Source organism: Acinonyx jubatus, chromosome B4 (genome assembly GCF_027475565.1).
Source record: "Acinonyx jubatus isolate Ajub_Pintada_27869175 chromosome B4, VMU_Ajub_asm_v1.0, whole genome shotgun sequence".
Classification (NCBI taxonomy): domain Eukaryota; kingdom Metazoa; phylum Chordata; class Mammalia; order Carnivora; family Felidae; genus Acinonyx; species Acinonyx jubatus.
This window is the reverse complement of record NC_069387.1, coordinates 23948876-24523370: the sequence shown is the minus strand read 5'-3', so window position 1 is coordinate 24523370 and position 574495 is coordinate 23948876. Positions and strand designations below refer to the sequence as shown.

The 574495-nt window shown below is 38.4% G+C and overlaps 7 protein-coding genes, 1 long non-coding RNA gene, 1 other non-coding gene and 2 pseudogenes across 44 annotated transcripts; 5 read left to right on the top strand and 6 right to left on the bottom strand.

Moving 5' to 3' along the window:
- Positions 1 to 4954: 4954 nt before the first annotated feature.
- On the bottom strand, positions 4955 to 56562 carry YME1L1 (YME1 like 1 ATPase). Its single transcript, XM_015070618.3, has 19 exons — positions 56334 to 56562; positions 47167 to 47298; positions 40041 to 40203; positions 37516 to 37614; positions 33181 to 33290; positions 31267 to 31417; positions 30788 to 30871; positions 27793 to 27875; positions 22192 to 22282; positions 18810 to 18962; positions 18112 to 18244; positions 17308 to 17370; positions 15112 to 15224; positions 14069 to 14224; positions 13145 to 13296; positions 12435 to 12561; positions 12268 to 12341; positions 11334 to 11420; positions 4955 to 9086 (listed from the first exon to the last, which is right to left on the bottom strand). Exons 1-19 carry the CDS (start codon positions 56364 to 56366, stop codon positions 8943 to 8945), a joined length of 2148 nt encoding a protein of 715 aa, XP_014926104.1. The 5' UTR covers positions 56367 to 56562; the 3' UTR covers positions 4955 to 8942.
- An 883-nt stretch (positions 56563 to 57445) lies between these two features.
- On the top strand, positions 57446 to 92570 carry MASTL (microtubule associated serine/threonine kinase like). Of its 2 annotated transcripts, XM_015070619.3 has the most exons (12): positions 57447 to 57739; positions 60468 to 60605; positions 68482 to 68621; positions 69350 to 69438; positions 74657 to 74763; positions 75193 to 75343; positions 77867 to 78039; positions 80524 to 81672; positions 82998 to 83139; positions 88451 to 88564; positions 88647 to 88748; positions 91405 to 92567. In XM_015070619.3, exons 1-12 carry the CDS (start codon positions 57554 to 57556, stop codon positions 91560 to 91562), a joined length of 2649 nt encoding a protein of 882 aa, XP_014926105.3. In that variant the 5' UTR covers positions 57447 to 57553; the 3' UTR covers positions 91563 to 92567. The 2 variants fall into 2 exon arrangements, with proteins under 2 accessions (XP_026929490.2, XP_014926105.3); XM_027073689.2 differs by lacking the exon at positions 88451 to 88564 and having other exon boundaries at positions 57446 to 57739; positions 91405 to 92570.
- A 13897-nt stretch (positions 92571 to 106467) lies between these two features.
- ACBD5 (acyl-CoA binding domain containing 5) lies at positions 106468 to 152779 on the bottom strand. 7 transcript variants are annotated; one of them, XR_003425271.2, is made up of 15 exons: positions 152720 to 152779; positions 151209 to 151380; positions 146500 to 146620; positions 144535 to 144607; positions 136205 to 136319; positions 136075 to 136107; positions 131981 to 132115; positions 130557 to 130760; positions 129599 to 129705; positions 125925 to 126192; positions 121239 to 121438; positions 113700 to 113744; positions 113271 to 113380; positions 109058 to 109159; positions 106468 to 108422 (listed from the first exon to the last, which is right to left on the bottom strand). XR_003425271.2 is itself a non-coding variant. In XM_027073687.2 (14 exons), the coding sequence occupies exons 1-14, from the start codon at positions 151577 to 151579 to the stop codon at positions 108410 to 108412; spliced, it is 1611 nt and encodes a 536-aa protein (XP_026929488.1). In that variant the 5' UTR covers positions 151580 to 151723; the 3' UTR covers positions 106468 to 108409. The 7 variants fall into 7 exon arrangements, 3 of the variants coding, with proteins under 3 accessions (XP_026929488.1, XP_053081390.1, XP_053081389.1); XR_003425269.2 differs by lacking the exon at positions 152720 to 152779 and adding an exon at positions 151565 to 151723; XR_003425272.2 differs by lacking the exon at positions 152720 to 152779 and adding an exon at positions 151565 to 151718 and having other exon boundaries at positions 151209 to 151370.
- Positions 117814 to 118672, top strand: LOC106973550 (spindle and kinetochore-associated protein 2-like; annotated as a pseudogene).
- Positions 152780 to 153648: 869 nt separating the features above from the next.
- On the top strand, positions 153649 to 296439 carry ABI1 (abl interactor 1). Of its 16 annotated transcripts, none has more exons than XM_027073680.2 (12): positions 153649 to 153673; positions 220827 to 220994; positions 266465 to 266641; positions 272615 to 272629; positions 273359 to 273459; positions 275041 to 275181; positions 278458 to 278558; positions 279428 to 279508; positions 283591 to 283767; positions 286898 to 286984; positions 290596 to 290781; positions 295504 to 296439. In XM_027073680.2, exons 1-12 carry the CDS (start codon positions 153668 to 153670, stop codon positions 295677 to 295679), a joined length of 1416 nt encoding a protein of 471 aa, XP_026929481.1. In that variant the 5' UTR covers positions 153649 to 153667; the 3' UTR covers positions 295680 to 296439. The 16 variants fall into 16 exon arrangements, with proteins under 16 accessions (XP_026929481.1, XP_014926109.1, XP_014926108.1 ...); XM_015070623.3 differs by lacking the exon at positions 153649 to 153673 and adding an exon at positions 170416 to 170690 and having other exon boundaries at positions 283594 to 283767; XM_015070622.3 differs by lacking the exon at positions 153649 to 153673 and adding an exon at positions 170416 to 170690.
- On the bottom strand, positions 192751 to 192853 carry LOC113603762 (U6 spliceosomal RNA). Its single transcript, XR_003425449.1, has one exon. It is a non-coding gene; the product is annotated as a U6 spliceosomal RNA (small nuclear RNA).
- A 1014-nt stretch (positions 296440 to 297453) lies between the features above and the next one.
- Positions 297454 to 340576, bottom strand: PDSS1 (decaprenyl diphosphate synthase subunit 1). 10 transcript variants are annotated; one of them, XR_008299960.1, is made up of 12 exons: positions 340316 to 340576; positions 336154 to 336218; positions 335594 to 335714; positions 332524 to 332654; positions 322044 to 322185; positions 318853 to 318964; positions 318644 to 318753; positions 307138 to 307218; positions 306921 to 307034; positions 302269 to 302342; positions 301031 to 301111; positions 298939 to 298983 (listed from the first exon to the last, which is right to left on the bottom strand). XR_008299960.1 is itself a non-coding variant. In XM_027073683.2 (11 exons), exons 1-11 carry the CDS (start codon positions 340442 to 340444, stop codon positions 297763 to 297765), a joined length of 1227 nt encoding a protein of 408 aa, XP_026929484.1. In that variant the 5' UTR covers positions 340445 to 340576; the 3' UTR covers positions 297454 to 297762. The 10 variants fall into 10 exon arrangements, 7 of the variants coding, with proteins under 7 accessions (XP_026929484.1, XP_026929486.1, XP_053081397.1 ...); XM_027073683.2 differs by lacking the exons at positions 298939 to 298983; positions 302269 to 302342 and adding an exon at positions 297454 to 297903; XM_027073684.2 differs by lacking the exon at positions 302269 to 302342 and having other exon boundaries at positions 297760 to 298983.
- On the bottom strand, positions 336705 to 336817 carry LOC113603759 (uncharacterized; annotated as a pseudogene).
- LOC106987548 (protein adenylyltransferase SelO) lies at positions 340525 to 376078 on the top strand. 4 transcript variants are annotated; one of them, XM_053225417.1, is made up of 19 exons: positions 340525 to 341103; positions 344793 to 344911; positions 345547 to 345675; positions 349023 to 349087; positions 349172 to 349228; positions 349320 to 349418; positions 349608 to 349675; positions 351449 to 351536; positions 353088 to 353157; positions 354450 to 354522; positions 356147 to 356230; positions 356926 to 357055; positions 361494 to 361538; positions 361635 to 361716; positions 361807 to 361899; positions 364326 to 364405; positions 365173 to 365216; positions 372314 to 372393; positions 375781 to 375917. In XM_053225417.1, the coding sequence occupies exons 1-19, from the start codon at positions 340857 to 340859 to the stop codon at positions 375796 to 375798; spliced, it is 1671 nt and encodes a 556-aa protein (XP_053081392.1). In that variant the 5' UTR covers positions 340525 to 340856; the 3' UTR covers positions 375799 to 375917. The 4 variants fall into 4 exon arrangements, with proteins under 4 accessions (XP_053081392.1, XP_053081391.1, XP_053081393.1 ...); XM_053225416.1 differs by lacking the exon at positions 375781 to 375917 and adding an exon at positions 372474 to 375505; XM_027073677.2 differs by having other exon boundaries at positions 340527 to 341103; positions 375839 to 376078.
- An 18888-nt stretch (positions 376079 to 394966) lies between these two features.
- On the bottom strand, positions 394967 to 490365 carry APBB1IP (amyloid beta precursor protein binding family B member 1 interacting protein). Of its 2 annotated transcripts, none has more exons than XM_027073676.2 (14): positions 490192 to 490365; positions 452632 to 452703; positions 450420 to 450507; positions 446524 to 446816; positions 445088 to 445165; positions 438685 to 438844; positions 437388 to 437509; positions 419207 to 419293; positions 416739 to 416882; positions 412652 to 412762; positions 406436 to 406534; positions 405730 to 405841; positions 398312 to 398415; positions 394967 to 395810 (listed from the first exon to the last, which is right to left on the bottom strand). In XM_027073676.2, exons 2-14 carry the CDS (start codon positions 452701 to 452703, stop codon positions 395301 to 395303), a joined length of 1980 nt encoding a protein of 659 aa, XP_026929477.1. In that variant the 5' UTR covers positions 490192 to 490365; the 3' UTR covers positions 394967 to 395300. The 2 variants fall into 2 exon arrangements, with proteins under 2 accessions (XP_026929477.1, XP_053081387.1); XM_053225412.1 differs by lacking the exon at positions 490192 to 490365 and adding an exon at positions 487126 to 488327.
- Positions 490366 to 502781: 12416 nt separating this feature from the next.
- LOC128316307 (uncharacterized) lies at positions 502782 to 510847 on the top strand. Its single transcript, XR_008299959.1, has 2 exons — positions 502782 to 509421; positions 509513 to 510847. It is a non-coding gene; the product is annotated as an uncharacterized LOC128316307 (long non-coding RNA).
- Positions 510848 to 574495: the final 63648 nt, after the last annotated feature.

The window sequence follows — 574495 nt, the reverse complement described above, 5'->3', positions numbered from 1 at the left end:
CTACTTAGGAGATGCCCATCTTTTCACAAAAACATCGTGATTTGATCTGATCACTTGGTAAGTTCACAAGACAATATAAGAAGAGAAGCAAGGGATCTGGAAAATGGGAAAGAGATTTTTCACTTTTTTGCAACATCAAATAATCTATTTCATTATTTTTAACTCCAATAAAAGACTGCATCTGATTACTAATGGTAAAATTCAACTTAGAAATTCCATTAGAGGTGTGCAGTAAACAAGACACAGGTTTTTTGTTTTTTTTTTTAATGTTTATTTATTTTTGAGAGAGACAGACAGAACACGAGCAGGGGAGGGGCAGAGAGGGAGACACAGAATCTGAAGCAGGCTCCAGGCTCTAAGCTGTCAGCATGAAGCCCGACACGGGGCTCAAACCCACGAACTGTGAGATCATGACCACAGCCTAAGTCAGATGCTTAACCGACTGAGCCACCCAGAAGCCCCACAAAACACAGCTTGAATACATTCTTCCTAAGGGAAAACACAGTCACCCACTTTACATGGTCCTAACACATAATTAATGGAAACTGTGGCTTTTACTTGTGCAAGTTTGGGGAGTAGAGAATTTGGCATGGATCTGATTAATGACTACAGGAAGTCTTTAAATAGTTAAAGGCTTTTAAATATTTAATTTTAATACTTAATTTAAACATTTAATTTTAAATATTTAAAGTTTGATCCACCTGCCTCTCCATCTGCCCCATTCTCTATTAAGTCCATCTCTAATTTTAAAATTAAGTCTGGAATCTCCCAGCACTACAAATAGATATATGAAAAATTCACAAAATTGTCTCCTGAGGTTGAATTTTAAGAGACTTTCATTAATAGTAACAAATGTATGTAAGACATTTAATTTAGAACATGAATGGTAGCAATTAGTTGATCAAAGATAAAGCACATCTTCTATGAAACCAATCCAGAACACCTTAAAGAATTTCATGCTAGAGGTCTTAATCTTTTCATTTGATGGGTCCTTCTGTGTGTCAGACACTTTATAAGCCTGGCACACAATCCTACCTTGCATTCTTTATCTTCTAAGAAGAAATCAGATATTCCTCTATAATACATTCCAGTCACTTAAAAGGTATCTCCTTTACTGTTGTACTCACTAGGATATTTTCAGAAATGATAATCACCTAATAGTCTCTATAGCATTATTTAACCTTCTAGGGAGAGTTTAATCCATCTATTCCAGTGCTCTGTCCAATGGTGAGATAATCAGGATAATAAACCTATGAATGCCTATTATTCTTTCATTCACTGAAAACTTATTAGCTGACTACCTAAAAAGCACTTCTATTAGTCCTAGAGATAACATGTTCAAGATTGCTTCCTAGAACTCACCATCAGGTGGCAGGATGTCAACCGAGAAACAATTAGAGAACAGCTTGTTGCCAAAGTACACATGTAATGCTCTGGAGAAACCGCGAAAACAGCTGGACATAAACCTTAATAGAAGGGCTGGAGAGAAAGAAAGACTATGAAATCACCAGCATACAGATAGAAGAATATGGAGAGAAGATAAGAGGACCAAGGAAATAACCTTAGAGTTTACCAGTATGAAAGGGAGAGCAAAGAAGGACACCACAAGGTAATTCCTGAATTTTAACATAATCATAGAATGTTAGCAACATAGTAAAGGGGGAAATAAGAGCTGTGACCAACTAAAAGTGGTCATCAGAAAGGACTTTTCTTGCCTTATTAATTTAGCAATAAACTAAGTAAATAATTCTGGTAAATCCTTGGATTAGCTCTTTTAATATCAAAAGTACTCATTTTGGGGCGCCTGGGTGTCTCAGTCGGTTGAGCGTCCAACTTTGGCTTCGGTCATGATCTCACAGTTCGTGAGTTCAAGCCCCACATGAGGCTCATTGCTGTTAGTGCAGAGCCCACTTCAGATACTCTGTCCTCTCTGTGCCTCTCCCCTACTCACTCATGTTTTCTCTCTCAAAAATAAACAAAATAAACCCAGTATTAATTTTTTAAGGTTTATTTATTTTTTAAGTTTATTTATTTATTTTGAGAGCGACTGAGCACATGGGAAAGAGGCAGAGAAAGAGAGGGAAAGAGAGGAAGAGGGAGAGGGAGAGGGAGAGGGAGAGAGAGAGAGAGAGAGAGAGAGAGAGAATTTCAAGTACGCTCCCAATGTGGGGCTTGAACTCATTAAGTATGAGATCATGACCTGAGCCAGAGTCGGACATCGAACCAACTGAGCCACCCAGGCACCCCAAAACAATAGAATTTTGATAACAAATAGGGGAAAATAACAACCAAATTAGGGGAATTCTAAATTAGGAATTTTAAGGGAAAAAAATAGTAAGCTATAAAAAGTACAATAGAAAAATCATATAAAAATACCAAGATAATGCAAGTTTTGTTTAAAAAGTTAAAGGTGACTGGGGACGCCTGGGTGGCTCAGTCGGTTAAGCGTCCGACTTCAGCTGAGGTCATGATCTCACAGTCTGTGAGTTCGAGCCCTGCGTCGGGCTCTGTGCTGACAGCTTAGAGCCTGGAGCCTGCTTTACATTCTGTGTCTCCCTCTCTCTGCCCCTCCCCTGCTCCTCCTCTGTCTCTGTGTCAAAAATAAAAACATTAAAAAAGTTAAAAATGACATATTCACATACATATTCTACACACAATTGTGATAGAACTATTTCAGATTTTGAGAAATCACATGAATGGAATTGTAGCCACAAAAAAAGCGTTTAAACAAAAATCTTTTATCTTTAAAAATTTTTTTAGTAATTTCTATACCTAACGTGGGACTTGGAACTCACAACCCTGAGATCAAGAGTCACACACTCTTCCGACTGAGCCATGCAAGCTCCCCCGAAATCTTATTATATGTAACCACTACTGTGGACTCATGGGATATAATCAGATGGCAACATCACCTCCCACTAGCAAATATTCAGGTATTTTTCTCCCAATCCAGGTTGAAAAATCTTTCAAGTAATGAAACGTCCATAGAGTTGTTTTAACTCACAAAGCACTGAAACAGAATGTCCAGCCAGCCCTGTAAAATTAGAAAATCACTGCAAGTCAAAGTTAATCAGCCAGGCCAGGCTACAGGCTAACCACCTGCAGTAGGGGTAGAAGGCTGGCATGGTCCTTTTCTTATTTCCTAATTCCATCCCTCCTCTCTCAGCTGGTTAACTATGGTCTGATCTTGCAGGGTCAACTGTAAGGGGTGGTTGAGTTATCTGACTGACACTTCGTAAGATGGTTTTGAGCATGCTGGATTGGGCATGCATGCATTCATTCATTCGTTTATTTTACGGTTTTGGTGTGTGTGTGTTTTGTTTGTTTGTTTTTAGTAACTCCATATCCAACGTGGGGCCCGAACTCATGACCCCTGAAATCAAATGTCACATGCTCTAGGAGCACCTGGGTGGCTCAGTTGACTGAGTGTCTGACTCTTGATTTTGCTTAGGTCATGATTTCATGGTCCATGGGATTGAACCCTGAGTAGGGCTCTCTGCTGACAGCACAGATAATCCCTGCTTGGGATTCTCTCTCCAGCTCTCTCTGCCCCTCCCTCACTCACACATATGCACACACTCTCTGTCTCTCAAAATAAATGAACATTAAAAAAAAAGAGAGAGGGAGTCACATATTCTACCTGATAAGCCAGCCAGGCACCCAAGCAATTATTTAAAAAAAATTTTTTTAATGTTTACTTATTTTTGACAGAGAGAGAGAGAGACAGACAGACAGACAGAGCATGAGCAGGGGAAGGGCAGAGAGAGAGAGAGGGAGACACAGAATCCAAACCAGGCTCCAGGCTCTGAGCTGTCAGCACAGAGCCAGACACGGAGCTCGAATTAGCAAGCTGTGAGATCATGACCTGAGCTAAAGTTGGACACTTAACCGAGTCACCCAGGCATCCCCCGCCCTGCAATTATTTTAAAGTTGACTTTCTCTCAGGGACATTCCTGTACTCATAGCTGTCTTCACCTGCAACTCCCCTGACCTGAGTTAATGCAATCCATTCTTGTGGGTTTTCTTTCTTCTTAGCTTTCAAGGAATCCAGAGATCCACTTTGGACTATCCTCTTCTGAGGCCTCTTTGTACCTCTAAGCAACCCTTTTGTATGGTAAATGGATCCCCCACAATGGTTCACTCTCCTTCATTCTTGACAAATATCTGGTCCTTCATAAGCACTCAAGCAGTTTTTGTCAAACCAAATGCTGAGAGTGCGGGATGGTCTCAACACATTAGGATTCTTCTCCCTTCATTAGGCAAAGCACCTTATCCACCCTCTCAGCTTTCCTGAGTATAAGTCAAAAACTTATATTTCCAGAACTGCAAGAGACTCACATCAAGCCCTTCAAATTAGTTTTTTTTTTTTTAATTTTTCAGTTTATTTACTTATTTTGAGAAAGAGAGTGAGAGCAAGCAAGAGAGGGACAGAGAAAGAGAGGGAGAGAGAGAGAGAGAGAGAGAGAATCCCAAGCGGGCTCTGCACTGCCAGAGTAGACCCCGATGTGGAGTTCGAACTCACGAACTGTGAGATCGTGACCTGAGTCAAAGTCAAGAGTCAGATGTTTAACCACCTGAGCCACCTAGGCGCCCCCCCAATTAGGTTTTATGAGAAATGAGTACCTTCTCACCCTTCTCCTTTGGCAGCTTTAAATTAGCTGTTTTCTTTCCTATTAAATGCATTCTCAAATTCAGAACAGATTACCTACTCATTGTATTACTGTATGATGCAACTGACAGCAACATAGCATTTATATAGAACTTTATAAAGGAAGTCTGTGGTCTAAGTGGGGTGGGGGATCCACATTCTTGCTTATAAGAACTGGGATTTACTTGTGAAAAACTAGGGGCAGGAAAATTTGCATAGAAATAAAATCCTCAGTTCAAATGTATCAACTCTCCAAATTCTTATGACCACTACTAGGTGTTATTTTTTCAGTCCAAAGATCAAGTCTACATTCCACCAACATATTTTATTAAAATACTGCATACTTACAGTAAGAAATATAACCAGCTGGATTGAAGTAACTCAGTATTTACTTTAAAATGAATATACACAAATACAAATATCTAAAATAAAACATGTATCCATTACCAAAAGTACTCAACTTAATAGATAGAGGTTACATGTCAAACGGTGGCATTATGGTAGCTTTGAATGGATGGCTCTGCAAAGTTTACCAGTCCTCCCTAAGTCCATTCTTATTAAACAGCTTTGGTTGGAGTATGATTCAAAATAAGTGAGGGAGATTCAGTATGATGAGGTGAGGAGGTTGACAAATCATTCCCACTTAAAAAAAAAAAAACAAACTAGTGGAATAAAAACCATTACAGCACTCTGGAACTAACTAAAGACCTGTAATAAACTAAGAAGTGTTTATTCATGAAAATCACTGAAATTTGGTAAGAGCTGTGTGAGTCTGTGGTGCTGTGCTCTCACTTCCCATGTCAGAACTTGCTGCCACTGTCAGAAGGGACTTGCTTGACCTGATGCAGAGTGAGTCAAAGTGGTGATCTCCATGCTAAGCACACAGAGTTATCTAGACTCGGGGTGCAGTCCTGTCTGGGGCAAACAAGGTAAGAGTAGCAAGGTATTTCACTGGAAGTTATGGGAGGTAAGACAGCCATCTGGAGTTGATAAGCACTCCATACACTCCAGATTTACCAGAGGCATGCAGAGTAGAAACTGAAGCTGGTTCAAACCACCCACGTATCCATGGTTGCCAAGGCGTGCACATACACAAAAAAGGAGAAGCAAAAAGCCTGTTAGAAAGCAAAAACCAGAGCAGTCTTGAAAATGACCCAAATTTTGAATGGACTTGCAAGCCCACACAGCTCCATCAGCAGAGTGGAAAGCCTGAATAATGTGGTTTGAACACAACTTCTGTCCAATCTTTGCCTAAATGCTAAGCTAGGCAGGCACAGCAGCAACCCTCAGGAAGCAAGATTTTAAAAATTTTAAAAATGAACAAGAGACATCAATGGCTGCACACTGTAGTAGAGAGGGACTTCATAAATTAACTGGAGGCAAGTTACTGTTACTAAATCAGAATCCATAATTGCTACATTATCTGTAATTCAACAAGATTACAAAGCAAAGAAACAAGAAAGTATGACCCTCACTAAGGAAGAAAAGCATTACATAAAACTGCCTGAGTATTTCCAGATGATAGATTTAGCAAAGATTTAAAAGCAGCTCTATGAACATGTTCAAAGAACTAACAGAAGCCATGTTTAAAGAATTAATGAAAACCATGATGAAAATGATGCAATGCAAGAAGAATCTCAATAAAAAGATACAAAGTAAATGAACGAATTGAATGGAAACTTAGAGCAGAAAAATATAGTACCTGAAATGGAAAGTTCAATTAATTTGAGATGGCAGAAGAATGAGTGAATTTAAGAATCAACAGAAATCATTCAATCTCAAAAGGACAGAGAGAAAAAACAATGAAGAAAACAAAGCCTCAGAGACCAGATTAACATTAAATGTACCAACAACACATGTAAGGAGAATCCCAGAAGGAATAGATAGAAAAGGACAGATACATGTATTTGAAGAAATAATTGCCAAAAATTGCTTAAATTTGATGAAAAATATTAATCTACACGTGAAGCTCAATAAATCCCAACTAGGAAAAACATAAGGAGATCCATACCTAAACACATCATCATAGTCAAACTGGTAAAAGACAAAGAGAAAAAACAAAACAAAACCTTGAGATCAGCAAGAGAAAAAAACCTATCACAAAAGGAGACCAGAATTACAATTAACATATGACTTCTTAACAAAAAATAATAGAGGCCAGCAGTCTGTGGGATAACATATTCAAAATGAGTGAATAAAAAAAAATGTCAACCACGTATTCTATAGCCAGCAAAACTATCCCCCCTCAAAAAACAAAGGCAAAATAAAAAACATTCTCAGCAAAGACTGAAGAAATAAAATTATATAAAGCACTAGTTACATCACTGTATTGTTGAGTTGCTGTAACATGCACAGATATAACATATGAAAATAAGGGCACAGAGAAGAAAATGAGATCTACTGAAATAAAGTTCCTCCATTTTACCAGAATTAATGCAGACTGATAAGATGCACACAGTCACCCCTAGGTCAACCACTGACATGTAACTCAAAAAAGGAAGAACACAAGGATCTCTTCAGATATGAGAAACAGGAAACAAAAAGCACAATGGGAGATATAAAGACAATTTATATCAATACTAAATTTGAATGAACTAAACACTCCATTCAAATAACAGAGATTGTCAGACTGGATCAAGAAAGCAAGATAAGGGAACTGTATTTAGAATATGTATCTCTTACAACATGTAATAAGACAAACAACCCAAAAGTAACGGGGTGGTCTGAACGGACATTTCTCCAAAGAAAATATACAAATGGCCAATAAAAAAGGAGAGGATGCTCAATATCACTAGTGTAGATAAATGTAAATTAGATCCATGAGCTAATATTTCATTCACACTAGAATGGCTTTATCAAAAAGAGAGACTATAAGTACTGTAGAAGATGTACAGAATGATGTAGATGCAGTTCATCAGGTTCTCAAAAAGGTAAACAGAAATTTACTACATGACCTAGCAATTTCAATATTAGAAGTCTATCCAAGAAAAAAAAAAACATGCATCCACACAAAGACACATGTACATACATACATATATACCAGAGAGGGGGAGAGGGAAGAAGAAAGGAGAAAAGAAAGGGAGAAAGGGAGGTGGGCAATTAACAAATGGGATGGTGTATCTGGACCAAGGGTATACAGGAGTTCCTTTTATTATTTTGGTAACATTTCTATAAATTTGAAATTAGATCAAAATTTAAAATTACATTAAAAAAAAGAGAAAAGGATATTGTATAGCAAACTCCCTCTATCAACTTCTTCAATGAAGACCATATACAGCTTAAAAGTTATTAGAAAACTGTAGATAATTTTAATAAAATCACTTCAAGAATATAATTTGGTTGTAAAACCAATACAATGAGCTCTAAAATAATTTTTCTATTGAGTTAAATAAAGTCATCTGTAAATCCTGTAACAACATGTTCATATTCACAAAATCTGAATGAAAAGCAAACACAACTTTCCATTTCTAACACAGGGTAATCCAAAGTTCACTTAGAAGGTACTGAGATTTGGGGTTAATTTTTCTTTCAATACCAAGCACAATTATATAGTTATTCAGAATTTGAAGTGAGTTACTTTTTATTTAACAAGATACTTGCTGCTTTGAAATAAATTTAATTAGTAAGAGTGATAATGATGTTAAAAAAAAAGACAATGAAAATGCAAGCTGCATTTCTAAAAGATTATAATCATTTAAATTCTGATGATAGCTATATGTTTACAATTCTCTACTCTTTGACAGACAAAAACAAAAACAGAACTATTTTCTATATGGATAATCTGGAGCATAATTAAGTGCTTCCTAATGAAGTTTCCACTGACCTATATAGAAATATGGTTCACCAACAGCCAAATGGTATCATTTCTTTATCAAAGGTAAGTGGAACCAGCTAAACACAAAGACAATCCTTCTACAATTTTACTCTGCCAAGTACAAAATACTTCCCAAGAGCCCATGGCACAATTTTAATTCACATCTGGTAAAGGAACCACCCATAAAATCATTACTTATTTTCAACTTAATAACTGATTGACATTGCTCAAACCAGCTGTTTTCAATCCTAATAGTTCTTTATTTTCTTTAACATATTTGCTATGGGCTGATAATTTGCAATAGGTGTCATCATGAGAATAACCAAAATTAGATTAAATGTGACAAAAGACTAACATAGAGTTTCAGACCCTTAAGTGATGATACTAAAAATGGGAGAAAAGCATTGCAAAAGGAGACTACTGAAATGCTACTTATATATTCTTGCAGTAAAATCAGCAATGCATCCATTTTAAGAGTTATCATCTCACTTCCAATTTCTTTCCCTCAAGAACAATTTGAATTTCTTTGGCATCCAGGGTCTCATAGGTTAGTAAAGCTTCTGCTAGATTCTTATGCTCTTTTGCATGAGTCTTCAAGATGTGTTTTGCTCGTTCGTATGAGTCCTGAAATGGAAAAAGCAGGTATCTAAGAGGCAGAAAGGATAAGCAAAACCATAAATAAGAAACAAACATTCTATTCTTAACCTGAAAATCTATCACATGGATAACTGAGGACTACTTAGACAAGGAGCTACTTAAAGATATAAAAGTACACATTGTACTTACTTTTAAAATAAGGTCTGTGAACAAAGAAATCTACTTCTCTATTGAATATACATGTGTAAAAAGGAAAGGGAGGTTTTGTTCCTTTTACCTTGTGAGATTTCACCCATTTATACAATTGAAATGGCCAGAAAAGATCTACTTTTCTGTTCTTTTCCTTGGTAACAACTCACTGTCAGTCTGTGACAACATCAATTGACCAACACCAAAAAGCATAGGTAGGTCAAAAAAACATAACACAATTATTACAAATAGACATCATCAGACATTCTGAATAAAACTTTTATGTTCAAGTGAAATAATCAAAATCAAGGAAAGTATAAAGTAGTACAAATTATCATGGAATATTATAACTAATAATCAGGGATGAATTAGTAGTAACTTTAAAAATTCTGCTGGAATGAAACTCTTACATGGTAACATGTAAGACAACTATTAGGTTTTTATACTTTTAAGTTTCATATTATTTGAACCTAAAATGTTACAAACTAGTAATCACTTCCATTAATAACGACAAAAGTGTGCCATTTAGTGGAAAGAGTACCTTCTTGCCTTCCTAATCTTACCATTTCAGAAAAAGAATCCAACTTTTATTACGGTTTTTAAGTTTTCACAAATGTATTAGAGCAAAAAAGGAGTATTTCCAATGCTCTAGGAATACTAGAGTATAATTTACTCAAAATAACGTAAATAATAAAAGAAGGAGAATGAAGTTTCTGCGAAGGCAGAGGAACTTCCTGTTCTGAAACACCTTCTAAACTTTTCCATTATATAAACTTTTCGTATACTAAACTTCCTTAAAGCATTTCTTCTACCTTCTTGAGTTAATCAAAACCCGGTCATCCTAGAAGTGCCTGGGTGGCTCAGTTGGTTAAGCGCCTGACTTTGGCTCAGGTCATAATCTTGCAGTTTGTGAGCCTGAGCCCCACATCAGGCTCTGTGCTGATAGCTCAGAGCCTGGATCCTCCTTCAGATTCTGTGTCTCCGTCTCCTTCTGCCCCTCCCCTGCTCATGCTCTGTCTCTCTCTGTCTCAAAAATAAATATAAAAAAAAAATTGTTTTTAAATAAATGCTAGCCCTCCTGGGGAGACTTCTAAGCCCTCAAGTGACAGTTATTAGTTCACTCTTATCCCAGACATTTCAGGGTAAAGAGCTGAGTTCTTTGTTCCCCTCACCATTGCCAGACCATTACATAAAGCAAGATTCCTTTGAAGTTTACACCATCTGACTATATAGCCCTATCCAATATCCTTCGTTTTACTATCTCCTACCCTAATTATAGTTCTCATTCACTAGACACCTGGCATTAACTCAGTCTTGTCCATTCCAAAACGTGCCATCATGCATATCCAAATGGCATGCACATATCCAACCTCTACACTAAGCACCAGACCCATGTATCCTGCCCAACTTGAAATCTTCACATGAACAATGAAATGACATTGAATGTGAAAAGACATTTCACGTTCAACATGTATGAAACTGAGCTTGTGATCTACAAACTTCCCCCACCTTAGGCCATCATCTGCGTTTTCTCAGTAAACAGCACATACAACTATACAGCTACTGGGCATTTAAATAAAAAAGACTTCTGTTTTCAAAGACCTTTGTTCTTCATTCTCAGCACAGGCACACAGCTAACACAAAACAAATGATATTTGTTGAATAAAATATACATCAGAATGATACACCAATAAAGACTCAAATAACATCCCCCATTCTCACAGCACTATGGTTTCACAGCTAATGTAGAATATTTATAATTATTGATATAAACCATTCTTAGCCTATGGCCAGAATAAAACAAAGTTCCACTCTATGACCAGAGGATCCCAAATGACATATTAAAATCATAGTTGCAATGGTGCACTTATCTTTATTTTACATATATATACACGTACATATATATATACACACACACACACATATATATGTGTGTGTGTGTGTGTATATATATATATATATATATATATATATATATATATATAGTGACATTTCTAAAGAATAGAGGACAACCAATATCCCTTGGAAGTACCTTACTATTTATGACTAGATAGATACATAAGCATAGAAAAATATAACTATTACCCTTAGAAGGATTCTAATTTCTTGTTCAATAGCAGATTGAGTTTCTGGACTCAGTTTCCCTGTATCACTGTAGGTCATAACTCCAAGCTAAAACAAATAAGAAGAAAGAAATTGAACAGAAAAACCCTAAACCACTAATAAATGTAACAGAGGAAGTATTATCCTATACTTAAGGAAACATTATAGGGAAAAGGAAGAAATTCAGTATAAACACATCTTGAAGGCAAAGAAATTTCTTTATTCTTCTGAAAGTTTAAGACTAAATTAAAAGTATGAGCAAGAGAAAAAAATTAAAATTATACATGATTCTGAGTACCCTGTTAGAAAACCTTCACAGCTATTCCTAATCTAGAAATCCACAATGCAGTGTATTAGCAGTGCTTCATGAAGCCACAGTGATAATGTAGGAAAGTGAAATATGCGAAAACGGTAAAGTAAGAAAGCTGAGCAAGTAGGTGTTTTATGTCATACGAAGAGAAATAGAAGATCTCAACATCTGCTTAGCTCATGAAATACTACCTACTACTATCCAGGTAGCTAGAATGGAAGGAGAATACTAAACTTTATCACTCAGACAACGACATTCAGTTTAGAATAAGCTGAGATGGGAAAAGTATCAATTTATAATGAGAACCCTCTCTCACAAAGAGGCACTTGGCAAATTATCATTTGATCCATGAGGAAGGAAGAAAATGAAGTATTATAGGGGTGCCTGGGTGACTCAGTCGGTTAAGCATCAGACTTCGGCTCAGGTCATGATCTCACAGTACATGAGTTCAAGCCCTGTGTCAGGATCTGTGCTGACAGCTCAGACCCTAGAGGCTGCTTCAGATTCTGTGTCTACCCTCTCTCTCTCTGCCCCTCCCCCGCTCACACTCTGTCTCTCTCTCAAAAATAAATAAACATTAAAAAAAAAATTTAAAGTGGCTATTACCTTTTCACTCATTCCAAATTTGGTAACCATCCGCTTTGCTATTTTAGTTGCATTGTCAAAATCACTGGAAGCACCTAAATTTAAAAATATACAAAGAACTCAATTTTTTAAAAAAATCTTTAAATCAGCAAGCACAATTTGAACTAAAGCCATTTGTTACAGCCAACCTGTTGTAATATGGTCAGTTCCAAATATCAGCTCCTCAGCCACTCTTCCACCCATACTAACATCCATCTGTGCAAGCAGCTGGGCTCTAGTTTCATTCCATCTGTCATTCTCAGGCAACAGGGACACCTACACAATCGGAAACAAAGAAAAACTTTAGATACCGCTTGAAATATTTATATTAATAATCAGAATTACCATTTGGCTCTCACTATTGTACTTAAAATCATGATGCTGACAGCTCTAACTGAGACAATCAGTAGAGACGATCATTGGGTGACTGATGACAAAACTGGCAGTACAAAAAATCAGAAAAATTATTAGAGAGCAAAAATTCATTTTATATATGTAATAGATACATAACGCTGCAATAGGACAAACTTATCCCCGGGTACACCTAAGTGCTTAAAATGTCTATCATTAGAAAGAGATGAGAATGAAACGTGTACTCAATGAGAAAAACCTTAGAAAAACTCTTGAACCGCCAACACAGTTTCTCTGTGGAGGGAAGAGCACAAAGACATATTTAAGAATGATCCTTTGCTGTCACTCCTTTGTTGTCAGAATGTTTCAGAAGAAAGTGATCCACAAACTTGGGAATTAGTTGAATTTTCTTTTAAATTATTTTCATCAACAATTCCCTTCATCAGCTTTTGGAGAGTACTATGTGAAAGGAAAACAAACAAATAAACAAACGCCACAAGATACTTACGTGTCCAAGAGTTGGGCCTCGTGGCATGATTGTAGCTTTGTTTATTGGCATTGCATCTTTAGTGTAATATGCAATAATAGCATGACCAGATTCATGATATGCTGTGATGGTTTTGTTTTTGTTATCAATTTCCACGCTCCTACGTTCAGGCCCTACGGATAAAATTTTAATTAATTCACTCCATTAGGAAGGTATAATTAGACAACTAAAACCCATTTGCCTTTAAGTAATTCTTAGTGTAACATGACTTCATTAATTATTTAATGAATATTTTAAACAACTTTCCAAGTGACAAACAAAATTGTAAGAGCTATCATCTTAATCCTTACTATCAACAAGGGAAGTTTAATTCTAGAAAATAAATGTAAATTTTAACAGGAATGTCCTAACTAACCTGTTTTGAACTCAATCAAGATTTAAAATCAAATACTGAAAATTAGTAAAATTAGTATTTATTTAAAGGTTATTTACTTTGAGAGAGAGAAAGATCAGGTCTGTGTGAGCAGGGTAGGGGCAGAGAGGGAGAGAGAGAATCCCAAGCAGGCTCTGTGCTCTCAGGGCAGAGCCCAACGCGGGGTTTCATTTCACAAACCGTGAGATCATGACCGGAGCCAAAATCAGGAGTTAGACACCTAACTGACTGAGCCAGGAAGGCGCCCCAGTTAAGTTAATCTTTTAGCAGCACTATCAGATAAGAGAAAACACACGACACCCATGCCCCCAAACAGTATAATCATATAAACTGTATTTGTTCTTAAGAGGCCCAATTGTATGGCTATTTTTGAGTATATATTTTCTTGCTCCTGTACCTTTCTTTTTTATAACATTTTTCTCAAAAAGAAGAATTTATTCTCTAACATAATGAACAGGGTGAGACAGGAAAAGAAAAAGAGAGAGGGAGAGAGAGAGACAGAGAAAACCTACCCATTAGAATTTTATCTTTGGAAAACTCTAGCTCCTTCATGGTAACCATTTCTTTTCCATCAACAGCTGCCTTTAATGCAGCCTGGTTCACAAGATTCTCCAACTCTGCTCCAGAAAAGCCAACAGTACCTCGAGCTATGATTTCTGGATCAACAGCTATGAAAATAGAAAACAACATTGAAATTCCAAAAGAGCTCTTCACAAATAACTCATATTCCAAAAGAAAAAAGCTATCCTCAACTAGAACTTAAAATATTTATCTCACTGCAACTACCAAATAAGTTCACTTTATTAAATTCTAGACGAAAAAAGCCCAAACTGCCACTAAATATACTATTAATATTGCCAATGGGACAAATCACAAAAGTTCTTAAATTTAAATAACTTTGTGAAAAACAAAGAAATGCAGAGTTGCCAGACATGATTTATAAGCCTTCAAATTATGACCTAAATTGTTACTAGCCTAACCACAAACTGATAAAGTATACTCAAAGATAAAATATTGTTTTTATTTTCTGAATTTCATCTTTAAATACTTTATACGTATATAGTATTATATGTACATTTATAAAAGCTCTCCTTATTATAGGAAACATATTTGGTTTAACAAATTTATTCACCTATCTTTGAAAATAGTACAGCATGACAGCTGTGTTTATTATTTGAGTCCATAATATTTTCATGTGTTTTGTTTTACAGTTTGCCTCTTTTAGCCCCAAAGTGATTATATATGCTTCCTAGTATTTCATATTTTACATCATCCCCAAAGCATTTATACATACATTTATCTTCAAGTATTACGTATCTGAACACTTGGAAGAAAACTTCCTTTAGAATCAGGATTCAAATGATAGAATCTCTTGTATATACAATTAATAAATAAACTTTAAAAAGGACATATAAATGGAGAGGAAAAAGGACATGTAAAACAAACTGGTCTTTGGAGAGATCTATCAAGAAAGGACCACAAACAGGGTGGAATGAAATATTACCATTTTTTATAGCGATAATAATAAAGTTGGTGTTAATGGAATTAGACTTACACTGATCAAACTTTATTTTATTGAGATACCATTTCAAAATTTCTGTTCGACCTTTTACATCTGGTCTTGGAACTGTAACTTGCATGTCAAAACGACCAGGACGTATTAAGGCACTAAAAGGAGAATATAAAAAGAAAATATAAATTAATAATCTGACTATGATGAAGGTCCAATTAAATATGACTGACACTCTAAAGACAAGATGGAAAGATAATGGCAATTGAAGTTAGACTGGAGATTTGAGGTTTTTCATTTTAATTCCACCATACTTAATATGCAGTGTTATATTAGTTTCAGGTGTACAGTATAGTGATTGGACAATTCCATATTACCCAGTGTTCATCACGACAAATGTACTCCTTAATCCCCATCACCTATTTCACCTTAGATTGGCGTTTTGAGCATAAATATGTATACAACTCCTTTTAAAACACGGATCAAGGGACACTCGGGTGGCTCAGTCGGTTAAGCGTCTGACTTTGGCTCAGGTCATGATCTTGCAGTTCACGAGTCTGAGCACTCCGTTGGGAGCTACGCTGACAGCTCAGAGCCTGGAGCCTGCTTCAGATTCTGTGTCTCCCTCTCTCTCTGCCCCTCCTCCACTCACACTCTGTGTATCTCTCTCCCTCTCTCTCTCACTAAAATAAACATTAAAAAAATTTTTAATAAATAAATAAAATTATAGGGGCGCTTGTGCAGCTCAGTCAGTTGAGTGTTCAACTTTGGTTCAAGTCATGATCTCCCAGTTTGTGGGTTCGGGTCCCACGTCAGGCTCTGTGCTGACAGCTCAGAGCCTGGAGCCTGCTTCAGATTCTGTGTCTCCCTCTCTCTCTGCCCCTCCCCCACTCTCTCACTCTCTCTCTCTCCCCTTCTCTCTCTCAAATAAACATTAAAATTTTTTTAACTAAATAAATAAACAAATAAGTAAGTAAGTAAGTAAGTAAATAAATAAATAAATAAATAAAACATTAGGGGTGCCTGGGCGGCTCAGTCAACTGAGCATCCAACTTCGGCTCAAGTTGTGATCTCCCAGTTCTCAGGTTCAGGCCCCAGGTCAGGCTCTGTGCCGACAGCTGAGAGCCTGGAGCCTGCTTCAGATTCTGTGTGTGTGTGTATCTCTCTGTCCTTTCCCCACTTGTACTCTATCTCTCTCTCTCAAAACTAAATAAACAAAAAATATTTAAAAATAAATAAAACATAAAAAAATTTTAAAAACATGCCTCCCAAACAGTTTCAATAACCAGAAGGCAGAACAAAGTTTGATACAGATAGATAGCACACAACCCTCAAACAAAAACATGCAAGTCAGTCAACCAAGGAATCAGGTCATGATCTCCTGGTTTATGGGTTTGAGGCCCATGTTGGGCTCTGCACTGACAGTTTCGAGCCTGGAGCCTGCTTTAGATTGTGTGTCTCCCTTTCTCTCTCTGCCCCTCTGCCAATTCTCCCCCCACCTCTGCTTCTCAAAAATCAGTAAACTTAAGAAAAATATGAGTAACTCAGGGGCACCTGGGTGTCTCAGTCCACTGAGCGTCCTACTATTGATTTCAGCTCAAGTAATGACCTCACTGTTCTTGAGTTCAAGCCCCACGTTGGGCTCTGAGCTGACAGTGCTGAGCCTGCTTGGAATTCTCTCTCTCCCTCTCTCTCTCTGCCCCTCCCCTGCACTCACTCGCTCTCTCTCTCAAAAATCAACATATTAAGAAAGAAAACAGGAGTAACTTCTATGATAAGTACAACAAAAATTTAAAACTGTAAATTTCATTTTACAATTTTCTGCACCAGCCTAAAATTTTGTGACACAAAGTCTGTCAAAGGATTCTTTAAACAGTTCTACTGAGATATAATTAGCATATCACAGAATTTAAAGTAGATAATCCCATGGTTTTTCATATATTCAGAGTTGTGCAGCTATCAACACTCTCATTTGAGTTATTAAATAATAAATTAGTAAATAATAAATATTTTTATTCCCCTACCCCAAAAGAAACCCCACAGTCACCAACAGTCACTCCCCATTCTTCCCACACTCTGGCAACCACTAATTTCCTTTCTGTTGCTATGGATTTGTCTATTTGAGACATTTCATACAAATGAAACCATATGTGATGTTTTGTGATGGGCTTCCCTCTCTTTTAAAGTTCATCCATGTTCTAGTATGATCATTAGTTACCAAAGAAGTCTTTTCACACTTACTTATCTAATGCCTCTGGGAAATTTGTGGCTCCTATGATGATAACTCCTTCATTGGGCTTAAAACTATCAAAAAAGAAACAAAAGTACCTTTTCACTGAAAATTAAAAGAGTACACATATAGAAATGCTCTACACAAAACTGTTTATCATTAATTTTAGTAACAGCAAAGAAAAGGGAGTGATCTTTTTATACCCAGGTGATAAGACATCTCTATTAAATAATTTTTAAAAAAAACAAATGTTATTGGGCCAGAATACTTCAATAAAACTGCTAGCAATAAATCACAAAGTCACCTACAATTACAGATCTTCACAAAGGCTTATTTGTGTACCTGACTTATTTGTGAAAAATTATTCTCAAGTTTACCAATTCAAATGATTTGCTCCTAGACTTCCTATTGGGTTCCAAACTGCCTTATATGGTTTTAAGACATTTTTACTTCTTTCAAAGCAACCCCACCTCTTGCTTTTTAGATTATAAAAATTGATACAAACTTTTAATCTGCAACAACATTAGAAGCTAGTCACAAATTGTGTAGAAACCAGTCTACAATCCCTTTACATCTCCAAGAGACTACTATTGTTAGTACTTTCCTGTCACACTACAATTAATGAAAAAGGTGTAGAGGTCATCAATTAAGAACAGTTGATACATCAATTAGTTATGGACACAACACAATACAGAGAATGAAGCTTGTCTGGCCTTCTTGCACTAGGGACTACTGTGTTGTCTATATTTTTTCCAATTTCTTGAACGTTATCAAATATATCACCATATTCCAAAGACAGAGGAAGATTCAATTACCCATCCATTTCAGCAAGAAGTTGATTTATAGTCTGCCTTGAATATGGATGCATTGGCGACTCGATTCGCTTCCCACCAACAGAATCTAATTCATCAATAAATATAACACAGGGAGCATTTGCTTTTGCTTCCCCTAGGAAAACAAAAGAGATTCCAATAAGTTTAATGAAATCAATACTTTTTGAACAAAGTCATATAAATATGAAAAACCTGTAAGGTTGTCAAAAGCCAACAAAAGACATTCATTTGGGAGACACAACACAAAAGGAGGTCTCTTTCTTTCTTTCAAAACTGATTTAAGAACAGTAGCCTCAAAAAAACTGTATCATATACAATAATATACAACACAAACAACTGAGTATTCACTCTTCCAACTGCACAAACCATATACAATCAGAGTTGAGGCTACTTATTCTTTAATTACATACTATCAGATTAACAAATAAAATGAATAGGACAACAACAAAAAACCCAGCTTTATAACAGCCCCCAACCTCATCAAACACCTCTCCTGGCTCTTCTCTTTGGAGGAAAAGTACAGTTCTGTTTTAGCTCACATTAAAGTACCTAAAACCTGACCCCCACAATGGCTAGGTCAGCTATCAATCATAATCACACAGCCGAGAAAGGGTTAAGAAGCCCTCTTCCCCTAAAAGTAAGAAAATTTGGTATTGTATGAAAGATACGTTAAAACGTACTAAATAGATTTCTTATACGGCTGGCTCCCACACCCACAAACATCTCATCAAATTCTGATCCAGAAGCATAATAAAAAGGAACATCAGCTTCTCCAGCCACAGCTCGAGCAAGAAGTGTCTTTCCTGTCCCTGGGGGTCCAACTAAAAGAATTCCTAAAAGAAAAAATAAGTGAGAATGATTCAAATTAAAAAAAAACAAAACCAAAAACAAAACCCTGATGTGAACCTATAAAACAAATAGTTAATAATTAATGTATATAGTTTGGAGGTTGAAGACACATGACCAGTATTTTGAAACAAAGCAAAACATGTCTTTAAATAATGATTCAACTTCAGGATCTTCTCCAAAACTAATTTCCTTCTATCATTTAAATACTGCTTATCTATCGGTCCTCAACAAGTCAGAATCTTGAGAGAAAGGAATATAAACTTATTCATCACTAAACAAAAGTCACACCAAAACAGATTAAGAGATTAAAACAACGAAACGTACTACATGAACCCTTGACTTGATGATCTTCCGTAAAAAACATACTTAAGAAATTCTAGAGACATTTGAGGAAAATTTCAAAAAAACCTGGAGTACCAGATATCAAGGAAATAGTATTTAGTTTTATTTGGTAGGATAAATTACTCTCTTTATTTAGGATAATGTGCTTGGTCTTAAGTGATGCATACCAAAGGCTTTAGATGTAAAGTAGTTAATCTCTATAGCTTTGTAACTTTTTCATATGTTTGAAAATTTTCATAACAGCAGTAAGTTCTTCTAAGTTGAAATAACAGAATTCTTTAGGTTCCACAACTTTTCACTTTTCAGAATATATTTAAACAGGCAACAAAATTATATTAATGCTATATTTTAACATAAAACACTCTTTAAAAAAATTTTTTTTAATGTTTGTTTATTTTTGACAGAGAGAGAGAGACAGAAATGAGCAGGGGAGGGGCAGAGAAAGAGGGAGACACAGAATCCAAAGTAGGCTCCAGGCTCTGGGCTGTCAGCTCAGAGCCCGACGCGGGGCTCGAACCCACAGACTGCGATATCATGACCTGAGCCGAAGTCGGACGCTCAACCGACTGAGCCACCCAGGCATCCCATAAAACACCCTTTTGAAGGAAAGCTGAAAAATACCCTTCAGACTGTCCCCTTGTGTTGCCATGTTATTCCTAACTGGTTTAACTCCTCACTGTATCAATTTCTTATAGAATACATTTTGGTACCTGAGAATTTTCCCACAATTTTATACAATATCCTTTGATGTTGTATAAGAAAAGTGTCACTATTTTATGGTTTTAAACATGCTCTTTATGATGTTATAATATTGACTTAATAAATGAATCCTAAATTAGCAGACTCATGGAAACAGTTTTAGATACTTCTGAACATTCTCAGTAGAGACAGTGTGTAGCACAAAACCAAATGTAAATAGCAGTGTCTCCTTTAATTCACCAATTCCATTTCGAGAATTGGAATCTAGCATAATGAATAAATAACACATGAATAAATCTCCAATGTATTCTAAGGAGTTAATTAAGCATGTGGGCAAAGCCTTCAGACCTTAAGATGATCACCACAGCACTGATTTTATTATCATAATTAAAAATTTTTATGTGAGTAGAGCTGACACACAGTTACATTCGTTTCAGGTATACAACATAGTGATTTGGTAAGTTTACACATTATGCTATGCTCACCACAAGTGTAGTTACCTTCTGTTGCCATGCAACACTATTATTACAGTATCACTGAGTATATTTCCTATGCTGGGCCTTTTATTCCTCTGACTTATTTATTCTACAACTGGAAGCTCTCTCCCTTCCCCTTCAGCGACTTTGCCCAGCCCCCAATGTGCTCATTTTAACAGCAAAACACCAGAACCATTTAAAAGTTCAATATAAATGATTATAGTACAGCTGTATAATATAAGGACACCATTAAGTCATTACAATTTTGTACCCAATTTTAGCCTACGGTTTTTCCCTCACACAAACAAGCAATTCTCCAACACCACCTGGGTGTCCTACAATTCAACTCTATTCTGACATGAACTACCTGGACATAGCATCAAATACTGCAAGTTAAGGCCTTGGTCCCAAAAGACTGCCTATATGAACTGCAAGACCAGGCTGTTACCTAGGCTTCTGACCAACAGGCTCTAGATAGGAGGTTCCAATGATCTCTTCCTTGGATTTGATTAATTTGCTAAGATGGCTCACAGAACTCAGAGAAACAACACTGTACTTACTAGATTACTGGTTTCTTATAAAAGGATACAACTCAGGAACAGTCAGATGGAAGAGATGCATAGGGCAAGGAAAAGGAAAGGGATTGTTGAGCTTCTGTGCCCTCTCTAGATATGCCACTCTTCCCACATCTCCACATTTACCAACCTGGAAGCTCTCTGAACCCTATCCTTTTGGGTTTTTATGGAGGACTCCTTAGACATGCATGACTGATTCAACCTCCAGCCACTCTCCCCTCCCAAGCAGTTAGGAGGGTGAGAGTGAGGTTTCAGCTGTGTAATCACATGGTTGATTCTATTGGCAACCAGCTCCTAACCTTAGGTGGGTTCTAAAAGTCACCTCACAGTGTTGCTCTCAACACTAGGAAATTGTAAGAAATGGGATTAAGACTAAATATGTATTTCTTATTAAAAATCACAACAGTCATTAAATCATATTAACTGTGGGAAAACATCAGAGAGGAACATTCTACAAAGTAGTGTGTACTATTTGTAAGGTCATAAAAGATCCATACCCACTCCTACAATAAAAGGCTGAAGAATTTTTTCAGATTAAAGAAAAATCTAAATGTTATGTGTAAACCTGGATCAGGTCCTAACTTGGGTCGGTGAGGGTGATGGGAGGACCTTACTACGAAGGATATTAGTAAGAGAAATGCTGAAATTTGAATATAACTGTGAATTTCATAATAGTTTTGGAACCAAGTTAAATTTCCTGATTTTAAGAACTATATTGGAGTTATATAATAGAATATCCTTATTTTAAAGAAATATGTAATAGGTATTTGGGGTTAAAGGAGCATGATATCTATAACTTACTCTCAAATAATTAAAAAATACATTTATGTGAAGAAAGTGAATGAGCAAATGGGACAAAGTGCTAAAAAAACTGCTGAGTCTGGTTAAGAGTACAGGGAGTTCTCTGTACTGTTCTTACAACTTAAAGTTTGAAATTATAACAAAACTCAAAATCCCCTTCCTCCCAAAACGGTTATACAATGTTAGGTTTAGAATGAAGACTTATTTCTAAAACAGCAATTAAGAATTAAACTTTAGGCATTTAAATCTGATAAAAATTAAATTAGCAATGGATGACAGTATTTTTGATGTCAAGTCATGGTAAAGGGAAGATATCTTACCTTTTGGAAGTTTACCTCCAAGCACAGTAAATTTTTGTGGATTTTTCAAGAATTCAACAACCTCCTGTAATTCTTGTTTAGCTTCTTCCACCTAAAGTGACACAATTTACCAAACAATTCTAAATAATGGATTATCAAGGCTGCCTCTTTGAAAGTAGTAAATGTAACTGGAAGTTAACTTGGCTTTCTCTTTGTTTCAGGGAAAGAAGCACACAAGAAGGCCCCTTATAAATGCAAACACAAAGGGGTTTTCACCTGACTCTTTTTGCCAATTATGCAGTCTCCTTTATAAGTTTGTATATCTGAGAGACAGCGTATGTGTGAACGGGGAAGGGCAGAGAGGAGAGAGAGAATCCCAAGCAGGCTCAGCACTGTTAGCACAGAGCCCAACGTAGGGCTCAATGCGAAGAACAGAGAGATCATGCCCTGAGCCAAAGTCAAGAGTCAGATGCTTACCCAATGGAGCCACCCAGGCACCCCCCATTATGCATTTCTTTACATATCCCAACAAAAGCATTCTCAACTTCCTACCTTTTCAAGAAATAGTGCTCCCTCCAGTTAACAAGCACTTATATTCAAAATTCCAGTTAAATGGGTCAGTGGCATTTGTTGTAAATAGAAAGGTTCCCCTAGCAAGTTTCAAATCCAGAACTTTGGAACTGATTACAAGCTTCCAGGGCAAACTATGTAACTTAATGTACATCAATGACAAGGAAGCCTGTGTTTAAATTATAACAATGATTTAGGATTCATTATGAGATTATTTTCATTATAAGGAGTTACTACTAGATTCTAAATGATTTAGTTCCCAACAAATGCCAAAGGACAGTGACTAAAATTAAGCTATAGTATACGGATATTGTTTTGTAAATGGTTGTGGCCAAAAAAATCTAGAGTATTTCATCCTCAAAATATAAAAAATTATGTAAGAATTGAGATTCTTGGCAGGCGTAAAGCCCAATCTGGTCAACAAATATGTCAAGTAGAACATTAGCTCAACTTTAAAAAAACTGATATAAGGAAGCTGCCTATCAGAAATCAGGTAGCATACAACTATGAGTAACAAATGCAAATACCTAGGAGCCAGAATAATATTAAAGATAAGCGCAGAAGACCAAATGAAAGCAACAGTGGTGGCAATATACTGAAAAAGCAGTATACTGAAAAAGGGTCTGGAAAGCAACAGACCCTTACAGAGGGCAAATAATCACAACTTGGTTCTACAAAGGAGTACAGAACTCATGCTCCAGACTTTAATTTTTCAAGCAAAAATAAAAAAGACATCATTAAAGATATTAAATATCCATTTAAATGAAAAAAATGTATTTGTGGGGCACCAGGGTGGCTCAACCAGTTAAGCGTACAAGTCATTGATTTTGGCTCAGGTCAGGATCTCAGGGTTATGAAGTCGAGCCCCTATATCAGGGCTCCACCTGGAGCTTGGAGCCTGCTTGAGATTCTCTCTCTCTCCCTCTCCCCTGTACTCCACACCGCCTGTGCAACCTCTCTCTCTTAAAAAAACAAAAACAAACGAAAAAAACCCACAAAAAACAATTTAAAAAAATGCAATTGTGTATGTACTCTTTTAGGTATTTTATTTTATTTTTTTAATTTTTATAAATTTTTTAATGTTTATTTATTTTGAGAAAGAAAGTGCAAGTGGGAGAAGGGCAGAGCAAGAGGGAGAGAGAGAATCCTAAGCAGACTGCACACTGTCAGCACAAGAACCCGGGGGAGGGCTCGATCTCACTAATTGTGAGGTCATGACCTGACCCAAAATCAAAAGTTGGATGCTTAACCAAATGAGCCACCCAGGCGCCCCTATATTTATTATATTTTATTTTATTTTTTAATGTTTGTTTATTTTTGAGAGAGACAGACACAGAGTGCAAGCAGGGGAAGGGCAGTGAGAGAGGGAGACAGAATCTGAAGCAGGCTCCAGGCTCTGAGCCATGAGCACAGAGCTCAACACGGGGCCGGAACTCACGAATCATGAGATCATGATCTGAGCCAAAGTCAGACACTTAACTGACTGAGCCACCCAGGTGCCACCTCCCCATATTTATTTTAAATTACAGTGTCCAAATAATATATTCACAGCCAATTTGCAACCCTACGTTTAGACAACTTTAAATAATAGCTCTCAATGAGAAGAAAAAACTCAAGTACATTAGGGTTTAAAAGAAACTACCTGGCCAACAGACACATGAAAAGATGCTCAACATCGCTCCTCTTCAGGGAAATACAAATCAAAACCACACTCAGATATCACCTCATGCCAGTCAGAGTGGCCAAAATGAACAAATCAGGAGACTATAGATGCTGGGGAGGATGTGGAGAAACAAGAACCCTCTTGCACTGTTGGTGGGAATGCAAACTGGTGCAGCCGCTCTGGAAAACAGTGTGGAGGTTCCTCAAAAAATTAAAAATAGACCTACCCTATGAGCCAGTAGTAGCACTGCTAGGAATTTACCCAAGGGATACAGGAGTACTGATGCATAGGGGCATTTGTACCCCAATGTTTATAGCAGCACTCTCAACAATAGCCAAATTGTGGAAAAAGCCTAAATGTCCATCAAACTGATGAATGGAGAAATTGTGGTTTATATACCCAATGGAGTACTACGTGGCAATGAGAAAGAATGAAATATGGCCCTTTGTAGCAACGTGGATGGAACTGGAGAGTGTGATGCTAAGTGAAATAAGCCATACAGAGAAAGACAGATACCATATGTTTTCACTCTTATGTGGATCCTGAGAAACTTGACAGAAACCCATGGGGGAGGGGAAGAAAAAAAAAAAGAGAGAGGTTAGAGTCGGAGGGAGCCAAAGCATAAGAGACTCTTATGAACTGAGAACAAACTGAGGGCTGATGGGTGGTGGGAGGGAGGGGAGGATGGGTGATGGGCACTGAGGAGGGCACCTTTTGGGATGAGCACTGGGTGTTGTATGGAAACTAATTTGACAAAAAATTTCATATATTAAAAAAAAAAACCAGCAAAGGAACAATAAAAAAAAATAAATAAAATAAAAGAAACTACCTGAAAAAAAGTGCACTAAAACATGAAATATCTCTGGGCCAAAGGGCATTATGAAAATCTAGAATTAAACTCGTGATTATCTTAGATTTCTACATACTTTCCTAGGACTGTTTCTAGGAAGAAATAAAGAGCAAAGAGGTTTTTTTTTTTTTTTTAGGCTAAAAATGGTCTTTAAAAGTTATTTCAATTAAATTATGAAAATATACTGTTTATAAAGTTAACGGTTAAAAGCAAAGCTCTGTCCACTCCTAAGCCCAGGAGACACGTGTTATATATGCTCACCAAGAAACATGCAGAGAATATTCATAATGGCACTATTTAGGTGAAAACTAGGCACAATTCAATGTACACCTAATGTTGAATAAATAAACAGTACTGTGATATTCACAGGATACTATGCAATGGGGATGAAATGAACTACAACTCCATTTAAAAACATGGATGGATCTCATAAACATCATGGTGGGTGAAAAAAGCCATATACACTACACATATTATACATGTCCATATGAAATTCAAAAGCAGGGGAAACTAATGTATGTTATTAAACAGAACAATGATTATCCTTGGAGTGGTAAGAAAGGAACACTAGGAACTTTCTGCTAATATTCTATTTCTTGAGCTGGGTGCTGATAATTATGAGTTCACTGTATGGGAATTTATTAAGGTATAGATTTATGATTTGTGTAGGTCTGTGTGAATGCTAAGCTTCAATAAAATTTATGTTTAAAAAGAGATTTGGTTCTTTATTAAAATAAAATTTTTAAATATTCAAAGTTATTCAAAAGAAGTGTGGTATATTAAGTAATGAAGTATGTATAAAAAGAGATTTGGTTCTTTATTAAAATAAAATTTTTAAATATTCAAAGTTATTCATATACTAAATGCCTTGCTGACCATAACCTCAACACAGGTTCAATGTCATGCAGGCTCTCAGCTCTCTCTGCACACCTTAAAAAAAATGAGAGGGGCCCTCTGCGCTAAGGAGTCAAGTTTTCAAATACTCACTGCCCCAGCCTCCTCTTCAATTATTCCCTTTCCACAATTCCAGCAGAGTTCACAGCTGTTTAAATTGCAAAGGGAAGGGAAGGACTACTTGGTATAAAGGCAGCATAGTGACTTCTGATACTTTATTCCCTAATATTTGAGTAGGTGAAAAATATTTATGCTTAAATGGGGAACAGAGTATGGAAAGGGGAAGAGCTCTCATTCTTTTTTTTTTTTTTTAATTTTTTTTTAACGTTTATTTTATTTTTGAGACAGAGAGAGACAGAGCATGAACGGGGGAGGGTCAGAAAGAGAGGGAGACACAGAATCTGAAGCAGGCTCCAGGCTCTGAGCTGTCAGCACAGAGCCCGACGCGGGGCTCGAACTCACGGACCGCGAGATCATGACCTGAGCCGAAGTCGGCCGCTCAGCCGACTGAGCCACCCAGGCGCCCCGAAGAGCTCTCATTCTATTGCATATTACAAGTGGCTTTTTCATTGGTCAACAACCAAGCCAGGCACATTAGCTCTTCAGGGTCCTTGCTCTCTATGTTCCTCTGGCTAGAAACGTTCTTTGCTCAAATATATGCATGGTTTAGGGGCACCTGGGTGGCTCAGTTGGTAGAGCATGCGACTCTTTTTTGTTGTTGTTGTTAATAAAGAATATTCCAAATATCACTGGAGGCGCTTAATGAATTTATGTTGTATTTTTATTTTTATTTTATTTTGGAAACAGAGAGAGAACCCCTCTTGTGTTCTCTGAGAGAATCATAAGCAGGCTCCACGCTCAGTACGGAGCCTGACACAGGACTCAATCCCATGAGCCTGTGACATCATGACCTGAGCCAAACTCAAGAGTCAGATGCTCAACCAACTGAGCCACTCAGGAGCCCCTGAGGATGAGACTCCTGATCTCAGGGTTCTTAGTTCAAGCCCCACGTTGGGTGTACAGATTACTTAATATCTTTAAAAAAAAAAAAATCCATGGTTTACTTTATCTTCCTTAAATGTTCACTCAAGTGTCAACTTCTCAATCATACACTGAATATCACCATTTAAAATTGTGACTTTTCTCTCAGAACTCCCGATCTCCTTTACCCTGCTCTATATTTTCCCATAACACTTCACTTTTGAACATACTATATTATAATTTCCTTATATGCCATATCATTGTCCAATTTCTGTTAGAATTAAAATCCATAAAGGGAAAGATCTGTTTTATTTCTTTTATCCCAATATCTAAGTTCTAATCATGGCTTAGTCTTTTCTAATAGCCAGTCCCCACCCAGGAGCCCACCCAGAGTTGCCTCAGTACAAAAAAACAGTGCTATCACCCAAGAAATTCCTAGGGATTGAGAAGCCCTGTGTCAGAAATCGGGGTCAAAGACCAAACTGTAGAACCCAAAATGCACCTAGTACTCTTGTCACGTCGGAAATTGCAACAGTTTTAGTGCTTGGAACTGGAGGTAGAGACCAATATATATGTATTTTCTATTTTACACCTTTAAACTCAAATATTGGCGCTACATAATTAGATAATATTCGAAGAAAGCAAAGTAAACTTCTTAACTTACTCCTTTAACGTGTTCAAAGGTGACATTTTTCATCTGGACAGGATCTACTGCAGAATCAAGCCCTGTTGTTGTCCGGAAGCGGACTAAAGAGAAGAAAAGAAATGCTTATATCTCTGATACATTTATAAAATTCCAACCACCTTGTTTTTCAGATTTAAGAAAGCCCAGAAAAATTACATCTAAATTCACATTCATTAATTCACAGTGAAGTACAGAAACTAGGTCTACTGGATTTCTAGGCCGTGTTCAAGGAATCAATGACCCTCATTAAACTATCTTTGTACCTTCTAATTAAAATGAAATAGTATTTCCCTCTTCTCCTATAGTATCTCATAACAGAGATTTAAACCAATCATTTTCAAACTCCACTGTGCATAAAAGTCACTTGAGAAAGGTGTTAATGCAAGTTCCCAGACCATGGCCCAGAACTTCTGATTTGCAGATTTAGTAAAAGGCCCAAGAGTTTGCATTTTTAACATTAAATTATCCTGCTACAACTGGTCAGAGATGTACACCATGAATACACTGCCTTAAACCTAGCATTAAAAACTGGCACTAGCATTTTTTTTAAGAAGGGCGAACCTTAAAAGAGATTATTTCACTTTTGATGTAGCCTCCTTCCTCTGGCAACTGTTACTTGCCCTCGGATGATAGATCATTAATGACATCATCAAGTATAAGAAACACAGTGAGGCGTACTTGGGCGGCTCAGTCAGTTAAGCGTCGGACTTTTGCCCAGGTCATGATCTCACAGTTCATGGGTTTGAGCCCCACTTCAGGCTCTCTGCTGTCAGTGCAGAGCTTCGGATCCTCTGTCCAACCCTCCCCCAACCCTTCTCTGCTGATTCTCTCTCTCTCTTGAAATAAACTTTAAAAATACTACTAGTAATTTTAAAAAAACAGTGCAAGTTGGAAGAACAGTAAAATACGTAAGATCAACTATAAGGAACTATTTATTACAAAGCTTTCTTAAACCTCTCCCCCTTGGTTAAGCTTTCATACTAAACATATAAATGAGTAAAAAGTAATTTCTAATTTCCTCAGAAGAAGATGAAAATATTGCCTTTAAGACAGAAATTTAGGGGCGCCTGGGTGGCTCAGTCAGTTAAGTGTCCGACTTCGGCTCAGGTTGTGATCTCGCGGTCCGCGAATTCGAGCCCTGTGTTGGGCTCTGTGATGACAGCTCAGAGCCTGCAGCCTGTTTCAGATTCTGTGTCTCCCTCTCTCTGACCCTCCCCTATTCATGCTCTGTCTCTCTCTGTCTCAAAAATAAACATTAAAAAAAAAATTTTTAAAAGACAGAAATTCAGATGCAAAAAAGTCAGTAGGTAAAAATACAGTTAACAAGAAAACACTTAACATATCAAGAATATATGAGTCGGAAGAGTAAATGTAATATAGAAATTCTAGAATGGACACTAATAGTTTTAGCCACTAAATTGTTTATTTAAGAATCTGTGGGGTCCGGGGCGCCTGGGTGGCTCAGTTGGTTAAGCGTCTGACTTTGCCTCAGGCCATGATCTCACAGTTTCTGAGTTCAAGCCCCACGTTGGGCTCTGTGATGACACTGAGGAGCCTGCTTCGGATTCTCTCTCCCTCTCTCTCTGCCCCTCCCCCACTCTCTCACACACTGTCTCTCTCTCTCTAAAATTAAAACATAAACATTGAAATAAAAAATCTATGGGGTGTCTGGGTGGCCCAGTCACTTCAGCATCCAACTCCTGGTTTCAACTTAGGTCATAATCTCAAGGTTCACTGGTTCGAGCACTGGGTCTGGCTCTGTGCTGACAGCACAGGACCTGCTTGGGATTCTCTTTCATTCTCTCTGCCTCTCCCCCACATCCGCACGCCCGTGCATGCATGCTCTCTAAGTAAATACAGTTTTTTAAAAAAAGAATCTATATAGATAGACTTAATAAATAAGGCAAATAAATTTGTAGTTGAACCCACTTGAACCTTGTAAGAAATTAATTACTCAACGGCAATGCACTTCATATTTTAATATATGTTTTACTTAACATAAGAAATTAAGGGAAAAAAAGAAATTAAGAAACATAAAGGAATAATCAGACCTTTTCCTACTCGTCCGTTATCACCTAGTGTCCCTGTAATGGTTCTGTTTTGAAAATAAGGAGATAAGAGAAGGTGACTCTAGATATAAAAAGAATATTCCTGGATGTTAAAATCTCATCTCAGGTTTGATGCCACAAAAAACTTAAAATATCTGGGGTTACATGCAAGTCCTGGGATGAATTCCTGATCCAGGTCAACTAATATTCTTAACTGTACATCAGTTTTTTCTCTCAAGGTAATCAAACATAAAGAACACAGAGAACACAGGGTAAAAACTGAATAGTTGAAAAAGCAAGCAGTACCACTTACAACTGACATTTCATTTTAGACTTGGCAACCCCAGAAAATATGGGACTCATTTAAACTGATGTTTAATAATATGTAATTTTTCATAAATTTATTGTGTCTTTGAAATAAAGAACTATTTCATTTGCATTGTGATTATAAAATTCTAATACATGTTTTTTAAATTTTATAATTGGACAGGTATAATTTTCTAAAAATGTGGAACACTAACCACTAATAGAAGTTAATCTAACATTTTTGATATAACATAAACCTTAAAATTTTAATAAAATATTCTTTTCCCAAAACAAGTCAAAGTTGAAATTTGTACAGTGTCTGAAGGAACTTTTCCTGTAATCCACAAAGCAATGTAAATATGGTAGGCCCTCTGACAATGCAAATGGCATATAATCATAACAGATTAAAACTTTTCTACTTCAACACAAAAGAAACAATCTCAAATTGACCCAATCTGTGAAGTGTTGACTCGTAGGAACGAGGGGCCTAGACACTAGAACTATACATGTTTTCTCACTCCTAAGTCTTAGGCATATTAACTACAAAAAAAAAAAAAAAAAAAAAAATTCAAGTATTTAAAAGATTAAAAAAAAGTCAGAAAAATTCAAAGAGCCATTACCAGATAAAAATGGGTTTTTTAAGAGTCCATAAATGCCAAACAGCAACAGAACGAAGAGAATCAGACGAGTTCGTCTTAGAGAATCTGGAAGGAGAAAAAAAAAAGCCTTAAATGACATCAATGAGAAAGGACAGCTTGACAAAAGGCAAATATTAGGTTACTGATGGAAACCATATTTTATCACATGAGGTTTTGGAACGTGGCATGCTTTTGTATAACTGCCATGATTTCCTTTCAGCACCCTGTCAGCAAAACCTCACGAAGCCACTCAGGCTTCTGTCCTTGACATAGGTTCTCAAAACAAGGCAAAGAGTCCACAGATATTTCCATTTTGACACAGCTTACATTACAAATATAACAGAATATAAGCAGTGAAAAAGTGGTAATTGTTAGAAAAAAGATTTATAATCACTTAAATACAGGACTATGACTTCCTTTTAGGTATCTACCCAAATATGAATGGGGTCAAATCAACTTACCATTGGTTTTTTGTGTTAGTGCTTGCGCTTTCAGAAAACCCTCTGCAAAACCAGTTTTAAACGCATCTTGGTGAGCTTCGGGTATATTTTTGGTCTTCATGAGTTTGTCCAAACTCTCAACATCTGATCCTCTGTCCCGCAAAAGGAACCCCTAAATACACAAACAACACATCAGTATTGATTGACTATATAAATAACACACTCCAAAAATATAATCACAACTCACAAAAATATTCATTCAAAGAGTCTAGAAATTCTAATTTTTACCGTCTGTGTGAAGAATTACAGTAATACTCAACAATAAATTACTTCATCAATGGCTAGAAAACTAACTTTGGGCCTTACACTTGCATCAATCAATTCAGGTCAAGAAACTCTCTGTAAGAACACTATACTGAGGGGCACCTGGGTGGCTCAGTCAGTTAAACGTTCAACTTCGGCTCAGGTCATGATCTCACAGTTTGTGGGTTCAAACCCAGCGTCAGGCTCTGTGCTGACAGCTTGGAGCCTGGAGCCTGCTTCGGATTATGTGTCTCCTTCTCTCTCTGCCCCTGCTCATACTTTCTTCACTCCCAAAAACAAACAAACAAACAAACAAAAAAGGACACTATAGTGAAAACAACAAACAGGTCACAGGTGGACTTAGGGTTCTAATGGTTTGATGTTCACACTCCTTTATCTCTAGTAGAGGAAAAACCTCATCAATTTATTAAATGTTTACTGAGCATCTTTTATATACGTGGCCTTATAGAAGTTCTGAAAATGTAAAGATAAATAACGAATGATCTGAATGTTCTCAGACTGGTGGGGAGAGATACACAAATAATCAATTTTTTGAAATCATTTTGTTATTATGTTAGAAGCTCTAGGTCTGGTAAAATAAATGCTACCTCAGGAAGTCAGGAAAGGCATTACAGAGAACAGGATTTCTAAATTTTTTTTAACATTTTATTTTTACTTTTGAGAAACTGGGGGCAGGGAGTAGAGAGAAAGAGGAACAGAGGATCTGAAGTGGGCTCTGCCCTGAGGGCAATGAGCCCGATGCAGGGCTCAAGGTCACGAACCAAGAGATCATGACCCAAGCCAAAGTTGGGCGCTTGACCAACTAAGCCACCCAATACCCCGAAAACAGGATTTCTAAACCACAGGCAACACAAAGCATAAACAAGTTGACAGAGTCATTAAATAACAGCCTTCAGTGCTCAAGAACTACACGCAACCTTGTGTAACAGGACTTAAAAATGCAAGAGAGGAGCAGGATAGAGGTTCAGAGGGGAAGCCATAATGAAAGATGAGAACAGAAAAATAGTAGGCAGGGGCCAAAAGATGAAATGCCCTGTGTACTATGGCATGAATCTGACAATAAAGCAGAGGAATACAATTATTATATTAATACATTTTAGACAGATTGGTGGGAGGGTGGCAGTCTGGAGTCTAAACTGAAGGTAGCAAAACTAAAGACAAGGAGATTAAATATGTGTATATTTGAGTCACTTGGGCAAAAATTGTTAAAGTCTATCTATGCAGTGGAATTGGGGATGAAAAGAAACAGACCTAAGAAGTATTTAAGAGGCTGGATCAATAGGACTTTAGTGATTAATGGGCGTGAGAGGAGAGAGATGAATAAATCAAAGTTGATCATCAGGTTTCTAGCTTGGGTGGATGCTATTCATGAACACAGAGAACACACAAGCAGGTGTAGGTTGGTAGGAAAAAGGACAAAGGGAGATGTCTAACAGGCCAATGGAGAGACATGACTGGCACTCAGAAAAGATGTAGGTATAATGACTTAACACAGGTTATTAATCCTTTAGAAAATCAGTTGGCCAATAAAAGAAATCAGATAATGAAGGTTCTCATTTTAATAATTTGAAATGTATTGCTTTTTCAAAAACAAAAAAGAGTTCTAATTACCTTTACAAATGATGGCGCTATATGTTGTGTTTCTGCCAATCTTTCAGAGGTGGACTGTAGACGCCGTGTTCTTGATTTCAAAGTTTTAAAACCCCGAGACTGTATGAAAACTGAACAGAATAGTATCACATTTAAATTTTTAAATAGTATCTCATTGTAAATTTTTATAAGGAAAATGCCTAAGATTTGAAACTAACACCAAGCCTGTATATCCTAGTTTACTATCTCATTCTTTAACATAGTTCTTTGCCTGACGCTTCACTATACTAATACTTAAGGTCATCGAAATGGGTTTAATCTGTAAGTTAAGTTTACAACTTCTTGAGAGTTTTAAAATGTTAAAAAAAAAAAAAACCTACTGATGAGTATCAAATACAAGTCAGTGTCTAATTCCTCAAACCCCAATTCCACTTCCCAGAAGTAACCACTCAACAATTTCATGACTACGCTTGTATGTGTTTTAACACATGCTTTTTCTATAAAAATAGTGTACAATTTTTTGTCTTCTTTCACTTAACACTGTATCATGGACATTTTTCAGAACAGGTCAGACAATGCATTCAATTTAATGGCTGTTAACATTCTTCTAATTTTCAGTGTATAGCAATTTGAATATTCTACTACTTTTCTACTATGGACAGTTGTTTCCTGTTTTCTTATTGCTAAAAATGGTGCAGTTATAATTCTTGTACATATCATCTTTCAGCAAATGTAGGCTAAATTCTTAATGTGAAGCTGTGAGGTGTGAATTATTTAACACTAAGAAATTGCTCTCTAGGGGCGCCTGGGTGGCGCAGTCGGTTAAGCGTCCGACTTCAGCCAGGTCACGATCTCGCGGTCCGGGAGTTCGAGCCCCGCGTCAGGCTCTGGGCTGATGGCTCAGAGCCTGGAGCCTGTTTCCGATTCTGTGTCTCCCTCTCTCTCTGACCCTCCCCCGTTCATGCTCTGTCTCTCTCTGTCCCAAAAATAAATAAACGTTGAAAAAAAAAAAGAAAAAAAAAAAGAAATTGCTCTCTAGAAGGCTGTTATGGATTTATATACCCACCAATGAATAGGAGTATCCTTTTCTCCACATCCTGTGCAACCCAGGTTAATATAAATGTTTTTAATTTGTACAAGTGTGATAAGCAAAAAGTAGGGTCTTGTTTTAATCTGCATTTAAGATTATGGGGGGAAACTTAGAAACAATTTTTTTCTTTCATTGAATATTTTATTTCTTTAGCAAATTGATCACTCATGACCCTTCCCATTTTCATTTGTAAAAGAATGCATGTTATATTTAGTAACTTGAGGTCATGTATATTTGAAATATTTATTTTAATGTCTTTGTCTTTTGATGTAACACTTTATAAAGTTAATGTAGCCTTATCTTTTAACTTTTTGTTTTCTTCACTGTGTTACTGTGTTTTGATTAGAGAGCCTCATCCCCGAACTATGATTTTAAAAGGAATCTACTGACTTTTAACTCTTTTGTTCAGACCTTTGCCTATTTGGAACTTATTTAAAAAAAAAGCAGGGGGGGATCCGATTCCCCTTTTGTTTAGGCCCACGTTTGTTTATTTTATTTATTTATAAGTGATCTCTTGAACTCATGACCCCAAGATCAAGAGTTGGATGTTCTACTGATTGAGCCAGCCAGGCACCCCATTTTACTAAGCCCAAGTTTAAAATCAACTTCTCGGTTTTCATAGCAAGTGTTTAGGGTTTTGATTGGGGTTGCACTGAATTAATAAATTTGGGCATACATTAAAACTGTCACAGTACAAAATCCTTTCAAAGAGGATTGTGGCATTCTTTCATTTTATTTTACTCAGCTCTTTGATTCCTTCAGTAAAGTTTCACAGGCAACATATATACATATGTATGTGTACATTATGTTGAATATTTGTCAGGATAAAAGATTTGCTGGGTTTGAAGAAAACTATAAATAAAACCTACTGCTAGAATATAAGATCTTGATTTTGAGACATTTATCTCATATGATACCAGAGTAGCTTTTCAGATGATTTTCTTAAGTTTCCTAGTAAGCAAGCATCTTACCTGGTAAGCAAAAACAATCAAAATTTTGCCCTTTCCTTAAACTTACTTTCTATTCTAGCTTTCTACAACATTCTAGAAGTGTAACAATTAAAATATATTACATGTCTTTTTCATACACTAAAATAATAGTTTTTCTTCTCTAATCAATTAACATGATAAATTAACATACTTCCTAATATTGAATCACTTTTGTATTCCTCAATCATATTGATAGCAATTTCTGTACTTGCTTTTTCAGATTTTATTTAGGATTTCTGTATTTACATTATGAAGTGAAATCGATCTATTGGATTCTTTTTTATGCTAACATTTTAGTATCTGCGATCTTGTGGAATAAACAGGGAAGCCTATTCTACCTTTTTCTTTATTAAGAAAGTTATAAAAAATAGGAAACTGGTGATCCTGGAAAACAGAACACAACCATAAAACCATCTGAGCCTACCTCCTCTGGGGCAGTGAGATTATATTTGAAAAATACTCTTTCAAATTTTACAGTTATTGTCTTATCCTTTTTCTTGGGTCAATACTGCTAATTTATAACTTGGATATTTTTTCAACATATTTTTATTTATACACACTCTTAAAAGTTTAAAATCTTCATTATCTGTGGCTGTTACCACTTTGCACTTCTAACATTTTCTCATTGTTTTTAATCAGACCATTCTTTTTTTTTTCTCAAATTAAATTTGTTCTTCATTTAATTAAAACCCCCTGGATGTTGTATTCATTTCATGTTTTATACTTTTCAATTTCTCACATTCGTTTAAGGAAATTCTCAGAATGATTGTTTCATCAATTTAGTTTCCATCTTTCTTATTTCCTAATAAATTATACGATGCACTCAGCATCAATAGGTCTTCAACTCAAAGATTTTGATATGTTGATTTTCCTTGTGGTTCATTACTAATTGTCTATAACTTGTTTTTCTTTCCCTTTAGCCACAAGACATTTAGAAAAGTATTTTTAAATTTCCATAGTTAGGAAATTTTGTTTTAGGAACTTTTAAGGTATCCTGTTATACGATTTCCATTTTATCATATGATCAGAGAACCTGACCTGTGAGTTACTAACTTTTTGAAAATTTATTAAGATATTTTTTCATACTTTAATACATGCTCAGTTTTTAGAAGTCTTCCATGAATATTTAAAAATGTATCATCCTTCTTAAGTATTCTTCTGTCTTTTGCATTAACCATTTCTTCAGAGGATTACTGGTCTCTGTGCCCTACTTGGTATCTCTTTCATGCTATAAGTTTTCCTCAAACATGTGGAGATTCTTGCTGATCCATTTGTAATTGTAAAGGGAATACAGTGATTGGTACTGATTGTAAATAGAGGTTTTCTTAAAACTACCAAGGTGGTAAATGCCTTTATACTATGAAACATGGACTTTTAATGAATGAGCAGGATACCCTTAGTGCATGACTCAAGTCCATTATTTCTCTCCTTGGCATCAATGCTCAAACACAATCTTCAGAGACAGACTTCTCTACACACACACACACACACACACACACACACACACACACACACACCCTTTATTACAAAAGTGTCTTTTGCCAATTATAGCCTAAAAGTTGCAAGCCCTTTCTGGGACTGGCCCATTTTGGGGAATCTTTCGATTCAACTGTTTATGAATCATCCCAGAGCCCACAATTATTGACTTGGAAATTGGGATTTTTCCTAAGTTCTACTAGAAATAACAGCACACACCTATTTCGTGTCACTCTATTCTAAGTTCCATGAAGGTAGGTAACATATGTTGTTTTCATTTATAATTATCACTGTCACCTGACACTTAACCACTAGTGTCTGGTATTAAATCAATATAAATACATGCATATTTGATTTTGCTATCAATGTGAGGTCATCTATTTTATACCCTATGGAAAGTCCTCAAATTTCTGGTCCACGGACGAAACCCCTCTGCTGCTGCCCTTTTTCCTCATTAAATTTGTTTTTTGTCATTGTAATGGATTGAAACAATTTTGAAAATGAAATTTTAAAAATATGGAAGTAAACAAATGTGCTTATTAATTATTTTAAAGCTGTAGATAAGTTCCCTAGAGGTTAATTTATTGTGGCACTTATCACTCACATTAAAAATTCAGCTATTATGTATTTTCCAGATTAAAAATACTGGACATACCCAAATTAACTGATTCCAAATACTCTATCAGTTTATTGTGAGCTACAAATGAATGCTTATAAACATTAATATGATTAAGAAAGACAAATCAGAATCCATTGAATAAATCTACTATGTTTTTCAAAATAAATACAGGTGCTTCATACCTGGCCAGTACTGAAGATCTGAACAAATACTTTTAAGAGTTCTTGAATGTTGTCTATACAGGCAAGAGGAACGTAAAGTACTAAACATATCTAAGTAACCTGGAGGAAAATTGAAAAAAGCAAATTTTCTAGTTACCAAGCTAAAAGAAGTCATGAACTATAGTAATTTTACCAAATATTAGAAACATAAAAATATGAGTTTAGCCTTTTATTTGTTCATATGGCTCTGCTTGTATGAGTTTCTAAGAGCACTACTAATCTAATTACAGTTCTTCATCACTATCCTGTCTATCACTTGTCCCTTAGATTATCTTTTTTATCTGGCAGATGACCCTGGCTGCCAATAAAATTAAATTCAAACCAAAAGGGAAAAGGTATGTATGTTTAGCTAAAGTTACTGTTAGTCAAAAGCACGTAAAGAAAAGAACTGCTATTTCCTAGAGACAATTTCAAACACTCAGATGAATAATGTGATGAGTAAATACTGTAAACCAGAAGCACGGTAATCTTTCTCTCTCAAAGCTTCAGGTCACTGGGTACAAAGACAGTTCCTTCCACAGCTGGAAGCCATAAACTCTGGCGATCCTTGGAACTCCTACTGTTCACTAATGGGCCCCATCCTACTTAACATCCATGAGCCTAGGGAAAAAGTAAACAGCATCGATTGAAACAGATTCTTATCTATCCCAATATCCCAATTAAGAGTTCAGGGATTTTTCTAGGAATCCTATAGTCACATCAACAAACTCCTTCTTAATACCTCTGTCTGCCTAAGACAAGAAACAGCTGGCAGGAAGAGGCACAACTTTAAAAGGAAATGTAAATACACAGGCCAAAAGAGCAATAGTAATAATACTACTACTATACATCAATGATAGTAACAAAAATTTAACTCTACTGGACACTTACTATGGGCCAAGGAATAAAGTAGTTTGGGCTAAGTAAACTACTTTCATTATTTCATTTGATCCTACACAGTGAGACAAGGAGTTTTCCCCCAGGCTTCACATGAGAAAACAGCAGTTTAGAGGAATAAGGGAAATGCCACAGCTCCTCAGTCTCAGGACTGAGTTTGATCCTGGTCTACTCCTCACCCTTAACCACTAAGCTTCAAGACGTCTCTCAGGAAGGAGGTAGGACAGATTGTTAGTCCAAGCCCCCAGGCTCCAAAACTTCACCTTTTTCTCACAACTCTTATATGAAATAAAGGCAAAACAACGAAAAATTAGTAAATGAATTAAGTGTTTACAATGTACAGCTTCAAATCAATCCTTTATCACAAAACTATTTAAACCTGCACTTTTGTGTTATAATTTGTACTGATTTTTAAAAATATGTTCTTTCATCAATATAAAACAAGTATTTTTTTCAAGTTTTTAAAATTTATTTTGATAGAAAGAGGGAACAGAGCAGGGACAGGCAGAGAGGGGCGGGTGGGGAGGGGGGGGGAGGGAGGGAGGAGAGAGAGAGAGAGAGAGAGAGAGAGAGAGAGAGAGAAGGAGAATATGAATACCAAGTAGGCTCCACGTTGTCAGCACAGAGCCCGACATGGGGCTCAATCTCATGAACACTGAGATCATGACCTGAGCTGAAGTCAAGAGTCAGATGCTTAACCAACTGAGCCATCCAGGTGACCCTAAAACAAGTATTTTGATAAGGTCTAACATTCACTGTTCAAGTATCAACCAAAAAGAAATTTATGAAGTGGAAATCCTTTTAACGAACTACCCACTCATTATAATAACAGATTGTTACAAGATTTAAATAAGAAAATATACAGACCTTCTATAAAACAAAGGGACCAGGACTATTTCTTCAATGTATCCTCAGAAATTAGTACAGTACCTGGAATCCAGTAAAGGTTTGTCACCTAAAATTAAAACAATACTCCACTATTCTAAAATCTGTTTTGTATGCTATATTACATCTTGGGACAAATAAAGAACCCTAATGGAAAAACCAGTAATTTAGTAAAATTAAACTTTATTTGGTAAAGTCTAAATACAGTCTATAGTTAAAAGTACCATACCAATGTTCATTTCTCAGTTTTGACAAATGCACCATGGTTAAGTAAGCAGTTAACATTAGGGGAAGGCAGTTGAAGGATATATAGAAACTCAGTACTGTTTTGCAGATTTTCTATAAATCTAAAATTATTCCAGTATGAAAAGTTATAAAAGAAAGAACAAACAAATGAACTCGGGAAAGAACTTGACACACAGTAAACATTAACAAATGCTATCTGTTGGGCACTTGGGTGGCTTAGTCAGTTAAGTGTCCTACTCTCGGTTTCTGCTCAGGTCATGATCTCACGGTTTCATGGGTTGGAGCCCTGCGTAGGACTCTGCACTAACAGCGTGGAGTCTGCTTGGTATTCTCTCCCCCGCCCCTCCCCTGTTCACATTCTGACTCTCTCAAAATAAATAAATAAACAAACAACTTTAAAAATGAATAAATGCTACCTGTTAAATTATTAATAACTACGACCACTTACTTAAATTGGAACAAAAAACAGACTAACTTACCATATTTATTTTCAAAGAAGGACTGTGCAGAGACATAAGATGTATGCCAATGGGAAGAAATGCTCTTGCCTTTACAAAATCCGGGAAGTAGATTGTCTACCAGTTGATCAATCTGTCCAATTTTTAATTCAGATAATCCAAGGTCTCTTAAATTAAGTACAGGCTGTAAAGGATTGAGTCACCAAGACTGCATTATCATCAAGATATTTAACCAAAGAGTTCTTATCAGTTGAAATAATATGAATTTTTTAAATGTAACAAATATATTGATTCCTCTTTTCTCATATTTAAAAACTAAATTGGTACAAATATTTTTATAGTTCTAGCTTTATGGAGGTCAGTCACATGAAGTTTGACAAAGGTTAAAAATATCACATTTCCAATAGTATTGTGAAGTTATGGACATTTAAAGCCTCCTCCAGTCTCTAATAAACAAAAGCCCATTTGATTTAAAAAAAAAAAAAAAAAAGAGTATGCCGTTACCAGAGGACATCTCATTCCCCTGGCCTCATTGCCGAGATCCTTCTTCGAACTGAGAAGTTCTATAGTTACCCTTATCTAACTTCTAATAAGGAGGGACAACGAACAAAGTGAAAAATGTATGAAAACCAGGCAAGAAAATAAAGTCACATTACAACAGTTCTAAACTAACTACAGATTGGATAGGAGTTATTTTCTTGTCCATGGAAACTGTCAAGCAGACATTAAAGACAAGTAACAATTACAAGCCTCAGACACCTGAAAGTTCAAGCAAGGAAAGCAAAAATAAATAGCCCAAGTATCAGCTTCTGATGACTGAGGTGAAGTTAGATACATAAAGTTGCATGCACAAAAAATAAAGTTAGATCGATGGATTATATAGCTCTGGATTGATGTCCAGGCGTTTGTCACTTACTAGCTGTGTGACAAGTCATTCATATTCCTTTTTAATTTTTTTCATGTTTATTTTTGAGAGAGAGACATACAGCGCACGAGCAGGAGAGCGGCAAAGAGAGAGGAAGACAGAATCTGAAGCAGGCTTCAGGCTCTGAGCTGTCACAGAGCCCAAGTCGAGGCCTGAACTCACGAACTGAGAGATCATGACCTGAGCCAAGGTTGGATGCTTAACCAACTGAGCCACCCAGGCGCCCTGACAAGTCATTCATATTCTTAAAATCCATTTCCTCATTAGTAAAATGACGATGAAATATGCCTACTTCACAAGATGGTATGGATGAACAGAAAAGATCATGCCTTGGTCATCTGACATATCCTAACATACATAGGAAGATAGTCAAAGGCATGATGAAGGAAAATATTTAAACGTGCTCTTTAAACTACTGGGGCCCCTGGGTGGCTCAGCCAGTTCAGCATCCAACTCTTTTTTTTTTTTTTTATTGTTTAATTTACATCCAAGTTAGTTAGCATACAGGGCAACAACGATTTCAGGAGTAGATTCCTTAGTGCCCCTTACCCATTTAGCTCATCCCTCCTCCCACAAGCCAGTCAGCAACCCTGCTTGCTCTCTATATTTAAGAGTCTCTTAGGTTTTGTCCCCCTCCCTGTTTTTATATTCTTTTTGCTTCCCTTCCCTTATGTTCATCTCTTTAGTATCTTAAATTCCTCATATGGGTGAAGTCATATATTTGTCTCTAATTTTGCTTAGCATAATAACCCTCCAGTTCTATCTACATAGTTGCAAATGGCAAGATTTCATTCTTTTTGATTGCCAATACTCCAGTGTGTGTGTGTGTGTGTGTGTGTGTGTGTGTGTGTGTGTGTAGACACACACACACACACACATACCACATCTTCTTCATCTTCTTTATCCATTCATCCGTTAATGAACATTTGAGCTCTTTCCATAGTTTGGCTATTGTCAACAGCACAGCTATAAACATTAGGGTGTGTGTGTGCCCCTTTGAAACAGCACACCTGTATCTCTTGGTTAAATACCTAGCAGTGCAATTTCTGGGTCGTAGAGTAGTTCTATTTTTAATTTTTTGAGGAACCTCCATACTGTTTCCCAGAGTGGCTGCAACAGTTTGCATTCCCACCAGCAGGGCAAAAGAGATCCTTTTTCTCCACACCCTTGCCAACATCTATTGTTGCCTGAGTTGTTAATGTTAGCCATTCTGACAGGTGTAAGGTGGTATCTCATTGTGGTTTTGATTTGTATTTCCCTGATGATGAGTGATGTTGAGCATTTTCTTATGTGTCTGTTCTCCATCTGTTAAGCATCCAACTCTTGATTTCAGCTCAGGTCATGATCTCATAGTTCATGAGATCGAGCCCTGCATCAGGCTTTGCACTGACAGCATGGAGCCTGCTTGCAATTCTCTCTCTCTGCCCCTTCCCTGCTCACATGCCCACGCTTGCTCTCTCAAAAATTAACTTAAAAAAAAAAGTGCTCTTTAAACTACTAAAAGCTATACAACATAAAGGATATTATTACAATGAAAACAAAAGGACTACAATACTCAAAAGCTACTTTTCAAAAGTCACCTTTTAAAAAAGGGGAAGCCAAAAAGTCTATTTACAATACAAAGACTTCAAAAGGGAAGTGGAGATTCTTAACTTAAAATTATTTCCCTTACTTATTGGCTGTCAGGTCCCTGGAATGTAAAGAGAAATAAGATGCAGCAATTATCATACAACATAGTAACTGCTTTACAGAGACTTTTAAAACAAAAAGTAGTAAGAAAACACAGAGTAACCAATTTCCTAAGTCAGATAAGCTTCACTGAGGTTAACACCTAATTTGCAAAATGATGGTGAGTCTTGGGGTAAAGGGCAAACAAACTACCATAAAAGGGCCTGGATGTTTGAGGTGTAGTCCAAAGATCAGTGATGGAAGAATGAACTAGAAAGATGGGCTATGGGGCACCTGGCTGGCTCAGTTGGTGGAGCATGTAACTGTTGATCTCAGGGCTGTACTTAAAATCTTTTTAAGAAAAAAAAAAGAAAAAAGAAAAAGAGAAAGAGAAAGAAAGAGAGGAAGGAAGGAAGGAAGACAGGCAGGTTATGGTCAAGTTGTAAAGAGCCTTGTCTGAATTTAATTCTATAGCTAATATGATGAGTTTTGTTTTATACCAAGAAAATAGAAGATAAAGATAATAAACTGGGTAAGAAAAGGCTGATGGAGAAAAGAATTGAAGAAAGGCTGATGGAACAAGAGAAAAATGGTATGTGCCTGAACCAAGCTCTAACTAAAGATGGAAATAACAATCATAAATAATAGATACTTGGAGAAACCAATGAAGTATAATGATTGAGAGGGAGAAGGGTTCTGGATGGATGTGCTAGTTATCATTTTACTGTCTCCTAACTCCTCTTCATCCTTTTTCGGCTCCATGAACAATGATCTGGGCTCTTTAAATATTTTTTCTTTGCCATCTGGGACAATGTAAAGCTTTGACAGTAGAGACCACTGGAGACACTGTAGGAGTGTTTTTGTCCCTGGTTCCGGTGTGCTCATTCAGCAGGCTCCTGTCTGTAACACCCATTGTTTCTCTAGCATCTGGCGGCCACTTGTATAGCTTCTCCAAAACTTGGCTCCTACAGTAAACAGTGGCCAGCAGTACAGTACCTTGCAGCTTTTTTAGTAAGAGACATCCCCATGAACAGCTTTCCCTGCCTAGATGGCAACTTCCATCAAGTGTAGCTAGCATGACACCAGTGACTTCTCTGCCATTCAGTGAGCCAAGGCCATGCCCTCTTCCAACAAGGTCAGGACAGCAGTGTGTGGGTGGAGAACTCTTCCCATGATGCTCTCAGTCCTAGGAGTATTAGCCACACCTTAAATCTGCTTGTCCTGTATATTTTAGAGTTTACTTATTATTAGCCAACCCCTAGTTACTCCCATCCCATATAAAAACAGGGTTTTAAAAATATTAAACTACAGGGGCGCCTGGGTGGCGCAGTCGGTTAAGCGTCCGACTTCAGCCAGGTCACGATCTCGCGGTCCGGGAGTTCGAGCCCCGCATCAGGCTCTGGGCTGATGGCTCAGAGCCTGGAGCCTGTTTCCGATTCTGTGTCTCCCTCTCTCTCTGCCCCTCCCCTGTTCATGCTCTGTCTCTCTCTGTCCCAAAAATAAATAAAAACGTTGAAAAAAAAATATTAAACTACAAAATTACACTAATTTTTTACATTAAACTTTTACTGCTCAATTGACTATGTGGTTTCTCTTTCCTGATTGGAATCCCTGACAAAAAGGCGCTAAATCCACTGTAATCTCAAATATACTAGAATTTGAGAGTAGCTGAGTTCTGGACATCTTAATTTTGAGATCCCTGAAATTCTCCAGGGGGGGGATGGGGGGTTATTTTAACAAAGCACTAAATAAATTACTTCAAAGATTTAAAGAGAATTTGGGGTTGGAGACATATTTGGGAGTCATCAGCATATATATAAGTATATAGATCTAGATGTTAGGTGAAGATATGAAAATGGGTAACATAACTTAGAAGAACATGCATAACAAAAATTAGATCAAGGATAAATGCACGCCAAATATTTACGGGGCTGGCAAAAAAAGACAAGCCAGCAAAACAGAAAGAGAAAACACCATCATCAATGCAACATCACTCAATTCAAGGGAGTATTTTGAATCTTTGAGGGAAGGAGAATTCCAAGCAGCCTCTGCATGACTCAATCTCATGAATCCTGAGATCATGACCTGAGTGGAAATCAATAGTCGGGAGACTTAACTGACTGAACTACCCAGGCGCCCCAGGAGTATTTTGAAAGCAGTAAATGTTCAGTAAGATCAAATGCTCAGGAAAAGTTGAATAAGACAGATTTTTTTTAGAGGCCTACATTTAGCACAAAGGAAATCAACTGACTTTAGCAAAGTCTGTAAAATGGTACAAGTAGTAGCCAAACTATGATGAGATACAGTGTGAATAGAAGTTTAGCAAGTAGTTACATGTTCAGACTGCTATTTCAAGAAGTCTGAAAGCAAAGGGAAAATAAGTCAGTAGCTTGAAGGAAGTTGAAAGGAAGGTTCTAATACCTGCATTGTAGAGTGTATATTTGGATGAGCAAGACTTGATGAAAGCAAAGCCAATTGCACAGCAAAGGTAGAGATGAAATTAGAGATGAGGTAGGATGCTTAAGGAGAAAGAAAATGGGTTCTGTACAGTAATAAAGTTCACTAAAGATGAACAATAGGATTAATGAGGGCGTATCAGAGATTAAGAAGCCAATTCTATATCTGAGACCATTACTTACAACCTCAACACTGGCTTCCAGAATTTAGCTACTTTTTAAGCTCCTGACCTAGCAATTTCACTTAATGAAATAGTCAAAGATTTAGCAACACAAACAGTAAAAGTTGTAATGTTTATAGCAACAAAAAATTGGGAACAATATCCAATAATGGGATATCATACAATGAACGTTCTGAAGTCATTTAAAAATACAAAAAATGTATGGCATAACAAGTTCATAATGACTATTAAATTAACAAAGCAGTATCTAAATCAGCATATGCAGTATGATCCAATTATAAAATAAAAAAGTACAAAAGAGACATGAGATATAAATACAAAATGTTAACAGCATTATCTCTGGGGAACAGGATCATAAGTGAATTTTATTTCTTCTACCTACACAGTATTTTCCAAAATTTCTAAAATGAACATAATATTGCTATATGCAGCAATTTTGATACATGTGGTATTTTCATCAGGCAGGCTCTCTGGGACTGTAATTTAGGAGAAGGGTATCACCACAGTAGAAAAGACAATGGACTCCCTAGAAGAAGCAATAGGAATTAGGTAAATATTATAAAAGGAAAGCATAAAGATGTTGAATACAAATTTTCCATCTAATTAAAATTTTACCTTAAGACTGATTCCCAACCCCCCCCCCCCCGCCCCTTCCAAGAGTGAACATTTTATCTACCCTTTGCCAAAGCCTCTGATATCAGGACTAAGAACATAAGTTATTTACGGATTAAAAAGGTTTTTAGGAAATTTAACTACAGAGTATAATGTTTTCTGTGAAAAATGTATTCAGAACTACATGCACCTACCTTATTAATAAACCTTGTGAACACAAAGGTTTCTAGGCTGGGAATTCCCTGTATCCTAGGAAACACTGATTTTATAATTCTCTGAACACTGAAAAGTAGTTTCATAGCTTATACATTTCACTTTCAGGTCCCTGTATTCTAACCGTTCAATTACACTGAAATCTCCTGTAAGGCAGCAGATGGTAACTTCTTACTATTCTACCTTCGTTGAGACTTGGGAGGCAATTACGGTCAGTTAATTGTGGGTTCACTACTACTGCTGGAGCAACACAAAATATCTAAATGGTATCACACAATTAGCAATCTAGGAAGTGAATACTAAATACACTTCCACATGAATTTTTTTTTTTAATGTTTTATTTTATTTTTTAAAGACAGAGAAAGAGAGAGAGAGAGAGAGACAGAGAGAGACAGAGATTTCAAAGCAGGCTCCAGGCTCAGCTGTCAGCACAGAGTCCAATGTGGGGCCCAAACCCACGAACCCTGAGATCATGACCTGAGATGAAGTTGGACCCTTAACTGACGGAGCCACCCAGGTGCCCCATGATTTTGTTTTTTTTAAAAGTAGGCTCCATGTCCAACGCGGGACTCGAACTTACAACCCTAAGATTAAGAATCACATGCTCTTCCAACTAAGCAAGGTAGGTACCCCTGCCACATGAAATTTTTTTTTTTTTTAATTTTTTTTTTCAACGTTTATTTATTTTTGGGACAGAGAGAGAGCATGAACGGGGGAGGGGCAGAGAGAGAGGGAGACACAGAATCGGAAACAGGTTCCAGGCTCTGAGCCATCAGCCCAGAGCCTGACGCGGGGCTCGAACTCACGGACCGCGAGATCGTGACCTGGCTGAAGTCGGACGCTTAACCGACTGCGCCACCCAGGCGCCCCCACATGAAATTTTTAATAAATTAAATTGTAAAGAATAGGACAACATAACTTTTCCATATGTACAATAAAACCAGAATTAGACATCTTTATTCATAAAGGAGATTAAGCTGAAGACAGAAATCACCTTGTTACAAATGCCTAAACGTAGACATTTCAGGCATGTTTACAACATACTAAATCAAAAAAGCTGTTTCTCATACAATCAGGGTAAAAACTATTACCTCATTGCCAGGAGACTCATGCTCAGGAACTACATCTCGATGCTGGTTTTGTGAAGCTGATGCACTGACAGAAATAGGTGTGTTTTTTGGTGAATGGAAGGCATTGATGAGATGACTCAGAGGAACTGTAACCTAAGAGAAGATAAAAGTTGAAATTGAGTAGTGCTTTTTAAAATTAAAGAAAAATTCTCCTTATTGTCAGGATCTGGGATTTGTAAAAAGTTAAACATACACTGTAGATCAGAACAATATATTAAAAGATGTAAATACTCAGATTATTGCTGGTGGAAAGAATACTGGTAATTCTTCCAAGACAGCATTCTGGCTATATGAATCAAAAATATTTAAAAAACAAACACATATAATTTCCCATCAATCTAATTTCTAATAATTTATTCTAAGGAAATAATGTGAAAAGTGCTTGTTTGTGCACAGATGACAATTTTCATCAAAATGTTTAAAAAGCAGTGGAAAGGTAGAATTGTCCAGCATTAAGGGAATGGGCTAAATAAATGACACCACCATAAAATGAAATGTTTCAGACTTAGAAAAAAGTAAACCTATAGCAGAATTTTATTCTTAACTTCCTCACTGCACCATCCCGTTCTCATCCTGTTCTAAGTCACCATCATCTATATGTGGATTTTGCAATAGCCCTCCTACTCTCCCTGAATCTGCTCTATTAAAAACAAAGTTAGATCTCATCACTCCTCTGCCCAAACCCTCCAATGGCTTCTCTTCTCACTTACAATACAAGTAGAAGTCCTAAGCACTAGGATGTAGAAAGCCTCTGTGGTTCTTTATTACCTCTCCAAATTTATCTACCACAGTGTTCTCCTTCGTCTTCTCTACTCGAGACATCCTGGCCTCCTTGCTGTTTCTGGAACACACCTAGCAAAGCCCTCACTTCAAGGACTTTGCATTGCTTTTATTCCGTCTACCTTGCTCTCTGACTTCCTTCAGTTCTTAACCCAAAAGTCATCTTTTCTTGAGTCTTTTCCATAGCCAACCTACTTAAAATTTCAAGAACCCTGCCCTAAAAAATATTCCTTATTCTCTTTCACTGCTCCATTTTCTCTTCTTGACACTTTTAGTATCTAACACACTTTACACACAATCTACTTACTTATCTGTATGTTATTCCTGTTTCTCTCCAACCAATTCTGACAATATGGTAAGAACCCATTTAATTTATTCATTCACTCAAGAAATCTTTATTTGGCATCTGTGTGCATTATTGTTGCACTGGGATACAATATGAATAAAATAGAGAAAAAATATAAAGTATGTATACTAAGTATTGTGTAAACATTTTGTTACCCAGAACTGGGTTTGCCTTTTGGTAATGTCAAGCCAAAATACACAGCCATGCCAAAGAATAGGAAAAGGAAAGGTTTTACTTGGAACAAGTAAAGGAGCACACCAGGGATCTTTCCCAAAGCAGTGTCTCCCTGAATAACAAAATCGGGGCAGTTTTATGCTGGGGTTTCATACATATTCATGACAAGGCTTGTGCAGTGGGGAATACATCATGGAACTGGGGCAGTAGTCATCTTGAGGTGACTGAGTCCAGGTCAGAGTTACAAGGGCCAGCAAGGGGTCAGCATCATCAATTCTCTCGCTCCAGTTGGTCCAGTAACTGGGTGCTCAAAGGAGTTGAGATCCTTCAAAAATAAGTCAGGTCAGTCTTCACTTTTGAACTAACACTGGGAGTTTTGCCACTGACTTATCGTCCCTGATATGATTAGGCTATCTCCTGGCCTGATAGTGGCTGTTCTTAAATTCTTTCACAAGATGGCCAGGAAGCCTTACGTAAAGAAAGCTTTGTCTGTCTTTTTCCAGGGACCCCTACTTCCTTCTGTTTACAATTTTACATTAAATAATTATATAAATAAAGTAAAATAGAAGTCAAAGAATAAAATAGAGGAAAAAATCGCTTGCCACTTTGAACTTACATTTTAGTTCGCAGTGGTCTTTGTTCCCATTTCTTGGCCAGGAGCTCCTAAAACCCTTGGAATTTCCTGTGTGGTATAGTGTCTTACTATTCGTAAGGTAACCCTTTGGATCACTCCTGGATTTATGCTAATGAGATGATTTAGGCTAGGGTCTTTAAATAGCCTCAGGGCTGGGCTGGCCACTTGAAAGACCTAGTAATTAGTAGAAGGTGGGAACTCTTAGCCCCACCCCCCTAGCTTCTGGGAGGGGAGGGCTGGGGATTGATCTCTATAAAAGCTCTTGAACAGTGAGATGGAGTGCAGAGATTCACCCTGAAGAAGAGTAATCCACTCCACATCTTTTGCTTTGGGACCCTTCTGGCTGTACCCTTGTGTACTTAATCAACTGGCTGTTCATTTCTCTTTCATAATGGACCAGTAAATGTGAAGTATGTTTCTTAGTTCTGTGAGCTATTTTAGCAGATTATCAAACCTGAGGAGGGGGTTGTGGGAAACCCTGATTTATAGCTGGGAGATCAGAAGTATGAATGGCCTGGGACTTGTGACTGGTATCTGAAATGGGACCAGTCTTGTGGGGCTGAGCCTTTAACTTTGGGGGTCTGCACTAACACTGGGTAAGTAGTTTCAGAATTGAATTGTTGGACACCCAGCTGGTGTCATATGCCATATAGGCATATCTCATTTTATTGTGCTTTAACTTAACATACTTCGCAAACACTGTATTTTTTATAAATTAAGGTTTGTGACAGCACTGCATCAAGGAAGTCTTTTGGTGCCATTTTTCCAACAGCATTTGCTCGCTTCATGTCTGTGTCACATTTTGGTAATTCTCACAATACTTCAAACTTTTTCATTATATTTGTTATGGTGATCCATGATTAGTAATCTTTGATGTTAATGCCGTAATGGTTTTGGGATATCACAAATCCTACCCATATGTTGTGTGTGTTCTGATTACTCCACCAATGGGACCTTCCCATTTCTCTCTCCTTGGGCTTCCCCATTCCCTGAGACACAACAATATTGAAATTAGGACAATTAATAACCCTATAATGGCATCTTAGTGTTCAAGTGAAAGGAAAAGTCACATATCTTTCACTTTCAATCAAAATCTAGACATGATTAAGCTTGGTAAGGAAAGCATGTTGAAAGCCAAGATAGCCTAAAAGATAAGCCTTTTGCATCAGTTTGCCAAGTTGTGCAAGCAAAATAAAGTTGAGTGCTATTCAAGTGAACACACAAATGATAAAAAACCCAAACAGCCCATTGCTGAAAGTTTCAGTGGTCTAGATACAAAATCAAACCAACCACAACACTCCCCCTTCAGCCAAAGCCTAATCCAGAGTAAGGCCCTAAATGTACTTATTTGTATGAAGGCTGAAACAGGTGAGGAAGCTGCAGAAGAAAAGTCTGAACCTAGCAGAGGTTGGTTCATGAGGTTTAAGAAGCCATTTTTGTTAACACGAAAGTGCAGAGTGAAGCAGCAAACACTGAATAAAAGCTCCAGAAAATCTAAATAAGACAGATACCTAATGAAGGTGGCTACACTAAATAGATTTTAAACGTACAGGAAACAGCCTTCTATTCTAAGATGCCATTTAGGACTTTCACAGCTGGGGGAAAGTCAACACCTGGGTTCAACGCTTTGAAGGACAGGCTGACTCTCTTGTTAGGAACTAATGTAGCGGACTTTAAGTTGAAGCCTGTGCTTACTTACCATTCTGAAAATCCTAGGCCCTTAAGAATAGTGCTAAACTCATGCTGCCTGGGATCTATGAATGGAAGGAAGCCTGTTTGACAGTACATCTATTTACAGTAGGGTTTACTGAATACTCTAAGTCCCCTGTTAAGAGACCTACTGTTCATAAAACATGATTCCTTTAAAAATATTACTGCTCAGGTAATGTACTTGGTGACCCAAGAGCTCTGCTGGAAGTATACCATTTAGATTAATGCTGCTTTCATGTCTGCTAATACAACATCCATTCTGTGGCCCATGGGTCAGGAACAATTTGGGACTTTCAAGTCTTATTATTTAAGAAATGCATTTTGTGAAGACTATATAGCTTATAGATCACGACTCCTCTTACAGACCTGGGCAAAGTAAACTGAAAACCTTCACCATTTTAGATGCCACTCAGAACATTTTCATAGGAAGAGGTCAAAATATCAACATTAACCGGAGTTTGGAAGAAACTGATTCCAAGCTTCATGGCTGACTTTGAGGGGTTTAAGACTTCACCGGAGGAAGTGTAGATGTGGTGGAAATAACAAGAGAACTAGAAGTGGACCCTAAAGATGGCAGTGAAGGGCTGCAATCTCACGATCAAACTGACATAAATGAGCTGCTTCTATGCATGACCAAAGAAAGTGGTTTCTTGAGATGGAAATCTACACCTGGTGAAGATGCTATGAAGATACACTCAGCTGATAAAGCAGCAGCAGGGTTTGAGAGGATTCAGTCCAATATTGAAAGACGTTCTAAGTGGGTCAAATGCTATCAAATAGTATCATGTTACAGAAAAATCATTCATGAAAGAGTCCATCGATATAGCAAATATTACTTGTGTCTCATTTTAAGATTTGCCACAGCCATCTCCACCTTCAGCAGCCACTACTGTGATTAGTCAGCAGCAATCAACAGTGAAGCAAGACCCTCCAGCCAGCAAAAAGATTATGACTCATCGAAAGCACAGATGATGGTTAGCATTATTTAACAATAAAGTATTTTTAATTAAGGTATTACACTGCTTTTAGACATAATACTATTATTGCACAACTAATAGGTTACAGCATAAACATAACTTTTATGAAATCTTGCCATTTGCAACTACATGGATGGAACTGGAAGGTATTATGCTAAGTGAAATTAGTCTGAGAAAGACAAATATCATATGACTTCACTCACATGAGGATTTCAAGAGACAAAACACATGAACATAAGGGAAGGGAAACAAAAATAATATAAAAACAGGGAGGGGGACAAAACATAAGAAACTCATAAATATAGAGAACAAACAGAGGGTTATTGGAGGGAGTGTGGGAGGGGTGATGGGCTAAATGGGTAAGGGGCACTAAAGAATCTATTCCTGAAATCACTGTTGCACTATATGCTAACTAATTTGGATGTAAATTTTAAAAAATTTAAATTAAAAAAATAAATAACTTTTACATGCACTGGGAAACCCAAAAATTCATTTGACTTGTGTTACTGTGGTACTCCCTTTACTGTGATAGTATTCAACCAAACCCTCAGTATCTTCAATCTCATTTAATCCTTTAACAGATATAAACACTATTATTATACTTCCTATTTAACTGATAAAGACATCCAGAATTTAGATAGGTTCAGTGGCATGTTCAAGTCACTCAGCAAGTATATGAGCAAATACTCTAACCAAGATAATTTGACTCTAGATTCTTGTTAGACTCTTTATCCCATAGTTACTGATACAGAAATGAATTAATAATATGTTAAATGAAAAAAACTGTTAAATGTAAAACTACATCTTGGGATGCCTCGGTGGCTCAGTCGATTGAGCATCCAACTCTTGATCCTGGCTCAGGTCATGATCCCAGGGTCATGCCACTCAGCCCTGTGTCAGGCTCTGTGCTGAGCGTGGAACCTGCTTAAGATTCTCTCTCTCTCTCTCTCTCTCTCTCTCTCTCTCTCTCTCTCTCTCAGCCCCTGTTTCTCGCTCACACACTCTCTCTAAAGTAAAAAAAGTTAAAAAATTAAAAAACTACAACATACTTTTTAAAAAGCATGCATACACACGTATTCGTGTAGAGGCAAAAAGTACGAAAGAATGTATTCTAAAATATGTCTTTGCACAATGAGATTATGAAGGTTTTTCATTTTCTTATTTGTATTTTTCTTTTTGGCATTTTTGGCAATGAGCATGTATCCTTTTCAGGGTAGAAACAATAAGCTCTTTTAAAGCTACAGGAATCATGGGGCGCCTAGGTGGCTCAGTCGGTTAAGCATACAACTTCAGCTCAGGTCACGATCTCATGGTTCACCGGTTCGGGTTTGAGCCCCACATCTGAGAGCTCAGAGCCTGGAGCCTGCTTCAGAGTCTGTGTCTCCCTCTCTCTCTCTCTGCCTCTCCCCCACTCATGCTCTGTGCCTCTCTCAAAAATAAACATTTAAAAAAACCTACAGGAATCAATTTTTTATATTTTTATTTTAGAGAAAGAGAGCGTAAGCAGGGGACAGGAGCAGAGGAGGAGGAAGGGGGAGGGAGGAAGGCGAGGGGGGGGGGAGAGAGAGAGAGAGAGAGAGAGAGAGAGAGAGAGAGAGAGAGAGAATCCCAAGCAGGCCCCACGCTCAGTGCAGAGCCAGACACAGGGCTCGATCCCAAAACCCTGCTATCATGACCTGAGATGAAATTAAGTCAGATGCTCAACGGAATGAGCCACCCAGACACCCCTGAAAGGCTTCTTTCTAATTAGTTATATCTCTTATTCAAAAAAGGATTTAAGGGGCGCCTGGGTGGTGCAGTCGGTTAAGCGTCCGACTTCAGCCAGGTCACGATCTCGCGGTCCGGGAGTTCGAGCCCCGCATCAGGCTCTGGGCTGATGGCTCAGAGCCTGGAGCCTGTTTCCGATTCTGTGTCTCCCTCTCTCTCTGCCCCTCCCCCGTTCATGCTCTGTCTCTCTCTGTCCCAAAATAAATAAAAAACGTTGAAAAAAAAATAAAAAAATAAAAAAAAAACAAAAAAGGATTTAAATTGCTAAAAAATGGTTTGATCTCAATGAAAAAGTTCACCTCCCATATCTTTCCTGGCTTCACAGTTTATATTCAAGTGTATTCAATGATTAAGCAACCAGGAATTAGAAATATGTGTACTATCCTTCTTCAGAGCATAAAACACATAAGAGCATAAAACACATATATGAGCCCAATTAAGCCTGCCTGCAGTACACAAAATGCCTTCACCATCTCTACCAACATCACGTACCACTAACTCTCCATCCAGCTGATGATAAACTCTCCTAAAATTCGGTCTTCTTGATATAAACTTCTTGAACTTCAGCTTTAAAAGGTTTAATACTGTATTCAACAGGCCAAGTCAGACTTGTTTTTCAAACAACTGGTAGGACCCCTCCAGGGCTGAAAGCTATCAGCAGAAGAGAGGAAGGGGAGGGACAAAAGCAAGCAAGGAATGGGTTTTGTTTTGTAGAACCCACACTTCAGCCAAGGAGACTAGCTGTTTCACGTGAGAGCCCCTTGCTGTATCTCACCTGACAGCCACCCTATGTGAGCCTGTATGAGCTGGCTTTTTAAAAAAATATATATATTTTTTAATGTTTATTTATTTTTGAGAGAGAGACAGAGCACGAGAGGGGGAGGAGCAGAGAGCAGGAGACACAGAATCCGAAACAGGCTCCAGGCTCTGAGCTGTCAACACAGAGCCCGACACGGGGCTCGAACTTAAAAACCGTGAGATCGTGACCTGAGCTGAAGCCAGACGCTCAACCAACTGGGCCACCCAGGCGCCCCTCACCATTTTTTTTTTTTTTTTTGAAAATACAACGTATGCACTAGCATGTTGACATGCTAGGAATGAGTAACTGAACTGAAGTGCTTATGCGAGCTCCCTGCCCCGCCCCCTAATACACTGAATAAAACCTTCCTGTACTAACCCCACAGAGAGACAGGGCTTTGAGAGTCATCTGTTTCCTTACTTGTAACAAGTAATAAAGTTCTTTGTTTTCAACATTTTCTCGGGTTGTGTCCAATCTGATGCATCTCAAGTGGTGAACCCCTTGAGTTTGATCACACAGCTCGGCAAATAAAATTTTCACCCATCCAGCTGACCAAAACAGAAACACTTCCATCATCCCTCATTAAATTCTGCTCTTTGTTCAAAACAAACAAACTCATCCTCTTCTTTCCATAACTACTGCCACCACATTAGTGGTGCATTATCCCTCTCCTGGGTTACTGCAATAGCATCCTTAACTGAAAACACTTCTGATCAGGTTATCCTATGCTTACACTTCAAATGAAATCCAAAGTCCCTTATAATTTCCTGTATGATCTGCCTCAAGGCTTCACCCTAACCTTAATTCTGTTATTATGCCCTTTAATCACTACATTGTAGCCACACTGACATTATTTTTGTTCCTCCAATCAGCTAAACTCTTCCCAATCTCAGGACCTCCAGATACCCTTGCATATACCTGGGATACTGGTTCACTTCTATTAACTCTTCACTTGACTAACTCCTATTCAACTTTTCTTCATATCACTATAAAGATTTCACATTTGCTTTGTCCACCTGGCCCATTACTGATGTCCAATAAATAACTAATCACTTCATTTTCGATTATCCAACCAGTACTAGCAAAACAAAAACAAAAAACAAAAAACAAAAAACCAAGGGTGGGGGTTACAAAAGGAACGTAATTATATGCTGAAACTAAAGAGTGTTAAAAAATTATTTTTAAATCTGAATGTGTTCAAAAACTATTAGCAAAACTGAGTCACCCCACCCCCGCCCCAGCAAGAAACTATCAGAATGTTGCCATCAAAAAAGATTTTTAAATGAAACAAGGACAAGACACCGTCACAAGTGTTTACTCCCAAAAGAAGACAATTAAAAACCCTAGGAATGACTCTTTTCTGCCCTTTTGCTTGATGAAAAAATGGGAGAATATGAATAAAAATAGTAACTGCAAGCACTCAATAGCTTTAAAATATGTGTTTATTAGTCATTTCTGGCCAAAAAAGAAAGAAAGCACTCATAGTATTCAAATAATTATAACATGTTTGGGTTAAATTCCATTTAAAAAGGAAAGAAAGAGTTGGGTATCAGGGTTGTGAACAGTAAAATCACTGGAGAGGTGATCAGATGGAAAGAAACATTATCTGCTTTCATCATATCTAAGGCAAAGGCGTTTCCCCCAGCCTCACTCTGCTCCCCCCACCTCAGAATGTCCGGCACTGAACAATGCCTAATGGATCCTCTAGTAAAAATTCCACGCTATCAACTCGATAAACCAAAGTCCTCATCATCTCATGCCTCTGCTTCAACGTCAGCCTTTTACTCTCAGCGTGATCGCTGATCCCTTCTCAAGACTAGGACTTGCTTTGCGCTGATCGCCCCCCTCCTACGATCCCAAACGCGAAATCGCTTCCACGAAACGCAAACGGCAAAGAGCCGCGGGCAGGAGAGAAAAAAAAGGACCGGATGCAAGACTCACCTGGGGCTGCACCGTACTCGAGAGGGAAAACATCTCCTCTGGGCCCTCAGCGACCTCACCCGCCTGCCGAAAGTGCCCCTCTGTCCACGGCTCGGCGGGGAGGCGCTGAGCCCTTTCTTCCCTTTCTTTTTCCCTCTCCCCTAGCCCTCACTCTTCCTAGAAACAGAAAATGGCCTCCCCTTGTTACAGCTGCTGCAACGACATACAATCTACCCCGGAAGGCAAGCCTCCAACGCAACACTACTTCCGGGACAGGTGGGCTGCATCACCCGCGGGTGAACGCCAGCTCTAGAGCTCCACCTTTCTGGGTCTGACGTTTGTATCTACTACGGTAGCTGAGCAACCCTGGCCCCCAGGCTTGATGTTCACGGGAATAATACAGGTGCTGGATCCCCAAGCTCTCTGGCGCCGATATATACACACACACATACATATACATATATATACATGTATATATATGTATGTATCTCCCCCTTAAGAGGGGATGGCATTGACCCTGTTAAATCTTTTTGCATCTTCCTTACGAAATCTTCCAACATAGTCTCCTTTTCCGACTGGGCCTTGAGTTATGATAAACTCTTTCGCTACAGTTTAGTGCTTTTTATCTTCCCCACAATAAATCGAAAATTGTTCCTATTGGTCCACATCTGCTTCAGTCAGGCAAGTTACATCCTGTTAACATTGTCAGATGACAGGGCCAGCCACCTGCTTCCTGCTCATCCAGTTTCTCCACATTGTATGATTTCGGGGAACTAAACCAAACTGGCTTACATTTCGCCCAGGGGTGCGAGGTCGCGAGGGGTAAAAAACAAACAAAACCAAGCAAAAGTGGGGTGAGGGCGGGTCCCATCAACCTCGTTTGGAGGTCAGGAGAAACCTAGTCAATCCCGAGATTTCTTGTAAGCAAAAGACAGTCAGTGCCTCCCCAGTTATTACTAAATGAGGTAATTGGGCCGCGGTCACCGCCCTCGAAGAGTGTGTAGTTGGCTGGAGAATTTCCCAGCGTCCCAGCCCTCAGCTCCATTGGGTACTTCCGCGCTTACGAGCAAGAGGTGACAGGGGCGGGGCTGCACTGGGCTCGGCGCGAGCACGGCAACGCGGTGACGTCACTGCCTGCGCATTGCGTGGGCGGGGTCTTACTTTGAACCTAGTTGGCGGGAGTTGTGGCTTGGGAAGGGGCCTTAGCTGATGCTACAGGCTTCCTTCTGGGCTGGCCTGCTATGGAGCGCACTGCGGGGAGCGAGAAGGAGAGTGGAGGAGACGCAGTGACAGTGGAGTGCGTGAATAGGATCCCGGTGCCAAGACCTCCTTCCATTGAGGAATTCACCATAGTGAAACCTATTAGCCGTGGCGCCTTCGGGAAGGTGTATCTCGGGCAGAAAGGCGGCAAGTTGTATGCGGTGAAGGTAAGAAGGCGGGGAGTAAAGAGAGGGAAAGTGTTCGGACCTTCGGCCCTCTTTTCTGCCCCCTGAACTGGGCAGGCTCCAGGGCGGTAGGGGCCTCCACAGCCCTGTGACTTCTTACTTGGTATGACCTGAGCGCAGGCAGGCCGAGTGGCTCGCCTCTGCCACGCCCTTTTCACACCAACAATGCTTAGGAGACATCAGGATTTCTGAGTCCTTTTTACCGCCTTGACCTTTACCAGAATTAAGTTTGAAACATTAAATGTGAAACAACTATTTAAAGACTAAACTGAAACATGTTAGAACATACCACTCCTTTATCCTTGCAGCAGTACATATCATTCCAAAAGCATTCAAGAGCTTTCAATGTATTTGAAGCTTTCCTGGCCACTCTTGGTCCTCACTCCCCACTCCCATAATTTCGGATTACTCGTATTTAAGCACTGAATGAACATGGTAAAGAAACCAGCAGTTTTACCGCTAATGCAGTTTCAACTTCCTGTTGGACGTTGCTATGTGAATATCTACCAAGTGCCTTGAAATTGTACTTTCCTGACTTTGAGCAATCCTCTCCACCTAACTGCTTAAACACTGAACTTTATGTACTCTCTCTCTCCGCTTAATAAAACCACCTTCATCCCTGTCATTCAGGCTAGAAACGTGAGTCATTTTAATTTCCCTCTACTCCATCTGTATAACCTATGTCTCAACTAGTCCTGTCAATTTTGTCTCATATTCCTTCTCTTTTTTAAAAATTTTTAAAGTTTATTTATTCGTTTCAAGAGAGAGTGTGCGGGGGAGGGACAGAGAGAGAATCCCAAGAAGGCTTCGTACTGCCAGTGTGAGCCTGATGAGGGGCTCGGACTCACGGAATGTGAGAGCGTGACTTGAGATAAAACCAAGAGTCAGAAGCTCAACTGACTGAGCCACCCAGGCACCCCGTCTGGTATTCCTTCTTATTATCTCTTCCATTCTATTACGTGCCCAAGTCTGCCCAAGCACAGGACTTCACTTTTTCTTTTTCTTTTGTCTTTTCTTCCTCCCTCCCTGTCTCCCTTCTTTCTTTTTTAAAGTACAAGTCAGTTTTTAGTAAATTAAAAATTGGGTAACTATTACCACAATCCAATTTTAGAACATTTCCATCACCCCAAAAAGACTTCCTGCCCATCTGCAGTACCTCCCCCTTAACACCCTTAGCCCCAGGTAACCACCAATCTATTTTCTGTCTCTGCAGGTTTGCCCTTTCTCCACATTGCATGTAAATGGAATCATACAATGCATGGTCTTTTGCATCTGTTTTGTTTTTTGTGTGTTTTTTGTTTTGTTTTGTTTTGTTTTGTTTTTTTACCTGACAGTGTTTTTGAGATTCATCAGGCCTTCATTTCCAGGAATAGGCCCCTAACTGGAATCGCTATTTTTTCATCCATTCCTTAGGCTGTGACATGCAACCTAACAAAGTCCTTAGAAAAGCAATCATGGTCCAAGTCCTGGCCCTAAACATCAACTGTAACTTCCACAAATCCTATGTTCTAGCCACTCCAGACAATTGACTAGTCCATGAATGCTGTGTAGAGCTGTGCCTCTGAACTTACGTTTGTGCTGGTTCCTCCTTAAGTGCTTTTCTTCCACCCTTCTCTGCTCATCTCCACCTGTGTTATTTATGTATTAAGGTTCATCTTAGCCCCTCTTCAAACCTTCCCTGACCTCTCAGACACACCCCATTGAATTTAATTCTTCCTTGCTTCATATGTTGCTTTTCCTTCTGCTGAACTTGCTGATCAGTCATTATCACTTATTAAAATGAAAACATCAATTCATGTTTTCGATATTTGTTGAGTGTCCCCTTTGTGTGTAGGATCTAGGGTACAGTGGTGAACAAAACAAACATGCCCTCACAGAGCTTCCAATCTAGTGGAGTCATAGGTGAAATCATGTTACAGACTGGCTTTGCCAATTTCCTTGTTTTCTTATGGAAAGGTTATAAGGCTGGAATTTATAGTGTATTAATAATTTTGTTAAATATTCTAATGAATCTTTGGAAGAAATATGACTTTTAATCATCCTGAGAATTGATCTCAGTGTTGCTGACTATTCAGGTTAGTGCTCCAATTTTAATGTAGATTATATCATAGTTTTGCTTCCACATCAATTACCTTGAAACTTGAAACTTGTTATTTTCTGTAAGACAACATTTGAGACTATTAACTTTCAGTAGTTCTAACCATTCTTAAGATTTTTTTGTCCTAGGCAAACAAACTTCCTATGTTCTTCCTCTTTCTAATTCCCATCCATCAAAGAATCAGAAGTTAAAAAAATTTACTAGCTGCTAATTCTCTGTGCGTAGGTTCCTGATTATGGGGGCTTATTAGGAGGAAGATCACTATCCTTTGACTTTGTTAAAAGAACAGTAGAATGGAACTTTTTTCCTACTAATATGCAGGGCACTAAGGGAACATTTGTTTACTTCTTTTTCCTTCTCAAAAAGGATGTGATACTTTTGCCACTTGACGCCAAAATAAGCAGTTCTCTTGAAAAAAGGTTTGATTTGTTTTCACCATATTTGCTGTTTTTCTGACAGTTTCCTGATGGCAATGTGGAGTACAAATGACATCTGTGTTTTCTCTTCATCTTTTTCTTTCATCTGGTCGTTTTCACAAAAGGCAACTCTGAAACTTGAGAACACTTTGTAATAAAAAATAAAATGAATGTGTTATCATGTTGTCTACCATAGGTTGTCAAAAAAGCAGATATGATCAACAAAAATATGACACATCAGGTGCAAGCCGAGAGGGACGCACTAGCACTAAGCAAAAGTCCTTTCATTGTCCATTTGTACTATTCACTACAGTCAGCAAATAATGTCTACTTGGTGAGTAATTTTCCATTTTTTTCTTCATTTAGCAATCACTGAATTCAGTGACTCAAGAAGAATACAGTCTCTGAGTTTAGAGCACTTGCGTTTGAATTCCAACTTTTGCACTTTCTAGCTTTATGACTTTGACCAAGTACCCTTACCTGTTGTTTGAACCAGGGTTCACCAGAGAAAAAGAATAGGGTGTATGTGGTGTGTGTAGAGGGTGGGGATTTAAGGAATTGTTCTTTGTGATTGTTGGGGCTTTCAAGTTTGAAATCTGCTGGGTAGGCCAGCAGGCTGTAGACCTGAAGAGTTGGTGTTACAACTCAGATCCAAAAAGCAGTGTAGAAGCATAATTCCTTTTTCTTGGGGTGGGTAGGTAGAGGTGGGAGGCATGGAGGACAGTCTTTTTTCTTTTAAGGCCTTCAACTGACTGGATTGGTCCCACCGAGAATTTGGAGGGTCATCAGCTTTAACTCAAAGTCTACCTAGATGTTTATATCATCTAACACACCTTCATAGCAACATTTAGGTTCATGTTTCACCAAATCTCTGAGTACCATGGCTTAGCCAAAATGACACATAAAATTAACTTTCACACCTCAGTTTCCTCACCTGCAAAATGGAGATAATAATAGTACTTACTTCAGAGGTTATTGTGAAATTTTAATAGGTTAATATAAAGCATGTAGAACAGTGTGGCACATGGTGCTAAAAATATTTGGCAAGTAAAGGACATATAATGGGAATACTATACAAAGTTTGGTATGTAATAAAGAAAGATTTGGGGAGGTGGTGGATATTGGGTGTGTGGACTTTGACAATTGCTTGCTTTTCATTTCTAAGGAAGAATTTGAGGAGGCAGGAATTGGTGAGGATATCTTGACTACATATTTTAGAGATTCTTTTGATTTCTGAGATGATCTATGGATTAAATGTTTGGTGACTCCAATAGCTTCTGTTTGGTATGCACAAATGGTTTTCTATGAATGAATGGGTCTTAGGATGTAGATTTTAGACGCCAGATTCATAGTTTACCAATGGAATGCTGATTTCTTTCATAATTTGATTGCCTTCAGTAGTGGAAACCCTTTATCCTCGATATGCTGAAGCCCTCTGTGGAACTTAATTGTGCCACACTTCAACATTTTTCTATGTCAAAAACTTGAAGGGTGCCTGGGTGGCTCAGTCAGTTAAGATTAAGATCTTGGCTCAGGTCATGATCTCACCAATCGTGAGATCTGACAGCACGGAACCTAGTTGGGATTCTGTCTCTCCCTCTCTCTCTGCCCCTCCCCTGCTTGCACGTGTGTGAGTACACATACATTTCCTCTCTCAAAATAAATAAACTTAAAAAAAATTATAAAAGTTTGAGTCTGAACAGAACTCTCATGTGGAAGAACATGATATTCAACTTCAAGTTGTAGACCTGAATGTTCAGGAAAGGTTATAAGCATAGTCAAATCTAAAACTCTTTTGGTACCTGATGGTTAAATCCATTTCTAGTCTTTCAGTAAATCCGTGAGTATATTTAGACTGACATTAAATGTGGTTACAGGGACGCCTCAGTGGCTCAGTCTGTTAAGCATCTGACTCTTGATTTCACCTCAGGTTGTGATCTCATGGTTCATGATCTCATGCTTTTGTCTTGTTCCTTGTATTACACACTCAGTAAACCATCCTTAATGGTTAGATATATAAATGTAAGAGAAAATCTAGACGGTGGAAATATCCTTTGCCCTGAGGGCGCAGAACTTGCTTGGGATTCTCTCCCTTTCTGCCTGCTCACACTTTTTCTCTCTCTCATTTTTTTTTTTTTTAATGTGGTTACACAGATTTAATGGGAAGGCCAGAAAATTTTGGAAAGTAAAAAGTTTTTCTAGGACAGTGGTGAGCACCTTTTCTGCATTGGGACTAATTCAGGATGGGTAAAAGATTTTTAGGGGTACCTGGGTGGCTCAGTCGGTTAAGCGTCCAACTTTGGCTCAGGTCATGATCTCCTGATTCATGGGTTCGAGCCCCACATTGGGCTCTGTGCTGACAGCTTAGAGCCTGGAGCCTGCTTCAGATTCTGTGTGTGTGTGTGTGTGTGTGTGTGTGTGTGTGTGTGCGCGCGCGTCTCTCTCTCTGCCCCTCCCCCACTTGCACTGTCTCTCTCAAAAATAAATAAACATAAATAAATAAATGTTTTTTGTACAGTTTAAGTACATGAAATGTGATCATATTGTAAGTACTGTTCTACTTATTTTTTTTCCACTTACTGGTGACCTCATCCTTTTTTTTTTTTTTAAGTAGGTTTTATTTATTTATTTTTTTGAGGGAGAGAAAAAGAAAGTACACTCATGCAAGTGGAGGAGGGACAGAGAGAGAGAGAGAATCTTCACTTGATCTTAGCCCAAAGGCCGAGAAGTGATAGAGAATCTTAAGCCAACTCCACGGACCTGCGGTCTCAATCCTACAACCAGACCGTGAGATCATAACCTTAGCTGAAACTAAGAGTTGGATGCTCAACCAGCTGAGCCCCCTAGGTGCACCAGACCTCATCCTTTTTAATGGCTACACAGAATTCCATAGATTCATTTAGGAATTACATAATTTTTATAACAAATATCCTATTGATGAGTTGCTTTGGGTTTTTTTACTGTTCTAAAAAACACTCCAATGAATACCTTAGCATGAATTGCAGTTCCTGTTGTAATGACCTTCTCTGTGAGAAGCTGTGAAGTTGGAGTTTGGAGAAAAGATATAAATTTGTATTGGAATTCACCCTAAATCAGTATTAAAGACAGCCCCTCTGGAGACACCTTTGCTCTGAGAAAGCCAGAGATATGGGTCTAATTTATAGGATGATTCACTGAGTCAAAAAATATATAGAGTATCAGTAACAAGGTGAAAAATACTGTAAGAATAATTGACTTTTGGGGCACCTGGCTCAGTCAGTTAGGCCTCCGACTTCAGCTCAGGTCATGATCTCTCAGTCTGTCAGTTCGAGCCCCACGTTGGGCTCTGTGCTGACAGCTCAGAGCCTGGGGCCTGCTTTGGATTCTGTGTCTCCCTCTCTGTCTGTCCTTCCACCACTCACACTCTGTCTGTCTCTGTCTCTCTCTCTCTGTCTCGCAAAAATAAGCATTAAATTTAAAAAAGAAAAAAAAGAGTAATTGACTTTACATCTTTTACGTCTGTGGTGAGCCAAATTTGGTCCACTGTTTCTATACAGCCTGTGAGCTGAGAATAGTTTTTGCATTTTTAGAATGTTGAAAAAAATCAAAGGAAGCATAATATTTTGTGATATATGAAAATTATATGAAATTTGAATTTTGATGAATAAATACATTTTATTGGAATACAACTACATCCTTTTGTTTACTTATTATCTATGGCTGCTCTTTTGCAACAACAGAAGAGTGAGGTAGTTGCCACATAGAACCACACATGGCTCACAAAGCCTAAAATACTTACTATCTGGCTCTTTACAGAAAAAGAAGGAAACACTGATGCATTCCATTCACAAAGACAATAGGGGACTAACTGTTTAATCAGACACTGCTTATGAAACAGTATGTGGTAAGACCTTACAGAGCATCAGGAAAAATTAAAAGATTAAAAACAATATCCTATTAGTTTCAGGTGTAAATCATAACGAGTCCATCTTTTTATACATTACAAAATGATCCTCACAATAAGTCTAGTTACCATTGGTCACCAAATTTAATTGCAATGTCATTGAGTCTATTTCCTGTGCTGTACTCTCATCCCCATGACTTATGTATTTTAAAACATTTTTGTAGAAAGAGAAAAATATATCATGAGTTCATGCTTCAATTTCCAATTCATGGAAAATTATAGAATTTTTACTCAACATCTTTGAAAAATATATAACATGTAAAAATATTTTGAAAAAAATATGTATTCTTTTACCCTGACTGTGCAGGTTCCTAACAACATTAACATAATTATTCGTTTGCTTTAACTTACAACATTATGTATATCTGATATTTTCAAAACAACAATACCAATATTGTTTTACTAACACTAAAACAACTGGATTCAATTTAGGATTTTTTTGCAGTTCTTTTTCCCCTTGGGATATACTATCATAATTCTGGGGGGGGCTCAGTTGGTTAGGTGTCCATCCGACTCTTGATTTTGACTCAGGTCATGATCTCATGGTTGGTGAGATGGAGCCCCACATTGGGCTCTGCACTGACATTGCAGAGCAGGCTTATGATTCTTTCCTCGCTCTCTCTGCCCCTCTACCCACCCCCTCTCTCTGTCTCTCTCTCTCTCTTTCTCTCTCTCTCAAATACATAAATAAACTTAAAAAAATTTTTTTTTTTTTTTTTTTTTGAAAGAGAGCACGAGCAGGGGAGGGGCAGAGAGAGAGGAAGACACAGAATCTGAGGCAGGCTCTGGGCTCCGAGCTATCAGCACAGAGCCCAACTCGGAGCTCAAACTCACAAACTGTGATTCATGACCTGAGCCAAAGTCAGAAGCCTAAGTGATTGAGCCACCCAGGCACCCCAATAAACTTTTTTTTAATTCTGTTTTTTGGGGGCACCTGGGTGACTCAGTTGGTTAAGCATCCAACTTCAGCTCAGGTCATGATCTCACTGTCATGAGTTCAAGCCCTGCGTCAGGCCCTGTGCTGACAGCTCAGAACCTGGAGCCTGCTTCAGATTCCGTGTCTCCCTCTCTCTCTATCCCACCCCTGCTGGCGCTCTGTCTCTCAAAAATAAAAATAAACATAAAATAATTATAATTTCCTGCAGTTGTAAAAAATAATAATGATAAAAAATAAAATTCTGTTTTTTGAAGTTACTTGAAATAATTTTCTGAACAGTTATGAAACATGACATAGCGCTAGAGTCATTTGTTCCCCTTTCGTATCATAGATTTCTACTTAAAAAAGTGAATCCATAAAAGTACTAGAAGAAAACTTTTACAGTCATAAGTTGGTGTAGGTCTTACTAAGTACAAAGTAAAACATTTTTATACAAAATACCATCTACATAGTCTAATAACAAGTTTGGAGAAAATATTGTTCAAAAGGCACACAAAGGGCTAATTTTACTACTGTGTAACAGGTTTTACACATCAATAAGAAATAATACCCAATAGAAAAATGGGCACAGAAGTGATTCACAGAAGATACATAAAAGACCAAAAATTGTGTAAAGATCCTATATCTCCCTAACGGTAAATAAAGTGAATGTTTAAACAAGTCCATTTTTTTTTTAGATTGACAAAGATAAAAAGGATCAATAACAATCGATGAGAATGTAAGAAAATAAACACTCTCATGAACTCAAATACAGGATCTATTTACTTATTTTTCTACTACTGTGAACTACTTTAAACTCTTTCACTGGCAGAGACATTTTATTCATGCTTATATTCCCAATGCTAGCACAGTGTATAACACAGATTTTGTGCTTAGTAAATGTTTTAATGATTGATATCACCAACAAACATTGACTAGTCTCTACCAGGGAAATTACTGGCCTAAAAGGGAAAGAAAGGACTTTGTTTTATTAAGTTCTTAGTAGGCAGTATCTTATACCTTAAAACGATACAAATTTTTGAGAGTAATGACTAGTGCATGTGGAAGGAATAGTATTGCAACCACATAGCAATAGTGGATTCAGACAAGAATCAGCTATAGTCACATGATGCTAAAATCAGTGCTTGAAAATTTGTTGGGAAACAGGTTATTTACATACTCTCAAAGTATTTCCCCCATTACCTATTAATGAGCAAGGGATAAAAAAGTGCTTCTTCAATGGAGAAATCTGGAAGTTACCACCGTAACTAAGTGATCAAAGTCAACATCACCAGTAATGGAACATGCTGACATTAGGTGTCCCATCTGGTGAGAGTCTCTAGGAAAGAGTCAACATCTTATTTAGTTGACTTATTTAGTATTCCTGCCAAAAATACATAGCCTGAATTAAATCGTGAGGAAATAATCAGATGTCAGGAAAGACTACCTACCCCCCTCAAAAAGGGCAAAGGACTGTCCCAGATTTAATTTTTTTTTTTAACGTTTATTTATTTTTGGGACAGAGGGAGACAGAGCATGAACGGGGGAGGGGCAGAGAGAGAGGGAGACACAGAATCGGAAGCAGGCTCCAGGCTCTGAGCCATCAGCCCAGAGCCTGATGCGGGGCTCGAACTCACGGACCGCGAGATCATGACCTGAGCCCAAGTCGGACGCTTAACCGACTGAGCCACCCAGGCGTCCCAGGACTGTCCCAGATTAAAGGAGACTAAAGAGACATGACAACTAAATCCCATGCATGGGCAAGGGGATGAGGGGAAGTGCTATCTGGGATGTTTATTTAGATACGCAGAGAAATTTGAATATGGACTATAGATTAGATAATACATTATAGTAGTGTTAAGCTCCTTGAATTTTATTCTGTAGTTATGTAAGAATATCCTTGTTAGATACATGATGAAGAATTTTGTATTGTGACCTCTTCAACTGTATTCTCCAATTATTAGCAAAAGCTTTAAAGCTATAAATATCAGTTGTTAATGTTGCCATGTTTTAAAAAAAGTTTTAATCTTTATTTATTTATTTTGAGAGACAGAGAGTGTGAGCAGTGGAGGTGCAGAGAGAGAGGGAGAAAGAATCCCAAGCAGGCTCCATGCTGCCAGTGCAGAGCCTGATGTGGGGCTCAAATTCACAAACCATGAGATCATGACCTGAGCTGAAATCAAGAGTGAGACACTTAACTGAGCCACCCAGGCACATCACCATATTTTTAAATTAATTTCTTTAGTCTGAATAGAAATACATGCATTTATGATATTTGTGTCAGGGCGCCTGGGTGGCTGAGTCAGTTGAGCATCTGAGGCTCAGGTCATGATCTCACAGTTCATGAATGAGTTCGAGTCCCGCATTGGGCTCTGTGCTGACCGCTCAGAGCCTGGAGCCTGCTTCAGATTCTGTGTCTCCTTCTCTCTGCCCCTTCCCTGCTCATGCTCTGTCTCTCTAAGATGAATAAACGTTAAAAAAAGAAAAAGATATTTGTATCAATAATGTTAATAATCCTATTATTTTATTATGTAACATAATAACATGTTTGTTAATTATTAACAAAGGTTTATTTTATATTCATATATGAGGAGAGGAAGAAAGCAAATGTGGCAAAATGCTCACAATAGGTAAATCTAGATAAAGAGTATATGGAACTGTCCTTATACCTTTTGTATAAGTCTGAATTTTTATTTAAATTAAACATTTTAATTTAAATTAAAAAAATTATATGGCAACATGAGCAAACTTGGTATTAATGTATACTGAGTGATATCAAGAAAATGTGTCTGTGCTGGGGTGCCTGAGTGGCTCAGTCAGTTAAGCATCTGACTCTTGATTTCGGCTCAGGTCATGATCTCATGGTTCATGAGTTCAAGCGCCCCACTGGGGCTGAGGCTGAGGCTCTGTCAGTGCAGAGCCTGCTTGGGGTTCTTTCTCCCTCTCTCTGCTTTTCCCCTGCTTGCACTCTCCCTCCCCCCTCTCTTTCAAAATAAATTTTAAGAAAATGTGTCTGGGGGCTCTTGGGTGGCTCAGTTGGTTAAGCGGCCCACTTCAGCTCAGGTCATGGTCTCTTGGTGCGTGAGTTCAAGCCCCATGTCAGGCTCTGCGCTGACACCTCAGAGCCCAGAGCCTGCTTTAGATTCTGTGTTTCCCTCTCTCTCTCTGCCCCTTCCGCTCATGCTGTGTTTCTCTGTCTCTCTAAAAGTGAATAAAAATGTTAAAAAAAATTTTTTTAAATGTGTCTGTTATAGAACCATGCTAAAAATATATAACTGTAACACTCAAATAACATTTTTAAAGTTAATCATCTTGTTTGTATTTTATAATATTTATATTCCTTTTTGATAGGTAATGGAATATCTTATTGGTGGAGATGTCAAGTCTCTCTTACATATATATGGTTATTTTGATGAAGAGATGGCTGTCAAATATATTTCTGAAGTAGCCTTGGCTCTAGACTATCTTCACAGACATGGAATCATCCACAGGTAGAGACTGTTGTACAAACTATTACTTAAAAGCACAAGTAATCAAATTATGTATTAAATATTTGAGTCTGAAATATTTGCATAATCATTTGCCTATGTATCTGGGTTATCTAAAGTTTGGTAGATAACCCAGGTAAACATATTGTGTATGTTTAGAAGCTCCATCAACTCTTCTTTCATCTCCCCTCCCTTTGTTTTTTTTAATATGTTGCTTTGAGCATCAGTATGCCATTTTGCTGTGAAGAATATTGAATCTTTTTTCTACTCCTTTATTGTCACACAAAAGTGCTATATTTTATAATTCCAGCTGACTTACAGTGTTTTGCTCTGTGCATGGTCATGTTCTAAAATGTCATGTTCTAAGTGGCTCTCCTCTATTAAGGCTTAATCTTACCCTCCTTGAGAGAGGTAAATATGATTTTGACTTGGCCTGAAGTTTATTTTATCTAATGAAGTTTATTTGTTTTAATGGAAAAATCTAATGAATAATGCCAAAGCTAATAAAGCATTACATCAGTTAACTTTCTCATAGGTTCAAATATACAAAAGATCATTTACTTTTGAGAGTTGTTTCCCACATTTTCAAAGCCAGCAATAAGTGCCTTATTTGAGAGAAAATATAGAGGGTTTGAATCTTCTCTGTAACTTTCTGGCTTTTTCCCCTGCTAATTCTAACATCAACACTAGCTCTTTTTTAGTTATCTGATACTTGTCTTTTGTATATGCAGGGATCTGAAACCAGACAATATGCTTATTTCTAATGAAGGTCATATTAAGCTAACAGATTTTGGCCTTTCCAAAGTTACTTTGAATAGAGGTAAGAAAAATAGGAGGTAAGTACCTTTTTAAAAATCCAACAAATCTTGCGCACTACATGTTATTAACTTACACTGTTTTGTTAGCTTATAATGACTAAAATTTGATTATTATTTGTTTCAAAAAAGACTAGAAAGGTATATTGGTATTTCCTTTCTATTAAAGATGAAAAATGGTAATAATTATTCCTAAATCCTTAAGGGCCCTCAAAGATCTTTGGATCTTCAAAGAAGAACTCACCATTTCTGTTCTTCTGACTTTTTGTCTCTACTGAAACTAGTTTGACCAATTAAACATCAGTTGAGTGATTAGAATGAAGTAATACCTACAGAACTTACACGGACAGGACCACCTTGATAAACTAGGGGCAAAGAAACTACACACAAGATTCACACACACAAACACACACATTTTTATGGGAGTATGTTAATTTCACTACTAGTAATGAAAGAAATGCTAACTTAAAAAATAACAAATGAATTATTTCACACTATTAAGCTAGGCAAAAGAGAGAGAGAGAGAGAGAGAGAGAGAGAGAGAGAGAGAGTGAACTGAAGATCCAGAATTAATGAGACTGTAAAAGCACAGTTACACATTGTAATTAGCACAGTGCTTTCCAACGTATGTCTAACAATGTGTTTTAAGAAACAAGTTTTCATTCTCTCTGACCTAGTGACTGATTATGTCTTAGAATTTATTCTTTTTTTTTTTTTAATGTTTATTTACTTTGAGAGAGTACACATGTGCAGGAGAGGGGCAGAGAAAGAGGGAGACAGAGAATCCCAAGCAGGCTCCAGGCAGTCAGCGCAGAGCCCAATGCAGGGCTCAACCTCACAACTCTGAGATCATTACCTGAGCCAGAATTAAGAGTTGGATGCTCAGCTACCCAGTTGCCCCGTCTTGGAATTTATTCTGAGGAAATGGTTCTAGAGAACAAAATAATATGAACATAACTTTGTAGCAGCATTGTTTCTAAAAGAGAGAAACTAGAAAAAGTGTTAGATGAACATAAGAGAAGGGAAGCAAAAATAATATAAAAACAGGAAGGGGGACAAAACATAAGAGACTCTTTTTATATAGATAACAAACAGAGTTGCTGCAAGGGATTGTGGGCGGGGAGATGGGCTAAATGGGTAAGGGGCATTAAGGGATCTACTCCTGAAATCATTGTTGCGCTATATGTTAACTAACTTGGATGTAAATCAAAAAATTAATTAATTAATTAATTAATTAATTAAAAAGTCTTTAAAAAGGTATGGATACTTGAGAGTTTATTGACTTTGTAGCATATTGTATCATCTATTAAATTGGTAGCAGATAGAAATAAATGAACAGAAAATTGGGCTTATAAATTATAAAGCATGAGATTATAATTATTTGAAATTAAATATAGATCTATAATTCTTTATCTAGGAGTAAAATTTCAAAAAGTTTTGAATACCTAATGGTTTTTCAGCTGATAATAAAGTTTGGCCTGAACTGATGTGGGCTATTTATAGTTTTTATTAATTCAGTTTCACATAACTACTCATACTCTTTATAACAGTAATAATAATATTTGAGTACCAGGCTGCTAGATGAAATGCCACTAAGGATGTTCCTAACTATACAGTATACTGGATATTTACCCAAAGAAACAAAAATACTAATTTGAAAAGATAATGTGCATCCTTATGTTGATTTCAGCAGTATTTACAATAGCCAAGATACGGAAGCAACCCACGTGTACATCGAAAGATGAATGGATAAAGAAGATGTGGCGTGTGCACACACACACTCACACACACACAGACACACACACAATGGAGTATTAACTTAGCCATAAAAAAGAATGAGGTCTTACCTTTTGTGACAACATGGATGAAACTAGAGGGTGTTATGCTAAGTGAGATAAGTCAAACAGAAAGACCAGTAGATTCACTTATACACAGAATCTAAAAAACAAACCAAACCAAAAAATGTGGAGTCAGACCCATTAATACAGAGAACAAACTGATGGTTTCTTGGTGGGGGGGGCAAAAGGGCAAAATGGGTGAAAGAGAGATGGAAGGTACATGTTTCCAGTTATGGAATGAATAAGTCATGGGGATGGAAAGTATAGCATAAGGAATATAGTCAGTGGTATCATAATAGCACTGTGTGGTGACAGATGATAGCTACACTTGTGGTGAGTATATCATAATGTGCAGAGTTGTTGAATCACTATGTTGTACACCTGAAACTAATGTAACATTGTGTGTCATATACTTCAATTTAAAAAAAGCAAAAAAACCACTGTAATTTATCACATTACCTTTCTTTTTTTTTTCTTTTCATTTTCTTCTTCCTTTTTTTTTTTTTTTCTTATTTTTTGAGAGAGACAGCAAGAATCTTAAGGGGGATCTTAAGCAGGCTCCACACTCAGCACAGAGCCCAATGTGGGGCTCGAACCCACAACCCTGGGATCATGACCTGAGCTAAAACCAAGAGTCAGAGACTCAACTGATAGAGCCACCCAGGCACCCCTATCACATTACCTAAAATCTAAACATTTTTTAATTGTGAGGCAAATCTAGTTCCCTGGGTTTCAGATAAGATATTGAGAAAAGTCACAAATTATAAAAATGTTGTGTTAAGTACTATAGCCATTTAATATTTTTTATTTTTTTCATATCTCATGATTTATTTAAAATTTGGCTCCCATAGGGCACCTGGCTGGCTCAGTTTGTAAAGCATTGAACTCTTGATCTCAGTGTCATGAGTTCAATCCCCACATTGAGTGTAGAGCTTACATAAAAAATAAAAATTATAAAGATAAAATAAAGTAAAATAAAATGGATCCCAAGTAATCCTACATTTGTATTAGCATAAATAGTAATACAACAAACATCTTTTAAGTATACAGATTCTGAATTTGGTTGTTGTTGGTGGTGGTTTTTTGTTTTTTTTTGTTTTTTTGTTTTGATAGTGGTAAAAAACATAAAACCATTTTGAAGTGTACAGTTGGGTAGTGTTAACCATGTTCACATTGCTCTGCACCAGATCTCTAGAAATTTTTTATCTTACAAAACTGAAGCATTATACCCCGTTTTCCTGTCCCCTCAGCCCTGGCAACCACAATTCTATTTTCTGTATCTGTGAGTTTGATTACTTTAGATGCCTCATATAAGTAGAATCACAGAGCATTTGTCATTTGGTGACTGCCATATCACTTAGCATAATGTCCTCCAGGTTCATACTTGTTGCAGCATGTAGCAGAATTTCCTTCTTTTTAAAGACTGAATAACATTCCATTATACATATATATGCTATTTTTTTAAATCCATTCATGTGTCAGTAGACATTTAGGTTGCTTCTACCTCCTGGCTATTGTGAATAATGCAATGGACATAAGGATGTAAATATTGTAGATCCCCTGCTCTCAATTCTTTTGTGTACTTACCTAGTAGTGGAATTCCTGTGTCACATAGTAATTCTATTTTTAATTTTTTGTGGCAACTCCATTTGTTTTTCATAGTGGCTGCACTATTTATCATACCTACCAGCAATGTACAAGGGTTCCAGTTTCTCCACATCTTTGCCAACACTACTTATTTTCTGTTTTTGATACTAACCATCCTAATGGGTATGAGGTGATATTTCATTATAGTTTTGATTTGCATTTTCCATTGATTACTAATGTTGAGCCTCTTTTCATAATCATGTTGGCAATTTGTATATCTTCTTTGGAGAAATGTCTGTCCAAGTTCTTTATCCACTTTTTTATTAGATAAGTATTGAATTTATTGTTGTTGACTTATAGTTCTTTATATATTCTGTACATTAACCCCTTATCAGATAACTGGTTTGAAGATGTTTTCTACCATTCTGTAGGTTCTTTTCATTATTTTGACTATTTCCTTTGATGTGTGAAAGTGCTTAAGTTTGATATAGCCCCGTTTGTCTATTTTGCTTTTTGCCTGTGCTTTTGGAGTTATATCCAATAAATCACTGCCATAACATTTTTAACATTTAATTTATAAAATATTCTTCAAGATGTTTGTTGTTACCTGTTAGTCCTTCTTGCTTCATCAGTGTGTAGAATCAATAAAATTTTTTAGGTTCAAACTTTCAGTTTACCTTTAAAAGTCTGATATCACAGGGGCGCCTGGGTGGTTCAGTCAGCTGGGCATCTGACTCTTGATTTCAACTCATGTCATGATACCAGCATCATGGATCAACCCCCGCATCGGACTCCATGCTAAGCATGGAGACTGCTTGAGATTCTCTCTCTCTCTCTCTCTCTCTCTCTCTCTCTCTCTCTCTCTCTCAAAAAAAAGAAAAAAGTCTCATAGAAGAGTGCCTGTTGCCAGTTAGGTAATACTCTTGTTTAGTGACTGAGTACTCCTTTTTTTTTATGTTTGTTTTTGAGAGAGAGAATGAGAATGAAGGGAGGGGCAGAGAGTGAGGGGGACAGAGGATCTGAAGCAGGCTCTGTGCTGACAGCAGAGAGCCCAATGCAGGGCTCGAACTCACCCTAAGCTGTGAGATCAAGACCTGAGCCAAAGTAGGATGTTTAACTGACTGAGCCACCTGGGCACCTCGGTGACTCCTAATTTGGGTGTTCTATTCATTTCAGCACAAGACTCTGTTCTATCAAATTGTAATGATTTCAAGCACTTGCTTTTTTTTTTTTTTTTTTTAGTGTTATATTTTTGAGAGAAAGAAAGTGAGCGGGGAGAGGGGCAGAGAGAAGGAGAGAGAATCCCAAGCAGGCTCTGCAGTGTCATGGAGCCTGACCATAGGGCTCGATCTCAAAAATAGTGAGATCATGACCTGAGCTGAAATCAAAAGTCAGTTGCTTAACCAACTGAGCCACCCAGGTGCCCCACTTTTTTTTTTTTTTAATAAATATTTATCTCTTAAAATTTTGTATTTGACCCCCTTCATCCATTTCTTCTACCCCCTGCCTGTGGCATCCACCAATCTGTTCTCTGTATCTGTGAGCTTGGTTTTGTTTTGTTTTCTTAAGATTCCATATATAAGAGAGATCATACAGTATTAGTCTTTCTCTGTCTGCTTGGTTGTATATGTTTACGGCATGGTGGCTTCACTGGATATGTTCATCTTACTCAAGCTAATTTTATAGATAACGTTAATGTGGAAAGGGCAACAAAGTTCAGAAGAGATGATTATTGACTAGTAAGTCAGTGACATTGAAGTTTTTAAAGAATTTCATATACTTTTTTTTCCATACATAGATATCAATATGATGGATATCCTTACAACACCATCAATGGCTAAACCTAGACAAGATTATTCAAGAACCCCAGGACAGGTGTTATCTCTCATCAGCTCTTTGGGATTTGTAAGTACTTAATTAGAAAAAACTCACATAACATGCCCATTTAAAGTTTTAAATCTTTTTTTTTTTAATAAATGATCAAAATAAATTTATTTCTTTTATTTTTTTAATGTTTATTATTGATTTCTGAGAGAGAGGGGAGGGGCAGAGAGGGAGACACAGAATCCGAAGCAGGCTCCAGGCCCTGAGCTGTTGGCACACAGACAGACGTGGGGCTGGAACTCATGTGCTATGAGATCATGACCTGAGCCGAAGTCAGATGCTGTACCAACTGAGCCACCCAGGTCCCCCTGATCAAAATAAATTTAAATATCAAGCATATTGAGTTACTTTCACATTATCTACTTAAGTGGTATAACAGTCTATGTATTTAGGTGGTGTTTTTGTGGAGATAAATCTTAGCATTTGTTTTTGTTTTTCTCTCTTTAATAGTACACACCAGTTGCAGAAAACAACAAAGACTCTGCAAATATTCTTTCAACCCATGTATCTGAAACATCACAGCTTTCTCAAGGACTAATTTGTCCTATGTCTGTAGATCACAAGGATACTACTCCTTATTGTAGCAAACTACTAAACTCATGTGAGTATAAAAGAAAAGGTAGTTTATTCCATTAAGTGTGTCTTTTGAGGAACAACATGTTTTTAAATTTTTTAATTTCCAATATGAGTTTGAAATGCAAATTCTTGAACAGGCTGGGGCATTCCTATATTTCCTCATGTTAATGCCATTTCTGACACAGATTGTCATATATATATACATATATATATATTTATATATATATATATATTTTTTTTTTTTTTTAAAGAAGATTTTAAGTAATCTCTACACCCAACATAGGGCTGGAACTTAACACTGAGATCAAGAGTCACATGCTCTACTGACTGAGCCAGCCAGGTGCCCCTATTGCAGATCTTTAAGTCAACAGGATAAATTATCTAGCTAATGAGATATTCATCAATTAGCATAGTATTAGAATGATTATCAGGTAAATTTCACTGTACTGGGTCATTGGAAATCTTATATAAACAAGATGTAGTACCTGTAATATTGTGTGTCTTTATAAAGTGATTTTCAAAAGATTTTGAAATAAAATAGTTGAAGCAAAGATAAATTTTTTCATTAGCACACAATAAAAAACAAAAGTAGTAGAGGAAGAGAATGGGGCATTTTATTGCACTTAACTTTACCTTCTATAACTTAGCAACACTGGATGTTTTAGTTCTCTGCACTCATGTTCTTCATCTTGGGAATACATGTTTTCGTGGATGTTGCCTCATTTTGAATTTGGTCCTCAAATCTTTACATATCTAGGATATCTCACTTACAAATGAGAAAGCTAATGTTTGAAAATGTTTAATTACACACTAGTAAGTGGGTTAGCCAAGTCCTGATTGCAAATACAATTTTCTGTCCACTGACCCTTTCTTCCAAATTCATGGGATCTTGTTTCTTCTGTCAAAATCACTTCTGTGGAAATCAAAATGGCTGAGAATATATATTTATAGCTTTGATAAACGCAAAACTACTAAAATACAGAATATGCCAATGTTACTATAGCCTTATTTTGAAGTGAAAATAATTGCTTCTCCCTTAGTCGTTTCTTACTCTAGTCAGAACTAGATCAGGGCAAGGCACCGTGCTGGTCACTGAGTGGATATCAAGATGAGTAAAAGAATTCCTTGCCTCAAAAGAACTTGTAAGTTTGGTTGATTATAGATACAAAGGGATAACAACAGCAATCCTATAAAATAAAATCCGTAAGAAGGATACTGTGATGCAACACACAAAGTGTTAAGTGCTAACCGGAAAAATCAGGAATGGGTTTTCAATAAAGATATAGCAATAGCTCCAAGTATATTGGAAAAGGGCATTTCAGATAGAGGCATGAGCAAAGGCACGGACACTTGGAAGTATTCCATCTTCAGATAATGGGGACTAAATGCACTATGTGAGAATGCAGAAGCACGTGCAATGGGAAAGGAAACTTAGCAGATAGATGGGAAGGATCAAGTATCATTACAGGGGACCTAGAATTTAAGCTGTAGAAACAGGGAGTCATCAAGAGTTCCAAAGAAAGGAATGGTCTGATCATATCAGTGATCCAGAAAGAACCCATTAGCAAATACACAGTATGCACTTGGCATTGGGGTAGACACAAATTCCCACATTACTGAGGAAAGGCAGCTGAGCAGTTTAGTCAAATATCAAGGTCAGCGTCCAAGGAGTTTCAGGAGTTTCATTGAGAGGGTTTATGTACCAAAAATACCGTTGTTTTAGATGGACATTGAAATTCAACTTCTAGTTTTAAGGTGCCAAGATTTGTTAAATCAAAAAAACTGTAAGAATTTACTTGTCATGTTCACCCTCTTTGGGAAAGAGAAAAGATGTGTGTGTGTGTGTGTGTGTGTGTGTGTGTGTGTGTGTGTGTGTGTGTATGTACACATGTATATATAATATATATCTTTTTATATACACAGAAAATCTGTGTATGCACATATAATAAAAGCATAATTGCTTATCATGTCTCATAAATTAAGGAACCACAAATTTAGCATCATTATATAAATAAGGAGCACATGTCATGTAGAGGATGCTGCTTTCTTGTACTGGTTTGCTGTCAGCTAGTTCACTGTTACTTGTTGTACCCAGTAGTATTAAAAGAAAATCCCTTATGGATGTGTGTAATTCATACTTGTACGCACATAAACCTCATTTAATTAAATACAAATTGAACTGAGTAAATTTAGTCACATTCCAATCTTAAATCATACCTGGATATAGAACATCAGTAATGCTCCTTTATCAAGAAGAGTTTCAAATTGGATAATGAATATTCAGAATGGATTTCCTCCTAATTACAACTGAATTCTTTTGTCCTGATTTTCACTTGTGAATATTGAGGGGTTTTTTTCCCCCTAAACATTGATTGGTACTTGTGTGCCAAAAACACCTGAGCCATCCTTGTGGTTTGGATAATGTTTATACAAAAAGAGTTCTGGTGTGCCGTACTTAATACTCTGCTTAATTTTCTGCAAAGTTTCAAGTTCAGTGAGGAACTCAGAAAGCTGTGACATAAGATTCAATATTTTCTCTTCCCTATAGGTCTTGAAACAGTTGCTGCCAATCCTGGGATGCCTGTGAAGTGCCTAACTTCCAATCTCCTGCAATCCAGGAGAAGGCTGGCTACGTCAAGTGCCAGCAGCCAGTCTCACACCTTTGCGTCCAGTGTGGAGTCTGAGTGCCACAGCAGTCCCACATGGGAAAAAGATTGCCAGGTGAGAGTGCCATTTATCTGAACCCAAGCCAGTTTTGTACATCCCATTGATGATAGAGACGCCTTACACGTTTTCATGTAAATTCTGTAAGGAAATGAAACTGTTACATGAACAGCAGTCAAAGTAGTCTTCATTTTCCTGTATATTCTGTCAAATTATTTTTAAATATTTCACTTCTCATTCAAGTATGGAATTATTCATGATTAATAATATATAACAAGTTTGTAGACAATTGATAGTAAATGTTTGGCTCATAGGCATCTAGATGGGCTTCTTTTTCTTTTTTAATTCCCTACCATGACTAGCTTGTTGCACTTTTTTTTTTTAAGTCGTATTCTAAAACTTATATTACTTCCTTCTACACTGTTTTCTGCCAGTTTCTCATTTAGTGGAATGGTAACTCTTCTGGATCAGAAATAACTTTTAGACCACAAAGGTAATGCAGGTGTGCCTTTAAGAGTATTTATTTGGGTATTGAGGAGGGCACCTTTTGGGATGAGCACTGGGTGTTGTGTGGAAACCAACTTGACAATAAATTTCATATATTGAAAAAAAAAAAAGAGTATTTATTTTAGGGGCACCTGGTTGGCTCAGTCTGCTGAGCATCTCACTCTTGATTTCAGCTCAGATCATGATCCCAGGGTCGTGGGATCAAGCCCCATATCTAGCTCCATACTGAGCGTGGAACCTGCTTAGAATTCTCTCTCTCCCTCTGCCCCTCTCCCCTGCTCGTGCTCTCTCTCTCTCTCTCTCTCTCAAAAAAAAAAAAAAAAAGTTTTTATTCTAAGGAAATTGCTTGCTAAGTGAATGGAGTCACTTAAAATTATTTTACTTCATGTATATATTTCTGTTCTTGCCTTTTTTAAGCCATTAAAGCCAATAAGTATTAAAGCTGAGAGATCCTAAAGTTTTAAATTATAATAAAGTATCCTTCATAGAGTACAGATGAAATAATGTTAGATTAGAATAATGATAATAAACAAAGAATAAACCTTCAATTTGAGTAAATAATTTAGATTGTATTTGTTCCTTATTCTCAGTAATATAGTTTTCTTCATTATTGGATATTTGTATTCTAGAAGTAAGGTCAAATTATTTTTCTCAATCTCCTCTTATAGGCTGCTCTATAGGTAATATATGCTACAGGATAAACAGATTTCCATTCCAATACTGTTAATTCACCTCTTCCTATTCAAGAAAGTATATTGTATAATATTTCAAACTATACACAGGTTTACCTTCTTCCTCCCACTTCTGCATACTTGGGGAATGCAGTGATTAGATTATAGCAGTCTTTCTCAAGTTATGAACAGAGAGGGGTATCTGAGTGGCTCAGTTGGTTAAGCATCTGACTCTTGATTTTGGCTTAGGTTGTGATCTCACCAGTCATGAGATCTATCCCTGCATCAGGCTCTGCACTGGGCATGGAGCATGCTTGGGATTCCCTTTCTGCTTCTTACTCTGCCCCTACCCGCCTTGATCGATCTCTCAAAAAAAAAAAAAAAGTTATAAACAGAAGAGTGACCATGGACCACAAGGGAATCCTGATAAACCCTGTGCTAATCTTTGGATGATCTTGCAGATCTATGAGTTGTAATTTAGGGATTTTTGTTCTTTTTGTTCATGATCATGCACTCATTATTACTAAGTAAGTTAATAAAGTTTGATTTTCACATACCAAAAGCAGGCAGTACTTTTTACTAAAGATACACTGTAATTGAGTAATCTTGTAAAACTCCTGAATACCATGTACCAGTTTATAATATTTTGTACAAAGCTCTGATCATACAAGAGCACTTGCAGATAGTTGGAATTCAAACAGATTTTACGAAAAGTATTTTGTTATTAATGCAAGATCATTTCATCTTGTTGACAGTGAATTCTAATTCCTGTTATTTTGGGGTTTTAATTAGAAATTATTAGTTTAGCTTCATCTTTGTCAGCTTGGTTTTATTATACTCGTACAAAGTGATACATGTTTACATTAACAAAATCTTTGCCTATGATTTTCCATTAACTATGGCTTAAGTCCTGTGCATTTTATAATTCAAAACAGAATCATCTATACCGCTGTTGTCAAGCAGATATATACATAATATAATCTTACCCTCAGTTTTGCCTCAAATTTCCCTTAATTTTGCCTGAAAATGTTGCCTATTAATTTGTCCTACTTAAATAATCTGTATCAAATATGTGTTACAGAAGACCAAAATAACATACAAATACATATTAAATTATAATACACACTGTAGTTAATTTGAATTTTAGACTAGTGTTTTACTCAAAATATATATAAATACATGCTATAATTGTTTATATTGTTTTCTAATTTTCTTTTATCATTGTTTTTTGGTTCCATTGGAAAGTGGGAATAGGTAGCATAATAGTTTATGGGGTCATTTATTCCACCTAAGTCAACAGGTTTGAAAGGTTCAAGAATCTCAGTTTTATACAACTAAAACGGTGTTTTTTCCTCCCTCTCAGGAAAGTGATGATGCACTGGGCTCTACAATGATGAGTTGGAATATAATAGAAAAGCCTTTGTGTACAAAATCTACCAATGCCATCGAGACCAAAGGTTTCAATAAAAAGGATCTTGAGTTAGCCCTTTCTCCCATTCATAACAGTGGTACCATCCCTGCGACTGGAAACTCTTGTGTAAACCCTGCTAAAAAATGCTTCCCTGGGGAAGTTTCTTGGGAAGCAAGAGAACTGGATATAAATAACATTAACATGGCCACTGACAAAACACAGCCTGCTTTTCATCAGTCAGATCCATGGGCTGTGGATTCTGGTGATATGACTGAAGAGCACCTTGGGAAGAGAGGTTTTAAAAGAAATTTTGAGTTAGTTGACTCTAGTCCTTGTCAGAATATTATACAGAATAAAAAAAATTGTATAGAGCTTAAGGGGAGTAATGAAATGAGTGATGGTTGTATAAATCAAAGGACAGGCTTAACAACTGAAGTCCAAGACCTTAAGCTATCAGTATGTAGAGGTCAGCAAAATGACTGTGCTAATAAGGAGAACCTGGTCAATTCTTTCATTGATAAACAACAAACACCAGAAAAATCACCTATCCCAATGATAGCAAAAAACCTTATGTGTGAACTAGATGAAGATTGTGACAAGAATAGTAAGAAGGAGCACTTAAATTCTAGTTTTCTATGTTCTGATGATGAGAGAGCTTCTAAAAGTATTTGTATGGACTCCGATTCATCTTTTCCAGGAATTTCTATAATGGAAAGTTCTTTAGAAAGGCAGTCCTTAGATCCAGATAAAAGCATCAAAGAATCCTCTTTTGAAGAATCAAACATTGAAGGTCGACTTACGGTATCACCCAGCTGGCAAGAAAGTACCTTGGCAAAAAGTGATGAGAATCCTGCTGTCCAAGGCAGTAGCCAAAAAATGTTAGCTCCATCTTCGGAAGTGTTGAAAACATTAACCGTATCTAAAAGAAATGCTGTAGCTTTTCGAAGTTTTAACAGTCCTATTAATGCATCCAGTAACTCAGAACCATCCAAAATGAGCATTACCTCTTTAGACGCAATGGATATTTCCTGTGTTTATAGTGATTCATATCCCATGGCTATAACCCCTACTCAAAAAGGAACATCCTATATGCCATATCAGGTATGTTATAACTTTTTAACACTTTGTGTTTAGACTTTATAACAAACTATTAAAGCCAGATACTTGCCTCTCACCTGGATTGTATGAGATTTACCATAGAATTCTGTTCTGCTTATTGGGAATCTATGGATTGATTGTTGGAGGTTTTGATGCATAAAGGTAAAGCTGGTAGTAATTTTATTATTCTTAAATACAGCTCCTCCATCTGCTCTCTAGACTTTCACATATTTCCAATCACATGTTTACATATTTACAGTCACATATTTTCACCTGATGACAGCAACTCTGAGGTACAATATAGAGTCCACTCTACCTTGCTGCCTTCTAAGGATCTTCATAGACGATCTCTTTTCTTTTTAGAAACAAGTTGAAAATATATATTACCAATCTTATGTTGTTTGTGTTTTCTAAACTTTTAAACCCAAAGTTTCATTTTTTTTTCTTCCTTTGGAGAGAGATCATAAAATAGAAAGTGCAAACCCTGAATTAGGGTCACAAGACTCAGGTTGCCTATTCAGAACTTAGTGACTTAGCAGTCCCTTTCCCTCAGAGCGTGTTTATCTGCCTGTAGAATATGCTGATAACCTGTTCCGCTGGTCTCACAGAGTCCTTGTGAGATAACAATATCTTTTTTTCTTTTTTAATTTTTTATTTATTTTTGAGACAGAGAGAGAGTGTGTGAGCAGGGGAGGGGCAGAGAGAGAAGACGACTCACAGAACCAGAAGTAGGCTGTCAGCCTCCAAGCTGTCAGCACAGAACCCGACACGGGGCTCAAACCCACAAACAGTGAGATCATGACCTATTTGTTGCACTGTCCCTCAGTGACTGTTCTTAAGTTTGTATTAATCCATGCTATCAAGAAATTTTTCTTGTGGCTCCTGGGTGGCTCAGTCATTTGGGCATCCGACTTCAGCTCAGGTCATGATCTCATGGCTCGTAAGTTCAAGCCCCGCATTGGGCTCTGTGCTGACAGCTCAGATCCTGGAGCCTGTTTCGGATTCTGTGTCTCCCTCTCTCTGACCCTCCCCCGTTCATGCTCTGTCTCTCTCTGTCTCAAAAATAAATAAACGTTAAGAAAAAAAAGTAAAAAAAAAATTTTTTTCTTGTGGATTTTTTCATTCTGTCTTGCATATCCTCATCTTACTGAAATAATTGGTGTTATCTAAACTATTGAATTTCACCAGCTTTCAGGACTGTTCAAAACTGATCAAGAATTTGAGTATATCTCTTATGCCCAACAGCCTAGCTTTGCTTTTGTTTTAGCAATTCTGTTCGCTGTAAAAGGAATGGAGATATTTATTGTCTATTAAACTCTTTAAATTAGCATACCCCAAATCAGATCAAATCAGGAACTCCATACCGAACTCCAAAGAGTGTGAGGCGAGGGGCAGCCCCAGTGGATGATGGACGAATTCTTGGAACCCCAGACTACCTTGCACCTGAGCTGTTACTGGGCAGGGCCCATGGTAAGGCTTCCATATCTTGAGTTTTTGAAGTGTTCTCTATCTTTATGTTTTCTTTTGAGGAAAAATTGTTTTAAATTTCTTTGGTACTTGGATTGCCAAGAGTTAAAAGAAAATGAACTCGTGATGCTCTTTTCTCATAAATATGGCATTTATTTATTATGGTAAAAGAAGACATGCAGCCATTTGTTCTTTGCCTTCTGTTTCAGTCTCAGTGATCCAGAGAAACCCTACCGTCCACCTGCTCTATTATCTTTGCTCTAAATGTCTTCTCAGGTCTGTTCCAGTTTTGGCTCAGGAATACAAAGTCGGGCCTAAACTTCAGTCGGCAGCCTGATTAGAGCTTACCTTCACTTATTCCCCCCTTACCACAAGGGTCAAGCCAGAAATGAGCCGTCTTCTGGATGCAGCCTAGGAAGACAGGATGGCATTTTTACTTAGCCTCTCTTTTTCCCCTTTGCTCTCTGAAGAACGTTCCCTTCTTGCATTCTGGAACCAACTATATTGGTTTCCTAGGACCGTTGTAACAAAGTGCCACAAACTGATGGTTCAAAACGACAGGAACTTCTTGTCTGACAGTTCTGGAAGCTGGAAGTGTGAAATCAAGGTGTGGGCAGGACCATGCGCCCTCCGAGAGGTGTGAAGGAACTACCCCACCCCTTCTAGCTTCCGGTGGTTTGCCTGCAGTGTTTGGTGTTCCTTGGCTTGCAGGTGCCACACTGAAACCATCCCTCTTCATATGCTGCTCTCCCTGTTTCTCCATGGTCACATGGCTGTGTTTTTATAAGGACACTAGTCACATTGGCTTAGGGGCCCACCCTACTCCAGTATGAGCTCATCTTAACCTACCTAATTATAAGTGCCAGAACCATATTTCCAAATGGCACGTTCCAAGGACCTCAGGACTAAGACTTCAACATGTCTTTTCTCAGAGCGAAATAATTCAGTCCATAATGTGAGCACCTTCTTGATATTATCAGTTGCTTCCTTTTTCTTTGGGTTCCTTTGGTGATCAACTGTCTCATCTTCCCCACACCCCCTCCACCCCTTCTATTTTTATTCCTGTGTTGCCTTTCTCCTTAGCATGAAAATAATTTCCATCCTTGTTCCCCTCACCATCTCCCTTCTCAAAGGTTGCCTCTTTTCTTTGCCTGATATTTTTTTGCTCTGGCAATCTGACTGTTATCCCTCCATTTAACTGACACTGTTTCTTTTTTTTTTTTTTTTTTTAAGATTTTTATTTTTAAATAAACTGTGCACCCAACGTGGGGCTTGAACTTACAACCTCGAGGTCAAGAGTTGCATACTCTATGGACTGATTCAGTCAGGCGCCTGTCACTGACACTTTGTTGTTAACAGTCCTCAGTGATGTTGTTCTTGTCAGATATACCGGCTTCTTCTCATTCTCACTACTTTGTTGCTACTCCTTTGCTCTTCAGCTCTTCCAAACATGGAGATTCTTCTTCACAATCCTGCCCTTTACTTACCTTTTTTTCCCTACACCTACTTCCTGTTAATCTCCTATCTCCCATGACTTCAGTGCTCATGTCCTTGCTGATGCTTCCTAAATATCCAGCTCTAATCCCGACTTTCTTTAGGCAGCAGACACATGGACAAAGTACCTACTCAGCTTTCCACTGGCCATGCTGTATGTCAGAATGGGACTTGTCCAGCTTGCTCTTCCTCTGTTCCCTCTCTCAATTCCACCACCTTCGTGATAGCACAGACCTTGCCCCTACATTCAGGCAGGTAAGTGCAGCCAATACTGTCCCTGCAGAATTTCTTCTCACTTTTTCATCTCTGTCACTATCCTCTGTAAGAAACTCCTCTTTCCCTTTTCATTAATTTACTAGCTCTCTTCCTGGACCATCAACTTCATTCTGTTGTCTATAATCACTGCCACCAGATTTTCCCTCTTAAGACATAAAATGGTCAGGCTACTTCTCTCCTTCAAAAACCATGGTGGCTCTGTCCCACCTGCAAAATAAAATCCAGATTATTGATCATGGCATTGGAGGCTCTAAGCTCTTGTAGTAGCCTCATTTCTCAAAGAATCTCTCTCTGTTTCTTTTCCTTCTATAAACAACAAAAATGTATTCCTCACACACAGTTCCAGAGTGTGGGAAGTTCAAGATCAAGGTGCCAGCAGATTCAAAAGAATCTCATTATAAGCCTTATGTTCTCATTCTGCTTCTTAGACTCATCTTTCTTCAGCTTTTCCTTATCTTGCGCAAGTATTTTCCCTTAGTTGAGAAAAGCCAGAACCCCATCATCTTCCCATCAAATTTCGTCTCATCTCATCACCTGTTCAAATGTTACCTCTTCCACAAAGCATCCTTGGTCAGTTATGGGGAAGTAGCTGTTCACTTTTATATCACTTTTTTATACACTGTTTAATGTCAGCTTATGTCATTTTACCTATGTTATTATATTTGTCTCCACTGCAAAAGCTTATGAAAATTTCTTAACACTTGAGTCTGTGTTTTCCTTCTACATAGCACTCCAGAAGGATTCCTGGGTTAGCACTCAACTAACACTGTTAACAATCTCTGTGATGCTGAAAGGAGAGACCTTCCATATTCCCCATTACTGGCCAGAGCAACTAAGTTCCTCTGGGCATTTAACTGACTTTGTACAGTGCCCGTATTGCTAAGTCACAGGTTTGCCAGCTCACTTCCTGTAATCTGCATTTTCTCTATCTAGGATCCGGTATGAAGGTAAGCTTCAAATTGAAAGGTTTGCTTTATAGGATCCTGCCACTGTTTTAGTGGGAGGATCTAGTTACCTCAGCTATCTAGTGATAGATTTTAAGATTTTCATTTCCTATAAAGGTAATTTGGTCCACAGTTTTTAAAATAGCAAATAATACAAAGCAATTTATAATTAAAAAAAAAATGACTATATCTCTTTCCCAAATCGCAGGCCCCAAGAGCAGTCACTACAGCAATTCTGTTTCTTATATTGACCTCTCTGTTTCTAAACATCGTGCTGAGGACAGCTAAGACTCCTCTGATGTCCTCCATGGTCTTCTCCTTCCACCAAGGACTTTGGAACTCCTGGCTGATTTTCCCATAGCTTCTTGTACATATTTTTGTTTCATGTCTCTTAACATCGTGTCAAATTTATCTATTTTCGTCTCTCCCCAGAGTAGGTTTGCTTCTTGGGAAAAGTTATCTTTCTTATTCATCTTTGTGTCCCTTGTATCTGGCACAATACTTATATCTAGTCCAAATGAATGATGTGAGAATGAACTCAGTTTTAATACAGTGTACCTAATTACTCTTTTCTTTGGTGCAGGATTTCAGACTTCTGGTGAGTGAACTTCTCTGTAAAGTAATATGGCAAAGCAAATTAAACTGAACAGTCAAAGTATAACTAGATCACATTGCAGAGAAAAATTTTTTTTTCTTTCACCTCATTTAGTAAATATAAAAATAAACTGCATTCTGTCTTCTGAGCAGTAAGACATCCAGAGAGACTGCTCTTCTCTGTGAAAGCAAATATAGGCATGATGCATTTTTAAAGTAACTTGTAAAAGTAGCAGAGTGTGAAGATGCAGACTTTCTTATTGCACCCAGGAAATAGGCTTCATAAAAAATATGAAAATTAGCACCTCCAAAAGGGCATGAATTTTCTTAACTATTTAATTCCATTATTATTAGAAAACAAAAAGGTATAACCATATCAAATGTACAAATTATAGATGTGGGTTTCGAATTAGAAAACCAATAGCGTAAAACAAGTTTGTTCTATTTCTCTGGCTAGCAGTATATATTATAATTGCTATATTTATCATAATATGTGATCTTATTAGACTTTGACTCAAATATATGGGTATGTGTGACATATCCATGGAGAAATCATGTATGTTTTTGACATGAGTACATTTCGGCTGAGCTGGGAAAAGGGTTCTAATTTCTAACCTAAGTAAAATAATGAAAACATAAGTTTTTTTCCCCTGACTTCTCCCCTACTTTTCTGTTATTTGGTTATACTGTCTATCTGTTGGAATAATTCTTTTTCAGCGGTGCTTAAAAGAGCTACTAACTGAGGTGGTTTGTATGTTTTTATAGTGTTATTATAGAAATGGAAGCCTATAGATGGTTCTCATCACTTTTTCCTTAGGGAAGACAGGATTATGTGGCTTGCAATAAAAAGACACTCTAAATGCATGTAATTATTTTCCTAATGGCAGATTCCCCAGTGCTTTCCTACTTGTTTGAAAATGGGATGGTGGCAGTTGCTTAACCATAATAATGAATTTTGAGAAATGGATTTAAAGAGCAATTTTCAAGCAAATTTAGTACTAGATTAGAATTCCTATTTTAAATTTGTATTGAAGATAGTCATTTCTTGACTGAAATTAACCTTTGCTTAGGAAACACTTTTTCATAGAGAGGACTAAACAAAAGTATAAACCAGATTATAAGGTCATATTTATAATAATCATTTAAAACATCTTTGTATATAAAATAATGTAAAAACAGGGAGGGGGACAAAACAGAAGAGACTCATAAATATAGAGAACAAACTGAGGGTTGCTGGAGGGGTTGTGGAGGGGGGATAGGCTAAATGGGTAAGGGGCACTAAAGAATCTACTCCTGAAATCATTGTTGCACTATATGATAACTAATTTGGATGTAAATTTAAAAAAATAAAAAATAAAATTAAAAAAAATCTTTGTATATGAATGATGCTTCCAGTAAAGATCTCATTTAGAAATCAGCTTTACCTATTTATTAAACCTTATATCCTAATTACCACTGCAAGCCATAGTTTAAGTGAATACTTCTTGTTAAACTAATTTGTTCCTCTACGTTCTTCAAAGGAGTAAGGTTACATTAAAACACGAAGGCTTTCCCTTGTTAACCAGGCTGTCCTCCAATTAGTATAAATGTTGCTACTTCATCTCACCCCCATGTGAAGTAAGTGGAGTACAGAATCATCTAAATGTTATTGTCCCCCAATTTGAAATTGACAAGTACTCTATTTTTGAGAGTAATCTTTAGATTTAGAACATGTTAAGTATTCAGAATATCAGAAATTATTAGTAAGTGACAAAAGATAGCTTTAACTTTTCTTTAATGAGCTGTGTTAATTGCTAATCTAAACTTCCTGGATAACAGAGAAGTAAAGTAATTGCCATGTTACTGAAATGAAAGTAATTTGAGTTTTTGCACCTTATGAAGCTAGAAGAAAGCCTTAGGGAAATGAATGCCTTGATTTCTTCCAAATATCCATGTATTGATGTTTTAGTTGATGAAACATTTGTACAAAATGCTTGCAAGTTCAACTAATCCCTCCTAAATTCCAGGTCCTGCAGTAGACTGGTGGGCACTTGGAGTTTGCTTGTTTGAATTTCTAACAGGAATTCCTCCTTTCAATGATGAAACACCACAACAAGTATTCCAGAATATTCTGAAAAGAGGTGATTCTGTTTCTGTTAAGGTAGACGCATTTATCTCTCTGTATTATTTGAACAATGATCAACAAGCTATTTGTATTTGTAGATATCCCATGGCCTGAAGGTGAAGAAAAGTTATCTGATAATGCTCAAAATGCAGTAGAAATACTTCTAACTATTGATAATACAAAGAGAGCTGGAATGAAAGGTAAGGTCTTATGTTAATAAACTCTTAGCCTTGATTTGTTTCAGGTGAATGGTAGGAATGATACCAAGTTCTAGTACAACACTACAAATAATCTGACTGCTAACTGGGTTTAAAAAATGTCTTCAGTTTATTTTTGCCTGCTAGATATACATTGATATATTGATCCTTGTTCTACATTAAAATTCAATGCATTAGGTTAGGATGTCCACTCACTGAATTTTATTAATCTCAAACAATTATCTTAAAAGAATCTTGTCAATGTCTTAGGATTTTTTTAAAGCCTGATAAAGTTAATCGTCAACAAATACAGAAAATATTTTTTTATCAAAATTATCTTCTGTAATTTCATACTGCTTCATTTCTGATATCATTATTGACTGGCAAATGTATTAGGTGCCAGGTTGTCTCCAATAAGAAAAATTGATACATTTGTGACCCATTCGATGGTTTTTTTCCAGTGCAGGGGTTATTAAATTCCAGTTTTGAAACCAAAAACCCATTGGCTTCAATTGAGATTCAAATTAGATTTAATGTCACCTGCCTTAAAATCTTTTTTGTAACAAAGTATATATGTTTGTTATGTCTTCAGTTATGTCCTCAGATGCATTTCCATGTGATGTAAGGTATTTAGAAAAACGAGCTTTGGTAATATGTCATTTGCAACAGCTTCTAGGTGCTCCCTCAAATAAGATCAACAGTTTATTCACTTATTTCACAAATCCTATAGAGTGACTTTCAGGTGCCAGGCAATGCTGCACCCAGGGATGAACCAGACTAAAATTCATGTGCTTGTAGAACTTACTCTCTAGTGGAAAGACAAAAAGTAAACAGATACAGCCATGACATAATGCCATCTAGCAGTGAGTCCTGGAAAGAAAAATAAAGCAAGTGAGTAGATACAAAGTGTTGACAAGAGATTTTCTAGATAGAGTGGTCAGAAAGACCTCTGTGAAGAGTGAGATTTGAGAAAAATCCTATGTAAACTGAGGGTGCAGACATTTGAAACCTCAGTTCTGAAAATTACTTTAGAACAGTTCTCAACTGGGGTAATTTTGCTTCCCAAAGGACAAAGTAAGTGAAAATAAGTGGAGACAGAAGAACAGCATCCTCAGCACCAATGACCTCAGATTTTTGTTCGTTTGTTTAATGAACAATTTACATAGTGAAGCAGATGACAGGAGTAGTCTTTGATTAGAAACAGTTGTTTCAACAACTGTTTGCTGAGTTCATCTTAAACTGGCTTAGAATTCCTTAGTGACTTCAGTGGATGAGAGAGCCATAAAGCATCCTGTCACATCCAGATACAGTTTAAGAGTTACTGCTAAGTAACTCTAAAGTAATCCATGCTCAGGCATTTATTTTGAACAATTGAGAGACAAATTCTCTAAATGTGAATTATTTTTGCTATTTTATTGTTTTCCTACCAATCTTTTAGTTTAGGGAAAAACCAACTTGTAGACATACTGATTTCCCAACTCATCACTCCCAATATAGACACATAATTATTTCTTGTCTGTGTGGTCTTCTCACAGTATTTTCCTTAAATTGGTTGCTGTTTTTTTTTTTTTTTTTAAGTAATGCCTTAATTGTCACTTGATTTTTTTTTTATATTTTTTAATGTTCATTCATTTTTGAGAGAGAGAGCACAAGCTGGGGAGGGGCAGGAAGACAGGGAGACACAGAATCCAAAGCAGGCTCCAGGCTCTGAGCTGTTGGCACAGAACCTGATGCAGGGCTTGAACCCACAAACTGTGAGATCATGACCTGAGCTAAAGTCGGACACTTAACTGACTGAGCCGCTTGGGTGCCCGGTCACTTAATTTTTTGCCAACATCTTTATTGTTGTCTTACAAAGTGAAGGGTTGAGGAGAGGGAAGGTTGTGTCTAGCAACTAAATATCACAAGTGTGATCAAAAGACCATAATTTCATTTTAGTAGGTAAAAGGAATTAGCAAAGAAGACAGGTGCTGGAAATGTAGTTCAAAAGAGGAACAAAGTTGAGATCTTGTAAGTGAAGCAGTAGAGATTCCAGATGTACCCATACTGCTAAAGAAGCGTACAATGGAGATACAAGTCGATGAAATCAAAGTCAAAGAACCATGAAGAGAATGTTTCACAAGTGTCATCAATGTATGTGTTAAAGTTACCATGAAGGATAAGGATGGAGCATATGGAAGAAAGTAAGGTAGTGGAGGATGGGGTTCTTAGTAAAGTTACATAGGACAAAAGATGGTGCTAAGGACTGCAGAGATAGAAACCGGCAGCATTGTTTTGGAATGAGAAGTGGGCATTAATCCTGAAGATCAGTGGTGTGGAAACTGTATCCCAGAACAGGAAGTAGGCCAAGCTCTTATCTCATCAAGGCAGGGATTATGTGAGAAGATGGAGGCATGAGAATGATAGGCTTCTTTTAAGGCAAATCTTTCATTCGCTTATTTGACAAATACAGGCCAAGCACCTGTCATATGTCAGGTGTTATACAAAATAACACAGTATGTGCCACTGTGAAGTATGTAGTTGCACAGAAATTAAACACATACGTGAGAAGCAAAACAAGGGCAAGATACATGTGAGACCTTCTCTTGATTCCTGTAAAACAGTACTTACTTAAGCAATGGTGTCATAATACTATGTTTTGTTTTATATTTTCCCTAAGAGCTAAAATGTCATCCTCTCTTCAGTGATGTGGACTGGGAAAATCTGCAGCATCAAACTATGCCTTTCATACCCCAACCAGATGGTGAAACAGATACATCCTATTTTGAAGCCAGGAATAATGCTCAGCACCTGACTGTATCTGGATTTAGCCTATAGCACATAAATTTTGTCTTTAATCTTGTTTTATAGAATAAGCTAGCATAATTATATATTCCTTCATAGTAGACTGATCTAAGGGGAAAAAGAATCATTATGTTACTTGGATCAATGAGCTTTTAATGTATATTACAGCTTCCACAGTTAAAAGGCTATCAAGAACATAACCAGTAACTTACTTAATCTCATAGTTGTATATAGAGCTTCAAGACCTTTTTCACCTTATTTATTTTGTGTCTGCACTTTATGAAAACTAATGTGTCAATAAAACTAGAATAACACTACTCCTTTAAGAGAGGAGCAAGCCTCAAGCCTAGCTTTTCTTTCACATGTAGATTTCAGTCCATCATTCAGTTTGGTGTTAAAATAACAATTTTATTGTAATGTAATTTAGCTGGACATGATTGCCTGCAAAAACTGCAATCTCAAGAGCAATCATTTAAGGTTGCAATTGTGGCCTCAAACCCATAACTGAGAAACTCCTTCACTTGGTAGTATAACTCCTTTAGGGAATGAGGAATGAAAAGGGCAGAGGTTTTTGTTTACCTTACTAGGAATACAGTCTTGCTGCCTCGACTGCTTCTGGTACTTTCTCAACAATACGTATGTGCTTAAAATTGTACTGGAGGGCTTAGGTGTGATATGCTATAGCAATTTTAACAGCTTGTTCAATTTTAATGAAAAATGTGATGGTTTGCAACTTAAAAGAATTTGTATAAATAAAACATACAACGTTATGTGAAACAACCTGATCTCTAAAAATAAATAATAATTTATTTTTGCTTAATAAATATAACACTTAAAGTATACTGTGAACATCCTTCTGTTAAGTATATATACACACCAAGATTCAACTTCACTATAATAGTTTGTTACCCAGTGGTAAATTAATGGATGAGTAGTCAAAGAAGATGGTGGCAGAGGACCCTGCACCCACCTCCTCCCAACTAGATAACTATCAGATCATCCTGAATACCCCAGAAATAGACCTGAAGACTGACAGAACAAACTCCACAACTAAAGGGAGAGAAGAGGCTACATCAAAGAACGTAGGAAGTACAGTGACATGCTTTAGGAGAAAAATGGATCCTGGTTGCTGCAGAGGGCAGGGAGCTATGGTCACAGAGGGCAAGAGAGAGGAGCACACAGGGGAACACACAAGGAGAAGGTTTCCCAATAGCCATTGGCTTGGGAAACAAGAGGGGCTGAATTTCATGAATTCTTGCAACTAGGGGAGCTTACATCCTGAAGTTTTAAAGGTCAGTGGGTTGGCTAGGATAGAACCCAGAGGGCACTACTCTGCTCCTAGAAAGAAGGCAGGCAAAAAACCCAGGGACAGACAGCAGGGAAACAGCAATCTGAAGAGTGCCTGGGACACAGGAGACTACTCGCTTTTCTCAGAGTGTGTCCCTGACAGCATTCACAGGGACACCTCTCTGGGGATAAAGGTACCAGCTGGTGCCATTTCCCTCCCCCAACCATCAGCATAAAGATAGAGCCACCTATGGGAAGTAGCGCTGTGCCTATACTAACTACTAACTTGCTCACACCAAGAACCATCCCCCTGTGTCCCAGTGGAGCTGCCCTTTTCAGTCACATTTGCCTCAGTCTCAGTGCAGCAGGCCTCTCCCCAGGAAGATGAGAACAAACACCTGCCCACACCATATGTCCCAACAAGAGAGTTTTGCAGGGCCTCTTTTCCAGTGGAGGTAGTGACAGGACTCATTTCACAAGCAGAACAAAGCACACCTAGTTAAAACTTGCCACATTCAGGCCAGGTACCAAACACTGTCCACAGCAGGCAAGGAGAGCCTCTGCAGACGACTTCCCTGAAGGATAGAGCAGCCAGAACACAACAGCAGAGTACATACAACACATTAAAGGCACTCCCTGAAGTACCAGCCCTGGGCAATATAGGACTTGTTTATAAGGCTATGACTGTCATGAGGAGACATAAGTGGCTTTTCTGACACACACACACGGCAGAGACTTAGACAAAATGAGAAGATAGGAATTTATCCCAAATGAAAGAACAAGATAAGGCCACAGCCAGAGATCCAAATGAAATAGCCAAAAGTAAAATGCCTGATAGAATTTAAAGCAACAATCATAAGGACACTCACTGGGCTTGAGAAAAGAATAAAAGACATCAGTGAGGTCCTTACCATAGAGATAAGAGTTAAAAAGAAATCAGAGATGATGAGTGCAATAAATGAGATTAAAAACACAGGATGCAATGAACAGAAGGCTAGAAGAAGCAAAGGAAAGAATTAATGACCTAGAAGACAAAGTAACAAAGCAATGAAGCGGAATGAAAAAGAAAGGAGAATTACACAAAATGAGAATACACTTAGGGAACTCAGTGACTCCATCAAACATCATAATATTTGTATTATAGGAACCCCAGAAGAGAGAAAAGTGGCATAAATTTTATTTCAAAGAATAATATTTGAAAAATTCCCTAATCTGGAGAAGGAAACATCTAGATCTAGGAGGCAGAGAACTCCCACCAAAATCAACAAAAGCAGGAAGGAGCCAAGATGGCAGAACAGCATGGAAGTTTTTTGTGTGTCTTGTGTCCATGAAATACAGCCAGACCAACATTAAACCATCCTACCCACCTAGAAAACTGGAGGGTTAACACAACAATCTGCACAACCTGAACCACAGAATTCAACAGATAGGTGGCGCAGAGAGGTGAACTTGGGGACCAAGAAGCCGTGAAAGGTAGGGAACCGCTGCAGGGACTAAAAAGGGAGAAAGGAGAGGGTTTAAATTCCATTGAGAATGTAAATAAGGGGGGGCGCCTTGGTGGCTCAGTCAGCTGAGCGACTGACTTCGGCTCAGGTCATGATCTCATGGTTTGTGAGTTTGAGCCCCGCGTCAGGCTCTGTGTTGACAACTCAGAGCCTGGAACCTGCTTCTGATTCTGTGTCTCCTTCTCTCTGCCCCTCCCTCACTCATGCTCTGTCTCTGTCTCAGAAATAAATAAACATTAAAAAAAATTTTTTTAAAAAGAATGTAAACAAGGGGAGTGCAAAGGCTGCAACTCTGCAGCTCAATACCTGGCGGTGCTCTGGTGGGAAGGGCGAATTCCCAGGAACAGAGTGGGGTCCGGGAGGTTCTCAGGCCACATGGGGCAATGCGGTTCCACTGCTGGAAGGACATTTGGTAGAGACTGTTGAAGCCATCTGGTCCCAACAGATCCTGGAAGGCCACATTCGCTGGTGCTGGGGCAAGGCCGTTAAGGGTGAAGCCTGGTGCCAGATGTGTGTTGTGATTTTCCATAATCCCCGAAACACTGCTGCTGCATTGTCTCATGAACTTTTTCTGGGGTGGGCTGGCACCTGGCCGCAGTCTCGGGTCACTGGCAGCAGCAGGGTCCAGAGTGCATTCCTGGGTGTAGCTGATATTCGGCCATTGCTCATTCGGCCATTGCTCAGTGAGACCCTCCTGCAGAGGGGCTGAACGGGTCAAAGCCACAGTCCTTCGGAAGTAAGGGGCCAGGGAAAACAGCCGCATCTGAGACAAAACTCGGGAGAGAGGTACTGCCTGGGGCCTGGTCAGGGAGAGTGAAAAAGCATGAAGTGGACAAGAGCTGAAGACAGAGGATGAGTGCACGATTGCTGATCTGGGAGAACAGACTGGGTGGCTGGGTGGCACCATTTTCACTGCTCCCTCACGTGCACATAAGCACCTACGAGCACCACAACAATCCACCCCAGTAGGCTAGCAGTGCCATCTAGTGGAGAGCAGAGCTGTTACATTGAGCCCCGCCCACCTGGGCCAACTTTGCTCTTCAACAACACAAGTCTTACTGCCAGCTTAATTTATGGACTATAAAGCGCTACATAGACTGACTTCTAGGGGAAAACGAAGCAATTTCAGTCCTTCTTCAATCTGTTAGGTTCATCTATTCAATTTTCTTTCTTTTTTTTTTCTCTCTTTTACAATTCTTTTCTTTTTCCTAAATACAGAGACAAAATTCATTTTGATTTTCAATTTTTATTAAAAATATTTTCCTTTAATTTTTATTACTATATCTTTTACTTTTGTGTGAATTTTTTTGAATTCTACCTTACTTCCATCATTTTATTTTAGTGTACTTTAGTGTATTCACCTTTTCAAATTTTCAATTTCCTTTTTTTCTTTCTTTTTTTCTCTTTTTCATTTATTTTCTTTTTCTTGAATGCAGAAAGAGAAAAACTTCACTTGTACTCTCAATTTCTATTAAAAATATTTTCATTTAATTTTTATTACTATATTTTTTGCTTTTAAGTAAATTTTTTCAAATTCTATCTTACTTCCATCAATTTATTTTAATCTACTAGTGTATTCACCTTTTCATATTTTCAAACGATTTCATCTTTTCTTTTTTTAAATTTTTTATCTTTTTCATTTCTTTTTCTTAAATACAGAAAAGGAAAAATTAATATTTATTTTTAATTTGTTTAAAAAATATTTGTCTTTAATTTTTTCTACTATATTCTTTACTTTTGTGTTTATTTTTTCAAATTCTATTTTACCCCCATCATCTCATTTTAGTCTATTTCAGTGTATTCATTTTTTCAAATTCTCAATTTCCTTCCCCCCCCTTTTGTTCTCTAATCTGTCAAACAAATTTCAACACCCAGACCAAAACACACCTAGGATCTAGCATCATCTATTTGATGTGTACGTGTCTGTGTGTGTGTTTAATTTTTAATTGTAATATTCTTTAATTTTAATTTTTTAATTTTTCTACCTGATTAATTCCTTTTCTCCCTTCAAAATGACAAAACGAAGGAATTCACCCCAAAAGAAAGAGCATGAAGAAATGACAGCCAGGGATTTAACCAACACAGATACAAGCAAGATGTCTGAACAAGAATTTAGAATCACGATAATAAGAATACTAGCTGGAGTCAAAAATAGATTAGAATCCCATTCTGCAGAGATAAAAGAAGTAAAAAATAGCCAGAATGAAATTAAAAATGCTATAACTGAGCTACAATCACAGATGGATGCAGCAGCGGCAAGGATGGACGAGGCAGAACAGAGAATCAGCAATATAGAGGACAAACTTCTAGAGAATAATGAAGCAAAAAAAAAGAGGGAGATTCAGGCAAAAGAGCATGATTTAAGAATTAGAGAAATGAGTGACTCATTAAAAAGGAACATCAGAATCATAGGGGTCCCAGAAGCAGAAGAGAGAGAAATAAGGGTAGAAGGGTTATGTGAGCAAATCAGAGTGGAAAACTTTCCTAACCTGGGGAAAGACACTGACATCAAAATCCAGGAAGCACAGAGGACCCCCATTAGATTCAACAAAAACCGACCTTCAACAAGGCATATCATAGTCAAATTCACAAAATACTCAGGCAAGGAGAGAATCATGAAAACAACAAGGGGAAAAAAGTCCTTAACCTACAAGGGAAGACAGATCAGGTTTGCATCAGACCTATCCACAGAAACTTGGCAGGCCAGAAAGGAGTGGCTGGATATATTCAGTGTGCTGAACCAGAAAAATATGCAGCCAAGAACTCTTTATCCAGCAAGGTTGTCACTCAAAATAGAAGGAAAGAGAAAAAGTTTCCCAGACAAACAAAAATTAAAGGAGTTTGTGACCACTAACCCAGCCCTGCAAGAAATTTTAAGGGGGACTTTCTGAGGGGAGAAAAGATGAAAAAATATATATAAAAATAAATAAATACCAAAAGCAACAAAGATTAGAAAGGACCAGAGAACACCACCAGAAACTCCAACTCTACAAGCATCATAATGGCAATAAATTCATATCTTTCAGTACTTACTCTAAATGTCAATGGACTCAATGCCCCAATCAAAAGACATAGGGTAACAGAATGGATAAGAAAACAAGATCCATCTATATGCTGTTTACAAGAGACCCAGTTTAGACCTAAAGACACCTTCAGACTGAAAATAAGGGGATGGAGAACCATCTATCATGCTAATGGTCAACAAAAGGAAGCTGGAGTGGCCATAATTATATCAGACAATCTAGACTTTAAAATAAAGACTATCAAGAGATGCAGAAGGGCATTATATCATAATCAAGGGGTCTATCCACCAAGAACACCTAACAATTATAAACATTTATGTATAAATGTGGTATCACCCAAATATATAAATCAATTAATCACAAACATAAAGTAACTCACTGATAGTAATACCATAATAGTAGGAGACTTCAACACCCCACTCACAACAATGGACAGATCATCTAATCAAAAAATCAACAAGGAAACAATGGCTTTGAATGACACACCGGACAAGATGGACTTAACAGATATGTTTGGAACATTTCATCCTAAAGCAGCAAAATATACATTCTTTTCCAGTGCACATGGAACATTCTCCAGAATAGACCATATACTGGGACACAAATAAGCCCTAAGTAAGTACAAAAAGATCGAGATCATACCTTGTATACTTTCAGACCACAACACTATGAAACTCGAAATCAACCACAAGAAACAAATTGGAAAGGTAACAAATACTTGGAGACTGAAGAACATCCTACTAAAGAATGAATGGGCCAACCAAGAAGTTAAAGAGGAAATTAAAAAGTATATGGAAGCCAATGAAAATGAGAACACCACAACCCAAATCCTCTGGGATGCAGCAAAGGTGGTCATAAGAGTTAAGTATATAGCAATCCAGGCCCTCCTAAAGAAGGAAGAAAGATCACAGATACACAACTTAACCTTACACCTTAAGGAGCTGGAAAAAACAACAGCAAATAAAACCCAAAACCAGCAGAAGACAGGAAATAATAAACTTTAGAGCAGAAATTAATGCTATCAAAACCAAAAAATACAGTAGAACAGATCAATGAAACCAGAAGCTGGTGCTTTGAAAGAATTAACAAAATTGATAAACCACTAGCCAGCTTGATCAAAACGAAAAAGGAAAGGACCCAAATGAATAAAATCAAGAATGAAAGAGGAGGGGAATATTATGAGCAATTATATGCCAATAAAATGGGTAATCTGGAAGAAATGGACAAATTCCTAGAAACATATACACTACAAAAACTGAGACAGGAAGAAATAGAAAATTTGAACAGACCCATAACCAGTAAGGAAATAGAATTAGTAATCAAAAATTTGCCAAAAACCAGGAGTCCAGGACCAGATGGCTTTCCAGGGGAATTCTACCAGACATTTAAGGAAGAGTTAACACCTGTTCTCTTGAAGCTGTTCCAAAAAATAGAAATGGAAGGAAAACTTCCAAACTCTTTCTATGAAGCCAGCATTACCTTGTTTCCAAAACCAGACAGAGACCCCACTAAAAAGGAGAACTACAGACCAACTTCCCAGATGAACATGGAGGCAAAAATCCTCAACAAGATATTAGCCAACCGGATCCAACAATACATTAAAAAAATTATTCACCACGATCAAGTGGGATTTATACCTGGGATGCAGGGCTGGTTCAATATCTGCAAAACAACTAATGTGATTCATCACATCAATAAAAGAAAGGACAAGAACCATATGATCTTCTCAATAGATGCAGAGAAAGCATTTGACAAAATACAGCATCCTTTCTTGATAAAAACCCTCAAGAAAGTAGGGATAGAAGGAGCATACCTCGAGATCATAAAAGCCATATATGAACGACCCAACGCTAATATCATCCTCAATGGGGAAAAACGGAGAGCTTTTCCCCTAAGGTCAGGAACAAAACAGGGATGTCCACTCTCACCACTGTTATTCAACATAGTATTGGAAGTCTTATCCTCTGCAATCAGACAACACAAAGAAATAAAAAGCATCCAAATTGGCAAGGAGGAGGTCAAACTTTCACTCTTCCCAGATGACATGATACTCTATATGGAAAACCCAAAAGATTCCACCAAAAAAACTGCTAGAATTGATTCATGAATGCAGCAAAGTGGCAGGATATAAAATCAATGCACAGAAATCGGTTGCACTCCTATACACCAACAATGAAGTGATAGAGAAATCAAGGAATTGATCCCACTTACAGTTGCACAAAAAAACATAAAATACCTAGGAATAAATCTAACCAAAGAGGTGAAAAATCTATACACTGCAAACTATAGAAAGCTTAAAAAAGAAATTGAAGAAGACACAAAAAGATGTAAAAAGATTCCATGCTCCTGGATAGGAAGAACAAATATTGTTAAAACGTTGATACTACCCAAAGCAATCTACATATTCAATGCAATCCCTATCAAAGTAACACCAGCATTCTTCACAGAGCTAGAACAAATAATCCTAAAATCTGTATGGAACCAGTAAAGACCTCGAATAGCCAAAGCAATCTTGAAAAAGAAAACCAAAGCAGGAGGCATCACAATACCAGACTTCAAGCTATACTACAAAGCTGTAATCATCAAGACGGTATGGTACTAGCACAAGAACAGACACTCAGATCAATGGAACAGCATAGAGAACCCAGAAATGGACCCACAAACATATGGCCAACTAGTCTTTGACAAAGCAGGAAAGAATATCCAGCAGAATAAAGACAGTCTCTTCAGCAAGTTGTGCCAGGAAAACTGGACAGCGACATGCAGAAGAATGAACCTGGACCACTTTCTTATACCATACACAAAAATAAACTGAACATAGATGAAAGACATAAATGTTAGACAGGAAGCTATCAAAATCCTCGAGGAGAAAGCAGGCAAAAACCTCCTTGATCTTGCCTGCATCAACTTCTTTTTTTTTTTATTTAAAAAAATTTTTTTTTTCAACGTTTATTTATTTTTGGGACAGAGAGAGACAGAGCATGAACGGGGGAGCGGCAGAGAGAGAGGAATCGGAAACAGGCTCCAGGCTCTGAACCATCAGCCCAGAGCCTGACGCGGGGCTCGAACTCACGGACCGCGAGATCGTGACCTGGCTGAAGTCAGACGCTTAACCGACTGCGCCACCCAGGCGCCCCTCCTGCATCAACTTCTTACTCAACACATCTCCGAAGGCAAGGGAAACAGAAGCAAAAATGAACTACTGGGACTTCATCAAAATAAAAAGCTTCTGCACAGAGAAGGAAACAATCAGCACAACTAAAAGGGAATCGACAGAATGGGAGAAGATATTTGCAAATGACATATCAGATAAAGGGTTAGTATCCAAAATCTACAAAGAACTTATCAAACTCAACACCCAAAAAACAAATAATCCAGTGAAGAAATGGGCAAAAGACATGAATAGACACTTCTCCAAAGAAGACATCAGGATGGCCAACCAACACATGAAAAAATGCTCCACATCACTCATCATCAGGGAAATACAAATCAAAACCACAGTGAGATACCACCTTACACCTGTCAGAATGGCTAACATTACCATCTCAGGCAACAACAGATGTTAACGAGGATGTGGAGAAAGAGGGTCTCTTTTGCACTGCTGGTGGCAATGCAAGCTGGTGCAGCCACTCTGGAAAACAGTATGGAGGTTCCTCAAAAAACTAAAAATAGAACTACCCTGTGACCCAGCAATTGCACTACTAGGCATTTATCCATGGGATACAGGTGTGCTGTTTTGAAGGTAAACATGCACCCCCATGTCTATAGCAGTACTATCAACAATAGCCAAAGTATGGAAAAAGCCCAAATGTCCATTGATGGATGAATGGATAAAGAAGAAGTGGTATACATATACAATGGAGTATTACTCAGCAATCAAAAAGAATGAAATCTTGCCATTTGCAACTACGTGGATGGAACTGGAGGGTATTATGCTAAGTGAAGTTAGTCAGGGAAAGACAAAAATCATATGACTTCACTCATATGAGGACTTTAAGAGACAAAACATGAACATAAGGGAAGGGAAACAAAAATAATATAAAAACAGGGAGGGGGACAAAACAGAAGAGACTTATAAATATGGAGAACAAACTGAGGGTTATGGGAGGGGTTGTGGGAGGGGGGATGGACTAAATGGGTAAGGGGCATTAAGGAATCTACTCCTGAAATCATTGTTGCACTATATGGTAATTTGGATGTAAATTTTAAAAATTAAAAAATAAAATTAAAAATATTAAAAAAAATTTTAAACTATCAGATTTTAACAGATTAAATTCCAAAGTCCATAATTTAGTCTAAATAAATCTGTATAAATCTAAAAAAAAATCTATAAAGAACTCAACATCAAAAAAACAAATAATCCAGTGAAGAAATGGGCAGAAGACATGAATAGACAGTTTTCCAAAGAAGGCATCCAAATGGCCAACAGACACATGAAAAGATGCTCAACATCGCTCATCATCAGGGAACTACAAATCAAAACCACATTGAGATACCACCTCACACTGGTCAGAGTGGCTAAAATAAACAACTCAGAAAACGACAGATGTTGGTGAGGATGTGGAGAAACAGGAACCCTCTTGCACTGTTGGTGGGAATACAAACTGGTGCAGCCACTGTGGAAACAGTGTGGAGGTTCCTTAAAAAATTAAAAATAGAATTACACTATGACCCAGCAATCGTACTGCTAAGAATTTATCCATAGGATACAGGAGTACTGATTCATAGGGGAATATGTACCCTGATGTTTATAGCAGCACTATCAACAATAGCCAAATCAAGGAAAGAGCCCAAATGTCCATCAACTGCTGAATGGATGAAGAAAATGTGGTTTATATATATAATGGAATACTACTGGGCAATGAAAAAGAATGAAATCTTGCCATTTGCAACAATGTGGATGGAACAGGAGGGTGTTATGCTAAGTGAAATAAGTTAGTCAGAAAAAGACATCTAACATATGTTTTCACTCATATGTGGAACTTGAGAAATTTAACAAGATCATGGGGGAACAAAAGGATGAAACTAGTTTCAGACAGAGAGGGAGGCAAACCCATTAGAGACTTAAATACAGAGAACAAACTGACGGTTGATGTGGGAGGTGGGGGAGAGGGGAAAATGGGTGATGGGCATTGAAGAGGGCACTTGTTGGGGTGAGCACTGGATGTTGTAGTAAGTGATGAATCACAGGAATCTACCCCTGAAACCAAGAGCACAGTCTATACAATGTATGTTAGCTAGCTTGACAATAATTATATTGAAAAAGAAAAAATAAATATATAAAATCAAGAGGTAATAGAAAAAAAATTTTAATGTTTTTTTAATTAAAAGAAATTTTAATGCTTATTTTTGAGAGAGAGAGAGCACAAGCACACGTGCGTGAGTGGGGGAGGGGCAGTGACAAGGGGAGATACAGAATCCGAAGCAGGCTCCAGGCTTTGAGCTGTCAGCACAGAACCTGATGCAGTGCTTGAACTCACAAACCATGAGATCATGACCTAAGCGAAAGTAAGACCCTTAACCGACTGAGCTACCCAGGTGCCCCTTTAAAATTTTTTTAATGTTAATTATTTTTAATGTTAATTTATTTTTAAATGTTTTTATTTATTTTTGAGCGAGAGAGAGCACAAACAGGGCAGGGGCAGAGAGAGAGGGAGACACAGAATCTGAAGCAGGCTTCAGGTTCTGAGCCGTCAGCCCAAAGCCTGACGCAGGGCTCTAACCCATGAACTGTGAGATCATGACCTGAGCCAAAGTCAGACAGTTAACCAACCGAGCCACCCTCAAAATCTTTTTTTAATTAAAAAAAAAACACAAAAAACAAAAAACCACCACCTTGGAGGTAAGTACCAAAAAACCAACCCAAAGTGATGTTAAATAGTTGCTTCTGGAAAAGAACAATATGGGAAAATCTTTGAGGAAAGGGATAATATCCAGAGGATAAGTGGAAGATATTAGCTCGTTAAAAAAACATTTTTTTTTTAAATCTGTACCTTTGCACTGACAATTCCAGTGTGTGTTTTTTGTTTTCTTTTGTTTTGTTTTGGTTTTTTTGAGAGAAAGAGGTAGGGAGAGAGAGAATCCCAAGCCGGCTCTGCACTGTGGGCACAGAGCCTGACACAGGGCTGAATCATAAACCATGAGATCATGTATGATCTGAGCCGAAATCAACAGATGTTTAACCGACCAAGCCACCCAGATGCCCCCAGCGTGTATCTTTTTTATAGCACTTTCAAAAGCTTTGAAAGGGATTTGGATTTTATGTCTTCTTGTCCTACTTCTGTAAAAGGACTGTTGGTGAAATAAAGTGATATTGACATCACAATAGCTATCAATTTACTAAGTACTTACTGTATCCTGAGCACTGTTCTATGTAAACTAACATTTATTAACCCTATGATATTATTATCCTAATTTTATAGATGAGGAAACTGAAATGCAAGTTTTAAGTGACTTTCCCATAACTGCTCACAATTCTGTCCTAGACTGTCTGGCTCCAGACTCTGCACTCCCCATCAGTCCTGAGAATCAAGAGGTACCTATGCTAGTCAGGACTCTGGCTGCAAGTGTCAGAAACCTAACTTAAACTACCTTAAGGAAAAAGGGAAATGTATAAATCCATGTAAACAAACTGTATAAATGTGGGGGTAGGGTAGTGTTTTCAGAGTTAACTTGAATTCACTGTTTCTGACTTGGGTCTAAGTTCTTAGGGCTACATGTTGGCTTTATTATGTCAGCCTCCTCCAAGTCTCAGGAGAGATGGCCCAGAATCTCTAGAGGACTCATCTTACAGGCTATAATTCAAAGAGAAAGAGAATGCAAACACAATGACAAACCACCACACACATCCATCAAATGCTGGCAAAGATGTGAAACAAGAACTCTCGTTCATTACTGGTGGGAATACAAAATGGTGCAGCCACTCTGGAAGACATTTTGGCAGTTTCTAATAAAACAAAATATACCTTTACCATGTGATTCAGTAATCATGCTCCTTGGTAGTTACCCAAATGAGTTATGACCACATAAAACCTGCACACAGATGTTCGTATCAGTTGTATTCATAACTACTAAAATTCAGAAGCAACCAAGGTGTCATTTAATAGGTGGCGAGATAAACAAACTATTGTACATCCATACAATCAAATATGATCCACTGCTAAAAAGAAATGAGCTACTTAAATCAGAAGTCAGCAAACTACAACCTATGGGCCAAATCTGGCCCCCTACCTGTTTTATAAGGCTCTACAGAAACATAAAATTTATAAAACTATAAAAATAAAAATTATAAAAAGAAATTAGGTATGAAGCTACAAAATTACCTGAAGGAACCTCAAATGCATCTTGCTAAGTGAAAGAAACCAATCTGAAAAAACTACATACTGCATGACCCCAGCTATGTAATAATCTGCAAAAAGCAAAATGCTCTCCTGGTTTCCTGAAATAAGTCCAGAGAATAACACCGCTTGCCCTACTTATGGTCATATGCCCATCCCTGAGACTGTCACTGTGGTCAGCAGAATGGTATATACACTGGCCAGGTTAGAGCCACAGGCCCACTACCGTGGCTTGGGGAGGGGCAGGGCTTACATGGCTGGGTGTTCCATTCAGCAGCCTCCCCAGAATCACTTGAGGAAAGTGGAAGAGGAGGAGCTCTCCAAAGGGGGCAGGGACAGAGGAGAGCAGTGCTGTTACGAGGAGGAAAGGATGGTAGGTAGAATAAGAAAACAATGGCTACTGCCTGTATTACAGATGTATTTAAAAGTTCTCTTTTGTTTTTTTAAAAGGAAAAGAACATTTATCACTTTCTAGTTTATAAGATGTGGTACCATTTCAAAAGAGGATTAATAAGGGCTGGCTCAGTTGGAGGAGCATGTGACTCTTGATCGTGGGGTCATGAGGTCAAGCCCCACATTGGGTGTAGAAATTAAATAAGTAAAACTTTTACAAAAAGGATTAATGGAGAGAAGATCAGTGAGAAGACAAGGGTTGAGAAGCAGAAAAGAAAAACAAATAGAGAAGAAAGAGAACTTAAGAAGGAGGCATTTAAGCGCCAAAGACATGGTCTTTCCTACTATATGTGGGCAAAATTGAATTTGTAAAATTATATCTATATCAACTGGAATAATTTTATTCTTTAGATAATATATGTATTTTTCAGGGGTGCAAAAAGGTGGTTTTATTAAAGCACAGAGACAGGACCCATGTGCAGAAAAAGCTGCCTACTTAATATTTTTATAGACAAAGATGTAACTCTGGGAAACCAGCTATAGCCAATAATACGGAGAGGGAGTGTCCTGTGTGAGAGTTCCAAGAAAGTTAGTGTTTACTGATCAGATAAGATCATTGTCTGCCTGTAAAATAGACATTTAGACCTAGATGTGCAGCAGCCATCTGGCAAGCATAACGACCAAAGCCACATATCAAAGGGGGTGGAACAAAAAGAAGGAACCTGTGTCCCTAACTGCATTCTGGAAGCAACTCACCAGCCCTAGACTCCCTACCTCTGGACTTCTTGAAAATGAAAAAAAGACCCCAAAACTTACTTGGTCAAGTCACTGCAGTGAACTTTCTATGACATGCAGAACACTGATCTCTTAAATGATACAAATAGCTAACATCACTTTTATCACTATCTGTACAAGTCACAGTGCAAAATCTTTTCATCATATTCCACCAAAGACCAACTGTGTGTATTTAAGATGGCTGATTAAGGGTGCACTAGGTGGCTGCAGGCAGCCATTTGTTTTTAAGAATTTTTTAAGGTTTATTTATTTATTTATTTTGAAAGAGAGAGAGAGAGCAGGGGAGGGGCATAGAGAGAAGGAGAGAAAGAATCCCAAGCAGGCTCTACACTGCCTGCACAGAGTCTGACCTGTAGCTCAGGGAAGCTATCTATTTGGTGTAAGAATGGAAACTAAGATTCTGACTGGATCAGTAACATTCTCAACCAAATGACTAAAGGAGTTATACTTTATCCCAGTTTATTGCTTTTATATATCTTGGCATGGCTTTATTCTGAAAAAGGCATGATTACTTTCTATGAATTCCACTATTTATGCTTGTTTAATCCTTAAAATATAATCAAGGCACTTCTATTAACAATAAGTAATAAAAACCATGTCATTTCTCATTAACCTTTTATTTTTAACTTAGTTTTACAATAAAGAAACAGAAAAGAAGTAGATCATTAAAAAAATACCAGCTGTCCATTTAAAATTTTAAATGAGTTTCTTGTTAAACAAAGCAGTAACACTATATCCTATAATTACATCTTTACTTGTATATACAAGAACTGTGTGCAAAGTGCTTTTCAAACTATAAAATAAGACTTTGGAATAGGATACAAATGATTATCCCTAGGAGTTAGTTACTTCCCATTGCCTGTAATAAATCACAATTGCTTCATTCTTAATTTGCATTTAATTTATTTATTTACTAAGAGAAAAGCCACCATTTTCTGATACCAGATTGATATCTAATTTTTGAAAATAATCCCTGATCCACAGGTCTGAACCTTATTTTTACATATAATTCAGTTACTTGCTTCATTTTCCCCCTCCCCTAAATAGAGGACAGTTTTTAAAAAGCAAATATTAGATAGACACATTTTAATCAAGATGTGATTAAAAAATAAAAAACACCAAGTTACATGAAAGAAAAAAATAAGGAAAAAAGATTCTTGAGGAAAGCAAATTGTATTCTTACACTTTTTTTCTTCAGGCAAACACAGAACCATCCTCTATGCGAGGGATGGGTTTCTTTCTTAATGAAAACACTCTGAACACATGATGCTTGACCCAACATCACACATACCAAGAATGCTTAAAAATTATTTGCTACTACGCCTTCGAATGAAAGAAATCTTTAAAGTACAAGGGACATCTAAATGAGTGAAGGTCTGGAAGACATACAGGAAGAATAATTCCAAACAAAGCCTTCAAGGATCTAAATTGCAGTCTTTTTTTTTAGTTCTAAATGGGAGCTGGGGGAAGGACATTTAAGTTTACATTAGTTGGATGTGCCTTATTCATATGGAAGCATATGGCCCGCTAGCTTGCAAATCCTTCCATGACCCCTGTGAAATAGGTGTATCTCAAAGATTATACCCCAAAGGAAAAACGGAGGCACTAGGAGGTTAAGAGTCCAGTCTGTGTAGTTTACCAGTTACAGAAAAGTGATTTTCATGTGTTTCCTTTTTTGACCTTTGTAAAAACAGTATAAATAAGTTTTCATCTTATATTTCAAAGCACCCTATGAAGCAGAAACAAGATATCCTCAGTTAAAGAACAATGATTACAAAGAAATAAATGTATACAGTTGAATAAAATCTTATCAATGATCTACAGGCTCAGAGTATACTTTCAGACCTACTTGAAGCCCATTCATCATTCCCATCAGCAGGTTATGTCTATTCTGTGTTCATCTGTAAAAAGTAAGCCTGGTACATAGGGCTCTACTTTGCAGTAATGACGCCTGAACACTCAAGTCAGCGCTGTGAATGCCCAAGAGAAATTACGGGCAGCTCACAAAGTGGACGTAGAGAAGATTCTTCCAGCAGTTTTCTGCTCCTTGGCATGGCAATTCAGTGACTAGGATAGAAAGTTGATTTAACTCATTTGAAGTTCACTCCTGGTTTGCATTCTTTCTCATATTTAATTTAGAAAATTAAAAATATCCAGTTATAAATCTGATCTCATTATCACAACTGTACCTTGGAAAAGCAGCTTATAGTTCTCTATGGGAGATAATCAGGTAAACGTGTTACCAAACAATCATTAATAATTTAATGTCCTTCAAGTTTAAGGGTAGGGTAAGTCTATGTATGCTACTTGTAGCCTAGTTGAGATTAGTTATTCAAGTATCAGCAATATTAGTCCTTAAAATGTTATATTTGTGTAGTGCAAAATATATATATGTATATATGTACACAAACCAAACTACTGGACGACAAAAAGAAGTGTAATCATCACAAACAGTTAAGATACTCTTGTGGGCTCCACATTCCATTTCATTCTGAGGTCATCCAGGCCCAGTAATCTTCTGGAGTAAAATACCATTTTCTTCAGTTCAGTTTTCTTTAAAGAGAAAGTAAAAACCAATTTCCTATGAATATAAATGCAACCTGAATATGAAACACACCCATACCAAGGAATTATCTGAATGAAAACACAACAATAATATTCACATTCAACATCAAACCATAAAATTACCAAAAGTCCTTAAGAAATGAATTCACATCCTTTTCTAGTTGGCTTAATGCAATTTCGAAATTTGGGAATTATTTTATAGCAGGAAAGTTGTGAAACAAAAACGCTTAACAAAACTACCAAAGGTTGATAGATATACAACCTAGATTACTTGTTTAATGAACAGATAGTCCATATCTGTTACTTTCCAGGCACTGTGCCAGGCACTGGGGATTCAAACATAAATGAGGCAGGCTCTCAGCTGTCAAAAGAGCTATCAGGTTAGTTGCTTGTGGCAGGGGAGACATGTAAACTAACAACTTGGATAGGTAACGTGATGGTTTTAGTGATAAAACTGACTGAAGGAGTGATTAGAGAAGGATGGGCTTGTTAGCGCAAGATACAATAATCACATATGATCTCAGGTCTGGGAAAAGTCCCACAGCTATAAAATCTCTACATCCTCCCCAGCATTCAAGATACCAAAATGCGTGAAACCCTCTTATTACAGATTCATTCCTCACCTCCACAGAAATGCTCTTATGCAACCCCCTTGGCAGGAGTGATATTTTAAGTAATCAGATCATCCCTTATCCTCTGCAGAAATCCTCTTTATGTACACCTCCCTGGCAGGAATGACATTTTAAATAACCAGATCAATTTTCACATAACATAAAGAGATCTCTTGAGGCATGATGGAAAACAAACAAACAAACAAACAAAAAGGACCCTCGCACCAGAACAGAATTGTAGGTGGTTCTAAAGATTAACTGTCTGAGTGAGGTTTTAGCAGAAATGTTAGCTGGAAGGTGCCTGAACAGTGAGCAACACTTACTAAGAACCCACATGATGAAGATTTCTACACAAGATCCTCTCCAGGTTTATAAAAAACCACACAGCTCTCTGAACCCCAATCTCCTACTGTAATAAGGAAACAGAAACAGACATAAATGCCCAGCACTATCTTCAGAACTATTTGGAATGTGTTTCAGGCTCTTTGTGAGATCTGTCCTTTTTTCTTTTTAAATTAACTTGCAAAATGCAGGGCAAGGTGTGATAAGAGAAGAAAAGTTACAGAAAACAATAGATAAGGGATGAGGAAAACGCTCTGCCCTTTACCTTGCCCTCTGAACTTCTGCTCTGGCTGTACCGCTGAGATTCTTTCCCCTTCTCAGAAGCCTGGGCCTGACTTTTCCGGGCAGTTCCATCTGTCCCAGGTTCCATTTGAAGAGTGTTCCTACAGAGAGCTTTCCCACACCTGTCCATTTTACCACCTCTGTACTGAAAGTTCAGTGCCCACAAGAAAACTACATTTGTGTATTTATGAATCTGGGCAGAATGATAAAGAAAAGTGGTTACAAAGGTCCTTTCCTTCAAAGTAATAGCTTAAGAGTAGTCTTTTGGTCTGAAGAGGTCTGCTGTCAGTATTTTACTAATGGGTAATTTTACTAGAATGGTCAGGTGAGGTGAGTGGGGAAAGGCAGACCCACAGGAGGCTGCTCAGGGCCTAATTTTGAACAAGAAGTCTCCAACTGTTTCTGTTCATATCACATTCAGAAAAAAATGTGCTTTTTTTTTGTTTTTTTTCTGATCCACTGCAGAGTGATAATGCGAGAAATTTACTTTTGAATTTTTATTCTTCTACAATGGGGAAAAAAAAATCAATCGGTGGACCCACTTTTAATGTTTAAAAACAAAACATCTTTTTAAAAAGCTTACCACAGAGGTGCCTGAGTGGCTCAGTTGGTTAAATGTCGGACTTGGTTTCGGCTCAGGTCATGATCTCATGGTTCGTGAGATCGAGCACCCCTCCCTCATATCAGGCTTCAAACTGACAGCGAGGAGCCTGTTTGGGATTCTCTCTCCTTCTCTCTGCCCCTACCATGATACTTCTCTCTCTCTCTCTCAAAATAAATAAACTTAAAAAAAAGTTTACCACACATAGCTACTTATTTTATATATACATGGAACTGTTTGTTACCAGATGCATAGTTATTAAATAAGATAAAAAGAAAAAATTAAAATTAAATAAACTTTAAAAAATGAAAGCTTTCTGCATCATATGGTACTTCAGTTTGCCATCCTACAAATTGTGACCATTCAGCCATGCATTCGGTATGCCTCCAATTTACTGTAAGGGACATTTACTGTAAGCCTCCTACATGCCAGACATTGTATTAGGGGATAAGACACAGGATGGTCCCTATTATGAATGGGGTATTCCATGCTTTTTCCACCCTAACTGGATTTCTGGATCTTTCTCCTCATCTCTAGCACAGAACTTGTCTGTTCCAAACCAGACACACCGCGCTCTAGTTTTCATTCCTGTAACTATCAGATTAAAAATTGCTACATACTTCCAGATTAAAAGATGTCCAAATCCCCTCAAAGCTGAAACTTATTTCCATATGAAATATGGCTCTATCTCCAACCTGCTAATCTGTTCTGTATATAAGCAAACAATACCTAAAAACACTATCTGATCAAAATGCAGTTGCACAGTGCTAAATAATTGGTAATTGGGAAGGACTAAACACTTAACATACTGAAAACTTGATAAAAATTCAACAAAGTGGAACATTAAAAATCAGTAATAGTTTCTCCATTTGGAGACCTCTACAAATAACTGATAGGGATACTTAAGGGAAATGGTGTAGACATCTACTAGTAAGAAGTAATCTTAAAAAAATATTCTAGGGCCGCCTGGGTGGCTCAGTCGGTTAAGGGTCCACCTTCAGCTCAGGTCATGATCTCGTGGTTCATGGGTTTGAACCCTGCATCGGCTCTGTGCTGACAGCTTGGAGCTGGGAGCCTGTAGCGTGTTTCAGATTCTGTGTGTCTCTCTCTCTGCCCCTCCCCCACTAGTGTTCTGCCTCTGTCTCTTAAAAGTAAACGTTAAAAAAAAATTTTTTTTTAATTCTAGAAAAATTGCAATTTTTGGGGACTGCTGAAGCAAAGTAGTTGTTTTCTCTTTCAGTCTTTAATAAGTGACAAGCTGTTTCAAACCTAAGCATAAAATAAATTATTAACCAAAGTAAGCTTTAGGGTTTTTGTGCTGTGCCAAATTTCTCTACTCTCCAATCCTCAACTTTTTATAAAGGAAACATGAAAAGGAACTTTGAAATGCATTGCAAAATATGTCAAAACCTATCTTTAGTGCCACTGTGCCCTGCTGCTTGAATCTAGCATTCTTACTACATAGTGAAAAAAAGCTTTGGTTCTTTTTTCCTCCAATTGTCAGGGAAATTAAAATTTGAAGCACTGTGTAGCACTAAACCCAACCATCATAGGAGAAAGGTAAAATGTGTGAAAATTAGAAAGGATTTAAACTGGGGCACCCGGGTGGCTCAGGTGGTTAAGTGTCCAACTTCGGCTCAGGTCATGATCTCGAGGGGAGTTCAAGCCCCATGTGGGGCTCTGTGCTGACAGCTCAGAGCCTGGAGCCTGCTTCGGATTCTGTTTCTCCCTCCCTCTCTCTGCCCCTCCCCCCGTCATGCTCTGTCTCTCTGTCTCTTACAATGAACAAACATTAAAAAAAATTTGAAAAAAAAAGAAAAAGAAAAAAAGAATTTAAACTCAGGTTTGCTGAACCCTTAACAAATCTTACACACACCTGAAATGACATCTGTAACAAATGCCTTAGGAAAGAGGTAAATAATACTGTGAAAGCAATCTGTGCTTCTGAAATCCTACTGAAATTTTTTTCAAGTGAGTGGGTGTATTGGAAGAACATTAATGTGGCACAGAACTTATTTAGTTCTTTTATGAACATAAATAAAATTGTCTTAACATAAGCTGGAATCAGGAAGACTGATCCATCCAAATCCCCATGCATTTTAGTTTCTCTGCCATCAACTATGATCACTGGAGCACTATTTACATAACTAGTATGCTGCTTGTCCCTTTTAGAGAAGCGAAACGCAAATGTCTGGTTTCTGCTTTTGTTAGTGTAGTTAATTAGGAACTTGGGTTGTTTGCTAGAAGAACATATACCCTTAATTATTTAAACTTGCAGATTCTTAAAAATGTGTCTCTATTGCACAGATTTAAGAGAGCACTTAAAATGTTATTATCAAATACCCTATTTCTTCTCCCCAACTGTTGTTACTTAATGGGAAATGGTGATAAAATACAAAAACACAGCAAGTGAGGCCATCAGTGAGGTAAACAATTGTCTATATGCCCATCCATGGAATGTAATTCAGTTTGCACAGTATCGAAAAAAAATACCTTAAGGATTTCCTTTGACCCAAGAGATTCAGCCTCAGGTTCCTAACCTAGACAACCTCAGAGCCCTGTCAAGGATCCCAATCTATTATTCTCATACCTTTTTGAGGTATCTCCTGGCATCCCAAACCGGAATTTTGGCCCTCAAATTAGAAAAATCTCTATTTCTAGAGATCATCAACCACCTGGCTAAAATATTCTGGAATGTCCACGTCTATTCCAAAGGTATAGACAGCATGCAGGCATTATTTATTTATCCCTTGTCTAGAGTTCTTTAACATTAGAAAGGGCCCAAAATAAACATCAGATTCTAATTTTTTAGTCTAACAAGTACCTAGAAATCCGCTAGACATCATTTCCAAGGTAGTTTCAGTCTCAGGATCAGTGCAGAATGTTCAGTATGACAATGTATCTATAAAACAGAACTGTCCTCTTAACTGCTGTTGAAAGCTCTGTCTCCTATAGGTAAGATTTTGCATACTATTTTGAGTTATAAAGCCATAGCATTACCTTCTCCTTCTTTGATAATACAAATGCACCAACCACTGGGCAATAAAAGGCCATACGATAGCAAAAGTTAATGCACCAGGAGACATCTCGAAGGGCCACCAAGATGGTCTCTGAGAAAACAAAATAAGCTGGTCACCTGTCTACTACATGTATAAACATAAAAAATACCTAATTCATATTTTAGAAAATATACACCTTAATAACAAATCTCAGTCCTGCTAAAGAAGGAAGATATTCAGTATCTCAGAGCATAATTCAGTAAGTAGACTTTTAGGAGTACTTTAGACTTAAACAATAACAAATATATTTTAATTTCAAAGCTCTAAAGGGTAGATTTCATCTGGAATACTTTAAGAGCCTCACATAATCTAAATTTATTGTAAGTTATTGGAAACCCTGGGACTTAGATTTAAGAGAAGAATTTCTTACCTGTGAGGGAGGCTGATGACTAGTCTGTAATGTTGATGATTTTGCCTATAAATACAAATGAAAGTGATTTAGCTTTGACAAAATGAGAAAATAAAAACAGTAATTCTTCTATTTCCTATCTTTTTTTTTTAAGGCAAAATATTAGTTTAGTATTTTTTTCTGTTAACTATGCTGTGATTATCCTGAAACCCATACTGGTCAAATAACAAGGTCCCTTAAATTGCTAGTCAAATAAATATCTTTGACATTTTATATTTTACAGATCAAATTATATAAAATTATCAAAATAAAACCTCAAATTAGTCTACACCGTCACTTCTTTTATACTGTTATTAAATTACTGAACCAGGGGCACCGGCGTGGCTGTCGGTAAAGTGTCCAACTCCTAATTTTAGCTCACGTCATGATCTCAGGCTCCTGAGATCCAGCCCAATTTTAGGCTCCATGCTGAGCATGGAGCCTGCTTAAAATTATTCCTCTCCCTCCCCTTGCCCCACTAATGCACTCTCTCTCTCAAAAAAAAAAATTATAAATCAACTTTTCTTATTAATTCTTTAATTTCCATACAAATTACCTTTTACACACATATCCAAAAACCGCAGCCTTATTATTAAAATTATAAATAATATTCATAGATCTGTGTTGCAAAGTCATGATAAGTTGCAACACAAGAGGTATGGCAGATTTGAGAAATAAACTGTTAGTGTTGAAGTTTGTTTTTTAACTTTTCCCCAGCTTTATTGAGTTATAATTGATAAATTATATAAATTTATGTGATGATTTGATGTGTATATACACTGTGAAATGATTACAATAATCAAATGAATTAACACATTCCTCATCTCACATAGTTAACTTTTTTGGGCAGGGGGAGGAGTATTGTAGGGTTTTCAATGAGATATCTAAACTGAGTCGAAAAATTTCAAATTAATTTAGGAAACTTATATCCCAATTTGGATCACAAGTTTCCTTATAATAGTTGTTGGAAACTTATTAGTGCCATTTGTCCATTTATTATAACATGAGAGAAATGGTATGAAAATTAATGAGATCATTCATTCGTTCATTTAACAAATATTTACTGAGCGTCTATTATGTACCAGTTACTACTCTGGGCATTAGACATAAAACAGGAAGCAAAATGACAAAAAGTGCTGTCCCAGTGGAGCTTAAACTGTAATGGAGAGATACAAATAGTAATGAATAAATCAGTAAAATATACAGTGCATCAGGCAGTGATAAACACCATAAAGAAAAATAAAATAGGGAGAGGAGATGAGACATGTTAGAGGAGTCGTCTTGAAACTTTACATAGAATGAACAAGGAAGGCTTTCATAACATTTGAGCAAAGACCTAAACAAGAAAGCTGTATGCTAAGTGGCTAACAGGGGGGAACAATCTTCTGTACACAGGCAGTAGCAAGTACAAAGACCCAAGGTGGGAGGGAGCCTTCAGGCAGGTTCAAGGCACAGCACTGAGGTCTGTATGCTGAAACAACCAAAGCAAGTGGTGGGAGGAGACAGGCTTTAAATTTACTTGTTGTGGGTAATTTGATCTCAAGGACCCCAGTATACCCTACTGGTAAAACTCTTAGTTGCCTCTAGATGGTACATTAGTCCTCACAGACCATTAAGGTGTTAAAGAAGTATACTCAAATTGCCAACTGCTGAAAGAATCTGGACAAGGTAACGATTTTTATATTAGTTGTAATTGTACCTTGTAGGCATAACAACATTTAACCCAGAGATTTACCTTAAAATGTTTCTTTAGACTAAATGGAATAAAGGGTAGAGTAACAAAACTGGGCTCCAGGTATATGATGACTTATCCAAGGTCACATTAGTGTGATCTTGAATGGAACTCGAGGGGATCAAATCCCAATGCAATGACACAGCTATTCTTCATTAAAGCAGCAACTACTAACAAATACTAAGGTAGAATCAGAACTCTACCTTAGTAGATGTTGATCATTAGTGGATTTCTTTCCTAAATAATAAAGGGTCTGGAAAGGCAAATGAAGATTCCCAAAGACCCTTGCTCATATCTACAAAGCACTGACGCTAGCTGTATAATTAACAGTACGAGTTTTTGCTTTAATATTTACCCATACCTGTTGTTAAAGAAAAATACAATCAGTGACACTTGTGAAAGCACAGTAAGGAAGACTTTATTCAAGGGAAAAGGGGCTATCACTGGGTATAGGGACTTCTACAGTCAGGGGGAGACAGACTGGGCTCATTTCCCAATACAGTATGGGCAAGGGTGAATTTAGTGTAAGGAGGAGGGCTGAGATCAGTGGGTGGAAAATTCCTAAGAGGGAACATCAGGGGTAAGGGAGATTCTAGTTAAACTGATCTAACAGGATTCTTGGTGAAGATGGGCCCAGGTGTTCAGAAAGCACCTCGGGGAAGGCAGAGGCTGAAGAGCCTGTCTGGTTAAACTGACTGAGCAGGGTTCTTGATGAAACTGGATTTTACAAAGAAGAAGTGAAGAGATGCCTAAGAGAAGGTTCAAGAGTCTGATTGAAGTTTAATTGAACAAAGAATCTTTGTTGGTATCAAGTGGCTTTTATGTAGCTTTGACATAGTCAGAAATTCTATTTACCATTCTATTCCTGGATTAAGCTAAGGATTACCGAATTTTTTTGAAAATATTTTTGAAAGGAAAAATCCCACACAATTGTAACCACTGCAAAGAAACTATGAAGACAGAGAATTATTTAAGTTAGGTCCTCTCTAAGGCTGTGAACTTCCTGAGGGAAGAAACCAAGCAGTCTTATTATCATTGTTATTGTCACCACCATCATCTCATGTGACAATATGTAAATATCACATGAATGTTCCAGGCACTGTACTATGCATTTTAATTTATCCTCTGAACAATCCTATGATGTAGGTATTATTAGTATTTTCATTTAATAGATAAAGAAACTGAGACACAGAAAAGTAAAGTAACCTAATTGAAGATCAAACAATAAGTGGCAGAGGGCACCTGGGTGGCTCAGTCGGTTAAGCGTCCGACTTTGGCTCAGGTCATGATCTCACTGTTCATGAGTTTGAGCCCTGCATCAGGCTTTGTGTGGACAGCTTAGAACCTGGAGCCTGCTTCAGATTCTGTGTCTCCCTCTGTCTCTGCTCCTTCTCCCGCTCACACTCTGTCTCTCTCTCTCAAAAATAAAGAAACGTAAAAAAAAAAAAAGCCTAAAAAAAAATAAGTGGCAGAGTCAGGATTTGAAACCAGGTAGTTTGTTCTAAGGTCTGCTACCCAGTACTGTCTCCGTTTTCATTTATGTGTCCACTACCCAGAAAAGTATCTGGTATGTGGCCATTCACCAAATATTCATTGAGTGAATGACTCTCAGACACTTGCTGTGATGGAAAGTGCACTGCATGAGAAATCTGGAAAGTTTAGTTATAGAACTGGCTTTGCCACCAATTAAGAATCTCTCTGTATCTCTCCTTCAGAGAGATATCTCTCTGTATCTCTCCTTCATCTGCTGAACTAGAGGTACTGAACTAAATTTCCTTTAGTTCTACAATCTACTACTACTTTGCCATCAAATTACTTCTTTTCTTCATCCAAATGAATTATGCAAAAAAAAATTTCGGGGGGGCGGTGTGGGGTGCAAAAAGGTGATCTTATTAAAGCATTGGGACAGGACCCACGGGCAGGAAGAGCTGCTGTGAATAATGCAAATTTTAAGGAAAAAGTCCTTAACATGTCAGAATCTTTTTTTGGTTTGTTTTATGTAAGAAAAGAGTGAAAAAGAAAACTTCAAAAGATAAAAAAATCAAAAGAACTTTTAGCAGAATTTCAATACCAATGAAGACATTAAATGTATATAAATTACTCTTTTAATTTTTTTTTTTCAAACGTTTATTTATTTTTGGGACAGAGAGAGAGACAGAGCATGAACGGGCGAGGGGCAGAGAGAGAGGGAGACACAGAATCAGAAACAGGGTCCAGGCTCTGAGCCATCAGCCCAGAGCCCGACGCGGGGCTCGAACTCACGGACCGCGAGATCGTGACCTGGCTGACGCCAGGTCAGACGCTTAACCGACTGCGCCACCCAGGCGCCCCAACAAATTACTCTTTTAAAAAGTCACAGCATAAACTATTCAACATGGAGGTAGAGGTCAATAAGCTGGAACTGATGTTCCTGAAAGCTGACTCTGATCTGGATTACTTTCAATACAGGCTGGAATATGAAATCAAGACTAATCATCCTGATACAGCAAGCAAGAAAAATCCAGTTACACTCTTAAAGGAATTAATTGTCAGCAATAAAGTCTGGATATCAAACTTTGTATGCATGCTTTAAACCAACTGCTGTAGAGCAGGAAGAGATTAAAAACCACATTTGTGCTACTGTTGATAAGACTATGACCGTGACACAAGAACTACAAAAGTGAATAGACGTGGAGCTGTCACCACTGACTAAAGAAAACTGCGGCAGAGCAACTAAAATCTTTCATGTCACACTTATGAATAAGTGGACTTGGAAAAGGGAATTCTAAAGGGAATTCTAATGGAGAGGGGACCCATTCCAGAAAGATTTAAGAAGATGTCTTGTTAGCACTTGATGACTAGAAGTGGGGGATGGAGAGCAACTTTTGGCTTGGGTGACTGGATACTAATGCCTTCCACAAGAGAGGGTCCTATAACACGGGCAGACATTATATGAATAAAGTTCAGCCAAAAAGATGGAATGGGAATAAAGGGATTTAAAAATATATATGCATGTAGGGTCTTATAATTTCATGAAAGGAAGTCACGTAACAGTATTTTGCATTTATTTGCTTTTGTGTAATTGGGATAAAATGGATGTCCTGGCCTATTGTAAAAGGATATTTATGTACTATTGTTCAGTCAGATATGAGTGAGCATGCTTTGGAAATTAAAGGATAGAAAATAAATAAATAATTAGTCACAGAATAAGAAAAGGCAGACTACTGGAACAGTAATATTCAATAATACTAAATGAACGAATGAGCTTTCCATCATGGTTAGCCATTCTTTAATATAGTTTGTATTAATCTAGGGATAGTTGACAAGATCATGGGCCTTAAATATATTTTTTCTCAAGCTAATACAGAAAGTAGATTTTATTATTAACGAAAGATACAAATAATCAACAAGGTGTTCATGGACTCATGAACATCAACAAAGTCACAGTCTAAGTGATGATAAAATGTACTTGACAATCATTGAAACATGTACAATAGAGAAGCCTTGTGATAATCTGAGTTACTCAAAGGATAAAAAAGCTAAAATATTCATAGGAGTTGTTTAAAAAGCCTACAGTAGTAGTTTCTTTAAATGAATCTGTATTTAATTTGTTTATCATGGAACTGAAGCACATCTTTGATTAACTAACTTAATATCTTAATTAACTAACAATATCTCTTACAGCATGATGCTTCAATGCTGTACGTGTTTTTTTTTAATGTTTATGGGGGGGGGGGAGAGGGAGAGAGAAAGAGACGGGGAGGGGCAGAGAGAGGAGACACAGAATCCGAAGCAGGCTCCAGGTTCTGAGCTGTCAGCACAGAGCCCAACATGGGGCTCGAACCCACAAACCATGAGATCATGACCTGAACCAACCTGAGCCACCCAGGTGCCCCCAGTGCTATATAATGGGTCAGACAGCCTGTTTAGTTGCCTTTTTCTGCAATAAACATTACTCCAAGAGGAACAAGTCAGAGGACAAATGGGGCACAGCACTAGTAGCCATCTGAAGGCTCTGCAGCCAAGTCCTGGGATTATCACAGCCAAATCCAGGGATTATCATAGCCCAGCCCCAAACTGTGAACCAAGATGAACTAGCCCTTCCTCTGAACCTTTTTCCTTTCCTTTAGTACCTCCTCCATACTTAACTGTCTAGTTTTATTCAGTACAGAAAGAGCACTGATCTAGGATACAGGATGCCTGGGTTCTGCTTTAGTTTCTGCAATGACTTGCTATAGTGCGTTTTCAAAGGTTTAATATTCTTACTCTTCCAGGGTTAAATAACTGCGAACATCAAACTATGACTCTACATTCCTCTCTGGCTTTAAAGTTTTGATCCTACAACTAATTTACACTAAAGAATTGGTAACTTAATATACTATCTCTACAGCATTTTAAAAAGAAGTCAAGGGGCGCCTGGGTGGCTCAGTCGGTTAAGCATCCGACTTCGGCTCAGGTCATGATCTCACAGCTTGTGGGTTCGAGCCCCGCGTCGGGCTCTGTGCTGACTGCTCAGAGCCTGGAGCCTGTTTCAGATTCTGTGTCTCCCTCTCTCTCTGACCCTCCCCCGTTCATGCTCTGTCTCTCTCTGTCTCAAAAATAAATAAACGTTAAAAAAATAAATAAATAAAATAAAATAAAATAAAATAAAAAATAAAAAGAAGTCAAGATAGAGGACAATGTTTACTACAAAAGAGTGACTCCTTAATAATGAACTCTAAAGCACTACTTCCTTGAACTGCACTATATAACATCCCTTTTAAAAAAATTTTTTTTTAATTTATTTTTGAGAGCGAGTGCGCATGTGCGCATGCACACACACACACACACACACACACACACACACACAAGCACGCACAAGTGGGGGAGGGGCAGAGAGAGGGAGGGAGACACAGAATCCGAAGCAGGCTCCAGGTTCTAAGCTGTCAGCACGGAGCCTGATGTGGGGCTCGAACCCATGAACTGTGAGATCATGACCTGAGCTGAAGTTGGATGCTCAATTGACTGAGCCACCCAGGCACCCCAAGCTCTTTTTTTAAAGTTTACTTACTTATTTTGAGAGAGAGAGAGAAAGACAGAAACACAGAGAGAAAGAGAAAGAGAGAAAGAGAAAGAAAGAGAAAGAGAGAGAGACAGAGAGAGAGAGAATCCAAAGCAGGCTCGACGTTGTCAGTACAGAGCCTGATGCGGGGCTTGATCTCATGAACTGTGAGATAATGACCTGAGCCAAGATCAAGAGTCTAGCCACTTAACCAACTAAGCAACCCAGGAGCCTCTCTCTCTCTTTTTTTTTTTTTTAAAGATTTTATTTTGAAGTAATCTCTGCACCCAATGTGGGGCCTGAACCCACAACCCTGACATCAAAAGTCCAATGCTCCACTGACTGAGGCAGCCAGGAGCCCCTTAAAAGCTCTTCCTCTTCTATTACCAAGCACCCTACTTCTACCCCTAACAAGGTACTGGTAATTTTACACTCGAAAAATTTTCTATGAAGTGGTAGTTAGCTTTTGGATCAGTCTTTTCTTAAATAACCAATATTTTCAGAAGTAGATCCTTTTTATTTTTTATTATTTTTGAAAAATTATTTTATTTATTTTTTAAGTAATCTCTCCACCCAATGCAGGGCTCAAACTCACAACCTGAGATAAAGAGTCACATGCTCTATCCACGGAGCCAGCCAAGCGCCCCTAGATCCTTTTTATTAAAAAAAAAATTATTACATTGATTTATATAAATCTGATCAACACAGATTACACTTACATGCTGTTATACAGGATCAACAGTGGAAGAAGACAAATTCAAAAGCTCACCTGCGAAGCAGTTAGCGTTTCCAGTTTATGAAGTCTCTGAAGGACGTTCTGCATATCCTCCTGCAGGCGCATGAGGACGAGAGCAATCTGTTCATTGAGGCTGCCTCTTGACCCTCTGTCTGAGCCCCAGCGTTCCCCATCACCTCCACTTCCCACTTGCCGACCCTTGGATCCTTCACTCAAGGGTTGCATTCTATGCCCTATTTTAAGAGAGCAAAATCAGTTAGTTTTAAATAATTCTTACGAAAGTAGAAAGAGTGTGTTTTATTCATTTTCCTGTGTTATTTCTTTGAGATCTAAATCTCCAAAGCAGAGTGGAAGCAATCAGGAAGTACACAAAATACCAGGAGCAAAGAAGTAGCTATAGAAGCTTCTACTGATATTGATATAATCAAAGATTCTCTTCGCTAATGTTTTACAATGTACTTACTACACTAGTACATGACAAAATGCATATAATTCACACATAATTCACATATTTGAGATGCATTCTCAAAAATTCTTTACTAATAAGGTAAAAAGATTGAAGAAATTCAAAGAGTACTTTTTTTTTTAATGTTTATTTTTCAGAGAGACACAGAGAGAGAGCATGCACACGTGTGCACATGAGCGGGGGAAGGGCAAAGAGAGAGAGGGAGACAGAGAATCCAAAGCAGGCTCCTGGCTGACAGTAGACAGCTGGATGTGGGGCTCAAACTCATGAACAGTAAGAGTATGACATGAGCCAAAGTTGGATGATTAACCAACAGAGCCACCCAGGTGCCCCAAACCCAAAAGGTTTTTAAATGTATTTCTCTTTTTATAAATTCTATTGCACTTACCACTACTAAGATTTTGTCATATATCCATTATTTTTCCCATGCATGTATTTATAGAATAGGCATTACCCCAACACATAATTTTGTGTTCTTCTCTTTAAAAATATCATAAATGTTTATCTGCATTTTTACATTTTATTACAAAAACACTGAAATGGCTACATAAATTCCCCAGCATGGCCATGAATGAATTTACTCAATCGTTCTCCACTTTTGGATAAGATAATTCCAATTTTTTGCAATTACAAATAATACTGACATGGGGCACCTGGGTGGCTCAGTTGGTTGAGCATCTTACTCTCGATCTCAGCTTAGGTCATGGTCTCATGGTTCATGGGATCGAGCACCATGCCGGGCTCTGTGCTGGGAGTACAGAGCCTGCCTCTAAAAATAATAAATAAACATTTAAAAAAAAAAACAAAACAGGGGCATCTAGGTGGCTCAGTCAGTTAAGCATCTGATTTTGGCTTAGGCCACGATCTCGCAGTTCATGAGTTTGAGCCCCACGTTGGGCTCTGTGCTGACAGCTCAGAGGCTGGAGCCTGCTTTGGATTCTGTGTCTCCCTCTCTCTCTGCCCCTCCCTCGCTTGCACTCTGCCTCTCTCTCTCTCAAAAATAAATAAACGTTAAAAAAAAAAAAACCCAAAACCAAAAAACAAATAACACTGCAATGAATGTCTTTGTATACAAATTCTCACCCAAATGTCTGCTGATTTCTTTAGAAAAAACAGAATCAAAAAAGGAGAGTTACTGGGTCAAAGGATGACAAGTTAGTAGAAGTTCTTAATGAGTGTTACCAAGGTATTTTTCAGAAAGGCTGCAACAGTTTTATATTGCAGCATATAAAAAGCACTACTGTGCCTAAATGGAGTTTAAGAGTTTCTATATGTTTGCTAATACAATAGGTAAGTTTTGTTTATTTTATTTTAAATAATAAACAGGAAACTGTTTGCCTCATTGCCCTTTGGCATTCTGGAGCCCTACAGCAGCAACTGGATTCCCAAAGCTGCGCTTGCAACAAGCAGTGTTTGTTCTTGCAAAAGAAATGGAATGAGAGCTGTTTGTCAAGTTAAACTTCAAAGAGTACACTGAGGTGTTGTGCCTGATGTTATTTTCTTTGCTTTTTTGAAAACGTTTATTTATTTATTGTGAGAGAGAGAGCATGCGCACAAGAGGGGCAGAGAGAGAACCCCCATGCAGGCTCCACCCTGCCAGTGCAGAGTCCGATGCAAGGGCTTGATCCCATGAACCCCGAGATCATGACCTGAGCTGAAATCAAACGTCAGATGCTCAACTGACTGAGCCACCCAGGCACCCCTGATGCCATTTTCAAGAAGACCTCTACTCTTGTATTGAAAGGAAGTAAATTTTGAAGTGGTTCTTCAAGAAAAGAACCACTTCAGCTATTGGTATAGAATTTACAAGGGGAAAAGTCTGGTCTGTGGCTTAGTTTTTTTTCCTTCATCCTTAAGAGATTGAGATATTCAGGAAACAAAAATAATATAAAAACAGGGAGGGGGACGAAACAGAAGAGAGTCATAAATATGGAGAACAGACTGAGGGTTACGGGAGGGGTTGTGGGAGGGGGGATGGGCTAAATGGGTAAGGGGCACTAAGGAATCTATTCCTGAAATCATTGTTGCACTATATGCTAACTAATTTGGATGTAAATTAAAAAAAATATAAATAAAAATTGTTTCTCCAAAAAAAAAAAAAGAGATTCATATATTCTGTGACGGCCTGTCAGTGGGTACTGATGACACTAGAGAATTACTCTCTTCTCTGCTCACTTTACTATATCCTATGTCATAGTCAACTTTCAAACAAGCCTTCGCAAAGACAGAATTAATCAGACCATTCCCCTGTTATGGTAAATCCCCATCTCCAGTCATTATCTAATTACTCATTTTTTTTTCTTCAGAGCACTTATCATTCACAAAGAATCTCAATTATTTACTTATTTACTGTTAGCTCCCCTTTACTGGAACATGAGCTCCGCAAAAAGAGGGGCTTTGTCCTGTTCTCTATAGCATCCCTCCAGAACAGGGCCTGACAAAGAAAAGCTCAATAAGATTTGTTTAATGCTGAGGCAGATTTACGGTAAGGCTCACGAAGCTTCACTTCAGGGGCTGCCACTTGTATGGACCCCTGTGATTGCTGGGAGTTGTAATGTTTTGTAGGCGGGGTGAAGTCAGGGTTGTCAATAGAAAGCCTTTCATACATGCAATTTTGGTAAATTGCCTAAAGAAAGGGATCTGAATCCAAGCCTCTAGTAATATGTTGTGATCTTTCTCTTCTTCATTAAATACTCACAATTTGGTATATGTTAAAATGGTAATTTTTAAGAATAATGTTCCTAATACCATTAATCTTCTCTTTTCTTCCCCGTCTTCATTTGTTTTATTTTATGTAGATTTTTTTCAATCAGAAATGCAGCTAATCCTTTAACTTTTTATGACCTCATGAAATTATGCAGGGATTTTCCTTTTTTTAAGTGTACAATATAATGATTCAATACTTGTATATATTGTAAAATGATCACTGCAATAAGTTCAGTTAACATCTGTCACCATACAGTTACAGATTTTTTTTCCCTGTGATAATTTCTAAGATTTTTCTATCTTAGCAACTTTCTTTTTTTATTTTCTATTTTATTTTCTTTTAGAAAGACAGGTTGCAAGCCAGGGAGGGGGCAGAGGGGAAGAGAGAGAAAGAATCCCAAGCAAGCTCCATGCTCAGCTCTGGAGCCCACCATGGGGCCTGATCCCATGACCCTGGGATCATGACCTAAGCCGAAATCAAGAGTCGGATGTTCAAATGACTGCACCAGCCAGGCGCCCCAATCTTAGCAACTTTCAAATATGCAATACAGGTCTGATTAACTACGGATACCATGCTGTATGTTACATCCCCATGACTTACTTATTTTATAAATGGAAGTTTTTACCTTTTGACCCCGTGACATGTTTCACATCCCCTTCACACCTGCCTCTGGCAATCATCACTCTATCTATTTCTGTGTCTATAAGCTTGGTCTTTTGTTTTTGTTTTTTTAGATTCTACATATAAGTGAGATCATATGGTATTTGTCTTTCCATTAATTCTCTTTTCTGACAGTCCCTACTCATTCCTAACTATAAACCATCATAAATTAATACACACACACACACACACCCCCTTTGCTTCCCTCCTCAACTCTATTCTGTTACCTGATCACATTATCATTCTTAATGTTTACCTTTTTTTTTTTAACTTTAAAAATATGTTTATTTGTTTATTTTGAGAGATAGAGTGGGGGAGAGGGGCAGAGAGAGAGAGGGAAAGAGAGAATTCCAAGCAGGCTCTGTACTGTCAGCGCTGAGCCCGATGTGGGTCTCGACCCCTCAAACTGTGAGATCCTGACCTGAGCTGAAATCACACATCAGACCCTTAAGCAACTACGCCACCCAGTCACTCCTTAATGTTTGCCTTTGTATTGTTAAATGTTCTTTTATCTCTATTACTTGATTTGTCAGTTTTAAACAATATCTTTTGACTTAAGTAGGGAAATGTGCAAAAGACACAATTCAAATTTTTACCTACAGTAGGAAACAAAAGCGGAGGGGCATTTGGAGGAACCATTAACTGACTGTTCAAGGAGGATATAAATTTGGCTACTTCAAAAAACTGCATAAAAGATATAGAAATGGAATGTTTTCTCCTATACCTTCAGAGATTACACTACTATGCCTTGGGGGTGGGGGGTAGAGTCTAAGAAGCAAACTAGGTAAATTGAGAGTTCTAATGTCTCTCCTTACCTAAACTTTTCCCTTTTTGCTAATTAGTTTCTAAAGATAGTCAGTCAGCAAGAACAAAAAAGAATACACACCTCTCCCTCTTCTGACATTAGAGAATTCCTCATTTTCTCCACCCCGTCTCTCACGGTGTGGTGCTCCACTGTTACTTCGGCCATCTTCTCCTCCATGCTTTACTTCACCTTTTCCTTCAACTGCTACCACCTGCATATCCCCAATGTTGCCATTTCCTGGAGATCCTTGAACATCTTCAGGAAAACCAGGACTTTCCAAGGGCTGATTGGGATCACCACTCAAGTAATATCGAAATGGTCTGCCGTTTGACGTAAAGCTGTCTAAAGACTACAAATTTAAAACAACACTTAGTTAAAAGCTATAAACATAAGTTTTTGTGACAACAGAAGAATTACTGTTTTTATAAAACTTTTTTCATGTTATGATAGAAAATATTTTTCTAAAAAATGTATTCACCTTCTGCATCCTATATGTAGGAAAGAAATGGGATAGGAATGATTCATCCATGAATAAAGTATTGAGTAGTTCTGGCAATGAATTGTTCTCATGAGTCAGTCATTCATCCAAGAGACTTATAAAAATGTCTACTGCTCTTGTTCTAGTTACTATGCTAAATTCTAAGGATAATATGAAGAAAGAAATAGCTTGGTAAAGGAGAGAAGTAAGATCATTACAGCATAGTTTGGTAAGTAGTATGAAAAAGATGGACGAAGGGTGCTTGCTATAGGAACTCACAGGAGGGGTGCCTAACTCATATTGGGGCTCAGTGGAGACTTCCTGGAAGAAATGATATGAATTAAAACTTACAGAATGAGTATAAGCCAAGTCAACGGTGTAGTAGTGACGACAGCCTGTACCAATAAAGTAGTACTGGGACAGAGGCTGCTTTGAGAACTTCTGAGATTAGAGAATCAATAGGAGTTGAAGACTGAATGTGGGAATTACGGGAAAGGAAAAGACCAGATGGTTTTGTGATACTCACCAAGATAAGAAATACAGAGGACAAAGGGGTCTCAAGGAAACAGAGACAATGGTATAGTTATAGAGAAGTATAAATTGAGGTTCCTAGGCAAGATGTTTAATAGGTCAGTTAGAATTCAGAAGAGAGATATAGGTTGGAGATAAGAAACATCAGTATATGAGTAATGGCTGAAACCAAGGGAGTAGTCATATTCGTGAAGAACACCAAATTAAGGAGTCAAAGAAGAAGAAAAATTGAAATCAAGTTATTATGCCAAAGGGCATAATATATAAGAATGGTATATGGGGAGCCTAGGTGGCTCAGTCAGTTAAGTGGCCAACTCTTGGTTTCAGCTCAGGTGATGATCTTGCACATTTTGTGAGTTCGAGCCCCCCATCGGGCTCTGCGCTGACAGTGTGGGGCCTGCTTGGGATTCTCTCTCCTTCTCTCTCTCTCTCTGCCCCAACCCCGCCCCACTCACTCAGTCTCTCTCAAAATGAATAAACTTAAAAAAAAAAAAAAAGTATATATGGCAAATATTTCTAAGTTGTACATAGTTCATTGGATATTTAATAAAACATTTGTAATCATTAAAAAAAATCTTAGAAATCTAATCCACCTAGCAAAATTCCAGGTACACTGGTCTGTAATGGTCTACTGGTTTGCAATGATGTTGGAAGAATGTATACATGTATACAGAAAACATATTTCCTATCTCCAAATCTCTTTTCAGTTTCAGAACAGTACCTACAATCCATTATCTATTCCACTAAATGGTTATTCTAGAACCATTTCTATTTTTAGCTTCTACAAAGCAGTAACTGCTAATGATTGAATCTTTCAAAGTTTCAACCTTTTAGAAAGGGATCTATAAGCTACACAATTTATTTAAACTGGACTAAAAACAAAAACTGTAAAATAAAAAAGGTGACTTTCTTTTAAACAATTTGTTAAGTGAGATGAGGCCCTTGAAAGCATGAGGTCTTTTAACATGTTCAAAATTCAGTAAAACCAGAGATGCAATGGTTTCACACCATCAACCCTATGGAAAGGACAGAAACCAAGGTAATATAAATACAAGATAAAAACATTACTGTATGCAAAAAGCACCACACCCTTACGCCCGTCAGAATGGCTAGTATCCAAATGACAAGAAATAACAAGTGCTGGTAAGGATATGAAATGAGAACCCTTGTGTACTGTTGGTAGGAATGTAAATTGATGCAGCCGCTCTGGAAAACAGTATAGAGCTTCTTCACATAATTAAAAATAGAAATACCGTACACTCCAGTAATTCCACTATTGGGTATGTACCCAAAGAAAATGAACACACTAATTTGAAAAGATACATGCACGTTTATGTTTACTGCAGCATTATTTACAACAGCTAAGATAACAGAAGCAGCCCAAGGTGTTTATTGATAGATGAATGGAAAAAGAAAATATGGTATACATATACAATGGAACATCAACTCAGCCATGAAAAAGAATGAAATCTGGCCATTCTTGACAACATAGATGGACATAGAGGATATTAGGCTAAGTGAAATAAGTCAGACAGAGAAAGACAAATACCGTATTATTTCACTTACATGTGGAATCTAAAAAACAAACAAACAAAATCTAAACAAACTCTTAAATACAGAAAACAAACCGGTGGCTGCCAAAGCAGACGTGGATGGGGCGGGGTGGGCGGGGAGGATAGGTGAAATAAAGGGGATTAAGAGATACAAACTTCCATTCATAAAATAAGTAAGTGAAAAAGGTGGAAAGCACACCATAAGAAATATAGTCAATAATATTGCAATAGCATTGTATGGTGACTACACTTATCATGATGAGGACTGAGTAATGTACAGAATCACTGAATCAACATGTTGTATGCCTAAAACTAATATAACAGCATATGTCAATTATATTTCAAAACTTAAAAAAGAAGTCAGTGTGTAGAACAGATTTGAAAATTATTCGATTTTCTTGTATGTCAACATTTCAAACACAGGGTCTAGCATAAAGTTTACCTTCTGCCTCCCCATCTCACCTCCCTCAGGATATTTACAAATATAAATATAGTAACAAGTTAAAATAGTGAAATATTTTTGAACATTCAGGAATTTTATACATTTTTTAAATTCACAAAAATAATTCTACATACAAATGTTTATATATTTAAAAAAAATTTTAGAGGTGTATCTTCAAAGCCATGAACAGTGTACGTACATCTGCTATTAACAGAAGTTATGCACTGTATTCTGACATATCACTTTGAAAATCTGCCAATTAAAAAGTGTCGGGGCACCTGGGTGGCTCAGTCAGTTAAGTGTTTGACTTCGGCTCAGGTCATGATCTCGCAGTTTTTGAGTTCGAGCCGTGTGTCAGGCTCTGTGCTGAGAGCTTGGAGCCTGGAGCCTGCTTCGGATACTGTGTCTCCCTCTCTCTCTGCCCCTCCCCTGCTCACGCTCTGTCTCTCTCTGTCTCTTAATAATAAATAAACGTTAAAAAAAAATTTTTTTTTTAAAAAGTGTCATTTTGGGGCGCCTGGGTGGCGCAGTCGGTTAAGCGTCCAACTTCAACCAGGTCACGATCTCGCGGTCCGTGAGTTCGAGCCCCGCGTCAGGCTCTGGGCTGATGGCTCAGAGCCTGGAGCCTGTTTCCGATTCTGTGTCTCCCTCTCTCTCTGCCCCTCCCCCGTTCATGCTCTGTCTCTCTCTGTCCCCCAAAAAATAAATAAACGTTGAAAAAAAACAAATAAATAAAAAGTGTCATTTTTACCTCTTCTTGTCCAAACTGTTCCATGGAATCACAGTAGACCTCACTGTCTGAATCACTTGTCAAATGCTGAATTCCTGAAATATCTTCAACATGATCATCATTTATCTCTGAAAATGAACAAATGTCCAAGTGGGATTATTATTCTCTAACTGAAGAAAAATGCATTTATTCCACTCTCAAAATTTATCAGCTCTATATTATTTTCACACTGGAGACAAATTTATCAAGCCACACTTTTTTCTTTTAACGTACCAAAACTTCCAACATAGTTGATAATTTTTATTTGACAAGATTGTATTTTATCAAGTAATCATACAAAGACACTGTCCAGATCAAACCTTACAAAACAATCTTGTAAGGGAAAACGGACTACCAACTAGGAGGCCTAAATTGGTATGCAACTATGCAAATTCAGTTGTTACATTAAGTAATTATATTTCTTGCTTTCTTTATGTTTTTATTATTTATTTTTTGAGACAGTGAGAGAGAGCAAGCTGGGAGGATATGGGGGGGGGGGGAGGGAGGGAGGGAGGGAGGGAGGGAGAGAGAGAGAGAGAGAGAGAGAGAGAGAGAGAGAGAGAGGATCCCAAGCAGGCTCCACGCTATCCATACAGAGCTCAACGCGGGGCTCACACTTACAAACTCTTAAGATCACGACCTGAGCTGAAACCAAGAGTCAGATGTTTAACCGACTGAGCTGCCCAGGTGCCCCTCAAAATTTTATTTTAAAAAAACCATACAAAAACATAATTAAAAATGTCTCAATAAAAATATAAAAGCCCTGCCTCTAATTCACTATCTTTCAAAGCTATACACCCTTATAATATTAATAAACCCTAAGATATTATTGAATAAGAAGTTTTTAAATTCTAAATTGCTCCTAAATATCCTAAAACAATGAAAAGAACACTGCATTCATAGGAAAGAGGCTAGACAGACAATTATCCTGGGACAATACCTTGGTGAATGCAGACAGCAGTTTTTCCAGTTTGCTCCAAATTTTCATCTACAGCCTTTATTTCTTCAGCATTTTTCCCACTCAAGGAAGCACTGGCATGAATGTCATTCTGTATATCTTGAGTGGAGGTGTCTTTATCATAGCCATTAGTAACAATGATTTCCAAATTCTTATGATCTGCAGATTTCTTCATCATTTTCTTATCTTTTAAAAGGAAGTAGGGAGATTCATAAAAGTTCACAGTAGGTCAACTTCTGTATATATATTCTAATATCAGTAATCATTTCCCCAACCTACCATAATCCCTTTGAATGGTTTCCTACTTGGATCAGAGAGATGGGATACTCCTTGAAAAGGGATTTATTATATGCTGAAAGCTCATTCAAAACTACTTCAGTTCCCTGTGAATCTTCTAGAACCTATCTTATTTTATTTTTAAGTAGGCTCCACATCCAATGTAAGGCTCAAATTCATGACCCCAAGGTCAAAAGTCACATGCTCTACTGACTGAGCCAGCCAGGCATCCTTAGAATCCCCTTTAAAGATAACCTCTCAAGGTCTTTACACTCTCTCAAGCATAGGCAAATTGCCCTATGAGACCCAGAAGTACAAATGGGTCCACATAGTCAATGAAAAGATCCTTTGAAGAAAGTATTATCTGTCATACCCTACTGGAAAGTAAAGGCAAAAGTAAGCCGTATGGTTTGTTTTAGTGTCTGTCTGCCTCCCCTTTCTAAACCAATCTTCCCAGGAATCACTGGTACTCTTACTACCAGTGGGGCCCCCCACCCACAACGCAGTAGCCTATGACTCCAATGTTCTCTCTCCATCAAAACTTCCTATATCCAATTCTCCATTCTATTCTTGACAAGGTATTGAGAGTTTAAACATTTCTCCTCTTCTTGGTAAGCCACATATGCATATTTATATTGGCAACAATACCTAAAATGAATACATTTCTTCTTTTTGTTTCTTTAAGTAAACTATGCCAAACATGGGGCTCCAACTCACAACCCCAAGATCAACAGCTGCATGATATACTGACTAAGCCAGCCCGGCACCCTATAAAATGAATACATTTCTAATGCAGCATTTCAGGCATTACATTTAGAGGAGTGGTCCATTCTTGTTAGTGTTCAATTCTATCTATGCACTTTTGGTCCACAGAAAGTATGGTGATAAGGTCAACAGCCCACATCCCACCATACACACTATTCTCATACAACACCAAATCAGTCCCAACTTCTCCATATTCTTTCATCTATTTTTTAAAGATTTTATTCTTAAGTAATCTTTACATCCAACGTGGGGCTAAAACTCAACCCCGAGATCAAGAGTCATGTGCTCTATTGACTGAGACAGTCAGGCGTCCCTTCTTTTATCTAATTGAATGTAAAATTATTCGTTCGTCATCCAAAGATTACCATCAGCACTTTGTTCCGCTCCTTTCACTTCTTCTTGGGCCTCTTCTTCCTCAGACTCAGCTCCACTATCACTGCTTTCGGCTTTACCATTAACAGTTTTGGCATTTGGAGTAGAAGTCAGAACGTTACCAAGATCTAAAATATGAAATGATCACTTAATCTCTAGTGCTATAACACACAATCATGCTGTAATTTACAAATAATACTGCCCTTTATAATAACTAATAAAATAATTTTGAAGTAAAAGTTAGAATTTTGACATATATCTGCAAGTATTCTTTTCCTTGATTATACATACATTACATAAAGAAACTCCTTCAGTTTACAACAAAAGTGATAAAGCTATCTTAAAACCTTCCTAAACAAGGCAGAGGGTGAGTTATTTTTAAGTTAATATCAATCAAAATAGAAAAGTTAGAGATGAAGGATCCTCTTTACACACAGTAAATAAAGAGACAGTTGCTATATCCTAGCATACTGAAAACATAAACACAACAATATCATCAATATCATCAACAGAACTACATTTAAAAATTTTTTATCCTTTTCTTACCTTTAAGGCTTTAGGTACACTATCTATATTATTATGTCTTTATATTTATTTTTATTTTAAAGCATCCATTAATGTGATCAATCATTTAAAAAGGCACATTGTCCTACTGGCCAGTCATATCTTGAGAGGAAATTCATCAGAATTTTTCAAATGTTAATATGCATAGGAATCACCTTAGATCTAGTTAAAATGCAGATTCTGAATCAGCAAGTCTGGGGTGGCCTAAGATTCTGCATTACCATAAGGCTCCCACATGATGCCAATGCCTTTGGTTACTGTACTTCATTTTGAGAGGGAGGGAATTACATTTCCATCACCCTATAAGATAATAAAGGCCTCCTACGTGGCTACTGGTCAAAAACAGTGGTCTCTCTCCATAAATTTTTGTGCTTCATTTTCACTTACACGAATGCATTTTGTTTTGTTTTTTTAATTTTTTTTAACGTTTTTATTTATTTTTGAGACAGGGAGAGACAGAGCATGAACAGGGGAGAGTCAGAGAGAGGGAGACACACAGAATCTGAAACAGGCTCCAGGCTCTGAGCTGTCAGCACAGAGCCCGACGGGGGGGCTTGAACCCACAGACCGCGAGATCATGACCTGAGCCAAAGCCGGATGCCTAACTGACTGAGCCACCCAGGCGCCCCCACAAACGCATTTTGAATGCTTCCCTGCATCTCAAACAACATATTAAATGTCAAAATCTCCATACATTTTAAACAGGTACAGAAGAGTAAAAACTCAACTCTATCATTGCCATTATGTTCTACTCTCTCTTAGAGAACCATGGCAGCATCACAGTTTATAAATCTTGCTCTCTCCCTGACAACCAAGAAAAAGAATAACAACAACAAAAAACAAGAAACAAAAACACCCACCACTCATGGACATCTTCAACAAAACTAAGCAACAGGAAATCTCCCAAACCCCCATTAAATGGCATTTCTGTGATGAGAGGTGTAGAAAGCACAGAGAATTACTCACTAGCCCTACTCAACATCCAAAATTCAGTTCATGACAATAGTCACATGATTATCACAATAGATGCTGACAAAGCATTTGACATGACAATAATGTTGATGAGATTAAAAATGTAAGAGAATTTCCTCAATCTGATAAAGGGCATCTACAAAAATGTACAACTAACATAACAATTAATGTTAAACGATTGAATGTTTTTTGCTCCTAAAATAAGGAACAAGAAAGAATGAAGAAAAAAATAAAAAATAAAATAAGGAACAAGACAAGGATGTCTGCTTTTGCCATCTCTGTTTAGTATCGTACTAGAAGTTCTTGCCATGGCAATTAGGCAAGAAACATAAATAAAATGCATCCAGATTGAAAAGGAAGAAGTAAGCACATGACATGCTCTGTATACATGAAATCCTAAGGAATCCACCCAAAAACTATTAGAACTAACAAATGGTTTGGCGAGATTGCAGGATATAAGATCAATAAACAAAATCAAGTGAGTTTCTACAAGCTAACAATGAACAATCCAAAAATGAAATTAGAAAATAATCTATACTAGCAGCAAAAAGAATAAAATGCTCCGCAGTACACAAAAGAAAGTCAAAGAATTGTATACTGCAAATGACAAAACACTGTTGAAAGAAATTAAAGAACTAAATAAATGGATTCGAAGACAATATTGCTGAGATGACAAAACTCCTCTAAATGATCTATAATTCATTGCAATTCCTTTAAGAATCTTAGATGGTCCTTTTTGCAAAAATTAACAAGCTGATTCTAAAATTCATATGGAAATGCCAAGGATCCATAATGGTTAAAACAATCTTGAAAAAGAACAAAGTCGGACAGTTCATATTTCCTGATTTCAAAACTATGTATGTATATTATGAAAAAGCCCAAGCAAAACAGATACATCTGTTCTACTGGGCTTAAGTGGCTACTTTTAATATGATTCTTTGTTTAAAAAAAATTTTTTTTTCAAGATTGCAAACTATGAAACACCCATATACTTTGATCTCTGCAGTTAGACTTCTAATACTGTATCTGTAAGAAATAATTTCTTACAGATATACTTACACATATATTTAATGACATTTATACAGGGTTACTTTCAGCAGCATTTTTGAAGATCAGAAGAGGAAACTAATAAGTATAATGCAATAAAAATAAAAAACAACATAAAAAAAGAGGAAACATCTAAATGTCCATTAGAATGGTACAGGTTAAATAAATTATGGTATGGGTCCACATCCCTTACAACTCTTAGGTCCAGATATGATTTAAAATCCAGTTTTCTAATTTTGCAAAGGTCATACACTGTATGTACTATATATTATGTAACACCTTCAACAGAATTTTAAGGCAGCTCCCACTAAAAAAATAATAATAAAGTTTTTACAACAAAACACATGAATAGTCACACTAAATAAAATAAAGATTTAAAACAGCCCCTTGTCATTTCAGAGGTCTGTTCCTCAATTAGTTCATGTCAGGACAGTCTTTCCTCTCAAAGGAATTACAAAAGAATGTTTGGTTTATTAAGTTTTTTGAATTTTTAAATTACAGCCTAGGGATTATGGATCTGAGCCTTTATTATCATTATTCATTCTACCTTGTCTTTATAATTAGTTGTTCAAACATTTGCCTCTAGCCTCATACTACTAAAACAGGTCCAGATTTACTCTCCTCTGAATCCTAACAACATGCTTCACACAGAGAAAATATTTAGTATTTTTTCTGCACTAAATAGTACAAATTATAAGGAAGATTATTTGTTAAAATTTGACTCCTTTAGGTAAATCAGATATAGAGGATGTGGTTATATGAGCGTTATGCTCAGCAAGCAGTCTATCAATTACAATTGCACTTACAAACTGCAGGTCTTATGACAGACAGGAAGATAACTGTTCTGAAATACCTAATTTCCATCAATTAGTGAAAGGTATCTTGTAAATAGGGATGTCAGGAAAATAAAACACAGGTAATTTTCATTTGAAATAATTCTTACAGGCTCATTTCAGTCTGCTTTCTAAAAAAAAAAATTAAAGATCAAATGTTTATAGTTAATAACAGCAAATTGACCTATTATTCAACTCTTCTTACTATGTAAAAGATAAGCATTTCAATTCTTTCCTGAGAACATGAAATTAGAATTCTCAAAAAAAAAAAAAAAAAAAGACCTAGCTAAGTGAATTCACTGACATCTTGTGTCAGGTTGCTATACTGTAATAAACCATACTATAAACATAGCCACGTTAAAATTAGCTAGAAAATAATTTCAGCCATTGTCACTGTTAATGTAACTCAAAAACCAAATCAGAAAGTATGATCTATCAAAATACAACCATGAATTCTGCTACAATTTTGTATACACTTAGTGAATCATTTGTCATGTTTTAATAACTGCAGGGTTAAAACTTAAGCATTTATAATATTTTTGAACTTTATGCAATATATTTGCTTGGAACGAAAACTTGAGTGACAAGCTTGTAAGTTTTATAAATATGTGCAGAATTCTTTAGGGTGTAAATTTCAAACAAAATTTTTACGTGGATTTCATTATTCCTACCTTCTAAGTATTTAGAGATTTTCTCCAGTCGGACTGGCATGTGAAAGTAAAACAAAAATTAGACATATAAATATTAATGCATGCATAATATGTCACCTGCTGAACTAAAAACAAGGTAAAACAGTCCAACCTGAGGTTAAGTCAGAACTTTTGCTACTCTTTTTGTCTTCTACAATTTCATAAAATGGGCCTATGACATGTAGCAACTCTTCAACTTTCTCAGTCATCGGCATAGTTTCAAGAATCTGTAATCAAAAGAAACACATGTTGTGAAATCACAATCTATTAGTCTGACCTACTACCAAATAACATAATACTTACAATTTATTTAGTGATAATTTTGTGATTCAGAGTTCATGTATAGATTCCCCAAGGTACCTGTATTAACTACATACTTAATGTGCACATTCTCCTAGAAAAGGTTCAAGAAATCAAAGAATTAAGTATCTTCATTTTTGGGAATGCAAGCTGGTGCAGCCACTCTGGAAAACAGTATGGAAGTTCCTCAAAAAACTAAAAATAGAACTACCCTACAACCAAGCAATTGCACTACTAGGCATTTATCCAAGGGATACAGGTGTGCTGTTTTGAAGGGGCACACACACCTCAACAGCAGGATCAACAATAGCCAAAGTATGGAAAGAGCCCAAATGTCCATCGAGGGATGAATGGATAAAGAAGACATGGTATATATATGCAATGGAGTATTACTCGGCAATCAAAAAGAATGAAATCTTGCCATTTGCAACTACATGGATGGAACTGGAGGGTATTATGCTAAGTGAAATTAGTCAGAGAAAGACAAAAATCATATGATTTCACTCATATGAGGACTTTAAGAGACGAAACAGATGAACATAAGGGAAGGGAAACAAAAATAATATAAAAACAGGGAGGGGGACAAAACAGAAGAGAGTCATAAATATGGAGAAGAGACTGAGGGTTACAGGAGGGGTTGTGGGAGGGGGGATGGGCTAAATGGGTAAGGGGCACTAAGGAATCTACTCCTGAAATCATTGTTGCACTATATGCTAACTAATTTGGATGTAAATTTAAAAAAATAAAAAATAAAACAAGTTAAAAAAAAAGTCTCTTCATTTTGAAGACTATTTTACATAAGCTTCTTTTAAAATTTTACACAATGATCTATAAATTGTGCATTAAACTAAGGGCACTTAGAAAACTGTAGGGTTAAATTTAAATTATTGTATCTGTTCTTTAACACTAGTGTTTTTTTATTTTATTTTTATTAAAAAAAAATTTTTTTAAGCTTATTTTTGAGATAGACAGTATGAGTGTGGGAAGGGCAGAGAGAGAGGGAGACACAAAATCCCAGGCAGGCTCTGCACCACCAGCAGAAAGCCTGATGTGGGGCTCGAACACACGAAACGGTGAGATCATGACTGGAGCCGAAACCAGGAGTCTGATGCCTAACTGACTGAGTCACCCAGGTGCCCCTCTTTTTTTTATTTTTTGAGAGAAAGAGCGTGCACCAGCCTGCACACACAAGCAGGGTAGGGGCAGGGCAAGAGTGACAGTGAGAATCTTAAGCATGTTCCATGCTCAGGATGGAGCCCAATACGGTGCTCAAACTCCCAAGCTTAATGAACTAAGCCACCCTGGTACCCTTCACTAAGGTAGTGTCTCTGAAAGAGGAGAAATGTAGAGTAGGAACTAGTAATCACTTTGATACCTTCATACCTACAGGCCAATTTAGAATCATCAGATTTGAAGAACAAGGTAAATTAACTGAAAAGGCATTCAAATAAATAGCCACCAACTGGTAATTGATAAAAGAAAATATTTCCATATATGAAATATTGGCAGATACTTAAAAAGAATAAGGTTAGCTTTGTGTGTACTGATTGGGAAAAACATCTGAATTTTTTTATAGGCCAAAAGGTAGTTGGTGAACAGTATATTTAATATGATGCCATGATTGTTTTTTTTTCTTTTTAAACAATAAGATACATATACATATAACACAGACATATCTGTATATACATATATGTGTTTTCTGAATTCTACAAAATAGAATTAAAAGTAACTACCCCTTAAAGAGTTAAAATGGAGGGAATGGGGAAGATTCACTTCATTTCATACTTCTTTGATGTTTCGATTTTTTTTCATTTACACATAATACTTTTATTGTTTTTTCTTCTATTACTTTTATTATTAAGGTTAACAAATTTATTAAGCAACCAAAATCTTGTGTCATTTTTGCATACTTTTCAGCTTATGTACAGTTTTAAAGTCGCCACTTGATCTTTGAAACTAATAACCACCTCAGACTTGTCAGTCCCTCTCCCTGCTTTATTGTTTGTTTATCGTGTATCTTTCACAACACAATGTAAGCTCAATGAAAAAGGGCCTTTATTTGTTTTTGGTCACTCCTGTATTTCCAGTGTCTAGCACAGACAAGGAATTTAATAAACAAGGTGGGGGTGTGTTGGGAGATTATACAGAATGAACTATGCTTAGTGATTATAATGTAATTTTAGCGCTCATAGTAAATTATCTAATTGCTGTTCCTTTCAATGGATAAGAGTGAAAAAACTGGCTTTAACCATAATTTTTTTTCTTTTTTGTAAAAGGAAATGCTTGTTACTGTAAGGCTGGGGTCATTCGGGAGGGCATTTTTATAGCTTATTATGGATAAATGATCTATAATATGTATGCATTATAACAATAATCATGAGAATTAGATTCAACCCAGAAGTTGAAACCACCAGGTAATGTTTACTTTTTTTGGTAATGTTTACTTTGACATGACCAAAGTCACAGAAAGTAAATGGTAGAGATAAAATTTTAACACAAGTCAGTACCCTTTACACGACTCTATACTGGAACAGTGTATGTATGTAGAGTCAACAGAATCTGGTAAGCCAACCAGATATTCCATCTTGACCTCCCCCCACATAATACCTTCTCTGATATTCTTTCAAACAAGATCTTTTTTAGTTATCTCCTGATTTAAGATTACTTTAAAAAGTCTTTTTCTCAGGGGTCTCTGGGCGGCTCAGTTGGTTAAACTTCTGACTTGATTTCAGCTCAGGTCATGATCCCAGAGTCATGAAATTGAGCCCTGTGTCAGGCTCCGTGCTAACACACGGGAGCCTGCTTGGGATTTTCTCTCTTCCTCTCTCTCTGTTCCTCCCCACTTGTGCTCTCTCTCTCACAAGAAAATAAAATAAAGTTAAAAAAAAAAAGTCTCTTTCTCAAATTTGTCCTTAAGTAGGGCTACTCAAATCTGTGTTTTGGTTTCTCATACTCTATAGGTAACAGAGTGAATTAAGGACTTCAAATGTCAGAACTAAATAAATGCAGAATGTGCCAGTGCTAAGCAAACATAAGCAGAGTGATTTTTCTTTCAATTAGCTAGCATTTTAGTAGTAAATACAGTTAGGACACAAGTGGCCATAGCAACATACACCCAGAATTTAAGAGGTTACTCTCTGAAGAAGAAACTTTAAAAATACAAAACTCAAGAAGAATGATCTTAGTCATCTGCAAAACTCCCTCCCTCATCCCAGTGCTGGAATTAAAGAAATGGCTCAGACATACAAATAAACGCATGAGATCCTGGCAGAGACAGAGACACAGAAAGACAAGCAGACACAGGCAAATCTCAGTCTAAGTAACTACTCCTTAACCTCAGAGAAGATTTTATTTACAGTGTAAGTGAATTAAGTTCAGTTGGATTGTAATCTATCCAAATGAAGAATATTTGGTGAGCTGGATGGACTGCAGACAAGCAGCATCCAGCTCTGAATCCTCTGCCACCCCCCCTCTCTGCCCCTACCCCACTTACGCACACATGCACGTAGCGCGCTCTCTCTCAAATAAACATTAAAAAAAAAGAAAGAAAGAAAAGCAACATCTAAATACAATAATTTTTCTAGGTTTCTCTAGCACTTTCCTTGGTAAGAAACATTATTCCTTTCTTTTTTTTTTTGAGGGGTGGGGAGGGCCAGAGAGGGGAAGATACAGAATATCAAGCAGGCTCCATGCTGAGGCTCCAACTTGTGGCTCAAACCCACAGCCCTGGAATCATGACCTGAGCCAAAATCAAGAGTCAGACCAACTGACTGAGCCAACCAGATGCCCCAGAAACACCATTTCTATATGATGAAAATATTCTGTTAAGGTACAGATACTGTATTGTAAAGCAAAGATTAAATTCCTCAGTTTTTTTTTTTTTTTTTTTTTTGGTCAGATGAACATATCTTTTAAAGCCATCCAAATCTCAGTGTTCTACTCTCCATTCAATAATCTTAGTAATCACTAATCCAATTTCCTAAGTGCCTCTGCAATTTTGAGGAGTGTCTTATATCTCAATCCTGAGTATGCTAAGCACTAGAAGAGTGTATCACCCATTCTAAGTAAAGAAATTAGCATCCAGAAAGAAAGAAAGAAAGAAAGAAAGAAAGAAAGAAAGAAAGAAAGAAAGAAAGAAAGAAAGAAAGAAAGAAAAGAAGAAAGAAAGAAAGAGAGAGAGAAAGAGATTAGCATTCTGGAAGGAAGAAGGAAGAAAAGAAAAGAAAGAAAGAAAAAAAGAAAGAAAAAAATTGGCATTCTAGAAGTAAGGAAAGAAGAAGGAAAGAAAGAGAGAAAGAAAGAAAGAAAAAGAAAAAAAGAAAGAAATTAGCATTCTAGTTTTTCTCTAAATCTCCAAAAGATGGTTATCGTCAGTCAAGCCTTGAAAAGAATAAGCCAATATTTTGGACTTATAGACCTACGGACCAGACCTCACCATGGTAACTTTCAGGTTCCATCCTTTATGAGACTATGTTATAATAATCCTCCCTCTAGTACAGCAATTATCCCATCCTCTTAGAAATCCTGAAATAATTAGCCTGGGGTTATACTGGGGAATATATATATATATATTTTTAAACAAGATTCCCCAGTGACTCCAACATGCAGCCAGTGTTGAGTACACTGATCTCTCCTTAAGTCCAACAGACATAATGCATATTATTCAAGTTCTGGCTGAATTCTCCAGTAATCCTCATAAGATAGCCTGCAAAATTTGGGAGCTGCTGGCTGGCTCAGTAGGTAGAGCATGTGACTCTTGATTTGGGGGTTGTAAGTTCAAGCCCTATGTTGGATGTAGAGATTACTTAAAAATATAATCTCAAAAGCAAAAACAAAAAAAACAAAACAAAAAACCCCCCCCAAAAAAACAAACTGTAAAATTTGTACAGAAAACAGAAATTTATATTTCCTTTTGATTATGAATCAAAAGAACTTTCTTTAAAGAAATATGGGTTATTTCCCACAAACCACTTTAGTTATTCCTTTCTCTGAAAGCTAAAATTCTATTAAATCATTTTATTAATTAAAAAAAAAATTTTTTTAAGAGAGAGAGAACACGAGCCGGGGGGGGGGGGGGGCAGTGAGAGAGGGAAAGAGAGATTCTTAAGCAGGCTCCAGGCTCAGCACAGAGCTCAACACAGGACTCTATCTCAAGATTCTGAGATCGTGACCTGAGCCAAAATCAAGAGTAGGATGCTTAACTGACTTAATTACCCAGGGATCCCCCTGTTAAATAATTTTAAAAGAATTTTTTATTCCAGGGGCACCCCAGCTCACGCTCTCTCTCAAAAATAAACGAACATTAAAAAAAAAAAAAAGAAAGAAAAAAGGGCACCTGGATGGCTCAGTTGGTTAAGCATCGTACTTCAGTTTAGGTCATGATCTCACAGTTCGTGAGTTTGAGACCAAGGTCGGGCTCTGCACTGACAGCTCAGAGCCTGGAGCCTGCTTTGGATTCTGTCTCTCTCTCTCTCTCTCTGCCCCTACCTTGCTCATGCTCTGTCTCTCTCTCTCTCAAAAATAAATGAACATTTACACAATTAAGAAAAAAAAAGAATTTTTGATTCCAGCAACTTTTTCAATGATATTTCACTGGCCAGTTTATAAATTACAAAAATTTTCCATAAAATATTATCTGTTATAAGATATAAATTAAATTAATGAGGTTCATTAACATTTGAATGCAAAGGCATGGAATGAGATTTATACTAAAAGAATAATTCTAGGGGTGCCTGTGTGGCCTGATAGGTTAAGTGTCTGACTCCTGATTTTGGCTCAGATTACGATCCCAGCATTGTGGGATCAAGCCCCATGTCGGGCTCCACACTGAGCGTAGAGCCTGCTTAAGATTCATTCTCTCTTGGGGTGCCTGGTGGCTCAGTCGGTTGAGCGTCGGACTTTGGCTCAAGTTACGATCTCATGGTTCGCAGGTTTGAGCCCTGCCTCAGGCTCTGTGCTGACAGCTCAGCACAGGAGAATAGCTCTGAAGAGCAATAATACAGTGAACTGTATTTATAAATACAATCTAACAACTGCTTCAGTTAGAAAACTATTGCAATTAAAAAAAGTGCCAAATTCAGTAATCAAATTTTTGGGATAATGTACTATCCCACACCATTATTATATTTTAAGTCATCTCTATACCCAACATGAAGATAGAACTCACAACCTTCAGATCAAGAGTTGGATGCTCTACTGACTGCACCAGCCAGGCACCCGCCTTCCCACATCATTATTTAGAAGATGCAATTTTATCTAATGATGTCCACAAAGCAAAACTCTGGAAATACTTTAAAAGACTAATCGAATTTTCAACCAATGGGTATCCTAACATTTTCAGATTTACCTCTAAAGGTTCACTATAAACTTTATTATATTCACAGTATGAAAAATGAAATTTTAAAAGTCTGAAAGGAAATAGCTGGTATATTATTTTAATTAGAGAAGTAGTCACAGAAATCTACGGGCACAGTGGAAGTATCTTAAGACAGTTAAAAGGCAGCAGTATAGTTTAAATCCATCTCCCTCCCACTTTAAACTGTGGCTACATCATTAATTAATCAAACTGGACAGGAAAAATGGGTAAATTTTACCTAATGTGTCAATTCAACTTTACATTATAGAAGCGTGTCCTTAAAATTGTAATATTTAAAATAAAGAAAAGGAATGGTTACCAAACCAAAAAGGCTTTAGATTTTCTTTGTCTTTCTGCTTTTGAAAGGCTTCGTTGTTGTATTACTGATAAGGTTAACAGCCAAAAGGACTAAACTCTGCCTTCTGTTATAGATAAACCAAGTCCACTGAATAAAAATTATGAAAATGTAGCAAAGTGCACAGCTTTGAGTAGTATGAAAGAGATTAAAACAAAATGAAACAAATGAGTCTGAATTGACCAAACAGGAACTAACACTGTTGAATCATCTGGCAAAAGAACTATTCCTTTTTAAATATTTTCTTTATGCTTAAAGACAATTTATTTAAAATTATCAAACAGGGGCGCCTGGGTGGCTCAGTCGGTTAAGCGTCCGACTTCGGCTCAGGTCATGATCTCACAGTCCATGAGTTCGAGCCCCGCGTCGGGCTCTGTGCTGACAGCTCAGAGCTTGGAGCCTGTTTCGGATTCTGTGTCTCCCTCTCTGTGACCCTCCCCCGTTCATGCTCTGTCTCTCTCTGTCTCAAAAATAAATAAACGTTAAAAAAAATAAAAAAATAAAATAAAATAAAATAAATAAAATTATCAAACAGACCTAAACCTCACAACTTCTGATCCAGTTTCAACATAAAAATGATCCTTTATAAAGACACTACGATTACCTTTAAAATCCATGATTTCCTCATAAATTTACTTCTCAAAACAATCCCTTGAAACAGACTTTAAAGTTAGCAAGGGATGCCCTCCTTACTAATTACCAGAAAAATTAAAAGCATCCTTATCTTATTCTGGTTCTGAAGGACCTCTGCATTCACAGAAAAAATGCTTGCTACTAAGAAGTCCAGGGTTGGGAATATCTCAATTTGTGAGTCAAAACTTGATGAGAACACTGATGGGCAGGGCTGTTAACTATTTCTTCTAAATAAAAAGTTCCAAAGCAGAAATGCTTTCAAGACAGCCCAGGTACTTCCCACATTCTTAAGGGACTTCAGTATTTTAAAAGACTCCTATTTCTATACTTTCTGAAGAAGCTGACTATGGAGAAAGGCAGGGAAGATGAAAAAAAAAAATCACATCACCATGTGATCTTAAGGAAAAAACACTTACCTTAAGATGAACTTTGATGAGGGGAGCCTTGGTGGCTCAGTCAGTTAAGCATCTGACTTCAGCCCAGATCATGATCTCACTGTCTGTAGGTTTGAGCCCCATGTTGGGCTCTGTGCTGACAGCTCAGAGCCTGGGGCCTGATTCTGTGTCTCCCTCTCTCTGTCCCTCCCCCACTTGCACTTTGTGTCTTTCTCTCTCAAAAATAAACATTAAAAAAAAAAAAGATGAACGCTGATGAGACAGATAAAACCCTAATAAATTCAATAACTTAGGTTTTGTATTCTAACATAATCTCCTTGTTCCTTAAAGCAGCTAATTTGCCTGATAACAAAATTAAATTAGACCTGCTCTGAATATTTTCTACTGGGAATTATTTCCCCTACCTTTTTCATTTCTTCAACATACGCAATCATGGCTTCCTCTTTAGTCATATCACCCAGTGAACTCCAAGCATCCCTAGAAATGGAAATATTCAAATAACAAAAAAATACCTGTTTTCCAATTGCTCAGAATACAATTTGTAGTCAACGCTATATGGTTATTAATTTAAAACAGGCTCTCTACTTAAAGCCTACGCAAAGACAATATGTTTCCAAAGGATCTCTTTAAATGTACCACCTTAAAGAACACTATCAGAGGAAATAAACTGTCAAATTAAATAGTATTTAAAAGTAGTAATAGCCCATCTATAGATTATAAACTATATAAACTATATTATATCACTATAGAGCAGATACTATAGACTATTGATAAATATTTGCTAAGAACTCTTCAAAAGTTTTATATTATAAACAGCAATGACAGAAAGAAACATTTTAGAAGACTATATGAAATGAACTATCACAGCCATGTTTTAAAAGAACAGGAGTTTGAGTTTAAAATTTCCATTACTTTAAATAAGAATCTAATGTATACACTCAAAAAATAGAAATGGTTTCCTACTTCTAAAAAAACAAAAATGTGAAGCACAGGCAATTTTTAAACCCACAGACAATACAGTAAAACTTGGAGTGCGAGTAACTTGCTCATCCGCAAGATGAGCAAACTTTTTTTTTTAATGTTTTATTTATTTTTGAGAGAGAGAGGAACAGAGCATGAGGTGGGCAGGGGCAGAAAGAGAGGGAGACAGAATCCACAAAGCACACTCCAGGCTCTGAGCTGTCAGCACAGAGTCCAACGCGGGGCTCAAACCCGTGAACCATGAGGTCATGACCTCAGCTGAAGTTGGACACCCAACCAACTGAGCCACCCAGGTGCCCCGATGAGCAAACATTTCTAATAAATTTTAACTTGATAAACGGGCGATGTCTTGCAATATGAATAGCACGTGATGCCGAAGTCACATGATTGCAACTAAGCCAATGGTTCTTGAAATTTGCTTTGATATACGAATGCTCTGGATTATAAGCATGTTTCTAGGACAAATCATGCTCGCAAACCATGGTTTTACTGTAGACCTTTGAAATTTTTGCCTAAAATGAAAACCTTTCTTTTTATGTATTTTTTCCAGAAGCAGTTGATATCTACCAATGGTGTCAATTCTGAGGAAAAATTATAAAGTAAATAAATCAATTTTCTTAAAACAGATTAAATACCATATTGCTATTACATTTAACCTATTATCTATGACCATTCATAAAGAACTTAGAGGAAAGTATAGTGCTAACAAATCCTCAAAGGAGTTTAAGGACTTTCAATTCAGGGTAAAGAAATTCAGCCATCAAAATGTGTGGCTCTTAAGACATGCTTCACCAATTAGCATACTCTGTTCATAACGTACTTTCTATGTTACAGAGGTAGCTATGGATATAACTTTTTAAAGTATATTAAAAATCAAATTTCAAAAAAAAATCAAATTTCTATTCAAGTACAGTGGGAAGGAGTGACAGCTTAGATAAAAAGTTAGCACAGTAGTACAGTAGTACCTAAGTTATGTTCCTAGTTACTTAGGAATCATCTAAAGGTTCAAAGCAAACAGTGTCATTTGACAAGTAAAAGTCATTACTTTTCCCCGCAGGTAAAACAGGCAGGAGAGTTTATTTGTTTGTTTGCTTAACTGAGTTTGGGAGTTGCTCTTGGTATAAGAAAATGAAAAAAATTCCATAAAAGGAAAGACTAACTGAAAATGATTTTTGATGCACCTACCCTTTGGGTTTTATTGTTTTCCTCTCTTCCCTGAGACTTCTCTATTTGTATGAAATTGTATTAAAAGCACATGGAGGATAAAAATTGGATCCAGTATGTTAGAACACCTTATGCACAGAGTAACACATAACCACATAAATAAGTCATATGATAATTATGTCATTAAAATAAAATTTCTTTCAGAGCTCTCTATATAAAATTACCATTTATATCTTCCAATAGGATCCCAGAATCCAGGCCTCGACAGTTTACAGGGTCCTTCAGTTGCCTGCTTATAGAAGCTATAGAATTTGAGCATCATTTCATTTGTTGGCTGAAATGAACCTATTGGAGACATATTAAACATAAATCACCTGGAGAATTCAATTGATACTAAGGCTGTAAATCAGCTTAGCTATACTAATAGTGACATTTAAATATTTCATTAACAGTACAATCATTTACTTCTGTCTTATAGAAACAAACGTTATGGCTGTCCGTTGCTTTACTCCTCTGACTTAAAAAATGTACACTCTGCTTAATAAAACATCAACATTAAGAAATTCAAGGCCTTTTGGTCAAATTTCAACTTCTCAGTGAATAGGAAGTCTGGCTAAAGTGAACCAATGTCTGCTGTGGTAGAAAAAGAATCCAAGATAAAATAGATTTCTCACTTCTTACCTCTGTAATTTTGACCACATCAATTTCTTGATAATCAAATCAGTCTTTATATATGTCTCTAGCGTATCTGTGATCTTTTTTTGTTAAAAGTTTCAAAATGTATGAATGAGTGCTCTAAGCTACAATACTTAATAACAGAGAAAAATTGGAATGCAAATGTTTTATAATAAATAATTGACTAAATTGTTATGATACATATACACAACAGGATCATTTATAACTACAGCCCTTAAAAATTATATGGTATGAAAATATAAACGACTGAGAAAAGTTTCACAATCTACTATAAAGTGAGAAAATAACAGTAGTTTAAAAATAGCATATCCAGTACAATCCATTTTTGCAAAGTAAGTATTCATACACATAAAAAGCAGAATAAAAGGAAACACATCAAAATTTTAAAGACGATATCTCTGGATAGTAAGTATACAGATCATTTTCCTTTTTTTTTATTTGTGTTTTAAAAATTTTTACATTTGGGACCTCATCAAAATAAAAAGCTTCTGCACAGCGAAGGAAACAATCAGCAAAACTAAAAGGCAACCGACAGAATGGGAGAAGATATCTGCAAACAACATACCAGATAAAGGGTTAGTATCCATAATCTATAAAGAATTTATCAAACTCAACACCCAGAAAACAAATAATCCAGTGAAGAAAAGGGCAAAAGACATGAATAGACACTTCTCCAAAGAAGACATCTATATGGCTAACAGACACATGAAGAAATGCTCAACATCACTCATCATCAGGGAAATACAAATCAAAACCACACTGAGATACCACCTCACCCGTCAGAATGGCTAACATTAACAACTTAGGCAACAACAGATGTTGTGAGGATGCAGAGAAAGAGGATCTCTTTTGCATTGTTGGTGGCAATGCAAGCTGGTGCAGCCACTCTGGAAAACAGTATGGAGGTTCCTCAAAAAACTAAAAATAGAACTGCCCTACGACCCAGCAATTGCACTACTAGGTATATATCCAAGGGATACAGGTGTGCTATTTCGAAGGGGCACACGCACCCCTATGTTTGTAGCAGCACTATCGACAATAGCCAAAGTATGGAAAGAGCCCAAATGTCCATTGATGGATGAATGGATAAAGATGTGGTATATATATATACAATGGAGTATTACTCAGCAGTCAAAAAGAATGAAATCCTGCCATTTGCAACTATGTGGATGGAACTGGAGGGTATTATGCTAAGTGAAATTAGAGAAAGACAAATGTCATATGACACCACTCATATGAGGACTTTAAGAGACGAAACAGATGAACATAAGGGAAGGGAAACAAAAATAATATAAAAAACAGGGAGGGGGACAAAACAGAAGAGAGTCATAAATATGGAGAACAGACTGAGGGTTACAGGAGGGGTTGTGGGAGGGGGGGATGGGCTAAATGGGTAAGGGGCACTAAGGAATCTACTCCTGAAATCATTGTTGCACTATATGCTATCTAATTTGGATATGAATTGAAAAAATATATATATATAAAAAATTGTTTTTACATTCAATGTGTTTATATATTACATTTATATCAAAATTATTATAATAAAATTAAAACTATAAAAAGATATTTTATAAACTTTCTAGATTGCATAATAAACACACAATGTGTAACAATAAAAAATTAGTAGTTTATAAACATTGTGAAAATTACAACACAAATAAGCTGAGAGCTGGTGTTTCGGGTTTACCAGGAATGAATAATTAATTCCAAAATCACAGTAACTATTATCTACATAATATATGCTCCTTTAGGAGTACCTATTAGACATTATTTCAATAATATTGTCCTCCTTTAAATACCAGAGTTTAAAAAAATGGGAAAATTACAGTTAAAAGGGTTACATATTTTTTTAAGCTTTGAAATAGTTTTATTTGAAAAAAAATTTTTTAAACGGTTGCCTACTTAAATAACACAAATCTAAAACACCAAGAGACTCATCTCAAAATATCTTCAGTAAGTCACAATAAGATTAAAAATTTGTTTTTAACATTTATTTATTTATTTGGGGAGAGAGAGAGAGAGAGAGGGAGAAGCCAAAGCAGGCTCCAGTACTGTTAGTGCAAAGCCTGACACACAGCTCAATCCCACGAACTGTGAGATCATCACATGAGCCGAAATTAAGAGTTGGCTGCCCAACCAACTGAGCCACCCAGGCGCCCCAAGTCAAAATAAGATTTAAAAGTTTATTTGTTGGGGTGTCTGGGTGACTCAGTTGTTTGAGCATCTGCCTCTTGATTTTGTTCAGGTCATTATCCCAGGGTCCTGGGATTGAGCCCCGAGTCAGGCTCTGTGCTGAGTGTGAAGCCTGCTTAATACTTTCCTTAAGATTCTCACTCTCGCTCTCCCTCTGCCCCTCTCCCCCACTTACACGCTCTCTCCCTAAAAAAAATAAAATAAAAATCTTTAAAAAGTAAAAAAAAGTCTATTTGTTAAGGTGAGTGAAATATACATTAGAATAGATTACAGCAAAAACTGTTAACGTACTGAATATACTCTGTAAGACACTAGATAAAGTATAATCTGTCCTCAAGGTGCTTGCTCACGCATAACATATTTGACACGTGTATTTAAAATGTTATCTAAGAATTTAAATTTGTAAAGGTCAAGGGCAAACCAAACATAGATGCTATAGGATTCATTATAACCTCAGACCTTAAATAAAGATTAAGCAACAAGGAACAAAAAAACAGATCTCACCCTTTGCAAAATAGTCCAGGGCAGACTATACCAATTAAAGAGTACAATTATTAAAAGATTTAATAATTCATTATAATAAGACTTCCAGCTTCAATTAATATCAATTTAATTTCAGGGGATAACAGTACACTGAATATCATCCAACACAGGCCATTTGCCAGGGTACCTTAACCTTGTGATAGCTTCTTAAATGTTATGTGAATAGTTTATATTTACATGGGTTTAATACAAAATATATATCAACAAAGGTAGTAGACAAGAGACATCAAGTTCTACCTTTAACAATTCTCAAAAAATTATAAACATGTGTGGTTTAGAAAAAGGATAAAGATACAACTTATGTAAAACTCTTACAGTGATGCCTTTCTATAAACTCTCTTAATCAGGCAGCTAGAAAATCAACAGCTAAATAAGTTCCTATATTATTTTTTTAGATGTTGTTCATTCACTCTTATCTTTCAACCCCCTATGAACTCCAAGTCGATGTCTGAGATTACAGAAGGAATACTATTTTCTGTCTATTTGCTTTCAAAACCCTTTAAATCTGCACTTTATAAATTTTTATTAAGTGGTGTTGAATATTCATTTCGAAGCCAACAGATGATTAATTAAAATCAATTAAGTAGAATATATTAAATACTATAATAATATATCAATGAAGTATTCAGTGAATTTTACATTCTGGCACAGTAACAGCGCTTAAATGCAACATTAAAAAATACAAGTTTATTGTGAAAAATAATTCATATAATGCAGAAGGACATGAAGTAAAAGATAAAAGTCCCCCTCCCCAAACTTCTGCACAGAAAAAAATACTTGAATAACGGTTTTAAACTTCCTAATATTGGTCCATACCCATAGAATTACAAATTCAAAAAGCTCTGTAAATTCTAAACACGGTGTATTTGAAGAAAACCACACTTGGCCACATCACAGTCAAACTGCTGAAAACCAAGGATAAAGAGAAAAATCTTGAAAACAGCCTGAGAAATGACACAAGAACAACTGGAATGACTTTTCTCCTAAACTGCAAGGAAGGCCCAATATAAGTATAAGAAAGAGAACACTAGTGTAAAGAAAATAGCACACACAAAAAAGTACTAAGTATATATGTATTTATTAAAATAAATCATTTTACAAATGATTTACTGTTCTTTCCTTTCTCTCCCTTCACATCAAAAGTTTTTGGAAGGTTTAAACAGTACAGTTTAAGAGTATGCACACCAGGCATACTACCCATCCCAGTTTTTGTGTGTGTGTTTTTAAACATACCCAAATCCGCAGTCATTAAGTGGCAGACTTTGTTTTCAACAAAAACTACTCAAAATCTGGATAACGTATTTGTCTTTTTCTTGAAAATTGAGCAGGTAATTAATTCACATTCTTTACTTCTTCAACTACACTCCTTTTAAACGCAGAAACGAAGTAGGTTAAATAAGCAAGACTACAAGCAGAAATAAGGTTAAAGGAAGCGAGGTTAAGAAACTGGGGCCTCGGGCCTCTGCAGGAGGCTTGTTCAGTGGGGGCCCAGCGCACTTACCATTTTTCGGCAAACTCTGGATCACCTTCACCGCCGCCTCAAACCTGGTTTCGTGCACGGATCTCGTGTCCGCCATCTCCAGCCGCCAGCGCCGGCCCCGGTCCCGGTCCCAAGATCTGTCGGCTGGAATCAGGCAGCAGCAGCACCAGCTTTCCCAAGAGCCTGCATGAAACTGGAACATGGAGCGCAGCCGCGGATCAACATGCCCAAAGGGAGGAGGCCCACGCAGCTGGTCAATTCCCCGTTGCCCTGCCCTATCCAGGCCACACAGACCGAGGTGGCCCAGCTCTTTCCTCCTCCCCGGGGCGTGACCTAGACCGAGAAGCCGGCCCCGCGGAGACAGAAAAACAACTCACCGAGAGGAAAAGCATCTCTAGCACAACACGGAGGGACTCCGGCCACCAGCGGTCGCGGAGCCTCTCTCCCACCCACAGGACCCTGGCGGAGCAGCCACACTCCCCATCCCGACAGGGTCCGTGGGTCCGTCCTCGCCCTCCCCAGAGCCCCGCCCCAGAGCCACTAAAGGACCCACTAGCTGCCGCCGCTGCCGCCGCGCAGCCGACTCCACCCACTCGCCGCGTCCGAGGAGACGACGCGCGCTGCAGTGGGTCCCCTGAGTAGGGCCAGAGAAGAAGCCAAGGAAGAGAAGTGAGATGTGCCGGGTCCTCGCTATTTTGAACAGGCCGGACCGCCGCGTCTGTGCCAGTGCAGCGGGACTGTGGGAGCATACAGGGAACGCGGGATTGGATCCTTCGCCTGGGCCCAAAGCGTCGGTACCGCTGGGCAAAAAAAACCCCTACCGTCCACAGCTCCTCCTGCCCTCTTAGGTTAAGGTTTGAAGAAGGTGATGGGACATAAGCAAGGGGCTTTAGACCCAGATAGGCTCTGTGCGAACATTATGTTCTGCCATTCGAGTTCTGTGACCTAGAGCAAGTTACTTAGCCTCTCCTTTGCAATTTTACAGTACCCTCAAGGGTAGATGAAAGAATTACAGATTTTGGATGGAAGTGTTTAGCAATGCTTGATCCGCAATATTTTGACAGCTTTAGCCGCCTGGAGCTAAGAACGTCCGAAAGTAATCTAACCAAAGGAGTAGGGAAGATTGCCCGCCACTAGCCTGGGCCGGGGAAGGGAGGGCACCTTCCCCAGCACCACCACTAACATCTTGTCCCTGGAAGCCGGGCATAGCCCAACTTCAGCCCGATTTAATAGGAGGCAGGGGTCGGGGGAGGGGGCATTGAGGAACCAGTACGGATTGTCAACCCTAAAACGGGTACCGTGGGCCTTCAACTGTCTACCATAACGCCTTGCAACCTCAGGCACCTAGAATAGCCCCCAGGCCCAGCGTGGGGAGGACTAATACGGATTTGGGAGATGGAGTCTTGCGGCCCGGAAGTCCTCAAATTGCCAGGGCCTTTCGGAACTTGGGTTGGGTTAGGCGGGTTACTAGCAGTAATCTAAGCGCAGACGGTAAATTACTCTTCCCTCTGAGCCGCACTGCCGGCATTTACCTTGGCATTGCCCGGCAAGGCCCGTCCGGTATTGTCCCCGACGCCCGCCCCTCGCCCTGCCCCGTGGACTTGTGGGAAATGTAGTCCCCGCCCGCCCCCCTTCTCTGTGGCGCTTCCGGATACCCTTCGGAGGCTGGCGTTCTTCCCTGTTCCGGTTCGGTTTCTCCGTCCCGCAGGCGCTCGAGCCGATGCGGCGGAAATCCTGCCTTCGCACTGCGTCGCCCTCAGCTGTTTCAAAATGCCACATCCGCTTCCCGCGAGAGGGACCCTCAGTGGTCTTTTCAGAGGTGTGGTAACGTGACCGGTGTGACTTGGAGCACGGGGGTGTAATTTTTTTGCTCCTGGTTGCTTACTGACTTTGAGGTCAAGGATGTGAAAGCAAATGTCGTTTAGGTAATAAAGACTACCGCTTTGCTGAGTGCCTGGTGTTTGCCAAGGCAGTGTCACTTATTCCAAACGCTGTAGGGTGTTTACGAATGAGGAAATGGAGGTCTACGGTAACGGATCTGCCCAAGAACCCACAATTTAGTAAGTAAGCAGAGCCAGGAGTCAGTCCAAAAAACTCTTGCTTTAGATCTTGGACTTTTTCCAGGACACCAAAAGTGTAAGGGACTAGCAATTTTTGTAGTTTACTCAAACTAGGAAAACTGCATGTTTTAATAATCTGCTTCCCCTACTCTTTTTTTTTTTATTGTATTCTTTTCAAATCCAATCTATTTAGTCATGCATACTTATAAACAGACTTGGGTGTTTATTTCTAATCTAGGACTTCATTTTGACAACTCTTCATGAAATTTATGTAGTAAGCAAATTTACAACATGTTGGTCTTTAGTAAGGATGAATAAGAATTTTCTGTCCGCGATTTATGTCCAATTTCCGTTTGCAGGTAGTGTGGATTTCCAATCAAGGAGAATAGCTTAAGGAGAAAGAAAATTGAGATTATTCAGATGAAGGTATTTAAAAGTAGCTCATTCATACAGCTGTGCTGGTTCAGATTTGGTAACTCCTACTGAAACACAATGATGAATATGATGAATTAGTTCCTAAGCTGCCTTCCATTTATGTGAACAAACTATAATTCTACGTAAAATATATAAAAAGGTAAACATTTAAAAATCTAACATAGATAAAAAGACAAAATGAGAAAAAAATACCCTTGAGAGTGATTTGGAAATGCCATCTATTATGAATTGAATGTTTGTGTCCCCAAAATTTGTATGTTGAGGCCCTAACCTCAATGTGACTTTATTTGGAGACAGGGCCTGTGATAAAGGTTAAATGAGATCATAAGGGTGGAAATCTAATCTACTAGGGCTAGTGCCCTTACAAGAAGAGGAAGAAACACCATAGCTCTTTCCCTCCACTATATGAGGACATAGCAAAAGGTAAGCCAGGAGGAGAGCTCTCACCAGAAACCAAATTGGCCAGCAACTTGATCTTGGACTCCCCAGCCTCTAGAAGTATGAGAAATAAACTTCCATTGGTTAAGCCACGAAGTGTATGGTATTTTAGTATGACACCCCAAGCAGACAGAGATTCCAGTCATATGTCTAAAAATCATAGCCAATGCAAAAGAACAGGAAAAAAAAATGAGGCATAAATATAAGAAAGAAATTATTATTTTTAGATAGAATTGTCTGTCTAGAAAAATAGCATTGAGTAAACTAAAATACTATTGAAATTGTAAGAGTTGTAGTTTACTCAAACTAGGAAAACTACATGTTTTAATAATCGGTAAGAGTTGAGATGGTGAATAAGATAAATATTCAAAATCTACAGTTTCCTATTAGAATATTGGAAGACAAAAATCAAGTCCAGACCATTTGCAATAATGTGAATGGAACTAGAGGGTATTATGCTAAGCGAAATTAGTCAGAGAAAGACAAATATATGACTTTATTCATATGTGGAATTTAAGATAAAAAACAGATGATCATACAGGAAGGGAAACAAAGTTAATATAAAAACAGAGAGGGGGACAAAACATAAGAGACTCTTAAATATAGAAAACAAACAGAGGGTTGCTGGAGGGGTTGTGGGTGGGGGGAGGGCTAAATGGGCAAAGAGCATTAAGGAAGACACTTGTTGGAATGAACCACTGGTTTCTACTCTTGAAATCATTATTGCACTATGTGCTAACTAACTTGGATGCACATTTAAAAAAACAATTTTTTTGTTTAACAAATAAAAATATTTTTTAAATAAAAAAATCAAGTCCAGATGGATTAAAGACTTAAACATGAAAAGAAAAACTACAAACTTTTAGAGAATAAGACAATCTTAACTAATGCAACAAGATTAGGTAAAATAAATGAGATATAAGAATCAGGAAAGAAAAAGTAAATATTACATTATTTGCAGGTGATCAGGTGATATGTTATTCACATAGAAAATCTAAGGGAAGCTACTACTATTACAACTAAGAAAGGATTCAGTAAAGTTGTTGAACATAAGATCAATCAATAATGATGCTTTAAAACAACAGTTATATTACAAAATGTAATAGAAAAAAATATTCACAATAGCAATACATTCCAAAGTTCTAAAAACAAAAGATGTTTAACATCTTTTTGGAGAAAAATTATAAAATTTATCTGGACATGAAAGGCCAGAATAAATAGACATATGGTAGTTATATCCAAAATTATAAAGATGAAAATTCTTCCCAAATTATCCATAAGTACAATATAACTCCTTTTACAATCTCCATAGGACTCTGAAGAACTTTATAAACTAACTAAAAGTCCTACAGAAAAGCCCAGAACAGGTAAGATGATTCTGAAAAGAATGTAATGGAATGTTCCATTAGGCAGGGTGGGCTAACTGCTACCATCAAGTACTGCAGTATTTCAGAGGCTTAACACAACGTTTATCCATCATGCATATCACAGTCCAATAATAGTGGCAGAAGAGCAAGGGGGAGGATGATTCTGCTCCATTTAGTCTTCCAGGAGTGCAGGATCCTCTGTCTAGTGGCTCCATCATCCCATAGGACCTCAGAGTCCTCCACTGGATCTCCTACATCCAGCCAGAAGAAGAGGTTATAGGGAGAGGGCATGGAGAATCTCAAGGGAGATTTTTAAGAGCCAGGTCTGGAAGTGGCAAATATTGCTTTCCATCAACATTTCATTGGTCTAATTTAACTTCAATCACGACTGAAAAATTTTTAGGGGCACCTGCATGGCTCAGTCGGTTAAGCAACCCGCTCTTGATTTTGGCTCAGATTATGATCTCACAGTTTGTGAGAGCAAGCCCCACATCAGGCCCTGTGCTGACGGTGCAGAGCCTACTTGGAATTTTCTCTCTCTGTCTCCCTCTCTGTCCCTCTCTCTCTCTCTCTCTCAACATGAATAAATAAACTTCTAAAAAAATGGCTGAAAATTTTTAGTATAGGTAAGTTTCTAGAGAAAAAGAAAACTTGGCAAACAAACAACAGTCTCTACCACAGAAGATTGATCCTGCCAAGTGGCATACTTAAGAAGCATTAGCAATAAGTAAGTGTGTGATATTGATGGAAGAAAAGCCATTTAGTTTATAGTGGGACAGAATAGAGAACTCAGAGATAGGAATTAAAAATTATTGGAGAAAGTATGAACTATTTAATAAGTAGCAATGGAAAAACTCTATATAGAAACCAAAGAAATGAGATAGATCCTTATTATATACACATAATAAATTCCACACAGATTAAGGATTTAATGTGTAAAGTTCATCTTTAAAGTTATTAGAAGAAAAATAGGACTGCTGCATTACACAACTCCAGGGGTCACCATTCATGCTGTAATGTATATTAATCAGCGCCCCCTGAAGTTGTGCAGCACATTGGTCTTGTTTATGGTTAAGTGTTAAGGAAAGGATTACTTAAGCCCCCAAAATAGAATTACAAAAAGAAAATATGGATACATCTCTAAGTTTAGGCTGCAACAACTAAATGCTATAAACTGGGTGGACAGTAACTTACTTCTCATAATTCTAGAAGATGGGAAGTCCAAGACCAACATGCCATAGAGTGTGGTTCTTGGTGAGGACCCCCTACCTGGCTTGAAGGTGGCTCTCTTTTTGCTGTATCCTCACGTCTTTTCCTTGATGTGATATATGTTCCTTGAGAAAGAGAGAGAGAGAGAGATCTCTTTCTCTTCATCTTCATATCAGGGCACTGATCTCATCAAGAGAGTCCCAGCCTAATCTAAACCTAATTACTTCCCCAAATGTCCCACCTCCAAATAGTGTAACACTGATGAAACGAGTGTCATTATATTAATTTGGGGGGTGGATATAAACATTCAATACATAACCATACATTTGACTACATTCAAACTGAAAACTTTGGTATGAAAGAAGATACATAGATAAAATTAAAGCATGTTATAGATTTGGAGAGAGTACTTGAACACATGTGTTGAGTGATACAGTCTCCAAATCCATCTTTCTTCTCCTTTGTCTCTGTGGATATTATAAAAAGCCAAAAATTCAATGTCCTTGACTCTCCTACAGCTAAAGGTATCCATGTGTCACTGATCTGGTTTATGTATATAATAGACGTTGCTCAATAGTGCTTCTTTGAAGGTTCGAAAAAAATTTTTTTAAATGTTTATTTTTGAGAGAGAGAGAGAGAGAGAGACAGAGTGTGAGCAAGGGAGGTGCAGAGAGAGAGGGAGACCCAGAATCTAAAGCAGGCTCCAGGCTCTGAGCTGTCAGCACAGAGCCTGATGTGGGGCTCAAACTCATGGACCATGAGATCGTGACCTGAGCTGAAGCTAGACACTTAACTGACTGAGCCACCCAGGTGCCCCAAAGGTTTTTAATGGGTAAAGATTTAGCTGGAGCGCTCCTTTGCCCTTTTTATCCTTTGCCTTTTATCCTCATCTGTCTTCTTCCTGAAATGTTGTTGAAATAGATTGAAGTATAGCAGCTATCTTGTCCCAGGTGATGCAAGCCATGTACCAAGGAGGTGAAAGTCAGGAGAGAGAGGAGCCTGGATCCTTGGTAACATCATGAACACCTCCACCAGCCTTGTATGGTCTGTGCAAAATCTCCTGATCCAAGAGAAATATAAATATGTCTTTCTGTAGGGTTTTGGTGCTTGAAGCAAAATGGAATTTCTTTTTTTTTTTTTTTTACTTACTTATTTTGAGAGAGAGAGAGAGAGAGAGGGAGAGAATCCCCTACACGAGTAGAGGAGGGGCAGAGAGTGAGGGCGAGACAGAATCCCAAACAGGCTTCGGACTCTGAGCTGTAAGCACAGAGCCCGATGCAGGGCTCAAACTCACAAGCCATGAGATCATGACCCGAGCCTAAGTTGAAGGCTTAACTGACTGAGCCACCCAGGTACTCCATAGGCAAAAAACCTTTTGCACAGAATAAAGAATTCTTACAGTTAATTGAAGGACAAAGGACAAAAACTCAATAGAAAAATGGGTAAGGGAAAAGACTGGCACATAGCAGAAGAGGAGAAATAAAAGGCCAAAAACACAAATGAGAAAATAATCTCTATAGCAGAGAAATGCAAATTAAAACAACAATGAAAAACCATTTTTTATTTATCACTCCTGCTAATGATCTTATGTCTGATAATATAAAATGCTGGTGAGAATATGAACATATGGAACTCTCATACACTCCTAATGAGAATGTAAATTGATATACCCTACTGGAGACCAATTTGGTATTTTCTATAAAAAATGAAAATATGCATACCTAATAATAAGCAATTTCCTTTTCTAGCATAAACTCTAGAAAACTTTCACCCATGTGTGCATGGAGTCAGGTATAAGGATATTCATGAGAGAGCGATTTGTAGTATTAAACAGTTTGAAACAGCCAAAGTAACTTCAAATGGAGAATACATAGTGAAATATGGAACATTGGAACAATGAAATATTGTATAGCAATACAAAGAAATAGACTATATTAGACCATAGGAGTCTCAAGAATATAATGTTAAGTGAAAAAAAATCAATTGTTAGAATATATAAAACACACAAAATAGAATTATAAATTATACCAACTTAGCATGTAAAGTTATTGTTCAATAAAAAGAGAAACACTAAATTCATGCTAGTGATTACCTTGGTGGGTAGAGGGACTAGTTATGGTGCATAAAAGGTCAACTTTTTATCCAAATATTTTATTTCCCTTTAAAAAACAAATATGAAAAATGAAATAATTTTTTATGTTTTATAGAATTTTACCCAATTGCCCTACATTGTTTATTGAATAATACATCTTTTCCCCTGGATTTGAAAGGCCTCCTTTTAAAATACTAGTTCCCAGGGGTGTCTAGTATTTGGCTCAGGTCATGATCTTGCAGTATATGAGTTCAAGCCCTACATTGGGCTCTGTACTGACAACTCAGAGACTGGAGCCTGTTTCAGATTCTGTGTCTCCCTCTCTCTCTCTGCCCCTCCCCTGCTTGCACTCTGTCTCTGTCTCTCTCTCAAAAATAAAATAAACATTAAAAATAAAATAGAATACTAGTTCCGACAACTCAACAAGAAAAAACAATCAGATTTTAATATGGGCAAAAGACTTGAATAGACATTTCTCTAAAAAAGATGCAAATGGCCAGTAAACACATTAAGTGATGCTTAACATCACTATCTCATCAGGGAAATGCAAATCAGTTTTTCTTGGTTTATTTTTAGATTTTCCATTTCTTTCCTTTTTTTAAAAATTAACACTGTTTTTTAAAGTTTATTTTATTTATTTTGAATAAGAGAGTGAGCAGGGGAGGGGCAGAGAGAGAGGGAGAGAGAGTCCCAAGCAGGCTCCATGCTGCCAGGGCAGAGCCCTACATGGGGGGCCCTGAGATCATGACCTGAGCTGAAACCAAGAGTTGGATGTTCAACCAACTGAGCCACCCAGGGACCCTGATTTTCTATTTCTTTATTGATTTTTTTCATCTTGTTCACACAGTGCTTTCTTGACTTTCTCCACATCTTTTTTTTAGTTCTTTGTGTAGTTTTAAGGGTGCTCAGTCAGTTCAGCATCTAACTCTTGACTTCTGCTCAGGTCATGATCCCAGGGTTGTAGAATTGGATTGAGCCTCTCTCGTTGGGGTCTGTGCTGAGCCTGGAGTCTACTTGAGATTCTCTCTCACTCTCCCTCTGCCTCTCTCCTCTGCTTGTGCTCTCTCTGTCTAAAATAAAAAATCCATCGGTTGTTTTAAAGTCTGTCTAATGTATTTGCCATTAATTAGATCTTTATGAGTGACATTTGCTATTTTGTTTTGATTGAATGGGCCATATTTCCTGTTCTTTGTATGTCTTGTGATTTTGTTGTTGTTGTTTTTGAATACTGGGTATTTGAATCTAATAATGTGATAACTCTGGATATCAGATTCTCCCTTGTCTCCTGGATTTCCTGATTTTTGTTATTGTTTTTTGTTTACTGTCATTGTTTGTTGATTGTTGTAGGGTGCCTCTGTGCTGAGGATGAGCCTGTGGTATGAACTAAATGTCTTCCCAGATCTTCTCTGAGCCTTTCTCTGGACATGTGGTCACCTCTAATTTTTCTTATATTTGCAGTTGTTTTTCAATGTCATAATGTTTAATATCTGGCTCTGGAAAGGGGATAAAAAAACTGAAAATGAAGTGGAGGGTAGGGTGCTAGTCCTTTAAAGTCTCTGGTAATAACTTCAAACGATGGGGAGGGGCTTGCAACCATTGAGAGAGGTGCTACACTTCTCTGATCAAATCAGAGAAGAGATTAGAGATCTCCTAATCCCTGTATTTGGAGGAGAGGGTTTTTTTTGCCCATTCTGACACCCACAAGCCATATTCAGGCTGCTCTAGGAATACCTACACATCTGCCTGCCTGCCATGTGGCAGGAGGTGGGGGATGGGTAGCTGCTAATGTGCTAAGTGCTGAAAATGACCAGAAGTAACTGCAATTTTCCTTCACATTTTTTTCAGGAAGTTGCAGGGAAGGGGGAGAGAGAGAGGGAGACACAGAATTGGAAGCAGGCTCCAGGCTCTGAGCTGTCAGCACAGACTCCGACATGGGGCTTGAACCCACAAACCATGAGATTGTGACCTGAGCCATAGTTGGATGCTTAACCAACTGAGCCACCCAGATGCTCCAGTTAAGGTTATATTTAAAACAAACGAAGGAAGGTACTTCCAAAACAGCAGAATATGAACCTTCAAAACCTGTTCCTACATAAAAGCAATGAGAACACCAGCAAAACTTTAAAAAAATAACTTTTACCTAAACTCTGGAAATTATAACTATTAAAAATTAACTCTGGGAGGCGCCTGGGTGGCTCAGGTGGTTAAGCGTCCATCTTCAGCTCAGGTCATGATCTCTCGGTTCTTGAGTTCAAGCTCCACATCAGGCTCTGTGCTGACAGCTCAGAGCCTGGAGCCTGCTTTCCTCTGCCCCACCCCAGCTTGCACTCTGTCTCTCTCTTGTCTCTCAAAAATGAATAAATGTTAAAAAAAAAATTTTTTTTTAATTAACTCTGGAAATGAAGGAGAATTGATTCAGGAAAACAGCTGAATCCAAGTAAGAACAGCAAGCTTTGTAGTGTTTGAACTTGTCTTCTTTACACTCCTCTCTTCCTGGCTCTGCAGTAGACTTGAAAAGGAACCGTCTTACAGTCATAGTTCTTTGAAAAGCACCATCCTAGCAGCCTCTTGAGGGGGAAGAACAGGTGGGGAAAGTCCCTGAAAGTCTGACCCCAGAGAATTATCACTATTTGACCTTGCTAGCAGCTCCCTGGAAAAACCCCATTCTCAGGGCTTATCTTTCACTTGACTTGGAACTCACTGGCACCAACAATCCTAGCCTCAAGTCATTTATCAAACACCAATCAGTTGTGGAGTTTGGGGGGTTTTTTTTGTTTGTTTTTATTTTTATTTTTTTAATGTTTATTTTTGAGAGAGAGAGAGAATGCCATTGCAATGGCTGTGGCAGCAATAACATTTGGGGCAAATAAAAGGTTGAATCAAAAACATAAAAGGAAAATCTGGAGAATGAAATGTCCAGAGAGAGTTTTGAAAAGCAGCAACATGTATTTTTGGAAATCTAATTTTTGTTAATGTTTATTTATCTTTGAGAGAGAGAACGCAAGTCAGGGAGGGGCAGAGAGAGGGAGACACAAAATCTGAAGGAGACTGCAGGCTCTGAGCTGTCAGCACAGAGCGTGACATGGGGCTCAAACCCACAAACTGTGAGATCACGACCTGAGCCCAAGTCTGACGCCTAACTGACTGAGCCACCCAGGTGCTCCTATTTTTGGAAATCTAGAATACCACAAATATATGCAGAGTTGTGCATGTACCCAGGAGACACTGAGACACCGAGTAGATACTTCGGTGGCCACAAATGACAAAGAATACAGACATTACAGAATTAGCTCAGAAAAATTATTAAACCAAAAACCAAAAGACAACAACAAACAGGAACAGCATCAAATCCTGGGTAGAAACCCAGATGTTCTTGCACCATGCTGCACATGGTAGTCTTGGATAGCACCCAGGGCTACATGTATATGTATTGCAAAATTTTTCCCAGTTGTAGTGAACACTTTTAGCTATTATTTTCTTTGATTACTCCTTTCTCTGGAAGAGAGATCACCAATCTCAGGGTGTTCAAATAATTATGCTAATAGCTGTTTGGACACGTCTCCATTGCCAAAGCTAATGATTGGAAAGAAGAGCCAATTCCAGTTGGACGACTCAGATTTTCTTTTTGAGGAATATGAGTTTGGAACTTAGGGATTTGAACTGAGGATGGGATTCTGGAATGGTGGAGATGAAAAACTTGGGTACCCAAACTTGCCATGCTTTCCACCATTTAGAAAGGGTAGCAAAAGCAAAACAAAACAAAACCTTTGCAAAGAAAACAGGGTGCTAAATGAGAATGCTGCATGGGTTCCTGATGGCCTTCTAAATGACTGATTGCATTTGCAGTTTTGAGTTCTGTGAGTGAGCCTGATTTTTCATAATGAAAATATTTTCTTCTTGGGGCGCCTTGGGTGGCTCAGTCGGTTGAGCGTCCGACTTCGGCTCAGGTCATGATCTCGCAGTCTGTGAGTTTGAGCCCCGTGTCAGGCTCTGTGCGGACAGCTCAGAGTGTAGAGCCTGCTTCTGATTCTCTCTCCCTCTATCTCTCTGCCCCTCTCCCATTCATGCTCTGTCTCTCTCCCTGTCAGAAATAAATAAACATTAAAAAAATATTTTCTTCTTTTTCCATTTTCCCCTTTTGTCTTTTTCCTTCTTATGCTACCTTGGGCTTTGTTTTCTGTAACTTCCAACTAAGGAAATCTAACTTTACATGGGTTGTCATCTGTCTTTAGAACTTTTAAATTATTATTTTGTTCATTTGTCAGGGAAAGAGAAATTCCCCTAGGTATTTCCAACACTACGGGATTTATAAAACCGTTGGAAGGGTTGGAGGGACAAAGTTCAGGGTAGGGCCATTACTAGCTAGTTCACTGCGAAGTTCAAAGAATGAGATACTTGTTATTGCTGGTGAGGTCAGCTGTTCCCAAAACAGTTCTGATTGTCACAAATGCCTGCAGCATCTTATTGAGGTGGAAAATGGGAGGTGGAGGAGGATGTGTTGATTCAGCAGCTTCCAAAATTAACAAGTGATTAATTCATTCAAGCCATGCTAGAAATATCGCAGCTTCTGGAAAAGAAGAAAAAACAACATGAGATTTCACTTAAAAACTATATTTTTTCCTGTAGGACTCCAGGCACTTTGCATTTTTAGCCACTGTTAATTTTTAATTATTTCACGATAACAGCTTGTTCCCCACTAAAACAACATTGGCATTTTGTGATGGCTTGACTTAACGTGTCTGAGGGAGATCTTCCCCCCCATGTTAAAGGAATAATCACACTTGCTTGAATACTAGCCTATAGGTCTGGCCTGCTACAAATATGACTCTATATTAAAGGATTTCCACAACCAATTATAATAAAATTTGAAGGAGAGTTTACAATTCCTTCTATATCCTGAAATTCTCTTGTCTTCTGTGGGCCTTGCTAAACCGTTTGAACAGATCATTCCATTAACCCTCCTTCTCTGGGGATTCCTGGATGGTATCGTTAATTTGACAAGAAGCAAAGAGAGGTAATAATTGAGGGTTGAAGACTCCTAGAATGTCAGTTAATCCTAGAATGTCCTGTAACGGACTAAATTGTGTCCCCTGCAAAATTCATGTCATATATTGAAGTCAAAACCTCAAGTACCTTAGAGTGTGAATATATTTGGAGATGGGCCTTTAAATAGGTAACTAAGGTGAAATGAGGTCAGAGGACATGACCCTAATCTAACATGACTGGTGTCCTTATCAAAAGACAACATTAGGATATAGACACCAGGGAAAAGGCCCTATATGAGGACACAGAAGATGACCATCTACAAGCTAAGGAGAGGGGCTTTCGGAGAAACCACACCTGCTGACACTTTGATTTCTTGCCTCCAGAACTTTGAGAAAATAAAATTCTATTGTTTAAGCCACTCAATGTGTGGTATTTTGTTTTGGTAGCCTGAGCAGACTAATACATCCTCCCCCCTTCTTTTTGGTGGAGAACATGATCATGTCACATAGTGGTGGTGGATGAGGACAGCAGGGAATTGGGGGGAGGACCCTGGTTGCCTTGACTCCTTGTTTCTTTCCATTATACCACATTTCTAGTCTATATTCTGGTTTGTTGACCACACACTTCCAATTTAGTATCCTGAGATACAATATAGTGCATTAACTTTTCAGAAGTCTGGGATTCATTAGGTATGCAGTGTCACTTGTGTCCCAGATAACAAGGGAAGCAATCTTGTACCCAGATAGTCAAAATTATTATTTCCTGGGACACCCCTAATCCTTCTGAACTAAGGTCTTTATGATCATCAGCAATCTGCTATTTCAAAGTTGAATATATGAAATTTCAATTTATCCCCATGCACATGTGCAGAATTTGCAGTTACAAACTGTTTTCCATTACCAAAATGATTATCTTGACTAGATATCCATGATTTTCTGCCTGAGCCTCAGTATACATCATTTAGTTTAATAGAAACACTTTTATTCTTTATTCTGTTGGGATTTCTTTGGGAGACATTTCATTTTAATTTATTTGAACAAAACCCACAGAAAAATGCTAAATCAGTAAACTGTTTAAAGGTGCACATTTTGGGAGAGCAGCTGGACTCGAAAGGTTTCATGATGTTCATAATTTAGTGTCACCATGTCTACTTGCAATTTTTAATGTTAATTCTTGGCTGTTTAGTCACCTTTGTAACTTGGAAAAGAAAGTTGTCTCCTCTTTTTTGGGGGGGGGTTGTATCATTTTTTATCATATCAAAACAAGCAAAAATATGTAATTTTTTCCTTTAATATTTGAAGCAAGGGATTTTTCATCTGCCTGTACTTTTTCGGATCAGTTTCAGTTAGATATAATTTAGTTACAATAAAACTCACGGATTTTAAGTGTGCAATTCAATAAAGTTTGAGAAGTGCATTTAGTCATGTGAGCCTCACTACAATCATGATCTAGGACATTTCCATCACCTCTAAAAGTTTACTCGTGTCTGTTTGGAGTCTGGTCTCTGGCAAAGCTTGATCTGATTTCTATCACTGGAGCTTTGCCATTTTTAAAATTTCATATAAATGGAATAGTACAATATGTAGTCATATGTGTATCTGTTTTCTTTAAAAAAATTTTTTTTAAATGCTTATTTACTTTGAGGGAGAGAGGAAGTGTGTGTATGAGAGGGGGAGGGGCAGAGAGAGAAAAATAATCCCCAGCAGGCTCCCCTATTCGGAGCTCGATCCCGTGAACCACAAGACCATGACCTGAGCCAAGATCAAGGTGATGCCCAACCTACTGGGCCACCCAGGCGCCCCTGTGTCCGTCTTCTTTTGCTTAGCAAATTGCATTTGAGATCCATCCATGATTTTGTGTTACACTACATTACGTTACATTACGTTACATTTTGTTGCTGAATAGTATTCTATTGTTTGTTTATCCATAGCTGTTTGAAGGACATTTGAGTCATTCCCAGCTTTTATACAGCTACCATAAACATTCACGTCGTGGTTCTTGTGTGAACATAAATTTTCATTTCTCTTGGGTAGATACCTACGAGTAGGATTATGAGGTTATAACTAGGTATATGTTTGGCTTTATAAGAAAGTGCTACACTGCTTTCCAAAGTGGCTGTAGCAGTTTGCAGCCAATAACATATGACAGTCCAATTACTCTACATTCTCACTAGCACTTGCTTTTGTCAGGATTTTTTTTTTTAATGTTTGTTCATTTATTTATTTATTTAGAGGCTGGGGAGGGACAGAGAGGAGACAGAATTCCAAAAAGGCCCCACTCTGTTAGTGAGGAGCCTGATGTTGGGTTCCATCTCACAAACTGAGATCCTGACCTGAGCCCAAATCACTAGTTAGATGCTCAACCAAGTAAGCCACCCAGGCCCCTCAGGATTTTTTTTTTTTTTAATTTTAGCTATTCTAATGGGTGTGTAGTGTAGTCTTTTAAAATTTATATTCCAGCCAGGTGGAGTGGAGTATTATCTTATTATGGCTTTAATTTTCATTTACTTGATGGATAATGAGTTGCATACCTTTTTTTCATATATTTATTGGCCATTTGTGAAATGTAGTTGTCTTCTTTTGTCCATTTTTTATTGGCTTGTCTTTTTTTAAATTGACTTGGGGGAATTTTTAAAAATTATATTCTCAGTATGAGTCCTTTGTCAAACGTTTATGTTGTGGCTTATCTTTTCACTTTCTTCAAAAAAAATTTTTTTTAAATGTTTGTTCATTTTTGAGGGAGGGAGGAAGGGAGAGATAGAGCATCATCAGGGGAGGGGCAGAGAGAGAAGGAGACATAGAATCTGAAGCAAGCCCCAGGCTCTGAGCTGTCAACACAGAGTCTGATGTGGGGCATGAACCCACAAACTGTGGGATCATGAACTGAGCTGAAGTCCGACATTCAACCGACTGAGCCACTTAGGCACCCCTTCACTTTCTTAATACTATTTTTTAATGAGCAGAGTGTTTTAACTTTAATGATGGCTGTAGTAGGCTGATTAATGGACTTCCATAGATGTCTGTGTCCTAATCCCTGGAAACTATGAGTATGTTACCTCACATGGCAAAGGGGACTTTGCAAACATAATCAGGTTAAGGATCTTGAGCTGGGGAGATTATCCTAGATTACCCATACCCTGGGATGTATGTAGTCACAGGGTCCTTATAAGAGGGAGTGATGATGGTCAGAGTCAGAAAGGAGGAGATCTTTCTATAGAAGCAAAGTCAGAGAGAGATTTGATGATGCTTTTTTCTGAGTCGAAGGTTGAAGAAGGGACCATGAGCCAAGGAATGCAGGTAGCTTCTAGACGTGGAAAAGGCAAGGAAATATATTCTCTGGAGTCTCCAAAAGGAACAAAGCCCCATTAACACCTTAATTTTAGTTGACTGTGACTTTGACTTCCAAAGCTACAACGATTATAGATTAGTGTTGCTTTAAGTCACTAAATTTGTTGTAATTTGTTACATAAACATTGGAAATGAACGCAATGGCTTACCTTTTCACTTTATTAAAAAGCAACTTATCAAATTTTTTTCTTTATTTTTTAGTGCTTATTGTATACTGGTTAACATTTGCCTACCCCATGCCTGTGAAGTTATTCTATGTTTTCTTGCAGAAGCTTTATTGCATTACCTTTTACATTTGGACCTATGATATATCCTGAATAAATTTTGGAGTATGGTGTGAAGTAGGGTCAATGTTCATTAAAAAAAAAAATACCCTACAAATATCCAATGGCTCTAGCACAGGTACTGGGAAAATAGAATTCTTTCCCTCCTTGAATTGCATTGGCATTTTTGTCATTAATCCACTTTCTGTATATGTTGGTATCTGTACCAAAGAGTTGTCTATTCTTACATCAAGCCCACACTGTCTTAATTTCTGTAGCTTTATAGTAAAACTTGAAATTTGGTAGTGTGATTCTTCTACTTTAGTTTTGTCTTGGCTATACTTGGGTCTTTGCATTTCTAGATAGATTTTAGAATTACCTTGTCAATTTTTACAAAGCTGTTAGGATTTTGAATAGGGTTGTACAAGGTAAGCTGTTCTGGTACAGAAATTTAGATCCTTTACTTCTGCTAAATTTGATTCTATTGAATCTTTGCGTATATATTTTTTCTGGCTTATCTGTTAATAACTGTGACTGTAATATTTATAACTTAATGTAAATTTATGATAGTAACATGTGCTTATGGTATAGAGTCATATTTGCTTAGTTTAGTGGAGGGAAAAACGGTTTTAATTTTTAATTTTTTTTTTAACGTTTATTTATTTTTGAGACAGAGACAGAGCATGAACGGGGGACGGTCAGAGAGAGGGAGACACAGAATCTGAAACAGGCTCCAGGCTCCGAGCTGTCAGCATAGAGCCCGACGCAGGGCTCGAACTCACAGACCGTGAGATTGTGACCTGAGCCGAAGTCGGCCACTCAACTGACTGAGCCACCCAGGCGCCCCGAAAAACGGTTTTCAAACTGTGGGTCATGAAATCAATTAGGGGTCCTTGTATCATATTTAGTTTTATAAAACTTTTAATTTTGTTTTTAAATTTATTTTTCATTTTATTTTATTAAAATTTTTTTATTTTTTAATTTTTTGAATTTTTTATAAAGCCAATGATAACCAAGGAAATTTCAGTATTTCTTTTTTTTTTTTAAATGTTTATTTATTTTTGACAGAGAGAGAGAGAGAGAGAGAGAGAGAGCGCGCGCATGGGCAGGGGAGGGGCAGAGAGCAAGAGGGAGACACAGAAACAGAAACAGGCTCCAGGCTCTGAGCTGTATGCACAGAGCCGGATGGGGGGCTGGAACTCACAGACTGCGAGATCATGACTTGAGCAGAAGTCGGGCGCTCAACCTACTGAGCCACCCAGGCGTCCCTGATAAAATCTCTTCACCTTTGTAAGCTGAAATTTCCGTATTTGGGGGGCGCCTGTGTGGCTTAGTTGGTTAAGTGCCAGACTCTTGATTTAAGCTCAAGTCATGATCTCACTGTTTGTGGGTTCGAGGTTCACATCGGGCTCTGCACTGACAGTGCCAGCCTGCTTGAGATTCTTTCTTTCTCTCTCTGCCCCTCTCCTCTTCAAAAATAAATAAGCATTAAAAAAAAGAATATATCACCTTTCAGTAGCTTGTGTAAAATATCTGGATTAATGAAATTATTAAAGAAAGACTATTATGTCTATTCCAGATAATTATGGAGAGTAAGCCATTTATTGATTTATCGACCTGGGAATCTTCGATTGGGAATCTGGTGGCTGGGAGTAGTTCTCTCTTTCACGTAGGAGACTTAAGTTTTTCCTTTTACAGGTTGGACATTTTATGGCCCTTAGTAAAGATAATATTCAATAAATACCTATCGATGGGCCAATTTTTAAAAATTTAATGGAGTCATGTTATTATTCCTATAGTTGTTGTGATTGGGAATGACCTAGTGGAGAGCTGAAAATTGGAGTTTTGTACGATCTTTAAATTAGTTTCCTCTTTGGCCTTTGACAACACTTTGGACAACTCATTTAAATCAAAAGCATATTCTTGTTGAAATGAAAAGCTTGAAATACAGGGCCTTTTACACTATTACAAAGCAGTTGATAAAGATAACAAAATGATTTTACCCAACGTAGAAACGCTTCCGTAACTTCAAAAATGTAGGGAGATACTTGCAATGAAGAGGCAGAGAAAAAGCGATTGGCACAGGATACTGTTGAAATTATGTGTATTTATTTATTTAAAAAATTTATTTTTTAAATAATTTATTTATTATTATAAAATTTAAATTTTATAATTATAAAAATTATTATTATAAAAATTTAAATAATTTATTTATTATTATAAAAATTTTTTTCATGTTTATTTGTTTTTGACAGAGAGGGAGAGAGACAGAGCATGAGCGGGGCAGGGTCAGAGAAAGGGAGACACGGAATCTGAAATAGGCTCCAGGCTCTGAGCTGCCAGCACAGAGCCCGACGCGGGGCTCGAATTCACAGACCTCGAGATCATGACCTGAGCCGAAGTCGGACGCTCAACCGACTGAGTCACCCAGGCGCCCCATGTGTATTTATTTTTAAATTGTGAGTCTTTACAGTACGGAGTATACTTGTTTAACTCATACCCCCAATGTTTAGTACATTGCTTGGTGCAGCGTTGTCGATTAATAAATGTTTGCTAAATTTTGGAGGAAGGTTAGAAAGTAAAGCCAGAGTCGCCTTATATCTGAAAAAAAAAGGAAGTAAAGATTTGGCTTTCTTCATATTCTAACCCTTTTTAATCCTATATCAGAACTGGTGTCTCTGGTTCACTAACATTTCTTAGCAAAATTCTGCCAACTTTCGCAGCTTTCTTGAGGAAAGGATTTTATTTTCTAGAATCACCCTGCGGCGCCCTCTGCCGGAGTTGTCAGGAAACTTTGCACTTAAGTCCCTCCCCTGGGTTTTCATTTACGTTCCTCCCGGTTCTTTTTTCGGAGGCTCCCCTACACGCATGCGCTTTTGATGAAGCGCTTAGGCTGTGACAGACTACAATTCCCAGAAGACCATGCCAAAGAAAAAAAAATCTCGTGGTCGCGGGGAGGAGGAGGGAAAGACAGGAAGGCTCGCGAGAGAACGTGTTTGAGGCGGCTGCGCGAAGTGGGTGGAGCGGGGTGGAGAGAGTGAGGAGGAAGAGGAGGAGGTGCCGTCCCACAATACCAGGCGGGCGGGCGGTAGGCGGTTTGTATCCGGGCTGTGAGGTGCTCGGCGCCTCCGCGGACCTTGCTGCCTCTGTCTCTTTAACGCGAGAGGAAGCGATGCGGAGGGGTGGAAAATGGCAGAGCTGCAGATGTTACTAGAGGAGGAGATCCCGTCTGGCAAGAGGGCGCTGATAGAGAGTTACCAGAATCTGACCCGGGTGGCGGACTACTGTGAAAACAACTACATACAGGTGAGGAGCGCGGGCGGGCGGCCGGGCGCTGGCCGGCCGGGCCGAGGATCCGCCGCCTGTCGCCCGAGTGACCAGCCCACTGGGCGGGGTGGGGAACTGCCCTAACCTCAGCGGCTGCCTCAGCCTCAGCCTCAGCCTCAGCCTCAGCCTCAGCCTCAGCCTCAGCCTCAGCCTCAACCCCAACCCCAACCCCAGCCCCAGCCCCAGCCCCCAGCCGGGGAGAGCCAGTGGCCAGGCTGTGGGAGTCGGGCTGAGATACAGGAAGTGGCTGTGGTGGTTGAAACCGATAGAAGGGGAAAGAGAAAATGGGCGAGGGAGCCCGGAGCTCGCCGCCGCCGCAGCCCGGCGTCCCCCTGCTGTCCGCCTCCTTTTGGGCTGGGCCCCCCGGGTCGCGCTGCCCCCCCCCCCCCCCCCTTCGGCAGCCTTCTATTCGCCGGGCTTCTGTCCGGGAGAGCCAGCTGCCTCTCCGTCCGAAGAGGGGTCTAGGACGGAGAGAGAGGAAAGGGCAGGGACGAGGCGCGGGGAGGAGCAGCAGAAGGGGGAGGAAAAGCGGGGTGTGTGTCGGGGGAGGGCGGGGTGGGGGCGATTATGTCAGTTTAACCCAGAGGGCGTGTCTTTTATTTATTTATTTTTTAAAAAATTTGTCATGAGTCACATTACACAGACCTCCCCGAGGAGAGGAGGAAACGGGTGGGAAGTGAGGGAAGGCGTATAAGAGAAGTTAATCTCAAAATTCCTTTAATTGAAGGTTTGTGAATTTGCCTGGCTGTCCGTTTTCATGTCGGGTTTTTCCCCCTCTCCTCATTTTCACTTCCATCCCACTATAAGGTATTCTAGAGGTTGTTATGATTGTCGTTATTATAAAACGTAAATTATTCTTAACTACCTGGAAAAATGTCTTACTCTCTCTTCCCCAAAAGTTCTTGAACTGTTGGCTTTATAAGTAACTTAAAATAGAATGGTGTAACCGCCGGTTGCGTTTTCTGAGGTTTCTCTTTTTCCGACCAAAGTAAATGCACAGAATATGAATCCAAGTGGATTACCAAATATATTTAGTCTTAGAATCGTAATGCAAAGTGTTATTGTAAATTTATTAGGAGATTCTTGGGGTCTTATGACAGATTTTCGTTTGTTTTTATTTTAGTGATTGAAAGTGATTTATGTTGTAGTTTGGTTTGTAGATCTTTAAATGGGTAAACCAACAGTTTGCTATAGAAGCAGATAAGCAGCAGAGTCCTTTGTATCAATATAATGGCATCAAAAATTCGCTTGCTAGTTTAAGGCATAACCCAAACGTACTTTGAATGATTAGGGTTATTGTAATTCAGAACCAAAGTATTTATAGAAATGCCCCCCCATGTAATTATCATTTTTAAGAACCAACAGTTTCTGTGTTGGCAAATGCTTTTCTTTATTTTTAAAAGGAGATACTGTTTTCAGGATATTTTGAATAATTCTCAATTTCGGTATTAGTAACATTGTATCTTCAGCAGCACCAGTAGGAATTTATCTCATAAACTTTTTCAAGCTTTTACTTTAGGAGTTATAAATAAACTTGTTGAACGCCCACCATGTCTACTGTATTACTTGCTTTTGTAAACTTTGTAGTCTTTAAAAAAAACTCTAAAATCTAAAGAAATGCGGATACAGTTTTGAAATAGAAAAGTTATAGTTTATCGATATTAAAATATACAACTTTTATTCAACTTAACCCGAAAAGCCTAAAAATTGAGGTGAATCTCAGTTTGCTGAAGGTTCTAAAGATTTTGAAAGTCAAACACAAAGCACAGGAAGTTAATTTGCCCCGAATCCAGAGAAGTCATTTCTTTGTAGAAGTCGGTAAATAAGTACTTCATAAAGGGGTGGCTACTTTTGTTTTGCATGTTGGGAAATCTGACAAATATATGGTGTGGTAACTGCTATGTGTTGGCAAATACAAACGTGTTTTAACTTGTCTGTTGACTACTGTTTTTTCAGGTAGTTGTGTGCCGTAGGCTTTTATTTTTTTATTTATTTTTCCTCTGTGGCCCCTTTCCTCTTCCCCTTCTGTCACCATCACGTAACTCTGAAGCACTTTTTAAACTACGTTGGTAGTATTGCTAGTTAGATAAGTCGTATTATTTCTTCTGCAGTCTTTTTTAAACTTGCTAGTTCCATGGTGCCAAGAGCCACTGCTAGTGGCCCCAAGTTGTTTTTGGTGGTCCTAAACTTGATACCAGTGAGGTACCAGTGGGGGTGGGGGGAGGGGATGAAATTCACACGTAGTCTTAGCAGCCTTGAAACTTTGGGCAGCATATTGCAGGCTGCTAGCTAGCTGCCTTCCTGAGATGCTCAGAGGGTCAGGCTCGGACAGGCTGAGAAGATGGTGAAGACTGTGGAAGTTGATGTAGTAGCTGTCTTTGTGACATGCTGTGCTGCTAACTTTGCTGTGAATAGGGTACAAATAGTGCTAGACATCCATTTAGGTGTCTTTGGAGATCTTTCCCTTTCTGTGACCCTGATTGGGTTACAACCAGCATCTTATGTAAACATACCACCTCCCAGAGAAAGTATACACGCTCACTTGTGTTTTGAGAATTTTTTTATACCCAAGGTGAGTTAATTTATTGCCTGAGTGTTTTTTATCCTGAGAGTTCAATTTTCATTTTGTTGTCCTGCAGTTCGGAAGTACAGTTCAGTTCAGGTGAGTGGTTTAGCTGACGAGTTCTTTTGGCTGTAGTGCAGTTGAGCCTAGAGTACTTTATTAGCTCTTTGGGTCCTGTTGACTTTAATTATTAAATTGTTTTATTAATAGCATAACTTCTCAAGAGAGTCCATTATTGTAAAAAGGATGGGCCTTTTGAAATTGCTGTTGGGAAATGATACTCAAAATAGAAAGTGGTTTTTATATAGACATGAAGAAAACTTTTGCGTTTTTCTGTCTTTGAATTTTTCTGGTGGGTTGTGTCAAGGACAGTCGCTCGTCAACTTGAACACACTTAATTCATCTGGCCATTTCCCTTTGCTCTATGTTAGGGTCCGTATTGCCTTTGTCATGGGCACTATTATGGGGAATAGGAAGGTAATAAGCTAAGTGAAAAGGAGTAGAAGCTGCTTAAGGTTTCTCGGCATGCAGATTGCTAGATTGGGTAAGGCCGTAAAAGTCTTCCATACAACTTAATTTGTTAATTTAATTTTTCTGCCTGGAATTCCCCCAACAAGAGCTACATTTGGATTAACAAGTATATTCTAAAGTCTGTGAGTATGAAGGGGATATGATTAGTGAGCTACTTAGTTTTTACCTTGTTTTCCTTTCCACATGAGGTTAACTTATGCTCATTGCTCATGCACATTTGATCTTGGAAGGCAGGTAATTTTTGAGCAGGAATACTTTGGAGTAGGTAAAAGCTAACATTTCTGATACTGCACACTGTATGCTAGCTTAAAAATAATGTCAGTTGCAATAATTCTGTGATTCTTTCTTTCTTTCTCAAACAGATGATCAATCTGCAGTTCAGAATCAAATACCTAGCCTAAAGTTCTGTTCTTGTGTTACATAGTGTCTGGAATCAAACCCAGATTTTCTGATTCTGTATCCTAAGTTCCTTTTAATGAATACTGACTGAATGGGGTGCTTACCTCAGCAGAGAGGATAAAAAGCTGGTGTGAAGAGGGTAATATAATTGTTTCTATTTATTGAGTACTTATTGTGTCACAGCCTTTACTGGTTGATTTATATTATCTTTTTAAAAAAAATTTTAAATTTATTTTAAAAGTTTATTTATTTTGAGAGAGTGAGTACGTGAGCGGGGCAGAGCAGAGAGAGAGAGAGAGAGAGAGAGAGAGAGGGAGAGAGAGAGAATCTCCAGCAGGTTCCTCACTGTCAGCATGGAGCCTGATGCGGAGCTCAAACTCACGAACTGTGAGATCATGACCTGAGTGGAAACCATGAGTCGGACGCTTAACCTACTGAACCACCCTGGTACCTTGATTTGTATTATCTTTAATCCTTATAAAAGCTCTCCATGATAGGCAGTATTCTCTTATAGACGAGGAAATTAGGAGTCAGGAAAGTTAAGTGAGTTTTGTTTGATCATACAGTTAGTAATTGGCTGTCAGGGTTTCTGCCTAACTCTGAGAGACTTCATAGGCTAGGTTCTTTCCATATCACACTGTCTCTAGACTTGAGTGAGTCTAGAACTCAGAGACTAATTCAGAAATGTCATGGGATAAATAGACTCTTGTTGGGCAAACTAGGAACCTAACAACTATTTTCCATTGTTCCTTTTGAGCTCCACGTTGCAAATATAAGAACAGGTGTGTTAATAATTTGGAGGCTTGATTTCATCACCAAAGGATGGTAGCTTTGACACTTGAAGTGTTGAATTATAGGAATCATAGGCTAGCTTTTCATTGAGCTTAGTGGATCCTCTGGTTCAGCTTTGCAATTGTGATAAGAAAATTTGTAGAATAATTAGTAGAAATTAACAAACAAGTCTTGAAAGATTGTGGTTTTTAATGATTTACACAGAAACTAGTTTCAGGAGATTGAGATTAGGATTGATTGGAAATGGTAGAATTCTTAGAATTTCACTTTGCATTTTGAGTATAGCAGTGGCTAGCAACATTAGAGATACAGGTTGGAAATCTATATGAATTAAACAGGGTTTTAGTAATAGCGTACAGTGTGGTGACTGTAGTTGATAATACAGTATTTTGCATTTGAAAGTTGCTGAGAGAATAGCTCTTAAAAATTCTCACCAGAAGAAAAAAAATTACAGCTTGTGGTGATGGATGTTGCCTAGATTTATTGTGGTGATCATTTTGCAGTATATACAAATATTGAATGATGTACATGTGAAACTGATGTTAGGACATTTATATTTAAAGTAAAACAACAGGGCTTTTCATAATTTTATGCAAGATCCTCAGTTAATTGTTAGATTGAGCTATATCATGCCACAACATGTTTATTTATTTATTAAAAAAATTTTTTTACAACATGTTTATTAATGCTGCTATGAAACAGACAGGATCTGACCTGCTGTATTAGGTCTTAGGAAAGTCCAGTCATAAAGATAGAATATTATATCAGTTTTTAATTAATACTCTCAAGAATATGGACTATTTTTTATGGCTGTGTGATATTTAAAAGTTTGTATTAGTGGCGTCTGGGTGGCTTAGTCAGTTGAGTTTCTGACTCAATCTCAGCTCAGGTATTGTTCTTAGAGTCATGAGTTCAACCCCTGTGATGGGCTCTGTGCTGGGTGTGGAGCCTACTTTAAGAAAAAAAAAAAAGGTTTGTATTAAAACAAGTGTCCTCTCTCCTTTTTCCTTTTGTAACTTTAATGCTAATAAGAACTTTACCTGTGGTGCTTTGATCTAGACCTGTTCTGTTTAGAATCCTGAGTTTTACCATGGTTATGTCTTTTGGACATGGTTTTTTAGAAAATTGTTAAAATAATCCCTTAGGATGAGGGTACTTTTCTAATTCCTCCTGTGTGCTTCTGCTTCCTCTGGTTGGTTCTGATAGCCAAAGAATGCTATTACTCCTTGTAGTAGAAGAAAGGTATTTGGGCATATGGGGGTCTGATCAGGGGTTGTTGTTGTTTAGATAAACCCTATTTATCTTGAGTGAAATTTGTCCTAGGAATTTTGTCCTACGACATTTGTGAGTTAACAGACAGGAAACATATTAGCCAGAAAGGAAGAGCACTAAAATTGGGAGAAGAGGTTGAATCAAACATTAGGAGTTTATGTAGATGTAATTCCATAAAAATTTCATGTTGGTATGAAAAGTAAGGTTAAAATAGTAGTTAAATGCTAATTTAAGGGCATTAAAAAAGTTTGAGGGGTGCAGGGCTGGCTCATTTGGAAGAGCATGTGACTCATGATGTTAGTCTTCATCTCAGAGTTGTGGGTTTGAGCCCTACATTGAGTGTAGAGACTACTAAAAAAAAATAAATTTAAAAAGTTTGAATTTGGGGGGAGCTGTATATTTTTTCTAATGTCTTTGTGTTGATCATGATCTCCATTGAAATTATGGTTTGATTTTAGAAGAAATAGTAGTCAAACCCCAGAACCAGAAACTTTTTAGTCCTTAATGTTTAGTAAGACACTATACTACAAAATAAGGGATTTTGAAAAAATGACAGCATTGAGAAGATATTTGGAAAATAGCAATTATTGGGTTTTATTTCTATGTATTTATAGTTTATTTATCGGGGTGCTTGGGTGGCTCGGTTGAGTGTCCGACTCTTGATTTCAGCTCAGGTTGTGATCCCAGGGTCATGGGTTTGAGCCCTGAGTAGGGCTCTGCACTGAGCATGGAGTCTGCTTAAGATTCTCTCTCTTTCTCTCTCTCCTTCTCTTTCTGCCCGTCTCTCCTCCCTTGTGTGCATGCTCTCTCGCTCTCTCAAAAGAAATATTTTTTTTAATTAAAATAATTAAAAGCCGTTAAAATTTGTTTGTTTATAGTCTCTACACCCAACATGGGGCTCAAACTCATGACCATGAGATCAAGAGTAGCATGCTCTGTGGACTGAGCCAGGCAAGAACCCCTGGATTTTATTTTATATTTTATTTATTTTAATTTTATTTTTTAAATTTACATCCAAATTAGTTAGCATATAGTGCAACAATGATTTCAGGAGTAGATTCCTTAATGCCCCTTACCCATTTAGACCATCCCCCCTCCCCCCCTGGATTTTATTTTTAAAGGAAATAACTGATCTGATCATGTTAACAGTAAACATTAATTCCTTAGAAAGGAGACTTGAAGTTTTCTAGGGTCATTGCTCTGTGTCAACTGAAATAGATACGTTAACCTTGGATCTACTAATTTTCTCTATATACAAAATGAAATTTTCTTGGAAATGGTTTGTAGTGAACTGATGTTTGTGAAGAAAATCTGAAAGCAAAACAAAACATCCTAAGGAAGATAATGTGTATTTGTTATCGGATAGATTGTAATTTTTTGATATGTATCTATGTTTTAGCAACTTGAGCAAATGTTGGCAGAATTGTGATTTGTGTTGGTTAAAGAATATTGATAGGGCTATTTCAAATATAGCTTAAAGTGTAAATAAACTAATTTTAAGTCTTATTTTACTAATAACACAGTAATTAAAAATTCATTATGGAAAATTTCAAACATACTAAAAAAATGGAGAGAATAGTATTATAAATCCTCCTATGTTCATCACCCACCCTTAACAATTACTAACTCATGGCCAGTCTCCTTTCATCTGTGTTCCTCTCAAATTTCCCTACCGTTATTTTAAAGCCTATCTTTTGCATATCATTTCATCCATAAATATTTTAGTATATGTACCCCTAGAAGATAAAGGCTTATTATTAAATCCATTGCATAACTTTTATATGTGGAGAAAAAAAGATAATGTCAGTTATTAAAATTTATTGGTGACAGAAAGGAGTAGAGGGTTTTAAGATAGCTAATGGATGTGTGTATATATATATATATATATATATATACATATGTATAATTAAAAAAAATTTTTTTTAATGTTTCTTTCTTTATTTTTGAAGGAGAGAGAGAGACACACATGAGCTGGGGAGGAGCAGAGAGAGAGGGAGACACAGAATTTGAAGTAGGCTCCAGGCTCTAAGCTGTCAGCACAGAGCCTGATGTGGGGCTCGAACCCACAAACTGTGAGATCATGACCTTAGCTGAAGCCGGACGCTCAACCGACTGAGCCACCCAGGCACCCTAACATAGATATTTTTATAGTTAATACATTTTTAATTTATAGCTAATTTTGTTAGTGATTCCTGCCGTAAGTTAATTAGATACAGCTATATTATTTGCTTCATGATGGATTTTTTTCTTTTTTGAGAATTTAATTGGCTTTATTAAGCAATTCATAAATCAAGGATCATCCCACATAACAAGTAGAGGGGAGCTCCCAAGCAAGAATCTTTTTATTGAGGTATAATCCATATAATAGAAAACTAACCATTTTATTTATGTATTTAAAAAAAATTTTTTTAATCTTTATTTTCAAGAGAGAAAGAGAGAGTACGTGGGGGAGGGCAGAGAGAGAGAGGGAGACATTGAATCCAAAGCAGGCTCCAGGCTCTGAGCTGTCAACACAGAGCCAGATGAGGGCTCAAACCCACAAACTGAGATCATGAGCTGAATCAGATGCCTAACTGACTGAGCCACCCAGGGGCCCCGAAAACCAATCATTTTAAAGTATACAGTTCAGTAGTGTTTAGTACATTCACAGTGTTGTGTATTCATTACCTTGATCTAGTTCCAAAACGTTTTCATCACCCCTCAAAGTAACCCTGTACTCATTAAACAGTTTGTCTCTATCCCTACCCACCTAATACCTGAGATCCACCAATTTGCTTTCTGTCTCTTTGAATTTACCTAGTGTATATAGTTCATATAAGTGGAATTATGCAATATATGGCCTTTTGTTTCTGGCTTCATTCACTTATATTAAACATAGTATATATTTAAAATATTAAAAAAACTTTTAAAACATTTTATTAATTTTTAGAGAGAGAGAGAGAGAGAGAGACAGAGTACAAGTGGGGGAGGGGCAGAGAGCGAGGGAGACACAGAATCCGAAGGAGGCTCCAGGCTCTGAGCTGTCAGCACAGAGCCTCATGCTGGGCTCAAACCTGTGAACCACAAGATCATGACCTGAGCTGAATTCAGATGGTTAACCAACTGAGCCACCCGCGCCCCCCTATTCTTAAAATACTCATTTATTTTGAGAGAGCCTGCGTGTGCTCACGGGAGCATGAGTAGGGGAGGAGCAGAGAGAGAAGGAAAGGGAGAATCCCAAGCCGACTCCACATTCAGCAAGGAGCCCAACGTGGGGCTCGATCCCACAACCATGAGATCATGACCTGAGTGGAAATCAACAGATGCTTAACTGATTGACTACGCCCCAAGCATAGTATTTTTGAGGTTCATTCATTTTACAGCATGTATTAGTACTTAATCCCATCCCTTTTTATGGCCAAGTAATATTCTGTATATACCACATTTTGTTTATCCATTCATCTATTGATGGACATTTGAGTTGTTTTTAACTTTTGGCTATTGTGAATGCTATTGCTATGAATATTCATGTATGGCACTTGTTTGAGTGCCTCTTTTCAATTTTTGCATACACACACACACATACTTAGGAGTGGTTCATAATGTTTTTGTTGTGAAATATATAACTATATAAATTTGCACTGTAGTACCATTATATTGTGGTATAATGAGGCAATTCCAGGCATCAACATATACTGAGAATTTCAGTGTAAATTGATAGAAATTAAGGCTGAGAGCCTAATTTTTCACTTCTATATCATCTTAATTTCCCCCGATTACTAAAGTTATATTAAATATGGTAATTGTGCAATTTTAAACTTTTTAGAAACATATATGGCTTAGACAGTTACAAGTTGGTGGAGCATATGACTCTTGATCTCAAGGTTGTGAGTTTGAACCCCATGTTGGGTATAGAGATTACTTAAAAATAAAATCTTAAAATCACTTCTCTGCGCAGCCTTTAATTGTTTTTAATTTGCTTTATTTTTTAGAGAGAGAGTGTGTGCGTGGGGGGAGGTTGGGGCAGAGGGAGAGTGAGAGAGAGAATAGTAAACAGGCTCCACGACCAGTGCAGGGTCCAACATGGGGCTTGATTCCACGACCCTGAGATTATGACCAAAACCGAAATCAAGAGTCAGACATCCAACCAACTGAGCCACCCATGCGCCCCTCTGTACAGCCTTTGAAAAAATGTATCTAAAGTTTATTCTGTATAGTTGGTAAATTTATATTGTTTATTGCCAAGGCAGAAAATATTTCAGTCATTTTAAAAACAAAAATTCTGAAAGTTCTGTGAGATTATGTAATTATTAAATCAAACATCAATTCCTACTGAGCTTAAATGAAGCATAGTATGCAAGATGTGCGTCTGGATAGTCTCAGCTGCTTTTAATTAGAGCAAATTTTTATTTTTTATCTCCTTGAAACTCAAAGGGAACAAAAATACCGTACTAATGAAAGTGTATATTATTATTTTTTAAACGTTTATTCATTTATTTCAAGGGGGAGAGAGAGAGAGAGAAATGAATGTGCATGCATGCAAGTGGGGCAGAGGCAGAGAGAGGAGAGAATCCTAAGCAGAGAACCCCGATGTGGGGCTCAATCTCATGAACTGTGAGATCATGATCTAAGCCGAAATCAAGAGTTGGACGCTCAACCAACTGAGCCACCCAGGCACCCCAACGAATACTTATTTTAAAAAGCAATGTGATGGAAAAGGATTATGAGTTCCATTTTAAAATTACGGATACTACTCAAAAGTGGGCCCTTAAAACCCAGCAACCCCCCTATATTTTTCACATCAGTATATTCTTCCACTCACTGTAAATGGTTTTAAATTTTCTCTTCCCTTTTAAAATCTCTTTCCTTTCTCATCTTTTATTCCATAGAGAAAGTCCTCATTATAGAAAACATATCATTTCTTACCACTGTATCTCCAAGCCTACTAGCATCCTTACCCATCCTATTTTATTTCCTTCATACTGTAATGAAGGAGAGTTGTCCTGCCTTCTTGCTAAAGTCCATCCTTATCTTTGCTCTGAGTCCCATTCTCTCTTACTTTTTCAGAAAATTTACACTCTTTTATCTTTCCTTCTCTTTACTGAATTTGTGCAGTTGGAATCAAAACATCTTAAGTCTCTCCTGTATGAGAAAATTATACTTAGACTTCATAGATCCATGTAGTAATTGGTCTCATTTTATGTTGCTTAGAGTTTTATTAAACTGTTTTCTACACCTTCCTCCATTCCTCACTTTGCATTCACTCTTTAACATGTTTTGCTTTGTTGTCTTCACTGCTCCACTGAAATTATGTTCAGCAACCTACATGCCACAAAATTCATTGAACACTGGTTATTTCTCATTTTGTTTGTCTTCTGAGCATCATTTTATACAAGTGACTATTTTTTATTTTGAAAAGCTAATCCTTTGGCTTTCTTTCCTACTTTTGATATTCTTTCCTACTTTTCTTGTTAGTCTCCGGCCCCTTGTTCTCCTTTAAGTATTTACTTAAGTTAAATTTTAGTATTTTTTTTAAGGTACTGGGTGTTCTTTTTTTTTAAATTGGAGTATAGTTGATACACAATGTTAAATTAGCTTCAGGTGTATGATGTAATGATTAGAAAGGAGTCTATACATTATGCTAAGTACAAGTATAGCTACCATCTGTCACCATATAATGCCATTACAATATCATTGACTATATTCCCTATGCTGTACCTTTTATTCCTGTGACATTCATTCCATAACTGGAAGCCTATAGCTCCTACTCCTTTTCAACCATTTTGTCCAACTCCCCACCCAACCTTTAAGTATCAAAGTGGCTTTGTGTGAGCTCCTTTATATACATACCACTTTAGGCTGTTTTATTTATTTCCATCTGAATGATCTATGTTCCGCTGAAGTTTAGATCCGTATATCTAATTGCCTAGTTGGTATCTCTGCTTGTTTGAATCCCATGTGCTTCAGACTTAACATGCTAGAAAATGAATTCATTACCTTTCCCCAATCTACTACTGTCTACTCACTCATTTATTAGAAACGTAGGCATCATTTATTTTAGTTTAGTTTTATTTTTAGAGAGAGTGGTGGGGGGGGGAGGGGTTGGAGAGAGAATCCTAAGCAGGCTTCATATAGGGCCCCATCCCATGACTCTGGGATCATGACCTGAGCCAAAACCAAGAGTTGGATGCTCAGCTGCCACCCAGGCTCCCCTAGAACCTAGGCATCATTCTTGACTCCATTATTCCTCTTTGTCCCCTCCTCCCAATTCATCTGTAACCGGTCCTGTTGATTTTTCTTAAGTATCTCTTCAATTTGCCTATTCCATCTCTACCACCCCAGGGTAAAGCTTAGACAACTGCTGTAGCTTCTAATTGTCTTTATATTATTTTTTCCCCCTTTTTTCTTTTAGACAACGTAAGCAGAGGAGACGGGCACAGGGAAAGAGAGGACGTGGAACCTGTCACTCCCTGCTTAAAAATCTTTCAGTGATTCCCTATAAGTATACAATCTCACAATAAGACTTAAGAGGCCCCTGTATAATAGCATAGCTCCCATCTTTCTAGTCTTGCTGCATTCATCCCATTGCCCTCATCTTACCAGTCATATTTGGTTTTCAGGTTTTGAAATTTTATTCTTTTCTGCCTTTGCAAATGTCATTCTCTCTCTGTTTTCTTTTTTCTTAGTTTTCGAGAGAGAAAGAGCACAGGTGAGGGAGAGGCAGAGTGGGGGAGAGAGAGAGAATCTCAAGCAGGCTCCATGCTCAGCGCAGGGCTCGATCCTACAATCCTTGGATCATGACCTGAGCCAAAATCAAGAGTTGATGCTCAACCAACTGAGCCACTGAGGCACCCCTAATGTCATTCTCTTTGACTAGAAAACTAGTTCTTCTCAGTCTGAATACTATCATTTGTCAGATCTTGTAGTTCAGAAAAAATTACTGTATTTATTCATTCATTCTTCACTTGATGAAAATCCTTCGCATACCTACTATGTGTCAGGTATATTCTTAGGTCCCAGAGATACTATAGTGAGTAAAGCAAGTTATCTACCCTTACGAAGTTTTCATTATAGAGATGAGACAGACAGTAAACACCAAAAAATAAGACTGTTTCAGATAACAAAGAGTGTTGTTTGGAAAATTAAATGGGAAAACAAACAAAGTGATGTAAAAAATTGGCAGAGGACCTGAATAGGTATTTTCCCAAAGAAGGCATAATGATAGATGGCCAGCAGACACATGAAAAGATGCTCAACGTTACTAATCATCAGGGAAATGCAAATCAAAACCGCAATGAGATAATCACCTTATACCTGTCAGAATGGTTTAAATCACAAAACACACACAAAAAAAACAAATGTTGGTGAGGATATGGAGAAGAAGGAACCCTGTGCACTGTTGGTGGGAATGTAAATTGGTACAGCCACTGTGGAAAACAGTTATGGAGGTTCCTCAAAAAATTTAAAATATAAATACCACGTGATCCAATAATTTCACTACTGGGTAGCAAATTTGAAATGATATATGCACTCCTGTGTTTATTTTAGCATTATTTACAACAACCAAGATACAGAAGCAACTTAAGTGTCCGTCAATAGACACGTGCATAAGGAAGATGTGGTATGTGTGTACAATGGAATATGACTTAGCCATGAAAGAGGGTGAGAATTTGCCATTTGTGGCAACGTGGATGGACCTAGAGGGTGTGATGCTAAGTGAAATAATTTGGACCAAAAAGGACAAATACCATAGGATTTAGCTCATATGTGGAATCTAAAAAACTAAAATGAGTGAACAAAAAGTGACATCAGACTTAAAAACACATAGAACAAACCATGGTTGTCAGAGGGAAGAGGGGGTAGGCAAAATGGATGAAGGGGAGTGGGAGATACAGATTTCCAGTTATGGGATTAATAAGTCATGGGAATAAAAGGCACAGCATAGGAAATATAGTCAATGAAACTGTAATAGCACTGTATGGTGACAGATGGTAGCTACACCTGTGGTGAACATAGCATGAGGTATAGACTTGAATCACTGTGTTGTATACTTGAAACTAACACTGTTTGTCAACTATATTAAAAAAAAAATTAAATGCAACAAAGCAAATAAACCCAATATTACTCTGACCTGGCTAGAAAAAGAAAAAAAAAAAAAGACAAATGGGGTGACAAGACACAAAAAATTTGAATTGGAAAGAAGGACTTCTTTAAGGAAGTTAGAAGTGGTACTCTGTGAGGGTAATATTGGAGCTGAGACCTGGAGGGTAGATATGGCATCTTCCACGTGAAGATCTGAGGAAAAGGAAAAATCTTTCTAAGGGTAATGTGGCTAGGGGGTAGTTAGGAGGGAAAGGGAAACTGGTAGGAGAAAGGTCAGAGAGATTGTCAGGATATAGGGTGTTGAAAGCCTTGAAAAGAGGTTTGGTTTTATTCTAAGTGATGGGTTATCATTAGAGTACTTGATTTACTTTTTTTTTTTTTTAATGTTTATTAAGTTTTGAGTAAGAGCTCTAGCAGGGAAGGGGCAGAGAGAGAGGGAGACAGAAGATCTGAAGCATCACACAGTCGATGCAGGGCTCTAACTCACAAACCATGAAGTCATGACCTGAGCCAAAGTTGGATGCTTAACCCAACCAAGCCACCCAGGTGCCCCTTGATTTACTTTTTAAACGAATCAGGCTACTGAGTGTAAAACGTACTGAAGGGAATGCAAGAGCAGAATCAGCCAGCAGGGAGGGTATTGTTGTAGTCCAGGCAGGAAGTGAGAATTCTTGTACTTTAGTGGTGGGGTGGGAATTGAGGGGAGAGCTTGGATATATTAAAAAAAAAAAAAGTTTATTTATTTTGAGAGAGCAAGAGAGAGCGTGTGCAAGCAGGGAAGGGGCAGAGAGAGAGTGAGAGAGAGAAAATCCCAAGCAGGAGCTTGATGCGGGCTCATACTCACGAACCATTGAGATCATGACCTGAGCTGAAATCAAGAGTCAGAAGCTTAACCGACTGAGCCATCCTGGCGCCCCAAACAGCTTGGATACTTTTAACACAGAGCCGAACAGGACTTATTGGTGGATTGGATGTGGGGTGTGAGGGAAAGAGAGGAATCTGGGGTGCCTGGGTGGCTCAGTCGGTTAAGTGTCCAACTTTGGCTCAGGTCATGATCTTACGGTTCATGGGTTGGAGTCCTGCGTTGGGCTCTGTGCTGAACGCTTGCTCAGAGCCTGGAGGCTGCTTCGGATTCTGTGTCTCCCTCTTTCTGACCCTCCCCTGTTCATGCTCTGTCTCTCTCTGTCTCAAAAATAAATGTAATAAAAAAATTAAAAAAAAAAGAAAGGAATCTAAAGATGACTCCTAGTTTAAATTTTTTTTCTAAGTATGCCAGTAGATCATAGTACACGTGTGGGAGTATATCAAGAGTACTGGTTGTTAAGTATGAGACACTAATTAGACAACCAAATAGGCCAGATGGTCATTCTGGAGCTTAGGAAAGAGTCAGAGTTTGGAGATCAACGTTTAGGAGTCATCACAGAAGAGATTAGCACGATCTCACAGAAATACAATGTGAGGGACATACGTAATTTAAAAATTTTCTAATAGCCACATTAGAAAAACTATGAAGAAACAGTTTGAAATTGGTTTTGATAACCCAGTGCATCCAAAATATAATTATTATAATAAATAACCAGCATAGTTAATTAAAGGGATATTTTACTTTTTTTTTTTTTTTTTGTACTAAGTCTTTGGAATCTGACATATTTTATACTTAACAGCACATCTTGGTTGGGACATGGATAGTGAAAAATGCGCAAATTAATGGGTATGAAATCCTCTGGTGTGAAAGGAAGTTGAAATTGAGATCCTAGAGTAAGTAAACTGTAGAGATGTGTGTTTAGAATGTGGGATTTTTGAAATTGGTGTAATTACTAGTGATGACCATGGGAGTTTTTGACTGTGATGAAGAAAAAATGGAAGAAAAAATTGTTTCAGTTCAGGAGGTCAAGTGAGAGGCAAGGGTTTTTGGTGGATTATCTGAGTGTTATGTTGACATCACTAAGAATAAGAATAGGAATAGTGATGAATTAGTGAGCTAGGTGTTAGAGTCCCTCCAGTGATGTGGATGTTGGTAGATGACAGTTATAAGGAGATTACTTCCTTAGAGACCTCTTCCCTGTCCCTCCAGGTCATTTTATACCCTGTTAGATGCTCCCATAGAAGCCTATGTATTTCCTCTGTAACACTCATTACACCTGTTTGACACTTGATGCCAGTCTCCGAGACGGCAGGACCAGGTTTGTCTTGTTTATTTCTGTATTTCTAGAGCCTGCTCAATACCTGGCACATAAGTTCTTAGAAGTTTACATAAAGTGTAAAAGAGTCATCTGAATTAGTTGTATTGTCACCAGCCTTTAACTCTCTTTTATCTTCTGTAAAAGGACCAGTTTGAAGTACGCAGTGTCCAGAGTGACAACTCTTTATTTTTACTTGAAATTTTTTTTAAAGTTTTTATTTTAATTCTAGTTAATATACAGTGTTAAAGTAGTTTTAGGTGTACAATATAGTGATTCAGTAATTCCATGCATCACCTGGTGCCCATCATAAGTACACTCCTTAATCCCCAGATTGACAATTTTAATGGTTTTTAGTAAAATTTGTTCCTCTGTGTGTGATTTCTAGCCCTACAGTTCCGGTGCTTTTCATTAGTTTTTCTGAGTTCTTCAGTTTTTTCCAAAAAAAAAAAAAAAAAAAAATCTCTGATTTACTTACACCTGTTCCTTCCATTTCCTTGTTAGCAGATGTTTAAATGTTTACTTTGTTATAATTACGCTGTCAAGAAACTTTAATACATAGGTTTTTCAGGAAATGATTCAATTCCAGTTGTTATGAACTATGATTCCCCTTAAACATTCTTAAAACCTTTTTGTTAAAATCAGTTTTTCCAGGGGCGCCTGGGTGGCGCAGTCGGTTAAACGTCCGACTTCAGCCAGGTCACGATCTCGTGGTCCGTGAGTTCGAGCCCCGCGTCGGGCTCTGGGCTGATGGCTCAGAGCCTGGAGCCTGTTTCCGATTCTGTGTCTCCCTCTCTCTCTGCCCCTCCCCCGTTCATGCTCTGTCTCTCTCTGTCCCAAAAATAAATAAACGTTGAAAAAAAAATTTAAAATCAATTTTTCCAAGTCTTATTGAGAGAGGAAATGTAGGTGAGGATATGTTAGAATCTTTATCTCTTGAGCAGTTTTCTGCTGATCCATAGTAGTGAAACGTATGGTCTCAGGACTCCTTTAACTCTTCAAGTATTGAAGACCTCAGAGAACTTTTTTTTTTTTTTTGGTGGGTTATATCTTTCAATATTTACTGCATTAATAATTAGATAAAGTTTAAAGCATGTTATTAATTCTGTAAACATAACATGTAATGGATTTGTTGCTAATGTAAATGGTATATTTTTTGAAAAATGATAGTCTTCCAAAACAAAACAAAAAAATGTTTAATGGGAAGAATGGCACTGTTTTTACATTGTTGCAAATCTGTTTAGTGACTGGCTAATAGCTAAATTTTCATCTATTTCTGCATTCAACCTGTTATTTTATTTTGGTTGAAGTGTATGAGAAAATCTATCTTCATGCACTTGTGTAGTTATTAGAAGGAGGAGTTGGATTTGGGAGGAGTATTTTGATTATATAATTGTGGATAATTTTTCTTTGTACTTCATGAAAACTCGTTGCATAATAGTTTCTTAAAGGTTGGTTGCAGTGTGTGGACTCTGAAACCATTATCAGTGAACATTTTATACTCCATTACATTAGAAATTGTTGCATAGGTCATTTGGAAAAGTAGTGAAAAGCTTTCAAGCTCAGGTTGATGGATACAGATTTTCAACAATTATAATTTTTGCTTGAGAGCTTGAATTTTGCATTGGCAACAGATATTAACAATTATTTTCCTTGAAGTGATAGGCTTATCTTAATCATAGTCTGTCAGTTGTTTTTTGAAGTAGCAGTGAGCTTGTTTTTAAAGTCGTTTTTTGAAGTTCCACTGAAAAGTGGCTTTTTTCAGCTTGAAGATAAATTCCATGAGTACTTTTTCCTAAAGGTAACCATCATACTTAGAATGCAGTAGAAGTATTTTTTGTTTACTTCCATTTTGTCACATAAAAGTCATCTTAAGGATCAATATTTAATAAAATTAGTGTTTTTTCCTATTTCTTCAAGAACATTTTTAAATGAAGTCCCCCTCGCCCCTCCCCCGTTTGCAGTATAGAGCACAACAGCTGTTAGTAGAGTTGGTGAAACTGACGTGATTCATGCTAGGAGGCTCGTGGTTTCTCACCTTTGCTTTTTCACCATCATTGCAAATGTAAACACAGAAAAGAAGGCAAATAGCGTTAGTATCGTGAAAATACTTTTGACCTTGTGAACCTCCTGAAAGAGTTTTAGGTACATTCAGAGGTCTGCAGACCACATTTCGAGAAACTTGGTATAGATGATTGGTTTAGTATAATAGATTTAATGTCTTCCTTCTGTGGTAATAATGGGCATCTGAATTTTAGGTATGACTGTATAGCACTACATATATATTGGGCATCTCTGACTAAAGTAGCTTGAGTAATACCTCATAAAAAACTTAAAGTTCCTTATGTAGGAATTCTCTTAGCATATACTATGTTAATTATTCGGATAGTTTTTATATTCTGGGTCTTATTTGTCTGTTTATTTTACCTCTCAGTAGCATTAATTTTGAAATACTTAAAAAAGTTTCATATATCTGTTTTCTCCAAATTTCAACAATGCTAAAAATTTTGGAATATGTATGTAATAGGAACTTGTTCAAATTATATGATTTTTATGAAAGAGTATGAAATACTAATTTTAAAATGATAAAAAGATGCTCCCACCCAGCCTGGTGTATCAAAGAAATAATGTTAGAGTTGAGATCTAAAGAGTGAGTGAATGTTAGCCAAAAAGTTTTGAGAGAAGGAAAAACAATGTGCTTACCAGAGGGAACAGAAATAAATAAATAAATAAATAAATGCACACACACATTTATGTTTTTATATATGTGCCAAAAGGTGAGTGAGCACAGAGTGATTTTGAACGATACAGACCTGTGTGTGCTTTAGAGTACAGTGAGCAAAGAGTTGGTCTTTTTTATTTTTATTTATTTTTATTTTTTTAAACATTTTTTAATGTTTATTTATTATTGAGAGACAGAGAGAGACAGAGCACTAGAGGGGAAGGGGCAGAGAGAGAGGGAGACACAGAATCTGAAGCAGGCTCCAGGCTCTGAGCTGTCAGCACAGAGCCTGACATGGGGCTCGAACTCACAAACTGTGAGATCATGACCTGAGCTGAAGTCAGACGCTTAACTGACTGAGCCCCTCAGGTGCCCCGAGTTGGTCTTTTTTATGAGGCTGATGAGAAGATATTGAAAGTTTTAAGCAATGGGATGATGTTATCATTTTTTACTTTTAAAAACGATTACTCATGTTGAGAGTGGAGAACAGATTGGAAGGAGGCTTGTGTATGGATTGGAAGGAGCCCAAGAAGAGATTGGGGGGAGGCTAGTTTAGAGTTGATGGTATTAAGTGGTAGTGAATTATCTAAAATCTCTAGTGCCTAGAATCAGTGTGGTAGGCTTGATTACTTATTTTTCTTTTCTAGAAAAAGGAGTGTTTGAGGCTATAGGGATGTGCTAGAAGTAGTTCAACAAATAGTTATTTGATATTCAACAGATACTTACTGTCTTTATGAAAGGCTATGGTAAGTACTGTGATGTCATGTTGTGATGTCTATTATATGTGATATAGTTATGTAAAAATCATTGAGTAATAGAAGATTAAATAGATTAAATAGAAGCCTTAAATTTAGAGAGGATAAAATTGATCTTTAGTACTTAAATTTAAATGAGGAAATATTCTGTATAGAAGAAAATAATTGTTATTTTGGAAGAGTTTTCAATTTTAATTTTGGCAATCACTCAGAATTTTGCTTGTGGTTAGAAAAAATGTCAAGCAGTGTTTTTTTTTTAATATTGAATACGCTCTTATAAAAGATGCAAATAATACTGTTGTATTAAAGGCAAAACTTATAAATCCCCCTTTCTTATTCTACCCATGTTCCTACTCATTCCTTCTCCAAACTGTTGTCAAGTTTGTTTTGTATCCTTCCAAAGGATGAGGTAGTTGAGGAAGATTCATCTGGCATTGGTGCAGGATGGATTAGTGAAGAGACAGACTGGATGCCACAAGACTAGTTAGAGGACTTGTATTTGTCCAGATGTAAAGAATATTTCTTGAATTGAGATAGCTGCAGTTGAGATTGAAAAGGAAGAAATAAATGCAAGCATCAGGAAGCCTTAATTAAGGAGAGATATGGGTAGATAGGGAAAGGGAGAACTCAAAGATGACTTATTTTTACCTGTAGCCATTCTCCTCCAGTATAAAGCGAATACGCCTACAGAAGGTAATTTGCAATCATAGAAGTGAATCTGTAGACCTTCTCTTTTCAACCGTTAGTACACAGTTGGTTCAGACACTTCCCAGGTTTTACTCCTCCACAGCTAAATTGATTGACAGAGCAGTGGGTTGGAGAATAGGAATAAGGCTTGACTGTTAGCTGTCTGTGTGGGCAGAAGCTAGGAGAGGGAGGAAAGAGAGGAAAGGGACTCCAAGGTCTCTGGCTGTATAGAATGATAGCAGGAGGTTGTGGTGCAGATTTTTCCTTCTGATGTTAATTTTGATGTTCTGTCATAATCTTCTGTATTATAGATGTTGACATTTTTAGACACTTAGAATCTTTTTATAAGCACTTTCAAAACGTGTGGACTTGCATGTTTGAGAATTGTCCCTTTAAAAAAGAAAATTTTGAGAGACTTCTGAGGAACAGTGCAGTGTTTAGGGGTTTTAGGGAAGACTTCTCATAAAGACTAAGTTTAACTGAGTCATGAGTTTAAAGAATTAAGGGGCAGGGGAGGTTGGGAGGCAAGGGAGGTGTAGGTAGTAGGAACAGCGTGTGTACAAGGCATGTTTGAGAGAGCTACAAGTAGTTTGCAAAATTTTGATGGTGTCTGATGTGTAGGGGAGGGTAGTTGAGGAGATGAGATCTCAGTCAGAAAACAGCCAGACCACTGTCATTAAACTGTAGATAACCAGTTCAGTGTTTCCCACATTTGAAAACAGAGAAACTGTGTTTTAAATTTAATACTGGTAAGATGAAATTGTGCTTTTGCTATATCCTGATATGTGTTCTGTTCCTTTGTGTAGACACCTTTGACATAGTCAACAGAAACCAATGAATAAGTAAGTAAATGCAGGAAAATTGATTGATAGGTCTAAATAAATCATTTATGTATGAACTGCTTGCATTAGTGGATTTATTATGTTAGTGTTTATTAATATCTTGTGGAATATAGAGCCAGTTATCTCCAGTTCAGGTGTGCTTTTCTTCCACTCATCCTTGTTCCTCCCTCCCCCCCGCCGCCAACCACCCAAAGCAAACACACCAAAAAAGAAAAGGAAGAAAGGCAGCATGGTGCTATCTGTACCATGGTGAAAATCCTGGTACTCTCTGGGTTTTTGTTTTGTTTTGCTTGGTTTTATTTTTATTTTTATTTTTTAATGCTTATTTATTTTTGAGAGAGAGACAGAGTGTGAATGGGGGAGGGGCAGAGAGAGGGAGATAGAGAATCTGAAACAGGCTCCAGGCTCTGAGCTGTCAGCACAGAGCCCAATGCAGGGCTTGAACTTGGCACCGGCAAGATCATGACCTGAGCTGAAGTTGGTTGCTTAACTGACTGAGCCACCCAGGTGGCCCTGCTTTGATTTTTAAAAAATGTTTATTTATTTTGAGAGAGAGCATGCAAGCAGGGGAGGGAGAGAGAGGGAGAGGGAGAGGAGAGAGAGAGAGAGAGAGAGAGAGAGAGAGAATATCCCAGGCAGTCTCTGTGCTGCCAGCGCAGAGCCTTTCATGGGCCTCAATCCCACGAAGTGAGATCACAACCTTAGCCGAAATCGAGTGGCACCCTCAACCAGCTGAGCCATCCAGGCGCCCCTGTTTTGCTTTGATTTTGAGTGAAGAGATGAGATGACTTAAGGTGAGAGGAGGAGTAAATATTTACATCACTGAGAAGAATTGCAATAAAACGTTACTTTTACAGTTAGAAGTCCTAGAAAAAATTTGCTTCCACCAAGATGTTTTGACTTCATGAACAGTATAAATCCTATAATGATCTTGTTTTTTTAATCTTTGTGGCTTCATGGTGATCAAAGCCAAACTATGTTTCCAATTTATTAATTAGTACTGTGTGGTCTCTGTGATCTGTGTATTAATGTCCTTCCTTTATATTAGTGGGTATCCTGACTTTGTTCTGTGTATTTTGCTGTTTTATACACATTTTTTGTATTGATACAATAATAGCTAATGACTTTACCCCAGACCAATGAAATTATAATCTTTTTTTTTTAATTTAAATGCATTTTATTTTTAAACAACCTACATGACATGTTTTCTTAAAAAAAATATGAAATGCTTCACGAATTTGTGTGTCCTCCTTGTGCAGGGCCATGCTAATCTCTGTATCGTTCCGATTTTAGTATATGTGCTGCCGAAGCAAGCATGAAATTATAATCTTTTAAGGGGGGAAATGAGGATGATCAAATTCAGGCCTCAGGATTAAAAAAAAACTCATCAGGAGGTGTTGCTATCCTCCTGGGGTTGAGAATCACTCATTCTAGAGCAGGATGTTTTCAGCAAAGGGCAGGATAATAATTATTTTAGGCATTGCAGGCTGTATTATCTGTCATAACTATTCAACTTTGCCTTTATAGTAAGAAAGACATACATATGTAAATCAATAGATATGACTGTGTTCTAATAAAACTTTGTAAAAACAGGAGCAAATATCTATTTATTAAAATTTTTTTTAAAAATTTATTTGTTTTGAGAGAGAGTGAGTGAGCAGGGGAGGGACAGAAAGGGAGAGAGAGAATCCCAAGTAGGCTCCACACTGTCAGCACGTAGCCTGACGCGGAGCTCAAACTCACAAACTATGAGATCATGACCTGAGCCGAAACCAAAAGTTGGACACTTAACTGACTGAGCCACCCAGGCGCCCCCAGGAGCAAGTATTTAGCCTGAGGGTCATAGTTTATAGAGGCCTCTTCTACAGCCTGAACTTTAGTTGCTGTGCTATACTGCTGATGGGCCAAAACTGTTTGAAGTAACATACTGACGGAAATGGATTTCTTTATTTCTTTTTTAAATAGACGACTTTAGAGTAGTTTTAAGTTCACAGCAAAACTGAGTGGAAGGTACAGAGATTTCCCATATGCTTTCTACTTCTACACATGCATAACCTCCCGCATTATCAACATCCCTCACCAGGATGGTTTGTTTGTTACAGTTGATGAAACTGCATTGATTCATCATTATCACCCGGAGTCTGTAATTTACTAGTTTCCATAGTTTAGGGTTAACTCTTGGTGTTGTACTTTCTCTTGGTTTTGACAAATACATGATGACAGCTGTCCACCATTACAGCATCATACACAGTAGTTCCATTGCCTTAAAAATCCTCTGTGCTTCACCTGTTCATGCTCTATTCTAACTCCAGGCAGTCAGTGATTCTTTTTACTGTCACCATAGGTCTGCTTTTTCAAGAAGATCATATAGTGGTTAGAATCATATGGTATATAGCCTCTTCAGATTGGCTTCTTTCACACAGTAATATGCATTTAAAGTTTCTCCATGTCCTTTCCTATCTTGATAGCTCATTTGTTTTTAGCTCTGAATAATATTGCATTGTTTGAATGTACTGCTTTACTTATCCATTCACCCACTGAAGGACGTCTTGGTTGCTTCCAAGTTTTGGAAGTTATGGGTAAAAGTTGCTATAAACATTTTTGTGCAGGTTTTTATGTTACATAAGTTTTCAGTTCAAAAGTGGCTGTACCATTTTGCATTCCCACCATTGATGAATGAAATTTGAAGTTGCTCCATATCTTTATCAGCATTTGATGTTGTCAGTGTTCTGGATTTTGGCCATTCTAATATTTAATCATAGCTTGTTTTAATTTGCATTCCCCGTGAAATGTGATGTGGAACATATTTTCATAGGCTTATTTTCTGTGTGTCTTCTTTGATGATGGTGGTAAGGTCTTTAGTCCATTTTTAATTGGATTGTTTGTTTTCTTATTGTTGAATTTTAAGAGTTCTTTGTACTTTGTGGATAATCATTGTTATCAAGTATGTTTTGCAAGTATTTTCTTCCATTCTGTGTCTTGTCTTGTCTTGACAGTGTCTTGTGAGCAGAAATATTTAATTTAATTTTTAAGAAATTTTTAATTTTAATGAAGTCTAGCTTGTTAATTCTTTTATAGATTATGTCTTTAATGTTGTATCTAAAAAGTCATTGCTATTGGACACCTGGGTGGCTCAGTCAGTTAAGCGTCTGACTCTTGGTTTCAGCTCAGGTCATGATCTCGTGGTTTGTGAGATCAGGCCCTGCTTGGGGCTTTGCACTCACAGCACAGCATGGAGCCAGCTTGGGATTTGTTCTCTGCCTCTCTCCCCCTCCCCTCTCTTTTCTCAAAATAAATAAGTAAAACTTGAAAAAAAAAAAAGTCATTTCCAAACCCAAGGTCATTTAGATTTTCTTCTCTGTTATCTTCTAGGAGTTTTACAGTTTTGGATTTTACATTTAAGTAGGACTGTGATAAATTTATTTTTAAGTTTATTAATTTTTGAGAGAGAGCACAAGAGTGGGAGAGGGGTGGGGGGAGTTACAGAGAATCCAAAGTGGGCTCACGCTGTTAGCACAGAGTCCTGCGTGGGGTTTGAACCCACAAACTGTGAGATCGTGACCCAAGCTGAAGTCGGAGGCTTAACCTGCTGAACCACTCAGGCGATCCAGGAGTGTGATAAATTGTTGTGAAGGGTATCAGGTCTTTGTTTAGATTCATTTTTTTGCGCATGGATGTCCATCTGTTCCAGTACCATTTTTTGAAAAGATTTTCTTGCTTCGTTGTATTGTCTTTGCTCCCTTATCAAAGATCAATTGACTAATTATATGGGCCTATTTATGGACTCTATTTTGTTCTTTGGATCTGTATTTTTGTTCTGCCAGTGTCATACTGTTTTGACTACTGTAGCTTTATAGTAAGTCTTGAAGTTGGATAGTGTCAGTTCTCCAATTTGTTCTCAAAATTATGTGTTGACTATTCTGAGTCTTTTGTCTCTCCATCTAAAATTTATTAAAAATTTTCCAGGTTCATTGAGATATAATTGACATGCAACATTGTGTAAATTTGAGGTGTACAACATGGTGAGTTGATACAAGTATACATTACAAAGTGATTACCATAATAGGGTTAGTTAACACCTCCGTCATCTCACATATTTACTACTTTGTTTTGTGGTAAGAGCCTTTATGATCTACTCTCAGCAACTTTTCAGGTGTATGGTACAGTATTGTTAAATCACTGTTGTTACCATGCTGTACCTTAGATTCCCAGGACTTACTCATCTCATAACTGGAAGTTTGTACCCTTCATCAGCATCTCCCCATTTCTCCCATCACCACCCTTGGCAACTGCCATAAACTCTCTGTTTCTTTGAGTTTGGCTTTTTTTGATTCTACTTTGTCACAAATGGCAGGATTTCCTATTTTTCATGGCTGAAAATATTTCTCTGTGGGTGTTTGTATGTGCTACATCTTTATTCATCTGTAGATGGACACTTTAGTTTGTTTCTATACCTTGGCTATTAGGAATAATACTGTAGTGAATATAGTAGTGCAAGTATCTCTTCAAGATCCTGGTTTCATTTCCTTTGGAAATGTATCTAAAAATGGGATTTCTGGATCATATAGTAGTTCTGTTTTTATTTTTTTCAGGAACTCCTTACTGTCTTCCATGTGACTGCACCAGTTTACAACCCACCCACTAAGCACAAGGTTTCCCTTTCCTCCACATCCTCACCAACACTTGTTATGTCTTTTCTTTTTGATGATAGCCATCCTGACAGATGTGAAGTGATATCTCATTATAGTTTTGATTTGCATTTTTATTTCTTAAGGTATTCCCTGCCTTTTTTGTTCTTTTTTTTTTTTTTTTTTTAAAGAAAATTTTGTTTTAAGCTCTGTGCCTGGTGTGGGACTTGAACTCATGACCAATAAAATGTCACAAACAGACTCTGAGATCAAGTCTCATGCTCTTCTGACTGAGGTAGCCAGGCACCCCCGACTTGCATTTTTCTGGTGATTAGTGATGTTGAGCATCTTTTCATGTACCTGTTGGCCATTTGTATGTCTTCTTTGGGAAGCTCTTCAGGTCCTCTCTGTTATTTATTCATTTATTTGCTTGTATGCTTGCTTGCTGTTGAGTTGTAGGAGTTCCATATATATATGTATTAAAAATTTTTTTTAATGTTTATTTATTTTTGAGAGAGAGAGCGCGAACATAAGCAGGAGAGTGGTAAAACAGACGGAGAGACAGAATCCGAAGCAGGCTCCAGGCTCTGAGCTATCAGCACGGAGCCTGGTGAGGGTGGGGAGGAGGCTTGAGATCATGACCTGAGCTGAGGCCTGACGCTTAACCACCTGAGCCACCCAGGTGCCCCACGGGGCCGACTCTTGATTTTAGCTCAGTTCATGATCTCATGGTTTGTGAGTTCAAGCCCCACATTTGGCTGTGTGCTGACAGTGCAGAGCCTGCTTGGAATTCTCTCTCCTGCCTTTCACTGCTCCTTTCCTACCTGCATGTGCTCTCTCTCTCTCAAAATAAATAAGTAAGTAAATTAAAAAAAAAAGATTATCTCCTTCAGCCCCTCTCCTCTGCTCACACATGCTCTCTCTCAAAATTAAAAAAAAAAAAAAGTTTTCTGCCTTCCTAATTTAGGACATCTCTTCTTGTAGAACTACAGTAGTCACAAATTGTTTATTTTTATGCTATCCTAGAGTTACATTGGCTTTTTCTCTGTTCTCCAGTGACTGGGTTCCTGTTTTCTACTTCACAGATTCTTTCTTCTGATTGATCCATGTTTCTGTTGATTGTTTCCACTGCATTTTCTGTTTTATTCATTGTATTCTTTAGCTTTGGAATTTCTGTTTATTTGTTTTGATTTGTCTCCGCTAAACTTCTCATTTTGTTTGTATATTTTTGCTGATTTTGTTAAATTATCTTTGTTTTCTTGTAGCTCATTGAACTTCCTGGAACAGCTATTTTGAATTCTTTTCTTTTTTTTTTTTTTTTTGAAGTTTATTTATTTACCTTGAGAGAGAAAGAGAGTGAGCATGAGTTGGAGATGGTGCATTGAGGAGGGGAGAGAGAGAGAATCCCAAGCAGGCTCCTCACTATCAGTACAGAGCCCATCATGGGGCTTGAACCCACGAACTGCAAGATCATGATCTGAGCTGAAGAGTTGGAAGCTTAACTGAGTCACCCAGGTGCCCCTATTTTGAATTCTTTATCTGGTAAATCATAGAACTTAATACCTTGGGGGTTGTTTACTAGAAAATTATTGTGAGCCTTTGATGGTATCTTTTCCTTGAATTTTCATGTTCCTTGAATTCTTGTGTTGTCTTCACATTTCAAATAGCAGTCACCTCCTCTTGTCTTTACTGATTGACTTCAGGACAGAACTGTCTTCTGTCAGCTCTGCTGGGAATTCTGAGACCTTTACCAATCTGCTGCGGCTATGCCTGCTCTAAATTTGTCTCTCTTTGTGGCAGAATTCTTAAGCTTCTGTGTTCGTTTTTGATTCTACAAAGTGCCATGCTAGGTACTGAAGGCCTACTTGGCTTTCCCATAGGTGGTGCTTACACGCTCATGTTAATGATGTATCGCAGGCCTGGTGATTTGGGCTGACTTTCTGTGTATGCTCACCAGTCTTCTGGAAAAGCTCACTTTCACCATTGTCAGGTATGCTTACAGAGAGCCAGTTATGAGGTGGGGTGTGTGTGGGTCAGGCATGTGGGGCACCAGTGATGCCTGTGGGCCAGTTTGGCAGTGTGTCCCCAGCAGCTCAAGGTTGGGCCTTCTGTTCTGAGATCTGGCTGCTGGTCTGCTAGCTGCCCAGTACCCCCCTAGTTATGCAGCTCATGGCTTAGTTTTCTGGGTGGGGCAAGAAAGAAATTGGCTTCTTTGGCAGTGTCACACATCTGGGGAAGTCAGGTACTCGCTCATACACTCTTAAGTTGACTGCAGAGGAGAAATCATTGCCTGAGAAGGGCTCTCTTGGCACTGAGCTGTGCTGGAGCTGTCTTGGAGGAAGGGTAACATGGGTAAAGTCAAACTGTTCCTCTTCTCTCAGATTTTTTTTTTCCCCCAGTGGTGTACAGGATCTTTTCTAATGGACTCTTGGACTTCCACAAAGGTTCTCTCATCTGTGAGCGATTGTCTAAATTCATGCTCTTCAAGGGCTCATAGACCAGTTCTGAGAAGCTGAAGTTGGCATCGGCCACTTTAGGGTCCACATCCAGGACCATTTGTCTGTATGTCTGTTACCTGATGCCTGGGTGGGTGAGGGTCCTTCCAGGTCTCTTGGCATATGGCACTAGTGTCTGAACCAGAGCCAAATGGGGCTGTAAATAAGTCACTCTTCTGTTAAGGAGCTGCTTCTGAGTCTGTAGCCAAGACATTCAAGTCAGCTGCCTGGGTGCTGGCCTGTCTTCTTAGAACAGCTCTCCTCACTCTTGGACTGCACTAGGGTTTTACAGTCTCTTCTCTGGATCTCATAGCTCCCACAAAGGCACTTTTGTTTGTAGATGGATGCTAGATTGTTGTGACTGAAGGTGGATATGTTGGGGAATATCTTTTTTGGCTGTCTTGCTGATATCACCTTTCCATGTAAACTTTAGAATCTGTCAGTAGTCACAAAATAACTTGCTAAGATTTTGATTGGTATTGCATTGAATAGGTCAAGTTGGGAATAAATGACATCTTGGCAATACTGAGTCTCCTTCATGATCATGAAATATCTCCATTTTTTAGTTCTTAGATTTTTTACATCAGAGTTTTATAGTTTTCTCCATATTAGATCTTGAACATATTTTGTTACGTAGCTTTCTTTTTAATGCTATTGTATCCTCTTAATTGGCATTTAGAGTTCTAATTGGTTAAATTATTTGGTTTGGATTCAGCATGTGGTAATTTATTAATAAAGTATTTCTTCCTCTTTTGTCTTTTTCTATTTTATAATGGCCTTTTTCTATTTTATAATGTTGAATAGAACATCCCTCTGTTCATATCTCAGATTTTTTGGAATAGCTACACGAATGATTCTACATCTGTTTTTTTTTTGGCATGGCTGTAACTTAGAAAATTCAGTTGATTTCAGTAAAGATTTATTAATTGATTCTTATACTTGTATAGATCTCATACTTTTATATTACAGATTAAGAAATCCCAGTAAATATAGGTTGTTAGATAGTGTCATGCTGGTCCTGATTTTTGGTTTGGAAAATGTGGTTAATGAATGACTAGGATGGAGACGGCCAAGACTGATTCTGTGAGACTATTGTAAGCTGGTATAAGTGAGCAAATAGGCAGAGTCAATGGTAGGACAAGGTACTTTTGTTGGTATTTATAGAACCTTTTTTTTTTTTTTTTTTTTAAAGCAGAAGTACTTTGTTAAGTACGAGTCAGTTAATTAAGGGTGGTACTGATTGTGACAGTATTAACTACCACCTTACCTAGTAATTGGCAAAACGATGCATTATAGTCCTGAAGTAATTCCCTAACAGAGTCACATTTGAGTATGAATTGAAGATGTGAATTTGTTACTTTAGCCCAGTGAGGAATAACTTAGAAAAGTGTAAAATGTTTAATTTTTGTTTCTCTCATTTATAGAACCTCTATACACACCATTGTTCTGTAGATCAAAAACATTCTCAGCTACCCTAAGAAAGTCAACTTTCTCACTGTATTCTCTTTCAGTTAATTAGAATTCATTTGGTATATAAATTAGTTAATGATGACTTGGAGTGGTTTATCTTAGAGGAACTACGTTAGTAGTTTCACTCTGACACATTAGAATTGTATTTTATTCACTGTTAGAATTATAGAATTATAGACTGGGAGGCAGGTGGTATAGTGGAAGACCATGACTTTTGGAGACATAGTGGTTCTGTTTCTTCCTAGCAGTGGTACTTTGGGCAGATTGCTTAACATCACTAAGTTTCTTTTTCCTCATTGTAAGTTACTGTAAGTGGGATATTTAACATAAAAATTCCTTTCTTGTGTGTGGTACAGAGTATTAATACAATAGAATTCCTGTCTCGATTCTTGTCTTCTCTTCATTTTCCCAATCTGCTTTAAAACTGCAGCTTAAGTGCTCTTTCTAAAACCAAAAACTAGTTCATGCCTTTTCTTCTTGAAAATCCTTCAGTGGATCCCTTAGCCTCAGGATGAATTCCAAATTCCTCAAGGGCCTGTAGGTTTTTTCTAGTCTTGTGGTTTATTTCCCCATTGCGCCTGCATTATAGTCCTTAAGTAATTTCCTAACAGAGTCACATTTATTTGAGTATGAATACTGAAGCTTGCTCACTTCCAAGCTAATGTTCTTGTTGCTTGTTACATTCTGCTTTGAACTCTGTCTTTTGCTCTTTGCCCTTCTTTCTGACCCTCAAGCTGCTTCGCTTGTTTAGAACATTAGGTTAAATAAAATTTCAGTCCCTTAAGTACATATGAGAAGAGTGAGAGATGTGTAAAGACCATTGGACTAAGATGCAGACCTGGGTTCTAGTCCTAGCTCCTCCATTTACTAGTTAGAGGATCTTTGGACAAATTAATATCTCTGAACTTTATGTAGTGTCCTTATCTTTGAAACCAGGGAGTCTGCTTAGTTTATTGTGTGAAAATGCTTTGGAGCATAAATATATAGCTGTTAATAGTATTACTATCAAGAGTATATGTTGGGAGCTCCTGGGGTGGCTCATTTGGTTAAGTGTCCAACTCATGATTTTGGCTCAGGTTTTGATCTTCATGGGTTTGTGCCCAGTGTCTGGCTCTGTGCTGATAGTGTGGAGCCTGCTTGGGATTCTCTTTCTCCCCCTTCTCTCTCTGCCTCTCTCCAGCTTTTGCACGTGCTCTCCCCTTCTTTCTCTCAAAATAAATAAACTTAAAAAAAAGTCTATTTTGGGTATTTGTAAGATAGCTCTGTTTTCTGATATTTGAGGAATTGGATTATGGGCCCTTACCCCAAATTTATATGTTGAAGCCCCAACCCTCACCCTGCTTGTGACTGTATTGGAGATAGGGCCTTCAAGGAGGTGATTAGGATTAAATGAGATCATAGGGTGTAGGTCTGATAGAACTGGGTTCCTTTTATTTTTATTTTTATTTTTTTTAATTTTTTTTTTTTAACGTTTATTTATTTTTGAGAGAGAGAGAGAGACAGAGCATGAACGGGGGAGGGTCAGAGAGAGGGAGACACAGAATCTGAAGCAGGCTCCAGGCTCTGAGCTGTCAGCACAGAGCCTGATGCGGAGCTCGAACTCACAAACCGTGAGATCATGACCTGAGCCGAAGTCGACCGCTTAACCGACTAAGCCACCCAGGTGCCCCTGAACTGGGTTCCTTTTAAAAGAGGAAGAGACACCAGAGATCAGTCTCTTTCCACCATGTGAGGACATAATGAAAAATTGGTCCTCTGTAATCCAGGAAGAATGCTCTCACCAGAAACAGAAGGCTGATCTTGGATTTTCTAGCCTCTAGAGCTGTAAGAAAATAAATTCCTGTTGTTGAAGCCATTCAACATTTTGTTATGGCAGCCTGAGCAGACTGATACATATTAAAATATGATTGCCTTGTGGGAAGGGCAAACTAGACTGATTTCTCAGATAACATTTAATGAGTAACACAATCAGCCATAAATTAGTGGACTAGTTTAGAAAATGACTTTGGTAACTTGGGAGTTACCCTAATAGATTTTTTGTCTATATGACTAGGAGTATTAAAGTTGTTACTTTCAAGTTTAACCAAAACCTGTTTTGGGAACTTACTCTGCCCCTCTCCCATATAAAAATTAAATCTTTAAGGATGCATTTGGCTGTAGGTAATGAACAACTCAGGCTTAAACAATGTGGAACATTTATTATTTTATATCACAAGAAATTCCAAGGTAGGATTGTCCCAGGGTTGGTTAATTCTTTAACTTAGTAGTATCAAGGATTCAAGTTCTTTCTGTTCTCCTATTTGGTGGGGTGGTAGTGAGGTATTATTAGCATTAGTTTTAGTTTCCTGCTGTTTGCAAGCTGGTTGCAATAAAAATGTTACATGGCTATTATAGAACATTTGGAAATTCCACAAAAGAATAAAGATGAAAGCACAAATCGTTTATAATCCAACTGTTAACATGATGATGTATCCCCTCTCAATATCTGGTGGGTTAGTTTGTATAGGTATTTAATTATACCAAGCAAAATTAGGTCACACTATATACACAGATACATATTCTGTTTTTTTTCCATTAAGATTATATAAGAAAAATTCTCTAAGTAAAAATAATAATTTCTTTCTGATTATTGAAGTAATGATCATTGAAAAAACTGGATACAGAAAAAAATACAAAGAATATTAAAAATCACCCATATCTCCTTACTGAAGGATAACTACTAACATATTGATATATTAATATATTGATATATTGTTGAGTGTGTATAAATATACACATTTCTTTTAAAAAAAAAAAACAGGTACATAATTATTTGTTACTAGCTTTTTACCAAATATACACCTTTTCTTGTGGTTCATACCCTAGCATCTTCGCTTCTTCACTCTTAACCTGTACCTGTGGTCTCATGAGGAGTTGCAGTTGATTGAAGAAGAAAAATCTTTTTTTTTTTTTTTTTGCAAAATAATAAATTTATTACATATGACTGGCAGATAGCTGTTGCTGATATATTATTCTCCCAATGTTCATGAAACATTTCAAAGTAAAATATAATTTAAAAAAATTTTTTTAACGTTTATTTATTATTGAGAGACAGAGAGAGACAGAGCATGAGCATGGAGGGACAGAGAGAGGGGGAGACACAGAATCTGGAACAGGCTCCAGGCTCTGAACTATCAGCATAGAGCCCGACATGGGGCTCAAACTCACAAACCGTGCGATCATGACCTGAGCCAAAGTCGAATGCTTAACCGACTGAGTCACCCAGGCGCCCCTCAAAGTAAAAAATAATTTTATACACCACACAATCACAGGGGTCCTTGAGGATCTCCAAACATTTTTTGAACTAGTTGACTTTCAATTGCGAGACCTGGTCCCAGCCCTGAAGTTTCAGGAGGTTAAGTGTGCCACCCAAGGTGGCTGGAATTTTCCCAGCTATAAGGACAAGATTCTACTTCAGAGATGAAGGGAGGGGAGTTCCCAAAAGGGACCAATAAAACCCCTGAAGCAGAAACAAGAGGAGACAAAGGTAGAGGGGGGCTGCGGTTGAATCAGAGGACCTCTGGGGTGAAGGTGAAGAGCCCTCTCCAGGACCAGCATTCCTGGGTGCTCACCTGTGTCATCCCCCCTGCCCCAACAGGGGAAGGACTGCCCTACAACAGCAGTAGATAGATCTGAAGGACTGCCCTACCAACAGCAGTAGGTAGATCTGATGCCCTACAACAGCAGTAGGTAGATCTGATGGTAGATCTAGTAGTTTGCGGAACCTGAAGAGGGGGCCCAGCAGGACCCTCAAATGGATTCTGGAGTATCCAGGATGTCAGGATGTACATGCCCTTGGTTAATGAGAAGTCCTTGCCAATAGTCCCAGGCCCTGGAAGGCATCAGTCAGGTTGTTGCAAGGATAGCCCTTGACTAAGACCAGTGGGCCTGCACAACCACACTGGAGTTGGTTACATGAGCTCCATAGTGACCAGCCCAGAACTGCGTGTCCTGGCCCCAGTGTTCGAAGGACACAAAGTGGATGCCCATCTTGATGTTAGAGAACATGTGGGTGACCTGAAAGCAGACATTGTTGTTCCACTGCTGGATGGGAACAGGCATAGCAGAGAATTTATGTAGGACAGTCTGGTTGGCATTTAGAAGTTGGACACGGAGTCAGTACATACAGCCACTGTCTTGTCAGGCTCCCCTCCTGAAGGAAGACACGAAGCAGGTCTGTGAGGGAGTCCCAGGCACCGTTGACCTGTTTACCTCCACCACCCAGCTGTTCCCACTGTGCTGCACCATCCATTTCCAGAGGCCTTCTGTTCTGAAGAAGAAAAATCTTGAGCTGAATTTACAGATGGTTTTACATCATATGCTGGTACCACCTGAAGATGGATATTTATGACACTGTAGCCACACTCAGGGGTGACCCAGAAGGGGAGTGGTGAAGGGAAATTCTCCTGATGAATGGAACTTTGAGCAATGCAATGGAACTTTTTGCTTGGAAAGAGATGGTTAGAGATGTAGATCCACTCTGACTCATGGCAGTAGCAGTTGTTGGGCTTATTCATTATGGACCTGGAAAGAACATAATTGGAAGTATGCGGAATAGGTATATAGATATGCTTCTCAGTGGATATCAGGTAATATTTGTGTTCATTGTGAATGCCCATCAAAGAGTAACCTCAACAGAGAAGGATCTCTGTAATCAAGTGGACAAGGTGTAACCTCTGGATTCTAGTCTCTTTCCCCAGCCACCTTTATCCTTGTTCAGTGGGCTCATGAAAATGATGTCAGGGTGGCAGGCTGGAGATTGTGTATATGCTTAGCAATATGGACTTCCATTCACCAAGACCAACCTGGCTGCCACTGCTGCTGAATGACCAGCTTGCCAGTTGGAGAGAGCTGACACTGAATCCCTGAGATAGCACCATTCCTCTGGTATTTCTTATCACTTACTTTTGACCAGTCAACTCATTTTATAGCAGGTGAAATGTGGCATTGGGCTCATGCTCATGGAATTATGATCTTACCATGTTCTCCACTACCTTGAAACAGCTGAATTGATACAACAGTGCAATGTTCTTTGAAAACTCACTTCACCAGCTGGTGGCAGTTCTTTGCAGTTCTGGGGTAATGTTCTCTAAGATGTGGTTCCAGTCTCAGAATCAGCCACCAGTGTGTGGTGGTATTTCTTTGGTAGCCAGAGGTTCATAGTTAGAGAATCAAGAGGTTGACATAAAGTGAATGAAGTCCTCTCACTATTACCCCTAGCAAAATTTTTGCTTCCTTTCTCAGAACTTGGGGGTATACTAGTTTAGAGTTCTTATTCCCAAAGAGAGGAATGCTTTTACTGGGAAAAGCAGTATTGGTCCTGTTGAACTAGAAGTTGAACACCTGGCCACTTCAGCTTTTTCATGCCAGTGAATTGATAGGCAAAGCAAAAGATTACTGGATTGGTTAGGGTGATTGAGCCTGACTCCCAAGTGGAAATTGAGTTGCTGCTACACAGTGAGGGTGAAGAGGACTATGTGAGGAATGCAGTAGATCATCTGGAGTGCCTCTTAGTACTTCCATGACCTATGATAAAAGTTAACAGAATATGAAAGCAATTGAATACAGGCAGGGCTGTTAATGGCAATGGTTTGAGTCACCAGCCAAGGAGCAACAACCAGATGAGATGATTGCTGAGGATAAATGGAATATGTAGTAGACTGTAGAAGAAAATTATAAATGCCAGCTATGACCTCATGATCAGTTACAGAATGAAAACTCTAGTATTTATGAATATTTGTTCTATCTATACCTTAATATTTGTGTATATATAGTCGATTCTTTTTCTCCTCTCTCCCCAGTTCTCCTGTATTTAACTTAAGGTGTGTTAGCCTAAGTTAATACTAGGTTATACTTACTTAATGCGAAGTTAAATACCAGGTTAATACTAGGTTCTTAGTTAATGCTAAGTTAAATACTAGGTTAAGTGGTTAACCTAGTATTTGAGTATTTAAGTTATAAGATATCAAAGGGGAAGTACAACGAAGCCAGCTACAAAAGGAATCAACATTACTCAAAGAGAAAGTAAACTTTGTATTCTCTTTTAGGAAGATAGCATCTTTTTGATTGTATGCGGATGGTTGTATTATGTTAGACTGAAGCATGTTTTTGCTATTGTCTTTATTTAGGATTTAAATACAGTGAAAGAGGTTGGTACACAAAGCATATTGATAGAGGGTACTGTGGTGGTTTGTGCTATGTCAATTTACTTAAGCTGGTTCTATAGTATGATTCCTTCCCTGTATGGTTGTGGGTTAGAATTGGCCAGAAGAGAATTTATGTAAACAGCATTCATTAACTTCTAAAGGTTTCTCTGGTTAGATGTATTAAGAGGCACAGAGGTGTTGGTGGGTTCCAGCTTGATCTTGGTCTCCTTTGTTCTGCATCTACCTCTTTTTCCTGGTTACTGACAGTTTGGTCAACAGTGGCTTCAGGCCCCTCACCCGATACGAGACCTACAGAAGCATAGCTTCCCAGATCTCCCCAGGAGCATTTCTTTTGCAGTCCCATTTCTGCAGCTGGGTGTGGTTAGCTTCTCAAATTGATGACTCTATGATCCTCCCACTTGCCTTGTGGACTATCTCAGCCTCCCCAACTATCCCTATAAATTGTATAACATAAAATTCTATAATTAATTTCTTTTTTTAAGTTTATTTATTTATTTTGAGAGAGAGAGAGAGAGAGAGCACGTGCGTGAGAGCGCACAAGCAGGGGAGGGGAAAAGAGAGAATCCCAAGCCAGCTCCATCCTGAACAGCATGAACTTGTGAGATCTTGACCCAAGCTGAAATCAAGAGTTGTATGTGTACCCAACTGAGCGACCCAAGGCACCCCTGTAATTAATTTCTTATTCTCTAAGTCTTAGTGGCCCTGCTTCCCAGTTTGAATCCTGTCTTAATACACACTACTTGTTGGTAAGTATCTATCACTTTTATTGACTACATGGCATTCTAGTATATGAATTTTTTTTTTATCACTTGTCATTGGCCATTTAGATTATTTCTATTTTTTCTTTTTTCACTGTTATAAACAAAGGTGGTGTGGACATCCTTGAACATATGGGTTTTTTGTTTTGGCATTTGACCTTGTTTTAAATTTCTTTTTTGTTTATTTTTGAGAGACAGAGCACGAGTTGGGGAAGGGCAGAGAGAGGGAGACGGGATCCAAAGTGGGCAGCAGAGACCTCAGTGTGGGGCCTGAACCCATGAACTGTGAGATCATGACCTGAGCTGAAGTCAAACAGTTAACTGACTAAGCCACACAGGAGCCTCATTGGCACTTGACCTTTTATTTCTTTTGGGTAAATTTCTGGAAGTGAAAAATATATGCATTTTATTTATATTTTTATTTTATTTTTAAATTAGGCTTCACGCCCAGTGAGGAGCCCAACGTAGGGCTTGAATTCACAACCCCGAGATTAAGACCTGAGTTGAGATCAAGAGTCTTGAGCCACCTAGGCGCCCCAAGAATATATGCATTTTAGAGAAATGTTATACTTGTCTAATTGCACCCTCTAGCAGTATGTGAAAGTACTTGCCCAGCCTACAGTCTTGATCATGATGGCTCTTTGAGTTTCTTTTTTTTTGTTTTTATTTAAATTTAAATTTTATTTAAATTCCAGTTAGCAGTTGGATGGGATTTTGCTTGGGATTCTCTCTCTCCTCTCTCTCTGCCCCTCCCCCATGCACCCTTGCTGTCTCTCTCTCAAAATTAATAAACATTGAAAACAATTCCAGAGGTTCCTGAGTGGCTCAGTCAGTTAAGCATTCGACTTTGGCTCAGGTCATGATCTCACGGTTTGTGAGTTAAAGCTTCGTGTTGGGCTCTTTGCTGACGGCTCGGGGCCTGGGGCCTGCTTCTGATTCTGTGTGTCTCTCTCTTCTCCTCCCCCACCTCCGCACTCTGTCTTTCTCTCAAAAATAAACATTAAAAAAAAATCTGGTTGGTTAACGTACAATGTAATCTTAGTTTCAGGTGTACAATATAGTGATTCAGCACTTCCATACAACACCCGGTGCTCATCACAAATTCACTCCTTAATCTCCATCACCTATTTAACCCATCCCCCCCACTCACCTCCCCTCTCATTTCAGTTCTTTTAAGAAGAAAGAAGATCATGTGAGAAGATAATTAGTTAACATGGAAGGAGTTAGTGGAAGGAGGCTAGTGTCTCAGACTAAGTATGAAATATATTCTGTCAATAATACTTAAACTAATTATGTGTAACTAATTCTGTGTTTAAATGTAGTTGCTCTTTTAGGGGCGCCTGGGTGGCTCAGTCGGCTAAGTGTCCCAACTTCAGCTCAGGTCATGATCTCACGGCTTGTGAGTTAAGCCCCATGTTGGGTTCTGTGCTGACAGCACAGAGCCTGGAGCCTGCTTCGGATTCTGTGTGTGTGTCTCTCTCTGTCCTTCCCTCGCTTGTGCTCTCTCTCTCTCGGTCTCTCAAAACTAAATAAATGTTAAAAAAAGTTTTTTTAAAATGTAGTTGCTTTTGGGGTGCCTGGGTGGCTCAGTCGGTTAAGCGTCTGACTTCAGCTCAGGTCACGATCTCGCGGTCCGTGAGTTCGAGCCCCGCGTCGGGCTCTGGGCTGATGGCTGAGAGCCTGGAGCCTGCTTCCGATTCTGTGTCTCCCTCTCTCTCTGCGCCTTCCCCCTTCATGCTTGTCTCTCTCTGTCTCAAAAATAAATAAACGTTAAAAAAAAAAAATTTAAAATGTAGTTGCTTTTTTGCAAGCTGGGTTTTTACAGGTTTTGCATTAAGTCTGTTTTTTAAAATACAAGTTTTGTAGTATATATAGGAATTAGTCTGGGATAAATGTCACTGACTTAGGCTGTAATTATGGCAAAACTTAAAATTTCAGAGTCTGAATATTTAGTTATTGGAAATGCCCTGGGGATATAAATTAACTTGTGAAGGTTTAAAAACAATCTTTTTTTTTTTTTTCCTCTAAGTTTGTTTATTTTGAGAGAAGGAGAGGGAGATAGTGCACCAGTGCATGTGGGAGAGAGGCAGAGAGAGAGGGAGGATAGAGAATCTTAAGCAGGTTCTATGCTCAGTGGGGAGCCCCATGTGGGGCTCGATCTCACGAACTGTGAGATCATGACCTGAGCCAAAATCAGAAGTCAAACTCTCAAATGATTAAGCCACCCAAGCGCCCCTAAAAATATATTCTATATTATTAGGGTTGAATTTTGAATTTTATATAGAGTATACTAGCTGTTGATTGCATTACCTCTTCTATTAAAGACGAGTGTGCCACAACTTTCATTCCTTGACCATCAGAACTGTGTGATAGGCACAGAGACTTCCTCTAGATTTTGCTGGAAGCTCATAGGTCTGTTAGCAGTTGCTTCAGTGGGAGGTGGTAGGAGGATCTGTGCTAAGGCTTACAGTAGCTTGATTTCAACCTGAATTGTTAGGCAAACAATTTGTTCTTTTTGCTGGATATTTGCCATAGCCTGGTAGAGTTTGTTTTATTTAGTTTTCACTTTTGTTAGAATGGGAACTGTGTTGGAGAAAATTATATCCTTTCAACGCTAGCTGGGTATTGAATATATGCATAACTTAATCCCCATGACTCCATGCTTACGAGGTTTGTTTGTCAGTGGTGAACCAACATTTAGTCCATGTGCTCTCTTTTTCCCGCTCATCCTTTCCACAAAAGGATTTATAAATGATTTATAATTTATAAATGATTATAAAATTTACTGGAAAGTTTCTTAGGTCTCAAACCAATCAAACCTTAGGTTGGCCTTCAGCAAAATAGATGTTTTGTTTTGTGTACTTTATGATATATAAAACTCATGTCTTAAGTTTTTCCTATTAGTATTACCATACTTGTGGTTTTTTTTTTTTGGAGGGCCCTTAGACCAAGAAGTGTTCCTTATATATTGTATTTGATCAGTTCTAAGAAACTTCCTCCTCACTCCCACATTTTAACCTTTTCTGAAATTGGGATGCATTTTACAGTTAAAAAGCTGGTAGAGCAGTAGTCATTGTCTGTACTTGTGTGAACTTGGTTGTTTTTGCTGGTGGTTTAACCAGTTTATTGAAACCTGTTAAATCATTAAGGACCATTTGAGGAAAGAGTAGAGTCCTGGGTTTTGCCTTAAGAAAGTTTTGGCAGGGGGGCAACAGCTTCTGGTAGGATTAAGATAGCACTAGTATCAAAATTTGCAGAATTAGTGTCAGCAGCTTGGAAGAAAATTCTGGAAATAATGGTAGAGCCTTATCTTAAAATATATTGTGTTACCCGCAGTGGGAAGTTCACAGCATCACCTATATAGTATTCTTTCCACTTTGCTTAATCAGAATATAGTTATAAGGAAATAATCAGACAAATCCAGTTTGTAGGACTTTCTTAAGACAACTGGTCTGGATTTTTTTGTTTTCAAGTTTGTTTGTTTGTTTATTTAGAGAGAGGGAGAGAGGGAATCCTGAGCAGGCTCTGCATTGTCAGCATGGAGCTGCATGCAGGGCTCAAACCTATGAACTGTGAGATCACGACTTGAGCCAAAGTCAAGAGTTGGATGCTTAACCTATTGAGCCACCCAGGCACTCCTGGATTTTTAAAATATCTATGTCTTTAACATGAAAAACGATCAGGGTCGAAGGGTTAAGGTTGTTTGAGTTTTAAGGAAACTAGATAGACATGACAGTAGTTGTAAAATCTGGTTAGATCTTGGATCATACAAAAGATAAGAGGTTTTTTTTGTTCTTGGGATTTGGATAACTTTGAACATGAATTTTCTAGCAGATTTTATTACTTTCTTTATGATTAAGAGAGACCATCTAAATCTGAAAAAGCATTTTCTATAAATATAAAATAATTCTTCTGAAGAAAGCACTCTGACACAATTTAATTGGCATTTTTTTTCTCAGTCATTAGATAAAAATGGTGCATCTAACACTATCTGGTTTGTTGGAATCATTGAAATAGAGTATTTTTTTATGTAGGTTTAGGTTATTTTTTAATGGATTTTCATGAAATTGCTTCCATTAACTAATTGGGAAAAACCTTATTTAAACCATTTAAAATATTCTGTGGGGAAAAATACAGACTTTGGAAAAGTTTCTGGGAGGTTTGGATTAGAAGAGAGTTAAAAGTTTTTAAAAGAAAAAAAGAAAAAGAGAAAAAGTTATTAAAAGAAATGACGTGATTACATTTCTAGAAAGGGGGGAGAAAAGGTATAGACACAAAAGCAAGATGGCAGAAAACTTTTGATGCACATGAGACCTCCTCTGTTTGTTACCTAATAAGCAGGTCATTAAGCCACTTGCAGTTAGGGCAGAGAGAAATTATTGCTTTTCAGAGAAAGCAAATTATTTTCAAGTCCTCTTGGCAGACTTTCAGGAAGGTTTCAAAGTGAGAAAGGGAATGTTTTAATTTCAAGTCATATTATTATTTTGAAATGTTATTTATAGCATTCTATAGCATATGTGCTTAGGTATATAGGCTCTGTTTTCCATATAAGATTTATTTTATTTAACATTATTATTATTTTTAATTTTTTTAACGTTTATTCATTTTTGAGAGAGACAATGTAAGCGGGGGAGGGGCAGTGATAGAGGGAGACACAGAATCTGAAGCAGGCTCCAGACTCTGAGCTGTCAGCACAGAGCCTGACACGGGGCTTAAACTCACAAACTGTGAGATCATGACCTGAGCTGAAGTGGGACGCTTAACTGACTGAGCCACCTAGGCACCCCTGTATAGTACATCTTTTAACGAAGTAGGGCCCTACCTCAGAATGGCACTTTTTTTTTTTTAATGTTTATTTATTTTGAGAGCATGAGCCAGGGGAGGGGCAGAGAGAGGGGGAGAGAGAATGAATCCCAAGCAGGCTCACCTCCCAGGACAGAGCCTGACATGGGGCTCGAACTCACAAACTGTGAGATAATGACCAGAGCTGAAATCAAGAGTCTGATGCTTACCTGACTGAGCCACCCAGGTGCCCCTAGAATGGTACTTAAAAAAAATTTTTTTTTAATGTTTATTTAATTGTGAGAGAGAGAGAGGGAGAACAAACCAGCAGGAAAGGGGCAGAGAGAGAAGGTGAGAGAGAGAATCCCAAGCAGGTTCTGCACCATCATTGTAGAGCCCAATACAGGGCTCAAACCCACAAACCAGGAGATCATGACCTGAACCAAAGTTAAGAGATGCTTAACCAACTGAGTTGCCCAGGTGCCCCTAGAATGGCACTTTGAACGTTAGCTTACAGGTTTGTATTTGGAACTTAATTGTACAGCTAATATGTTACTATGAAGAGTTGGAAGAAAATTATTAGTTTTATTAAAACTGTAAAATAAATATGTAATTAATAAATGAATGGTGCCTAGTGTGTGAAGTAAACAGATTTAAGGGCAGAGCTAGAACAAAATGACAGTATTGGTGTTTTGGTGCTTATTTCATATGATTAAACATGTCTATTTAATAGATACTTAATTTTTAAGATACTTTCTTTAAATTTTGTTTTTTTAATGTTTATTTTTGAGAGAGAGGGAGAGAGAGACAGAGCGCAAGCAGGGGAGGGGCAGAGAGAGGGGGAGACACAGAATTTGAAGCAGGCTCCAGGCTCTGAGCTGTTAGCACATAGCTTGACATGGGGCTTGAACCCGTGAACTGTGAGATCATGACCTGAGCCTAAGTCAGACACCTGACTGAGCCACCCAGGCTCCCCAATTTTTAAGATTCTTTCTAAGAAAAGAGTTCTGAGTTCATTTAAAAAATAAGTAAACATTAATTTTTCATGTTATTTCAGATATAAATTTTTGCGGGCATTATAAAACCATGTAAAATGTGAATTTATAAAACTAAATATGATACTGAAATTGAAGGGCAGGTATATGGGGTTATCATATTGTTCTTTCTACTTGTATGTATATTAACTATTACTCGGGAACAGTAGGAGGTATTCATAATTAACTGTACATGTTTTCCTCTGAATGCCTGCAACTACTAAATGATGCTATCTCTTGTTTGATCATTTAGAAGAAATTGGATTTGAATTTGTTTATTTCACAGGGCTCAATATGTTGATGCTCTGATTAAAATCAGCTTAATATTAGAGGATTTAAAACGAGGCAAGTAGGCAACAAACAGGCTACTGCCATAACCATGAAGCAGTTGCACATTTTTTTTTTTTTTTTTTGAAAAGATGCTCAGGAAGAATAGGCCATGGAGAAATGTCCACAGTACATCATTTAACGAAAAAGCAGGACTGAAGGGTATAATGTCAGATTTTACATTCTTGCATACAAACACATACTGAGAGACTTGAAAAAAAATACACTAAAATGTTAACATGGTCTATTTGAATGATGGGACCATGATACAGTTTTTCATTCATATTTTTCTCTCTTTTTTAGTATTTTTCTGATAAAAACAGGCAAAAATTCAAAAACTATATAGCATTTTTCATTTAGAGTGCATTTGTTTTAAGCATAGTCATGACAACGTTCTGTGCCTTTTAGGATCCAAGTATTTACTTGAGATAAAGAGAGGGAGAAAGATTTTTGTTGTGGTACTAGATGAAGGTTGAGAAAATGAGGGAGAGGAAATATGGTTAAAGGTAAACTTATGGATATGAGAGAGTTTGCTTATAGATGGTAATTTCCACTTTAGGGAGTGAAAAAAAGAAATTACTTTGCCTATGTGGTCACCTTGCGGGACGTACAGGTATAGATATCACTTGAAAATGTTCTTTGCTCCAACTAGCAGATCCTGACTCACTAAAGCTTGGTTTCCACAGGTAGACAAGGAAGGAAGAAGAGAGCTAGTTTTATGTATGGGCTGGTCATAAAATTCAGTTATCTAAGGAATTTCCTGTTTAGTTCTTAGCTACATTGTTTGAGTTTAGCTCTTTTAAGTAATTAACTTTTTCTTTTAAAGCTGAACATGTTTATTTCCATTTTAAGCAGACTTCATCAGTGGCATAAGACAGGGGTGGCAAAATGGGTTTCATATCACATGTCAACTTCTAGAGTGATTAGTTAAGAGTTTTTAGATTTTGCAGAGAAGACAGCTATATATAATTAACAATGTTTGTTTTAGTTCCTTGGAGAAATTCTGGCTGTTTGTCTTCTAGTTTATAATCCATTTTGTTTTGATACTTGGAATGTACTAAAGCTGTTGGTAGTGATGCAGTTAAAGTATAATAAAAGAACAGCAGGCTTGTAAACTTACAAGCCTGAAATAAGCAACAACAGCAATTCTGGTGCAGATTTTGCTTTTAAATTCAGTGGTCTATAGAGGAAATTAACTGACTTGACCTGTGTCTTCAATGAAGTCGTGGCAACCCACATGTAGGTATTGAGCACTTTAAAGTGTGGCTAGTTGGAAAAAATGAATTTTTAAATTTCCCTTAATTTTAATTATTTTAAATTTAAAGATGGAAGCAGTATAAAATAGTTTCCATTAAACACAACTCTGTTGTTTTGATAGGGACTACATTTTACTTTTAACAGTTGCATTGGAACGTGCATGAGAGGTTTCTCTGTGTAGGCCTGGAAGAAACACCCATTTCTGTTACCATTGCATTGCAATATTTAGTTTTATGACCATGCAATTAGGGAAGCTGGGAAATGAAGTATAATTATGTGCTCTGGAGGAAGGGAGGGTAGTGCAAAGCTAGTAGTCTCTCTGACTCTTGTGAAAGAAAAGTGTGCAACTTGTATACTGAAAACAAAACAAAAGGCAGATGAAACTCTAGAATTCAGTGGATAACTGAAAAGTATCATTCAAGATGAAATCTGCCTAGTTTTAAACATACTAAGAATTGAAAGTACTTCCTTAGATTCATAAAGGGCATATATCTTTATAAAGGTCAGTTGCCCCAAAAGCCAGTGCAATAGAGCAAAAAAAAGAAGATATACAGATTGGAAAGTAAGAAGTAAAATCACCTTTTGTGATTGTCTATGTACAGTAGCCTAAGAAATCTACAAAAAAGCAACCGCAGCAAATAAATGAAGTTAGCAATGTTGCAGGATTACAATACAAGGTCAATATTAAAAAATCAATTGTATTTCCATAAGCTTGCAATGAATAATTGGCAATTGAAATGATAAAAACAGTATCATTCATGATAGCATCAAAAAGTATGAAATACATGGTGTGCCTGGGTGGCTCAGTTGGTTCGGTGTCTGACTCTTGATTTTGACTCAGGTCATGATCTCACAGTTTGTGGGTTTGAGCCCCATGTTGGGCTCCACAGTGTGTGTGGAGCTTGTTTGGGATTCTCTCTCCCTCTCTCTGTGCCCCTCCCCAGCTTTCTCTCTCAAAATAAATAAACATTAAAAAAAATATATGAAGTACATAAGGATAAATTTAACAAAATGTTTGCAGTTAGTATACAAACACTTTAAATTCTCCCTGTGACTTTTTTTTTTTTAGAAGACCTATATAATAGGGGAGGGTTATTGTGTTTACAGCTGGAAGATGCAGTGTTGTTAAGATGGCAGTTTTCTCCAAGTTGATTTCTAGATTCGGTATAATCCCTGTCAAATTTTTAGTGGACTCTTTTGTGGAAATTGATAAAGTGATTCTAAAATTGACATGAAAGTGCAAAAGACTTAGGAATATCCAAAACATGGGGTGCCTGGGTGGTTCAGTTGGTTAAGCATCCGACTTCGGCTCAGGTCATGATCTCCCCGTTTGTGAGTTCGAGCCCCCGTCGGGCTCTGTGCTGATAGCTTGGAGCCTGGATCCTGCTTTGGATTCTTTGTCTCCTTCTTTCTCTGCCCCTCTCGTGCTCATGCTCTGTCTCTTCTGTCTCTCAATAATAAATAAATGTTAAAAAAATTTCCTAAAAAAAAGAAGTATCCACAACAGTCTTAAAAAAGGAAAACAGATGTGGGGGGACTTTAGTACCTGTCTTCTAGAGTTATTAAAATTATAGTAATCAATACAGTATAGTACTAGATGAGGATCAACAGGTATTACAGTGGAACCCAAAAGAGAGCCCAGAAGTAGACCCACATATATGTAGTTAGTTGATTTTTGAGTTAGTGCCAAGACAGTTCATTGAAGAAAAGGGTGATCTTTTCAACAAATGATGCTGGAGCAATTGGGATATCTATATATAAGAAAATGATTTTGATTATTACCCTAATTTACATCTCATGCAGAAAGTTAATATGAAATAGACCATAGCTCTATCAAATGTAAGGGCAAAAATTATAAAACTTCTTTCCTCCATTTCTGGAGGAAAATATGGGGAAAATCTCAGTGACCTTGGGGTTGGCAGAGATTTTTAAAAATAGGACATAAAAATCATGAAATATAAAAGAAAAAATTGGTAAATTAGGCTTCATCAAAAGAAAAATATTTTTTTTTCCTTTGAAAGACTATTAAAGTAATGAAAAGGCAGGCTACGTGTCTAGAAGAAATATTTGTAAAATATATCTGATAAAAGACTTGTATTCAGTATATATATTTTGCCACGCACACACATATATCTATATACATATGCAACTCAGTCATAATAAAAAACCAGTTAAAAGTGGCAAAGATTTGAACACTTTATCAAAGAAATGGATAGTATACAAGTATTTGGTAAGATGCTCATCATCGTGACTTAATAGGGAAGTTGAAATTAAAACCCCTAGTAAAATTAAAAAGACTGACCATACCAAGTGTTGTCAAGGATGTGGAGAAACTAGAACTCACATATATTGCTGGTGGGAATACGAAATAGTACTGCTACTTTGGAAAATAGCTTAGCAGTTTCTCATAATGTTAAACAGAAACTTCATTTACTGTGGACTTAGCCGTTCTACTCTTAGGTATTGCCTCGGTATTACCCAGGAGGAATGAAAACATGTCCACAACAAAGACTTGGACTCAAATATTTATAGCAGTTTATTCATAGTACCCCCAAACTAGAAACAAACCATCATCAGCTGATGAGTAAACACATCAAGGTAAATCTGTACAATGGAATACTGCTTAGCAGTAACAAGGATGCATTTCAAGAAGCCACACACAAAAGACTATATATACTTTTGATTCCATTTATATGAAACTCTAGAACAGGCAAAAACTCTAGAACAGGCAAAAACTGTGTACACATTTGTCAAAACACACTGAAGTGTATACTTAAAAATTTTGAATTGTATGCATTTCATATTTTAATAAAGCTGATGCAGGGGCGCGTGGGTGGCGCAGTCGGTTAAGCGTCCGACTTCAGCCAGGTCACGATCTCGCGGTCCGTGAGTTCGAGCCCCGCGTCGGGCTCTGGGCTGATGGCTCGGAGCCTGGAGCCTGTTTCCGATTCTGTGTCTCCCTCTCTCTCTGCCCCTCCCCCGTTCATGCTCTGTCTCTCTCTGTCCCAAAAATAAAAAAAGTTGAAAAAAAAATTAAAAAAAAAAAAATAAAGCTGATGCATTCCTCCCCTCCTAGGATGGTCCCTAACATCCTCCGAAACTGGGCAATGACCTTTTTAAAAAAATTTTTAGGGGCACCTGGCAGGCTCAATTTGTCCTTGAGGAACATGAGACTCTTGATCATGGGGTTGTGATTTCAAGCTCCATGTTAGACATAGAGATTACTTAAAAAAATTTAAAAATAAAAATTTTAATACTGTTACAAACTCATATTTAAGCATTTCATGTGTTTCATTCCATCGAAGTTATTATCTTCATTGATGTTTACATTGTATCATCTGTGGCCTGTGGCAGCTTATTCCACTTGATTCTTTTTTTTTTTTTCTCAATGTTTTTATTTATTTTTGAGACAGAGAGAGACAGAGCATGAGCAGGGGAGGGGCACAGAGAGAGGGAGACACAGAATCTGAAGCAGGCTCCAGGCTCTGAGCTGTCAGCACAGAGCCTGATGCAGGGCTTGAACTTATGGACTGTGAGATCATGACCTGAGCTGAAGTCGGATGCTTAACTGACTGAGCCACCGAGGCAACCCTATTCCACCTGATTTTTGAGTCCTTTTGGCATGACCCTAGAGCCTTGGTGGCTTTCACATGCCTTGCAATACACATAGTGCATCTTGTATATTTCATGTCCTAGACTTGTCGTTGGCTAAGAGTCTAGAGTCCTTGCAGTGGGAAGTGGTATTAGAGACCATAATCTGAGTAATAAGTAGTGTTCCGTGGCTGTTAGACAGTTATTTTTAGGCATTTTCTTATCCACCCCCACCTTTATTTAGGTATAATTGACATATAAAATTGTAATATATTTAAAGTGTATATCATGATAGTTTGATGTACATATGCATTGAGGAGGATTCTTCATATCTAATGAACATATCTGTCACCTAACATATTTGTCTTTGTGTGTGTGTGTGTGTGTGTGTGTGTGTGTGTGTGAACATTTAAGTTCTACTTTCTTAGCAAATTTCAGTCATATAATACAGTGTTACCAACTATAGTCACCATGTTTTACAATTAGGCCATTTCTTTGGACAGAGGTAGGATATTGATGTGTGATATGATATGATAAAATAGAAATTCAGTTTGGACTGATGCTTTCAATTTAAATCCAGAACCTTGTTTGTTTGTTTTTTTTTAATTTTTTTTCTTAAACCTTGTTCTTCTTACATCAAGTCTTGTGAACCATGCCAAAATCTCACTTCTCAATGACATAAACATGTAATGACTTGCTTCATCTCACACTACACAAATAACAGTCTCAGATTAATAATTCCCAAACTATCATCAGCAATAAAATGATTGAAAACGGTTTCAGGGTTTCTTTTCTCTTTCAGTTATTTTTGTCTTAAGGATAAATCTCATTTTAAGAATGATTGGGGCACTTGGGTGGCTCAGTCAGTTAAGCATGTGACTCTTGATTTGAGCTTAGGTCATGATCTCACAGTTTGTGAGTTAGTCTTTTACAGATAGTGCCAATATGAATAACTGTATAATATATTTTTGCCAGTGATTCTTTGAGATGGATTCCTAAAATGAGATTACTGGGGTAGAAAAAAGAAAATTGATATGTAATTTTGCTCTGTATCAGAATCTTTCTGCACAACTTTGCAGAGTACCTTGTCAGACCTTTGGATGTTCGACAGATGAGTAGGTGAGAAATAGTATATCACATTGGTTTGCATTTGCATTACTTTTTTATAGTGAATGCAGTTGAATGTCTTTTCAAATGGTTAAAAGTGGTTATATTGCCTTTTTGGTGAACTGTTAGATTTGTTTTTTAAATTGATTCTTGGCCTTTTTATAATATTTAGAGTATATATTAATGATATTTATGCTTTGTTTGTGATCTAAGTTGCTGCCCCCACCTTACTACAAAGAGTTTATCACCACTTGTCTTTGAACTTAGCTCTGTGAACTTTGTCTCTGAACTTTTCTCACCACCAGACTCTGAGTTATGTACAGGAGTTTGGGAAGAACAGGTGGGTAAAGGATTGTGTTATAAGATTCACAGTGGTTTTTGTGGAGAGAAGAGACATGGTCATAATGGATAACAGGGAGGTTGGAATTCTGATGTTGGTTAATGGATTTAGTTTGTATCATTGTTGGTAGGTGTTTGGATTTTTTTTTAACATTTATTTTTTGGTTTTTTTTTTTCAATATATGAAATTTGTTGTCAAATTGGTTTCCATACATCACCCAGTGCTCATCCCAAAATGTTAACATTTGTTAAGTAGAGACCCTGGTTGGTGAGCTAAGGTTCAACAAAGGACTGCAAGGGAAAGTGAAAGAGTAGTTTATTATTCACAAGTCCTGGGGGTACACAGTATGATGCCTCCAGGAGACACAGGGAGAAGTTCAGTGCAGGGTATATACAGCGAGTGAGCAGCAGGACTTGAGGCACATCCCTTTATTAGGGTCCTCGGCAGAATGCATTGGGGTTTCCAGGCTAAGTCTGGATTGGTTAATTAAAACCCAAAACAGCAGGATTTTGATAAGTTCCGAGGCGGTCTTATCGAAGGGCACAAAGGGGGAAGAAGTGGGAGACAGGAGAGATTGTTTCTCCCAAGGTGGGTTTGGGGAATTATATCAGGAACTTAAATTTACTTGTGACCCTGAGGGCTGTTGTCTGGGGCATCCACTTGTGGAGGAGCTAGTGTCAATTCAAGGCCTCTCTAGGCCACTTTAGCCACACAAAATGGATGCTGAGGCAACACTCATTATTCTAGTTTAGCCAAACTGTCAACAGTGAGTTGGGAGCTTGGGGCTGGCAGAAGGTTCTGAAGATGTAATGTGATAAATTGGTGGTTGAGGGGCTGTAATGTGTACCTCTGATGACAGTCACTTGGTGACTCCTTAAAAAAAATTTTTTTTAATGTTTATTTTTGAGAGTGTGTGCACGTGAGTGGGGTTGAGGGCAGAGAGGAGAGAGGGAGACAGAGGATCCAAAGCGGGCTCCACGCTGACAGCAGCGAGCCCAAAGTGCGGCTCAAATTCGGACCCTGCCTTGAGCAGAAGTTGGATGCTTAACCGACTGTGCCACCCAGGTGCCTCAGTGGATTGGCTGCTTAGGAGACAGTGGGTCCCACCTGACAGGGATTTCTGCCATGGCCTTGCCAGTGTTCTGCAACTATCATCAGACTGCTCTGATAAGTTTTTTGATTCAATTGAGCCTTTCTATTAAAAAATATAATTATAACTCTCTTTTTCTATAGCATATATGTTTAATGAATATTAACCTTAAATAAGTATCGATTGTTTTTGTTCTTATTTTCAGGCTGCAGATAAGAGAAAAGCTTTAGAAGAGACCAAAGCCTACACAACCCAATCCCTAGCTAGTGTTGCTTATCAAATAAATGCATTGGCCAACAATGTACTCCAGTTGCTGGATATCCAAGCCTCTCAGCTTCGGAGAATGGAGTCTTCCATCAATCATATCTCACAGGTAAGAACTTAAAAAAGGCTTTAAATTCACATTTAATCAGCTGGCAGAATAGAAGCAGCATAGTCAAAGAAGTAGATAGCCTGGAAATGCGAATTCCTTACTTATCTTACTAACTGTAGTTATTATCACTTCTGGCTTCAGCTTTGAATTCAGTAAACCCACTTTTTTTTTGTGATAACATATATATAATATAAAATTTACCATTTTGACCATTTTTTAGTGTAGAGTTCAGTGGCATTAAGTATATTCACATTGTTGTGTGACCATTGCCAGTTAACCTACTGTAAAAGCCTTTTTTTTGAAGGAAAATAAATTGTACATAATTAAAGCATACAATTTTATGAATTTTTGTATACGTATTACCCAAGAGACCATCAACACATTCAAGGTAATGAACGCCTCCCACCCCCTTTTTTTCATACTTCTTTGTTATCCCACCTTTCTGTCCCTTGTCCTCAGGCTTTCTGTCACTGTGGATTAGTTTACATTTTCTAGAATTTTATATAAATGGAATTATATGATACATATTGTTTTTTTGTCTGGAGTCGTTCAGCATAATTATTTTGAGATTCATCCATGTTGTATGTAAAAATAGTTCACTTCTTTTTTATTGCTGGGTACTGCTTCATTGTTTCACATTTTGTTTATCCATTCACATGTTGATTAACATCTGGATTGTTTTTGGGTTTGCCTGTTACAAGTAAAACTTTTGTGAACATTTGTGTACAAGTCTTTATATGGCCATATATTTTTATTTCTTTTGAGTAAATTAAATGTCTTGAGTGGAATGAATAGGTGACATGGTAGTAGATGTTTAACTTTATAACCAAATTTATACCTGAATTGTTTCCAAAATTATTATACCATTTCATGTTTCTACCAACACTGTAGGTGAGTTTCAGTAGTTGCCTCATATCCTCACCAGCACTTGCTGGTTTTTAGTTTTAGTTATTCTCATAGGTGTTTTAGCCATTCTAATACTGAGGTTTTAGTTTCCATTTCCCTAGTGATTATTAATGATGTTAAACATCTGTGTGGTTTCTGTAGACTTTAGTATTTTAAGCCTTGTTCATCTTTGGTCACATTTATTCCAAAGTGTATCATATTTTTATGCTATTGTAGGTGGTATTATTTTTATACTCTTAGCTTGATCATTTTTTTGCTCGTATGTACAGAAGTACATTTGACATTTGTATATTTACTTTGTATCCTTGTTAAAGTCACTTAGTAGTTACAGTAGCGATTGTATAGATCCGTTATAGTTTCTTTACAGAAGATTATGTTATCTGTAAATACAGTTTTAGTTTTACGTCTTCCCTTTAATTTCTCCCATCCTCTCCTCTCCTCTCCTCTCCTCTCCTCTCCTCTCCTCTCCTCTCCTCTCCTCTCCTCTCCTCTCCTCCCCTCCCCCCCCTCCCCCTCCCCCCCCCCCCTTTTTTTTTTAACCTTATTGCTCTAGTTTGAAGCTTCAAGAAAATGTTGGATAGGAGTAGTGAAAGTGGACACTGTTGTCTTGTTTTTATCTTAGTGGAAATCATTCATTTTTTTACTTTTATGATTATAGTCTGTAGCTATTTCAGAAATATGCTTTATGAGATTGAAGAAGTTGCCTTCTAAAGGCAGTTTGCTGAGAGTTCTTATTAGGAGTGGATGATGGATTTTGTCAAATGCTTTTTCTGTGTTTGTTGAAATGATCTTTTTTTTTTTTTTTGAATGTTAAACTGGCCTGGCTTTCCCGAGATAAACTTCACTTGACCATGCTATATTCTCCATTACATAAATTGTTAGACTTCATTTACTAAAATTTTGTTAAGAACTTTTGCTTCCATACTCTTGAGAGTTATTGGTCCGCAGTTTTCTTGTAATGTCTTTGTCTAGTTTTGGTGTCAGTATGGTAGTCTTACAAATATATTGGACAGTGTTCCCTCCTCTTCACTTTTATGGAAAAGTGTATATAGGATTGATACTTGCTCTCTTTTAAATGTTTGGTAGAATTTACCAGTGAAGCCATTGGGCCTGGAGTTTTTCTTGGCAGGGAGCTTGTAACTATATATTTAATACCTTTAAAAAAATTAAAATAAAAAAAGTTTAATGTTTATTTTTGAGAGACAGAGAGCACAAGTCGGGGAGGGGCAGAAAGAGAGGGAGACACAGAATCTGAAGCAGGCTCCAGGCTCTGAGCTGTCAGCACAGAGCCTGACATGGGGCTCCAACTCACAAACTGCAAGATCATGACTTGAGCTGAAGTCCGGATGCTTAACTGACTGAGCCACCCAGGCGCCCCTATTTAATATCTTTAGTAGATACAGGGCTGTTCTCTTTATCTGTTTCTTCTTCTTGAGTAAGCTTTGTCTTTTTCCAGGAATTTGGCCATTTCACCTAAGTTGTCATTTGCTTGCATAAAGATGTTAACAACATTCCCTTATCCTTTTAGTATTTGTAGACCCTGTAGTGATGTCACATGTCTCATTCTTGATATTCTTAATTGGTTTCTTTTCTCTTTTTAAACTGATTAGTATGGCTAGTTTATCAATTTTATTGATCTTCTAAAGTCCTCAGCATTTGGTTTCATTAATTTTCTGTACTGTTCTGGTTTCTGTTGTGTTTTTACTTTGTACTTGATTTTTTCTTCTCCTTTTCTATTCCTTGGAATTAATTTACTCTTATTTTATACTTTTTAAAAGTAAAAGCTGAGGTTATTGAGAGCCTTTTGTCTTTTCTAATATAGGTGTATAAGTTTCCCTCGAAATAGAGTGTTATCTGTATCTCATAAATGTAGATGCGTTGTGCCGTCATCATTTTCATTCAGTTCAAAATAACTTACAAGTCTTGTTTTTTGTTTCTTTCTGGCCCATGGCTACTTGGAAATATTTCAAGATTTTCAAAGGATCTTTCTGCTCTTGACTTCTAATTTAATTCTACAGTAGTAAGAAAATATGATATGAATCTTTTCACATATATTAAGAATTGTTTCATAATCCAGAATATAGTCTCTCTTGGTAAATGTTTTATGTGCACTTGAGAAGAATATATATTTTGTTGTAGTTGGATGGAATGTTCTGTAAATCTCCTCAAGTTAGATTGGTTGATAATATTGTTCAATTCTTTATCCATAACTGACTTTTTGTCCACTTGTTTTATTGTTGAGGAAGGTAGTTGTAACCTCTGACTCTAATTTTTTGAGTATTCTATTTTTCTTTGAATTTTTACCATTTTTAAATGTATTTTGCAGCTATGTTGTTAACATAATAAGGTAAATGCTTAGGTTTGTAATGTGCTTTTGATGAACTTACATTATGAAAAGTTCTTTTTTTTTGGTCATTGATAAACCTAGGTTTGACTAGGCAAATGCAGTGTGTACAGGCACTGGGGAGATGCAGTGAGTTCCTGCAGTAGAGGTGCTAGCTGGATCAGTGCTCTGAGTTCTCACACTGTCTATTCTCAGCCTCCCTTAACATCTTCAATTATTGAGAATCCAAAAGGCTTTGGTTTATATTGGTAGATTTTCTGTATTTATCCTATCAAAAATTAAAATTGATAAATATTCAAGTATTTACCAACTTATTTAACAATAAAGTAAATCCATTACATGTTAATACAAATAACGTTTTAATGAAAAGCAACTGTTATCCAAAACAAAAACAATTTGTGAGAAGAGTGGCATTGTTTTTAAATTTCTGCAAATCCTTTTATTATTAAAAAATTTAAAAAATGTTTATTTATTTTTGGGAGAGAGAAAGAGACCGCATGAACCGGGGAGGGGCAGAGAGAGGGAGGTACAGAATCTGAAGCAGGCTCCAGTCTCTGAGCTGTCAGCACAGAGCCCGATGTGGGGCTTGAATCCATGAACCGCGAGATCATGACTGAGCCAAGGTCAGACTTTTAACCAACTGAGCCACCCAGGTGCCTCTCTGCAAATCCTTTTAATGTTTTTTTTTTTTTTTTTTTTTTTTCTTAAGAGGGAGAGAGAGAGAGAGAGAATCCTGTGAGGGGCAGAGAGAGAGAGAGAGGGAGAAGCGGGGCTCACATTCACCAGAAGCAGGGCTTGTGCTCACCGATGTGGGAGTCGAAATCACAAACCGTGAGATCATGACTTGAGCTGAAGTCAGATGCTTAAGTGACTGAGCCTCCAGACACCCTCATGTTTTGTTTAATAAATAATAACCGGATACTCCTATCTGTTTTTACATTTAATCTGTTGTGATTTATTGTTTTGGTTAAGTATATGAAGAAAGTCTAGTTTCCTTCAGATACATAGTTAGAAAAGGCAGGAGGTTGGACCCTGGGAGTCTTTGGGCCATAGTTGGAGAACCATTGCATTATGGGGTCATTACAGTTTAGTTTATGTATTCTCAGTATCCATATACTGGCCATCTGCTTCTGTTTAAAAAATATCTCCCAAATGTGTAATATAACTCCACCTATAGTTTTTCCTGGCTCTTTGTTGTACAAATCTTGGTTCATCCTTATTGACTTTGGTGGTGTTTTTGGTGAATTTATCCATAATATTGTAGGATTTCTCCTAATCCCTAATGTCTTGTTGGTGTTTATTTTCAGTTTCTTTAACCAGTTTGAAATGAGTTTTAAGATTAAGCAGCTTCTTTTCTTTGGGGTGGATTGTGTTCCCCTGGAATTCTTGTGTATGAAGTCCTAATTTCTAGTACCTTTGAATGTGACTGTATTTGGAGATAGGATCTTTAAAGAGGTAATTAAGTTAGAATGGGATCACTGGGTGGGCCCTAATCTGCTATGATGGGCATTCTTACAAGAGGAGAAGATTAGGACACAGACACACACAGAAGAAAGACCATGTGAAGACACAGAAGAGGGCCTTTTACCAGCCTTTTTATAAGCCAGAAAGAAAGTCTCTGAAAACCCTGCAGACATATTGATCTTGGGCTCCTAACCTGCAGAATCGAGAGAATTAATTTCTGTTGTTTAAACCTTCCAGTCTGTAGTCCTTTCTGGTGGTAGCCTGTTGTGACGTTCTTGGCTAGGAATGCTGTAGACTCTTACCAGGCTTGTATTTACTCATAGCAAGCCTCATAGAGGTTCCCCAACTGCCACTGGGGCCATTGTTTTGGCTGGACCAGCTTTCATGGTCCTTTTTTTTTTTTTTTTTTAAGTATTTTTTAATGTTTATTTATTTTTGAGAAAGAGAGAGATGGTGTGTGTGGCGGAGGGGCAGAGACAGAGGGAGACACAGAATCGGAAGCAAGCTCCAGGCTCCAAGCTGTCAGCAAAGAGCCTGATGTGGGGCTCGAACTCACGAGCTGTGAGATCATGACCTGGGCCGAAGTTAGATGCTTAACCAACTGAGCCACCCAGGCTCCCCAGCTTTCATGGTTCTTAATGATTCAGAACCACCTCCTAAAACCAGTAGGGAACCTTGAAGAACAAGATTTATTACTTACAGGTCTTGAAGAATAAATGGCACTCCCCAGGGCCATGTGAGGACCAAACATCGAGGTTGCAGGTAGAGAGAGAGGGAGGGAACATGAGCCTGAGGTGGGGTCCGGGGGTGGGGTGTACTAGGATTTTGTGGATTGTCTTTACTGGTGAATTTAAAATGTAAGAGCAGGAATTAGGGTGCAGAAGGAAAAAGTGGAGTCACTCAAGCAGTCAGGTACCTAGGTTACCCAAACTTTTTGGAAGGAGAACTTCATGGATAGGAGTAGCCTGGTTTCTTATCTAGTTGTTTTGCTAGTAGTATGTAATATTACTAGCTAGTAATTGGAGATGGATGTGTTTGGAATGGATGTCTCACCAGTCAAAAGCTTAATGTTCTACACTTAACACTGTATGTAGTTCAAGCAAACTAGTCTAGCACTGGTTGTCATCTTCAGCACTATCACTTCTATACTTTTTGTTGGCTATTATGGATTATAAACTGTTCATCAGAATCTGAACTAATAGGCGGAAAGATATAATGCAGATTGTTGAGTGTCATTTAAAATGAGAAATCATGAAAATAATAAAAAATAAATGAAACAGCATATGTTGAGTTAGTTCCCAATGGCTGGGAGCATTCAGTAGCACTCATTTGATTGGCTGATTTACCATGAGAAAAATATATTAACTGCCCTATTCAGTATTCTAATTGATTTATATATGCATCTGGTATTTCTAAGATGGGATGGAGTACCATATGGTACTAGGCTGAGTTATGGTCCCTGAAAGTATCCAAGTCTTAATTCCTGGAAATGTATTATTTTATATGACAGAAGGACTTTGAGGATATAAATTAAAGATATTGAGGTGGGGAGATTATCCTGGAATATCCATGTATGCTGTAAATGTAATCACAGTGGTCCTTATAAGAGTGAGGCAGGGGTGTTTGGGTGGCTTGGTTGGTTAAGTGTCCAACTTCAGCTCAGGTCATGATCTCATGGTTCATGAGTTCAAGCCCCACATTAGGCTTTCTGCTGTCAGTGCAGAGCCTGCTTCGGCTCCTGGGTCCACCCCCCTCTCTGCCCCTACCCCACTCATGCTCTCTCTCTCTCAAAAATAAAATAAACATTAAAAAAAAGGTGGGGGGGGGGAAGGCAGAAGAGAAGTTGATGCAGAAGAGCAGAAATCAAAATGGTTATATGAGAACAGAGATTAGAATGCTATGGTGGCAAGCCCAGGAATGCCAGAAGCTGGAAGAAGCAAGGAAAAAGGTTTTCCCTTGAGACCTTCCAAGGGAATGTGGTCCTTTTAACCTTGATTTAGTTCCATAAAATTCAGTTTGGATTTCTGGCCTGTAGAACTGTAATAGAATAAATTTCTGTTTTTCTAAGCTAAGTTTGTAGTAATTTGTTACAGCAGCATTAGGAAACTAATACACATGATAGAACAAATCAGTTCTTTTTTCTTTTTAATGTTTATTTACTTTTGAGAGAGAGAGAGAGAGAAACAGAGCATGAATGGGAGAAGGGCAGAGAGAGAGGGAGATACAGAATCAGGCTCCAGGCTCTGAGCTGTCAGCACAGAGCCCAATGTGGGGCTCAAACTCACAAACTGTCAGATCATTACCTGCGCTGAAGTTGGATGCTTAACTGACTGAGCCACCCAGGTGCCCCACAACAAATCAGTTCCACCTGTGGTATAACTTTATATTTGTGTAAATCTTCAGTAGAGATTGGTTCTTGTCATCTTCATGATATGGATTAAAGTTGTATTTAAAATTAAAAAAAAAATTGTTTATTTTGAGAGAGGGCACACACAAGCAGGGGAGGGGCAGAGAGAAGGAAAGACAGAATCCCAAGCAGGCTCCACACCATCAGCGCAGAGCCTGATGAGGGGCTTGAACTCTCCCAAACTGGGAGATCATGACCTGATCTGAGATGAAGAGTCAGATGCTTAAGTGACTGTACTACCCAGGGGCTCTTTATTAAAGTTGTATTTTTTAGAGGATGTTATAAAATTGTATAATATCTTAAAATCATGAGTAAAACATAAAATTCCTCACGTTTCCTACCAAAGTTCTGTTATGATAGTATTTTTATTTTTCACCTTTGTTATGTTATGATTGATATGTAATCTAAACAGTTGCTAACTTTTCTTTATTTTTCCTGTACATATGAAGAGTCAACAATCAAATGATTTAGGATAAATTTCTTTACCTCCTTTTTGGACGGAGGACACCTTTCATTGAGATGAATGAATCATTCTTGCTTTAATTATAGTTATTAACAAGGCAGATTTATAGGGGAACAAGCTATAGTAAAGGTGTCCCAACATAGAATATAGATTCTTCTCTGAATATAAGTACATGGTGCAGAACATATAAATATTTATTTGTAGGAGTTGAGGGACTAAACCTTGTCTTGGCACTAAACTTTATTTTACTGTTATGTAAGATAAAATTCTTTTAATTACTGTATGGGTAAACATTTGTTTCAAAATTAGTTATTCTGCCAGGGACTCTCATGGCACCTAGCACAGTGCCTGGTACTTAATATGTGCTTTCATGCTACTTGAGGGAATTTTTGAATTTTAGTATATTTTAGACATTGTCTGAAAATTTTGAGGTTAAATAAAAGTACATAGAGTGTAATAGATTTCTGGTATAGCTTTGGTCTTCTCCTTCCCAGTATATTATTTCTCTCTATATATTTGATTTGTATCATATGATTTGTAACATCATTTGATTTGTAACATACGACTTATATCATTAACACGCGCGTGTGTGTGTGTGTATGTATGTATTTTACTATACATTCAGGTTTTGTTTTGTCTTTTAAGAAAATGTACTAGTCTTGTCTCTCGGGTTGTTAGTTGTTCATGTAATACTAGAGCTTCATGCCGTCAGATGACTTACACGAATTTGAATGTTTATTTGAATAAATAATTTAGTACAGGGATCATTAAACAGTGATCTATGTCTGGGAGATCCAGTCCTCTCCCCGTTTTTGTAAAATAAAGCTTTATTGGAACATAGCAGTGTTTTTTTGTTTATATGTTGCTATGGCTGTTTTCACTATTATAATAACATAGTTGAGTAGGTATGACAGACACCATGTAGCCTGTAAAGCCTAAAATATTTACTTTCTGGCTCTGTTCAGAATAAGTGTGCTAACCCTTTGTGTAGTGTTATACAAACTTCTGTTTCAAAAATTTTTTCTTGGGATTTGATACCACTCTCTCCCAACTACTTATGGTAATTTTTTTTTTTTAAGATAATTTTTCTGGGGGTACCTGGGTGGCTTAGTCGGTTAAGCATCTGACTCTTAATGTTTGCTCAGGTCCTGATAACACTGTTGTGGGATTGAGCCCTGTGTTGGCTCCATGCTGAGCGTGGAGTCTGCTTGGGATTCTCTCTCTCCCTTTCTCTCTGCCCCTCCCTCACTCGCTGTCTCAAATAAACTTTAAAAAAAATAATCATAATTTTTCTGGAGGTTGATATGCTGAACTAGAAATTGTAAGGAATGAGGCTTGCATGATGTGGATTGCATTAAAATTCTGCAAGTTTATGGCTTTAGTCCTTCTGTATCCTCAGCATATAGAAGTTAGCTTGTATAAGAAATGATGGAAGAAGCTCCATTAGAGGTTTGGTATTCTGACATCACCTGGTATACTGCATTACTATTATGACATTAACCACCCAGAGTCAAGACTGCTCCCATTTCAGATAGCCAGTGGCAAGTTGGATCCCTGTTCTACCCACACATTTGACCAGTTGTCATAGATCTTAGAAGGGAGGGTGTCTCACAAGCTCCCTCAGGTATGATAATTTATTAGTATGACTCAGAGAATTCAGGAAGAAACTATCCTTATGATTACAGGGTTTTTTTTTAAGTATATATATTTATTTTGAGAGAGAGAGAAAATCCTAAGCAGGTTCCATGATGTTAGCTTGAAGCCTCATGAAAGGATCGAAGATCAAACTCATGCACTGTAAGATCTTGCTTGAGCTGAAACTAAGAGTTGGACTCTTAACTGACTGAGCACCCTGATTACAGTTTTATTTAAAAAATTTTTTTTTTTAATGTTTATTCATTTTTGAGAGAGAGAGAGAGTGTGAGCAGGGGAGTGTCAGAGAGAGAGGGAGACACAGAATCTGAAGCAGGCTCCAGGCTGTGAGCTGTCAGCACAGCTCAGATCATGACCTGAGCCAAAGTTGGGCACTTAATTGACTGAGCCACCCAGGCACCCTGACAGTTTTATTTTAAAGCAAACAGATCAGGGCCAGCCAAATGAAGAGAGACCTGTAGGGTGAAGTTTGGGATGGTCCTGAACATAGAACTTCTGTGGAAGTTCCTCTTTCTGTAGAATCAGGGTGCATCACCCTCCTGGCATATCCATGTGTTATTCATCAATGAGGAAGCTCCACTGAGCTTTGGTGTCCAGAGTTTGTTTCACATGGAGGCACAATTGATTGAATCATTGGTCATGTGACTGAACTTTTATCTCCAGCCCTCCTTCCCTATTCAGAAGTTGGGCTGACTCAAAGCCTCAACACTCTAATCACATGGTTGGTCTTTCTGGTGACCAACCCTCACCCTCAGCTATCTTGTTAGCATAAACAAAGACACCCCTATCACTGGGGAAATTCCAAGGATTATAAGCTCCTTCCCAGGAACAGGGACAAAGGCCAGTCAGATTTTTTTTTTAATTATACAGTAGATATCAAATTTGAGGGTTTAGGGCCTGAAATAAATTTATAAGAACCAAGGGTTAATAATATATTTGTTTCATGGTTGAGTCTGTGATTTAATTCTGTTCATATTGAAGTTTATACAAAACTCACGTTAGGAGGATTGCTTTGTCAATTTGTTTTATAAATGGTTTTTGCCAACATAGAACACTAGATCAAAGATATAATTTGTAGAGAGTTTCTTAAAACTACTTTTCATATACTGATACTTAAAGTGTAGTGTATTTATAGAAGTAGATTACTCAAATTGGTAATTCTATAGAAGAATATTTAACATTTTAGATAACTGGAATTTCCTAGCATTTTAGATTACTGAAATTTCCTATTTTAATCATACTAGTAGAAATTTTTCTAATATATGTGCCTTCTTTTATATTTGCAGGTAAGCTATAGGCAGTCCCACTCTTTCTTGCCCCCCATGACAGAATATGCAGGGTTTCTACACATAAAAGAATCTCTGGGAACTGTAGATTTGGGTGAATAATCTCAAAACATATTTCTTTTCTTTTCTTTTTTTTTAATGTTTGTTTATTTTTGAGAAAGAGACAGAGCATGAGCCGGCAAGGGGCAGAGAGAGAGGGAGTCACAGAATCCAAAGCAGGCTCTAGGCCCTGAGCTGTCAGCACAGAGTCCGACGCGGGGCTTGCATCCGTGAACTGCGAGATCATGACCTGAGCCGAAGTTGGACACCCAACTGACTGAGCCACCCAGGCGCCCCTCTTTTTTTTTTTTAAATAAGTTTTTAAAAGTTTATTTGAGAGAGACAGCACGAGCAGTGAAGGGACAGAGGGAGAGAGAGAAAGGGAATCCCAAGTAGGCTCTGCACAGAGCCCAATGTGGGGCTCAAATGAACAAAATTGTGACCTGAGTGCAAATGAGGAGTCAGATGCTTAACCAGCTGAACCACCCAGGTTCCCCACAAAACTTGTTTTCTTCTCATGATTCTCACTTTCTAGGGCAGATCTGATTGGGGTTGGTAATAATTAGATTGGGAAAGATGAGGTATTAACTCTTTGAATTTTCTATATTCCCCTTTCCTTCCTTTCTGCATCTTCATGTAGCACAACTACCCCAGAATGGTCTTACTTGTAGATTATTTGTTCCTAGATGCAGTTTTGGAACTAGTATGGTTTTTTTTCACAGTTGTTTCTGGTTTGTGAAGGAAGAAAAGGAAGGTAGATCTAGTGTTCGTGTATATTCTAAGTTGGTGAAATGTTAAATAAGGTTTCTAAGATTAAAAAAAAATATTTTTAATGTTTATTTTTGAGAGAGAGAGAGAGAGCGAGCACAAGCAGGGAAGGGACAGAGAGCGAGAGGGAGACATAGAATTGAAGCAGGCTCCAGGCTCTGAGCTGTCAGCACAGAGCATGACGTGGGGCTGGAACTCACAAACCGCAAGATCATGACCTGAGCTGAAGTTGAATGTTTAATTCACTGAGTCACCTAGGTGCCCCAGGTTTCTAAGATTTTTAAAAATTTTATTTATGATAGTTTATGGTAGTAATTTTGTTTGTTGTTTTTAAAATGTTGTTCCTGGCTGATAAAATTGGTAACAGTACTTTTTCTTCTTCCCTTTCTCTTCCATTTTGTAAGTTTTTTGTCTCCTTTTTCCTTTCTTTTTAAAACAATTAACTGATCTATGAAATTCTCAGGTACACTAATCCAAGCATTCCATATTCTTGTCACCTTCTAACACATGCATATACACCAACCCACCATCCACTTCTGAATGAATGAAGATTGAAAGAGACTTGGATCATCAACCTTAGAGGACCAGAAAAATTAATGTATATATTTTAGGCTAATGAGAATAGAGGCAAAGCTATGTATTTAGTTTCTATTCCAGAACTCCCAATTACCCATGTCGTAGGCTGACCCTAAAGTATGCATGTGTGGAACAAAATGCAAGCAGCCTAGCCAGTGCTGTCCATCTTAGAGGAGACACTTTGGAGTTTAAGTTCAGCTAAGTTTACTATCAGTACTTTTCAGGGAACTGTAACAGGATTTTGAGTTTCTAGAAGGTATCAGTTACTATGTGCAGGGTATCTGTCATTATGGACCTATGAAGAAATGGGAAACATGACCAGTACTCAAGATAAAAGGCAATCAGTAGAGGTCAACTTTTACATGGTATATGTCGTTGGACAAATAACTGTCTTAATTATTTGACCAATTCTGAATGCAGGGACTTGAAACTTTTTATAGTTAAAGGGAATTTTAAGATACTGACTCTAGTTTCATTCTGCAGTATTTGTTCTCATGTGTTCTAAGGTCTGACCTACACTTAACAGTTTGCTAGTCTCTTGCCCTGTAAGATTAGGTCTCCATGAATGACTCCAAAAATTCTAAGCACTGACCTACTAGTGAAGCACCATCTCTGATGGTGCCATGGTAATTACTGACTTAAGAATTTTGGGGCACTTAGGTGGCTCAGTTGGTTGAGCGTCTGACTTCGGCTCAGGTCATGGTCTCACAGTTCATGGGTTTGAGCCCTGCATCAGGCCCTGTGCTGTCAGCGCGTAGCCTGTTTTTGATCCTCTGACCCCCTCTGTGTGCCCTTCCTCCACTTTTGCTCTCTCTCTGGAAAATAAAAGAAACATTAAAAAACAAACAAAAATTGATTCATGGGGATGCCTGGGTGGTTCAGTTGGTTAAGCATCCTGTGTTGGCTCAGGTCATGATCTCATGGTTTGTGAGTTCAAGGCCCTGCATCAGGCTCTGTGCTGACAGCTCAGAGCCTGGAGCCTGCTTCAGATTCTGTGTCTCCTCCCTTTCTGCCCTCCCCTGCTTACGCTCTGTTTCTCTCTCTCTCTCTCTCAAAAATAAATAAACATTAAAAATAAAATAAAATTAAAATAAAACCAGATCTTCCTGCATGGAAAAAAAAAAAGAATTTGATTTCTAGATTCTAATCTCAAGCATTAGAAAGCTTTTGCTTTCTAATTTGTTGCCTCAGCTACCTCTCAACACATAATTATGCAGCTGGTGACTGGGTATTGGAACTTGGGAGTCCAACTCTTACTCACTGCAGTTGCTTCTCAACATTTAAAGAATTAGAGAATGTGTACTGGAGCACCACTATGAAAAAAATCTCATTTTTCAACTTGCTTGCCAATAGAAAGTAATGTAAAGGGGTAGTAAGAGATAGCCACTTTTAATTTCCATATCCCATGAAAGTGTATCATATTGACAGGTCTGAAATTATATCCAGAAGTCTAGCTGTGAGAATAATTGAACAGTGTTGGTTTTGGCTTTGTAGCTTCTGTAGAGCAAGAGGGTACTCTTGGGGTGGGGTGGAGAGGGTAGAATGAAGATTGAGTGTGCTAGTTTTATAGCATGCATTGATGTTATCTGTGCTCCCCAGGCACTTTAAACACGTTACCAGTTGCCACACTGACTGTTGGCATTGCGTTTGCATTGTAGTTGGGGAGCTTTTGAAAGGTAGAAGATTGTATTACTCAGTTTTTAAAATTTTAGAACCTAGCACTAAACCTGTCATTGAGCATTTAGTGAATGTTTGTTTAAAAATTTCACTTGGGAGGAATTGGTATGTATGTTGTCTGTCTATCTATCCATTAGAGAGAGAGAGAGAGAGAGAGAGAGAGAGCATGCTCATGCGCAAGCATGCATGAGCAAGGGAGGGACAGAGGGAGAGGGAGAGAGAGAAAGAATCTTAAGCAGGCTCCATGCCCATTGTGGAGCCAGACGCAGGGCTCTATCTCATGACTGTGAGATCATGACCTGAGCCCATATCAAGAGTGGGATGCTTGACTGAGCCACCCAGGATCTCTCCTAATAAACATTTTAATAAGTTAAAAAGTCCTGTGGGCATATTGTTTGGGTGGCATTGAAGGAGTGACCTTTAAGTTGGGCTTTGAAGATAGTCTGTGTATTTATCATGTTGGCATGGGGTGCAAATGCACTCTAGCTTGAGGTAACAGCATTAGATAAAGACATGGATGACTTGCTCAGGGTGATCAGGATGAGCACTGGGATGTTTGGAGTGGGAGTGCACTTGGAGGTCAGCCCTGGAAAAATAAATCTGAAGTTCTAAATTATAATTCATTTCCCTTTGATATGGTTTCATTGAGGAGACTGAATAATGGCTTGTATTGTGTTAGGAGCATAGATAGTATCCTTTTGCTTCCTTTTGCTTCTCATATTTCTTGGTGCTGGAACTGTACAGCTCCTGAATTGAGCAACATGCTTAGTAGAAAAAGAGAGTCATCAGTCTTCCTGAACTATTGTCAGATGGCTGATTGATGGGATTAAGCCCCTGAAGCAAAAGAAAGACAGTGGTTTTTTGGAAATTGGAAACTCTTGTTCTTTGCTTTCAAGGTAAACAGCAGGCTATCTTGTTTGATATGCTTTTTGGCGAAAAGAATCATCGAAGCCCAACACTCTGTGGTGTTGAGGAAGCAAACCTCCATTCCCCTCCCTATTGATCACACAGTTTGGGCTAAACCACTTTTTCATTCTGTCCTAATGAATGATATAACAAGGGACTGTTCTCATCTCACTTAGAGTAAGAACTACTTTTTTCAAATAGAGACTTTTTCTAAAAGAGAATGCTCCTTCTTCTAGCTTGATTATATATAGCTAGTTTGGGAGTTTCCTTCCAGATCTTACGTTCTTTGTCTGTAAGCCGTTTGTCAGGCTGCAGCTCAAACCTAAATAGTTTCTGAGTCTTCACAGTAGACTAATCTTGTTTCAAAGCCTGGAAATGTTTTTTTACTTCCTGTAGTTTCAACTTTAGGTTCCTCAGCATGGCATAAAAGGCTCTTCAACCCCATTTCTTCTAGTCTTGGTGCATTCCTGCCATGCTCAGCTTCTTAAAGTGTTCTAAACACAGCATGTAAATTTGTGCCTCTTTGCTTTTCCATAATCTATTTGTCTTGAAATTAACTTTGTTTTGTCTCTTCTGCTTAACAAGCACCATCTGAAGTGTTTATTGATTAGCTCTGGGTAGAGTTACCACCTCTTTCTTTGTGCTACGTTATCTAACTCGTTCCTACTTTTGTCAATGATTTGAGAGGTATATATGTTTGTCTCCCCCTTTTCACTCTTTAAAGAGCATGTTTAAGTCATCTCTGTTCCTCATTATGTAGTAATTGCCTATGGGGTACTTGGCTGGCTCAGTCAGTAGAGCATGTGACTGTTGATCTTGGGGTCAAGAGTTCGAGCCCCACATTGGGTGTAGAGATTACTTAAAAAAAAAAGTGATTTGAAAAGTATTTGTTGAATGGATAAGGCCATGTGGTATCGTGTGCTTTGGAGTCATAAAGACCTGGGTTTGAATCCTAATTCTGCCACTGTGATGTTTCCAGATTACTTCTTTGACTTTAGTTTTCTCATTTTTCAAAATTGGGACAATCATGCTGACCTTAGAGATTAAATAAAGAATTGCAAATAAAACATTTAGCCTTAACACTTGGATATATAATATATTGGTATTATTTGTCATCATATCTATGATCCATTCTTTCTCTTATATGCAACCACTCTTGCATTCCCCCTTCTAATCAACATGCAAGCATGTTTGTTTTTTCCCATCATAACAAAGTTTTCCTTACTGTATTCTCAAGATACTGTCTTTTCTCTTGACAGTTTCCAGCCCAAGATCCTGAATCTGTCATGGTGTCTTTTTCCTCTAAACATATATGTCTCAGTCCACTGTGATTTGATTTTGTCTCAACATCAAGCATGTTGCTTTTGCAAAAAGCAGCAATAATATCTTTGTTCTAAATCTAATGACCTATGTCTTTTCTTTTTAAAGTTTATTTATTTATTTTGAGAGAGAGCATGAGCGCGGAAGGGGGAGAGAGAGAATTCCAAGTAGGCTTCGAGTTCTTAGTGCAGAGCCCAACACCGTGCTCAAAGTCATGAACCATGAGATCATGACCTGAGCCAAAATTAAGAGTTGGATGCTTAACTGACTGAGCCACCCAGGTGCCACTAACTCTAATAGCATATTTCTTTTACACCTCATCCTTGTTGCTGTAATTTGTAGCATATAACAAGATTGTAATTATGTTTATTTGTATGTTCACATACTAAATGCTGTCTCGTTCTATTACAGGTAAGTTAAATGATGACAGGAACCTTATCTGTTTTGTGCATCACTGTATTCCTAGTGTCTCCCATAGGGCTGGCAAGGAGTAGATCCTCAAATCTTTGTATTATCACTGTTACACTTCTGAAAATGTATAGTCCTTTGCAAATAGGGTGGAGGTGTCAGTGTTGTTTTTAGAAAGTTATCCATTTGAAAGCAACATGAATATGCCCTAGTGTAAATTTTGAATTACCAATTGTTTGGTTGAGAATCTTAAATAAATTATGTAGTGTGGTCACTAACGATGTTTCTGTCTTCCTGTTCCCTGAAAAAGTCAAAGCATGGAGAATTAAAAAAAAAAAAAAGGCTGAAGTTATTTAGAACATGTAATTAGGGATTACTAGTGTTTGCATTCTTCTCCACGCTCCCACTCTGCCTTGCAGTTCTTGTGAAGTAACCAGGCAAGAGCTATTCAACTAAGAAATAAGAGAATTCACTTCCACCGTTTAAAAAAAAAAAAAAATTATGTTTGTTACTTTTGTTAAAACCCATACCCACCTCTGTCAGATGATATCATGTCAATCCTTAAACTTTGCCTTCAGGATAAAGGCTAGTTTGTTAGCATGGTGTTGATGCAAGCATGATCTCGTCTCTCCTTGCCTCTCTAGCTTCACTCCTTTCCCTTGCCTCTTTGTGCTTCAGTCATCCTAATTGATTTACTATTGTAGCAGCATACCTTTATAGTGGCTAGTCCCTTTGCTTGGAATGTCTGTCTCCCCTACTTCCTCTGGCTGTTAACTCCTGCTCATTCATTAAGCTTCAGCTTAATTGTTCCTGCTCAGGGAAACCTTTTTTTTTTTTTTTGGTTCCAGAATGCTAGGTTTGATCTTTCCTCATTCTTATGTGCATAGTTCTACGTGACAGATAACTTCTGTTTGATCCTCCTGTTCACTTCTGTTTGATCTTCCTAATCTACTCTCTTCCCGCTGTGGTCTTTGCTCTGGGAGGTTTACCTGTATGGATTATGTCAATGGGCATCTGTGACTTCTGGCTTCAGAGTGGGTACAGCCATTGTGGAACACAGGAACATAGGAAGCTGTAAGGAAGGTAAGCTCAGAGTATTTATTTCACTGGTTTCTTCCATGTGGGTTGGCCTTGTCCTAAGACAAATCATTACTTCCTTCAAGGTGGCTTTCTCTATGTGACTTTCTCTTCCAAATTCTGGTAATCTCTCCTGCCCCTTATCCTTTTGGATTTGGGGTACTGCTCCTGCTGCTACTAGGTCCTGTCTGTCCTGTCTGTACCTTCTGTTGTGTTCCCTTGTTCCTCATGATTCCTTGTGTTTAGTTCCTTTGTATATAAATGCTTTCTGAATTATTCTAATAGGGTTATTTCATCTGATTCTGACTGAAAAACTGTCTAATATAATGAAGCATATATTATTTTGATACTGTTTTCTTTTCAGCAGTTGCTTGTTTCTGCCTTTGCCCTGAGGTAAATAGGCTCATTCATATAGTTCTAAAGTACCTTATTTCTTGTTTAAAAAAAAATTTTTTTTTAATGTTTTTTATTCTTGAGACAGAGAAACAGCATGAGTAGGGGAAGGGCAGAGAGAGAGGGAGACAAAATCTGAAGCAGGATCCAGGCTCTGAGCTATCGCACAGAGCCCAACATGGGGCTTGAACTCACGAACTCCCAAGATCATGACATGAGCCAAAGTTGGACACTCAACTGACTGAGCCACCCAGGCGCCTTCTTTTTTTTTTTTTAAGAGAGAAAGTGTGAGCATGATCTCGAGTGAGTGAGCGTGTGGGCAAAGGGAGAGGGAGAGAAAAATCGTAAGCAGGCTCCATGCCCAGTACAAAGCCTAACATGGGGTGTGATCCCACGATTGTGAGATCATGACCTGAGTCAAAATCAAGAGTTGGACGCTTAACGGACGGACCCAGGTACCTTCCCTCTCCCCCCATTTCCTCTTTTAGATAAGACATTGCTACTCTTGGTGTTATATACAGTATACATTAGGATTAAACAATAGAAAAGGTTTGAAAGTCCGTGACTGCAGGGAAAAGATTCTTAAAATTTTTTTTTAATATTATTTTGAGAGAGTGCAAGCAGGGGAGGGGCAGAGAGAGAGAGAGAGAGAGAGAGAGAGAATCCCAGGCAGGCTCTGCACGGTCAGCTCAGAGCCTGATGTGGGGCTTGAACTCATGAAATGTGAGATCATGACCTGAGCTGAAATCAAGAGTCAAATGCTTAACCAACTGAGCCACTCAGACACTCTGATTCTTAAAATCTTTGTAATGGTATTGAAGGATCTTTAAAGGCCTGGCACCTGCCTTTTTTTTCAGCTTCCTCCCTTACTACTAACTCTTCATGGACTTAAATTCCAGGCATACTAAATGCTCGCTGCCATGTCAGTGTCCCAGCATGCATTGTTACAGACGTGTTTCACCTAGCTAACTTCCACTCATCCTTGAAGTCTTATTTTAAATTTTATTAAGGGGCAGTTTTTCCCTAGTGCTCCTTTCTGCCCTGCCTCCATCTGCACATATATTATTAGAGTTCTTTGTTAATTTTTTGTATAGCATCCTATACTTTCCTTTCATAGCATTTATCATTAGGATTATATAGTTATTTGTCCTGTTAATATCTGTCTTCCATAGGGGTCTGTTGTAATCATTACTGTATTCTCAGTGCCTAGCATGTATGTATCCATTTATTAACAAATAAAAGGGAAGGAAATTAGAATGGAAGGTTATAGAATTAAAAAAAAATTTTTTTAAAGCAATAACATTTATTATTTCACAGTTTCATTTCATCTCCAAAAACCAGCACAGGGCATAGAGTTTGTGTTCAGCAAATTTTTTTGCTTTTTAAAAGTAGGTTCTACACCCAATGTGGGGCTCGAACTCATGACCCCCGAGATTAAGAGTCACATGCTCCACTGACTGAGCGAGCCAGGCACCCCTGGGTGAAAGTTTTGAACGAATTCTATAACATATTTCTGTTTGAATGGCAAGAATTCTTGTCTCCTCTGTATATTCTAGGCTCCTAGCTCAGGATCTAGTATAGAATTAAAACATCTATAGATGTGTATAAACATTGGCTGAAATGGGCTGAGGACATAGAGGCTTAGAGAACTGAGGGCGTCTGGCTCCTGCTTCCCCAGGGCTCTCCCTTGGGATCAAACCCCTTTAAATTTTTTTTTTTTTTATGTTTATTTATGAGAGAGACAGAGACTGAGTGTGAGCAGGGGAGGGGCAAAGAGAGAGGGAGACACAGAATCTGGAGCAGGCTCCAGGCTCTGAGCAACATGTTACCACAGAGCCTGACACGGGGCTCGAACTCATGAACCATGAGATCATGACCTGAGCAGAAGTCAAATGTTCAACCAACTGAGCCACCCAGGTGCTCCAAGGTCATAGAATTTCTTTAGAGGAGTGTGATGAAGAAAATTTAGGGCCATTAGAATTTGTCAGTTTTTTTTTTTAATTTTTTTTTTTAAGTTTATTTATTTTTGAGACAGAGAGAGACAGAGCATGAACGGGGGAGGGGCAGAGAGAGAGGGAGACACAGAATCGGAAGCAGGCTTCACGCTCTGAGCCATCAGCCCAGAGCCCGACGCGGGGCTGGAACTCACGGACCGCGAGATCGTGACCTGAGCCGAAGTCGGACGCTTAACCGACTGAGCCACCCAGGCGCCCCAGAATTTGTCAGTTTTGAATGGGGTCATCTGCTTTTAAGTTTAGTTGATGAAAAAAAAATCAGTATATCTTCTTTTTAGAGAAATCTTGTTTGCCTCTATTCCTTCATAGATTAATGGGACATTGATCACTAAATACCTCTGAATCAGTGAACTTAAAAAAAAAATCGTATAACTAGCAATAAAGATGACTTAAAACATTTTTGTGGGGGTTCCCTGGCTGACTCAGTTGGTGGAGCATGCAACTCTTGATCTCAGGGTTGTGAGTTTGAGTCCCATGTTGGAGGTAGATTTTACTTAAACAAATTAAACAAAGATTTTGGGGGGAAGAATTTTCAACCTAATAGAGAAGTTGCAAGTACAGGACAAAGAACTTTTTGTTTTGAACTGTTTGAGAATAGCTTGCTGGTATGTTGGCCTGTCACCCCTGAATACCTTGGTATGTATTTTCTAGACACAGGTATATTCTGCATAGCCACAACATAATCATCAAAAACAGATGATAAACATTGATACATGCTAACATCTAATCCTCGAATTCCATTTAAATTTTCCAATTGTTCCAATGGCTTTGTAAGAAAAAGATCCACTTCAGAAGCATTTATGTTATCATGTCTCCTTAGCCTTCTTTAATCTGGAATAGTTCCTCAGTCCTTCCTTACTTTCCCTGACCTTGGTATTTTTGACAGTTATAGGCCAGTTAATTTGTAGAATGTATAATGTCAATTATGGAGAAGGTATAATGTCAATTAGCGGCATGTTTAATATTTCCTGACAGAGTCAGGTGATAAATTAGAGATGACTTTTTGGACTCAGTAACTTCCTATTTAAAAACTACTCCCATTGTCTTAATTTTTTCAAGAAACTTTTGTTTACATTTTAAGTTGTTTAGGTTTTGGGGCTTGTTAATCCATAGTACTCTTCAAAGCTAGAAGAAACATACAAAGAAACTCACATATGCATCAAGTATAACATCTCTAAAAATATTTTGTAAGAGACCAATAAAATTTATTGTCATAGGAATTTTTATTTCAGCTAGTCAGGAATAATATATTTTGCTGTATTTTGTCATTAAGATCATTTTGTATTTAAGAATTCCTTGGCTTCTGAATTGCTAGGGGTACTTGAGAACTTCTAAGACATAAATAAGTGTACTTAATTATGGCAGAACTTATTTCTGAAATAACCCTCTGGGTTAAAAACAAATTGTACATATTTTAGCTCTCTGTTTCAGCTCTGAAATGATTTGAAAATCAAAATGAAAGCAGTTAGAATCACTGTTCTAAGCCTACTTTTAGATTTTTTTTCCTTTCAGTTGGTTTCCTTTCTAGCCACCTGCAGTATTATGTGCAGTTGTATGTGTTCATTTTTTCTAAAACTGTCCCCTCACCAGGCTTGGCATGTAAGCAACCTCTTTGATGCATTTGGTATATTCTTTTTGAAGAGCAAAGTGTAAATTATAAAACCTTCACTGAGTATTTCATTAAAATATTTTATATACAATATATCAGTATTATGGAATAAAGGGCTGTCTCTAGGAATCCGTTTTGACTATAGCTTATTTTGTCTTGATATTATTAATATAGTACATATTAATATATAGAATATATCTTTTCTATTTGCTTTTTCCTTTTTCTAAAAATTTTTTTTAATGTTTATTTTTTTATTTTTGAGAGAGAGAGATGCAGAGTACAACTAGAGGAGGAGGGGCAGAGAGAGAAAGGGAGACACAGAATCCAAAGCAGACTGCAGGTTCTGAGCTCTCAGCACAGAGCCTGATGTGGGGCCTGAACCCACGAGCTACAAGATTATGACCTGAGCCAAAATTGGATGCTCAACTGACTGAGCCACCCAGGCACCCCCTTTCCTGTTTATTTTTTTAAGCTTTGTCTCAGCTAAACATAACTGGATTTATTTATTTATTTATTTATTTATTTATTTATTTATTTATTTATTGGGAGAGCATAATTTGGGGAGGGGCATAGAAAGGGGGGACAGAGAATCTGAAGTGGCTGTGAGCTGAGAGGTTTGCAGCAGCGAACCCAGTGTGGAGCTCAAACTCATGAACCATGAGATCATGGCCTGAGCCAAAGTTGGACACTCAACTGACTGAGCCACCCAGGGTACCCCAAAGCGTAACTGATTAAAAAAAATATGCTGTGATATTTCTTTTAAGTAGGGCATTTATTGCATTTACGCTTAATGTAGTTAGTGATATATTTGGATTCAAATGAATCACTATTATTTTGTATTTTTTATTTATGTAATCTGTTCTATATATATTTTTTTCCTCTCTTTTCTTTTTCTGGATTAACAGTCTCTTTGGATTAAAATTCTTAGGATGCCTTATTGTGTGTGCATGTGCCTGTATTTGCATTTTGTTTCTTGGTGATGGTGAATTATTTCCTTACGTGTTTTATAAATTTTGCTTGTGAACACATCTTAAGATCTCATCCTTGAGATCTCTGTCTAGTCTAAGAGGAATAGACTGATAAGATAAACTGAAGATAATATTCCTGGTTTTATTGGGGGTAACAGGAGCCCACCTCAGAAATATCAGGTAATCTTTCTATCTCAAGACCTTTAACTTAATCATACCTGATAAGTCCATCAATCCAGGACTGTTTAAAATTTTGAACCTGGAGACTTCATAGGACATGTTACACTCTATGGGACAACTGCCCTCTGTCCCCATCACCCACGTGTGTGTATTTTCTATAGCTGCTGTGACAAATTACCACAAACTTAGTGGTTTAAAACCGCACAACTTTCTTATCTTTTTTTTTTTTTAATGTTTATTTATTTTTGAGAGAGAGAGAGAGACAGACAGACCTTGAGTGAGAGAGGGGTAGAGAGAGAGGGAGACACAGAAACAGGCTCCAGGCTCCATGCCATCAGCACAGAGCCTGATGTGGGGCTCAAACCCAAGAACCGCGAGGTCATGACCTGAGCCAAAGTCAGACGCTTAACCGACTGAGCCACCCAGATGCCCCACAACTTTACTGTCTTATAGTCACTAAGGTCAGAAGTCTGAAATGGGTTTCACTGATCCAAAATGGAGATGTGGGCCGGTGCTGTGTTCCTTCTGGACCTTCTATGAGAGAATCTGCTCTCATCTTTTTTTCAGCTTCTAGAGACCTGCATTTCTTGGCTGGTGGCCTCTTCCTCTATTTTCAAGCCAGAAATGGCCAGTTGAGTCATTTCACATGGCAGTCACTCTGATCAGCATTAACTCCTGCCTCCCTCTTTCCCTTGTAAAGACTCTTCTGATTATAGGCGACCACAGATAATCTTTCTGTCTTAAGACCCTGAACTTAATCTTATCTACTAAGTCCCTTTTGTCATGTCAGTTCTGCCTTCTCACCTTCAGCAAACTGAGGCCTTAGGTTTTGTTCCCATTGGGCACAAACATCTTACCTCCTTTTCTAATGGCTAGCAAGTCTCTGTAGAGTAGTTCTTTCATGTTTCTGCTCTGGGTTTTAGTCCTACCTTCTTCTCCCTGGATTTTCTTTACTGTCTTTAGCATTGGGCTATGAATTTTTAAAAGATGCTGTCACAGTCTATTAAGGATGTTTAAATTGTTTGTAGTGGGACAGCCTTCAGGTTATCTAATCCCCCAGTTGGCATTCCTTATTTTAGCAAGGTGTTAATGAGGTTTTTTTTTCCTTTAAGTTTATTTATTTATTTTGAGAGAGAGAGAGAGAGAGAGAGAGAGGGAGAAAGAGAGAGAGAGAAAGAGAGAGAGAGAGAACAAGCTGGGGAAGAACAGAGAGAGAGGGAGAGAGAGCGAATCCCAAGCAGGCTCTGCACTGTCAGTGCAGAACCTGAGTGGGGACTCAGACTCACGAACTGCGAGATCATGACCCGAGCTGAAATCAAGAGTCAGATGCCCAACCAACTGAGAGCCACCCAGACACCTTGTGGAGTTTCAATTAGCTGTAAGTTCTGTCACTTTTATTTTCCTATTATTTTTGAATTTAAGATGCTTTTAATTTATCCTCACTCAAAAACAACCAAAAACCAAAAAACAAAAACAAAAAACCCCTTGATGAATCTCATCATTGAAAAAGCTCGTCTGTTAAGTCTGATTAAAATCATGAACACACTGTCTCATTAATTTTAATCTGACCCACTCTGTCCTGGTATACTATGATTCTGTTAACTTACCCAGACCAAGAATCTCTCTCATCACATTCTGCCTCCCTTCTTGACTGCCTGTCTGATCAGGTGGTTCTCTTTCAACAAAAAGTTTTATTTTATGTGTTTCTGTCTGTCTCATCTGAGCTAAAGGCATATCAATATTACTCTGTACCGAGCTTTTACCATTAGGCTTCATTTCAGTTTCCTACCTCCCTTCAATAATATGTGAATGTGGTTAAAAACCATTTAGATATTATGTAAAGGATTATCATGAGAAGCCAGACTCTGTCTGTATTACCCCTTTCTGTACTCAGTCTTGCTCTTTAGAGCATTTACATAGTGAATACATGTATCAGGCTTTTGATACCTGTGAACACCTACAAATGAATTCATCCCCACAAAAGTCCCATCTTACAGATAAAGAAACTGATACACAGAGAGTTATGCTACTTATTCAGTATAATAAACTATTAAAGGGCATTATTTGAACTAGGCAGTCTGGTTTTAGAATCTGCTTTTCACTGCAGCTCAGGGCTGGCTCACTCGGGAACATGTGACTCTCGATCTTGGGATTGTCAGTTCGAGGCCCACGTTGGGTGTAAAGATTATTTAAAAAAATAAAATCTGAAAAGAAAAAAAGGATCTGCTTATCGCTATGCTGTACTGCTCTTAGTTTTAGACTGAAAATTATTTTCCCTCAGACGTTTAAAGGGGATAATCTGTATCCTCTAGTTTCCAGTATTTTCATTTTCGTTGAACTGTCTGATGTGTCTCTGATTTTAGATCCTTTGTATGTAACTTGTCTTTTCCTCTCTGGAAACCTTTGGAATATTTATTGTTTTTAGCTGTGGTGTTTTGAAATTTCATAGGGATATAACTTAATATTGGGCTTTTAGGAGTACAGATGGTCCTTTATTTACAGTTGTTTGACAATATTTTTTGACTTTATGACTGCAAGAATGATATGAATTCAGTTGGAACTGTATTTTGAATTTTGATCATTTCCTGCACTAGTAATGTGCTGTATGATATTCTTTCATGGTGCTGGGCAGCGGCAGTGACCACAACCCTTAGCTCTGTCAGCCACGTGATCACAAAGGTGAACAACTGATGCACTTAATACCATTCTGCACCTATACAACCTTTCTATTTTGTACTTTCAGTACAGTATTCAATAAACTACATGAGATATTTAACATTTTGTTAAAAATGGCTTTGTTCCAAATGAAGGCTAATGTCAGTGTCCTGAGTATGTTTACGGTTGGCTAGGCAAAGCTATGATGTTCAGTAGGTTAGGTGTATTAAATACATTTTTGGCTTTGCTCTGCTGTGGTGGTGTGTATGATTGACTGTTCCTTGCCATGTCTTCAGTATTCCCTGATTCCTGCCCCAGAAACAAAAGCAAAATCATTCCATTCCCCAGTGGATTTGGATGAAAACTGGTAATAAAATCAGGTACACCTTTAAGGGGAGACATTAGAGAAGAACCAAACTGGGTCTATAAGGAGGCACACATGACATGGCACACATTTATCCTGTGTTGAAGTTACTTCCTCGTAACATACCACTCTGTAAACACTACTGTCTGAGCAATAGACATGTTTTTTTGGGTAAAAATTTTTTTTTTCCTGTTTCTATGCTTCTGCACTTGTAGGTTGGTTCAGGAATATATGAGACCTTTTGTTTGAAAAAAAATGTACTTTTGACTTAAAATATTTTCAACTTCTAGGTTTAACAGGTTGTAACCCCCTTGTCAGTTGAGGAAGATCTGTACATTGTGTTGGCACTTGGTGGGCCCTTTCAATCTGAAGAGATGCTATTCTGTTTTTGGGATACTGTGTTATTTCTTTGCTAATTTTTTTGCATTATATTCTCTGTATATATTCTCTTTTTTTCTAGATGTTCTATTCAGATATTACACCTTTTGTATTAATATTTTAGTACTGTTTTTCTTTGTAGTTTCCATCTCTTTGGGAGATGTCCTCAACTATACATTCCAGTGTATTTATTTTAGTTTTTACTATTCTTTTTAATTTTAAGAGTTTTCTTATTCTTTCTTTTTCACAAACTAAATTTTTACTTATTAATGGATTATCTTTAATTTTAATTTTTATGCATATAATCCTTGTTTTTAAGTATTGCTCTGGTCTCTGAAAAATCTTTTTTTTTTTTTTTTTTTTTTTGGTTTTCCCCTCCCCCTCATGAAATATTGCCTTAGATACTCTAGTGATTCTTGGTTGTTTCTATTTAAGAATGGGGAACTAAAATGCTTAAGTAGAAACTATAACTTATGTGACAGATTGTTACTTGATGGGGTGATTGGGATTAGAGCAGGGACACACCAGATTTTCGATACATAGAAATCTGTTCTTGTGCTATTATATTTCTGTCGTGGAGAATTTTCTAATTTTTGTCATGTGTGTTACATTCACGAGGGAATGCTGGCATTCTGAGAACATGGGGAGTGGAAGAGCTGGGAGGGAACTCACTACTTAGTATGTAGACACACAGTTATCCAACTTTGAGCTTTGTTCCTCACTTTTATAGAGTTTTGGGATATAATGCACATGCTGTGTAACTCACATACTTTAAATGTACAATTGAGTGGCTTTTGATATATTCACAGTTATGCATCTGTCAACATAAGCTATTTTGGAACACTGTCATTACCCTATAAAGAAACCCTCTGTACTCCCTAGCTGCCACTCCCCAGTCCCTGTATCCTTTCTCCACCCAGCCCTGAACAACTAGTAATCTACTTTTTATCTCTATAGATTTGCCTGTTCTGAATATTTCATATAAATGGAGTCATGTAATATGTATTTCTTTGTGATGGTTTCTTTCATTTAGCATGATTGTTTTCAAGGTTCATTGATGTAGCATGTATTAGAACTTATTCCATGTTATTGCCAAATAGTAGTCTATTCTATGGATCTGTCACATTTTATTTATCCATTTAGCAGTTGGATATTTGAATTGTTTCCTGTTTGGAAATTGTTTGGCTGTTATGATTAATGATGGGACCTGAACATTTATATACAAGTTTCTGTGTGGACATAGGTTTTTAGATATATTGGTTATATACCCAGGAGTGGGATTGTGGGATCATAAGGTAACTCTGTGTTTATTCAAGGAACAGCCAGTTGTTTTCCACACTGGCTGCAGCATTCTATGCTTTCACCAGCAGTAGGTGAGAGTTTCAATTTCTCTACATCCTTGCAAACGCTGTTTTGTCTCTCTATATTTTTTTATTATAGCCCTCCTAGTGGATGTCAAGTGGTATCTTGTAGTTTTGATTCTGTTTCTCACTTTTGTTGTCTGTGGAACCTGTCACTTCCAAATCCTGAGCCTGTCAAGGGTTATTCTTTTTTTCTTTTAGGATAACTTGTCTTGCTGTCTGCAGGCATTTTGGATTCTAACTTCTTCTGTCTGTTCTGATCAGTTAGTTACTTGGACTCCATTTGCTTTCTGATATCCAGAGATTTATTGGAAGTTCTTGTCCACTGATTTTTTCCCTTTTATTTACCCTTGTCCTTAAAGGGAGGAAAAACATTGTGTGTGTGTGTGTGTGTGTGTGTGTATAGTGAATTACTTCTATATAAAATATTTATGTAGTTTTTAAAAACTTTTTAAATGTTTAATTTGAGAGAGAAAGAGACAGACAGAGCATGAGTGGGGTAAGGGCAGAGAGAGAGGGAGACACAGAATCTGAAGCAGGCTCCAGGCTCTGAGCTGTCAGCACAGAGTCCCATGTGGAGCTTGGACTCATGGACTGCGAAATCATGACCTGAGCCGAAGTCGGATGCTTAACGACCGAGCCACCCAGGTGCCCCTAAAATGTTTATGTATTAGTTATTATATATAAATTTATTTTTTGGCAGTCATTTTTGTGAAGTCTCAGAAGAGCCATTAATGGATAATCAGTCAGTCCTCTGAATTTAATATGAAGTACCAAATTGTACCTTTAAATATCTTCTCTGCAGATATCCCCAAATTTTGTTGTTACTTGTAAGAAGAATTATATAGGATGAAAAATGCTTTTATGATGAATATGAAAGAAATGAATAGGCTCAGAAAGAGCTACTATTGAGTATAATTCAAATGTTTTCAAAGTATTGGATTTTCTTTTATTCTAGTAATACTGATTTGCACTGCTTATATGTTTAAGGTAGCTGGGCATCTTAAATGAACTAAGTAACAATTTTTAATTTCTAAGATTGCTTATAAGAGTTGTATTTGTTGGGTCACCTGGGTGGCTCAGGTTAAGTGTCCAACTCTTGAATTTGGCTCTGGTCACCATCTCACAGTTCATGAGTTCAAGCACTGTGTCTGGCTCTATGCTGACAGTGCAGATGATAACAGTATATATAGTGTATGTATGTATATGTGTGTGTGTATATATATATATGGTGTATATAATAACAGTATAATAATTATGATTAAAAGCTAATATTTATTTCATTCTTTCTGCATGCCAGACACTGCTGAAAATCCTTTATATAAATATTAACTCATTTAATCCTCACAATGACGGTGTCAGGTTGATATAGCTTTTTGTTTGTTTTTATATATCATCTGTATGGTAAGAAACTGAGGGCTGGAGAGATTAAGCCACTTGCCCAAGGCCACACAGCTAGTAAATGGTAGGGTCTACTTTTAAATCAGCGCAGTCTAGTTCTTGAGCTTGTGCTCTTAGTCATTAGATTATAATGCTTGACATTTCTACAGGATTTTAAGTACATATATTTTTAACAGGGGAGAGACACTCATGAAATATTAAAACAAATGATACTTAATAGTAAGGAGTAATAGGTTGGGGAATAAGTACAAATTCATGACCTGGTGTTTGGAAGATAAACTGTGATCTAAAGGTACTTTGTCTTTTTTTTTTTTTTAATTAATTTATTTATTTTGAGAAGGAGGAGTAGGGGCAGAGAGAGGGAGAGAGACCGGGAGAGAGTATCCCAGGCAGGCTCCACATTGTCAGTGCAGAGCCTGACTTGGGTCTCAATCTGAAGAACTGTGAAATCATGATCTGTGCCGAAATCAAGAGTCAGGCGCCTAACCAACTGAGCCACCCAGGTGCCCCTAATGTTCTCTTGAAAATTCATATTTGCCTTAGATCCTAGTTTGGATCAAAGACGGTTATTACTAAATTAAGCGCAAAGCATTATTTTTATATTTATTTTACTTTATTTATTTTAAGTAATCTCTGCATCCAATATGGGGTTTGAACTCACAACCCTGAAACCAAGAGTTGCATGCTCTTTTGACTGAGCCAGTCAGGTGACCCACAAAAAAAATCTTTTTTGAGGTAGATGTATAATTACCATGTATAGTCTTCTTCATTGTGTCTTATATTCTTAAGCAGGAAAAGAGGAGACAGAAAATGTCATTGGATGGTACTAAAAAATTGGGTGTGGGCCAAAGTGTCAGTGACAAATCCAGTTTTTCACCGTTTAAAATATTTCAGAACAATTCTGATCCAAGTGTTTTATATTATGCTTTTCCACCAGAGTCTTATTTTGCAGCTCATCTTTTCTAAATAGGTCTATTTTATAGTGTGTATATATAGGTCATTCTGAATCAAGTTAACTTTGCAGTTGATTGGGACCTTGTTTTAAGCTTATTGAACAAAGCTCTGTAACACAGAATTTTGGGCATAGGGCCATTTCCAGAGTCTGGTCCAAATAAACAGCAACAAACAAAGATTGTCTCTTTCTTGGCTGAAGGCTCTCTCTGTGTGGCTTGTCTCAGGACTCTCTTACACTTTTTCTACCCCTTTTATACTCCTCTCCTTTTTCTATTCAGGGCAAAAGTGTTTAGATTTTCATTCTGTAGTTATTCTTTCAGCAAACATTTATTGTGCTTTTACTTATATACAAGGTTCTTTGATTGAAACCTATAATGTCCTCCCTGTATTGGTGTAGTGGCAGTTGTGAGGATAGTAGGCCTTCCAACATGATATTGTAGAAAATATGTGAAATACTGAGTAGTTTTGCAATGTCATACTTCCTTTCTGCTCTGCCTTTTTGTCTTTCGGTAATTAGAAAGGATTTTGTTTTGGAGGATCTGTAAAAGAAGCATGTTTTCCTCCCCCTACCCCCAATTGGTAAGGGAAAGAAAAGAGAATATAATAAAAATAACATTTTTCAGTATAATAGTTTAAAATAATCATATCTTAAAAGGTAACTTAAAAATCTCGTGTACTTAACAAAATTTGTCATTTCAACATTTGTCTTAAAAAATATTTTCCTTTCTAAATAGAATCACTTGTGAAATATTTTAATGAGAACCTTTGCTTTCCACAAAATGTATTTTACCCATTAAATTCTTGATCTGCTTATATTATAAATGGCCTGCTTGACCCTTTAAAAAGAAATCGTCAAATATGATTTTCTAATTTCCTTAGTCTTTCTTTAATATCTTTTAGTCAGAGCAGAGTTTAACTTATTTTTATTCATGCTGTTTAAAATTTTCTCTAACCTCTGAGCAGGTATTGTATTTTCATGTCTGTTTGCCTTTTGCTTATGCTATTCCCTCAACTTGGATTTTCCTCTGCTCCCCATCCTTTCTTCTTTTTGGTCTGCTCAGTATGGCTGGCTAAATGAGATTTCTTTTATAGATTTCTTGATGGTGCTTGAGGAATATTTTAATCATTTTATTCCCCTCTGTGCTCTGTTTGTACTTTGTGTGATTAAAGACTTTTGAAAAATTATACTTAATACATTCAACAGAATACATGTAAGGTATGTTATAACATTTGTAATAATAAAACAAACATCTGGGAATCCAGCACCAAAGTAGAAAAAGATCAATTCTGTTTCTTCTACTTCGGTGCTTCAGTCCGTACTCCCAAGAAAATATTTATTTCCTTTCTCTTCAGAAAAGCTTATCACATAAATATGTATTCCTAAGTAATTGTTGTTTAATTGTGTTTATATTTGGATTTAGTAAAAATAGATTCATGCTGCATATAGTCTAGTGTCACTTGCTTTTTTTTTTAATTGAGCGTTGTTTCTGAGATTTATCTATACTTCACGCATAGTTCATTCATAGTAATGTATAATATTTCAGATATAGATATGCCCAACTTAATTTTACATTTAATGGATCTGGAATTGTTTTTTTCCCTGTAGTGTGAGGTAGGGATGCATTTTTAGTTTCTTTCTCTGTGGAAACTAGTTGCCCCATTTGAATAATGCATTCTTTCCTTTGTGTCATCACTGTAAGATTCAAGTTACCTTGTAAATGTGAGCTTGTTTTGAGTTCTCTCTTCTGTTGAATTTGTCTATACTCTTTTACTTACTATGGCTTTATAATAAATCTTAATGTGCAGGTCCCTCCTCCCTACCTGAACTTTGAAAAAGTTTTATTTAAGTAATCTCTACACTCGATGTAGGGCTCGAACTTAAGACCCTGAGATCAAGAATTATATGTATTCTCTTCTGACTGAACCAGCCAGACACCCTCCCACTTCCCCCTTTCTAATTTTTTTAAAACCATATCTTGGTCATTCTTTCCCCTTTGCCCATCTATATATACTTTGAAACTATGAAAGACCCTGTTGAGGTTTTTATTGAGAGGTACATTGAAGTTGTAGATGAGTTTGGAAGGTTTGGCATCAGTACTTCATTGGCTGGGAGTGGGGGAATGAGAGAGATGTCTGGTTGTGAGTAAGTGGGTGTGGGTTATACCTGGCTTTGAAGGCCACATAAGTTTTGTTTTCAGGTTAGTTTTTCAAACTCCCATTTCACTGTTTCCTTATTTCTTCCCTTATTTATATAACTGGTTAGGGAGAGAGTTTGTTGTAGTTTTATTCAGGATGTTCTGATCATTTCTATTGATTATCTTATTTTCCCCATTTTCATTATTCTCTCTCACAACTCTTGATCTTATTTGTGCTTGTCATATTGAGTCTGTCAAAAGAGTTTCCTATTTGTGTTATCTTAGCTCTAGATTTTGCCTTTTACATTACCAAATTCAGAGGCCTTGTTTGCTTTGTATTAGACTGTTGCAACTTATGTTTTTGTTACCAGCCCATTGCTGTACAAGTTCATTTTGTGTACTGGAAATGCAACATAAAATATTAACAAAATTCAAAAAGTTATTTTTAAAATGTGAAGACTTCCTTCAAATTAAAAACTTCTTCAGACCATTGCAGAAGTCCAAAACTGGACAAGGAAATAAACTGTTTTATTGTCATTTGATATTTAGGCAGCAAACAGAATCACCGTACTATGTTTAACTTACTTCTCTGACTTTATTTGAGCTTTGAATTACGTGTAAGTTCTTCAGGAATGTACTCATGCCTTAAAAGGTGATCTTCTGAACATGTACATTCTGTCTTTTACTTCCAAATTTCTCATGTATATTGTTTCGACTTTATCACTTCATTAGGTGCTGAATCATCAAACATGACTTGATTTATTAGAACTTGTCTTTGGGTTTCTAGCTTTTCTCTAGTTTGTCCTGCTGATAGCCACATCTGTAACATGTGCTTTCTTCTTTTAAATGAATTGTAGTCTTTAGGGCTTGGAATCGTTGAGTTTTAAGCTTCTAGAGTCTTAATGACCATGAGACTGGGTCTGAGGAGTCCTCTAAGATCCTAATATTGCTAATGGCAAAACTAGAGATTTGAACATAATTCGTGTTCATCATTTAGGCATTTTATTTAATTATTTTTTTATTATCTATCTATCTGTTAAAAGTTTTATTTATTTAAACAGTCTCTGCACCCAGCATGGGCCTTGAACTCATGACTTGGAAATGAAGAATCACATGCTCTTCCAACTGAGCCAGTCAGTTTCCCCTATTTTACTTTTTAAAATAAAAGTTGTATATATTTTAGGTGTACAACATACACATATACAGGGGGAAATGATTACTATAGTCAAGCTAATTAACATATCTTCTCACAAAGTTGTGTGTGTGTGTGTGTGTGTGTGTGTGTGTGTGTAAAGAGAGCACCTGAAATTTACTCTTTGTAAATTTGTAGTATTCAGTATGGTATTATTAACTGTAGTCATCACGCTGTACATTACATTGCTAGACTTAACTCATTCTTTATAACTGCAGCTTTGTTTGTAGCCTTTGACCGATCTCTCTCCATTTCCCGCACTCCCAGAGTCTGGTAATCATCCTCTGTTCTGCTTTTTGTGCTTTCAGCTTTTTAGATTGTTCATTTCCTCCACCTCCCCACCCAATCTCCTTCTGTGTGTTTGACTTTTGTTAGAGTCTACATATAAGTGAGATGATGCAGCTTTTTTCTTTCTGTATTTGACTTAGTTCACTTAGCACTTAGTTCACTCCAGATTCAACACTCCTTATATTTCTAATACATAATGTGATATGTCCATGTTTTCACATTAATATTTTAGAAATACTTTACCTTAACTGCAAGGTTGTAGATTGGATAGTTTGATAAATAAGATTCAGATGTGTTTATTTTTTTTAGTACTTTTTTGTATCAAGCAATATTATTGTTATCCCCATTTAATATAAGCAAAATGGAATCTTAGCTAAAAAGCTTGTATAAAATGTCACAACGAGTACGTGAAGGAGCCAGTGTTCAAAACTAGATTCGTGTGTGTGTGTGTGTGTGTGTGTGTGTGTGTGTGTATGTGTTTTCTTTAAACCAGTGATTTTCATCTGTACTTCTTAGGTCTAGGGATTGCTGCAAGGTGATCACGTGAGTAACCAGGGTAACTCATAAATTTGATCCCCAGTATATTAGAATTGAAAACTAATTTTCTTTATATCAAACTGCTGTTTTGCTATCTAAAGATGAAAAAAGAGTGAAAGTAAGGAATTCAAGTATGAGTAGGAATTAGTCTCCCTGAAAAAGCTAACTTTGGCTTGGTGAGCATATGCATGCTGTTGTTATACAAATGTTCCAAGTCTGTTCCCCTCCTCCTACCTGCTGTATTCACTCACTGTACCATATGGAGGGTTGTGCATTGCTGGAGGGGTTGTATTCCTACTGGGGAGAGTGGGGAGGGAGTGGACTCAGAGAAAAAAACCTTCAAGTAATTTGAAATAGTGTCCTAAATACATCTGCAATGTGTAAGGGAAGTAGGATGGGTGAAAAAGACGATTTTAAGGAGAGTTGTGCACACGATGCTGTTTGAGAGGATAGAGGAAGAACTTGAGCCATTTTGAATTTCTTTTTCCCATGAAGACTGGGAATTGAGTGGGGTGTTCTTTAATAGGATTTAAGCAGGTGAGATGTCTTCAGAGTTTTTCATTTTGTTTCTCAAGTTTACTGTTTTTGTAAAGATCACATGGTTACACCATATATAAAGAACAGATTGGAAAGGGAATAGATTGGATGCAAGTGGACTAGTTAGAAGGCTGTTGCAATAACCAAGGTGAGAGATGATACAGTAGATTGACTATGATTAAGGTGTTGGAAACAGAAGGAAACACATTAAAAAAATTTTTTTTTAATGTCTTTTTATTTATATTTGAGAGAGAGACAGAGCGCAAGTGGGGAAGAGGCAGAGAGAGAGAGAGATGGAGACAGAATCTGAAGCAGGCTCCAGGCTCTGAGCTGTCAGCACAGGTCCCAGCACAGGGCTCAGACTCATGAACTGTGAGATCATGACCTGAGCTGAAGTTGGATGCTTAACTGACTGAGCCAACCAGGTGCCCCAAAGGAAACACGTTTCTAGTTTGTATATAAATTCAGGTATAATTGACGTATTAGTTTCAGCTGTACAACATAATGATTCAATATCTGTATATGTTCCAAAGTGATCACCAGAGTAAGTCTAGTTAACATCTGTCCCTGTACATAGTTACAAAAATTATTTTCTTGTGATGAAGACTTTCAAGATTTACTCTTAGCAACTTTCAGATATGCAATATGGTATTATTAATGATAGCATGCTGCATATTACATCCCTATAACTTATTTATTTTATAAGTTTATTTCATAAGATAAGTTTGTACCTTTTGACTTCCTTAACCCATTTTGCCCAGTGCATGTCTCTGGCAACCACCAGTGTGTTCTCTGTATCTGTAGGCTTGTTTTTTGTTTGTTTTTTAGATTCCACATACAAGTGAGATCCTATGGTATATGTCTTTTTCTGTCTTAATTCACTTAGCATAATACATAATACCTTCAATGTCCTCCATTATGTTGCAAATGGCAATATTTCATACCTTTTTTAATGGCTGAATAGTACTCTATTGTATGGTATACCATTGTGGTAATATATATACCACAGCTTCTTTACCCATTCATCTATTGATGGGTACTTAGTTTTTTTTTTCCCCCCTATTTCTTGGCAATTGTAAACAGTGCTGCAGTGAACATGGAAGTGCATATATCTTTTGGAGTTAGTGTTTTCATTTTCTTCAGATAAATACTCAGAGGTGGAATTGCTGCATCATATGGTAGTTCTGTTTTTAATTTTTTGAGGAACCTCCATACCTTTTTACATAGTGGCTACACCCATTTGCATTCCCACTAATAGTGCACAGGGGTTCCCTTTTCTCCACATTCTCACTAGCACTTGTTAAAGGTAAATGTGACAAGATTTAGTGATATTGGATATTAAGTAAATGCTAGATACCTGACTTAAATAATTGCAGGCTCTGCCATCATTGCGGAGCCTGACGTGGGGCCTGATCTCATGAACCATGAGATCATGACCTGAGCCGAAATCTAGAGTCAGATATTTAACTGACTGAGCCACCTAGGTGTCCCTGACTTAAATAACTTGAGAGAGAACTGAAATAGGAACGTTGAAATAGAGTTGAGTTGAGTAGACTGTGTTTGATTTTGGGCAGCTCCATTTTGAGGTGCAAGTGATGTTAACAGAGTAATGTCACACTTTTTTTTTGTATAATTCTGCAGCCTTGAGGAGAGGTCTAGAATAAAGTTTATGTGTGTGTAAATGGCAGTTTTTATACCTGCATGTGGGTGAGTTTGCCAGGGAGAGATTATAAAGCCTAGAGAGCCTAGGACTGACCATGGAGGCATTGCATCTGTAAAGTGACTTTGCAAAGGACACAGAGATGAGTGTTCAGGGAGTTAGAACAAACAAGGTGAATGTTAGTCCATGTATTTTACTCTCCAAAATCTCCAAAATACTGAAGTCTCAGTATTTTCTTTTCTATGGAATTATGAACCCCCAAACTTAACTTCGTGTCAGTCAGAATTTAGCTAAAATTTGTACTAAACTCGTGCTATTACAAAAGCAAAGAGTTTAAAAGATAAGTAGAGGCATTAAAAATGTAGCTCTTTACAATTTGTAACATCAATGACTAACTATATCAGATAATCTCCAAAATTGCTGAGGGGAAGGGAACTGAACTGGCCTGAGTTGTGAATTGTTTTCCTATAAAACCGGTTTGCTTTGTTTCAAGAACTGTGAAGGGTCTGAGTTTTTGCCATCTATGCAAGCTAGCAAGTTAGACTGCCACAGTTTCATAGATGCTGGTAGAAGATACAAGACTTCTGGGTTAGAGACATAGGACTTCTTCTTCATGACAATGGCAGGAGCCAATGTTGGCATTTGTGCCAGTTTTCCAAGCCCAAGCTCCATAGAGAAATGTGAAGAGGGCTGAGTGATGCCTTTGGTTCTACCTTGCCTGTATTGCAGCCTAGTCTGTTTTATAGGAGAGGAACCTCCAGGTTAGGGAACCCATACTTTTACAATGGGAAGTAGCCTGTCCAGTGTTAATCCTAGAGGGAGATGACATCTTTGTTGTTTGAGACAGTAAATGAACCTGCCCTTTGCTCCTGAGGGAGATATTTTTATCCTTCATGTTTATCATATGTTTATCCTTACAAACATATTTAACAAGATATTATGGAACAAAGAGAGGCAATGGCTGTACTCACAAGATACACAGAAATGTTATGGAACCATGGACAATTTACCTTCAACAATATTTGCCCCTAATTTCTTAAAAAAATTTTTTTTAATGTTTGTTTATTTTTGAGAGAGAAAGAGAGACAGAGCGCAAGTGGGGGGGAGGGGCAGAGAGAGAGGGAGACACAGTCTGAAGCAGACTCCAGGCTCTGAGCTGTCAGCACAGAGCCCAGTGTGGGGCTTGAACCCATAAACACATCATGACCTGAGCTGAAGTCAGACACCTAACCTAATGAGCCACCCGAGTACTCCAATATTTGCCCCTAATTTCTATACATTTGTTGGATTCTGGTAAAATTTCTCATGATTATACTTTTTACTGGTCACTCATTAATTTGTCTGACAAAGGCTGGGACTAGAGCTATTCAGTTTATCTCATAAGACATTTAATTAAAGTTATTCATTGTCGATAGGGTAGCAGGATGAGGTCAAACTGCAATGTTGACCTCAACTGTGTTCCCTAGCGTCCTAGACCCAGGCATTTGAACAAGTGCCAAGGTCTGCCTTAGAGAGCCAAGTGGCTTTCTCTATAAGTTTCTTCACCAATTTTCTACTTGATCCAGGGCATTAATCTAAGAATTACAGGATGTATTAAGGAATGCACAGATTTGGCCTTGTCCTGCAAGGAGGAAGTCTAGGACAATTCTGTCATCCATCATAATCCTGGTCAGTGAATTGAGACTGACCTGAGTGGCCCCAGGACTGAGGTGATGTCACTGATCACCTTAGCTGAAATCAGGGACAAGTTTCCAACCACATTTCGTTTGTTTCTTTTTCTGTCTTTTTTTTTTTAAAGTTTTATTTATTTATTTTGAGAGAGACAGAGGTGGTGTGAGTGGAAGGGGCAGAGAGACAGGAAGAGAGAGAATCCCAAGCAGGCTCCATGCTGCCTGCGCAGAGCCTGATGTAGGGTCCGAACTCACGAAACTATGAGATCATGACCTGAGCTGAAATCAGGAGATGGATGCTTAACCGACTGAACCACCCAGGCTCATTTTCCAATGGGATGACTTCCATTTTAGGGATAACTGCCTCAGACTGCATGTAATTAACAAGTTATCCTTCTGAAGAGGTCCATCCACCCCCATCCCCCCCACCAAATAATTAAGAATACCCTTACTTTGGAAAGGGCAAAGTTCATGTTTGCTGCACCAGTATTCCTGTGAGAATGTGGTGTTTACAGTTGTTGTCCCCTTCTTCCCCAGATAGGTCCTAAAGTCAAGGAGCACAGGCTGACAGTTTCTGCAGTGTTGCCTCCTGGAGAGCTGCTAGGCTTTAGAGGTTCCAGTTCAGTACAAATAGTTGAGAGTCTAATGCTAAAACAAGTAATGTTTTTGGAGGGATTACCTAAAGGCAGTCAGTCCAGTCTGTCCTATTTATGCCATCAGCCAGGTAACGTCTGCCCTTTGGAATGACTAAATGATAGCTATAGGAAAGACACCTGGAGGTATTGACAGGTATTATATATGGGAAGTATAGGAACCGGGGCCCTCGGCTGCTTCCTGAAGACTTCTCTGTGACATTAAAGAGAATGGTGATCCAATTGTGATCATAGCTGTTCAGCAGGGTATGGCAGACTTAGCAGTCTAATTTCAGGCACTTCCACTGTTTAGGAGAGCTGCACTAGGGAATTTTCCTTTGTGAGAAAGACTCCAGGGGTGATTTTGGAAGACCGAGATTACTAAAGCCCCTCTTTCTTACCTCTTGAGATCTAAAGTGTTTACTCCATGGGTGCCAGAGTTGTTGTTCTTCTAGTTCCACAAGATCGGTGTGTCCTGTACCAGTACAGAACTTCTCCCTTTCCCCCAGTCATCCCTGACTCTCACCCAAACCTTTTGTCTGGAAGGGTCAGATGCAAGAGGGACAAGGGCATTTTTATTAAATGTAATTACAGAGACCCTGCTGTGTCTTCTGTTTTGGTCCACATGATTCACTGTAAGGGGACTTGATGAGCAGTATACTTTCTTAACCAAATGGTCACTATCTGTATTGTCTAAGACCACAGAAATCCAACAAGAAAACTCAGGTGACTAAACCAGAATTATGTTAGAAATCCCAAGGCCCTCTTTTGTCTAGGCTGCTATCCAGAGGGTACAAATGGGGTTTCCATTAGGGGAAAGAAAGAAGCATCACCTTTGGGAATGGTCAGGACAGATCTCAAGTGGCAAGGAGGAGATGGTCTCTTCCTGGGGTCATCCACATTCAGTAACCAAACTGCTGTACTGATATGTGTGAACCAGGAAGAATTAAGGGAGGTATAGTCAGAAATCTTTCTGAGTTGATTAAAAAAGCTTTTTAATTATGGTAAAATACACATGACATAAAATTTCCCATCTTAACCTTTTTTTTTTTTAATTTTTATTTTTTTTAAGTAATCTCTACATCCAGCATGGGCCTCAAACTCAAAACCCCGAGATCAGGAGTCGCATGTTCTACTGACTGAGCCAGGCAGTCGGTACCTAACCATTTTAAGTGTTCGGTTCTTTAGTGTTAAGTATGTTCATAGTGTTGTGCAACCAGTTTTCAGAACTCTCTTCATCTGACAGAACTGAAAGTCTGTATCCGTTAAATAACACCTCCCATTGCCCTCTCCCTCCAGACCCTAGCAACTGTAATCCTGTTTTGTCTCTATGAATCTGACTACTCTAGATACTTCATATCAGTAGAATCATATAATATTTTTCCTTTTGTGACTGGCTTATTTTAGTTGGCATAATGGCCTCAAAATTCATATTGTAGTATGTGTCAGAATTTCTTTACTGAAAAAAAATTTTTTTTTCTTTAATGTTTATTTTTGAGAGAGAGAGCACAAGTGGGGAAAGGGCAGAGAGAGGGAGAAATAGAATCGGAAGCAGGCTCCAGGCTCTGAGCTGTCAGCACAGAGCCCGATGTGGGGCTTGAACTCACCAAACCACGAAATCATGACCTGAGCTGATGTCGGATCCTCAACTGACTGAGCCACCCAGGTGCCCCAGAATTTCTTTACTTTTTAAGGCTGAGTAATATTTCACACTTTGTTTATTCATCCTTCCATTAATGACACTTGGGTTATTCTACCTTTTGCCTCTTGTAAATAAAGCCACTATGGACATGAGTGTACAAATATCTCCTGAAGACCCTACTTTCATTTCTTTTGGGTATATACCCAGCAGTGGAATTGTTGAGTCCTATGATAATTCTATTTTTAATCTTTTGAGGGACCACTACACTGTTTTCCACAGAAGTTGTATCATTTTACATTCTCACCAGCAATGCCCAGGTGTTCCATATTCTCCAGGTCCTCCTCAACACTTGTTATTTTCTGTTTGTTCTTTGGGGATAGTAGCCATCCTGATGGGTATGTTATCTCATTGTGGTTTTGATTTGAATTTCCCTAGTGATTTAGTAATGTTGAGCATCTTTTCATGTACTTATTGGCCATTTGTATATCTTCTTATCTATCTATCTATCTATCTATCTATCTGTCTTCGGAGAAATGTCTAATCAAGTCCTTTGTCCATTTTTGAGTCCAGTTTGTTTTTTGTTTTTGAATGTTTTGAGTTGATTTTTGAGGAGGTTATTCCAGCATCCAGCAATACAGGATGCCTGTGGATGGTAGTGAGTGTGGAAGGCCATCAAATGCCTTCACTAACAGCCCATTGTTAGTGACCTTTGGAATAAAAACATCATTATCAGACTGCATATGGTTTGGAAAGTGAAAAACATGACAGATTAGTGTCAAGGGTAACAGTGGTGTGTCTGGAGTCACCTGGGGTGGAATAGCAATACCATAACCTGAAAAAGTGTCATCAATGGTAAGGCACCACTAATAGTGTGAAGGGTGGGGGGTAAGGTCTGATGTAGCCAATCTGTCCGTAGCAAGTGATGTGACCTCCTTCACCATGAGACAAATGGATCTTCTGGGAATTACACGTGTCGGATGCAGTGGCTGCCTCTGCATCAGGAACACAGAGTCCTTTACCATGATTCTATTCTGTGACTGTACATGTGTTGCTGTATGATGATAGAACCTGCAGCGGTAATGGCAATCTGGGCAGTACAGTCTTAATCAGCTTCATTCCATTTGATCTCTTCAGACACTGGGCCCTTACCGTGGGCATCTGTGGTTGTGACCTCGATGATCTGGTCAGCCACTGCAATATGTCCCCACAGTTTATGACCAGTTTTTAATATGTCAGTCTGTAGTTTTCCAAGTGGTAGACCAAACAGGTAGGTCATTGGTAACAGACTCAGAGTCAGTAAAAACAAGGTTTATGAGGGGGAGTATTGGTCAGATCTATGAGAGCATTCTTGAATTCTGCCCACAGAGTAAAGCAACCGCACCCATTTTCAGCTCTGTGTGGCTGGCCCTGAAATTGAACAGCACAGCAGCCCACCAGGCACTCTTGGGTTTCATTGTAGTTGAATCGTTGGTGAGCCAGGTGCAGATGTTCATGGGATCCTCTGTGAGTCAGGTGCTTCAATGAGCCAACGACTTTGGTTTAGGTGGCAGAGTGAAGGATAAAATTTCCCCACAGGGATAATTGCCATTTTTTTCATATGAAACTGAAATACCATAGGGGCCAGGCTGGTTGCATTCTTGAATATCCCACTTCAGTGTGAGAAGAGAGGCTTGATAGGCTCTTCCCACTTTACTAGTCATTGAGTTTGTGTTAACCCATCCTCAAATAGGAAACTCCAAAAGGAGTGTACCTGGTGGCCATGTCAGGGAGGCATTGAATCCAAAAATTAAGGGATACCTTTGGTGGAGGCTGCTCCTCTTGCCAGAGGCTCCAGTCAGTAAACTCATCTGTGCATGGAGACTTGTACTGAAAGGGATCATAAGGATTGTGGAATGCCTAAGCTACCAGTGCTTTCTACATGGGCTCTTCCCAGTTGTCATAATCCCCTTCAGCACTTAGGAGCATTCACGGTGCAGATGTGTAAAATCAGTACCAGTTATACATTCAGTGATAGAAGCCACAACAGTAATACACTGAATTGGTCCAAAGATACCAGCTGAAAAGTATGAGTTAGTTACTCTTTCTCACTGTGAATTCTGTCCAAACCTCAATAGCTGAAAGCAGGTACCCTCTCCCTTCACAGAATCGCTATGAAGGTGACATGGGCTTCTGTAACAGCCATGAAATTTTGGGTTCTTCCCCTCCTTCGTGATCTGGCATACTTGGGTATGTTTGATCTTCAGTTCCCCTTAGGGTCTAGGAAAACTCCACCCCCAATCATCTTTCTCTGTAAAGCAGCTGAGGCTGGACTAAAGGGGAGGTGGGGAGAGAGCAGCTCTGCACCAGTAAACAAGGTGCATTTCCTTTCAGTTTTGAGCAGTGCTGTAGCTACAAGCTGATCAATCAAATAAATCTGTAGTGTTTTTGATCCACCCAAGGTCCCATGGTCTGTGGCAGGGTCATCATTACTGACATTCAGCAGCTACAGCCAGATAGCTTTCTGACAGAGAGATGAGCTTGTGCGCTTTGGATGACTTGTGACAGCATTATTTTTAAGAGTCCACCTACTGTAGGCTATGTGCTGCTCCATTGTCATGATAACCTCTCTTAAATTCTTGCTTGATTTCAACATAAGAATTAGAGGAGTTTTCCAAGTTTGGAAGGTCTGAGAGTAGGAATTTATCTAGATTTCTTGGGCGAGTTTCTCATTCTCCAGTGATCCCCTTCATCATCATTTTAATCCTAAATCAGTACAGTAAGAACCTGAAGACTACTCAGTGCCTGTAGTAGTTTCTCTCAGTAAAATTTCAGGGGTGGGGTTGGAGTCAAGCAAAGCTCCCTCATAGCAGACAGGACCTACTGCCAAAAAATGCTGAGGTCTTTTACTAATCTTGTATGGACTGAATGTTGACAGGATAGACTGTAGAAGGGACTGAGCAGTAACATAGTCAGCCATTGCCATCTGTACTAAGCATTATGTGGGGCGTCTGGGTGGCTCAGTTAAGCATCTGACTCTTCATTTTGGCTCAGATTATGACCTAGCAGTTCATGAGTTTGAGCCCTGCTTCGGGCTCTGCCCTGACAGCACAGAGCCTGTTTGGGATTCTCCCCCCAGCCTCTGCCCCTGCTTTCTCACACTCTCTCAAAATAAATAAATAAAAGCTTAAAAAAATTTCTTAAAAAAGCATTATGTGCCCCGTCCCCATATCTTCTAAGCAAACTAGCTGAAGTTCTAAAGATTCTTCTGGTTCTGACCACAGTGGTCGCAGTTTTTCTCCTTTGGCACCCAGTGAAACGTTGGGTGTAAAATTGTCTGAAAGGGAACAGAACTTTGTGTTCCCTGCTCCCTCTGCCAGGTAAATCTTAGTACCAGTTGTTTATAGGGCATACCTTCTGAAGCTGACTGTCAGGTTGATGGAAAGTTAACAGTAACTGGGGCATCATTCAGACTGCTATCTTTGAACCTACAAAATGGTCCTCACCCTGAAACTATCACCTCAGTTTAGCCTTATTAATAGGCAGTAGAGGACAGTTCATTGCTTGGTTGACCATCCCATTTGGTCAGCATGTTCACTCACGATTCCCATGGACTTCTTTTGATTCCTGTTTGCTGGTCTTTCGTTCCATTTCTAGAAAACTCTGTCAGCATTCCATTCTCCTTGCTGAAACTGTCAAAAATTCTGAAAAGTTTTAAGATTATTTTACATTTCCTGCAAGCTAAGAAGTTAGCCTGCCAGAATAGATACTGTTAAGAGACATGAGACCCAGGATGTCATTGCTCATGGCAATGGCAGTAGCCAATGTCAGTATTTGTGCTAGATAACTAGCCCCAATTTCCATAGGATCCTGCAAAGAGAGCCAAGTGATACTTGTATGCACAGTTGGTTTCATTACAAGAAAGGAACTCCCAGTTTATGGGACCAGATTTTTTACAACAGGCAAAAAGCCTTCCTGACCTTTGCCCCAGGGATGACATTATTTTTATTACACTGGGAAGAAACAACTCTGCCATTTGCTCTCCAAGAAGACACTATATGAAGGCTGTTTACTATATAAATATCCAGGACAGAGGGGAGTAGTGCTTTTTCTTATAAGATGTGGAAAATTGCTAGACACTTAGGGTAGTTGTCTCCCTAATACCTTATTTTGGAGTTGGGACAACATTTTTAATTACAGGTTCTTTCCCAATCAATTTTTTAAAATTTGGAAATAGAGGGGCACATGAGTGGCTTAGTCTGACCCTTGGTTTCAGCTCAGTTCATGATTTCATGATCATGGGATCAAGCCCCGCGTGGGGCTCTGCACTGAACGTGGAGCCTGCTTGAAATATCTCTGTCTCTGTCTCTCTGTCTCTTTCTCTCTGCCTCTTCTTCTCCCTCTCCCTCTTTCTCCACTCCGCATGTGTGTTCTCTCTCTAAAGTAAATAAAATTTGGAAATAGAATCTTCAACAGTCATTAACATGAAACTTTTTCTTTCTTTCTTTTTTTTTTAAATGTTTATTTATTTTTGAGACAGAGCGAGACAGAGCATGAGCAAGGGAGAGGCAGAGAGAGAGGGAGACACAAAATCCGAAGCAGGTTCCAGGCTCTGAGCTGTCAGCACAGAGCCCGACGCGGGGCTCAAACTCGTCAATGGCGAGATCGTGACCTGAGCTGAAGTTGGATGCTCAACCGACTGAGCCACACAGGCGCCCCTTCTTGTTTTTTTTTCTGACAATACTCCCCTGCCCCTTGCTGCTTTTCTACCTAGACTATTGTAATTGCTTCCTACCTGGTCTCACTGCCAGTACTCTTGTTCTGTCTGTCCTCAACACTTCTACCAGAGGTATTTTTTAAAATGCAGATCTGATGATGTCACTCAGTTCAGATTTGTCATTGGTTCCTCACTACCATTAGGGCAAAGTTCAAATTGTCGAGTAGTTGTGTAATTATTTCTTATGTGCTGACTACTGTCCAGTTTTAAATGTTGGCAACTAAACAACAGCAAAATTTTTTTTAAGCCATAAAGGCCAGAATTAGCTAGGCTTCATGCTGCCAATGTATAACCTCTGCTGTAACTTATCATCTTTTCTAATAATTGCCTTGAATAATTTCCCTATCTGCGTCTTCTTTTATTCATACTTAAAAACCTACATGCTGTATAGTCTTTAAGTGAGCCCTTCTGAACCTAGTTAGGTATCTTGGCTCTGACATTGTGCATGTGTCACTACAGCACTAACCTCATTGTGTTGTAGTTATTTTATTTTATTTTATTTTTCCAGGTCTGCCTCCCCAGTAAATAAAGTGTAAGCTTCTCAGAGCAAGACCCCCCCACTTTCCATACACACTGAGTTTTTAGGAATGAAAATTGCTTTCCTGGAAATTGTTTTGGAATCAAATCCATTAAATCAGTTGGTGCTTTTAATCACCTTTAGATAGTACCTGTTTTGAGTCTCAAGGATGTTAATTTCCTTAATTTTGAAGGGAAAGATATAGTATTCACTGGAGATCAGACGTGTAATTCAGTCCTGTGGTCCAACGTGTATGTAGTCCAGTATAATGGACATAATATAATTTACTGTGCCTAATAATATTTTTTTTTGCTTTTTTCACATTTAAAATACAGACTGTGGACATTCATAAAGAAAAAGTAGCTCGAAGAGAGATTGGCATTTTGACAACAAATAAGAATACATCAAGAACTCACAAAATAATAGCACCTGCAAATATGGAGCGCCCTGTAAGGTATATTCGGAAACCTATTGACTATACAGTTCTGGATGATGTGGGCCATGGTGTCAAGGTAAGCATTTTTATATTACATTAACTTGAAATAATTTATCCAGTAAATATTTTGAGTAGGAAATAGGAAGATAAAAATAATTTTCTTTTTAAAAAAATATTTATTTTGAGAGAGAGAGCCTGTGAGGGAGGGGTAGAAAGAGAGAGAATCCCAAGCAGTCTCCACACTGTTAGTTCAGAGCCCATAGTGGGGCTTAATCCCATGAACTGTGAGATCATGACCTGAGCCCAAATCAAGAGTCACACACTCAACCAGGTGAGCCACCCAAGTGGTCCTAATTTTCTTAATTAATAGATTCTATTAGCTAGTAACTAGCATTAGTTTTCAAAGAACATTTAATATTAATTGTGTATTCTATATACTAAGCTTAAGGCAGAATTTTACCTGTGGAACAGGCTTTATTTAAGAAGATAATAAAATGGCTGTTCGTCAGTTAAGCCATTTGAATCCTAAACTAATACTTCAAATTTGTGAGTACCATGAATGAATGGATATTTAAAAATAAAACTTGTAGGCTTTACAGAGTTGGTTTAGAAAATAATTTATAGGAACTTTAACCCTTTGATTTCTAAATATGTTTATATATTAGTGCATATGTGTAGGTGTGGCTGTAATTCCAGCAACTTACGAAAAAATAAAAGATTGTGTGTAGTTTTGTTTTGTGCCCCACCCCCATCTCTTCCTCCTCACCCCTGCCCCTAAGGGCTTTTAGGAGAGATTATTTGTTGCCCATGTTTATTTCTTAGCACGGCAGAATTAACTCCTTTTGAAGGATACCTGTGACTTGTCAACTTCATAGGTGTTCGTGGGTTATTTTGTAAACATACTGAATGGCCTGAATTCTTCCATCTTCTCTGCTCAGGATAAATGATTCCTCTGAAATTCAGTAGTCCTTTTCCTAGAGGACTTTTATTTTGATTTTGTGTCTAGTTTTCAGAATTTTTATAATAGAATTTTAGGAGTCAGCTAGAATCTGGAAGCTTTCCCTAGCTGATTGATCTGACAGCTGCTATTTGTTGCATTCTGAATTATTTGGGGTTCTTGATCAAGAGGGGGGAAATAGCTGACTGATAACACTGACCTTTATTCTTCTCTGAGATTATGGAATCTGCTCTTTACTGTGATGCTTGGAAGTTGTATGTAAAATTTGAACACTTTGCACATGTAAAGGATGCTACTTGTTTGTTTCTTATATTTTTACCCAGAGGATGTGGCTAGGGCTGTGTAAGAGCTTAAATTCAATTTTAATTTAAGATATTTTAGACTAGATTGAACTTTAGGATTTGAATATTGAGAGTCTAGAAGAACTCTTTTTATGATTAACTGCCTTGGGATTAAAACTTACATATATACATATGCACACATGTACACACACAAACCCACTCTCACTCACTTCTTCTCCTTTTTCTTTCTTTCAGAACAGTATACATGCATTAAGAAAGTTCTGTCACCAGCTTAGAAGTGAATATCCTATATTATCCCTCTACTAATAAATATATTTAATAGTTTAATACATAGTCCTTAGCAGATTAGAAGATGAAAGCAAATTTTACAAGGAAATTTTGGGTGAGAAAATGAAGCTATTTCATCATAAATGTATAAATGGGAAGTGTAAATGCCACATTATATATATATATATATGAAGTATGAAGATGTAAATTTAGGCAGTCTACTTTTTGTAATGGATGTTGACACTTTTTTTTTAGTATTGTGGCAAAATATAAAATTTACCATTTAACATTTTAAGTGTACAGCTTTGTGGCACTAAGTACATTTATATAGTTGTACAGGTTATTGTTTTGACTAGGGGTGGGAGGGTGGGTGGTGCATGAGAACATTATATCTTAGAAGCTGCTTTGTGGCATATTTGTCTATATTTTGTTTCTGTGACATACAAATATACACATAATTATTTTTTCCCCAGTTGTCTCATTGCCACTTTATTTCTCCTGTTTTCTGATTTTTCTGAGAGATCATTGCCAAATTAAATAAATACTTCTAGAGTATAGAGGTATAGGAAGCTTAGAAATTTGTAGTAGTTAATTTAACAAATGCTAGGGCCAATATTATGAGAAATAAAAGAGAGAAGCTGTACTTATAGATCTGGAATTATTTTATCTTTTGTCCCATTTACTGTTTAGAAATTTGTTTTCCTATTGATTGTTAAGGGTTCTTTTTTCTGTTAAGGAAATGAGCTCTTTATATATTGGCAAATATTTCTTCATACTGCTGTTTGACTTTTGCCTCTGTTGTTTTGGTATTTTAAAAAATATATACAGATTAAAAAAATTGTTTCCAAATATATTAATATTCTTATAGCTGCTAAGTTTTATGTTAAGGTTTCCATGCTCCAAAATTAATATTCCATCATATTATATTTTGTGATATAAATTTAAGGGGTTTGGTATTTGTATTATTTAAATATTTACTGTGCTAAAGCGTTTTATGCTGTGAAGTAGATGGTTACACAGAAATTTGGTATGAATTAAAAATATGGAAAAAATGGGGCACCTGGGAAGCTCAGTCGGTTGAATGTCCGACTCTTGATCTCAGCTCAGGTCTTGATCTCAGGGTAATGATTCAAGTCCCTCATTGGGCTCCGTGCTGTTTGTGGGCCCTACTTTAAAAAAAAAAAAAAAAAAAAAAAAAATATATATATATATATATATATATATATATATATATATATATGGAAAAAATGTATTTTTTTAACATTTTATTTTATTCTTGAGAGACAGAGTATGAATGGGGAGGGACAGAGGGAAGGGAAGACACAGAACCTGAAGCAGGCTCCAGGCTCTGATCTGTCAGCACAGAGCCTGACGCGGGGCTTGAACCCGCAAACAGTGAGATCATGACCTGAGCTGAAGTTGGGTGCCCAACCGACTGAGCCGCCCAAGCACCCCGTATATATGGAAAAAATATCTTAAGATAAGTCTGGCTTGACTTTTGTAAACAGTATAAGATATGAATAAGAGAATCCTAGCACAGGGAAACTACTAGAATATATATACATAAAGGAGAACGCAAAGAAGATAAACCTTATAGGGAGCATAAGTTTTCAGGGTAAGTTAGACTAGACAAGACCTGAGTACTTAGTAGAGACATTTATTTTTAATAAACCATAATAATAATTAACAGCTTTATGGACTTGTTCCTAATTTACAAAGGACTTTCAATGTATGTGTTTGTTTTTAAGCCTTGAAAAGAACATGTGATCTAGGAGTTGTTACATTTTATTTGTGGAGACACTAAAGATTTAGGATAGGGGTAAATTTTTTTTTTAATTTTTAATGTTTATTTTTGAGAGAGAGAGAGACTGAGTACGAGTGGGGGAGGGGCAGAGAGAGAGAGGGAGACACAGAATTTGAAGCAGGCTCTGAGCTGTCAGCACAGAGCCTGACAGGGGGCTCGAACCTACGAACTCTGAGATCATGACCTGAGCCAAAGTCGGATGCTTAGCCAATGGAACCACCCAGGTGCCCCAGGAATGATGTTTTTTAAAGGTTGTATTAGACAAAGGAGTAAACTAATGAATCATATAAAAGAAAGGATTGGCTGGCCTTACAGAGTTTTAGCACCTATAGTACATAAAGCTTTACTTAGACCAAAAGATAGGGAGGAATCAAAAAGAATTCTATTGTTTTCAACTCAAAATTCCAGGGAAATGGTAAATGTAAATGTTAAAGAAATGAAGTGAGATCTTAAGAAAATAAAAGTCTAGTTTGGATGTGTTTTGGGGACATTTAAGTGGAAAATCTTGTAGGTTGCTAACAATTAGAGTATTTTAAGCAGTAAGATATAGAGATTATTTCCTTCTAACACTCTCAAACTCAAACACTTCTGTATATACTTGGTAGAGAGGGCTGGGCTCCATACAAGGTTAAAGGTTATACCATTGCACAGTAGCAGAGTTCAGCTAGAATTTTTATTCCCAAATTCTCCATTCATTCTTTCATTTGGGATCAATTTATACTTGAACGCTAACTTTTTTTTCTTATTCACTTGAAACCACAAATGGGGGCAGATGTGTGGCTATATTTAGAATACTTCTGGGGCACCTGGGTGGCCCAGTCGGTTAAGCGTCTGACTTCGGCTCAGGTTCACGGTTTGTGAGTTTGAGCCCTGTGTCAGGCTCTGTGCTCATGGCTCAGAGCCTGGAACCTGCTTCAGATTCTGTGTCTGCTTCTCTCTCTGCCCCTTCTCCACTTTTGCTCTGTCTCTGTCTCTCAAAAATAAATAAACGTAAAAAAATTTTTTTTAAGAATACTTCTAAGTTACCTTAGAATAGTATAATATTTAGTGTATTGTAATGCTTTCACATTAGTATATCTTGTTATTCAAGTTTACAGTTTCTAAATCCTGCTGTGGTATTTAGCAGCTAGGTAGGATTCTAGACATTGATAAAAATGAGCAATATCATTCTAAACAAACATTAAATAACACCAAAATTCTGGCATAATTTCTAGAAATGAGACTGTATCTAAAAGACAAAGTACATTCCTCTGTTGGATGACTTTTTTTTTTTTTTTAATGTTTGTTTTTGAGAGAGAGAGAGGACAAGCACGTGCGTGGGTGTGCCCAAACGGGACAGGCAGAGAGAGAGGGAGACATAGCATCTGAAGCAGGCTCCAGGCTCCAAGGTGTCAGCACAGAGCCCCGTGTGGGGCTTAAACTCATGAACTGTGAGATCATGACCTGAGCCGAAGTTGGATGCTTAACCAACTGAACCACCTAGGTGCCCCTGGATGACTTTCTTAATGTTGCCTTTATGGTCACCTGAAAAATGGTACCTACATATTTAAAAGGGAACATGTTAAAGAAAGAACTTGAGACCCCAGAATATACAAACTTAGAGTCTACAACGTAAAGATACTTTTTCTTAAGTGGCATCGTACAAGTGGTGATGCTTTAGGACTATACTCATTATTTCATGTTATTCATAAGCCATATTAGCTCATATATAGGCTAATAATCTTTCATAGAAGTAGCCTTTAGGACCAAAGCAATTTTTCTTCCAATTTTGAATTTTGGCTAAACTGGTTCAGAAGAAAACTTAGAACCAAAGCAACCTATAACTTCCTACTACTGTTGGCTTGCTCAGATTTAGATTCATAAGTTACAAATGAGGTTTCCGGACCCTGTTTATGCCTTAGTTGGAATCTGACTAAGGAACTATTGTGCATAGTGATTTTTTAAAATTTAAATTTAATTTGTTATTTTTTAAAATAAATTAAAAAAATAATTTTATTTATTTTTGAGAGTGTGTGTGCGCGCATGCTTGAGCAGGGGAAGGGCATAGAGAGAAGGGGACAGTGGATCTGAAGCAGGCTCTTACAGCAGATCGCCTGATGCAGGGCTCAAACTCACAAACTGTGAGATCATGACCTGAGCTGAAGTCAGGTACTTAACCCACACTGAGATATCCAGGCACCCCTGGTTTTTTTTTTTTTAAACATCAAGGTGTTAGGCCCTTTTCTGAATTTGGAAGCAACATGTGATTTTGAGTGTTAACATTTATAATTTATCAATTTTTAAAATACTATATTACCATTCAAATAATACTTGGGCATTGATTTTTTTAGGAAAGCCTGAGGCCTTGTACACTACTGTGTTAAAGTGGACTTAGATTTAATGTGATAAGGTATTTGTGTTTAAATCAGTGTTTATCACCTGTGATTCAGTTGAGTTAGTTTCATAGGATAAAATACTAACCCAAGACATTATTGGACCTGTATAAGATTGGCATAATTAAGTGGTGGTTTTCTTATGAATATATTCTTTTGAAAAATATTTGATACACACGAATATTTCCCTATTGCTTATGGATATTTTTTCTTTATAAAATATTTGAAATATGGCTGGGTAAAAGCTTATTAACATGAATAATTGTAAATATAAACGTGTCCTATCAGATATAATTTATTACGAATTAATTTCTACTTTTTCCCCCCTTTTTTTGCCAACGTAAAGTGGCTAAAAGCCAAGGTAAGAGATACTACTTATCATTTGATCCACAGTATTCCCTCTATATTGATAGAGGCTGCAGAGCCACTAAAATTTGAAAACTCTTCCTGTGTCTGTCTGCTTTTTTCCCCTAGGATTTATGTAGATTAAATATACTGAAACTCAGTTCAAATCAGCAACATTTAGCTTGGATGTGTTAATATATCAAAGATATATTGACATCTGCATTTATATAGGAACATTAATTTTGCTAACATTTATTGCTTTGCTCATTTTTTTGATAGTTGCCTTGCTTTTATTGACTTAACCATTTGGAGGTTTTCCAGACATATATGACTTTGTTACTGAATTGTTATGATAACGATTTTTCAGATGTATGTTTTAGCAAGTTGACACTGAGATCTGTAGTTTTTATTCATGCACATATCTAAAAAAATTTGGAGAAATCCAGTATTTGAATGCAGATAAGTTTGATCTCAGTGAACATGTTTAACAACAACAAAATAATATATAAAATCCAATATTCACACCTGTGTTTTGCCATAAATTAGTATGAATAACAGAAAGATAATAGGAAAAGCCAAGTGCAGGTGGTTTCTTGACTTATTAAAATGTGGTACCAAAGTCTGTTACTAAAATTGTCTGGGAATCCTTACTTCACATTCTGATATTAAAAAAATAATATATGGTGTCAAAACACCAACAGAACAATTTGATATAAAAATAAAAGCTTCTGTTTCCACATTTTAGCATGGAAATAACCAGCCTGCAAGAACTGGCACACTGTCGAGAACAAATCCTCCTACTCAGAAACCACCAAGCCCTCCCATGTCAGGCCGGGGAACACTGGGGTAAGATTCAACTTCATTTTACAAGAAAATCCATAGGCTGAAGAAAAAGATATTTCTGTGACTTAAGTAAATGTATGGGTTCTTGCTGTGGGACCCTCTCAGTGTGAACTACCTTTTACAAATTTCATTTTGGCTCTTATTTCCTTCAACAGAATCCATGGTGAATCCGCTTGTTTTATAATATTCTCTATGGAAGTCTGTACTAGAAAACTTCTTTTGTATATATGTCAATAAACATCATTTATTTTTTTTCTAATTCATTTTTTTGGGGAAAAAAAAATAAGTGTAGCCTAAGTTTATGTCTAGTGAAATTACCAGAGGATTCCATATGGTGCTTTCACATGTGTTTACAGTATGCATATTGCAGGACTTTAAATTAGTGGTGTATTTTATGTAGTTTGATTTCATAGCCTGCATCTGTTCTTGGCACCTGAAATTAGGGACTCTCTATCTTTAACTGTGCTTCTGCTGGTAATCTGAGGGCCCTTCATACTTGAGCTTTGGGGGAAGGCTAGTTGGAGAAGTAGAAAAGGTAACAATTTGTGGCTTCTTCCTTCTCAGTTCTCAGTGCAATAAAAATATTGAATAATTGGTAAGATATTTCTGAAAGATTATTCACCTTAAAATAGGAAGTCATGTAGTAGAGTTCTTGGTTTTGGTAGAAGGGTGAGGAACCATTATTTTATAGTAACAGGGATTAACAATCAACAGTTTCATAGAATCTTAGTTTCCATTTTCGTTCTGTAAACCCCTGTCCCCTGAAAAAAAACCATGAAATTATTAAATCGAAAAGTTAAAATCATTTATTAAGAAATGCGTGGCATTATATAGGATTGGAAATGTACTTGTTCATATTATTTCCACACTGAAGTACGAATAAAATGCAGAGGAGATAGTTTTCATACAATGTACAAGGACAGTGGCTTGTGGGTGACTGAGCTGGCTGGGAATAATGTATATTTCAAAGATTAATATTACTGAGCATTAAAAAAAATTAGAATCATTATTTTCAGAAATAAGGTTAGAACTTTTAAATTACCCTTTCCTAGGGTTTTTATAACAAAAAGTAACAAATTTTAGTTTTTGTGTAAAGTAACAAAGTTTATATACCCCAATTAAGAGTTTTATTTATTTTATTTTTATTTTATTTTATTTTATTTTATTTTATTTTATTTTATTTTATTTTATTTTATTTTAGAACACTTCTTTAAAAAAATTTTTTTTAAACTTTTATTTGTTTTTGAGAGAGAGAGAGAGAGACAGAGTACAAGTGGGGGAGGGGCAGAGAAGGTGGGAGTCATAGAATCTGAAGCAGCCTCCAGGCTCCGAGCTGTCAGCACAGAGCCTGAGGTGGGGCTTAAGCCCATGAAACATGAGATCATGACCTGAGCTGAAGTTGGACGCTTAACTGACAGAGCCACCCAGGCACCCAAAGAATTTTTTTTTAAACAAAACTTTATTATTACAAGTTAAAGAAAAAAACTTGTACTTGGTTATCAAGAGACAATCACAGATTTGGGGGGGGGGAACTACCACTTAATCTTTCTTATTCATTATTCCTTCTCTGTTATGCTTCTTTAGACGAAATACTCCTTACAAAACCCTGGAACCTGTTAAACCCCCAACAGTTCCTAATGACTACATGACAAGTCCTGCTAGGCTCGGAAGTCAACATAGTCCAGGCAGGACAGCTTCTTTAAACCAGAGACCGAGGACACACAGGTAAACCTTCAGTTGAGCCTTTGAATATCCATGAGTGGGGGTTATTGACTGGCGACAAACTCCTGTAAAGTTGCTGAGTAAAGGTAGAGTACTGCTCTAATGCTAATATAGAATATAAAAGATGAGGTTAATAACATTGTAGATGTTTCTAGAAATTTGTATGGTAATTCCTCTGTTTTGGGGGGATTTTAAATATCTGTTCATACAATTGCAAATTGCTACTATGTTTTCTTTTTGATGGAGGTATAAATGCCTAGTATAAATGCCTATTTGGATCAGGGCCTAAAGAATGTTTTTTAAAACAGTTATTTAAAGATCAAGGCAACCACTCTTAAGTATTTTTGGATAAAAGGTGAAATATCAGAAATTATACAACATATAAACTTTATGAGGTTGGAAGTAAAAGGACACCTGAAATATGAGGAAGAATTTGTTAAGAGAGTTGGTATACTATAATATGTAAGTTGCTAAAAAAAAAAGTTCTAGAAGTCACTTCCCCAGTGGATTTTTGAAAAACTGGGTTATGAAGCATGATGTACATTCAGAAAAGTATACAATTTGTAAAGTATACAACTTGATGGTTTAATACAAATTGAATACACCCACATAACCATCCCCAGATCAGAAAATGGAATATGACCAGCAACCCTAAAGTCCTGCTTAGGCCCTTCCCCCCAAAAGTAGCAACACCATGTTTGGATATTTTTATACAGCCAGAGAAATTCATTGTATAGTTTAATTTATTTTTTTCTTTAGTTTTATCAGTCACTTAAGAACTTGGGCAAGGAACCTCTCTATACCTTGACTTTTAGGTTGGTATATTAGAGAAATTTCACAAAATCATTTTGAGGGGACTCAGGGAAGTCAAGCCTCTCAGGTGCTGTGTAATGGAAATTTGTTGTTATTGTTACTGTTAGTAAAGAAATGATTATATTGATACCTGCAGTTAGTATATCAGGTCAAGATCAGTGAGGACCAATTTTTTTTTTTATATATTTTTGAATAATAATTCAAAGCATGATTTTTCTTTATAATGGAATAATAGTTTAATCATATTCAACAACTAGTCACTAAAAGTTACTTCATTAGATACTAAGGATATACCAGGAAAATAAGTTTAATTTTCCAGAAGCTCATTTTGTTAGAACAAGCATCAACAAACTTTAAAAAAAAAATTTTTTTTTAAAGTTTATTTATTTTGAGAGAGAGAGTGTGTGCGCTCAGGCAAGCAAGCACAAGCAGAGAAGGGGCAGAGAGAGAGAATTCCCAGCAGGCTCTGTGCGGACAGTGCAGAGCCCGACCTCACAAACCGTGAGGTTGTGACTTGAGCCGAAATCAAAAGTTGGATGTTCAACCGACTAAGCCACCCAGGTGCCCCAAGAAACTTTTTAATGATTGTTAATATTTTAGGGTTTGTGAGCCATATGGTCAGCTCTGTCATTGCACATGAAAGCAGCCATGGACAACACCTAAATGAATGAGCATGTGGCCGTGTTCCGATAAAACTTTGTATGCAGAACTGAAATTTGAATTTCGTGTAATTTTAATGTGTCATTAAATAATACTCCTCTTTCAATTTTTAAAAAAACTTCTAAAAATGAAAAGAATGTTCTTAGCACACAAGTCATAAAAATGAACCATGGGCCAAATTTGGCCAATTGGCTGTAATTTTCCAACCCCTATGTGAGAAAAAAGACACATAAGCTAGTAATTGTATAAGAGCATAATAAATACAAAAACTTCATATGATTGTGATGCAGTGGTGGCACAAAGCAGAATATTGATCACCTCGCTTGAGGGAGTAGGGAGGCCTTTACATTGAAGCTATTTATTTTATATAAACAGCTTGCTCTTTTTTTCTTTTTCTTGCATAACATATGATAATGTAATTATAGAATAATCATATTGGAGAAGAAAATCAATCTTATCTAAGCAGTGCTGTCTTGAGTTTCTGGGCCTATTGAGCCAGTGATGTTGATTTTAAACTATACTATGGAGCCTGAGGTTACATGTGCACATATATACATTAGTATACATGTGCATGCACACATTACTAAAAACAACTGGATAGTGTGAGGTCCTATGCCTAAAGACACAGTGAATCCATAGGAATTAGAATAGTAAGGGATTGTTTAGCATTAACAGTATCAACTCTTCTAGAATGCGCCATGCTGAAACTTCACTACTGTTTGTTTGTTTTTTGTTTTGTTTGTTTTTGCCAGTTTGCTTGTTTTCCAAAAAATTTTCCTGTTTTATCACCATTCTTTGAGATAGATGGAGATTTTCATATTAATTCCAGAATAAAACTGGTTACACTTTTTATTAACTTACTAACTTTCATAACATCTTGTACATTTTCTTTTGTGGCATCCATCATGCTATTTTTTTTAAATGTCTATTTAATTTTGATAGAGACAGAGTGTGAGCGGGAGAGAGGAGGGGAGACACACACACACACACACACACACACACACACACACACACACACAAAATCTGAAGCAGGCTCCAGGCTCAGAGCTGTTAGCACAAAGTCCCGACACGGAGCTTGAACTCATGAGCCGTGAGATTGTGACCTGAGCTGAAGTTGAACACTTAACTGACTGAGCCACCCAGGCTCCCGCATTGTGTTGTTTTTTAATGTCTATTTTCCCATTCTCAACTGTGAGCTCCATGGCAGCCTAGTTCATGTCTGCTTTGGTACTGCTGTTCATAGTAGGTGTTAAGTAAACTTTTTGGGGGGCATCAGTCAGTTAAGTGTCTCAGTCAGTTAAGCGTCTGACTGTTGGTGTCAGTTCAGGTCATGATTTCACAGTTCGTAGCATTGAGCCCTGCATCAGGTTCTGTGCTGGCAGCACAGAGCCCGCTTGGGATTCTTTCTCTCTCTGTCTCTCTCTCTCTCTCCCCCCACCCCTCCTCCCTGTCTCTCTCGGCCCCTCCCTTGCTATCTCTCAAAATAAATAAACTTAAAAAAAATCAACTTTTGATGACTCATTGTATAAGAATTTAATAGTGATTCATTTATCAAAAGGATGACCTCTTCTGATAGTTCTGTGTACTGTGTTAGGACTGTACTGATTTCCAGTAGATTGAGAAGTAGTGCAAAACACAAAAACCGCCTTAAGTATTAAGGTTAAAATTGTATTGAACAGTTTTAAAAATTTTGATGTACATACGTATACACATTATAAAAGGAGTAATTAGTGGCTTTGAATTGATTGTTTCATTGTTTTTGGGTAAATCTCTAGAATGGCTTTTTTCACATTTTTTACTTTTCAGTGGAAGTAGTGGAGGGAGTGGAAGTCGAGAAAACAGTGGAAGCAGCAGTATTGGCATTCCCATTGCCGTGCCTACACCTTCACCACCCACTATTGGACCAGGTATTTTTTTATTAATCTGTTTTAATATGTGGTAGTATTTATGAGCTTTATTATAAAGTCTGAAATAGTTTAGTTATTTTAGATAAAATTGCTTATTAAATTTATGTGATTGTTGCTAGAAGAAATGCTAACATTTAAAAACATTTTTAGGGAGACTTTCATGGAAACTTCAGGGTTTTCCTAGCTGTTTCTTACATACAGAGCTTATTAAATAGCTTTACTAAGTAGTGTTTTGGCTATTTTGCTTAGAAATACTTGCCTTGGGCACTAGTCAAGAATGACATTTATTATTTCAAGAGCAGGAGTGTCTTTAATGTAAATTATATACCATTGAGTTTTGATGTTACCTTGTAGGTCAGTGCCTCACCTCTCGTGTTCGCTTGTTTTATGACTACTACATTTATGTATAATATTCCATGCCATGAATAAAATGCCATGAATATAAAATAGGATTAAAATAAGAAAAGTCCTTTTGCTCTTTAGATTATAGAAAAAATTTAAGAAATCATCGTAGAGCATTAAATTAATCCCTTGATTTTTTAGTAAATGAAAACTTCATAATGTTAAAAATATATATTTGAAAAGTAAGTATGATAATCAAAACTGTTAGGGAAAAATTCTTAGCTTCTCAAGGAGATTACTGAAAAAGGAGAAAAAGCTACTTATAAAAACAGGCATATTTTATAGTTAATGCAAGTATGATCTCTGTGTCCTCTTTACCTAGTAAAATTCATATTCATTTAGGCATGCTTTACATGGGGGTGTCTCTTTGTTTTTTTTCCTTTCCACAACTTTGTGCTTTCTTGCTGTTTCAGAATGTTTAGTTCTCTTTCTTGTATTCTGACCTAAATTGTAAACTATTTTATTAGAAAACATTTCTGTCCCTCCTCCTTGTGGAGCTCCACCAGTATCACCTCCTCCACCACTTCTCCCAGTGAACACTGTGATAGGTGAGATTGCGTAACCACTGCAGTGATGTACCTTACTTTGCACAATTCATAATAAACTCCTCTGTTAGACTGCTAGCTTTTATAGTTATTAGGTTGTAGGTGGTAACACAAAGGTTAAAGTGTTAAATCTAATTACACTAATTTCTTCTGGTGAAAGGCCTCTGAAGTTACACAGTTAAATGTAAAACCTTGTCCTCTGAAATGTGCAATGTTTCTATGCTTAATTTTTAATGTGGTTTGTATTTCTTGTTTGGATTTTCTAAGGAAAATTATAGCAGTGATTGTTCAAAAAGATATTTTAAAATTAGTAATATAATATTTTTTTAAGTGAAACTTGATTTGGAACTCCCTGCTATATACAACAGTCAAAGAATTGGGGTGAGAATGAGTGACAGGAGAAACAAAAAATGGAGAAGAAAATGATACATGGTTACGGGGTGCTCTGAGGCTTTCCTGTGGATCGTAGTGTGAAAAACTCTGATATAGTTCAGTACTTTTGGCATCTGGGATGCCAAGAAATATATATTTTTTAATCGAATACATTTACATTGTTCGTAAATTAGAGGTGACTGGATTGAGCATATAAGGAATTCCAAATATAGGCACAGTATGAAGCCATTCAACTTAGAAATATACAGTAGCAATAATCTGAGTAGATATGGGTAATGAAATGTTTCAAATGACAGTGGGGTTTCAGCTTGGGTAAAATGAAGCTGTCCTGCTACATCTTTTCAAAACCATGGTACTTGTACTCAAAGGAAAAGGGACAAAAGGAGGTAATAAAAAGAAGACCCTAATAATAAAAATGATCGTTAGAAAGTCCATGTGAGAAAAAATGCCCCCAGTGTAGGCAATAATCAGGAAAATGAAAGATAAAATCATGATGAGATACTATTTTATATTCACTAGATAGGTAGAAATATAGAAGTCTACTAGTTCTAAATGTTGATGAGGATGTGTAGTAACAGGAAAGGACATTGCTGGTGGGAGTTTATTAGAGTTTATTAGTTGATACACGCACTTTGGGAAGTAATTTGCTGTTACCTGGTCAAGTTGAATGGGTTTCTACCTTAGATTTAATAATTTCATTTCTAGATATTTACCCTAGAGTACTGGTTCTTAGAATATGGCTACAGGACCCCTGGGGGCTGCTAAGATCCTTTTATGGAGTGTTAAAAAAATTTTTTTTTTAATATTTATTATTTTTGAGAGAGAGAGAGAGACAGAGCAAGCAGGGAAGGGGCACAGAGAGAGGGAGACACAGAATCGGAAGCAGGCTCCAGGCTCTGAGCTGTCAGCACAGAGCCTGATGCGGGGCTCGAACTCATAGACCACAAGATCATGACCTGGGCTGTAGTCGGCTGCCCAACTGACTGAGCCACCCAGGCGCCACTGGAGTTTTTGAGGTCAGAACTATATTCATAATAATACTAAGACCTATTTGCCTTTTTCATTTCTCATTCTGGTACCAGTATACAGTGGGAGTTTCCAGAGCCTCTGTGACTTATGATAAAATCATTGCTGTGACAGCTAACAGAATGGGTTTTTTGTATATTCATGTGTTTTTTTTTTTAATTTTTTTTAACGTTTATTCATTCTTTGAGAGGCAGAGAGAGAGCACAAGCAGGGGTGGGCCAGAGAGAGAGGGAGACACAGAATCCAAAGCAGGCTCCAGGCTCTGAGCTGCCAGCACAGAGCCTGACGCGGGGCTCAAACTCCCGAAACGTGAGATCATGTCCTGAGCCCAAGTCAGACCCCCCCCCAACTGACTGAACCACCCAGGTGCCCCAGTAATATTCGTGTGTTTTAATTCAGTTTTAATTTCTATTATAGTAATTACTGTAATTACTCTATTGCTGTCCCCCACCTCTGCAAAAGCTTTTTGAGGTTCTCTATTTTTAAAGAGTGGACACTAAGATGATACAATTTACCACTGGCCTAGAACAGTGGCTTTCAGAGTGTGATCCCCTGACCAGCTGCATCATCATCACAGGGAAACTAGTTAGAAACGTAAATTCTCAGATCCCACTGTACACCTACTTACTCAGGAACTTTGAGGACTGGGCCCAGCAATCTGTATTATAAGAAGCCCTCAAGGTGAAATTCTCATCAGTGCTAAGTTTGAGAATCAGTGTTGTAGAGAAACTCAGGAAAAATATTTAGGCATGTTCATAGTAGTAGCATTAATATCAGCAAAAATCTGGATGCAACCCAAATGTTTAATAACAATAGAATGGATAAATACATTGTGCAATGTTCACATGCAAATAAAGCAACAAAAATGGATGATACAATATTGATATACTTACCAACATGGACGAATCTTAAAAAAAGAATATCAAAGGAAAAGAGAAAGCCAGCAGCATGTATAATTATTGCATTATGAAAGCTTATAAATTATGACTTCTCTGTATATATCTGTGCTTTAAAAAAAGAAACTGTAAAGAAAGAATGTTTAATACCTTTTGGTTTTGGGATCTAGAAGGCTCAAACAGGAAGCTTTGGTGATACTGGTAATATTCTGTTTCTTGGAGCTGAGTATCTTATTTTTCTTTAATTTACATATAAAAATATATTTATGTAAATTACAACCATTACATATAATTATATATATTAGTATACATATAAGTTATATTTTAATATATATTTTATTATGTATTATATATATTTAATGTATTATATTTTAATATATATTATATATTATATATATTAGTATATATAATTATGTATAAGTCAGAGAAATATAAAAATCATTTTACAGAGGTCTCTATTAAAAAGTTAAAGGTTTACCTCTTAGAGCTCTCTGGAAACCCTGGCTGTCCAACATTAGTTATTCATGAGTTCTTTTGATTAGGGTATTATTTTTAAAATGTGTTTCTATTCAGAAGAGGACCATGTAGGTGATTCAAATATTTAGTTACTGCCTATGGCTTGGGAGCTCCAAAATGTTAAATATTACCATTTTTTAAAATGAACAACCTCTGCTGTATGGTTTTATGGTAATAACTTGTATGACTCTAGGAGAGGTTAATTACACAACTGAATGAAAATAAACTAGTTATACTTAGTCATGGTTAGATGTTTGGGTGGGGCAAAGAAGGCTAACATTAATCCTGAAGTTACCTTTGAAAAGTGTGGTTAACTTTAGAGGCTTTGAACTTTATTAACCTTTTAAATATTAAACTTTTGAAATGTTGGTAAAGATGACGTTGAATAAAATTAAGTATTGATAGTTTTTAGTCATTTTAGATATGTATGATAATAATGAAGATTTGTTTTGGGTAAAGAATGGAAAAAGCCCTCCAAGTATGGAGAAAGGTAATGGATATTCTACATAAAACTGCTTTTGAAATTTTGAAATTGTAAAATTATTTTACAAAGTCTAAAATTATTTCCAGTTTCTCAGTGAAAGGGGAAGTATGTTATTCTTAAAAGTTTGGAGATACATAAGAAATCTGATTCTAGATATGAGTGCTTTGAAACTAGAAATTTTGCTTCCCATAAAAATTCTATCATATGTTGTATTTGATAATAATTGCTAACACAATAAACATTCACTAAATATAGTACTAAAATATAGTAGCATAGGTAGAAAGTATGCTTACTTGTTTAAATTTTATAATTTAACCTGTGCTTCTGAAGATTTGGCAATGGAAAGGAAGAAGTTTACCAACTATTAATACATTCACATCTAAAAACCGATGCTTTTCATCTCAGATTATCTTCTGGTACTTTGTTGGAGAGACATAGTTTACATACAAAAGCTATATATTATTCTAAACTGATAAAGAAAAATTTATATATAATATTAGCAAACTACCATTTAGGATTCTGCCAAATTAAAAAGTTTAAGAATGTTACTTACTTACTTTTGCAGCTTTCCATACAGTATCTGTTTTTCCTTCTGTTTTTAACTTCAGAGGAGCTATTTGTGTTTTATCTTTACTTTTCTCTTAATTTTGTGCTGTGGGCTTTAAAAAGTAAATATTTCTTACTGTGAGTCCCCTTCCCTTTGTTCTACCATTGGAGGTGACATACGTGCTCAAGTTCTTTGTTGGTTGCCTTTGACTAATGCTTTGCAGCAGCGCCGGGTTCAGCTCCTGGTTCCCAGTATGGCACAATGACCAGGCAGATTTCCCGACACAACTCGACCACCTCCTCGACATCTTCTGGTGGATACAGACGAGCTCCCTCTGTGACTGCTCAGTTTTCTGCTCAGCCTCATGTTAATGGAGGTCCACTTTATTCTCAGAATTCAAGTAAGCTTGTGCTTTGCAGGCATACAACAGTGGAGTTCCTTTTGAACAAAAGTATTTGAAGCTGATTTTCTTGCCAGTGATAGACAACAATTGAAACCAGGCTATTTCATGTTTATTTTTGCTTTAGGAAGTTGGTCCTTGAATTGTGCTATTTTAAGAATAATTGCTTATCATTTTCTCTCAAAAAATTCAGACAGTATATTTATGTACTAAAATTTAATTTTTATTACTATAAATAGAACTAGAAGAAAAAATACTGAAATTAGTTAAGCTGAATTTATTTTTATTGGCATGTTTGAGACCATTCAATAGCACTGAAAGTAAGAACATTGAAAAATTGTTCTTTAATATAATGAAATTGCTGGCTATCACTTTTAAGCTTGTTAACCTGTACTGAAATGAGTTCTGAACCATTGAAAACATTTGTGATGCCTGCTTATTCTGTTTCTAATCACTGTAACAGTTGGGGTGGGGACTTTCTTCTGATTTCTTTCTCTTCACATCAAATTGCACATCTCAACACTAACTGCAATTTAAAGGCTTAAAGATATTTAAAGATTAGAAAATAGTTTTGGCATGTAAAGACAGGAAGTATGAATTGCTTAGGATAATCATTAATTTCAGTTTCATATTAAACTCACATTGAAAATCATTAATTTCGTTTTGTATTAAAATGCTTAATTCAAAAAAAAAAAATCTGAAATGAGCCTGTTGTCCAGTATTTATTATTGGCTTGAAGAGGTGAATACTGGGCATAGACTGGAACACACTTTCCCATGTGGCTTTTGTAACTGCTTTCTAGAGCTGCATGTTGTATTAGTAAAAAACACTGAATACTCCTTGTTTACCTAGGAAGGTGGTTTTAAGTTTATTTATAATGCATATTCTGAACATGTATTTTAAAGCAGAGCTAGAGGAAAGTTCTCTTACTTGTTCCCAGTGTAAATTTTAGAGTTAAAGATTGTGTTATAGCAAGAAACTTCTAAGAATTGAAAAACACTTTAGCAGAAATGTCAAAATTCACAGATAATCCTCACGTTTATACAGTCCTTTTCCAGACTAAAATTTTCTTCCAGGCTACCAAGAAATTTTGCCAGCTAGAATTTTATCTCACATTTTCCTTGATTTCCGTTTGGTAATGAAAGGTAGCTAGAGTCTTAATATTCCCTGGATTATTGGATTATTAGCCTCAGTAGTTTCATGATCTTTTAAATTTTTTTTTATAATATGTTGTGTTTTTAGATCCCATCTTTATGTTCTTTTTTTCCTTTTCCTCACTTAGACATTTAGTTCATTCTGGAAATAGAATTTTTGGTGACACTTCACCTAATATATGTTTGTGCAGTTTTATTTTAACAGTGCTTGGTGGGTTACTTATTCTTAAATAAGACATTTTCGTTACTGAATGACTATACCTTTTTGAAACTATAAAGGACATTTGGACTCGAATTTTAAAAATATTATGTCGAATTTAAAAATAAATTATGTGTCAAAATAATTTTCCTTCAGTCTAGTTACTGTTGGTGTTGTAGTAATTGCAGTAGTAGTAGCAGTTGTTATAGTATTATTGGTACGTAAATGTTTTTAGTGTTTTGATGTGCGTATTTCCCCTTCTGTCCCAAATGTGGCGATAACGACTAGTATCTTCCTAACATAGCTTTTCTTTTTCTCTACATACTAACCAGCATGTCTAGTTACTAAGGGTTGTTTCTAAACAATTTTTTTAGGTTTGTGGGAGGGTTTTTGTTTTTTAAATCAGAACTGTAATATTTTACTTCTTAACAAGCCTTCTATATACAAAGTATCAAAATCAATGAGGACCAATATCCTAGTGAATTGATGTCAATTTTAGCCATACAATGAATATTAATGAACTTACATTGCTTTGTTATTGTTGCTTTGAATACCTAACCTCTTTCAAATTTTTATGCTTACCAACAAAATTCTTCGTTGTGTTAACTGAAACAACCCTTTGGTTACATGATCCTTGGGAATGAATAAATTGTTTTTCTCTGTCAATTTAGTGTCACATTTTGGTGACTGCCAGTAAATTGCATTTTGCAGATCAGTCCTGTTGACTTTTCTGAGCAATCTTTGGCAATTACTGCCTAGTTAAAATGAGACAAAGTGGTAAACTTCTGAATGTTTACTTCTAGTTTGTTACAGTTTTTAATATATTTGCTGCCCACGTGAACATTTGATATCAATTTCCTACAAATTATGTCCTCTCCAGAAAACAGTTGGAATGATTACAGCTACTCAGTGATTTATTAGAAAGTACTTTAATGCAAATAATTGTATATTTTAACCTGTTGTGAGATCAGGTTCCCTATATAGGCTCAGAACAGTGATAAAATTAAGAAGGCCACTTTGAAATACTTATCCTATGAAACTCAATGAACAGTTAACATGGTATGTAGAGCACTGTTATTCACTGGTAAATTTAGGACTGATATCTTTGAAAATAAAATTGTCAGCTTAGAAAATAATAATGACCTTGTTTTACAAATAAGGGTTTTTCCTGGAGAACTATGTACAAATTTAGATACATAATAACTGGTTTTTAAAGGAAACCTGTGATTAATGTATTTATTTCCATATGGAAGAAACCGCTATTCCATAACGTACTTATTTGGGTTCTCATTTACAGCATTACCTTAAAGCTAGACATACATACCTGTTAGGTTACAGAGATAGGCAAAGACAGTATCCTGGAATTATTCCAGACAGTATTCCAGACAGTATCCTGGAAACCAACATCTGTATTTGCTGTTACTCATTTTTTTAAAGTCTTTCCTTAGAATTTGAAAATTCGTTGCATGAAAATGAATGTGATGGTAAATTTAAGTCCTTCCCCAAACAGTTTAATATTAGGATTAAATCAAATGTATTTTTTTTTTAAACATAAAATTTAACCAGTGGGCTATAAACACAGTTCAGGTTTGCTGGTGGGAAGTGAACGTGAAGGTTCTGCAGGTTTTTGTTTTGTTTTTTGTTTGTTTTGTTTCATTTGCAAACTGTTCTTTGCATACTTATGTTTGTGGTCCTTGTAACTGACTTCTGCTTTTTGTTTGTTTCCTTTTCTTTCCTTTATCTGTTTTACTCCCCCATACTGTATTGTTGCTACCAGTTTCTGTTGCTCCACCCCCTCCCCCTATGCCTCAGTTGACTCCACAGATACCTCTCACAGGCTTCGTGGCCAGGGTGCAGGAAAACAGTAAGTTTGGAAAAACTGAGCTGTCAAAGAGTAGAGGCTGTCTCCTTATAGCATGCATGGCTGATGAGTCATCATTTCCTTTTATTGAGACGCTAATCTTACCTTGAAAATAGGTGCAGATACGTTTTTAAAACTGAAGAGCACGGTCTTCAGTTTTTTCTCTTGTATGCATGATTACTGACCCATATAAATTTCAAAACTTCAACTTTCTTATGTATTTACATGATCTAAAACTTGAAATCTGATCTTTGCAGATTCTTAAGGAAAGTGTAATCAAACAAAAATTCAAATTGTATGGAAACTGCCAGCTTCCAATAGCTATTAGGGGAATTAGAAAACATTTTTTTATTCTGTTGCCAACAAATTCATATATAGATAATTATAGTATGAGATTAAATTTATTACGCATTTGGGGCAGTTCCCCCCCCCCCCTTTAGTTACATAAAAATTTTAGAGAAAGCTTTGTATTATCAGATTTTTATACATAAATAATTTTGAATCTATATAACAATTTGTTGTTAGCTTGAGAATGAATCTGCAAGAATAACTAATTTACATCCAAGTTATCCATCTAGGAGTGATAATCAGTGTTGAGCCCTCTTCATGATCTGGCCATATGCAGGCTCACATCAATTTTTAGGTCTTTTCTCAGGAAGGTCAGGTTTACAATTTTTGGAAATTCTTTAGGATACATGAATTTAATTAGGATAGAGTAGTTTATATTGCTGCCTGATTACTTTGAGGTTCCAGAAGATATATAATCCTAACTACATGATCAGAGTGCATGTTGACAAAATGAAAAAAACCACTGTTACTGAATTATACTATGCCGAAATAGCTGTTGAGATTAAGATGGTTAACTGGTCTAGTAGTGATTTACTTCACTTGGGAATCATCACCATGCAAATAAATTTTAGAATGATTTGAACAAATATGTAGCCCACATGACTGATCACCTCATCTTCCAGGAAAATACATTGTGGCAAATGCCATTGTTCAGCCTTTGCTGACCCTGTTGTGTAATCTCCATATTTCCTCCCTTCCTCTAGTCAAATAATTGTTTACTCAGTGTTATGTGCTAGATTCTGGGAAGAGTTCAAATTTCGACCTTTAAGAAACATATAGGATTGAATGGGCTTTTCATAAAACATTGTGGTTCCAAAATGTTGAAATTTCTGAGTGTAAACCACCCTTATTCTTAACAGTTGTTCGAAAACTTCCATATGTTTAAACTTAAGTGAATCTTATTTTTAAAAAGAAGGGAATGAGGATAAATTGCTGGTCCTTAATGCTATAAGAGTTTAAAAACTTGAGCTGCCTTACAGCCAAAATTAGGAGGAAATATTTTAAAATAGCCATAATAAACATCCATTTAATGGAGTCAAAACATATTGACTAGCATTTTTGGTAATTTTTTTTTATAGAAATTCAGTATTAATGTACATAATTCTAGGTATGCATTTTTTTTCCCTAAGGAGGACCATGGTACTTAACTATTTTATTTTAGTTCCTTTTCCCAAACTTATGAACTGGAATCAGTATTTTCCTTGGGCTGCAGAATGCCCAACTTTGTTTGGCATCTGTTTTCTTTGAAAGCATGTAAGGAGAATTATGAACTTTGTGTCAATATCTTACATGTTTTATGGAGTACAGATTTTCTGTGTTCTTTTTAATATGAAGTTTCCTGTGACACTAAAAATTGGTGATAATAAATGCATGTGGTAGTTAACCTGTTAAATGTGTTTCAGTTTAAGACATAAGCCCCTAAAAAAGTCAGCAGTGTCTTTACATCTGTATATGATTAACATCAGGAAGCATTTTTGAACTAATTATGCATGGTGCTAGACAAAGTATTATGCATAGAGAATTAGATTGGCCAGACTTCTGCCCCTGTGTATATATAATTTGGAGATAAGCCAGTGTAGATTCACAGAGTTTGGATATGAAGACAATGGAGTGAAAACATTAAACTAGTAAGTTTTATATAAGTCAAGAGTAAATGCAATTTAGGGACAGCAAATGTGTAATTTACACAGCCAAATTAAGGATATGAGCTATGGCTCTTTGATGTTAGGATGGGTTCATACTTTCTTCTCCTCTCAATAATATTAGAAAGCTTTGTGTAGAAAGTAAGGGCAAAAATAAAATGGAATCAAGCATTTGGTGGAAAAATAAATTATAGACCTGTTAGATAGCTATCAGAATGAGCATCACTGCACAGGATGTGTTTTCTAGTAAGTCTTTCTTGTACCATCAGGATAAAATAAAAATCACAGAATTGAAGAGATTATGGAAGTAGGGCTTTTATCCACAGATGTTTTAAATTTGGATCCCTTTGTTACATTCTCAGCACGTTATTCCAAATAGGGTAGAATAAACTTTAAAATCTGTATTAACAAGTAGATTATGACTGCTTTCTTTGATCACATAAATGGCCCCAGATATTGGCATTCGAGTTAGTATTTTAGTATTCTGTATTTCTCCTCTGCAGATATTATATAATTCTTATGTCAATTTGTGTCAAAGAATTTTTGTCTTTAGCTTTCAAAGAAATTTATGGATCAGAAATTTGAATTAAGAATTAGTTGTGTGTTTTGGCTTTGAACTCTTGGGAGCGTTGTTACCTGGAATCATCATAGTTCAGAGAGCCTAGTTCTAGCCTGATACTTCCTCATCTCACTGTTGACACCCTTGATTATTTAAGTAACACACACATGTACCACACCCATCTACAGCTTGAGGTATGAGTCGTTTTTATTGTTTTGCACGATATAAGTTCATTTTTGTTTGTTTGTTTGTTTTTAATTATATCTTCCCGTAATACTTTATTAAAAAAATATTGTGGATGTATTCTGAGACAATTGGAACATTAGGATCTAGTCTTTCCCTCATCCCATGCTTAAGTTTTACCAGCAATAATGCAAGAATCTTAGCTCCTTTCTGCATTTAAAAAGTTGATTCTGAATACAAACATTTTTGAAAATACTCAACAAAATTTTGTATTAGCTTGGAATTATTTAATTTCTAATTTAATTTTCTCTTGTAAATAATAGAAAACCTACACATAGAAGCAGACCTGGTACCACAAACCTTTTTCTCGATTAAAACAGACAAAAATAAATATCCCACCCACTGGAGGCTTATTTCTGGGGAACTAAAAGATAACTAAAAGCCAAATCAGGGACCTGAATGTGCACAGTGAATGGTTATCAAACCATATATGAAATGGTATTCCTAACATTTACAGTAGCCCGAATGGGAAATGTGACATATGGCTTATTTACAAGGAGGTAGGCTAACTAAAGGGTAATGTTTGTTCCGATTTCAGTGTTGGAGTAAGGAAACTTTTTTACTCCTATAATTTTTATAAAAAGAGACATTGTTTCCTAACCTCCTTCCTAATACCTTTATTTTTAACTCATTTTATTATTGTTCATATTATTATTAAGAGTAGTAGAAGCTCTAACACACCAAGCTTTTATTTCTAATCACTGCATGTCTTATTATAGTGCATGCTGTATACAAATTAGAGCTTTCTTAAATTCTTCTTTTAACTTGAGTTTTCATTTACTCTAATTTCTGATTCAAATTAATTATCTGAATTCTTTCAGTTGCTGATAGTCCAACCCCACCACCGCCACCTCCCCCAGATGACATTCCTATGTTTGATGACTCTCCACCTCCGCCACCACCACCCCCAGTGGATTATGAGGATGAAGAGGCTGCAGTAGTTCAGTATAATGATCCATATGCAGATGGGGATCCTGCTTGGGCCCCCAAGAATTATATTGAGAAAGGTAAGGTACAGTCATCACTGAATTCAGGTGAAGGAAAATAACCTAATTATAGAATTTTTAGAGCTATAAAGAACATCTGATAGTCTGGTGTTTGCAGCCCTTTGAATAAGCATTTTTGAGAGAGAGAGAGAGAACCCAGGGGAGGGGAGAGAGAGGGGGAGACAGCAGATCTAAAATTGGCTCCATGCTGACAGCAGAGAGCCTGACATGGGGCTCAAACCCACAAACCTGCAGATCATGACCTGAGCCAGAAGTCAGGCACTTAACCAGCTGAGCCACCCGGGCACCCCAACCCTTTGAATAGCCTTATCCAGCTAAGATAATTTAGTCAAACCTTATTTTCTATACATTTCCATTATAAAGGGATGGTCTTTATTTTTCAAATTAAAAGTGTATTATGTTAGATGTGCTTTTTCAAATGACGTAGGCTGGAGATGAACTTGCCCATTTGCATTTTACAGATGAAACCAGTAAGGCACAAAATAGCAGTTAAATGACTTACTAAAGATACAGAATTAGTAAAGATTTAAAGCAAAATTTCTACTCTTACAATTAAAAGGGAAACCTTTAGAGTTCTGAAAAATGTTTACAATGTGGCTAATCAGTTTGATTGCCTTTGAAATATATTCCCTTCCATTGGCTTTACTCGATTAAATGCCTTTAAGCATTTAAGTAGCTCTATAGCTCTTGAGACCTGCAGCATTCTCTTGTGCCCAAGTTTTGAATACATGGCTAAAAGGGAATTTGCTGTATTCCTTTTATATGTACGTGTGTGTATTTAAATTTTTTTAGTTGATACAAAGTTACATTAGTTTCAGGTTTACAGCACAGTGATTCAGCATCTCTGTAGGTTATACTATGCTCACTACAAGTGTAGCTACCATCTGTCTCTGTGCTGTGTGTACCTTTCTAAATATTTTTAAACAGGTACTCTACACACTGTTCAGGAAATCTCGAATATTCTACTTTATGTTTAGATTCTCTTGTACCTTCAAATAGAGATATGTTATGGTTATTATGAAGGTGATAAACTTAAATAGTCTTGAATTGTGTACCTATAGTTCCTGGCTTGGAAAAGCAAATTTAACTTTAAATTGGGACTACTATGGAACTAATAAAAAGTTGATAAATTTGAAATATTATGGTTAATATATTAATAATATTAATATATTTGGCAATAGAGCAGAATTTAAAAAATGTCTTTGCAGATTAAAATAATGGTCTTATATTAGTGGTCATCACACATGTTCTGTAAAACACCATATAATAAATACATATTTTTAAAGTTTATGTATATATTTTGAAAGGGAGAGGGAGAATCCTAAGCAGGCTCCACACTGCCAGTGCAGAGCCTGATGCAGGGCTTGAACTCAAAAGCTATGAGATCATGACCTGACCTGAGCCAAAATCAAGAGTTGGATGCTGCTTAACTGACTGAACCACCCAGGTGCCCCAAAAATATTTTTAACTTAAAAAAAAAAAAAAAAAAACTGGAGGTATAATTACGCAACAGCATTCTGTTAGTTTCAGGTATACAATGTAATGATTTGATATTTGTCTTGCAAATGAAATATTTTTAAGTTTGCCAGCTCTAGTCTGTTTTGTTACAACTAGTAAGCCCCACTGTTGTAGCACAAAAGCAGCCATAGATGCTACATAGTGAGTGGATATGTCTGTCCATGTTCCAGTAAAACTTTATTTATTTATTTTTTATGTTTTATTTATTTTTGAGAGAGGGTGGTTGGGGAGAGGAAGAGTTGGGGGGAGGGGAGTTGGGGGGAAGGTGGGGGGGGGGCAGAGGATCCGAGGTGGGCTCTGTGCTGACAGCAGTGAGCCCAGTGTGAGGCTCAAACTTCCGAACTGTGAGATCATGACCTGAGCCAAAGTCAGATGCTTAACTGACTGAACCACCCAGGTGCCCCCAATAAAACTTTATTTACAGAAAAGGTAGTGGCTTGGATTTGGCCATGAGCCATTGTTTGCTGACCCATAGTCTAAATCAGAGAGTTGAGATTTAGTAGGATTGTATTTAAAGCCTTTTTTTTTTTTTTAAGTTTATAATTTTGAGAGAGCACACACATGAGCAGAGAAGGGACAGAGAGAGAGGGAGAGAGAATCCTAAGCAGGCTTCATGCTGTCAGCGTGGACCCTGATGTGGGGCTCAGTCCCATGAACCACAAGGTCATGACCTGAGCCGAAATCAAGAGTTGGGTGCTTAACCGACTGAGCCACCCAGGCACCCCTCTATTTAAAGTCTTTTTAAATAGTTACTTTTATAATGAATAAGGCCTGGTTTAATAGGATTTTAGTTGAATGTATTGATAGTATGTTATGATTGTTTAGAATCTAAAAGCCAAATTCTTAGGGTACATTAGCTGAACTTTAACCTACTGTGTGCCATTCTTATCATATCCATTTATATTATACTAGCATTATGTTCAGTTTTGAGTATCACACTTTAAGATCCTGCAGACAGGAATGCCTTCAAGAGGAGAATATTCAGGAGGCAAAATATCTGGGAAGTGTACCTATAATGTGAAACAGTTGAAAGCAGTATTTCTAAGTTGAGGAAAGGGTGGCAGAGGAACTAGATAGCTGTCTTCAAATTTTTGTCATGTAGGATTAGAGTATTAGACTTTGAGTTTCAAAAAAATCTGACAGTACATACAGAAGAAGGGGGAGTTTAGCTATTTATATGAATCAGATTCTGGAGAGTGGAATGGACATTGAATTTTCATGATTAAATTCTTAATAGTAAGCCTTATTATATGAGAGTATATGCATTGGAAGGAGGGGAGGTTGGCTGTGATCAGGATTGATTTACAAAAGGACTTGGAAAATAGAAACAATTAATTTGATTCAGTACTCTTATCAGCTGTTTGTCTAAGTGGAACTAAAAATTCTGAATAACTTTGAGGATATGAGGCTTTTGTCACGATCAGTTCAAAAGTCATCTACACTACACAAACTAACCCATTTTTACTCTCAGTACAGAGAAATTAGTGTTACCAACGCTAATAAATAATAAATAATTGACACATTAGTAAGTATTACGTTGGCTATTTAAAATATTACAGTGTTTTCCTTACTAATGGTTTTCTAGTAATCACTCATTTTCTTGAGTGGTTATTTAGCCAAAAACAATACCAGGATAATAATTTATTCTGTATGTTGGATAGGTTGGTGAGCTTGTAATCACAGTACTGATCTGCTGCAGGATTAAAATGGAGACAAATGGACTTGTTGAGTTTACTTAATACAGTTTTGTAAAGGGAAAAAAAAGGTTGCCTGTTTTAATTTAGTAAATGGTGCTATGGATCAGTGCTTCAGGTCTGTTCTTTATTATAATTCACTAATTTAGAATAATTATGAGGAGAAGCTATTTTTCTTAGGGGAAAAGTGAGTTCCAGAATATCTTAAGTATCTTAAGAACTGTTTTAAGAAAAAGATAACATGAGGTAATCAATGAAAATATGACATACCATTTCACATACACTAGAAAATTGCATGTAATTTCAGAACTATCAGGCTATAAAGGCAGAATGAAGGAACAATAAAATTCATAAACCAGTTGTTTGGAAAACTTGTGATTTTTTTGGTGACTGTCCTTTCCATAGTACTGTTAAAAAGGAAATGAATATTTGAACTTAAAATAATCAAATACCACAGAATTGCAAACAGTTCTCAAAGTCTTTTTTTTAATTTTTTTAATTTTTTAATGTTTATGCATTTTTGAGAGAGTGCAAGTGGGGGAGGGGCAGAGAGAGAGGGAGACACAGAATCTGAAGCAGGCTCCAGGCTCTGGGCGTCAGCCCAGAGCCCCATGTGGGACTCGAACCCATAGACCACGAGATTGTGACCTGAGCTGAAGTCGGCCGCTTAACTGAGTGAGCCACCCAGGCGCCCCTACAGTTCTCTAAGTCTTAATTAATGGGTCTTTTCTCACCTATTTACCACTTAAACAACAACAAAAAAACCCCCATCCTGTTGGGGCACCTGGGTGGCTCAGTTGATTAAGCGTCTGACTTCGGCCCAAGTCATGATCTCGTGGTTTGTGGGTTTGAACCCCACATTGGGCTCTGCTGACAGCTCAGAGCCTGGAGCCAGCTTCAGGTTCTGTCTCCCTCTCACTCTACCCCCGCTCATACTCAGTCTTTGAAAAATAAATAAACTTTAAAAAAAAAAAAAGTTAAAAACCCTGTTGACCTTTAAAATGTGTAAGTTGTTTTTTCTTTCTTTTTTTTTAAATCTAGGGCTAGCCCCGTAAATTACATGTATATTTTCTGTGGATGAGTAGGATGAGATTTACCTCCCAGGAGATGTGTATTTTCAAATTAGATAGCTTGGGTTGTTACCTGATTTACTGATTGACTCTGTAGCTTTGCCCAGTACTTTGGGGAAATGTTGCTTTGCGGTGGCTGGCACTTAGTAGATATTTGTACAAATGAAACATCCAATACTAAAATAGGAAGATCTTTCCTGGATGGATTGGTTGAAACTATTGATTTCTAGCTGGTCAAATTGTCAGTTTTATCCTAAGACCAAGCCAGTGATTTAGGCACTGACTTATCTGTATTTATTAATGTAAGAATTCACAATTTTCATACAAATGGTTGGTTTTTGCTATACTATAGATTTAGTTGGCATTACATTTTAAAATTCAGTTAATGCTGGAAATGGTGCACTTATACTTACATGGTATTTCAACTCTTTTTTCCATAGTTGTGGCAATATATGATTATACGAAAGACAAGGATGATGAGCTATCATTTATGGAGGGTGCAATCATTTATGTAATAAAGAAGAATGACGATGGCTGGTATGAAGGAGTCTGCAATCGAGTGACTGGTCTGTTCCCTGGGAACTATGTTGAATCAATCATGCACTATGCTGATTAAATTTTTTGCTTTTAAAGTAGGTTCTTATTATTCAGTCATACTGTGGGACTATTATGGTTAACAGAATTGTCTTAAAATGTTTTCAAATGTGCCCATATTTTCAGGACATGCTGTTTTATTGGTATAATTGAATGTCTACCTGTAAGCATAAGTCTTTGAGGCAGTTTGTGTATTGCTAAACAGCAATTAATACAGGAGGCTGTCCATACCTGATTATGCTTATGTACTTACTTACACAGTTAACTTTATGACCAGCCTAAGTATTCTGGGGGTGTGGGGTAGAATATTTAACAAATCATGATTCAGACTGTACCATTACATGTTTCCGTGCAGCATGGTTACTAACGCTATGTCAGACTAATATTAAAATCAGAAAACTTCAATCCTGGTGCTGGTCATACTTTTTGTTTAGACTTTCTCATTCTTGAAATATATTTGTTTAAAGCATGCATACAAATTTACGTATTGAAATATACTTAAAAAATCCAAGATGCTTCCAATTTGTGTAATATTTACTTGGAGTACTCGTACTTAGGTCTCTTGAAACGAATTGAGTCTCTAAGGTCTCCATGTGAAACAAAACAAAGGGTTATCTGTAATGTTGTAATTTGTACCTAAGTTTTTTAATGAGTGAATTTGCATTATAAATTTTTTCCATTCATAAATAAGTGAACCAAAGGTTTTTGTCCTTTCCTTCACTGGTTTGCTTTTAAAATGAATGAATAAATAAATAAATAAAGTATACTGATTTATTGCAGAATTATGGTTCTATTTTCTCAATATAGTAACTGAAAAAAAAAAAAAAACTAGCCTTATCTCAACCTGTCCCAACGGCAGTGATGGATTTTTGCAGATTTAAAATCTGAGATGGGTATTTACAAGTCAATCTACTGAATTCCTTTTCTAATGTAATTTTTTCAAAGCTAAGAAAATGTGTCAAAGTGTGCACATTCTGTTAAGTCAAATTCTTAGGGACTGCTCTTATGTCCTTGTTTTCCAGTGGGCTGTTGTATAGTGGTTCAATAAAAGGAAACTGTCTCTTTTACGTATTGTTTTTGTAGAAGTGGGTGCAATGGACTTTTCAATAGGCACTATTAATCCATTACCTGGCACTAGCAACATAAAACGGTTTTAAAAGGAAAATAATTCAAAAAACGGTGGATCATGTATTAATCAGTGAACAGGGATCTATACCTGACCAACAGATTTATATTGTCTTTTGAAATAACTAAAATGCAACACATGCACTTTGTGTGTCTCCTCTTAATTTAAGGGAAGGTTGGCGGGATGTTTTTTCTTATCTTGTGTGTAATTCTGTATTGCCTAGGATATTAAAGTAGAGCACTCAAGTGTGGGTTTCTGTGTATGGAGGCTTTGTTTGGATTTCAAATTGCAGTTATGTACTGGGCGTTACAGACTTGTAACAGCATAGTAAATGGTAAGACTAGTGCAAAACATTTATTTCTGAAAATTAAAGGCCATTATTGCTACCAAATCAATGTGACTGTTGTATATGCATTTGCCTTTGTTAATTTTAAACATGATTTCAGTATCACTAGTGATCAGCTAGCCACCTTTTTCATTTTTTCAAGTGGAATGTTCTCTTAATTTTGTATATAACCTGTTGTCTAAATTTTATGTACAGTCTTTTATAATAAACCATTCTCATATGAATTTTGGATACTGTTAAAATCTTAACTAATGTGGATTGAGATGTAGACTTCACAACTTTGTGACCTTGACTCCTATGGTGAAACAAGATAAACCATTTGAATTTTAACATTGATTATTTATTTGTGTAATGGCTTTACATGTGGATCTTAACAGTGTAAACAATACCACATATAACCATCAAGATACCTCTATTAGGATTTACAGGACTAGAGTGACAGATTCGGATGGTTTAATTACATTTAAAAAGTTTTCTGAAAAACTTTGCCAATAAAAAAATTGCCCATCAATAAGGTTGAAATGATTTTCTTTAAATGATTTTTGGTTATCTGCACGTGAAGCAAAGTGTATTTCACAAAATTCCTTAGGCACAGTCTGGTAAAATAGCTGCCAGAAATAACAGAAAGAGTTGTCATTTATCCCTCGTGAGTACAATTTCTGAAAGCTGTATGAGGGCGTCTCTTTCGGGGGACGGTCGAAGTTTACTGATCTCTCTCACTGCTTCGTGGCAGTACCGCTGGGCGAGGTAGGTTGTCTGTTGCACACCATCACTCTGCGGGGGCGGGTACAGAACAAGAGAACAGATGCATCACTCACTGGATCAGCTCCGAATTCCCTGCTATAGTAGAGAATTAAGATGTACTTTTGAGATCAGGTTGATCAACAGCCAAACTATGTTTCAAGTGTCCTCCAACTCCTTGGTTCAGCTGCTTTAGGCACTTTTCTCAGAATGAGGCTAAGAAAGCAGCGAACTCATCTCAAATAGCCATCGCCTTTCCCTAGTTTTTAAGTATTAGTTTTTAAAAAGTTCTACATGTATACAGTATCAATTTTTAAGTGAAAAGAATCTAACGTTAAAACACAATATGTAACAAAAGTACCGAGCCCTTCCTTATGATGAAAATCAATACTTTCCTCCCTCCAAAGGCACAGTCATCTGTTGGTTTTGAGGTCTTAATTAGCAACTTTATTTACTAGCTATTCCCTTCCTGCTGAGGAGGAGGATTTAGCCCACCCACCCTAGGCCTCTTATTTTGATAATTCTATTGCCATCTTTTCTTAATTACTTTTGTCATCATGTAGCATCAACTTTTCACTTTATCTCCAGGATATCCTATCCTATCAAGTGCTCCTATTCTTTATACATTTACACTATAGAGATTTGCATTCTCTCTAACCATGTTTTTATGTTGGTTCTAAAAGCTGAACACTAATAAAATACTATTTCCGTAATGTAAAAATACATTTACTGCAGAATCAAGTCATGTACTATAATTTCATCTCTCTCTCCATGGTTCCAAGCTCACAAGGCCCCTATTCAGAATAGAATATTAGTAACATTGGTCTGAAAGGTTCTGATTTTCTGTACTCTACCAACTGACACAAAACAGGACACGTTTCAGTTTGCCCTGCCTTAGTGTACAGGAGCCCACTTATGAATGTAAATGCTTCCTTTTCTTCCTCTTTGGGAAAAAACTCCTGATCCCCAATCTTTCCACTGCCTTCATCATTCTGTTCATTGTTTAGACGGACTGCCTTAGCTCTAACAGACAGTTGTCTTCATCAAACTGTAGTTTATTCCACTGGTTTGAGTGCCTGCATCTTTCTCTTTCCTGATGTTTCCATGTTGTTCCTGAAATACATCCAGAGATAACTCAGAGAATGGGTACTGAAAGTCAACCTTATAGTTTTTTAAGTTTATTTTGAAAAGAAAGGAAATACACGAGTGAGGGAGGGTAAGAGAGAGAGAGAGAGAGAGAGAGAGAGAGAGAGAGAGAGAGAATCCCAAGCAGGCTCTGCGCGGACGTCATGGAGCTGGATGCAGGGCTCAAACCCATGAACTGTGATTATGACCTGAGCCAAAGTCGGACGCTTACCCGAATGAGCTACCCAGGCGCCTCAACTTTATAGTTTTTGAGTGATGACTTCCGCCTTCACATTTAATGGATGGTTTGGATATAAAACTCTTGTTTTGAAATGTTTCCTCATCAGGGTGCCTGAGTGGCTCAGTTGGTCAAGTGTCTGACTCCGTCTAGGTTCAGGTCATGATCTTGTGGTTTGTGAGTTTGAGCCCCTCGTTGGGCTTTGTGCTGCCAGTGCAGAGCCTGTTTGGGATCCCCTCTCTTCCTCTCCTGCTCATGCTTGCTCTCGCTCAAAAATAAAAATAACCTTAAAAAAAAAAAAGTTTGTCATTTGGAAGGCCTTGCTTTCTGCCTTCTATCATCTAGTGGTTTTGCAATACACTGAGCCAGTCTTGGTCTCTTCTCCTTTTGTAGGGGCCACTCTTTTCTTTGATTTTGTTTTTTTTTCTCTTCCTGAAATATGTTACCTCATTGATCCTCTAAAAGCTCATTTTCTTCCCTTGCTGTTTACATTTTTGAAGATCTGCTCAATTTCACGTTCTAACCCTTCTTTGGAGTTTTTCACAATCAAACTTTCTTAGAGCTTGTTCTTTTTTTTTTTTTTAATATCCTGTTCTTGTTTTATGGATACAGTATTTTTCAACCCCCCCTACTGATATTTTTCTCTGTTTCTGTCCATCTTGGTCTCAGCAAGCATTACTCAACTATTTAGTAATCCTACCAAGTAAGTCCTACTTGTCCATCTTTCATGAAGAAATAGGGACTAGGAGCTCGGGGTGAAAGGAGTTAGAATTCAGAGGTCTTTGGAGAATTTGTTAAGTGAACATTCTTGTACTTTTCTAAATGCATTTCTGCCTGGGCTCGTTGGAACTTCATGGTTTTACTAAGAGCAACAATTCATTTTCCCTCTTCAGTCCCACTTTTCACTTCAGTGGTTGGTGGTACTATTCTGACACCAGAACCTCTCCCAGGCACATCGACTTCTTTATTAGCTAAAGCCCCTTCTCACACTAAGTTTTTTAGCAGTACTGCCAAACTACCCTCCACAAAGGTGGTAGCAAATCATGATGCTTAACAGTTTAGAGAGTTAAGAGAAATCTATCCTTGAGAGGGGCCTTGCTTTTTGGAAATCTTAAAAGTTATTATTTGGAAGTCTTTCAAGTACTGCACTAATCACAGATCTCAGACCACACACTGGCTCACTAAAAATTGCTTGCTCCGTCTCATTCATTGATCTGTTGGCCCCAAATGACTCTGGATTTGGAATTTGGAAATAGGTCATTCTCAAAATACAGTTATCGAAACTAAGTATGTAAAAAGATCTGGCTTCTACAGAAAAGTTGAGGATATGCGGCACTAGATGTGAAATAAGTTCACAGACCCTGAAGGTTAAACAGTCTGCCTGTGTAGGTTTTTTGTTTTTTTTTTTTTAAGTTACCATTGATCACAGTTGTAAGAGGGACGAGGAGAGACCATGCTGGGTAGGCAACTGCAAGAGCCCGACAACCTGGCTGTGGCCGAGACAAGAGCTTACACCAGGAGGCACAGCTGGGCGACAGGGAAAACAGCAGTGCTACCAGTGGATTTGGGGAAGGCTGGTTTCAAACTAGTGAAATCCTAATATCCAAGCCTTACCCAACGCCAATTAAATTAGTCTTCAGAAAGACTTCTAGAAGGAAAAAGAATTATACAAGTTTCTCCCTCTGTTTTTGCCAAATCAACAACTGAACACACTTGGTTTTGCATCTAAAATTTGTTACATTATTTGGCTAAAGAACTTTGCCATGTTGTAAAATAATCTTTGTAAGATTAGCTTACCTGTAATACGTACTGTTGAGCTCTGTCCACATCTCCTGGTAAACTGAACCGTCTCATTATCATAGCATTCATTTCTGGGAACTAATCATAAAGAAAGAAAATCTATTTACTGCTCTTGTGAGAATCAAATGTTCTACCACTTAAGTTTGTAACAACAGGAAAAAACAAAAAGGTGGTTACATGTTTAGATGATGTTGGATGGGGGGCCCAGTAAATTGTAGCAATTAAAGCAGCAGATCTAAGAGAGACACCCATTTCCAAGCCCAGGGACTGGCTGATGCTCAGGAGAGGCAGCTGTTGATGTTTGTTCATTCTGGGGTTCTTTCTATTCTATCCTTGGGCCCAACACTGAGTAAAAGAGAGTGAGGGAACAAAGTACATCCCTAACATCTCCTTATTGGCTGCTCTTCTGGTCCTCAAACTTTAGATTGAACCATAATCATCAGAGGCCTGTTGGACCACTCCCTCAAAGTTTGCCACTCAATAGGGTTGGGACCCAGGCACGCATTTCTAACAGGTTCCAGATGATGTGGGTTTTGCTGGTCTCTGCTAACATTTTGAAAAACACTCGCTTAGGATGAGGCTGGGAATTAGGCATTCTACTTTTAGTGCTAAACTGAGTGACACCGAAAGCCAACGAAGGATCTGAGCAGAGCCCTGCCTTAGCAGCTCGAGTGGAACAGAGCAACGGATGCTCAACGTTGACTGCGCCCTGGAGTCACGTGGGAAGTTTATGGCTGCTTGGATCTGCTCCCAAAGACTGTGATTGTATTGGGTGGGGGTCTGTCCTGGGCATCAGGATTTGAAAAGTTCGCCAGGTGTTTTTAATGTGCAGCCAAGGTTGAGAACCACTGAGTTACAGGAGACAGGTAGAGACAGGTTGCTGTAGTTGATTATAAAGAAGACCAAAGTTAAACTGTGGCACTAAGAGAAAAAAAGAAAATGCATACATTGAAGATAAAAATCTATATTCTGTATTACTTAGCAATAATTCAGGAGAATTACCACCATTAACAAAATCAGGAAGTTAGGGCTCTGAGTCACTGCATTTTCTAGATGGGAAGCTCTAGTTCTGGTGCCGACATAGCTGAGTGGGCTTCAACCTGTGTGTCCTGGCCTCCTCCTCAGTGTCCCGAGGGAGTTCAACTATGGGAGCTAAAATCCATTAGCTCTAACAGCTTCTGGTTCCATGAAATAAGAGGGAAGATATATTTAGTTTTGGACACATCAGTGCTTACAGCAGTTGCCAGTTTTTCCCTGGCAGTGAGCCTGAAGTTGTTGTCCTGTAACCACCACCACGGTATTAGTAATCCTAGAAGAAAAAATAGGGCACACATAGAAAAACCTCAACCGGATGATGACAGAGGAAGAATTAAGAATGTTCCTTTCAGAGTCAAGTATGTGTCAGAACAAGGTTCTAAACACGTAGAGGTTGCTCACATGCTTAGAAAATGTAAAGGCCAGCAACTAGTTAGCACTTAAAACCAGTAATTTGTTTTAGTTAGTGACCTTTTAAAAGAATAAATTTTACACGAAACAAAATCAGGAAAGCTCAAATCAGTCAACTTTAGTGGTAAAAAGCAAAATTAAATAGGCATTTGTCTTAATACCACACTCTAAAACTGATTTCTGGAAGGCTATGCCCCCAAAGCTGACAATGATATTGTCCTGGGCATCTGGTAAATTACCTTGTTTATGGTATATGAGCTTTTCCTGCAACACCAACAAATACGGTAAAATGTGCTGCTTGGGTGGCTTCTCTGATTCCTTTTACTATAAAAAACATCGAGAAAGCAAAGTTTGAAGAAAATATTTGCATGGAGTGTGACTACATCCTTCCTTTAAACAAGTAGTGTGTACAATTTTAATATGCAAATACCAAACTCTTCCCTAGGCACTGCCCTGTCCCCTTACTGTGTAGGTGGAGAAATGAGAAACCTAACAGGAACCACAGTTGCCTGCTTGCAGATTTAGTGAGCAATAAGAAAATTTTTGTTTGTCCAGGCTGTTTTAAGGGGAAAACCTTTTAAGAGTATGACAACTCCTATTCCGTGAAATATGTCCATAAACCAAACTACGAAGGTGATCGATAAATGTAGTGAGCTTGCTCAGACGAAACCTGTCTAACTCTTAAGGGACCAGCTAGTCACAACACCAACAGAAGCCTGTGCAGCTGGTGCAGGGGCTGGGGATGGTGACAGCAGTTGGAAGTACAGCTACAGGCTGACATTTAGGTCTGGTGACTTATCAAATAAGGGAAACAGAAGAAAGGAAAAGAGCTTTATTTGAGAACTAATGTAATCTCTCTCTCTCTCTCTCTCTCTCACACACACACACACACACACACACACACACACCACCAAAAACCACTTCCATTTTGTTTCTGAAGATCTCAAAATCCAACTTCTATACTTTTTAAAGATTCAACATGATGTTTTTGTTCTTACAGAAAATACGTATACACGTATACATGGACGGACACTGTCATCATGGGGACCTCTCAGAAATGCCGAAACTTTCCTTAAATCCCCTGTACCAAGGTTATCAAGAAACCTTCAGGAGATGTCAAAAATAGTGAATTCCAGAGAGAGGGAGTTTCTGCTAAGTTGCTGGGTCCAACAAATTCCAATTACAAGACAACCCGCTGTGTGAAGTTAAAAAGGAAAAATGGCTTCGCAAGCTTGTTTGTCTTGGTGGAGACTCAGTGTTCGCAAATGGAAAAATGCAAGGGCTAATTAATTGGCGAACAAAATTCCCCTACCTGTGGAAAAGATTACAAACATCTCACAACGAGTCCACTAAATGGGTTAGGTTAACAACAAATCATGGAAGCCGACACAGAAGCTCTTCGTTGAGCATCGCCAGTGCAGAGAACTCCAGTTACCTGCTCTGCAGGAAGCCCCACTGGGGATCGGACAAGCTCCGCAGGCGCCAGCTTGCATCAGCATCAGCACTGGCACTGGTAATACATTGGGTAGTGATAGGAACACTGGTCTGAGAGGAGTTGGCATCTAATTGTCTGCTGTGCCATTTACCAGATGTTTAATTTTGGCCAAGTTTGCACATCACTTTCTTATTTGTAGAATGGGCATAATACCTACCACAAAGAGGAGTTGTGAGATTAGAGGTAACGTATGAAAGAATCCTTTGCAGACCACAAAAACAATGCATTTTCATTAAATGAAGATACTGCACAGTCTTCTGTTATTTTGGAACTTGTTTTACCCTAAATCACTTTGAGCCCCATAAATATCTGACACATTTCTGGCCAAGAACCCCTTTTTTGCTGATATAATCTGTAGTGGAGACTAAACCTGATATTTTCTTTTAAAACAACGCTTGGGGCGCCTGGGTGGCGCAGTCGGTTAAGCGTCCGACTTCAGCCAGGTCATGATCTCGCGGTCCGTGAGTTCGAGCCCCGCGTCAGGCTCTGGGCTGATGGCTCAGAGCCTGGAGCCTGTTTCCGATTCTGTGTCTCCCTCTCTCTCTGCCCCTCCCCCGTTCATGCTCTGTCTCTGTCCCAAAAAATAAATAAAAAAAAAAACGTTGAAAAAAAATAAAACGACAACGCTTTTTTGTACTAACTTTTGCCGATAAGCCACAGGACAGAAACAGCTGATCTACTTAGGAAGCAGGTTCTTTCCAGAGTCACTTCCCTCTTGGCCTCACTCTGTGTTCCCCTTTCTAGGCGGCCATGTGCCTTTTAACTCCCTTTTCCTACTGCCTTGTGGGCAGATGGGAACAGCACTGTCTGGTGAGGGTGAATGGGTACCTCGTGACGCTGCATTTCCCAGTGAGACACCCGTAGCACTGTGGCTAAGGACGCGGTAAGCTTCTGTGTATTCCTTTTCCTTGCCCCCGCCCCCCTTTTTTAAACCAGTATTTTTAAATCTCTTATGTATTACTGACCACATATAGGTTGGGGTGATACAGGAATGATCCATTTTTCCCCAACTTTGTCCCAGTGTATCTGAAAGGAGAACAATTCACAACTCCTTTGTGTAGAAGAAAGTTAATTAGTTTCTGTTGAAATAGGTTCATAGTGAAACAATCAGAAGAGGCATCCATTCTCCATCCATCATCTTAAAAGGTTCAGCAGAGTCAGCTGTTAGTGTCCTGGGGCTCATGACAATTATTTGTCATTGTTAAGATTTCTAAAAGTACGGCACACCAAGCTTTTTAGTAGACTACAAGCTTCTTTAGGAAAAGGCTTGTTCCTTAGTCATCTTGATAACCTCAGGGCCTCACTGAAAGAATCCTCACTGAGCTGGCAGTCTCCATTCCCTCCATTCCTCCTGTTCCTGACTCAACATTTACTAACCAGCGTCTGAATAGACTAACGTTTGGAGTCTGTACAGACAGCAGCCAGTGACTGATCTTTCTGGCCTCAGGCATGCCTTTACGTTTACATGGTTTATGAATCCTCCGTTTTGTGGGTTAATAGTAAAAAAATGTTCCTTGCTCATGTGTTAATGTATACAAGAGGATTTTATAAATTTTGTCGGAACTTAGCACATGTATTAACATTATTGAGTTTTGGGCTGGCAAGTTAGTCTCATGAGGAGAAAGAACCCATCTATAACACGTCGTTCTCTTCTCACCTCTGCCTCAAAATTCTGAGAGGACAGAGCCTGGTAGTGAGGACTGCTATTTCCACAAAGGGCTTCAACATCTCCTTTTGGGTGGGTGAGTGGGTACTTCATTCCTCAGTTGACTGATGTCCACTAGCGTTGGCCAAGATCACCTGGTCCACCCCGCCCCTTCACCCCCACCAGCTGCTAGATTCCCCTAAAGGAGAATTACCCTGGTTATGGCTCTGCTAGACAGTGGACAAAAGATGATCTCTCCTTCCCTGGGTGGGAAATTGATCAAAAGCAAGGTCACTGGTTTCAATAATGTCAAAACAGAATCCCTGAGTTCTACGGAAGACCTAGTTTATCTCTGTAAATTGTGAGAAAGAATACAGGCAAATCTCTCAAAAACTAAAAGTTACTAAAATTTTAGACCAAAGAGCTAATAATTCTTCATTTCATGGACTGGTGATGAACATCTTATTGCTTTGCTAAATACCGGATTAAATATGCTGCAAAGTTACAATCTATTAAAAAGATGTCCAAATGCCAGCCAATGTCCCACTCACTTCAAACCACACTTGGCCCAGCCACAGCCATGTGGCCGGCCTCCAGAGCAGGCTCTGGAAATAAATGTCTGCCTCGCCAGTCCCTGCAGCATCTCTGAAGCTTCCTAAGCTTTTTCATCCACGTGAAGGGGAATATGAAGGCAGCTTTTACTTACTTCCTTAATTGACAGTCCCTCAATCTGGAGAAAGAAAGAACTATGTGGTTCTAGTTGTCCTTGTAAATGTTCTTGACATTTTGAGGCAATGGCCAAGGCCCTCTGAGAGCAGCAAACATTCCCATTAAACTTCTAGAACTGCAGAATTTCTTATGCTGGGAGGCCATTCCAGTGCCTTTTTAAGGGGCTCTGAGGCACATCCCAAATCCAGTCCTATAATCAAGATGCGGAAACCATTCACCTTGTCAGTGCCTAAAATATATGGAAATAATCGTAATGCTACCTTAAATACATACAGCATTTAATTTACGAGGTACTTCCGAGCATTTTCTCAGTTAATCCTCAGTACGACCCTGAGGGGAAAGTTGTAATCTCTTCCGTTTCAAGTTTTATTCACAGATAAAGCTTAGAAGTAAAATGGCTGGTCCCAACATCTCAGCCCCAGGGCCAGGATCAAATCTAGGTCCAGGTCTCTTACCTGAATGCTTTCCCATATCTCCCCTATCAGCTTACCTAAATGCTTACCCCATACCTTCTCATCAGCTGTGCCTGGAGCAGACAAAGCAGTGTGTCCAAGGGAGTTTGGAAAACCTACCTGTTGGCAAGCGAACAGGACAGGGCCGGTGGCTAACCCAAGCTTCAGATCTGCCGACGTTGGTTTGCCCATCCGGTCAGAACACGAGGTGAAGTCCAACACGTCGTCTATTAGCTGGTGGAAGGGAAAGAGGGGCATCTAGAGCACCATATCCCGCATCGCGGCTGCCCCTCCCACTGTGCCAACAGGCCACGTTCTTAAAAAGCAGCAGACCAACCTGAAAGGCTATTCCCACGTTTTTCCCGTATTGATAGGCAATCTCATGCACCGCTGGATCAGGGCATCCGAGGACAGAGACCTGAAGCAGAGAGAGAATTCTGAAATAAGCTGCTGGCAGGCCCGAGCCGGGCAGCCCCAGTCTGTGTGCACAGATGCATCCATCCGGTCCCTCAAATGAGAGGCAGTGAGGCTGGTCAGGAGATACTGCAGCAGAGGGAGATCAAACATGCATACGATACTGGTGTTTTAATAAAAGGATGTCAGCTTCAGACGGGTTTTTCAGATTTTAAGGAAACCACCTTCCACCCCTTTCCCAGGATAAGTCATCTTTCCCACTGCTTCCGGCACTCGGTGCTAAACCTGGCCTAAATGTTGGCTTTATTTTTATTTTTCTATTGATGTAGACCTTATTTTAGGGCTAGCTAGTCTGATCCAATCACACATGATGTTGCTATATATGTATTTCCTCATTTGTAGTTTCTTTTAATACTAAATTTTTGGTGATTTCACTTATTTCTCAAATGCAGCTATTTCCTCACATGTGTGAAACAGCCTCAGACCTCGCGCTTCTGACATCCTGTTTTCTCATTCTCAAGGGTCTTCATGGTCCTACTGCTCCTGTATTTCTCTTGCAAGAAGTAATTAACTACATGGAAACTTTTTTTTTCCTTTCTTTTTCAGTGGAGGAGAAGTAAGACTTCTAAGCACTTTTTAAAACTCAAAAAAAAACTAGCTGGCTCTGGCACTTGAGTGCCTTTCCCACTGCTCTGCTAAGCAGACCCTGCCACATTTCCAGAAAACAAAGACTGGGTAAAAACCGAAAGGAGGGAACAGGAATGAGGTCTACTCCACCGGAGAGGAAATGTCTACACTGACTCCATGAGAAAGGCAGACGAGGTGCGGTCTCCTTCCCGAGGTGGGTCACTGATGATGAAGGATCCTGTCCTTCGTGACCCTCTGGTCGGCACCCTCTTTGCTCAGGCATCTGTGTAGCCCAGTGGTGCAGACTCTGCGGTTAGCCTGCCAGGGGCGTGTAAATACGCCACGTATTACCACGTGAGCTTAGCGTATTACTTGGTATTTCTGGGCTTCAGTTTCCTCATCTGTAAAACGCAAGATCAAAAGCACTTAGCTCATAGGGCTGCTGTGAGGAATACACGCGATGCTGCTTTTAAACCTCAGCAGAGTGCTGGGCATCTGGCCATAACACTAGATGTTTGCTGTTGTTAATTATCCTCCTCCTCCCCTTCTCCTAGGTGCAGGAACAGGAGCTGGGTAGTGTCCATGCTCCGAGGCTAATTAAAGCCAGATCATACAATCTGGGCAACATTCTCTTAGCCCTGAGAATGTTTTTGATGACTTAATGAAGTCTGTGACTGCGTTAATGTTTGGCTGCAGGTCCTTGATACAAATTTGCCTGTAATGAAAGGTCAGGTGGCCACTTGAATGAATAACAAACTCACAACCGCTTTCAACGGCACAGACCTGACGACTGACAGGCACGGATCCACGTACAGGAAGAGATTCCTCTTTTCAACCAAACTAAAGAATCTATGACACCAGCTGGGAGACGATTTAGAAATTTTGACAAGAGTCAAGATAGCCATCAACTTGGCCGAAAGAGTAAGTGTGGTAAGATCTGGGCAGCCGAGGATGTGCTGAGCTCAGAACACAATGACACCCCCTTTCCAGGCAGAAATAACTCAGAGAGCGAGCCTGTTCATGCTGTTACTTCAACACAAAACAGCACAGAAATGCCAGCTTTCTTCCTGAAAAGTAAGAGATATTTAAAAACTCTCTTCTATTTCTAAACTCACTGGATTAAAATTTATGGAGTACATATGATGAGCACTTTACATTATCTTAGTTAAGGTGCACAGTGTCCCAGAAGCATTTCTTTTGTGGTTGATGATGATAAGAGCGAACAATTACCAAGCCCTCATCATATGCCAGGAGCTATTCTGAGATTTTTCGTGTATTAACTCACTTACGGGCCAGGCCTGGAGGCACAGAGAGCACCAGATGTTACAGGGCTGGGAAACGGTGGAATGAGAATTTGAACCCAAGAGTCGGATTCCAGAGACCATTCTCTTAATCACTTTATTACACTGCTTCCAAGGGGCGCAAAACAGAAGCCCAAAGAAGTCAAATCATGTGCCTGAGGAAGCAGAAAGCTGTGTGGTCTGGGCACACCGCCCGCAGCTCACATGCTACCACAGAAATGAGTGATACTTAGTGGGCAGCTTCTGCTTCATAGGCGGGGAAGGGACATTTCTGCCCAGATTTCCACGCCTGGGGTGCAAAGACCGTTCCTCAGTGCCCAGAGAATCCCGCTCCCCCACGCTGGGTAAGGATCGCCTGGATCCGCCCCATGCAGGTGGAGAAGTCACAAGCCGTGCAACACAAAAAGCACAGAGGAGGTGTGCGGACAGGACACAAGCGCTTCTTGTGCTCAGCGTCAGGGGAGAGGTGCCTCTTATCTTTCCAGATGTGGGTGGAGGATGAGGAATGACAGGGGAAAAGAAAGTGGAGCCTGGCTAACCTTTCTGTTGGAAGCAGGCCCACAGCAGGTCCTGCTGTACGCGTGTGGCTCTTCTGGGGGAAGAGGAGGAAGGTCTCAGAACGTTCTCATGAGCCTGGTCTCAGAGAGGCTGGGGAGCACAGGCTGCATTGCAGGGACCAGCACTTGGTGTTCATCAAGCATCTCTGTGTCACCAAGGAAGTTAAGACATCTATCCTGAAGACACACAGATGCCTCGTGTCTTCTTTATTAAAAAAATGGTGGAGATTATTGGAGCTCCATTCTTACATACAAAATATCGAAATGGGTGTTGTCATGTCAAAAACCAACTAAAAATACTGGGGGAGAATATATGCAACATAATATCATAGATAAAGTGCTAATATTCTTACTATATAAAGAGCTCTTTTTTGTTTTGTTTTAAAGTATATTTATTTTGAGAGAGAGAGACAGCAAGGGAGGGGCAGAGAGGGAGGAAGAGAGAGAGAATCCCAAGTAGGCTCCAGGCTGCTAGTGCAGAGATCATGACCTGAACGGAAATCAAGAGGTAGATGCTCAACGCACTCGGCTGCCCAGACGCCCCTGTAAAGAGCTCTTTAAAACTAGGGGCGTGGGGGGACCAAACACGTTAGAAGATGGGCAAAAGACACTGGCAAATAACAAAAACTGAAGATATAAAAGTGGCCCTTAAGCACCTGAAATGTTCAAGTTCACTTAGAAGGGAGAAATGCAAATTAAAACCCCACTGCAATAACATTTTCTCATCTATCAAACTGGCAAAAACTGAAAAGCCTTACAACACATTCAGTGAGCGAGGCTATGGGCAAACAGGCAAGAAGCTCACATACCCTGGTGGTGAGAACATCTGAGAGTACAGTCCTTATGGAGGGAAACATGGTGGGGCAAGAACCACACACACGACTACCTTCAAATACACCCAGAAGGTACACTGCTAACAATTCAAAAACACTGGAGCGCCTGAGTGGCTCAGTTGGTTAAGCGTCCAAATTCAGCTCAGGTCATGATCTCGCAGTTCACGAGTTGGAGCCCCGCATTGGGCTCTGTGCTGACAGCTTGGAGCCTGGAGCTTGCTTCAGATTCTGTGTCTCCCCCCACCTCTGCACCTCCCCCACTCATGCCCTTGGGCTTGCGCGCGCTCTCGTCTCTCTCTCAAGAATAAAGAAACGTTAAAAAATAAAAATAAAAAACATATTTGCATAAGGTTAGGCACTATAGTATTATTTGTAACTGTAAACTACTAGAAGCCTAAACACCCATATATAGGAGTGGCTGAGAAAACCACGGTATATCCACTCGATAGGATACGAAGCAGCTGTTTAAAAAATGAGGAAGACGGGCTCCTGGGTGGCTCAGCTGGTTGAGAGTCTAACTCTTGATTTTGGCTCAGGCCATGATCTTATGGTCATGAGATGGAGCCCGCCTCAGGCTCTGTGCCGCGTGTGGAGCCTGCTTAAAATTCTCTCTCCCTCTCTCAATACAATACAATACAATACAATGAGAGGAAGATTCTACAGAGCAGCATGGGATGATATCCCTGATACACTGTTAATTGAAGAAAGCAAGGTGCAAAGGTCAGACAGACACAGAAAAGGTAGCACAGCATCCTACTTTTCCTTGCAAGAAAGAAGGGGAAACAACATGCATGTGGGGCTGTTCATCTGTGTAAAAAGAAACACAGGAAGGAGGAAGCAGAAGCAAAGAGACTGGTCACTCATAGGGTGGGTGGAAAGGATGAGGAGGGGGCGGGACACTGGGAATGGTGGGCAAGTACCAGTCTGTATACACTTCTGACTTAAGGAGCTAGGTTAACATTTCATACACTCAAAACCACACCAACAGCCTCCAACCCCCGCAAAAACAAAATCAGTTAAGAATGGGAGGGGACCTCTAAAATGGAGTAAAAAATAATCTAGCTTATATTTCAAATAATAATATAACCACACTGAAAAGAGGTAACTTCGAACACAGATTTTTGATTATATTATCCTCAGGCTAAAGACAAAAAGGAACTATAAACAAATACTGAACTACTAGGTTTTTATTTTTTACAGAGATAGGAGTTACCAATTTTTAAACCCCTTTGGTATATTCTAGGGGACTGAGCAAATAAATATATTGTGGAGAAGGGGAGTCAAGCTTCTCATTCTTGGGGAAAGGAGCTACAAATACAGTCGACCTCTGAGCAACATGGGGGTCAGGGGTGCTGACACCCCTCCACGTCCTGTGCAGGTGACAATCTGCATATAATTTTTGACTCCCCTGAAACTTAACTATTAATAGCCCACTGTTGACCAGAAACCTCACTGATGACACATTCGATTAACACATACTCTGTATACGTATTATATACTACATCCTTACAATAAAGCTATAGAAAATGTTCTTTAAAAAATCATAAGGAGAAACTACTTTCATAGTACTATACTGTATTTATTAAAAAGAAAAAAGATAACCCGCATATAAGGATCTGTGCTGTTCTAACCTATGTTGTTCAAAGGTCAACTGTATGGAAGGACAGAATGCTAGATAAATCATGAATTCTGTGGAATGAGCCAACAATATGATACATCACTGTTTGGATACACATAGATGGGAAATAAAAAGATCAAGACATAAACATACCCATGTACATATATATATATATATATATAAAAATTTCCTATTTCTGTCTACTATCATTGGAGGGCCCAATGATACCTAGTGGAGAGATCTTGGTTTCTAAATACCATTCTCCAACAAAAGAACAGGGCTCTTTGGAGAAATTATGAATCCTAGTGTTGGGAAGGACAAGATGAACCTGGAACGTCTTCTGCCAGAAATTAATGAAGTGTTGGGGCACCTGGGTAACTCAGTCAGTTGAGCGTCTGACTCGTGATTTTAGCTCAGGTCGCGATTGCAAGTTCTGGGCTCGAGCCCCGTGTCTGGCTCCACACTGAGAATGGAGCCTGCTTGGGATTCTCATCCATTTTCTCCCCCCCCCCCCCCCACCACTTGCAATCTCTCTAAAAAATAAAGAAATTAAGTAAGTGCTAAAAGAATGATGGGGTTAGATTAAAAGGACACAGAAGCCAGGTTAAAAGGCCTTCCCCACTGGCCAAATATGGGATAATTCAGCATTCAGATAAATAACAGTAAAGGGTTATAATCCACAGAATAAGAATCCAAGAGTTCACAGAGATAAGATAGTCCTTAAATCAAATACCCTTCTATGGTAGAAGCAAGATGTTGAAGGAATGACAGAATTCACAAAACAGTGACTTGGCAGCCATTGTGGTAATAAGTGTCTGAGGAAAGAATCACAAATAGATGCGAAAACCAGAGAGAGTTTGATAAGCAGATTTACATAATCTCATAATCCCTCCCCAGATAGGGAAAAATAGTAACCTGAAAATGAAGTAACCTGGCAGTTACTACTGCAATCAAGTGATCAAAGTGAACATCACCAGTAACCGCACAAAAGGGCGTCACATGGCCCCTGACGTGACGAACTGAGCAGGTGGCATCCTTTTTGTTGTTTTCCTGTGCAAAATGCATAACCAGTATCTAAGTTTGCAAAGCAGCAGACAGATCCAACTTGAAAGGCTCAATGACACATTAAAAAATCAAGGTAATGGGGGCGTCTCGGTGGCTCAGTTAAGTGTCCAACTCTTGGTCTCAGCTTAGGTCATGATCTTGTGGTTTATGAGACTGAGCACTGTGTCAGCCTCTAGGCTGACATAGTGAAGCCTGCTTGAGATTCTCTCCCCCTCTCTCTGCCCCTCCCCTGCATATGCTCACTTGAGCTATCTCTTTCTCTCTCTCCCTCTCAAAATAAATAAATAAACTTAAAAAAAAATCAAGGTAATATAAGAGCAAAGATGGACTGAGGAACTTGTTGTGCACTGAGACATCAAAGACTTATGACAGTTAAATGCAACAAGAGATCCTGGACTGGATCCTGGACCAGAAAAAGTTTTCCCCTTTTTTTTAATAATTTTTTTTTTTTTTTTTTTTTACATTTATTCATTTTTGAGAGACGCAGACAGAGCACACATGGGGGAGGGGCAGAGAGAGGGAGACACAGAATCTGAAGCAGGCTCCACTCTCAGCTGTCAGCACAGAGCCCGACGCGGGGCTCAAACTCACGAACTGTGAGATCATGACCTGAGCCGAAGTCGGAGGCTTAACCGACTGAGCCACCCAGGCACCCCTCCCCTTTCCTTATTACAATATTATGACAGCTGGCAAAATAGGAATAAGGTCTATGTGTAGATTAGACAAGAATTTTGTACCAAAAGACACTGTTCTGCAAATACAACCCACAAAACAGAATCCTGTGGCTTTGGAAATAAAGTAACAGGAAGACAGCCCATTGATTCCAGGCCTCATGCAGCACTGGAGAGTATACAAATTTGGAAAAAAAGAAAAGAAAAGAAAAGAAAAACAAACGAATGCAGGATTATCATACCCAGTTCTGGGTTCCAATCCCAGCTCAGCCATGTCTGACTGAATAACACTGGACGGGCCACTGGACCTCTCAGATCTCATTCCCGTGAGATTTTTCTGGGGAACAAATCATGGCCTCCACTGGTAAGCTCGAGTGTATTCTATATGACTAGGACACAAATAAGTAACCTTTCATTTAAAAATATTACCTCCATTTTCCTATCAATCAGTGTCATAAAATAATCCTAGAGGGGTTCCTGGCTAGTTCAGTCAATGGAGCATGGGACTCTTGATCTAGGGGTCAAAGCCTAGATCATGACCCTTGATCATGAGTTCAAGCCCCACATTAAGCATGGAGTCTACAAGAAAGACAGACATAGAAAGACAGGACAGGACAAGAGAGGAAAGGAAGAAAGGAAAATATAATCCTTATTTAAAACAAAACAAAACAAAACAAAACACACCAATCTTAGACAACCCTCTCTTAGTTTTTATACTATTTCTACTAAAAAATAACAATGAGTGATTAAAGTTAACAGGATAAATTATAAGCTGCTAAATTTCCTTCAAATTCCCATAACATCTTAGGATTCTATTAATCCACAATAATTCTGATGTTTAAATTCTCTGTATTTCCTCTTTTTGGCACTTCTGGTTTGGTTTGCATGAACTTTTGGAGCCCAAATGTCTTTGCATTTTAAATACCAGGAGTACATAAAAATAGCCATTTTGAATATGCAACACCCCTGGAATATTTCTACCCATAGGCACTTAAATATAGAAGCTTTTATTTAGAGCGCTCACACTATGATTTTGCCTTATTATTCTAACAGCTCTGGAGTATAGGAATAAATCATATAAAAAGTGAGTAGTTGTGGGATGATGCCGGAATGCCTCCTAGTGGACAGCACGAACCATTTCATTTCATTTTATTTTCAACGTTTATTTATTTTTGGGACAGAGACAGAGCATGAACGGGGGAGGAGCAGAGACAGAGGGAGACACAGAATCGGACACAGGCTCCAGGCTCTGAGCCATCAGCCCAGAGCCTGATGCGGGGCTCGAACTCACGGACCGCAAGATCGTGACCTGGCTGAAGTCGGACGCTTAACCGACTGCGCCACCCAGGCGCCCCGTACCATTTCATTTTAAAAAAGGGTCGAGCCATGTTAATACACATGTCCACTGTTTACTTGCTAATCTGTGAAGAACGAAGTGCAATTTATAATGAATATGTGTGCTATAACGTCTCTGGCTTCCTAAGCAGAGCATTGTGACCACACCATGATCAAGGCTTTCCTTGGTGCCTTGGGTCCATGTCCTTGGCCCTTCGTAGGGTTTGATCATCTGCAAGCTTCACTTAACGCCTTAGTGTGCCTTATGAAGTTGGCTCTCCATCTTCATGGAGATTTTGACCATCAAAGGTATGATGATCAATGAAGGGTTTATGTAGCAACTTTATGGCACGCTTTTAAAATGAGTGATTCTTTTATTTGGCATTCTAACGTCTACCATATTTTCAGCCAACTCTCTTTTTATTTAAAAAAAAAAAAAAGTTATTTATTCATTTGAGAAAGTGAGAGAGTGCATGAGCTGGGGAGGGTCAGAGAGAGAGAATCCTAAGCAGGCTCCATGCTGCCAGCGCAGAGCCTGATGCAGGGCTCAAACTCACGAACTGTGAGATCATGACCTGAGCTGAAATCAAGAGCCAGATGCTCAACCAACTGAGCCACCCAGATGCCCCAGCCATCTCTCTTTTTAAAAAACCACACAGGCAATTCTTTGCAAAAAATATTGGCTCTTTCACTAAAGACAAAAATGGCTGAAGTCATGGCCAGCATGTTCTACATAATTCACATTTCTTAGTGTTTCAATTTTGTGTTTTTAGGAAGAAAATGTCTGCATTCTTTTAGGATTCACAATTATCCATTTCTTGACGCTTTTCAGAATGGAGACACTATTGGCAAGGGGCCTTTTTCACTGAAGAGACCTGAGGAAAAGTGCTCTTTAACTGCAGGAATGTTGAGAGAGCATCATGGCAGCAATGTCCATCTGTCCCCTGAAGGTCTCCCTCTGTTGCTGCTTTGATCGCAACCTACTTGCCAGGTTTCATCTCTGCCACATTGGTTATGGAGGTATGGTTAGATGAGTAATCCTATGAAGAGAACTGGCTCACATTTAGGGGCTAGAACCAAATACCACATGTTGTATAAGGACAATACTTTTTTTTTTTGAGAGAGTGTGAGCAGGGGAGGGACAGAGAGGGGGAGGACAGAGGATCTGAAGTGGGTTCTGCGCTGACAGCAGCAAGGCCTAATGCAGGGCTTGAACTCATGAACTGTGAGACCATGCCCTGAGTCGCACTTGGATGCTCAATCGCCTGAGCCACCCAGGTGCCCCAAGAATACTGGCTTTAAAAAAAAGAAGAGTGCTCTTCAGCAAATGGTGCTGGGAAAACTGGACAGCGACATGCAGAAGAATGAACCTGGACCACTTTCTTACACCATACACAAAAATAAACGCTAAATGGGTGAAAGACCTAAACGTAAGACAGGAAGCCATCAAAATCCTCGAGGAGAAAGCAGGCAAAAACCTCTTTGACCTTACCCACAGCAACTTCTTACTCAACATGGTCTCTGGAAGCAAGGGAAACAAAAGCAAAAACTAACTACTGGGACCTCATCAAAATAAAAAGCTTCTGCACAGAGAAGGAAACAATCAGCAAAACTAAAAGGCAATCAACGGAATAGGAGAAGATTTGCAAATGACGTATCAGATAAAGGGTTAGTATCCAAAATCTATAAAGAACTTGTCAAACTCAACACCCAAAAAACAAATAATCCAGTGAAGAAAAGGGCAAAAGATATGAATAGCTACTTCTCCAAAGAAGACATCCAGATGGAAAACAGACACATGAAAAAATGCCCAACATAACTCATCATCAGGGAAATGCAAATTAAAACCACAATGAGATACCACCTCACACCTGTCAGAATGGCTAAAAATAAATAACTCAGGCAACAAAAGATGTTGGCAAGGATGCAGAGAGGAGGAACCCTTTTGCACTGCTGGTGGGAAGGCAAACTGGTGCAGCCACTCTGGAAAACAGTATGGAGGTTCCTCAAAAAATTAAAAATAGAACTACCCTACGACGCAGCAATTGCACTACTAGGCATTTACCCAAGGGATACAGGTGTGCTGATTCAAAGGGGCACATGCACCGTGATGTTTATAGCAGTGATATCGATAATAGCCAAAGTATGGAAAGAGCCCAAATGTCCACTGATGGATGAATGGATAAAGAAGATGTGACATACATACATACATACATACATACATACATACATACATACAGTGGAATACTACTCAGCGATGAAAAAGAAATGAAATCTTGCCATTTGCAACTACGTGGATAGAACTGGAGGTATTATGCTAAGCGAAATTAGTCAGAGAAAGACAAATATATGACTTTACTCACATGAGGAATTTAAGATGCAAAACAGATCAACATAAGGGAAGGGAAGCAAAACTAAAATAAAAACTGGGAGGGGGAAAAACATAAGAAACTTTTAAATACAGAGAACAAACTCAGGGTTGCTGGAGGGATTGTGGGTGGGGGGGATGGGTTAAATGGGTAAGGTATTAAGGAAGACACTTGTTGGGGATGAATCACTGGAATCTACTCCTGAAATCATTATTGTTGTACATATGCTAACTTGGATGTAAATTAAAAAATAAAAATAAATAAAAATAAAAGTGGCAGTAAATCCAAGCCAATGAAAAGCTGGACCCATGCCTCTCAGAATGGGAAAAATAAAACATAAAAACAAGAAGACCAGAGGGAAGGCCAGGGAGGGAAATCAAGGGAGAGAAAAGTTATGGTGCACACTCGATTTACAGACCAAAGAAAAATGGCTTGTTTATAGTTCATTCCCCAAAGATTAGAGGATCTACTACTCCTAATAAAGAACAAAGAAAACTAGGACAATCTAACAGGTATTTTTTCTTGGGCAGAAGTGCCCAATTCTTGATTTTGGCTCAGGTCACGATTCCAGGGTCGTGAGACCGAACCCTGCGTCAGGCTTCGAGCTAGGAGCCTGCTTAAGATTCTCTCTCTCTTCCTCTGCACACCCACCCCCCTCCCCTCAAACATAGCACTTTGTAACTTTTTAAGGCTAATATGTCAGAAATGGTATATGGGACAACAACCATGAAAGACATTATTCCACTAATCACAACAAGTTTTTCAACATGTTAAACAGTCTGGAGAGTAAACTGGGTGAAGATAGCTTATTCTGATTCTGTTCTTGGTGGGGAAGGATGAAGAGTGAATGCATGCACAGCAAAAGAAGACAGTGAACATGAAACCCACAGCAGAAGATCCCACTGTTTGGGGATGTAATTCTCTCAATGACCTCTTGGGATTCTGGTTACTATTTTAAGGTTCTCCAGTGAAATGTTTCCCAGGAAAATTAGCTCTCAAGAAAGAGCTGAGGCATTTTTTTTTTAAACATGAACAAAGACAGAACGTACATACTGCTTTACAACTGTTGGCTATCAGACTGGCAGTCTTCTTGAAGGTCTTTTCAAGGTAGTGTGCGAATCTCTCGTTCTCATTTTCTTTTGACCCTAGCTGAAGAAACTCGCCTATAAAGAAAGAAAGGGGTAATTTGCGATACGGTTTGATTGCCTGGATAACTCTACTGAGACTGAATTAAAAAAGCAGCAGCGTCAGAATTAACCTACCACGCACCAAATCTTCAATAACTTGGGTTAAAATAGATATGACAGTTGTATTTCCGATCCGTGCCAGAGCTATAGATGCTGCAGAAAGAATTAGATCACCAGCGAGAACAGCCTAGAAAAGAAAAAAGAAAACAACTCAGAGAAAAGGATCGGAGCAGTGGAGCCAACAATGAAGCTGGCTCCTCAGAAGATAAATACAGAAAGGGAGGGAGGGTTCATCTTGGCCGTGAGTCTTCCCCTACCTCTTCCTCAGTAGGACTCTGCAATCGTCAGTTACAGATTCGGCACATAGTGGGAATGGGATCAGTTCCCAGAGGTTACCCAGGCTCTCCAATCAGAGCTGAGGAAGTGGATGCGTGGAGATGGACAGGGTCAAACTCTCTCGCTTCATCCCTGGGCCCCACCAGGGTACAGTTGTCCTCAGACTGGCCGTGCTGGACACTTGCTCTTTGCTCACACTGTGCTGTTGTGTCTGTGCACCTATCATTTCTTCTACTCAGAAAGTCCTTCCCCTTCTTCACTGAGCTGACTCCTCTGCACAATTAACACAGAGGACACTTCTAGGAAGTCCACTTGGATCTGCATGAGAACAGCACCCCGTGCATACTGCAGTCTTCTCATTTTTCTTCAACTACTGATTCCCTATCTACCAACTCCTTGAGGGCACGGGCTGGGAATGATCTCAGCCAGCACTTGGCACACCCCAGCGCCTGGCATTTTTCTCAATGAAAACCAAACCAGGGAATCCTGGCTCCAAGTTCAATGCTCTTTGCACTGTATTACACTGCTCCTCATTCTTAGATAAAATTTTTTGTAGTGAACACTAGATAATCAATATTTTTTCCAATCTTCTTTAGAGTGGGAGTAGATGCCCATACTGTATTTGTAGCTTATTAAAAATTATATATAACTGAATTACAGGCTGTAATTAAACATACTCATTTTCATATTTAAAAATATGCCTACATTTTATGTTATAGTTATAAATGGTTGATCTCATAGACATTTTAATTCATAGAATTTTCAACATAACCACATTTTAAGTTTTTATTGTCTTTTCTCTGGTACCTAAAATTATGTTCAGTATGTTTACCTATTTATCATTTTATAGAACATACTGTACAAGGGATCTCAACATACACATATACATTAACAAAGTCATCATATACATTATGACATATACGTGCACATATATGTCTATCCCTCGGCCACCCGTACATCATTTGCAGCTGGAGGGCTCAGGATCTCTAGGCTTTTACGTCTTTCCTCTCCTGGCCCTGGGGATCCCAGAGGCCAGAAGGTTCCAGCCTGTGAAAGTAAAGTCTCCAGACTGGGCACTGGGGAATGCTGGCTGAGGGGTTAAAGGAAAGAAGGGCTGGAACCCAGGTAGGGTACTATGGGCTCCTGGAGCAGGTGCTGTGTGAATGGACTTTCAATGGACACACAGTACTTTTGGCTAAGAGGTGGTAAAGGGGAGGAGGCTTGCAGGCAGGCAAGTCACAGGCTGAAAGAGGCCCCCAACAGCAGAGATGATCACAGCGGGGACTAACTAGGCAGGGAGAAGGCCCGAATTTGTTGTTGGTAGTGGTGTTTTTTTTTTAATTTTTATGTTTATTTTTGAGAGAGAGAGACACTGAGTGCGAATGGGAGAAGGGGAGAGGGAGAGGAGACATAGAATCTGAAGCAGGCTCCAGGCTCCGAGCTGTCAGCAGAGCCCGACGTGGGGCTCGAACTCACAAGCCGTGAGATCATGACGTGAGCCAAAGTCAGATGTATAACCTACTGAACCACCCAGGTGCCCCCAGGATTTGTTCTCTTAACTAAGGCTTTAGGGACAGGCCCTGAGAACAGTTGACTCAGGGACATGTCATAAATGTACCCATGACCTCTCCAAAATGAAACTGCACTCCCCCCCATCCCCCCCTTTTTAAAAAAAAAATTTTTTTTTTCAACGTTTATTTATTTTTGGGACAGAGAGAGAGAGACAGAGCATGAACGGGGGAGGGGCAGAGAGAGAGGGAGACACAGAATCGGAAACAGGCTCCAGACTCCGAGCCATCAGCCCAGAACCTGACGCGGGGCTCGAACTCACGGACCGCGAGATCGTGACCTGGCTGAAGTCGGACGCTTAACCGACTGCGCCACCCAGGCGCCCCAACCCCCCCCTTTTTTTAAAAACAACATTCTGATGTATGGAATTCTGCCCATAGGACACAAGACCTTTCAATTTAAAGTTTGAAATAAAAGATTTATAAATGAGATCTCAGGACTCGATTACACAGCAAAGTCATGTACAAGAAAGCAAAACCAGCACGTGAAGATAACAATTAATATATGTTTCTTCTTTTTCATAGGGCAATTAGAAAATAGGAGGTAACCAGGTACTACAAATATGTGAGGGGAAGAAAAATTAATGTGTGAGGGAGGGGAAGGCGAGCCAAGGGAGACCTCGTTCACACTAATGTTTTATGTGTGCTTCAAACAGGCAGGGCGGCCACGGAGGTGCGTGTGGAGGGGGCTGCCCGCATCACACGAAAGGCCTATACGTCTTCATGTTCATTTGTGCAGCTTCATTCCCATTCTTCAAACATGATTTAAACACCTTTAAGCACAAGTCCCCATCTTATATACCCCTTCAAGAGATGCTGATAAAATACTATGGAAATATGCTTTAAAATATACATGTATGAACCAAACTCAATTATACAGCCCCTACAAAAGGTAGAATTTTCACAGTGTGTGTGTATATATCTTTCTACGTACCTATATTTAAAACAATATAATATTCACACACATATATTTTAGCTTTACTTAGTCACTTGTCATGACACTCTTGTACATGGCAGTCAATAGATAAAGAATCAAACTGAATCTGGGTACTCTGAGCCCAGAAGTAAAATGTATGAGTGCTCATGAAACATGCTTTTTGGATAACAACAAAAATCTCTTTGTCAATAACCAAAAGAAATTCTATGTAAAACTATGAATAACCAGAAATACTAAGTTCAGCTTTCTATGGTTTTCTCTATTAGCAAATGTCCGTACACAGACATGAATTCTATTTTGAAATTTGGAAGGCCGCATGTGAGGAAGCATACTTTACTTTTTAATAAGACAAATCTAAAAAATAAATGCAACCCAAAGAGTGTGTGGTTGGGTAAGAAGATTGAAAGGAAACTAAAACACCGTACCTTCTTTTCACCCCAGATCTTATTAACTGTGTGTTTTCCTCTCCGAGAACTTGCATCGTCAATGACATCGTCGTGTACCAGACTAGCAGTGTGGATCATTTCTGCAATTAAGGCTATGGAGCGCTGGTCTGCTTGCACGTCTCTAATTAACAGAAAGCAATGCTTTTTAACAGAGCCGCTGCCTATAACCTTCTCAGCAATCATCTTGTGAAAACTGGACATCCGATCTAGGATAAAGAGCTTTATTTCTCTAAGAGAAACTGTATAAACACTTTGGCTTCCCTACAAAGCCATTTCTACCATTTGGAGAACATTTTAAAAATGTGTGAGCTACCCTGCCGAGGCTATACTTTATAGACAGCACATTCAGAAGCAGAATTTGTTTGTATGATTAACAACAAAAAAGTTTAAACATCTCAGAAGTCTGGCCATGAGGCTGAAGAATCAGCTGTAGGCCCAAGAATCGTGGTCTTGGGCGTCTGGGGAAGCTCGTCAATTGTGATTAGGTTATAAGGAGATTTGGGGGCTTGGGGGGGAGGGGAGACAGGTTAAGAAGCACTCTGAAAAAGTATTCTAAAGAACCAACGATCAGTATGTTTAAAGCTTTTAATATTGTCTTAAATGAAATGTTTAGGAAGAAGACCTCAAGCACCCAGATAGAATTTTTGTCGAAACGGTCTTCCAATTCATACTTCACCCTGGCATTAGAAATGGAAACTTTTCTTTCCCAGCTTTAACACAATATACAGGATAAGCATTGTCAAGAAGATACATGGCTATGAGTTTTAGAGTTCAAAGGGAATGTGCCCCTTTTTAATCATCATCATTATCACAATCATCATCTATGGGAATTTTTAAAAGCTGAATTTTGAGAAAATCAAATTCGGGAAATAACCAACTGAATTATCTGAAACCGAAAACATATGCCTGACTTAAATGCATGGTAACGAAATGTTTCACTTATTCAATAGCTTCTTACTTTTCAAAATGTCATCACGTTATCTCTTCAGGGGGGAAAAGAGAGAAGGATGTTGAAACAGAACTTTTTCTTTAAAAAAAATAATCTAGGCTGAACATCTGCAAAAGATAGTGCCTATTCTAGAGCCTCACTTTTAGCAGAAAGCTATGGAAAATGAGGCCCAAGTACATTAAAGATGCGGGTATTTAACTACAGACACTAAGTCAGCCTGAAGAGTACCTTCTGATCTTGCTTTAAATATAATTTTAAAATAGGGTGCTTTGCCAGCAACTCTCAGCTAAGATTTCAGAATTAAACCTCAGACCCTTCCAACTGCTTTTAGCCCAGAAATCAATTGCCAAGTGCAGCGCATTATTTATTAACCTGCCACAATCGTAACAGTTCTAAATACTTCCGGATCACACCACGGTCTTTCAAGGCGGGAGAAGTAAAGCAACACGGGGTGGAGACCGGTTCTAACAGGACCGTAAATGAGAAAACAAAGGTTCCAATGGCTTCAAAGAGCTTGTTGTGAAACCCTTGATGAGACACTGCTCACAGGCGCTACGGTAGGAGGCGTGGACCTTAAATATCTTTTAGGTGAATGTACCGGACCCTACCTTGAGTTCAAATGTACAGGAAAAGGGGTAGACATTCACAGGTGTTTTGTATAAAGGCCATCTTTCAGATATTTTCACCATGGCATTTTGGTCTAATACACACTTCCTACTAGTTGGTAGAACTTACCTTGAAAAACAACTGTGAGGGCCTCTAGCCTTCCTTATGCTTTCCTAAGCTGGGCACCGCCTCCATTATCATAAACTCTGTCGGCAGACAGAGGTGTTCCTGCTGGGGAGTTGTGATGAAATGGCAGTGCTCACTGACACACTGGAGTTTTGTAATTTCAAGATATTAAAGACAAAGGTGTCTTAAAATATTTTGAAATGTCAACGACTACATGTATACAGAAAGGCCATTTTACGTGGCTAAATTACTGACTGTAATCAGGATTCTTTGTTAGAACGTTGTTTGGTATTGTGACACAGCCCATATGCAGAATAGACATTATTTCAGATGCTTTTTTTAAAAAAATGTTTATTTATTTTTGAGACCGTGAGCAAGCAGGGGAGGGGCAGAGAGAGGGAGACAGAGAATCCCAAGCAGGCTCTGCACTCAGAGTGCAGAGTGCACTCTGAGTGCAGAGCCTGAAGCTTGAAATCAAGAGTCAGACACATAAACAACAGCCACCCTCAGGTACCCCTGAGATGTTCTCTAATTGTATTTGATGTCCTTTTTCCTACACAACTAAGTTTTAATGTGTGCCAGCTTATATCCAGAAAATACTGCCACTGCCTGTCCATAGCACAGCATAATGGCTGGAACCAAAATTTACAGATTACAGAAAACTCTCACACTATCTGTAAGATGAAAGCTCCAAAGTACCAAACTGAGTCATGCCTTCAGAAAGCTGGGCACCATTTCCACTTCTTACCATGACAGCTGACACATTCTCCTGGCTTCTGGGAGAGGTGCTGAGAAAAGCCAGACTGGCAAGACAGCCTGAGAAAAGGAGCCCCTTGGTCTGAAAGCTGGCTGTGTCCCCCATACTTCACACATGGCGGAGTATGCGATGATTCAGCAAGCCCGTTGGGATATTTGTTTTTTTCCCCTTCATTAGATTTAAAGCAACATTTTTTATAATGGAATAGTTCAAGTGCAGACAAAAATAGATGGAGTCATAAAATGACACGCCCCACCCCCATGTACGCTTGACTCAGTTTACATGTGATTTAAATAAAATGGTTTTTTCCTATTCACACTAATACATAAAGTGAAATCTTAAATTATAAGTAAACCCTCAGTGTGGGAAAACTGTCTCTAAACAGAAATTCAAACCTTGTCAATTGATTACTTTGGTTCAGAATGAATGAGGGTAGCAAATTTAAATAGTAAATGTGATTCCACTTTAAAAGCAGATATATAGAAGTTTCTACTCCCAACTCTACAGAAGCTGTATAAAAACCAGAACTCTCAAGTGGTATTTTATACAGAAGGCTCTATTTCTATTATAAAATGTTCTTTTTGTCTAACAATTCTAAAAGTAAGTGTTTCCCTTTGCTTGTTAGAACTCTGACAAGCTTAGTGTTTCTTAAATATATAACCCTCGTCCACCATGTCAGAATCCATACTCTTGAAAACGCAGACTGAGGAGTCAAAATCTGACAATGGGGCTCAGGAATCTGTATTTGGAAAAAGCATGTCAGGAGATTCTGATGCACAAAATTTGAAAAATGCTGTTCTATCAGGTATTTATTTGATTTACCACAAGCCACAAATGGAAGCTTTCCTAGAGAAAGGGTTTTTGGTAAAAACTCTGCCTTTGGTGGCCCACTGCTGCATTGCCTCTGAAACAAGAGGCCACTCTCTCCTAAACATGACCTGGAACTTGGCAGGGGGGCAGGGGGACAGGGAGCAGCTAATTACTCCTCAAGTCCCTTCAGAGAGCAGAATGGCTCACCGGCTCACATGCAAAATCACGGAGGATGACCTCTCTTCCCTCTTATACTCTGCATCATTATGAATTTGAAAGGACATGACTGGATGCTTTTTTAGTTTGGTCTGAAAAAACTCACTACTTAAAATGCAAGCAGAGTCCTTTGCTATCAAATTCTTCAGGAGGCAAACTGCATTTCCTAGTTACCTGATGAAAACACACATATTCAAGTTTTCAGCATGCTGAACAATATATCCATATAGACTCAGGTAAGATTTTCTCTTTCTCTGTCACTGAACTGACTTGCTATAAGCTGGAGTCCTTTGCCTATGAAGACTGTGGGATGTGTCCTGCTTTACCTCTGGTCTGCTCGTGTCAGAACTGGTGGACGCAGAAGAGGCACCTCCAGAAGGAGAGGGAAGCCCGTCTGGGCCCCTCCCTGAGCTGATGTGACATGATGTAATGATGGGGCCTGTGTTAGTTTCCTGTGGCTGCTGTGACACATTACCACAAACTTGGGTGTGTTTTTTTTTTTTTTTTAAAGTTTATTTATTTTAAGAGAGAGAGTGCGCACGGGAGGGGCAGAGAGCGAGAGAGAGAATCTCAAGCAGGCTCTGCACTGCCAGCACAGAGCCAGATGCGGGGCTGGAACTCACGAACTGTGAAATCATGACCTGAGCCGAAACCAAGAGGAGGACACTTAACCGAGTCAGCTAGGCACCCCCAAACTTGGTGGTTTAAATCAACAGAAACTCTCTCATAGTACTGGAGGCCAGAACACAGTTCCACGGAGCACCCCTCCACCCCTTCCAGCCACGGGCAGCTGTCTGCAGACTTTGGCTTATGGCCCTGGGACTTCAATCTTCAAAATCTCTCTGCTCTACCTTCACACGGCCCTCTCTTCTGTGTGCATCAACCTCCCTCTGCTTTCCTCGTATAGGGAGACATGTGACTGCACGTAAGACTCATCAGATAATCCTGGATAATGTCCCCATTTCAAGATTCTTAACTAAATCCCTTCTGCAAAGACCCTTTCTTGCTACATGACGTAACACAGGCTCCAAGGATGAGGATGTGTATACCTTCGGTGAGGCCATTTTTCAGCCTAACGGTTTATTTTTTATTAAAAAAAAATTTTAATGTTTATTTTATTTTTGAGGGACAGAGAGACGGAGCACGAGCAGGAGAGGGGCATAGAGAGAGGGAGACACAGAATCTGAAACAGGCTCCAGGCTCTGAGCTGTCAGCACAGAGCCTGTGACGGGGCTTGAACCCACAAATCGTGAAATCATGACCTGAGCAGAAGTCAGAAGCTTAACTAACTAGGCCACCCAGGCACCCCCAGCCTAATGGTTTCTTACTTTCACTAGCCTCTTTTGCTGGTGCTCAAACATTTCCTTGTCAGGGATCAAATTCTTCAAATTACCTTTCACTGCACCTGTCTAAAATCTGCTTTTGTCCTCGTAAGTGATACTACACTGAAGTGTCTCATCTTCCACAGAGACATTCAGGTAGAATGAGCAGGACCACAGGGTTTCTGACCATCTCTCACTCTCTGCTTTTCATGCTTGGTGTCATCTTTCTGTTTCCTGGCCTCTGTCTCTGGCCTCTGCAATCTTGTTTCCTTTTCCTGTATTCCTTACAGGCATGTTGAGGATGCTATTGGCATGAACACCAAAGGTACTTTCCACCTAAAGAACAGCAGAGTGCAGGAGGGATACCTGAATTAGGAGGTCACTGGCTATCCACCTTCATAAACCCAAACAAGCACACCAGACTCAATGGACTCTATTTCTCTTGGTTGAGAACACAGTTTTAAGCTTGATCAGGAGTCATAAAGTCAGTAGTTCTGACATCAAGAGAACAGAATTGACATCCAAGAGCAGCTGCTCCTGATATTTACCTCCAGAGAGAACAGATGCCTGCAAAGCTGCATCACAGATGATGCAGGGTTCATGCTGTTTATTTTCTTGCCACCGAAGAAGCACTGCAGAAGTTTCGGGATCTTTGGAGCAACCCACCATGATGATGTCTTAGACCAACAACTTATCTAGGCAACAGATTCTGGGTGCTACTGAATTTACTCAGCACTTGGTTTTTTTTCAGACTGGGCACAGCGAATCCAAGCATAGTTGATTCCTTCAGTGATGAAATCATCCTGGTGTAGGAGGCGCCAGAAGAGGGTGCACATGTGTTTAAAAGCCCTATAGGCCTCTTGCTCTCACTAATGTTCTCCTTATACTTGAGCTTGACCTAACCAACGAAATGGATGACCGTCTGGTTATCAAAATCTTCTCCATCTCAGTAGGTGTCCTTTATTATAGACTCTACTTTAAGATCGTTTTTGTTTTATCTTTTTTTTTTTTTTTTTTAATTGTAGAGAGAGCGGGGGAAGAGGGACAGAGGGAGAGAGAGAATCTTAAGCAGGCTTCACGCTCAGCAAGGAGCCTGACGCCGGGCCGAATCCCACGACCCTGGGATCATGATCTGAGCTGAAATCAAGAGTCAGATGCTCAACCGACTGAGCCACCCAGGGGCCCCTTAAGATCCTTTAAAAAAAAAAAAAAAATTCTGTAACGGGACGCCTTGGTGCTTCAGTTGGTTGAGCATCTGACTTTGGCTCAGGTCATGATCTCATGGTTCGCTGAGTTCGAGCCCCACACTGGGTTTGCTGCTGTCAGCACAGAGCCCACTTGGGATCCTCTGTCCTCTTCTCTCTGCCCCTACCTCTTCCCCACTGGCACGTGCGCATGCTCTCTCTCTCTCTCAATAATAATAAACATTAAAAAAATTTCTGTTGCTTTTTATTAATTCTTGTTAACAGTCCATTTTATAACTGAACATTTTCAATACTTCTGAGCACCTCATGCGCTGCTGCTTCCATATATTTATCTTTTTAAAGCAGTATTTTTAAATGTCAGAAATTCCCTACCATATATAATTGAAAGCTGGCTAGATGACACACAATATGGACACAAACCTTTAAACAGTTGCTATTTTTTTTTTTTAAGCTGAAGAGACAGTATTTTGTAAAGACTGTTTTGTAAAGACTAAATCGAACCCCGATTCGGAATCTGAACAACCAGCAAGTACAACTACAAATTTTTCACAATACGATGCCACAACTTGCAGTTATCTCCTTAAGCCAACAGACATCTACACGCTAATCAGTATCTTTAAAACCCTCATTAAAAATGAAAGTGAACTGGGGTGCCTGGATGACTCAGTTGTTTGAGTGCCCAATTTGCACAATCAAGACAGATACACACATGCCCCAGGCAGATACACACATGGCCAATATAATATGGGCAGTCCTGTGACCCCAATCACTAGCAGCAATAGCCACTTCCAGTGCCGGAAGACTTCCACACAGGAACGGATGGTGCCAAGATCAATGACAAGAATAGATCCCTTCAATGAGGCAGCTGAGCAGAGGGTTTGGCTTGAGAAAGATGAGACACCACAGTTGTGCTGCAGCATTCAGCGAGTGGAGCGATTGTGCAGAAATCATTTTTGATCTAATTTCTTTAATAAAGTAAGTCCTGACCTACAGTTAGTTTGCTGAGCTCTGTGGCAGGCTGGGTTCTCTGGGAAGCAGACTCTGAAGTTTAGAATACAGGATGCCTGTCTATCCAGGAGTGCCCTGGGTGTCAACAGGTGGGAGGGGGAGAGGAGGAAACAGGCCTGGGTAGAGCGAGAAGTTTCTGCATTGCAGGCCCAACCGTAGCATGCTCTGGAGCCACAATGGCCCCTCACCTCCTTCAATCCCTGAATGTGGGCTGGCTTGAGAAGTTCATGGCCTCCAGCAAGAGGATTTTCTGCAGCTAACATATTCTTGAAGAGGCTGAGAATTGAATGTTCTCTGTCAAGGAGACCTGGTCAGCACAGAGTCCTTCACTGAAGCAAGAGTTCTTCAATAAGAAGGATCTAGGTGGCACATTTCAGAAGCACCCCAGCTGTTTTCTGGACCTTTCAGTCTGAATCACCTGTTGTGTGCACTCCTACTTTACCAGCCCAGGTACTGTAGTTATTAGGATACAGGCAAGAAATGTAAAGATTGAGACTTAAGCTCTTCAGAACCATATTACCTTTTGAGAATGTATTATAAGCTTCAGAGACCCTCCCCCCGAAAAATAGAAATACACAAAAAATTTTGTGTACAATTCTAAGGACTCACAGACCCCCATAACACCCACAGACCTCAGGTTAAGAAGTCTCAGTAATCTAGCAAAGAATATTTAATGGACAGCTGAAAAGCTTAATAAAGGAAAAAGAAAAATCAATTAAAATCCCCATTGCTATTTTTTTTTTAATATTTATTTTGAGAGAGAGAGAGTGCATGTATGAGTGGGGGAGGGGCAGAGAGCGAGAGCGAGCGAGAGAGAATCCCAAGCAGGTTTTGCACTGTCAGCGCAGAGCCCGATTCGGGGCTCAATCCAACAAACCATATGATTAGGACCTGAGCAAAAATCAAGAGTTGGAGGCATAACAGACTGAGCCACCCAGGCATCCCTCCCCCTCGCTATTTCTTAGGTATCTGCTCTATTCGGTTTTCTAAAACCCTCACCAGGATTATTACTTACCTATGTAATACGTATTTCACAAACAAGAAGATAACATCTGATAAGCCACAGAGAAGCCACTAAACTTGGGTTGTCAAACAACAAAGCAGGGATCTCTCAATTCTCCCATCACTGGCAAACAAGCAGATGAAGTACTGGAATGGGTTCTAGTGCTACTGGGGCTTGGGAACGTCTCTGGCAGTGCTGGCTGCAAACAAGCTCTGTGGCTCCCGCCCCTGAATCTACAGCTACCTTTTGTCAATGTTGTTCTAGGTCTTTCTCAGCAAGCAGAGCCAGAAATGGCCCAGGTCTCCAGAAGCTCCCCGACTCCCACACATCTGTCTGCTGTAAGCACAGCTGGATATTTAGCTAATGATGAGCCTGATTCAAAAGGGCTTTTATGAAGCAAATATTCTCAAGATGCTGGATACTGTGGTATACGACTTGAATGCATGCCATCACTGTGACTCCCACTCCAATGCCAGACACTGCCTCTGCACTGTGTCTTTGGTGAGCCCTGCTCCAATCGCTTACGGGAGAATGAGGCCACAGCTAGAACACCCCAGAGAGGGCAGTGTTGAACTTACTTTTTATTTTACTTAAGTCAACACTACCCACAACGTGGTGCTCGAACTCACAGCCCTAAAATCAAGAGTCACCTGCTCCACCGACCGAGCCAGCCAGGCGCCCCTCGAACTTAACTTTTTATTTTTTAAAAATTTTTTTTTTTAACGTTTATTTTATTTATTTTTGAGACAGAGAGAGATAGAGCATGAACGGGGGAGGGTCAGAGAGAGAGGGAGACACAGAATCCGAAACAGGCTCCAGGCTCTGAGCGGGTCAGCACAGAGCCTGACGCGGGGCTCGAACTCACGGACCGCAAGATCATGACCTGAGCCGAAGTCGGCCGCCCAACCGACTGAGCCACCCAGGCGCTCCGAACTTAACTTTTTAAACTAGCAATGCCTTTGTTGTGTTATATCCTTCCATGTTTTCTATAACTAATGGTTTATAGTTTCAGTAAGGGAAACTGAAAAAACTCGCGACCATGGGGAGAGCTGGAGAGGATTTGGAGTGATGCAGAATGTTTTCCTTCCCATGTCATCTCTGAGGGTAACAGACTGTATTACGCATAAATCTTAGAAATAAAAATATAAACACACACTCTCTCTAGTCCAGTGGTTCTCGACAGGGATGATTTTGCTCCCTGGGGACATCTGGCAATGTCTGGAGACATTTTTGGTGCTCATCAACTTGGCAGGGGGTGCAACTGGCATCTCATGGGGGGGAGGCAAGGGATGCTGCTAAACATCTATAATACACATGAGAGCCTCCACACAAAGAATTATTTGGTCCAAAACATCAGTCACGTCAAGGCCAAGAAACCCTGCTCTAGGTCACATGAGATGTATTCAAATGTGGTTCATTTCTGCTGCTCTGCCTCCTCGGTGAAGTGGAAGCGGACCTCAGGACAGTGAAAGGCCCACTGCCAGAGAGCTCTGTCTGTTGAAGCTGCACTGTGAGCACTCGGTGAGTCTCCGAGGGTGGGTGGGAGGCACTCTGAGGTGGCGTATTGTGCTGGAGCTGGAGGCCCAGCAGCGGGGAACAAAAGGCCGACACAGGCTGAGGAGAGCAGCTGCTAAGAGGCAACACCTGACCCTCTTGAGGCATTCCTCAAAGTACGATCTACTGGGAGGAGGGGATATCATAGATGTCCAGCCCTAGGGAAATATATGAGTACATTATGGTGTACTGGAATTTCCACTGGTACATCACACGGTGTAAAAATAACAACCATGAAGACTCTCCAGCATCGTGGTAAAGAGTGAAAACACAGTTGGGAGTAAACAAAGCAGAATGCAATCCTATATACACAGTATGACTGAATGGGTACAAGAGTAGAGGGGATGAGGGAACTGCAAAGATGGCTGCCTACAGTAACAGGTCAATCCTTTTTCCTTTTAAGATTTCCTTTGATACCATGGTTTCAATGTTTAACGATTTTATGTATGTTCAAAACACAAAAGTTGAGGGCCAACAGTCAAAACGCCTTCTTTCAAGATTTTTCTTTGGCAGATTTCCAAAGGTCATGGGAAGGTAGGCTCTCGGGGGTGTGGTACCCAGACTTGAAGCACAGTGGGTGTAGCTCTGTGTGTATTATGATTACATGTATGCATACGCCCTGCTATTCTACACTTCGGAGTGAGAAAACCAAATCTGGCTTTTAAAATTCTTTTCGAAATGCTTATTTGCAGCTGAAGTTTTTCTTTGAGGACATTAAAGTGTGGAAAAGGAAGATGCCTCTATACCAGTGGACTCTGGTGACTCAAAGTCAGAAACTACTCACCACAAAGTGGATTCTTAGATAAATGCTATCTCTTCAACAGGGAACTAAGTGGCAAGCTTGGGGAGGAAGATTTGGCAAATATAAAAAAAACGCCAGAGGAGTGAAAGTCAGTAACTCACCGGGAGTTATTATGATGGATATTACACGCCCGGGCCATTAGCACCACAATAATTGGTCGAAAGGCTTTTCCTTTACCATCGAAGTAGTATTCAGACATTTCCTTAAGTTCAGTTGTAGATATGACTAGTTCCTGGAATAAAGTTTCTCTGTGTCAATATGGCATCACAATGGCACAAAAGTCAACAGGATTTCTTTTACAAAACCCTGATTTGATTTCAGTGGACTCAGTTGTATTCAGTGTACTCATTTCACTTGAGAGATTCAACACTCAGCTGGAAAAGGTGCTAACACTGTATTGTCCCAAAACTGGCTGTCCTGCAGCTGGGCCACAAGCAATGCCTGGCCCGTCTGAGTGGCCTAAGGGCAAGGGTGAGCAGTGCTGCCTGCCCCTGTGACTCCAGCAGACTCCAGGGATGAGCAGGAAAGTACCAGGTGGCCCAGGGACTCTGGGCCAGTAACAGCTGGATACAGTGACAGCTGGATAGGGGCAGGTAGCAGCTTGGAAGATGGAGGGGAGAGGACAAAGACAGGGAGTGTGGGAGCCAATGAAGCAGGTGTTAAGGGAGTGTCTGGGATGGGGAGACAAAGCTGTGTATCAGGGGCAGGAAGACAAGAGGACAGCCAGGGAGAAGCAGGGATCAGTAAGCCTGACTCAGCCAGACAGGTGAAAGGTTCACAGAGGAAGTTTCAGACACAGTTTGCCAGACTGTGAGGAGCTTACAATTGAGTTGGGGAGATAAAATTTCTTAAAAATATAAAATGTTCATGGAGCGCCTGGGTGGCGCAGCCAGTTAAGCGTCCGACTTCAGCCAGGTCACGATCTCGCGGTCCGTGAGTTCGAGCCCCGCGTCAGGCTCTGGGCTGATGGCTCGGAGCCTGGAGCCTATTTCTGATTCTGTGTCTCCCTCTCTCTCTGCCCCTCCCCCGTTCATGCTCTGTCTCTCTCTGTCCCAAAAATAAATAAACGTTGAAAAAAAATATATAAAATGTTCAGAATGGTAACTTGGGTGATGACATAATTAAATTAAATGTAGTAAGGGGTGCCTGGGTAGCTCAGTCGATTAATCGTCCGACTTCGGCTCAAGTCATGAACTTGCAGTTTGTGAGTTCAAGCCCCACATCAGGCTCTGTGCTGACAGCTCAGAGCCTGGAGCCTGCTTCAGATTCTGTATTTCTCTCTCTCTCTCTCTGCCCCTCCCCTGCTCACACTCTGACTCTGTCTTCTCTCTCTCTCTCAAAAGTAAGATTAAAAAAAATTAAAAAAAATAAATGTAAATTAAATCAAATGCAGTAAAAGTTCAGAGAAGGGAAAAATCAGCATGGGCTAGAGAACCAACTATTTAATGGAGGGTATAAGCTTTGATCTGGGACTAAAGAATAAGAAGGATTTTGATTCATGAAGAGAAGGGAGAGGCTTCCAGGCGATGGACATGTGTTTACTGTACCTGCCTCTCACGGACTTGCTATGATGAACCACAGCTTATGTCCCCAAAGAAATGGGAGCTAAGAATGGACCCAGAGGACCATCAGCCAGGCTCAGGTGAACACAGTACAGTGGGACAGGCTTTAATTAAGATAGCGACTTTAGTACCAAACACAGTAATAAACGCAGAGACTGCAAAGTAAAATGAGTCCTATAAGGAGCTCAGTCTAGAGGGTGAGAGGTACAACGATAATTACAATACACAGTGTGATGGGTGCTGCTCTGAAGGTAAGCGCAGCTCCTCTGGGAGCACAAAGGGGGCCCTGCTGGCTGGGGAGGGGGAGGCAGGAGAGCAACAGTGACAGGGCCACAGAAGCAGCAGTGGCCTGGCCTAGACTGTGAGGATGGAAGGCAAGAAACAGACAAGGAGGACGTGAAAGGAGAAGAGGAACAATTCCAGGATCCTGCCTGGGGTTCCCAGGCGGCACCTTCAATGAACAGGAAAAACAAGAAAAAACAATTAGGAAGGGAAAGCAGAGTTTCAGATAGGTTACATTTGAGACAGTCATGGACATTCCATGGAGCTGACTAGGGAGTAGTTAGATGCGTGGTTTTAAGAGAGACAATTCAACCTGGAACAGACATATTATTTGGGAAGTGTTCCACGTTGTTGGGAGTGGTCAACAGTGTCCAATGTTCAATAAAGTCACAGGAGATAAAAACCAAGTGTCCACTGGATTTAGCAGAAGGTGCTACGGAAGCTACGGGCTGGCAAAGGCAGTTTTAGAGGGGAGCCTGGAAAGGAAGCTGCAGAGGGACGCTGGAGGAAACTTGAAAGGGCCAAAAGAAAGAGGCAGGGAATACCGTACTGGAAGGGAAGGGGGAACAAGGCTCAAGGGATGGCGCTTTAAAGGATGAACAAACTGGAACACCAACATTGGCTGTGAGAGAGGTGAAGAGGGAGAGCCTGCAGAGAAAGGAGAGGGAACAGGCAATGGCGGGACTAGTTCCTAAGGCACTGAGGAGGCAAAGGGCACGGGACTAAGCTGGAGGCAAAGGGAGGCCTGGAAAGGCCTTTCCTCCTGGAAAGGGAGGGAACATTTACTTCACTGAGGTGGGAGGAAAGCATGCAGATGGGTACGTAAATGGTAACAAAGCAGGTGTCCAGAGAGTGACTCCTAAAGGCCTCCCCTCAGTCTATTAAATAGGAAGTGGCCGTTGCTATGAGAACAGGAGAGTAAGGTAAGGGTTTGAGGAGGAAAGTGGAGGACCCTGAAAGGGAAGGAAGCTGATGAGGGGCACATGAATATTTCTGGGCAGCATCTGAGAATCCACCAAAAGTTTTATGGATAAAAGCATTTAATACATAAAGCCCCATTTGGGGGCAGTCTGGCACTGATCTTCAAGCACTTCAATATGCCTGGAGCAGGTGAAGGAATAAGGGAGGGTAAGTACCGGTTTTTTCAGTTCCCCAGCTCTGTGATAATGCCACTCTGGATGGGGACATGTACTGTACCCTCCATACCGCCCCCCTATGTTGCCCAAGAAACATTTGAAACTTGACACTCATGAATCACGTTTGCAATGACAGTGTACACAATTCTAAGAAATCAACATTACTGACAGTACTATCAAAGCTCTCTTACCTTTCTAATGTCTTCATACAGATCTTTCAAGTCTCTCCAACCGAGTTTGAAAGGATCGATGTATTTCTCACCACTCCGTGTTTTACTACAACAGCACGCTGCTGACGTTGTGTGATGGAACCTGGGACAAGCACAAAGCACACAACATAAGACTGAGTGCCATTCTATTAAGTGAGATAATTTCATTTTTAAGTAAGAATTATATACACATATTCATATTCATATACATATACTTGCTGGAAATTAAGCATGAATGGTCATTACAATTTAGAACACACAGAATTCTGTTCTTGCTCAACAATACATAAATAGCTTATTTTTATAATCAGGAACTCGAGAACCCACAAAATCAAATACTAAACTAGTTTATTGTATTCTGAGTTTAAATTTTATTATACTCCCATTTTTTTGAAAAGGCAGAGGTCACACAGAGTGATACCGTGGCACGGAGTGAGACAAAATATTCAATTTGTTGGAGTAGCCCCCCACAGTTTAGAACAGAAATTTACTGGCAATATGGCTAATAACTTTAGTGGTTGTAATACAGATTATAAACTTACCGTGACATACTATACCTATTTGAAAAAGCAGATGTTAAACTCTTCACAAGATTAAAGTAGGACATCTACAAAATAAAAGCATTAAGAAACCTATAAGAATATTCATGCAAAAATTGTTTATAATGCCAGATAAATAAAACCTCCATAGTTCATAATAAATACAGTCTTTAGTTGTCCCTTGTAGGTAGATTGCAAACTTCAGAAAAATGGTAATAAAATTACCTTATTACAAAAGCAGTATTTGTCATTACGGAATATATAAGAAAAGAACACATCTATAATCTATCCCTTTCTCCAAAGAAAGCTAGTTTCTATATTCCTATCTATCCTTTCAGATCTGAAAAGCAGTTTTAAAACAATTTCCTTCCATTTAACTAAGATTGGTCAGAGAATAGTAAAGATTTATATTCTTCAACCAGTTTAAAACAAAGAATAATCAAGCTCCCCCAAGCATCAGCCTGGATGGTGAAAGGGAAAAAGATTTCAATGTTGAGGAAGGAAATTTCCATTGCTAAACGAACACTGCCTATTTTATTTTACTATTATTTTTTAAAAATATGAAACACTTCACGAATTTGCATGTCACCCTTGTGCAGGGGCCGTGCTAGTGCTAATCTTCTCTGCATCCTTCCAATTTTAGTGTATGTGCTGCCGAAGTGAGCACGAACACTGGGAAACATGCTGGGAAATAGTACTGCCTGATCAGCAATGTTAAAAAATGAGTTCGGTGGTACATTTTGAAAATATTAACTTAGAGATCAAGAACAGAAGACTACAAAGAGATTTAGGGGTGGTGACAACAAATGTTAGTTCCAATGATTACTGAGCACTATTATGGGCCAGGAACTATGACAGGCATGGGGGACCCAAAGATACAAACTGACGATCTTAAAGAATTCAGGGACACAGTCATTTCAAAAATTACTAATATACTGGGGTACTTGGCTGGCTCAGCCAATAGAACATGTGACTCTTGATCTCAGGATCCTGAGATCAAGAGTCCTGAGAGTGAGTTGGAGCCACACCTTGGGTGCAGAGTTTATTTAAAAAAAAAAAAAAAAAATTACTGATTTACCGATTTAATGTGGTAAGGGCTCTGTATTTAAAGTACCTATTTTGACAAAAAGGACAAATTTAGCACAAGAAAAATAAAACTAATCCACTCTACTTGCAATAAAGTCTTACAAAGTGCTTTTACACTATGACCCTCACAAGTACTTGCTTTTATAGAGCTGGGGAACTTGAAGTTCAGAAGTCAAGCCTGAAAAACTGATATACAGATATGTTAACAATATATCAAAAGGAAAAAGCATCTACAAAACCATATGTATTATGTGATCGCAACAAAAATTTTTACATACGTGCATGCACAAATAAGATACACAATGGGGTTTAAAAGTGTATAAACCAGGGTATTAAACATAGTAATTTCTGAATAAATAGGATTGTGGGAGTTTTTTGTTTTATTCCTTTTTTGCTTTTATATTTTCTGACTTTTTCCTAGTGAACACATATTGCTTTACACATATTAAAATGACAATAAAGGTTGACTCTGCCAGGCAGGCAGTCGCCAAGGAAGACTGGCTGAGTTCTAGTCGTTCCACAATAGCATTATACATTCATTAGACCAATAAGAACATTTATGATGTCACAAGAAAGCGAGGTGATCTTTTGATTTTACCATTATATGACATTTAACCTGCTTGTTTCAGCCTTTGTAATTAATTCATACAAATTCAGTATTTCATTACAATACTCAGTTTGAGACCTAATCTAACCTGGGGCAAAGAGTTAAAATTACACAGCTAATATGGAGTGCTCTGAACCACTAGGCAGCCTAATAGTTATTAAAACCATGGTCTTTGGAAGATGGATCTTGGTTCAAATCCCAACATTTCCTGGCCATGTTACCTTGTGACATCTTTCTGCTAATACCTACTCACGGAGAGATGCTGCAATTAATTCGGAGAAGTTGCGTAAAGGTCTTAGCTCAGAGCCTAACACACTGTACACATTTAATACAGTCTTTGCATATCTATAGTATCTACAGTATTTAATGTCTACTCAGTCAAGGTATCTTCTGCTTTAAGATGGAGCCATGTTTTCCAAAGGAAAGCTTGTGCACTGTTGGTGGGAATTCAAACTGGTGCAGCCACCATGGAAGACAGCACAGAGGTCCCCCTAAAAATTACACAGAATTCCCACATGATCCAGTAATTCCATCACTGGGTATTTACCCAAAAAATATGAAAATAAATGCTAATTCGAAATGGTATATGCACCCCTATGTTTATTGCAGTATTATTCACAATAGCCAAAATATGGAAGCACCTCAAGTGTTCATTGATGGATGAATGGATAAAAATGCTGTGGTACATATACAATGGAATATTATCCATTAAAAAGAATGAAATCTTGCCGTTTATAACAACATGGATGGAGCTAGAGAGGGTAATGCTGACTTTCTAACCGAAACAAGTCAGTCAGACAAAGACAAATAGCAAAGGATTGCACGTGGAATTTAAGAAACAAAACAAATGAACAAAGAAAAAAAGAGACAAACCAAAAAACAGGCTCTTAACTACAGAGAACAAACTGCTGGTTACCAGAAGGCAGGTGGGTGGGGGGGGGTGGGTGAGATAGGTGAAGGGTGATGATCAACAGTAACATTTCTCTTGATGAGCACTGAGTAATGTATAGAACAGTCAAATCACTATACTGCACATCTGAAACTCATGTAACACTGTTAATTATACTAGAGCGTAAATAAATCAATAAAAAGGAGTGTCAAAGAAAAGAAGCATCCAGTGCTATCAGATGGTGGGTGCCAACATCTCTCCCAATAATGCCTTCATCTGTGACACTGTAAGTATTTGAAGTCTGGCTAGGACTGTACTGAAATGGGTCCCAGCAAAGACTTTCATTTCCCATATTCTCTTTTTACTGTCGGTCTGTGGGCCCAGTTGCTATTCTCTCCCCAAATGTCCATTCTGGGTAAGTTGTGACATGTATCCACCTTGGTACAGAGCAGACATTTATAAATGCTACATATTTCATATAGGTACATGGTGTCTGAAGGGTACATGGGAATATGAAGTGTCCCAAAACCAACCAAAACAGAAAAGTCCTAAATTCAATAAACTTTTTAAAAACGAGCCTTGCGGATGAAAGGAAAACATAATAATTACTGTGTGACTGGAGAAGTCTCTAAAAAGGACAGTGAGTAGATAGATTTTGCTCAGCTTCTCTAAACAATATGGGCCCACCCATGGCACGTGGAGTCAATCAGTGCAGGAAAGACTCATGAAGCCACAGAACATGTCAATTTACAGGGGCTAAACTGGCCGGAAAGGGAGAAAACTGACTGGGCCCAAGGGCTGCAGGGCGGAGAGTCAAGCAGTCATGGTTAGTGCTGAGATCCTGACTCTACTTCAAGAAGTCACATTAAATCAAAGTTCAACGTTTCTCTACTTGTGACATCCTCAGGCCTCTTCTCCTTGCTGTGACCTTCTACCCCGTCCAGGTAGGCTCTCCCGGGCCGGGAAGCAACTACCGTAGGACTGAAATCCGGTCCACTCTGAGCATCAGCCCTACACGAAGCCTCTTCCGCCTATTCCGAGCCTATCTGGATGCCCTGGATCCCAGAGCGCTCAGAGCACCTTTTGCTCTTAAGTCCTAATTAAGAGCGCTCCTCCGGAAGCCCTGGGTGTAAATCGAAAGGAAACAGCTGCATTCGGTCTCCAGGCTACACTAGGTCCACACGCCAGGAGACAACCTGGCTGCCCTCCCTCCACTTTCCCTGAGACCAGCTCCTCATCCACCGCTATTTCCCCAAACCCCAAAGCGCCTGGCCTCCCTCCACTTTCCCTGAGACCAGCTCCTCATCCACCGCTATTTCCCCAAACCCCAAAGCGCCTGGGTCCCCAGGACCGCGCTTTGCAGACTCGCGCAGGGCGCCCCAACATCAGGCATACGCCCGGCACCCACCCTTCCACATCCCCCGGCGGGGCTCGGGCCCATCCAGCCCCGGGTCCCCATTGCAGCGCAGCCTCCCCCTGCCCCGGTGCACGTGCCGCCCGTCCCCATTCCTTCATCCGTGCGGCTGTCATTGGCGCGGTGACCTCTGCGCCCCGCCGCCGCGCCCGCCTCAGGGCCTCCTCACCTGCACGCCGTCGTCGGCAGCGGCGGGCGGCCCGGGGGGCCCCCTGGGGCCCAGGGAGCCGGGGCCGGGGCTCCGGGCAGCCGGCCTCCAGGAGCAGCAGCGCCGCCAGGGCCACCGGCACGAAGCCATGGGGTCCGAGTCTGAAAGCCGCGGTGGAGCGCTGGCTCCGCCTATGGCCGGGCGGTCTTCCCCCCGGGACCCGGAGCCGGAAACTTGGCACAGGAAGTGCTTCTACCTCGCCCCAGGCTGCGGCAGCTGGTTCCAGAGCGGGGCTAGCGCCACCGGCGCTTCCCCGGAAGGGCCACGCGGAACCTTAGGCGCCACCGCTGCCCTAAACTTGCGGGGGTGGCCCCTTGCCAGTCCCCGTAACTAAGCGGGATATTTCACTTGGACGAGCAGTTTCTCCCGAACTCCTGCCCACCCTCCGGGGAGCTAGGAGCTCCCATCAGACATAGCCAAAAAAAAAAGGATCTTTGGGGAACCGGCTGTTAACAATTGCCACCGTGCGCCAGACTCTTGTTCCGCGCATTTAGACAGAGCTATGACTCAAAGAATCAGATTCCGGTTTTGCTGTCTGATCCGGGGTCTCGCGTTTCCACGGCTGCTTCTCTTTGGCGTGTCCTGCCCCAGCGTTGTCTGCTGCCTATTGCTACCTGACCTCGAGGGAAGTGCCCACCTCTTGCTTCTTTCCAGAAACAAGTCGAAACACGAGCTGGGCTATTGTGAGACAGAAGCTAAGTTAGCCTTGTCTCTCGACTTTTGGACTCTGTCCTCTGAGAACCTTTTAGGTATATGGTGGCATAGTTTGGCGGTGTTGCTCATAACTGGGTAGGAGTCCCACCCGTGGGTGTACTGAGCTGTGTGAAATTGCTTAGTATTTGGTAATGTTGGATGTAACTTGCCAGTGTGGGAGATACGGGAGAATGTACAGGATTAGTACCTGATGTGAGTTAGAAAGACCTTTCCTTAATTCTATAGCCAGATCTACTTCTCTCATGATAATGAGAGAACGCACTTACATCAAATCCGTGCTGCAGTCATTCAACATGACACAAATAGGGCCAATGAGAGAAAGTGTAGGCATTTTGGATACAGAATGAAAGAAACATCTGTCTTCAAAAAATTCACCGTTATGGGGAAACAGACCAGCAAAATAGGCAACTGCAATTCTCTGATTTTTTTTTCCTTTTCTTTTGAACCATGCTTTTTGCATTTAAAAAGTGAAAGTGCCCGTGGTATAGCTGAGCACATTATTTTTATATTTATATTCAAAGTTATTTTCTACTGAATAAAAGCATAAAATAAGGCTTATTTAAATAAGCCAATTTTATGATTTTTCCCCCAATCTTGAAAAGTAGTGTGTAAAAAATAATGTGAGGTGCTTTACAAATAAAGGTTGTTTATACACATCTGTGGCTTATCTTGATATAGCTCTGTATATTAAATATTCAGCAGGTACAATTTGCCATGGTAAAGTGTAGCAATAAATTATTTACAACAATGCTACTACTTAGATACTATCATTTGCCCTTTTTCACACACAGGGAAACATGGAAGAGTTACATGTCTTGCCAAGCTCCCAGATACAGCACTACACCATTCTGTCAGGCCATTTTCATTTGGAGATTGTTTTCCAGGTTAAAACAAATATCTGGCTCTTTAAAAAAGAAATTTTATGGCTAAGTATACAGCTTTATGCAAGGCTAAGTTGGGGAAGCAGGTGAAATTTGTGAAGGTTTCCAACGTTATGGATAGCTAAACTTTTGATGAAGAATAACCCATCGATAGGACATGCAGAATACAAGTAGTTCTTTTGGCCCAACTAGGCTAAACATGTGTATAGGAAGTTAAAACCACCGAGCTGTGTAAGGAACTGCCAAAGAGCCGACTCTTGTGCACAGGCTAGGAACAACTTGGGTTGTTTTGACTGCACTTCTAGGAATGAAATAACCAGTACTGACTGATATAAATGGAGCAAGTATGTAATTGAAAGCATTTTTGAAGTTATTTTTTCAATGTTGGAAAGTTGACTATACTTTAAGACATTTTCTTTCCACAGTGATGATACTGTTCAAAACATTATCTATGGTAGGACCAGGTGTTATACAGCCAAGGAGAGACTGTATACATAATACTATGTACATCTTAACTGTGTCTTGATTCATAATACTGCATGAAAACATCTCATCTTGATGTTATTAGATAAATGATCAATTATCAAGGTGACTGTGGTAAGAACATTTACTGAGAGAAGAGGTTCAAACATAGTTGCGCTGAAAGGTTAGCGGTTTTTGTGGATTTCATATTCTTAGGCTAAACCGAATTCTAAAGAATTTAATTTTGGAATTATTGAAATCTCTGAGATGTTAAGATAGAGACTTAATATACATTTGGAATTTTCTCTTGGGTTTGTAGTGTATGACTGATTATTTGGGTAAAGTGTAGCAAAGGTAAGGAAGGGTTGGGTGCCTCTGAAGCAGCTGGCCTCTTTTTTTCCCTGACCAATGATCACATATGACTGACTAATCAACTACCGTACCAAAATGTGAATCAGTCAGTACAAAATCATGAGTATTAATGAACAGTATATATAGCCTGTGCTTTATTAAAATGTTAGGGCATCATAAAAAATGCATAAATTATAATTTAGTCTATTTCCACACAGTGGATCTCTTAAAAGAGACTCAAATATATTGTTGGATCTTCTACTTTTAATCATATTGTCAGGTTTTCTGTGGCAATGCTGAAATCATTTGTTTTTTGGTTGGCTACCCATTTGTTCCCCATGATGTGCCTTCTTTACCATGTATTTAGGGGAAAGTGTAAAGGTTAAATCTGGTCCACATTTGCCTCTTTTTATACTCCTACGGGAAAGATAGATGATCACTCTTATTTCTGTTACAACTTGCCATTTGGTTCACCTAGGCTTGAGTGGGACAAATAAAAGTTATGCCAAACAGTTGAACTGATTGTCCCAATGCCACCTTTCTCTACTGATTACAAATATCATTTTAATTATATAGAGCATTCTTAACATTACTTTGGACTGTTTCTGTGCTTTTCACTGAGTCCCTTTGGTCTTTGCAACTATCTTAACCTTTTAGTTATCATATTCTTTTATTGATTGATTGATTGATTGATTTATTGATTTATTGATTTATTTATTTAGAGCAAGTGGGGGACAGGAGCAAAGGGAATCTTAAGCAGGCTCCACACTTAGAGCAGAGCTTGACCTGGGTCAATCCCCACGACCTTGGGATCATGACCTGAGCCAAAATCAAGAGTCGGATGCTTAACCGACTGAGCCACCCAGGTGCCCCAGCTAATTGTGTTCTTATAATTTATAATATGATAGGAAAACTCCCATTTCTCTCTAAAAAATAATTTTTATTTTTCAAGATTTACACTTAAGATGATCTGTTTCTTCGGAAAACCTCTACTGGGATTTTGGCTGGATATCCATATGTTTATTAAATAATTTGACTACACTGACATCTTGATAATATCTCTATCCAGAAACAAAATTTTGTGTCCCCTTGTTTTGTAATTTTAGTAGTACACCTACCGTCTTCTGTTTGTTTTTTTGTTTTAACTGGTTGGTTTTAAGAAAACATTAAGATTTTAAAAATTGAATGTAAAGTAAAATATGTTGAGTATCTAAGGCATGTTCAAAGCTCTCTTTTTTTGTACAGCTTTTAAAATAAGGTAGGGGCGCCTGGGTGGCGCAGTCGGTTAAGCGTCCGACTTCAGCCAGGTCACGATCTCGCGGTCCGTGAGTTCGAGCCCCGCATCAGGCTCTGGGCTGATGGCTCGGAGCCTGGAGCCTGTTTCCGATTCTGTGTCTCCCTCTCTCTCTGCCCCTCCCCCGTTCATGCTCTGTCTCTCTCTGTCCCAAAAATAAATAAACGTTGAAAAAAAAATTAAAAATAAATAAGTAAATAAAATAAAATAAGGTAGATGTGCTTTACTACGTGTTTTATACATTTAGTAAAACATCTGTTGCCTGGTATTAGAATTTATGTGCATATCTGTTTCCTTCAGTAATTACAATTTTCTGAAGGACAGAAAGAATGTGATTAACTGCCTAATATTTTTTGGTTGGATTCCATTGAATTGGCTGTTACTATAATTGTAAAATTGTAATGCAGCTCACCTCCGCTTTATTTATACATTCTTATTTATAAATGTGTTGTGCATCCTGTTGGTCTCCTATAAATGAAAATCCTTGAAGACAGGGTATGTGTCTTGGTTTAAACTTTTTCCATCTCCCATCTTCTTGGGTGGTTCCATCTACTGTATTAGATGAATATTGGATAGCTATGGCTGAAAATGATAGAATAGGCTTTAACCCACGTGGGAAGAAAATAGCGGTATAAATTAATTTTCCTGAAGAACCGTAGCCCTTCTAAGGAATATTAATGCTATGTTTGCAATAAATGAGAACACTGAGTTTTTTTGTGTTTTTTTTTTTAATCAGCTGTGTTGCCAGTTGATCCTGTTAAAGAAAATTATGTTCGTAAAGTGAAAAACTGTATTTTTTCAATTGCCGTCCCTACTCCTTTGAAATCAAGAGTACGTCTTGTAGCAGTTTCAAAGGTTAGGCTTGATTTTTTTTCACAACACAGATACTTAATTCACTGTAAATTTTGTCTAAAAAGATGTTCATACTTTTTAGAGTTGAATTGTTAGTCAGGTGATAAATGCCTATCTTTGTGTTTAAAATTCACACACACTTGGAGTATGTCATTCTTAGAAATCACTTTTTGCTATTGTTTCCTGGAGCTAGTACTCCATTTCATCTTGAAGTTATCTTACAGGAAAATATATTTTTTGGAAGAAGGGGGGTAAGTAAGTTAAATTCTTAAAAATGGGCTCTAATAATAGATTCTAAATTGTTCTCTCATGATAGAATTGAATTGGGGAATAGAAATAAGACATTTTCTTTTTTTCTAGTTCCTTTAAAGAATATGAACTAGGAAAAATATTGTTTTACCATGCATCACAAGAAATACATAAAACATTTTAAACTAAGAACTAATTTTCCTAAACAGCGTAAATAATCATATAAAGTACGATACATCTCTCATGAAAAAATATTAATGTACTTTTGGAAGAGCTTCTTTTAATTTTCTTTCTTCCATCAAGTCTCCTTTGTTAAAAATTCTTAAAGGATTACTTAAGTTTGTAAGGCTTTTTTTGTTTGTTTGTTTTCTTGTTTTTTCCTGCCTCAGGAAGTTCTAGAAGATATTTTGGACCTTGATTTATCTGTCTCAGAAACAGATGATTTTATCCAGCTTGTGAGTGGTGAAAAGATAGTATCTGGATCCATTCCATTGGCTCACAGATATGGTGGCCACCAGGTAGGAGTAGCATCTGCATTACTTCCCTTATGTAAATATAAACAGTTGGTGGAAATGCTGTCCCATTAATGAAGTTACTTTGCATTGATTCCTTTGTTAGTGTATTGAGATGTCAACAAGGTGTTTCTAGAAGAATGTGTCATCCTAAGATGCTCATAATTAGCTGAGTGATTTCTTGCCCTGTTAAAAATAAAACCCAAGTTTCTTTGATGGAATTGAGAAAACCGGGCAGCACCAATATAAAATTTCTGTGAATTATCGCTAGGTAACTCATTTGGTGAAGTTTTGGCAAGAGATTTAGGTAAAGTAGCACAAAAAGTCAATATAAAATCTCAGAAGGATAAAGAGATTATAGTTTTGCCAGGACAGCTGTACAACAAAGTTTTAGAACTGCTAGAAGCTGCTAGAATTTAATTAGGACTAATTGGGGGTATTATGTATGTTGAAGCAATTAAGAATGTGCCTTCTAGAAATAAGATATTGAAGCAAGTTCAGGGTGTGGTGGTATCTGACTAATTAAAAAAAAGAGAAGGAACACAGGACTAATTGTTGAACTTGCTGTGACTTTCCTGTGAACAAGATAAGATTAATTTAACACTCTGGGGGGGTGGGGGCCTGGGTGGCTTAGCCGGTTAAGTGTCTGACTTCAGCTCAGGTCATGACCATGGGTTTGAGCCCTGCCTCGGGCTCTGTGCTGACAGCTCAGAGCCTGGAGCCTGCTTTAGATTCTGTGTCTCCCTCTCTCTCTGTCCCTCCCCTGCTTGCACCGACTCCTCTCTCAAAAATAAATAAACGTTAAAGACTCCTCTCTCAAAAATAAATAAACATTAAATTTTTTTAAAATTTAACGCTCTGACTGTCCCGAGGCTGGTTTACTCTGGAATAATTTTTAGGAACGGTAACAAAGTGTAATAGGGTGGGAGTAAGGATTAAGTTAGGAAACATGAAAAGTGCTTCCATGATACCTATTATAATAATGATAGTATCAGGCTCTGGTCTCTTGGGGGCAGGTAATTCCTTTCAGATTTTTGTTGCTTTCATTCCTCAGTGTCCTGAGAAGCAAAAGCATCATAGAAGCTAAGCTAACACAAGCTTGAGAAGCAAAGTGACATAGACCACTAATTAGAATTGAGAAAGACTTTAAGGGTCATCTGTGACAAACTTGAACCTCAGTGTGTTGATCTGTAATGTGCAAGGGTTGACCAATACCATTCCAGGAGTTGTGAGAAGTGCTGTGGCAAAGAAATCCACTTACTTTAACACTCCATTTTTCAAACATACTTGACTGCAGGGTTTTATTGTGTGCTGTTCTTAAGGAATAATTATTAACATTTTGCTGAACTATGTTTCTCAATTTAGAAACTTCTGGACTATATGATCCTTATGGTTTTGTTTTGTTTTGTTTTGTTTTGTTTAGCTCCCAAATATAGGGATCCCGTGGTTCAAAAAGTCATTCCCCATATAGGTTAAATTTATTAGCATTTTGTACCAGTACTCACGTGTACTGTTAAAGTATGAATGCAAACCTTAAGCCCTGCAGAGTTTTGTTAAGCTGTATTTTTTTGTAGGTTTACTTTGTAATATAGTAAGTTAGATGAATCTTTTATCAATTTCACATTTCATCTCTTCTCTCTTTATAATTTGAAATTACAAATATTTATAAGGACGGCTTTGTCCTTTTGAACAATAAATGGTTTCTCTTTTATTAACAGAGAATTACCTTCTTATTTCCCCTGACTTCACTCCTGGCTCTGGATTCACCATTCTTTCTACTTCTTTTTCACAGTGTGGCATATACCTAATGTATTGTCAATTTTAGAAATTGCCGAAGCACCTCTCAGATTTGTGCTCTTAGAGGTATTATGTAGCTGAAATTAATGGTGATCTGTTCCTGGTTAAGATGAAAAAATACCAGGTAGATTTTTCTCAATTTCATGTTTTTCTCTCAAAACTATAAACATAGTTTAAATATTTCACAGCTGTTTATAGAACTCCGTTTATGTGCCAGGAGCTATAATGGTGAATGAGACCTGTCCCCTTTGTTCAGATTGTTAATACTCTAGGGGAGGGGACAGATAAAGAAACAAATTCTATAACATCCAATTATAGAACATCAACAAAACATGAAAGGGGTAAGTATAGGAGTTATGGGAATTCACAAAACCACCTTCCTAGTCCCAGAAAGTCAGAGACCACTTTCTGGTGGAAGTTACATGCATGTAGAAAACGGAGTCCTGTCCAAGTTAGCAAATCACTGTTAGCAGTAAAAATAATTACCAACTTAGGAGCACTTGCATATAGTACAAAGCATTTCTTAGCATTCATTCTTACACCTGGCAAGGGTTATCTCATTTTACAGAAATGAAAGGTCAGCCTCAGTGGGATTAAGTCACTCAAATTTCCATAGGTAGTAAGTGGCATAACTGGGAGTTGGGCAACTGCAAACAGAAAAATTTGGAAACAGTCAATCATGCAAGTTCAAAAGCAATTTTTTGAGTTACAAGTATGTTCCTGATTTCACACTGCATGCATATAATATTGGCAAACCTTCTATGAATAAATTGTTCCTAGTTCATATTCTGGAATTAAATAGATCAATAGATCAGTTCTAAGTATTCTACACCTAACAAGCTTGAGCTCAGCTGTAAGATGATGAAGTTAATTATATGTCTTAAATTTATATTCTTAAAATAAATTTCACTTATGTTTTATTGATTGAATTTCATCTTCACCTTTATTCAAGTTGTTGATTATTATAATCCTAAAAATGCCATTCTCAATTTAAAAAATTCTCAATTAAAAATGTACCTAAAGTACCTAAAACCATCAGAAACAATTAAAAAAATTTTAATGTTTATTTATTTTTGAGATAGAGCAAACAGGGGAGGGACAGAGAGAGAGGGAGACACAGAATCCAAAGCAGGCTCCAGTCTCTCAGCTGTCAGCACAGAGCCTGACACGGGGCTTGAACCCATGCACTGCAAGATCATGACCTGAGCCAAAGTTGGATGCTCAACCAACTGAGCCACTCAGACATCCCTCAATTTTTGTAATGTTTATTTTTGAGACAGAGACAGAATGCAAGCGGTGGAGGGTCAAAGAGAGAGGGAAGATAAAGAATCCAAAGCAGGCTCCAGTCTCTGAGCTGTCAGCACAGAGCCTGATGTGGGGCTCGAACTCATGAACCTCAAGATCATGACCTGAGCCAAAAGTCAGACACCTAAACGACTGAGCCACCCGGGCACCCCAACCCATTCTCAATTTTGACAAAAAAGCTTTGGCTATAAAATTACTATGAAAGCTTTAAGGGCTAATAAGCATGAATAATTTCCCCTTTTCTCCTTTAGTTTGGGATCTGGGCAGGTCAGCTTGGGGATGGAAGAGCCCATCTTCTTGGAACTTACATGAACAGGTACCACATGTTTTCTGGTGTAGTAGCTTTTCTGCTGAATATTAACATGAATCTTCTAATACTTAGATTTCTTTGTTGTTGAAGGCAGGGTGAAAAGTGGGAGCTCCAATTAAAAGGCTCAGGAAAGACCCCATATTCCCGGTACAGTTTGATATTTTTTTTTAGTCATCTAAATAAAAATTGGTCTTGTCTTAATTACAACTGAATATCTTTTTTGTCTTATTTCCCTGAGAAATGGTGATGGCAGAGCTGTACTTCGTTCCTCAGTGAGAGAATTTTTATGCAGTGAGGCTATGCACTCTCTCAGAATTCCAACCAGCAGAGTTGCAAGGTAAATCCTTTTTCCTCAAAGCTAACTTTCAGGACTGCATCACGTTATCTCCCAACGTGTATCAGTAAAGTGAGCAGACAAATCTCTGGTAGCATGATTTCTCAGTGTTTCTGATGGTTTTAGGTACTTCTTGGTGGCTTGCCAGCAGCTAAGTGCTAACTTTAATTGTTGGATTCTCTTATGTTTCAGTCTGGTTGTAAGTGACAATGAAGTATGGAGAGATCAGTTCTACAATGGAAACATTGTGAAAGAACGAGGTAACAATGGTTTTTAGGAGACTTACAATTAGCCTAAGTTCTTAAAGAGTAACCGATACTGGACAGCTCTGTGTCCGGTCTTCTTAAAAGATGGCCCGTGGTTCTTCAAGATGTAATTGCCGCTTTATGATGTTACCATAGAATATCCTTTCTCACATCCTTATGTGCGTAGCCCTTTGGTTTCAAAGAGCAAACATCTGGGAAGTGAACAAAAATGGTTATGGATGGCCAGCAAAGTGTTACAAAGCCAGGGCGCCAAAGTTCATACGCTCCCTTCTGAGGAGAGACCCTTAGACCTTTCCTCACAGCCTTATTGCTCTTACTTCATGCTCGCTTCCAGTCAGTCGGTTCCACTAGCTTTTTCCTCAGCCTTTAGTAGGTCAGAAATAAAAAAAATTAGGAAGAGGTGAGAAGTGTGGAAAGGGAAACAGTGAGAGAAACTTGACCCTGAATCTCTGGGCAGGGAGGAGAATTGAAAATCAGTAAGGAATACATTTTATTTCTTTGTTGTTTGCTTATTTTTTAAGTAAGCTCTACGCCCCACGTGGAGCTTGACCTCACTACCCTGAGATCAAGAGTCACATGCTGTACTGACTAAACCAGCAGATGCCCTAATAATAAACTTATTTAACAACTTAAACAACAGAGTTATTGAGAGCTGCTGACAGCCCTACATGCTCTCTCGGGTCCTGTGGACGTGACCATATAACAGAGCAGGATTTTTACTGATGTTCTCAATGATTCACTAAGTGCACGCTATATTCTTAATACTTCATGCCTGATATGTTTTGACAAGATTTTCATAAAAAAACAATCCCCCTAAAGTCTTCATGCTTAAAGGAACAAAGGATTATTTATCTTTGAGATTAGGAAGGACTTTAGTAGGGGGAGAAGGGGAGGGGCCCATGGAGTAGGGAAAGAGGGAGCAGCAGGTGTGGTATTGGATCCTGGCAGAGCAGGACGTTTAGTTGCCTGGGATAGACTTCATCTTGACATCTAAACACACATAAGTACAGCATTCCTTGTGAGGGAAAAAAAAAACCCCGTGAATTCTATTTATTAGTTGTTTTACTACTATAGTCAGGACAGAAGGCTGTGAACACTAACACAAAAATGCATAGACTCACATTATTTCTTTAGTGTATGCATAAGTTAGAACATACATAAACATTTATTTATTGAAGTTAATTTTCAATTAGTTACACCAATAGAAGGCACTTGCAGGGACTATGCCACGGAAAGCATTCACGGATTCCCTGTTTCAGGATAAGTTACAGGGAAAAGGTCACAACAGAGGAGACTGGGAGTCCCATGTTTGCAGCCTGACTGAGCAGCCTTCGGTGAGGTTGGAGACTTGGTATTTCTGAAAGTGTTGTGGCTACTGACACTCTGATTCAAGGCTTAAAGAAATAGAGAAAAACCCTTGATCCTTTCTAGGGTATAAATTAGTTTTTTTCTGATAAATTCAGTTACTGTATTATTTTTTATTAAAATAATTTAAATTTGGAGGCACCTGGTTGGCTCAGTTGTTTGAATGTTTGACTCTTGATTTCAGCTCAGGTCATGATCCCAGGGTCGTGGGATTGAACCCCATGTCAGACTCCACACTGAGCGTGGAGTCTGCTTGAGTTTCTCTCCCTCTCCGTCTTTTTCTCTCTCATTCAAATAAATAAATAAATAAAAATAAAGTAAATAAAATAATTTAAATTTTAAGAAAGCCATATTATGCTATATTTGCATAGTTTAACTTATGCTGAAATGTTTGTTTTTCAGGTGCTATAGTGCTGCGTGTTGCAAAATCATGGTTTAGAATTGGATCATTAGAAATTTTGGCTCATTATGGTGAACTGGATTTACTAAGGTTAGAAAATGAGGTTTTTTTTTTTTGTTAAATGACAGAAGACAATTAAAAAATGCTTATATACATGCTGTGAAGCTAAAATATCTTTGGTTTTCTTATAAGTAAAACCAAATATTTCAATAAATAATTATTTTTAACGCTATGTGCCTAATATCACGTGGGTTTTCTAGGAAGCTAAAAGAAGTGTGAGACACAGTAGACCCTTTCCCCAAGGAATTTTTAATCTCAAATGCAACTATCAACTGTGGGGGTCTGTGCCATTCAGAGACCTAGGTGGAAATGACTCAAACCCCCCACTTCTGCAGCCTGCAGAGCTCGAAAGATCTCCTTATAACTTCTGGGATTCCCACGGTTTTGACATGTGTGAGATGCCTGTTTTGCTCTGGGTTGACCCAGACTTGAAACTTAGCCCCTTCAATAGGACAAAAACAGGGGCGCTTAGGTGGTTTAGTCGGTTAAGGGTCTGACTTCGGCTCAGGTCATGATCTCACAGTTCATGAGTTCAAGCCCTGCGTCAGGCTCTGTACTGACAGCTTGGGGGCCTGGAGCCTGCCTCAGATTCTGTGTCTCCCTCTCTCTCTGCTCCTCTCCCACTTGCACTCTGTCTTTCTCTCTCAACAAATAAATAAACATTAAAAAAAATAGGACAAAATGAACCAAACAGGAGAATTTACACAAAGCATTTAAGAACAGGTGCATCTTAGTGAAGATTTTTCTGCAGGGGAGACAGAGGATTGCTTCAAAAGGGCAAAAGCAATTCTTCCCCTTGCATCATGCAGTACAGCTTCCAGCATTTTCTGATATCTTGGTGCCTGTGATATCTGTGCTTACAAAATTTCATCTTCCTTCAGCAGACTTAGCAAGATGCGTTTTCAGAAAAAAATTTCTTCCTTTAAGAGGAATTCTGTTTCCTTTTGTTAAGATAACACAGTTTTAAAAACATAAAAATTCTCATAGGCAAACTAGAATCATTAGGAACGTGGGTCCTATATTGTAGTTATGAGCTTAATAAATCCAGATTCCACCTGGTCCACCAAGAATATGGAGAGAAAAGACATTGAGGGAAATGAATAAGCAAAACAGAGAAGTCATGACATTGGTCACGAAGGGTGTCTGTGTCTCTTACGTTAGCAAGTGTTTACTGAGCTCGTGGTCATCCCTGCTTGTTGAGAGAGTTGTCTATACTCGCTGGGCATTATTTCTAACTTCCCATTTGTTTTTTCGTTCACTTCTGCTTGGATTCTGGGTCTGGGTCTTGTCAGGATTTGCATAGGGTGCAGCATACAGCAGGTGCAGGACATGTACACTGGGTATGTACTGAACTAAGCTGACTCTGTAACATAATCAGATGGAATCTAATCCTATCTTAGAAACACATTTCCAGTTTTAACTGGTGTTGAGGAAAGATTTCTCTATGGCTGTTTTGGGAGTAAAATCTTATTTCAGTTTTTAAAAATTTAAGCTTGAATCAAATGGCTTCCTGAATGTCAAGGGTGGATTTAGATGGTTTGATACGGAGGCATGCCGATACTCTCCCCTTCTTCTCTCCAGGACATTATTAGACTTCATCATACGGGAGCATTTTCCCTCAGTAGAGGTCGCAGAACCTAACAGATACGTGGTAAGTTTTTAAAGACAAAGGTGGTATTCGGTCTTCTCTCATTGCTTGTCAACGTCAACGGTTACAACTTATACCTTAAGAACTAAAGGTACGAAAGGAAAAAGAGCACTCTGAACATTTTGTTAGAGGAAGAGAAGGTGAACCACTTCAGAAACAAGACACAGATAAGAAAGTGGTTTTGTGGGACACCTGGGTGGCTCAGTCGGTTGAGTATCCAGCTTCGGCTCAGGTCATGATCTCATGGTTCTTGGGTTTGGCCCCGTGTTGGGCTCTGTGCTGAAAGCTCAGAGCCTGGAGCCTTCTTCGGGTTCTGTGTCTCCCTCTCTCTCTGCTCCTCCCCTGCTTGCACTCTGTCTTTTTCTCTCAAAAATAAATAAACATTAAAAAAAAAAGCGGATTTGTTTGAAAGGATCTAGAGAAAAAGAACAGATACTACTGCATCCTGACTCTAGACATTATTTTTTGTGCAGCATTTGTAACTTGGTCCTATGTGTTCTTTTCTCACATGTGAGATATATGGATATTTCTATATTAGTCATTCCAAAATACACATAATCCATAACAAGAAAACCTGTGATTTTTTCTTTTGTTTTCTTTCTTTCTCTTTCTTTTTCTTTCTTTCTTTCTTTCTTTCTTTCTTTCTTTCTTTCTTTCTTTCTCTCTCTCTCTCTCTCTCTCTCTCTCTCTCTCTCTAGGTTTATTTATTTATTTTGAGAGACAGTGTGAGCAGGGGAGAGCAGAGAGAAAGGGAGACACAGAATCCCAAGCGGGCTCCAGGCTCTGAGCTGTCAGTACGGAACATGACGTGGGGCTCAAACTCACGAACCATGAGACCATGACTTGAGTCTCAACCGAGAGTCAGATGCTTAACCGACTGAGCCACCCAGGCACCCCTAATTTTCTGTTCTTGTGGAAATATTTTGATCATTGTACCCTCTTTTACCCTCTTAGCAGTCACAGAGAATGGAATGGCATTATTTTTGTTGGCCATTCGTTTCAAAGTTTAAGAACTCACTTTACTTTTAACTCCCTTGTGCTGAATTCTAATGCTTTCCCTGTTCTTACTGGATGTGGGGAAAGCCTGGCCATAATACTTTGTCTGAGCCATTAGAGATTATTTCTTGCTAATTCCCTACATTCTTCCATGTTTTTCTTACACCTAGTAATTTCCATTTCTTTAGTTAGGTTTTGGCTCTCTGAATGTTTTCTATGTTCTCCTTGTGACTTACCAGAAGATTCTAAAAGAGTATGCATTCCTGAAAAATCTGACAAATTTCTGAATTTTATTTTAGGATTTCTTCTCTGTTGTGGTATCAGAGACAGCACAACTCATTGCCTTGTGGATGTCTGTTGGTTTTGCTCATGGTAAGTTATCTACTGATGTGCCATTTTTCTGTTGGGGAAGTAGAGTTAATTTGTTGAAGCAGAAGACTTCTTTTTTGTGTGCCTCAAAATATTCCTGCTGATGAGCTTCTTAACATTTATAGCCTATGAATTTGTTTTCAGCAACAGAGAAACAATTTTCTCGTGTTTGAAATGGTTTTGAGGGGAACAGTATACACAAAATAGAGTAGGCATCCTCAATTTGATGAGGATGTTATTACCTGTAAAGCTTTTTAACCTCGTGGCTACATGTATTATATTTAGATCTCTTTAAAGCTGTTTTAAAAATCTTAAGTATAAAAGCACTACATGCTTAAGGTAAAGAATTTAAAATATACAGAAGTGAGGGGTGCCTGGATGGCTCAGTCAGTTAGGCGGCTGGCTTCGGCTCAGGTCATGATCTCGTGGTTCGTGGGTTCAAGCCCCGTGTCAGGCTCTGTGTTGGCAGCCTGGAGCCTGGAGGCTGCTTCAGATTTTGTGTCTCCCTTTCTCTTGCCCTCTTTCCCATTCATGCTCTGTCTCTCAAAAATGAATAAACATTAAAAAAATGCTTTAAAATATACAGAAGTGAGTGTGAATTCCATTTTCCAGGGCAATCATTGTTAACCATTTCCTATCAATTCTTTTGGACTGTTTTGGAGGATATTCATAATCTTTGAAAAAAGCAGGCCTGGCTTGTATGTATGAAGCCATCTTGTGTGTGAAGTTGCATAGGGAGGAATATGTGCCTGAACTAAGAATAACTGAAAAACAAATCGTACACTTACTAATGTGTCTAGATAAATACCAAACGGAATTCCCACATTGCAAAACTTCTTGAAATCCGCTTAGCTTACCACACACATACTCCGTGTATCTCTCTTGGGGTGGTTGGGGTAGGGAGAGCGGGCTCAGCATTTCAGAGTTTTTACTATTATGAACTCTGCTGCAGTGACTACCATGCAACTGTATCTTTGTATCCTTGAAGGTGACTTTTTGAGGATAGACCCCTAAAGTGGAATGGCTGGGTTAGAGAGTCTGTATAGTTCACGTTTTGTAAACAGAGAAAAGCTGAAACTCTATATTGGACACCGTTGCCAAATATCCTGTATGTAACAAGCTGGTGTATTCATTCCCCGGCTTCTTCCTACCCCAGCCATGGCCTCACCGGCCTGGGAGGCATACTCTCTCCCCACAGCTGGTGACTGTTACTGGAATGCATAGCCATGTTTTTCCCTTTTCCCATCCTTTGAATATGAATTAATCTTATTCCTTTATTAGCCTCAATTCCATTCCAAGTAACATATATTGTTTAAACAAATGCTAGAAATTGAGGATAAGTAAGAAGAATTTTTATTTCTTGGGGCTTTTGTTCCTTCAGTGTTTGAAATCTTTGCAGGGGGTAGGGTATAAAACAAAAGGGTAAATTTAATTTAAAAATATAGTTTTAATATATATTAAGCTATTTGGTATCACCAGTTAAACTTTCAATTGATAATCTAATTTTGCCGCATTTCCAAAACAAATGCATTTCCATTACCTTTTCTATTCTGGATAATTTTATACATTTAAAAATGCTTTATTGTTTTATTACTGTGTTTTCAGAAACTTTTTGTTGTGGTTTCAGGTGTTTGTAATACTGATAACTTCAGTTTGTTATCCATTACAATTGACTATGGTCCATTTGGTTTTATGGAAGCCTATAATCCAGGTAAGAGTGATTTATATGTAAACATATATATGTTTACACACATATATCTTATTTCACTAAAAAATTATCACAGGTTTATTTTAGATAAACTGTTATAGGTAATACAGTGGTGGGGTAGAGAGAATTGGGTTCACTCACAAAACGTGGTACTTAATCTTCTGGGGCTATAAGGATTCAAAAATGAGTCCTTTGTGGTCTGTGCCCTTTAAAGAATGACATATTAGAGAAGATGCCAGGGAGGGGAGTGGGGAACATATGTGAGACCAATGCGGGTGTGACTTCGGGCATCTGACCCTTAGCGGCTCTGTGCCCTTGGACAAGTCACTTAACTTGGCACTTTACCAACCTATAAAATGGAGGTAACAGTAACACAATACTTATAAGGAGGGATCCAGGCGGGCTTCGTGGAGGGTGGAGGACATGACTTGAGGTAGAGTTTGAAGTATATGTGTGATCCCCTGAAAATTCTTGCAGGTTAGAACTTGCCTCTTTTAGGCAAATATTCATATTCATATTTAAAAAGAATTTCATGTGTATGGGTAGTAAGTGTTTATGTTACTTTTGAGTTAAATGTTTATAGACAAAGATTTAATAAATATAAATACATCTAATAAATATAAATTTATTAAGTGTAAATATAAACTTAGAGACAATTATCCCCACTACAAAATGCTAGTGTTTTTTGTTTTCAACAGATTTTGTCCCAAACACATCTGATGATGAAGGAAGATATAAAATAGGAAATCAGGCCAATATTGGGATATTTAATTTAAACAAGTTGTTGCAAGCTTTAAACCCAATACTGGATCCTAGGCAAAGGCAGCTGTGAGTAAATCCTAAATCCACTAATTAAATCTGTGTAAAAATATATTTGTATAATGATTTTTTAAAATTTGTTTTTAATGTTTATTTACTTTTGAGAGCGAGCGAGAGAGAGACAGAGCATGAGCAGGGGAGGGGCAGAGAGAGAGGAAGACACAGAATCGGAAGCAGGCTCCAGGCTCTGAGCTGTCAGCATAGAGCCTGACACGGGCCTTGAACTCACGAACTGTGAGATCATGACCTGAGCCAAAGTCGGAGGCTTAACTGATTGAGCCACCCAGGCACCCCAAATGATCATTTTTTTTGAAAAATAAGAAACATTAAAAGCTTTTTAATGTTTATTAAAAATTATTTTAATTATTTTAAAATTTATTTGCTCATTTTGAGATTGACAGAACAAGAAGGGAGGGGCAGAGAGAGAGGGAAAGACAGAATCCCAAGCAGGCTCTGCACTGTCAGCATGGAGCCTGATGCGGGGCTCAAACCCATAAAACGTGGTATCATGACCTGAGCCAAAACCAAGAGTCAGACACTCAACAGACTGAGCCACCCAGGCACCCCTAATGTTTATTTTTGAGATAGACAGACAGAGAGAGAGAGTGTGTGTGCATGAGCAGGGGAGGGGCAGAGAGAGAAGGACAGAGGATCCAAAGCAGGCTCTGCACTGTCAGCACAGAGCCCAATGCAGGGCTCGGGCTCACAAACTGAGATCATGATCTGAGCCAAAGTTGGATGCTTAACTGACAGGGCCTTCCAGGTGCCCCTCACATCCAATTTTCTGTCTTGTCTTCACTGCTGGCTTTTAGCCCCAAAACCAGACACAGAAGCAACAGTGTTATATATAATTCTTCACCAGCTCCCACAATCATAGGTCAAATTCCAAAAATAAATCCCTTGTTCTATAGCACCAATAAGCGTTCTGCTTCTCCGACTGTAACTATATACCCAGTGAGAGAAATCTCTCCTGTTGTTTATGTATTGACTTTCTTCTATCCATTTCTTTTTGTGCTTCTGACACTCCATTATTTGTATGAATCCTCAATATATTCCCAATTCTTTTATTATTATTATTATTATTATTATTATTATTTTTACTTATGCTTTCCATTTCTTTGTATTTTTGCATAGTATTTTGTGGTATTTCTTCTAGTTGATTTTCTAGGCCACAAAATCGAGTCTCAGGAGTATCTGTCTTCTCTCTCAATTCATCTACTGAATTTTGTAGTCTGAAACAATATTTTGTAGTTCTAGAATGCCTACTAAGGTATAGTTTGTTCTTGTTAAGTATCTTCTTCTTCTTCTTCTTATTTTCATATTGTTATCTGTCTCCAAGAGCAGTTCCATTTTACTAAGGGCCAACTGTTCTGTCGTTCCTTCGTTTTTCTTCTCTGTGGGTACGAGCCCACTTTGGTACTGTGTTACTTCCCTTTGCCTCTCTGTTGGGGCTCAGCTCCAGTTATGTGGTGATACACCCTTCATGTGCCAGCAGAGTACGCACAGGCAAGTTTTCAGCTTTCCACTGGGCCTCTGGTAGGCTGCCTGTCTGCTCCCAGCTCTCCTCAGCACCAAGCTAGCATTCTCCCACCTTCTGGGGTAGACAGGTTTTAGCGGGTTTCCTGTAGGCTCGAAGAAGCCAGGGAGCCCACGAACTCTTTCCAGTAGCATATATACAGGTCGGGCCTGCTCTGCTCAGCCATGCTGTACCTCACGAGTGAGGGCCTGCAGTCCTGCCCAGACACTCCAGGCTCCAAGACTCTGTAGCCAGGGGAGAGAGGCTGAATGAGAGCAGGGAGGGGCAGGCACCAAAAATTCATTTGAACTGCCATCTTCCTTTGACATCTATCTCAGGTTTAGTCTTTGGGCTTGAATACTCTTAAAAGTGGTTCATTGTGGTTGGGGGGGGTCTTCATTAGAGTACACAGTCCTTCTCTTTCTCCACTTACTCCTATTTGGGGAAGGAAGGGTTAATGATCCGTTTGATGAATATGGGAGAAGAAACTAAACTTGTGAGGCTCCTCCTATTAATACCTCTCTTTTTGGAAAGCTGTCAGTCCAGGGAAAGAGTACATTTTCTGCTTTTTTATATGAAAATTTTATAGGGGTGTGCCCAAGTGGGGGGGGGGAGGTCCACAGTTGTGACTGCTGTTTTAGTAACTGAGTGAGTAAAACTTTCTAATTTAGGCACAATTTGTTAACATGCCTATTTATCCACAGACTTAAGCCATATTCTCCAGACTAGCTTTTGTCAGTGATAAAGCTGAACTTTTAATCACAATCTGACCATTGTGTGATCTCTCATTCTGAATTTAGGCTGAAGAAAAAGTGGTACATGGTTGCCTTTTTAAACAACAGAGTAAATAATAAATAGGCAACTTATTATAAATAAGTAATATTTATACTTAGTTACTCGAAATATCTCCTGTGTGTATATCAATAAGCATGAATAATAATCTAAGTATGTTAATAATTACAGAGACTGTTAAAACATTTCTTGATATAACCAGTGGACATTCAACTCCTTGAGGGCAGGATCACATTTTAATCATTTGTGTGTCTTTAATGTATTTGCTAGGAGATAGAGTATATTTACCTTCTCTGTCTCCCCTGCACTCCCCTAAGTCTAAAACTTACCATTTCCAGTACAACAAGATCACAAATGGATGGCAAACCATATAGTGATTTCATTAATCCTGGGTAGCAAAAAAATTGCTACAATAAAAGTTTTATATGCCATCTATGGTTTCCTTAATGAATATATTTTAAAAATGTATTGGTAATACATCACATAGTTCAAAATCAAAGCAACATAAGATGTTATTCATTGAACAGTCACTTTTGTCTCCATTAATTTTATATCCCCTTTGCCCTGCAGAGTCCATTTATTCATGAGACAAATACTTATTGAGGTGCCCATCACCGTTCCAAGTGCCGGGGGGATAGCAGTAAATAAAACAGCACAATAATTGTGTCCTTGTGGTACTTCCTTCTGGTGGGAGAGACAGTCAAACAGAATAAATAGTTACATAGCCAATTAGAAAGGAGGTAAATACTATGGAGAAAAATAAAGCAGGGGATAGGGAAGGGTTTGCAGTTTTAAAAGGATAATCAGCATCTCACTGAGCAAAGGCTTGAAGGAGTCACAGGAGCAAGCCACACAGATGCTTGGGGAAGGGTGCTCTGGACAAGGGACTAGCCTGTGCAGAGGCCATTAGTGGGTATATGGGGTGTTTAAGGGACAACAAGAAGGCCTCTATGGCTGCTTCAGAATGAGCAAGGGGAAGACTTGTATGGGGTGAGGTCAGTAAGGTAAAGAGCGTGGAGCTGCAGGAAGAGTTGAGCTTTTGTATAATTTAAAATACATTTAAGAATATTAAGAAATAGAGGCACCTGGGTGGCTCAGTTGGTTAAGCGACTGACTTGGTTTCAACCGGGGTCATGATCTCATGGTTTATGAATTCGGGCCCTACATCCAGCTCCGCAGTGTGACAGTACGGAGTCTGCTTGGGATTCTCTCTTTCACTCTCTCTCTGCCGCCGCCTCCCCCCCCCCCCCCCCCCCCCCCCCGCACACTCACACGCTCTCTTTCATTCAAAATAAATAAACATTAAAAAAGAAAAAGATAAGCCCCTCTTTGGACTCTGCACTGACAGCACAGAGTCTGCTTGGGATTCTTTCTCTCTCCCTTTCTCTCTCTCTCTCTCTCTCTGCCCCTCCTCCCCTGGTTCATGCACATGCACTCTCTTTCATCGAAATAAATAAACATTAAAAAAAAAAAATAGAAACTAGGGGCACCTGGGTGGCTTAGTTAGTTTCGTGTCTGACTTTGGCTCAGGACATGATCTAACAATTTGCAAGTTCGAGCCCCACATTGGGCTCTCCGCTGTCAGTGCAGAGTCTGCTTTGGATCCTCTGTTCCCCATTCTCTCTGCCCCTGCCTTGCTTGCCTACTCTCTCTCTCAGAAATAAACAAACATTTAAAAAGTTAAAAAAAAAAAAGTAGAAACTTAATTTGTTTAAAGATGAGTTTAAGGGGGGATGCACCCGGGTGGCTCAGTCGGTTAAATGTCTGACTTGGGCTCAGGTCATGATTTCACAGTTTGTGAGTTTCAGCCCCACATTGGGCTCTGTGCTGACAGCTCAGAGCCTGGAGACTGCTTTGGATTTGGATTCTTTGTCTCTCCTCCTCGTCTGTCTCTCTGCCCCTCCCCCACTTGTGCATGCTCCCTCTTTCTCTCTCTCTCAAAAATAAACTAACTTAAAAAAAAAGATGAGTTTAAGGTTAAGAATGCTTTAATCTTTATATTTTTATGAAATATGGGAACTGAGATTGGTAAATATAATAATTATACTTAATATATGAAAAGGTTCACTTTGTTCTGATAATTTAAGAATGTTAATTTTAAATAAAGATTTCATTGTCCTTCCTTTTTTCTTCCTGTAGAGCTGCTCAGATTCTTGAGGGGTATCCAGTTCTTTATTATACAAGGTTTGTCCTTTTGAATACAGATACTAAAGCATCCTGGTTGGTTTGGGGACAATTCTTAAAATAGTGAGTTGAATTGAAATAACATTTCTCTTTCAGATTTAGAGAATTGTTCAAAGCCAAATTGGGATTACTTGGGGAAACAAAGGGTGATGATGATTTAATTGCATTTCTCTTACATGTGAGTTTGTCATTTTATATCTTTTTTTCCTTGTATTTGAATTACTATTCTTGAAGAATTGAGATTGATAAATATAATCATTTCCATTAGCTCATGGAAAAGACAGCAGCTGATTTTACAATGACATTTCGGCAGCTCAGCGAGATAACTCAAAGCCAGTTACAGGAGCTCAACATTCCCCAGGTAGTAATTTGCGACATTTGTTTTTCTCTTAATTCAGTATTCTTTAACAGATTTATTGAGGTATAACTTACATACCATGAAATTCCACTGGCCTGAAGCATGTAATTCAATGATTTTTAAAAAATTTATAGATCTATGCAGTTATCACAATTCTAGAACAATTCCATCACCCTAAAAGAGATCCTTCTTGCCCATTTGCAGTTAATCCCTGTTTCCACTCCTAGCCCCCAACCACCTACTAATTAATTTTGTGTCTCACGGTTTTCATTTTCTGTGGACTCATACAGTGTGTAGTCTTTTGCTTCTCCATTAGCCTAGTTCTGAGGTTCAGCCATGGTGTTATCTGTATCGGTAATTCTTTCCTCCTTGTTGCTGAGCGGTGCTCTGCTGTATGGATATACCACCATTGGCTGATGCATTTACCAGTTGATGGACATTTGGGTTATTTCCACTTTTTGGTTACTGTGAGTAAATACTGATCTGAACATTCATGTGCAAGTTTTGGTGTGAACATATGTTTTCATTTCTCTTGGATAGATCCTAGGAGTGGAATTGCTGGATTGTTTAGTAAAACGTATGTTTGATTCCTTAAGAAACTGCCAAACGGTCTCTAAAGTGGCAGGGGCTTAATTTAGTTTTAAAAGTATGTGTTGCCTTTTTATTTCAACACGAACACATTGCATTTATGAAATATTATGGGTACTACCAGAAGATTCTTACTTATAGATTTTTAGATACCTAGATCTATTTCTAAGGTCTATTAAAAAACAAAATTCAGCTGTATAAATTTGAAGATCCAATGGGTTTTATTCAATAATTCATGAATGGGGCAGCATCCCACCTAGCAAACAGAAAGGAGCTCTGAGGAGCTGTACAAAATGGGGGACTTTTATAGGCAGAAGGGGACAGGGACAAGGAAAGAGCAGATTACGTCATCTTTTGGGGGAAGGATGGTAGGGGTCTATCAGGTGGATTACCTCACTGCTGCTGACCCGGGAGTTCCAGCTGACCAGTTAAGATTACCTTCCTGGGGGAGGTTGAAACTGTAATTAGGTTAGGTATTAAGTTTTGGTTTGGTGATGTGGGCTTAGCACAAGTGACTCCATTTGGGCCTGTTTCTTTTTTGAACAGGTTTAAGTATTTTATATTGTAGTCACTGTTTATTATTGTTTTTGAGATTAAAATTCAGCCTTATTTTTTGAAATTTCAATCTCTTCATTATATTACATGACATTCTGTGCCTAGTTAATGTTATCTTTTTATAGCCTCACAATGCATTTATTTATTCAAGAAGCACTTATTGAGAACCCACTATTATTAAGAACTTACTCTGGGACAGGCATTATAGTAAATGCTTTACAAAGTAATGAAAAATTAATAATAACAACACTAATAACTAACATTTACTGAGTGCTTATTATGTTTCAGGCACTATTCTAAGCATTTTATATGTATAATCTGTGCCATGACATGTGGGCAGGTACCACTGTTATTTCTATTTTACTGGTAAAGAAACTGAGGCATGGAGAGGCTATGTAGTGCCAGCTCACACAATTAGTAAGTGGCTGGCTGGGTTCAAACACTGGCAGCTTTCTCCAGAGCCCCTGTTCTTAACCTCTGGACTATCTGCATCTTTTTCCCATGAGCCCTTCACAGTAAGTAGCTCAATATAGTAATAAAAGCAAATTATTGTTAGCTTTCAGTTTATTTTCTGTCGATAGGTAAACATCAGGATCTGATTCTCATGTTTACTCATGCCCGATGAGGCCCCTTCATGCTATGGAGCTCTTAGCCCGTAGTTGTAGGGCTAGAATTTCGTGTTAGAGAATGCTTGGAGTAGTGAGGAACCCCTCTTTGGGCCTCCTCAATTTGCCCCGCAAATTAAGTTTTTAAAAATAAATTATACATTATTTAAAGGAAAGCTTTTGGTAATATCAGTATTCACGTGTAATCTCTATAAGAACTTTTTTTTTTTTTGTATCTTAAATCATGCCATTATATGGCTTTCCATGAATTAGAACTTTAGAGTTGAATGTTATATAAAGAGAAGGAAGGGCCGCCTGGGTGGCTTAGTCGGTTAAGTGTCTGACTCTTGATTTCTACTCAGGTCACGATCTCATGGTTTGTGAGTTCAAGCCCCACGTCAGGGTCAGTGCTGATAGCATGGAGCCTGCTTGGGATTCTCTCTCCCTCTCTCTGTGCCCCTCCCCTGCTCACATGTATTTTCCTCTAAAAATAAATAAACGTTAAAAAACAAGAAAAAGAAAATATTATTCTTTTTTTAGTACTACTTCTACTTGAAATAGCATGTCTTAAAAAATCTGGATAAGTTATTGTTAAGGAATATAATTTAAAGTAATATGAAGTTAAAATAAACTAAACCAATATTAATATACTAAGCAGCCTATTATTGTATTTTCATTTAGCAATTCTGGGCGCTGAATATGATTTCAAAGCACAAGCTCTTTTCAGCGTGGGTATCCCAGTACCTGCTGAGACTGAAGAGGTAAGGCAATCTAACCATTTCCGAAAAAGGATGCAATGTTGTATCAAGCCATCAAGCCTCTCTTTCTTTAATTCTCCAACATTTCCTTCTACTGCTGAGTACTTTGCACCTGCCTAGGCGTCCACAGCAACACCTCACCCATGCAGAGAGCACCTGTCTGCTCACCCCAACTCTGATAACACTGTTCCGCAAGTTCCTTGGGAGCCCATGCCCTGAAGCTCTGGAGAAGAGCTTCTCAGGTTTCCATCCATGCCTCTTAGTTGTCACATCTTCTACACTTGTGACAAGTTACTTTGTTTCATAAATCACAGTGAATTACTTGGGAGTAAAGACATTGTAGGTAGTGGCCCCTGAACGGAGAGACGGGAAAACCACAGGAAGAAATAGCTTTTCCCAGTTTAATGGCCCCTGAAGGCTGTTTATAAAGACAACCATGATTAATCAAGAAAAAGCTAAATTATTTTCAGAAAACCATGTTTAAGATAAGGAAAAGTATCAGAAAATTTAGATTTTTAGACAAAACTATTTTTTAATTGGTAAAAATAAAAGACTTGGAATTACCTAAAATAATTAAACAAGGTAGTATTTTGTATATTATTTAATCAAACTCAGTATTTTCTATCTTCCTTTCAGACACTGATGCAATGTGATTTTTAAATGTTTTTTTCCCAATATTTGTCTTGTGAAATAATTCCCACCCTTTTGAAAAAAAGCTATGATATAAGGAGACAGTGGTTAATTTTGTCCTTTGTTTTATTCATTGTTAGTAACATGAATGATTCAGATTCTGAAAGAAGAAAAAGAATGACAAGTAAGTAAGCCTTTTGATTTTTCCAATTTTAAGGATTATCACATAAAAGCAACATTCTTTTGAAAGCTGGAAGTAATTACTTGAGGAACTGAGGGGTTGTTTTTGGTTTTGGTGTTGGCATTTTTGGCTTGTTGTTAACTAGGATAATTTTACTTGAGTGTATTTTAGTTGAGTTGAAGTGTCATCTATGAGCTTGCCTAATGACATTTCACACAGTATAATAGTTCTGCTTTTAATAAGTTTGCATACAGATGTTAAAATCATATAGTCCTTTTTAAAATTTTATTTGAGAGAGGCATATCATGCATGTGCTAGTGTGGGAAGGGCAGAGAGAGGGAGAGAGAGACACACACACAGACACAGACAGACAGACAGAGATTCCCAAGCAGGCTCCATGCCCACAGTGCAGAGCCCAATGCAGAGCTCAATCCCAAGACCATGACCTAAGTCAAAATCAAGAGTTGGACGCTCAACCGACTGGGCCACCCAAGCGTTCCTAAAATAATATAGTCTTTTTTTGTTTAAATGTTTATTTATTTATTTATTTTTTTTTTTGAGAGAGAGACAGAGTGTGAGCAGGTTAGGGGCAGAGAGAGAGGGAGTCATAGAATCTGAAGCAGGTTCTAGGCTCTGAGCTGTCAGCACAGAGCCCAAAGCAAGGCTTGAACTCACAGACCTAGAGATCATGACCTGAGCTGAAGTTGGACGCTTAAGTGACTGAGCCATCTAGGTGCCCCAATAAGATACAGTCTTAAAAGATGGGGAGAGACAAGGTAGTTTCGGTTATGATGAAAGAAGGTGAGTTTGGGGATCTGGCAGATGAATCTCCTCTTGTGACTTTTTAGCTGTATGATCTGAAAGATACTTAACTCTCTGAGTTTAAAAGTCCTTAGTTGTTGTATAATGGGGATATTTTGCAGGGATGTAGTATTGGAGCGTAATAATATATGTAAGGTATCTAGTTACAGTGCCGGGGCCATAATACACATCCAGCAAATGATAGCTCTGAAAATAAATCATCTCTAATACTGATTTCAGTTTACCATGTGACTTCACGGTTGGTTTGGTGAAGAAAACAATGGAAGTTAGTTATTTTTGCGGTATGCAGTCTAACAAGATCAAAGAAGTTAAGCTGAGTGCCTGAGCACTCCTGCCTCACTTAGGACTTGTATAGAGCTAGTGTGTGTCATCAAGGTGGCTGATTCATGTGAATGAAATAATGATGATGCTCACATTCCATGTGAGGTTAGGGAATGAGATTGCTTCTTAAACTCAAGACCTTATTGTAGAAATAAAACCAAGTTTAGTTTTTACAGAGAAGTGAGTGATCTATTTGAGGCCCAGCATGGATTTAGTTTCCACTTCTGTCTACTGCTGCGTTTGTACAGAATTTATAAGCCAGCTCAGAATATGGACAGTCAGCAGTCAAGAGAAAGAAGAAATTGAAAGAATAACATGTGGTGGAAGTCTTTAGTATTTGGATTTGTTTGGTTATGACAGGATGGATGAGATGATAAAATGAAAGAAATTTCAGTGAAGTCAAGGCTGCAGCTTTGAGTTATGTTAGAGAAACAGTAAGTGCTGAACAGTGGGCTCTCAAGGAAGGGAAAAAGATAAATTTTCACAAAGAGCAAAGGCATGATAAAAGTTCATAATGATAGCTCAGTTATGTTTTTAAAGGCACACTTCCATATGTTATTATTATATGCTTAACTGATATGAAAATGCAAATATATAAGAAATTGATTGCACAAATTCATGCAACAATGTGTATCAGGGATGTGGAATTAAAGAATTGTATAGGTCTGAAGAAATAAAACATCTAAGAAGAGTGTCCTGTGTAGTGAAGTCCAATTCTTCATTTCCCTTAGGGAGTCTTCATTCCTATGTATGGTCTTGACCTGAATTTATTTTCCTCAGAGAGATAGCATGGCACGGGCTCCAGAGGTGGGCCTGCTGTGCCTGAGCTCTGGTTTGGCCATTTATTTCCTACATGTTATTAAGCAAGTCATTTGATTCCTTCATCCCTCCTTTTCTCTTTCTGGTGTGTATATATACTTTTTAGGGGCCTTACTGAGGTATCATTTACATAAAATTCACTCATTTTAAGTGTACCGTGATTTTTTTAGATTAAATTTAAAAAATTGTGCAACTCTACCAGGTATTTATCCAAGGGATACAGGTATGCTGTTTCAAAGGGGCACATGCACCCCAATGTTTATAGCAGCACTATCGACAATAGCCAAAGTATGGAAAGAGCCCAAATGTCCATCAACAGATGAATGGATAAAGAAGATGTGGTATATATATGTACAATGGAGTATTATTTGGCAATCAAAAAGAGTGAAATCTTGTCATTTGCAACAATGTGGATGGAACTAGAGGGTATTATGCTAAGTGAAATTAGTCAGTTGGAGAAAGACAAATATCATGAGTTCACTCATATGAGGACTTTAAGATACAAAACAGATGAACATAAGGGAAGGGACGGAAAAATAATATAAAAACAGGGAAGGGGATGGGACACCTGTGTGGCTGAGTCAGTTAAGCATCCGACTTCAGCTCAGGTCGTGATCTCATGGTTCGTGGGTTCAAGCCCCACGTCAGGCTCTGTGCTGACAGCTCAGAGCCTGAAGCCTGCTTTGGATTCTAATGTCTCCCTCTCTCTGCCGCTCTCCTTCTCACACTCTGTCTGTCTCTCTCTCAAAAATAAACATTAAAAAAAAAATAAAAAAGAAAACAGGGAGGGGGACAAAACATAAGAGACTCTTAAATATAAAGAACAAATAGAGGGCTGCTGGAGGGGTTGTGGGAAGGGGGATGGACTAAATGGGTAAGGAGCATTAAGGAATCTACTCCTGAAATCATTGTTGCACCATATGCTAACTTGGATGTAAATTAAAAAATAAATAAATTATTAATTTAAAAAATTGTGCAACCGTGACCATCCAGTTTTAAAACATTTATATCTAGTTGACCCCTCTTTTGTTTCCTCACCTATAAAGTGCATTTACATCATAGGCTGTTGCACAAATTCAGGGAGATAGTAGTTGGCACATAATAAGTACTCGATAAACATCAGCTATAATACTAGTATAGAGTACATTAAGTATCTTCGTCACAGGGTTGTTGGGAAGACTGGGATGACTTAATGTTTTCTAGAAACCAAAAGACTAAAAATATATTGCTGTTATATATTGTTTCAAAATATTAAAAAAATTAACAGTAGATTAGGGGAAGGTTTGCTTTAAAATTTTTTTGTAAATGCTCCAAATTGCAAGCAATGGGAACATCAAAGATGAGTGTTTTATTTATTTAAAAATTAAAAAAAAATTTTTTTTAATATGTATTTTTGGGAGAGAGAGAGAGAGAGAGTGAGCGAGTGAGCAGGAGAGGGGCAGAGAGAAAGGGAGACACAGAATCCGAAGCAAGCTCCAGGCTCTGAGCTGTCAGCATAGAGCCCGATGCAGGGCTTGAACTCATGAACCATGATATCATGACCTGAGCTGAAGTCGGACGCTTAACCAACTGAGCCACCCAGGCGTCCCTAAAGAATAGTGTTTTAAAGGTCTTAGAATTTTTTTTTTAATTCTGCAAGATTTATTATTTTTAAACCTCCAAATAACTCTATGATCCTAAGCCACCAGAGGACATTGATCTCTTCTCTTTTATGTCACACTGTGCCCACACAGCCCAGCTCATATTAAAACTTTAATAAATGCTTTTGATGACTGTCCTTACTATGCATCTAGGCAAGCCATTATAGCTCCAGCATTATACAAGTGGGTTTCTGAAATAAAACTAACTTGGTTGTAATTCTGAAAATGCATCAGTGTAATTCTGCTTTCTTTGTGCCTAGTAGTGAATTTGTGGCACAGGCTCAGAAGAATCTTTATTTGTCCTTAGAACACAGCTACTGTAGAGCTCAAGGCCAACTATGTTGAAATCCTGGGTTTGAGCCTCATTATAAAATATAACTGTAGGCCTAGTCCACAGGTATAAATGTAAATTGTGGCCTCAAGTAAATATTTTAGACCTGACCTTTTGTAGATACTAGGATAAAGAAAAAATTCCTTCTTCATTCTTCTTCCTGGACATTAAAAAAAACAGAGATGGGGTGCCTGGGTGGCTCAGTCAGTTGAGCATCCAACTCTTGATTTTGGCTCAGGTCATGATCCTGGGGTTGTGGGACTGAGCCTTGTGTCAGGCTCTGCACTGAGTGTGGAGCCTGCTTAAGATTCTCTCTATTTTTCTCTCTCTGCCCCTCTTCCCTGCATGCACATACTTTGTCTCTCTCTCTCAAAAAAAGAAAGAACAATGGAAGATGCTATATTTGAAATAATTTGTCTCTTAAATTATCTTAATAACTAACAATTATGAGGATAAGATTTATTTTTATTTTTATTGAATTAGATAGATGATAGAGTTACCATTTTCCCGTTTCATTGCCAGCCTGTTAGCAATTAGTTGAGCTTAGTAATTTGAAGTGCTCAGTGTTTTATGGACGTTGAGTCTTTCTGATATACTGATCTTTTCCAATTGAGGGAGCAATGGCATGCTTTCTTTGTATTATGATGTACTCAGTAAAACATAGCCTTAACTCTCTTGACAGCTAAATTTACCTTTTCAGAAAGATATACTAAGTCCCTCTTATATTCCCTTTTTTTGCACCATCTCATTGTTTAAAGATGAGACTTCAAACATGAATTTGAGTCCTGCCCTTACGTAGTCAACACTCTAGTGGATCAGGGATTATCACATTACATGTAACTGTGGCTGGGCTTGTGTGTGGACATAATCCTCATTAACCCACTGCTTAACATTTTATTGCCAAAAGAAAGAACCTACCAACAGAAAGTTCCTAACTAGATGAAAATGTACAGAATTAGATAACTCCTCAAAGAATCTTATAAATATCTATAATTATCTGATTTTCAAGTAGTTTACATATTTGTAACTTGGTCCAAAGCACTTCTGCTTGTAGCTGAAATTCCCAGTATGTTTTAATAGTATTTTACTGTCAGGTTTCTATGACATGTGTGTCAAATTTGCCGAACTTAAAAATTTTTTTTAATGTTTATTTTTGAGAGAGACAGAGACAGAATGTGAGTGGGAGAGAGACACAGACAGAGAGAGAGGGAGACACAGAATCCGAAGCAGGCTCCAGGGTCTGAGCTGTCGCACAGAGCCTGATGTGGGGCTTGAACTCACGAGCTGTGAGATCATGACCTGAGCTGAAGTTGGACGCTCAACCGACTGAGCCACCTACGCACCCCAGATTTGTCAAGCTTTTAATTGGAAGCTTCCTCTCTCCCTCTGCCTAAGCTAAGCACTTCCACAACATCCCTTGCACATTAGTTTTCTTTTTGTTTAAAGATTGTACATATTTTTGTGTACACGTTTTTATTTTAAAGGAGTTCTGTATGAATTCTTTAAAATTGAAAAATACCTGGGTGGCTCAGTTGGTTAAGTGGCCGACATCGGTTCAGGTCATGATCTCATGGTTCAGGAGTCCGAGCCCTGCGTTGGGCTCTGTGCTGACAGCTCAGAGCCTGGAGCCTGTCTCAGATTCTGTGTCTCCCCCTCTCTCTGCCCTTCCCTCCCCTGCTCACTCACTCTCTCTCTCTCTCTCTCTCTCTGTTGCTTGCAAAAATAAAACATTAAAATTGAGAAATGCAGAAAGACTAAAAAAAGATCCCCTGTATTTGTAAACATAGTTACTATTTACTTTTTGATGTATTTACTTCTAGTCTTTTTCATGTGTATTGATTAGGAGAAATATGTGATGGTAATCATACTATGGTATAATTTTAGATATATCTATATCTATATCTATATCTATATCTATATCTATATCTATATCTATATCTATATCTATATCTCTATATATTTTTTACCAAGAATAAATAAGGCATTTTTCCTTACTACTTCATTCTTTATAATGTAACATTTTTAATGGCTGGATAATATTTCTTAGGAAGGGTATACAGTGTTTTACTTAACCATTCCCCTAATATTAAGTATTTAAATTGTTTCTGGTTTTCTTTAATGTAAATAATACTTTTTAAGTTCTAATTTGTTTTCATAGACTACATTCCTAGAGAATTGCTGAGTCACAAGGCACTTATATTATTAGATTATCCGTCATATCATGGCAGATCTTTAAAACCAAGTTGAAAGGGAATTTGTATGTTTCCACCATTCAAGTAGTTTGGAAAACTGTTGAGAATCACAAAATTGTAATTTCTGGAGTCTGCTCGGAATTTCTGTGGTGCCAGTGGGGATAAGCATCCTCCCTCTCCACTCAATTGATAAATTGTTTTGGAAAAAGCTCATCTCCAATAAAGACATAGTTTCTGGAATTTTTTAAATGTGCCATTATACTACCTTTAATATGAAAAAATGTGTGGTTACTATCAAAAATGTAAATTAATAAGGAATTTTGCCTTCCTGTAACCCTTCATCCTTGCTCTTGGCAGCATGAACATTAAGCAGTCCCACTAAGTCAGACCTTAATTCTGAGCTTGAGGATGTTAAAAGTAGCAACTTCTCCTCCCCCACCTCCACTCAGGCTGTGGGGCCTAATGCAGATGCATTCACTACTTTCTCCAGCCTTAGAAAATGCTTAGTGAGGGGCGCCTAAATCGGTTAAGTGTGTGACTCTTGGTTTTGGCTCAGGTCATGTTCTCAGGGTTGTAGGAAGCAGCCCGATCCTACAGAGCCTGATTGGGATGCTCTCTCTCTGTCCCTCTCTCTCTGTCCCTCCCCCACTCGCTCTCAAAATAAATAAACGTTAAAAAAAAAAAATACTCAGTGAACTGAATATGGTGCAAAAATCCCAAAGTAATGATGAACCACTGAAGAGAAAAACCAAACCCAGTACTGCTCATAGCGCTCAAAAAAGTGTTTTCTGTACCATAAGATAATAGACACTGTACATTGTTTATAAACAATCAGAATTGACTGATGCTGATCTTTGCTTCTCATTTGTGCCTTCCAGCAAAGTTCTTAAAGCTTACCTAATTTTGGGGGAGATTTCATATTGCCTTTGCGGACTTAGTAATTTATTGTTCCAAAACACGCTTTTCCCTCTGAAGCTGTTAATCCTAGGTATGTGCTGAGGAACTGGATGGCAGAATCCGCAGTGCGAAAAGCAGAAAGGAATGATTTTTCAGAGGTACGGTGTGTGAGTCTCCTGGGTTTATATTTACTAATTTTAAGTGTATCATATTTTAAGCACACTTACTTTGTTTGCAGACACGTGAAACTAGACCACTGCCAGTACCAGCTTTTCCTTCTTGTTGCCTGGTCTCTCTTTATCAGTAAATCATTGTTTCATTTTTTAAAATAAAAAAATTTAAATTAAAAAAAATCCATTCTTTAATGGATTTAAAATTTTAAAGATTCATTTATATCATAAATCTATATTACTTAAACTACTGAGGGTTTGATGCTGCTGCTTCTTGTTTATGTTTTGGAGTTTTGGATTTCAATCTGTGGAATCCAGTGAAGCCTGATTTAAGGGTGCATCTCCCCAGAGGGAATTACTTTTGCTTCTACCGGGTGTCCAACGCACTAGCAATGTGGGTCCACTTAAATTCATACTGACAACAGTGAAGATAAATGAACTGGGTCTATGTGCATCTGCATGGATGAATCCCACATGTAATGTTAAGCAAAACAAGCAAGGGGCAAAGGAATATACCACATGCTTATTACCACTTAAATACAGTGCAAAACATGCAGAATTGTATGTCATTTAGGGATGCATGTGTGTATAACAAAAGTAACAAAATGAATAAAGATGATAAATACCATTTTTGGACTGTGGTTACTTGGAGGCAAGGAAGAAATTTGCATTAGGGAAGGAGACTCCTATTGGGCTCCAGTCATATTGGAAGTATTTGATTTCTAAAGCTGAGTGGAGGATATACAAGTGTTCATTGTATTGTTCTGCATACTTTCTTGTATGCTTCAAATACTTCACAATCAGTTATTTACAATGCAATGTACATAATTATTTTTTTTTTTAGAAGAGGAACAGCCTTGGGGTGTCTGGGTGGTTCAGTCAGTTGAGCATCCGACTTCAGCTCAGGTTGTGATCTTGCAGCTCATGTGTTCGAACCCTGCATTGGGCTCTGTGCTGACAGCTCAGAGCCTGGAGCCTGCTTCGGATTCTATGTCTCCTTCTCTCTCTACCCCTCCCCTGCTTGCTCTCTCTCTCTAAAAAATAAAATAAACATTTTAAAAAGTTAAAAAAAAGGGGGGGGATGGCCTTGGTGTTCATGCTGTCACTCTGTGCTGCACTGGAGTAGGTGTTATGGATGCTCCTGCCTTCTTTCCCTCAGAATCATTCTCTCCACAGAGTGTGCATGGTCACTACCAACTGATCAGGGCTGGCCTGAGAAACTATTTTTGCTATTTCTAATTTGGAACTTGCATTAACTTTATATTTCAGTAGTTCAATTAGCTTGACAGATCTAGGTTTTCATTTTAGAAAATATTTTAAAATATCTTTTTTTCAATGTTTGTTTTTGAGAGAGAGAGAGCGCGAGCGGGGAAGGGGCAGAGAGAAAGGGAGACGCAGAATCTGAAGCAGGCTCCAGGCTCTGAGCCATCCGCACAGAGCCCCACTCAGCTCAGAAAGATGGACAACAGGGGGCGCCTGGGTGGCTCAGTTGGTTGAGGGGCCAACTCTTGATTTCAGCTCAGGTTATGATCTCACGATTCATGAGATGGAGCCCCATGTGGGGCTCTGCGTTGACAGCATGGAGCTTGCTTGGGATTCTCTCTCTCCCTCTCTTTCTCCCCCCTCCCCCACTCATGTGCACACTCTCTCTCTACCTGTCTCAATATAAATAAATAAACATTAAAGAAAAAAACTAAAAAAGAACTAACTAAATAAAAAGATGACAGAAATGGCTTACCAGCAGGGCAGCATCGCCTCCTCATTTGCAGGAGTTCAGTCCATGCCAGTAGCCCGGCACGGCAGTGAAGCTCAGGTGTGCACAGACGAGGTCCACACTGGGAAGACGCACGGATAGCCCTGGCTTAAAAGCTTCATGCTCCATAGAAACCAGTATCTCTTGTAACAACTGCATAGGCATAGTCTCCAGTGTCCCCATGAGCAGCCTGCCTTATACCGAGTCACCACACTAGAGAAAGCCCAAAACACGCTGTCAGGTATTTACAGTTTTCCCATCCAGATGCTACTTGTCAGTCATAAGCAATGTTATATGGTGACATAGTTGTCATACCACCTCATCAAGTTACCAGGGGAACAGAGCCAGACAGTTAATTCAGGGTTAAATTCTCATGCAGGAAAGGAAAAAGATTTTGTTAAACCTTTATATGGGTAACCGTTTACACACACAACTTGTGTTTACCTGTTTGCATCAAACACACTTCTTGAGAATCTACTCTATGCAAGGTGCGGTGAAGAAGTATAAAAATGTATTCAGGGAGATTTTTAGCCAGCAAGTGAGAGTAGAATAGGCATAAATAAGACTAACTTTGGTAAAAGTGTATGTATAGAAAGAACCCTGGGGGAAGTTGAGAGGGGCTCTAAAAGCACCATATTGATGATGATGCTGTCTTCCTATTAAATATTAGTAATACAGTAATACCCTCTATTTGATCTCTTGGTACTTTCTTAGTATAGACAATCATGCACCTTTTTCTATCAATAGATCTAAGCATTCCTTTATTAACACCCAAGGAAATGATATGCACCAAAAATACCAAAGGAAATGCACCAAAAATATATTTTAACTGAAGTATGGTTGACATATAACATTATATTACTTTCAGGTGTACGACATGATGATTCAATATTTGTATATACTGTAAAATGATGACCACAGTAAGTCCAGTTAACATCCATCACCATACATAGTTACACATTTTTTTTTCTTGTGATGAAGTCTTTTCCAATCTACTCTCTTAGCAACTGCTATACTGTATTATTGTTAACTTTAGTCACCATGCTATACATTACATCTCCACGACTTATTTATTTCATAACTGGATGAGAAGAAACATTTAAATCCTAGAATTATTGTTGAAAGAGGTGTGTTTTTTGATGCCTCAGTTTATTACCATGGGTCAAAGTGCAAATGAGGAAGTGGCATGAGTTGGAATCCATGCCCTTGCTTTGGAAAGACTGCAAACCACTGACACTATTTTCTTTTTGTAAATATTTTAGAAAATTATAATTCTCTTAATTCTGTGAAAGAATTGCTGAATTATCAGGATATATGTATGTATGTGTATATGTGTGTGTGGATATATATATATATATGTATATACATATATATATGTATATACATATGTATATACGTATATACATATGTATATACATACATATATATATATATATATATGGTCTTTTTGAGAGGGTACATATTTGTTCTCCTGTTTTAACACAAAACTAGTACTTAAAGGAACTTTCTGTGGAATGACAGAAATTTTAAGTAACAAGTATAGTTGAAATTTTAATACAACATACAGTGTTTAAACATTTTGAAAGAAATTTCAATTTAACCTTGTCATTCTGGGAATTTAGAAAATTGATAGGTCCTGAGGAAGAAAATGTGCATCTATGTGCTTCAATTGTTTGCCAGGTCCATCTTCTCCAGCGTGTTCTTCGGCATCCTTTCCAGAAGCATTCTGCAGCTGAAAAAGCAGGTTACTCCTCACCTACTCCTTCTTGGGCCAAGGACCTCAAAGTTAGCTGCTCATCTTGATTTAGGTTAAAGAAATGAAGGGATACTTTTGTCATTGAACTCAACATAGAATCATCCATTTGATAAATTCTTTAAAAAATTTTTTTTAAACGTTTTTATTTATTTTTGAAGGAGAGAGAGAGAGAGAGCATGAGCAGGGGAGGAGCAGAGAGAGAGGGAGACAGAATTCGAAGCAGGCTCTAAGCTTTCAGCACACAGCCCGATGCGGGACTCGAACTCACAAACTGTGAGATCATGACCTGAGTTGAGGTGGGACGCTTAACCGACTGAGCCACCTGGGTGCCCCACCATTTGATAAATTCTTAATGACCATCTACATTTTGATGACAGTCTCACATTTCATAAAAAGGATTATGTATGCAAAATTTTTTTTTTAACCAAATAAACTGGACCTATTCTTTGGAACATCTTTGTGATCATTTTTGTTCTAATCAATAACTTTAATGGAATAATAAAATATGGTAATCCATATGAGTTATGCTCAATAACTAAAAAATCTTATGGCAATCTTTTAATGATTTTATGAGTATTCATCTAAAACATAGTATGTACCCAGCATTGTGGGGCACATCAGATAAGTAACATAGTTTAACTGCTCTCCTAGAGCTTTTTCATATATGATGGTAAATTTCAAACATTAACCAAAGTAAAGAGAATAGTTTAATGAATCTGATTTACCCACCAGCTTCTTAATTAGGCATCAATGCCTGATCAATGTATTTCGTCTTCATCCCTACACACTTCCCCTCATTCCTAGTTATTGCTTTTAATTGAGGTATAATTTTTATATCCCCATGTATTTTTAATAAGTTCCCAACTGTGTTTCATTTAATTTACAAATATTTCTGTATGCATCTCCAGATGTTAATGATTTAAAACGCATACAGTACCATTATCACCTTAACACAAATTAACAACTCCCTAATGCATCAAATCAAATAACTAGTTTTTGGATTTTTATAAGTTATTTTCACCACTATTATTATTTTATAGTTGTTTTTTTGAACTGGGATCTAAGTAAGGACTATACATTCAAATTAGATGACAAAATCTCTTGAGTTTCTTTTGATATCTTCAAGTACAGCCACCTACATATATTTTTTTTCCCTTTCAGTTTTTTGTTTTGTTTTGAAGAAAGCAGATAATTTATTCTGTAGTGTGTCCCAGAGCCTGCATTTTGCTAACTGCATCTCTGAGGTATTGTTTAACTTGTTGCTCTGTCCCCCTATATTTCTATAAAGCTTCAATTTATTTGAAGAAATACTTGCTATCAGAAGACAAGTGTTGTACCCTTCCACCAAGAAGTACATATTGGCTGTCTCTTTTTGTGATATCAATAGCCACTGACAATCATCACTTAGACCCAATGACTCAGTAAGTTGCAAAACAATAATATAGTCATATCATTCATTTTTCAGCTGGAATCCTATAACAGAAAACTTTCTATCACTATTATTTACTTATCCTGAGGTTCAGAAAGCCAAAGAGTTGGTTCCCAAGCATGTTCCAAAGACAACCAGTGGGCTTGTTGTTTTAAGTTATCATTATGAATTCTTGAATTAAAGCATATTTTATGTTTTACACTATTGCAATTATTCTTACTGATGTATAAATTGTCCCATATATGGCCAATGAGGTTTTATTCATAGTATCTCTCTGTGTGCATGATCCTAGAAGTTTTTGATAGCTTCTTCGTTTTCTGGTGTGGTAAGTTCCATCCTGTTTGTGTGTTTCTTGCCTTACCCCCAGAACCAGTCATTTTTCTAAGGAGGCCCCATCCAGGGAAATGATATTTAGAGATTGCAGTTTGGAGGCTTAATGCTTTGTGAATATTTGAAACTCTTTTCAAAGCTTGTTAAATTACAGCAAACATCTGAGTTGTAAACTTTCTTTTCTAAAATTAAATGACATGAACTAAGAACACAAAAAACCAAAAATAGCAAAAAGATACATTATTAAAACTAAAGAAAAGTCTGTGGGGTGCCTTGGTGGTGCAGTCGGTTACGTGGCCGACTTCAGCTCAGGTCATGATCTCACTGTTCGTGAGTTTGGACCCTGCGTCGGGCTCTGTGCTGGCAGCTCAGAGCCTGAAGCCTGCTTGGGATTCTGTGTCTCCCTCTCTTTCTGCCCCTCCCCTGCTCGCTCTCTGTCTCTCTCAAAAATGAACATTAAAAAATAAAAAAAATAAAACTAAAGAAAACCTCACAAAATTTTAAGGTGACTGTTATTATTTAATTGTCAAAGTAACACTTGCTCATACCAAGTAATACATGCTCATGTAAAAAATTTAAATAAAGAAGTATATTGAATAAATGTGGAAGTCTTCCTTCATACTCAACTTCCTCCTCTTTCCTATACCCATTCTCTGTCCCAGATATAAATATGCTTTATGAGTCTTGTATCTTTCAGATTTCTGCCGTACATTTACATACCTATCTAAAAACATACATATATAAGTGCACAGGTTTATGTGACTAGGGGCACACTTGACATATTATTTTGTAAACTGGCTTTTATTTAGTTATACATATATTAATATTCAATATGAGTATGTGCTGATCTTCATTTGCTTTAATGGTTTAAAAATATTCCATGGTATGGATATACCATATTTTGTGAAATCATTTACATATTTGATACCCAATTGTGTTTCCAGATTTTTTCCATTGTAAGTATAGCATCCTTGTCTGTGTATCTTTGTAGAATTCTACAAATAGAATTAATTGGGTCAAAGGTATATGCATGAAAAATGCTTATATAAACTGCCACAAAAGGCTTTACCAGTTAATATCCCCAGTGATGTATCACAATACCAGTTTATTCACACTTCAGCATTGGATATTGTTGTTTTTTTAATTTTCATTTTTTTTATTTTTGAGAGAGATACAGAGCGCGAGTGGGGGAGGGGCAGAGAGAGAGGGAGACACGGAATCCGAAGCAGGCTCCAGGCTCTGAGCTGTCAGCACAGAGCTCGAAATGGGGCTCGAACTCACGAACCACAAGATCATGACCTGAGCTGAAGTTGGACACAACCGACTGAGCCACCCACGCGCCCCTGGATATTATTGTTTTATATATTTTTTCCCAATCTGATACATGAAAATTTGATTTATTATTTTATTATCAACTTTTATTATTCATGTAGCAGATAATTTTTGTTTTTCACATAGTAAATATTGTTTCTTTTTCTACTATCAGTGTTTTATTCTTTAATGGTATCTTTCTAAACAGGTTTTTAATTTTCATATATTTGAATTTGGCAATTTAAAAAGTTATTTTCGGATTTTGTGTCTTTAATTTTGCTCAAAATTTATAAAAAATATTTCCTCATATTTTCTTCTAGTATTTTTAGAATGTGTAGTTTTAATCCCTTTGAGATTTGATTGTTTTTTCTACATTGACAGATAAAGTCCCAATACTATTTGTCAAGTAGTTTATCCTTTTCACACGTTTGAACTACAACTTCTATCATATATTAAATTCTCATATATTTAAGCTCATGCTAGACTTCATTCTATTCTTTTTTCTTTTCAACTCTTCTACCAATGCAACTCTTTTCATTACTTTGATTGTAGAGTATATTTCAACAGTTTGCTATCATTAATCTTTTAAAATGTTTTCTTGGCCATTTAATTATTTAAATGAATTTTTATGTGTGTCAACTTTCATAACAAGTCTTGTTGGGATTTTGATTGGGTTTATATTAAGTTTATAGACTGACTTGGAAAGAATTGACATCTTTTATGACACTGCATTTTCGCATCCAGAAACACCACAGGCATTCTTCACTTTGTGTGGTACTGCAGGATTGTACAAATGGCCGTGCAAACTGAAACTCTGTAAAGTGATCTTAATAATCAATGGGAAGAATTGTGATTGTTTTGTGATCTTCAAGAACTTTCGGTCAAAACCTTAAAAAGTTTCACCATTGGCTATAGATATACAGGGAAATAAAATAGTAAAACTAATATTTACTGCTCTGTAACTTAAAACTTTAGAAACATTGAGAAAGTGTTTTTCTTTGTAAGAAACTTGTCAAGAGTAGCCTGAACAGTGCTTGCCTTCTTTTTTTTGTCATATTACTCATAATACAGAGCAAGGATCTTCTCTATGCTTTGGTGAGTTGCCACTATTTTTTCTATACCTCCATTTATGTTCTATTTGAATTTTACGGTCAGAATTTTTTTTTTTTCCATTTATGTATTGCAGCTTCATCCTTATTGGCCAATTTCCCTCTTTCAGTGATCATTTTTATAAAATGCCACGTGGGTTTACCACTGGTAGACAAGGAGCCAATCCAACTACACCCTTTGCTGTGTGTGCATAAGCTGAATAACAAATATACAGTGATCAGTCACTAACAGACTTTGAAAGAAGTGATGTGGTTGGTCACTAATCATGACATTCATCTTTTTTTATATAGTAATTTGTGCACTGGAACGCTAACAGCAAAGTTTGTACTTTACCCAATTGCTCACAGTTCTAATACCATGGTAGCAAATGTTGGGGAACTAGTGTTACTTAACTAATTGTGGAACTTGTGCATATTGGAGGTATGCAAGACAAGGGCTGTCTTCACCTGTTACCTAACATTTTCTTTTATGTCCTATAATAAAGATGTATAGTTTTCTTCATATAGGCTTTAAAGATTTCTTGTATCCATTCTCAGACATAGTGTAATTTTTGTTGATATTCTGAATGAGATCACCTTTTGTACTACATTTTCTCAATGGGCATCATTGGTACACAGGACAGTTTTTGGTTTCTATAGTTTATCTTGGATCTAGCCATGTTGTTGAACTCCTATTTTTACAGCTTTCAGTGGATTGTTTTAGTCTTCTTTGTTTTTAACTAGACATTCACATCATCTGAGAACTGAAGATACTTTTTGTTCATCTGCAAATGACTGAAAGTTGACTAACATTGTCTTAACCACACAGAGGTTTGTTTGAGTCACATAAAGGGAAGTGCACAACCCAAGCATTTAGGGCTGCTGCAGCAACTTAGCAATGCCCTGAGGGGCCCAGACTTTCCTTTCCATTCCCCCATCTCCTTAAGGCATTGAGTTGGTCCTCTGCTTGTTGCCTCATGGTCACTAAATAAGTGATGGCCTCCAAGCTGTGATCCTCAGTCCAGTCAGGATGGAGGAGGAAGGGAATGGGGAAGAAGGGAGGATGCCTGTAACAGGGAAACAAAAATCCTTCCTAGAAATCCCCAACAGTGTTTTACTTACATATCATTTCTATTTTTGTATTTCATTGGCAAAGACTGGGCCACATGACTATTTCTGGCTGCAAAGGGAGTCTAGGAAACTATTTTTAGCCAGGTATGTTGCCATTCCAACTAGATCTTCTGGTAATTAAGAAGAAAGGGAAATTGGATACTAGGGCGATGAAAACAGTGTCTTTTCATTGCATTCTGTGATTATGAGACTACAGGTTTTCCATATCTTCTTGCATCTAATTTGTTAATAATTCATGTTTCTTTAAAAAAATTTTTTTTAACATGTTTATTTATTTTTGAGAGACAGAGAGAGACAGAGCATGAGCAGGGGAGGGACAGAGAGAGAGGGAGACACAGAACCCAAAGCAGGCTCCAGGCTCCGAGCTGTCAGCACAAAGCCTGATGCGGGGCTTGAACCCACAAACTGTGAGATCATGACTTGAGCTGAAGTTGGACGCTCAACTGACTGAACCACCCAGGTGCCCCAATATTTCATGTTTCTTAGAAAAATTAATCTAATTCATCAAGATGCTTAATTTCGTTGACATATGTACTATTTATTGCCTTATAATATTTAATTTCTTCCATATCTGTAATTTCATCCCTGTGCTTTGTTTCTAAGCTTCTTAATGTATGTTCTCAATCTTTTATCTTTGATTAAATTTGCTGAACCTTAGTCTTTCATGTTGGTCTGAAATTTTCAGGTCATCTGTTACTTTTTTTTGGTCTTCTGTTTCATTAATTTTTATTTTTCTCTTTATAACTGACACATTTCTAATTTCTTTACATTTATTTTTTATTCTTTTGGCTTTCTTGGTTTAGAACTTCATTTATTTTTTACCTTGTTTTCTAATACATGAAATTAAGACTATAAAATTTCTGGTGAGTCTTGCATTGGCTATTCTCATGGTCATTAATTTCTAAGTAATCTGAATTTTTGTAGATTTTACATTGATTTTATTTTTAATTTAAGGGGTCTATGGAACCAAATGGGTTGGCTTTTTTGTTTTTGTTTTGGCTATTCTTTTGTAGTTATTTGTTTTATTTTACTTTGTGGCCAGAGACTATGACATACATTATACCAATTTGGGAGAAATTTGATTTTTTTTCTATGTGTACTAATACATAGAAAAAATATAACTATTTCATGCATATTTGATAAGAATGTGTATTCTCTAAGTTAATGTAAATACTGTGTATTTTATTGGATCAAAATTTTCATTCGTGCTACTCATTCTTACTTACTTTCAATCTAATTTACCTATTGGATTTCTGAGAAAGATGTGTTACAAGTCTGCAAGTTATTAGGAACCCCAAGAAAGTCCAGTCTTAGAGTCCAATCCCACACTTTTGTGAATTTTATTTCCAGGAGTTATACCAGGTTCTCACAGTGAAGATCTGAGAAAAATCCCCTGATGTTTCCAGCAGGGAAAGAGGGAAAGTACCCATTTTGAAATATGCCAGAGCATTCTGTTCTTCTTAACAAGCCCAGCCCTCATGCAAAACTATTTTACCTGAGCCTAACCTACTGAGATTTTTATCACAGCCTCACTAACCAGGAGAAAGGGAAATGGCCAACTCCAGCCTTCTTTAGCCTTCCATGCGGGGGAAGGGAAATACCCAATTTAACCCCCTCCAACCATCTTGTCCCACCTAAGGGGGAAAAAACTGAGAAGCATTTGTGAAGTGCACAGCCCAGTGCCCAGTGTCACAGGCTAACTAAAAGACTGAGATCTAATCACAGGACTTTAGAATGCTTCCCCTTCCCCATACATGACCACCACATTAGTAAAGTCGTATTAACTACTATGCCTTTTACCCAACATATCATGTCCAGCTTTCACATAAAAATCACAAGGCATACTAAAAGGCAAAAAGCAATTTGAAGAGACAAAGCAAGCATCAGAGCCACCGTCAGATATGGCAGGAATGTTGGAATTCTCAGACCAGGATTTAAAAATAACCATGATTACTATGCTAAGGCCTCTAATGGAAAAAGTAGATAACATGCAAAAATAGATGGATAATGTAAATAGAAAGATGGAAAATCTAAGAGAGAGTAAAAAAGAAATGCTAGAGATGAAAACCATTGTAATATAAATGAGGAATGCCTTTGACGGGGTCATTAGTAGACTGGACACAGCTGAAGAAAGAATCTCTGAGCTTGAGGATGTCAATAGAAACTTCTAAAATTGAAAAGCAAAGAGGAAAAAGACTGAAAACAAAATAAAACAAAATGTCCAAGAACTATGGGACAACTACAAAAGGTATATTATACACATATACACACACTGGGAAGAAAGGAAGAGAAGTAATGACTGAGAATTTTCCCAAATTAATGTCAGACACCAAACCACAGATCCAGGAAGCTCAGAGAATACCAAGTAGGATAAACACCCCCAAAACAACACCATTAGCACCCAGGAATATCATATTCAAACTCTAGAAAATCAAAGATAAAGAAGAAATCCCAGAAGTTGTCAGAAGAATAAAACATCTTATATGTGGGGAACAAAGATAAAATTATATCCGACTTTTCAGAAACCATGCAAGTAATAAGAAAATGGAGTGAAATATTTAAAGTGTTTACAGAAAAAAAACCCACCAACCTAGACAGAATTCTGTAGCCTACAAAATTATCCTAAGTTGGTTAAGCGTCCAACTTCGGCTCAGGTTATGATCTCACCGTTTGTGAGTTCGAGCCCCATGTCAGGCTCTGTGCTGACAGCTCAGAGCCTGGAGCCTGCTTGGGATTCTGTGTGTGTCTCTCTCTCTCTGCCCCTCCCCTGCTCGCATGTGCTCTCTCTCTCTCTCTCTCAAAAATAAACGTTAAAAATTTTTTTAAATTTATTTTTTATTTATTTTATTTTTTTAATTTACATCCAAGTTAGTTAGCATATGGTACAACAATGATTTCAGGGGTAGATTCCTTAATGCCCCTTACCCATTTAGCCCACCCCCCCTCCCACAACCCCTCCGGTAACCCTCTGTTTGAAAAAAAATTTTTTTTAAGTGAAGGAAAAATACTTTATTAAAAAAGAGAAAAAGAAAAAGAAAAGAAATTTGTCACCAGCAGAACTGCCTTGCAAGAAATGCTTAAAGAAGTTCTTCAGAGAGATGGAAAATGATATGTTGGACACTCATATATACATAAAGAAAGAACATTAGAGAAGGAATAAGTGAAGATGAAAGAAAGTTTTATTTTTCTTATTCTTAATTGATGTAATAGCAGTTTGTTAAAAACAACATTAGCAACAATGCATTAGATGATTATGGCTTATGTGTAAGTGAAATGAGTAATAGTAATGACAAAAAAAAACAGGAGGGAGGAATAAAATATATTTTGTTATAAAGTACTTGCATTGCCCATGAAGCAGTGCAGTGTTATTTGAAAGTGGATTTGGGGGCACCTGGGTGGTTCAGTTGGTTAAGCATCTGACTCTTGGTTTTGATTCAGGTCATAATCTCAGTTTTGTGGGTTTGAGCCCCATGTTGGGCTGACAGCATGGAGTCTGCTGAGAATTTTCTCTCCCTTTCTCTCTCTGCCCCTTCCCTGCTCACACTGGCTGTGTCTCTCAAAAATAAATAAATAAACTTAAAAAAAAGAAAGTGGATTTGGATTACTTGTAAATGTATATTACAAACTCTAGAGCAACCACTAACAAAGTAAAAAAAAAAGTATAATTGATGTAATAAAAAAGAGAAAATCAAAGGAAAGAAAATGGAATCATATAAATATCCCACTAAAATCGCAAAAGGCAGAAAAAGTGGAAGATAAAAAGAAAGAACAAGGGCAACTAGTAGAAAACAGTAACAAATATGGTAGATAATAATCCAACTATATGAATAATCACTTTAAACATCAATGGTCTAAATGGACCAATTAAAAGACAGAGATTACCAGAGTGGGTAAAAAATCAAGACCCAACTATATGCTGGTTACAAGAAACTCTATTTATTTACTTTATTTATTTATTTATTTATTTATTTATATTTTTTACTTTTTTTTTACACTTATTTATTTTTGAGAGACAGAGTGAGAGAGAGTGTGAGCAGGGGAGGAACAGACGAGAAGGAGATACAGAATCCAAAGCAGGCTACAGGCTCCAAGCAAGCATTGAGCACAAGCCTGAGGCTGCGCTCGAACCCATGAACCGTGAGATCATGACCTGAGCTGAAGCTGGACGCTCAACTGATTGAGCCATTCAGGCACCCCCAAACCCACTTTAAGTACAATTACATATATAGATTAAAAGGATGGAAAAAGATACATCATGCTAACAAAAACAAAAGAAAGCTGGATTAGCTATATTAATTTCAGAGCAGACAACCAAGCAAGGAAAAGTATCAGGGATAAATAAGGGCATTACAGAATGATAAAAGGGCTTATTCTTCAAGAAGACATAACAATCTTTAATGTGTATGTGCCTAACAACAGAGAGTCAAAACACATGAGGCAAAAACTAATAGAAAAGAAAAATAGATGAATCCACTATTATAGCTGGAGACTTCACAACATGTATAATACCAGAAATGGACAGATCCAGCAGGCAGAAAATTAGTAAGGACACAGATGAACTGAGCACCATCAATCAACTGGATATAATTAACATCTATTGGCTATTGTATCTGATAACAGCAGAATACACATTCTTCTCAAGTTTACATGGAACATTCACCAAGACAGACCATATTTTGAGCTGTAAAACACACCTTAACAAATTTGAAAGAATATAAATCATACCATGTCTGCTCTCAGATTATGATGGAATTAAGTATAAATCAATAACAGAAAAATACCTGGGAAATCTCCAAAAACTTGGAGATTAAACAAAATACTTTTATTTATTTATTTAAAAAATTTTCCAGTGTTTATTCATTTTTGAGAGAGCGAGCAAGCGAGCGTGAGTGAGGGATAGGCAGAAAGAGACAGGGAGACAGAATCCAAAGCAGGCTTCAGGCTTTGAGCTGTCAGGACAGAGCCTGACGTGGGGCTTGAATCCATGAACCACGAGATCATGACCTGAGCTGAGGTTGGATGCTCAACCAACTGAGCCACCCAGGTGCCCCTAAACAACATACTTTTAAGTAACACATAAGTCAAAGAAGGAATCTCAAGAGAAATGAAAAAATATTTAATGGAAATGAAAATACAACTTATCAAAATTTGTGGGATGTAGTGCTTAAAGAAAGATTTATAGCATTGAATGCATACAGTAGAAAAGAATAATCTAAATCAATAATCTGATCTTCCTACTTGGAAGGTTAGAAAAAGAAGAGTAAATTAAGTCCAAAATAAGCAGAAGTAAAGAAATGAAAAAGCAGAAATCAATGAAACTGAAAACCAGAAATCAGTAGAGAAAATCAGTAAAACCAAAACCACATGATATATCGACAGATGCAGAAACAAGCATTTGACAAAATTCAACAGCCATTCATGATAAACAATGTGAACAAACTAGGAGTAGAGGGGAATTTTCTCAACTTTCTAACGAACATCTACAAAAACCCTACAGCTAACACTTTAATGGTAAGAAACTAGAAGCTTTCCTACTAAGGTCAGGAACAAGGTAAGGATGTTGCCTCTCACCACTGATTTTAAACATCATACTGGAAGTCCTAGATAATTCAATAAGACAAGAAAAGGAAATAGAAGGTATACAGACTGGGAAGGAAGAAAATACAGTCATGTTTCTATGTAGAAAATTAAAAAACAATTGATAAGAAAAAAAGATCCTAGAACTAATTAGCAATTATAGTAAGGTTGCCAGATTCAAGGTTATATGCAAACGTCAAGTGCAATTGCATTCCTATAGACTAGCAACGAACAACTAAAATCCAAAATTAAAAATACCATTTCCATTAGCACCCCCAAAATGAAATACTTAGGTAAAAGTCTAACAAAATATGTATTAGATCTATGTGAGGAAAACTACAAAACCCTAATGAAAGAAAGCAAAGAAGAACTAAATAAATGGAGCAATATTCCACATTCCTGGGTAGGAAGACTCTATTGTCAAGATGCCAGTTCTTCACAACTTGATCTATAGATTCATAGCAATCCCCATCAAAATCCCAGTGAGCTATTTTATAGATATTGACAAACTGATTCTTAAGTTTATATGGAGAGGCAAAAGATCTAGAATAGCCAACACAATATTAAGGAACAAAACTGGGTGACTATCTGACTTCAAGACTTATTATAAAGCTATACTAATCAACACCTTGTGGTATTGGCAAAAGAACAAACAGATTAGGGAAACAGAATAGAGAGCCCAGAAATAAGACCACAGAAATACAGTTAACTGATCTTTGACAGAGGAGCAAAGGCAATACAATGGAGAAAAGACCGTCTTTTTACAAATGGTTGTAGAACAACTGGATATCACATGTGAAAGCAAAATCTAGACACGAACCTTACATCTTTCACAAAAATTAAGTCAAAATGGATCACAGACCTAAAAATAAAATGCAAAACTATAAAATTCCTAGAATATGACATAGGAGAAAATTTAGGGGACCTTGGGTTTAGCAATGACTTTTTAGATAAAACATCAATGGCATGATCCATGAAAGAACTGATAAGATAGACTTCATTAAAATTAAAAACTTCTGCTCTGTGAAAGATAGTGTCAAGAGAAGAAGACAAGTCAGAGATTGTGAGAAAACATTTGCACAAGACACATTTGATAAAGAACTGTATATAAACATAGATATAATTACATATAATTCTTTATATGTAACATATAAAGAATTCTTAAAACTGAACATAAAAAAATGAACCAGATTAAAAAATGGGCAACAGATCTGAACAGACACCACACCAAAGAAGATACACAGATGGCAAACGAGCATATGAAAATGTGCTCAATATCATATGTCATTAGGGAATTGCAAATTAAAACAATAATGAACTACTACACCCCTATTAGAATGGCCCAAATCCAGAACACGGATGACACCAAATGCTGGTGAGGATGTAGAGCACAAGAAATCTCATACATTGCTGGTGGGAATGCAAAATGGTACAGCCACCTTGGAAGACAATTTGACAGTTTCTTGCAAAACTAAACAGACTTTTACCATGCAATTCATCACACAGTAGCTTGACTCATGATTGTCAAAACTTGGTAGCCATGAAGATGCCCTTCAGTTGGTGAATGTATAGATAAACTGTGGTACATCCAGGCAATGGAATATTATTCAGCGCTAAAAAGAAATGGGCTATCAAGCCATGAAAAGACATGGAATTATATACATATTACTACATGAAATAAGCTAACTGAAAAGGCTATGCACTATGTGATTCCAACTTTACGACATTCTGGAAAAGGCAAAACAATGGAGACAGATCTTTTTAAGATCAGTGGTGGCCAGGGGCTTTGGGGGAGAGGATGATAAATAGGAGGATTATAGGGTATTTTCAGGACAGCAAAACTATTCTGTATGGTACTGTAAAGGTGGATACATGTCATCTGTGAAAACCCATAGATGGTGTTGACACTAAGAGTGAACCCTAAGGTAAACTGTGGACTCTGCGTGATAATGATGTGTCAATGAAATTCATCAATTGTAATACATGTAGCACTCTGTTGCAGAATGTTAAAAGTGCAGGAGGGCAGGGGCCATAAGGGAATTCCCTCTACTTTCTGCTCAATTTTGCTGTGAACCTAAAACTGCTTTAAAAATTTAAGTCATTGAAAAAATTTTAAAAACTCAATAGATAGCTTACACACAGATTAGATTGTGCTAAACAGAGACTATATATAACTTGACACCCAACTTCTCAACAGCAACAGTGGAAGCTAGAAGATAGGGGGACAATCTTTTCAAAGAACTCACTGTTGTCTAGTATTTACTAAGTATTTACTGCCAACAGGTTATTTTGTATCCAGTGAAGCCATCTTTCAAGAATGAGGGTGTAATGAAGATATTCTAGGGAAAAAAAAAACAAACCCTGAGATGGAACTCAAATATTGGACAATAATTGTGTGTGTCTGTGTGTCTCAAATTTAAGTGTTCTCAAGTCTTGTATTGTCCTGGTTAAAGTTGTTTAGACTTATATTGAGTATGATGCTGTCACTTATAGGCAGCCACTGAAAAAACAGAGTGTACAGCTTTCTAATAAGATTAAAAAACAGAGTAAGAGAAAAATCCTTAATTACATGAAAAGATAGAAAGAAAAAAAACAGAAAAATCCAAATAGAAATTACAAAATAAGATATTAAAAACAATTGCAAATATATCATTACAATAAGAGTTAAAAAAATAAATTTTCCAGCTAAAAGACAATATTTGCTGGACTCCATACAAACACAACAAAATCCCCTTATATGCCATTTACAAGTGGCAAAGCTAGAACATAATGATGTCAAAAGTTTGAGAGTAAATGAACCGAAAGATTTTTTCAGGCAAGTAACTGAAAAGAGATGGTGTAGGTGTGTGAATATAACAAGCAGAAAACAATACATACAGATATAGCATTCAATTCATAATTCACAAAATATACAAATAAATTTTGTTTACACTTTATAATAAAGTGTCAGAATATAAAAGCAGAATTTACTGTAACAATTAAAAGCTATTGACAAATCCACCTTCGTCAAAGGGAATTTAAAACATTCTTCCAAGTAATTGTATCAAGCGGACTAGATATTAGGCTGTGGAAGACTTGAGCCACATGCTTATTAGCAAGCTTGTTCTAAGCAACATGTACTTAAACATAGATGGGGTCATTTATAAAAACTGACAGTGTATTAAGTTGTAAAAAAAGTCTTACACTTCAAAGGTTCAGTTATCAGTGTGTGATAATTTCACTATCATACCAGCCATTGTTTCTATGACTAAATAAAATACCTAAAACACGTAGTAGAAGCTTAAATGTTCATTTCCCCTTTGAGACCTTCTGAGAGCAGGAGATTCTGTCTCCTGGCAGGTTAAATCTTGTTTCTTGTAAACCTGATCAAACCTGTGTTTTGTTTTATTTTGCTTTGCAGGTATTCTAGTCTTTGTCCTATTGGCAATATTATGCAAGAAATTCTATAGCTATAAATTATGATAAAGAATTACTGTTTTTTGTTTTTGTTTTTTAGAGAGAAAGTGTGTGCATGCACACAAGTGGGGGAGGGGGAGGGGGAGAAGGAGAGAGAGAATCTCATGCAGGCTCCGCACCCAGCACAGAGCCTGACATGGGGCTGGATCCCATGACTGTGAGATCATGACCTGAGCCAATATCAAGAGTGGGACACTTACCGGGCTCCTTGGTGGCTCTGTAGGTTAAGCGTCCAACACTTGGTTTGGCTCTTGGTCATAATCCTTGCTTGGGACTCTCTCTCACTCTCTCTGCCCCTCCCCTGCTCATGCTCTCTAAAAAGAAATAAACTTAAAAAAAAAAGAGTGGGACACTTCACTGACTGAGCCACCCAGGCACCCCTAGAATTACTGTCTTAATTCCATAGTTCTTCTCCTGCTGTCTCCACCCCAATGTTGGTACTTCCCTCACATCTAAATTTGTGGCTAAGCTTTTCATAAACAGGGAACAAATCTGGTGCATTTTTGAGGCTGACCTAGGTAGACTCATGTATAAGTAGTGTTTGTGAAGATTCTTCTGCAAGACACCAGAGATTCTGTTCCATTTGAGTGAAAACTGCACAGAGCTCCTGATTTGGTGCCTGGGCCTCTTGAAAGCAAACTTCTACTCTGAGATGAGGCAAAAGAAGCCCTGATTTCTAAGATTCCTGACTGAAAAGACCTTAACACTGGATCCTTTTTTGGATACTCATAGAGTGGAGATCAAAGTGGGCCCACCACACAGGCAAACAAGGAATGGAGCGACACAATGCATTGAGTAAAACTATCAATATTTTGCCCACAAAATCAGTTAATTCTCTTCAATAGCTTTCCTAAAATACATACATACATATGTGTGTATGTGTGTGTGTGTGTGTGTATGTATTATCAGATGCTAAAATTCACAAACATTTTAATGTTTGAATTTTCATAGTTCTTCTCTGTAAAGGAAAGGTACAGTACGGATAGAAGTTAGGAGACCCAGGCTATGACTCAGCCCTGGGCTCTAGGTTAAGCATATTGTCAGGCCCGACTGTCTTCTGCCTTCAGAACTGAAAAGTGGAGTGACAACACAAAGAGAATGATGGTGTTTGTAAAGAGAGTGACAATAAGGCAAGCGTGTGGACAGGGGCAGAAATGAGCAGAAGGGTGAACTATGAGCTTCCAGGGACCAGTCCCAGGCCCCGCCTTACAGTCTATGTACACAGGGAGCCTTGGGTACCTGCATTCTGCTCTGAGTTCTGTAATCAAGTCCTACTTTCTGCTTAAGATTGCTCCAGTGGTTTTGTTATATACAGTCAGAATCCTGCTTAATGTAGTGGGTCGTTTCCAGGGTCCCTTCATCTTGGTGATTCTGTGGCTGTGAGATGGAGAGTCCTTGTTTCCTGCTCTAGACATGGTGGGGGAGGGATGCTATCAAGGTTTTTATACTCTGAAATAAAGTAAGCAAGGGGTTATTATTTTTTTGATTGGAGAGGCACTGAATTCTAAATTATCCTCCTCAAATCCCAATGAATTTCTTCCTCTGCAAACTAGGCGGTAATTTTGATCAAGGTAAGTTAAGATCCAGATCTTTTTTTTTTTTTTTTGATGTTTATTTTTGAGAAACAGAGTGCAACCAGGGGATGGGCAGTGAGAGACAAAGACACAGAATCCGAAGCAGGCTCCAGGCTCTGAGTTGTCAGCACAGAGCCTGACGTGGGGCTCAAACTCATGAACCACAAGATCATGACCTGAGCTGAAGTCAGATGCCTAACTGACTGAGCCATCCAGGTGCCCCAGATCCAGATAATTCTAATGAAGGATCTTTTGTTCTGAACATCACAGGATTTGTTCATTAATCTATGTAAGGTTGAAGCAACTGGACAATTCTGTGTGGCCACATTGTTTTACCTGTGAGCTCAGAATCAGTTTCTAAGAAAATTATGCCATTAACACCTTTCTTGTATTGTCTCAGAGATCTGCATAATGACCAGGCTTTCCCCAGGTCATTTCCCCAGATGTTTTTGCAGCATCTGATATCAAAAGATCATCATAAAACAAAAACAAACAGAAAAGAGTACAGTGCATGAGGATTTATTTTTTTTATTTTTATTAAAATTTTTTTTTAAAGTTTATTTACTTTTGAGAGACAGAACATGAGTAGGGGAGGAGCAGAGACGGAGGGAACCACAGAAGCTGAAGCAGGCCCCAGGCTCTGAGCTGACAGCACAGAGCCCCACGTGGGGCTTGGACTCAGGAACCATGAGATCATGACCTGAGCCAAAGTCGGATGCTTAACTGACTGAGCCACCCAGGCACCCCGAGGAGAGATTTAATGTAAATCATTTATCTTCAATTTTAGGGACATGCTTGGGAAAAATGTAGAGCACTTTATCAGTTTTAATTATTAAATATTTTTGTTTTAAAATCTGAATTTGCATTTTTGTTTTAAATGTCAGTTTAGAGCTTACTTTTCCACCCAAATGCTAAAACACAAGATTAATCATCTTCCAGGGCACCTGGGTGGCTCAGTTGGTTAAGTGTCCAATTCTTGATTTTAGGCTCAGTTCTCTTGATCTCACAAGTTAGGTTCCACACTGAGAGTACAGAGCCTGCTTGGGATTCTCTCACTCCTTCTCTGCCTCTCCTCCCACACTCCCTCTCAAAATAAATAAAAATAAAACTTAAAAAAAGATTAATCATCTTCCTTAAGTAGAAAGTAACATTATTATTTATTTTATACCCACTTTAAGAAGATTTTGAGGGGCGCCTGGGTGGCTCAGTCGGTTGAGCATCCGACTTTGGCTCAGGTCATGATCTCACAGTTCGTGGGTTCAAGCCCCCAATCAGGCTCTGTGCTGACCGCTTGCCTGGAGCCTGCTTCAGATTCTGTGTCTCCTTCTCTCTCTGCCCCTCCCCAGCTCAAGCTTTGTCTCACTCTTTTTCTCAAAAATAAATAAATGTAAAAAAAAAAATTAAAAAAAAAAGATTTTGAGATGTGGGGAATAAGGAATCCTTGTGCACTGTTGGTGAGAAGGTAAACTGGTGCAGCCACTGTGGAAAACAGTATGGCGTTTCCTCAAACAAAAACAGAAACACCATATGATCCAGCAATTCCTTTAATGGCTATTTATAAAAAAAAAAAAAAAAGAAAAGAAAACACTATTTCTAAAAGATATGTTTATTGCAGTATATGTTTATTGCAGTATTATTTACAATAGCTAAGATATGGAAGTAACTTAAGTGGCCACTGATAGATGAATGGATAAAGATGTGCTGTATACACAAAATGGAATATTACTCAACTATAAAAAAAGAATGAGGGGGCACCTGGGTAGCTCAGTCAGTTGAGCATCCAACTTCAGCTCAGGTCATGATCTCATGGTTTATTTGAGCCCTCTGTCGGGCTCTCTGCTGTCAGCTTGTCAGTGCAGAGCCCGCTTCAGTTCCTCCAACCCCCTCTCTCTGCCTACACCTGCTTGCATGCTCCCTCAAATCAATAAGTATTAAAAAAAAAAGAATGAAATCTTGCCATTTGCAGCAACATGGATAGATCTAGAAGATATTATGCTAAGTGAATAAGTCAGAGAAAGACAAATACCATGTCATTTCACTCATGTGAAATCTAAAAAAGATGAATAAACAAATAAAAAGCAGAGACAGACCCTTAAATATGGAGGAAAAACGGATGGTTGCCAGAGGAGAAGAGGATGTGGGACTGGGCAAAATGGGTGAAGGGGAATGAATGGGAGATACAGGCTTCCAGCTATGGAATGAATAAGTCACAGGAATAAAAGGCACAATATAAGGAATATAATCAACGATACTGTAATAACTTATGGTGAGCATAGCATAACATAGAGTTGTTGAATCACAATGCTGTACACCTGAAACTAATGTAACGTTGTGTGTTAATTATACTTCAGTTAAAAAAAAAGATTTTGAGGTGTTCCACAGTTAAAAAGAAAAATAAAACAGAATATGGAAATAAAATGAAGAAAATCTAAAAGAACTCCCAGAAAATGATTTGAAAGAGAAGAGATATAGGGTAACAGGAACTCAAGATAAATTGGCTATTAAAATTGAGCATCGGGACACCTGGGTGGCTCAGTAGGTTGAGCATCAGACTTCGACTCAGGTCATGATCTCGCAGCTTGTGAGTTCGAGCCCCGTGTATGGCTCTGTGCTGATGGCTCAGAGCCTGGAACCTGCTTCAGATTCTGTCTCCCTCTCTCTCTGTCCCTCTGCTGCTCATGCTCTGTCTTTCTTTCAAAAGTAAACATTAAAAAAAAACTTAAAAAAATTGAGCATCAGATTTACTGGGGAGAAAACATTCCAGGTTAAAGAATATAAATGATTGCCTTTTCCTGTCCCTAAATCTTAATCTATAGGATACTCATAGCAGTGTAATAACAGAGAATCTCCAAACTCTAAATATGTATTTTTTTCATTACTATGCTATTTGACCATTGGAAAACCCTAACCCAAACAGTGTATGTCCAGGACTCCCGGCAATCAGGACATGAGTCTCAAAGAAACCGAATTCATTCTGCCTCCTGTTTGTTTCCTCATTCGATTTTTCAGAAAATTCTGAAGGTCATGGAGGTGGAGATGGAAAACATACCAAAAATTAACAAGATGTTAGAATTCAAAGCTATAAAGGTCACGTATATATAATGTGGTATTGATAGCACACTAGATTTACACACTGATATTTCTAGAAATACCATCCTCAAGGAAGACTTTTAAATTTTATTAATTTGATGCTTCTGAACACAATAAAATAAACATAAAACATTCCAGTTAATTTGTAAAGGAAAACGAATTCAGGGAGGTGGAAACACATAGGAAAGGTATGTACATTTAGGCAGATACTCTTGCTTCCGTTATAGGTTAATGATTATGAACATATTTGCGCTGCAGTGAGACGTTTTACACCATTTCTAGTCTGAATGCGTCAATATTTTATCTAAAATGAATAAGGTGTCATGAAGATAAAGTAGCAAAAATGTACTTGAGTTAGAAATGATTATACCCATCACACAAACATATTTATCTGTTTCCCTTAGGACATGTTGCCTCTTTTCTTTTGCAAAGCTTTCATGAGATCGGACATGAAATCTTGCTCTCCGCTCCCTACTCCACCAGGTGGTCCTGGATTCTCTTTCCTCTTCGGGGGAGCGGGAGGTCTTTTGCTGGCAACGGGAGGCGGCTTCGGAGAGTTGAGTGCAGGTGGGGGCGGGGGCGGGGGCGGTAATGATAACCCAGCATCCCCTGCAAACGACGGCGGTGGGGGAGGCACGAAGTCCGGGGGCCCTTCGTTAAAATCGGGGGGCGGCGGAGGGAGCTCCTCGTCGTCCTCCAGGGGCGGTGGCGGCGGGGGTGGTGGCAGAGAGTCGTCGGGCGGCGGCGCAGGGAAGCCGCTGCTCATGCCCTTGGCCCTGGGGGTTGTCGCTGGGCTGCCGCAGATGTCTGAAGACCTTCGCACGGGAGGGGGCGGTGGCAGGCTGGACTTTGGAAGGTGATGGGCTCTGGGTGTTCCTGGGTCGTGGTTACCAAGAGCTGGCTTCTTGTCCTTCAACAGAGCAACCACAGCATATTTCCATTGAAAGGTGAGGTCTTGCTGATTTGGGCAGTGTCTGCTTCCCGAGGGGCGGGGGGACCTCCACTCCTCAGGCCAATTCTACAAGTTGTTCATGAGCTAGCTCATGTTTGCTGTGAGTAAGGAGAATGACTCCAAATGGCCTCTAACATTATTACCAATAATAACGTTATTTAATGCTAGCCTACCATGTCTTCTTTGATAAATCGAAGACTTAGTCCTATTCAATGAGGTGTTTATTAGATTAGAGATGTATCTCCTCCCAACCAACCACCTTATAGGGGACTAATCCATGTCTTTAAAAGAGCTTTAGTGATAAGGAGTTTAGCTCCTTGTGTGGTTACTTCAGTCTTTACCTACCCTAAGCTCAGCCTAAGGAAACTCAAAATGGAAGCAAAATGGCTCTCCTGGAATTCCCACTCATGCCCTGGTTCCCAAGACAAGCCACTAGGGTCCTAGGCATATGCAGCCATACCATTTTTCTTGGTCTGAGTTGAGCAGGTTGTGAAGCTCAATTGTCAGAAGCAGGTGTCTGTGAAATTATTTTCCTTTTGTACCATACCTCCAGTGGCAGAGAGCTGATTAGGAAGCTTCCCGAAACTGTCCCCAAATCTCCTGGCTTAGATGTCCTCCTCTTATAGAACAAAGATGATGTACTTTAGGCTACAGGTAACCTTTGTACAAATCTGAGCACAAAAAAGACTCTCCTATGAAAGAACTGCCTGCCTTTTCTTGCATCAGTGGTTGCTGGCATGCTGAGAACAAAGAAACCTTTGCCCATGACTGTGGGCTACCAGGGAGAAACCACTTATATGCTTCACTCCCTCTGACCTAACAGCTTCAAGGGAGGTGGTGGGTGGACCAAGAATCCACACATCTGGTCCATAGTCTTAGATTTACCTTTTGTGAACTGTGTGAAAGTTGGCTGGCTGATCAGGTATAAATCAAGCATCATAATCTTTACTATTTCTGTCTCAAGGTTACGTTCATATTAAATGAGCTAAAGGTGTGGCTGGGTTCTGCAGAGTAAGATTACACTGCACGTGCTGCTGGGCAGAAACCACAACACCGAACTTGGCCAAAGGCTAACAGAGGCGCAGTCCTTCTGCCAACGGTGGAAATCGATGATAGTAAATTACGTTTATATAATGCAACTTCCCCAGGGATTCCAGGCAGCTTAGCTGAATCCCTCTGTGTCAGTGATAATTATCATTGCAATTTACAATTTATCAGGCTTTCACTTTCTTTTTTTTTTCTTTAACAACCTCTTACCACTGACGATTAAATTTAGAAGTTTTTTTTTTTTCCTAACAAAGTGCCTTATGATTGAGTTTTCTATTTTATTTGGTTTATTTGCTTAGCACGATAAACTAATTAGCTAGTGATGTAATTTAAAAAAATTTCTCAACAGGCAGTTTGGGAACTGATGTTCACACAAGGTGAAGTGATTTCTATTTTGGGGTCCTTTTGTTGCTTTCAGCATTTTAGAGTGTTTCTCTTTGGTAGGCATTACAGGAGCCACGGAAATAATAATCACTGAAAGCACAGTGTATGATGTCAGACTTGAGAAGCTAATAATACTAGAGTAATATAACTTTTAACGGTCTACAATGGTTTTCAAAAATTGTAAGAAATTCAATAAATACAGGATTTAATTGCTCCCACCACTGACTGATGGACAAAATCAAAGGGGAGAATGAAGTGAAAAATTACAGAAGGCACAATTATTTAAGGTTGTTTTGAATCACACATGGAAAATATTCAACAGAATAGTAAGTTGAGATGTTACCAATTAGGCTAGTAACTAGATTACAACTTTCAGCTATAATTTTTAGATAAATTTAAATGAATCTTCATTAATCTCCTTTACTGAAAAAAAAATTATGGAGAATGCTATGTCAATTTGGCTAGTATTTTAAAATGTGTTTTCTTCTCCATCACCCTGAGGATGTATGCAGAACATTAACAGAAAAATATAAAATGCACATTTTATAACAGAACCCTTTTAGCAGTCTTCTAATCTGGTTTCGGGGATTTTCACATTTAATATAGGGCTTCTGACTAACTGGTTGCTCTAATTTATTCAGGAAAAAAAAAAATCCCAAGGGTTTAAAACTCAGGTGCCACTTTCAGAATGCTAAAACCACTTGCCTAAATCAAGAAAAGCCCTTCAGTCAAAATCAATGGAGCTAAATTAAAAATATTTACCAAGCCTTAGCATTAAAAAAAAAAAAATTCTTACATTTTTCTGAAGTAATGTGGTAACAGTCGGCTTTAACTTTCCATTCTAGCCTGTATAACTTTAAGATTAAAAAACCCACACAATTACCTAAATGAAATTATAGTGACTTCTTAGTAGTTGGAACTAGATTTTCTCTTTTCGGAGGAGCAGTTATTGGACACTGCTAATGGTTTAGAATACGGGCTTACTGGAGACAGTCTGAGAATGACGTCCAGTCACTCTCTGGTCTTACCTTAGTAGTTTCTGCCTGCTTCTGGGCTTCTTCAAGAACAGCATTTACAGAATGTGCAGCCTGGGGAATCTGCCCATTGGCCTGGGTGGTGCCTGCTTTAGGTCCTGGAGGGGAGAATAAAGACAAGAAAAGTAGGCAAGGCATATTCAGCATTCTTGTGAGTTCATCTAAAAATATAGTTTATATTTCCAAAGCAAAAGACAAGGAATTCTAGGTATACAGGCCTTACAGAAAGTCTGAGGTTCTATGGCAACACTTCATGAGATTCAGCAAGGTTCAGGAAGGTGAATGCTTTATGTAGGCTATGACATCTCGATTAACTAGGGGCCTAGAGAATGATATGTTCTGTTTTCAAAAGCCTTTTGACAACTGGAGAATAACTTTGAAAAACTTTTTAAAAATTCCAGTTGCTGAAGATTTTTCTGAACCCTATGTTTCAGGGTGCCTGGGTGGCTCAGTCAGTTAAGCATCCTTCTTGGTTTCAGCTCAGGTCATGATCTCATGTTTCATGGGATTGAGCCCCACGTCAGGCTCTGTGCTGCCAGCATGGATCCTGCTTGGGATTCTCTCTCTCCCTCTCTTTCTGCCCCCCACCCTTATGCATGCACTTTCTCTCTCTCTCAAAAATAATAAACACTTGAAACGTATGTTTCTAGTTTCATACCATGCTGTGTATAGGAACAACTTTTAAACATTATTCTCAACAAAAAAGTAGGATGGGCACAAAAATAGAAGACACAGGGGATTGAGTAAAATGTGCAGACCCCTGAGATACCCTGGAATAGGTTTTTTTCCCAGCAAGTCATGATAAGCACTTATTTTATTTTCTTCCCTTTTAATTTACCCTTTGGCACAAAAGTGAGGCTAACTGAGGTTTTGCAGTTTTGAGGGAATCTGATAGATTTCATTGGATGTATGTGGATCTCTCTGGGTCCTTAGAGAACATCCTGGAGAGGACGGCCATGCCTCCACACACAAAAGACATTTCTCCAATGACCAAACTGCCACCCAGCCCACGACATGAGCTCTTGCCACTGAGTGAACTCAGAGGTTCCTTTAGCTATGCCCACTGCCTGCTATTCTGTCAAATATTTATGAGATGGCCATTTGCTTGCTTCTTTAAATATTTTTCCAGTAGTTTGAGAAACCCATTCATCTACATAACAACTCAGAGAAGGCTATTAAGGACATGACATTGGGAAGAGGGGAATGTTTGATGAGGAAGAGGATATTAACAGGGCCTAAAGTATCTCTCTGCAAATTATTAAGTACCAAATGAAAAATCTGCACAGGAGAGATATCGGACATTAACCAAGTGGTCAAAATGAATGTTTCCAATGAGGGGCAAACAGATGTCATATGTGTCTGACTGTGATAACCTGAGGACATGCGGCCCTCATGCAGTATTCTCACCAAAAATGCACTGTCTGAAATGAATCATAAGGAAACATCAGACACATCCAAATCGAGGGAATATGGATGTGATTTAGATAAAAATATCCTATCAATATTGAATACTAAATTTCCTGGATTTTGTAACTGTACTATGGTTCGTAAGAGAACAGCCTTGATTTTTAGGAGTCACAAAGGGAAGACTTAGGGGCAAAGGTGTGTGATAGATTCAATCTACTCTCAAGTGGTTCAGAAAAAAAAATGTCTTTGGATAACATAGGGAGAAGCGGGAGTGGGGAGAGAGAAATGATAAAGCAAATATGGCAAACACTCAATACTGGAGATCTGGGTAAAGGGTACATGAAGGCTTTATGTACTATTCTTGCAACTTTTCTGTGTTTGAGATGATTTCAGAATGAAAAAAGGTATTCGTGTCCGTTTATGCAGTTGAAATATTAGAACAGGCTAGAATTGCTTTCTCTCCTGTCAGTGTTTTAATGATAAAATCCATGTCCCTTGTTCAGCAAGGACAGCCACCTCGTTGTTCTGAGTGGAGCTGTTGGAACGTACATGATGTGCCATGTAAATGTGCATTTCTCTCACTCTAAGGCTTATTAAACGTCTCTGATTAGTCACAGCTTTGTTCTGGAGGTCAGGAAGCAACAGGCCTAAACATCTTTAAGCTTTAGAATGTTTCTATTTAAGACTTTTTGTAAGACTTTGTGCACCGTACCATCGTGCCTAGGAGATTTAAACATCTGAGATTCCAAAGTGCTCTATCTTCTCATTTCCTTTGGGCTATTTATTCTCTTTCTCCTCCTTCGTCTTATACATATTCAAATCCTTTCTTTATCTATAAACACCTTTGCGTTTGTGCAAGCAGAGACTAAATCTGAATACTAAAGACCATTGGGGGAAATTCTTTTGAAGGGCAAAAATTATATTTTCTTTTTGCTTCTTTTGTCCAAACACATACACAGGCTGATTTCCCAGCAACATAGTGTGTATTTTTATGTAAGTAGGATGACCTGGTCTTTGTCGGTGAGAACAAACAGATAATAATAATAATCCTAAATGTTCCAAGCTGCTGTCTTCCTATTTACCAGGAAATCCAGACTTTCCCATGGGCTCTCTGCCCCATCCTGGGACAACTGATGTGTGCCCACATATCCCATATATTCTGCAGGTGCCACTGACTGGGATCTAGGTTGTTCTGTCACTGTGTTAACAGTCCCAGCTGTCAAGTGGCAATACAGCCTCTCCCACTGTCTCTCTAGGAGTCCCTGGAGGAATTATGGGTGGGAAGTTTATTAAACAAGTATGAGCCCATGAACCATGAGATCATGACCTGAGCTGAAGTCAGACACCCAACTGACTCAGCCATCCAGGCGCCCCCCACCTCCCTCGTTCTTAACCCATGTGGTTTGTGAAAGGCTGACCCTACCACTTGATCTGGCAAATCAGAAGACAGCATGCTCCTGGGTACAGTGAGACTGTTAGGGACAGGCACGAAACAGAGCCGTCCCAGAATTTTTTCAGAGATGGGGGCATCCTCTTTGTACTACGATTTCTGGCTGTGTGAGAAATGTCAGCCTGGAGAGTCAGTGACAGTCCTTGACATCTCAGGGGGACAGTGCCTAAAGAAACAGTATCTTGACGACATCACTTACATCCCTGGATCCTTCTATACCTGAAAGCAGCCTACCCACAGACCTCCTAGTTTTGTGCATTAATAAATTTCTCCCCATCACTCTTTGTTGCTTAAACCAGACAGAGTTAGACTGCCATGCCATGTGTCAATTGCCATGTGAAGGGTCTGGACTAAAAATAGTTGCTAAAGTCATAAAGTGATTTAATAAGTACTAAAAAAAACCCTCTATGGCTCTTCTCTAATAGGAAAATAAAAGCTGCCATTCATCAAGAACGAATTACTTGTTAAGCACTTTGGATACAGAACGTCTCCATGTTTTTCAGTTGGGAAATCATAGCAGAAACACTTCATGATTTCTTTCAGTATCTAGGAGAACAGGTACTAAACTAATAATCACAAAGATTATTAATTATGACTGGCTTATAAAGGACAATTCATTGTAGACCCAAGGATAGGAAGGAATTAGCTACATGAAAGAAAAAAACCATCACAAACAGAGGTAATAACATCTATGAATTCCCTAAGAAAAGATGGTGCTTGAGCCTTTGAAGAACTAGGAAGAACAACTGGCCCATGTGACAGGAACAGGAAGACACGGGTGGAGAAAGAGGCAGGAGAGCTGGGCAAGGCTCATATTATACAGGCTTAGTTGGCCTTGCTAAGGATTTGGGACTTTATCTAAGAGCAGTGGGAAGCTTCTGAAGGGCTACCCACAGGGGAGAACTCATATTTACATTTAAAAAGGTGAGTCAAGGAGAGAGAAAAGTCTGCAAATGCAGGGAGTTGAGTTGGAGCACCGCCAGAGGAGGCCAAGTGAAAGATCATGGAAGTTGGGTGGGATTTGATGACAATGGAGATGAACAGATCTGGACAGATTTGACCAATATTTAGAGGGTAGAATCAATAGGAATTGGAGGTGATTGGATTTGGGCATGAGTGAGCTTTTCTTCCATGAGTCCTGCACGAGCAATTGGGCAGACGATGGTATTATTTACAAAAACTGAGAACAACAGTGGGGGAGCAAGTCTGGAGGATAAGATGAGGAGTCAGTTTTACAGACATCGAGTCTGATGTATCCAAGTGAAGCCACTGAGCAGACAGCTGGATACATGGTTTTGCAGGTCAGCAGAGAAGTCTGGGTTCGATTTATATATTTGTGGGTGGTCAGCACATAGATGGTGCCAGGAGTGGATTTAGACCACTTAGAGGGACTGTCAATGAGAAAAGGGTTAGGATTGATTGATGAGGCTGTGGGCAATTTAAGGTGGGGTAGAAGAGTTAGTAGAGGAGGTTAGAAAAGAGTGACCATAGCAGTTGGGGGTACGATGAGAGGTCTGGAGCATGTGCTATCTTTTTTTTTTTAAGTTTATTTATTTTGAGAGAGAATGCACGTGTGCATGAGTTGGGGAGGGGCAGAGAGAGAGACAGAGAGAGAGAGAGAGAGAGAGAGGAAGACAGAGGATCAGAAGTGGGTTCTGAGCTGACAGCAGAGAGCCTGATGTGGGGCTTGAACTCACCAACTCTGAGATCATGACCTGAGCTGAGGTCGGACAATAACCGACTGAGCCACCCAGGTGCCCCAAATGTGTACTATCTTGAAAGCCAATAGAGGAGACTGTTTCAAGGAGGAATGTGTTGATGCTGCTGAAAGGTCAGAGAAGAACAGGGGTTTATAATAGTGCATTTAGCAGCCTAGAGGCCACTGGTCGGATTAGCAAGAGCTTTCTCCATAAGGCATTAGAGGCAGAAGCTTGACTGAAATTGGTGGCAGAGTCAGTGAGGGTAGAGAAGTGGAAGCAGCAAATGTAGTCTACCCTTTAAAACAGTTTGGTTGTCAGGTGGGGCAATAGCTGGAGGGAGGTGTGGAGTCATAGGAGGGTTTTAAAACTTATTTGTTTGTTTGGAGAAGGGAACAATGATAAGGACTCAGTAGAGCAGAAGAGAATGCAGAAGAGGATGGTATAATAAAGTATCTGTCGAGTCTTTGTCCTGAATTCCCGGCACAGAACTTCTAAAACTTTTGGTATTTCCAAAGTGACTGGGATATCTTTGCTATTCAGTGAACCCCTAGGATCACATCTGAGTTTATGCTAACAAGATGGGTTGGGATGTGGGCTGGTTATCAGAAAGATGAACCAAGTGATTAGAGGGTTGGGGCTTTGGGCTAATCGAACCTCTGGGGAGGGGACTGAAATCAATCATGTGGTCAATAAGAGGACAAAGAAGTTCTGCAGCCAGGACCCTCCTAGACCTTGCGCTATGCATGTGTCTCTTCGTTTGGCTGGTCCTGATATGTATCCCTTATGATAAAATTGTAATAATAAGGATAGCACTTTTCTGAGTTCTGTGAGTCATTCTAATCAACCAGAACTAGTGGGAACCCCTGAAATTGTAGCCAGGAGGTCAGATGTGTGGATGACATAGGAAGAAAGGCAGCTTTGTTGGGGACAGTGCCCTTGGTCTGAGCTAACTCCATTGGTGGGTGTCAGAGTACTGCAAAACATCAGCTGGTGTTGGAATAGGGACCAGGGCATGCATGGAAGGAATGGCCCTTGTTAGGATGTAACAGAATGGATGCGACTAGGATGGGTGCAGACGCAGGTAAGTTGTTGGTTTTAGTGGTGGGGAGTCAAAGGAGTTCCCATTTGATGGTTCCTTTGCTGAGAGTGAAAGATTTGGGGGTTGGAAATCTGAGGAGAGTGAAGAACATCCAAAACAATGAGAAACTAGGAGATTGCGTTGACTGGAACAGGTTTGCTCAACATTATTGACGTTTGGGACTGGAAAATTTTTGTTGTGTGGGGGCCTATCCTATGCATTGTAGGAGGCAGCACTCCTAGCCTCTACCCATTAGATGTCACTGGCATTTCCCCCAAGGTGTGACAACCAAAAATGTTTCTAGACATTGCCAAATGTTCCCCAGAGGTCAAAGTCATCCCTGGCTGAAGACTGCCAGTCTACAGAAACACAGTGAGATCAATAGGCAGTATTAAGTGTCCAGTTGTGGGTGATGTCCAAAGCTCTGTGGTGGAATCACTTGCTTCCTCTTTTTGGTGACCAGCCCCCATCCTAAAGGTACCTACGGGCCTCTACCCATGGGAGTGAGCCAGATATGCCTCCCACAGAGCCCAGGAGTCTTTACTGGAAAGGAAACCAATGACCCTGGGAGAGATACCCTAGATGGTTTCAGGATGCCTCACTCCAAAGAGTGAAAGGGGAAGCTTGACAGCCAAGAACTTTTAAGTGGTGTTTCACTCCCAAGCTGAAGACTAACAGAATTAGGAAACCCAACTCTCAACCAACCTCGGCAACCCTTTGTTTAGTAACTCAATAAACATTTACTATGTGCCAGGCTTTAAGCTCTGGGAACACAATGTGTGGAACATGGTGAAATGGTCCTTTGTCCTTTCAAGACTTAAGAGTCTGGTAGAGAAAACAGGCACCAAATGAGTTAATGGATATACAAAATGATTACACATTGTGGTAAGTGCTCTGCAGAAAACAGTTTTATTCAGCATAGACACTTCCGGAAACTCATTGTTCACAGAGCAGCCAGGCTGGACACATCTAATGGAAATATTTTTAAATGTTGGGTTAAATCTACCTTATTGCACCTTCCACACTTTTAAGCTGCTTTTACCCTTTGAGCAGCAAAGAATACACATACTAGCCTTATGTTAGGACTGTTCTTTAACACTGAAAAACAATGATCAGAACTTTTCTGCTGTAAATGGTGCCAGTTCTTTCAACCATTAGTTATCATAAAGACAATGTGTATGAATTGTAGCTCAGCCACTGACAAGATGCTGGGTACTATGCTTCTCCCAGCTTCAGTTTCCTCAGCTGAGGAGCGCAGATGATAATCTATACTTTGCAGGGCTGTTGTAAGAATCAGAGCGAGTATATGTAAAGCAATGCATTGTACCCTCTTCATCTCTCAGTGTTCTGTCCTCCTTAAAAATATACGCAAGAAGCTGTTATGTTATTATAGAGTGTGATATCCAGGATTGGGTACAAGGCTCTGGCCATGATATCACTGATCGCGTCCTTTGGGTGGGCTGTCTGCTGGGTGCTAGTGGAGCTTTGGACAAATATAACCTTTATACTCTGATGAGACACAGTACTCGACCAGCTCACCCTACACTGGTGATCGCCATCCTATCCATGAGCATATCACGAGAAAAGTGGTCGAAGCTTTGCTTAAGAATCACTTCTGAAGAAATAGATCCAGGTGTGTGGAGATCTTGAGCCTGACCATCAGAAGGGAAACGTACACAGTGCCAACAAAGTTCTGTTTTTACAAAATGTATTGTGTAAGTTTGAACATGAGCTCTGAGCTCTGAACAGGTGTGAGAATTTCTTCTCTGCACGGTACCTGTGGCAGGTGGGGCTGGTGGAACTGCTCCGACAGTACTCAGGTTCGTCCGAGAGGCGAGCCCAGCCCTCTCCAGAGCCCGCTGATAGTTATCATAGAGAGTCTTCCCGTACTGGGGAGAGAACACAAAAGAAGCAAGAGAGGAATCCATTTATCCCAGATTCTGCACTTGATTGCAATATACGTACTGAGAAAAAAAAAGTACTGTGTAGCTACTCTTTTCACTCTTTTCTGGAGTTGTTTTTTTAGTGTAAGGATTTCAACAAAACATCCACAAATCGTTTTTTTTTCACATGTTAAGTAATTTTCCAGATTGGCAGAGTCAGTTAATACTTTCATACCCAGACATTAGAGGAGAGCTTTCACCACGCGATTTTGAGTACATAAGTCTTCATATAAATCTACCAGTTTCCACATCGTGTTTCTTAATTACACACGACACATGCAAAGCTCTCCAAGAGTAAATGAAGGTCTGAGAAGTCTATGGGAGAGTAAATCCTGATTCTCAGGTCATTGGAGAGGTCCGTGTTTCTATCACTCCCCGCTATTAAAAAAACCCCCAATGGGCAAATAAATGAGATAGGATCTTCAGCTCTGATTCACAGAGAATGGGTCAGCTGTTTCTCAGCAGCACGGAGACTGGACCCACCCAGGTCAGGATGCTGGTATGCAATTCAAGATAGGGTGAGCCCAAATGCTCTCTCACCTTGGCAATCCTTATTCCCATGACCCACTGGTTTAGGGTTCTTGTATCGTCACAGCAGAGATATTTGATATACTGGGACTCCTTCTGAATTTGGGGATGCTAGAAAAAAGTAATTTCAAAGACCATTTATAAACTATTAGCACTTTTCAAAAAAAAATTTAAGACTAACAATGTTAATTTCCTGATGTGGTGGCAAATTGCTACTGGCAGCAATTTCAGGATTAGAAATAGGGGTATTTTTAGAGTGGGCTAAATTTTGAAAGGATTTAAGAGATTTGTGACATGATTTATCATAAGCACTTCTTACTGTATTATCCATAATAATTTTAATTTCTCCTTTTTTTTTTTTAGCTTTTAAAAGCCTTTGCATATACCACATCTCCTTTCCCACAAGAAATCCAAATCGTTTCTCCATTTATCTAATAAAGGAACTTCCCTGATGCAATTCTTAAGTCCCAGAATTAATGCTTTGTGACTCCCAACCAGTCCTAGGGATATTTAGGGATATCTCCCCTATCAGGAATTCAGGGTTTCACCTTTTGTTAACTGTCATCTCCTACTCATACTGGCCATCTTGGCCTCTGGATGGGTGTCCCAGGGAAGGAATATTCTATCTATTCTCAAGTGGCAATGGCTTGGGGTGTTGCACTAGGGCCCAAGCCCTCCAGGAGCTCATGGTCAGAGACAGCAGTGACACTGGCAGGCATGAAGAGGGGAGAGAGACACTGGTCTCTGGTCATCAGATCACCTGGGCCCCTCTTCCTTAATCCTTGTTGCCTCTGTAATTTCTGTTGTGTGTGTCTGTCTCTGATAGACTGGGTGCTCCGTGAGGGTGGGGACCATGTCTGCCGTTCACTGCTGAAGACCCCCAGTGCTTAGCAATGGCCTGGCATGTGGTCAGTATTCTGGTTTAGAGGTGGAAATAACTGTTGAAGGAAATAATGAACAAAAGCAAGATTTCCTGTTCAGCCAGAAGTGTCATGGGTACAAGGTGAGGGGCAGGCAACCAAATCTAGATTTTAAGATTTGTGCCATGTGAATTTTCATGGGCCTTTATCATTTTTAATAAGCTTTATTATAGAGAAAAATAATTACAAACATAGCCATCATGTGTGCATGCGTGTGTGTGAGCGTGTGTGTGTGTGAGACCAACTCTTCTGCCTCCATCTCTCAGAGGAGCTTGTTAATCCTGCTAGGACAGGCATAAATTAGTGGTGGTGCACATGAAATGGAGTGCTGACAGAGTGGGAAGCCATCCTCAGTGCCGGAAAGGAGTGGAGCTGACCAGTTCCTCTCTAAGGGTATTGCACACACTACTCCCTTTCACTTTTGCTTCCAGCTTCATCACTGACCTTCAAGGAAATGGCTGTTTTTAAAGCTGATGTAAGCCAGCGACGCCGTGCCTTTAACTTCAGTATGAATCTGAGAAGCAACATCTGGACCAGTCACCCTGCTGATCTAACAACTCATTGCTGTTATTGCCCAGAAGGGATAACAAGACCCATACAGACTCTTACGAGCTTGATGAAAGCTTAGTAAGTTTTGGTTTTACAAAGGGGAAAACTGAGGCCCAGAGAAGTTCCTATATATTTTACCCCATGGTACACTAGAACCTTGGGGGTCTTTTGTCCTACTGCCTAGAATTTCTGTATTTATATTAAGCTATTAGGTCAAAATTTCAAACTTTAAAGATACCACAAAAAAAAAAAAATCAGAAATTGTAAAGAATTCCTTCTTTTGGCCCTTTGACCCAGTTGAGGAATGTCCACCTTTATACTTTTGTCTTTACATGGACCATTCCCTTGGTTTAGGTCTTTCAGCCCTCAGAATTTGCATCTGTATCACGAAAAATCATCTTAGGTTTTCCGGGGGTGACAGACACCAGGCTGCCCAACGATGCCTGTAGTTCTCCATTCTGGCAGCAGATGGCAGCATGCACTTTGTAAGGCTGCTGCGCATTTCTTCGTTATTGGGGTTCAGTGCTTCCTCATTAATATAACTGTTAGATTTTAGCTTTACAAATGTTACCCCAATGATCATTCCCGTTGGAGGCCCTTAAAATTGAAACTATCAACGCGGATAATGTGGCCCAACAGCAAAAACGGATTTGTTACATTAATTAACTGGAAGGTCACATTGATGATAAGTACACTAAGCTGAGGACTTAGTCCCTATATGGAATGTGACATTCCACAAATGCCTGCAGCACTCTCTCCAGCCATAAAATTCACAAAACCAAACCACAGTCCTTGTCTTCCAGCACCAGAAACAAAGCCCCTTAACTTATAACAGTGTTCTTTTTAAAAAAATTGTTTTTAAATGTTTATTTTTGAGAGAGAGACAAAGTGTGAGCGGGGGAAGGGCAGAGAGAGGGAGACACAGAATGTGAAGCAGGCTCCAGGCTCTGAGCTGTCAGCACAGAGTCCAACATGGGGCTTGAACTCACGAACTCAAGATCATGACCTGAGCCAAAGACGGACGCTTAACCGACTGAGCCACCCAGGCACCCCATAACAGTATTCTTATTGACGGTCATTTAAGAGGGGCAAACATGGGTCTCTTTGGCAGTTGGCTGTTTATAATTTTTCTTAGAAAGCAACTGTTATTTTATTTCTGACACATTTAAAAAGTTGACAATGTTACCTTGGATTTTGGTGTATTAAAATATTTTTCATTTATTTTTTGGTTCATGGCACGTGAGAGCCAGGTTCCCAAGAGCAGACTTTACATCATGTATGCTTGCAGTCAAATGCACAAATCAGCTGTCTGGGTAGAGGTATCCACTTAAATAGCACAATAAATAATTCTTAAGTATGTTATTTATCCAAATAGAGTAAAATCCAAATAGAGTAAAAGCCATTAAACAAAACGGCTTTTGAGCATAAGAAAGAGGCAAGAACTCTTGAACTTGAGTTCTAACAATGGCTCCTCCTATGGTGATGAGACAGGTGTACAGATCTTGGTTCATTCTCTCCAACATTCTCACTGACCTCCTTACACTACACATACTACAAATGTATACAGGAGACAGCATCCGATGACCTCAAAGGTCTCTTGAAATCCTTAAATTTTATGATTCTAAGATGAGCTAATCTAGTGGGCACGAGGCTGCTTTCTGGCTCTCAGGACATCCTATAGCAAGTAACTGTGCTTGTTTTCCAGTCATGGCTTAGGACCCTGCCAAAGGGTTTACTCCTTAACTGAGCCTTTTGCTGAAAAATTATTTATGAAGGGGTTTAAGGAAAAAATGCTGGTTCAGTACCCCTGGCCAGACTCTTGTGCAACTGGTTTGATTATTCCTGATCATAAACAGAGAGAAGCTCTTGTAGGACATGCTGAAAGGCACACAAAGGTCAGGGCAATTGCAGAACATTACTGTTAAGAGGGATCTTACAGATCCTCTAAAGTGAGGTAACTATGTGTTATAAACAAGAAAACTATGCCAGAGAGGGTAAGTCATTTGTCCAAGACCAAAGGGAGTGGGTGAACTAAGAGCAAAGCACCTACACATTCACCAAATACCTCTGGGTGCTAAGGAATATGTCCCTCATTAATACAGATAAGAGGCTCACACCATAATTAGGAAGTGGTGGCTGGGGGTGTGTGGGGGAGACATATGTAAAGAAATATATGATTACCCTATGTCATGGTGAGTTTCATAGTAAAAGTTTGAAAACAGAAAATGAGAAAGGCTCATTGGAAGAAGCTATAGAGTACTGTAACACATCTGAGGAACACCTAGAAATTCTGTGTGGCTAACGTCTGGGACCCATGGAAAGAAGAGGCAGAAAATCAGCTCGAGAGATCTGGCTCGAGAGCCAGAGTCAAGGGCTCGTGTCAAACTGGGATCTGGACATTGTCCTCTAGGTATCAGACATTTTAAAAGAGCAGAGTGATACAGGCAGCAACTGGCAGCCGTGTGGAAGACGGGCCTGGAGTGACAAGGAAGGACAGACAGAGAGGGCTAGATGAGAGACGTCTCAGATGGAAAATCAGAGTGTGATGATGGATTGGACAAGAAAGGGAACAGGAGGGACTTTTAGGAAGATTTCTCTATTTCTAGCTTGGAAAAGCAGATGGGTATTATGGGTTTAATTGTGTCCCCTGCAAAGATATGCTGCAGTCCTAACTGCTGATACCTGTGATTATGACCTTATTTGTAAATAGGTTCTTTGTAGATGTAATCAAGTTAGGATGGGGTCATGCTTGGTTAGGGTGGGCCCTAATCCAATATGACTGGTGTCCCTGTAGGAAGAGAAGAAACACAAACACATACAGAGAGGAGGGCCATGTGATATAGAGGCAGAGATTGGCATTATGCAGCTACAAGCCCAGGAAGGAGTGCCAAAGACTGCTGGAAATTGTCAGAAGCTAGGAGAGAGGCATGGAGCACATTTCCCCTCAGAGCCCTCCAAAAGGAACCGACCCTCCTGACAGCTTGATTTTAAACTTCTGGATTCCTGAACCGTGAGAGCTTAAGTTTCCATTATTTTAAGTCAACCAGTTTGTGGCACTTTGTCATGGCAGCCCATCCTCCCCGCCCCGCCCCCGCCCCAAAACTAATACAGCAGGTGATGGTATCATTCATCTTGATAGGGACTGCAGGAGGGAGTTTATAAGGGTGGAGGGAGGGTTGAATCACCATCTGACAGGTTATGGTTGAAGTGCCCTCAGTGCAGTTACCTCAAGGGTGGGGCTGGGAGAGAAGGTGAGACTGTCAGCTATAGACTGGGAATTATTAGCATACAGATGACAGCTGGAGCTGTGGCTGTGACTATGACTTCTCAGAGAGAGCACAAGTCTGGTGAGAACAGAATACAGAACCCAGGAGAACATCCCAGAATGTGTGGAAAGAGGAGGAACCCACAGAAATGGAGGAGCAGATGAACAGAGGGGGCTAGGCAGAGGGCTAGAAAATGAGGCAGTTATCACCAGTGCAAAAGATGCCAGGAGGACCAGAAGCCTGAGGACTGAAACCGCTGACTGTTCATTGGAAACTTTTTAAAAAGTTTTTGTTTATTTATTTTGAGGGGAGGAGGGGCAGGGAGAGAGGGGGAGAGAGAGAATCCCAAGATGTCAGTGCTGAGCCCAATTTGGGGCTTGATCTCATAACCATGAGATCATGACCTGAGATGAAATCAAGAGTGCAGACTTAACTGATGCACACCTCACTGGACACTTTAGTAACAGTTACAGCACAGGAGGGAGGAGAAGCCTGCAGAGTGCAAGCTCCACAGAGAAGTTCTTTGTTTTGTTCACTATATCCCAACCTCCCAGAAAGCAGTTGGCTGGAGAGAAATATTTTGGAATGAATGAGTTTTACTGACAGAATGAAAGTTGAGGACATGGAGGACATATTGCTTTCCCAAGAAGTCTGAGTTAAAGGGAAGACAGAAGCAGGCGTTGCTTAAAGGAATGGGGTGGATCAAACTGAGGGAAGTAATTTGGAACCTCCCAAACCAAGGAATATTTGAACGCGTTGTAGCCCAAGAGAAGAATTCTCTGGAGAGAGGTTGGAGATGCTGAAGCAAAACGGAGTCACTGATGGTGCGGTCCCAGGGAAGGGCTAATGCTGGAGGGGGACTGGCCTTGGAGGAGGGAGCCTTTTCCTCTGAGGTGCAGAGTTGTGAGGATGATTACTCCATTAGTTAAGTTCAGAAGTAAATATGAAGTAAACCAGGGCAACTCAATCCTTCTCTTTTCTGTCTTCTGCAAGTAGAAGGCAAGGTATGCTGAGAAGTTCGTAGATCAGAGACCCTTTGAGAAGACTGTAGACAGTGTCTGGGGACAAGGCAGAAGACGAAGTTGAGTGGGAAGCAGGGAAAAGCTGCTAAAATCTTCTGTGACTGCAGGAGCTGACACAGTTAGCAAAAAGCAGACTCAAGAACCAGAAGTGAGTGATTCAGCCCAGTTGTATGAGCCCCAAATGTGACACGGCTCTTGAGTAGACTAAGGAAAGGAAGGTGCAGAACTAAAAGAATGTTGACCCTAAATCCTAGCTCTAAGAAGTGACGAAGAAGCCTGGACAGATTCATTTTAAAGTTTTAGAATCAGAAACAGGAATTCAGGGTAGAAATGCTTCCGCTTTTCCTATTTCAAAAAAATTATTATGATACACTTGTGGTTAATTATGGGACACTTAACGCTTTTTTCCTTAAAGGGAAATATTAACTCAACTTGTTCACAAATCTAAATCAAGGACTTCGTACAACACACCTTTAAAACAAAGCAGTGGTCAGTCGGTGCTTTATATTTCATTTTACACTGAATCCCATAGTAAATGTTGACATTTTCAAACTGTATAAAGCATGCCAGATCTCGAGATGTCTGAAAGAGAAGAGAAAAAAAATCACCTTAACTGAGTTGACAGCTAATGAATTTTCAAGGTCGTCCTCGATGGCACAACTAAGGATTACATTTTAGCAGAAAAATATTGAATTTCGGTAACTTGTTTAAGCATCTATTACGTATAAGTCTTCTAAAAGTCAAGACTGCGTTTTAAGAGGTACATGAGCACACCCAAGACGAAACAGTGTTCCACAAACCCAGAAATGGAGCGAAAGATTATACTGCTGTTCTAGCACCTGCGTGTGGACTCTCAGCAGCAGATCTGACGGACTGACCTTGAGTCATTGTTATTGATGCAGTCAAGACAAGGAGACTGACCGTCTAGTTGGAAATTTCATTTTGGCTTTTGCCATTCTGAGTCAGTGATGGATTTCATGATTGAGCATTAAAAAAGAAAAAGCCCTCTTCAGGATGAACAGTAAGAGGTAAATTTGATGCTCAGTAAATTAGCACATACTTCATGCACTTCTCGCTGAGAAAAAGGATTCCTTTCATGCTTTCTCGTTAGTGCTGGCGGTGTTGCTATGGAAACAGAAACCTCTCCTCCATGTATAATATGTGTTGTGAGGACTGCAACCTCTAATCTACATATTTGGTTACACTTCCATTACAAATTCGCTCTATTATTGTCTTTTTACCTTCACATTCCATAGTTCTTTACCAGGTTAGTGAATAAAGAATACAGGGCAGAATTGCTACACCTCAGTGCACAATTAGTCCTTTATATATGGTTGCACGGTTTTTTTTCTTGCAAGGTAGTTTCTTCTGGCTTTTCAAAGTCTTGTTTTTTAATTAAAAATACAAAATATATTCATCATAATTTTTAAAAATAATGTATTAGACGTATATATAATAAAATGAAAATCTTCCTTCACACTCTTTTCTCTGGAAGTACCATTGTTAATAGTTTGGAAGTATTCTTCCAAATGCTTCTGGGTGAACATTTATATACATATGTATGTGCAGACACACCCACTTACATACATACATACACATCCACAAATTGAAAAATATGAATGAAATTTTACTATAAATATTGTTCCATGAATTTGTTTTCTTAACATGGGGTCTTTCTATATGTCAAGACATATATGAATGGATAGATACATCGCAGTCATGTAATGGCTGCACAGCATCTCACTGAGTAGGTGCAATGATTTACTTAGCCATTCTACCAAAAATGACTAGAGGTTATTGCAATATTTTGCTCTTTCAAAAAATACTGTGTATCTGAGCAAATATTTCCATTGGACAGATTGCTAAATGTGCAGCTGCCATTTCAAAGGGTATTCCCCTTTATATTTGAATAGATGTTAAATTGTTCCCCAATATGGCTGCACTCATTTATATTCTCACCTCCAGAGCACAACTGTGCCCACTTTTCTTACTCCTGCTAAAATTTGGATATTATCAATATTGTTAATTTTATCAATCCCACAGGAAGAAATATTTCACTTTTTAATTTACATTTCCCTGACTAGTAAGACAGAGCAACTTTTTAATTATTCACTAGCTACTGATATTTCTTTTTCTGTAAATTCTCAATAACCATTGCCATCTTTCTGTGAGTACATTTGTCTTTTTCTTATTGATTTGTTGAGGTCTTTATATTTTGTGGATAATCATATTTGGTTATACATGCTGAAGTGTACTCTTTGACTCCAGAACTAGTCTTTAACTTCTTCTTTGGTATCTTTGGCTATAAAGAATTAAAAAAAATCTTACACTGTCAAATTTTCTCCTTTATAATTTTGAGCTTCTAGTCTTGCTGAAGGTCTCCCCAACCCTGAATTATGAAAATATTAACCCATGTTTTTTAGAATAAAATTTAAAAGAAAATATAGATAAAAGAAGATTTAAATATTTTTTCTAAATAGAGTTAATCAACGTAGGATTTAATTTGGAACATGGTATGAGGTAGGAAACTACTTTCTCCCAATGGTGATACAATTATTTCACTGCTATTTATTAAATACCACATTCTTTCCCCATTGCTATAAAATGCACTTCAATTTCCCTTATATTATCAGATCTCAGTGTTGATCTGTTTTCTCTACTTGTGCTATAGTAGTTTTCATCTAATGTTTTGACATCTGGGAGGAGGGGTTCTACCTCAATGCTCTTCACATTTTTTTTTTTTTTTTTGGAACAGTATCTCTTTCTGATGAATTTTAGAATCAGTCTGGGAACTTCAAGTCAAAAAATCCTATTGAAATTTTTCTTGGGATTTAATATATAGAAAGTTTTGGGGGGAGATTCATATCTTTTCATCTAGCAACATGGTACATTTCTATGTATTCAGTTCTATTTCAGTTCCTTTATTAAATTTTGTATTTTATGCCATATAGGTCTTGAACATTTCCTGTTGAGTTTATTGTTAGGTATTTTGTATTTTTTGTTTCTACTATGCATTAAATAATTCATTATATTTTAATTAGCGTATTATCTGTACAAAAGAAAATAATTTCTTGTTTGGTAAATTTATTTGGTCTTAATAGTTTTTCAGTTGAGTGTCTTATATTGTCTGGTAGACAATCATGTCAAGAGTGAATAAAGACAGTTTGGGTCACCTGGGTGGTTGGTTGCTCAGGTTAGTTGCTGACTCTTGATTTTGACTCAGGTCATGATCCCAGGGTCGTGAGATAGAGCCCTGTATCAGACTCCGTGCTGAGCATGGAGCCTGCTTAAGATTCTCTCTCTCTCCCTCTGTCCCTCTCCCCAACTTGTGCTCTCTCTCTTTAAAATAAAAAAATTTAAAAAAAATTAAAAAAAAAAAAGAATGAATACAGTTTTGCCTCTTCATTTCCAAAAATCCTACTTCTTATTCTTTCTCTTCATTCCTTGGCTCCTTCCTCCATTCCGAGGTTAATGGTAGTAGTGAGAGAAAGTACTCTTGCCCAAAGCCAATGTGTTGTGATAGGTTTATTTATACATCTAATTTACACGTAAATGCCAAAAACATAGCACTTCCAAAATAATTTCTGCGTCAGCTATTACATCCCAGTGTGGGGCCAGAATGAAGTTGGCATAAATGGGAAGGTATCAGTTCTCTAAGACTGACACTAAGTAGGCCCAGTAGCTGCCCTCCACCAGGCATTACCCATAATGCCTCTCCTGCATTCCCACAGAGATAGAGGAGCAGATCTGGATATTTCCCATGACTTCACCTGCTTGGGAATGTGGGTCAAGCCTTATTAGAAACCTGCAGTTTGTACATATGCCATTGGGTGGTGCCCTGGATTTGGCAGTGAAGGCAAAATGCTTCAGCATACCCCAGATATAGAGAGCTGAGAGGTATCCTAAAGCTTTTTAATGGTGAACAAAAGATGGAAATGCCCCAAGCCTCTAAAATAAGGGTCTCAGGAAAAGCTAATGGTCATAATGAGAGTCTAAATTCATTTCAAAGATGAGGAATTTATGATATGCTTGTACTTCTGAGGCAATAATCCTGAATCACCAAGTAAAAGTTAAACGATAGCTAAGATCCTCTCTTAAAACAGGCAGGGAAAAGCATATAGCACACCTCAGAGAACAATTTAAATGCTCAGGGAATAAGGGCTACAATCTTGATGTAGATCTGTCAATGCTTATACCTCTATGATTCCAGATAGAAGTTTATATATAGACTATAGAACAAGAGAGTAAATACAGGAGGAAAACGTCCTCAGAAATAGGTATGTAAAGTAGCAAATTACTCTCTAGAAAAGTGCTTCTGCTATAATTTTTGAAACCTGACTTTAAAACAGATAAAATTCTTTGCCTTCAGGAGAAAGCTATGGAAAGATTCAAAAGGACTTCTGTAATTCTGTCAGAATAGGATATGCATTTATATAAACACTGTAGGAACACAAATCTCAGAACAAAGGAGTGTACTTAAATTACTGTCTGAGAATTTCTTCAGTTTCATTTTCATGAAATGATTTTTTGATAAAGCGTATTACTTTATTTTCCTGACCTTAGTCTTTCCTTTGGGTACATAATAAATTCCAGAAGCCCGTAAAAGAAAATAGCGCCTTTTCCAGGATTTCTTTCCGTCTTCTTTCAGATAAAGAGCTCCTTCAAGTTCTGGCACAATGACAGATGTTCCACAGAAACTTTCCTGAAATTGAGATTCCAATTATGGAGAACACGTGAAAAAAAAACCACAAATTTTTGTTCACATTTAAACAAACTATGGCAAACTAGCCTTTTAGCCAAACCAGCTAAAAGTCACTTGTCTGTAACTCTGAATGCATACAATTATACTGCATGCTGTTTGCCAAAAGAAAGGAAGGATACCATGGTGGTTGAACCTCAGCTCTTGAGTTAGACTTCAAGGCTTCTCAACCACTTACTTTTGTGACCGTGGGCAAGTCATTAAATCTCAGTTCCTTTGCTTGCAAAAATAGAGTAATGATAGCTCCAACTTCATAAGAAAGGTTATGAGTACAATCTTGGTGTACTGTGAAAGTAAGCACTAAATAAAGGCTATTTCTGTTATTATAAGTTGGTAAATAGAAAAATTATTTCTTTTCCTATAAGTAAAAATAATTACTATTTTACTGCCACTAAACAGAAAAGTTAGAATATATAATCCTTCACATAAACATGTGTATGTTAATTTATTCTTGGGATAGTTTTCTTACTGAAGAATGAAGAAGGCAGTTATTAACACTATGGTATCAGAAAAGGAGAAGGACAAAGCAAATTCTCTAGGTGTAGATTTTCGAATGTGAAAACTTAGATATAATGAAATAATTCTTAGTAAATTTCTTTTAAAAAGCAATTCAGTAAAAGTACTGCATTTTATTCCAGTTCAAATACTCAAACTTACTTTTGGCTTTCTTTTTTGTAACTCTCAACCCCCTTCTACTCCATCTCATAAATGGAGAATAACTTTTAGTTTTGTATCCTGCCAGGAAATGTATATATAGTGGAGCTGGGACACATTTTTGTTCATATTCTCCTCCAATTTAGCTAGTATTAGTTGCCTTGTCAATAATCTCTTCAATCAGATATTTGGCCCAAATTAGAAAGCAGAATAGTGCTGATTTTTCATAGCGTAACATCCTTTGTATTTTCTTTCACATCCAGCCTTTAATGCACCGCTGAAGTCCTAGAACAAGAACTATTCAGGCAACTGTATAAACCAAGGCACAAGCTGTCCCTGAGTTACAGACAGCTGATGATTAAAAACAAATGGCTGTGTCAGGAAACTTCACTCTCCCCTTCCCTGTCTGTCAGTTTCCATCACTGCTAGGTACACTCAGAACCTGAATCTCCTTGTTGCTGGGTACCTGGTGCTTTTTCTTCCTCGACACAACCTGGAGTCTGCTAAATGCAGAGAATGTCCCTATTTCCACTGCTACGCCTTCTTGTGAAATACCCACTGTGCTCTTGGCTCCAGAAGCCGGAATTTATAACATGTTTTCAGGACCTTGTGAGTGGCAGAAGGTTCTGATGTCTGCTCCATCTGGCTACGGGCCTGTGAGAATGTGGTGGGGAGAGAAACCTGTGCGGGAGCCTGGCCAGGTCTTGGTGAATAAGAGAAAGGGTGCTAATCAATGTCAGCGAACTGGCTCCAGGTGTGAACATGTGTCCAGAGCTCACCAGGTCATCTGAATCTTCAGAAGAAGCCTCAAAAGAAAAGAAAAGGTCAGCACATTTTTGAAGGTGAAGAAAACCTGGGCTGGAACCCTACACAGGTTTTCTTCACCCTCACAAGTGTGTTGACTTTAGATCTCTGCACTCATCTGCATTATGTGCTGGGAGCAGAGCCCCGATTTTTAGCACAGTTATTACGTGAAAACTCACTAGGAGTTTCAAAAAAAACCAACCATCAAATAAACTTCTGGAACACGCCCCTATAGTGATAATCACGAACATCTGCACAGTAATCGACCCAGTGCTTCCATTACTGCCCTGGATCGCTGTAATAATTCAGTATGATCCAGGACACTGAGGTTCTTGGACTTGCCGTATAACATCCGAACCTCAATGGCAGACCCAGACCTTGTGTCAGGTCTCCTAAGTGCAAAGCCCACACTTCCTACCACACCTGGCTACTGAAAGAACATCTTAGAATTCACTGTAAACAAGGTTTGGAAATCCTTACATCTGATTTCTGGGGAGCACTTCAGTAATGAAAAACATGGAATGTTAAGAGACGAGTTTTACGTGGATTCTTAAGTGTTTTAGGCGAGAATCACTAATCCAACTTCATGAAAGTAAAATATAGTCTAAAGCCATACTTTTAAACAACTGACTCAAAGAACCAGTTTAATTATCTAAATAGCTATAATTTAGTAATAATTTGATTTTAAAACCCCAAGTTGAAATTTCAGTGTGTCTCAGAATATCCCATTGTTCTAAGAAGCAAATAATTTAAAAATAGATACAGTTAGCATCCTTCTCTTTTCTTCTACTCTGCAAAATTACACTTACCTCAAGTAAGGATTCCTTGTTCTTAGCATTCATTTTCTCACTTGTTTCCTTCCCTTCTTTTTTTCCTTTGTTATCCAAGTAAAAATTCTAAAGAAAATATTAAGAGATCAGAATCAGTGAGTGTTCATCGCCATGCTAGCCACTGCAAGGGACTCACTGTCTTGCTGTAGAGAGAAGACGCACCTATAGGAAAGAGTGGGGACCACAGCATATGGTATCTGTCAACCAAGTGCCTTACCGAGGCTTTACCAAGTGCTAACTACTGAGGCGGATGTAAAACCTTCTCTTCCTCCCATTGTGCACAATCAATGAGGAAACAAACATAAAATAGAAAACACTAGCAAAGGATATGACAACATTTAATTGTTAAATTCCATTGTCTAGAAAACGTGTCAAATGCTGGAAGCGGGGAGACCCTAATGTACTGGAAGAGCCTGGGTCTGGATTGCTGGTGGAGCCCGTGCCCCATGTGCTTGTGGAGGTCATGTAGCCTTCCAAGGTCCTGTGGACTAGAGATTCTGGCTGATGAAGAGAAACTTGAAATCTGGATTTTTATAAATTTAGTGACTACTTTAAGTTTTAAAAACCACAGCACAGGGTTTGCTGCTTGGCAACTTCTAAGGACAGACAGAAGCAGAAAGGGAATTTCTGGAAAGGGAACTAGCCTCACAACGGACAGGGAAGACCATGGTTTTAAAGCATTCATGAATGGGTGCATAGTCTCTAAGTGGGGTTTGTATTAACCCATGTATCATACCTTGTTAATACTGAGTATCAATGAGAGGGCTGAGACAAAATGATAAACGAATGTTTCCAAAAAATCATGAGTATCCAAGGGTTAATCTTCACATAACCAGTACAGCTAAGGTATCAATATACAAAGTGATTATTATGAGTGACCAGTGTCATAATTAAAACAGTGAGGACTTTTATGTGAAAATGTAGAGTTTTGTAAAATAACACATGAAAAAAATGTATTAAAACTGGAACATATACCTCTGGAGGACAGTGACTGAATTTAGACACAAATTTGTCTAACAGACATAGGAAAAGATGCTCAATATCTGTAAAAATACAAATTAAAACTACAATGAGATATAACCTCCCATCTGTCAGAATGGCCAAAATTAACAAAACAAGAAACAACAAGTGTTGGTGAGGATGTAGAGAAAAAGGAACACTCATGCACTGTTGGTGGGAATGCAAACTGGTGCAGCTATTCTGGAAAACAGGATGAGGTTCCTCAAAAAGTTAAAAATAGAACTACCCTATGATCCAGGAATCGCATTACTGGGTATTTACTCCAAAAGTACAAAAACACTAATTCAAAAGGATACATGCACCCCTATGGTTATTGCAGCATTATTTACAATAGCCAAACTAGGGAAGCAGCCCAGGTGTCCATCAATAGATAAATGGATAAAGAACACACACACACACACACACACACACAGGAATATTACTTAGCCATAAAAAAGAATAAAATCTTGATGTTTGCAACAACAGAGATGGAGCTAGATGGAAACCAATTTGACAATAAATTATATATATATATGTATATATATATCCTATATATATATACATATATATAAAAGACTGACAAAAAAGAGAGGTGGAGCTAGAGACCATAATGCTAAGTGAAATAAGTCAGTCAGAGAAAAACAAATACCGTATGGTTTCACTCATATGTGGAATTTAAGAAACAAAACAAACAAGCAAAGGAAAAAAAGAGAGATACAAACCAACAGACTCTTAACTACAGAGAACAAACTGATGGTTACCAGAGGGGATGTGGGTGGGGGGGGGAATGAGGGAAATAGGTGATGAGGATTAAGGAATGCACTTTTCATAAGAAGCACTGGGCAAGATATGGAATTGTTCAATTACTCACTATATTGTCCACCTGAGACTAATAGAACATTTTTTAAAAAGTTTATTTATTTATTTAGAGAGAGATGAGGGAAGGGGAAGAGAGAGAGAGAGAGACAAAGAATCTCAAGCAGGCTCCACACTTTTAGCACAGAGCCCTATGCAGGGCTTGAAGTCACGAACCGTGAGACCATGACCCAAGCCGAAACCAAGAGCTGGATGCTTAGCCAACTGAGCCACCTAGGCTCCCCAAAATAATGCTGTATGTTAACTATACTGAAATTAAAATGAAAACTAACTTGGGGCACCTGGGTGGCTTAGTCGGTTGAGTGTCCGACTTCGGCTCAGGTCATGATCTCACTGTTTGTGGGTTCGAGCCCCATGTTGGGCTCTGTGCTGACACTTCAGAGCCTGGAGCCTGCTTCAGATTCTGTCTCCCTCTGTCTCTGCTCCATCCCCCCATCCCCCCGCCACTCACACTCTGTCTCTCTCTCCTTCAAAAATAAATAAACATTAAAAAATTTTTAATGAAAACTTACTAAATATTTAAAAAAAAAGAACAGAGTGTACTGGACAGAAGGGAAGGAAGCAAAGTGCAGGCAAGTAAAATATGCAGAATTAGGATATTTCCTGGGAACAGAATGCATAAAAATGGCAATTTGCCAACTTCAATAGGGGAAATCAGTCAAGTACAATTGCTCTGATAATTCTTACCGAATTATCTTTTAATATGTTTGTCAATACTTTTACTTATTTGAAAAGGACAGCATATCATGAATTAGAGTGATTATCATCTAGGATTCAGAAACTATTCTAATTTTACATGTTTGGCTTGAAGATCATGACTAACCATTAATATGTAACATATACTACCTGCCAGAAGTCGACACCAAGAGCTCACTTACAAGAACCCCACAACATAGGTACTATTACTACTTTACCGGTAAGGAAGCAGGAGGATTAAGTGATTGGCCAAAGGCCAGTCAGTGCCAGAACTTAGAGTTCTTCCTCATTTTTTTTCAGTATTAAAATGCTCTAAATACCATAGGAGAGAACCCGGCACAACAGTGTGGATGCACTTAATGCCACTGAACTATACCCTTAAAAATGATTAAAATGGTGAATTCCATGTTATGAATATTTTGCCACAATAAAAAAAAAAACTGAGCAGTGAAGAGTAAAGGCAGAGTGATGCCTACAAGCACACCTCTTACATGGCAGGTGAACCATGTAAGAGTGGGAAGAAGGAACAGAGGAAACACTGCGGCCTGAGCTATTCACCATCATGTGACAAAAGAATACCTCAGGGACAGGTAAGAGAAGAGCCTTTCTAAACTGTGAAGGGCCTCATTTTATAAGGATATCCCAAAGGGCCAGGATCTGTAGCTTTGTCCTTCTCTAAGACTTTTCTCTGAGATCCCTTTCATTTTTTCAGATTCAGAGTAACTTTTTTTTTTCCTTGCAAGTGATGGTGCTATACTGTTTGTATTTATTTTTTTACTTATTTTTTAAAAAATTGTATTTATTAAAAAAAAGTTCATTTATTTTGAGAGAGACAGAGTGTGGGGGGCGCAGAGGAGAGGGGAGAGAATCCCAAGCAGGCTCCATGCTGTCAGTCAGTGCAGAGCCCAACATGGGGCTCAATCTCATGAACCATGAGATCATGACCTGAGCTGAGATCAAGAGTCAGACGCTTAACCGACTGAGCTGCCCAGGCACCCTTACACTGTTTTTGTTTTAAAGAAAATGGAAAAAACCCACGAAGTAAATCTGAGCTGGAGTTGAGAGACCGTAGTCCTTAGAATGGACCCACTGTCCTTGGGTCAGAACTTTTCATCAGTCGTGAGGTCAGCTAACTCAACTTGAGCTGCTCTGTAGCAAGCAGTGGAACTCAAGAGTTAACTCCTTATCTGTTACTCATTGAAACTGTGGACAAGGTGAGGTGAACAATAAAAGAACTTTAAAATGGGAAATGAGACTTTCAGTTACAGCTTGATCCCTTTTCTCACAACTGAGAATGCAAGACTTGGGGGCAGCTGGAGAGGAAAGAAACAGAGAAAATACATTACTTCGTAATATCACCTTCTTGGAACAAAGAGTAAACCAATCAGTTCTCAGTCCATGAATGAATATTCGTGAGTATTCTCTACATGTAAAATATCCCTGTTCCTAAGAATCTTTTTCTGTTTCCAGAGACTCTCTTCGGTCTTTATTTTTTAAAATTTTTTAAATGTTTATTTATTTGAGAGAGAGAGAGAGTGGGAGCAGAGGAGGGGCAGAGACAGAGTGGGGGAGAAAATCCCAAGCAGGCTCCATGTTCAGACATGGAGCCCAACATGGGGCTTGATCTCATTACTGTGAGATCACAACCTGAGCTGATATCAAGATTTGGATGCTTAACCAACTGAACCACACGGGCACCCCTAAACCTCTAGTTTGGTTTCGGGCAACAGCTGACCTCCATTTGCACATCTGGCACTTATTTAGGAATAGCAGACCACCTGTGATTCCAATCAAGTGGGAAGAGGAGGCTTTCTAATGACAACCAGACAGAGAAACTAAGGTAAATAAAGTTGCTCTTAGATAGTAAGGTTCTACTGTCCCAACCCACTTTACCCAAAAGAAGCAGTACCACCTGGGCAAGAGGGGCCCCTGCCCTGACTCCACACTTTATTTTTGTTTAGGTTTACTTATTTATTTTGAGAGACACAGCACAAGTGGGGGAGAACAGAGAGAGAGGAAGAGAGAGAGAATCCCAAGTAGGCTCCATGCAGTCAGCACAGAGCCTGATGTGGGGCTTGAACTCACAAACTGTGAGATCATGACCTGAGCCTAAATCAAGAGTTGGACACTTAACTGACTGATCCATCCAGGTGCCCCCTGACTCCACACTTTAAAGGGTCCCTGCCTTGACCCTCATTCAGCCACTCCCCCACTCACAGGGCAGTAAGTTTATGGGGCCAAAGGGATATGGCCACCTGGAGCCAACGACCTCCACATTTTAGTCCATGCTCCACAAACTCAGAACCTTGGAATTCCCTGCCCAAATGGCCCTGAGGCTCTGCCCTACACCCATCCTCCTGAGGGTAGATGGCACTGCTAGTATGTGCATCTAGGCCAGAAGGTGGCCAAGGGGCAGCTCCTGCAGGAGAGTGATGGGTTGTATGAAGCCTACTCTCTGGGCTGGAGTGTCCACATCATGCATGCGAGGCCCAGGTGGGACAGGATAGATGGGGTGGGTGGAAGGGTAAGTCTAGGGGAAGGTCATGAGCACCTCCATGACACCATCTTTTTGCACAGTACTCAAAAGAAATCTAAGAATGCTAAGGCCAAACTTTTAGGTCATTATGAAGGCACCCAGGTAGGAAGATAGAACACATTTAACTGTTTATTAACTTGATTTAGAACTTTAAATATTCATCGATATATTGTCTATAGGCCTTCAATCTACTCTTGCCCTAGGCCCCATAAATATTGGGGGTGGGCTTTCCCAGAGGCCTATCTTCCATTCCCTGTGGGATTCCACAGTGCCTCCCACCTCATCTTTTTGTTCTTTTCTTCTAGTCATTAGGCCTACCTGAAATACAAAATAGAAATATAAAACAATTTCTTTAGGCTCTTTCTCTTTGAGGAGGTGCTTAATTTTCTGGGATATTTGAAGCTTTGGGAAACTTTCTCAACTATAGAACAGCCACAATTGTTAATGAGTAGAACTGACACCTCTCCTTCCTCAACCTGGGTTTTTCTGCCCACCAACCTACATCCTTTAAATTCTACATCCTGGGCCCCAGGCTATAACAGGCCCCCATCTCTGACAACTCTGTCTTGGTGCTTAGAATATGGTGCTAAACACCACTCGTCAGCCCATAGTATCCTAGCTGTACTTCACTGGCTGCTGACCCCATGCCTCCAAACACACAGCCAAACATAATGTCCCCATGTTATGCATCTGTCCTCTGCATGTCCTCACTTCCTAAACAATGCTGGTTACTGCTTTTATTTTCACACTAGCTTGTAAATGCTTCTTCTTCTTCTGCCCATTACATCTGGAAGACACCCCTGGCCTTGCATCTCACCTACAGTCTCCTTCCCTGGCTGTTTTTCAATACGATCTGGATGCTCAAGAAGCATCAATACAATGTGGATACAATACAAGAAGCATTCAATAGAATGTGGATGCTCATGTAGTTCTTGAGCAAGTGCCTGGCATCATGGGGAACCTAGGGATTAAATCCTTACTTCCTTAATTTGTCCTGAACAACTTCAGGTAGCCTGAGGTTAGATTCCTATGCACACTTCTTTGATTACCTGCCCCAAAACTTGTGAGATTATACAGCACCGCTGTCTCAGATGGAAGTCTGGCCTGGCCCCACTGTGATCACCCTAATCCAAGAGCACCACTGACACCTTCTGGAGACATGTCCTCCCACGTGCCTCCATCGCTTCTCTCATTCAGACTATTGTCTACAATGAAGCCAACTAAAATCATGGTATGTATTACACTTTGTGTGGATGATGGCCTTTACTTCTCACAACATATTTCTAAAAACAAATTATCCTCATTTTCAGACAAGAAAAGAGAGACTTGGTGAAGTTAGGTAATTTGCTCAAGGACCCACAGCTAACAAGCAATGGAGTCAGGATTCAAATCCCACCAGTCTGACTTTAGGAGCCACACTCTTGGCCACTTCAGGGTACTGCTTTCTAGTGAAAGGCAGTTTGGTAGAAACAAATATGAACATAAAACACGTTTTATGAAGCTGTCATCGAAAACCCTCAGCACAGCATGTCAGGTCCACGGATTTGGCCCCGTGCATGCTATCCCCATAGCACTCTCCACGGCAGCCTCACTGCGCCTTTCTATTTCTTGAGCATGACATACAGTCTGATTATGGGCCTTTATAATTCTTCTCTATGGCTTGGAATCTCCCCTCCTGCCTCCCTCCTTCATCTCTGTTCCCTTGGTGAACATGAGAAACATGTTCCTCAGGGAGGCTGTCTCTGATCCCAAGGACTGAAAGACCCTCCTTCTGGAGGCTCCCAGAGTCTCCTGGTCTGTTCCTAATAAGACATATCAGATAAAGGGCTAGTATCCAAAATCTATAAAGAACTCACCATATTCCATACCCGAAAAACAGAGAATCCAGTGAAGAAATGGGCAGAAGACATGAATAGACACTTTTCTAACGAAGACATCCAGATGGCCAACAGGCACATGAAAAGATGCTCAGTGTCACTCCTCATCAGGGAAATACAAATCAAAACCACACTGAGATACCACCTCATGCCGGTCAGAGTGGCTAAAATGAATAAATCAGGAGACTATAGATGCTGGCGAGGATATGGAGAAACAGGAACCCTCTTGCACTATTGGTGAGAATGCAAACTGGTGCAGCCACTCTGGAAAAAAGTGTGGAGGTTCCTCAAAAAATTAAAAATAGACCTACCCTAGGACCCAACAATAGTACTGCTAGGAATTTACCCAAGGGATACAGGAGTGCTGATGCATAGGGGCACTTGTACCCCAATGTTTATAGCAGCACTGTCAACAACAGCCGAATTATGGAAAGAGCCGAAATGTCCATCAACTGACGAATGGATAAAGAAGATGTGGTTTATATATACAATACAATACTACTTGGCAATGAGAAAGAATGAAATCTGGCTATTTGCAACAACGTGGATGGAACTGGAGGGTATTATGCTAAGTGAAATTAGTCAGGCAGAAAAAGACAGATATCATATGTTTTCACTCATATGTGGATCCTGAGAAACTTAACAGAAGACCATGGGGGAGGGGAAGGGGGAAAAAGTTACAGAGAGGGAAGGAGGCCAACCATAAGAGACTCTTAAATACTGACAACAAACTGAAGGTTGATGGGGGGTGAGGGAGAGAGGAAAGTGGGTGATGGGCATTGAGGAGGGCACCTGTTGGGATGAACACTGGGTGTTGTATGGAAACCAATTTGACAATAAATTATATATGTGTATATATATATTTATATACAAATATTATATTTATATCAATATAATTTATATTTATATTATAAATATATATTTATATAAACATTATATATGTATATATGTGTGTATGTGTATATATATATATATGATACACACTTCACTGGCTATTATCAGCTAAGTGTCCTTACTGTCTGACAAGAAGTTCAGTAATACCTACCTTCCTTGAGCCTCCTAACAAGCTGAAGATGAAAATGACACAAATCATTATTTTATAACAGTTGTGACAGATTCAGAAGTAGAAGACAGTTAATTTAACTGTGGGGGAGCCTGAGTCACCATTCAAGGCCAGGCTGTGTTCAACTGTGTCCCCCTTGGAGTGTATACTGAAGCCCCTCCAAGGGTAGATGGGCATCAATTTCTACACCCTCAACTTCCATACATACTCTTTTCTAAAATGGATCTGCCTGAGAGTGGAAGGCCCTTTTCCCACTTCCCAAGAGAAAGGCACACCTCACAACCACAGAGGATCTTACTGCCCTGGGTGGGGAGCTCAAAGGCTCAAAACAAAGGGACAACTTGAAACATGGGTGGTGAGAGGGAAAGAAAGACTCACAACTCCAAACGAATCTTTTGGGAAGTCAAGTGGTTTCTAACTCTTTGCCTTTACACAATGAAAGGCACCTAATCATGTCAGGTGGTGCATTAAAAGAATCATCATTGATCTCTCAGTGGCAGATAACTTGGAAGGAGTTCAAAGAATTTAATGGCATTGCTCTCACAAAGCTCTTCTATTCTTGTCCACTTACTTATGTGAACAAGGTTTCTCACTGCTCGCATCTATAAAAAGTACTTAACTTCTATAAGAATGAAAAATAGGAATATAATTGATACTGAACATTCATCCTTTTATCCTGGAACTAATCAGAGGGGAGAAGGTTTCATCTATTTATCTCATTAAGGATGTTTCCCCTTGGAGTTTTACTTTTTAACATTAATATCAATTGTTATAATTTTAATGTTTTTAAATTGTCAAGCAATTTAATTTCAGTGTTTTTAAATTGTTCAACCAATTGTGTAATTTTTTAACACATAAGTGCCTTATGATGACAGGAAATTAAAAAATTACTTACCAATTTATAAATATAATTTGTTGAAGAGAAATATGAGAGAGAGCTCAATCAGAGACTTTCAGGCATAAAAATATATTAAAATAGGAGAAATCTTTGGGGAGAAAATGGAATGGGAATAGTTCAAGGGGAAAAACAAAGAACAATGTAAAATTTCCCAAATGTTAAAAAGGTTTATTGCACAACATCAAGAGTGAACCCTCATGTAAACTATGGACTTGGGTGATAATGACATGTCAATCAATGTAGGTTCGCTGATTGTAACAAATATACCAGTGTGGTGGGGGATACTGATAGTGGGGGGGGACTATGTATGTGTAGAAAGTATATGGGAACTTCCTCAATTTTATCATGAATTGAAAACTGCTCCAAGAAATAAAGTCTATTAACAAAAAACTACTCATATGCTTCTTACATGGAAAAGAAATCAAACTGCCACGAAACTATTTAGACTCCACTGGATATCTTTTAAAAATGTCAAAATTCATAATATGCTAGTCATTGCATTATTTGCATCTATTTAAACTAGTGTTGAAAAATTCTGGATGTCAACATACAAATATGTGAGGTGGTATACAGCTTATAAAATTTCTTCCAGGGGGTATGCAACCACAAAAGTTTGACATCCGTTCATAGAGGCAGCCACCATCTGGGGTTGGCCATAAGGGGCTGTGCGGGGGAGATGAGTAGGCAAAGTAAGGGGGCCTACTGAGAGGGAGAGGAAGGACACTGCTTGTTGAGGGACAGAGTAATAGAGGCCCATGGGAAGGCTGGGCCCAAGATGCCCCTGGCTGTGGTCCCCACAGCTTTCTACTCCCAGTGCCAGCCCCTAGGAGGCCTGGTCATGCTTCCTATCTTTTACCCCATGAGATGCCTCCGAATCCTTTCAATAATCATGCTGAAAAAGAATCTAGTTAGTGCACTTTCTGTTCTCACGATTAAGTGGTCTCAGGCTTTAGCAGTGGCTCTCTGAAGAACCACTGATAGTCTTGCATCCTCACCAAGGTTCAATAGTTAGGCTCATATGTGGTTCCTGCCTCTTGGGAGTGAAGCCAAACAGAGCAATGACTGTCCAAAAGAATAAGTAGTTTTTAAATTTTTTAATGTTTATTTATTTTTGAGAGAGACAGAGACAGAATGAAAGTGGGTTAGGGGCAGAGAGAGAGGGAGACACAGAGACAGAAGCAGGCTCCAGGGTCTGAGCTTCCAGCACAGAGCCCGACGCGGGGCTCGAACTCTCAAGCCATGAGATCATGACCTGAGCAGAAGTCGGACACTCAACCGACTGAGCCACCCAGGCACTCCAGAATAAGTAGTTTTTAAACGGAATAGGGCATAACAGCAACCAGGGTAATTCGCTACTCTGCTTTTCCTCATTTATAAATGGGGTGATCTGTTATTGCCTCCGGAAATACAGACCAGCCATCCTGGTGGAATTCCTTTTATTTTTGAAATTTATTTCTTAAATGTTTATTTAAAACATTTTAAATAATGTTTAAGAGAGAAAAAGAAAGCGAGCAGGGGAGGGGCAGAGAGAGAGGGGGACAGAGAATCTCAAGCAGGCTCTGCACTGTCAGCCAGGAGACCTGCAGCTTGATGGGAGGCTCGATGCTGAATTCACGAACCAGGAGATCATGACCGAACCTAAACCAAGAGTCAGACGCTTAACTGACTAAGCCACCCAGGCACCCCTAGTGGGATTGCTTTTAAATAAGCATCTTTGGGTTCATAAATTTGCAGAACCTCGTTTCTCTCCAAAAATCTTCTATCCCTCTGTAAATGCCCTGCACTCTGAGAACAGGTCAGATGGGAATCTCAGTAATGAAAAGGTTTCTGTTATCTCATGAGAAAAGGAAAATAACCCAAGGAAAAACTGAGGAGCACATCTCTTATGATTGCCCATCTGACAGAAAATACTCAAGTGAAATGTGTAAAATTTCATGCTAAATTTATGGAGGGTGAAATGTGATTTTTTTTTTTTGAAGCAAAGGGGGAAACTCAGCATGTTTAAAATTTAGCTTATTATGTCCCTCTCCCCACTTATTTCCCTTCTTGTGCTTCCTGCCACAGTGAATGACATCAGGATCTATCCCATCCCCTAGCCTGAAACCAGAATGTCACCCTTGTGTGCTTCTATGCCTCCTCATTATACCAGCATTCATGGTCACCATATTCTGCAAAATTCTGCCTCCTACATATCTTCCAACTCCCTTGGGTCCATCATCACCTCCTTTTTCTGGGCTCTGTAACCACCTCTCCATCACATGGTGGCTTTCACGCTGCTTTCTTTTGTATCCATCCTCCATCATGCAGCCATGATGGTACTGCCCCCCTTCAAAACCCTTCAACAGCTCCCTGGAAGCCTCAGGATCAAGGCCAATGTCTTTAACATTGTTTACAAGTCCCTTGATCATCTTGTGCCCACTCCCCTCCAGTCTAAATGAAGTCTTGCTACACCCATATGATTTAACAACTGGATCAGGAATAAAATCATAGCAGAAACAATAAACTGGTTCAAAATCCACGCCCTGCCCCCATTTATTTCTCAGTTCTTACTCATCCCAATGCACTCAGTATTTAGTAGCTCTCAAGTTTTTATCCATCTTTAAGACTTTTGGGCCATTTGTCAGACTTTTTAAAGTTCCTTCTTTTTATCTCTATTTCATTGTTAGCTGAGTTTGCTTGTTTGACATCTACTCCTAAAGTTTTGGGTTTGGAGGAAGTATTGATGGGTGAAGTGAATGTAAACCAACAGCCTGATGCCATTGGCCATTGTACTGCTCCCAGCCAGGAGGACAAGGACCTACTCCAGGAATGATGAGGTCCCCCAGGGGCCAAGCCTCTATGAGCTCTGACAGGCACTGAGATGGCAGGAACAAGCACAATACCCCAGCATCTTAATGCAATGAACAGCACCCCTGATTATTATCAGTGGTTGCAGAACCTTCTGTCATATCATAACCTTCTGCAGAAGGCATTTTACTCATCATCTCTAATTCCATGAATCATTTTTGTGCAAGAATGAAGCCTCAATGTCAGGTTATGTACCTGCAAAGAATAGGGCACACTCCATGCAATAGCTTCAATCATGATAGCCAAGTTGGATCACACAGTGTCAAGGAAGTGCAGTTTAATATAAAAGAAAAACACAATACAGCTAAGTAGGGGCACCTGGGTGGCTTAGTCAGTTAAGCGCCCAACTCTTGGTTTCAGCTCAGGTCATGATCTCACAGTTCATGAGTTTGAGCCCTGTGTCAGGCTGTGCACTGACAGGGCGGAGCCTGCTTAGGATTCTCTCTTTCTCCTTCTCTCTTTGCCCCTCTGCTGCTCCCCCACCCCCCGCCCCAAGTAAATAAATAAACTAAAAAAAAAAAAAAAAAAAAGAACACAGCTATATAGGCAAAGTAGGCATTGGTGGTTGCAACTGGATTTTTAAAAATAACTGAATGCTGGAAACTGACTAAATGGTCTAAAAATCCATTTTAAATGAATCCCATACAATTAAATCTGCATGAACTGGTGACTGGAAACATTCATTTCTGACTTGTTTTAACCAATATGCTATTTTGACCATTTTCTTTCCCACCAACGTACCTGAATGCACTGTCCCTCCCTGTCCCTCGCTCACCTCTCCACGGTCCAGCCATGCAACCTATCCCATGACCTAAATGCAGGTCCCTCTTTCTTCTTGGACTTTGCACTGGCCCCACTGCCTAGAATGCTCGCTTCCCCTCTACTGTTCCCCTGGCTAACTCCCCCAAGTTCTCCAGGTGAATGCTTGGACAGAAGTTTCTCTGAGTAAATTTCCCTGCCCGTCATCTGCTCCACAGAAGCTAGTATTTCACCTCACCCCCAGGCTTTTCAGACCCGACTCTGATTTCTCACTTCCCTTCTTTTCCCTCCCATCCTCTTTTCTTTTACTCTTGCTTGGTTGCCTCTTTTACTGGTTTGTTTGGTCCATATCTCACTGCCTTCTACTGAAGGTAACAAGTTTCTACAATTTTCTTCTGAATCCCGCAGTTCATTAATCGTATTGATATACTGTCCATAATGTCTTTCAGATGCTATTTCCTGGCAGGGTCCTGCAGTATTTTCTCATAAACACAATGTTGGTTTTTCCTCTTCCCCCATGTCCTAAATCAGTGTGAGATTGTTCTGTAGTCAGTATCTGTCAACAGGCAAGATATGTGGTTTGCCTTGAGCTGCACGTACTCCCTCTGCATCTGTACATCTGTGCAGAGTATATTTTTTCCTCAGGGACAGGATGAATGGGTTACCTGACTGCTCAGTTCCTAGTTTCACTGCTCTACTGAGCTGACATTTTCCTAACCTTGCGTATTATGAAGTAATATAGTAATTACAAAACCAAAATTCTCAGCATACACCTTTACTAAAGCTCTCTTGTGCTGTCAATAGCATTTTGCACGCTGGGACTTAATCTTAAGACTGTACCAGGCCATAGTCTCTGTCCTCCACCATTCTTACGTTAAAGCTCGAAACTATGCTGTCCTTATTTTTGTACATGTCTTTTTCTTCAGCTACACTGTAAATTGTCTGAGGCAAAGATTATCTTTGCTTTTGTGTCTTCCACAGATAGCACAGATTAAACATGTAAACAGATACTCCACAACATTTGCTAAAGCCAAGTAAACGGAGTGCATTCCAGTAAAGGTTCACCATATAAGTCAACAGTGGAGAGACATTCAATGTTTTAAAACCTTTTGAGAAGAACAAATAAGTTGTTCAGAGTCTCAGTCTTTTCCTTTTATAATTTCTGGTTAAATCTAGTTCTTCACGCACAGTGTCTAACTCTTGAAATAGTTCCTAAACAGCACCATAAGCCGGCTGGGCAGGATGATCAAACCTGCAGGCCCACAGGTATAGATAGTCCTGACTAGGGAATGGAAGCAGGTATCAGTTACTCACTACTCTGTTCTGGGATTCACTACTACATATAAATGTTGACAATTACATTTGAAAAAGAATTAACAACCCAAATGAAATACAGGATGTATTTGGATTTTTGAATTAACTGATTTGAGACATTGCTTCGGGAAAAAATGTAAGGCTATTAAACAAAAGAATTTCCAGGTTGTATTTCTTTAAGAAACTTACTCTGGAAATACTTTTCTCTAGGATTTGTTATTCTTTTTGTGTAAACTTAAAAAAAAATGTTTCTGTTAAAAACTATCAAAGGGTCTCAGCATACAGCTTTTACAAAGGGACTGTGGGTATTTCAAAATTACAAAGCTTCCCTTTTAGGAGCCATGACATCAATGTGGGAATGGTCACAGTCTACTTCAGGAACAAGAAAGAGCCCTAAGGTCAGCACGCTGAAGTAGCTATTCACATGGAGTACTGGACAGAAGATATATTATCCAACCAAACACACCGAAAATGGAAATACTTAATATCAGCAACTTAAAAAATGTGTCCACTTCCATTATGGTCTTTAAATGTGATTGCAAATTAGAAGAATCTATTTACTTGGTTTTAAAGAACAGATTATTATCCAGAAGAATTCAGCAGGAGGATTTCTGCCTCCTCCTATGATCAGTAGCTTGTAGTTAGACCAAAGCTTCAAAAGAACAGCTTGAAAATCTGGATTAAAAAAACAACAACTGTGTGAAGGTTTTGGAGAGCTATGGAGGCAACCAGGACTTAAGGGGCCAAGATCCAAGAGATAAAGGAACCACAAATTGATGCTGAGATATTCTGAGAGCCACATTTCCCCTCTGGTAAGAGGCTGAGGATCATGGCAGAGGACCTGAACAGGCACTTCACAAAAATCGATAATAAACATTTGAAAAGGTACTCAAGCCTTTGGCAATAGAAAATTTGACTTAAAACCATAGGAGATACCACAACACACCCACATAGAACAGCTAAAAAAAATTTTTTTTAAATGGCAACACCAAGGGCTGGCAAGGATCTGGAATAACGGTAATTCTCATACAATACTAATGGAGGCAAATCATACAATCTCTTTGAAAAACTGCTTGGCAGTATCTCCTAAAGCTAAATATGTGCAGAAACTATGAGCTAGCAATTGTACTTGTATGTATTACACAAGAAAAAAGTCTCCATATGTTCAACAAAATACAGGTACAAGAGTGTTGTCAACAGCACTACTTGTTAAAGCCCCAAACTAGGAACAAATCAAATGTCCATCAGTAATACAACAGATAAACTTATTTTGGTACAAATGCACAGTGGAATACCAAAGGGCAAAGAAAAAGAACAAGCCATGTTCTGCCATATGCAACAAAAGGAATGAAGGTAAACACCAAAGAGTACTATGATATGATTCCATCTTATACAAAGTTAAAAAGCATGAAAAACCGAGGCCAGAGAGGTCAGAATCATGATTATTCTTGTAATGGGGGTCAATGGCTGGAAAGGGACATAAGTGAGTCTGCTGGTCACTCATGCTCTATATTTTGATGTGGGTGGTAGTTCAATGGGATGTGCACTTTGTAAAAATTCACAGCATGTAGTTATGTTTTGTGCACTGATTCATTAGATGCCATGGCAAGCTGCAGATATCCGCCTATACTTATTCTCTTCTTTCTCCTCTTGGTTATACAATATTATAGCCATGTTACAGCGCCTGGGCACCATTTTTATAGACTCAATGTGAAAACTTCTTTGTGGAGGAATTGTGCAAAGTGGTGACTCTGAATACAACTCCCAATTTTAGTTATGTGTATCGTTATTCAAATAGACTGTACTTGTCAGTTTCTTGTGTAGCTCAAAATCCCCTGTAACTAAGTTCTGGCCAATGTGATGGAAGCAGAAGTAAAAGTGCCATTTCCAGGTCCTTCCAGTAAGAAGTGTGGTTGTGCAGTTCCCTGGCTCTTTATTCCCTCCCTAAGAACTGGGAAATGGCCAGGTGGAAAAGCTGCCTTGGGCCCAGAGATAGAAGCTATTGTTGAGAATGGCACAGCCTCCTACTAAATCTACCCACCTATGTCTGCACTGGTACGTGAGAAAGAATAAAGCTTCTAGCTGGTTTGAACCACTGATCTAGGGAGTCTCTTTGTCACAGAAGCTAAGATGGTACCCTAACTAATACAGGCATTAAAACATTCCATTGAAGGTAGTTACAATTTGAAAACTTTGTAGTTGATCCCTGAACAACTCAGGTTTGAACTGCATGGATCCATTTATATATGGATTTTTTTTGGCGGGTGGGGGGGGGATATAGTACAGTACTGTATTTTCTTTCCCTTATGATTTTTTCCTTAATATTTTTTCCATAGCTTATTGTCAGAACACACTGAATAGTACATCTAATATGCAAAATATGTGTTAATTGACTGTTTATGTTATTGGTAAGGCTTCCCAGTCAACAGCAGGCTATCAGTAATTAAGTTTTTGGGGAGTGAAAAGTTATACACAGATTTTCAACTGCATAGGGGGTCGGTGCCCCTAACGTCCCTCCCACACTGTGTTGTTCAAGCATCAACCATACTTTTATTGTTCAATATTTGTCAAAGACAATAGTATTTAATTGCTTTCTTGTCAGTGCACCACCACAAAACCTAGAGAAGACTCTAGAAAAAAGCACAGTACGGGGAAAGAGCATTTTCTCACAAGAAAGCTGCTCTAGTATCCTGCTATTTCTGCCTCTAGTGATATGGGACTTAGTTTTTTTAACCTGTAAAATATAAAGGTGTCTGGATGTCCCCAATGATCTTGTCTGTGTTTAATGCTCTTTGACTTTCCAAAAAAGACTTAATGACCCTCATGCAATTACAGTCGGCTGGAGGCCACAGTGGGAAAAGGCCTGTATTTCTGTGACATCCTTGTACACATGACTTGAAGGAAGCTTTTTCAAATATGGAGAACAATGCTTTAAAAAAAATTTTTTTTTGAGAGAGAGAGAGAGAGAGAGAGAGAGAGAGAGCACGAGTGCATGGGAGTATGAGAGACTCTTAAGCAGGATCCACACTGAGCACGGAGCCCAGCGCAGGGCTCGATATCATGACCTGAGCCGAAATCAAGAGTCGGACGCTTAACTGACTGAGCGACCCAGGCTCCCCGGAGAATAATGCTTTTTATTATGCAGACTGTTTATACAATTAAATCACAATAAATGGTACATTTTCCAGGTGCCCTCTTTAGTAATCCCAGCATCAGTAAGCACCAAGTATTAGCAACAACAAAAAAGAGTGTTTAAAACATGAAGCATTCATGACCCTTAGTGCATCAAGGTATATTGAATTAATGTAGCCAAATTGAAGTAAGGACAGAAGAAGAGGATTAATAAACAGACAGATATGCTTTGGATGCTGGATCTAAAAAAACAAAATGGTTTCTATTCTTTCTGAATCCTTTAAGGGCCTATTATAGTTTACATATGACCTAAGAGTTGAGTTTGTGTATTTTTATTAAGTGAAAAATTTTTTGGGGTGCCTGGGTGGCTCAGTCAGTTAGGCATCTGACTTCAGCCCAAGTCATGATCTCACGGTTCATGAGTTCGAGCTCCACGTCAGGCTTTGTGCTGACAGCTTGGGAACCTGGAGTCTGCCTCTGATTCTGTCTCCCTCTCTCTCTGCCCCTCCCCCACTCATGCTCTGTCTCTCTGCCTCTCAAAAATAAAGAAACGTAACAAAAAAAAATTTTTTTTTAAGTTTTTTAATGTTTATTTATTTTTAAGAAAGGGGGGTGAGGGGAAGAGAGAGAGGGAGACAGGATCTAAGAGGCCTCTGTGCTGACAGCAGAGAGTCTAATGTAGGGTTCGAACTCATGAACCATGAGATCATGACCTGAGTGGAAGTCAGATGCTCAACTGACTGAGCCACACAGGCATTCCTTTATTTTTTTTCAATGTTTATTTATTTTTGAGATAGAGATAGAGAGAGACAGAGACAGAGAGAGAGAGAGAGAGAGAGAGAGAGAGAGAGAGAGAGGGAAGGGGAGGGAGGGAGGGAGACACAGAATCCAAAGCAGGCTCCAGGCTCTGAGCTGTCAGCACAGAGCCTGATGGAGGGCTTGAACCCACAAACTGTGAGATCATAACCTGAGCTGACGTCCGGCACTTAACTGACTGAGCCACCCAGGTGCCCCTGGATTATGTGTGTGTGTGTGTGTGTGTTTTTAAAGGAATATATTTGCAAAATTTTGTGAGACAATGAATGATGTTTGCTAGTACACAGGTGACATTAAAAAAAATCCTCCATATTTTATATGGTTTAACTATATACAAGTTATCTTACCTGGGGGTTTTTAAATACAGCGTATTTTTCCTCTTTCTCCAAAAATAGCACTTTATTTTCTGTGTCTCTTGTCCAGTCTGACAAGACTTCAACAACATTTTCATGGTCTTCAAAAATCCTTTCTGATGAAACAAGAAAAAGCATTCTTTCCAACCCAAGACATTAGGGTTTCCAACAGAGAATTAAGCTAGTATTGAGTTAAATACAATGCTTCATTCTTCTCATCGGTTTTTAGAAATTCCTAATTCTTCCATGATGTCACATTGTAACACCCCTATTATGTTTCTTCTTCAGTGTCAGGTCTTCAACTTATTTTCCACAAAAAAACATGGCAGACGACCATACAATATCGTGATAATGGCCAGCCACTGCACTTTTTTCTTACCTGCATTTTTACTTTTTACTTTAAACAGTCTCAGATGGAGGTAAACATCTTATCCATAAGGAGGACCATGAAGCAATAATTGGCTAAACAACTCTGAAGGAGGCTATGAGACATGTGATATGTTCTCTGAAACATCACCCCTAAGACACTAAGAACTACATATGCATATCTGAACCAAACCTAAACATACAGGAAGGCTTTCATTTCTCTATTTGACTCAGAGAGTTGCAAAATACCTCAAGAGATTCTTTCAGTGTACACCATTTCATTCATTAAAAAAAAAAATTCACTGAAAGCTTTGAAGGTAGGCAATTCTGTATTCCACCAAGCTCTCCTGAGAGAGACAACTGTTCTGAGTGATTTTAACAATGAGAAGTAACAAGAGTATTTCTTTAATTGCTTTTTCACTTTTTTTTTTTTTTTTTTTTTTTACTCCAATTCTACCAACTGTCCTTTGCTCTTTGGAGCTGAGCCTCTTCAACTAAACAAAGTGTGAGTGAGGACGGTGGAAGGGGAAATGAACACTGATGTATGGCAGAGTTACACTATAGTGTAAAGACGCAAACTCTAAAGAGACATTAGCTGACAGATACCCAGGCCCTCCCACAATATGTTCAACTTACTAAGCATGGAGTAAGAGGTCTCATCCTATCACTTTCTCTTTCTTATGGAACCACTACAGCGGCGGCAATAATAGTGTTTACATCCCCCAAGGTCTGGCTACTTGTTACAATCTGAGGCTCTTCACCACAAAGAATGAAGAGGCAAGCACTGAATCTGCCATAAGGGGAGTGATTTATGGGAAATCTTGATAGTCTTGAACCAAATTCTTCTTAATAAGACACCAAAACCCATAATAAAGCAAACCCACAGGTTTTTGGAGCACAGTCTAACACTGGGGATGGGACTTACCAATTTGAAGTTCTGGGTATATTTCATAAAGACACCAGTCTACACTGCAGTCACAATGGGTTTTGTCAAAAAGGTTGTCTAGAACATCCCGGGCTGATTGCCGCTCATCCACCATCAACGATTTAGTGCTGTTATCATTCATGTGCACCTTGACAACAAGCTGAGGATAAAGCCACAGGGCAGCTAGTAAATTTCAGCAACTGGAGAAGGCCATGAAGATTAAGGTTTCAAAGTTGTTATTATTTCTGTGAATTTAAGTAAGAAGGTCTCCTGCAAAGTCACTCAATATGAACTCACTCATATGCTTAGTACTGCTTAAGGTGCAAAAAATACAGAGATGGAAAAACCTATTCACAAACCAAAAATAAAAACCCACAAGCCAACACAACAAAACAAACAAAAAAACCCAAACTGAAAAAAACGCATAATAAACAAAGTCCTTGCCCAGCCTTCAGAGACCCTGCATTCTGGTGAAGCAGACAGAAAACAAACAGGATCAAAGAAGTGCTGACTTCCTGCTCTCCTGATATCTTTCTATACTTGTTGAGGTTCATCCAGGAGCCCAGAAGCATTTCTTGTTTGAAAGCATATCTATAATAAATTCTTCTCTTTTGCTTAGCTGAAGTTGAGTCCTATTTCATGCAACCCAAGAGTTCTAAGATACAGAAAAGATCAAGTTGGTTAAACTACAATTCTTTTGAAGGTCAAGAGTACATAGCAACACAATACCACTGAGGGGCCTTACGGGAGGGCTACAGACTGTGTCATAGCTGAGTATCTTTGAGATTAGAGGTGGATTAAGCAAAATGAATTATGGAGGCATGAAGGCAAATTAATGATCAAATTTACTTTTCATTCCATTTTTTAAAAAAATTCTACTGCACTGAGTTCACAGTGAAATTGGTAGTTATCCCATTCCAAATCTGGAGGGTTTGGTGGGAGCAGAATTTACTCATCTTCAATAAGGACATAGGATTTCACTGATTTTTCCCAGGCAACTTGTCAAAGTTATAAAATATTCCGACCACCCCCCCACCCACCCCAGAGAGACCATGATTCTGATTTAATATAAGAGAATTCATTCATGAAGTAATTATGATGGTGCTATATAGCCAGTCTTCAAAAGGAACAGCGGAAATGTGCCCACTGAGCCCCAATTTACTACACACATATGTTTGGGGAAGATTTCCTACAATTCCTGGAAAGCCCTGTGTTCTTATTTTAGTCTTTACCAAGATCACTGATCCTACCTAATTACATGGGAATTAGCATTAGTGAGAGTCAATCAAGTTGGAGTCTATCTCTGATTGCCATGCCGGAAGCAGATGTTGTTACCTTTTCCTTTCCAGACAACACTGCCCTGACTGACCATCAGCCTGAGGTGTCTGCAACTATACACATTATACAGAGAATTCTGTATAAGAATTATGCAGAGAATTCCTGGAAACATCCCTAACCAGAACTGCCTGGTACCACTCTTGCTTACTTACATTTCTATTCTAACTTGAAAAGAGAAGTGTGAAACAGATAAAGACAAGTTCTGCCTATTCTGTTTGTCTAGGGTCGGTACTGGTTATTCACAGATGAGACTTACCACTATTAAAAAAGTGAAGGACTGGAGAAATGTTACATTTGGTTAACATTTCTCCCTCCCCAAAAGTTTGGGTTAGGTTCTGAGCCCCTGAGAAACTGCCTCTCCTGTCCTACTTCCACCTAATCTGATCTCCAAAACGTTCTATACAGAACAGGATGAAGAGCACAATCTTGTGGATTGTTATGCAGAGTTACTGACAGAAACCCAGGGTATATGGGTGGAGATAGAAATCTGGGTGAGGGGCCCGAAGGAACCACAAGTTAGCATATGCCTTCTTTTCTCAACAGTTGCACACTGAGAGTGAAAACATAAGACATCAGGGCAGCAAAAGTGCGTATCCTCTCCACAGGATCATTCAAATTAGACCTTTAGTCCAGGTTTGTCTGCAGAATACTTTTTCTCCCTTGAAAACCTATAAAACCTGTAGCCCAGAAACCTCTTGTTGGAAGGTTGCTTTTTTCCTGTATGTTTGTCTTTTGATGTATTTAAAACGATAGGTCCAAGTGCCACAAAGTCAAAGATACATTCATCTGATCTGAGGCATGAAGCATGGAGGGTTGTACAGAAACACAAAATCCTCAAATAGCGGGCTTTATTATGATTTATTTTCTGTGGAAGGCCTACTCACTGCTCTCTACTGAAAATTATTAGTATTTTTTTGTAAATATTTTTTAAGGTTATTTCTTTATTTTTGAGAGAGAGAGTGTGAGAGAGAATGCATACAAGCGAGGGAGGGGCAGAGAGAAAGGGAGAGAGAAATCTGTTAGTGCAGACCCCAGCGTGGGGCTTGAACTCACGAATCTTGAGATCATGATCTGAGCCAAAATCAAGAGTCAAATGCTTAACTCATGGAGCCACCCAGGTACCCCTCTGCTGAGAATTACTGATGTGGAGTAGCTACATGTCCTAAGAAAACACGGCCAACGTTAAAATTTAGAAGACTTAATCTCCACGATGGAAAAAATAATGATGCTTGACCACATTTCATTTTTGCTTAGGTATTCTTGAGAAAAGAAAACATATGTTTGTGTTTTGTTTTGTTTTTAGATAGAGGGAAAAAAACGGAATCACATAATTTCACAGTGATGAAACTTTGTTTTTTTATTTTTTTTTGGCAGAAGTTGCAAACTAAATTTAATCCATATGTAGTTATGAATGTCTACAATTATAGAACTTGGAAAATAAAGAAAAAAAACAAGAGAAGGCTGGCAACTTTTAGCAGGAAGAAATTGTATTTACTATTCTTCACAGCTTCTGTCACATTTACAAGCTGAAGAGTAGCTACACTAACACGTAATATTGCTAGATCCCAGTTATGTGACTGAGCAAGCAGAGCGCTTTTCATATCTATACTGTTGGATACAGGATAGAATGATTCAAGAATGAAAAAAACCTCCCCTTTCTAATCTGTTACAGTAAGAACTTCATGATTTCTATCATTTCTTCTTTTTCTTTTGCAAGTTGTTAAATAAAAGAATATCCTAGAATCATATACATGATCCTATACATCATATACAAAGAAAATGATATACATTTTCTTTGATTCCATGATAAAATTGACACATGGAATTGCTCTCCTGTGTCACCGAGCTTTAAAGCAAATGAACAAACCCATGAAGTTAGTGAGTGAGTCTGATCCCATTTCCAGTTCCAAAAGCTTTGTAACATAAGCTGTATGTACATCATTTGCGATTCAAAATGATGTCAACACCCTACAGAGTACTTGAGTACTTGAGTACTACAGAGTACTTCAGACTCCATTTCTATGTTGCAGACTATGTATGAGTACATCTTAGTCATGTCAGTAATGTACAAGTGTGTCTCTGTTATTTTCTTTTCTTTCTTTCTTTCTTTCTTTCTTTCTTTCTTTCTTTCTTTCTTTCTATATATTTTTTTTATTTTTGTCTCTGTTATTTTCTTAATGTTCTGTGCTCACAGGCTTCTGTTTTAAGGACCGTATCTGGAGTGTCTGAAATCAGACCAAACGTACAACTCAAACGTACACAGAGTGGCTTTGTTTGACATCTTCTTTGAATCCAGACAGGTTGTGCATTGTGTTTACTGTTACAATTCACCTCACCTAAATTATGGTTGAAGTTCTCTGGCTTTCTGATACGCTGCAGGAAACAGCTGCTATCTCCTCCCAGTCTCTTAACCTCTAGTTGAAGCAAATCGACTGAGCAAGCTAGCTGTCCTACCTTTTTATCTAACAATCGACTTCTCTTTTCACTTCCCCTCTGAAGATATAGCCAATGTGGCCCCCCTTTCACAAACAGTCTGGTGTTTTAAAATAGTTTAAGTAATTGTGAATTTTCCTTTGTACTCATTTCCTTCTGTGTTTTTACCCTACAGATAAAGTTAGTGACCCACTGTGGCCCACGTTTATGTACAGGGAGCCACTGTGCTAATGTGGGCTGTAGAACAGGCCACCCTGCTTGTCATCCTTTCCAGTTTCCATGAAGTATCCAGGATGATCTCTGAAAACCAGATATTATCCCTGGTTAAAAACCCTCAAATGGCTTCCCAATGCACTTATACATTCCAGACTCTTCCTTGGGTCTGTGAGGCTGTGTGGCCTGGCCTGCCTCTCTGACCTCAACTCCTCCTCAACTTTCCCTCCTACTCAATGGCTCTCTGAACAATGGCCAGCCAGCTTGCCCAGGACACTCTCCAACTGTGTGCAGGGGGAGCTGGCCTCTTTTTGCTGCCCAGGTCTTTGCTTAAGTGGTGTCTCCTCAGAGAGGCCTCCCCCATCACTAGGTCCACCTAGGAGTGGCTCAGGTACTCTCCATCACTTCTTTCTGCTTTACTTTCCTCCTAACACTTACTCCCCCTCTAGAATTTAACTCTACACAGGAAGAGACATGGCCTGAACTGGAGTATATCTGTAAACCCAGCACCATTCTATGGGATGCAGATGTGTCAGTGAAGAAAACACAAAAATCCCTGGAGGAACTTCTGTGGGGGTGAGGAGGAGATGTAGGCAATAAATAGAAGTAGATAGTATGCTGGATGGTGATGAGCACAGAAGAGAAAAAGAAAGTGGGAAGGGGTGGGGGTAGTGGTGATGTGTGAGTGCAATGTCAGATGAGAAGGCCTCACTGAGAAGGTGACCAGACCTAGGAGAGGAACAGAGAAAACCCACCAGTATCTGGGGAAGAGCTTTTGAGGTAGGACACTGTAAAGTGCAAAGGTCCTGAGGCCAGAGCATTCCTGGAGTGTCTGAAGACCAATGGTGAGACCAGGTAGCAAGAATGGGGTAAGTGGTGGGGGACAGAAGGCAGCCAGACCATCTAGGGGCTTTCAACTGCTGTGAGGATTGGGCTTTTTTGTGTGAGATGCGGCACCATGGGAGGCTTTAGCATGGGAGGGGCAAGAAGACAGGATGGGAACTGGAGCACATGAGAAGCTGGTCTCAGAAACATGACAGCTCATCAACAGTTACAGGAAAGACTATGGACTCTATGTCACAGGTGCAGGCAGGCAGGAAGATAAATGTGTCAGGAGCTTATGGAACCTTCCTTCTGAGTCCTGCTATTTTCTCAGTGCAACAGGGAGCAACATCATTAGCTGAGAGAATGTGGATGTGGAAGGTATTGGAAGTTTTAAAGGAGAGAACAGGTAGAAATCGTTTCCTAGGTTATTGGGAGAGTGCCTGCACTGTTGGGAAGCCTAGGCACTGGTGAGGGGCAGACTGAGTAGGAGGAGAGCTGGATTTAGCCAGGACTTAATGAGATGAGTACAAGGGGACAGAAGGGCAAGGCAGCTGAGGATGTAGGATTCCAATAAGTGACACAGAATTTAATCACATGTAGAGAACTGGGAAGAATAATGGTAAAGAATTTCATGCATGTTTAGAATGAATGGAGCCAGACTGATCTGGGAAGACTTTCACACATGAACCTTGAATGTCTGGACCCAGGGATAGTCAAGGACTATTTACTGAATATTATTCAGCATGTATTGAACACTTCCATACAAGGAACCCTGATAGGTACTGCAGGAATATAAGGTCTTATGCTCTGTGAAAAGAACAATTTACCCAGCTAGAAGTAAGAAGTTCTTAAGTGGTCTCAGACATGGCATATGCTTCAGGAAGTGAAATAAGATTGTTTCATCTTTCTCCTAAGTTACCAAATCAACTATCATTAACACTTAGCTGTTATTAGGTATGCACTTCTACTGAGGTTAAATACACGTGTTTCTATGATAATGTAATATATGTGTTCCTGGAAAGCCTACAGTCTGCAGAAAACACACAAAGAAACTGCAGGCTTATTGGGAGAATAGGATTAGACAGATCACTCAAAATATATGCAACTTTGAACCCAGAGCACTAGTCAAAACATTTGAGATCTCAGGAAATAACCAGGACATCTAGGGGGGGCAGCGGGGCTGGAGGTTGCCTCAGGGGTGATGAAAAATGTACAAAAGCAACTGGGGAAATGCTGACTAAGGGAAGGCCAATGGAAGTGGAGCTCTGACCCAGTTAAGTGGGCCCAGAAAGTGGCACCACTTGCTATTACATGACAGCTGAGCAGAACAAGAGGGTGCCTCCAGGGGAGGGAGCCCTGGGGGTGGAAACTTGGAAACTTCCACATTTATATTAAATAGATCCTTATTTATCAATCACAAATGAGCTAACTGATGTCACAGAAAGAATAACTATGTAATCATCTGTCATAAAATTAAAAAAAAAATTATACCTATTTGGAAAACACCACTAGAAATTTTAGTTTTTTTTTTTTTCCCATTAAGCATAAATGTCATTAACTTAACTTCCCCAGGCAAAAGTGATTCATAGTTTACCTTCTTGACCTTGGCTTCCTTCAGTTTTTCCAATGCTAGCTTAATTTTATCAGCCTTGGCTAGGGCTGCTTCTTCTTCCTGTAAAACAGCAAGACATTCAACACCATCCACTAGAGAACAGCAGTGAGAAAGTACCTGGGCCATGGCTAATGTCTTAGTTACTTTATGTTGACAAAAGGCTATGTTAGGAGGCACCGAATTTCACATTTGATTTTCAGAATTTAAATAACCATAACAAAAATGTTCAACCCAAAGAGGTAGAATGCAGTCACTCTTTGTATCTTAGAAATAGTAACTTCAAAGATAAAATGAGGACTCTAAAAGAGCTTCACATAGTTAGTCCACAGAAATCTCTGAGTGGCTTAAAACTCGAGTCTAACCTGAGGAATTACAGGTGGATCTCAAGGGATTTGAGTACTCTCTGAGATTATATACATTTTTCTGGATCAGCATACATTTTCTGGGAGTCTTAGTTTTTATTTGATTCCTAAAGGGGTCCTTAGTTTTCTAAAAGTTAAGACTCATACTCAAACCTAAACTTATAATTCACCAAAAAAACACTGACAAACACATGTGAGCAGGCAGAAAAGAGAGTAAAATATTTTATGAGCCTGAAGCCCTTTATTTTTATTTTTTTTATTTTAGAGAGAGAGAGATAGAGCACATGAGTAGGGAAGAGGGGCAGAGAGAGAGAGAGAGAGACGGAAGAGAGAGGGAGGGAGAAAGAGAGAGAGAGAGAGAGAGAGAGAGAGAGAGAGAGAGAGAGAGAGGAAAGAGAGAATCTCAAGCAGACTCCACACTCAGTGCAGAGCCCAATGTGTGGGCTCAATGTGGGTCTTAATTCTATAACCCTGGGATAATGACCTGAGCTGAAATTAAGAGTTGGATGCTCAACTGACTAAGCCACCAAGGTGCTCCTAAGGCCCTTTGATTTTTGTAAGTAAATGTTCCACCCTCACTCCACCCAACTACGACATTACAAATAGTTCATAGATATATTTGCTCTACTGAACAGGGTAGCCAAATTCAACAAAATTCCATTTAGGTCAATTCAGAAGTATGTGAGAAATGCTTTCAATTCTTTACATACTGGGCAAGCACCAGAGACAGAAACATGATATAAAATTGGTTGCACTGTTCATGCCAAGTTAATAAAACATTACCCTAAAAGGTTGAGTACTATCAGGGAGTGTCGCATACAAATATAAACTTAAGCTGAGCTATAATAATTCTTGAATATGTCCCCAATATGTTCTTTATACACACCAATGTGTCTTCTTATGGAGGACTCTGGCTTTGCAACAAACGTACTCAGTATCCTTGTTTAAGTATCTCAGAAATTAGGTAATTATGAATGTAACTGTCATTTTGAAGAAAGTCAAAGACCATGGGTAGCAGAAGTCAAGAGTCCTGCCATCCCTGTCCCACACACTTACCTGAGAGAGAGGTTCAGGAGGTGGTGGCGGCAGTGGAAGGTCTAACATGGGATCAGCCGGCGGAGGTGGTAAATCATCCTCATACTGGCTAACACTAGTTACAGCAACATTTGCTCCATAACCAAGAGCGGCTGCACCGCTGAAATCTGGTATGTTCAGGGGTGCTGGATGATTCTGATTCTGAGAGGGCTCTTTCTGTGCCTGGATTGTCCTCTGCTCAGCCTCACTTATGTCTGCTACCAGATCTGCCATGAGAGCATCTAAATCTTGGTCTTCCAGCGCATTTAAGGACTCTGATAGGAAAAACCACCACGTTAATGATCAAAGTAACAATTTCTACCTGGGAAAACAGAAAGAAGGCCATTTTTTAAAGAATTTTCATTTTTTAAATTAAATATTTATGTTTTAATTTACATCCAAGTTAGTTAGCATATAGTGCAACAATGATTTCAGGAGTAGATTCCTTAATGCCCCTTACCCATTTAGCCCATCCCCCCATCCCACAATCCCTCCAGCAGCCCTCTGTTTGTTCTCTGTATTTAAGAGTCTCTTAGGTTTTGTCCCCCTCCCCGTTTTATATTATTTTTGCTTCCCTTCCCTTATGTTCACCTGTTTTGTATCTTAAAGTCCTCATATGAGTGAAGTCATATGATATTTGTCTTTCTCCAACTGACTAATTGCACTCTGCATAATGCACTCTAGTTCCATTCATACAGTTACAAATGGCAAGATTTCATTCTTTTTGATTGCTGAGTAATACTTCATTGTGTGTGTGTGTGTGTGTGTGTGTGTGTGTGTGTGTGTGTGTGTATACACATCAAGAAGGTCATTTTTAAGAGTGATATTTGGGTACGGGTTGTCAGGGGCAGGGGTGTGGGAAACAGGGAGAGGCTGGCGAAAGAGTAAAACTTTTAGTTATAAAGATGAATAAGGTCTCAGGAACCAATGTATAACATGGTGACCATAGTTGATAATACTGTTATTTAACTGTAATTTGCTGAGAGAGTAGAATTTAAATATTCTCAACAACAACATGTGAGGTGATGGATGTGTTCTTTTTTTTTAATGTTTATTCATTTTTGAGAGAGGCAGAGTATGGGGGGGAGGGGCAAAGAAGCAGGCTCAAGGCTCTGAGCTGGCAGCACAGAGCCCAACGTGGGGCTCAAACTCACAAACTGCAAGATCATGACCTGAGCCAAAGTCAGACGCTTAACAGACTGAGCCATCCAGGCGCCCCTATTGATGTGTTAATTAACTCTATGGAGGAAATTCTTTTACATGCATACATATATCGAGTCACTTACAGCTGTACACTTTAAATGTATTACAATTTTGTCAATTATACCTCAACAAAGCTGAATTTCTCCTCCACCCCCCACCCCCCATAAAAGGAGAAAAACTTATTTTCTACCCTCACAGATTAGCTACAAAGTCAGATCCAAGCACATAATTAGTTGCCTAAATAGGAATTCTTGTATATTCTGGTGCAAGAGGTGAGAGTTTTAGAAAAGTAGGGGAGGGGAGATGTTGGAAACAGATGGAAGGGGAGTTTTCCCCAGGCCTTAGGAGAGCAGACAGAGTACCGATGATAAATCTATTTGGAAGAAAGTAGGTCCCAATCAACTGGGGTTTAGTATGCTTTGAGACTTGTGGTAAGGATAGAACTTCTGTAGGCACACCATCCAACTACGGAAACTCTCACATTCAAAGAAAGAGTGATTAATGATTATCAGCAGGAAATAAAACACTAAGGAGGTTGAGAAGTAAAAAATAATTTTAAAGAACTGGGTTAAATGGTAAATACTTCATAAGCCGGTGAGCTGAGAGTTAACTTTTAAAAAAGCACGGACACGGATTTTCAGAGTGAGGGTGAGGAAGGACAGTTCTCACTGGAATTTCTTCCATGTGTGATCGGTGATTGGACATGTGATCCTGAAAGCTGACAGACTGTGGGGCCTATGGGGGAGTGGTGTCAGTGAGCATTGTTAGAGGAGTGCTTTGGTGAGCAGGCATTCACTGGATGGCAAATGTAATGAACACAGGATGGGCAGTATGGAAGGGATTCATGAGGAAGAAGAGTCACCTGCTACGTGCAGGATGAAGTGGAATGAGGAAATGCAGCTTACTCAGCAACGACCATGAAGCTCTGTGAAATAATTTATTGCCAAACACCATCATAGTAAATACCAAGTAGCATATTATACTCATGCTGATAGTTCTAGTGTATAGCACTTGGACTCAAGTAAATGTGTAAAAAGGATTTATTTTCTTCTAAGCCGTTTTTGCATATAACTTCTTCATAAAATTGAATTAATTTAAAAATTTTCAAAGAAAATATATGTAGAACAAATGAAGTATATTCATAATTTCCTAATGTCAGCAATTATGTTGTGACTGTTGCCATATGAGCAAATTATTTTAATCCTTTATAAAAATTTTAGGGACAGAGTTCCCATAACAGTTCTCATATTAACAATTTCTAAAGAAAATCATAACCTTAACTATATCAATACAGAAGTGAGCAATACAGAATTGAATGGGTTCTGTTCAGAAGTCTTTAACTCTCTGAATGACTTTGGGCAAAATATTTTTAACTTATTTTAGCAACATTTTAAGTGAAGACAGTAAAAAGCCTATTTCTTTTCTAATTACCAACACATTTAATTTTCAGTACACATAAGTAGTTTTTAATGGTTTTGTCCTCTACCCAAATTGTGCCTCATGGATATGTCTTATCTTCTAGTCTTAATGACATGAGTTTCTCGTGACTATACTTAAACAATACTATATTATTGTGGGGATTCTTTGTTTCTGTCGTTTTCAGTAATTTTTGGATACTAGGTACTGAGTGCTTAGAAAGCAGTAGTTGAGTCGTCTATAACTGCAGTATTGATTAATTCTTCTAATTGAACTGATTAAAGCACTCAGCCATGGTGAGTGTGATTAGGCAAAAACCCGCACTGTTCATATGTGCAAGTATATGTTATTTATTAATGTCAGACAGTTTACCAAGGTGTATGGCTTCTTTTGAAATGTCATGAATGTTACCATCACTCAATCTTATGATGGAAATAACTGCCAGGAATAGTTAAGTTTATATGGCAAACATAAAAGAAGGTAGGAAAAGAAGTCAGAAGAAATGTATTATAATTTGTCCAGGTATAGGCATTGGCACCTAAAGGTTTATAAAAAAATTACTAAAAATAACAGAAACAAAGAAACTCAGTGACAGAAAAAAACTTGGAATTCTGGATTTCTGTAACTGGGCTTCTCTATTTGTTTTTCATTTTTTTGGTGGGTACTGCACGTCTTTGGAAAATCTTTTTCAAGAGTTGCAGTGAATTCTCACTGGAAGCAATTACTACAAGATTCATTGTAGTTTGAAAAAGCACATGGGCTAAAGATTGTCTTTGTACTAAATAAGAAGACAGATTTTTGTTAATAAAATAATGTGATGATATCAGGGAAGATAAAAAATAGAGCAAATACATATTAATTATATATCAATTAAAATATATTTTGAAGCACCCATACATATATTATCAATCATTCTGAAATGAATAGTTCATTATTATCTTTGAAGGGACATTTCCTTATTAATATTTTTTTATTCTATTATAGCTTCTTACTCTTGGGGCTTAGTACTAGGAAGAAACTCCCTTTACTTAAAAAAAATAGCTTTGATACTCTACATAAATGCAGGACAGTATTCCTTTCATTGTAGGCAAAAATATCTTTTTGGCCCCCCAATTTAATCCAAACACCATAAAACACAAGCCGAAATCCAGGAGTTTAAAATGTCCAGGTTCCTTACATTTTTGTTTTCAAATCATAGTTCTGTACAGATGTTAGTCATTGTTATGATTTCAAATTACTTAAGAAATTATTTTGCTTACCATTTAAATCCTTAAAACCCACACTGTAGTTGAATTCAGCTCTGGGTGGTTTGGGGTCAGGAGGAGGAAGAGTGTCAACTCCTAAACTCTGTGAAAATAGATCCCCGTCCTCAAAGTTACTTACCACATTAACATGTCTGCAGTATATTTTAATCATTAAGACAAAACCATTTATTGTTTACACATTTTCTTTCTAAATATGTTCTTTAAAAACTGTATTCTTACATGAAAAATGCTTTATGTGATTTTTTACCCCTACAGAAAATGACTACATCAAAATGGTTCTACAAGGTATACCTTGAAACAGCAGGTCAACATAGAATGATGAGCATGAGATAGTTAATTTTCAGGAATAACAGATAAATCCCCTGTAATGGTGCATTTGTGACACATATCATGTGTAATTCTTGTAAGGACTTAAGTAATGACATCAAAGAAAAGGAATGTCTAGTCACTTGGAAGATCAAAGTTGTTTCAGGATGAATCTGCCAGTACATAATAAAATATTATGCTTTTTCTTTTTTTTAAACTGTTTTTATTTATTTTTGAGAGAGAGAGAGAGCAAGAGCTGGGGAGGGGCAGAGAGAGGGAGACACAGAACCCTGAAGTAGGCTCCAGGCTCTGAGCTGTCAGCACAGAGCCTGATGCAGGGTTTGAACTCGTGAACCTCTAGACCATGACCTGGGCTGAAGTTGCACACAATCCACTGAGCCATCCAGGCGCCCCTATGCTTTTTCTTATCTAATAAAACTCTTATTAAAAAGAAATTAAGACAGAATTAAGTTATCAATTTTGTAAATAAAAGCTTTGGATTGAAAAGGTGACTTCCTCCATGATTTGAAAGCTATATTACACATACAATCTAAATTTCCAAAAATGTTTTTATGTCTATAGTTTGAGAGGTGATTTCCCCCATCCTGCAACATGAACATGTTCATGATAGTAAGTGCATCCTTTGATGTTAATTGGATTTGGTAAATAATATCCTTGTTCATGTCTTAGATGTCTGAAGGAAATGAATCATTATACATTTGAGAATAAAACAATGGAATATCCTCAATTATAAGTAGAAACAAAAAAAGACCATTAATTAAGAAGTTAAAAAAATTAACCCAAGCAAGTTAGTATTAAGGATAAAGTGTAAGGAAAAGTGACTGCAGCCCCAGAATTCATTCTGAAAAACAGAATAAGCAAAACTGTGGAGAAGAGAGGAAGCTGATTGATTAAACAATGGGGCAAATACCAGAACAAAGGAAAGTACAAAAAATTTCATCAATGAGCTCCTTCACCATGACTAAGAAGTCTAACATCACAATTAGGGTAGCTGATTAATCTTTGCTCAGGACATAATTACCATGCTATTCAAAGAAATCAGAAGTAGATCTCTAACAAAATATTAATACATACATGTGTGATAAAACAGGCTTCCAGTTAGAGAGAAGGAAAAAAAGAAAGGTAATTGATTTCCAGAAGGAGTTCCCTTTATCCTAGGAAAGTCACTCAAAGCCCAAAATGAAATAAAGAATGTAGCATGTTCTCTACATGTCTGGTGTGGCCTGTGAATGATTTTTAGGTGGTATACAAAAACGCAATGAAAATTTAAATTATTGGGTATCTCCTTTGGATGTTTGAGAAGAAATCAAGTTAGAACATCTAATTGAGACAGAGTTTAATTTTAAAAACCAATTAATGACAAACATTAAGAAAATAATAGGACAGTGGGTTGCAGCATGACAAAAATTATGAAAGTGATATGTGAATGACTAAAGATTGAGAACATTGCTCTGTACTCACTAACCTTAAAAATCATATGCTTCAGTGTGTATTTCATCAGATGTTGTATAATGGTGACTTTCTAATTCTTCATTCCTTTTCAATGTTTAATTGGAACTTTACTATATTTTTTATTTTTTTTAATGTTTATTTATTTTTGAGACAGAGGGAGACAGAGCGTGAGTGGGGGAGGGGCACAGAGAGAGGGAGACACAGAATCCGAAACAGGCTCCAGGCTCCGAGCCGTCAGCACAGAGCCCAACGGGGGACTCGAACCCACAGACTGCGAGATCATGACCCAAGCCAAAGTCAGCCGCTCAACCGACTGAGCCTCCCAGGCGCCCCCAGTTCTTTTTTTAAAGATAGCTCTCTCATCATATTAAAATCAAATACTGTAAACCCGTCTTTTACTAATTTCAAGTTAAAAAGAGGATCTTACCTGGGTTAGGAGATCCATCTCTCCCAGCAAATTGCTGAACATTTGGTCTATATCTTCATTTGACTCACCCATCTGAAAAACAGAAAAAAAAATGCAGATATAAGCAATCTAATAAAAGCCTGGTCCCTGGATAATTGTCTCATCTCTTTATTTCCCCAAGAGCTGTATCCATGGACAAGTCAAAAAGAGAAGGCTATGGAGAGAAAGGTTCCTTTCAGCCCGAAATTCCATCCCTGACCTCTCTCCAATCTGCTTGGTCCAAGACTCAACCAAGCCCTCGGCACTTTGTCAGAGCGACAATTAGACTCTATTTTCTCAGACTAACCTAGTCTCCATGGGTCCAAGTGGACAAAGTGGGTAGCTAAAAAATCGGGATGGCCAGGAAGGGCAAGGAAGGGGACTTCAGTTAAAACAAGAGATGGCCACGAGACCATGGAACTAGCACATTCCTAAGTAGCAGACACACCTGAAAGAATCAAGTGTACATGCATGTAGGCAGGGAGGCATATATTTGAATCCAAGGAAGCCATTCAGTAAATGCTTGGGGTCAGACCACGCAAGGTAAGGAGGTGTGGGTCTGTGTGTAAAAGTCTGAGTCAGGGAGGATGCAAACACAGCATCAGTGAACAGAGATGGGATAACAAAGAGGGAAGATCTCGTTTTAGGTAGGTTGTTGGGCTGTATTTATCACAGTCTGAGAGGGAAAGACTGCTGCAGGCAGGTCCTGCCTCTGGTTGGGGAGGGGAGCAATACCAGGATCCACTCACAGGTGGTTTCAATCCCTCCCAGTTGCTTCCAAAACATATGAACCACACCCTCCCTTCTTTAAATTACCTATAACATGGAGAAAAGAAAGTATGTCAACAAAGTACTCACACACTGTCCTCTCAAACAATTCATCTGGTATTCAAAATCTTGTGATGGATGATTCATTTATTACTTTAATTTTTAAATGTTTATTTATTTTTCAGAGAGAGAGAGACAGAGAGGGAGACACAGAATCCAAAGCAGGCTTCAGGCTCTGAGCTGTCAGCACAGAGCCTGATGCAGGGCTCAAACCCACAACCAGAAGACCATGACCCAAGCCAAAGTTGGACGCTTAACTGAGTGAGCCACTGAGGCACCCCATTTATTACTTTAATAAGAGGAAATTAGCAGGATAAACAACAAAATTCCAGAAATACCCATGTGAATTTATTGTCATCAGGATATTATGCAGTACAATGTGACAAAATAAAAAAATCCTTCAGATGAATTATTAACAGGGAAAGTTAGGCGTGTTAAGAGTATCGTGGTGAACATTTCATAACATATATAATTGTCAAATCACTATCTAGTATACCTGACACTGATATGCAAACTATATTTTTATTTTAAAAAGAGTGTTAGCATTAATACATTTTAAATCTTTCATAAGAGAAAAGTAATCCACTCAGAGTAGAATAAATAAATTTATTTGCTGATCTGAAAAGTGCCTTCCAGTGTTACAAAAAAGCTCATAGAAAACAAAGATGATATTAATAAAAAGAACACTGCCATTAATGATTTCTCTTAAATCATTAAATTTGGAAAAACACTAAAATGATGAAGATAAAGTTTTGGAAACAAATGTGACAATGATGAATCAGAAAAACCTATTGAGCCCAAAGACCTTAGTTTCTCAGCCTGTAGACACCACCCATACATAGCGGGCTAAGGACATGCCAGAGTGAATCACACACCTAAGATGGAAATAACTCAAAACAACAGCATTCTCATGACCTTTGCTGAAACTCTTCCTGTGTTCATCTGGTAAAAATCTTTCCCCCTGCCCTTTCATTCCTTTTTCCTAGAGTCTGTTGGTATTGGATTATTAAAAGGAGTCAACCTCAAAATCAGGCTGTAAATCTGCTATTGAATGAATCACAGTTTAAAAGAGTTTGTAACCTTGGTGAAAATAATGAGACATTTGAGTTAAGGGACTTTTTAACATAAATTTGGACTGGAGAGGCTGGGTGGCTCAGTCAGTTAAGCATTGGACTCTTGGTTTCAGCTCAGGTTATGATCTCACAATTTGTGAGTTTGCACCCTGCAATGGGCTCTGCACTGACAGGTATGGTGCCTGCCTGGGATTCTCTCTCTCCCTACTCTCTGCTGGTCTCTCTCAAAATAAATGAGCTTAAAAACATAAAGAAAACATAAATTTGGATTAATCTGCAAGTTCAACCATCTTACATATTTACCCTCCCTACAAGAAAACCTTATTTTTGGCATAGACAGAATAAGAGTTACAAGGGATATATACATATGTATATAGTGTATATACATACGCACACATCTAAGCACATGAAAAAATAGGGCTGCGTCTATCTGGATCTGTGGTATCCTCCAAAGGTCAAAATCAAGATTAAAAAGACAGAGAGCCAAAGAGAGAAAGAGAACACCCAGCCCTGATAGCTCAGAATGTTATTTGGGTCAGCAGTCCAAAAGAGCAGGGGTGGAGCAGCCTTACTGAGGCAATGGATTGCAAAACAAGCAATGTGCACATCATGATTGGGTGGAATTAACATCTTTTTGTGAGTATGTAATTTTTGAGTTCCTTTTGGGTCTGGGGAAGAATGACAAACTGTTGATTAAGAAAAACTGGAATAATACTTTACCAAATAGATTTGTTTTGATTTTTTTTTCATGGAAGGAAGGGAGTAGCTAGAAGAGGGGTGGGTCATTGAGGTTGTACACTCAGACTGAAATTCTACGTTAGAGAATCCCTGAATGACAACAGAATTTCCCATAGTGCTCAGTATTTCCTTAAGGCTCAAATTTCTAAGCTTCAGTTTTTATCCTCAAGTAGTTTCTCTTCTCCAGGTATATAAATTTTTTTTAATGTTTATTTTTGTGAGACAGAGAGAGAGAGAGGCACAGAGAGAGGGAGACAGAGAATCTGAAGCAGGTTTTGCACTGTCAGTGGGCTTGAACCCATGAACTGTGAGATCATGACCTGAGCCAAAGTTGGACACTCAACCGACTGAGCTACCCAGGTGTCCCTGTTCTCCATGTATATAAATCTCATAGATAACATTCAAATATACATATTTGAAAATCTATCCACACAATGGATTAACAATTCCAGCCATAATTTTGGGCCTAGATCAGGACAGATCTTACTTTATCTGTCAGAGTAGTTTGCCTCAAAATAGCCCATCCAGTATCTTTACGGGCACTTCTATCATTATTGCCCTTCTGGTGCATTCTCAACCCACATGCCCTAACTTGGCTAATAGTCATTATTCACTTATTAGTCCGATTTAGAAACCTTGGCCTAGTCCTTGACTCCTCCCATTCTTCCATCTAATAGTAAAAAAAAAAAAAAAAAAAAAAAGAAAGAAAAAAAATCCTGTTGGTTTTTTCCTGTAGAGCCCTCTCCTTTCCTTCATCCTCACTATCAAGCCATGGTTCAGCCCCTCATCAGCTCATCCCACCTCCAGCTTCCTAGATCCCCTGCTCAAGTCTCACTACTTTCACTGCAAATTGGATGAATCTGAAATGCAGATTTGAGTGTGTCACCCTTTTGCTTAAAACCATGCCATGGTGATCATGATGAAGTAAGTGCAAAGAGTTCAGATCTCAGCCTATCTTTCAAAGTCCTTCATAGCAGCCCTTGACATTGTCTGAAGAAGCTTTAAAAATTCTCTTTGCCTTTGTATATGCTTCCCTATCCATGTATCCATCATAAAATCCTAATTATTCAAAATCCAGCTCTCATGTCAACACTTCAATGGTATCTTCATAGCCAGCTGGTAACCATATTTGTAAATCCTGGCCCCAACAACAACCTTGATAAGGTATTTCACCTTCTTAGGTTTGTTTCCTTGTCTGTAAAATAAAAGGAATAACATGTGATTCATAGGATTGTTGACATTTTGCAAGATACTATATGGTTCTTGGCATAAGCACTCAGTAATAGCATTTACCATAGTGAATTATGCTCTTTTTTTTAAAAAAATGTTTTATTTATTTATTTTGAGAGAGAGACCGAGTGAGTAGGGGAAGTGCAGAAAGAGAGGGAGAGACAGAATCCCAAGCAGGCCCCATACCCAGTATGGAGCCAGAAAAGAGATTCAGTCCCATGTGAGATCACAACCTGAACTGATATCAAGAGTTGGATGTTTAACCGACTGAGCCACCCAGGCTTCCCAAATCATGTGTTTTTGTTACTGTGTTTGAACCTGTTTCCAGACTGGGAGCTGTTATTAAGTAAGGATCAGATCTCATTCATCTTTGTGTTTAAAAATGTTTTGGGGGCACCTGGATGGGCCAGTTGGTTAAATCTCCAACTCGATTTCCGATCAGGTCATGATTCTTCATAGTTCATGAGATCGAGCCCTGAGTCGCACTGTTAGCGTGTGGAGCCTGCTTGGGATTCTCTCTCTCCCTCGCTCTCTGCCCCTTCCCCACTCATGTGTGTGTGTGTGTGTGTGTGTGTGCGTATGTGTGTGCGTGCACACACTTCTCTCTGTCTCTCAAAATGAACAAATAAACTTAAATGCTTTGTTGAAAGCCTAGAGAGAATAACCTCCCAGCCTAGTGGGAAGAAGTGAGCTAAGGCTGAGGTCTCAGACCACACAGAAAACTCTATTAATCCAGCTTCTATGCCCAGACGTGGATCCTGCTGCATTGCACTCAGACATGCGACATTCCAGGGCTGGACAGTCCTTGGGAGGTCACTAAGTCCCAGGATTCCTTTAACTATCAAGACATTTAAACAGAAAGTCTGCTTCTAAAGCTGCTGTCACAGCTGTAGGATTGTGGAACCTCACTCACTAGAGCAACAGTTCACTTTTTTTAGTGCTAAATGAATGAAAACTGAAATTTATACCAATAAACTCTATTGGTAAACACAAAGGTTTCATTGGGGCTTATATATACTTAGGCCTCAATCAGTTTTCATGCTCACAATTTTTGCTGCTTTGAGAAAAATCTAATAGCTATCAGGCAATTTGGGTGACATTATCAATGGCATTCTTTCTTATCTAATTAAATTTGAAGTCAGTTAATGTTTCAAGCAGTAGGTTAATTAACCAGTATTTAATAAAAAACAAGTTATGTCTTCTATCTTAATTATTTATTTATTCACATTATATATCTAATTAATTTTAACCATATAAACATAGATTTATACCATAATTCTGAATGAAAATGTAACAGCTTAATTATATAGTAATATATCAGGTTATCTCTTAGCACTTTAACATATAATTAATATATATGTGTTTTGCTATTTACATATAATTATCTGCTTCTGGATTGCGCTGGGTTTCAAAATAGAGAATAAATAATGTGTATGTGTGTATTTGATGATGCTATATTTTTTATTTTTCATGTATTTAAATGTGAATTTGCTAATCTGTAAAATAAAAATGAACACACATATGAACATGTTCAAGTACTCCCCTCATATATGTTATACTCTCTTGCTGTGAAATGAGTTTTGAGCATAATAGTATTAAAGGGGTTATTTGATATATTTAAAACTAAAAGATTTACTCATTACATATACAATTTTGAATATTAAACAAAATTGATAATAATACATTTACAAGCATTTTTCATAAAATTGTACCTTTCACAAAAAGTAGTTTAAAAAAAAAGCCTTAAAAAGGTCTTTAAAAAAGTGTTCCTAACAACTTCTGTATAAAATCAAAAGGTTAAGATTTTTTTCCTTGTGATTATCAGTTCTTGGCTTTACAGAAATGATGTACGCGGTGGCAGTCAGCATCAGTGAAGAACCTTGTGTTATACACAGTTTTTATAAGGTGCTTTTGTCAAATGCCTGCTTTCTTGTAAGCACCAGATCAAGGTATAAATTTGTAGATGGGTCTAATTTGAATGCTTACAAAGCTCACCTTTTCAGCTATGCTCTTAGCTACGTCTAATCTTTACATGAATTTAGATACTGGTACCAAACACAGAATGAAAGAATATCTTTTAGTAAAATTAAAATAATAAAATAACTAGGGATGAATAAAAAATTACTTTCCAATCATTAAAACGAATCAATTAAGTTCAGACAAGTTAGAATTGGTCTCCAAAATTCCACCAGAACAGATGCTTTCTCTCTCTGTTCTGTGCATGGCTGTGGGTTGAGAGAGAGACGAATCTCCCTGTTCCTTCACCTGCATGATGATCATTAACTATTCACACACAATTACGTGTTCTCCCTCTGTGCCACAAATTGTTCTTGTGCTTTACATGTACTGACTGATTAGATTCATCCTCACAACCACCCTGATAGGACACTTTTATTTTCCCTATTTTATAGATGAGGAAACTAAGGCTCCTAGAGGTTAGTAACTTGCCTGAGGTTACACCATTCAAGTCAGTCAAGAAGCATTTATTGACCCCAGACACTGTTAACAAACATCTGGAAGAGTTTTCCACAACAGTATTTCTCTTCGTCTATGTGTCAAGGATTAAATATCCAGACTTTATCTACTTACTGTATGTCTTCTTATTTTGAAGACAGTTAAAAATGTTTGCATCTTTGCATTGAGGTTGTAATTTTTTAACTTTACATGTTATCTTGGGTTTCTTTGTGCAGGTAAGCAATGCTTTGAGTCTACAGCTAGATTACCAGAGCCTAAATATAACTAGAATTAATAAGAAAAAAGAGTTGAAAAATTAGAGGCTCTCTGTCCATATGAATTGGCTTTGGTATTTTTTTAATTATTTTTAAAAAAAAATTTTAATGTTTATTTATTTATTTGAGAGAGAGAGACAGAATGTGAGCAGGGGAGGGGCAGAGAGAGAGAAGCAGACACAGAATCCTAAGCAGGCTCCAGACTCTGTGCTGTCAGCACAGAGCCCAACACGGGGCTCGAACTCACAAACCATGAGATCAACGACCTGAGATGAAGCTGGACACCCAACCAACTGACCCACCCAGGCGTCCCTGGTATTTTTATTACTTTTAAATTAAAAAAAAATAGCAGGCCATGTTCCTTTTTTTTCCAAGTGAAAAAATCAGCCTACACAATTACAGATATCAAAAAAGAGAAAATTAAAAAAAAATTCTGTTAATTACAGGGATCACACTTAGTATGGAATAAGGAGTGTAGAATCCAGAAGATCCCAAATGCTGGTGGGAACTATGACGTGACTAGTGTACAGTATGATTGGAAAATAATTGACAATATTGAATTTTACCTGATTCCTTCAGTGTAGTTTTTTTGCAAAATGCAATGAAAGCACTTATCAAGAGGAAGTGGTTCACGGAACAACACAGCACATGGTTAAAGGTTCTTGCAATGTTTGGGGGAGGGGGGAAGCTGAAGCTTCTGTGTAACATAAAACAGGAAATAGAAGCATCTCTAAATTACACATAATATCAAATAACACTCAACAAACATCTAAGATGAAGAAATCTCTCGTCAACTTAATAGGCTTTATACAGTACACCCGAATAAGTGAAAATTTTAAGCAATAAGCTAACAGTTACTAAGTTAATAGGATAATCACTATGATCACATGAACAATACAAACCAAACACAAGGATCATTCACAAAGGAAATTCTTGTGCATGTTGGGGATATGCATATATATGGTAATGCAAAAGGAACAGTCAAGACAATAGGATTCTTTGGTAAGCAATACTGTGATGGCAAGAGTTCAGTGGAAAAAACATCTGTAAATGAAAAAGGAAACATGAAATGATGTGATTTATTTCAATAATTTAAAAACCACTATGGAGGTGCTTTGAAAAACCTTAGAATTTGTCACAGTATACACACACATACACAGAACATGAGATGGGCTACCATATTTTTTTAAAGTATGATTTTTAAATGTATTTATTTCCAAATTGCTTTGCTTTTGAGTGAATGCAGGGTGGAGAAGGGCAGGGTGCTGCATTATGCTAAGTTAAGTTCCAGGGTAGGTGAAAAGTGAGATGGCTGTAAAAACCCAAAAATATTCAATAGGATAAGAAGTAAACAGCATGTGACAAGGGAAACAAACTCGTATGAACTCAATATTTTCACTTCCATCTGTCCAGATGGCTTTTCTGTATCTTGGGGAGACAAATTGTAGACTATTTTTTACTTGGATATACATAGGCTGAAAGGGGAATTTTAAAATCTCGAGATTTTTCTCAAGTTGTCTTTTAATCCTATTTTGAGTATCCATATAAGGAATGGGGATCTGCTTTTGTATTTGGGATCCACTGTGACATCAAACTAAAGTAACAACATAATTTAGGTTTTTTTAAGAGACAAAAATAGAAAATATTCACTAATTTGTAGATAAAAACAATGGATATTAATTTTCATACAGAAAACTCCTGTGAATATTTCTCTATATTCACCATCTCCTACTCATCTGGATTTTCTCCTAAATCTATCCCGCTATGGCTGAATGTTTGTGTCCCTCCAAAATTTATATGTTGAAATCTAATCCCCAATGTGATGGTGTTTGGAGGTGGGGACTTTGGGAGGTAATTAGGTTGTGAGGGTGGAGTCCTCATGTTGGGATTAGCACCCTTGTAAGAAAAGACACAAGAAAGCTTGTTTCCTCTCTCTGCTTTTTGCCATGTGAGGATACCAGAAGATGGCCATCTGCAAACCAGGAAGAGGGCTCTCCTCAGACACCAGGTCTGCTGTTGCCTTGATCTTGGACTACCTGGGTCCAGAATTATGAGAAATAAATGTTTGTTGTTTAACCCACCTAGTTGCTGGTATTTTTGTTACAGCAGCCCAAACTGACAAAGACATATCCCAACAAGGACTTTCATGTTGCTAAATCCAATGGTTAACTCTTAGCATCTTAAACAGTATTTATCATCATTCATTGATCACTCTCTCTTAGAAATATTCTTTTCATTTGGCTTTCATAAAAGCTTTCCTTCCTGCTTTGCCTACTAACAGAGGACGACTGACTTGAAGCTAATAAAGCTTAAGCTTCAGGGCTCCTCATTTGTAAGTCCCTTGTGAGACTGTATTTCTCTTCCAGCACCCCAGCAGCATAGAACACAGTTATGGTGGGAGATCATCCTTGTCATGGTTCCAGGGCTTAGAATGGGGCCAGTGGGTGCCAGCACTACCTCCAGTTCACTTGGACTCCAGCAAAAGCTGGATCCTTAGTAGATCTCATGGACTATGGACCCCATCAGTTCCGACGAGAAGATGTGATGGAGACATTGTTCTGCTCTGCTCCTTGCATGGGGTCACCTTGACTGAGGCTTCCTGGCCACCTTATATTATCTCCAGGACTAGCCTAGCAGTTGGGAGGTAGCAAGAACTGATGGCTGTATGGTCCTGGCTGAGCTGGACCAGCTGCTTCCTAGGCCACTGGGAGCCATGGGGTGCCATGCCGTATCTAGTGACAGCAAATACCTCAATTCTCTGAGGTCTTTCTCCTGAGTAAGACACAGTGTCAGAGTAAGAAACCACAGAGGAAGTTACAGATGAGGCCTTACCACAGAGAGCTATGAGACCAAGATATACTTTTTCTAAACTATCAAAAATAAAATTAATTTTGTGCAACCATGCTGGAGGAAAGACTAAATTGTCTATTACCTCTATAGAAAATTATATTTCAGATTCATACTCATACAGACAGGTGATCAAAAAACATGCAGGTAAAAATGTATCAGGCAGATAATTAGTAATAATAAAAATAAGTGTTGCTTTTTGGATTTTGTTATGTTTGTGGTATGTGTTTTTAAAAAATTGGTAATTTGTTGAGATTTCCTATCTCTAAATAAGTATTTTCTTGTTAATTTTTTATTCATAATTTTGTATTCTGTTTTCTAAAGAGAGTCTCCCCCAAATTGTATAATATTTAGGCCCCAGAGATCCTGGAACTGTCCTTGCCCACATCACTGGCTTCTTATTTGAGCCTCCTGCATTAATTTCTTCTCCTCACCCTGATCTAGTTTTCCTCTTGGCCTCCATCTACAACTATTCCCTAGGTGACATCATGCTGCCTTAGGCTTTAAATATCATATACATGCTGCCAACTCCCCAAGTGTATCTCCAACCCAAACTTCTCTCTTACTTCACACATTCAACTAGTACTTAGCACTGTCCCGCCCCCTGCCTCTCTGATTTTATCTCCTTTAACTCTCCACTCACACTAGCCTACAGCTGTTCCTTGAACACTGTAGGCACGCATTTGCGCATGCGCTTCTCTGTCTGGAACACCTGTTCCTCACTTGCTTAAGTGGCTTGCTGTCCACTGCTGTTAGGTCTTTGCTTAAATGTTCCCTCCTTACTGAGGCCTTCCCCGACCTGTTTCAAAATCAACTCTCTTGCACAACTCCTGTTTTCCCTGCTTATATAGTCTCTCTGGTAAGCAGAGAGAACATAAGCTATATGAGGTCAGGGATTTGACTGATTTTGCTTACCGCTGGATTCCAGCAAGTAGGCCAATGTAGATACATGATAGTGAATATTTGTTCAGTGAATGGATGAATACAATTTTTTAAATTAAAATTTAATACATTCATATATTCATTTAGGCTTCATGAGGTCAGGGTTTACCTTTATACTTCTAGCGCTAAGCACAGTGACTGCCTTGGTCATGGAAGACTTTCAAAAGCATTTACTAAATAAATTAATGATTTAAGAGAGAGCATCAGAGGAGAGGAGAAAAGAAGCTAGGGGGAAAGACAGATTTAAAAAAGGAAAATGATTCTACAACCATTGCCCTACTGGATGGCAAGAATAAATAGTGGATGTTGACACCAATGGATGAAAGATGGCTGGGGAATGATACTGACTCAGAGTAGCTCCCTACTCTGCTAAGTCAAGTTTCAGGGTAGGTGAGATGGCTGAGTAAGACTCCAAAATGCAAGACAGTAAGTAACAAAGATGTTACTTAACCCTTTCAAAGGCTGTAATTTTAAATGTAGAAATTGGATGGACCCAACTTTAACCAAATGATCAAACTTAGGATCATCATTGATTGGACAACCTGACACCACTGCTCCTGATGTGATGCACTGAGGACATGGTATCACCATTATAATGCTGCTGCTAACAGGCTGAGTCTAGTCAAGAGGAATCAATCAGACAAATCCAAATTAAGGACATTCTGCAAAACAACAAACGACTGGTTTGGACTCTTCAAAGAAAAAAGATATTACAGGGATAATAAAGAAAACTTGAATATGGACTATGTATCAGAAAATGTATTAAATCAATTAAATTTCCCATGTGATAATTATACCATGATTGCGTAAGACAAGGTCTTTGTTCTTAAGAGATAAAGTGAAAAAAAATAGAGCAAATACAATAAAATGTAAATAATTAGTGAATCTGAATGAAGGGAATATGGATGTCCATTGCACTATTCTTGCTTTTTGCTGTTGAAGTTTTGAAGGTTTTCAAAATGAAAAGCTGGGGGGAAAAAAGAACCAGTCTTTTAAGCTAGACAGACCTGAGTTTAAAAACACAAGGCAAAACAAAACAAAACAAAACAAAACAAAAATAGAAAGAGGAACAAGGGAGAATAAAAAGTAGAGGCAGGCAAAGACAATATAAAAGAAAAAAAAATCTATCCTGTGAACTGATACCATCATCTAATTCTCACAAAACCCATGTGGTGGTAAATATTTCTCCCATTTTCACAGATGAAGAGCATGTGGTCAGGAGTTTGAGATCACACAGAAACATAGGTGGAAAATACACTTAGACTCTCACAATGCATCCTCCAAGAGATGACACACATTCAAACACACACAGAGAAATGTAACTCTGTAGTGTGGATTACTTCATGACTTAGTTACCTTAAATCTTAAACACAATACTTACTTATGTACTGTCTGTTAAAGTTTTGTATTTTTATATCCTAAGCATGTATATCAATCACCTACTTTTTTTTTTTAAGTAGGCTTCATGCCCAATGCAGGACTTGAACTCACAACCCTGAGATCAAGGCCCAGGATCAAGAATCGAATGCTCCACTGACTGAGCCACCCAGGCACCCCACCTTTCTTCATTTACAAATAAAAGTTCTAGATATTTTCATATTATTATTGGGATGAGCTATTTCTACAATTCATTGCCAAGGTTCTCGGATTATAATTTTCAAAGTGAAAAGACACTGAAATGGCAGATAATGCATTATGAAGGATTGCCTTTTAGGTACCAGATGCCTACCTGTTAAAAGTTTCTATTAGAATTCAAGAGAAGTTGTTTAACTTCCAACAGTACTTAAGATAATAAAGAAAAATGAATCTTTGTATTTAACCAAATAAGAAATATAGAAAAATTCACAACCTTCTTTGATAAGCCTAAAAGTTATACTGTGAGCTCTAAAGGTTTTAAGGAACATTGTATGGCCTTGGGTAATGAACAGCTGGGTGTCCTGGCATGCTCTGCACATCTTAACATCTTTAGATTCTCCATTTTAAGAAGTTTTATTTGTAATACTAACAAGAAATGATATGTAATTCTATGAATCACTTTGTGCTCTTAGGTCTTAAAATTTTCCTGAACATTTAATGCAGCATCTTCCCACCTCCAAAAAGAAAACATTAATGAGTTAATCAATGAAATATGACAGTAACGTTGAATGTTCTCAAGATGAGAACTGAAAAATGACCTTTGGTTTTAATACATAAAAGTAACTGGTTATCTCTGGAGCATTGAGGGCTTCCAGAAGTGACTGGGAAATAGAGATAGCAACACAGACAACAGCACTTACACATGCTGCCTTCTCTATCATTAAGAATTCTTCTGAAGTCACTTTCATGGCTCCAAGTATCTTCCATGTGGATGTGCTGCACCATCATTTAATCAGTTCCCTATTGTTGGAAATTTACAGTTTGCTCTTCTTTTCAAAGATACGATGCTATGAGCCAGATGTCTGCATTTGCAGAAAAATTATATGCAGCATGGCTGAACAATAAAACTGGAGATATCAACCAATTCTTGACTTTCTGTGGGGTGAGGAATTTTCCATTTCTGTGTCGTGGTCAATATTCTGCACCTGTCACTAAGAAATCCCCAAAGACTGGGGCTCTTGGTAATGATAAGGGTCAAGTGTGGTAAACTCTGCATTAATAAGCTCAAGCAGTGTGTGCCCCACTGTCATTTATTTCTCTCTGTTTAGAACTATTTGCAGTCATTTCTGTGACTGCTGGTGTGTGCAAAACCTACTAGGGTGATACATGCCATGGAAAAAATTTACATCAGAAAAATCTGAGGTATATTTAAGATTTTTCAGTGACAACCCAGTTTTAATTATTTTCCTGAGTTTCTCATTAAAATTTCTGTCTTCTTCAAAAATGCTACTGACAATACTTTTCACTCTATTTTAAAGAAAGGAATTGAATTTGTACTCCCCCACATTTAAGATGATTCATCCCTTAACTAAAACAAGAAAATATCTAATAGTTTCCTCCTAAACCATTTTCCATATGTATCCAGCGTGCGGTGTGTGTGGGCTTCGATTTTGTGTGCAGCTACCTCCCCTCCATGACATGTGGGCCCATCTAGGTGGGCCTCAAACAGCCACTGAACTGCAAGGGGCAGACAAGATCCTCCCCCAGGGACGAAAACAGAGACTAGAACTGGAATGCCTGGGTTCAAGACCCAGCACTGCCACTTACTGCTGTGCAACATTGGGCAAGTTACTTCACTTCTCAGTGTGTTAGTTTTATCTTTGAAAAGGTATGAAAAAAAGCTACCTCATGGGGTCAAAGTGAGAATTCTATAAATTAATACATGTAAAGTGCAATTAGAATGGGCCTGGCTTAGATGGAAGATCTCACGAAGTGGAGATCCTCATACTATTAAGCAGTCAGAACTACAGCCATCTTTTAGCCACCCAGAAGGCTGATGTGCAAAGATGCAGGCTGAGGTCGGACACTGATCATGGTTATGAAGAGAAGGAGGGCAATGACAGCATGGCATATTGTTAGAATCAATGGTCTTCAAACCAGGCTCCTCCCTCTTGCCCCATCCCTTCCCACCAGAGAAACCACTTGGCCCAGGGATGTTCTTGGTTGCAGCTGGTTGGGGTGTGGAGGCCATGAGTTGAAAAAGGAACAGAGTTAAAAAAACACAAAGACTGCATCTTCTGAGACCCTAATGGAAACCAAGAACACCAGCCTCTGCTTTGTGGAGTATGCTGGGACAGCCTAGGGTAACAGCTAAGGCCACACATTTCTGTGCATTGAATTTTGACATCAGCTGGTCACTTACCACATGTGGGCTCCTGCATTATTACTTATCACACCTAGTCTACAGGTACAGCATTTAAAATTTCTCTCTTACAGTGTCAGAAAGCACAACTATAGAATGAAAATAATGAACCTGAAAACACAGAATGGTCTAGAGTTCTTTGTCCACTGACTAACAGTCTGGAAACCAAGGAAGAATGGCATCACCAGGCTATTTTGAGGAATTTCTGGAAGATGTTAAGGAGAAGGGACTATACAGACTGAAAAATGAGTGCTAAGGAAACAGCAGTCCAATATGAGTCTAGAGGGGGTCTGGTTAAGATAGAGCTAAGGAAAACACCAAGCTCAGGATCATCAAGGAGAGAACCCAGAGACCCCCCCCCCCCCCATTGGAGGAGTAATTATTCAAAGGACTGAGTGCTATGGGCCATTTTATTTCTATGTCACAAGGAAAAATGAGCTGCCACAATCGCCCCAGTCTAAAATCAGTAAGAATCCTTGCCTTAAATAACATGGGAGAACTGTTTCACTAGTTCCTAAGCAGAGCATTGAGCCTCCGAAAACAAGTAGAGCTGTGCTTTGAAAGTTGGGGTTGCATAACAGACAGCAGATTCCAATCCCACCAGCCAACTATTCAATCAATCAATCAATCAATCAATCAGAAAGAGTAGGAAGAGAAATGTCCACATTCATTGAAATGTGCTAAGAACTCTTATGTGCTCCACCTCCAGCACAAAGCCTTGCTAGCCTCAGTAAACAGCCCTCAAGGAGGGCTGACACTTAATGTCTCACTGTCATCCAAACCAAAAAGATAGCTGTCTATTATTCCCCACATTCATTTATAGAACCTCACAGTCAGCTTCCTAGTCAAGAAAGAGGGTTGTTACAGCTGCCAAGTAAATCCACATCATTTTCCTATATTATTCCAGCCCTTTCATTAAAATTATGAATCAACAACCAAGGGTGATGAAATATTTGAGGAAAAGCAAGAGCATGGGCGCCTCAAGACTAAAACCAGAATACTGACCCTGGGGAGACAGAGTTGATGAGAGAAATGGAAAAGGAATTAAAAAAAAATCCCAACTGATGCCTTCAGAGTTTTAAGATGACACAGCAACAAGTAGAGGTTGCTATTAAAAAAGCAATCAAAAAATAAGAAAACAAATCAATATTACTTACAAACATAAATGCAAAAATCCCAAATAAAATTTTAGAAAATTGATTCCAGAAATATATTAAAAGAATAATACATAACAACCAGGAATGCAAGAACAGTTTATCAGCAGGAAATATATTAATTCACTAAATTAAATATTAAATTGTAGACTATATGGTGAAAAGGTAGTTAGTAAAAATCTGATATACATTTTTGGTAAAAACCCCTTAGCAAGACTGAAATAGTTGGTACTCTCCTTAACTTGATAAGGGCATCTACCAGAAACCAATGGCAACTATTATTCTAAATGTAAAACACAAAAACTGTTCCTATTAAAGTCAGATACAAGTTAAAGAGTCTCATCATTACTGGTACTATTTAAGTTTATTCTGGTGGTCTCAGATAATACAGAGCCAGAATAAAGATTTCAAATTTATAGATATTTTGTGGCAGAATCTGACAAACTATTTCTATAGATGGACAGATAGTAAATATTATAACGGAAAAGGTGCTGTAGACAACCAGCGATGGCTAGTGGCAGTAAAACTAACTTTCTCTCTTTCTTTTTTCTTTCGTCATTCACTCACTAGAAATATTGAATATTTAATACGTAAATATTAACACACCATTGCACAAACAATGGGCCAAATAAGAAATCAAACAGCAAACCAAAGTAGGTCTCAAAACAAAAGGAAAAGAAGGGGTGCCTGGGTGGCTCAGTCAGTTAAGCACCTGGCTCTTGATTTCAACTCACGTCATGATCTCACAATCCATGGGACTGAGCCCCACATCTGACTCTGTGCTGAGAATGTAGTGCCTGCTTGAAATTCTCTCTCTCTCTCTCTCTCTCTGCCCCTCCTGCACTAGCATGTGTGCACGTGCTCTCTCTCTCTCAAAAAAAGAAAACACAATATTCTAAAACCTATGGGATGCAGCAAAAGTAGACGTGACAGTGAAATTTATGCTATAAATACTTGTATTAAGAAAAACAATTCAAATAAACAACCTAACATTATGCTGCAAGGAAGTGGAAAAAGAAAAACTTATCTGAAATTCAGTAGAGGAAGAAAATAACAAAGAAAAATCATAAATAAATAAAATAGAGACCAGAATAAACAGCATACCATTGAAAGTAATGACCTGTTTTTCAAAAAAACCCCACAAAACTGCATTAACTACATTAAGAAAATAAGAGAAGACTCAAAAACCAAAATGAGAAATGGACAAGAAAATAATGTAATAGATAACCACAGAAACAGAGTGTGATAACAGATTACTATAAACAATTATATACTAACAAATCAGATAACTTAGAAAAAAAAAGACCCAATAAGTCCTAAAAATACACAAGTTATCACAACTGAATCATGAATCTTGAATACAAGAAACAGGAAGTCTTCTTAGACCAATAACAAGAATGAAAGTTGAATTAGGAATCAAAAATTTCCCAGCACAAAAAAGCCCAAGACCACATGGTTTCATTGATGAATTCTACCAAACATTAAAAAAATAATCTTTATCAAAATCTTACAAATAATGGAATAGAGGGAACACGTTCAAAATCATTCCATGAAGCCAGTACTACCCTGATATCAAAGCAGGATAAAAACAATACAAGAACAAAACACTCGTTTGTCTGATATAAGTAGTGCTACTCTTTTAACATCCATTTGTTTGATGTTTCTCCACCCCTTCACTTTCAATCTGCAGGTGCCTTTAGGTCTAAAATGAGTCTCTTGTAGGCAGCATACAGATGGATCTTATTTTTTAATCCATTCTGACACCCTATGTCTTTTGATTGGAGCATTTATAGTCCATTTGCATTCAAAATAATTATTGACAGATGTGTTTATCTTATTACTTGCTTTGTCATTATTTCTGGAGATTTTCTCTTGATCTTTTCTTGTCTTTGTCACTATTGGTCTCTCCTTTGCACTACAAGAGTCCCCTTTAATATTTCTTGAAGGTCTCATTTAGTGGTTACAAACTCCTTTTGTTTTTGTTTTTGTCTGGGAAACTCTATCTCTCTTTCTATTCTGAATGATAGCCTTGCTGAATAGAGTACTTACTGTTGGCTGCAGATTTCTCCTATTCAGTACTTTGAATATATCATACCACTCCATTCTGGCTTGCGAAGTTTCTGTTCAGAAATCTGCAGCTAGTCTTACAGGTTTTCCTTTGTAAGTTAAGGACTTCTTTTGTCTTGCTGCTTTTAAGATTTTCCCATTATCACTATATTTTGCAAATTTAATTACAATAAGTTTCGGTGTGGACCTGCTTTTGTTGATTTTGATGGGTGTTCTCTATGCCTCCTTGATCTGGATGTCTGTTTCTTTCTCCACATTAGGCAAATTTTCTGGTATTATTTCATGAGATAAATTTTCTGCCCCTTTTTCCCTCTTATCCTCTTCTGGAACTTCTATAATATGAATGTTATTATGTTTGATGGAGTCACTGAGTTCCCTAAGTCTATTCTCATGTTGCATATTCTTCTTTCTTTTTGGTTAGCTTCATTATTGCCCATTATTTTATCTTCTAGGTCACTATTTTTTTCCCCTGCCTCTTCCTGTTTGCTGTTCATTACATCAAGGCTGTTGCCAATCTCATTTATTGTGTTCTTCATCTCTTATTCTTTCTTAACTCTTATCTCTGTTGTAAGGGTCTCATTGATGTCTTCTATTCTTTTCTCAAGCCCAGTGAATACCCTCATGATTGTTGCTTTACATGTTTTTTAATGTTTATTTATTTTTGAGAAAGAGTGCAAGCAGGGGAAGGGCAGAGAGAGACACACACACAGAATCTGAAGCAGGCTCCAGGCTCTCAGCTGTCAGCACAGAGACCGACGTGAGGCTTGAACTCATGAACCATTAGATCATGACCTAAGCCAAACTCAGATGCTTAATCGACTGAGCCATCCAGGTGCCCCATGATTGTTGCTTTAAATTCTCCAGGAGGCATGTTACTTATATCTGTTTCATCAAGATCTCTGTGGCCTTGTTCCATTCTTTCATTTGGGATAAATTCCTCTGTCTTCACATTTTGTCTGAGTCTCTGACTTGTTCTTCAATAAGGCCTCTTGTCTCCCTTTAGTTATGTAGCTTGTTCTGTCAGTCCTCAGGCCTATCTGTGGAGTATTTAGGATGATTTGATAGTTACCTAGTTGTGTTTGTGGGACAAGAGGAGTCTACTCCATTGCCATCTTTGATCTCAAACTTCATTTACAAAAGCACCATAGATTTGTCGAATAGGCAATAGGGAAAAGATGAAATTAGCATAATTGTAGGTGACATGATTGTATACATAGGAATATAAGCAAAAAGATTAATTAATTGGAAGATGTGATGTAAATATATACAAAACAATAACATTCCAATATATTCAGCAACATATGTTAGAAAATGATATGGCAAAAAAATCAAATTTATAACAGCAACCAAAACTGTGAAAAATACAGAAATAAATAATAAAAAATTTGCCAATTTCATATAGAGAAAACTATATAGCATAAAAGAAAACTTGAACAATGGAGATAACATGTTACTACAAGGAACATTCAATGTGGTGAATTCTATATTCATTCTTCCTAAATGAATATAAAATTTTTGTGATTTCAATTAAACTTTCAGATGGATTAAAACAAATTTAAAAAGCTGACAAACTATTAACTTCAACTGAGAAATAAAATATTATTCTTAAGTAATAACAAAAAATACATTTTAAAGAAAAATGTGGTACTTTAAGATATACACAGATAAACCAACAGAAAAGAGCAGAGATCACAGAATTTAAATATATGAAAAAGTTGGCAATTAATAATCAGCAGAAAGAAATTACTTAATAAATCACTATCCATTTGGAAAAAAATAACATCAGATCCCTACTTCATCACCATACACATAACAAATTTGAATGGAGTTAAGAATCTCAGTGTAACAGTAAAACTAAGAGTCATAGAAAAAAGGTTTTTCTTTCTCCCCTTCCTAACTCTCTCCCTTTCCTTCTTTATAATTCTGTGGCAGATGCTACTAACTGGCTTTCTGAAATGCTCTCTCCTAGTGCTTTGTATGCTGTGTTCCCATAACACTGAAGCTGGAAATCTAGACACGCTATTTCTCAGACTCCTTTGCAGTTAGGGTTCTACTTGTGATCAAGTCAAGGAGACACGCTGACATGAGATCTGTTGGGTGGAAATGAGCAACATAAGTGAAAGCCACATGTGGACAAACAGAATCTTCCAGGGGCAGTTATCGTGTCCCTTCATTTTACTTTATATTTTATCTTTTTTGAGTTTTCATTTAAATTCCAGTTCATTAACACACAGTGTAATATTGGTTTCAAGTATAAAATTTAGTGTCCTTATCATGAGACTGAGTCGTAGATATTGGTGGCAGTGAGGATTCACCAAAACAGTTCTGAAGGTACAGTTGGGCATTTCCCCTGCCTGTTATTCCTGACGGTTAACATCACACCTAACTCCCTGGCCCTCCCAGTTTTATATGCAGTCATATGCCTTGTAATAAACTCCTTTCTGTTTAATCTAAAAAGGATTCTGTTTTCTGATCATTACAAATAGTGAGGTATTTTCCAAGCATGACCTAAAATCTAGGTGCTTTAAAGAAGCTACTTCTTTATATTTATTCATTCATCAATATTAAATATCTAATATCATAGAAATATTCATTCTTTTTGTTTCACTTATTCAACCTTCAGGAATTTAATTCAAGGAAATTTTACATACTGTGAAAGAACTCTTTATGCCTGAAGGTGAAACTGCAGCATTATTGGAAATTAAAAGCAATTTAAATATCCAACAAAATGGGAAGAATTAATTATTGCAATGCACAATGGGTTTTTTGTTACTATTAAAAATAATGGCTATGGAGACTATAACCGTATATTTAAGTAAAATAAGCAGGATACAAAATAATTTATATTTTAATATTACAGTAATGTAAAAAAAACAGGGGCTGTGAAAAAAAACTAGAATAAATCAATATGTGAAATAGTGCATGTATTAGGGTGCTGGTCTCTTTTTCCCTATTTTCCAAATTTTCCATCATGTACCAATTTCATAATTTAAAATAGAATTAAGAGTCACATTTGGGTTCAGGTCCACAGAAGTGACCTAAAGGGCATGCTGGCAAAACCAGAGGTTAAGACATATGCATTTAAAATTGAGATACAATTGGACATATAACATTGTGTATCTTTAAGGTATACAATGTATTGATTTATATACTGCAGTATGATCACCACCACCGTTAGGTAACATTTCTATCATGTCACATAATTATCATTTCTTTTGTGTGGTAAAACAATTAAGATCTAGTCCTTTAGCAACTTTTAAGTTTATATTACAGTATTGTGGACTGTAATCAATATGCTGTAGATTAGATCTCCAGGACTTGTTTTATCTACTGGTTCCAAATTTTACCCTTCAACATCTCTAGCTCCAGGTAAACACCATTCTACTCTCTGTTTTTATGGGCTTGACTTTTTAGATTCTACATATGAGAGATCATATAGTATTTGTTTTTCTGTCTGACTTCTCTCACTTAGCACAGCACTCTCAAGGTGTATCCATGTTGTTACAAATGGCAGGATTTCCTTCCTTCTGATGACTGAATAATATTCCATTGTGTATATATATTCCACATCTTCTTTATCCATTCATCCATTGATGGACACTTAGGTTGTTTCTGTATCTTAGCTGTTGTGAATAATGCTGCAGTAAGCATGAGAGTCCAGGTATCTCTTCGAGACCCTGTTTTTGTTTCCTTTGGATATACATTCAGAAGAGAGATTGCTAGACCAAAAGATAGTTCAATTTAAAAAAAATGCTTAAGTTTATTTATTTTGAGAGAGAGGGCATGTGCAAGAGAGGCAGGAGAGAAGGAGAGAGAGAGATTTCCACGCAGGCTCCACACTGTCAGCATGAGGAGCCAGATGTGGGGCTTGAACTCACAAACCCGTGAGATCATAGCCTGAGCTGAAATCAAGAGCCAGATGCTTAACCAACTGAGCCACTCAAGCACCCATAGGTAGTTCTATTTTTAATATTTTGAGGAATCTCCATACTGTTTTCCATAGTGGCTGAACCAATTTACATTCCCAACAGTGTATAAGGATTCCCCTTCCTCCGCATCCTCAACATCACTTGTTATCTCTTGTCTTCTTGACGACAGCCATTCTTACAGATGTGTGGTGATATCTTGTTGTGGTTTTGACTTGCATCCCTGATGACTAGTGATGTTAAGCACTTTTTCATGTACCTGTTGGACATTTGTATGCCTTTTTAAGAAAAATGTCTATTTAGGTCCTCTGCTCACTGTTAAACGGGGTTGTTTGTTTTGTTGTTGTTGTTGTTGTTAAGTTGTAGGAGTTCTGAATATATTCTGGATATATCATTTCCTTTGTGTGGTAAAACTTACCTGCTATATGGTTTACAAATAAATATTTTCTCCCATTTCATAGGTTGTCTTTTCATTAAATTCCACTGTGAGGGCTGCTTACAAAAAAAATGGAAAAGGGACTCTTCTCCACCCCATCTGATTGTGACTTTACTCTCCAAAACATTGCCAGGATCAATCTGAGGTGGACAATTTGAGGTGGAAAGTGTATTGCAATAGTTCCTTGTTTTTCTTGCCTAGACTCTAAACATTCTTAGTGAAAAGAAAATTCAAATGAAAATATATCTTTCATGTGTTGTTTCTGATGGTTGAATCTTATGACTCTTATTATTTAATTTTTTTTAATATTCATTAATTTTTGAGAGACAGAGAGAGAGAGAGTGAGAGAGAGAGAACAAGCAGGAGAGGGGCAGAGAGAGGGAGACACAGAATCTGAAGCAGGCTCCAGGCTCTGAGGTGTCAGCACAGAGACTGATTAGGGGCTCGAACCCATGAACCATGAGACCGTGACCTCAGCCAGAGTCAGACACTCAACTGACAGCCACCCAGGCACCCCAAATCTTATGATTATTTTAATAAAAGGTATTTTATTTGTTTTTTGTTACTATGCTTAGTAACTTTCCAGGGAGTGTTTTTCTTGTCAGAAGCTAGTTATTTTTGTTAGTTCTCCAGAACAACAACTGCAATTAAGAATTTAGCTTTATTTGTATAGGTTCAGCACTGACTCATTATTAAACAAACTTTCCAGCCAAAAATATATTCTTTTATATATACAAATTGTTTTGAAGACTAAATCAATGTTCTATGGAAAATAATACTTAAGATTTGGCTTACACAATTATGACCTCAGCAATGGTTAACATATTTCCTCTCTATATTTGGCTGATTAATGGGAAAATTATATAATATAGAGGATCTGAGTAAAAAATCAGGCTTTGCCTTAAAAAAAATAGGCTTAACTCATAATATTTATTAAAAACTCATCATGTATCAGAAAATCTCAATGAATTCCCCAAAGAAGAAATTGTACAGGCTGCATTTGCTGATTAAATATAATAAAAATAGAAATTACTAATAAAAAAATTTTTTTTCAACGTTTATTTATTTTTGGGACAGAGAGAGACAGAGCATGAATGGGGGAGGGGCAGAGAGAGAGAGGGAGATGCAGAATCAGAAACAGGCTCCAGGCTCTGAGCCATCAGCCCAGAGCCCGATGCGGGGCTCGAACTCACGGACCGCGAGATCGTGACCTGGCTGAAGTCGGACGCTCAACCGACTGCGCCACCCAGGCGCCCCACTAATAAAATATTAAATAAATAAAATAAATCCTTAAGAGAAAAGCACTTTACTAACAACTTAAGGATCAGAGGAGAAAATTTCAGAAGACAATTTCAAACTACCTAGAAAATTACCATCGTAAAAGGTACACACACATACGAGAGTCAAGTTCAGATGAAATTTGGAAATTGGGAAATAAAAAGAATAAAAGCCTTCCACAATGACAATAATTAAAGCAGAACAACAACAGTGTAAGAATAAAACAGACAATGATGGAACATAACGGAAAGCAGAAATATATTCAAGAATATTAAAGAATTTGGTGCTTTATAATCTTACCAGAATGGAAACATAAAATGAAATAAAGTCTTAATGTTTTTGGCTAGCACATTATAGTCTTTGTTTTGCACCAACTTTACCACCAATAACTTATTTTAGAACACTGCGACTGTCCCGTGATGCCCTGATATAAAAGACATAATACACTGAGAGACAACTTGGATTCATTTTGTTAAGGACACTGAGAGAAAAATGTGGTACCGTGCTTGATTAATTTCTTTGGTAAGGTGTTCATGACAAAGGTCTCTGTAAAACTTCTAAGAAACCACCCATTAGGTCCTCACACTGTCCATCCCATGCATCTTCCTGGTGTCTAGGTGGCTGCCTTGGCAAAGGCATGACAGTAAAAATATCCAGATGTCATCAATATGAACAAAGATGCAGCTTTAACTACTTTTTGAAGTAAATTATTTAGGAAAGTGATTTAGATATTTTCTGTGATCCTGGATTAACTTTGGGGTAGATCCTCCCTGATCTTTGTTTTCTATTATCTAATAGAAATATCTAATATCTTTTTATTCCTATTATCTAATCTCTGTAGATACTGTGGCAGAGTGCAGCAGAAACACCTCACTTATCCATGTCTCCATCTCTCTCCTCATACTGAGCCCGACACTTAACTTCCGTTGTCTGCAGGGCATTCCCACAAAGGGTGGTGGTTCAACCACAACATGGCCCCCTTTCAGCTTCCTCTTCTCCACCCTGCCCCTCACCCCCCCTGGTTTGCCGATATAAGTTGTGGCTCAGCAAGATGCAAATTAGAGCTTATTTTGGGAACTAAGGAGAAAGTCGGCACAGCTCTGGGTGAAAATCAGATCCCAGGGAAGATCAGAGTAGTGAAGTGAGGCTGAGACTGGGTATTTGGGCAGAAGACACTCAAGTTTGGTGAGCAAGTCACCAGAACTGTGGAACTGAAACAGAAGCCCCACATTAAGAAGTGGAGAAGCAGATGAGACACAGGCAAGAGCAAGCTCAGTGAAGACATACAGGGTGGGCTAATCTAATAGCAGTGGTCATCTGCGAAGATCACACTCAGCCTTCCTGCTAATAGGAGCCAACTAGACATGACTCTCCCTCTGCCCACATAACACCCCAACTCCCCCCCCCCCCCCACCAAACCAGCCTACATTTGTCTTAGCCTATAGTACAATTATCTCCCCTCAGCCACATTCTCAGGAACTTCAGGGGCATCTTGTTAGCCTCCTGTTCCTGAGGTCCTCACCTGGGTCAGCCAGGGTGTCTTGTCAATGCAGCCTTCCTAATGCCCTTGAACTTGTCCTATTCTTTCCACACTACCACCCTCGTTCAGCTCCACCACAGGTCTTACCAGGTCTCTGCCATCTGCTTACTATTTATCTCTTTACCTCTAGTCTTTCCTTAAAGCCAGTGTCTAAAATGCTACCAGAGTTTTCTTATTAAAACCCAGTTCTCTGGGGCACCTGAGTGGCTCAGTTAGTTAAGCATCTGTCTTAGGCTCAAGTCATGACCTCACAGCTCCTGAGTTCGAGCCCCATGTCGTCGGGCTCTGTGCTGACAGCTCAGAGCCTGGGGCCTGCTTCGGATTCTGTGTCCCTCTCTCACTCTGCTCCTCCCCCGCTCATGCTCTGTCTCTCTCAAAATAAATAACCTTAAAAAAAAAGACGTAACTCACATAACATATAACTCACTCATTTAAAGTGTATAATTCAATGGTTTCTAGTATATTCACAGAGTTGTGCAACTATCATTAAAATCTGATTTTAGAACATTTTCTTCTCAAACTCCATACCCAATAGCAGTCCTTGTCATTTCCCTCACCCTCCCCTGCCCTAAGCAACCACCAGTCTACTTTCTCTCAAGATAAATTTGCCTACTGTGGAATTTCATACAAATGAAACCATACAATATGTGGTCTTCTGGGTCTGGCTTCTTTCACTTATGATAATGTTTTCAAAGTTCATCTACATTGTAATATGCATCAGCACTTTGTTTCTTTTTATTGCTGAATATTTCATTGTACTGAAACGCCATATTTTGATTATCCATTCATTAGCTGGTAGACATTTGGGTTGTTTCCATTTTTCAGCTATTATGAATTATGCTGCTATGAACATTTGTATACAAGGCTTTGCATGGAATATGTTTTCATTTTTAGGGGGATTCCCAGGAATGGAACTTGTGGGTTCCATGATAACTTTTAACTTTTTGAGGAACTGCTAGACTGTTTTTCCAAATCTGTGGCATGATTTTACATCCCACCAGCAGCGTATAAAGGTTCCAATTTCTCCATCAATATGTATGTCTGTCATTTTAATTGTAGCCCTCCTAGCAAGTATAAAGTTTTTGTTGTGCTTTTGATTTGCATTTCCCTTATGTCCAAAGATACTGAGAAATTTTCATGTGCTAATTCGTCATTTCTATATCTTCTTTGGAGAAAAGTCTACTCAGATCCTCTCCCTAGTATTAAAGTGGATTATATGTCATATGTGTGTGTGTGTGTGTGTGTATGTATATATATATTTTATGCTGTTGTTGTTGTAAGACTTCTTTGAATATTCTGGATATAAGTCCCTTAACAGATACAGATGAGTTATGTTTCAATAAACTCATTGTAAGGTGAAAAGATCCTAAATAAAAAATGTACTTAATACACCTACCCTGCCAAACATCATAGCTTAGCCTAGCCTACCTTAAATGTATTCACAATACTTACATTAGTCTACAGCTGGGCAAAATCTTCTAACACAAAGCCTATTTTATAATATAATGTTGACTATCTCATGTAATTTATTGAATATGGCACTGAAAGTGAAAAACAGAATGGTTGTATGAGTGCAGAATGGCTATGTGTGTATCAGTTGTTCAGCCTGCGACCATGTGGCTGATTTGGAACTGAGGCTCACTGCCCCTGCCCAGTATCATGAGAGTCTTGTACCACATACCACTAGCTGGGTAACAGATCCATATTCAAAATATAAAGTATAGTTTCTACTGGATGAGCATTACTTTCACACCATGGTAAAGTCAAAAAATTGTAAGTTGAACCATCATAAGTTGGGAACTCTCTGTACATAATTTGAAAATAAAATATTTTGTTCTATTTTGTGCATTGTCTCTGTACTTTCTTGATGGCACTGTTTGCAGCAGAAAAGTTCCACATTTGGAAGTAGTCCAAGTTATCCAGTTTGTGTGTGTGTGTGTGTGTGTGTGTGTGTGTGTTCACTGTTATATCTAACAAATTATTACTTCACCCAAGGTTATAAAGATCTACCCCTATGTTTTTCTCAAGGGTCTTATAATTTTAGCTCTTCATTTAGGTCTATGATCTATTTTGCATTAATCTTTGTATATTGTGTGAGCCATTATTTTTAAATGAATGCTATTGAGAACAGAGTGTTTTTTACACCTTAAGGTCCTCCCGCCCCCCCCCCGAAAGCTGTTTTCCTCTATCTGTAATGTAATAACTTCTAGTTCTCTGCATATCCAATCCAAACATAATCATTGAGTCATTTGTGCAAATGTACATAACAGTGAACCAGCCAATATAATAAAAATAAAAAGAAACTGTAACAGCAAGCACCATACTGCTATAATCTAGGACCAATCCAAATGGATTTAGGGTAAACTCATGGTTGCTCCCACAAAGAACCAGACTCCAGCAACACTGCCTTAGATTGAATCCACCCATAGAAAGATTCCTGATTAATCTGGCAAAGAAATTAATCCTCAATTTAAAATACACCGAGCAGCAAAACAAAACAAAAAAAGTCCCAAACCCCAAGAACCCCAAACAATGGAATCAGCAGATATGGAGTGAAATTCAACTTCTATAAGTGGATGTGTTTTATATGTGTTTCACATTGCAGTTACCATGTAACTTTACTAAGTTAAACTGAAAATCCTCAAATGCTTTTTTTTTATGATGATACATTCACAGTTCTTAATTCATGGCTCCTTTATATTTCAATTAGCTAAGCAATATATTGTTTTTCTTGGCATTTCTATCATTTATTTGCCTCTTGGTAAGAGTCTCAACTCCCTACACCATTTGGTTCAGCAGGTTCCTGAGTAACACAAATTTTGAATATGGATCTGTCTGCAGCAGAGACAACCTGTCAAAAATGAAATTATTCTCTTGTCTTTTTGTATCAAATTGTGGAGGGCCATTCAAGGCCCTCCTTTGTCAATATGCACCAGGGGTAACTGCCCCCTTAAACACCTTTTCCAGGAGTGATCAGGGTTTGTACTATAGCCTGAGGAACATTAGCAGTTCCCAATATCAACAAGCACCCTTGTTCCAAGGGGTACAAATACCAAACCAGGAAAGTCCATGTCAATCAGAGAAAGACAAGCAGAAGGTGAAGGAGTAGGTGGCAGGGAGGCCAGTGCTTCTAGTCAGAAAGCAGAGGCTAGATGACTGATCCACGGCCTTACTGTTGTGTGTGTGCAGGCCAGCCTGGCATCTTCCCAGCTAGCCAGAAAAGCCTGTTCAGAGAAAACATCTTCTAGGGTGAGCTCATGCACAATCCACCCCACGCACCACTCCAAAGTCATCGACATCTTTCTCTCATGAAACCTTCGCTTACAGTGAAAGTAGTTTGTTTCTCTTCCTCTATACACACCCTTTATGTTGCCTCTGTGCTGTTTCTCCTATTTTTCCCCACTTCTGTTAGTCTTATTCGTTATGCAAGGCCAGTTCAAGGCTCACTGCTGGATCCTGGTGATCTACCCTCATCTCAAATCCTGTAGCAGCAGTGTTAGGATCCGTTATTCGAAAGTTCATCAGCTTCCTTACAGTTTATCTCTATAGGTATTGTTATCTTCTCAACTATGTTGCAGAGGCAAAATTTATGCCTCAGCTCTCTTAGTACCATGACTGGCACTTAGAACTCAATATATGCTAGCTCACATTAATATGTATTAGCACCTATTTTAAAATAAGAATAGTAGGAGTTATAAATATGGGACAATCATTACAGGTCAGACATCTAGAGTGTCTCACTGAATTCCCCAAATAATCCCCTGATGTGGTGACATTCTAATTCAAATTTCTAAATTTAATTCAAAATTCTAATTTTATAGGTTATAAAGCTCAAGCCTAGAGAAATTAAATAATTTGTGTGTGCTCATGCAGCTAGCGACGGATGAACCGGACTGTGCCTGGGTCTAACTCAAAAGTTCATGTTAACAATCAGCATGCCACATTGCCTGCCGAAAACAAGGGCTGTGATTATTAAGAGGTGGAAACTGGCAGCTGCTTTGCTCATTCCTCTGTTACACTGTGTGTATGTCCAGCTCTAATATAATCGTGTGTCTGTCTTTCACACCACATTATGAGTTCAGATGTGGAACCTTGTATTTTCATCAAGTGTTGACACACACCATTTACTCAGTAAATATACTCAGCTGCTGAGTAATCTTGGGCAAGTTATTTAACCTCTCTGTTGGCTTAGTTTCCCCAGCTGTAAAATGAATAAGAACAGTCCCTGTTTCATGGGGATGAGATGGTGTCTGTAAAGTGCTTAGTATATAGTTCCAGGCACAGTGATATTAGTGATACTAATATCAGCTATTATTATCATCATCATCATTACTTTTATTACTTTACTCTCCATTTAAAACAAGCAGTGGAGACAAATGTCAGTCACATATTCACAAACACAATCCCATGTTCGCAACTGGATGGGTACTTTTGTTTGTTACATTTCTGTGTACCTAGAAACTGGCTGGACTACCGTTTTTTTTGTGGACCAGGCAGTTTCCAAAGACCAAGCCACTGGAAAGGACATCTGTAAATATTGTTTCTATGACAGAAATTCTTAACCATTCTGAAGAAGATAGGAGAGGGCATAAAAATATCCCTGAGCCTTGTTGAAACCATACCCATGAATCAAACCGACTCTATCTTCCAAGTCTTATCACTACCTGTCCCTCCCCGCCAGCCAAAAGAAGGTATATTTCTAGAGTTTGGAACCACTGCAAAGAGAGTTGTTGTTGATGCTTATGAAGTAGTAGGTGGAAGCAACGAGAGAGAGAGAGAGAGACTGAGAGAGAGAGAGAGATGGCAACCACTGTTGCCTATGGCAACAGTTCACATTTTGCTGGATGTGGGTTTATGGCATACCGCTCCACTTATTTATTTCCATTCTTTCTCAGTCCTTGTTACTATTAGAAAGAATCCAAAAATAAGGTGGGAGGGGAAGAGAAAGAATAAAAAGGAAGGTAAGAAATGATAATTTGGGTTTGTTTTTGTTGCTAGAGAACTAACAAAGTATTTGAGTACAGGTTTAAATGTGAATTCAAATCAGGTTCCAGGGACAGACTCCGTACTAATAGAAAACACTGTTCCCTTCTTTTTCCCTTTAGCTTACTTCATAATTCATCTAAGATGCTCTATGCAGCTGAGAAGTCAACACATAGTTAAGATACAATATTTGTGCCATTATCTAGAGTTGCACTGTCCAATTTGGTCACCACGAGTTCATGTGGTTACTGAGCACATGAATTGTGCCTAGTCCAAATGGAGATGTGGTATAAGGGTGAAACGTGGTTGATCTGACCTAGTATGGAAAAATGAAAGAAGACTTCACCAATAATTTTAACATTACTTAAATTTAATGCAATTTAGCATAATTAATATTAATTAATTAAGTGATCATTCAGGATACATACGAAATAAAATATATCCCTAAAATTAGTGTTACTTGTTTCTTTTTACTGTTTCTAATGTGGTTTCTTGAAAATTTAAAGTTATATACTCGGTTGGTATTATATTTCTGTTGGACAGGGTTGGTCTGGAGTGCTACAGTTCTGTTATTACAAGTGCCTAAGCATTTGACTCAAAGATGATAGATTATGGTGACTGCACCATATGAACCTAATTTGAATATTACTCACCAAGTGTTAAATCAGAATTGCTCCATTTCCTTTCCCACTGAACTTCATGCTGCAGCAGTGCCCAACTATTTCATATGTGTGGTGCCTGGGGTAGCCTTCTTTCCCTGGGATGCCTGGAAATACCTTTATCCTTCCAAGGGCCCCACAGTCACCTCCACATGATGTCTTCCCTATAATCACTCTTCATCGTATTATTTCTGTACCTATCATTGCATATCACACACTGGGATGTGTTTATTTACAGGTTTGTCTCTCCCACTCAGTTGGAAGCTTCTTGAGGTTAGGGGCCACATCTTATTCTATTTTATACCCTCCACACTGGACACATTGTTGGCCTTCAACAGATGTGTGTTGAAACTGAAAACAAAAGTTATAATTATAGCATGCTGAGCAGAGTTTCACGCAACTCAAACATATGCATAAGAGCCCTAAGCCCCTGTAAGCCTTGAGGGATGCTATCTCTGCTCTGACAGTGTAGTGAGCTACCTTGGGGTTTCAGCTTCTCTATTCAGTAGTGGTCTTATGAGCCATGTGTTTACAGCACTACATTCATGGCCCAAGCAACTTCGTTTCTGTTTGTTCCTTACAACAGGGGAAACGTAATGTCACTGAATTAGTAAGCATGTTAAGAAATATTCTTGGTTTGCTAAGTAAGCCATATCACTTATGGAATTTAATCAGAAGGAAGCCATTCTCTTAAAAACAACAAAACAAACCCATACTATATCCTGAATCTACTTAGTTCATTGACCTGTCAGTTGTGAATTTTATGGTATTAGGAGACCTAAGTGAGTCTGTAATATTGTACTATAAATAGAGTAGCCTTAGATAAATTTACTTAATCAGTAATTTCATTAATATACTGTAAATCTCCTGCAAAAGATTTTATGGTATTCCCCCCTTCCCTAACTGATTCTTTTATTTTTTGAGATGAAATCTTAATAATGTATTTAACTGAAGACTGGAGTTTTGCCTGGTGAAAAACATAGTCTATTAACTGGTAATCAACCACTTGGTTGGTGTTCCACTAAATACTACCATTCCGTAAGTACACTGCTTTGATGGCTCTTATAACCAGAACAAATGAAACGTCAGTTATCACCATTCCAGTAGCTACTTCCTAATGAGGTAGAAAGTACTTTCACTTTTCAAAATACTATAACCATGTCATCTAACATTCTTCAACAGGTACTAGTGAACCTTTGGCCCTGGTTGAACACTTGCATCCATCTGAAATCCAGCTGTGCCAAGAGAAAGCTCCCCTCTCTTCCAAATCTGGTCTTGGGTTTTGAAAATATAAATATCTTAACCTCTGGTTTAGATAAAAGTCTCCTTTGTGGAAAAGGCCTTTGTCCTTCCTCCCTCAGAATTTGCTGCTAAACACAATCATAGAAACCTTGTATTGCCTAATGCCCAGGTTACTAGTAATGACTTTATGAATGTGTCTTTAGTGTCTATTTTTTGCTTTTACAGTCATTAAAGATAACTTTCATTGTCTAGCATTTCATGGAAGTGGAATATTACTGATTAGTTGACTATATTCTTATTTTATCTGTATAAGATTACTAGTCAACCTTTTCGGCAAGTTTTTTTCTTTTTCTCCTTTCAGCAAGTTTTGAAAGAATGGTTAAAACTTTTTTCTTTTTCTAAAAGATCTGGTTTCATGTCCCATTTCTTTTTTTTTTTAATTCTTTTAATGTCTACTTATTTATTTTGAGAGAGAGATAGCAAGCAGGAGAGGGGCAGAGAGAGAGGGAGACAGAAACCCAAGAAGGCTCTGCATCATCAGTGAGGAACCCAACGCCAGGCTTGAACCCACAAACCATGAGATCGTGACCTGAGCTGAAATAAAAAGTTGGATGCTTAACTGACTGGGCCACCCAGGTGCCCCTATGTTCCATTTCTTTAACTCTCAAACCATCATTTCTAATTCTGTATACTGAGAATAACAACAATATCTTCCCAAATAGCTACTCAGCCTGAATGACTTCAGCCTTATATGTAATAAGCACATGGTTATTACCAATTGATACTTTATGTTCATATCCCAAACTGAACTTCTGACCATCTCCTCTCCAACCTCCCATGCCAATTGATGGCAATTCTATCTTCCACCTGTTTAGGTCAAGACTTTGGAATCATTGCTGACTCCTCTTTCTCAAACCCCATATCCATGCTGTCAAAAAATCCTGACCTCACCCTCAAAAAACATGGTGATTCCCAAAGCTTCCTAATGGGCTTCTGGCTTTCATCCTCAAGCAGTCAGAGTGAGCCTTTTAAATATAAGTCAGATCATGCTACTCCTCTCCTCAGAATCCCACAACAGTCCCTCAATTTCACTCACAGTAAAAGCCAAACTTCTTACAATGGCCGACAAGACATTACATGATCTGCCACCTTTTCATGCTCCTCTCCAGCCACATCTCCTGTTACTCTCGTCCTGCTTACCCACCTACTAGCCATGTGAGCTTCCCTGTTTCTTGAATATACCAGGAAGAACCCTGTCTTACAGCCTTGGCACTGGCTGTTCCCTCTGCTGGGAACACAGTGCCCTCAGATAGCCTGTTAGCTAACTCCTTCAAAACTTTGCGCAAATTGTATCTACACAGTGAGACCAAGCCTGACCACCTTATTAAATACTACAACTTTACTTTGCTCAACTTTGACTTTTTTATGGCACTTTTCACTTATCAAACCTATATTACTTACTTATTTATTATATTTACTGATTATTGTCTGTATCGCCCCGTTAGAATCCAAACTCCGCAATGGAGAGATCTTTGCCTCACCTACTCAGAAACACATTCAAACATCTAGAATAGCGCTTGGCAAATGTTTTTTAAATGAATGAATTGTATTTTCAGTAGAAAATCTAAGTAATATGAAAAACTGAACACTTCCTAATATATTTATTACCCTTAAAACTTATCCCCTGATGAATCTCGGTCACTTCAGTAATAACTAAGATACCCCTAACTATTTCTGTGGTACTTACTCTTAATCATTTATAACCTGCTTTGCTTTTTATTTTTAATTTTTTTTAATGTTCATTTATTTTGAGGGAGACAGAGATCATGAGCAGGAGAGGGGAAGAGAGAGAGGGATACAGAGAATCCCAAGCAGGCTTCACACTGTCAGCAAAGAGTCCGATGCGGGGCTCAGACTTAGGAACCGTGAGATCATAACCTGAGCTAAAACCAAAAGTCAGACACTTCACCCACAGAGCCACCCAAGCACCCCATTACGCTATTTAAAATAAGATGTCTTCACTTAACAGAAGACTCTATTTATAACTGTGCTTACAGTCGGAGATTCTAATCCCAGTCTCCCAAGGGCCAGTGTCCTCTAATTCCCAGTTTGACATCTTTGCAAATGCATGTACATGCTTTCCAAATGCTTTTTAAAAAAAAAATCAGCACATTCAGAATACTGATATACAGAATATTCTACTGAGAAAAAAGGGGAATGCTATTGAGAGGACGTCAGAAGATGGACTGGTAATATTTTACTTCTTCAACTGGATGATAGGTATCCAGATGTTGGCTTTATTATTTGTTATAATTAACATATGCATTATACACCATCTTTTGTATGCATGAAACATTTCATAATAAAAAAGGACAAAATAAACCTAGTCTAGCTTACTTGTTCTACTACCGCTCTTTATTTTTCTTCCAGTTTGATAGGATATAGCTCCCTGGACATAAATCTTCTAGCCGGTTTGTGGAAACATAATTGCCGTGTGACTTAGCATTTAAACCCTCTCCCTGCCCACAACCATCTCACTAATGAGTCTGTGATGTGAAACCAAATCAGAAAGACCTCCAGTAGAAATTTAAAAAAAATATATACTCACTGCTTCATTGATTTAATCAACCTGGTGAGCTATCAAGAGGGATGAGCATAAAGACAAAAATGAAAACACGTGATGGCTGCCAAAGCAGAATTAATTTTTCAAAAAACATATATAAATATAATAACTTCACGACTGATTATAATATCCTGTCTTCCCACTGTTGCAAGGCAAGTTCCTTGGTTATCTTAATTTCATCCTCCCTGTACCCACTGTGGTACAGGGATCTCATATGTGCTTCCACAGCACCTGACTCTGGTCATGTGTAGAACTGTACCCATTCATGTCCCCCCTTTCTAGGCCAGAAGAGCACTGAGCAAAGGGCCCATGTTTTTTCACCTTTTGAGCCCTGTCCCTGGTACAGCTCCTAGGGGGTGCCGTATGAGACTAGCTCAGTTCAAAGGTCAGCTCTGCTTCTTACCCTCTGCGTAAGCTTCTTAACCCATCTTCAGAAAATGTTTGGAAACTGCATCACGAATTCCAGCTTCAGAGCATGTGCTGAGAAGTTGTGGTCCCTTGGAATGGTGCTGTATCTCTGCCTGCTCATGCCTCAGGGTTGGTACCAACAGAGCTCCCTGGGTCAGGGGCTTGTGACATTCTGATGGCATAACCCACAAGTGGAACTGCTATATCTGCACATTTAGCAAATGCTTTTTGAGTCCTAACTATAGTGCCAGGAATTTGGCTAGACAATGGGGATGCTGTGGTGGCAGGTCACATTCTCTAGTCCCTAGAAGCTGTCCACAGGCCCTCCCTTGTTACTGTGCATGTACAACCTTAGCCCCTTAAATTGATTATGGCTTTTTCAACGCCATTCCTTAATGCTGCTATTCTCTCTTCTCAAGAGAAATCTGTTAACTTTTCCAAATAGAGAGCAGTTTCCCCTACAAATCATGTTTCTCATAACTGTAATACAGAAAAACATGACTATACAACCAGTGTGAGCTATACCCTCAATCTAACACCTCAAATCCTGGCATTTATGATGTACTTCAATTTGTAATAATTGCTTAAACTTTAAGCTACTTGCCACAGAGGATGACAGAACTGACATAAAATATGGACATATTTAAGGGTGCCTGGGTGGCTCAGTTGGTTGAGTGTCTGACTTCAGCTCAGGTCATAATCTCATGGTTGGGGAGTTTGAATTCCATATGGGGCTAGCTGCTGTCAGCTTGTCAGCACACAGCCTGCTTCAGTCCCCTTCTCTCTGCTTCTTCCCCACTTGTGTTCTCCCCCCAAAATAAAATAAAGTTTAAAAAAATACTTAGACACATTTACATCCTAAAAAATTAATTATGTTAACAAGAATTGTTCTATTTCCAGGTGAGAATTACTAAGATCATTCTATTGCCTATAAAATAAACTATGAGGTCTTTAGCATTGAAAATATTTTGGTGTGATAAACTCTGAAATGCCAACTTAATTTATATAAGATTTATGGACTCACTGAAAGGTTTTGGGCATAAAAACAATTAAAATAAGATGGAAGAGGATTAGAAGTAAACGAAAATAATAATGCTTTTGAAAGTAGGCTGGTTTAAAGAAATTCAGAGTGGCATATCAAACAGACACTTACGGCAATAAATTTTATAAATAGCTCATTCTAATAATAGTATGAAAATATCTAAAACTTGTTTACTATGAGTGAACAAAGGTAAAAAAAAGTGGATGATTGTTATACATTCCTAGGATATAAAAATTAGAAAAAATTAATGGACACTATATATATAACCTTGTAAGTACTGTGTTTAAGATTTAAAGTCACTAAATCATTAAGTAATCCATATCACAAAGTTATATCCCTTGAGTAATAATAATTGAAGAATTTTGGAATCTAACACTGACCTGTCCAAGCTTGAGCACATCAATTCTCTACCTCAGTTTTTTCAACAGAATGGAAACCTGCCATTTTACATATAGAACAAAAATGGACTATTTTTGGAGGACCTTCTATAGAAACAAAGGGTCTCAAAACTGTTGATATTTCAGACTTTAACAAAATATGTTATCAGTATGATTTTCTCCATTCTTTTCTGTGTGATCAGCAATTCTAACTTTGCTAGTATTCTAGGCAGGACAAATTCAAAGAATTTATAGCTGTTCCCCAATTGCTATTATAATGACAGACATACTCTAGTCAAACAAATTCGCTTCCCTCTCAGGTCCAGGGAGGTTAAGGCAACTTAATCAAGGCCAACCTTGTCTAGTTAAAGGCGGATTTGGAGCTTGAATCCAAATCTCCCAAATACCCAGAAAAACCCCACAAGCATTAGTATCAGTGTGAAACGATTATGTGTTAACAGCCTGAAGATGACATTAAATTGCTTAGACCTTTCACAACACGTTGGACAGACAGGAAATACCACCCGGAAGACATTATAGAAGATTTCTCAGTAGTTTTTTTGCTAATTTTGCTAGCCAATCTTAACTGTAAGACTACTGCAGTGAGGCCTGAGGGAAAATTGGCATTGGAGGTTCGTTCCAAGGGACAAAAGCTCTCTTTCTGAAATTTCTGTTCAGAGGCCCAGAATTTAAAATTAGTAGTAGGTAGTAAGTACCCTTGCCTTTATTTAAACCACATTTTGCCACCAGAAATAATATCCTTGGGAGTAATCAAGTCATGCACCTTTTCTCTATGTTACTTTCCTCTGATACTGCTTTTTTTTCTAATGTCCACATTTAAAGTTCTTCTTCAACAGCTTTACTCTGAGTGGCACTAGGAAACTACACATTTACCTTTCCACAATGGTATGAAAAAGAAATACCTTCCCGAAAAGACAGTAAGAGGTGCAAGGGACAAAGTCTCCTGGGGACTCCTGGGCTGAGGTCCCCTGGATGTAAGGGCATCCCAGTTAGTTTCCTTCATGCTATAAAACGTCACTCTGGGCATTCCCCCAAACCAAATTATGAAACTTACACCTGCTGTCCAAATCTTTCCTCTACCTTATTGTAAAATGAAAAGGACAATCACTGGTAAAGATGTTTTTAAAACGACGAAAGAATTGTCCAAAAGTTTTAAAGTACGATAACACTAAAATACATCAGACTTCGATCGTCACTCTCATTCTTGCACGACTTGCATTTAATCTAAGGTGCCCTAAAATGCCCCCAGGAATTCCTCCAGAGGGGTCAAGTTGGGGCTCTGGACAGCTGAACAGGTGAGGGTTCATACTGGTTCCCCGACTATCTCTGAAGCAACTTTCTGGGCAGGAAATCAGTCAAATTGTGATGAAAGCGAACGCGGGGAAGACGAGCCCGCGCCCCAACCCCCCGCGTGGCCGGGTCAAGCACTCAAGTCGGCGGAGGGGACCCGGGGGGACGCGCTCCCCTCGAGGGTCAAGCGGGGGGAGCGCGTTCTCCCGGCCAAGGCGGGGAGCTGGGTCGGGCCCGGGAGCAGACCCGCTGGACACACAGGGTCCCGCGGCAGCCCTGAGGGTCCCGGCTGCAGCTCTCAGGGCGCCCGGACGGGGCCGGCGCCGCTTACCTCGACGGCTGCGTGGGGACTCGGCGGAGCTCGGCTGGGACTCCGCGCGGGCGGGGCGCGGGCCGGCGGTGGGGCAGCGGCGGGGCAGGCGACGCGGCGCACTGGACTCCACCCGGGCTCAGGTCCGCCGCCTCGGGGAGGAAGTGGTGTCAGCCCTGCCCTTCCCACGCAGCGCGCAGACGTGAGGCGCCCGCCGCGCCGCTTTGCATCGAGGTGCCACGAGGGCGCTCGGTTCGAGACACACACGGAGGAGTACGGGTGGATGCAGACTCTTGAAACTCGGGGACTGCTTTTTCCAACTAATCGGGTCTGTGCCTCGCTTCTGCACCACACCCTCGAAAGTTTTTGTTTTTTTAAATTCTGGGAAAAGTTGGGCCTTCCTCCCTCATCCCGCCCCTACGCGCGTCCCCTTCCCTCCGGAGCGTTCCCCAGCGAATTGAGCCTTCTCGGTCGCTCGCTATATTAGTGACTAAGGGATCTGGGGCCAGATGATGGCTCCAAAAAACCCGAGAACCTCATCTATTTTGCAACGGTCTTCCTAAGTGTTTACTTCAGCCCTTTGTGCGCTTCCTCTTTCGAGCCTGTTGAGCAAGGCCGGATCTGCCCGCCGCGCGCAGCCCACCCGCTGGGGACGCGGCGCGTGTGTGCGGAGCGCAGGGGGCCCCGCGCGTGCGCGCCTGCCCGCCCCTCCCCGCCCCCCGCGTGCGCGCCTGCCCGCCCCTCCCCCGCACGGGTCCGCAAGGACGCTGGTCCCAGCGGGAGTCCTGGGTGGGGTTGCGGGGTTGGAGGTCGGATGTGGAAGGGCGCGCTCCGCGCAGCCGGTGTCTCAACTCTCGGATGGCAACCCTCCCCTCCCCCCAAAGCTTAAGGACACTGAGTTGGCGCGGGCGAAACTGTGAAGAAACAGGCGCTCTGACACGTTGCCGGTGGAACTCCAAAACGGTACGAACCCGGTGGCGGCGAATTCGGCAACAGCTATTTAATTTGCGTAGGCAGTTACCCTTTGATCCAGAAATCCCACTTCTAAGAATGTATTACAGTGATGAAAAGAAGCAATGCATATACCCACGCCCATTCTTGGCCGCAGGATTTGTAATAGCAAAGGACTGACTGGACGTAGTCCGAGATTCTTTGGGAGTGGAGCCTCCTGGGAGAAAGTGGGGAGATCCGAAAATACAGAAGTTAGAAACAGTTTGTAAGTGGGATTGAATTTACCGCGTCTTCCCTATAGGGCCGTGTCTTAAAGGGCCTCCCCGCCGTGTGGGGAAGGAAGGTGGTGGAGAAGACCTAAAGACATACAGATATATTAGACACACACATCAGTTAGGTAAATTAAGATAGTTCAGCCATTTATTTAAGGAAAAACTATTAACTCATCTAAGAACAATAAAAATAGTTGTGAAGAAAATTCTTGCTGAGAAAGCAAGTTAATATTTACCATATTAAGTAACGTAAGTGTTTTGAAGGGAGTTAAAAGGTGAGAGTGATGGTAGTAGGCATGGAGCCTTATATTAATTAGGATCCTCAAGGAAGAGCTTTTTTGATAAGTGTTACTTGAGCCAGACCTAAATGACATGAGAGATTCATTCATGTCGATTTGGGGATGAGAATGTTGAAAGGTTCTGGGTTAGGAAGGCACTTGAGATGTTGGGAAAACAGCAAGGAAGCTAGTATGGATGGAGCACAGTGACAGGGAAACAGGTGGTGTATGAGATCAAAGAGGAAATTGTGGCCAGATAATGTGTGGTTTTTCTGGCTATAGTCGGGACTTTACTCTGAGATAGGAAGCAGCCATTGGAAGGTTCTGAACATAGTACTATATGGAAAGTCAGGTGAAGCAATGGAGTGACTTTCACAGGAGAGGAAGAGGGCAGGCAATACCTCTTTGCAAAGTCATGAAAAGGAGAAGCCATTCAGAGGCTTGGAAAAACATTCCAAGAGAAGAAAGAGCAAGGAAAGGTCTTGAGATGGGAACATAGAAAGTTAGAAAGAGGGCCCGTGTGTCTAGCATACAGCAAAAAAAGTAGGGCATTGGTAACGGATGGGGACAGAGAGGTAAGCAGGGACCACATTAGGCAGTGGCTTGGGGTCAGCCTTGAGGACTTTGAGTTTTATTCTGATTGCAGTGGGGAGCCATTGGAAAGATTTTAGGAAGTAAGTACATGACTGGACTTTTGCTGTACGTCATCATGCTGGTTGGTGATTGGAAATGGATCCAATGGAGCAAGACAAAGGGCAGTGAGAGATCATTCAGTGGGCTGTGGCAGTAGTCCAGGTGAAAGATGATGGTGGTTTTGGTTAGTATCCTGAAGATGGGGATGATGGGAAGAGTTTGGATTCAAGATATGATTTCAGAGCAGAATCACCAATGTTTGCTGATGGGCCACAGGAGTGGGAGAGTGGCAGAAGGGATTAGGAATTGAGTGTAAGCCAGTGTGACTGGAGTCCTGAGAGCTCTGGTGTGAGGCAGGGCTAGACGAAGAAAGGTCAGTAGGGAGAGACCATGTAGGACCATGTGGACCATGTTGAAGGTTGTTTTCTCATCTTAAAAGCAATGAGATTGTGTTAAGAATACTTTAAGCTGGCAGGATTTATGTTTTAGGAAAATCACTTTGGCTATCGTTTGGGGAATTGACCAGATGAAGAGAAGAATGGGTGCAGGAAGATTTCTGAGCGAGGCTGGCTGAGAGATTTACAGTGGTTTGGACTAGATTGGTGACAGTGGAAATGGAAAGAAATGGATGGACCTGAGAGATATTTATAAGATAGTTGATAGGAGGCAGTGATGACTGGATTTGAACAGAGTGAGGAAGAGGGAGGAGCCAAGGATGACCACTAAGATGCAGACTTGGATAATGATGGATGTCATTGCCGTTCAATGTCACCCAACTCTGGTGGGTGCAGGGGGAGACTGGGGGAGGGGAAGATAGTGAGTTTTATTTTGAACAAGTTGAGTATGATAAACTTTTGAGACATGTGAGTGCAGACCTCATGTAGAGAGATGTGTAAGGGGCTGATGCTCAGAGTATGGTTTACAGTTAGAGATACACAGGTTGGCTAATCTACCCACAGGTGGCCATTGATGAGATAGATGGCTTAGAAGTGAGTAAGATGAGAAAAAGACCTTATGCTAAGCTTTAAGGAATGTCATCATCAAAGTAGAAGAAGTTGAGCCTGAAAAGGAGACAGAGGGAGAGCTCTGATGGGGTGGGAGGCAAACCAGGAGAAGGTGGTGTTGAGGAATTCACAACAGTGGGAGTGTGCAGCCATGTCTGGGGCTGTTAAGAGTAATATAAGATGAAGATCAAGACGTACCCATTAACTTGAGCCATATTAATGATCACAGAGATGTGTTATTTTAAATGTTTATTTATTTTGAGAGAGAGAGAGAGCTGGGGAGGGGCAGAGAGAGAGGGAGAGAATCCCAAGCAGACTCCATACTGCCACTGCAGAGCCCCAGGCAGGCCCTGATCTCACAAACTGTGAGATCATGACCTGAGCTGAAATCAAGAGTCAGGCACTCAACCAATTGAGCCACCCAGGCACCCCACAGAGACCTATTTTTAATAGCATGTTGGGGCTGGAGGCCAGATGGGCTAAGGAGTGAATAGGTGAGCAAAATAACCCTTCTGAGTAGTTTGCCTGTAAAGAGGAGAAGGATAGGGAGGTAGAGAGTCAGGCATGTGAAATTGAGGAAGATTTTATTTTATTTTTTTAAATGGTTTTCAAGTAGGAAGAAACCAGATGAGATTGAAGGATTAAATATTAATGAGAGAGTAGAAATGATGGATGGTGAAAAGTTTTCGAGTTCTTTTTTTCTTTGTAATTGAAATATAGTTTATAATATTATATTAGTTTCAAGTGTACAACATAGTGATTTGACAATTATATACATTATGAATGCTCACCATGGTAAGTGTAGTTGCCTTCATTACCATATGAAATTATTGCTATATTATTGACTATATTCTCCATGCTGTACTTTTCATCCCTGCGACTTATTTAATTTATAACTGAAAGTTTGTACCTCTTAATTCCCCACACTGATTTTGCCTGTCCCCCCAACCTCCTCATCTCTGGCAACCACCAGTTTGTTCTCTGAATTTGTGAGTCTGTTTCTGTTTTTTGTTCATTTGTTTTGTTTTTTAGATTTCACGTATAAGGGAAATCATATGATAATTGTCTTTCTCTATTGGACTTATTTTACTTAGCATAATACCTTCTATGTCCATCTGTGTTGTTACAAATGGCAAGACTTCATTCTATTATATATATACACTGTATCTTCTTTATTCATTTATCTATTGATGGACACTTAGGCTGTTTCCATATCTTGGTTATTGTAAATCATGCTGCAATAAACATAGGGGTGCATATATCTTTTCAAATTAGTGTTTACTTTTTCAACTGGTAAATACCCAGAAGTAGAATTACTAGATCATATGGTATTTCTTTTTTTAATTTTTTGATGAACCATCATACTGTTTTCCAGAGTGGTTGCACCAGTTTACCTTCCCACCAACAGTTCACAAGGGTTCCTTTTCTCCACATCCTCACCAAACTTGTTATACCTCCTCTTTTTGATGCTAGCCATTCTGACAGGTGTGAGGGGATATGTTATTGTAGTTTTGATTTGCATTTTCCTGATGATTAGTGATGTTGAACATCTTTTCATGTGTCTGTTGGCCATCTGTAATTCAGGTCCTCTGCCAATTTTTTAACTGCATTATTTGTTTTGTTGGTGTTGAGTTGTATGAGTTCTTATATATTTTGGATATTAATCCTTTATCATATATATCATTTGTAAATATATTCTTCCATTCAGTAGCGTGCCTTTTGGTTTTGTTGATGGTTTCCTTCACTGTGCAAAAGCTTTTAGTTTGGTATAGTTCCAATAGTTTATTTTTGCTTTTGTTTCCCTTGCCTGAGGAAACAGATCCAGAAAAGTATTGCTATGGCCAATATCCAAGAGTTTACTCCATATGTCTTCTAGGAATTTTATGGTTTCAGGCTTCACATTTATGTCTTTCATCTATTTTGAGTTTATTTTTGTGTATGGTATGGGGCTGTCTAGTTTCCCCACCACCATTTCCTGAAGAAACTACCTTTTCCTCATTGTATATTCTTGGGTCCTTAAATAAAGAGAAATAAGATTTTCTGTATTTTACCAGAGGAAGAAAGGTGGGTTTAGAGTAGACAAGGAATTTCTTATTTTTGATAGCTGTGAGATAAGGAAGTTCTCATTTAAAGCCTCTATTGTCTTTTATATGGTAAGAAGAGAAGTAGAGCCTTCTGCTGGGAGTGTGAGAGTAGGGACTATCATAGACTATCATAGATTTGGGGAACTGGAGAAAGCTTCACAAGGTCATTGCAGAAAATGTGACTAGAAAAATTTAATGAGATTTCCAGGCAGCCCGAGAATCTATTTGAAATCGGCGATGATGGTGGAAGCAATCTGCTCAGTTGTGTGACTCTCCTGCAAAGCTAGGTTCCCTAGGTTTGGAGAAAGTTTAGCTGTCATGGGAGTAGCTAGCTGAACAGGCCAGCTGGAAGGAAAGGTTATTGTGGTCAGAAGGTAGGCGGATTGAATTTTCCTTCTGGAGGTATCGACATTATTATGGGTGCTGACAATGTCCAGAATGTGACCATGGGCCTGGGTGGCTGATGTGACCAATGAAATGAGGGACCAAAGGATTATGTATATCTTCCCAGGTAACCGTTTAAGTCATCCAGGATTAGGGTGGCCCATAACTTACTGCTGAGACTGAGCCACTTCTGAGAGTACCAGAATGTTAACTGGATGAGAAAGCAAGAAACAGGTATGATTCATGACTCTTCCAAACAAACAGAATGATGCTAAGATTTAAAGTCATTTTAAAGGAAGACTGGGAGTCAGGTGTCAGAGCAGGGCTGACTGGGATTTGTGGAGATGACAAATCTGAAGAGGGAGACAGAGTAGTTTGCCCAAACGGCACTTCTCAAAAGAAGTTAGTTTGCTTTTTGCTTTCTTTTGTTTTGAATAAAAGGAGGAGCCACTAAAGGTCTGCCCACGGTAATGGGGACAATGGGCAACAGCAAAGTCACCTTCTGAACTTAAGGTACATGGAGTGTGAAGAATAAACGATTTTTCCTTGAGAAAGCTGCAATGGACATGGTGTCCTCCAGGCAGAGTTGTTAAAGTTCCAGGACAGAGGAGCACACCAGGAATAGCCTCATGATACAGGAGTGGCAGTGAGAGAGTTTGGGATGTGGGAGAGACAAGGGCTGAATGAATCACAGGCAGGGAAGAACACAATGTCATGAGACAGTGGTGTGGGAGAAACTTCCCCTGGTGACTTCTTCTTTGTGGAGGGACCAGTGGAGCAGTCTTCCTGGAGTATCTCTGAGGACCATGGGTAGTGGCTAGACAACGTGGGCTCTGGCACCGTGGAGGAACACAGTTAAAGTTTAAGCTGAGTTGGATTTTAACTGTGTCTTACTACCTTACTCTTTCGGCATGTTTCCTCCTGGCCAAAGAGCATCTACCTTCTGACAAGGGACCTGTGTTGACCTGAATTAAGATTTCTGCTACTTTGGGGGTGGGGAGTGGGAAGGTATTTTTTTTCTTTTGGTTTAGCACTTCATAAAGTTTTGCCTGTTCATTTTATTTGGATTGCCCTTAATTGTCGGGAATATTTGCCTCTGATTTAAATACACAACTTTAATGCCATCTGCAATGGACTGTGTTTTCCAAAGAAGGCCATGACCGTATCTCTCTTACCCATCAAGAAGTGGAGTCCCTTTCTCTCCCTCCCCCTTGAATGTGGGTGGACCCCGTGACTGCTTTGGCCAATAGAAGACAGCAAAAGTGATGGTGGACTTAGCACTTATTGGCTGGCAGCATCTCTTCCTGCCTCCTTTAGCCCTGAACACTCATGAAGGAGGCTACTCCATCAGAGAGAGAGACCACATGAAGGAGCTCTGAGGCATCAGCCATGAGGTGAAGATGCCATCTTGGACACCCAGCCCCATCAAACCTTCAGAAGATCCCAGCCCCAGTTCTTATCCAAATGCAGGTACACCAGAGAGCATGGAGAACCACCCAGATGCATCAACCCACAGATTCCTGAGAGATCATGATAAATAGCTGTATCAAGCCTCTAAGTCCTGGTTTGTGCTCAAGGCTTCTTGGGGACCTCTGTGTCTCATGTTTGTGTCGTAATAAAGCTTTGTGCTTTGACTTTTAAAATATAAACTGATAAAAACAATAACTGTTTGTGGTTTCTATTTTAACCAGTATACTATTATTAATTATATGTTTTGTATATAGCATATGTATATTCTCTTGCTTGTTAACAAAATGTTCCCTCTGCCTGACCTCTGACCCTCTACTTGTCCTTTGGCCACTGTTCTCAGATATTCCTTTCCTTCCACACCCTAGTGATAGTGGGAGGAGCACCAGAAAGGCTGGATGGAAGAATAGCAGCAGGAGAAGGGTAGGGAAGAAAAGAGAGCCCAAGAAGGCTTGGGAGAGGATTTTTGGTGGGTAGCTGGGAGCAAGACAATGAGAAAGATATTTTGGGGACATTGCTGGGTATGAGAGAGGTAGAGAGTGAGAAGAAAGAGAGGAAAGGAGTTTTAAGACATGTGGACTTGATGTAAAAAGAAACTTGGCTGATGGTTTCTTTGCATTGACAGTGCACAGAGGCAATGCCCATGGGAGCCCAGTGGTAGGTTACTTAATAAGCATTAACGTCTTTGAAATACTGAGATATATATGCATACACTGTATCTTCCCAGTGTATGTGTCTGTAAAGCAGTGATCCTTGCTACCCAATATCACTGAGTAAAAGTATAAAAGAGATGGAGGTTGTTTGATTTGCAAGGAACGAAATCTATTCAAACTGGCTGAAGCCAAAATAAGCTCTTGGAGAGAAGCTCTGGTAGCTCATTGAACTCAGACAGGAAGTATAGCCGGGCTGATTGAGGGGTGATACTAAGAAGTAGAGGTAGACCAGGAAGTCTCTACTTTATTTTTTCTTTAAAAAATTTTTTTATTGTGATAAAATAAACAAGACATACATTTATCATCTTAACCATTTTCAAGTGTACAGTTCAGTGATGTTAAATACATGAATAATGTTGTTCAGCCACCACCACCATCCATCTCCATAGCTCTTTTCATCTTTTTTTTTTTTTTACACATTTATTTATTATTGAGAGACAGAGAGACACAGAGCGTGAGCAGGGTAGGGGTAGAGAGAGGGGGAGACATAGAATCCGAAGTAGGCTCCAGGCTCCGAGCTGTCAGCACAGAGCGCGATGCGGGGCTCGAACTCACAAACTGCAAGATCATGACCTGAGCCAAAGTCATTGGCCCAACCAACTGAGCCACCCAGGGGCCCTGCTCTTTTCATCTTTTAAAACTGAAACTCCACACCCATGAACACTAACTCCCCTGTTCTCCCCTCCCCCAGCCCTGGGTAACCCATCATTCTGCATTCTGCCTGTTTTTCAGTATTCCATGTAAGTGGAATCATATAGTATTGGTCTTTTTAAAACTGGCTTATTTTACTTAGCATAATATACTTAAGTTTCATTCAGGTTATAGCTTAAGTCTCATTTGCCTTGCTTTTTAAAGCTGAATGATATTCCATATTATTTGTATATATATATATACATATACATATATATGTATATGTATATATACATATATATGTATATGTATATATATATAAATATATACATATATATACATATATACATATATATATATATATATATATATACACACACACACACATTTTTGCTTATTCATTCTTTCACTGATGGACCCTTGGGTTGCTTCCGTGTTTTAGCTATTGTGAATAATGCAAATATCTCTTCAAGTCCCTGCTTTCATTTCTTTTGGGTATATACCTGAAGTGGAATTGCTGGGTCATATGGTAATTCTATTTTTAATTTTTTGAAGAACTGCCATACTTTTTCCACAGTGGCTGTATAATTTTACATTCCCATCACCAGTGCAGAAGGTTTTGATGTTTCCACATCTTCACCAAAGCTTATTTTCTGTTTTTGTTTTCTTTTTTGATGTAGCCATCTTTTTTTTTTTTTTTTTTTTAGCATTTATTTATTTTTGAGACAGAGAGAGACAAAGCATGAATGGGGGAGGGCCAGAGAGAGGGAGACACAGAATCTGAAACAGGCTCCAGGCTCTGAGCTGTCAGCACAGAGCCCAACGCGGGGCTTGAACTCACGGACCGCGAGACCATGACCTGGGCCGAAGTGGGCCACTTAACCGACTGAGCCACCCAGGCGCCCCGATAGTAGCCATCTTAATGGGTATCTTACTGTGGTGGTTTTGATTTTCATTTCTCTAATGATTACTGATGTTAAACATTATTTCATGTGCTTATTGGCTGTTTGTATATCTTCTTTGGAGAAAGTCTATTAAGTCCTTTGCCCATTTTTTAATTGGTTTGTTTGTTTGTATATTCTGGATATTAATTCTTTATTAGTTATATGATTTGCAAGTATTTTCTCCCATTTTATGAGCTGTCTTTTTACTCTGTGGATATTGTCTTTTGATACACAAATTAAGAAAAATTTTTTTAATGTTTATTTTAGAGAGAGAGCATGAGCAGGGGAGGGGCAGAGAGAGAGGGAGACATAGAATCTGAAGCAGGCTCCAGGCTTTGAGCTGTCAGCACAGAGCCCAACATGGGGCTCGAACCCATGAACCACGAGATCACAACCTGAGCCAAAGTCAGACACTTAACTGACTGAACCACCCAGGCGCCCAAGATACACAAAATTGTTAAGTTTTTGTGAAGTCCAATACATCTGTTTTTAATTTGGTTGCATTTTATTGGTGTCATGGCTAAGAAATCATTGCTAAATCCAGTGTCCTGAAGATTCTGCCCTATGCTTTCTTCTAAAGTTTCATGGTTTTGGGTCTTCCATTGAAGTCTTTGATACATTTTGAATTAATTTTTTAACAATTTATTTTTAGAGAGAGAGACAGCATGCAAGTGGCAGGGGAGCAGAGTGAGAGAGAGAATCTTAAGCAGGCTCCATGCTCAGCATGGAGCCCAAAGCAGGGCTCGGTCCCATGACCTGATCATGACCTGAGCTGAAGTCAAGAGTCAGATGCTTAACCAACTGAGCCAACCAGGTGCCCCTTGAGTTAATTTTTGTATATGTTGTTGGGTAAAGGTCCAATTTTATCTTTTTATATGTGGTTATCCATCTTTCCCAGCACCATTTGTTGAAGAGACTGTCTCCCCATTGTATGGTTTTGGCAGCTTTGTCCAAAATCATTTGACCATATATGTGTGACTTTATTTCTGGCCTCTCTATTCTCTTCCATTGCTCTACATGTCAGTCTTTATGCTAGTACTACACTGTTTGATTACTGTAGCTTTGTAGTAAGTTTTGAAATCAGAAAGTGTGGGTCCTCCAGCTTTGTTCTTTTTTAAGATTGTTTTGTCTATTCAGGGTCCCTTGGGAATACATATGAATTTTAGGATGGGGTTTTCTATTTCTGCAAAAATGCCATTGAGATTTTGATCCAGATTGTACTGAATCTGTAGATTGCTTTGGGTAATATTGACATTTTAACAATATTAAGTCTTCCAATCCATGAACATGGGATGTGTTTCCATTTAGTTATGTCTTCTATAATTTCTTTAAGCAATGTTTTGTGGTTTTCATTGTATAAGTCTTTCAACTCTTTGCTTAAATTAATTCCTAAATACTTTATTCTTTTTTATGCTATTGTAAATGGAATTGTTTTCATAATTTTCTTTTCAGATGGTTCATTGTTAGTATGTAGAAATGCAACTGATTTTTGCATGTTAACTTCGTATCCTGCTACTTTGCTGAATTCATTTGTTCTAACAGTGTTTGTTTGTTTGTTTGTTTGTTTGTTTTGGTGTGGAATCTTTAGGGTTTTCTATAGAGGAGATCTTATCATTTGCAAATAGAGATAATTTTACTTTTTCCTTTCCAATTAGGATTCCTTTTATTTCTTTTTTGTGCTCAGTTGTTCTGGCTAGAAGTTCTAATATTATGTTGAATAAAAGTAGTGAGAGTGTACATCCCTGTCTTGTTCTTAATCCTAGAGGAAAACAATTTCAGTCTAACACCATTGAGTGTGATATTTGCTATGGGTTTTCAGATATGGCTGTTACTAGGTTGAGATAGTTTCCTTCTGTTACTGATTTCTTAAGAATTTTTATCATGACAGGATGTTGAATTTTGTCAAGTGCTTTTTCTCTATCCATTGAAATGATCATGTGATTTTCTTTCCCTTTATTCTGTTTATGTGGTATATTATATTGATTGATTTTCATATGCTGAACCACCCTTGCATTCCAGGAATAAATTGCACTTGGTCATGGTGTTTAATCCTTTCAACATGCTGCTGAATTTTGTTTGCTAGTGATTTGTTGAGGATTTCATTTCTCCTTTTGTGCTCATATGATTTATGTCTAATATTCTCCACCTAACTCCTTTTTTTCTTCTTTTGCTGCAAATTAACTTTTTTGCTATAGGTCAAACATGGCCACTGCCTTGGAGCAGATCTCATGGACTCCAGACTCAGATAGAGATTTCTGTGCAGAAAGTTTGTTGCAAATGATCTCAGGAACAATGCTTGCAAAGGAGTGAAGGAAGAAGGATGGAGACGGAGAAGTTTGGCTATGATATATTGGCAATAGAAGTTTTAGCCAATTCTACAGAGAGCTTTAAGAATGGTAGGCAGGACCTTTGCTTGCCCCTTATTAACCAGCCATTGGATGCTGGCTGTCTCTGGGGAGGAGGCTGTGCCCTTAGACAGAATGTCTCCCTTTGGTCAAGGACAGTTTCTGGAGAGGGACTCAAGTATAAACAGTCAGCAGCTACCACTGCTATAAAGGAGACATTGAACCTGGGGCATCCATTCAGCTACCTAGTCCAGATTGACGTTCTGTCACATCTCAAACACCAACTGGGACTGAAGAGAGTTATTATGTTCCATTTTCAAATTCCTGGGAGCTAGAATCTGATTGGCCATGTTTGATTAGGTATCTTCTGATCAGCTCTGGCTCTGGAAGTGAATTTTTATGAGGTATATTATCTCCTAGGTACTGATATGTTTGCTGATATCCAACTATCAAAACAATTGTAATTTGTCTTTGAATGGAAATGCAAATTAGTAAAGATTTGGTAGTCTCTAAAGCAAATATTATTTGCTTAACATTTTTGTGGAAGAGCAGTTATGATTTTGTTGAAATAGTGGCAAACATTTAGATAAATATGATTCTAAAAGTCAGTGTTTGTACAGGGAGGGATGTGTGGGTGGAGAGGTCATGTAAAAAATAAGAAACATCCAAACCCACATTTATCCAGAAGACAGACTGAATAATTACCTTTTAACAGCATTTTTGTTTACCATCTCTACAGTTTTACCTTTTCCAGAATGTTCTATACATGAAATAATACAGTGTATAGCCTCTTCAGATTGGCTTTATTCACATAGCAGTATGCATTTAAATTGATCCAAGTCTTTGTGTGGCTTCACAGCACATTCCTTTTGTCACTAAAAGGTATTCTATTGGATAGTTACACTGCAGTTTGTTTATCCATTCACCAAGGACATCTTGATTGGTCCCAATTTTTGGCGATTATGAATAAAACCGCTTTGAACATTCACATGCAGAATTTTGTATGGACATAAATTTTCAAAGCAGTTGGCTAAATTCCTAGGAGCATGATTTCTGGCTCATATAGTAAGGCTGTGTTTAGTTTTGTGTGAAACTGCCAAACCATCCTCCAAAGTGATGGTACCATTTTGTATACCCATCAACAATAAATGAGAGCTCCTATTGTTCGTCATCCTCACCAGCAAATGGCATTGTCAGTTGTTTTGGATTTTAGCCATTTTAATAGGTATGTGGTGGTATCTCACTGTCATTTTGATTTGCATTTCCCTAATGACAAATGATGTTGTGCATCTCTTAATATGCTTACTTATTATATACATATCTTTTTTTGTGTGAGGTGTTGTATCTATCCAGGAGAAATAAAAGCAGGGGTCTCTGGGTGGCTCAGCTGGCCAAGTAAGCATCCAACTCTTGATTTCGGCTCAGGTCAGGATCTCACTTTTTGTGGGATAGAGCCCTGCCTCTGGCTCTACACTGACAGCAGGGAGCCTGCTTGGGGTTCTTTCTCTCTCTGCCCCTCCCCTTTCTGTGTTCACACTTCTGTGCTCTCTCTCTCTCTCTCAAAATAAATAAATAAACATTAAAAAAAGCATTTGTCCACCGGAAGACCTGTTACATGAATGTTCATAGCAGCTTTATTTGTAATAGCCCCAAATTGAAAACAAATGAAATGTTCATCATAGGTGAATGGGGAAACCAATTACACCATGGAATACTATTCTCCAAAAAAAAAAAAAAAAAAAAAAAAAAAAAAAAAAGGAAGAAACTACAGATACACCCAACAAGGTGGATGAATCTCAAAATAATTATGCTGAGTGACAAAAGCCATATTAAATAAAGAATGCATGTTGTTTGATCTCATCTAAATAAAATTCTTGAAAATTCACACTAATCTGTCCTGAGTAAAAGCACTGAGAAGGGGAGGGAAGAAGGAAAAAAGAAGGATGGGGGAGACACAAGGAAACTTTTAGGAGTCACGAACATGTATATAATCTTGATTTTAATGATGGTTTCCATTTAGTGGGTACATATGTCAAAACTGATCAAATAGTATACTTTAAATATATGCAGTTTACTGTATGTCGATTGTACCTCAGTAGAGCTACAAAAAAATTCTTTGCACCTTGGACTATTCTTTAATTCATGACTGCAAAAATGTAATTAAAAACATATATTAAATTTTAATTAAAATCTTCTTCATCAAAATAAGGGAAAATTTAAATGTAAATATTAATATTTATAACAAATATTGATAGAAAAAGAAGGATCACTGCTTTAGACTTTTTAAAGCTGAACATTTTATTGTTGGAAGCCTTGATCTAAAATACAAATAAAAGAGAGAGAACATAAAATTGTATGGGAAGAAATTGGAAATCAAATACTACAAATGTTTTGGAAGCTCTGTGAGATACCATAGGCTACAACAAGCTTCTGGATATTGCAGAGCCTTACATGTACTTCAGGAAGGTGATAAAATAATAGTAGATGTGTTTCTACAGCAAAGAGGGTTTTGTGCCAGGACTGAACACTGAAAAAAAAAGCCTATGACTTAAGAAACACTGGTGTTACATATTTTTAAAGGTTAGAGCACAAAATTTACTACAGGTCTTTTTCATCCAAATTAAGTTCTTTTATCTTCCTTTTTGCTAGATCCATTTGGCCCCTGGTAATAGAAGCCAAAACACACAAACTTCTCAGACTATCTAGCAAAACTCTATTTCAAATTAATTTTTGTAAGCAGTATAAGATAGAGCTTGGATTATTTGCCGCTGTATGTCTTGCCTCCCTGAACTGTCATTCTTTGTTTACATAAAATTTAAACTTGCCTTTGTACTTAGGATAAAATCTAAACTCTTTGACAATATCATTAAGACTTTATAAGATCTGGGGCACTTGGGTGGCTCAGTTGGATAAGCATCCAGCTCTTGATATCGACTCAAGTCATGATCTCTTGGTCATGAGATCAAGCCCTGCATCAGGCTCCATGCTGAACATGGAGCCTGCTTGGGATTCTCTCTCTCTCTCTCTCTCTCTCTCTCTCTCTCTCTCTCTCTCTCTCTCTCTCTCCCTCTCTCCTTCCCTCCCCTCCTTTTCCCTCTCCACCCCCCTGCTTGCACACACACACACACACACACACTCTCTCTCTCTCTCTCTCTCTCTAAATAAATAAACTTAAAAAAATACTCTTGTTTTAAAAAAAGGAAAAAAAAAAAGATTTTATAAGATCTGCAGCCAAGCCCACTTCTCCAACTTCATCTTAGAGTTGTCTGTCCCCATAGAAAACTAAGTTCAAGGCATATTGTCTTCCTCTTTGTTCTTGAAAATTGAAAACTGTTCTTTGCTGCCAGGAATGCACGTGTGGTTCTTTGAATGACATCTTCTTGTCCTTTCAGTCTGAACTTTATGATGACGTGTTGCCTTTGTTAAGTAAGCTCCACAAAGATCTGGAGACGTAGCTGAAGTGTGAAGAAAGGGGCACCAAGGGAACTTAGGCTCCATTTCTCCTAGCATATCTTCTTAGACTGGTGCCTTTTCTAAGCGTAGTGTGCACAGGCTGCACCTGCGAGCAGACTGTGAAACATAAGGTCAGAAGATGTTGGTTTTTTTCAATATTCTCACCCCATCCACAACTGTAAAATGAGGCCAATAATGTTTTCCTGTTTGAATTGCAGGGTTAGTGTTTCAGAGAGCATATGCAAGATTGCTTTGAAAGCTTTAAATAGACACAGATGTTAATAAATTCAGGTTTATGTGGTCTCCACACTAGTGGTGCCTTCCCGTGTGAATTCTGCCAAGGACAAAGCAGTCAGCTCAATGTGCTTTGAGAAGAAGCCCTCGGTAGGCATTTCGTTGCCTGTTCTGGGACCTCAACAGATTCTGCACTCCACTACTGCTCCTGTAACAATCCTCAGACACCATTTTATTTTTTCAATCAATACAGCAAAAAAAAATATTTTAAGTGGGAACCTTTTCTCCTTTCCTCCTCCATTCTCTTTCTCCCTTACCTTTCTGCTCTCCCTCTGTCCCTCCCATCTTCCCTTCCTTCTCATCTTTGTCAATTGAAGAAGGAATCTGGTCAAACTGAAAAGTTCTATATGAACAAATGAATTTCAAGCTCAGTAAAATACGTGGCAGAAGGTGCTGGTGTAATCAAATGACAAAGCAGAGTTGCTAAGACCCCACAAAATCTGTCTCAACTACTTGTAGTTTTCTTTGCTTTATCCAGTTTTAAATCCTGTGATCTCAGATAAAAGTATATAAAATAATTCATTGTTGGGAATTTAAATTTCTAATTAGATCCATATCAAAATTATTTCCCCACTTCTTAATTGTAACTCATTCTTAGTGAGGGACAAAGACCATACTGTCTCCTGAGCCATGCTTACAATCAGTCAGTGAGGCAATTGGTAAAACCACTGTTTCTGTCTACAGTTCTCTTTAATTTCAGTTCCCATCCTTATCTCAACTGATTCCAAGTTATTTTTATTATTATTTTTAAAAGTACTGTTACTCAAATTTTTTCCTTTATTTTTTCCTTTTGCATGATGATATGACTTTCTTCATTTGAATCTTGTGATGCTAATCCCAGCAAACTCCCAAGGACAGGGTCACACAGTCTGGGTCCCCTGGCACTCTTCCCCTTCAGTCTATGGAAACTCTCTTGGTTGAAAGCTCTCTGTCCTGTCTTTACCATTCTGGGCACACAAGAGAAATGCTTGGCTACTTTCCATATCATGCTGGGTAAAGATTCTGCACCCAATTCCAGTGTGTGAGGGGAGTGTTCCCCACACCAACATGCAATTCTAGGACACTAGCTGCCCCTCCCCCACAACTTCTCATGTGGGATTCTGACTCATCAGCTAGAGATTGGAAGTTCCTACAACCCCCTCCTTGGGTTTGATTAATTTGCTGAGGCAGCTCACGGAACTCAGGAAACCAGTTTACTCCCCAGATCACTGTTTATTATGAAAGGATGTGACTCCGGAACAGCCAGATGGAAGAGATGTGTACAGGGCATGGTATGGGGAAAGGTCACCGAGTTTCCATGTTCCCTCTGAGGGCACTATTCTTCCTAAATTGCCATGTGTTCACCAACCTGGAACTTCTTTGAACCCTGTCTTTTTGGGGTTTTTTTGATGGAGGCTTCATTCCATAGGCACGATCAATTAAATCATTGGCCATTGGTGGTTGATTCCAACCTCTAGCCCCTCCCCCCTCCCCAGAAATTGGTCCCACCCCTCTCTTTATGGTTGGTTCCCCTGGCAGCCAGCCTCCATTTTTGGGTGCTTTCCAAGTCACTTTGTTAACATAAACCCAGTTATGGTGGAAAGGGGCTTGTTATGAGTAACAAGACACCCATTTCACATTTATGACTCTGAAGTAATTTCAGGAACTGAGGACAAGAGACCAAATATTACAACAGAAGATACTCCCATTGCTCTTACTGCTCAGGAAATTCCAAGGCTTTTAGGAGCTCTGTGCCAGGAATCAGGACAAAGACTAAAATTATATTTCTTGTTACAAATCACAACATTACGCTGGGGCTCAGGGTTTGTGAGAGGCATGTTTTGACCCGTCTTCTTTGGCTTGCCATGCAACTATCTTTAGTTTCCCAGTTGTGGGGGTTTGGGGGGAACACTGGCTCCTTCCAAAGGCAAGCAGGTTGGAATCAGGGTATAGGTCCACCTGAATCAGGACTCTTATTTTTGCAGACTTGGCTGAAAGGCTGGGCAACCCATTCCAACTGCCTTCTCTGTTCCTCCCAGACTCTGTCTTCCCACCCAAGCTTTGTCTCATTGGAAGCTGGAAATGCAAGTGGGAAAAATGAATTCTGCTCAATCACATACTATTTCAAATCTATTTTTCTTACATTTTGTGTTATAGACCATCACTAGGCTCCAATATCCATTGTCTTCTTATATAATATGGAATTTTGGAAAATGTGTCCAGCCTCCCCTGAAGCTACTTGCAGCCATGTGAGTAAATTTTGGCTCACGAGGGAGAAGTGAAAGTATTATTTTGGACTTTTGAGAAGCTCCCTTAAGATGTGTCTTCATTCATATCCTCCTTCCTGTTGCTTAAAACGCAAACCTTGGAGAGGCTCTCTTGGACCATGAGATGACCTTGAATATAGAAGCCACACACTAAGGACGGCAGAACAGCAACTTAGGAGGTGCCTGGGTGTTTGAGGGTTTTGTGGAGCAGCTGCATTAGTCCTAGACTATCTACTTCTAGATAGTTATTTCGTGTGGGGAAAAAGCCCTGTGTGAGTAAGCCCCCAATTTTAAGATCTCTGTTGCGTTAGTGTACAAGGCTGCCATAACACAATACCAAGGATGGGTGGCTTAAATAACAGAAATTTATTTTCTCACAGTTCTGGAGGCAAGAAGTCCAAGATCAAAGTGCCAGAAATTCAGCTTATGGTGAGGCCTCTCTTACTGGTTTGCAGATGTCCATCTTCTTTCTGTGTCCTCACATGGGCTCTTCTCTGTACACATGTAGAGAGAGGGAAGGGGAAAGAGGAGGAGGGGGAGGAAAGGAGGTAATCTTTGGTGTCTCTTCCTCTTCTGATAAAGACACCTGTTTTATTGAATTAGAGCCCACCCTTATGTAACCTTCATTTAACCTCATATAACCTGCAATTACCTCCTTATAGGCCTTATCTCCAAATACAGTCACAATGAGGGCTTTAACATATGAAATGGGGGGACCAGTCCATAACACACACAGAAAAATGATTCCTATCTAATATGCCCAGCAACCTTCACTTTTGGGGTTTAAGATCAAAGAAATTGGCTTAAAGTTTCTTATATATATTCTTATTTGTTTTTTCTTATATACATTCATATGTTTCTGACACTGGGAGCTTGATGCCTGAAATTTCCAAGCCACAAATAAGATACTTTGTCCTCTAGATTTGCTGAGACAGCCCTGCCCTACAGACCCTCTTGCTCATGCATGGATGTCTGGGCTGAGAAGTGGGTAAGATCAGGAAAGTATCTAGTTACAGGGAAGTATATGTGGAGGTGGAATTCTGGTGAATATTATCTGGACACAGTACCATGCACTTCACCTTTTCTCAGTGGGACCTCCACCGTGGAGTCAGAATGGCCTCTTTAATGGTCTAATTTGACCAAGCCACTCTTCCTTCAAAATTAGGGTACATTTGACCTCATCTGTATCTATCCAGACATTTTGATTTAGGGATATTTTAACATGGCCTAAAAAAGAAATTATTAAAGTTTCAACTTTTTTTATTACTAAGTAGTGTATGAAACAGATATCCTCACTGCATGCCTGAATTTTCCAACTCTAAGATTCCGCACCCTGGAGTGGGGGTTGGGGATGGTGTAGAGAGGGGAGGTGAGAATGAGGGGGGATCATGGATCAAAACAAAAAGACTGGGTAGATGAAGATGGACTGGGGTTCAGTGCCACTTGGAAACATGGAGCCATAGATAGTTCCTTACTCATTCACTTAAATCAATCTGGCAGAGCATTTGCTTTGTTCTCTGAGAATTAGATGCTGCTGGTCAGCAGACCCCCCAGTTTCTCTGTTAATGTTTCAATGAGTGTAGGCAGTTACTTATGATAAGTATTATACTTTGGTTAATAATGGGACTGTATTGAGTTGAACAGTGTCCCCTCAAATTTGTGTGTACTAGAACCTCAGAATATGACCTTATTTGGGTCTTTGAAGATGTAGTCAAGTTAAAACAAGGTCATACAGGAACAGGTTGAGTCTTAAAATACAATGGTTGGTATCCTCATGAGGAAAGGGAGATTTGGATAGACATAGAGGACACACAAGGGAGGTGGCCATGTAATGACAGAGGCAGAGATGGGAGTGATGCAGCTATAAATCAAGGAATGCCATGCACTGATTACTGGTGGGCACCAGAAATTAGGAAGAGGCAGGGAAGGATTCTTCCCGAGGGCCTTCAGAGGGAGCATAGCCCTGCTCACACCCTGATCTTGAGACATCGGTTTTTCAGAACCGTGAGAGAATACATTTCTATCATTTTAAGCCATCCAGATTGTGGTCGTTTGCTACGACAGCTCTGGGAAGCCACTATAGGCACTTTTTCTTTTAAACTCTAGAGAACAAACACATCTGCCTTTTAAAATTGTAATTGTGCTAATCTTATTTGATTGGGAATATATTAGGCATTAGTCTAATCCATCTGAAACCATCTAATAATAGTTTTGAAAGGTCTTGGAGACAAATTGAAGTCTAATTATATTGTTATGTAATTTATGAATTGTGGAGGTAATACAGGCTCATAAAAATTCAAGGAAATCAAGGGCGCCTAGGTGGCTCAGTGGGTTAAGCATCCAATTCTTGATTTTGGCTCAGGTCATGATGTCATGGTTTTGTGAGTTTGAGCCCTGTGAGCTGACTGCACACAAGCTGCTTATGATTCTGTCTGTCTGTCTGTCTGTCTCTCTGTCCCTCCCCCACTCATTCTCTCTCTGTGTCTCTCAAAATAAATAAAATTTTAAAAATATTTTAGGGGAAAAACTGAGAGCTTTCCCCCTAAGGTCAGAAACAAGACAGGGATGTCCACTCTAGCCACTGTTATTCAACATAGTATTGGAAGTCTTAACCTCTGCAATCAGACAACACAAAGAAATAAAAGGCATCCAAAGCAGCCAGGAGGAGGTCAAACTTACACTCTTCGCAGATGACATGATACTCTATATGGAAAACCCCAAAGATTCCACCAAAAGACTGCTAGAACTGATCCATGAATTCAGCAAAGTTGCAGGATATAAAATCAATGCACAGAAATCAGTTGCATTCCTATACACCAACAATGAAGTGACAGAAAGAAATCAAGGAATCTATCCCATTTACAGTTGCACCAAAACCATAAAATACCTAGGAATAAATCTAACCAAAGAGGTGACAAATGTATACACTGAAAACTATAGAAAGCTTATGAAAGAAATTGAAGAAGACACAAAGAAATGGCAAGAGATTCCATGCTCCTGGATAGGAAGAACAAATATTGTTAAAATGTCGATACTACCCAAAGCAATTTACATATTCAATGCAATCCCTATCAAAGTAACACCAGCGTTCTTCACAGAGCTAGAACAAATAATCCTAAAATTTGTATGGAACCAGAAAAGACCCCGAATAGCCAAAGCAATCTTGAAAAAGAAAACCAAAGCAGGAGGCATCACAATCCCAGACTTCAAGCTATACTACAAAGCTGTAATCATCAAGACAGTATGCTACTGTCACAAGAACAGACACTCAGATCAATGAACAGAATAGAGCACTCAGAAATGGACCCACAAATGTATGGCCAGCTAACCTTTGACAAAGCAGGAAAGAATATCCAATGGAATAAAGACAGTCTCTTCAGCAAGTGGTGCTGGGAAAACTGGACAGTGACATGCAGAAGAGTGAACCTGGACCACTTCCTTACACCATACACAAAAATAAACTCAACATGGATGAAAGACCTAAATGTAAGACAGGAAGCCATCAAAATCCTTGAGAAGAAAGCAGGCAAAAACCTCCTTGATCTTGCCTGCAGCAACTTCTTATTCAACACGTCTCTGGAGGCAAGGGAAACAAAAGTAAAAATGAACTACTGGGACCTCATCAAAATAAAAAGCTTTTGCACAGCGAAGGAAACAGTCAGCACAACTAAAAGGCAACCGACAGAATGGGAGAAGATATTTGCAAATGACATATCAGATAAAGGGTGAGTATCCAAAATCTACAAAGAACTTATCAAACTCAACACCCAAAAAACAAATAATCCAGTGAAGAAATGGGCAAAAGACATGAATAGACATTTCTCCAAAGAAGACATCAGGATGGCCAACCAGCACATGAAAAAATGCTCCACATCACTCATCATCAGGGAAATACAAATCAAAACCACATTGAGATACCACCTTACACCTGTCAGGATGGCTAACATTAACAACTCAGGCAACAACAGAGGTTGGCGAGGATGTGGAGAAAGAGGATCTCTTTTGCATTGTTGGTGGGAATGCAAGCTGGTACAGCCACTCTGGAAAACAGTATGGAGGTTCCTCAAAAAACTAAAAATAGAACTACCCTACGACCCAGCAATTGCACTACTAGGCATTTATCCAAGGGATACAGGTGTGCTGTTTCAAAGGGACACATGCACCCCCATGTTTATAGCAGCACTATCAACAATAGCCAAAGTATGGAAAGAGCACAAATGTCCATCGAAGGATGAATGGATACAGAAGATGTGGTATATATATACAATGGATTATTACTCGACAATCAAAAAGAATGAAATCTTGCCATTTGCAACTACGTGGATGGAACTGGAGGGTATTATGCTAAGTGAAATTAAAGAAAGACAAAAATCCTATGACTTCACTCATATGAGGACTTTAGGAGACAAAACATGAACATAAGGGAAGGGAAACAAAAATAATATAAAAGCAGGGATGGGGACAAAACAGAAGAGACTCATAAATATGGAGAAAAAAACAGGGTTGCTGGAGGGGTTGTGGGAGAGGGGATGGGGTAAATGGGTAAGGGGCATTAAGGAATCTACTCCTGAAATCATTGCTTCACTATAGGCTAACTAACTTGGATGTAAATTTTAAAAAATAAAAAATAAAGTTAAAAAAAGATAAATAAGAATCTAGAAAAGCACAACATTACAACATAATGTAATTGACATTTATAAAATATTCTACCCCAAAACAGCAGAATAAACATTTGTCTGAAGTGTCCATGAAACATATGCCAAAATAGACTATATCTAGGCCATAAAGCAAATTTAAAACAGCTGAAATTATACAGTGTTCTATGACTGCAATAGAAGAAATAAATAAAATTACTAGAAATAAAAAAAATATTTTAAAAAAATTGAAGGAATACAGTAATGAATGAAGTATAAAGTGCCATTATTGATATGGGAATTGATAGTGGAATAAAGGCTTGGGATGATTTAATAATTTTAAAAATCAGGGCTTTTATGTTTTGACAAGGTAATTTTTGTAGTGGCTGCAGCAAAAGATGCCTGCATCCAAAATAGCTGTATGCAGTTAGTTCTGATTTGCAATTCATCACTTACAGGACTGAATCTTAATTCCTTGGCAGATAGGGTGACCAGTTAATGTATGGTCCAACTGAGACACTTTTGAGAGTGAGAGGAAAAGCTATTATCTGAGATAAATAGGGACTGTCCTGGGTAAATTAAGACATGCAAAGCTTTTCACAAAGTGAGTACTATCTTAATGCTCCCCAAACTCCCAAACTCCACAAGTACTGGGCAACTTCCAGAACTGTGTGCCTGCACATACAAAGTCCTTTGCTTCTGTTTGTGGCTGAATCTCAACACAAAATGCAATCTCTTCTGTAAAGCCTTCTCTGGCTTTTCAGATGTAGGCATTTGGTTCAAATCCCACAGGTACAAACACCAACTTATCGTATCATATTTCTTCATTTGCATCTCACACAGAATGTAATTTACTTGAAGACAGGCATCTTGTCTGTTCTATGTCTAGATCTCCAGTTGTTAGAGAAGTCTTTGGTTCCATAAATACTTGTTGAATTGAATACGTAAATTAGTTATAAGATTGTTTTTCCCTTTAGGTTTGTCAAAACGATTAGAGAATAATTCCAGACATGCTATAATATTAGTTAGGATCAGGACAGTGAATAAATTCTTGAATTAATACATATAGGCTTGAATGCTAGGACAGTGAAGCAACAATGAAGAATGTTCTTTTCTCTCTCTTGTCGACCTTGAGCCTGGTCTGGAAGCTCTGCTGTCCAAGGCTATTAGAAGTCCAGGATCCTTCTGTTTTGTTGTTTTGCTGTGTAGATATCCACAAGATGTTCACAGGAAATCTTCAGCAAAGACATTTATTACTTTCCAAGGCTTTTTGGAGTCAGAGTTGTGTTTTTTTTAATGTGCCCTTATACTGCGACTGACCTTGAAGTAGAAAAAAGCAGCTCCTATTTATGCAAGTCATGAAGTCTTTGCATGGTGAAGTTCTGAGGTTCATTTATTTGGCTTATTATTCTTTGCGTGTAATGCAGGCAGACCAGGTCCAAGGGCCCAGGGCCTGGTGGGGAGGGTCCTACGGGACCAGCCAAGGGGGTCCTTGGTGTTGTGCAGGATGGAAATCAAACGTGAGCCAGCAGGAAGTGGGAGCAGAGTTTATTGAAGATATATAGAGAGAGCAGATATAGACAGACCATCTGGGAGACTCAGAAAGGAAAGGATGGAGAGTTTTATCTTTGCTTGGGGTCTGGGGTTCTTATTCACAATTGTGGTCTGGTGTACCTATCCACTCAGGCATCCAGGAACTGGTCAGGACAAGGACAGGGGCCAGGTGTCTATCATAAAGTCACTTACTCCCTGGTGCCAGGGGGACTGGATGTTGAGATGTCTAGTGCCAGTGGTCTGGAATACGCACATGGTCACCTTGTGCAGTCATTCCTTAGATGTTCTCTGTCATTCTGGAAGACTCCAAAGAAATCATTAACTTCTTGTACCTTACAGGGAGGACATATATTAAGGCATGTGTAAGGCAGGGGTGCAGGACCTAGCAAGAATAGAAGCAGAGAAAGGAGAAAAAATGGTTTTCTTTTATGGGGTCCCTTTGTTTCCCTATCTCACATTTGTACATTTAGATACATTCTAAAGAGTCTTGATTTATATCTTCAAAATGAATGTTCTCTCTTTTGTGGTCAATGACATTAATGCTTATAGTTTTTAAGGGAAAAAGGGAAATCATCTTTAGACAGAGTCATTCTTGTCAAATTTTTCCTCTCATGTGAGTAAATAATAAAACAAATGTGGTATTACAGCCTCCTGACATGTACTACTTCTTAAATAAGCTAAACTCTCTATCTAAATTGTTCATTACTGAAACATTCAATTGAAATAATTTAATTTACTTTGGAAAATGAAAGGAAAGTCACCACATAGAAATAATGTATGGTCTATATTAGAGTGTTATATTGTTATTTACATTTTCTTTTTGCTTGTGGCAAAACATGTAATAAAACTATAGACTCCAGTTACTCTGAAAGCCACTCACTCACATCCCCACCAAAGCCAAAGTGATCTTACTAATGCAAATCTGACCATGCCTTTCTAGCATTTTAACCCTAATGAGTCCCCGGTTGTCCTCAGGATTAGCTAAGAATAGCACCCACATATCTTTCTATTTCAGTCCCTGAAAGTCTATTTCCATGTTATTTACAATGTTATTCAAACATTCCATGTTTGAACATATGGTTGCTATGAAAGTTAGTTGAGATAATGTATATAGAGCACTTCAGAGGTACCCAAATAGTTGCTAAACAATCTTCAACTTCCCCAATGTACAATTAAGTCTTTTCCGAAGGAAGAACTGTTTATTCATAGAACAATTTTTTCTATCTTCTTTTATTCAGCACATCCTCCTCCCCTGAATCTTTCTTTCCCTTTCTCTCTCCTGGGAATTGGTGGTCATTCTTACTCAGTGTTCATAATGATCTAGAGACTGGAGCTGACAGGGAGCCCCCAAGGGAGTAGGATTTCAGTATTCTAGAAAAATGAAGAAATGAAGGGCAGCAGGAAGTCCACACAAGGCCAGGAGTGTTCAATATCTTGGATGTCCTGCGATGTGTGGACAGGCACACACACTATGAAGCACAATGGACAACTTCTGATACCACGTCTTAACAAATGTGTGTGTATGTGTGTGTGTGTGTGTGTGTGTGTGTGAGAAAGAGAGAAAGAGAGAGAGAGAGAGGTGGGGGCAGAGAGAGAGAGAGGAGAGAGGGAGGGAGAGGAGAGAGAGAGAAAAAAGAGGAAGGGAGGAGAGAGAGGAAGAGAGGGAAGAGAGAGGGAAAGGGAGGGAGAGAAGGAAAGAGGGAGAGGGAGAGACAGACAAAGGGAGGGAGAGAAGGAGAGAGAGGGAGAGAGATAAGGTGATTTGTAATTTAGGCAGTGTACTCCTTGAAACTCATATCTTGATTTCCCATTCCAATTGCTGCCTATGCTATTTGAGTAAACAAAGAAAACATGGATAAAGAGAAAAATAAATACCATTGGGTTAAATAATCAAGAGCATTACAAAGAAGATAAATAATTTATAATGCACTGAAGCAGAAATAAGCAGTAATTTTAGTATAAAAATTGCATTTGCACAAAGAAGCTATTTAGTAACAAATATGATTAAACTACATCAGAAACATGTCAAAGTTGTATGAGTCACACATATACAATGTCACAGTTCACATGAAACTTTGCTGCGAATAAGCCATCTGAAGGTCACATCCTGGTCTGAATGCAGCAAAGGTCTGTCACTGACTTATAAGAAGATTGTAGATTTTCCTGTCTTTCTAGTGATGCCTGGGCCAAGTGACTCTTCCTGCCCCCCTGCCAAGGGGCCACCTCTGTTATCATTCATTTCTTCCCTGTCCTTGCATACTGCTTAGCTTACTGCCTGTGTTCTGAGGTTACTTTCCTCATTATAAGTTCATGATACTATGCAGGCAGTGGTGGTGGGTCCTTGTTCAGTGGTTATGCAGCAGTGATTTTTGCTTCTGTCTAGTAGAGTCATTCCCCAAATCTTTCACACAGTTTTATAGCCAGTTAAAGTCACTAATCTTCATTGTCTACCTCTTTTTCAGGAAAAGCAGGCAAACCTCAACAGAGAGAAACACAGTTATAGGGACCAATGTGAGGACACCTCTGGTCTTTTTATATGACAAATTCATAAAGGCCTCATGGTACTTTCTTACATATTCTTAAAATTCTCACACATACTAATTATAATTTTAATTGAAATAAGTGTGCCAGGACCCAAACTGAGGACTGAAATGTCAGATTGAGTTTAATACTTTATATTAAATGAATCAAGAATAAAATCTTGAGCCAATTGATTGCAGGGCTAATAAGCAACCCCCTCTCTTCCTCTCTTGAATTCTGAGCCAGCAGAAAGATAGGAGTAGTAATCTGACAGATGGAGATGAAAAGAGCAGCTTTGTGATTCCTAAGTCTCAATGGAAAATTCGGCTTGATTTGGGGCAAACGTGGCTTCCTATTATTTCCCACAGAACAGAAGTCACCTGGCATCAGCTGAGCAACTGCTGGTGGTTTCCATCTTGGCCACACATTGAAATCACCTGGGGATATTTTTAATATTTTTTATTTTAATGTCAATATTTTTGAGAGAGTGAGCAGGGGAGAGGCAGAGAGAGAGGGAGACACAGAATCCCAAGCAGGCTCCACGATGATAGCAGAGAGCCTGATGAGGGGCTTGAACTCATGAACTGTGAGATCATGACCTGAGCCGAAATCAAGAGTCTGCTGCTTAATGGACTGAGCCAACCAGGTGCCCCTCGCCTGGGGATATTTTTAAGACACCAGATACTTGAACCCCCTGCCCCCAAATCAAGTGAAAAATCATCTCGTGGGTGCATTTAAAAAAATCTCCCCCAAATATTCTCAGTGCATATTGAAAAACTATGAGGGTTGAGGACCTTTGAGCTGGATCATTACAAAGGCCGGTGGAGAGGAGGGAGCAGAACCAGGAGCACATCAGGGCAGTGACACCTGAAAATGGAGAAGGTGATGGGAGGGTGAGCTAATCATCCCCGCAGAGAAATGAATGAAGACATGAATCTGTGGTTTGATGTCTTTTGACAATTTTGGAAACTTCTCCACCCTTAGCCTATCAAAAGTCACTTTGTTTCCTCTCTTTTTCCTTACTCTGGGACTCTAATTACATATTAAATGTTTTTACTGTGTTACATTATGTCTCTTACGCACTCTTCTAGATTTGAATCCAATTTTTTTCTGTGTATTAATCTTCTGTTTTATTTTCTAGCTTACCTCTTTGAGCTGTGTAATCTACTGTTAAATCCATTTGATTTTGTTCATCATTTCAGTTCTGTCATTTCCATTTAATTCTTTTTAAAAGCAGTTTCCAGGGGTGCCTGCATGGCTCAGTTGGTTGAGCTTTCAACTCGACTTTGACTCATAAGCCCAGCGTCATGAGATGGTGCCCATGTTGGGCTCCATGCTGGGTATGGAGCCTGCTTGGGATTCTGTCTCTCTGTCCCTCCCTTGCTTGCCTGCTCTCTCTCTCTCTCTCTCTCTCTCTCTCTCTCTCTCTCTCTCTAAAAAAAAAAAACCAAAAAACAAGCAGTTTCCAGTTCTCTACTGTGATTTTTCCATCTTGTCATCTAACTTCTTTGAGCATATTAATCATAGCTATTTTTCCAGCTTTATGGAAATATAATTGACATATAACCTTGTAGAAGTTTGAAATGTGCAATGTGATGATTTTATATACGTACACATTGCAAAATGGTTACTGCAGTAGAGTTTGCTACACCCTTTAACCTCCCATAATGACCACTTTCTGGTTATAATCACAAAGGTAAAGCTCTACTTTCACAGAAGTTTTCAAGTCTTCAACACAGTACTGTCAACGATAGTCACCATGCTGTATGTGAGATGCCCAGGACTTAATCATCTTGCAACTGAAAGTTTGTACTATTTCACCCACCCCATCAGTCCCTGGCAACCACCATTCTATTCTCTGTTGCTGAATTTGATGTTTTTATGTTCCACAAGTGAGACCATGCTGTATTTGTCTTTGTCTGATTTATTTTACTTAGCATATTGCATTCAAGGTCTATCCTTGTTGTTGCAAATGGCAGGATTTCTTTCTTTCTCATTGGTGACTAATGCTCCAGTGTGTGTGTGTGTGTGTGTGTGTGTGTGTGTGTGTGTGTGTGTGTGTGTTTTCTTTATGTATTCATCCATCAATGGACACTTGGGTCATTTCCTAACCCGGCTATTGTGAATAATCCTGCAATAAACATGAAGTGTAGATATCACTTTGAGATAGTGATTTTATTTCCTTCAGATATATACCCAGAAGTGGAATTCCTGGATCATATGATAGTTCTATTTTTAATTTTTAAAGTAATGTTTATTTATTTATTTTGAGAGAGAGAGAGAGAGAGAGAGAGAGAGAGAGAGAGAGAGAGAATCCCAAGCAGGCTCTGCACTGTCAGAACCATGAGATCATGACCCAAGCTGAAATTGAGTCAGAGGCTTAACTGAATGAACCACCCAGGCGCCCCTATTTTTAATTTTTGAGGAACTTTCATACTGTTTTTCACAGTGGTTGCACCACTTTATACTCCCACCAACAGTGCACAAGTTTTCTCTTTTCTCCACATCTTCACCAGCATTTGTTATCTCTTGTCTTTTTGACCATAGCCATTCTAACAGGTGTGAGGTAATATCTCACTGTGGTTTTGATTTGCATTTCCCTACTGATGAGTGATGTTGACTGTTGCATGTACTTGCCAGACATTTGAATGTATTCTTTGGAAAAATGTCTACTTAAAAGTACTCTGCCCATTTTTAAATTGGATTGTTTGCTATTGAGTTGTGTAAGTTCCTTATATATTTTGAATATTAACTCCTTATCAGATATGGTTTGCAAATATTTTCTCCCATTTTATAGGTTGCCTTTTCATTTTGTTTATTTTGCTGTATGGAAGCTTTTTAGTTTGATGTAGTCCCACTTGTTGATTTTTGTTTTTGTTGCTTGTGCTTCTGGTACCTACATCCAAAAGTTTATCTCTAAGACCAATGTCAAGGAGATTTTCCCCTATGTTTTCTTCTAGGAGTTTCTTCTAGGAATTAAGAACTTAATGCATTTCAAGTTAATTTTTTTTATTTTTTTACAAATTGTTTGCTTGTTTTGAGAGAGGGAGAGAGAGAGAGAATCCCAAGAAGTACACAATGCCAGTGCAGAGCCCAATGTGGGGCTTGAACTTATGAACCATGAAATCATGACCAGAGTGGAAACCCAGAGTTGGATGCTTAATTGACTGAGCCACCTAGGCACCCCTTAAAATTTTATTTTATTATTTTAATTTTTTTAATGTTTTTTTAAAATTTATTTTTGAGACAGAGAGAGACAGAGCATGAGTTGGGCAGGGGCAGAGAGAGGGAGACACAGAATCCGAAGCAGGCTCCAGGCTCTGAGCCGTCAGCACAGAGCCCGATGCAGGGCTCGAACTCACGGACTGTGAGATCATGACCTGAGCTGAAGTCGGACGCTCAACTGATTGAGCCACCCAGGCGTCCCTTAAAATTTTATTTTTAAGTAATCTCTGCTCCCAATGTGGGACTCAAACTCACAATACTGTGATCAAGATGTGTTCCTCAAGTTAATTTTTGTTACTGGTATAAGACAGAAGTTCAATTTCATTCTTTTGCATGTAAATATCTAGTTTCCCCAATACTATTTATTTAAGAGACTCTCCTTTCCCCATTGAGTATTCTTGGCTCCTTTGTCAGATATTAGTTGCTCATATATGCATGGGTTTATTTCTGGGCCCTCTATTCTGTTCCATTGATCTATGTGTCTGTTTTTATGCCAGTATCATACTGTTTTGAATGCTATAGTTTTGTAATGTGGTTTGAAATAAGCAAGTATAATGGCTTCCATTTTGTTCTTTCAAAATTACTTTGGCTGTTTAGGATCTTTTGTGGTTCCATAAAACTTTTGGTATTGTTTTTTTCTACATCTGGAAACATGCCATTGGAATTTTGATGCAATGGGATTGCACTGAATCTATAGATGGCCTTGGGTAGTATGGACATTTTTACAATATTGCTTCTTCCAGTCCACGAGCCTGGAGTATCTTCCCATTTATTTGTGTTTTTGTCAATTTCTTTCCTCAATGCCTTCTAATTTTTGCAGTCTACATCTTTAACTTTCTTGGTTAAGTTTTTTCCTAAGGATTTTATTGTTTATGATAATATTGTAAATGGGACTGTTTTCTTTATTTCTTTTTCGGATACTTCATTGTTAGTGTATAGGAATGCAACTGGTGTTTTGTATGTTGATTTTGTAAAACTTTTGCTGAATTCTTTGACTGTAACAGTTTTTTGGTGGAGTTGTTAGGACTTTCAGTGTACAAGCTCATGTCATCAACAAACAGAGACAATTTTACCTCTTCCTTTCTGGCTTGGATGCCTTTTTTTTTTTTGCCTAATTGCTCTAGCTGGGATTTTCAGTATTAAGTTGAATAGGGGTGGTGCAATTTGGCACCTTTGTCTTGTTCTTGATGTTAAAGGGAAGGCTTTCAGCTACTGGATATGAGGTTAGCTGAGTGTTTGACATATATGTCTTTTCTTATATTGAAGTATGTTTCTCATATACCCAATTTATTGAGAATTTTTATTATGAGAGGTTGTTGAATTATGTTTATTGCTTTTTCTGCATCTGTTGAGATGCTTATATGATTTTTATCTATCATTCTATTAATGTGATGTATTGCAATTATTAATTTGCATATGTTAAACCATCCTTGCATCCCAGGAATAAATCTCATTTGCTCATGGTGTATGATCCTTTTAATGTGCTGTTGAATTCATTTGCTAATATTTTGTTGAGGATTTTGGCACCTATGTTCATCAGTAATATTAACTTGCAAATTTATTTTTCCATAGTGTTATCTGGCTTTGGTGTGTGGGTAAGTTGAGCCTTGTAAAATGACTTTGGGAGTGTTGCCTCATTTGCAATTTTTTGTAGAAGAATTTTGAGAAGAATTGGCTTCAATTTCTCTTTAAATGTTTGGTAGAATTCACCCATGCAGGCATCTGGTCCTGAGATTTTCTTTTCTGGGAAAGTTTTGATTACTGATTCAGTCTCCTTACTCGTTATTGGTCTGTTCGAATTTTCTATTTCCTCATGATTCAGTCTTGGTAGGTTGTCTCACCAGGAACTTCTCCATTTCCCCTAGGTTGTCCAATTTTTTACCATATAATGGTTCATTGTAGTCTTTTATGATCCCTTGTATTTCTGTAGTATCAGTTACAATGTCTTCTTTTGCTTTTGTAATTTTAATTACTTGAGTTCTCTCTTTTTCATTTTCAATAAGTCTAGCTACAATTTTGCCAATTTTCTTTATCTTTTCAAAAAACCAATTCTTAGTTTTGTCAGTCTTTTCATTTTTCTATTCCCTACTAAGTTTGTTTTTGCTCTTATCTTTGTTATCTCCTTCTTCATGCTAACTTTGGACTTAGTGTTTCTCATTTTCTAGTTCTTTGAGGCGTAGAATTGGGTTATTTATCTGAGATATTTTTCTTAATGTAGACATTTGTTGCTATAAACATCCTTCTTAGAACTGCTTTTGCTGCGTCTCATCAGTTTTGGGGTGTTCTGTTTCCATTTTCCTTGTCTCAAGATGCATTTTGGTTTCCCTTTGATTTCTTCTTTTACTCATTGGTCATTCAGGAGCATGTTGTTTAATTTCCACATATCTGTGAATCTTCCAGTTTTCCTGTTATTGTTGACTTCTAGTTTCATACCATTGTGGTCAGCAAAGATAGTATAATTATAATCTCTTTATTAAGGGGGGACTTCCATTTGTGGGAGGGGGATGCTGGAGCATGCTGTGACCCAAAATCTAGTGGTGCAGGTTGCCAAGTTCAGGGGCACGTGGTGGCACCAGGACCAGGGGTCCATGGTGGCTTGCTAGCTCAGGTTGTTGGATTCCACAGCGTTGACAATTGTGTGGTACTCGGTGGGTACTGTGAAGGGAGAGGAAGGAGGTCCAGAGAAGCTGCAAGTGCTGTTGGGGTCCTGCAGCACCTCTGGGTCCAGGGGGACAGGGCAAGCAGTGGCAGTGGCTGGAGCTGGTGGTAGGTATGTATTTGGCTGTGGGGGCCAGCTGAAGGTGCCTGTGGGGTAAAAGCCAGGGAAGTCTGTAAGGGGTTTGTAGTGGCTGTGCTGGCCATTGGTTTCTCCAGTGGTGAAAGATGCTGGGTTTTTCTCCAGAGCAGGCTACTGGGAAGCTGATTATTCCTGCTATATGGCTGCTATTGGTACCCCCCTGCTTTTCTTTCTTGTTACTAGCCATGTCTGCTAACATCTCAGTTTTGCTGATCTCTGGATAGAGGCAAACTGAAATGGGACCTTTGTGCAGGTCCCTGAAAGGCTAGGGAAGCTGGTCACTCACCCCACTCTTCTTCTCCCTGTGAGGGGGAACTCTTTCTAATTGGGAAGTTCCCTCCTGGTGCTCAGCAATGCTGGCTTGGAGAATGGGATGATGCAGGCAAAATGAAGCTGTCTTCCTTCCCTTTTTTGTACAGTTATTCTCAAGTTTTTTGTTCTACTATGTTACTGAAATTTCTTATGTGGACTCCCGAGTTCTCCCAGAGCTGTTTTTTTGTTCGTGGATAGCTATATAATTGTTGATCTTTGTTGGGGGGCAGAAGCTAGGCTACTCTGCCGTTTTGGTTACATCACTCTCTCTGATAGATGTTGAAATATATGTAATACATGCACACACATTATATATATGGAAATACCACAACAAAAATCAAAGCTAGACCCCTTTTTCATGCTTATACAGACATAGTAAAGATGTCATATTAAAAAACAATAAACAATTAGATAAAATTTTCAAGAGCAAATTTTGAAATAGGGAAATCCTCCAGACAGACCAAGAAACTTGGTCTGTCAGAAAGACAGATATGTCTTTCTACATATATGTTTTTAAAGGTTCATGGCAATTTTTTATGCTAAATAAAAAAGCAGACTGGAAAATAGATTTTCAATAGACATTACAGACAAAACTATTAATATCCGTAACAATAATATCTCTGTATTAATAAGACATAGAAAACACACAGGAAAGAAAGGGCAGAGGTGATTCATACAAGATAAAATGTAATGACCAATAAATAGATGAAAAGCTTGCTAGAAGTCAAATTGGTGAAAGTTAAGGAGTATATATATATATATTTTAAAGTTTTAATTTATTTTGAGAGAGACAGAGACAGCACCAACAGAGGAGGGGCAGAGAGAGAGGGAGACAGTGCAAGCAGGGGAGGGGAAGAGAGAGAGAGAAAGAGATGGGATCCCAAGCAGGCCCCGCACTGTCAGTGTAGAGCCTGATGCGGGGCTCGAACCCACAAACTGAATTGTGAGATCATGACCTGAGCTGAAAACAAGAGTTGGTCACTTAACCGACTGAGCCACCCAGGAACCCCAAGGACTTTATATTTTCAAATCATGTAACTGGCAGGAAAAAAAAAAGAAAAAGAAACGAAGGGTAGAGATCACATCATGTGCGACATGTCATAGGTACAAGAAAGCAGGTCTTTTACTTTGCTTCCGACAGTAGTGGATTGCTATGTTTTTTTCTGAATGTAATCTGACTATATCTATTACAATAAAAAAAATCCATTCTCTTTGGCATGGGAATTCCCATTTTGAAATCTATCTTATGGAGATAATGGTATGTAAAACCACATATTCCTGAACATTTATTACAGCATTCTTGTAGTGGCAAGGAAACTGAAGATGATTTAGCTGGTTATCAGTTAGTGAATGACTAATTTAGAATGATGTTCAAAAGTCAGAGATACATTCATTCATGAAAACCTACTGATATGGAGAGATGTTATGTGATCTTGTTTCTGCAGCAAAAACTGCCCCAGGGGAGGAAGTGCCCTGATCTTGATTTCAATATTTTATAAGAGCTACTTCTTTATGTTTGAAACCTCTCATCATGAAGATGTTTAGGTGTTTGAGTTTATTATCTGTTCTGTTTTAGTTGGGTATGATAGAGTGAACTTTGCCTACATGTGCAGTTAAATAATCCTGGAGCTTTGCACATGCCAAACTGAGTGTGTTTATGTCTATAATATATTTATGTGTATTGATATATATTTTGTACATATTGGTATATCAATATATATCACATGTATAATATATGTATATATAGATAGATATGATATAGATATGTGTCCACAAAGGTGGAGAGTTTCCATGATTATTATTATTAAATAAGAAAAACAAAGTACTAAGAAGTATCTGTAGTATGATCCCATTTTGTAAGACCAGATACACTCCTGTATATATCTCTACATATTTTCATTTGTTCATATAAATTTGGAGAAATTTGTTGAAGAAATACCTATCTACTTATTAACATTGATTTCTTCAGGCAGTGGGAATAGAGCTGTGTGATTGCATAGGTATATCTTTAAAAAATTTTTTTAATGTTTATTCTTAGAGAGAGAGACAGAGAGAGAGCATGAGCAGGGGAGGGCAGAGAGAGAGAGAGGGAGACACAGAATCTGAAGCAGGCTCCAGGCTCTGAGCTGTCAGCACAGAGCCTGATGTGGGGCTCAAACTCATGAACCATGAGATCATGACCTAAGCCGAAGTCAGGCGCTTAACTGACTGAACCATCCAGGCACCCTGGCATGTATATCTTTCACTTTATGTCTTGGATTGTTTCTCCTGTTACAGTCAGTAGGTACTTCTTTAATTTTTATAAATTAATAAATATATAAAAATAAAATAAAATATATAAAAAAGAAAAACCCTTAAAGGTAAATTTGTTTGCTGAAGATAGGAGTAAGGGGCTTGAGATTTGGTGAAGAGGGTCAAGACTGCAAAAGGGTGGGAAACAATTTGAAAACCAACCAGAAAGAATTGTGAAGCACCATTGAACACCCATTTGAAGTTGGGGACCATGGATTTATGGGGTTACCAATATGTCCTGGTGTGTGACTTTCTCTGGTAGTGCTTGACAGAACTATGGAGAAGGCAACATTTTGCAAACTCTAAATGGGGCTGTGAAAAGACCCTGGGATGAAGCAGTTAAAGTTTTCTGCAGCATCTTGCTGAGATGAAGGATCATTAAGTATAAGCCAATTGAGTATGGAAATGAAGGAGAGAGAGACCTTGGAGAAACCAGAGGAGTCAATAGATTGGTCCCAGTGAAGTTGAAGAATAGTGGGAAAAGTCAAACGTGGTTTAGCATGTGCTCATGGCTAGGGCAATATTAAAAATATTTGACATCAGTGAAACATGGGTACTGGCCAATCAGATGGATGTCCAGTCAATTGACACAACACCCAGTTCACCATAGGGAATAGATAGTAGAGGAGTTGAGAGAAACATCACTGGGGCTAAAGAGATCAAGAACTGAGGGATAAGCATTTTGTCTGAATTGTCCTAGTGGACACTAAGGTCACACCATATGATAGCAAGAAATGAAGTAGAAAGAGACTGTGAGCCAGTTGTCTAAATCTTCAGTGAGTGACTGGGATTGGTGGAAGGATTGATTGTTGATGATGGTGACAAGGAGGGGTGAGGGTGATAGAGTCTAAGGGCATGAGAGCCTAAAGAGGAGAGGCTTTATAAGAGTTTGAAGAGGAAATCGGGAGTGTGGGGGATACCAACAGTGAGGACCTCCCAACTCTGATGGCCACATGGGAGAGAATGTATAGACTTGGTTGGGGCATGCTGCGGTCTGGGCAGGTTTTAGGTAAGGCTAAGAGGTGAATGCTTTCAAGGAATTTACACTCTAGTAAGGGAGATGGGTGAAAAGGCAATGAAAATAGGGTACCTTAAATGCTATGATAAGACCTAAAGTGCTATGAGAGCATAAGAGTACTAGTTGACATAATCTTGGGAGTTTCTGGATAAATGAGATCTGAATGAATAACAATAATAAAATATTATGATAAACTATAGCAAAATAATAAAAGTAATGACAGTTATAGCTTTGCATTTATTGAGGGCTTAACTATGTACATGACCAGGTACTCTACCGAGCACTTGACATGGTTTTTCCTTAATTCCTACAACAACCCCAGCAGGTAATACAATTATTCCTCCCCAGTTTACAGACACGTAAACAGAGAAATCAAGTAACTTCTACAGCAGCACAGCTAGTGTGGTGGTCACTGTGATACACTGCCCCAATCCCCAGTAGCTGGGAGTGCTGCCAGCTAATAGTCCTCAGCTGTTAGCCCTTTCTGGAAATTTCTCTCTTCTAGAGAGAGGTGCCTTGCCCAAGGTCACCACCGTCTCCAGGTGACAGTCTGCACACAAGAGTGGTTGATGTGGATGCATGAAGCCCCGGCCCTTTTCCTGCAGCTGGGGACAGCTCTGAAGGGCCATCCTCATTACAGAAGGTTTGCTTGAGACCTTTGTTGAGACTGCATAGTAGACTGATTTTCCCCCTGTCCGATGCTGCATCATTCCTGTCCTTCCAGGTATTTACCTACAGACCACCCCCCACTAAACTTCCTGCACTAATCTCCATCTCCAACCCTACAATCCAACCTATAACAGTTGGTGCCAGGAAAGGTCCAAGAAGGTAGAGGCTAAAACGAGAATGTAGAGTTGGATCACCTGCCAGCTGTATTGAAATGAGCATCCCATCAGTAGTGATAGAGGAGAACAGGTAGTCCCTGACTTGAGGTAGCAAAGCAATTGTGAAAACATCCAGTCTTGGTGACATAGGGTAAGGATATCCATAAGGATATTGAGTGGCTGTTGCTAAGTGCAGTAGATGCTTTGAAAGGACTTATGACTGATAGGGATCAAAGGTACCATCCTTGATAGTGCTTTTCATTTAGAGTGAAGACTCAATTTGGCAGGAGATGAAGATGCTTCTGCTTGCTTTGGGATTTCCAAGATGAGGTTGGGAGGGCGGGATGTATGTGTGTGGATATATGGGTTTGGAGGCCAACAGAGACATTAGCCCTGAAGATACAGATTTGGGAGTTGCCAACATATATATGGTAACTGAAAAACCATAGCCAGAGATGACAGCTGGGGGGATTGTGTAGGGAAGATGAGGGATGGGATTGTCATAGGCAGTGTGTGACTCATGTGGTACAGTGCTGGGGACCAAGAATGGGACTCTGAGGGACACCAAATACTAAGGAATGGGTGGAGGATGATGAACTAATGAAGGAGATTTTCCTCCAACCACAGAAGTCAGAAGAAAATCAGGAGAAAGTGATGTCATCAAAGGTGAAATGATGAAGCACAACGAGAGGCTTTAGCTAGAAGTGGTTTCAGGATTAAGGAAGAGCTCTTTTATTGGTTCTTGTTTAATAAGAGAGAGGGCAGAAAACCTTTGCGTGTTTACAGGAAGGAGCTAATAAGAAGGGGGAGGTGATGGTACTGGGAGGCAGGGAGATCCCCATAGGTAGAAGGGGATGGGTTTCAGAGCCAAGGGAAGGGGTTAGCCTTGAAAAGTAAGAAGAAGGCAGAGAGGCGTGTAGATACAGATAAATTTATAGTGGCAGAATGTTGTCGGAGGTGAGGTCTGGTGACTTTTAGTTTCTTTTCTGTGAAGCAGGAGATAAAACCATTGGCTAAGGTCAAGTGAACCTGAGAGGTCAGAGGTTCCAGAGAGCTGCTGGGGAGAACAGGGTGGAGACTGAGAAGAGAAACATAAAAGAATGGCTGGGGACCAAGGAGCGTCCAGTTGACGTTGGAATGTAAACTGCAAATCGCCCCATCTAAGTATCTGTGTGTTTAGCTGCTGGGTATTGAGCCACAGGTTTACTGAGAGATTTAAGAATCCCAGGAAGGGAGATGCTGAAGTGATAGCAGATGGAGTCTATGGAAGGAAATGAGGAGAGAAGGGGGAATGATAGAGTAAGGAAAGTTGAGGTACAAATACCATGGGGACATTAATACATCAAACCAGTGGTAATTTTTCTGTAACCTACTAAACTGGAAACTCCTGAAGGGCAGTTGTGAGAACTAGCAGTTTATTAAATGAATCATACTTACCTTAAATAGTTAGCATGAGGCTAAGAGAAAAATGCACACAAGAAAATTTGGTATAGGGTCCTCACGTACGAGGTGTTGGGTAAATGTTATTTGAATTCGAATCTGAAAGAATAGTTTTCAGTAGAAATCAGTGCGTGATTTCTTAGTGTAGAAAAACATCACCATAAATAAGAGAAAATGATAGGAAGTGATGTCGATGAACAGGGAATTCATATAAAAAAGACCAGCTTTGGAGTCTGAAGTCCTGTTTGGAATCTGCTCTGGCAATTGTGAGCTTGGTCAAGTCACTTGACCTTGTTGAGGTTTTCAGCATCCTCAAGGGCGTAATTCATGCTTACATTACAGGGTGGTGTGAAAAACCAAAGAGCAGTGGTTTTAGCACTGGGAAATGCTGTAGCATATGACATGGAAACAGTGATGGCAATTAAAACTGAATTCTGTATTGAATAGTACCCTATGTTCACCCTGCTCCCGATGCATAGAATGACAATTAGTTTCCATTACACTTTTTTTTAACGTTTATTTATTTTTGAGACAGAGAGAGACAGAGCATGAACGGGGGAGGGTCAGAGAGAGGAAGACACAGAATCTGAAACAGGCTCCAGGCTCTGAGCTGTCAGCACAGAGCCCGACGCGGGGCTCAAACTCACAGACCATGAGATCATGACCTGAGCCGAAGTCGGCCACTTAACTGACTGAGCCACCCAGGCGCCCCTCCATTACACTTTTTCATCCTTTCCTCAGGGGAGAGAAATCCCTGTTTATCACATGCCAGGTTCTTAGAAATCTGTCCTCAGGGGACAAAGCAAATGTTGCCTAAGCTGTGTATTTATTTATAACCCTCCTAAACAGCTAGAAATTAGGCAACATCAAGAGGCAGAATGATGTACTAAAAAAGGCTCAGACTTTGGATCCTGACAGAGCCCAGTTCAGATTTAGACAGATCAGGGTTTAAATTCCAGGCCTTCCAAGGTGTTTGACCTTGGGCAAATTCTTAGTTGCAAGTTCATCTTTTATGAAGTGAGGATAATAGTACCTGTCTGGCAGAATTATTGTGAGGACAAAATCAGATGTTACGCACACACACACACACAACACACACACACACACTACTACTACTACTACTACTACTGCTACTTAGCACAGTGCCCTGCACATGGTAAGTACTGTCTTCCATAAGTGGTGGATATTATTAGATATAAGACTGCAGTCTGACTTAAAGAAAATCTATTTAAAATACTTGGTACATAATTGGTGGTTAATAAATGGTGCCTAGTACAGAACTATAATTCAAACCAGGAGAAAATATTAACTGTTTTTCGTCTTCCTAATGTTTAGTAATTTATTTTTCTTAATGTTTAATTTTAAGTAAGGCACCAAAAATGCTTACAGCTTGGATACTACTGATTGCATAATACTGATGTGTAGTGGGAAAAAAAAAACGTTTAATGAGGTTCTTTGATTTTCTGTGTGTGTGTGTGTGTGTGTGTATTTGTATGTATAATTGTGTGTGTGTGTGTGTGAGAGAGAGAGAGAGAGACTAGTTCAGCTATGATTAAAAAAACTTTAAACTTTTAAATGGTAAAAATATATTAAAAACAGTTGAATTGGTATTGCCTGATTTTTAGAGAAAGCATCCTTCCTGCAAATCATTCTTATTTTCATGAAATGCATGTATAAAATGTTTTGTTTCAGGTAATGTATAGTTAGTATCATGTATTAAGTCAATTAGAAAGTATATGTTTAGTCTTTTTGAGGTATGTATTTGCTAGAACCCAGAACATTACTATATTGGAGAGCAATAGCATAATTTGACATAACAGAATTGAAGGAAGAAGAATAATGGGCATCATTTATAGGTCTACACACCGTGGCTTTTAAATTCAAACTGGACTCTCATTTAAGGTAGGCTCCTGCTGGCTGGGTGGAGCCTGCCTGTGAGCACGTAGAGCCCTGTGCCCTCACCCTCTGCTCCTGCCCGCAATGCCCGACCCCTAGAGCCCAGGGGTCCACAAGGCTGCTGTGCTACTCCAGGGGCCAGGAATCTAGGGGAAGCTCCTATGAGCTGGCCCACACCGCTTCCCAGCTGGGAGACACAGGCCGTGGGGTGCAGCTCCCCCATGACATTGGGACAGTGGCTTGGGATAGGGGAAATCCACCTGGTGGTTCCCAAACCCCTTATGCAGCATATTTAACTGTGGAACGTGTTTACCATAAAACTCTCTGGATGCCTTCTGCTGGGCTTGATACAGCTTGGAAATTTGCATTTTACTGTGAGCTTTAGGTCATTTGAGACTTCTGGGGAGCCAACTGCCTGTAGGCGGGTTTTGGTTCTTTTCTTTGTGCAAAGGAGAGTTTCATGTCATGCCTCCAATAAGCCTAAGGACAAAGAAAAAGCTATAAGAGTGACATCAAGCTAGTTGAGACAAAGTGGCTTGCATCAACCAATGGGCATGCCTAGGATAGACAACTTTTAAGGAAATGAAAGTGGCTTAAATGATTAATTTACACATAACTATAGAGGACAAACTGATGGTTACCAGAGGGGAGATGGGTGGGGAGATAGGGGAAATAGGGGATGGGGATTAAGGAGTGCACTTATCATGATGAGCACTGGGTAATACATGGAATTGTTGGATCGAATATTGTACACCTGAAACTAATAGAACACTGTGTGTTAACTACACTGTAATTAAAAACTAATAATAGGAAATAAATAAAAATGATTAATTTATACAGATAGTTGACTTATTGACAGTTTTTCACTTAAGGTATTTTCAGATAGTCTAAAGAGCATTTAAGGTTACACAGTTCAGGGCGCCTGGGTGGCTCAGTCAGTTAAGCGTCCAACTTCAGCTGAGGTAACGATCTCACAACTCGTGAGTTCGAGTGCTGCATTGGGTTCTGCACTGAGTGCAGAACCTGCTTGGTATTCTCTCTCTTGCTCTCTCTCTCTCTCTCTCTCTCATTCTAAATAAATAAGTATTAAATAAACAAACTTTTTAAAAAGAAGTTATACAGCTCAATTCTTACATGTTCATAACACATCTTGTGGCTTCAGAAGTATTATTAAATTCTTTATTCTTTATTCCTTTGGCATACAATTTCAATAGAGGTTTAAAGGACTAAGGGGCCACTTTTAAACTTTGCTGATCCTCACTTTCTCTACTGTTGCTGTCACTGCTTTTTATCATCTCCTTGCCATTGTTTAATGCTGTCAACATTCATTTGTATGTAGCCCTCCTGCTCAGGCATTTACATGTTTATAGAATCTAATTTATATGGACCCAAATTCCAAGTCCTAGAATGTCTCTATTCACTAAGAAGGTCCCTACAAGAGAAATATAAGCTGAGTATAATCTAAAACCAAAGTAGTGGTTTCATTCCACTAGGTCAAAATCAACTTGATGATATGGAACCAGATGACAGAACTGAAGACTCCAGTTAATATTCTTTTTATTATGTGATGTGAGCTTGGTCGAAACAAGGTACACCTCTTCATCAGGAGTTAAGTCTAGAATATTTTCTGAGACTTGTTCCCTCATCCAGGTTGAACACAACTTAAGATGTCTCAATTACCTCTGGAGTCATCTCAGTGACAAAAGTAATTGGGAAAATTTAAGAATATTAGTCAGGAATTAAATCTTAATCATCGAGTTGGGAGCATCATCCAAGGTACATCCAGGATATTTAGCTCTGCTCATAATCCAGTGGGATAGTCATTTCTCCCCCAGGTCCTAGTTTTCTCATCTATAAAATGAGAATTGAACCTGCGAGGGGGGTCCATAAGGACTCTGGCACTCCTCATTTCCATGTGTCTATAGTAGAGAGCACTGCTAACCTCAATCACATGTAACATTGAACCCCAGAGAGGAATGGATGGAATTTCTTAGTACATCAGACCACCAAAGCCACCAAAAATAATTTAAGCAGTCTCTGGGAACTTTTGTCACTGTTGTTACCTGACTTATTAGGAAGGGGCTGGAATGTTCTAGGTGGTCATTGCAGAGATCTAAGGGAGTTCTTCACCTTTAGGTCCCTGGGAGCCTTATTAAGGAAGGCAGATTGGGTATTATAGGTAATTAATTTGATTGAATATTTGGTATCATGTAAAGCTAAAATAATTGGGGAAGTATTCTTAGCAAGAACATTACACACACACACACACACACACACACATACACACACAGAGAATAATTATAATTATGTTTAAAAGACTGTTTCCACTCCAACTCTATATTTCTACTCAATTGGGATAAGAGTGTTGGTAAATGACAGCCTTCACACTAAGTGGAAGTGGTTAGTAGGAGTCTGGTTTGGTGGGTCCACTGGATCAGAAGATAATTCTTCAGTAGAGCCTGGAATGAAAAGTGGAGGTTTGGGCATAAAGAGATGGTGACAGTATGAGCAGCCCTCTCTGAAGGAGAACATGTTCTTGTCACATTCCTAATCTGTTGGCTCTGATCCGATAAAAGGAGCAACCAAGATAAGGGTTAATGTTTTTGCCTGGTTCCAGTTAGATTTTATATAATGTGAATATAAAATATAAAAACTTTATATATATATATGTGTGTGTGTGTATATATATATATATATATATATATATATATATATATATATAGTGTATAGTCTTTGGGTTTCATCATAAAATAACCATTTCACATATAAAATAACCATTTCCTTAATGTAAAAAGAAAATCTTTAACAAAATTTTCCCCAGGTATTTCTCATTGTCTCACACTATTTAAGTATATACCATGATTTTAGTATGCTATCAAAATGGAAGCTTTGAGGAGGGAGATTTGTTATCCCAAATATGATTACATAATGTCTTCAAACATCTCAGGGCTGGCTAATGTGCTTTCATAAAGTGGTTTGTAGAAAACTATGGACAGAACTCCTCAAAGAGCCTTTTTTTTGTTAAAAAAAAATCAGTGTGTGGGATGCGACTTTTCTCAGGAAAATACCTAGCAAGATCTTACATTACTTTTACTGTCTTCCCTAACACGCTTATTTCAACCTACAAACATTGGTTCAGCTGTTGGGCCCACTTAGTTACTAATTTTTCTGTAGAGTTGGTTGATAGGTATAATTAAGGGTTACTTCAAATTTCTAGGCATTAGATAAAAATCTTTCACTCTTTTCTGAAGTTGTGTGATTTCTTTTAGCCAGAATTGTCTGAAATGTTAGCAAATTTCCAGCCATGTAGTTACACAAATTTTGTGACTATGAGTAGAAAAAAAGAGAGAATGTTAGTATATTGTGGTTATCATATTAAATTAGTATTCCTAATTAATCTTCCTAATTTCCTTCTGTTTTTGGCATTCACTAGTGGTTTGTGTTTTCCTTTTTTATTCCACAAACAAGCTCTTAATTTATGAATAAAAAATGAACAGAACCTGTGTCTCATCAGATTGGTCACCCTCTGGAGAAAAGCCTAAGTATAAACACACATAGACATACACACCCACACATAAACACACACACACACGCACACACCCCTGCCACTTATAGGTACACAAATAAACACATAAAGGAAGCTACGATCCCATTATCCATCTCCTCTAGAGGCTGTGATAAATTGCAAAGTTAGCATTTTCTGTTAACTGATAAATTCTGTGGATACCTTTGCATAACCACAGTCTACGTGTCATTACACTTTGAACTATGGTTGTATGTAAACTTTAAAACCACATAGTTTTTATATCAAGGTCAATACTTTTGGTCTTTAGAAGCACCTATTAAATTTTGATTCTCTAAAACTGTAAATAATACAAGGTTTTTGTATATGCAAAAAGCCAAGAGCTTAAAACTTCATGTTGGTGCATAGATGGCATGTTCAGGACACTTAAAATTTCTTTAAGTTTAAAGTTTCCAAAATAAGAAGTCATGTTATTAATATTGCTGTTTTAAACTCAACACATTGCCTGAAATGGAAAATGGTGAGCAGTTGCGTATGACATCATTGTTGTTCTAACTGTTGGGGGAGAAAACGGAATCCCATCTGAGGATACACTGGTCCTTCAACTGGAGTCTGCTAAGAGACAAGAGAAATTTGTGGAGATGCTAAAGAGCCAGCACATGATTGTCCCTGATTTGCGGCAGAAACTCACAAAACAACAGCAAATATTGATTAGCTAGCAACGAACTATTCTAGACCAATGGAAGAAAATGCATGAGCAAATGAATCTGATGAAGGTTCAGTGTGGCATACTCTTTGATACTGGGAAACAGATGTCTTTCCATAGCGTGTAGGGGGACAGCCAGTGTTCTTTTGAAACTCATCTTCAGGAACTACTGCATCATATCAGGTATCATCTTATGAGGTCATACCCTCTGCAGAAAGTTGAAGTTGATGTGAAAGTAATTAATGTTGGGGGGAAGCTCCCAAGAATGTGACCTTTGCAAAAGTGATGAATTTTGCAACTTTTAAGAAACCATCACAGTGTGAAAATGAACTTTTTGCCCTGCTGGGTTTTCCCCAATTGTCTGAATGTTCCACAAACATGGATCAGATCCATCAGATGAAGTATTATAATTTTATAATTAGGGATTTAAAAATACCTCTGTAAGGCAGTGGGCTGCCTTCTCTAAAGTTGTTGAAGTAATTATGACCTTTAAGTTTAGTTTTTACTTGCTTAAATGTGAATATGTTAATATAAAAGATTTCAAATTAATTTTTAAATGGTACATAGTGAGCAATCTGAAAAGCTTTATTTGCCAAAAATATACTGGTAAAAATAATATAACCTAAATAAACTTTTATGTACAGATTTGCAAACAGCATATATCTAAATTTGGAACTCCAAATTTCTTTATCTTTCCATAATTTAGTGAGAAAGGTACATATTTTCCTCAAAATAAGATGGCCAAATCAGCATTTCAGTGTCCTTATATCATCTCTATTTTTGTGATTATTGTGCTTTTCAGGATAGAGATGAATGCATTGAATCTTCAAATATCTGTGGTGAAAAGATAAAATGTCTGAATACCCCAGGTAATCTATTTATGAAGTACCTAGTTTTTGTAACAATGAAAGAAAGGATAGTATCAGGCCCAGATTTGAGCATTTGAGGCTTTTTCAAACACATACATGCTTAAACACACAGGCCATTGATCCTTGTTCAACCACATATAGATTAGTGAATTTCTGGACTTTTGGGAGAAAATTCTAGCTCTAAATGGTCTTCCTTGTATTTTGTTTTAATTCCTCAATCTCTGCTTGTGAGTTCTCAGGAAATACAAAGATATTTTATTCGTTAGCAAGGGGGGATGTAATTTAAAATGTAAATTGGATGTTAACAGGTAAAACAATGCATTTGAAAGCCAAAAAAACTTGAGTTAGGTTGTTTGGATTTCCTGGATGATTCCTTGAATTCAGATGACTGACCCAGCTCAAGAAAAGGTTAGGACTAGTTCTAAGATGAAGGAGGATAGAAAAGAATGCAAGACTGTGGTCCCAGAGCACCTTCGTTTGTGGGCTGAGCTCACTGAGCTGATGGAAGAGAGCAGGGGAGCTCCAGCTTTTCACTCTTATTCAGAGCTGAGAGCAAAGGGACTACTTTTCATCATTCTTCCCCATCATTAGTTGCTAGGAAGAAGAGAGATGATTCAGGGTGGAAAACTGCACATGTGAGTGAGTAGTGTATTTTGACTATAGATGAAAGCCGATAGGGAACTTGATTTTTATGAGAACTTTTAATGAGATATGTATTAAAAAAGTTGTTGATTGAAGATAGAAGCCTGAAAATATGAGTCTAGGCTGATTGATGCCTTCAGGTTTCTGTGATACTTTTCCCATGTATCAACAAAGGATCATGTATCAACAAATGGATCATGCAAGTCCTTTTTGAGAGTGTGCAGCTATTTTCATTTAAGCCTGTTGTCTGATTAGGTTATGTTGTCCACTGGGCCATGTGTATAGTTTTCGAAGTCCTGCCTGAACTTGGAAGTATATTTAATTTGAATTATGAGACATTTAGGGGAGTTCATTGAAACTTATGGCATGATTAGCTCACTAATTTTTGCAAAAAAAGACTGGTGCCTGTGGTTCAGAAATTTTGTTGTTTTTGTGTTTTGTTTTTCCCCCTTCCCCTTGAGCTAGTCCCCTTTTGGAGAGTTCATAGGTTCAGAATCTTTGGGTTAAAAAAATATCAACGACAACAACAACAACAACAACAACAAGAATGAAAAAGAGTGAAGTGAGCTTAAAGGACTTTTAGGACACCAATCCCAGAAGGATAAAAAAGAAAGAGACAGAAAGTGTATTCAAAGAAATAATGGCTAAAAAATTCTCTTACCTGGGGAAAGAAACAGATATCAGATGCAGGAACCCACAGAGTAACAAATGAGATAAGACTATGGAGACCCATACTGAAATATACTATGGAAAACAGTATGGAGTTTCCTCAAATAATTAAAAATAGAATTACCGTATGATCCGGCAATTCCACTTCTGCATATACATCCAAGGGAAACAAAATCACTATTTTGAAGAGATATCTGTACTCCCATGTTCACTGCAGCATTATTCACAATAGCCAAGACATAGAAACAACTTAAGTGCCCATTGACAGATGAATGGATAAAGAAAGTGTGGGATATATATATATATATATATATATATATATATATATATATATATAATTGTTTATATATATTATTGTATATATATATATTATTGTTTAACCTTAATTTTGTTAATGTTTATTCATTTTTGAGAGAGAGAGAGAGACAGAACATGAGCAGGGGAGGGACAGAGAGAGAGGGAAACACGGAATCCAAAGTAGGCTCCAGGCTCTGAGCTGTCAACAGAGCCCAATGCGGGACTTGAACCCACAAACTGCGAGATCATGACCTGAGCTGAAGTCAGCTGCTTAACCGACTGAGCCACCTAGGTGCCCCATATTTAACTTTAAAAAGGAGGGAAACCTTGCATTTTGTGACAATATGGGTGATCTTAAAGTGCATGATGCTGAGTAAAGTAAGCCACACACAGAAAGACAAATACTACATGTTATCAATTTGGAATTTTTAAAAAAGTCAGTCTCCTATAAACAAAGAATAGAATGGTAGTTGTCAAAGCTAGATGAGAAGGTGGGAGAAATAGAGGCTGATATAAGGGTACACAATCAAGTAAAAGATGAATAAGATACAAGAGACTCTCATCCAGCCTAAAGACACATAGAGATTGAAAATGAAAGGATGCAGGCTCCTGGGTGGCTCAGTCAGTTAAGCATCTGACTTCAGTTCAGGTCATGATTTCGTGGTCCATGAGTTCGAGCTCCATGTCGAGCTCTGTGCTGACAGCTCAGAGCCTGGAGCTTGCTTCAAAGTCTGCATCTCCTTCTCTTTCTGCCCCTCCCCCACTTGCACTCTGTCTCTCTCTCTCTCTCTCTCTCGAAAGTAAATAAACATTAATAAATTATTTTTAATAAAATAAAGGCAAATGAAAGTATGGAAAAAGATATCTCATGCAAATGGAAGTGAAAAAAAAACAAGGTAGTAATACTTATATAAGACAAAATACACTTTATTTTTTTTTAATGCTTTTATTTATTTTTGAGACAGAGAGAGACAGAGCATGAGCAGGGGAGGGGCAGAGAGAGGGGGAGACACAGAATCCGAAGCAGGGTCCAGGCTCTGAACTGGCAGCACAGAGCCCGCTGCGGGGCCCGAACTCATGAAGCGCGAGATCATGACCTGAGCTGAAGTCAGACGCCCAACCGACTGAGCCACCCAGGCGCCCCAAGACAAAATAGACTTGAAAGCAAAGACTGTAACACAAGATAAGAAGGGCATTACATAATGATAAAGGGATCAATCTAGTAAGAGGATATAACAATTATGAATATCTATGCTCCCAAATTAGGAGCACCTAAACACATAAAGCAAATACTAACAGACATAAAGGGTGAGATTGATAATACAATAATAGTAGGGGACCTTAACACCCCATTTACATCAATAGATAGATCATTTATGTGGATAATTAATAAGGAAGCAGTGTCTTTGAATGACACATTAGACCCAATGGACATATCAGATATATACAGAATATTCCATTTAAAAACAACAGAATACACATTCTTTTCAAGTGCACTTGAACATTTTCCAGGATATAGTGCATATTAGGCCACAAAACAAGTCTCAATAAATTTAAAATTGAAATCAAATCATGTGTCTTTTCTGACCACATATAAAACTAGAAATCAACCACAAGAAAAAAAAATTGAAAAAACAGAAACACATGGAGGTTAAACAGCATGCTACTAAACAACCAATGGGTCAAGAAAGAAATCAAAGATGAAATAGGGGTGCCTGGGTGGCCCAGGTCATGATCTCGCAGTTCATGAGATCAAGCCCCAGGTTGGGCTCTGCTCTGACAGCATAGAAACTGATTGGGATTCTCTTTCTTCCTCTCTCTCTCTCTGCCCCTCCCTCAACTCAAAGAAGAAATAAAAAAATACATGGAGACAAATGAAAATGAAAACATAATGATCCAAAATCTTTGGGATACAGCAAAATCAGGTCTTTAAAAAAATTTTTTTAAGGTTTATTCATTTTTCAGAGACAGAGAGTCGGGGTCAGGGGAAGGCGCAGAGAGAGAGGGAGACAAAGAATCTGAAGCAGGCTCCAGGCTCTGAGCTATCAGCACAGAGCCCAACGTGGGGCTCGAACTCACGAACTCACGGACCGTGAGATCATGACCTGACCCTCAACCCACTGAGCCACCCAGGCGCCTCACAAAAGCAGTTCTAAGAGAGAAATTTATTGTAATACAGGCCTACCTCAAGAAACCAGAAAAAACTTAACTAAACTATCTAACCTTACACCTAAAGGAACTGGAAAAAGAACAAACAAAGCCCAAGGTGAATAGAAAGAAGGAAATAATAAAGATCAGAGCAGAAAAAAATGACGTAGAGACTTGAGAGATAGAAAGATAGAGATAGAGAGAGAGAGGTATCAGTGAAACCAAGAAACCAAGAGCTGGTTCTTTGAAAAGGTAAAATTGATAAACCTTGAGGTAAAGTCCCCAAGACACAAAAAGAAAGGGCCCAAATAAAATCAGAGATGAAAAAATAACAACTGACACCACTAAACACAAAAGATTATAATAATACAAAAAATTATATGCCAGCAAATTGGACAGCCTAGAAGAAGTGGATAAATTTCCTAGAAATGTATTATCTCCCAAAAATGAATCAGGAAGAGAGAGAATATCTTAACAGATTGATACTAGTAATGAAAGTGAATTGGTAATCAAAAAGCTACCAAAAAAACCAGAAGTCCAGGACTTAAAATTCTACCTAACATTTATAGAAGAGTTAATATCTGTTCTCCTTAAACTATTCTGAAAAATAGAAGAAGAAAAGTTTCCAAATACATTGTATAAGGCCTACATTACCCTGATACCAAAACCACTGCAAAAAAACACTGCAAAAAAAAAAAAAAAAGAGAAAACTACAGGTCAGTATCCCTGATGAATATAGCTGCAAAACTCCTCAACAAAATACTGGCAAACTGTGCTCAATAATACATTAATAGGATAATTCACTACAATCAAGTGGGATTTATTTCAGGGATACAAGGGTGGTTCAATATTTGCAAATCAGTCAACATGATATAACACGTTAACAAAATGAAAAATAAAAACCATATGGTCATCTCAATAGATGCAGAAAAAATCATTTGACATAATTCAATATTTATTTATGATAAATCTCTCAACAAAGTGAGTTTAGAGGGAACAGACCTCAATATAATAAAGGCCATATATGAAAAACAACACAGCTAATATCATAACTAATGGTGAAAAACTGAGGGCTTTTTCTCTAAGTTCATGAACAAGACAAGAATGTCCACAATCACCACTTTTATTCCTATAGTACTGAAAGTCCTGGTTATAGAAATAAGACAAGAAAAAGAAATAAAAGCCATCTATATTGGTAAAAAAGAGGTTAAACTGTCACTATTTGCAGATGACATGACACTACACATAGAACACCCTAAAGACTCCACTGAAAAACTATTAGAGCTGATAAATGTATTCAATAAATTTGCAGAATACAAAATTAATACCCAGAAATTGGTTGCATTTATATATATACTAATAATAAAGAAGCATAAAGAGAAATTAAGAAAACAATTCCATTTACAATTGCACCAAAAAGAATTAAAAACTAGGAATAGACTTAACCAAGGAGATGAATGATCTATATTCTGAAAACTCTAAATCATTTGATGAAAGAAATTGAAGATGACACAAACAATAGGAAGATATTCCATGGCTCATTGATTGGAAGAATTAATATTGTTAAAATGTCTATACTACCCAAAGCAATCTACACATTCAGTGCAATCCCTATCAAAATACCAACAGCATTTTTCACAGAACTAGAGCAAATAACACTAATATTTATATAGACTCACAGAAGACCTTGAATAGCCAAAGCAATCTTGAGAAAGAAAAACTAGAGGTATCATAATCCTGGATTTCAAGATATACTGCAAAGCTGTGGTAAAATAGTATGATACTGAGACAAAAAATAGACACGTAAATGATGGAAGAGAATAGAGAGCCCAGAAATAAACCTACACTTATACGGTCAATTAATCTATGACAAACAAGCCAAGAATATACAATTGGTAAAAGACAGTCTCTTAAACAAATGGTACTAGGAAGACCAAACAGCTACATGCAAAAGAATGAACTGGACCACATTCTCACACCATACACAAAAATAAAATAGAGGTGCCTGGGTGGCCCAGGTCATGATCTCTCAGTTCATGATATCAAGCCCCAGGTGGGGCTCTGCTCTAAAAAAAATTTAAGCTTTTGCACAGTGAAGGAAACCATCAGCAAAACAAAAAGGTAACCTAATGAAAAGGAAAAGATATGTACAAATGATTTCTCTGATAAGGAGTTAATATCCAAAAATATATAAAGAATTTAACACCAAAACCCCAAATAATCCAATTAAAAATGGGCAGGGGACTTGAATACACATTTTCCCAAAGAAAGCATATAGATGGTCAACAGACTCATGAAAAGATGATCAAATCACTAATAATCAGGGAATTCTAAATCAAAACCACAGTGAGATACCACCTTACATCTGTGGAATGGCTAGAATAAAAAAGACAAGAAATAACATGTGTTGGTGAGAATATAGAGTAAAAGGAACTCTCATGCACTATTTGTCGAAATGTAAATTGGTACAGTCACTGTGGAAAACAGCATGAAGTTTCCTCAAAGAATTAAAAATAGAATCACCTTATGATCCAGTAATTCCATTACTGGGTATTTACCCAAAGAAAACAGAAATAGTAATTTGAAAAGATATATGCCCCTCTATGTTTATTGCAGCATTATGTACAATAGCCAAGATATTGGGTGAAGCAACCCAAGTGTCCATCGATAGATGAATGGTTAAAGAAGATATCGTGTGTGTGTGTGTGTGTGTGTGTGTGTGTGTGTGTGTGTGTGAGTGATATTACTCAACCATAAAAAAGAGGAGATCTTGCCATTTGTGACATGTATCTAGAGGGTATTATGCTAAGTGAAGTTAGGCTGAGAAAGACAAATACCATATGATTCATTTATATGTGGAATCTGAAAACCAAAACAAAGGAATAAATAAACAGAAAGCAGAATCAGACCCATTAATACAAACCGATGGTTGCCAGAAGGGAATAGGATGGGGGGATGGGCAAAATGAGGGAAAGGTGGCGGAAGATGCAGGCTTCCAGTTATGGAATGAAGAAGTCATGATATTAAAAGGCACAACATAGGGAATATAGTCAATGGTATTAGTGTTTTACAATGACAGATGGTAGCTACACTTGTGGTGAGCACAGCATAATGTATAAACTTGTTGAATTACTATGTGGTACACTTGAAACTAATATAGCATTGTGTGTGAACTATTCTCAAAAAAAAGATGAATCAGATCTGAGGATCCAGTATATAATGCGGTCACTATAGTTTATAATACTATGGTATGTAATTGAAATTTGCTAGGAGAGTACAACTTAAGTGCTCTCACTAAAAAATATATTTATAAATATGTGAGATGACAGAGGTGTTAATCATCTCAATGGTAGGAATTCTTTTATGATGTGTACATCTGTCAAGTGATTGTGATGTACACTTTAAATATATTACTATTTTATTTGTCAGCTATACCTCAATGGATTGGTTCAGCTACCTTTCTATTCCTTCTGTTACATACACTCATATAATAGATATATATATATGTGTATATATATGTTTATATATGAAAATGCTTACATGGCTTCTAGTGTTTAGCAGTACAATAGTATCTTAAATTTAGAAAGAAGCTTTGTGGAAACTTTCTACACCCCTATTTATTATTTTTTAAAAAATATTTATTTATTTTGAGAGAGAGAAAAAGAGAGCATGTGAGCAGAGAAGGGGCAGAGGGAGATGGAGAGAGAGAATCCCAAGAAGTCTCCATGCTCAGTGTGGAGCTGATGTGGGACTCAATCTAATGACCATGAGATCATGACCTGAGCAGATATCAAGAGTCCATCACTTAACCAACAGAGCCACCCAGGCGCCCTTCTACACCTCTCTTTAAAGTGATTTAACAGTGAGGAGGGGCGTCTGAGCTCACTGGGTGTCAGTTGAGCAGCCTGAAGAGAAATACTTCGGAGTACTGATGTCAGCAGCAGGACCCAAGTGGAGCTGACCATGCGCTTGAATTATGCGTCAAAAATACTTATTAGTTTTGCAACCTACGCAAAGACTACCATGTGTTGATCTTCACATGCCACTCAGCTTGTTTTGTTTCATGACAGAGGGTGGTGGCCACAAACGCCTAGACATCAACAGTGATGCACTACCTAATTACCTATTGTCCAATTAAAACAAAAATTTTTTTTAAGTAGGCTCCATGCCCAATGTGGGAGCTTGGTCTCATAACCCTGAGAGAAAGAGTCACATGCTCTGTGACCTGAGCCAGCCAGGCATCCCATCTATTGTTCTATTTTTAAAATGAACTCTGACCCACACATAATCAGCCTATCATGTCATGGCAAGGTTGGATAGTTCACCAAATCTGGCACTGTCGTTTGTTTTCCAATAGGCTTCATATTCCATGGCTCCCACTGGTGTCTGTGAAGGGTTGTCATTGGTCTCTTATATCAGCAAGAATGGTACCAATGTGGGACTGATGAATATATGCAAATATGCTGGAAGTTACCCAGACACATCATTCAATCTCTGGATCACCAAGGTCCAGGCTGGAGCTCTGATGAACTTTGAGATTCTCTCCCCTGATCAGTGCCATGTATAGTATTTTTGGAGATGGCTCTGATGACAGTATCTTTAGCTTCATCTGGATCCTGTCAGCAATTCCTACTGCTCTTTCAGTAGTAATACCCACTACTGTTTCCAAGACAAGATTGCTTACTGGAGCTGTAAGGCACAAACCTACTTAAATCCACAATGAGAAGCAGATACAGCTGGTTCCTTCCAGACAGTTTGTTCAGAAGTCTTTTAGATTTCCTGCCAAAGGGCATTGCTAATGTTGCCATTAATTTAAAGCTGCTCCACTCATGTAGTATAACTAAAGTTACTTCAAGTCAGTTGGCTCATGATGACATGCAACCAGCCTTAAATGCTCGGCGACTTGGTGGTCAGATGACTGAAGGAAATCTGTGGGCTATTGTAAGTCTGTCTTCTTTTGAGGTTCATAATGACACAATGATCTCTGTTTCTCCAGAAGTGCACATAGAAGGATCAGTTGGATGGCTCAGTAACATGGCACCAGCATATCTCTTTTATGGGTTGCCTCCTAACTTCCTTGGGGAATAGAGAAACCTGATTGACAGCTTTTGGATTGTCCTTGAGGAACACTATCTAATGTTTACATATTGTGATATCAACATTTAGAAGAACTGTATTTTTGAAATATGTTTGAGTCATCGTGAGCTGATTGCATTCCATAGAAAGATGACCCATCTGTCTTTCTTAATATACACAGAATTCAGTCTTATTTATAATCTCATTTCTTGTGGGTTGGAGTTAGAGTTGGGTTAAATATAAACTCAAATTTTAAGTATTTATCATAGTAAATTCAGGACTTACATTTATTTGGACACCAGAGCATGTTACTAAATTAATGCTATGGAATTTTGTGGATCTAACTTTAGGTTAAGTGAATACATACCCGTTTCGGTTTACACAAAGCTCATAAGAATACTTATGAGCTTTGGTGCTTCTCACACGTCATGTTAACTAAGGTAACAACAATAAGTCTTTTATGATTTAAAGCTGGATTAAATGATTAAATGATGATGTTCAACATGTAAATGCTGAAACTATCAATCATGTTAGTTTTGCTGACTCGTATTTATTTATTAATCACATGTATTTATACTCTTGCTCTTTTTTGCCTTAAGAGTATTTGGGGCTTTCATCAAGCATACTTTAATTACTTCCTTATTTTTAGAACTTTCAAGAATTCTTGCCTTTTGTCGCTTTGCTTTATCTTTGCTTTGTTTCCTTTGCATTTGTACCCCCTGAAAATCAGCCTTAAGCATGTAATGTATAAAGATGGTTATAATGGCTATGCTTTTTTCTATTGATTCTGCTCTATAAAATTGCACAGCTTCCTTTTAAAAATTATAAAAATCACAAATTTGTCACAAGGAAGGCCAATGGAGAAAATGCAGTATCCAACTTAGCCATGTATAGGATTGGATTGAACGATGGTGACTTTACTACTGATGTCTTTTGCAGCTGTTTGGGAGCATTCCTGTTGGCACCTACAGACTTGTTTACTATTGCATTAATACTTGGGAGATCAGCAAAATGCCTTTGTTCTAGCCTCTAACTCAGCTAATGAGCAAAGAAAGGCAGACTTCATGTCTAGAGGATAATCAAAGGAGCTTTATCTAACAGACTGAAATGTTCAGTACCAAAGGCAGTATAAAAGTTCTTTGTTTCAGCTGTGAATAACCAATACCCTAACACTATTCAGTGCCATTGGGCTGAATAACCTGGACATATAAGAGGGAGCCTTGTGTCCTTGGTGTGGTTGTGAAATCAAGCTTTGAGATGGAACTGAAGGGCTGGTGAGATGTAAAAGTCTCTGATCTATGAGACTGTGGTTCTCAATCTTGCTGCAGATGATGCACTTGGCTCTGTGTGTGGCTTGTTTTAGCCATATTAAGTGGCAATGTGCCTGATGGTCACAATTAACATTGGCTAGCAATATAGGAGCACCAATCCATGAACCTGAAAAGTCACCCAAACTATAATTTATTTTTAAATATCAAAGTAGGAATATAACATGTGTCTGAGGTAGTCTACCCTCAGGGAATTTTCGGTCAAGTGGTATGATCACCACTTTTATATTGGTTATTTAAATCCTGACATTTAAATATTTTTTACTGTTGTGAATGCAATGTTTCCTAAACATATAATTACTCTTGTAAGAACTAGTTTTCTATTAAAAGGTAGTTTTCTATCAAAACTAGGTTTCTGATTGAATATATTTCAGTATTCCTAACTTTTAGTACTGGGAGGTATCTATTAGGGGTCTAAATTATAATTCATTATATATAAATTATTTGTTGAAACATCAGAGATGCTGATTTATACATATTATACCTTTAGTAAGTGAACTCAACTGCTATACATAAGAATTAAAGGTACTTAAGGAAGAAATAAATTTTTTTCTGGGGTTTATGGTTTTTTCAATTACACTTTTGTGTCTTAGCTAGTGCTGCCATAATAAAATATCATAGATTGGGTGGCTTAAACAACAGAAATTTGTTGTCTCACAGTTCTGGAGGCTGGAAGTCCAAAATCAAGGTCTCAGATGATTCGGTTTCTGGTCAAAGCTAACTTCCTGGCCTTCTTGCTATGGCCTCACATGGCCTTTTTTTTTTTTTTTTTGGTGCATGCACACAGAGGGAGTAATGTGGGTGTGGGGTCATTGGTTGGAGAGAGAGAGAGAGAGAGAGAGAGAGAGAGAGAGAGAGAGATCTGGTCTCTATTTATAAGGCCATTAATTCTATTGGATCAGACCCCATGCTTATGACCTCATTTAATCTTAATTACTTTCTTAAAGGCCCCATCTCCAATATAACCTCTCTAGGGGTTAGGACTTCAACATATGAGTTTTGGGAGGGACACAGACATTTACCTCATAACAACTGGTAATCCACAGTTTCACATAGAAAAGATAAATTACCCTTTATTACAGCTGGATGGGGCTTCCCTATATACTTGGGAGAATTAAGTTATAAGATATTATTGTAATTGATATTTGAATAATGGGCATAGACATACCACAGATTAATGTGAAGTTGCCTTAGTTCTTTTTTAGCCATTACACCTAATGGAGTAATATTCTTTCATTGTATGTAAGCTAATTAAAAACACGAATATATCATTTATTCCCATGGGAATAAATGATATATTCGTGTTTTTAATTACATATATCTATATATAGATATCTTTATGATAACTGTGGTAGATAAGTGGTATTTTACTCTATGGTGGTCTAGAGAAGTAAATGACTCACCAAGTTCATGGGGCTTGTCTAGGCAGAGGCCTTATTTGAATCCTTTTGGCTATCTCAAACTTTGTGCCTTTTTCTTGCATCACTGTTGCTTAAAAGAGAGTGTTACATGTCCAGGAATGTAATGGAACCAAAGGCAGTACTACATTGGGATTCCCACATTCGGGATTCTGGATTGTTTAGCCTCGTTTCTATTAACTGGGCAGGATAGCCATAAGACTGCTCTATTTAAATAAGCCCAACACTAAAGCCCCTACCTACTGAACTTCGAGAAATTTTCCAAAACATTTTCAAGTAGCCATCTTGAAAGCTGTAGCCTGAGTACAACTTAAGTGATAGTACCAAAATAACTTAGGTCAAGCTGTATTTCTGCAGGGCAATTTGGAGCCTAGCCTGAATGTTTGGTAGCTACAGTCAAGCAGAACTTTGTTATTTCATTTTTCACTTGTATAGTATGGGTTAATGGCATCTTAAAAATTGAGGTCAGTTCATTCTGGTAACTGGTGGTGTTTCAGGGCTATAACACTATAGCATGGGAATTCACATCAGGATTTACCAATAGTAATCGGGTGAGCAAGAAGTATTAAATGAACTTCATAAAAGCATGAAGTCAGCAGATGCCAGAGCAAATGTTGGCTACTGGGCATGAATGTAGACTTCTGACATGATATAGGACAGCTTTAAGGAAGTGACAAGATAAAAATAAATTAGAGAAGAACTAACTAAGTTCCATACCAGTTTTTGACTGTGCCTGCTAAAGCTGGCTGTCTATTAAACTTGGTTTTCATTAAAATCGCCTTGGGCAGAGAAAGGTGTTCTTACTCTGTTTTCTTTTGTATCATAACCTAACATTTTCATTTCACCTGTAAGTTGAAGACAGATTATTAACGTATGGTTAAATATGATAGGAAGTTATTATTGAAGGGATACACACACACACACACACACACACACACACACACACATATTGCAAATTCATGAAGCATCCTATTCCATTTTTATCTTATGTTGAGTTGGACAAGTTTGTGCATTTATTTCAAATGATAGTTAATTAAAATTTGAAAGCATTTAAACTGTCACATAAAGTTACAATTCTTTCATTGCAATGATAGCAATTCAGCAGTTTTAGAATTTCTGTTTATAGTTTTTATAATTGTTTACTAGAGATTTTGAGATTCTAGTTCTGTGTTGAATTTGCAAAGGTGGATTTAGATAGCACTGCAATGATAGTTTAACACACTTAAGGTTGTAAAAGTAATTGACTCTATTTTGGAGTGGTGTTGATATGACTAATTCAAAAAGAAAATGTTCCTTATATCTAATTGCATTAGAAGAAGGAGAACCTTGTATCAGGGTACAATTAGGAGGCTGAAACCATACTGGTAACTTAAACAAGGGAAATTTATTACAAATATTATCATTTTAGTCCATTTAGGTTGCTATAACAAAATGCCACAGACTGGGTAGCTTATAAACAACAGAAATTTATTTTGCAGTTTTTGAGGCTGGAAGTCCAATATCAGGGTGCCAACATGGTCAAATGAGGGCTCATTGCCAGGTCCCAGACTTCTTGTTATATTCTCACATGGCAGAAGAGGCTTAGGTAGCTCTCTGGGGGTGTCTCTTTATAAAGGCATTAATATCATTCATGAGGGTGTCCCCCTCATTAGCTAATCACCTCCCAAAGATCCCACCTACTAATACCATCACAGTGGGCATTAAGATTTAAATATATGCATTTTGAGGGGACACACGCATTCAGACACAGCATTTATTAACTAGGAAAAGGTAGGTAATTACAAAAAGGGGTAAAAGACGTTTGCAAACAATATAGCAATAACAAAGGTAGGGAACAGCTGCTACCTCTAGGGCTAAGGGAGAGAATCCACAGAAGTAAAACTTGGAAGAGGGCTCCTCCCCCAAAGATAGATATTCAGACCTTTTTGGAGAGGGTACAGCTGCAGGCTACTAGATGCAAAAGAAGTTCCTGAAGTCCTGAAGTGCCTTAGACCAGAGCTGATTGTAGCTGTTTGGCTGGGGCTGGTGAAGAAGCAATTCACCTTGCCAGGGTGCTAGCCAAATTTGCTGAAAGATGAGAACCAATGGGTCTTTCATGTGCCACTGGCAGCCTCATTATAGGGGTAAGAAGAAAAGCAGATCAAAATGAGGAAAAGAAGCTCCTTCCTCTTGCAGTGTGCCTTGCATGGCCTCTGCAGAAAAGCATCACCTGTACTAGAAGACAAAGAAAAAACGTTTATAATATCCAGCTCCATTATCATAAAGCACTGCAAAGAAGGGTAATTCCACAGTGAGCTAGCACTTCACACACCCTAGAATGGCTATCAATATCAAAAAATTGTCAAGAAGATAACAAATGTTGATGATGGTGTGGAGCAACTGGAATTTTGAGTGGTGTGTCCACTCAAAATGCTGGTAGGAATGGAAGAAAGTGGTGCAGTTCTTTGCAACAGTCTGACAGTTCCTCAAGTGGTAATATAGTTACCATATGACCCAGAAGTTCCACTCCTAGGTATAGCCCAAAATAAATGAAAAAACACGTCCACACAAACATCTGTGCACAGATGTTGATAGCAGCATTATTCAAATATCCCCAAAGTGAAAACAACCCAAATGCTCATCAATTGATAAAAGGATAGGTTGACAAAATACGGTATATCCATACAATGGAATGGTATTCAGCAATAAAAAGGAATGAAGTACTGATACATGCTACAACAGGGGTGACAGTTGAAAACATTATACTGAATGAAAGAAGATAGTTACAAAGGATCACATGTTCTATGATTCCATTTAAATGAAATGTCTAGAATAGGCAGAACTATAGAGACAGAAGGTATATTTATAGCTATCTGGGTGGGTAGAGGATGGAGAATGAGTGGTGATGGCTAAATGTAGAGTTTCTTTTTGAGAGGAGATGACAATGTTCTAAAACTGATCATGGTGATGATCACATAGCTCTGTGAATATTCTTAAAACCATTGAATTGTATATGGTAAGTGGGTGAATTGTATGGTGTGTGAATTATATCTCAATAAAATGTTACAATTTTTTTTAAATTAAGAAAAAGGGCAGATTTGAAACTGAGAGACAATAAATTGATTGCTGGTAGAAATCTCAACACTTTGGACAACAATGTAGCCATTTTACTATGCTAAATTTCAAAAAAAAATTTTTTTTTACAGGAAGCTACTAAAGATGTCCAAAGCCCAAATAGGATAGGTGAGTTGCTCAGAACATGTTTTTCCTGACTCCCAGTTTATTGTTTGTTGTACAAGACAATACTACTTTAAGAGAGTCTTTGAGAAAGGATTCCAAGAGGGGCACCTGGGTGGCTCAATCGGTTGAGCATCTGACTTCAGCTCAGGTCATGATCTCACAGTTCATGAGTTCCAGCCCCATGTCAGGCTCTGTGCTGACAGCTCAGAGCCTGGAGCCTGCTTCAGATTCTGTGTCTTCTCTCTGTGTCTCCCCCTTTCATGTTCTGTCTGTCTCTCTCTCTCAAAAATAAATAAACATTAAAAAAAAAGAAAGGATTCCAACAACCTCTGTCCTTCCCAGAGAAAGATGCTTTCTGAGAGCAGAGACTTAGGCATAACTCTGTAGCAGAACCTATCTAACTCTGACTTAGATGTGTTAAAGGGATAAGGTATCAATTTTTAAAGTGAAAACTACAGGTCTGAGTATGAACATGGCCTCAGGTACAGGTATGAAAAACAGCTGTTTGGAAAATATATACCAGTCTGAAGATGAAAGGACTGTTGATGGAATGAAGATAATATTTTGAATTAAGTTACTAAGAAGTTTTTGAATTTTGATAAATATAGACTTCTATCTTACTACAAGAGAATATTATTTCTTACATGCATTACCGTTTTAATGCTTTACATTTTAAAGTCTCGACACGTAAATCAATATGGACACAATTCTGGATCATGCGTTAAATAACTTCTTTCTGGGGGCCCCTGGGTGGCTCAGTCAGTTAAGCATCTGACTTCGGCTCAGGTCATGATGTTGAGGTTCATGGGTTTGAGTCCCACGTTGGGCTCTGTGCTGACAGCTCAGAGCCTGTCTGGAGCCTGCTTCAGATCCTGTGTTTCCCTCTCTCTCTGCCTCTCCCATGCCCATGCTCTGTCTCTTTTTTCCTCAAAGATGAATAAGCATTAAAAAACATTTTAAATAACGTCTCTCTGTGTGATAATTCACATCCAAGATTGCTTAGTTATATGGTTTATGTTCATCTGTAGATGATTTGTAATGTTTTTCTCATTTTCACTGTATCTTTAGCACTGTGTCTTTCTTCTATCACTTCTAGTTTGACAAACAGGAATAGTAAGCCATATGTCATTTACTGTATTAATATTACTCTAAATATTTCTTCTAGTTGTATTTAAAGACAGCATTCCCTTCCTTGAACAACAGAAGTATCACAACTAACAACAGTTTTGTTATATTTTGGAGGTTAAACCTTCCAAAAAGATCAGGAATGTAGAAATTTTATTTTTACTTTTAAAGGAAGAAACTGTATATGTTTCATATTAACTGAAGGATATATACTATTTTTAAGCAATTTTTATATTTTCCTGAATGGCTTCAAATACACTGAAGGTTTCAGTGTATCATTTAATCTTATTTTTTTAAACTGATTATAATTTTTAGAGTTTGAATATTTTCCTGCAGTGGAACAACTCTCATCACCATATTAATAAGAGATTCATAAATACTAAACACAACTTGTGGATAACATCATAGCTAATAAATCAATAAAAATATTAAGTTGCCTTGTAGTTTTATTATGTAAGTTGTTTTTTGATTGGAAGAGTTATGTTATAAAAGGCAGCAACCTCTGAGGTATGACAGAAGAGTGATGAAGAGGATGGCCAGAATCTTTATTCACATCATTTGAGAACAACCCTACATCCTTTAACTAAAGCATAAGCACCTTGAGAGCAGGACTGGGTCAAATGCTATAATTGTGGATTTAGTGAAAGACCCAGAAGTTATTTTCCTGAATTGAATAATAAAATTCAGTTAATAAGTGTTTCCAGATCTTTGGAAAATCTGGCATAAAGCTCTCTACATGGGTATTTAAAATTTAGGGGTGCCTGGGTGACTCAGTCGGTTAAGCATCTGACTTCAGCTCAGGTCATGGTCTCGTGGTTCATGAGTTTGAGCCCCACATTGGGCTCTCTGCTGTCAGCACAGAGCCCGCTTCAGACCCTCTGTCTCCCTCTCTCTCTCTGCCCTTTCCCTGCTCACACATGCTCTCTCTCTCTAAAATAAAAAAACATTAAAAAAATTAAAAAATTTAAATAACCTCTTTCTAGACAAAAAGAGAAAAACATTAAATAGCCTTAACTGACATGTTATAAATGTGCTTGGCAGTTCAAGTTACTTATAAATGTAGGAGCTTTCAAGTTTTAGTGAAACATGTTTCACATTTATATTTTGAGAAAAATTTTGCAGCTAGTTCTGCAAAGATAATCTGAAAGATGAAGTTCATTAAAAGGAAGAAAATCAAAAGCTGAAACAGATTTCCTCTCATGTCCATGGTGCTGTTGGCATTTCTTTTCTCCCCTAGTTGAAGCAGAGTGGATTTATTTTGTGCTACTGGCACCACCTGAGAAGTGAAATAGTTCTTAGGACTGTTTGTTTATAGGTTGCAGATGGGAAGGAGAGAATCTGAAGAATAACTTTATCTGCATTATTACACCAGAAGTGGGAGACCAGCAGATGTCAGCATAAAGATACAATTTCTGCTGTTTTCCATTACACCTAGCTGAAAATATTGGGTCCTGCTGCTCAAATAAATAAATGACAACAGCTGGAGCTTCTTCCCCTTTCCAGATGATAATTCCCCCTCTAGGGATATAGCAGCACTTAGAGGTATCTGTAGAAGAATTATTTCATGCTCTTGGAAATTACCTGTCCTCCATACACATGACAAATACCAGCTCTCAGGATTCTTATTCTACATTTCTGGAGTAGCATCTTGGATTTTTGTATTTTTGGTAATCTCTACAGGTTATTCTAATGCACAGCTACAACTGAGAACTGATGTCTAAAGGAGTAATAACAAATATATGACTTTTGCTTCCCTTCATACTTGTTTTATCTAAGTGTATCCTTGGATTTCACTTTTTTGAAAGCTATTTGTTGATTTATTTTTATTAATTCATCTACAATTTACTGAGTCTACTATGCCCCAGGAATTGTGCTGAGGCTAAGAAGAGTACCCTTAAGTGTGGTTGAGAAGATATATTAACAAGTAATTTTAATACAAGGTGACAACTATGATAGAGATAAATTCAACAGTGGGGAGGAACTCTTAAGGAACACAGTCATGACATGTCTAAAATATTAATGGGGAGGAGAGAGCCTGGACAGACAGCCAAGAAAGTAAGCCTGGACAGTCATGGGTGCCCCCTGTCCTTGGTGCTGAACCATCTCTTCACCTGCTAGGGTAAGGAAGTTGTTCCTAATATATGGCTTCTGATGATTTCTTTACTACCTCTCCACTAATTCTGAAGCAGATGAGGAAAGAGATAGCAACAATAGAGGAACACAAATATAAGCAGATTAAAGAGGTTTTTGCGTAGACAGCTACTGAGTTATTGACTCAGTAATGTGGGCATTTGGGAAAGTAGAGAGCACAGTTTTCAAATAATTAATTCCAAGAAAAATGTTTCTTCTTTGGAAACATAAGCTCTTCAGTACTTTCTACAGTGCTATTCTTATGTAACCAGAGGCTTTCCAATAATGCTAACAATGTGAAATGAGTCTGGAAATACACCTCTAGATGAAGGGGGCATGAAAGACATTCAGGGACAGAAAGCATTATTAAGCAAAAAAAAAAAAAAAAAAAAAAAAAAAAAAGGAAAGGAAAGGAAAGGAAAAAAGGACTCATTCAAGGATCTACACGTAATTTAATATATCAAGAACATATAGTATGATGATATGATATAATGGTGAAGATCTAGCTGTTACCAAACAAGGCCAGCCCTTGGGCTCTCTAAGCAATAAAAATTGACAAGAGGCCAAATGGGAGTTACAGGCAGGACTTTATTTAATTTTTTTAATGTTTATTTATTTTTGAGAGACAGAGAGATACAGAGTATGAGTGGGGGAGGAACAGAGAGAGAGACACAATCTGAAGCAAGGATCCAGGCTCGGAGCTATCAGCACAGAGCCCAATGTGGGGCTTGAACCCACGACCCATGAGATCATGACCTGAGCCAAAGTTGGATGCTTAACCAACTGAGCCACCCAGGCACCCTCACAGGTGGGACTTTATATTGGGACTTGTGCTTGAGTACAAGTGAAGCAGCACAAGGGAAAGAATCCTCAGGCTGACTCACTGATCAGGGAGAGTTTTTAAGAAAATTTGGGTGGGTAAAGGATGACATATAATCATGTAGAGGCAAGGATTTGTTAACACCTGTGTACTTGAAGGTCTTGCTTTTTCATGCATCACATGTTTAATTTCATGCACCACATATTAAATCACACCTGGGGGTGATTTTTAGTATCACAATGAGGAAAACAGTTGGTGAAAGGTCAGCACTGGGATCCATCTTGGAGCAGACTGTTTTGGTCTTGAATCTTCTCCAGTCTTTGTAGGAAGCATCCTCCTTTCAGTAAGCATTCTCCCTATGCATTCCTGCAGAATATGCTACTTAAGAGGCATAGAGTTTTAGCCTTTACTTTTCCTTATGGAGGCAGCCAAAGAATGATGGATTTTGTAGTCAGGGTTGAGGGGAACTGAGTCTAGTCCCTGCTCTGTCTCATAACTAGGAATTATCATGGAAGATCTTGCATGTCTATTTGTGTGTTTGATAGTGTCCAGCGAGTCTCTTAAACTATCTTCATTCTTTTTCATTCTTTTTCCCTTTTGATCCTCTGATTGGATGAATTCCATTGCCCCATCTTTGAGTTCTCCAGTCCTTTTGCTTCATCTGCTCTGCTGTTAAACCCGTGAATTGAATTTTTTCAGTTCAGTTAATATATTTTTCAGCTCTGTGATTTCTGTTTGGTACCTTTTAAATATTTTATATTTCTGGGTTGAATTATCACTGCTTATGCATTGCTTTCTTAACCTCAGTGAATATTTTTATGATTATTATTTTGAACTCTCTATAGGGCAAAGCATGTATCTCCATTTTGTTCAGATTGGTTTGTGAAGATTTCTCTTATTCTTTGTTTGGTACATATTCCCCTGTTTTTTTGTTTTCTTTGATTTTTTGTGTTGGTGTCTGCACTTAAGATAAAACAGCCTCCCCTTCCAGTCTTAGAAAATGAGCCTCATTCATCAGTCCAGCTTGAGCTCCTGATTGCCTCTCAAAATTTTGTGATCATCCAAACCTCCTTCTTTCTAGATGGTTCCCAGTAGTTGAGGGTATAAAAGACCTACCAGTGTTCTCAAGGGATGGATTGTAGTTATTACCTAGATGCAGGGTGATTAGAAGCCAGACCCTCAGACAGCAGCTGGGAAAGTATGTAGTTAAGCAGCCTGCAGGGAGAAACTAGGAAATGGGCATTTTGTCTGGGAGTATAGCTACAAGGAAGTTCTCTGGCACCCATTAAGAACTGTTTCTTTGTTTGCTATAGCCCCACAGGACTCATGAATGCAAGCCCTGTTGGGTATTAAAGAGCCAGGCATCTGGGGAACTTGTCTCTTGTGTGGCTGCTACAAAAGCTGGGGCACCAGATATATGGATAAGCTCCTTCCCTGGAGTGGGTTAGATGGAGAAGGCAAGAGGGGTATCCTCTAGCTTCCTTGGTCTCTGGAGGAGAATTGCAGCCAACCCTTATTAGTATCTGCTGAGGTAGAAGACTGGCCCTCATAAGACTAGTAGCTTTGAAAATATGGAGATAAACCTCTTTCAGGGAAAGACTTAGAGATAGGCATTTTTTCTTATTTTCTCTGCACTGAGGCCTGGAGGGGATAGTTGCAGTGAGTGCTCATGCATTGTTAAGAGTTGATTCTTTGTTTGCTATAGTCTTGTAAGTCTCATGGACACAAGCCTTTGGCTTTCAGAGAGGGGCTTGTTAGAAACCCAAACTTCTGGTGGGAGTCACCCTTCACTCAGGGTGAAGCTCAGAGTTGGGAGTTTCCTTCCAATTGTATGGCACTGTGCTGGGTATGGGGTTTATGGTAAGAGAATATCTCAGCTTTTCCTATCTGTTTCAATGTGAGTATTTTCTCATTTGTCTAATGTGTAGGAGTCACTCAGCTAATTTCTGAATCTCTTTCAGAGGGTTTGCTCTGTGTGGAGTTGTACATTTGGTGTGTCCATGGGAGGAGGGAGGAAGAGAGCTCAGGAGCTCCTATATTGCCATCTTGGTCAACTCTTCAGTCCCCAATTACTTCTCAAATATTTTGCTGAGTTCACACATTGTTTTAAGTTGGTTGTTTTACTATTATTATGAATAAATTGCTTTTTAATATGGTTTATGTATTCTTATTTTTATTGTTGCCCCATCTTTGGCCAGTGGGAACTTCTTCAAGTTGTCTCATAAGTGATCTGATGTATGGTCAAAGTACTGTATTTTAAAATTATTTGAAATAATGTCTATCTGTGTGTTTTCAGTTTGATACAGAGATGACTTCATTTATTTCATTTTGCTTTTGATATTTAGGGATTGATTTATTTTCATTTTGATTTGTTTTAAAGTTATGTAAAATGTTTACATGATTCCAAAGTCAAATTGACAACACATGTTGTATTCAGAAAAGTTAAGTGTCTGTTTCTGGCCCTTTCTCTCCCTCTATAGATAATCCTTTGATGTATTTTATAAGTTATTTTTTTAATGTTTTATTTATTTTTGAGACAGAGAGAGACAGAGCATGAACAAGGGAGGGGTAGAGAGAGAGGGAGACACAGAATCCGAAGCAGGATCCAGGCTCCGAGCTATCAGCACAGAGCCTGACGCGGAGCTCGAACTCACGAACTGTGAGATCATGACCCAAGCCAAAGTCGGACGCCCAACTGACTAAGCCACCCAGGTGCCCCTATAGTTTATTTTTTAAAACTAAAATTGTGCATATGACAGGCACCTGGGTGGCTCAGTCGGTTGAGTGTCTGAATCTTGATTTTGGCTCAGGTCATGATCTCATGGGTTCATGAGTTTGAACCCCACATTGGGCTCTGTGCTGACAGTGTGGAGCCTGCTTGGGATTCTCTCTCTCTCTCTCTCTCTCTCTCTTTGTCCCTACCCTGCACACATTTTCTTTCTCTCTTTCTTTCTTGCTTTCTTTCTTGCTTTCTTGCTTTCTTGCTTTCCTTATTTCTTTCTTTCTTTTCCTTTTCTTAGCTAAATACTATGTTTATTCTTCTCTATCTTGTTTTTCTTCCAGCTAAGATTATATTTTGATGATCACTTCATATTAGTATATAGAAGTAATCCCCATTCTTTGTATAGCTGTGAGTTGTAATAGGAAGCTTAATTTATAATGTTTCATACTTTGTAATAGATTCTTTAGATTATATAGAAGAGATTCTGTTATCTGAAATTTAACCAAACCAATAAAATACTCTAAAAAAATCTCTCAAATGAACACTGAGACATCAAAAGAATATTCATAGAAGCATTGTTTGTAGTGGCAAATCTGGAAACAACCTAAATTTCCATCAGTAGTAAGAAGGATGAATGCATGCTGGTATGGTCAACTAATAGAATGCTGCAATAATGAAAATAAATGACCTATAGTTGTGCACATTCAGTATGGATAAATCTTAGAAATATAATATCAAGTCAAAAAATAAGTTGTAGGATATGCATGATTTAATTTTTAAAGAAATAAAAATGTGCAAAATGAAACCATATGTTGTACAAGGATACAATCATAGTACTAAAACCATAACTAAATGCAAAGTAATGATAAACAAAAACTTTAAAATGGTGGAATACTGATGGGAGCCAAGTGGGTAAGGAGGAAGGACAGTGAGATTAGGGAGGGACCCACAGAGAATCTTAAGCAGGTTCCACACTCAGTGTAGAGCCTGATGCAGGGCTCAGTCCCACAACCCTGGGATCATGACCTAAGCCAAAATCAAGAGTCAGACGCTCAACCAGCTGAGCCACCCAGGCACTCCAATGCTCATTTCTTATGCTGATGTAGGATGCATGAGATTTTTCTTTGGACCAGTTGGTTGTTATACCTCAAACACATGTTATAAATATTTTGTATTTATTCAATATTTAATATATTTTTCTACAGAATCATACATCAAATGGTAATGTTTAGAGATTAAGACTATGCAACTATGAGTGAAAAAGCCAACTGACAGTATTCTGTGAATGGTTATTGATGGTATGGAATAAACATTTCAGAGCCAGAATCATATTTATAAAATATAATAATAATGTGCTCTGGAGAACTGTACTCAATAACTCCAAAAGTGATTTGAATAATGGTGAAGATGATGATGTCAAAGGCACAGGTAAATAACTTGAATACATTTTTAAAAATGTAATGTGAGTGTAAAAAAAATTCAATGTTGGTAAATCAGAAGGTGTTTAATAATACACGACTAAAGTATATATATATGTAATTAGGTTAAAAACAGCAACAGGTATTATCAACAGGTAGACATTTGACTATTTCATATACATCACTAAACATTTGTGTATCCAAATTGACCAAAACTCTTTGTACAATACCACCTCCCCACCTGCTGTAGGTATAATGCAGGGTTGTGGAAATGGGACAAATCAGTCTTTCTCTCTTCCCTTTCTCCCTCCTCTTCCCATAGGGCAAAACTTACTTTCTTCATAGACATAGTTATCTCTAAATGATGTTGCCTGTTTTGTCACTTTATTTTTATCATCTGATGCCAACTGAAGACCATAAGCTTCTGGAACTAGCTAAATGCAAAGACTGGGATATGGGGTGTAGGTGGTGGAGGAGGGACCTCAGAATCCACATGCTTTTTGCACTTACTGAGGCTCTTGGAAGTCCCTCGTATGTGGCTTTTTAAAAGGCTGCTTTTATCCTGAGCAATACAAGACACTGAGAGGTTTGCTGAGCACTGCTCTAAATCACTGGGTCACTTTAGTTCTTGGTTTCCTGTTCCTGAACTATTAACTGTCTTCTCATCCTAGTACTGTGCAGTTTCACCAGATATATTTTTAGGCTACTTAATTTTCTTGGCTTGTTTTTTACTTCCCCTTTATTTCAGATTTCCATGTTTACTTCCTTTTTTTTGTCTCCTATCTAGTGGTATCTTCTACTTTATGGATTCACCAACTTCCTCTTCCTTTTTATCACTTTCTGTGAGTCCTCAATTAATTTTGTTTTTCACATTGTCACATATTGTTGTGAAGCCTCTGTGTAACCTAAACAGGCCCTCAGAGTGGTCATAGATTTTTCAATAAATTCTTGATAAATTTTCAGTGATAAAAAGATATAACTAATGCCACCAGTTAAACTACCTATTATACCTATGCTATTCAGGCACTGCATTAGGCACGTCCCATTAAGTAGGAAACTCTTGTTTGGTAATTTAATTTACAATTTTAATATACAATTGTATAATTTTACAATTTTAGCTTTTTAGTTTTCTTTAAGAAGTGAGGCTTTCCCAATTTCTACTTATCCAAACTACTTTTTTCTTTTATACAAGCAAAAGGCACAACAAAAACACATGCAGTACAGAACATCGACATAGCTGATCTCTTAGATTCATTGTTCATGGGTTTCCAAAACTAGAGCTGCTATTAGGAGGTACGTACCAATATGGTATCTGTTCTGATTGGTTGGGCTTCCATTCCGAGTGATCAGTATCTCCCTATTGGATGTGAAATATTTTGGTTATGACTTCTGCCTAAGGTGCTATAAACTCATTCTACACTAGATCTGATACGGAAAATGTAACCGAATAGGGAATAGTTTAAAGAAATTTTCAGTGGCAGGTAATTTTCAGAATGAAGCATTACTCCTTCTAAAGAGCTGGTGCTCTTATTACCTCAGCAGAAGTAAGGGTCATGGCCACTCACGGCTTCTTGAGCTTCTTCATCAGGTCATTTCTCATGACTAGCCAAATCACAAACACTCAGAACATGATGCAACAAGTACAGAATCATTTCAGTATGTTTAAGGATGCCCATGTATACATGACATCCTTTGGAATAGCCCTGCTGCAAATGCAAATATAAATTTCCAACAGAAAAATTACAGTGATTTTTTCCCTCAAGGATTTTCAGGACTGGATTCTATATCTTAACACGTTCTCATTTTAAAATGCTATTCTTTTATTTGTGATTAAACTTGGACTTTCCATTTAAAAGTTCTTCAATGTTTGGAAAAATAAACTTTTCAAGGGTAACACATAGTAAGTGTATACATAGTAAGTGTATAAAAGGAAAATAGTCTGTAAAACTGAGACATTGCAATGCCTCTGACTGGCAGGTGTTATTCATGAGAATTTAGAACTATGAGGCCAGGATTTGTGTGCCAGCATTAAGGGTTGGTGAGATTCTCATGGAGAATCAGAACAGAGGTGTGTAGAGTCCCAAAGAGCAACCTAGGACAATGGTGCAAGGTCATTTCATAATATACTGAAGCAAATTTTACTTACTTTAAAACCATTGTGAGTATCTGGTATTTTCTCACCTGGTTTCCCAGATAGAGGGCTCCAATATGGGGGCTGTCCGATTCAAAACCACACATTTGGCAATACTTGTTGCTTAGCAAGTATTGGAGAAAATACTTTGGTTGTGGCAGAAAAGAAAGTGAACAACAACAACAAAAAACAAGTGGAAGAGAACCATGGAAGAGCATAAAATAAAAAGAGACATAGAAACAGACATATTAGGAGGAAGAAAGACCAGAAGACTGAGATGGTGGAGAAAGGGTGAGAGGAGGGAAGAGCAGCCAATGGCATTATTTTTAGGGAAAAATATGAAAGAATAGTGGGTTGGAAAGAAGATAAGAGGCTGAAATAGGATTGCTGAAGGGTGAGTTCAGTGGGGCAGCTGAACACATGTGAAGTAAAGGGAATGAAGAAGGTGAATGTGGTTTCCCACTGCTGATGTTCCCACTGCTTACTGTTTGAGCACAGAGGCCAATTCTCAGGGCCGGCAGAAGCAGGACAGGAAGCTGGGTCCAAGGAGAGCCAAGTCAAAGTTGCAGAAAGAACAGAGGCAGGATAGGAAAGAGGTTCATCTCAGAAAACTACACAAAGGAGGAGCCTGGGACAAGACAAACAGCTGGATGGTGAGAAAACATGGACACAGAGTTCTGTCCCAGCCAAGGAGCCTCTAATGGGGCCAGGAACAAAATCTAAGGCATAGCTCCTGAGGCTTTACTTGAAAGCTGGTAACCAGATGGGAAATATGGCGCCTGATGTCAAAGCTTACTTAGACAGTCTTCCATCAAGCACTGTTCTTCCTGGAAACTGGGTATTGATCCTAGCCGAAATAAGTCCATTGGAAGCTTTACAGCACCAAAATGAGATTTAAAAATAGTCATCTCATATAAATGTTTACAAGTGTAGTAGTAGTTAATTAGTCAGTGACCTAATTAGATAATTTAAAAACCAGTATTTTAAGAACTTTAGGCAGTAAATTTAAGGTGAACATCTAAAATTGTGTGAAATTCTGTGTAGAATTCACATTCCATTGAGCTCTTGTCTTAAGGAGAAATGGGTTATATTTAGAATTCAGGCTGCATAGGACTGAATGTACAAGTTTAAACCAGCAAGTTTTAAATCAGACCAATTGCCATATGTCAGGAGAGGCTGTGCTAGTGTAATTTTGGAGTTTTAAAGGGAGCAGAAACTGATGACTATCTTCAAAGACCTTGAATACAAATTGAACCAGGGAGTTAAGTCTTCTGAAAACCTCGTATAAATGTTTACAAGTGTTTCAAAAGGCAAAATAAAGAGAAACTGGGGAGGATTTTTTTATGACTTTTTCCTCTTGTAAATTCTCTGAGAAATATTTCTTTCTTTTTTTTTAAATACGAAATTTATTGTCAAATTGGTTTCCATACAACACCCAGTGCCCATCCCAAAAGGTGCCCTCCTCAATACCCATCACCCTCCCACCCCCCATCAACCCTCAGTTTGTTCTCAGTTTTTAAGATTCTTTTATGCTTTGGCTCTCTCCCTTTCTAACCTCTTTTTTTTTTCTTCCCTTCCCCCATGGCCTTCTGTTAAGTTTTTGAGAAATATTTCTAATAGATAAGTCTGTCTCACAGAAAGCTCATAAAAATACAGAATGGTAAAGAATTTTTATCATTTTTCCAATTTTTAACAATTATTATGGTGATATTGACCATTTTTTGGTCAATTTTTAGAGCATTTCCTGCTTTATCATGCAAAATAATTTTTCTTTTATATATTAGAGACTTGGTATTAGCCAGGTCTCCCCAAGAGAGAGAATTGATGTTTATTGCTTTTCAGGATACGTACTCCCCATTTAAAGACATGTGGGGATCGGGAGAGGGATTGGGTGAACCAGAAAAGTAGAGATAAGAAAAACCGGAGAATTTCCTCATCACAGGACCCTTTCTGCAAAACCATTTTGCTGAAGGACACATGGGACCCCTCTCAAAGCTCTTGACTCACATTTATTTGTCATCTGCTTGAAAATCTCTCATTTCCCCCATTTTCTATTATCCTAAACACACACCCCCAGATGTTCTGTCTGCCATCCCCCTTTCTTTTCATTTCTTCTCATTTCATCACCTTGTATGAAATGATGGAGATTTAATCATATGTAGTGCAGCATCAAGGACAGTCTTCAGTGAAAGTGGATGTTTTAAACTATAAGTACATGGTGATAAAGACTATGGTAGTGACCAGTATAATGTAGATTGGTGCCACTGCCTTGATTCATGTTAAAGCACATGCAATTTTAATCACTATTATTTTTGCACGAAAATGTCAACACAGTAAAAAAAACACACAAATAACGTTTTACAATTATTAATTGTAAAATAATTTTGACCCCATGGGCTCCCTGAAAAGGTGTTGGGATCCCCAAGGTTGAAAGAACCCCATTTTGAGAACCACTGCTCTAATTACTATGTAGTATTGTTTTTTGTATTGTAAACATATGTTGTTCCATCCATATTCCCACTATCTTCTTAGCCATAAATCATGGCTTGCTTTTTGATTTTATTCAAGTTTTTTACTCAAAATTTATTAGAACTTAACAAAGTTTTATTTTGAAACTATGTCAAGAGTCTAAGGCACTTCAAACATTTAAATATATGTATAGGACCAAAGTAATACCAATGTGACATGGTATAAAGGGATCCATATATAGAGAGAGAACTAAACTATGTTTCTCTAAAGGCAAGTATATTGCCAATTCCTCTAACACAATTCAACCTTTATAATTGGATACAGAGGTGTGCAATTATTGATGAAAATATGGTCATGTTATGTGATTCTTCATGTCTTAAATTACTGTGGAATATCAAAGTTGAAAACAATGTTTCAATTTTATATACTTTTTATATAAATAGTATATAATGTATTATATATACACCTAGATAAAGCCAATTGAAAATAAGTCTGTTTTTGTAAGTTTTACACTTTTTGAGAGTTTCATCTTTTATTTTTAAACCAGAAACCTCTCAGCCCAGGCCCAAGCTGCTGCTGATCAAATTCATCTCAAAATTCTATCAGCATTATTCCTCCATTCAATCATGTTAGAATCAAATTTTTTACATAGGGAGCATGTTGATTTTTATAAATGATATTTTTTTGAAACTTTATTTATTTATTTAATTGTTTTTTATATGAAATTTATTGTCAAATTGGTTTCCATACAACACCCAGTGCTCATCCCAACAGGCGCCCTCCTCAATGCCCATCACCCACTTTCCCCTCTCCCCACCCCCATCAACCTTCAGTTTGTTCTCAGTATTTAAGGGTTTTTATGGTTTGCCTCTTTCCCTCTCTGTAACTTTTTTTCCCCCCTTCCCCTCCCCTTGGTCTTCTGTTGAGTTTCTCAGGATCCACATATGAGTGAAAACATACGGTATCTGTCTTTCTCTGCCTGACTTATTTCACTTAGCATAACACTCTCCAGTTCCATCCACGTTGCTACAAATGGCCAGATTTCATTCTTTCTCATTGGGTATTTTGGCATGTATCCAATCTGATCCACTGTGTGTTGATTTTATGTTTTATGTCTTCAGAGGACAGTCCTATTTGTCGCATTTTCATGCTCTTGGAATGCCAGTAATGGACCTTAACCCTGAACAGAGTGGCCAACGGCTCAGTCTTCTGGATGACATTCATGCCATTCTTCTGAATACACATTGACCCTTACTTAGAACAAGGCATCCCCCTTTTGGGAGCCTTATCTAAAATTTTCCTCTCTGACATCTCAGTGTACCTGCCATTACAGATCGGGGTATATCTACAGAAACATCCCAAGAACTGTATTAGTTTCAACTCTGCTTGCAAGCCACAGAATTCAATTCAGGCTGACTGAAAACAAAAATGAAAAGGTAGTGGTGGGAAGTTCATTATGTGGGCATAAGGGTGTCTCATGGACCCCAGCTGGACTCAGTATGGAACTTGGGCTGGGAATTGCCAAGCTGCCAGGACCCTCCGTGTACACATACTGCATCCTGCTCTTAGCAGTCTGACTTTTTCTCACCTCTGGGTTCAAAGAGCTGAATATGGCCATGCCACACTGTCCAGTGAGTTGTCCCAATCCTATTTATACAGGATCTTTCTTCCTCCCTATTCTCACTCCCTTCCTCACTACAGATTTTTTTGGAGGAAAAAAAAAACCTAATGGGCTAGCTTTGTTCTCATGCCCATTTCAAACCCCAAAAGCACATCCAGGTATGGTGCTAAACATCTACATACATGTTTGTATCAACTCTGTGTTGATTTGGAAAATGAGAACAGGGTTGTGATTGACTAGCAAATGAACTCACATGGGCTATTTGGGTCCCCTGTGTAGAGCGAAGGTGGTGGTAATCACTGCATTTAATGTGGCAGAAAAGCCTTTGGTACAAACATAATCAAAGTTACATGGGCCATCTGATCAGGATAGTTTCATGGTTTAAATGAGTCTAACAAAGAAGAAACCAAACCTGAAACACTTTTTGTGAGTTATAAGAAGTATTTCACTAAGGAAAGCGTCAATTGAATCCCCAAATCGAAGCAGCACTGATGGAAAGCATCCCCTGTGTCTCTGAACATCCATTTTCTGCTGCTTCCTCACCCCCTTGCTATCCTACTCTGTCTGCACAGTTTTTGATAAACCTTTGCAGGTAACGATGTCACCGATATTTTATGTTACCTCTCTCAGGAGAATCTGCATTTTTAAAGACCCTACCTGGAAAAAGCAATGCCTGATCCAAAGGGATAGCCCTCTCACAGTAAATTTGCCTGCTCTGTGGAAGGAAGGACAGGCAGCATATAAAATAGTTCAGAGTGGGATGGGCAGAAAAGTTCATCCCGGCATCCCTTGAAGCTGACTATCTAGGTTGTGTCCAGGGGTTATATTTTAAGTCCAAGATATAAAAGAATTTTAACACCTAATTGGAAATTAGATGTCCTTTCAAAGATGGAGCTTGGATTTGGCAAGTCCCAAGTTCAGGATCTCTTTTATCCTCTTTGCACAACATATTGTTACATACTGTCCACGTTTGATCAACTATTTACATGCTTTCCACCTCACACCTCTTTAACATGATATTTTCTTTTTAATTTTTAGTTGTATTTCCCACCCAACAGGTATTGGTGGAAGGAGGTAAACGTATCTTCCAACTATTATAAAAATCTCATATAAACGCTAAAGGAGCCCATGAACCAGGGATGAGTTCTGAATCTTCTTGAGTTATGAGAAATGCAGACCTTCATCACTGTGATTTGCAATGAAAATTTGAATATTACTGGAAGCAGAATGCTGATTATATTGAAATGGACAGAAATAGCACCTCATTCACTTGCAAATAGACAACTTAATTTCAAATGAGTTTTTCTAGGTTGTGATATTTTTTGCTACCTTCTAAAAATGTTTCTCCTTAAAAAAAGGGCCACATCCTTCCAAAAAAAAAAAAGAAGATGCATTTTATTAAGAGAGTTGCATAATTTGCAAAGCTCATGCGGTGAGTGTAGAACTGGAATATTAAAAACCTGTCCATGTCTATTTTCATATTTTACCCTTGAGAAAATTGAAACAATATGCAACTTCTGAACAACAATTAGTATTACCATCTGTTACTACAGAGATGTAGTCAATAACCTTGTGCTTTTAGCTTCTTGATTTTTAACATTTTTATTCTTAAATGTTTTTTTTTGAGAGAGAGAGAGAGAGAGAGAAAGAGCACGCAAATGGGGAAAGGGGCAGATGGAGAGAGAGAATCTTAAGCAGGTTCCACACTCCATGCAGAGCCTCATGCAGGGCTCGATCTCACAACCCTAAGATCATGACCAGAGCTGAAATCGAGTTGGACACTCTCCTGACTGAGCCACCCAGGCACCCCAACATTTTTCTTCTAAATCCACTTTTTTGGGAATAGGTCTGAGCCTTCTGTGATGCCACACTAGGAAACCAAATTTCTCTTTAAAATGTTTTCATGAGTGATCTGGAAAAAGGAAAATAAGAATATGCATATTAGATTCATATATACTACTGAATTGGTTGAGACTGAAACACTGTGTGAGTGGTACTGATACTTTGTAATCTTAGAACAAAATTTAAGTAGAAATGGAGAAGTTAGAAAAAATAGTCACACACAAAGAGGACAGTATTGGGATAGAGAAATTGATCACTTCCTTGGTGCCTATACCTCTCTCTCTGTGAGCCTGGCCATCTCAATTGCCTTGGGAAGGCTCTTACTTTCTATGTGACATTGACCCTCGTTCAGGGCTGATTGGAGTGAAAGTGGTCACCTGACCCTTATAATAAGGGTCACCCAGAGTCTCTCCCATGGGAATCTGGAATTGCAACAGGGAAATTAAGGAAATGTTGCTTCATGCTATTAGAAAATATTTCTGAAACCTATGATGTCAGGACTCCAGGTGAGTCTGTATAAGCCAGAGCCACATGTAAGAAAAGTTATAGGAGAGGAGCGCCTGGGTGGCCTAGTCAGTTGAGCATCTGACTCCTGATTTGGCTCAGGTTGTGATCTCACAAGTTCGTACTGTGAGCCCCATATTGGGCTCTGCACTGACAGTGTGGAGCCTGCTTGGGATTTTCTGTCTCCCTGTCTCTGCCCCCCCCCTCTCTGTCACTCAAAATAAATAAACTTTAAAAAAAAGTTACAGGAGAGGAGTGAGATTTGGATCCTCCCAGAGGAGGTGAATCTGGAATGTACTGATGGGCAGAAAGAAAGAGATGAGAGATCATCTCTCTATCACTTTAGTAGTCCTTTAATCCTCTGATTACCCATCAGTGGCAAGGAGCACAGTTGTGGGCAATGAGGTGGAGGGGGATGCTAGAGCTTGACTATGAAGGTGGTCCAAGGTGAAATTAAGGATTGTGAGCCTCTCCCTCAGGGCCGTGGGTATTAGCCAGGAATGGCCCGATTTGACTTGTTTTAGGAGAATCACTTTGGCTGGAGGGTGGAGATTGGATGCCTATGGCCTAGAAAGACTGATAACGTTGAGAAGTGGATAATGGGAAGAATAACTTCCTTTTGGTTTTAACTTCCCTTGTGGCTCAAGTCCTGGCTTCCTTAAAATAACCTCCCCCTATCCTTGAAATTCATCTTTTCTTTTCTTTTCTCTTTTCTTTTCGTTTCTTTTCATCTTTTCTTCCTTCCTTCCTTCCTTCCTTCCTTCTTCTTTTCTTTTCTTTTTTCTTCCTTCCTTCCTTCCTTTTTTTCTTTTTTTTTCTTTCTTTCTTCCTTTCTTTCTTTCTTTCTTTCTTTCTTTCTTTCTTTCTTTCTTTCTTTTTTCTTTTGTTCTTTCTTTCTTTCTTTCCTGAGCAACCCATATTGCCCAGCAGAACTGCTAGGTAAACATTCCCACAGTCACCTGTAAAAGCAAGCTGTTCGCACCCGAACTTTCATCCTGTGCTTCTTGTTCGAGTGAGTCTCATAAAAGTAGGATTTATCTTCGGCTCTGTTGTCTTCTTCAGTCCCCTTATCTAGTTTGTCACTAAGTCCTGCCAATTCTTCCCAATACATCTTAAGTCTGCCTTTCCTTTCCTTCCTCTAAGCCTCCTGCCTTTGCTGTCTTGGGAGTGTTCATCAGCTTTCTCCCCTGCTCTCCCCACCCTTGGCTCTTCCATCTCCAATGCACACTTCCCCTGGGTGCCAGGAGGAGCTTTTCAAAATGTGAATTTGTCCATGTCATTCCTGAAATAAAATCAGCTCAATTTCCAACTTCTAGCCCTAATTTATCACCCAGCTTTTACATCCCACCAATCTCCAGGCCAAACCTTGCAAGTGCATTAACTTTTCATTGAACTAGCTTTCTGTTTTTCTGTCTCCTTTCTTTTGTTTATTTTACCTCCTTTGTCATGAAGTACATTTCCTACCTCACTTTTGGTATCTTAGTCTATGCTCTCTTCAAAGTCGGGAAGAAGAAAGCTTTATTAACACCAGGGTATAGAGCAGGAATGGGTGTAGATGTAATCTGAAAACATTTTTATTATGGCTAAAGTGCATCATTGTTGAGGATTTTATTTGAGATTTGAGAAGGCAGACAGAAACTTAAAGAAAATTAAAAAATCATTTTTGGCTTATCAGGCATTCTATAGAGCTGCTGGAGTTCTATGAGATCTGGAGCCCAGCCTCAAGAAGGTTATGATCTGGCAAGTACATAGCTTTCCAATATCATAGGCTATCTTGGAACTACTATCTTTATCTTTAAGAGATGGGTGGATACACACACACTCCAAACTATTCTAAAGATTGCTAGCATGGTACCCAGAGGCTTCTGGAAAACTAGCCTTTGTTCTGGGTTCCCAGTACTGAGTTTAGAGATAAACTTGAACCCAGCTGGAAGAGCCTAGGAGGTGGAGAATACATGGGTGCTTGTCCTTGAGATTTTATTGTTGCCTGTATAATTCCATGGTGGATGAGGTGTCCTCAGCCCAGGTGAGGTGATCTCTAGCACATTTCCAAATTAGGACTGCCAGGAAGGAGAGAGGTTAGGCTTCTAGTACCATCAACAAATGTGCATCTCCTAGGGAGAATTTTTGGAAACTTGTACCTCTGGTTATCCTGGGTGATGTTGGTGATCTCTTTGCTGTGTATCTTGGCTGTACTCTGTGTTCTTTCTGTGGATAACCTTTCTGATACCTAAATCTAGTCTTTTCCCAAACTATTGAAATCTGAGCCAACTATTATGTTTGTCAAAAATGGTACCAGCTTTATCTATAGATTTATTTTTGCTCTATTCAGGCTTTCTAAAAGCTATATCCTTAAGAAGTATTGGTATCCAATGTTTTCCTGAGTGAATTCTTTTACATTTTCAAGAAATAGATAATTCTGATGTCTTTATAACTGTACAAGAACACAGAAAAAGACAAGTTTTTTTTTTATAAAACTGGCATATAAATTTTGACAAAAATAGCACGCAAAAAGGAAAATTATAGGCTAATCTCACATGTGAGTGTCTATGCAAAAATTCTAAATAACAAAGCAAATAAAAGCCAAGAATAAACTAAAAAAGTAGACAAAACCAAGTGGAGTTTATTCTAGGACTTTTAAAAAGGCTTAATATTAGAATATTTATTAACAATTTACCTTATTAATACGTCAAAAGGTAAAAAGATATAATCATGTTGATAGGTAGGGAAGAGGTATTTGATAAAAAGTTAATGTCTATTTCTGACTTTAAAAATCATAGTAAAATAAGAAGATGTGAACATTTCTTTAATATTTAAGAATATATCTGTCAAATCAAAATGTAGGATTATATGTATGGCAAAACACTGAAGGCATTCACGTTGAAATCACAAGTATTACTAAGATACCATCCTTACCACACTTGACTTTTTTTTTTTTTTATTTTTTTTAACGCTTATTTATTTTTGAGACAGAGAGAGACAGAGCATGAACGGGGGAAGGGCAGAGAGAGAGGGAGACACAGAATCGGAAGCAGGCTCCAGGCTCTGAGCCATCAGCCCAGAGCCCGACGCGGGGCTCAAACTCACGGACTGTGAACTCACGGACTGCGAGATCGTGACCTGAGCTGAAGTCGGATGCTTAACCGACTGAGCCACCCAGGTGCCCCAACTTGACTTTAATATACAAAAGTTAATATGTTTCCTATATAACCAATAATCAGGAAATAAAATGGATAGACCAAGTCCTGTTACCATTAAGATGTTTACAAATATCTCTGTAGAGGGACGTAAAAGAAGACAAATAAATAGAGAAGCATACTTTACTCATGGAAAGGAAGACTCCTTAGACTTATCAATTCTTAAATCAATGTGTGTATTCATTAGGATCCCCATGTAAAACTAGGCCAAGATTTTTGGGAAAATTTGCCAAAAATAATTTTGAAGTTAATTTAGAAAAATAAGCATAAAAGCATATTCAGAAAGAGAAAAGTCACAAAAGTAGAATAGATTTATGACATCCAGTTGTGTCATGAGGCAGCTGAAAATCGAGAGATTGTCTTTAGGGCTGGACAATCTAGGTTCAAACCTTGGCTCCTCCATTTAATATCTGTGTGAACTTGGGTAAATTAATGAACTTCTCTATGGCTTATGTTCCACTTGTAAAAAACATAATAGTATCAGCACATAATAAACATTCAATAAATCAGCAAAATAAAATTGCTGTTGTCACTAAAGTGACCTTAGTTAATACTTTAGGGTACTTATACTGAATGGGTGGTATAATCAATGGAAAGGAATCAAGAATTCATTGATAAATACAAGAACTAATACAAATTCAGTATATAAAGAAGAGTGGCATTTATTTATTTATTTATTTATTTATTTATTTATTTATTTATTTAAAAACTTTTTTTTTAACGTTTATTTATTTTTGAGACAGAGAGAGACAGAGCATGAATGGGGGAGGGTCAGAGAGAGGGAGACACAGAATCCGAAACAGACTCCAGGCTCTGAGCTGTCAGCACAGAGCCCGATGCAGGGCTCGAACTCACGGACCGCTAGATCATGACCTGAGCCAAAGTAGGACGTCCAATCGACTGAGCCACCCAGGCGCCCCAAGAAGAGTGGCATTTAAAATCAGTGACAAGAGGGGAGCTTGAGTGGCTCAGTCAGTTAAGCATCTGACTCTTGATTTTGGCTCAGGTCATGTTCTCACAGGTCATGAGTTAGAGCCCCACATTGGGCTCTGGGCTGACAGTGTGGGGGCTGCTTGGGATTATCTCTCTCTCCCTCTCTCTCTGCCTCTTCCCTGTACATGTTCTCTCTCTCAAAATAAATAAACTTGAAACAAATGAAATAAAATCAATGAAAAGAGTAAATGAATAAATAATATTAGAACAAGTGATTAGCCATTAATAAACTCCTACATTACTTCTTTTTTTTTAATATGAAATTTATTGTCAAATTGGTTTCCATACAACACCCAGTGCTCATCCCAACAGGTGCCCTCCTCAATGCCCATCACCCACCCTCCCCTCCCTCCCACCCCCCATCAACCCTCAGTTTGTTCTCAATTTTTAAGAGTCTCTACATTACTTCTTAAAAAAAAATAATCCAGGAAAAAAATTCAGATAGAGCAAAGATTTAAATATAATAAATAAAGTCACAGAAGTGCCAACAGAAAACATAAGAAATTTTTTTTTGTAATTTCTGGGGTGAATATGGATAGGCATAAAGCCCGAATCCATTGAGAAAATGTCAATAAATTTGCTTCTATGAAAATTAAAACTTTCTTTATGTCCAAAGGACAACAAACAATCAAAACAAAAATAAAAGCAAAAAAAAAATTCTCCTCCACTCATAAAAAAATACACTAACCAAAGTTCAGAAAAATATTGGCCAAATTTCTGTACCTGAAAAAATGAGCAGTATTTGTTTTGCTCTAGGGAAGAAGGTGTAGAAAAGAGATATGGGCAGAGGAAGATGGGGCTCACTCCTGGGGATGCCTCGCTGTCTTTGCTCCTCACTTAGAGCTCAGTTGGGCAGCCTTCTTCTCTCCCACCCTTTCGGCCACTCTGTCCCCTTTCCTGCCCTCTCAGAGCACATTTTTGCTCATATACTCCAGTGGAATGGTTTAGTCATCTTAAAATAGCACCTGACATATACTAGGTATTTAATAAATACTGACCATAACAAAGAAAATGATGGTTTTTAAAATTAGCTCATCTTTTGTGTTACTCTGTCTCTTGCAAATACCTATGTCTTCAATGTCTCACATCCCATCCCAAATGACCTTGCAAAAGAATTTTCTTAAACAAATGCAGTTGCCATCCTGAGAAGAATTACAGTGCCAGGGATAACAGATAACTGTGTAAATACATGTATTTTGTATATGTATATATATGCACATTTGTATACATATATCTATATATATACACATGTACATGTACATTCACATGAAAACAAATATACCTAGAAATATGACCTCACACAGCTATGTATTTCTCAAATTTTACCCTCTATCTGTTTACTTCTATATTCAGTAATACATATAAATCCAGAAACACATATACCTATAAATATGTTTATGTATGTATGTATATATATACAATTTTATTCTATGTCTATATAAACATATATACCAATACATCTATACGTTTGCAAATGTGTAGAAAAATTCCAGTGTGATACAGCCAAATCTCTTTACAGAGGTTATCTACAGGGTTTGTAGAAAGGCTTTCAGGTTCTGTTTTTTGCTTTTCTGTATTGATTGGATTTTCCAGATATTTTACTATTTTGACAAAAAAAAAAAAAGACTTAAAAGTGAAAATTGTTTGGAAGAACCATAAAAGAGAAAGTGAAGATAGAAAATATTCCCAGGTTTAAAATTTTCTAGAAAATACTTGCAGTCATTTTACCAAATTCTAAATGAATTTTTAAAATGTTTTTATTTATTTTTGAGGGAGAGACAACATGGGGGGGCAGCAGGGGAGGGGCAGAGAGAAGGGGACAGAGGATCCAAAGAGGGGTCCGTGCTGACAGCAGAGAGCCCAACATGGGATTCAAACTCATGAATTGCGAGCCATGGTCTGATGCTCAACTAACTGAGCCACAGAGTCTTGAATCTTGGGCTCTCTACTTAAACAGCAGCAGCAACAACAACAACAAACAACCTGGTGCCCCTCTGTCATCAGCCTCCTGCATCCTGCAGCAGGGTTGTATGCCACATGGAGAAACATGCAGCCACTCTTCCAGCCCCCAAGAGCCCACTCTGGATTATCAAGTGTCCTGACTTGTTCCCCTGTGCTTTTGGACCATTTTTACTATTTCCTATCATCATTCTGGGGGAAAGAGAAATGGAAAGAGAAAGAATATAGATCCCAGTTCTGTTTCTCCTTTCCCTCCCTCCCTCTGTGTGTGTGTGTGTGTGTGTGTGTGTGTGTGTGTGTTCCTAATTGCTACTGTTAGGGTTTTTTTTTTTAAGTTTATTTATTTTTGAGAAAGAGAGATAAGGAGAGAGAGACAGAGAGAGAGGAAGAGAGAGGATCCCAAATAGGTCTGCATGGTCAGCACAGAGCCCTACCCAGAGCCTCAACTCACAAACCATGAGATCATGACCTGAGCCGAGATCAAGAGTTGGACACTTAACCAACCAAGTCACCCAGGTGCCCCTAATGTTAGGTGTTTTTATAATAGAACCTCATGGAGGCAATTGTTGCCCACTGCAGACTTGAACGGTGGGGAGTAATGTGACACTTCATATATAGCATTTAAAGGTTCTACTTTTTAAAAGTACCAATAATTATGATTTGCCAGCCTCAGCAACAGCATTCATCAGCATGCTGGCAATATGACTCAGAAAACAGTTTCTTTTTATTTAAATGTGCTCAGTTCCACTCTCTGCTTGTGAAAGGAAACTGAGGGGTCTAATTATATATGAAGAATAGATAAGTGACAAAAGAAAAGATTTGTCCTCCAAGAACCACAATAGAGAATTAGGAGTGGAGGACAAGGAAATGGCAAGAATACCAAAAAAATTATTTTCTTTGTGTCCTTAGGAATTGAGGTGAAATCTGGCACAAGCCAGGAGTTTACCAGTGATGAGAGAATTCACAGAAACCCCTAGCTATTCAATGATGACTCCTTGCTCTCAAAATGAAACTGTCTTTGTGTTCCATGTGTCCTTCAGTGTGAAAGGAGCAGAAGAAATTAAAAACGAGGACCCAGAAAACATTTTCCTTAGAGTGATCTCTAAAACAGCTGCTGAGTCCATTCTTTGTAAGTGAACATTGGAGAGAATGAATGCAAATGTAGTTGCTGTGTGAAGGCACATAAAAAAACTGCAGGAGGGGCATCTGGGTGGCTCAGTCAGTTGAGCGTTTGACTTCAACTCAGGTCATGATCTAAGGTCATGATAGTTTAGAGCCTGTTTGGGATT

What these genes read in the sequence shown, in the direction of transcription:
- MASTL (XM_015070619.3), top strand. Translation starts at nt 57,554, where the DNA reads ATGGAGCGCACTGCGGGGAGCGAGAAGGAGAGTGGAGGAGACGCAGTG. An exon ending in GCAAGTTGTATGCGGTGAAG is followed by an intron (nt 57,740 to 60,467) that starts GTAAGAAGGCGG and finishes TGTCTACCATAG; the next exon opens with GTTGTCAAAAAAGCAGATAT. An exon ending in TAGCAAACTACTAAACTCAT is followed by an intron (nt 75,344 to 77,866) that starts GTGAGTATAAAA and finishes TCTTCCCTATAG; the next exon opens with GTCTTGAAACAGTTGCTGCC.
- LOC106987548 (XM_027073677.2), top strand. Translation starts at nt 340,857, where the DNA reads ATGACTCAAAGAATCAGATTCCGGTTTTGCTGTCTGATCCGGGGTCTC. An exon ending in TATGGAAGCCTATAATCCAG is followed by an intron (nt 356,231 to 356,925) that starts GTAAGAGTGATT and finishes TGTTTTCAACAG; the next exon opens with ATTTTGTCCCAAACACATCT. An exon ending in AAGAAGAAAAAGAATGACAA is followed by an intron (nt 365,217 to 372,313) that starts GTAAGTAAGCCT and finishes TTCCCTCTGAAG; the next exon opens with CTGTTAATCCTAGGTATGTG.
- YME1L1 (XM_015070618.3), bottom strand. Translation starts at nt 56,366, where the DNA reads ATGTTTTCCCTCTCGAGTACGGTGCAGCCCCAG. An exon ending in CTTCTTTGAAAATAAATATG is followed by an intron (nt 37,615 to 40,040) that starts GTAAGTTAGTCT and finishes ATTTTCCTCCAG; the next exon opens with GTTACTTAGATATGTTTAGT. An exon ending in CCTTTGAACACGTTAAAGGA is followed by an intron (nt 22,283 to 27,792) that starts GTAAGTTAAGAA and finishes GTGTCACTTTAG; the next exon opens with GTGGAAGAAGCTAAACAAGA.
- APBB1IP (XM_027073676.2), bottom strand. Translation starts at nt 452,703, where the DNA reads ATGGGTGAGTCAAATGAAGATATAGACCAAATGTTCAGCAATTTGCTG. An exon ending in GGGTTTTAAGGATTTAAATG is followed by an intron (nt 446,817 to 450,419) that starts GTAAGCAAAATA and finishes TTTTCCTATCAG; the next exon opens with AGTCCTTAAATGCGCTGGAA. An exon ending in ATACCCAGAACTTCAAATTG is followed by an intron (nt 437,510 to 438,684) that starts GTAAGTCCCATC and finishes TTGTTTCATCAG; the next exon opens with AAAGGATTTTTGAAGACCAT.
- PDSS1 (XM_027073683.2), bottom strand. Translation starts at nt 340,444, where the DNA reads ATGGCTTCGTGCCGGTGGCCCTGGCGGCGCTGCTGCTCCTGGAGGCCG. An exon ending in ATCCATCATAATAACTCCCG is followed by an intron (nt 322,186 to 332,523) that starts GTGAGTTACTGA and finishes TCTGTTAATTAG; the next exon opens with AGACGTGCAAGCAGACCAGC. An exon ending in AGATCTGGGGTGAAAAGAAG is followed by an intron (nt 318,965 to 322,043) that starts GTACGGTGTTTT and finishes TTTCTTTTCTAG; the next exon opens with GCTGTTCTCGCTGGTGATCT.
- ACBD5 (XM_027073687.2), bottom strand. An exon ending in CCTATTGGAAGATATAAATG is followed by an intron (nt 144,608 to 146,499) that starts GTAATTTTATAT and finishes TTCCATTTCTAG; the next exon opens with GGATGCTTGGAGTTCACTGG. An exon ending in TGCTGTCTGCATTCACCAAG is followed by an intron (nt 129,706 to 130,556) that starts GTATTGTCCCAG and finishes GTTCATTTTCAG; the next exon opens with AGATAAATGATGATCATGTT.
- ABI1 (XM_015070622.3), top strand. Translation starts at nt 170,574, where the DNA reads ATGGCAGAGCTGCAGATGTTACTAGAGGAGGAGATCCCGTCTGGCAAG. An exon ending in CCATCAATCATATCTCACAG is followed by an intron (nt 220,995 to 266,464) that starts GTAAGAACTTAA and finishes TTTAAAATACAG; the next exon opens with ACTGTGGACATTCATAAAGA. An exon ending in ACCACCCACTATTGGACCAG is followed by an intron (nt 278,559 to 279,427) that starts GTATTTTTTTAT and finishes CTATTTTATTAG; the next exon opens with AAAACATTTCTGTCCCTCCT.